At 37.8% G+C, this 439,446-nt stretch overlaps 12 protein-coding genes and 4 long non-coding RNA genes across 19 annotated transcripts; 10 read left to right on the plus strand and 6 right to left on the minus strand.

The window, feature by feature from the left end:
• Positions 1-6,865: 6,865 nt before the first annotated feature.
• Positions 6,866-34,748, plus strand: LOC134795534 (BTB/POZ domain-containing protein 6-B). Its single transcript, XM_063767422.1, has 2 exons — positions 6,866-7,406; positions 31,085-34,748. Exon 2 carries the CDS (start codon positions 31,131-31,133, stop codon positions 32,322-32,324), a length of 1,194 nt encoding a protein of 397 aa, XP_063623492.1. The 5' UTR covers positions 6,866-7,406; positions 31,085-31,130; the 3' UTR covers positions 32,325-34,748.
• LOC134795579 (uncharacterized) lies at positions 18,522-284,401 on the plus strand. The gene is made up of 2 exons (XR_010144826.1): positions 18,522-18,734; positions 283,658-284,401. It is a non-coding gene; the product is annotated as an uncharacterized LOC134795579 (long non-coding RNA).
• On the plus strand, positions 39,895-78,404 carry LOC134795812 (uncharacterized). The gene is made up of 3 exons (XR_010144863.1): positions 39,895-40,214; positions 65,134-65,207; positions 78,246-78,404. It is a non-coding gene; the product is annotated as an uncharacterized LOC134795812 (long non-coding RNA).
• Positions 109,628-154,810, plus strand: LOC134795539 (ataxin-1). Its single transcript, XM_063767428.1, has 4 exons — positions 109,628-110,179; positions 148,184-148,575; positions 148,925-149,158; positions 149,496-154,810. The coding sequence occupies exons 2-4, from the start codon at positions 148,192-148,194 to the stop codon at positions 149,793-149,795; spliced, it is 918 nt and encodes a 305-aa protein (XP_063623498.1). The 5' UTR covers positions 109,628-110,179; positions 148,184-148,191; the 3' UTR covers positions 149,796-154,810.
• Positions 159,415-171,548, minus strand: LOC134795546 (anamorsin homolog). Its single transcript, XM_063767438.1, has 5 exons — positions 171,172-171,548; positions 169,969-170,195; positions 169,394-169,559; positions 162,301-162,407; positions 159,415-159,565 (listed from the first exon to the last, which is right to left on the minus strand). Exons 1-5 carry the CDS (start codon positions 171,314-171,316, stop codon positions 159,461-159,463), a joined length of 750 nt encoding a protein of 249 aa, XP_063623508.1. The 5' UTR covers positions 171,317-171,548; the 3' UTR covers positions 159,415-159,460.
• Positions 172,609-178,520, plus strand: LOC134795813 (uncharacterized). Of its 2 annotated transcripts, none has more exons than XM_063767747.1 (4): positions 172,609-172,763; positions 174,707-174,856; positions 177,990-178,132; positions 178,243-178,520. In XM_063767747.1, the coding sequence occupies exons 1-3, from the start codon at positions 172,680-172,682 to the stop codon at positions 178,122-178,124; spliced, it is 369 nt and encodes a 122-aa protein (XP_063623817.1). In that variant the 5' UTR covers positions 172,609-172,679; the 3' UTR covers positions 178,125-178,132; positions 178,243-178,520. The 2 variants fall into 2 exon arrangements, with proteins under 2 accessions (XP_063623817.1, XP_063623816.1); XM_063767746.1 differs by having other exon boundaries at positions 177,990-178,126; positions 178,241-178,324.
• LOC134795573 (dual specificity protein phosphatase 22-like) lies at positions 194,727-280,705 on the plus strand. The gene is made up of 8 exons (XM_063767467.1): positions 194,727-195,066; positions 219,956-220,072; positions 262,442-262,566; positions 265,679-265,850; positions 267,889-268,042; positions 273,163-273,339; positions 277,973-278,162; positions 280,033-280,705. The coding sequence occupies exons 1-8, from the start codon at positions 195,046-195,048 to the stop codon at positions 280,058-280,060; spliced, it is 984 nt and encodes a 327-aa protein (XP_063623537.1). The 5' UTR covers positions 194,727-195,045; the 3' UTR covers positions 280,061-280,705.
• LOC134795907 (uncharacterized) lies at positions 235,954-236,837 on the minus strand. Its single transcript, XR_010144872.1, has 3 exons — positions 236,781-236,837; positions 236,461-236,544; positions 235,954-236,030 (listed from the first exon to the last, which is right to left on the minus strand). It is a non-coding gene; the product is annotated as an uncharacterized LOC134795907 (long non-coding RNA).
• Positions 284,402-295,652: 11,251 nt separating the features above from the next.
• On the minus strand, positions 295,653-336,736 carry LOC134795572 (transmembrane protein 184B). Its single transcript, XM_063767465.1, has 8 exons — positions 336,461-336,736; positions 334,503-334,662; positions 313,581-313,746; positions 308,622-308,848; positions 303,269-303,470; positions 301,536-301,771; positions 300,677-300,761; positions 295,653-295,835 (listed from the first exon to the last, which is right to left on the minus strand). Exons 2-8 carry the CDS (start codon positions 334,659-334,661, stop codon positions 295,681-295,683), a joined length of 1,230 nt encoding a protein of 409 aa, XP_063623535.1. The 5' UTR covers position 334,662; positions 336,461-336,736; the 3' UTR covers positions 295,653-295,680.
• A 264-nt stretch (positions 336,737-337,000) lies between these two features.
• On the plus strand, positions 337,001-341,397 carry LOC134795516 (cell division cycle protein 27 homolog). Its single transcript, XM_063767395.1, has 4 exons — positions 337,001-337,172; positions 337,258-337,333; positions 337,549-337,696; positions 337,803-341,397. The coding sequence occupies exons 1-4, from the start codon at positions 337,149-337,151 to the stop codon at positions 339,685-339,687; spliced, it is 2,133 nt and encodes a 710-aa protein (XP_063623465.1). The 5' UTR covers positions 337,001-337,148; the 3' UTR covers positions 339,688-341,397.
• A 1,330-nt stretch (positions 341,398-342,727) lies between these two features.
• LOC134795494 (nuclear receptor coactivator 5) lies at positions 342,728-361,067 on the minus strand. Its single transcript, XM_063767346.1, has 8 exons — positions 360,976-361,067; positions 360,550-360,829; positions 357,470-357,603; positions 352,817-352,993; positions 346,798-346,921; positions 345,256-345,455; positions 343,676-343,848; positions 342,728-343,021 (listed from the first exon to the last, which is right to left on the minus strand). The coding sequence occupies exons 1-8, from the start codon at positions 360,980-360,982 to the stop codon at positions 342,785-342,787; spliced, it is 1,332 nt and encodes a 443-aa protein (XP_063623416.1). The 5' UTR covers positions 360,983-361,067; the 3' UTR covers positions 342,728-342,784.
• Positions 361,068-374,804: 13,737 nt separating this feature from the next.
• Positions 374,805-375,831, plus strand: LOC134795496 (mpv17-like protein 2). Its single transcript, XM_063767349.1, has 2 exons — positions 374,805-375,029; positions 375,172-375,831. The coding sequence occupies exon 2, from the start codon at positions 375,198-375,200 to the stop codon at positions 375,789-375,791; it is 594 nt and encodes a 197-aa protein (XP_063623419.1). The 5' UTR covers positions 374,805-375,029; positions 375,172-375,197; the 3' UTR covers positions 375,792-375,831.
• Positions 375,300-377,134, plus strand: LOC134795495 (mpv17-like protein 2). Of its 2 annotated transcripts, none has more exons than XM_063767348.1 (2): positions 375,300-375,439; positions 376,349-377,134. In XM_063767348.1, exon 2 carries the CDS (start codon positions 376,359-376,361, stop codon positions 377,001-377,003), a length of 645 nt encoding a protein of 214 aa, XP_063623418.1. In that variant the 5' UTR covers positions 375,300-375,439; positions 376,349-376,358; the 3' UTR covers positions 377,004-377,134. The 2 variants fall into 2 exon arrangements, with proteins under 2 accessions (XP_063623418.1, XP_063623417.1); XM_063767347.1 differs by lacking the exon at positions 375,300-375,439 and adding an exon at positions 375,828-375,972.
• Positions 377,135-377,848: 714 nt separating this feature from the next.
• Positions 377,849-383,692, minus strand: LOC134795497 (uncharacterized). The gene is made up of 10 exons (XM_063767350.1): positions 383,301-383,692; positions 382,691-382,863; positions 382,112-382,177; positions 381,850-381,990; positions 381,286-381,549; positions 380,681-380,825; positions 380,272-380,413; positions 379,376-379,574; positions 378,707-378,845; positions 377,849-378,293 (listed from the first exon to the last, which is right to left on the minus strand). The coding sequence occupies exons 1-10, from the start codon at positions 383,550-383,552 to the stop codon at positions 377,934-377,936; spliced, it is 1,881 nt and encodes a 626-aa protein (XP_063623420.1). The 5' UTR covers positions 383,553-383,692; the 3' UTR covers positions 377,849-377,933.
• Positions 383,693-384,846: 1,154 nt separating this feature from the next.
• On the minus strand, positions 384,847-403,252 carry LOC134795517 (uncharacterized). 2 transcript variants are annotated; one of them, XM_063767397.1, is made up of 10 exons: positions 402,602-403,252; positions 394,807-394,884; positions 391,888-392,057; positions 390,797-391,004; positions 390,227-390,414; positions 388,195-388,339; positions 387,449-387,637; positions 385,982-386,106; positions 385,508-385,672; positions 384,847-385,229 (listed from the first exon to the last, which is right to left on the minus strand). In XM_063767397.1, exons 1-10 carry the CDS (start codon positions 403,034-403,036, stop codon positions 384,887-384,889), a joined length of 2,046 nt encoding a protein of 681 aa, XP_063623467.1. In that variant the 5' UTR covers positions 403,037-403,252; the 3' UTR covers positions 384,847-384,886. The 2 variants fall into 2 exon arrangements, with proteins under 2 accessions (XP_063623467.1, XP_063623468.1); XM_063767398.1 differs by lacking the exon at positions 387,449-387,637.
• A 25,938-nt stretch (positions 403,253-429,190) lies between these two features.
• On the plus strand, positions 429,191-430,329 carry LOC134795906 (uncharacterized). Its single transcript, XR_010144871.1, has 3 exons — positions 429,191-429,301; positions 429,527-429,606; positions 430,202-430,329. It is a non-coding gene; the product is annotated as an uncharacterized LOC134795906 (long non-coding RNA).
• Positions 430,330-439,446: the final 9,117 nt, after the last annotated feature.

Consider the following 439,446-nt stretch of genomic DNA (forward strand, 5'->3'; position numbering starts at 1 on the left):
AAAATGATTTTTACGTTTCAATTTATGCCTAGGAATTTCACGATAGATCTGGATCTTACGATCGGCCGCCGACAGAATATATACTTGGGCTGGGAATTAATTGATTGTAAATAGGTACTTACCTAATAATTACACCGATTACACGTACTATTTTAGTTGATTTGAGGAAGAAGTCTGATTAGCATAACATTATTTTCTCGGTTCAGTGACTTTAATGATTTTCGATATTTTAAACGAAATCCCCACGTAATTACTTCTTAACCATCTTTTAATGAAGTATTTTTAGTTTAATAAAAAGTAGGTATTACTACTGCTAATTAACTAAGTACCTACATAATCACTTTATTATAAGATAGACAGACGAAAGCCATTTTGCCCTTTTAGTTGCGTAAGATAGAGGTAAAGCCAGGGGCTCTAGCTAGAGGTAGAGAACCTATGACTTTGTAAACCTGTGGACTGGTTTGTGATATTGAAATCCTTGCAGAAACAATAACAAATTTTATTATATTTAAATTTAACAAATCGTTACGAACAGGTCACTTAGGTACTTACTCTTTTTGAAGACTCGTCTGCGTAGTATGGTTAAGTAGCAAGTAGTTGAAGTACAATGAGCTGCAAAATTGCATAGACACATTAAGAAAATGAATAAATTAATTTATAAAGCGGTCATGCAATTTTGCGGCTGGGTGTATAAGTCCTCACATTACATTACATTCACTGGAAAACGTACCTACAATAGAAATACATACTTGTTACGTTACCATTCTCACTTTTCAATTCGCTTTCTATGGTCTCTTTTAAAAGTTCTACGTCGTATTTTGTACGGTAGATAAAATAAACCTTTAATTAAGTATTATACCTATATTAGGCTCCTTACCGCTTCCTTTACTTGGTTGCTTTAAAAGGTCCAGAGTTTAGGTCGAAATATAAACGTACCTAAGGATTGTTAGTCAATAACTATCATTGTTCTGTACACTATCTTTATGGTTGAGTTTTCTGCATCACTTCTCATTTTAATACTTTTTTTGGGTTATGTTAATAGTCTTGTAATTGAACCGTTCTTAAACTATGGTCAATTTAATAAATAGTTTTCCTTTCTCTCCGCTATTTGACTGCTATTTCCTTTTATCTGACGGACAAGACAATGGACAGTTCTTGAAGAACCTTATGTCGAACCTATCTTTCTTGCATTTTTCAACTCTTAGATTGGGTAGGGTGGCGATAAGACACACAGAAAGAAGCACGCACGGAAGAAGGCAGCACGGTATTGCACATATAGGAGGAAGTGGAAATACGAATAAACACATTTTGAGGCTGATTTTATGTCACATCACATCTCAGCATCACATAACATTAAATTTTTAAACCAAAAACGACTACCTACTGTCATAATTGACGGACTCTTTGTTTGACGGTGATGTAACGTCCACCATCCAATGTAGAAGAATTTTATTTATTTGTCATTTTGACGAAGCAAAAAGGATTTGGACACAACGTCGGGAGGGGTGTCGGAAGCCGATGTTGCTCGAAGCTGGAGGGTTAAGGAGGGGTAAACATGTCGCCAATAGCGACTAAAAATTAAAGTGAGTGAAACCGTTGTCGTCAGTTTAAAATAAGTCTCAAGAAAGTTTAATTTCGGGTAAACATTTTGTTTATTTTACAATGGGTTAAGAGATGTGGAGAGTATAGGTAAGACGCGTATATAGGCCGCGAGAGGACCTAATAGATGAAAAATCAATATTAAAGTAATGTAGGTAAACTACCTGTTTAAGCCCTTGACCCATACTTAGCTACTTAATTAGCAGAAGCAACTAAACTCAGTAGGATTAGTGCAGATTAGTCCACTTGTTTGCTCCTGAGACTACAGTATAGATACTTCTATTTTTTAAAGACCGTATGTTAACATCGGAACCGGCTCACTTGCGTCCTTATATTCATGGAGGTAGATAAGTAAGCCGATAGATAAGGCTTATCGTGTAAATATTTTCGGTTGGTATCGTCGAGCTTTTATTTGTTTTTGACTAAGGATTAATGAGCAGAATACTAAGGTAGAGTCGGATCAAGCTAAGTTTGCATAGCATTTGCAACGACAAAGTGTGGACATGTCATAATTTATGTTAATTTTCTATGAAAATATAACGTTTATAATGACACACCTTACTTTGTCCTGTTCAAGTTGGTGCAAAGTCAACTTAGACAGCCGGGCTAGCACATGATTGGCGCGACATTATCAGCATTATCTCGCCGTGAGATAGCCTACCCGTCCCTCTTTAATTAATACAGTTAGAAAAAGACGGGTAGTCTATCTCGCGGCGAGATACTGTCGCGTCAATCATGTGCTTGGCCTACACTAGACAGACTAGGTATTACGTGCAAAAATAATTATCGATCTAAGGTAAACATGGAGCTAGGCTAGTAGGGGGTGTGTGTTAAGCGAAAGGGGCCATTGGGCATATACGATACAAATATTATACCTAGGCACAGAATAAATAATAGTACTAGGTACAGAAGACAAAGGCCAAGCGCGCACCACGATTTTAATTTTTGCGACACGATTTTAGAATCGCGCTGTAATATATCGCAGAAAATCCACTGCGCGCACTGCGATGAAAAAGTCGACGATTTGTTCATTCTCAACATGGATTTCGTACCAGTCGCTTGTCGTGAAACGTGTCTTCTTATAGACATAAAGGTGATCTCCTTCTATTTCCATAATTAAACGGCAACATCAAGCGTCTCATCTTGTGGGTCCATTGGAGAAGCAGGTTCCGATATGTTGACGCTTGGAGAGCCAAATGCCGACTGAGGTCCGGGGTGCGATTTTATAATCGCAGTGCGCGCGGGGCCATACAGCTCCGTATGCTGCAATTCACTTTGCGACAATCGCGTCGCGAGCAGTCGCGGAAAAATGTGACAAATCACAATTTTAAAATCGCTGCGATTTTTTTGTCGCATATGCGCGCACTGCCATATAAACACATACGTTACATTTCTGCGACTAAATTATCGTGCGACAAAAAATCGTGGTGCGCGCTTGGCCTAACAAAGCGCGTCTGTTACGATCGACAGAATAGATATGGCCGCTAGGTGGCGACAGCGCCACGCGCGGCTTATGGCTAGCCACCAAAATTAGTGTGGAACGGATGTACTTTTAGCTACCTGTAGCAAAGCGACGAAATCGCGGAGTGAGCCACGCCTGACCTAGGTATGAAGGCAATAAACACACTTATTACCCAGATGTATATAGTTAACACATTCGTTCTATTTTATATTGAGTCTTCTAATGAATGCTGTATAGAACGTGTCCCATAACCGCAAGGCTATTATTTGGTATCTTAGGTAGGTACTTTATAGTAAAATAATGCCCATTGCCCATTCAACTGTGTATGACTTGGTTAGCAGGTATCGAAAATTTGATTGTTAGGAAGTGATAATAACATTTGTTTTGTTAAAAATTAAAGTAACAATATCAATTTGCCCGAGTATATTAGCGGAACAGCCTCCATTGGACGCGACCGGAAAACAGGAAACGTTTGGCGGTCAATTATTCCTACACATTTCCATTCCTTTCGAAAATAGAAGCAAATAATGAACGGTAATAAGCTTGGAAATTAAAACCTACGATAATAATGACTGAATGTTATTGTCGTAATTTTACGAGAGAATTAGTCATGTGAGTCAACGGCAACAGAGAAAGGTATATATTATAGATTGTCAATCTTCTTAGAATGCCTTTTTTGGCTTTTTTAAAGTAGGTAATTGTAAACTTGAATTTTATTTACTTACGCACGTTTGAAACGCTTGATGTGCTGTTAAAATAAAGATAATTGTTTTGATAATCGAATGGTGAGGTTGAGCACAATGCCACTCGCCCCGATCCCATTTCAGTGCTATAGCGCACATAGCCGCAGTAGCCTACCGCGCCCGCAATGATTCCAATACGGCTACCACCAGTTTTGACATTGACATAACGCTCACGTTTACGTAACTTACTTTCTATGAATCTCGCTCGTACTCGCATATGCGAGCAATAGTGCAAGCGAGATGTACAGAAAGTAAATTACGTAGACGTGAGCGTTATGTCAATGTTAAAACTGATGGTAGAGGCTCTTGACAACTGATAGTTTTCGGTCATGTGACACTATCTACGTACTCGTGAGTCGTGAGTAATTTATATTGCAACTTTGTATTGTATGGGAACTACCAGTCTTAATTATTTACTTGTCCCTGTTAACAGATAAGTACTAATAACAAAACATTAATTGACCCTTAGTAAACCTTTTTCTCATTAACATAAGGTGTATGACTGATCAATCAAGTACGATATTGGTATACCCGCTTGGCGCGTGCCTATTCAGGCAGAATCGTTTAGCTTTAGTCATGCATGAGTGAGGTTTATTTAAAATTGTGGTGGTGACGGTTGGTTGAAACCAACTTGGAAGGCTCATATCTCAGAATGTAATTAAAAGAAAGATACTTTATGCCATTCTACCATCGGAAATGGAGAGACGGGGAGAGTGGCTGAGAATAAAGATTACAAATGTAGCCTTTTTCTGAAAGGCTTTTATTAAGCTAGGTAGAAAGAACTTGCATGCAATTTTCATTACATTGCGGTATCTGATCAAACTTTGGAATGCAGTTTACTTTACACTTTAATAGTCGTTAATGAAAAGTAAATTGCATGCAAGTTCTTGCTAGTCTACGCTTTGCATTAGACATTAGCAGTTAAGTAACTACAAGTAGGTACTTTTTTCTTTGTGTAGGTAGGTATATATATAGTTACAGTAGTTAGGTACCCATACATTACGTATAGTCACCATCGAATATATCCTAGCGGCCACAAATATCTGAATACGCCTCTATTGTCAAGGCATTAAAGTGCGTGTCCAGATATTTTTGAGCGCCTCGGTCGCTCCGATATATCTAACGACTGAAGGTAAGTAGAAAAGTTAATAAAGTGTTATCGAAACTTTGATAGAAACGGAACTAGACGAGCGCTCGAATAGGCGCGTGCTACGTGCCCCGTTCAAACCGCAATGAATGCTATCAACTTAAAATAATGGAGCTTTAAAGCAAGTAGGTATATTTTTCCAGGATAACAATAATTCTTTGTGTAATCAAGTCATACCTAAATATAATTATTGCACAGTGTTATGTTTGTTATGATTTATGCTATGTGTAATATGAGTGCAATAAGTGTTTTGATTTTTAATACGTATTTAAGCGATTGAGAATTTTACTATTTGATTTTTGTATGTGTTTATGCTTTTTATGTAGGTCAATGGGCAGGCTAAGAATTAATGTTATAATAGAGTTCAGAAGACACACTGAAACAGGTTCAAAATATACTTAATTAATTTTATCATATTAGTTTTAATCGAGCAAAAAATTTACAGTTTCATTAAAACTTTATCTCTTCAGGTGTCACTCAATAATAATAGCACGGTCAAACTTAGGTAGGAACATTTATTAATTTTGTAAGTAATTATAACTATTTTTAACCCAGCCGGAAGGGAGACGGTATATTATATATCCATTTAGTTTGTGTTTGTGCCACAGAAATGTTTGTGCATATGACTGTTCCTAATTAGCTAGGTACATATCTTAAAAATCTTAAAGAACGGTTTTCTGTGAACGATTAGTGTTTTAACTGTATAGGAGGCATATTCTGATTGTACCTAATATTTGATTGCAATAAAGTTTATATTTGTCAGACTAATCATAATAATACAACTACTAACACTTACAAATAAAAATTAAAACTATAAATTTAAAAAACAAACCTCCCTGCCGTTCCCGGTGCAAAGGTGCCTAATGCTCGCAGCATTTCCACGCTGGATCATCACAACCTTTGCACAAGGAAAGACTAGGAGCGGAGGCCCTCCCCTTTCTGTCTGGGTCGACGTCCCAAATCGCGAGCGAAGCGTTTCGCGTCGGCTGACCAGCACCCCGCCGTTTCTACAGAGTAAGTGATGACTATGTAGCCAGGGGAGAGAGGGGCGTATTTTTGACGCTTTAGATCCGCTTGAGTTTCGGCTGCCGCTCCGGCCACGCGCGATGTACGGCTGATGTGAGAGGCGGCGAAGGTATGCATGTAGCCCCATTCAAGACATATATGCAAACTATCCTTCAAAAAACTTGGAGTCTTACCGCTGCCATGTTTATACATTTTGGAAATCTACATGTTTGTAAAAAAGCATATGTATTTATTTACAACAGCTGAAAGCGCCTCTACTAGAAATCAACGGGATCCTGGAAGGCTGGTTCATAATTGTGTTCCCAGGACAGCACTATATTCTGATCACTGTTTTGTTATGTGCATGAAACTTTTTAACAAACTACCAAAAACGATAAGAGAACTACCTGTACATAGATTTAGAAATAAATTGATGAAGCTATTGACTGATAAAAGCTATTACAGTGTAAAAGATTTCCTCTCTGAGGATATACAGCCAGATTTGTAGTCGTTTAAGATTTTTGCATGCTAGTACAACCTGTATAGTACAAATAGCAGAATAAGCAACCAATTGTTACTTACCACCTAAGACACTATTGTTACTTATTCTTTGCAAATAAATACTTACTTATTTACTTACGTAGCGTCCCATACCAAGCACCGTCCCTTTTCCATATTTGATTTGGGTTTAAATATTATGAATAGGTACTATTTGTCACTGTCAAAAGTGACATTTTCGACAGATCATATCCAAAACAAATCAAGCTCAAATTCATAACCTAAGCTGTTATTACACTCAGAATTTGCCTCCAGATGGCGTTGTTATATTTTTTTCAGGGTTTTAAATTTAGAGTCAGGGTTATAAATAGGTTAATAAAAGTTGTCTTGTGCCTTCGCGCTTCGTTGATGATGTCCATTTAAAAATGCACGAATATACGAAGGTCGCGTTTCATTTGTTTCAGGAGAATCTAACAAGATGCCAAGGGTTTCTTTGTCAGCCGTTCATGTTTGTTTTGATCGTCCGGCGCGCATGCGTGGTCGCCAGGCGACGGTGACCGCCGGCCGGCCGCCACTTGCCAACGGAGGCTCGAGCGACGCGCGCCTCTACCGAGCCGTGCGCGAAAATCGTGCTAAATTTATCGCGCGGGAAAGCATGGCCGACCGCGCTGCTTCCAGCCACGAACACGAGTGCACTTCGGGTTTTTCCGGGCGAGGTCGCGCAGGGCGGGCGGCGCGCGCCGATCCCCCAGGCACCCTGCCTCGCAATACAACTTAAACCACACACATAACAGCACGCTCTAACTGCATAATAATAAAACTGCAAAATTTAAATTAATAATCCACTGAAATCTGTCCCAGTTTGTGTGATGTACGTGATACGATGCATTCAGGTGCTGTAGACGTTTGGGACTCTGAAATGTGAACCAGCTGACTCGGCGCGTCACAACAGGTAATATTTTTTTAATTTCATGGATACGTACCTTGTTTTCAGCGTTTGAAATTAGAATACCAAGCAGTTCTTGTAGCAGTCATTATCATTAACGTTTGTAAATAACCAATGTCGTTAGAATCAAGGTTCACATTTTAACGCAAAGTTCTTGGTTCTGTAAAATTAGTAAAATATTGTAGACATTTGTAAGATCATTAAATTTTAACAGCTAATTACACATGTTCATTGCCGCAGTTGGCCAGGCGTCTGTTGTTCCGTCTTCAGATGGTTACGACTCACTTACTTTGTTTATTTAAGAGCGCTCTTACAAGAAAAGTCGAAATAATGCAAAATTGATGATACTAGTCGACGAAATTCAGGACTTTGCGCTCATTATTAGAAACAATGAGTACTTGTTCCAGTAAAAGCGTCTTCTTATCTTTATAAATATCGTTGTAAATATTAGAAAAAGGACTTATTAAATTAGTAATGATTTTTTTTCTGATGGTCGTTTCCGAAAAACCCCGTGAAGCACTGAATGGCGAGCTCTTATTTGGAAATGTTGAGAATTTTACTCTGCTAAACCTGGCTATTTTGTGTTACTAATACCCTGTACTTTAGGCATATCATACTATATTTTTCCTACATACCTTTGAGAAAGAGAAAATCAAAGTAAAACGAACTCGATTTTCTTTCCGAAACAAGTGTCAATTCCTACGAAAATCTATTTAATATCGAAGTCATTTTCATACTCAAGCAATCTGCAACGTTTGCTTATACTGTTGGTATACATTAGTGTTTATGAAATTCTACTATAATTTTTTGGCAATTTTTTGAAAACTACTCTATATTACCGATGACGCGCGCTGCGCCAGCTCAGTGCCGCGGCAGAGCTTGTAGAGGCAGGACGTGTGTCGGTCGGCTCCGCACATTTTCAACGGCGACGACGAGGTTTTTTATCATTGTGTGCGGCGAGCGCCGTGTAAAACGCTATACTGTGTGCGTGTAAACCGCAACGAGAGACTTTGATCCTAGCACTGTTTTTATAGTATTATAATTTATAATGGTACAGTTTAATAAACTACCGGACGGGATTAAAAATATTTGAAACGACCTGACATTCTATATGTATTTATTTGACTCAAGATAGTACTCAGGGTCTGATGATGGAGCCGGAAGGTGGTCACCGGTACCAATCAACCATGCAACTAAACCACTTCGTGTTTAGGCTCGTTTTATTCATCTCAACAAGATCTTTGACACAAGATAGTACTCAGGGTCTGATGATGGAGCCGGAAGGTGGTCACCGGTACCAATCAACCATGCAACTAAACCACTTCGTGTTTAGGCTCGTTTGATTCGTCTCAACAAGATCTTTGACACAAGATAGTACTCAGGGTCTGATGATGGAGCCGGAAGGTGGTCACCAGTACCAATCAACAATGCAACTAAACCACTTCGTGTTTAGGCTCGTTTTATTCGTCTCAACAAGATCTTTGACTTAAGATAGTACTCAGGGTCTGATGATGGAGCCGGAAGGTGGTCACCGGTACCAATCAACCATGCAACTAAACCACTTCGTGTTTGGGCTCGTTTGATTCGTCTCAACAAGATCTTTGGCACAAGACAATACTCAGGGTCTGATGATGGAGCCGGAAGGTGGTCACCGGTACCAATCAACCATGCAACTAAACCACTTCGTGTTTAGGCTCGTTTGATTCGTCTCAACAAGATCTTTGACACAAGATAGTACTCAGGGTCTGATGATGGAGCCGGCAGGTGGTCACCGGTACCAATCAACCATGCCACTAAACCACTTCGTGTTTAGGCTCGTTTTATTCGTTTCTATAAGATCTTTGACACAAGATAGTACTCAGGGTCTGATGTTGGAGCCGGAAGGTGGTCACCGGTACCAATCAACCATGCAACTAAACCACTTCGTGTTTAGGCTCGTTTGATTCGTCTCAACAAGACCTTGGACACAAGATAGTACTCAGGATCTGATGATGGAGCTGGAAGGTGGCCACGGGTACCAGTTTACCATGTAACTGAACCACTTCGTGTTTGGGCTCGTTTGATTTGTCGCAACAAGATCTTTGACACAAGGTAGTACTGAAGGTCTGATGATGGATCCGGAAGGTGGTGACCGGTACCAATCAACCATGCAACTAAACCACTTCGTGTTTGGCTTCGTTCGATTCGTCGCAACAAGATCTTTGACACAAGTTAGTACTCAGGGTCTGATGATGGAGCTGGACTGTGGCCACGGGTACCAGTCTACCATGTAACTGAACCACTTCGTGTTTGGGCTCGTTTGATTTATCGCAACAAGATCTTTGACACAAGGTAGTACTGAGGGTATGATGATGGATCCGGAAGGTGGTCACCGGTACCAATCAACCATGCAACTACACCACTTCGTGTTTGGCTTCGTTCGATTCGTCGCAACAAGATCTTTGACACAAGTTAGTACTCAGGGTCTGATGATGGAGCTGGACTGTGGCCACGGGTACCAGTCTACCATGTAACTGAACCACTTCGTGTTTGGGCTCGTTTGATTTGTCGCAATAAGATGTTTGACACAAGATACTACTCAGGGTCTGATGATGGAGCTGATGATGATAGACAGGTACCCGTCGCCACCTTCGCGCTCCATCATCAGACCCTGAGTACTACCTTGTGTCAAAGATCTTGTTGAGATGAATAAAACGTGCCTAAACACGAAGTGGTTTAGTTGCATGGTTGATTGGTACCGGTGACCACCTTCCGGCTCCAACATCAGACCCTAAGTACTATCTTGTGTCAAAGATCTTATAGAAACGAATAAAACGAGCCTAAACACGAAGTGGTTTAGTGGCATGGTTGATTGGTACCGGTGACCACCTTCCGGCTCCATCATCAGACCCTGAGTACTATCTTGTGTCAAAGATCTTGTTGAGACGAATCAAACGAGCCTAAACACGAAGTGGTTTAGTTGCATGGTTGATTGGTACCGGTGACCACCTTCCGGCTCCATCATCAGACCCTGAGTATTATCTTGTGCCAAAGATCTTGTTGAGACGAATCAAACGAGCCCAAACACGAAGTTGTTTAGTTACATGATAGACTGGTACCCGTGGCCACCTTCCAGCTCCATCATCAGACCCTGTGTATCTTCAGTGTCAAAGATCTTGTTGAGACGAATCAAACGAGCCTAATCATGTTACTACATGGTTGATTGGTATCCGTGACCACCTTAATCATCATCAGATCCTCAGTACCAGTTCGTTTTTAAACCCTCGTTGATACAAACTTTACAACCTATAGGTACCAAATGCAATGACGAAACATGTAAATAAGCGAGTAGGTACCTATAATTTCTTTCGAGTAATATACCTTCATAAGTACGAGTATGGGGCTATTCATAAATTACGTCGCTTCAAATGGGAGGAGTGGGGGGGGGGGGTCTGGACATCGGATGATGGTAACATGACGTAGGAGGAAACAGATTCATCCGAAGCTTGATTTTTGGATGATTTGAGGGGGGGGGGGTCAAAAATCGTCAAAAATAGATGACGTAATTTATGAACAGCCCCTATGTACATTTGCACTGCATTTAGTATTTTCGTACTTACCAAATAACAGTTTTAGAACTTTAAAAGTTAAGTACAGTTAGTGTTGTTATGGTTGATTTCAATATGCTTCGCGAAGGATCAAGAATGTTTAATCATCATTGTAGTGCGAGTGTGGTAGAAGGGATCGGCATACTGAGCTCGCACGGCCTGCCGCAGCGCGTAAAATACCTAAACTCGCTCAACGCCGAAATGTAATAGCGCTCTTAATACTTTCAGCGGAAACAAATAAAAGTACTAAGTAGAAACAGTTAACACTATTTATGTAGTAGGTAGTCACTATTAGACACTGATGAACATTTTTAAATTAATATTTTACTTTATTATGACTGAATTATATTTCTACAGCATTCCTAATATTTATTCCATTATTCCAAAAGCTCATATACTCCCTCCTAAGCCGAATAGCGGTATCTCAAAAACAAATGACGTCAAATACAGAATGTAAAGTACCTATATACGTATTTGCATGAAATTTTTATTTGATCTACCGCTAATTGGCTTAGCAGGACAGCGTATATATATTAATTAACGTACGCGCCGCGATATCCTTAATAAGCGTTATTGATAACGTTTGAAATATAAATCATTATCATCTATTTAGGAACCCAGCTCTTATATTAAGTGGAGTAACCGTAATTCTATATGAATTCTATGCTATTGTCTTGAGCTCCTGAATCTCCTGAGATGACACTCAATTCACGGCGTTAGGGTCTTTACGTATTTAACCGTCGTGTCTTATCAGGGTGCCCATTCTCCAAATCTATGGAGGCTATATGCAGGTGTCGATTTTTAGGTCCTTTCTTGTGTATAATAAACCTAAGAGCCAATTCAGCCCATACAGCCTCCCTCGTGCCTTTATGTATGTTGCCTAAAACCATATCGGTTAGGTTCTAGACAGCTTTTGGCTAAACTGTTGCCGATATTTGGTTTTAAGTAGTTATGATATAAATGGAGTTCTAACAATATTGCCACGAATTGTACCAACCTTCTTCCTATTTTCTTTCGTTTTCGAGATCTGTTTCAAAGTGTATGTAGGTATTTGTGTTTGTCAACTTCACAAATGTTTGTTCGTTGAGTTAATACATACCTACCTATATTTATTTTCTTAAATACCGTAAAACCACCCAACTATAGTCTAATACTCCAGTTAGGGTTTTTAAGTTCAACACTTAATTTTTAACCAATACTTACCAATGTTAGTTTTAGTATTTTCTGGGTGTTTTCCCCTATTTATGAAACTATGTTGTCTTATAACTAACTGATTCGAATCCCAACACACCTAAGCCAAGATTTTCGAGTTAGTGTTGGACCGTAGATGGGAGATTTCGGACTATAGTTGGGTGGTTTGATGGTAAACCTAAAATTGTGAGAAATTGGTTAAACAAGTCTTCTATTCATTTGAATATTTTGCATTAAACATAGCAGAGTATAAAATTTGATAAACTACAATGTTTCGTATGATCACGCATAGCATCTGACAGTTAAACCAAATACACCGTATTCTCGAGCACTAAATTCCAAGTCTAAACTGTCTTTTCACTGTCACATATGGTGGTTATGCGTGGTCGGGCACTTGGGGCAGTAATCGCGACGGTATCTGAAATATTAAAAGACTCTTTGTATTCATTTCGTGACAGAGTTATCATTGAGGCGATAAATAAAGTATAGTAAATTATCCGCCGCACATTATGTATTATCTTGAGCATCGTGTGGTCGTAAACATATTATTGTATTAGCTTTTAGCTAAAAAAAATTTACTGATAACTTGCACATATATCCTATATTTATCCTGCTTTAGGTTGGTCTTAATAATGTAACCCTTTTCTAATTAGTAATGAAGTTATTCTGACACCAATACGTAAAATTTACATTTACCTACTTAAAACCTTTGATTAATCTATCTACCTATATATAGGGTTGTTATAGATAAAGGATAAAACGATACCTAAATAAGCAAGTAGAGATATGTATATATGAAAGAACATTTAACTTATTAAAAGTCTAGGTACTAAACAAGACGTATAAATTATTCCACTGGTAATTCACACAGTTTAATTAAAAAAGCTCTAAAGCTGCAAGTAAAATAAGCATTTTCATCTTTAATTTCATGCAATAGAGTCGAAATGAAATTGTCGTCACTTTGTACCAAGTAGTACCTACCGTTCGACCTGCAAGCCGATATAAAGAACCTACGTTTTTATATTGAAATTGGTTTCATTTCACGGTTGGTATTATTTGTGTTAATACATTTTATTATGAATGAATACTAATTTTTAGTTTGTAGGTATGATTAGTAGGTATATTTAAAAGGAATTATTTAAAATAAGGTAAAAAGCGACTCTACATTTTTGAAATCATAAAAGTGGCTGTGACTGGGGCCACGACAACTCACGACGCTTTTAAGGGTTCTTGAAGTTCGAAGGGTTAAAAATATTAATCATCAGAAACCATAGAGAGTTAGAGACGCTGACATTAAACGTAGCGTAGGTATATCACAAATAAAAATACTATTTATTAGATTAAGAACTGCACACTGCAATTATACCTATACAAATACACAAGAGAGTGCAAAGTGGAGGAACTTTAAACAGGAGGGATACCTATCCTTGTATAAAAGCAGTGGGGAGACACTCCTGACTTCGGGCAAACTCGGCTCCGTTCGGTCGGTTTAGCATTGCTCCATTATTAGGGTTGGGTTGCCACCACTTGACGTCCTTTTGCGTGCGCGACCACAGATAAGATAATGACTTGATTTTGACAACCCTAAATAGCCGAAAGGGGTAGTGTCGTTAATTAGAAAGGGATACCATGATTCTTCTCTGAATCGCTGTCAAACTTCGGTTTTGAAGGAAGTGTCCTTTCTGTGCGGTAGTACTATTATTTATTCTGTGATAAAAGTTTCATGATAGGGGTAGGTAGTTACTTAACTATTTTGCTAACACGAAACCAGTCGTGTTCGAGCGAGACATACTCATACATAGTCAGATTAAGTTATTAATTAGACTAGTACAAACAGACTGTTGCTATGCAGAGAATTAGAGTTAAATACGAGTTGAATCTGCTGTAAGGAGAAGCGGTAGAGTTAGACCAAGACAAGTCTGCAACGATTTTGATAACATACGACGTTTGCAAGTGTTATTTATACGTCATAATTTCATAAAAGTTTGACGTTTAAAGTAACACTTGCACTGCGTGTGCTATCAAAATCGTTGCAGACTTTTCTTGGTCTAACTCTAACATATTAATAATGAATCAAACATTTTGAAACGAATCATTTAACCATCTTAATCGGGTAGCATTGTGTTATGGATAGCCAGCATAATGTAAAACCACGATGTAAAATATCATTAAATATTTTTCCTTCCTGTTAATACACGCGAATAAACGAGGGGGGTCAATCTGTAGGGACATTTCTGTACAAAAGTGATCTCTTTTCATTGTTCTTTTCTTTTAGTGTAATTGACTTCATTTTACGATTTGTCATTTTTCGAATCATTTGTTTATTTAATAAATCGTATTGTTGCATTTTTCCAACACGATGGGTAGTGTAAACTGTAAAGCTTTTATACTCGTAATAGTAGCAAGTTTTTACATTCTGTTTACTATGTTATTTCCAAAGGTTTTCTCCTGTAAACTTTAGATTTTACACTTGCCTTCGTTTTTTGGTGACATGCAACGGTTCGCCTTATGTGCAGCTTCTAGAGTTAAACCAAGAAAAGTCTGCAGAGATTTTGACAGCACAAGCAGTAGTGTTATTTTAAACGTCAAACTTCTATGAAATTATAACGTATAAATAACACTTGCAACTGCGTGTGTAATCAAAATTTTTCCAGACTTTTCTTGGTCTAACTCTACCCGATTTTAATTTGACCAGCAAGGCTATGATGGTCGACTGTATAAATGATATGGCTGGATAAATGATGATAAAACGGACTTTTTATCCAGTTTTTATTGATTTGTCGTCTTTTCCACTTTTGACAGCGATAGTCGTTAAACGATTAACTGCATAACATGGTCGTTGGATAATATGTCATTTGTCTACATTTCCAACTTAAACTTAGTGGATAAGTGGATAAGTTAAATTATATAAATGACACTTATCTAGATTTATACAGTTTTATAACATTCATACCGTTTTGTCCACTTTGACAACAATACACGGTAAATGGCTACGATTGTTGGATAATTAGACATATAGTCGATTTTTGACGGCTAGCCTTTGATTAATTTATCGTAGTGCTCACTGGGTCACGATAAGCGCAGTTAAGAAGCTGTAATTAGTCTTAACTTAATTGATTCATTTGTGTTACGAAAATTAACTATGTAAATTGTATTGTATTGTATCTATTGTACTTAAATCGTATATCTAATCGTGATTGTGTAATCGTGTATCTATAGCATTCGCTAATACACTTTCATGCATGCAACATGCAAACATGCTTTTTATTTATTCTCCATACAAACTTCCACCTCCATGTCATCTCTTTTTCACCCTTAAAGGTAGGTATGGCTAATAAAATTGGTCACAAATACATGAACATTCTTTATCTCTTACGAACTTTTAAATGATAAAAGGCAAGTCCCATTTCAAGAAATTATTGAACCCCTATACAAATATCCACCCCTTGTTTATACCCTTAAGGGATGATTTCGGGGATAAAAACTATTCTATATCCTACCCCACAACTCAAACTATCACCATAATAAATTTCATTTAAATCGGTTCAGCGATTATTGATTGCCCATGCAAACTTCCATCCCCCTTTTCGCCCCCTTAAGGGGTGAGTTCTGAGATAAAAAGTATCCTATGTCCTTCCCCGGGAGTCAAACTACCCCTATACCAAATTTCAACTAAATCGGTTCAGCGGTTTAAGCGTGAAGAGGTAACAGACAGGCAGACAGACAGACAGTCAGACAGACAGACAGACACACTTTCGCATTTATAATACTAGCTTTTGCCCGCGACTTCGTCTGCGTGGAATTAGTGACAGCAGCTAAAGTAGGTATAGCGCCTGGATAATGCTAATAGCAATTATTCAATTCGGGCATTGCTTACTTCAATTAGTAGGTAATTCATTAACTCTTAAATTCCACCCCCCTTTGATTTTTCCTTCCTTCCTTTGATGATTTCCGACATAAAAACTATCCTATATATGTCCTTCCCCGGGACTCAAACTATCTCTATACCAAATTTCAACTAAATCGATTCAGCGGCTTAAGCGTGAAGAGGTAACAGACAGACAGACAGACAGACACACACACTTTCGCCTTTATAATACTAGCTTTTGCCCGCGACTTCGTCAGCGTGGAATTATTAATTTAGGTACGTAGCTATTATTTTATTCAATCTGCGTTTTTTTGATTCCCCATACAAACTTCAACCCCCCTTTTCACCCCCTTAAAGGGTGATTTCTTGAATGAAAACTACCCTTTGGCCTTTCCCGGGACTCAAACTATCTCCATATCAAATTTCGACTAAATTCTGCACCAGCGCCGGTCCTACACCGCGCGGGCGGGACAGTTCCTATTGACAATGTTTGTTGTGCAGTTGTTCTTAAGTCCCCATACAAAATTCCACCCCTTTAAGGCATGAAATGGTAGGTCCGTATTTTATACATGTTTATGCAAGTAACTGACGGTCTTTCCACCGCTATACAACCGGCTGACGGTTTTTTTTATTTATAATAGCATATTTATAATAGCATCTAAACTATCATCTGGCAAAGTATCAGGAGGCGATGATTGAAAAAAAAAAGTTTTTACATGTTCATGTGATCAACTGACGGTCTTTCCACAGCGATACAACCGGCTGACAATTTTTTTATTCACGATAGCATCTAAGAAACTATCATCTCAGACAAAGTATTTAGCGGGAGGCGATGACTGACGATATTTGCTCCTGCCGCAACATATAGGGCTAGTATAAGGTGACGCTTACGGGAAAGGAGCTGTGACCCTCGCTCTGGTTCTTTCCTTGTCCAACAAATATCACTGGCCATTTAGCGAGGTAATGCCGCCAGTATTTTTGGCACATTACGTCCGGGGTATAATCACAGTGGGGGGTAATATTGTACTTGTTAAGTCATTTCGTTTTACTTATTACTAGAAGATGCACATATTATTCGCTGGGTCGGAGAACCACGAATCGATCGCAACGCGCGCCGTGGCCCAAAAAGAAACTTTCGGCAGACCAACTGTCACTTTTTACTAGCGAGGTTTACGTACGTATCCGTGCATTTAAAGTAATAATAATAAATAAAGCACCAGCTTCCATTATTAACTTTAATGCTGACTCTCCCTTCAATTCCAACATGTAACTGCAAAGGATTACACCTAATTTTCTTTGCAGGTGCATACATTTCTTCAAGGTAGGTTTTCCCTTTTGAGTTATTTTCTTTGGCGAACTGTCTGGCACTAGGTCTGCGCAATTGCTGCTCTTCACTGGTTTTTGGGAAGTTTTCTTAGTAGTTGATGTAGTAATTATATCAGAGCCGCGATATGTTTACTCCTAACGTACACACAATCACATTTTCCACTCGTAACATAACGACTAGAATCAATCTGTAAAAAATAAATTATTTCTTTACTTTCTATTACATTATTACATTAATGGATCATAATATTATGTATGTACTACGTCAAAGATTGCAAAAACAGAAAAAAACAGCTTACATTCAAGGATGTTTGTCACTGAAGTTTGACGAATTAGGTACACGAGCTTCAATGGTGTGGCTCTTATGATCTTCACATTTGATTTCTTTTAGGTACATCTTGCACATGTTAAGCCATAACTTATTATTATCCTTTTGGAAAAACACGAAAAGTCTGCATTATTAACGACACTACAGTCATATCTAATACCTTTAAACGAGCAATTCTTGGATATTTATTTATTTATATGTATATATATTTCGGGGATCTCGGAAACGGCTCTTACGATTTCGATGAATTTGCTATATGGGGGTTTTCGGGGGCGAAAAATTGATCTAGCTAGGTTTTTATATGTTTTCCGAGCATAGCTCGGTCTCCCAGTAGTTACCTATGTGAAATGCGTTATTCGATTTTTATTTCTTTACTTCTCGTAAAGTCAGCCATGAGCAAGTCCGTGTGTGTGCACTACCTGAAATTTATTGATTGTGCCATTTGTGCCATTTTAGAGGGGAAATGAAGATTTACATGTTCGAATAGAATATATGTAAGTTACAATATTTCATTGAAATTATTTGTTCTCTTCGTAATGACAGCCAGCCATTTGACATTTCAAAGTCCGCTGTCATATCGCACCCAGCGAATAGGTTATGTTTTATTTTCAAATAAACGATTTCTTTTCTAAACTGCAACATTCCTAACTGTAGGTACAGTCACCTGCAATAATATGTTACACAACGAAGGCCGCAAAAATATCTGACACGATCTTATTTGTCGAGTGATAAGAGCGTGTCACATATATTTGCGGCCTTCGAAAAGTAACATATTATTGCAGGTGACTGTACATCGGTGGACCTTATTTCAAAAGGCATAAAGTCCACCGATGTGCAGTTAACAGTGTGGGTGATTGTACAATTCTGCCGTGCTTATAATAAGAGCAGTGGAGTCAGACCAAGAAAAGTCTGCAGCGGATTTGATAGCCCAGGCAGTGCAAGTGTTATTTTAAACGTCAAACTTCTATGAAATTATGACGTATAAATAACACTTGCACTGCGTGGGCTATCAAATCCGCTGCAGACTTTTCTTGGTCCGACTCTAACTCATTTTGAAGTGTCATTCAATTGGACACTTTGTACTTGTACAATGTGTTCTACAATAGAAAGAGATTTCAAAATGAGTTATTGCTCTTAATAAGCACGGCAGAATTATTTATTTGATTTTGACAGATCACCGTATTTTAGGTTAATAAGGTCGACTACTATCCTTAAAATTTTGTATGACATTACAAGCAAATATCAGCAATCGTGAATTAAGTATTGTAGCCGAGTCTACTTTAGTCCGATAATGTAGCTTATTTCAAAGACTATGAATTCTAAGTACTAGAAATAAAGTAGATTTTGCGACATGATAAAGACGGTTAAATTTGAGGCGGTGAAATAAAAGATTCACTTTAAAAAAAACCTTATATAAACTCAATTAGAATCTATATTTCAAAATCTGAAACCATGGATAACTTTTAACTATCAATGCCACATGTGCATAAGTGGTGATAGCATGTCATTTAGCCAACTATTCATTAAAATACGCTTTAAGTAAACTTGTTTAGAATTGATTTTTCAAAAGCTCAAACTATGGATTAATTTAACTGTCAATGACATATCTAGATAAATGGTAGAATGTGGTTTAACCATCTTTTCTTTAAAATACCTTAAGTCATCGAGTATAAATATGATTTTTCAAAACCTCAAAACATGTCACGCTATCATTAGTCACATATACGTTATCCTCGCGAACTATTAATTAAAATACACTTTAAGTAAACTTGTTTAGAATTGATTTTTCAAAAGTTCAAATCATGGATAAGTTTTAACTCTCAATGATATATGTGGATAAGTGGTAGAATGTGATTTAACCATCTTTTCTTTAATATACACCTTAAGTCATCGAGTTTAAAATTGATTTTTATAAACCTCAAAACATATCACGCTATCATTAGCCACTTATACGTTATCCTCGCGACTTTTTACCGAATTATATCATTTATCAGATAGTCGTCATATCATGCATTAAATGATTAATGATATGGTGACAAAACCATCATAGGCGTCCAGGAGTACAATTGAAATAAAAAATATTGCATATTTCTGCATCATGGTTATTTCATACACGTCATCGGGGGCGTAGAACTTTATGATGAAAAATATTCCGAGCCCTAAGTCTAAAGTCCTTATATGACCTAAGAAGGGCAAAGATAGGTAATGTTATTTACCTTCATTACATAAACAGTGAATAAGCAACGGTGTTATTCTGTAAATTGTTCATATCAGAACTTGAACAAAAACGCGACAGACATATTTAGATCTGCCTAATTAGCTTATCATTTCGGAGTTGCTTTTAGTATTGTTACATAATAGGTGCGCAGCGTTAAAAATCACTTAAAGTTTGAGTGTTGGATATGCATAGCTTTTTAATTTTGCTGGTAGGTAATACTACTGTAATAGCGTTACAATGAAGTTTAGGTTGAATTAGATTTTCCCCTTCGAATAAGGCGCCAGACCCGGTTCATTGGATTCTATGTAATTATCTACGCAGCCATGACGCTTGCTTAGGTATCCATAAATATGGTCAGAATACCTACCTGCGGTCCCACAACTGACCTATATTACATATATAAATTCTGAACTTGAGGAAAAGAGATCACTGCTTTATGCATAAGCGTGTCTCGTTTTAATAGGTTTCTTGATAAGCTCGAGTGTGTGGCGGGTGTATTCGTCATCGGACATGACCCTAAGCTGATGGAAAACTTCCTAATACTGGAAGCTCTGAATCGTCCTTTCCGTTATGTAAACTTTCCTATTTGACGAATAGGATGAATTGATGATGAATGGTCTAATTGGGATATGTATAAATCTAGTAGGCGTGTGCGGGAGCCATACAGTATGTTTGTTGTTAGCGCGGAGTGAACATTGAACTACCATTGCTTGCTGAAATATTAAGATGTAAGTATCCTGCTTTCTATAAGGCCTCTTACATTGTTAAAATAAATAAGTTTTGGCTACTATTGGAAGTAGTTTTAAATCTTTCTAAGTTTCATTGTGCTGAGTGAAATATCCATTCAATCTCACCCACGGCAGAAGATCTGTGCCCAACAGTGGGATGTAGGCTGTCGTGTCGCGAACGCAGGTATTTTGAGAACATATAAAACATTACATGACAATGTTTAACCGATTACGCGTTAGTTCCGTGCTCCATTGTAGTAAGAGCGATCATTGTGTTTGTTTCTTTTCAGGAGGTAACTTTAAACAACGAACCGTAGTCACTATACTTTAAGTGATGGACAGATGAACAGCCGTTAGACCTGTGCGTTAGACAGTCGTGCCATGGTCGTTCCTCAAATCTGTCAAAAAATTAATATTCATAGTGTTATTTAGTTTGGTGTCTACCTTTGTCGGTAGAATATAGAAATATAGAAAAATAATTGATTTGTAGCAGCTTAGATAGTCAAACTTAATTTCACTGAGATCCTTTCCCATATAACCATTCCAGTCGCAGAATCACAAAGTGGTAACTAAATGTCAGATGTGTCGTAACAGAGTCCACACAATGTGTCTAGAATTGTTTCGAAACAAAGTGTCGTCGCCGTGTCTACACTTTTCCGTAACAAGGTGTCGACACATTTGTGTGCACTTTGCGTGCGGTTTGCGACTAAATCTGACAGCAAATTTGTGACAGCAAATGTCAATATAAAATACCTCTTGAAAACCAAGGTTTGTCAAACTACTATTAGTGTCTCGTGTGCTTGTAATTCTAGTAAGTCATCATGGGCAATGCAAATGATAATAATCGACCGAAACCATATAAACACCCAAGACCCGTCAACCTTTTACAGAAAAGTTTTTAAAGAAATTCAATAAGCTACTTAGGTCAGGCAACGAATGCTCCAAAAGTTGTAGAGGGAAATGCTCGGAACACAATTTTTGACTCCGTAACTTGGTTTGACAAGTTAGGAGGTGAACATATCAAAAGTCCCCGGCCGTAGCCCTTGAGCGGGGGGGAGAGAGGGGGCTTTGAAGGTCCCATTTTCCCGTTTTTCGATTATATCTCGGAAACTATGCATCTCAGCGACATGGCCACTTATACAAAATAAAAGTTAATTTAATTTGTTACAAGTTTATTCAGTCAATTTTTTCGATATGTTGAATAGTTTTTGAGATATCCGCTCTTGAAAGTTTATTTAGGGCTCTCAATTTTATCTTGATATATCTATATCAGTGAAGGTGCTAGGCCGTGTTTGGTATCGTTTTCGTATAAATCTGGGGTGCTGAATCCATTTAAGATATCACATTGACACCATTCCACAAAATAAAAATAAATCTTTTTAGGGTTCCGTACCTCAAAAGGAAAAAACGGAACCCTTATAGGATCACTCGTGCGTCTGTATGTATGTCCGTCTGAATACACAAAATAGTTCTTTACCTATAGATGACAGGAAAACCTATTAGAAATGTGCAGTCAAGCGCGAGTCGGACTTAATGTACGGAACCCTTAATACGCGAGTCCGACTCGCACTTGGCCGGTTTTTTTGAAACTCTTCATGACGCTTAACCGCTGAACCGATTTCGTTGAAATTTGGTATAGAAATAGTTTGCGTCCCGGAACAGGACATAGGATAGATGTTATAACCAAAATCATCTTTTGAAGGTGTCAAAAGTGGCGTGGAAATTTGTACGGGAAATCAATAACCGCTGAACCGATTTATATGAAATTTGGGATGGTCTACATCTTTGATTTAGTTAAAAATGATGAAAAAACATGACTTCAAACCTAAACTTAAACAGTATTAACTTCAAGAAGTAAATTCTGAATTCCCCCCTACACCTCATTTCACACCTTTAAAGGATGATTTTTGAGATAACTTATTATATCCTGTCTCGGGACTCAAAATATATGTGTACCAAATTTAAATTAAAACTGTTCAGCAGTTTAAGCGTGAAGAGGAGTTTAAAAGAAAGTATTTTAATAAGTTTATATGTTTTTACTTCGGAATGGTGTCAATGTGATACCTTAACTAAATTTGGTACTGCGAATTTATACGAAAACGATACCAAAACATGGCCTCGTAGCTTTACTGTTGTAGAAGTCAAAATAAAATTGAGAGCCCTAAATTCTTATTACTTGGCCAAACTTGTGTAGAAGGAAAAGGTAAAATAAAAGTCTTCGGCAGGAATATAAGACACAAATATATATTTTTTTTGCGTTACTATTTCATTCATCAAATATAAACATACCTTTATTATACTATTCTAGTGAGATCCTCATAGATAAACAAAAACATTTACTTAAAAAATTACAAGGTCGAAATGTCACGGAACTTGTGAGAGTAATATGTGAAAAATATAAACTTTTATGACAAAAAAAATCTGGACACAATTTAAGAATCACCCAATTGCGTCGAGGAATCATCTGTATTTTTGCTTGTTTCATTACCTCCTCGCTTCTTTTTTGTCCTTTGTATTCTGTAGCAATTTGTTAGATCTGAAAATAAAGATAACTTGCGTCGTCACGGATGTCGATTTATAGGTTTTAGGGAGTGCAGAATTCGAAAACGATGATCATTTTATAATCCAAGATGGCGGCTACGTATTTTGTCATAAAAGTGGAATCCAAAATAGTCATCATTTTCGAAATCTGCGCCCCCTAAAACCTATAAAACGACATCCATGACGACTTTTATGACATAGTGCATGGCCGCCATCTTGGAATCCAAAATAGTCATCATTTTCGAAATCTGCGCCCCCTAAAACCTATAAAACGATATCCATGACGACTTTTATGACATAGTGCATTGCCGCCATTTTTAAATTCAAAATGTTATCATTTTCGAAAGCGGGGCCCCCTAAAACCTATAAAACGACATACATGACGACTTTTATGACATAGTGCATGGCCGCCATCTTGGAATCCAAAATGGTCATCATTTTCGAAATCTGCGCCCCCTAAAACCTATAAAACGACACCCATGACGACTTTTATGACATAGTGCATGGCCGCCATTTTGGAATCCAAAATGGTTATCATTTTCTAAATCTGCGCCCCCCAAAACCTATAAAACGACACCCATGACGACTTTTATGACATAGTGCATGGCCGCCATTTTGGATTTCAAAATGGTCATCATTTTCTAAATCTGCGCCCCCCAAAACCTATAAAACGACACCCATGACGACTTTTATGACATAGTGCATGGCCGCCATTTCGGATTCCAAAATGGTCATTATTTTCGAAATCGGCACTCCCTAAAACCTATATATCGACACCCATCTCGACTTTTATGACAAAGTGTTTTGCTACCATCTGCATGCAAGACATTTCTATTATTTTTACGTACAAAAATGGCCCCCTGTCAACTTTCAATCGAGATTTAATCGATAATTTATTCGATTAATATTCAGATTAATTCAATTTTAATCTATGTTAGGTCGACTAAACTAATCGCGATTAAAATTTGAGAATTAACTTTTTTTATTCCATTAATTAGTCGAATAAACAGTTAATCGATTAATGCCCATCTCTAACCACGGCATTTTTACACTTTGAGAATATCTGAAAACAAATCAACACAAGGAGCCATTTTGCAAATCCAGTAACATACCAGTAACTTTGTTATTACTTTTGACAGCGCGTGTCATGTGTCAACACAGAGTCGACACAAAGTCGAAACATTGCAACTACTTTGTGACTGCAATATTTCTCAGCCTTAAACCATATTTATACATCATAATTAACAAGTTTCGTAGTATGTAAAGCGTTATTTCTGTTATTTAAGTATAGTATACGCATCGAAGTACTAAAAATGCTTCAAATAATATAGTTATGAACACAGGCACTGAGAAGTAAACAATTTCATTTCCGGCTAAATTAAAACAATGTGGTGGCGCGTTGATTATATTACACTTAGTTTATCAAATCACTCGAGCAGTTTAATTCCCCATAATAATTTAAGTCATATTGTAATATAAATGCAAACAATATATAATTACGTCTTGTAATCCGTTTTAGAGATGGCGTATTAATGTCACTTATTTTTATTTTAGTATTTTTCCATCTGACAGTTTCCATTTGACAGGAACAAAATGAACGAATGAACGAATGATTTTGGCATAAAGTAGTCGCAAACCCGAAACAATGTGTGCACACGGCGACCACACTTTATGTCACTTTGTGTCATGTGTCGACCCTTCCCCATTTCTGGTAACTGTGTCGACACGGCGACGACTCTGCGACTGGAATTGTGACCGAAACAGACGGTGTCGACACAAGATGTGTCAACACCGCGTCGTAACGGCGACTGGAAATGGTTGTATGGGTTGTTTCTAAAAAAATCTAGACTATTAAATCAAGCATGTAATTTGTAATAAATGTCGTATTTTTTTCTGTTGACATGGTAGAGAAAGGTCGGTAGAGCAGGTTCGACTCCTGCCTTGGTCACAAAAGGCATGATTTCTGCCAGTACTATTTTTGTAACATCTGTAATATCTGTATCATTAGATGCTTATAAATCTTTAAAAATATACTCTTATTAAAAAGTTTCACGCAATGCGAAGTTTATTATACTCATCACTTGTTCTGAAAGATGACTCAGGCTACCTCTTATGAGCGCCAAATAACTAAACGCGTAAAAAGACTATGAATCAATCGTGGTGAATTGTTACACATTGCTAAGTATATCGACCTTCCATCTTTATGGCCAATCTGATCTAAGTCATAAACTGTAGTTACGCATCACTGTCCTGCCTTGAATTTTAACTAGCCACAAAATTACCTTCCACTGGTCATCCCGATATAAACAAATAAAAAACCCCAATCTCAGTATTAAATCGCGTAGAATCTGATACTAAATTAACAACTATACATGAGTTAAATATTCATGATTTGTTTGAATTACTAACGTGAAAATGTTTACAAAATGCGGCGCGAAATTATCAATATTAGTCGTTGAAAGCGCTAACCATTGGCAGATTATCCGATGTCCATTTAATGGAGAGCACTCAATATACGTGCCGAAAGTGCCGAAACGGGCTATATATAACATTATTGCCTATGTTTAACCTCTTCAGGAGCGAGGCGCGGGTAAGGCAAATATAAACTAGACTTTTTACGAAGTAATGTAGCAGTGTAACATTTCGGAGCTTGCATTTTGCATTCAGTGACAACCAACGCATATTGAATGTAAGACAATCTACAGGTATTAGTGCGTCGCACTCTTACACTTACCGTACGAGCGAGCAAATCAATAGATTTAACATCCCATGTCGATACGTCATAAAAAGCTTTATGGAATTTAGGCATGTTAGTGCTTACCAAAATTGTAATAACATTGTTTTGTATGTCCGAGACTATCGGTATCGGACGTCATAAAAACTTTATGGAATTTGGGCATTTTTTTTACCAAAATTGTAATAACATTGTTTTGTCTGTCCGAGACGGCATGACCTTTCAGCATCAGCACAATGCTCGTCAACCTGTGTATCGGATAGTAGGATTAGGAGCATTCGCTTTACGGGTTTACTCTTGACCCAGTTCCCGGTATTTGGGACGCGCCCTGCCCGCCCGCCCAGCCACTACGTAAACTGAAACACTCTTCAACTCACACCGCCGCGTTAACGTAACATGGGAGGATTCTTAAGCTAAACATTGCCAGTGCAGTTCATCCTTATGATTTATAATACTTCGGCATTATTGTACTGGCCTACATTTTCCATTCGAGCGCCTTTAAGATTACAATTTTTTTTCTCAACCTACACGTTTCAGTAATTATTGAGATTTGGTTAACTTTTCCATTCATTACCATTATTTACAATCATTAAATTTTCAAAAAAAGCTGCTAATAAATATTCTTGAGCATTCAAAATTAACGGACACTGATTTTCTATTAGCAACTTCATTCTTGTTTTAATTACGATCGATAAGTACATAATTAGCAAATTCAAAACGTTAAACCTTACCTTATGTAAACTTAGGGAACTAGCTCTTAATATAGCGAGTAAGGCGAACCGCCATTATAGGCCATTAAGGATGAAAGTGCACTAGTAGCAGCAGTGCCCTACTTCTTGGAGCGTTACACATGCCTATAAATAATCCCCGTAACATAGCTTTTGGCACAAATAAAAATCAGTTTAGCGGATAAGATTTGGCATGAAAAATCTGTAAACATTTTTGGCTAGCTAAAATCTCTATTGCAATTTTAGCAGAAACATTTTTTTGGCACTGGCAGCTACAGACGCCCACGCATCACGCATAAATATTTAACTTTTATTTATCAAGCTCTACGTACGTCGTCAAAACCTCGCTCAAGTATTTAACTTATTTGTTAAGCTCGGACGTCTTTTTGATATTTATACAGTATACACCTTTGTGTATTCTTCCCGATTCAAAGTTGAGTTGCACGTTAACTGCCTTTGAGGTCGTGGTATAATTGTAACACAAACAACATCACAATGTGCGGTTGGCAGAATTTATGTTCGTCTTCAATGACAGCGCCGCAAAAGGCATTGTGAAATCTAAATAAATTGAATAAATATTGTTTTTTTACTGAATATGATCTTGTTTGATGTGCCGACGTGTTAATGTCCATTAGTGTCTAATATCGTTTAACAAATGGATTTAGATGTTGCAACATTATGCTCTAACACCATTAGACGCGTTAGCTATCAACGTTGACATCTTGATGTGCTATCGAATATACTGTAGAACCAAATTTGTTTTCAATAACCATGTTAGAAAGACTCATGTTATCAAATTAGCTAAAACTTTTAGAGTCACAAGTGGACGTGTGCGCCGATTAAAAAATGATCGGCGGCGGCGTTTGCCAAAAAATCGGCGGCGGCGGCGTGTTTTCGGCGTGAAATCGGCGTGACCTTGACTTTCAAGTTTCTTAACCTCTGCTAAGTTTTCCCCGAAGTGTGTGCTTGATCACTTCTCGTAACTCTTGTTTAAGGGTAGCGTAGTAGCTGCCACAAGAATGTAGCCACCCTCATAGAATCGAAGATACGAACTCATTTTAAAAACGACGTGCTGAAATAATAACAAATTTGTCATGAACATTCAAGTAGTATATAGATATGTATCTATGTTCGGTATTAATTTTCTTTAGCAGAAGCAACGAAAACTAATAAGCGTAGGTAGCTTTGATTGTATCGACCGGCTTTTCAGCAGCGACATCTTTTGACTCTTAATAGTGTTCTAATGAGATCATTATTGAATATGGCTGGATTAGTAGTTGCGTTCGCGGACGCTGGGCTGGTGTTGATTCACGGCGCATTCACTTCCGCGTGTCGCGGGCTATTCCGAGCCCCTGCGCGATCAAGCGATGTTTTGGTCATACCGCCAAACCAAACGTGCACACATTGAAATACATACATTGTATACACAATTATATGGAACAAAAATCAAAACAAACCGTCGACATAGAGTTATACACCTATACACTAAAAGCGGCTCTCCGTTGCACCCCTTTTCGAGATTATTTGTCATTTTATGACTGGTGACATAAAATTCTAAATCGCCAAAGCCTTATTAACTTCAGAATCTTACAACGTGACAAAATTTTATAGACTATAGATAGTTATTCATAACATCGTGGGATTGATAGTAATAGTAAATTAACCCACCTTCCTATACCTAACTAAATGACAAAAATAACTGAGGCTTAAAACTATATCAGTAGAAATGAATATGAAAAAGAGAGCAGCACGTATTGTGGCCGTGACCCATTTCATTTCATCGAAGAGCTTCGGGAAAATCAGCACACGTGATTGGTTGTTTTCCCCGTAAAGCCCTTACGTACATTTCAATTTCCATTATTGGATGCCCTATGTGGTATACCCGAGTTCGCTCCTGTTAATGTGAGAGGCTAAATAATTCAATTTGAGCGAACGAGCTCCAACGTGTATTGGCGACTCAACACTATTAACAGGCGACTAACAGGCAACAGAATACTTAGCGTTTACCTTACATAATTATTTTGATAACTAAGATTGAGGTTTTAAAGATACCTTGATAGGCGTGCAAGGTTGCAGTAGCCACTCACTCCGGTATCGTGGTCAGTAATTGGTATTAATGTACATAAGTCATTGAGTTAACCAACTTGTAGGATACACGCCTGAGCACCGAATCTGAGGGCGCCGACGAACCGTGACCACTCCATAACACTTGTTAGATAATTTACCTTTCTTTGGCTATATGTTATGCTTAAGAAGAAATTACAGCTTCACAATATTTAATTGAGGTAGGTAAGTATATGTACTTACTAATAGTGAAACGCATATTGTATTTTATGGCGAGTCTGAAAGTTGCAGCAGCCAGGAAGCTTTCATCATTAAGATCTGATAAGCGAGCATCTGACTGCACTACGTTGTGCGATTCCAATAGGCTAGAGTGAAACACATTTGTGCTTTCGTAACATTGCACACATGGATTGCTGCCGCTAAATATAGGACAATTCCAAGCTCCACCATAAAGCTATGCGAATGTATGTGGGTCAGAGAGTTATCACAAATAACCGGCCATCGTAAATGTCCCTGCAGTTTCGAAACTGCATATGTTTGAACGGTACCTTCAATAAAATTTCGAGGAAATCTTTGCCAACGGATAGATTGTGCAACCGGGAAAAATGGGCCAGACCTGCGACAGCTGCCGCAGAATATTTTCATCTATTTGATACATCCTCTGAATTTAAAATGTGAACGCGGAAACGGTGATTTGTGTAACGGTTTTTGCGATTTATTGATATTTAGATAGTCTGATGTTTTTAGACTTTTTGAAATTATTTTATTTTAATAGTTTTACAGGTTTTCATGTCAATGGAGGGTTTAAAAAGAAAAGTCGCCGATTTACGAGTAAAAATGTATATTTGGGGAATTTATTGCATTGATTAAACAACGAAAAAAAGCGTTTGATATATTCAAGATCCCTCGAATTGCTTTCTACATTCTGCTTTGTTTAGTTATTGTTTGCGGTGTTTAGTCCAGCCCAAGCTGCGGTACCAGGCGTTTGTGTATTTTTGTTTGTGCGGAGAATGCAGTGACGCACCGCTGCACTGACGCAAATTTCGCACAACTGCCACTTACGATTGTTTTAACAATCTTCAGAAGATTGTATTCTTTACCAGCGATATTTCTTGTAAAATCATCATTATGAATACGAACGCTAGTTAATCCGCAGCTGCTTTAACATACATCAAATCTCTCTCTCAATCAGTATGAGAGCTATTTGACTAATATTACCTAAACCTAGCTTTAAACCTTTGTCGAATCTCATAATATTAACTTTCTTTCCAAAGTTAGCGTATATCTATTATAACTTTAACCGCTCTTGTAAAGTGTCTTTGTTTGAGTTCTGTAGGTACGATTGCGGTCGGGTTTGATAAAGTAAAGTCCCCCACAATCCAGAATAATGTGTGTGAGTGTGAGCTCGTAGAGAGAGAGGATGAGACATTCTAACGCCGTTAGCAACGTAGTAGCAAGTCTACGTTTTGCTTAGATATTATTCCGCGTGAGTGTGCTAAGGGGGGCGATGGCATGCAGCAGATATCTTACAAGCGCAGCGACGCGATCTGTCGCAGGCCATTGCATTCAATATTAGCGTCTACGAGTATCCGATCCGTACTTCCACATAATTGCAAATATATTGAAATGAGCTCTCTTACTTCTAGTTATTTTTCATGAAAAAGTATTTATTACAGATTCAACTTTATGAAAAATAAACCTGTTACCAATTCGCGATTTTATTCAAATAGGTAGTATGTGTTTTAATTGCTAATCGAGACCTATAGTACAATTAGACCTTTATCAAAAAGCAAATGAACCTTATATTTTAAGTGATTTCTATTTAATTGACTTCCGCAAACAAAATCTATAACATCACGAACACAGGGCGGAAACAATTACAGAGTTAGGCACCAAACAAACACAAGGTGCCCTTGCTCGCATTTAGCACATAAGATTCGTAATACATTACTGAGGTAATAATGATTCTTTATATGGTGCTTATATGCTCACAGAGGTGTTATAGGGGTGCTAACGAAGCTGGTTAGCGCCTGATACAATACTCGCGAGTCTGTGCCGACGTGGCAGTAGCTTCTTGGAATGACATGTTGCAGGCATCATATAAATTCAGAGAGAAACGTAAAACGTTCAAGGAAACCTAATATTCGAAAAGAAAATAATAGTAACCTACTTAATTGTTGTATAATTGGATCTGATTCGATTGACGAATATCGGCATGCTTATTGACTAGATAAACCACACTAGATATACCACTTTCATAAGAGTACGTTAAAACATAAAACATATTTGATTAATCTAATCATCTGTTCTCTTGACTCATTAATCCAATAATTTAAATGAAGAAATATAATCATAGTTTTTCTCGTTCCAGATTAAACTCGGAACAAGAAAGAGGGAGAAGACAAATAATACTTACAATGACGGTGGTGACGAATCCTGCCCGGACGGGGTCCGACGACGAGATCGAGTCGGGCCGCGACAGCGCCGCTGGCGACAGCTCCTGCATCGAGTCTGAGAACGAAAACGCTCGCCTGTACGACGACGAGAAGCAAAGCGACATAGTGTTCGTCGCCGGCATCAATGGCGACACCTGGCGCTACCCCGGCCATCGACGCGTCCTCGCCGCCACCAGTCCCGTCTTCGCGGCCCTGCTGGCCTGTAAAACGGACGTTATCGTTGTCGACTACATCGACCGCCGTGGCTTCGAACAACTCCTCCGCTACCACTACTGCGAGCCAACACAGCTCAACTCTGTGGCGACCGCCCGGTGCGCCCTCGACGCCGCTTACAAGTTCCTGTGTCCACCGCTGGCCGAGCGATGTGCTCGCCGGTTAGACGAGATGCTGGATGCCGGCGTAGCTCTAGAAATATTGCGGGACCTGCGCTACCTCTGCGCGCGTCTCCCTGGTGCTGCCTCGGCCCCTCCTTTGCCGGCTCTCACGGATGACGCAGCCGCGCGTTCTCTTGCACAGTGCTCGCGATGGTGCGATTCCTTGGCGCACAACGCGTTGCTGGTGCTCGACGAAAACGCTAATGCAGCTTTAACCGACGAGCGTCTCGAAGAACTAACGTACGAAGATCTCGCTTTGATAGTAAAGCGCGACACGCTTCGCGTATCAAACGAGTTAGTCTTGGCTGAGGCGCTCTCCAGATGGGCTACGGCCGCCTGCAAACGAACTAAACGCGAGCTGATGCCGAGCAACAAGCGGGCAGCGCTAGGCGAGCTAGCTTATTGTCCGCGATATTTGCTGCTGCAGGGTGAGGACTTGGACCGTGCTCTCGCTTTGGAACTGTTGGAGCCTATGGAGAGAGCCTTGGTTTTGGCTCGGGCACGTAAGCTATCGGCACCAGTACCCGTGGGCGCGGAGCAGGAGGGACTGCTGCGGCGGTGGGCGCGGCCGCGTCCGGCGGAGCCCGCCGCGCTGCCCGTGCATTTGAGCCCGCGTTCCCAGCCGGTGCCCGAAGATCCCCAGCCTAGCAAGCTTTGCGCGCGCCGACCTAAGCGACCAAAGCAACCGAGCTTCGCACCGGAGGAGAAACGCAAGAAACGCGGCTGCTGCGCCTGCTTCGGCGAAGGCCTTCTCCGGGCATTCATATGCCTTTTTGATTAAAATGGCAGAAAATTTCAAGTAAATGTGATGTTGCGTTATCGATGATGTGGACCGAAGTGAACTAAGGTGTTATGAGTGACATTTTCTTCAATCCTGACGAAACTTGGCTAACACAGTTCACGTATTACGGAAGTTAATGGAAATGATAGAAAAATTGAGATATATCGAATATTCTTATGATATTTATGATAGACAATGTGGAAAAGACTTCGTCGAAGGACTCGTCTGTTTTTGTATTTTTTTACGAATTTGATTAATCTTAATTCGTAGTTAAATTTTCAGAACTCCTATACAGTTAAATTTAATAACGGAGGAGTTTATCAACTGCATGATGTTACCATGTGAATCGTTTCTTGTGGTTTTGTTTAGTAAATGCTTTAGGTCGGAATGCAATGCTTAGGTCACAAGTTGGCAACTGAAAGTTGTTTGTTTTATCATAGTTGAGTCGATAACGTACTCCCGAATGTGTAGACGAAATTGTTTAACGAGAAATATATTATTACGATCGGTGTCGCGGCCCAGCCGCAGTAAGTACCTAGATAATGTCTACATTTAGCACTTTATGTACTTATGTGGTAGATACTTTTGTGTATTTAATGTTGTGATATCTATTTGTTACCTAAATCAATTATATTATAATTATTTTAACGTTACCAAATTGTATTCAGTTAGGTGCTTACATATCCAATTGTAAAACAATTTGCATTTAAGAGCGTATTGGAATCATTTGAGATTTGGTGCACAAATGCTATATTACTTAGTTTTGTAAGTACATTGTTTTTGTTAGCTTAATTTAAATTAATTTTGTTGCATTTATCAACAAAATTGTGTAAATTATGAAGCTTTTAAAAAGTACCTCTGAATTATTTAGTATAGAATTGTAAGTAGGAGATTACTTCCATAATTTAATTATGATTAATGTGCTCCCTAGTCATTTTTAGGCACACTTATACTTTAAGGACCTATAATTTTATTTTGAACAAGTTATAATTGCGGACTGAATTAACAAAGTCCCGGGAGAAATTTTTGTTTCAGTGAAAATGTCGTTTTCCTCAAAGCCATTGTTCCTTTGTTGGCATCTTGTAGCATTTCTCCGTTCTCGGAACGTACACTGCCTTCGATTAAACGTGTTCTTATATTTAAGCATTTAGATTTTCAATTATTTAAATTAATATTTTTTAGATTGTGCCATAGTCTAATACAAACTTGCATTAGGAAGTTGCACGACCGTGCGTCCAGAGTCCAGACCAGACGCCTGAAGAGTTTCAAGAGTCTCTATAGTGTACAAGTAGAGTTTTTACAGTACAGTTTATTTTGGTCATCACACCCGACATTTATTACGCGAAATGTTAATTTGCAAATTAGCTGTATCCGGTGATCGCACGCGCTTAAACTAGCCACTTATAAACCCTTAAATCATTAAAATAATATTTTGCAGAGAATTTTACTTCACTTTTGTTATATGCGCACTGTTGCATACCTATATTAGATCGATTTTTGAAATAGAATTATTAAGATCATTATTATCATGTACTTATTTTTCTATTTTGGACTTATAAAAATTATAAAGAAATTTTAGCTTTCTATTTAAGTAGAATATTTAAATTGCATGCAGGACTTTTAATACCTGTAAAGAAATTGATTGACTATTTTACTTTTCAATTGACTACGTACAGGGTTTTCAGGTGTAGTGGAAGTTTACATTTTAAAATATTCTTGTCGTTATAAACGAACCTTAAATTTATGCAAAATAAATGTATAATGCAAATAAATGTACCTATCCTCTGCTCAATATAGACTCAAATTCTTTATGCTCTGCTCTTCCGTTTCATCTGGCTATTTTAAAAGCTTGTCACACTTTGCAAGACAATATAATATTGCGGGTTCTGAAAGAAGAAATCAAAAGACTTACAAGTAAGAAGCAAGGTGTATCTTGTAGAGTCGAGTGTGACAACTTTATTCTTACGTAAACTTCCATCTTCGACGTATATTTCTGTAATCATAAGAAACATTTTGAGGTGTTCTTGTGAATAGTTGTTTAGGTGTTTGTAAAAGTAGCAACAATTACCTTAATTCTGAACTGTTAGCATCACCAACCAGCACAAAATACAAAGATACATCTTTAAAAATTATTACCTGGGTACCCGAAAAGGTAAAATTGTTTTACTCAAAGTTGTACAGTAATTTATCAGTCCTAGTTAGAATTTACATATTTAAGAATAGATTGAAATGAATTTAATAAACAACATTTTTGTGCTGGGTTGTGATCGTCTTTATACTTATACTTATGTATTGTACAATAAAAACTTTCTGGTTTCGATCCTTTTACTGTGTATAAAATTATAAATGGATAAAACAATTAATCAGCTATAAGCTGTATTTGTAACGACTCCTCCTGAGACAAAATATATAACATTCAATCTATTTTGTTGTGTTATTTACCTCAAAACCAAAACTACAGTAGGTATTTCGAATTGGCTAAAGTATCTGACTAAAATTTGTATTTCAGTGTCATCTTTACATAGCAGAATTCAGAATGAGGTTCAACGTTCATCCTATGTTTCCTTTAACTAAGTTTAATAGGTACACATTATTTTTTGATTTTTGGTAGGGGCTCCTGTTGGAGCTCATACAAATTTCCTACGGCAACATAATCATTTCATATTAACAATGACCGGTTTGCTTCACATTTAACAGCTTCAAGTATTTCAAGTGACAAAAGCATGGTGGTTTTACCTTCTAATAAAATAGAAAACAACCTTGACTTCAACTAGTGCCCGAGTCGTACAAGGGATTGTCTTCACATCATCATTAAGCCCAAACAGGTGGTAGGGCACGTGGAGCCAAGATCATCACTGAACTACGTATCTCCTGCTCGAGTTCTTCCTCGATCAGCGCCCGCTGAGGCCGGGGACTCTTTCTGCTCTTGACACTGTTAATTTCATTCATAACTCCAATCCTCTGCACCCTCTGATATAAATCTCTCAAAGAATTCTCAGCTGCGTTCAGAGTCTGACGCATCGACAGCACGTTGTCTCTCAACTCAACGATTGAATTGACTTTAGCCTCTATTTTTTCGAACTTCTCATGTATAAACTGACGGGACAGATCGGTGTCTTCAATTTCTTTGCTTATTAAACACGAAATGTCGTTGCGTAAATTGATGAATTTTTGGTCTATAATACTTACAACCTGTTGCTGGCCGTTGCCGCTGCCGACGCTGGACCTTTTCTTCTTCTGATCCGGTCCTGTGCTAGTGGATAAAGTGCGGTATTTATATCCAGAACTTCGGGACGTGTAACAACTCTTGTGGAAAGGCATGGTTAATATTATACGAAGTAATAACCTGATTAATAATTATATTTTTTTGTTAGTTATAGTCGAATATATTTTTATCATTTTATTAATGTCGAGTTATGGTTTGGTCATGATTATGGCTATTAGTACTGACCATAGAGTAACTTATATATACTGGTACTGACTGTCAAACTGAGTGTCAGATAGACAAGAAGCATTGAATACATTCTGAAACATTTGTTGGTTTTTGTCTACCTACCTCTGGCAAAGGCCCTACTCTATAGCAAACAATATAGAGGCTGCTCTATTTCTCTAATTTTTTAATGTTAATGTTCGTTTACTTTAGCATTAAAAAGAAGGTAAGCGAGCTTGACATGTATTTTTATTAAAAATCACCATTGAAAAATAGGTCACATCAAATATGTTAGAATTATAAATCATATAAGATCTTTTACATTCTTTTGCTTTCATAAGTAATAAAAACTAATTTTTTAAAGCGTTTTTCAATATTTTTTAATAAAAAGACACGTCAAGATTGTTTACCTTCTTTCTAATGCTAAAAAAACGAACTATAGTATTGTACCTATTTGACCGTAGACAATGTCGAGTAAAATAAGTAAAACCAGAAGGAGACTAGCTCGGAGTAAACAAGGTTAGCACTGCGCCAGTAGCATCTACCATAGTTAAATGATGAGGCAAATGGTGTAGTGTAGAGGATAAAAATCTTTTAACACTGCGTCGACCGTCCAGTGGCGGCGTCATTAGGGGAATTGTGTTTTAATATAAAGCAATTAATTTTTGTATAAATCAGTATTTTAATATCGTTGTTCTACTTATTCCCCAATTTTTGACATATGTTATAATTATATATGTCTTTGCAACGATATCAACTAGGGATAAGCGCGTTCATACAAATCCGACTGAACATTCTCGTTAAGCAACACAGGCGCCATCTGTTGTATAGTATGCGTACTACCGGCCAAGTCAGAGACATGTGTTAAAATAGACTGCATACTCGCGTCGCGCCGAACAAAATACCTCGAGGGAGAGCGGTGTCCCTTTCTTTTCTTTAGGGCAACGACGAAGTGACAATTGAATGGATGTTGCTATTGTTGCGACAGCTAAACAAGGCATGCGCCTTTTTATTAATATAAATGTCATAATTACGAATTCTGCCGTGCCAGTTTATTAACTCAGTTGATATAATATTAAGTTGCAATAAGTGGGAGTTCAAATATATAAAATATGTTAAAATAGATACATTATATTTTTTAAGCACGTACAAAATATTCAACAACCAAAGAAGCTTTATATTTTCTGAATGACAACATTTAGAAAAATATTATTATTAAAGGCAAAATTCTTAAGTTACTTAACCAGCACGTCATAACCCACAAAATAGACACTCTTCATAATAAATGTGGTAGCAGAAGTCTCCCTTTCGGGCCGTCTCGTTCGGCACGCTCGCCGGAGACGAGAGCGCAGTCTATTTTATAATGTGTCTTTGGACGGCGCGCGTACAAGGCCATCATGGCCGCACGCGCAATAACGAAATAATGATCTCTTAAAATTTGTTTTAAGCAAGAAATCAATGTAATCTGTAATTACTTACCGATAAAATGAAAACTCATCAATTTATTAGATTTTTCTGTAACAGTTTTGAGACCCTATCACAACATTCACAACACACCTAGACATTTTTTTGAATTGTAAAATGCATTACGCCACAACTTCACATTGCGCCGCGCGGCTCCCGACTCAGCGCGCTGGTGTGAATAAATGCGATTTTCACACCCATAAACTGGCCCCTTTCGTAGTGCCCGTATGTCGCGTCCTTACGAAGTAATATATATGTCCATGTGTCTTTGATATTAAGCAAAGATATATGTAACTCCGTATAAGATAGGAAAAGTCTAAGGAAAAAACGTGCCTCGGAAATCAAGCAAAAGTCATTCTCGAATAGATGGCGCCACACATTTAGCCTATACTCGGCTAGATGGCGTTGACACCGTTTGATATTTAACACTTGTAACGCATATCAGTGAAAGAACACGGGTCAAAGTCATATACAAATAATAAATAAAATAAAAAACATTTATCCATATTTATATTATAATTTTGATATTTTTATACGTTTTTAATTTTAGTTTTAATCGTGTGTCGATAGATGGCAGGAAATTTACTGTGACTACAAAATTTACTATGACAGTAATCCTCTATACTATTTATTCTCTTTGATATTAAGTAACGCTAACGCTTGACTTTTTCATGACTTGACTGTATCACAAGAAATTCAAAAGTTTTAAAACTACCTAATTTGATTGATTCAGAGTGTAGACAAAGACTTGAATAAAAATTAAAACAGTGAATAAATTATGACTAAGAAAATTAATTATTACACAGACTGCTCCATCTAGTAGCGACAGTGTGAAATATAACGGCATTGAACGTACAATCTGTTACGTTCACGTTCTTTGCTGTCTCTTTACGTAGAGTATAACATGGTTGCACCACATTCTCATAGATGGCGGTACTATGCGCTAAAAAAATGAGTACAAAACAAATGAAGATCATAGGTAAGCAAGTTTATTATTGGTAAACATCCTAGGTTATTTTATTACAGCGGTGGTATTGACCATTGGATGTATTTAATTTATTCGATTGGATTAATATATTACTAAAACGAGAACATCTTTCTCACACAGTAACAGTGTATTTTTCACCACACCAGCTCGTAAAGCAGCAGCACCATCTCCTTATTTTTCAAAAACTGATGAGAAATTTGCATTTTATCCACAAGAGTGCAAGTTTTAATGCAAAGTTTAAGTTCTTCCCTAATGTTGGCTGGCAGAATTGACATTTAATTGTAAGTAGGCACATATAGAGATGGGTAGTGAGTAAATACTCACGGGTAAATACCGAGTAAATACTCAGTATTTACTCAATTTACCCGTATTTACTCGTTTATACCCAAATTGGTGGGTATAAATTATTTAGAGTGCTGAAAGGGGCATACAAATTTGAAATATACGAGTATTTTGTAAGCCGCTTCTGGATTAAGTACTCAAAATTGTAAGAAATGTATTTTTAAAAGGGGCACTCCATACATGTAACTAATTGTCACAAAATAAAATTTCAGAAACCACCAACGTGTTGCACATCATTAAATGGGTCTTTAAAAATAACTGGAATGTTTCTAAGAACATTTTTGGATAAATTGAATATTTTTGGGAAAAAACCGTTTCGAAAGGCCAAAATAATGTTTATCTCTCTATAACTTTAGAACCAAAGTTCAGAAAAATTATGAAAACATATCGAGTGATTAGCCGTATAATAGAGTACAAAAAACAATATTTGGAACATCATCGGTTGAGCCATTTTTGAGTTATCTTTAAAAAACCCTTAATAAAAGGTCTTAAGTGCCGCGTAAATACGCACTTTTGCGCGACATGCAGTTATCTATAACATCGATAGAATTTAAGTACCATATTTTTGAAGTAAATACCTTCTTATTTAAAACAAAATTTTTAACTATGCATTATCACAATTTGCCTCTCACTGATAATTACCTTTTTTCCAAAATTAAGCGTCCTCAATGCTTTTTATTTTATAGATATTGTTAATACACGTTAGCACTCTTCAATAAGAGACAATTTTGTTCTTAAATCTCGCTTTTTGAATATTTTATAAGCAATCGTTTTTACCCACCTAAATGAGTAAATACGGGTATTTATCGGGTACTTTGAGTAAATACCGAGTAAATACTCAGTATTTACTCAGTATTACTCAATATATACTCAGTATTTACTCACCCCTACCCATCTCTAGGCACATATCGATTAGGGTATCTCGAACCATTATACAAAGTATCATAACAGTCAGCACTGTAGCTACGATGAAATTAATAAATTACAATTAATTAATTGCTTTGGAGCAGCCTGTATTCAATCCAAATTCAATCAAATGCACCTCTAAGGTAATACATCCTCATTGAACAGCATGAATCTTATCAAACTGCACAACGGGACTTAATCGCGTATTTAAGTCTTCTCCGAGACCACGGGGACAACGCCGTCCTCGAAACGTCGGAGGTAAATCTTAAAACTTAAATACGCGATTAAGTCCCGTTGTGCAGTTTGATAATGTTTAATAATCGTGAAAGTTTAAATCAGCATGAATCTTTCCTTTGTAATGTTAGACTTTCTTAAAATGATGACATCAGTTACACATGGACTTTGACATTATTAAAGTGACATGACATGTTTATTTACAAACATAACAAAAATAATTAAGAATCAAAAAATTGTTATCGTTATCGTGAGACATTGCAATCAGAATCGCCTCAAGAATCTACAGATTGTGAGAGGTTTTATGAAAAATGTGGTTATGCAACAGTAAACATCTGCAATACCGATAGTACAATTAGTAGTATTAGTACAATGACCTTTTATTTATGTATTAGTACCTAATGGTGCTTCCAAAGTACGCCACAAGACAAAACTGAGTGCCGATTTATAATCTACAGTTGATATACAAATTACACGAACATGAACATCATAGTGAAGAAGTTAGCCGATGAAATGTTAGCAATGGGTAAGTGGAAAATATTGTACCTAATTACTACCGAGCACTCCAGAAATATAGCATTGATACGGAGTTATCTGTCTCATACAGGTAGGCACCACACCTATTGATACGGATTATTCGAGTACCTACTCTTACTACTCAATTCAATAATTATTGTCTACTGCACGGGAAGTTCAAAGGGAAGTACCCCCAAGGGAAGTTCAAAGTTCTAATACAGATCCCTCTATCCAGAACGTAGCTCTTCTTTTATTTTAGCTAAAGCCACTGCCACGCTTATTAGGTCGAATTACATAAGGTACTGATTGGCTGACCAATTTGACCTGTGCAAAAATTTAAACAACAAAGTAATTTATAAGTACCTAATAAGAATTTGGTAAACCCAAACAATACAATAAATCGGCAACTAATTCAAAATTTAAACCCACTTGAAAAAAAACCTAAAGCTCACTTAAAAACAATAATCCTTGTTCGTCTCACAATGGGTCGGCAAGACACCGACCGTCTGGTTTTTTCTTCCCATTGTCGGGGGCGACAATAGAGCAGGTTGGCACTGTATTATTTCGGGATAAATTTACTTTTGATGAAGTGCAAAAGTCGGGGTAGTCTTTTGACGGTTTTTCTGTAAAATTTGGACACAATGTGTGGACAATCGGCCGTGAAGGGCAGGCACACATGGGCACAATATGCCTTTGTCCCGCTGACTTTAATGAATGTTGGTGTGAGAACACTCCGCAAATGTCATCTAAGCATTATTTTTTGTAGTCGTTTCTGTAGAGTAGTATGAGTAATTTGTTTGCTACTGATATATTTCTCACGGTTTTATTTACATGGATATTTTTTTTTTAGGTATTCAGAAATATGTTTTTCTTTCCTCCCTATTATCAAGGTCGCGGTTTAATGTGTAGGTAACTAGAAATAAAAGTCTTACCTAGCACGATAGGCTTAAGACACCCTATGACTATACCTTAAACTAAACTTGAACTTAAAATATGAAAAATGTTGTGTGCAGAAAACTAACTAAGACTAAATACAAATATAAATAAATAGTAATTAATATTTACATATATAGGTATAAACAAATACATATTCCATAATTAGTTTTTGGGATTTTACATATCTAAAGATCTCGTATATACCTAACTCTACGTCTCTACAATCTCAGCAAATCTTTATCGCGTAAATTATAACACTTGGTTAACTATCAGAACCTACAATCGAAAAACATTAGTTCGAGCTTCAATCAAAGCTCGATATAGTTCAGTAGTAATGGCTGTAATTTAATTTGCCGATAGGAATCTTAATGTGCTTCAATACAAATTAAACGTATCCACCTAGATACCATTGTAGCGGGTATTGATAGCACTCGAGATCGTTTCGGCACACCCACTCGACTGCACCATTGTCGCCGGATCGGTATTATGCGATACCGGGAACATCTCAGGTAACCAATGATAATTAGGGCCCCACTCGAGATGGTATTCAACTGTTGAGCATGGTTTATTGCACGCTATTCAATAGCAAACTCATTCGGTACACTTCTCGCCCTTTTCATATCTATCTAAGCGCCACCTCCAATAGTAAACTATTGACGTTTTTTTATGTGCGAACGTAACGTAGTATTTCGTTAGAAACAGGTCTTCGTCACGTCACAGGTATCATTTTTTGCTAACGTCTGTCTAGAAAAAAAGGGCCTTTCCCAAACACAATGTCTTGTTATTTAAGAGTGATAAAAAAAGTGAGGCTCCGTAGGAGGCCTTCTGTGTGATATGATAAACTGTCTTGTGGCAGGTTTTCCTCATTTTTTTATTTTATGTTAATTACCAACAACGGCAACAATGTACCTAGAGTTGCTGTTTATTTCATTTTTATTTTGGTAAATAGGTATGTATGTACCTACATATTTTAATTTTGGATTTTATATAAGTAATTAAATTAATAAGGGGCGATTCATTTAGACTATCTGTATTGATTATTAGACAGATACGGAACTAAATTTATAATAAAATAACATTTTCATATCTCATGCTCTGAAAGTGGGTCGTTGTTGTTCTAAAAGGTGCGCAGAAAGTGATACGTTTATGCTCTAGCGCAGAAAAGTGGTGTACTCCTCTGCGTCCCCGTCCCACGTACAACTGGGTGGAAACAAAATGGAAAAATAGTGTCTTTATTTCCTCGCCTGGAACATTTGGTAAGTAATTGTTTAATTTTACTAATCCCACGTTGATCCTTTTTTTATAAAAAAATGATGTGGAACCAAAAGCAATACACCAAAAATATTTTTTTTAAACCTTACACTTGCGTAAATGAGCAAAGGCAGAATCTTATACAGCCACAGTTAAACGTTTGTACGATATTAAATTGGTTTTTAAAGTTATTTAGCACTATATTCATGAAAATAAAATAAAATACAAGATAAAAATGTCTTATATTATTCATTAAATTGTTATTTAATATTTAAAATACTTTTATTACGTTATTACGTGGTGCGGCGCACCAAGGTCGCCGTGCGGTCCGGTAGTCTGTTGCGGCTTTTAGAACGAAAAAGTATAAAATTAAAAAGTAATGATGCTGATTTTCATATTATAATGAACAAATAATTTTAAAATTACTGCAGTTTGTTAAAAAAATTGTGTTTTCGTAAATATTGCAATCTAAATGATTTTCGCTAGGGGTTATTAATCTTCACACATGTAAAGTCTCCGATTGCAAGTAAGTCCTAAGGAAAAAAATCATGGTCTATTAGGAACTTCAATTACTGATTTTGCGAAATTGCCTTGTCTTGTTTGGTTTCCTCGCATTCGATATGAAAAGTAGAGTGTTTAACTCGGGTGAAAGGCACCATTTCCGTCTCGGACTATTGGCGCTCTGAGCACTGCGTTCGAGCGCCAAACTACCTCGACAGAAATGGGTGCCTTTCAACCCTTGGTTAACAATCTACTATTAATAACTAACTTGAACTGATAAAAACTTGATAACAATTCAAATTATTGCATTCATATTATAAGCTATCTAGCTTATAATATCAATACAATAATTTGAATTTTTATCGTTCTTTATTAACCCGTATTGTTCGCTTAAGAGTACATTTTACGTCTAGATTTGATTTTAAGAGATTCTTTGATACGAGAAACTAAACCCATTTATAGCACCATCATTTATAAGAACCGCATAAGGAAAACATAATAGTCCGTAAGAAAGAAAAAGATTTTGATCAGATATTTATAATATTTGAAGCATTTGACCATGAAGAATGTCATATATAGGAGAAGAATCGAATAATGTTCACGCCGTGAACGAGTGAGCCATAGCTTTTTCCAGGAAAAATAATTATCCTAAGAGGGCTCACCTCGTGCTTCTTATCAAAGGTTTTGGTCGTTTTAATTTAAGGTCTTGAGTTCGGTCTAAGTCAAAACTGCACTTCGCTTTACAAAAAAACTAAACTCCGCTTGCGCCTTTATCCACGTGGAAGTCCTTAAAAACTTACAACTCAATGGATGAACCATTAGTTGAATTTCAAAGAATTGATATGTGAACTATTTCTTACTAGCCCCAGTTTCCCACGAGTTAACAAATTATACACCTAAACTAAACCTTCATCAAGAATCACTCTATTGACAGGTGAGAACCGCATGAAAATCCGTTTATTAGTTTTTGAGTTTATCGCGAACATACAAACAAACACAAACAGAAGGTATGTAAATGATTTACTCCAAACCATAAAGCAGTAAGTTGTATGAGGTAATTTGAAACGATCGCTCTCCCAGGCATGCCTACTAAACATTCCGAGATAGTAATTCGACACCACTTTGCTATAGAGTAGGAAAAATGTAAATAATGTCGGCGCAGGCCAGGCGAGGACTTTTTGTCCGGCTGTTGATCGGTTTTATTGGCGTCGGTGCCGTCGGTGCTCCACGTACACCCATAAAAACGATCTCTTTTATTTTTTATTGATACTACATTGTCCGACACTAGGCCTCGAGATTAAAACGAGTCGTTGTGACTCGTAAATAGTCCAAAGTTAGATACTTGCACGGGGAATGCAGGTATGTATTTCATCGTATAGTAAATTGAAATACGTCATTAAACAATGTTTTTTTTGACTGGCAAGGGGTGGCATTGTCTGAAGCATGTAAGAGTCCGTGGAGCTTTGGGTGTTCGTTTTGAGTGGAAGTGTCGCCGCCGGAGCGAACAATGGCAGTGGACGCCTCGGCGGCGCCAGCGCTATTACCTCACAATCACATCGGTCTCGTTGCAGACCGAGAAACGTCTATTTCGAGATAAACGAACACAAGTTGTGCATAATGCTCCGTGTAGGAATGGACTTTTTTGTTTGTTGATTGCGAGGGTAATTTTTCTCGAGATAAATCCGGCTGTAGTGATCGCGAGCTAGAGCGGTGGCGGACAATGGGCGACGTTAATTCCGTCGCCGTAAAAGCTCTAATTGGTCGTTTTTCTCGGCGAGGACGGTTCGGCGCGCGAGCAAAAAGTGGAGCCGTCGCGGAATGCGCCCGGTTGAATAACCAGCCGTCTGCGCAGACATTACTATAACTATAAAATAAACAAAGCCTGTTGCGTAAAAATACGTTATCCCGAGCACCATATCGTCTTGATTTATTTTCCGTGCCACTGTGCGCTCCGAGTGTATTTACGTTGTTGGCTCGTTTATTTTTTTCTCGGATTATCGGAGCCGCGCCAAGAATGTCGAAATCATTCAGGCCAGTAAGTGGGCTGAGGAATTTGCCATTCATATTATCTACCTACTAATGCTGTTTGAGTAATATCTATCTCGCATTAGGTTCTGATACTTCTGATTTCTTTATTTTTATTAATGCATTATACATTACTTCGTCCATGTGGATTTATTTCCCGAAACACACTTTCAACCCCTTTTTAACCCTATTGGGGGTTGAAGTTTCAAAAGCACTAAAATGGTATTTTTTTGTATTTTCTAATATTTTCTCTTCCTACTAATTTCAAGTCCCTATTCAAATCGTTCCCGTTACAAACTTTAAACCCCTTTTTTAACCCTATTAGGGGATGATTTTTCAAAAACACTGAAATTACGTTTTTCAATTTTATTATACATAATAACTTTTCACGAAGTTTCAAGATCCTAAATTAAAATAAAACTAGATCCACACATTTCATCCCGTTTTTAACTCCCTTAGGGGATGAATTTCCAAAAACGCTGAAATTGTTTATCTTTTATTTTAATATGATACCTTTTTGAACGCCATCGCCATACGTTCAACCCCTATTTAACCCTAAGGGGGTTTGAATTTTTCAAAATCGCTTCTTATTTTATGTACAATTTATAAATGCAACCTGGTCTAGCAAAGAAGGCTAATTACCTATAAAAGGTACAAAGGGTACAACCACACATTGATGTAGGTATTATCCTGAGTTGATTATCTTACGTAATAAAGTACGATAACGAGGTTGAAAGGTAGCTTTTTTTACATATATGTAAACGGATTTAGTCTGCTAAAGAAAACTTAAATCCGTAAGGAGTTTTCGTAAAGGTGCAGTTAATTATGCAGTTACTTATATATTAATTATAATAATTAGGTAGTATACCTATACTCAATAATCAATATACTTGCTTCACTTGGTATCTCTAGCCCGGTTTTTAAAGTTTAGCTGTTAAGGTGGCCACTGACGAGCCTTCCAACAGTCCAAATAGCGTGGCTGCAATCCAAAATCGGTCCGTGAATGTCAAAAACGTACAATTTTTAATATTAGGATGCCGTCCATTTGGATGAATCCATTGTAATGGCATCCATTTGGAAGGCTCGTCAGTGGCCTGCTTTAGTGAATTGTTAGAGCAGATATTATGTAAAGTCTTATACCTATACCTAAACAAAAGTAACAACTATTTAAACTAAGTAAACTGAGAATATCCGCAAGCCAAAGTACTTATTTACTCCGAGTTGAGTAACTCGTAAGTCCTAACTTTACTACTAAAGCAATAAATAGCCTGCGGTCAGGAAATCGTTATTAAATGGTTGGATGACTTCATCTAGGTTTTCCTGTGTTTACATAGTTTTTCAAGGAATAACCCCAAACCCCAATATCCTTGTAGGTATATTAAAAGGATGTCCGCTATCCTGTTGTTGTTGGTATCGGAAATTATCTAGTCTGATAACTAAATGTACTAAAGCCCATAGGATATCTTGATTATATAAAGTTGTCTCTGAAACATATACCTATGACTATAAGGTTCGATTTGTGCAAATCGGATAAGGAATTTTCCTGTGATTTTACGTCAAAATTATAGGTATAGTACACACCCCTATAATTAACGTGGCACCAATAATGGGAATGTAAACCCTGAATGCTGTAAAATGAGTATTTAACATCAATTTTTAAACTCTATTTAACGTTTCATTAATTTCTCTCTACTTTAAAAAAATGGCGCATTACCTACTGTTGTGTTTAATTATGTTGAAACCAATTGCAGTATCATTAAACACGTCGAAGATATAAAATACGTATAGGACATTCAACTTGTAACGCGCAAAACAGTGGAAATTTTACGGGTATCAGTGAAATATGAAAATACTCCAAGATTTCTCTTAAATGTGTCATCATTGGTTGCCGTTATCATATCTAGAAATGACATAATTTGTAGGAATACTATTCATTACATTAAAACTAAGTACTAGCGTATCATATACGTTTCACACTATTATGCTACATATATCGGTTGTTGTGATTTGAACATTTTGTCAAAATATGTAGAGACAAACAATACGGCGAACGCACCACGTTCGCACATTCGTATACCTGCCAAAACAATTTGGTTAGGTATTGGCGGTCATTTATTTTTATTTATTTATTTTATTTATTTTATTTATTTTATTTATTTTATTTATTTTATTTATTTTATTTATTTTATTTATTTTATTTATTTTATTTATTTTATTTATTTTATTTATTTTATTTATTTTATTTATTTTATTTATTTTATTTATTTTATTTATTTTATTTATTTTATTTATTTTATTTATTTTATTTATTTTATTTATTTTATTTATTTTATTTATTTTATTTATTTTATTTATTTTATTTATTTTATTTATTTAGAAATTTAATTCAGGCAACAAGGCCCATATTACAAATACCTTACAGACTAACATACATATGTATTTTATAAACTTAAAACTAAACACTATTTAGTCGACAAAACGGCGTGGCTCCGTTGCATCGGCTGCTCTTGTGTCGGATTCGGAAGTTTGCCCCGGAACCTCCGAAACACGACACCTTTCGGCCAGAAGTCGACGCACTCGATGGTTCCCTGCAGCGGTCGCGGCACGCGCACCACAAAAGAGTTGAAGTGCACGTAGTGGCGCGATCGAAGCTGGAACACCCTCAGCGTGTAGCCGGTCTTCTGGTGTACATACTCCACCACTTCAGCAGCCGTGGCGGTGTAATGCAGGCGCGATACGTACAGCGCCTTACTCGGACTAACTGTACAAGGATGTCTTTGAATGGTGTAGTACTTGTCTTGTGGGTTACGCACTGGCATTGTGAGCGCAATGCTCGGCGCAACTCTGGGCACTCTGGCGCAGCTCGTGTTCCCGTGCGCTGGCGCTAGTTCGACTCAAGCGCACCGATATAAAGTACGATCTACACAAGCGCAGCTTATTAAGTATCTCAAGGTCAGTTATACTGGTTTCAATGTGAAACTTTTGCTCAGTGTTGAGAATACGGCCAGGTCATTATCCTGAGTTCATAGTATAGTAAAATTGTACGCGGCGCGACCGACGCGATGGAGCGCAGCGTTCGGTCTAAAAAAACAACTTCGTTTAACACATTGTTACCGGTAGCTCCCTAGGTAGATCGTGGAACAGGACAATGGGACCTATATTGTAAAACAGCCTTTTTTATATTAAAAAAAAACCTATAATAAGATGCCAATAATATGTCATTTTATAAATTGGATGATCAGATATTTTTTTTTTTTTGTACTTATGTGTAAGATGTTTTCGACTAAGTCATTTCTTGAGACGGTTGGGTTAGTCCGTTAGCCGAAAGAACTCGATTATTTTAGGATGCACGCGGAAAAGAGTTAAGTGGAGGAGAATTAATCATTTATTGTTGGAATCCATGAATTGTGTTAAAATATTGTAAACACGTTTAAGACCCTTCGTCGTAAATCGCCGTTGAAATGCACCCAAATGATCAGGCAACATGTAGTAGTATTTCTGAAAAAGATATAACTTTTTCATATGGGTAAACTGCTTGACATGTATTTAATTAAAGAAAAATCCACTATTACTGATTAAAACCAAGTATCTTTATTAGCTAATAGTAACTACATACAAATTAATAAGACAACAAGATCAATGAGTATTTCATATTAGTTCATTTTATATTTATTTATTTACGATTTACTTTCGCTAAAACATGTTGATGTGTAGTAAGTGTAGTAACTAATATAAATACATTGTGCATCCTAAAAATGCTTGCGAGGTCGCTTAAATGTAAAAATGTAATATCTTTTGAAATGTTTTGCTAGATGCTGTTATCCGGATGTAGCCCAACATAATTTAATTTTAGCGACCGGTATAGTTGGAATTAATTGGCCGGTCCAAGGTTGAGGTCAACGTCCTTGCCCGCGTCCGTGGCCTGTGATTCAGTGACGCTGCGCTGACGGCCAGAGTCCATGTCAGCCTTTTTACAAAACATTTATAACTCAAGTGAGCTTTTCTCGAGATAAATCCTCTGCAGAACCGACGGACGTTGCTTGTTAATTACCGAATAGGGAGTATTGCTGCAATGTTCTGCCGCCAGAGTGCAGCACTAGTGCACATAGTAAACCATAAAGTAACTTAAACATACTAACCCTTAAACATTTGACATTGATGCGTCAAGGCGGTTTGTTTCGATCGATAGAATAGGCAAGAGTGATAGAGAGGCAGAAACCGAGTTTCGATTTTCGTGTTTCGCGGCAGGCCCCGTGATTGTGCTAGCGACGCCTTCTACGCAAGTACGCAGTTTTGCGTAATATTCCCTATTGAAATGGCATGGCAGTAGCAACAGGACATAAGTATATAGGTATCATTCGAACGAGATGTTTTGAAACAGCGATCTCGTAGAACTAAAATTATGAGTCCATCTAATGGGTGCTTCCCATTAGATCTACTAGCGATCTGGTGAAGGTTGCGGGAGGAGATTGGATAAGGCCAGGGATCGAGGGGCCGAGTATAGTGGCAATCTTATGTCTAGCTAGTCTAGTGTATGTCTTAACTCGATCCACAGATAATAACTGTAAGTCGAATCCGCATCCACAGTGCAAGGAAGTCCGAGTAACCACTTATGTTTTCAAACAAAGAGGCATGGTGCTGGCGTGGGCGCTAGAGATGTATACATACATACACACCCACATACGATATAATGCATATATGTGCAGTCCATACTGTAGGCAGTGCTTTTCTACGAATGTTATTAGTAGGTAGTAGGTAGTTATGGGTCTAAAAGAGAGCAAATAACCTTTTCTGTGAGCTATAGACCTCCAAATACCCTTATGGATTCGCCATTTTGAAACAATTCCAATAACTGGATAGCTTCGCGCTCTTTCGGCTAAGAAAACTTTATGAAGCTGCATACAGAAAGCATCTGTATAAGGCAGGTATTTCAAGAGGCAATTAGAAAGGATGTGGAGTAGGTATGTGCCGTAAAGATCACTAATAGATACCTAAAGGATAACCTCTTATTTCACTGTAATAATAGCACTAGCAAATTTTACGACTCATAAATGCTGATAGGTGCAATAGAATAACTAAAAATAGCAATCTTGAATATGACTACAATTTGTAAAGCTGTCAATAATACGAGAAGCAATCGCAATCAACAGTCTGCTCAGAAAATACTGGGTCAAAATGTCAATTAAGTTGTCATAAAACGCATCTGTTTTAAATGCGCAAAATTATACGTTGCGAGTACGCAGCCTCTGCTGCCCAAGCTTTAAAGAGTTGTATGTTCTGGTTATATGCAAACATGTTTACATCTTTCTGAAATAGTATGCCAGCGCCACCGAGTTACGCTGCGCCCGCGCCGCGCCGCGTCCGAGATAATTGTCCGCAATCATTTGTTTATGATCACTTAAGCCCAGCGATACGTAATATATATAGCTTCACTACACTGACATTATACGCGTGCTTATAATGCAGAGCTATTTCAAGACACTCCCGTCTGTCGGGTGCCCTACTTAGTTCCACTATTAATAACGCCATCGACCACTAGATACGCATTATAATGTGTTGATAAAAGTTATTGTTCTTTGTTTGGGGCCCACGCATTATGATTCAGTATTCAGATCGACGTAATATTCGTGAGACCTTATCAGGCATAACGATTGGTACAGTGTTTTGTATTTCAAAAGTGAAAACGAGCTAAGAAATAGCCAATACCAAAGAGAATTTGAAATAGAGGAATATTATCAAAGTAAATTATATAGTCAGTAGTAGTCAGTACATTTACTGCCATCTTTCGACACAAATAATTAACACTATAGAACGCCATTTGTCTTTGATCCTTATTTTTTGAGAGTAGGCCAAAGGTATGGCGCCATAGCTCGAAAAGATGGCAACATACCTTTGGCCTATCGTCGAGTAAATGGCGATACCGATACCTTTTGACATTTAACAAATTTAACACATATCAGTGAAAAAATAAGGATCAAAATCAAATGGCGTTCTAAATGTGTTAGGTGGATCGTTTGTGTCGAAAGATGGCAGTAAATAAATGTACTGACTAACAGGCCTATTCGGATTTCGAGATAATCACAAGATCTTGAGACGATTTAGACATCAACTATAGATCTACATTAGATATCGACTAGATGTGACTTGGATATCTAAGTCATAACTTGTCGAAATTGTTCAAGAGGACCTCCAGAATCGCGGAAACGTCAAATTTGACATATCTATCTTACAAATATCTTTAAATTATCCGTATCGTAACTTGTTGAAGTCTAGTAGAAATCTAATTCATTTTCCGAATCAAGCCGTACATAATTTACTTATGACAATCCCTCTAGTCTAAATTCTCTTGGCCAATACTGAATAATGCAATTTTTACGGTTAATTGGGAAAAACTCTGCACTTTTAGTTACGAGTAGTCTAGGTTGTTAGATACGAGTATGCTAATCTAATCCATTTGTTACTCAGTCGCCGTATTACAATTAGAAAGTCGATTGAGCTCGCCACCGAGAATCGAAAAAAGTTAGCAGCTATAAAACTACGAATGAACGTAAATATAGAGTCTGGACTGGAACGATACGAAAACGGGACATTTTGTGTGGAAATTCCCATGGAGACCTTAGAATGTTTGTTTTTCATAGAGAGAGACCTTAGAACGTAGTTGGTAATTAAATACCTATCCAGTTTTGGAGAATACTATACAGATTTTAGTATTATTTCGCTCTCTTGACTTGATCAATCTGCCCACGGAGTCTGCCATAGGTAACTATTACGGCTTCTAAATTTTTTTATCATAATCAACGTACGACCCAATAGGGTATTTGACTACTAGTCAAATCAGTTTATTTTTTCGAACTGTCAAAACCATTTGTTACTATGGAATTTATATGAAATACTAGCATCAATTGATCTATTCTTTATACTTAACCCTTTAGTGGGTAACGGCAAGATATTTGCCGTCATACCACTCAGATATTTTATTTTTTTTCTCAATGAACGTGTTGTTAGTTAATATAAATTTTGGTTCGCATAAGAGAATATACTCGTACCAATCTACGAAAAAATGGAGAGCTGATAAACGTTATTCCATCCCTTGTTAAATGATGATTCTTAGGCCTAAACTTAGATTATTAACTATTGCCTACATTTTAACAAAAATGTTTGTAAATAAAATTTTCTTTGCTGGATTTATCCGATAGTCACAATTCTCTAGTTTCAGAGACAAGTTTGGCGATATAAAGTTTAAAGAAAAAAAATCTGTTATTGGATTATTTAAAAAAATTAAGACGGTAGTATATTTGCCACTATCCGTTAAGTGTCTGGTGTTTATTAAAGGAAAGGGTAGGTTAGGCTACTATTGTTATTGATTTATATATGGAGCAATAGCTTAATTCAATAATTCAAATAATTACATGCTAGCAACCTATCCACAGTTTTGCTGGGATTACAATACCTAAGTACTTGGAAATAATATACAATACCTACATAAAATAGTATACCTATATTAAAATTATTATAAGTAGAATAAACTAGCAAAAAGCAGAGTTTTGTAAGGGCTCGCGGAGTTTTTCTACCTAAACGTACCGGACCGCGACTTTGATCCAATCCGAGGCTTGTTTCATATTCGATCGAGTGGGTACGTAATAAGTCCGTTAAGAACGCAGCTATAAGTGAGAGCAAGGAAGAAATATACTAACCGGGCCCCGGTTGCTGTCCGGTACGCCTGTCTGTTACAGCTTTTACTTTGTCCATTAAAAACGTGTCCAGACGACAAAATCAAATTGCCAATATCATCCACACGTAATACAATTTCATAAGCCCTTATTACATCCTACTCCTACACGGTCGCCCAGTACTTTTTGTAAGGAAGCCAACTGGCTTTCCTACATAATGTTGGGTCAGCGAGCCAATGTCCTTGAATTTATTTTTGCGTCCCCAGCACTTCCCACCACACAATTGAGCGAAAACCTATCCCGTCTGGACACCTACTGGCGGTAGTCACGCTGCTCCGCACATTAACACACACACACACAGTTCCACTAGGTACAGCCAGGGTTCAGCATCAGCTCTATCTTGGGTACTGCTCTTCTAAGTGCTCATTAAGACGTGTCAGATGACCAAATCAGCGTGTGCCTATGTTGCACTAAGCCTGAGTTCCACTAGGTACAGCCAGGGTTCAGCATCAGCTTTATCTTGGGTACTATCTCCTAAGTGCTCATCAAGATGAGTCGGATGACCAAAACAGCGTGTGCCTATGTTGCAACAAACCGGAGTTCCACTAGGTACTGCCAGGGTTCAGCATCAGCTCTATCTTGGGTACTGCTCTCCCAAGTGCCCATCATGACGAGTCCGATGTCCAAAACAGCGTGTGTCTATGTTGCATCAAACCTGAGTTCCACTAGGTACTGCCAGGGTTCAGCATCAGCTCTATCTTGGGTACTGCTCTCCCAAGTGCTCCTCATGACGAGTCGGATGTCCAAAACAGCATGTGTCTATGTTGCATCAAACCTGAGTTCCACTAGGTACAGCCAAGGTTCAGCATCAACTCTATCTTGGGTACTTACTACTTTCCTAAGTACTCATCAAGACGAGTTGCATGACCAAAACAGCGTGTGCTTATGTTGTATAAAACCCGAGCTCCACTAGGTACTGTCAGGGTTCAGCATCAGCTATCTTGGGTACTGGTCTACCCAGTGATCACATGACGATCCGGATATCCAAAACAGCGTGTGTCTATATGTCGCAGTAAGATAGATAAAGCCGTTATATAGTTATAACCCTAGGGATATAATTATATGACGTAACATAGTTATATGAAAGCGATTCATTACTATCTTACTAGGTATATAACTATAATAGGTTTTTAGTTTAGTGATATAGTTATATTACTAGATTAAGTTTAGTGAAATAATTGTAGGTAGGAGTGCAGCGGTGCGGCGGAGGTATAGTTATATCCCTAGGGATATAGTTATATGCCGTATAGTACGTATTATAATCATATTCCTAGTAAGATAGTAATTGTAGGTATTAGGAGTGCGGCAGTGCGGCGGAGGTATAGTTATATCCCTAGGGATATAACTATACCTCCGCCGCACCGCTGCACTCCTACCTACAATTATTTCACTAAACATAATCCAGTAATATAACTATATCACTAAACTTAATCCAGTAATATAACTATATCACTAAACTAAAGCCGTATTATAGTTATATACCTAGTAAGATAGTAATGAATCGCATTCATATAACTATGTTACGTCATATAATTATATCCCTAGGGTTATAACTATATAAAGGCTTTATCTATCTTACTGCGACATATATATGTTGCACCAAACTTGAGCTCCACTAGGTACTGCCAGGTTTCAGCATCAGCTCTATCTTGGGTACTACTCTCCTAAGTGCTGATCAAGATGAGTCGGATGACCAAAACATAATGTGCCTTTGTTGCACCAAACCTGAGTTCCACTAGGAACTGCCAGGGTTCTGCGTCATTTTGTTGAACTTCACGCCGACGTTGCAATTGGCGTGCAGTCGGCGTGCAGTTCCCATACAAGTTGCAGTCGTGTATCGGCCCTAAGTCACTGAAGTTTATATTAGTATGCTTATATTTATTTATTATTTTAGCAGTTCCAATCCAAGCAATAGTAACACTACTAATTACGTAAGACCATTTTTGCCAGTTTTTGATCCCGCCCTCCCCTATGTAAGAAATAATAAGAATAGGCTGACCCCCTCCCCCTCCCACTCCCTATATTACCATATATTACGTAAGAATCTAAAGGAAAAAATGAGTACACGTTTGGTTTGTTGGAGTGTTTTTTTTTCAAAAAAATATTTTTATGAATGTCTATTTGTAGCTGTACAAAAGGTACTTGAGCTCGTTTAAGCTAATTCTGCACCGTGTTTGATAGCATAGAGTGTGGAAGTATTATTATTATTTTAAACGTCACAATTACATATAAATAAAAAAAAAATCGCATCTTTGTGATCTTATGTAAGAACTATAAAAATCCCCTCCCTCCCCTTGTAAGAAAAAAATCGACCCCCCTCCACCCCAAAATCGTCTTACGTAATAAATGAATGGCGCCAAAACTGTTTCTCGAACTGAAAATACCCGATTTTTAAGTTTGCTAACACAACATGATTGATCAGTTCATCAGCGTCACAAAATATACGAGTAAATTGACCTCCGCAGTGAATATACAGCAAGATTTATTGTTCTAGTAGGTATTCACAGAAACTTAATTGCTAAATTGGGAATCAAACCAAGCGAGGCGAGGTGGATCTGAATCCAAAATTTAACCCACTTTTGCATTCATCGTTGTTAATGGCGTAAGCGCCATCAACATTATTGAAATTGAAAACACCACATAGGTATGAGTACCCACAACACAAGCCTTCTTGAGTTTATTGTGGGGCTTAGCCAATTTCTATAAGACTATCCAATATTTATTTATTTATTTACTACTAACGCCATCTGTCAGAGAAATACATAATTAACATTAGCACCAATGTTAATTCATTATTTTCCCCAACAGATGGCGCTAGTAGTAATGCAAAGTGTTATTACTTTATTAATTTTTTTTAGGTTTATAAAATTATATTTTTATGTTTGATAACACATCTAGACATGAATTTAAATTACTATGTTAAATCTCAAACCCAACAGTGCAGTAGTTTTTCCGTAAGGGGTCATCCATTAATTACGTCACACGAATTTCTAGGTTTTTTGACCCCTCCCCCCCCCTTGTCACATTTGGTCACATTTGGCAAACCCCTCCCCCCTAGTGTGACGTCACATTTTTTCTACGAAATCGCCAAATCGAATTAAGTAAGTACCTAAGTATTATTAATATTTTATCAAAATATTTTTGACGATATAAATATTAGTAATTTTATAACCCACAACTGCTTAGGAAAGAAAATTAAAAGAATAAAAACGATTATCGTTTTAAAAACTTGTTATTTAAATGTACAGCGAATAAAATAATTTAAAAAAAACTTCGGTTACTGATGAAGTTAAAGTGACGTCACAAAGTTTGTGTCTCCCCCCTCCCCCATGTCACAATATGTCACATTTTCTTGACCCCCTCCCACCCCCTAAACGTGTGACGTAATTAATGGATGACCCCTAAAGTGTACCACAAGAATGCATAGTTTGTCGAATAGTGATATCTTTTTAAGTTAAATAAAGGTTTTAATTAGTTCTTATCATTCTATTGGTTTTTAATTTATTCATTTTAGATACTTCATGCCACCCGTAGTTCCCCCGGCAAACTGACATGACGGTCTTGTCACTTACTGCCCTTGGCCAAAGACATATGTAACTCCGTATAAGATGAATAAAGTCTAAGGAAAAAACGTGCCTCGGAAGTCAAGAAAAAGTCATTCTCGGACAGATGGCGCATACACCTTTGGCCTATCCTCGGCTAGATGGCGGTGATGACACCGTTTCATATTTAACAATTTTAACACGTAGGTATCAGTGAATGAACATGGGTCAAAATGATATAAAAATAATAAAATCATTTATCCAAATATATTAATTTTTTGATCGTTGTATCGTTTTCATTTTGAGTTTTGGTCGTGTGTCGATAGATGGCAGTAAATTTACTGTAACTACAAAATTTACTATGACAGGACCCCTCTATACTATCTATATATTCTCTTTGCCTTGGCTAATAGCGGCAAACATATTGCCGTCTTATAATTCTGAAACCCCGAAATAATATATATATTTCTCTTACTCAAAAATCATAAAAAAAATAATTCATGCTGTGCGTATCGTTAAAGTTCTCGATTCATTGCTATAAAAAAATAATGGTCAAAGGGTTATAGTTTTATACGGGTTTCAAAATATAAATTGAGTCTAAAAATAACTACTGTCTACGTTTCTCAATTAATCTTCTGGCGCTTTATTTCTTGCATGGTGTAAAATAATTTATTTTAAATATGTACAGTCAAATACCCTATTGCTGGACACAAACCTCATCAAATTGTACAAAAGGAATTTCGGTTACGTTTTACAGGCCAGCCCAATGCGGGTTGAGAAAATGTTTTCCGTAGCTACTAAAATTGTTCCAAGTAGATAGGTAATAGGTAGCATAAAATTATTATATAAATGCAATTCGCTCTAAACCCTCAATATCCACAACTTTTAATATAAAAAAAGTTAATTCCAACTTTATAGATTTCACAGTACCTATTTCTGATATGTTGTGGGCATCTGGGCAGCGTTGAAACGGTTTCCATATCCCAGTGCATGTTCCTTTTGAAACGATACCAGCCAAACCAATAGGGGAATATATACTTATTGCTACACGGACCTCATGGTTTTAGTGGGAGATATGAATATCCTGTCTGTAGGTACGAAAGATTATGAACAATAATTTTAAACTAGGTATGTACAATTGTACAGTGAGCTGCAAAATTGGATGGAAAAATTATGAATGAATTCATTGATAAAGTCGCCATGCACTTTTGCAGCTGATGGTACATAGGTTTATAGAGTGTGTAAAGTCAATACCTACGGGCGAAAGAAATACAATAAAATTATATATGCCCGCAATGTAAAGCAACACTAAAGTTACGAGATACGAGCTTTTTAAAGTAACTTTAGAATACACTAGTAACTCGCTGTTATTTAACTGAAACAAAAAATGACGGTATTACATCATTATTGTTAAAATGTAAGTTACCTATTTGTTGATAATAATTCAATACCAAGGCTGCGTAGCAACCAATCTTTTTAATTGGTTTATAAATTCGTTGGAGCCTCAATTAGCGATTATAATGTTTCGCTTTTTGGCAGCAAGATTGCCTAAATGTAAACAAGTATATATTAATATATCTTTTATTTATGTTAAAGATACAAGAAGGGAATCATACTATTTATAAATCGAAACTCGAAATTTCGTCATCTGCCTTTCTTTCGCTCTTGCGTATTGGAAAGATAGAGAGGCAAATAGATGATCGAACGGACGAAGTGGTTCGCATTCGCAGTAGGCTCTCAGGCTTCTAAACGTCTGGAAATGTCTTGATATTGGCTAAATTTATGCTAGATTGGCCAGTGTACCTACACCCGCACGGCGTTTGTCATGGTATAATAATATACTCCGCCTGGTACTCTATTCCGAGATTCGCGTATGACCTAACTGACACGGGCCTACGTCATCATGCTGTTTACAGGTTCTCAAACTTTAAAATGTGGGAGAATTTTAACCAACGGTGAAAATTATGTTAACGGCATTAATTTTAAGTTATTCATGTAGAAACATAGTAAAATAAAACAAATCGAATGTATTAAATTAAACTTTATTTATCTATACAAGACAAACGTTTGAAAAACTAATTCACAGTTACACATTAATTACCAAGCTTACGGCGTGAAGTTTGGAAAACACTGCGACTGCTGACACTGAGCGAGAAGGAAATAACAATTAACACGCGTTCGACAAGGATGACGGTCAGGGCATGAAGTTATCTAGATCCGAATTGTCAAATGTGACAGCGCTATCCTGTGTTGTCAGTAGTGTAAACAGAATTACCCGAACGTCTGAAATTTCTGTCGTGAATCGGAAGATATTGCTAACGAATAATTAAAAATGACGTGTTATTGTAAAATTTAAGATAAAATACATATAAATGAAAATTATAAAATTATAAAGAAATATTTTAACTTATTAACCATAGGTATAATGTACCCATGTAACATGTTATGTTGAAATAAAGTGGCAATGTTATTGTGACGTAGGCCCGTGTCACTCTGGGAATAGAAGACCATGTTTTATTAGACCATGGGCGTTTGTAAATGGGTCACACAAACATAGTCCCGTTAGTGAAGTCATGTCATCAAATTCTCGGGAATATTACTGAATTACTAATTAATATACGACGGAATATGGAAGCAAAATTTTAGGGATGAAATAAAGATTTCATTTATCACACAATAGTGAAATCGTAAAATATGATGCGTAAGTATCTATAGAATGAATTATATCCATCGTTTTAAATTGGGTATATTTCCGCACCTGCCGGCGTATTATGGATGGCTTTATCCATCTTTATCCACGTGATAAAATAACTGTAAATTTTTAACACCGTAGGATAGAAAGTGACGGACGCCGTTCTATCACGCTATCACGTAGACAATAACGACTATCATATCCATACTGGTGATGTGGTGATAATTCCTGGGCACGGCTCATCACTAGTCTCACTTTACAGACTTTACACGGCACATATCCCGGATCCCCACTGTGCAATTGCATTTAATTATATCACTCAACCATTACACCAGTATCGAGACACTAAACTAATCTAGCGTCTATAAATTCAGGTCAGAGAAGTTATACATATCTGTAGTCTAAAAATAGACTTGAGATTTGAGATGCCTAGGCACCCAGGGGGTTGATTGATCATTAAGCAAAATCTACTACGTATATACTAGTTTTTAGTAACTACTTAAGTAAGTTACATTAAAACATTGTGATGGTAACATAATTATGATGTGAATAACCTATAAATATAAAGCTATAACTATAACTCTATTAGCATAAGAATTAATCGGGAACATTCCCGCACCTACGAGTAATTCCCGGGGACGACTCACCACTAGTCCCACTTTGCACACATGTCCCCGCTGCGGAATTGCGTTTAATTATATCTCTCAAACATTATACCAGTATCGAGACACTAAACTAATCAGGCGTCTATAAATAGACTGAGACGCCCTGGCACATTGTGCTTTTGACAAGCGGTTGATGGTCGATTAAGCACACTTGTATAATTATAATAGTATAGTAGCTGTAGTCTGAATCGAATGGCCTTAGCGAGATAAAAAACCGTAAATTTGAATACAAATATGACAACCATTTGATTTAAAGTGACGCCCAATGAATTTTAGGAGGGTTTTTATTTTATTTTGCTAACTTTATGTCCCTTGTTCGGAAAAAACTATGATAATCGTTTACACATGGCTCTTTAGCAGAGTGCTCCCATTGTTCCCAACCTTATAGCCTAGTGAAGAGTGCCCCGGATCTGAGTAAGATGTTTGTGTAAGAATTATTATAAATTTATGAATTTTGCACCTTTTTGAACTACCTATATATGTCATATAAAACAGTTTAGTTATTTAGATAATGAACTTAAAGTGCAGCCTAAACTATTGAAGGTAGGACCTGTTTGTGTGTGTAAGAAGCATTTCAAATCGCTCCACTATGAAAGGTTTTATTTAAACGAACCCCTAAAGAGGATGCAAATGCAAAAAATTTCCGAGCTATATTAGTACTGGTTAGGTTTTACGTGCTCACTGCTCAGGTTAAAGGAGGGTTAAAGGCATAATTGTGGAGGAATGCGTGTTTCGGGTTCTCACGCAGATCGCGATCGCGTGATGTCGCGCCGTGAGCCGTGAGGCTTCCTCTCATGGAAACAAACCCGATTACCGTTTCATACAGAGAAAACACCCTTTAAAAACCAGTATAACTTTGACCTAAGTAACAAATACATAGTATCAACCTCAGAAATTACAACAAAGGCAGGGGAATAGGGAATTGCTAGCCGAGTGTGTGGCTTCTTGGAATTCATATTGCGGCCAAGGTGAGTGTTTTCTAATCTAAGTAAGAAAAAACGAATGCGGCAAAAAACAATAAACATATAGAAGCTTCAGAATTATAGAACACAACGACACCAATATTGCGCAAATTTTATAGAAACTAGCAAAAAGCAGAGCTTTGTAAGGGCTCGCGTAGTTTTTCTACCTAAACGTACCGGATCGCAACTTTGATCCAGTCCGAGGCTTGTTCCATGTTCGATCGAGTAGGTACGTAATAAGTCCTTTAAGGACGCAGCTATAAGTGAGAGCAAGAAATAAATATACCTACTAACCGGACCCCGGTCGCTATGCGGTAAGCCTGTCTGTTACAGCTTTTACTTTGTCAGGGTTCAGCTACAGCTCTATCTTGAGTATCTCCCAAGTGCTCAAAAAGACGAGTCGGATGACCAAAACAGCGTGTGCCTATGTTGTATAAAACCCGAGCTCCACTAGATACTGCCAGGATTCAGCATCAGCTATCTTGGGTACTACTCTACCAAGTGAATATCGCGACGAGTTGGATGTCCAAAACAGCGTGTCTATGTTGCACCAAACACGAGCTCCACTAGTTACTGCTAGAGTTCAGCATCAGCTCTATCTTGGGTACTACTCTCCTAAGTGCTCATCAAAGACGAGTGAGATGACCAAAACATCGTGTGCCTATATTGCAACATACCGGAGTTACCCTAAAAACTGCCAGGATTCAGCTACAGCTCTATCTTGGGTATCTCCCAAGTGCTCAAAAAAACGAGTCGGATGTCCAAAACAGCGTGTATCTATGTTGCACCAAACCTGAGTTCTACTAGGTACAGCCAGGGTTTAGCATCAGCTCTATCTTGGGTACTGCTCTCCCAAATGCCCATCAAGACGTGTCGAATGACTAAAACAGCGTGTGCCTATGGGGCTATTCATAAATTACGTCATTTCAAATTAGGGGGGGGGGGGTCTGGACATCGGATGACGGTAGCATGAAGTAGGAGGAAATGGGGTCATTTGAAGCATGATTTTTGGATGATTATAGGGGGGGAGGGGGGGTGGGGGGTGGGAAAAATCGTCAAAAATCGATGACGTAATTTATGGACAGCCCCTATGTTACACCAAACCTGAGTTTCACTAGGTACAGCCAGGGTCCAGAATCAACTCTATCTTGGGTACTGCTCTCTCAAGTGCTCACCAAGACGTGTCAAATGACTAAAACAGTGTGTGCCTATGTTGCACCAAACCTGACTTCCACTAGGTACAGCCAGGGTTCAGCATCAGCTCTATCTTGGGTACTACTCTCCTAAGTGCTCATCAAGACGAGTCGGATGACCAAAACAGCGTGTGCCTATGTTCTATTAAACCCGAGCTCCACTAGGGTTCAGCATCAGCTATCTTGGGTACTGCTGTACCAAGTGATCATCATGACGAGTCGGATGTCCAACCCAGCGTGTGTCTATGTTGCACCAAACCTGAGTTCCGCTAGGTACAGCCAGGGTTCAGCATCAGTTCTATCTTGGGTACTGCTGTCCCAAGTGCTCATCAAGATGTGTCGAATGACTAAAACAGCGTGTGCCTATGTTGCACCAAACCTGAGTTCCACAAGGTACTGCCAGGGTTCTATCTGGGTCATTTTGTTGAACTGCACGCCGACGTTGCAATTGACGTGCAGTCGGCGTGCACTTTCCATACAAGTTGCAGTCGAGTTGTAGTCCGTCTGTATCGGCCCTAAGTCACTGAAGTTTGTATTACCTAATATAGACGATGCGAGAACTCGCATGCAAGTTTCATTACATTGCGGTTTTTGATCGGTCGGTTGAATTGGACGTAACCAACAGTCCGCAATGTAACTAAAATCGCATGAGAGTTCGCGCGCCGTGTAAATCAGCCCTAAACTGTTTGTCGAACTAAAAATACCCGATTTTGCCCGCTGCACACGAGGGCAGAGCAGCAGAAAGAACAGTACTGTTCTGTCTCAGCATGTGCGTTCACATTGTAGCAGTACTATGCTGCCGACTGTTCTGCCCCACTGCTCTGCCCTCGTGTGCAGCGGGCATAAGTTTGCTAACAAAACATGACTGCTCAGTTCATCGGCGTCACAGAACAGAACATACGAGTAAATTGACCTCCGCAGTGAATATACAGCAATTTGGGAATCAAACCGAGCGAAGCGAGATGGGTCAGAATCCAACATTTTAACCTATTTTTGTATTCATCGTTGTTAGCACATAGTGATAGTACATTAGCACGAATTTTAATTCATAATTTTTCTAACAGATGGCGCTAGTAGTAATACAAAGTGTTATTCCATTTTTTTTTTTTTATAAAATGATATTTTTATGTTTGATAACACATCTAGACATGAATTTAAATTACTATGTTAAATTTCAAACCTAACAGTGCGATAGTTTTTCCGTAAAGTGTACCACAAGAATGCATAGTTTGTCGAATAGTGATATGGCTCGCTTCGCTCGCCCTAATAATTATTGAGGACAATCTACAAAATTTGCAGTATGAAATATGAATATTAGGCGATGGTATGATAACGCTTTTGCCAAACATATTTGTGATCATAAATTCCCCCTTATTAAATTCCCCCTACTGGAATTCGAAGCCAAAATCACCAATCTTGGCAGAGTATAGCGGTCATAGATTAGCTTAGCATGTTACGGATCTCAAGTTCACTATTTTAGTAGGTACTTAATTCGCCTGAGACTATTGCTTTCTTTCGTTCTATAGGCAATGGGAATGTCAGCCCCACACCCCTCACGTTAACAATAAACCATTTAATGCGTCGAGGGCAGGGTAATGAGCTAATGAGCGAGAATTAAAATGCCAAGAATTTTTGCGGGCACTGGATTAAATACTTATATGTATTTACATTGTACATAAACTTTATATTTGCAACTCTTTTTTGCTTTTTATTTGTGATTGTTTTGTACTTATTTTGGTAATATGTTTTGTTTCAGTTTGTTTGGCGAAATTAATATCATATTGGGTATCTATCTAAAGCAAAAATATTTTCTTGCCAAGTCAAGAATAATGATGCAGGTATGTAGTTTTATTTTTGCAAAAACGAAAATCTCTTCAGCAATTACATTGAAAGCAAAAACGCATACGCCGGTGGCATCCCAAACGAGTCTGCAGTTTTCTTCACAATTTTAATTTCAATGAAAAATTGTATGTGCGTACGCGCTCCATGGAGAGCTTTTAGTTATAAAAGGGCGTTATGTAGCTTAGGGGTTTATTGGCGCTTAAGGCTTTTTGGAAGTGGGAGGTGCTGACATTCCTTGTTACCATTAAAAAGGCGGGTTCCCAGAAAATGCCCGTCTGGAATGCAGCTGTGGCCGCGCAGACCACTTCATTAGGGAGCGGTGGGCAGCGGCCGAGAACCATTTAGGTTCTACATAAAAATATTTTGTCTATATTTACTCTTTGCAGAAGAAATAATTTTTATGTCATAGCAAGACATGTGATTTATTTAGGCAGCAAGTCTATTATGGATGGCTTTATCCACGTGACAAAATATCCGTCACTTTTTAACAGAGCGCGATTGAAAGTGACGGATACCGTTTTATCACGTAGACACAAGAACGACCATCATATTAGGACGTAATATGATGGTAGCACATTTATCGTCTATTATGCCATGTGTCTCGTACATTCCCACTTGATAGAAAGTGACGGCTCTCTATGACAGATGAAATTACCTGCCCATGCATGTAAAATTGTAGGTAATTGTTGATTACTTTTAAGTAATCTTATAAACATCTGTTTGGGATATATGTAGTAATGAAAAATAAATGTGTACCTATGTGACGAATGTATGTAATATAAATGTGTATTTTATGTAAGTATTCGTTCTTGGAACTATTAATGTATAATAGTCGCCGAATCAAAGTATGAGGTTGCCAGACAACCGACATTAATTTCATGCGGCGAACGACTTATATAGTTATACTGATTGCACCATTAGGTACTTGTTTAAATTGTTTACGAGCAAGTGTTTTATTTGTTATTTGTTATAATCTCAGTGGGATAAGTATAGGTGGGGTAGGTTGAACTCTGTACAGCTGTAGGGAATATGTACTTATGTAGGTAATCCTTCCCCATCGTGGAAATATTCGTATTAATCCAGTCAGGGGCTAATACTACATATGTTTTTCCGAGAAATTTTCCCCATAACGTCAAAACATGTTTGACTTGTAGATATCTGTTTAACGCGAAATAATACACAACACAATACGGATTTAGAGCTAAATCTCGGGTTATCAAGATCGCCAGCGTCGTCCGTGACTCGTGACTACCAAGTTGTGTTTCTCAGGAAATCTCACTTTGCATTCATTATTTTTATTATTGTAGCTATTCAGTTCAGCACTATCGAAATAGCATCACTCGACATAACCGGGATCAGAGGTGGAATGAATTGAACCTTGTCGTGTGCCCGCAACAGTGGTGGAGCATTGCTGCATTTGCTGCACCATAACAACCCTAAATGTCATTGAATAGTTAATCGTATTCTCGCGCAATAAATTCCAAATTTAAACTGCGGCTGCGACGGCTGTTGTGTGGTAGGGTAAAGTTTGTTTTATACAATCTTACTTGTACATGTGAAAGGGCTTAATTTTACTTGTTTTTATTGCAGACGTGACGACCCTATGGTTTACTTGGTATAGAGGCGATGTCACCAGCGATTCTACTAGAAATGCTCATAATTGGGTAAGTCTAATTTCAGGTAGACATATGACAACCTCCAGTCAGTACATAACATTTTAGATCGCCGCCCCTGACCAGGCGCAACCGTAGTACAGGATGTATGATACCTTCAGATCCACAGCGCAGGCTTCGTCATCATACAGATAGCTCATCCACCTCAGGTTTCGTCAACAACATAACATTTTAGATTATACAAATTTGTGAAACACCTGCCTTTTCTATCTACCGTTGCGAGATGTTCAGAAAACTCGATTTCGGTGGGCTTGCCTAATTCAAGACAGTTAATTAAGCGCCTAAATCATAATGACCACCAAATTATTTCACTCTCTACACTTGTCTTTATTCTTAAACTTCTCTACTTCATATACTTACATCGATGTTGTTGACCGTACTTGCCTCATCTCGTATACATGTACCTACTCGTACACACGCAGCAGCCCACACAGCGATCGATGCAAGTTATGTAACATTATTGAATCAATTGCATTTACATCGAGAGTTCCTATATCTTACGTCTGCAAAAACAAGTGAATCGCGTATGCCGGCAGCGCACTGCATTGAATGCAGCAAACAATTGCCCAGCTTTATACGCACCGCATACCTCTTGCGAATATTTCTTTTTCTCATTTCGCCGTTTCCTTTTCTGGCTGAGTGCCATGTTTTATTGATGGCCGGTTCATTGATATTGCTGGCTCGTTCAGCGGTGGGTGAGTGGCCACTTACGTGCGCCATAAAAGGCCTAGCCTTGGCCATATGGGGAAGCCGTCACTGCGAATGCATTCATGCGCGCGCGCTTAATCAGATCGACGAGCTGCAGAACAAAAATGACGGCCGGTTTATTATTCGTGATACGGAGCGTATCAAAGGCTTGTCGCCGCTTGCTAGGATTAACCCGTACGCGGCTCTTGCTGTCCTGCCTCTTATAAACATTTTGCGGTCTAAAATTTAGAATAGAATAGAATAAAATAAAATGAAATTATTTAGTCATATCCACTATCCACCAAGCTAGATCAATCAATAATATCCACGAGTCACGACAGAAATCAACAAAAGAACTTGGTCAATTTTGTATCCTTCAGTGTGCTGTGGGCGCAGCACGGTTCCATTTTTATCGTCTATCACTATGCGCGTCCCTTTCACACTTACGTACTTGTTAGAACGTGACAGGCATGGTGACAAGGGATAAAAACGCGACCGTTTAAGCCATATCATATGTCCATATCATATCATATCATTTCAAAGAAGGAAGGAAGGAAGTAGTATACCCATGGATATGAGTACATTCCACTTTTTCGCGTGTTGAGTACGGGAAAAGCGAGTTTCTGTATTTATCATCTAAAATAGTTTTTAGTCAATTGGGTATTTTACCTCCATAAAATTTTACATTTAATTCTAATTTTACATGATTTTCCTGTTTCAACAACAAAATACTTCCCTATAAATTAGATCCCTTCCCTATAAGATAATCTTGTCTTGTCTTGCCTAATTATTACACAAATTCACCGTAAGATATTTACGTTAAATAGCCTTGTTATCCGAATTCAGTTCAAATAATTGACTCACTTTTCACCGGATGATTACAGGATTACAATTTTCCTTGACAACCTAAATTCCTCATTTTACAATAAATGAGAAAAGTCTTACAAGTAATTGGTATAAGGAAAAGATTACGTTTAAATGAAACATTATACCGGGTGTGGCCTGTAACATGAGCAAAAAATTAAACTGTAGGCTGTACTCCTCATACTGACCAACATTTGTTCAGCGACTTTTAAAAATAACATGGGGTTTGATTTTTAATACACTTTAAAGTTTATTCTAAGACGCAATGTATTGCGAATTTTGTCATGTTTAAGGCGTGACAAGCAACGTCAATCACAATGATATGGCGTGGCGATGGCATCCATTGAAAATAATAATTATTTTGTATGAAAAATAGGGAGTCTAAATACTTCATAATTTTTAAAAGTTGTAGAACAAAAGTGTCACCGTTTGAGGAGTACAATCTATGTTTTAATTATCACAATATTTAATACAATTTTACCTTGGCTTGAAGAACATAATCTAATTATAAATCTGCAGAAAACGAACTTAATTCAATTTAGACCCTACCAAAGATTGGCTTTACAAATAAATTATTCATACCTATCACAAAATCTAGAACTTACCAACACTTGCCCACTACTTGGCCTGACAATCGACGAAAACTTTAACTGGAAAGCCCACGTTGATAAAATATCCGTCAAATTATCCAGATTTGCTTATGCTCTCAAACAAATATTAATAAATACCAACTTAAAAACTGCTGTATGTGCTTATCATGCTTTTGCCCAGTCATGGCTGCAATATGGTATCATTTTATGGGGCAATAGTGTAAATGCTAAAGACCTATTTTTACTACAAAAAAGATGCATACGAGTTCTAACCAAGATAAGTAATGAAGAAAGTTGCAAACCTCATTTTACGAAATTAAATATTCTCACCCTTACATCCTTATACATCATGGAAACCTGCAAATTTGTCCGAAAACACGAAAACTTATTTGTAAAACCCCAAAATCCCAAACCACAACTACATAACTTACGTATACGCAATAAACTTGTACAAGCAGTTCCCGCCAACCTACATTTCTTCAACAAAGGTCCTTACTCGATGTCCATTCGAATATATAACCACATCCCCCAGTATATAAAAAATGAAAATAAATATTATAGCTTTGTAAATAAGCTGAAGACTTACCTTTTAACCGAATGCCCATACACTCTGCAAGAGTTTATGGACAATTAAATAGATAAGATAATTTAATTTTAATTTAATTAGTTAGTTTAATTACCCAATAGAATATAAAGTATGTACCCTAAGTACTACGTATAATATGTTGCCACGCCCTTGTAGGGTCCATGCTGTGCCCAATTTTTTTTTTTTAACACCTTTGTAAACCATGGATGCAATAAATGATTATGATTATGATTATGATTATTTGCTCGTGTTACAGGCCACACCGTGTATAAAATCGAGGGCCTGTTTTTCCTTGTTTTTTTTTGTGATATTAATTTTGCCGTATCTGCTTATACCCGGCTCTACATCTATTTTATTTATTTTCCTATCGGGTACCAAGAAAAGAGATGCACCAGTACTACGAAAGTTTGGGCAAATAATTATGGTATATTTTCCTTATAATATAGAACTACTCTTTATTGCACATATCAATATAGAAAAACTATATGTTGTAAGTACAATGAAAACAGAAACGAAGTAGAGAAAACAACATGCGGTCTTAAAAGCGATTTATTTATATATAGTTATCAAATAGAGTCTGATCTAATAAAACTGTATAATTATATCTATCGAGTACTTAGTCATAATTAGCGTTTTATCTTGTATTGGCATTTCTGGAATTCGACCCCATATTCATTAGTGATACGAATGAATAAGATCACAACAATAATATTACCGAATAATATCACTGTAACTTTACATAACTGGGTCAAACACATTTTATTCTATGTATTAACTTGACTCGTTCTTCCGAGTATAGAGATACGTGGAAGAATAAGAGTGAGGCCTTTGCCCAACAGTGGGACAATACAGGCTCATAATAAATAAATAACTCGTTCGCGTCTTTCCTGGATACATAGTAAAGTTAAGAGAATCAAATCAAATTTTTGCACTGCACCCTTACCGGCCGGATTCACTTTTTCAGTACATGCGACTCAAATAAGAAAAACGACGGTAATAGACGTTATCAAATTATCAATATACAATAATAAGAGCCACACTTTTGGCCGGGCGTGTAGGTACTAAAACACAGCAGACAAAATAGAACTCGAATTTGTAACTCGTTGGCAATTTCCCTGCAGTCGTAACTCGTAACTGGTATGCAGTGAAATGAATCTGAGGCTAGTGCAAGCGGGCCGGGCTCGGTTGACCTCTGGGAGTACACTAGACGTAGTATAGCGAGGCACGTGCTCAGCTGAATGCGCCTCACGCCAGTGACGTTGCCTAACATCGACATCGATGTAACTACACTACTTCGAGACACTTTTCACTCCTTCATATCTCAAAAACTACAAAATAAGTGAAATTCATAGGTATCTCAAAAACTACAAAATACCTAAGTGAAATTGGGTTAGTTAATTAATGTGAGATCAAAGTTCGTAAATATATTAAAAAAAGAAATTGAGATGCGTTGAGAATATCTAAAAACCGGCCAAGTGCGAGTCGGACTCACATTACGCAAAAAACGAGAAAAAAATCACGTTTGTTGTATGGGAGCCCCACGTAAATATATATTTATTTTATTTTTAGTATTTGTTGTTATAGCGGCAACAGAAATACATCATCAGTGAAAATTTCAACTGTCTAGCTATCACGGTTCTCGAGTTACAGCCTGGTGGCAGACAGACAGACGGACGGACGGATGGACAGACGGACAGCGGAGTCTTAGTAATAGGGTCCCGTATTTACCCTTTGGGCACGGAACCCTAAAGATGGTCAATTTTATCACTGAATTTAGCATTTAATTTTCAGATGACATTGAAAACTGAAATTTGGCGTCTAACTGTTTAATTGCGTGAACAACCAGTCATAATAAAACAGTCATTGGGTTTGATTTTCACATTTATTATGTTTTAGAATGGAGTAATGTCCGTAATCGAAGTTACGAACTATCTCGGGGCAGCCCTAACGCACGTGTCTAGCGGCCAAGGCTGCGTGAAAGCACTGTGTTTGTACACTCGGGTACACACACACATTAACCAAAGCACGCACACAGTGTAAGTTACTTTGTGTGCTTTGTGCTCGAGCGCCTGTGTGTGCCAGGCATATACTACCTCCCGTAGACTCCGTATTTCGATGAAAAACTTTGAAGATTCGCGGTCACCGCATATGCGATTTTAAAGGTAGGTACTTTATCAATTAAAACGCTGCCTGCTGCACAAATCCGTTGCAATACCCAATGTTTATTCCTGAAATCGAATTGATGTTTTTAGGGTTCCGTACCCAAAGGGTAAAACAGAACGCTATTACTAAGACTCCGCTGTCCGTCCGTCCGTCCGTCTGTCACCAGGCTGTATCTCACGAACCGTGATAGCTAGACAGTTGAAATTTTCACTGATGATGTATTTCTGTTGCCGCTATAAAAACAAATACTAAAAAGTACGGAACCCTAGGTGGGCGAGTCCGACTCGCACTTGTCCGGTTTTATTTATTTATTTATGCACATAAAAATCTCTTTTGATGTGGCTATCATATGTCTACTAAATGTGTTCTAAATCTAAACTAGCCATGCGGACCATGCGGTAGCCTCGTCAAATACCCATCGCTTTGACGAACCGAATAGCTTCCTAGGTCCTAACTATGCAGTAGGACAATAGGTACTACGTCAATGAAGTATAATCAGCGTAGTATGTATGTGGTGAGTATAGGCATGTGTAATAGGTAGGTAGCACCTATACAAGCGCATTATGTTGAGCGCGGGTAGTCTTACATGCTCCCTCTAGTGAATGATCTGTGGTCCCAGGCTCACTCGGGCTCAAGCCTGCGCTGCACCGATCAGTGTTACATGTGTGCGTCATATATCAGGGTGCGTGTGCTTTCTACTCGAAATATTGATATTTTTACCTCTATGTAATTTGTTCCATTCTTGTTTCTATTTATAGAGAACCTGGGAATCTTGGTAGGTACCAAGTGAAGGATGAGTTCGAAAGAACCCCGCACAAAATGATCGGTAAAAGCCGTTCGGTAGATTTGGCTGAAATTTTGTGAAAATATAGCCTACGCAAAGCATTTACGTTATTCTTGACTTTCTTGAATCATTAAGTCACGTAGGTAAATATAATATGCAATAATTACGTCTCGCATCTTCTTTTCGCATCATGTTGATCTACAGCTACACATTAGCGAATCCATGGGGGGTGGGTCATAGGGGACATACCTCCGCCTGGGCCCTGGGATGGGTCTATAATAAATAGGTTTCATTGTTATATCTGCAAAAAAATAACTTTAATTTAACCCTGATTACCTCTCCTGACCATAAAGCTGGATCCATCCTTGGATCGTCGTGTGTGGGTTGGTGACGGAGTGGTATTTTCAAGTTTTCTCATATTCAATTAATTATAATGAGAAATAAACTTTAACGTTAGAGATAAGAAAAACCATTTTTTAATTGCGGGTCCTTCCAAAGCATCAATACTCAATTCTTCATCTTCCTCGCGTTATCCCGGCATTTTGCCACGGCTCATGGGAGCCTTGGGGTCCGCTTGACAACTAACCCAAGAATTGGCGTAGGCACTAGTTTTTACGAAAGCGACTGCCATCTGAACTTCCAACCCACAGGGTAAACTAGGCCATAAATATTGGGATTAGTTCGGTTTCCTCACGATGTTTTCCTTCACCGAAAAGCGACTGGTAAATATCAATTGATATTTCGTACATAAGTTCCGAAAAACTCATTGGTACCCGGGGGTCGGTCGGGGTTTGAACCCGCGACCTCCAGATTGAAAGTCGCACGCTCTTACCGCTAGGCTACCAGCGCTCTTCTATCAATACACAATTCTAATATAATCTTTTGGATCCACACACAACAACAAATGTTGGTATCTGTATCTACCTACATAATTTTTGTCTACAATTATAGTTAGCCCAGCGTTGCTCTAAGATCTAAAAAAATTAAATTAAATATTATCTGGGATATAATAGTTGTCAGGCGGACGCCAAGCTCCCATGAGCCGTGGCAAAATGCCGGGATAACGCGAGGAAGAAGAAGAGAGAATATCTGGGATATAATAATAAAGTTTACTGCATAAAATAAATATGAATAATGCTTCCAATGTAAGCAACAACAGCATAAGCGCCAACAGCATCCTAAACATGATATACATAACAAGCTAGATTGTCCTCTGTTGTGAAAAATGGATCAAAGGCCCAAATCATTTAAGTACTTATTTATTGTTCTGTCTAATCATTTATCTATCTTTTGTAACTAACGCGTATAAGTAATATCTAACAATGATTGGACCATTTTGTTGTTTTTAAAATAAAATTATTGAAAAATAACAGAAGTCTAAACTCGGGGTTTGCCAGAGAGCTATGGAGCGCAGCATATTAGGTGTAAAATTAAGGGATCGAGTCCGAAACACCACGCTGCGCTCTAAGACTCGAATAATAGACGTAGCTCGGAAAGCGGCTAAGTTAAAATGGGACTGGGCTGGTCATGTCTGCCGAATGCCCGACGACTTGGGTGGGAGCCCCACGAGTCTAACCGGGGAGCCGGCAGGCCTCGTCGGCGATGGCGGGATAACTTGGACTCCTTCTTGAGAGGCTGGCCAGATATAGCACTAAACAGAAACGAGTGGAGGAAGAGGGGGGAGGCCTTTGCCCAGCAGTGGGACACAATGGGCTCAGAAAAAAAAAATGAAATTTAAAAAAGTGGTCGAAAGCGGAACCAGCCGCGTCCGTACTTACGTTGGCGGGCGCGCTCACGACTTGTTTGGGGAACTAATTCTGAGAACCACGTTAAATGTCAGTGGGAAGCGATTTGCTACACGTGGTGTATCACACTGACCTTTGCTTTGGTCAGATTACAATTGTTTTACTGGTGGCTCGTGACATGGCAACAGTAGATAGGTATGCCACTTTACTACATATTGAAATGGCTGCGTGATGTGGCAAAATCACTCTTAATTGAGAATGTTTATAGACAATTAACGAGTTCTATTCGCGAATGGGATAATATGTAATGTAGGTATACCTTAACATTTTTTATTACTTTTAACTTAGCTAATAGGTACTTACATACAGCTATCAATATAATTATGCATTTCTCTACATTAGACACGTGCGCAAAGGATTCATTAATTAGGTTAAAATTAAAATACAAATTAGGGATGTTGCGGATATTCGCATCCGCATCCGCATCCGCGGAACATCCGCATGATTTTCAACATCCGCATCTGCATCCGCATCCGCATAAAATCGATGCGGAGCATCCGCATAATGCGGATGTCGACCAAGTCGGTAACAGGAACGTATTAGCGGCGGCGCCGGCGGCGTAAGTGCTAGGTAATTTCGTCATTATATATAACGAAATCGTCTAGATCCCGAAAAGTCGACCAAGTTACTGTTTATTAAATAAAACGCACCTATATTCTTGCTCAAATACTAAAAGTTTCGTTATTTTTAAATAAAAATTGCTAAAAATGTAATATTTGACGTTTTTTAAGTACCAAATCTTGACATCCGCATCCGCATCCGCGGATGTGAGACATTAAATATCCGCATCCGCATCCGCATCCGCGGATGTTAAAAAATCTGCATCCGCAACATCCCTAATTCAAATACCCACGCAACTCTTTGAGCTAATATGAAATATCAACCAATTGCATCAATATCAATTCGATTCGTCAAAATATGTATGCATTGACATGACCACTCTCTTGTAAACAAAGTGTGTAGAGTTAGACCAAGAAAAATCTACAGCGATTTTGATAGCACACGCAGTGCAAGTGTTATTTGATACGCCAAACTTATACTAACTATCTATAAAATTATGACGTACTTATAAATAACACTTGCACTGCGTATAGGTATGCTATCAAAATCGTTGCAGACGTATCTTGGTCTAACTCTAATACTTACCAACGTAAGTAATATCATTATAAGGACGAAGAGCGAGTAGGGTTACCAGATGACAGGAATTTTCCTGGCATGTCAGGAATGGGGACGGAACACAAAAACGTCAGGAATTTTATGAATTGTAAGATTTTTTTATAAAGTACGTTTTTATTTACTTAAATTAATCCAAAAACATTGTAAAAAAAGAGATCCACTCAACTTATCAATAACTTCGTAATTATTCATTAACAAAATCTTTACTCAAGCATACATACATAGATATTTTAGAAATCGAAATCATGTCTAATATTCGCATTTGCAAAGATAACAATATAATAAGAAGTTGACGCGGCTGGTAACCCTAAGAGCGAGTGAATACCATCATGTTGATTAGATGGGGAAATATTAAAATTACATAATTCTTAGCCGCGATACAACTCTACTGTTACCATGCCACCAAGGACCCCGCCGGAAATCCGTAGGTAAGTACCTACTTGCCAGCCACCTGTTATTTTATTCGAAAAACAATTTACCTCTATTGAATTCGACCGTACCTTATTTATTTTATTTTCGTTTTAACTGTGCGTCCGTAAGATCATTTTTATTCTAATTAGTCAAAGACATCTTGGAAATAATAGGTTATAATATGTACTCCAGGTTTTTAATCGTATAGCCAGGTACTGATTCAAATTCCTAGTATTTATTTTATAACCATCTCGTTTACATAACTTGGTTACTTACATAATTTCAAGCAACGAGTAAAGGATGACTCACGGTAGATCGGGCCGTGTCCGGCCCGGAGCTTCCGGCGCGTCGTTTTCTATGGAAAGCATCACGTGATCGCCTGTCATGTCATAGAAAAAGTAAGTTCCGGAAGGTCCGGCCCGGACACGGCCCGATCTAACATAAGTCATACTTAAAATGGGATTATGATGAAAAAAACATTACTTAAGTTTAATTCAAACATTCATAATTCAAAAATATATTCCGCAAGCAGTCCTCAATCTGTCATATCATATAGCGACATGTAAAATACATAGCAACATTCATAAATATTACATTATAATAAAGTTTATGAAACGTTACACTTCCAAGTGTGCAAAAATATTAAAATATTTTCCCCCGCTGAATTTACGAGGTAGTCAGAAGATAAGCTTTTTAATTAACGTGTTCGCCGCTCGCTTCCGTCGAACACAATGCAACATCTTTCTTGACTTTTGTGCTACCTAATTAAAAAACCTATTTTACTCATTGTTTTGGCGCATTAATTTACTTATTTAAGTGCAAATGTAGGAAGAGCGCATATTATAGAGACCTCGCTAAATTCGGAGTTCAAAAGTTTCAAAACATCCTGACGGTGATTAGGGAATGAAAATGCCAAATAATGTAAAATTAAGCAACATAAAGGGAAAATAATTAAAAAAAACTAGTTCTGTAAAATTTGGGACTCTCAACTGAGAACATTTTGGGTGGAACAAATACGAAATCCAAATTTCAAACAAAAAAAAAAGAATATTCCGATGAGTTACGACTTACGGAAAAAACAAACGTTAACGTAACTCAATGGAAGCTTTTTTTAGTACTAACGGTAAAATTGAGCTTATTATGTACAGAATAGGGAACTCTATCTATAGGTACACCAAATTTTATCGAAAACTGACGAAAAAAAAAACGACAAAAAAACTAAAATCGGCCCAAAGATGATCTGAAAACACACCACCTTAAATGCTACTGGATAACTGGATACTTTAAAGTGCAAACACGGTAACTTTTACTAGAAACCTGTCGGTTGCCAACCCAGGCTTTCTACCGTTTCTGGTTTTATTTACTACTAATGATCTGGGAACCGATATAAATGTAGCTTTAATCGATTCTCGCTTTTACTGGTCAGTAAAGTTAATACAAGCTTAAGTGCAGGAAGCTGATTAGATGATAAATATACTAGCAACATATTTGTCACGTGAGATTCTTCAAGAAAGGAATGAGTATGTGACAGGTTTTTGAGGTTCTGTGGACGCGCAAGTCGCGCGTACTGTGAGTTTTAAAAGTTAGCAAGCTGAAGCGACTAGTTGTATAATTTTAATACAAATATGTAGGTATGTAGTTAACGCAAACAAAAGTTTTCGGTGATTATTTACTTACTCAAAAATGTGTCCAAAATTAATACACCACACTCATTTATTATTATTACAAACGTTCGATAAATCGTTGCAATAGGGAAACATAAAATTAGCCCTACGTGGCTTACAATGTTAACAAAGCAATAATCCGATATTTCCCCTAACATACCTACCTTACTATACCTTATCCTATGATTTATTAATTACTTACAAACTATTGTCTACATAAATATGTTTTTACGTAAAGTAACTCCGGTAACATTCTAAAAAAAATACGTTATGAAATTGATTAGTCACGTGACCTAATTCTCATTATTAGCAGATTAGCTTGATAAGATCCCGTGAGTCTCGTAATTTTTACTTAGATCATGTGTGTAAGGAGGTAAATGTATGGTTGGCACGAAAAACTTACACAGGGTGGGCTCTGTAACTAAAAATAAAAATAAACAGCAGGGTATTAAGCAATTTTTTTTCAATTATTTCTTTAATTTATTGTTTGAAATTATTTTCTTTAAGTGCAGTAATTACTTTGAATACAGCAAAAAACGTATTCAAGTACTTAATGTTGCGTCCAATGAACTCCCAAGATTTTAATCAGTAACCAGGGAACAAGCTCTAATATCGTCAAGTAGATCCATCACTTGTAGGTACATAGTAACTTTAAAGTTGTTCCCATAAATATTTGGGTTTGTTCGGCTCCACCCGGTATGTCACTAGCATTTACTATTCGCAACGCCCAACGCGTGCCATCTGAAAATTATACGCCTCAAGGCCTGTGAAACTGTTACCCCCTTATTCATTATGCGCTACAAGCCTTAATTACCAGGGATCGTACATTTTCCAGCGTTTTTGGTGCACGAAGTGTTGTTAACGGAATTGGTATAAATAAATTCAACCCTAATGATTAATTAGCGTTTATTACGTTGATATTAACCTTAATTTACCATTTCAGTTGAAATTATTTATACCAATTCCGTTAACACCACGCGAATCGATTTGGTGCAGCGGAGTGGTGTTAACGGAATTGGTATAAATAACTTCAACCCTAATGATTAATTAGCGTTAATTACGTTAATATTAACCTTAATTTACCATTTCAGTTGAAATTACTTACATATACCAATTCCGTTAACACCACTCTGCTGCACCAAAAATGCTGGAAAATGTACGATCACTGTTAATTACTTAGTTACCTAATTTATGTTTAGTCCCTCTCTTACACATGTGTAAGTTCAAATGACACACTAAGGCAAACTACAAGCCTCAAGTCTTTTACACATATATTTTAATATTGGAAGTTGTGTTATCTGCATGCGAGTCAGATTTACACGTATATGTAGATGAACAGTCTCGGTATATTAGTTCCCAGCTTTTAGTCGATGAGTAACGTTTTTTGAACATACGTACGTCCACGGTAACTTACGTCACGTTACGTGATGGACCCCAGGGCACTCGTTAACCTTCTACTCCTACCTAATTTCCATGAATGTTTCAGGGACAGTGTTGTCTATCAAGTTTATGTTAGGGACTCTTTGCTCGATTAGGCGAATTAAATGCCAAAGATAAGGTTAATTCAGACGGTCAAAATTATGAACTGGTACTGGTGATACCAAAAATTTATAAGCATACTGGACCTTCTAGCTGTGAACACCCTACCTACATTGATATTTCATCTACTTACCTAAAAACTTTAAGCTAAATCCCATTTGTGACCCAAATACTGCCGAATGTTTATGAAAATATTTACAGCTTGTGGCAAAAAAAGAGTAGAAATTAAAAAGTGGAAAACTGTAGTGTTGTCCCGTTTTCTTATATAAATTGGTTTGAAAGGGACGACACTACAGTGTTGCCACTTTTTAATTTCTACTCTTTTTTGCCAAGCATATCGGTACAAATTACGCGCCAGCTCGTACAAATCGACTTTTAACTGACTATGATATCGTGTAGGTACATAATACGGTTATAAAATAAAGCTCAATCAGCTTAAAAATGAAATCAGAAACTGCTCTTATAGTCAAACGCCAAAGTTGCACCTTTTATTCTGAGAAGTCTGTCTTTTTATTCAGACTTGCCAAAAAGGTTGTTCTATTATAAACCGTTTAAGTTTATATACCCAAACACAAGATATAAGTTCCCGGGAAATCTTTAAGATAAGCACGAGACGGGAAGAAACAAGGCGGTTCAACGAAATATGTTACACCCGAAATACACTCCGATCAATATTGCCAGTCGTTTCACTCATTTGTTACACTAAACATAAGTGAAAGGGACAGGATGATGGATTTCAGCGTTTACTTCCCTGTTTCAGGGTAGACTTGAGGGCCTAGTGCCCTTGCGAGCATTTGGGTTAGCGGGCCGCTGCATCCCCGACGAGATGACCCGACCTGACCTACTTTTGAGGTACGCAAATAGGCTATATGTTTATTTCTTTCTGCGATGCTTGCTAATGGGGGTATTGTAATGTGTGATGTGATGTGAGATTTGTGCTGGTCTATTAAAATATTGCTAGGGCAGTTCAGGTGTTTCTGTTTAGTTCAAAGCTCTAAAAAATTACAAAAAAACACGAAAAATAACATATGTAATAGTTAAAATTGAACAGAAAAAAATACTTAATAAAAACGGACGTATTTATAGAGTATTCTGAGACACATAGTTTAAGCCATTGTGAGCAGAAAAATGCGAAATTCTAAATTTGTATGGGAGATCGAACCTTAATTACTGGCTTGCCAGACTATAATTAATAATGATTTCTTTTTATAGGTTACATACTCAAATATAATTTACAAATTCAACCTTTTTTAGGGTTCCGTACCTCAAAAGGAAAAAAACGGAACCCTTATAGGATCTCTCGTGCTTCTGTCTGTCTGTCTGTCTGTCTGTCCGTCTGTCACAGCCTATTTTCTCGGAAACTACTGGACCAATTAAGTTGAAATTTGGTACAAATTTATGTAAATTAGTGACCCAAAGACGGACATGTAACGTAAATAAATGAATTTTAAACATGGGGGCCACTTTTGGGAGGTCAATGAGAAAATTAAAAAATAAAGTTTTTCAAACTATATCGTGTTATATGTCAAATGAAAGAGCTCATTTTGAGATTTTTTTTATAATATTAAAATATATAGGTTAGAAGTTATTTAAGAAAATAGCCAAAAAATCGCACTTGGCCGGTTTTTTATAAATATATACACATATAGGTTTTATTGATATTATGATAATGGGTAGATAGTAGGTACATATCCATTTTCTAAATTATAAAAAAAGCATCTAATCTTACAACAGTTACAGCCAACAAGTAAAGAATTTAAGTTAATATTTTAATGACAATTATTACACTTTCAGTCTATGTTTTCTACGGGATAGCATTTTTTCGCTGTTTTGTTTGGCCTCATAGAGGTAGTAAAAGTTGTTCAGAATGACCTACATATTCACCTCTGACAATGTGACTGTTCATAAAAAAAACCAAAATATATAGGTTTTCAATAGTTTCAATACACAGTCTTCTATCCTGGATACACACATATATATATATTTATGTAGGGTTACATGTAGGTAAGCTACATTGGACCTAAATGGTATTGATCGAAAGCCGGACTCGGCCAAAAAGGCATTTATTTTCATGTCGCTAAAATTAAAACCGTCGGCTTTTTAACGTGACCTCATCCCGTGTCGGCGTTTTCTAAAATTGGCAACTCCATTAATTGATACTGGCAATGATGGTCTATTTTACGGCGCAAAGTTAGTTCAGCTACCTATACATACATATTTAACAGGATTACAGTACGAGTATAGTAGCGTTATAACTTATATGTACTTAGACACATGAGCAGGGTATTACACAAAAGCAAAGAATTATCGCTTTGCGCATCTGATTATATGTTCTATGTGTTCTTGTGAGATATATCCAAGGAAACATCTGTATCTACGCATGTTTGTTCAATGACTGTTTCTTGTATGATTGTTTCTGTGTTATCTCCGAAAAAAAACGTGACATGTATATTTACAGTATACATACACGATATGCTCGTAGGTATTAAGTATCAGATATTAAACTTAAGAAGAGTTTGTTAGATTAATCTATGTATATATATATACATATATGTATTTTTATAGTAGCGAGATTTATTTAATATAGCATTCGTTATAAAAAAAAGAAACATGAATATTGACTACTGTCAAAAACAATAGAGCTTCGTTAAGAAAAAGTGTTTAATTTATTGTGAAAATAGTATAACAAAAATAATTTTAAACGGTGTCTCAGTCAATCGGGAGTCGGGAGTAAGAAAAACCAAATGAATTAAGTAGTAAGTAAATAGTTGCTGTAGAACATATTTTCAGCATCTCCGTCAGAGAATATGCAAAAGATGAAGTTTTTACTTTTTGAATATTTTTTAGTTTGTTTATTTTACAATGAAACAAAAAAGAAATAGCTAGGTACTAAAATACAATCCATACTGACATCATTATTAGTGGAAAACACCAAGTATTTTTTTTACGATTTACTACGTACATATTTACATTTTATCTAAATACCGTAGCCGTTAACTTTAAGAGTGCGTTTCCATGTTTTCACACATACAAGTTTAGTATTAGTATTCACTTCACGTAGCTTGAGATAAAACATTTGAATTGCCAAACACCTGTCAAGTAAAGTAGTAAATTTCAAATTGTAATTGTAGCGTTTGTGCCCATATACAATACAAATCGATTGCCTTCCCGGCCTCTAAACGTTGCTATGGCTTTGGACTTAATTGCATGCGGGAAAAGGTTGTTATTGTCCTCATAAAATCCAGTGATATACGAGGTTAAGAACTTAAACAGACAAAATCCCGTTACTCAGCGTGACATGACGGCCTGTGTTTAGGAACGAAGATTTACGTAATACCAACGTATGTAAGTCAAATTTTATATGAAGGTGCATTGTGTTTGCATACATATAGCTGCATTTTAGAATACAAAGTAGTCTCGAGCAATCAATATAATTGCGATTCAATTTTGACAAGTTAAATGGACAATCGAAAATCATGCCCTATAAAGTAAATGTACCTAGTGCTTTCTTTTATTTATTCTCAGTGTTCTTTGAATGTTTTCAGTCGTGTAAACCTTGGCAACAATTTTGTTTATCAAATCTCCTTATTTTTAGGCACCTATTTGGCAATATTTTACGTTTTGGTTAAGACTTGGACTCAAGCTCAGGACGGGTATTTTAAAGGTTTATTGTGATAGCCGTTTAAAACAATACACTTTAAAACATTTATCTTACATTTTTTTATTATTATTATAAACTGATCGGCGATTGGCTCTAGTCACACCTGATGGAAAGTGAAGACAGAGCCTAAGATGGAGCTCACCGGTTCAGTAATAGCCTATTCACTCTAACTTTAAAGAGACCGAGGTCATATTTCTCAGGGAATACAGATGACGGGAGCGCATTCCATTCCTTAGCCGTCCTTACCAAAAATGAGAAGGCAAATCGTTTTGTGCGGACAAATGGGATATTAACTACAAACATAACAGCAAAGAATTTGCATAAACAGTAAGATTTACTCAGGGAAACAGTTTAGATCTTTGACATTACGTATATATAATGCACATTAAGAGCGCTATTACATTTCGGCGTTGAGCGAGTTTAGGTATTTTACGCGCTGCGGCAGGCCGTGCGAGCTCAGTATGCCGATCCCTTCTACCACACTCGCACTACAATGATGGATTAAACATTCTTGATCCTTCGCGAAGCATATTGAAATCAACCATAACAACACTAACTGTACTTAACTTTTAAAGTTCTAAAACTGTTATTTGGTAAGTACGAAAATACTAAATGCAGTGCAAATGTACATAGGGGCTGTTCATAAATTACGTCATCTATTTTTGACGATTTTTGACCCCCCCCACCCCTCAAATCATCCAAAAATCAAGCTTCGGATGAATCTGTTTCCTCCTACGTCATGTTACCATCATCCGATGTCCAGACCCCCCCCCCCCCCCCCCACTCCTCCCATTTGAAACGACGTAATTTATGAATAGCCCCATACTCGTACTTATGAAGGTATATTACTCGAAAGAAATTATAGGTACCTACCTACTCGTTTATTTACATGTTTCGTCATTGCATTTGGTACCTATAGGTTGTAAAGTTTGTATCAACGAGGGTTTAAAAACGAACTGGTACTGAGGATCTGATGATGATTAAGGTGGTCACGGATAGTAGTAACATGATTAGGCTCGTTTGATTCGTCTCAACAAGATCTTTGACACTGAAGATACACAGGGTCTGATGATGGAGCTGGAAAGTGGCCACGGGTACCAGTCTATCATGTAACTAAACAACTTCGTGTTTGGGCTCGTTTGATTCGTCTCAACAAGATCTTTGACACAAGACAGTACTCAGGGTCTGATGATGGAGCTGGAAGGTACCATTACCAATCAACCATGCAACTAAACCACATCGTGTTAGGATCGTTTGATTCGTCTCAACAAGATCTTTGACACTAGGTGATACTCAGAGTCTGATGATGGAGCTGGAAGGTGGTCACCGGTATCAATCAACCATGCAACTAAACCACTTCGTGTTTAGGCTCGTTTTATTCGTTTCAACAAGATCTTTGACACAAGATAGTACTCAGGGTCTGATGTTGGAGCCGGAAGGTGGTCACCGGTACCAATCAACCATGCAACTAAACCAGTTCGTGTTTAGGCACGTTTTATTCATCTCAACAAGATCTTTGACACAAGGTAGTACTAAGAGTCTGATGATGGAGCGCGAAGGTGGCGACGGGTACCTGTCTATCATCATCAGCTCCATCATCAGACCCTGAGTAGTATCTTGTGTCAAACATCTTATTGCGACGAATCAAACGAGCCCAAACACGAAGTGGTTCAGTTACATGGTAGACTGGTACCCGTGGCCACAGTCCAGCTCCATCATCAGACCCTGAGTACTATCTTGTGTCAAAGATCTTATAGAAACGAATAAAACGAGCCTAAACACGAAGTGGTTTAGTGGCATGGTTGATTGGTACCGGTGACCACCTGCCGGCTCCATCATCAGACCCTGAGTACTATCTTGTGTCAAAGATCTTGTTGAGACGAATCAAACGAGCCTAAACACGAAGTGGTTTAGTTGCATGGTTGATTGGTACCGGTGACCACCTTCCGGCTCCATCATCAGACCCTGAGTATTATCTTGTGCCAAAGATCTTGTTGAGACGAATCAAACGAGCCCAAACACGAAGTGGTTTAGTTGCATGGTTGATTGGTACCGGTGACCACCTTCCGGCTCCATCATCAGACCCTGAGTACAGTGAGTACTATCTTAAGTCAAAGATCTTGTTGAGACGAATAAAACGAGCCTAAACACGAAGTGGTTTAGTTGCATTGTTGATTGGTACTGGTGACCACCTTCCGGCTCCATCATCAGACCCTGAGTACTATCTTAAGTCAAGGATCTTGTTGAGCCGAATCAAACGAACCCAAACACGAAGTGGTTTAGTTGCATGGTTGATTGGTACCGGTGACCACCTTCCGGCTCCATCATCAGACCCTGAGTACTATCTTGTGTCAAAGATCTTGTTGAGATGAATAAAACGAGCCTAAACACGAAGTGGTTTAGTTGCATGGTTGATTGGTACCGGTGACCACCTTCCGGCTCCATCATCAGACCCTGAGTACTATCTTGAGTCAAATAAATACATATAGAATGTCAGGTCGTTTCAAATATTTTTAATCCTGTCCGGTAGTTTATTATACTGTACCATTATAAATTATAATACTATAAAAACAGTGCTAGGATCAAAGTCTCTCGTTGCGGTTTACACGCAGACAGTATAGCGTTTTACACGGCGCCCGCCGCACACAATGATAAAAAACCTCGTCGTCGCCGTTGAAAATGTGCGGAGCCGACCGACACACGTCCTGCCTCTACAAGCTCTGCCGCGGCACTGAGCTGGCGCAGCGCGCGTCATCGGTAATATAGAGTAGTTTTCAAAAAATTGCCAAAAAATTATAGTAGAATTTCATAAACACTAATGTATACCAACAGTATAAGCAAACGTTGCAGATTGCTTGAGTATGAAAATGACTTCGATATTAAGTAGATTTTCGTAGGAATTGACACTTGTTTCGGAGAGAAAATCGAGTACGTTTTACTTTGATTTTCTCTTTCTCAAAGGTATGTAGGAAAAATATAGTTTGATATGCCTAAAGTACAGGGTATTAGTAATACAAAATAGCCAGGTTTAGCAGAGTAAAATTCTCAACATTTCCAAATAAGAGCTCGCCATTCAGTGCTTCACGGGGTTTTTCGGAAACGACCATCAGAAAAAAAATCATTACTAATTTAATAAGTCCTTTTTCTAATATTTACAACGATATTTATAAAGATAAGTAGACGCTTTTACTGGAACAAGTACTCATTGTTTCTAATAATGAGCGCAAAGTCCTGAATTTCGTCGACTAGTATCATCAATTTTGCATTATTTCGACTTTTCTTGTAAGAGCGCTCTTAACTGCAGTTAGGCACTAGTAATGTTTATCTCATTTCCTTAGACATTTCCTGGTAAAAATCTCTCCTACAATCATAAATTGCTACGTTCCGAAAGACGAGACTCACATGACACAACCCCTATTTGTTTCCATGTAATTTAGCACTAGCGCTTGCTTACATAAGAGTGAAGTGTATATTATTAATACGAGATCGTGATATAATTTATCAGAGCGGGCGGCGCGCGCTCGCGCTGTGCTCAGATTCCCCTTGCAAAACAGCCAAAGCAAGCCTTTATCTGAGGCTAACCAGTAAAAATATGATCGCCCAAAAACGTACAATAGTTATGAACCTAGGGGGCATAATTAAACTGGTTTTAAAGTCACTTTAAAGTTCGGCAAGCGATAGGATTATTGGGAGAGCGGACGCGTCTGGCGGCTTCGGCTATTTCGGACGGAACCTACGCATCACCGTCTAGCTTCTATTTACCGGCCACATAAATTGCTGTCATTGCGAATCCACTACTTACCGTCTGGCACGACCCAAACATAATCCAGCCAAACAGAAATAAATACTGTATTACTGTACTCATGGGCTATCGAGCGCAGGTGCAAATTCATATCCTCTCTTTAAACATGTAACTTGAAGGGAATTCGATTTAATGGAGTGGCTAGTGCTGCAATGACGAAGAAGATGACACATAGATCAACAATGAGGTGATCAAATAGAAAAAAAAAACCGTCGCATCCTCTATTCGATTCATAAGTATAACATTACACAACAGAGGCCTGAGTTGATAAGGTGACGAGGGTGACATGTGATATGGCTAACCAAATCGTAAGTGGTAGGTGGCGATGTCACGGCCGTAATGTCAAATTTTGAAGGGCGACGCACCGAACAACAACATTTAACCGTTTACCCGTGACATTGTGGCTTTTTAATTAATCTTTTTATAAGTAGCGGTCACATCACCTTATGTCACTTTCACGAGTCGAATTCAGTTCCTTACGTGGGGACCACGGCCGCTCTGCCAAGCTGTGTAACGCCAAAGATCTAAATCCGTTACTATTAGCGGTAACACTGCAAAACCTATCCGGGTTGTAGATCGTTTCATAGTAAGCAGCCCGGTGCATTGGCGTGTGAAGATTTATTTTTCCCAGAACGACAAAGCAACATTGTTCTTTGACTGAAATAGGTTCGAGTTCAAAGCGACGTGCCAGCTCATTAGGAACGAGGCGCGCTGTTTACGTGCACACTACGTTCACTGCCCTGTCGGTCTGGATGTTTCACTATTTTACTAGTGCTAAGGCCCTGAACACACTTTAAGATACATTAATACAAATTTAAATGCATAATCAGTGGTCAACTTTCTTGATTAAGAGACGCATGCCTCACACTCCATAGCGGACCAACCGAAGGTCTTTTTCTGGTTTGTCGTATATTTCCCTGGTGTTCATATTAATTTTTATAATATTTAAAGTAGCAATATAGATGTCTTAGGGGAAAGGGCGTAGTATTGCATGTGTTTGAAGCAACACGAAGATGTAAGCGCACTTGTGTGAAGTGTGGACATACTTAAAAAAAATTCTTCCTCCGTCTCATATCGAGTCAGATCCGACATTAGAATTTTTTACCCATCTGATAAAATATTAATAAAAAGCAATTTGATAATAGATTAGTAGTCTGCAATGGGTAACCTAATGCTTCTATTTTACACATTCATTATTTTTCTTTGGCGAAAATATGACCCTTCCTACGGAAACCAAAATGTGTATCTATGAAAATGATTTAAAAAGCACGCGTACGCCCACTCCCTCGCCTGCCGCTGATTTCTAAACCAATGACGCGAATCTTGAAAGAACTTATTAATAAACTTTGTAAATACACGTAGTATTTTCGTTACAAGATATTTTAAATTTATAAAATCAGTTGTGACGCCAATGAAATGTAACGCTCTAAAATAACACTCCAGTTTCGTATTTGTTATTTACATACGGAAAACTAAATTAGGTAAATAGTGTGTATTGCGGTCGGTTTTCAACTAACTATGACTCAAGCCAGTGGTATGCGATTCCATTGACTACAAATCCAACGTTTGTGTCACATAACATGCTATAATAATTTTCTATTTTGTAGTCTGTTATTAACTTTATTAAGCACATAAATAAATGTGAATACATATGGAATACATATTTGCAGCGGAGTGAGAAAATTACATTCGCTGAATAAATAACAAATATAGTTATAGTTAAATAAGATTGTAAATATTTCTACATAGATATAATTTTATCTTGTTTAAATTTAGCTAGGATTACATTACAGGCCGAGAAATTCCTTCAGTTTTCCAAAAGTTATAGAAAAATGACAATTTCAGAGAAAAGTAGATTTTCTGTGAACATTATTTTACTTAATGTCTACCCTTTCTGAATTATGCTTGTATGCCCCTGAAAAAGGCTTTAACGGATTAGACACATACTGAACGTACATTCATGAAGCCACTTTTTTTTTAATTCCACGTCGGTGGTAAAACTGATAAACATAAACAACAAATGTATATAAAAACTTTTTACAAAAAAAAGCAAACCGACTTCAAAAAGGATGAAATAAAATATTATCCTTTTTGAAGTCTATGCGTTACCAACTGATATGTTTGAAGTCGGTGCCAAGCCAAATTTTGAAGCATACCATGATTTTGGTGCGATTCGATAAGGATGTACCTACGTTGGATTGCCTTACACGACGACAATGAACGTACTTTCTGTAGGTACAGTCGACGTTAAAAATATGTTTACACTTTTCGCCTTATTACAAAGGAGTAAGGTGCAAAAGTGTAAATATATCTTTGACGTCGATTGTATCTAAGAACACACCTCAGAACACACGATCAAACCTTCTTGGCGCAGTCTGTACCATGTTTGTCGGCACATTAGTGGAAATCCAATGCATTTTTTTTTCGTCGGTTTTTTTGAAGAGCATTTCTTACTAATGCTCGAACAGTCTATAGCACGCAAGTGTGAGATTGGGACTGAGTAATTTCCCGTCCCTTATCCAGAGGACTACATTTCAAAATATAAAACAATTTAAGAAATTTACCTTCTTGCCAAATTTCACCTAAAGCGGTTCAGTTGTTTAGCCATGAAAAGGCGACAAAGAGGCAGACAAAATTACTTACACATTTGTAATAGTTATTAGTGCAGTTCTAATGGGATTTATAGCTATAAAGCTGATTATTTTGACTGGTATTGTTACTACTTGGCTTGGCACCGACTTCAAACATATCAGTTGGTAACGCATAGACTTCAAAAAGGATAATATTTTATTTCATCCTTTTTGAAGTCGGTTTGCTTTTTTTTGTAAAAAGTTTTTATTTTTCCATTTTTAGTTTTAACGCATTGTTAAGAGCGCGACGCATGAATGAAAAACAAGATCATGTTTAACACTAAATTCGTGTACCTATTACTTTAATAAATATGTATGTAATCAGGAATTTTCTCGAGTCCGTCTGGGAAATTATAATTCCTGTCACTACTACACTAAATCCATCCTCCGCCCCGCCACTGGCCCAATCCCTCAACGCCCCGATCACTCAACCTCACAGCACATCAACCCCTGATCCAGGAACCCCTCGACCCTGAACCAGGAATTGTCTCGAGTCCGTCTGGGAAATTATAATTCCTGTCAACTAAATCCATCCGCCCGCCCCGCCACTGACCCAATCCCTCAGCCCCCCGATCACTCAACCTCACAGCACATCAACCCCTGATCCAGGAACCCCTCGATCCTGAACCACAACCCTTCAACCGCCATTCCCCGACCCGTTAATCTCTGACCCCTTAACTCCTAACCCTAACCCCCGATCAGTAGCCTTACCAGCTTACCACGAGTTTGACATTGATATATTCGCTAGCATGTGTGTAACTTACTTCCTATGCATCTCGCTCGTACTAACCTTAGTGTGAGCGAGATGCATAAAAAGTTACATTTAGATGCATAAGACGTTAGCGAATATGGCAATGTCAAACTCGTGGTAAGGCTACAGTTGCAGTACATCAAATTGGTAGTTTTCGGAAGCAAATGCTCGAGTTACTTTAGAAAACCCCGAAATCACTTAACACGTGCCTTTAAAAATTGAGGAGTTCCCTCAATTCCTCATGGATTCCATCATCAGACCAGAACCAAAAATAATACGGAAACACCTTGGAGGTAACTTCTTCCAAACAAAAAAAGAATTACTCAAATCGGATCACAGGTGCCAGAGTAATCGCTGAACATATATACATTTAAAGAAATCATCATCATTATCATCAAAATAATCATCATCATTAGGTCTACTTCATCAAATTAGTGGTTTTCGAGAGAAAATGCTCGAGTTGCTTAAGAAAACGCCCAAAACACCATGCATGTGCCTTTAAAAATTGAGGAGTTCCCTCAATTCCTCATGGATCCCATCATCAGAACAGAACCAAATTAAAATGGGACCAACTCGGAGGTAGCTCCTTTCAAACAAAAAAAGAATTACTCAAATCGGACTACGGATGTCGGAGTAATCGGTGAACGTACATAGAAAAAAAAAAATAGCCACAACCGAATACAGAACCTCCTCCTTCTATGAAATTGAAGTCGGTTAAAAATAGAAATACAAATGTAAATACGACTCACCTGATAGCAAACGGTTACAGAAGTACTTCAAAAATAATCTAGTGAAGTACGTAATTTCTCATGTCTCATGTCATCAGTGGCACTCAGGCAAGCGGTTACCGTAGCCAATGGATGCTTGCAACTCCGGAGGAGTCATATGCCCGTTGCCGACCCTTTAGAAATAGCCTAGTGATCATTGGCAGTACGGTCCGGTGTCATGGTGCGTACGCGCACGGGCACTATATCACCGCGTCGTGATCACGACTAGGAATGCACCACTCATTACTAGTTATTTTAATTGCAGCAATAAGGACGTTCACTTGCACTTTGGGAAGCCAAATGTGTGCATATTTCATGCTGTAACACATAAAACGGACGTATTTCCACGTTGCATTTGGCAGCCCTTGAGATGGCCACCATATATAATTTGTCACATTTACGGTGAAAATTTCAAATATGTATATGTTTACATTGAAATAAATGAAAAAATAGATTAAATGCCTTCAAGAAATGTTCACATTTAGAACTTAGCGAAATAACCACTGACTAATTATATTATCAGTAGCTATTATTACTGGGATTACCCAGTGATAATACTGATAACATCATTAATTGGTTTTACGAGTATTAACATATATAATAATATAGGTAGGTATATAACTCGTAAAACCAATTACATATGGCAATTCCTTCGATGACTGACTGACTTTTCACAAACATCGTATGTGGTGGCATGCGTCGCATTGTAAATAAAACAAGTCGAATTTACCTTTGTTGTAGTGCGGTGGGTAAACGTACCGACCAAACCGCGAAGGAAGCGACGGATAGTAATGATTTGCATTTACGGTTTTACGACTCTACATATTTCAATGTCCTAATGCTGTGTAGTCCTATGCAGAGATTCGGCTCTAGAGCCGAAATTATTAATTCTAGAATTAATAGTACTAGTAGTTCGCCCCGAACTGAGAACTCGCAGTTAACCAAAAATTATTATAGAGCGATTGACTTTGTTGCACCTACTTAGGTACTCGTATAGTGCGTCATAAAATAGTAGAAAATAAATGAGAGCACCACTTTCTACGTAACTGTCACATTTTTGACGTAAAATGCTTACACATGGCAACAATTTAGTATGGACATTTTTGAGTTCCATTTTATTCAATTTCTACTATTTCATGTCACTCTATAGGCCGCAATGGATCAAAAATCGCCTGGATTTATTGCAAGGTCTGTGGAGCCCTTGACTGATAGATTTAAGCAAAGAGTAGTATATATAATACGAGTATATAGGACAAAGAGAGCCCTCTCGTGGAACTTTGCATCCATTTTGAAGTGCCATCTGTAATTCTTAACCAGAAATATCAACGTCAATATCAGGGGGGGAGAGGCATAAATAGCGTCTAAGTATGTTGCGAACGTAAAAAACCTTGACTTTGAAGAAAGGCTTCAGGATATTTATTAATAAACGAAAACAGATTCTTTAGATACTTTTAACTTGACTGTTGTAATGTAAATAAATTACCTGGAATAACACACAATTGACCACGAAACACAATTACACGTAGCAGGTTGTGAATCTACCCGCCATATTTTTTCTAATTTTTTTGGTAATAAAGTTCTCAGCAACTGTGATGGCGTATGAAAACGTTGTTTCTTTTAACATTGTAAAACTGAAAGTATTTTTATTCATCTGAATTATGTGGTAGTACAGACAATAAATGGGTGTTTTAATAACAAAACTTCCGTGAGTGACCCGTATTAATATATTTAATAAATGGGGTGTTATAATATTTTGAGTTTTATTTGACAAAGTTGTTTTTTGTGACAATCGCCTCCATGGCAACGATGTCCATAAATAATCTGTTCTAACAGATGTTTTTTTGTTTGATCCATGCCTTAGATACAAGACTTTTAAGACGTTCTGACGAATTAAGTGAAGCCATATTAAAAAAAAGTTTAGCGTTAAGTAATATAGATGTCGCTATTTTTTCGAATAAAGTGCTTTATATACGACTGTCCCTCCCCTGGATTTAAGTCATCATAGAAATCATAGAGATTAAAATAAACTGTATCTGTGCTAAGCCGACCCATATAACCATTCCAGTCGCAGAATCACAAAGTGGTAACTAAATGTCAGATGTGTCGTAACAGAGTCCACACAATGTGTCTAGAATTGTTTCGAAACAAAGTGTCGTCGCCGTGTCTACACTTTTCCGTAACAAGGTGTCGACACATTTGTGTGCACTTTGCGTGCGGTTTGCGACTAAATCTGACAGCAAATTTGTGACAGCAAATGTCAATATACAATACCTCTTGAAAACCAAGGTTTGTCAAACTACTATTAGTGTCTCGTGTGCTCGTAATTCTAGTAAGTCATCATGGGCAATGCAAATGATAATAATCGACCGAAACCATATAAACACCCAACACCCGTCAACCTTTTACAGAAAAGTTTTTAAAGAAATTCAATAAGCTACTTAGGTCAGGCAACGAATGCTCCAAAAGTTGTAGAGGGAAATGTTCGGAACACAATTTTTGACTCCGTAACTCGGTTTGACAAGTTAGGAGGTGAACATATCAAAAGTCCCCGGCCGTAGCCCTTGAGCGGGGGGGAGAGAGGGGGCTTTGAAGGTCCCATTTTCCCGTTTTTCGATTATATCTCGGAAACTATGCATCTCAGCGACATGGCCACTTATACAAAATGAAAGTTAATTTAATTTGTTACAAGTTTATTCAGTCAATTTTTTCGATATGTTGAATAGTTTTTGAGATATCCGCTCTTGAAAGTTTATTTAGGGCTCTCAATTTTATCTTGATATATCTATATCGTTTTCGTATAAATCTGGGGTGCTGAATCCATTTAAGATATCACATTGACACCATTCCACAAAATAAAAATAAATCTTTTTAGGGTTCCGTACCTCAAAAGGAAAAAATGGAACCCTTATAGGATCACTCGTGCGTCTGTATGTATGTCCGTCTGAATACACAAAATAGTTCTTTACCTATAGATGACAGGAAAACCTATTAGAAATGTGCAGTCAAGCGCGAGTCGGACTTAATGTACGGAACCCTTAATACGCGAGTCCGACTCGCACTTGGCCGGTTTTTTTGAAACTCTTCTTGACGCTTAACCGATGAACCGATTTCGTTGAAATTTGGTATAGAAATAGTTTGCGTCCCGGAACAGGACATAGGATAGATCTTATAACCAAAATCATCTTTTGAAGGTGTGAAAAGTGGCGTGGAAATTTGTACGGGAAATCAATAACCGCTGAACCGATTTATATGAAATTTGGGATGGTCTACATCTTTGATTTAGTTAAAAATGATGAAAAAACATGACTTCAAACCTAAACTTAAACAGTATTAACTTCAAGAAGTCAATTCTGAATTCCCCCCTACACCTCATTTCACACCTTTAAAGGATGATTTTTGAGATAACTTATTATATCCTGTCTCGGGACTCAAAATATATGTGTACCAAATTTAAATTAAAACTGTTCAGCAGTTTAAGCGTGAAGAGGAGTTTAAAAGAAAGTATTTTAATAAGTTTATATGTTTTTACTTCGGAATGGTGTCAATGTGATACCTTAACTAAATTTGGTACTGCGAATTTATACGAAAACGATACCAAACATGGCCTCGTAGCTTTACTGTTGTAGAAGTCAAAATAAAATTGAGAACCCTAAATTCTTATTACTTGGCCAAACTTGTGTAGAAGGAAAAGGTAAAATAAAAGTCTTCGGCAGGAATATAAGACACAAATATATTTTTTTTTTGCGTTACTATTTCATTCATCAAATATAAACATACCTTGATTATACTATTCTAGTGAGATCCTCATAGATAAACAAAAACATTTACTTAAAAAATTACAAGGTCGAAATGTCGGAAATGTCACGGAACTTGTGAGAGTAATATGTGAAAAATATAAACTTTTATGACAAAAAAATTCTGTACACCATTTTAGAATCACCCAATTGCGTCGAGGAATCATCTGTATTTTTGCTTGTTTCATTACCTCCTCGCTTCTTTTTTGTCCTTTGTATTCTGTAGCAATTTGTTAGATCTGAAAATAAAGATAACTTGCGTCGTCACGGATGTCGATTTATAGGTTTTAGGGAGTGCAGAATTCGAAAACGATGATCATTTTATAATCCAAGATGGCGGCTACGTATTTTGTCATAAAAGTGGAATCCAAAATAGTCATCATTTTCGAAATCTGCGCCCCCTAAAACCTATAAAATGACATCCATGACGACTTTTATGACATAGTGCATGGCCGCCATCTTGGAATCCAAAATAGTCATCATTTTCGAAATCTGCGCCCCCTAAAACCTATAAAACGATATCCATGACGACTTTTATGACATAGTGCATTGCCGACATTTTTAAATTGAAAATGTTATCAATTTCGAAATCTGCGCCCCCCAAAACCTATAAAACGACACCCATGACGACTTTTATGACATAGTGCATGGCCGCCATTTTGGATTCCAAAATGGTCATCATTTTCGAAAGCGGGGCCCCCTAAAACCTATAAAACGACATACATGACGACTTTTATGACATAGTGCATGGCCGCCATCTTGGAATCCAAAATGGTCATCATTTTCGAAATCTGCGCCCCCTAAAACCTATAAAACGACACCCATGACGACTTTTATGACATAGTGCATAGCCGCCATTTTGGAATCCAAAATGGTTATCATTTTCTAAATCTGCGCCCCCCAAAACCTATAAAACGACACCCATGACGACTTTTATGACATAGTGCATGGCCGCCATTTTGGATTTCAAAATGGTCATCATTTTCTAAATCGGGGCCCCCTAAAACCTATAAATCTGGGGTGCTGAATCCATTTAAGATATCACATTGACACCATTCCACAAAATAAAAATAAATCTTTTTAGGGTTCCGTACCTCAAAAGGAAAAAACGGAACCCTTATAGGATCACTCGTGCGTCTGTATGTATGTCCGTCTGAATACACAAAATAGTTCTTTACCTATAGATGACAGGAAAACCTATTAGAAATGTGCAGTCAAGCGCGAGTCGGACTTAATGTACGGAACCCTTAATACGCGAGTCCGACTCGCACTTGGCCGGTTTTTTTTAAACTCTTCTTGACGCTTAACCGATGAACCGATTTCGTTGAAATTTGGTATAGAAATAGTTTGCGTCCCGGAACAGGACATAGGATAGATCTTATAACCAAAATCATCTTTTGAAGGTGTGAAAAGTGGCGTGGAAATTTGTACGGGAAATCAATAACCGCTGAAACGACACCCATGACGACTTTTATGACATAGTGCATGGCCGCCATTTTGGATTTCAAAATGGTCATCATTTTCTAAATCGGGGCCCCCTAAAACCTATAAAACGACATCCATGACGACTTTTATGACATAGTGCATGGCCGCCATCTGGGAATCCAAAATGGTTATCATTTTCGAAATCTGCGCCCCCTAAAACCTATAAAACGACACCCATGACGACTTTTATGGCATAGTGCATGGCCGCTATTTTGGATTCCAAAATGGTCATCATTTTCAAAATTGGGGCCCCCTAAAACGTATAAAACGACAACCATGACGACTTTTATGACACAGTGCATGGCCGCCATTTCGGATTCCAAAATGGTCATTATTTTCGAAATCGGCACTCCCTAAAACCTATATATCGACACCCATCTCGACTTTTATGACAAAGTGTTTTGCTACCATCTGCATGCAAGACATTTCTATTATTTTTACGTACAAAAATGGCCCCCTGTCAACTTTCAATCGAGATTTAATCGATAATTTATTCGATTAATATTCAGATTAATTCATTTCCAATCTATGTTAGGTCGACTAAACTAATCGCGATTAAAATTTGAGAATTAACTTTTTTTATTCCATTAATTAGTCGAATAAACAGTTAATCGATTAATGCCCATCTCTGACCACGGCATTTTTACACTTTGAGAATATCTGAAAACAAATCAACACAAGGAGCCATTTTGCAAATCCAGTAACATACCAGTAACTTTGTTATTACTTTTGACAGCGCGTGTCATGTGTCAACACAGAGTCGACACAAAGTCGAAACATTGCAACTACTTTGTGACTGCAATATTTCTCAGCCTTAAACCATATTTATACATCATAATTAACAAGTTTCGTAGTATGTAAAGCGTTATTTCTGTTATTTAAGTATAGTATACGCATCGAAGTACTAAAAATGCTTCAAATAATATAGTTATGAACACAGGCACTGAGAAGTAAACAATTTCATTTCCGGCTAAACTAAAACAATGTGGTGGCGCGTTGATTATATTACACTTAGTTTATCAAATCACTCGAGCAGTTTAATTCCCCATAATAATTTAAGTCATATTGTAATATAAATGCAAACAATATATAATTACGTCTTGTAATCCGTTTTAGAGATGGCGTATTAATGTCACTTATTTTTATTTAAGTATTTTTCCATCTGACAGTTTCCATTTGACAGGAACAAAATGAACGAATGAACGAATGATTTTGGCATAAAGTAGTCGCAAACCCGAAACAATGTGTGCACACGGCGACCACACTTTATGTCACTTTGTGTCATGTGTCGACCCTTCCCCATTTCTGGTAACTGTGTCGACACGGCGACGACTCTGCGACTGGAATTGTGACCGAAACAGACGGTGTCGACACAAGATGTGTCAACACCGCGTCGTAACGGCGACTGGAAATGGTTGTATGGGGAAGTATTTCCTGTCAAATGCCAAATACCTATATTATGTTTATATTATTTTATTTTGATCTTGCTAATTATTTCAAAAAGGTAAATTTAAAAACGATATTATAAAAGTGCAAACCGAGCACTTTCATTTGATACTAAATTCGACCATGTTTTTTGCAAATAAAATGACCAGAATAGCTAGGCCTCTCACAAACAGCTTTTTGGTCTTCTAAGCTCTTCTACCTCAATAATCCCTTAATCGAGCCTGCTCATAATTTAATCACTAAAATATAATGCCCTCAACTACACGTTTACCCAGTTTCATTTAAATTAGAACAAATTTACTTAAGTTCTTGAGTATCAAACTATCTTCTGACAGTTCAGCTTAAAAACATCGAAATGCCGGGACGTGCCGCTAGCCAGCCGCGTGATCCAAGTCGAATGTAAGAACTTCGCTTCGCTTCGCTCGCTCGTTCGATAAATATTTTGCAATCATAACATCAGCAGAACTAGCAGAATTAAATTCTCCATGACTGTAAATTATCTATGTAAAATCTAGAGACGTGTTTCTCGAGAACGCTCTCCGTCTTGTGTGGAAAAAGTTCTGATTCGAGAATATTTCCCATAGTAAACATAAAATCGCAACCACCCTCTTGAAAACGCCTACGTTTATAAACTCTTTTGCAAGTCTTTTTTATTCCTATTAACTCTTACAATTTCATTTCATTATCACCAAAATAACCTTTTGTAAAAAATTACGATCGTATTAAAATCTCCTAAATACGCGTATTTTGCAAAGTAAAAGGTAAATCGTGTAAAAAATAATTGGAGGGCAACTATTAACCAAAAAAGAGAGTGAGGCGTGGGGTGGCAGACGTCTGAGGCTCAGGATTGGGCGAGTCAACAAACTGTAGCTAACGCTCTCTAAATACTAACATAAATAGGTATTGTAATATTCTCTTTCGGTTATAGCCTCCTAAGGGCCAGCCATACAAATGAAAGATGCAAAATTTGCCACAGTAATTTGAATCTACAATGTAGGAAAGAGTTGATTTTGCGTTGTTCCAAAAGTGAATGAAACAAAGCAAAAGCAACTCTGTTCCAATCGAATATGATTTAAATTTCATTGAACTGAATAAGTACTATAGGTAGGACCTTGGGCCTTAGGAGGATAGTGCGCTTGCTGAATATTTTGATGAAACCGTGCAGTGGACACTGCGCTAGGCCAAGGAACGCTTGTGATCGCATTAAACATTATAGGATGGGTTGTAAATTAAGGAAATTTCTTGGCTCTGAGTTTTTTTTTATGTTATTTAGTGTTCTCATATCACAACTGTCAAGTACGAAAACAAAGGGTAAAAAGTAGAAAAAAAATTGTTTACCTACTAAATTGTACGAACGTGGACGACCCCGAAACCGCCTTTCCATACAAACGTAGTCCCCATTTTCCTCTGGATATTAAAATTGTTGGAAAGTTTTGACACAATTTGATGTATATCAACTACAGCTATGCCCCTTTGTTTGATTTTTTAGATTTTATAATTATTATAAGAGTTAGGAGCATTTAAAATTTGTAGGTAAAAGGTGTTTTGCTCCAAAAAATATTTTCCGTAATGTCAATACGGAGAAGCGGCCGTCCCCTTTGCTCTAGCTTCCGCACTCCATCGCAACCAACCATCTTGCATTTGTCTTAACAATCGCAATCTTACGGAAAAGATACCCAACTATAAAGTATTATGGCAGAATTGTACACAAACACAATGGTCTGATACCGTACGTAACTGACTTTTATTGGTATCAGGTTTAATTCTCGACATTTCATCAGATCTACAGATTTACTTCAAGAGTTTATCATACATTTTTTAAGAGGACAATTCGCTGGTGTTCCAGAGGGCCTATACCGCGAACTACGTTCGACATGTTGCCTCCCTGTCATACTTGCGTACGAATTTACAAGTGCGACAGAGAGGCTACACGTCGAACGTGGTTCGCGGTACGGCCTCAGCTTTAAAAAAAAAAAATTTTGGAGGTTCGATTCTTGAAAAAGTAAACAAACGATAGGTCCCTCAAGCTGTATGTCACGCAACAACAAATTGTACAAATATGCCGTGACCTGTTTTCGTTGCGTTTAAGTGTACTAGCTGGAATTTCCTTTTTGGTGTAACAAAGCAGTGGCTACGCTCAGTTCACAGATCAGTCTGTGGTTCCGTCACGCGTCAGGGCGCGCGCACTCGACCGCCCCCGGCACTAACACGGCGTTGTCACTATGTGCGTTACGCCGCCATAAAATAAAGATCGTACTCACACCGCATAAATTGTAGCTCTTCTTGGGTAATGTATGACTGAGCTTCATCATGTGAGTTTCGAGTCGTTTGTCTCTTCTGGTGAAATGCAATGCTGACGAATGATGCGCTATCTTTGTGTTTTTTAAGCTTCCCTGCAAATGCTAAAAATATCACTACAACTAACACATTTTCTGTAAAAAAATCGTAAAAAATACCCGTATAATTACCATAGTATTTCATATAAGTTTGAAAAAAAAAACCTCTGAATTGGTAAATATGTTCTCTCTCGATTCGTGTTTGTTTCTCTGAATCATTTATTTTATACGTTAGCGCGTTAGTTTTACATGTATTTAGGGCTTGTCAAGCATTTATTGCGCCTAAAATATCACTAGTCATCGTCACTGACGTACCTATAAAAAAACTATTATGCTCTAAAATAAGTTTAAAATGTAAATAATTGCAAAGGTGCGGACATTGATAAATGATAATTCTAACAATAAGTCTACCTACTCAATCACTCGTGCTATCTCCGCATATTATTTTGTCTGCATATTAACTTCCTTCATTTCTGCTGCTCTTCTTTTACAATACAAGACAACCTTAATTAAATCTTGAAACAGGATTTTCACTACTTACGAGCTCGTATTAAATAGTTTTCCTTTTCAAACACGTTTGTACAAAACTCGTTTAAATCTTTCCTGCGCGAGCGATGCGCAGCGAATCGACCGTCGGCCCTCGGAGTTCAACTGCGTTCGGAAATTCATTTATTTTAATGATTATGAGATGACAATCATTGGCTTTTATTTGAGCACTATTATTTATGAGAACATGAGTTATTGTTATTGTTTTCCAATTTTGGTGTACGCGATACGCAACGAACGCGCCCGAAATAGGTAGAAGGTACATAAATATAAAATGTAAATTATGTCTTGAAAAAAAAAAACATCGCAGAGATATTACCTATTTATGTAGTGAAATAAAGAGCAAAAGGCGCTCAGCCATATTTTATGACCCAAATATTCTAAGCCGGGAACATTTTACTGACGGGCCAAACTTTGTGAGCCTAAGGAACGGTTTCTCGAACAAAAGCCCGGATTACGTTTAAGTAGCCGCCCACTTAATCATGATTGCTTATTGATATTTACCGAGAACGCTCTGAGACACGAATGAGACAATCGCTACTTATCGTTGTAAGGCGAACAAAGCGTGAAAGATAAACGACAATGGATTGAAAAGTACAGCTTTTGAAGATGAATTAAAGTTTAAGGAAAAATTTACGCCGATTTCGTTGAACAAATATTCTTATTGCTTTAATGCTATACATGTTGTAGACTTCAGAAAAGAAATGTTTTATACATAATATGGTTTAGCATTTGACACGTTATCTATTATTGTGATCGAAGTCTGCTTGTGGTGACAAATAAACAATGTTCAGATATTTTAACTAAAAATAGAATGTACTAAGTTAACTACAAGTTTTCAGTGGATATAATATTTGGTTAGGCCAAGTTTAGTGTCAATTTACATTTAAATTGTTTTGTTTAAACACATTGCTTTTTTTTAACTCTATTTTATGTAGAATAACATTATTAGTTTTACAAAAAAAAAAAACTTATAGAAAGGAATTGCTCGCTAATTATATCTTTTAGCTTATTTAGAGCTTTTTATGTAAGTATACAAAAGCAACCTGGACTGGGCCACAATAAGTTGTATCGTTTTCCTCAAACGACGGTGATCGAGATTGCGGTCACATCTCTACTTTATTGCACTTTCTCAGTACTCTTATTGATATCCTGGCTGGACCACTACAAGATGGCTTGGATTACTTTCAAGTTAATATTGGGATATCTACGATATCTGGAAATAAATTTCTAGCCAGCTTAGCACGGAACTTATTTGCGTTTTCATGATGAGCTTCGTCATAACTCTATCCTATCTAATTTAGACGTCATAAATCAGATTTACTTTTATTTAGGTAGGCAATTTATCATGTGCAGTGATCGTTAATTTTCCAGCAATTTTGGTGCAGCATAGTAAATATAAAGGATTTTCGTCAATTTTTTTCTAGGGAGAGGATTGGTTAAGGTTAATATTACTGTTATTAACCCTAATTATCTATTCCACCTAGAGTAGGGCATACAGATGATTTTAACCAACAATGCTGCACCAAGATAGCTGGAAAATTAACGATCACTGATCATGTGTAATATCTGTTTATTCACGTTTAAATGAGGGGTGATATGCTAGTTAAAGAAGATAGAGCAAATTTATAGTTATACAGGTTGTTTTTTGAACCTTTAGCGATATTCTGCGATTTCGGAATAAAAGTTAATCAATGTTACCTACCTAAACCCAAACAGCAAGGCTAAGGTTTAAAAAACCTCTATTCAAAGGAATTATTGAAAGAAATGTAGAGATATATTTATATTGTAAAGCCATGGAAATACATGTTAAATTAATTTGTAAAAATCTTGTTTCATATCATACATACAAGACCGTAGTCGACGGTTTACTCTGATTCTAGATACCACCGTAGAGACACTTCTGAAAGTAACTAATTTTACCTAAAAAACATATATAAAAGCTTTTAATGGTTGCCTTCGTATATATTTTTTAGAATCAATTAGATTCGATGAAAAATTCGGCTTCTAAAAACTAGCCGCTAAGAATACTAAAACAATTTAAATATCTTTGATGGTCTATAAATGGCCATCTAACGTGTAACATTACCATAATGGCGCCATAGACAATACATTTCGGTCACGTCTCAGCTCTAAGCTCATTGAGGCGAAGCCACAAAGCCTGCAGGAATACAGACTCATCACACCTACTCAGAAGCTATAGAATTATGTAGTCGAATTCGTAAAGCAACCTTCATGCACACTCACGCTATACTTTGGTACAAGACAAACCAAACCTTTCGGTTTATTACCTATACATAGTACCAGGGACAGGAACCGGTTACCTTAACCGGGGTTTTTCATAGGGTTATTTTAGAGGTGTTTATAAAAACCCCTACCATAACGGTAACCGCTTAATAAGGTAACACTTTGATTCGGTAACCGTATCAGATCGAGTTAACCTCTGTTACCGGTAACCGAAATAAAAACCCAGTCTATTCAGTTACCTCATTATGAGGTTTTTGACCAGTTCAAACGATTGTAATCTTTACGCATACTTAAATTCAACTTATTATTGAATAACCGAGGTTGGCATGGGCGGTCTATGAAGCCTCCAGCACAAACAAGTTTTTTGCCTTTCCTTTGTTTATCTACCTGTGTGGTGTGTTCTTATTATAAATATTATTATATTATAACTAAAACTAGTGGCTCTGTGAGCTGTAGACCTCGCGAGCAGAGTTTAAAACTGAATAAATGTATGGTTCCGTTGTTTTGAAGAATTTAGAGAATCTAATTTGACCATAAAAACTTAACTATCAATTGCTTACAAAATTCGGGAATTGGTTTAGAGATGCGACCTGTAGAGTAGAACATATGGACATACGAAACAATTTTTGGCTAACAGGCCAATTCAAACTTACACTGATATCAGAAAGACATCTAACTGATGTCATTTATTTATCGTGCATTTCACTCGTTCTTGTCCGTACATGTATTGGCGCAAGCGAGACGCACGATGACTACTAAATAACATGATAAAAATATCATCCCGATGTCAGTGTACGGTCGATGCCCCTTAAGTATACACGTCGCCATACTAATTGTATAGAAAAGTGGATAGAGTTAGACCAAGAAAAGTCTGCAGAGATTTTGACAGCACACGCAGTGCCAATGTTATTTGTGCCACTGTCAAAATCTCTGCAGACTTTTCTTGGTCTAACTCTACCTATGTTAGGAAACCAACATTACCTTTGAATTAACCTGTAAACTGCAACTAAGAAGCTTCGTGCGCGAGTGTGGCCCATAATTTCCGAAAATCATTTTTTCTTCGAGGCAATTACTCCGTTCTCATATTTTGCGTTGCCCATAATTTCCCGAAATCATTCATTCTCGGTAGCAATTACTCCGTTCCCATATTTTCCCAATGGTTTTCTTCCGCAATCGCCTATTTTTAATATTTTTAAATTAATCTTTTCCTTATAGTTTTCGTTCTTTTAAATATCTAGGATAATATTTTCTTGTTACTGTATGTTAATAGTGTAGTAATTATATTTGTTACTTGTAGGTATTTCACATACAACAAATATCAAAAACACTAAAATTAAAACATAATCTAAAAAACTACAAGTAAAAAACCAAACGCTGTCAGCCAATAACTCTAACCATACCTATCTCTGGGAGCAGATTCGTTTTTAGGGTCATCAAAAAAAAAAATAACCCTAACCTACCTATCTCTGGGAGCAGTTTCGTTTTTAGGGTCATAAAAAAAAAATAAGCCTAACCTACCTATCTCTGGGAGCAGTTTCGTTTATAGGGTCATCAAAAAAAAATAACCCTAACCTACCTATTTGAAAAAAACCTGGTTATTTTTACCACTAGCATTAAAAAAAAGAGAAAATGTGGAGATAGAGAATATTTAGTTAGTGAAAAAAAAACCTACTGGTTATTTTAACTACTGGGATTAAAAAGAAAAGGGAATAAATTGAGAAAAGGAAAATTTAGTTTATGAAAAAATGTACACGAAAAATTAAATAAAGCGAAGAAATTCCACTGGGAAAAAATGAGAACGGAGTAATTGCCTCGAAGAAAAAAATATTTGCGGAAATTATGGGCCATTTTAGCGAGGCGATCCAAATTAAAAGGCTCAAAGTCTAACTAACATTATTGTTAGTTAGACTTTGAGCCCGGGAAAGCGCAACGTACGAGCAACCTACAGCTAGTTCCCTGAGCCCAAGGTCGACCACTACCCTAGGCAATGTTAACCCCTGCGATTTATGGATGGTGACCGCCCATGCTATAAACGTAAGTGGAAATTGACTCCTGGAACAGCCATGCCCTTGAACTAAAACCGCTAAAAAAATATTCAAACAAAAACTCAAACGAATACGCTTACCTCGCGCTTCGCGCTCGCTTGATCAATCAGCAATACGCTGTTTAAGTGCAAAAAATAAATAAAAAAAATTGCATTTATTGGGGATCGAACCGGGTACCTATTCCCATATCCTTGCTTGTAAGCGTCTTTCCAACTGCGCTATGATAGCATTTAGATGAGCTGACGAAATTTGGTTACTTATTCTCGAGTAAGAATTTAAATATCTAATCTAAAGAGAATAAAGTGTATAGGGGACGTGCATGAACTATAGGGGGCAGCACAGGAGCCGTCAGATCTTTGGCGCCAAGCGTAGATGTGTAGTTTATGATTCCGATGTAGCCCACGAGATGGCAGAACCTACTATGCACAAGGAAACGTACTTACGAGAACGGTAGATGGTAGCACTTGCTTTGGCAATGTACATGTGCACATATGTTTCCGATTCAGGCCACAAGATGGCAGGCCCTCCAACGCGCACGGTCCCTATAGTGGGCGTGCGTGAACTATAGGGGGTAGCATAGGAGCCGTCAGATTTTTGGCGTGAGGCGTAAATGTGACGTTTATGCTTCCGATGTAGCCCACAAGATGACAGAACCTACTATGCATAAGGAAGCGTACCTACAAGAACGGTAGATGGTAGAACTTGTTTTGGCAATGTACATGTTTCCGATTCAGGCCACAAGATGGCAGACCCTCCAACGCGCACGGTCCCTATATGTAGTAGAGGGTTATTGTCATACTAAATTTTGTAGTCACAGTGCTGCCATCTTTCGATACAGGATTAAATAAATAAATAAAATAATAAATATTGGGGACATCTTACACTAAAAATATCAATAAATGTATATATGTATGGATAAATGATTTTTTTTATTTTTATAACGCCATATGATTTTGACCCATGTTCTTTTACTGATATGAGTAAAAATTGTTAAATATAAAATGGTGTCGCCATCTAGACGAGCATAGGCCAAAGGTATGGCGCCGTATATTCAAGAATCAAATTTTCTTTAAAGCGCAAAAAGCCATCATCTGTTGCAAAAAATAAACGAATGCGCTTAACCCGCGCTTGATAAATAAAAAATAGGATTTTTTTCATTTTTTCAAAATAAAAAAATAAAATAAAAAACAACAATTGATACGAAATTTAAGTATAAAAAAATACAAAAAGTTATGTAGCAGCATACAATTACTGGGGATGGAACCAGGGACCTCCCTATGCAGACAAAAAAGCGAACGTTTGCAAAATGCGCCATGATAGTTCTTACTAAAGCTGACGAAATTTAGCTACTCATTCTCAAGTAAAAACTAAATATCTAAATACCGCCGAAACCAGTGATACAAATTTTCTGAATTTTTGGCCATTTAATCTATAAACATATATCAAAAAGAAAAAACTCTTATGATATCGATACGACTATTTGTTTAGGCGACAGGTATCACGACTCCGCCATTTTTAAAAATTTACAAAAACCGGATTGACAAAAAAAAATTATTTAGTCATAGAATCTGGTCACAAAATTTCATGAGAATCGGTTAAGAATTGCGACCTGTAGAGGAGAACATCCGGAAATACAAAACTAAATATCTAAATACCGCCTAAACCAGCGATAATTTTTTTCTGCATTTTTTGCTATTAACTCTGTAAACATGTCTCAAAAAGAAAAAACTCTTATGATATCGATACGACTATTTGTTTAGGCGCCAGGTATCACGACTCCGCCATTTTTAAAAATTTCCAAAAACCGGATTGACAAAAAAAAATTATTTAGTCATAGAATCTGGTCACAAAATTTCATGAGAATCGGTTAAGAATTGCGACCTGTAGAGGAGAACATCCGGAAATACAAAACTAAATATCTAAATACCGCCTAAACCAGCGATAATTTTTTTCTGCATTTTTTGCTAATAACTCTGTAAACATGTCTCAAAAAGAAAAAACTCTTATGATATCGATACGACTATTTGTTTAGGCGCCAGGTATCACGACTCCACCATTTTTAAAAATTTACAAAAACCGGATTGACAAAAAAATTTTATTTAGTCATAAAATTCGGTCACAAAATTTCACGAGAATCGGTTAAGAATTGCGACCTGTAGAGGAGAACATCCGGAAATACAAAACTAAATATCTAAATACCGCCTAAACCAGCGATAATTTTTTTCTGCATTTTTTGCTATTAACTCTGTAAACATGTCTCAAAAAGAAAAAACTCTTATGATATCGATACGACTATTTGTTTAGGCGCCAGGTATCACGACTCCGCCATTTTTAAAAATTTCCAAAAACCGGATTGACAAAAAAAAATTATTTAGTCATAGAATCTGGTCACAAAATTTCATGAGAATCGGTTAAGAATTGCGACCTGTAGAGGAGAACATCCGGAAATACAAAACTAAATATCTAAATACCGCCTAAACCAGCGATAATTTTTTTCTGCATTTTTTGCTAATAACTCTGTAAACATGTCTCAAAAAGAAAAAACTCTTATGATATCGATACGACTATTTGTTTAGGCGCCAGGTATCACGACTCCACCATTTTTAAAAATTTACAAAAACCGGATTGACAAAAAAAAATTATTTAGTCATAGAATCTGGTCACAAAATTTCATGAGAATCGGTTAAGAATTGCGACCTGTAGAGGAGAACATCCGGAAATACAAAACTAAATATCTAAATACCGCCTAAACCAGCGATAATTTTTTTCTGCATTTTTTGCTAATAACTCTGTAAACATGTCTCAAAAAGAAAAAACTCTTATGATATCGATACGACTATTTGTTTAGGCGCCAGGTATCACGACTCCACCATTTTTAAAAATTTACAAAAACCGGATTGACAAAAAAAATTTATTTAGTCATAAAATTCGGTCACAAAATTTCACGAGAATCGGTTAAGAATTGCGACCTGTAGAGGAGAACATCCGGACATACGAAAGCAAAATGCCCGAGTCAAAACGTAGACCTTCGCTTCGCTTCGGTCAATAATTAAAATAAATAAATTAAATAAGTTTAATAAATTAAATAAATTATATAAATTAAATAAATTAAATATTTTAAATAAATTAAATAAATTAAAAAAAAAAAATAATTAAATAAATTAAATAAATTAAATAAATTAAATAAATTAAATAAATTAAATAAATTAAATACATTAAATAAATTAAATAAATTAAATAAATTAAATAAATTAAATAAATTAAATAAATTAAATAAATTAAATAAATTAAATAAATTAAATAAATTAAATAAATTAAATAAATTAAATAAATTAAATAAATTAAATAAATTAAATAAATTAAATAAATTAAATAAATTAAATAAATTAAATAAATTAAATAAATTAAATAAATTAAATAAATTAAATAAATTAAATAAATTAAATAAATTAAATAAATTAAATAAATTAAATAAATTAAATTAATTAAATAAATTAAATAAATTAAATAAATTAAATAAATTAAATTAATTAAATAAATTAAATAAATTAAATAAATTAAATACATTAAATAAATTAAATAAATTAAATAAATTAAATAAATTAAATAAATTAAATAAATTAAATAAATTAAATAAATTAAATAAATTAAATAAATTAAATAAATTAAATAAATTAAATAAATTAAATAAATTAAATAAATTAAATAAATTAAATAAATTAAATAAATTAAATAAATTAAATAAATTAAATAAATTAAATAAATTAAATAAATTAAATAAATTAAATAAATTAAATAAATTAAATAAATTAAATAAATTAAATAAATTAAATAAATTAAATAAATTAAATAAATTAAATAAATTAAATAAATTAAATAAATTAAATAAATTAAATAAATTAAATAAATTAAATAAATTAAATAAATTAAATAAATTAAATACATTAAACAAATATAACAAATATAACAAATTAAACTAATTAAATAAATTAAATAAATTAAATAAATGAAATAAATTAAATAAATAAATTAAATTAAATAAATTAAATTAAATAAATTCAAAAAAATAAATAAATTCAATAAATTCAATAAACTAAATAAATTAAATTAAATAAATTTAATAAATAAAGTCAATAAAATCAACAAAATATAAAGTAAATAAAATAAACATTTTTTTTTGTATTTTTTTTAGTTCTGACGGCACATCACTAAAACTACTTTAATGTAGCAAACCAGTAAGCAACCGATAATAAAGGTTACCATAACTGAATGAAAACCTGTTAAAAACCGTTAACAAAAACCCTATCGCGATGGGGTTTTGAGATTAACTCGGTTAAAGGTTAGGGTTACCGTTTCAATAAGGTTACCATTACAATCAGGTAACAGTATGATAGGGTTACCGAATGATAAGGTAACCGAATCGATTGGGTTACCGAATTGATAGGATTAAGCGTAAAGAGGGGTTTTCCGGTCCTTGCATAGTACATTACATACATAGTGAAATTGGTATGACTGACAGTCGTATTCGAACAATGAGATAAGTCAAATACTAGATATTGAAACGATATGGATCGGATATGTCAGTGCCAAACAAGTGTCAAGAGTTCTTCAAACAAAAACGTCACTTTTGACACTTGTTTGGTTATGTCATATCATGGGTAGGTACATTTTTAGGGACGGAAATAAGGAATATCAACGGACGGGATCATAGATATAAGATATGATACGGATATTATTTCAATTTCAGTGACTCGCATTTCGCTGTATGTACAAAATTCCTATCATACTGTTCCTGAATACGTCCCTAGTTCGAATAGTCCATTTTGGAATATCTTTATTTAACCCTTTGACCATTCTTTTTTTATAGCAATGAATCGAGAACTTTAACGATACGCACAGCATGATTTTTTTTATGATTTTTGAGAAAGAGAAATGTATATATTATTTCGGGGTTTCCGAATTATAAGACGGCAATATGTTTGCCGCAATCAGCCAAGGGCAATTAAGGGGCCCACTGATTAACAGTCCGCCGGACGGTATCGGCCTGTCAGTTAGAACAAAATTTTGACAGTTCCGAACAACTGACAGGCCGATACCGTCCGGCGGACTGTTAATCAGTGGGCCCCTTTAGTGACAAGACCGTCGTGTCAGTTTGCCGGGGGAACTACGGGTGGCATGAAGTATCTAAAATGAATAAATTAAAAGCCAACAGAATGATAAGAAATAATTAAAACCTTTATTTAACTTAAAAAGATTTGTTTATTCTATTTATAATATTTTTAATGTATACTATTATATGTAGGTATTGTATATTATTTCCAAGTAGGTATTGTAATCCCAGCAAAACTGTGGATAGGTTGCTAGCATGTAATAATTTGAAGTATTTAATTAAGCTATTGCTCCATATATTATAGAAATCAATAACAATAATAGCCTAACCTACCCTTTCCTTTAATAAACACCAGACACTTAACGGATAGTGGCAAATATATTGCCGTCTTCATTTTTTTAAATTATCAAATAACAGTTTTTTCTTCTTTAAAAAACTTTATATCTCCATAGGTACTTGTCTCTGAAACTAGAGAAACTCTGTGACTATCGGATAGATCAAGCAAAGAAAATTTTATTTACAACATTTTTGTTCAAATGTAGGCAATAGTTAAATATCTAAGTTCAGGCCTAAGAATCATCATTAAACAAGGGATGGAATAACGTTTATCAGCTCTCCTTTCTTTCATAGATTGGTACGAGTATATTCTCTTATGCGAACCAAAATTTATATTAACTAACAACACGTTAATTGAGAAAAAATAATAATATCGGAGTGGTATGACGGCAAATCTCTTGCAGCACCCACTAAAGGGTTAAACAAAGCCCAATCCAATCGTCTACATTTGGACTTTGGAGATTGGGTATTGTAATATCTAGTAAGTTTACATACGTAATTGTTAGCAGTCTTGAATGATAATACCTACTTCTCTTGTAGAATAACACAAGGAAATGGTAGAGTTTCGCAGAGTGTAGACCCGGCACAGCATTGCTAGAAATGACAACATGCTCTCGCAAACCGGTCCAAGAGCCTTTCCAGACCGTCTATCATGTTGTTTGGCTGCACAGTGCACTTCAATAGGACCGGTTACGAATACTACGTGCTCCGCCTCGAGATCAATCATTTTCACCTTTACAATTTGACGTGGAGTCTCAGATATGAAATTAAAGTGGTTAATCCTTTTTTACTTACGTTCACTATCCTATCCGTCAAGGAAAGACGGGCATCTATGTAGATTTATAAAAATAATTGTCTATCTTATAGAGGCATAACAAAATTTACCCTGTCGATAGAAAGGTCAAGTAAGAAATAGTTATAAATTCCCGTTTTGTAAATACATACACATTTGAAGTAAAAAAATTTGTAAATACATACACATTTGAAGTTAAAATAGGTTTCAGGAAAACCGCGTGTAATACATGTACCAGGCCTCCACACGCTTTTTAGGAAGCTCTAAGTAAGCATTGCACAATTTCAATCGCATGTTTTATTGACTTAAAAGGCTTAACGCGACAGGCGTGGCGGAGCAGCCAAGATTCAGTGGCAATGCTCACATAGGAATTCATTTCGCCCCGAGAAGTGTCCGGTTTCAGTCTGGCACCACGAGCGCTCGTCCGTATTGCATTAGTATTTATTTATGTATCGTGCAGGTTCTGGTTCTGGCGGCGCCGCGGGTCGCGGGCGGCGGGGAGAACACTTACTACGTGATTAATCCGCGCCCCCGCCCGGCCCGCGGCCCTTGCCGCGGCCAGGCGTACTCGCGCCGGGTTTCCTCGTCCCCGCGTCTCATGGCCACTCACTACGCACGGAGCTCCGCCGTAGTGCCGCCTGCCGACGCCAGTCGCGTCGCGACCTGCGCCGACAACGGACGCTCCGTGTAAACATCTCAACTGTATGATATCATTCATGCTAATCTCCGCTCGTTGATTTTCCTGCCCAGTGACCGCAGTGAAACCCGCGTCGCCGCGAGTGCCGAATGTTAGTAGACGTCACCGGTGTATTTTTCCGTCGGGAACTAAACCTGTTTGGAGTGATCGGCGCCTGCCTCGGATGAGACCGGCGACTAGTGAACGTTGCTGTGACCCGTGGCCTGCGATGCTGCGCCCGTGACCGTCTTGCGACAGTGCCACGAAACGTAAGGATCTGTTCGTTCATTCGGCCGGCTCGCGTGCACGAGCCACCTTCCTATTTGCATGGCGCATACGAGTGGATTTTATTTTCGTCTGGGGAGTGCATGTGTGCGTGTGGTGTGAATGTATGGGAACATCGGTATGTGCGAGGCACGTGTGTGGGTTTGCGTCCGTCGAGACGGCTACTCCCCGCGGCTAGCCTGCTTTATTTAGGTTGTTTCTGAGCGCCTCGTCCATGTCCGTGTCGGCTACCTGTCTCCTCAACCCTTTTTCTGTTTTTCCAAAACTTTGTTTTCGTTTTGGCCTACTCTTTTTGTTTAACGTTGCTTTGGACTAGACAATAACTATCTTTCAATCTAGCTTTCATCACTTTTATATCTTCTCTACAAATTAAACTTGCAATCCAAACGTCAGTATAAAGAACGTGATTAGTTGATTACGTATTCCGTTTTCCAGACGTACGTACCCAAAGCAAATAAAGGGTTCGAAGATCTCTTCAAGTTGTCCAAATATCTGAACTCAATCCAGAGATTGTGAGCTTAATCAGATTACCTCGAGTGTATTATGCGCTCTATCTATGTAAATGTATTTATATGTCCCACCGTCTTACCGTTATCTTTTATCAAAACATCAATATTTGAGTGCATGATAATGACGAGTTCCTACTTGCTTTCGCGATATCGTAAACATCAGCCCTCTCAAAGGTATTTCAAAGTTAAATCACGGATGTTTCATATCATGGAGATAGAATACGTAAGTAATCGAAGTATGAAGTGGAATAACTTAGTTTGGTCACATTGAGTTAAGTAGGGACCACTGTTTCAAGCATGTTTTTTGATAAGCCTGATTTTACAATAGTTGGGAGACTGGAGCTGCTCTTATGAGCAGATAAATCCTACGAAATTAACCCTTTTTCAGAAGGATGGTTAATCAAGATACCTATTGTCTCCGCAAGTAAATGACTCAAAAATCAGCGCTCCGCCACTATTATTTAAATATGTAAACATTACTTATAGTTACGTACTTTTACAACAATTGAATATGCATAAATACCTAACGCGAATTTCCTTCCTTATCGGCTTGCGAGAATATTGTAGTTAAACTGTTAACTCATTTTAGTCTCTTCTCCGGATGCTGTTAAATGTTTGTAATGCTTCTCGATTAAAACCTGTTCTTTTGAACTTCTGGAGCTGGACTATTGATTTTTAGACATTGGTTGCCATGAAAAGTTGCAATCAATCAAAGTGTGTTAGAATAAAAGCCAATGATATAGGATGCGAAAAAACAAATGATGTCGCGGGTGGAAAAACAACCCTCAGCATATGAAGTAGCAAAAAAGAAATGAGTTTTGGCATTGCATTCTTAGATATTCTGTAGAAAAGTTCTACGCGTGAATGAACTTACTCCATACTAAAAACCAAACATCAACACCGACAGCATTCTTATGGAACATGATGCAGGTCAAACATTAACAATAATTGATTGCAAAACCAGAGAGATCAGAGCCATCAACGTTGTCAACATCGTAGTAGTGTTAATTGTAATTAATAGTAGGTATGCACTTTAAAATAGAACAAGAAGGAAAAGTACTCCAGAGGCCGGCGGCGAGAAGTTCTGCTGTTGCTTTCGCTTTCCGAGTATGAGCCTCGAGAAAACCAGCATAATTGTGATCTCTGACTACGTATAGCTCTTCCGATATTTCGAGGTCACACTTGTGTTGGAATACTTGAGACAAAAGCTCGAAAAGCTATTAAATAGCAGTCCAGTTAGCCAGATAAACTCCGACCCTGCGCGGACGCGGCGGACGACACTTTACAATCATAACTACTTACTTCATAACACAAATCTATTTGTGTGCTGAGCTAATTTCATAACAAACAACTACAAAATCAAAAACAAAAGGCTCGAATTAATTCTTCCTCGCGTTATCCCGGCATTTTTCCACGGCTCATAGGAGCCTGAAGTCCGCTTGACAACTAATTCCAATACATAATTGACGTAGGCACTAGTTTTTACGAAAGCGACTGCCATCTGACCTTCCAACCCAGAGGGGATAGTAATTATTGGGATTAGTCCTAGGGAAAAGGCCCAAATTAATTGTAAACAAGTTAAACTACAAAAGAACAACGATGACTTTTAGATCCAGCCAGGTGCTTCATTCTGTGAGTTTGTGACTGTTGCATGATTCCGATTCTAAAATGGGTCACGACTATCAGCCAAATATTCTGCTAATGACGTACCTTTGTGACAGTTCTTTGATGAATGTTAAACAAGTGCACACATTACAGATTAACACAGGACTCCGGAAAATTATGCAAAGTATGATTTAGAGTCCTTTAACATATTCACTGCCAGGAGCCCGTCAAGTGGGCACTCGTATAACGAAATATTTGAATGCTTCGCAGTTGTTTACTGTATTAGACATTAATACTTAATAAAGCTAATTTCACAAAGTCCTATCCTAAAACGGTTCTGGCCTCGAATGTCCAATTTTCCAAATGCCCAGTCCCCGTGCGTCCAATTCCTTGAACGACCAATCCCCGAATGTCTAATTACCTGAACGACCAATCCCCGTATGTCTAATTACCTGAACGTCCGATCCCTGTATGTCTAATTACCTGAACGTCCAATTCCCGTATGTCCAATTCCTTGAATGCCTCCTCCTCGTACGTCCAATCACCCGAATGTCTAATATCTGATTCCCTGTACGTCCAATCTTTGTATGTCTAATGACCCAATTGACCGTTTTGTCTGTGATGAAACATCAGAACCTGGCTGGACGTCTAGTAGGGTAACAAATAGTCCGTGTGCCTACGAAATTCGTCACATATTGTTGGCCTACTGTTCAGGTGACACTAAAAACCGTTTATTTACGAAATTGTAGAAAATTAAGAAATAAAATATTTTTATGAAAATAAAACATGGCTTTTATCTTTATTTTCTGAATTTTTATAATAAGTAGTTGCATTTTTTCAAAGAATTGATATAGAATAAGAGAACAGGATACACAATCAGCCCAAAAAAGTGGGGCCCATCGGAAGCTGCCCGGGCAGCTTACTGTCGCATTATTTTGTGGCATGGCTCAAACTGATACGAAAATATTTGCGGTTTATAAGGGGTTTATTTTAAATAATATTAATAATGTCTATACCGAGTGAGGTTCGCAAACTATTATTTAAGCTCGTAAATAATGACGACAATGTGCGAAGTCGACGTGTAGCGTTGTATACCGAAAAACTACAATGTTTACAACTCCTAAACAAATGTAAACAAATTAGAAGGTTGGTGTCCTATAAATATTTTGATACTTAGCATTTAGCATATTTGGCATAGTACTTATGTATTTTTGATGTGAAAACTTCTTTAGCGGCGCTAGGCACTTTTTGAGGTGGGGAAAAAATGATAAACTCGAGACAGCGTAAGGCGATCACGTGACCGTAAGGTTTAGATGGCCACTCATTTAGATGGCATTTAAATCAATAAAGAAAAACTCAATTACATGAAAAAGGTTCTAATCTTGGGTTGAAATACGAGGATCTCACAGTTACATTCTAACTTTATATCACTCAAATATAATTCAATAAAGCTACATCTTGATGAAATCGCTAATAAAAGTGAACTCTAGTACTGGTGAATAAAACTCAAAATATCATGACCAAATATATTTAGATGCGAGGTCTGCAAGGTAACTTTACAATTTCTATTCGAATTTTAAACAATTAACGCTATAAATTTCAATTTCGAATTTTAAACAAGCTTACTGACCAGCAATTTCGGAACTAAAGTTTTTCAATAGAAAGGAGGATGGGTCAATTATACATAGTGCTGCAGACATTTTGGACTAGTCATTGAGTTTTCACTTCTGTCAGCACTCCCGGAGTGCAACCCGTTGTTTTTTTTTTGGTGATGGATTAATATTAAGGTATTATCGAGATAGGTCTTATTTACACTACATTTCATTTTTCTTCTTGTTACAATGGTATATGGTGAGAAAGTGTTCACATTATGTGTTTATCGTTGACTGTACTTTACATAGTGGTAGAAACTATGTGAGCTGACTTTGAGTGCACGTCAACGTATATTTAACTTATATCCTTAGGTACCTTACGTGTGCACAGAAAATCAAAAATATTTTCTAGTATCAAAACTATAATTCCTACTACACAAAGTGTGACCAGCCCAAGACTTTTTGAATTTCCCGCCAAACATTGTGTAATATTTCAGTAGCCAGACTCTAAGAGTCGTACCCGACATGCAATTCTTATCGCTATTCTAATGATCAGTAAGATAATAAAAACTTTTTATAAAAAAAATGAAACCGACTTCAAAAAGGATGAAATAAAATATTATGCTTTTTATGTCCATACGTTACCAACTGATATGTTTGAAGTCGGTGCCAAGCCAAATTTTGAAGCATACCATGACTTTGGTGCGATTCGATAAGGATTTACATACGTTGGATTGCCTTACACGACGACAATGAACGTACTTTCTGTAGGTACAGTCGACGTTAAAAATATGTTTACACTTTTCACCTTATTACAAAGGAGTAAGGTGCAAAAGTGTAAAAATATTATTGACGTCGACTGGACCTAAGAACACACCTCAGAACACACGATCAAACCTTCTTGGCGCAGTCCGTACCATATTTGTCGGCACATTAGTGTAAATATAAATGCATTTTTTTGCCGTCGTATTTTTTAAAGAGCATTTCTTACTAATGCTCGAACAGTCTATAGCACGCAAGTGTGGGATTGGGACTGAGTTATTTCCCGTCCCTTATCCAGAGGACTACATTTCAAAATATAAAACAATTCAAGGAATTTACCTTCTTGCCAAATTTCACCTAAAGCGGTTCAGTTGTATAGCCATGAAAAGGCGACAAAGAGGCAGACAGAATTATTTACACATTTATAATAGTTATTACTGTTATTAGTACAGTTCTAATGGGATTTATAGCCATAAAGCTGATTATTTTTGACTGGTATTGTTATTACTTGGCTTGGCACCGACTTCAAACATATCAGTTGGTAACGCATAGACATAAAAAGGATAATATTTTATTTCATCCTTTTTGAAGTCGGTTTCATTTTTTTTATAAAAAGTTTTTATTTTACCATTTTTAGTTTTAACGCATTGTTAAGAGCGCGACGCATGAATGAAAAACAAGATCATGTTTAACACTAAATTCGTGTACCTATTACTTTAGTAAATATGTAATCAGGAATTTTCTCGAGTCCGTCTGGGAAATTATAATTCCTGTCTTCCATCCGCCCGCCCCGCCACTGACCCAATCCCTCAGCCCCCCGATCACTCAACCTCACAGCACATCAACCCCTGATCCAGGAACCCCTCGATCCTGAACCAGCAACCCTTCAACCGCCATTCCCCGACCCCTTAATCCTGACCCCTTAACTCCTAACCCTAACCCCCGATCAGTAGCCTTACCAGCTTACCACGAGTTTGACATTGATATATTCGCTAGCATGTGTGTAACTTACTTCCTATGCACCTCGCTCGTACTAACCTTAGTGTGAGCGAGATGCATAAAAAGTTACATTTTGATGCATAAGACGTTAGCGAATATGTCAATGTCAAACTCGTGGTAAAGCTACAGTTGCAGTACATCAAATTGGTGGTTTTCGGAAGCAAATGCTCGAGTTACTTTAGAAAACCCCGAAATCACTTAACACGTGCCTTTAAAAATTGAGGAGTTCCCTCAATTCCTCATGGATTCCATCATCAGACCAGAACCAAAAATAATACGGAAACACCTTGGAGGTAACTTCTTCCAAACAAAAAAAGAATTACTCAAATCGGATCACAGGTACCTAATCGCTGGACATACTTACGTTTAAAGAAATCATCATCATTATCATCAAAATAATCATCATCATCAGGTCTACTTCATCAAATTGGTGGTTTTCGGGAGAAAATGCTCGAGTTGCTTAAGAAAACGCCCAAAACACCATGCATGTGCCTTTAAAAATTGAGGAGTTCCCTCAATTCCTCATGGATCCCATCATCAGAACAGAACCAAAGTAAAATGGGACCAACTCGGAGGTAGCTCTTTTCAAACAAAAAAATAATATCTCAAATCGGACTACGGATGTCGGAGTAATCGGTGAACGCACATAGAAAAAAAAAATAGCCACAATCGAATACAGAACCTCCTCCTTCTATGAAATTGAAGTCGGTTAAAAAGTAAGTTAAATGAGTGGTAAATGTCCATTTCCATGAACGCATAAGACCGTGAAGTAAGTAAAATAAAGGTATCAACTAAAAAGGTATCCGTTGGTAATGGTACACAAATGAATAAAATTCAATACTAGGTATATTTTTGAAACGGTACCGTTAGAGCAGTTTCGCACTACGTCCGATCCGACTCCGTGAAACCCAGTACCCGTTGTTGTAGCCGTAGATCTATTTCCATGGTGATATGGACATTCAGGGAATTGGACATTCGATAAACGGACATTCGGGAATTAGACATTCGAAGAAAATGGACATTTAAGGAATTGGACCTTCGAGCAAATGGACATTCCGGGAATTGGACCTTCGAGCAAATGGACATTCCGGGAATTGGACCTTTGAGTAAATGGACATTCCGGGAATTGGACCTTCGAGCAAATGGACATTCGGGAAATTAGACATTCGAGGAAAATGGACATTTAAGGAATTGGACATTCGAGGCCAGAACCCCTAAAACACAGCTAAGGTTTCGAGAAACAATAAGCCACATTTCTAAAAGCCTGTGGGCTTCCTTTGGTTACGACAAGCTAAGCTTGTTTCTATTGCTAATTAGTAATTAACATGATATGCTTTATAAAGTATCCACGCTAGGTCGTTATTAAATTTGCGCTCGTGTAAGCCTCGAGCCGAGAGTTATTTTTAGAAGAGATAAAGTTAGCTCTGGTCGGACTCAAAGAGTTAACTATTAAAATCTAAGTTATAAAGTAGGTAAGTACTTACTAAGTTATATTTTTGACTTTATTCAAATCAGTCCCGAATAGTCCGGATATGATGGTCGTTCTTATCTACGTGACAGCGTGATAAAACGGTGTCCGTCACTTTCTATCCCATGGTTTTAAAAAGTGACAGTTATTTTATCAGGTGGATAAAGATCGATAAAGCTATCCATAATACGCCGGCTGAATTCAATTATCGTTATTAATAAACAAAAGAGAAGCAAACGAAGAGAGTTAAGTATAACGAATGTAACGAACATACTGATCATCTAATGGCACAATCAGATGAATAAAAAAGTTAACCAAATTAAAAGCGAGAAGTACTTAACTTATTGATTTAATAAAGTTTGATCTGACATTGACTGTAACTGCATAAATTGATGATAGTGATACTGAAGTTTATAATCTGGATTTTGAAGTCAGTAATCAAGTAAATGCCTCGTGCAGCCATGTGTGCGCCCGTGCTGGCCTTTGACATAGCTAATTGTTACGTAGCAAGTCCAATGATTAACGAAGCGGAGAGCGTAACAAGTATAAACAAGACACTGTTACTTAATCACAAACATAAATCTGATGGGATTCAAAACAAACAAGCGAGGGAAAGAGACAGCGACATACTCGTAAATCCACCCTAGCAAGAACAACTAGGCGCGCAGGTGGTTGTCACAGATGATTTATGTTATTATTTTCACGAGCGCTCGAATTATAAAACATTTAAATAAATAATTCGGTTGAATAGAGAATCCTGCCTCGTTTTAACAAATGTGGGACAATATATGAAAGTAAAGGTACAACACCCGAATTATTATGTATTACTTATGTAACAGGCTAATTTGGAAGCCAAGTAGGTACTTCCCCCAAAAATAGTAGATAAAGATTCCTAATGAAGTAAACAAACTAGGTACATGGCATGCATTATTGACTTAAGATAAGCACTTACTACTAAGCTAATTATTTAGTACCCATCGTACTGATATAACGAGACAAGTGTGTGCCGTCGGAACGACATTTTATTGGAGTGATAAGTTCGTGGCCTGTTCCATTCCTGGTCTCGTTGCAAAGTAAATGATGCTAAATTAAATAAACGTCCAGTTGTCAGATAACCAGCGGTGGTTGCAAAGAAAACAAAGAGATATACTCGGTGTCACACACGGATAGCGTTAATGATGTACAGTGAGCATGTGTGAGGTTGTGTTGGTGAGCGTGCGGTTATCAAGGAGTCGCTACCGCCTACTACAGCTATCAGCTGTGATAACGCTCACATACCTGAACATTTTGCTTCTAAATACAGGCTCAAGTACAATAGCGAAGGCAATTAAGACACATGAATGAATTGTTTGCGGGGCTAATCAATTGTTTGCTATATATTAGTAATAATGTTGCGGAAAAATAGTAGGTAGCACTTATTGTGTAGTTGATAAATGATAACGGGTGGCATGGTTGGTATGTTAATTCGAGAATTTGGTAATTCATATTAAGTCATTAAGAATACTGTTAATGATTTGTTTGAGGATGCTTTTGAAGGTCAGAAATATTATAATTGATCAAGTAATTCACAATATTTGAAACGGTAATCATAAAAAATGCGAGGAAGGAAAACACAGAGAAAATGTAGTTAAGATCAAATCGAAGAAATGGTAATTAGACTTTGAGTCGTAAAAAACGTAGGTACATAGAAAGTACTAATTAATACTGCAACAACAAGAATCTCTAGAATTATAAAGATGAAGACAGACGATAAGTCAAATTACAAGCGGTGTACAATACTAGAATTCACACGCTTCCAACGGTTTCCTATTACTGCGTGTCAACATCGAGAGCGTGTCGCATTGCGTTCGCAGACGATCATAGAGTTTTCAAAACACTTCAACTACGATTTACTGTTTTACCACACTTCGTGGATTTAACACCATAACTAAACGGCGTGCGATGATTTTATGAAAAAAATTGAATTTACCGGTTTGGGTTGCATCAAACGAATATTTACTGAACGTAAATTTATCAGGAGAATATAGCAAGGAATGGAATGGTATCTACATCTTATTTTGATGTAGGCAAAGGCATTTAAATTTTGGATCAACTTTGATCAGACCAGAGATTCTTTAAAGCTATTTTTATATGTAATACAAAGACAAAGTATAATAATAGACTAAATATTTTTAAAAGACAGCTAAATAGCCTGTTAAGTTGTAAAACAAGAAATAATCAATTAAAATAAAACTTTGTACATACCTACATACTACATGCAATCCCGGTTACACGAGTTTTCGAATATAATAACAAGTTAATTGTAGATAGATTACATAACGATCGATGTAATTAAAATGGGGTTTCAGTTACGAACTAATTTACGTTGATAGGTAGCGCTTGTATAATGCTAATGACCATAAAGTATTTTTGAAGATCTTAGTTTATTGTTCAGTTGCTGGGCTGTTTTAAGATTAGGTATGTACTTACATAATTTTCACTAATAAATAGTTGCTTCAAAACAAAAGGCTAAATCTTTTTTTCTGTAAAAGGATAACAGAAAAAAGTGCACTGTTTGAGGAGTAATACCCATTTATGATGACAATCTTAAGGGTGGAAATTTTTCAATAAAATATCTTGAATTAGAGCCACTAACATGTTTTTTCCACTAGGTACTACCTTCTCTTTATTTGCCGCATGCTCTTGGTCATCCCGTTTTCCGCTTGCTACATTTTCATTCTTTAAAATAAATATAAGTACTTAATGTTATTTTAGAGAACGTCATGTCATATATAAATAAGGTGACATTTCTTTCATCACATTGATAATAACGAATGAATGTTTTCACGGCCTGGACACCATTTTGTTTTTATTTACTGATATTGATTAAATCCAGTAGGTATCTTTCGGCTTTCTTCTTCGAATATCTTCACCTAAGTGCACTTAGCCCCCTCTTGTTAAAGGTGAATGATATGACTACGAGGTATGAAATTAAAGCTTATCTTTAGCGAACAAAAGACCTTCTTCGTACCTTTGTTGGCGATCTAGGTAGTATTAACATTTATTTACCAAGCAACACACAATGTTACTTTATAAACAATGAAGTGTATAAAGGGTGTTGTTTTTCAACATTGCCCTTTGTTTGAGTTGTGACTGACGGTTGCACTTTATAATCGCTTTCTTATTGTATTATAAACAAGTTCAGAATTTTTACGTTCAGGCTATAACAACTGTAGGTATTATTAATTAAAAAATGGTTGTAAAAACACATTTATTTATAACGTAGATAAATAAAACTATACTTAAAAGTCGGTCTAAACAAAAATGCCGCCCGCATAGGATACATTTAGATGTATCTTTTCGGAGCCAACAACAAACGTACGGAAACAGCATATATTGTGGTGCCGTAAACGCCCAACGGCTACTCTATTTAAAGCAACGTACAAAAATAATAACGAATAAATCTTCACGTGTGTAACATAAACAATGTTACGTTAGGTTATCCAAGGCGAGTGCGCAACGGCTGTGCACTGAGGAGAAATTTCTAATGTTGCGAAATTTCTCTTAGAAAACTTCATAAACAAAAACATGTTATAAGACCTTTAACAATTCACAATTAACAAGAATGCCTATAAAAGTTTCCCGTAGGACCTAATGGAAAGTTGGTTTAAATTCTCGAGAAAATTTGGAAATACACGAGACCATTCCTGAGTTTTGAATATGTTTCTAGCCTTTAAAAGCTTGGGCATATTGGCAAACTTTTAATTTAAGTAAACATCCCAAAACTCGAGCGAGTGTAAAAACAAATGAATCTTCTCAATTTGCCGAACCGAATAACGGCTTTACTGACAAGTTCAGTGCAAACAGAAAAATGTTTCACATATTACGACAAATTGGAACGCATGTTCAGTACGTAACTTTTTTTGCCTAAACATCAACCGCTTTCAATTTGAAATAGAATTTTGTACTTTTTGCAACCGTACAAAAATGTGTATATAGGTAGGTATCTACTTACTGATCACAAGCTGGACTGTAATTCGACCTGTTTTAGATCATATAAGTGATATAACTCTCTGAAATTAGATATATGTACATATTTATAATAATAATAATAATAAGCCCGCAGGGCAGCTTGTGGCGAGCTGTTGGGGAGTAACGACCCCACGGACCCGAGTGCTCCCGAGAGTCGGTCAGGGTCTCCGTCTCCGGCGTGTCTTCGTCGGTCGGAGTGGACCCCAAGGGGACCCGCAGGACTCTCAGCTCTGGCTTGCCTTCATTGGCCGTCCAGAGAGGAGTCGCTAGAGCTATATGCTCCAGGGGTGGAAGTGTTAAAGGGCATAACGCCGCGAGTAACTTCGGAGAAAGCGCAGCACCACCTCTCGACACCCCTGAGCCGCTCACGCCGGTGTTGCGCCTGGCCGTCTTTACGATGGCGCATCAGGTGCCCATCTAACGAGTGGCGAGTCATCGCCTGCCTCGATAACTTGTGTAAGCAGTGTTATGGCAGGTGTCCGGACTTCTTTGCAATAGCCCAGCCTTTTTTCCACCCAAACTTAAACCATAGACCAGTACTCTGTCCATATTCTTTACAATAGCTTCCAATGCCTGCTGAAACCGGTTCACGGGTATCTATTGATGTACCCGTGAATGGGTTCCAGCAGGCGTTCTACATGACATCAAATCTCTCCAAACGGCCTCTACGTGTTGGATCCATATCCCCACGCACGCCTTATAAATGACCGGGCTCGAAAGACCCGAGAGTTTTAAAACGGAGATACAAATAATAATAATAAAGCTCTTTATTTCCAAACATTTTAAGTAGGTACAGTTTATTTCCTAGGTAGTTAGTACTATTTACATACAGTATATTTAATTTTTAGTATTTAGTTTTAGTTAGTGTAGAATTTAATTATATTAAGTATTAGAGTAAGGTTAGGTAAATCTATGTTAGGTTTGTTTGGACGCCCAGTTTTGGGCAAAGGCCTATTTATTGGCCTAAAGACATATTTATACACATGCGATTCAACTAAATAACGAAATATTCCAGTTCACTGATGATACTTCCATTTTCAAGAAGTGACCATATTTGTCCCATTCTTTTTCTGTGATGTCAATAAAAAGCCGAATGGAGTCTCGTTTTTCCTACTAGCTGTGCAAGCGACATTTCGCTCACTAACCCACTTCTTTTGTTCTCCATTCATTATTTGCATTGCTGATGGATTATGACTGTGATTTATGAACCCACTAAATTCTCGATTGGCCCTTTACCGTTGGTGATTTCTCTAAATCTTACATTCATTTCACATACATGCTACGACTTACACAATGTGTGCTAGTTTATAAACATAAATGCTAAATGTTATAGTTACTAAAAGGAAGGAAAAGGCAGAATGGTATGATGCAGCTAATTACCTGTCTACATAGAGTCACATGATTGGTAAATTCTGTGCAGAAGCCTGAAGAATTCTCTCATATGTGTATCGAACTTCTGGTAATGAAAAGGTTATGGTGATCGACAAACTGATGCAATTATGTAATTGGAGGTTGTTAGGGTCAAACTTCAAGCTCTGTAAGGAAGGCAACAGACAACGTGGTGAGTGCTACAAAATAGAGCAACTTATGGTCACGATCCTATCACAGGAACATGAAGATATGTATACCATTTTTTTAAACAAAGAAATAGGTCACAGGAAGATGGACGGAAGGATGGAATTTAGAAAAGAGACTCGATAAATAACTAAGCCAGAGATTTAAATAGATTAAGGTAAGTGTTACATTCATAAATGGTATTACGAGCCCACGAGAGATTACCGTATTCAACACACAAAAGGAAGTAACTTCAAAAGCCTGAATTGAAAAGATTGTACACTAATTAAATGAAGAACGGATTAAGTAATGTGTTATATTCACAGCTCTAATCAATGGGCTGGTGGGTGCAGCGTTGCGTGTTGCGTCACTGCTTTCGCGCTGTACTATGGACTTGCGAAACGCTTATGCAAGTAGAATGCGATAGGCAAATAGCAAAACGCCTTCTTGGCGAATGTTACATCGTTGATAATGTGCGCTTTAATTCATTAGTGTGAACAGGTTGCAAGCAAACATTAAATAAACAAGTGCCGTTTTTCATGCCAATTTTATCAACCGAAAGCAAAACTAAAAATTGCATTAGTTACGATTTTTTTTTACTATCTTAGTTTAAGTCCTTATCCGATTTTTGTCAATTCAGGTCTGAACTATCGTTAGTCGTCGAATATTTTTACAAGTTTAAAATCAAACCGAGATTTGTACTCTTATTAAAAAAAGTCAAAACTTAAAATATTGCCCAGGGCCTTAAAAGTTAAACGCCGGGTACTTTAAACTGTATGTATTATGGGTTATGTAGCATAATTTCTAAAATCAAATTTCCTAAGTACGAAATTCCTAAAGACAGAACATCGAAAATCAAAATGTCTAATGTACGAAATTCCTAAAGATGCATGTCCTAATACACTTTTTATCGAACGATCTCATTTTCGAAAATCAATATTCCTTTGTACAAAATGCCTAAGGACAATACTTTGAAAGTTAATATGTCTAGTGCTCAAAATAGCTACGTTCAAAAAGCCTAATGACAATATACTGAAAATCAATATTTCCGAGAACATTTCCTTCTTACATTGAATAATTTTACGGTTTAGACTCACTTGTTTTTAGTCACTCGCGCGACATGTTTCGGAGAGCCTAGGTCTCCTTTCTCAAGCACTAACAGTGCGAGCAGCGTTCACAACATGTCGCGCGAGTGACTAAAAACAAGTAGTCTAAACCGTAAAATTATTCAATGTTAGTATGTCTCACAACAGTTTAAATTCGATTTCCTTCTTACCCTGAGTTGACGGAGCCCCGCTACGCGGGGCTTCTATTTCTGGGCGGTTTGCCCTTCGGGCATCTGAAGCTACCTAACGAACCTAACCTAACTACCTATTGATTTAGTTTAGTGTGACGACCGTGAAAACAGTACACTTTGGGGGAAAAAGCGTAGGTAGGTAGGTAGGTTAGGTTCGTTAGGTAACTTCAGATGCCCCGCAAAGCGTGGCTTCGTCTAGTTAAAATGTAAAGGAAATGTTTTTTGAAAAAAAAGTTTCGTACGTTAGACTCTTTAAGCTAAGATCAGCTCAACGTAGGACAAATGTCGTTAGAAATTTCGCAATTTATACATTTTAAACTTAGGTCAACTGAACGTAGGAAAAAAGGTCGTTAGTATTTTCGTGCACTAGCTGTATTGTACTTTAGACATTTAAATAATAGGTTGATTAACCTTAGGACATGCATCTTTAGGAATTTCGTACATTAGACATTTAGATTTTCGATGTTCTGTCTTTAGAAATTTCGTACTTAGGATATTTGATTTTAGAAATTATGCTACATAACCGTACTATGTATACGTAAAAAACAAAAACTATCTGACATTTGTCAACGGAAAAGTAAGATGCAACAACAGATTACATCACTCGTGACAAATTAGTTAACTCTATGCTTCAGTTGTGTGCTATTTGTATTCTAGAGAAAAACCAACGCGATTTTACGGGCAGACATAAGTTAGTACTACTTAATTTTTGAAATATATTATACAAAAGTTTTGTCATTGTCTTCAAAACAGTTATTTGTTTTACAAGGGGGCAAAGTTTTTGTTTAACCGCTCGTGCTAATATTGATACCCGAGCAAGCGAAAGATTCCATAATCGAGCCACGAGCGTAGCGAGTGGTTCGAAAAATGGTATCTTGAGCGTTGCGAGGGTTAAACAAAATTTGCCCCCGAATGAAACACAATATTTTTCACCACACCAACCCGAAGCAAATATGTATGTAAAATATTAAACAAAATGAAATCCAAATGAATGTTATTAAATATTTACCATCTAAAATCATCATTTAAAAGTCAATTCTACCAGCAAACATAAGAAAACAACTCAAAATGTGCATTTGATTACTTTGCCTCACATGTGAATAAAATGCAACTTTGCTATCAGTTTTTGAAGTGCAAAGTAAGCCTTTCCGAGCTGGTGTGGTGAAAATGTATGTAGTCTGGACATTCAATCAGAGTAAATCTATAAAGCTCATTGGAATAACTAACTAAGTAACTACCTAACTTCGGAATTATTTTGTAAAGTAACAAATATTTCCTACTACCTATACATACCTATTTCAACTCTCAACACTTACTCTTCTGTAATATTTACTCACTAATGTAGGTAAGTGAACATTCTGGTAAAGTTTCTGAAATTACAGTGCAAAATACCTATTGAATATGATATACGGTAGTATCTCTATAATAGTAATTATATCAACATGGCTGCATTGTAAGCGCGCGTAATAAGTTTTTATCGTATTGAAACAATTACAAAACATAATTTTTCGTCTATTGCATGATTAATTGACGCAATTTCGTTTAATCATTCATTATATATAACGGTTGAATGATAAAATTATTAGTAATCAGATAGCGTTGGGTACTCTGCCGGTAAATGAATGAATTATTCAATGATAAAATAATAATATGTAGCATACTGTTTACTTCAATGTAGGTACCTATAAGCCAATGAATAATGCGGTTTAAGTAAACTTTGTGTTTCCTTGATACAAAATAAACTAAGGAAGAGTTGTAAATAATATACACAGTTGTGCATCTCTTCGTTACATGGCACCTAAGAGTCGGTACAAAAAAATGCAGTTCTTATTTTTGTTTAGCAAAATAATAACTTTAATATTATCCGTCCCAGGCAAAGATTGAACGCTGTTAATAGCTGAAGAGTTGATCCATAGCAGGCGAAGCATCAACTCTAAGTTCAACGCACGTTGCGTTACTGTAGATTAGATTCCAACGACAGGTGAACTTCCGTGCGTTCCAATTTAAAAATAAATACACCAATTACTTGTTTCGGGAGTATCGGAGTCAAAGCTTACGACAAAATAAAACATCTAAGTTTAGTTGTTTAATTTTTTTCACGTTTTGCTACATTGACCAATTTGAACAATAACATTGTACCTATTTATAACAATCTAAAAACACGACAAATACGTTCACAGCTGATAACGTAAATCATAGAATACAGAGTACAGCCTGTTATTTGGAATTGGTATCTAAGCACCCTCTGTAGTGAGCAGTTGGCAGTTTTAAACCCGAATGAATGACCTGATACACCGGTTGGCGGACGTCGATATCACGGTGAACCCCAGCAGTGCGATGAACCTGCAACGGAAGCGATCACTGAGCTAGAGTAAGCTTCACTGATCAACTAAGTTGCAATAGTAGAGTGTACTGACGCGGTATTCGAGTAGTTCAATACTGATACCCTATAGGCCTTGCAGTAAAACAGTTGATTTTTGCAGATCACGTATAATTTTACACACTTTTATCAAAAAAAATTACACACTTACTTTCACTGTTACTGTTAATTTTCACAAATTCCACTAAAAAAAAAACCGGGCAAGTGCGAGTTGAACTCGCGCACGAAGGGTTCCGTACCATAATGCAAAAAAGAAAACAAAAAAAAGCAAAAAAAAAACGGTCACCCATCCAAATACTGACCACTCCCGACGTTGCTTAACTTTGGTCAAAAATCACGTTTGTTGTATGGGAGCCCCATTTAAATCTTTATTTTATTCTGTTTTTTTTAGGGTTCCGTACCCAAAGGGTAAAACGGGACCCTATTACTAAGACTTCGCTGTCCGTCCGTCCGTCCGTCCGTCCGTCCGTCCGTCCGTCCGTCCGTCCGTCCGTCCGTCCGTCCGTCTGTCACCAGGCTGTATCTCACGAACCGTGATAGCTAGACAGTTGAAATTTTCACAGATGATGTATTTCTGTTGCCGCTATAACAACAAATACTAAAAACAGAATAAAATAAAGATTTAAATGGGGCTCCCATACAACAAACGTGATTTTTGACCAAAGTTAAGCAACGTCGGGAGTGGTCAGTATTTGGATGGGTGACCGTTTTTTTTTTTTTGCTTTTTTTTGTTTTTTTTTTTGCATTATGGTACGGAACCCTTCGTGCGCGAGTCCGACTCGCACTTGCCCGGTTTTTTAGTATTTGTTGTTATAGCGGCAACAGAAATACATCATCTGTGAAAATTTCAACTGTCTAGCTATCACGGTTCGTGAGATACAGCCTGGTGACAGACGGACGGACGGACGGACGGACGGACGGACAGCGAAGTCTTAGTAATAGGGTCCCGTTTTACCCTTTGGGTACGGAACCCTAAAAAAGAATACGGTTGAGAATTTAGCTGGAAAGGAAAAAGATGTATCTATGAGGCGAATATAATAGACGATGATGGTTGACAATTTGGCGAATGATACCTAAATTTTGAACCGCTTGTTTATACCGCCCGTCAAGCGAGGCTTTTTGAATTTTGAGGAGTTGTAGGAAGAAAAAAGAAGAGGTATGCGGATCACAGATATTAACAAATGGCGAAACAAAAAATATGGCACAAAAACACAAAAGCACAATAATTAGGTGGTTATAAAAAAATTGGGATTGGAAAAACTATCGCTAAAATTAAGATATTGCAGTCTTGAATTTCAGTTAGGAAAGGGGACAAAGGGTAAAGGGGACAAACGTGGAAGCACACGCAAGGGTGCCGGCAGCTGGATCCAAATCCAGTTGCATATAGCATGGATGGCGCACAAGTTGGTGTCCTCAAACAGGCCTGACGAGGCAAACCTCACTCGCCTCCTGGAGAGCGCTGATGGCAGGCAGTAGACGGGACGGTAACGATGGGGCCACCTCACTTCATCAGTGCCCGGCGCCGATACACGCACGGCCTTGGTGGCCAACTGTCTACGGGGAGCGTCTCCTCCCTGACGCCGATTCACGCACGGCTTGGGTGGCCAACTGTTTACGAGGAGCCTTTCCGCCCGTGGATTTACGCGCACTTTAAAAACTTATATATCAAATCTGGTTAAAAACAACCCGGGAGCACAAACCACTTTTTCACACCAAATTCACAAGCGATCTGCCAAAAAACAAATTAAATTTTTTCTTTCTCGAACATTCCATCAAAATTTAAATTCAAAATAATCGCAAATATGCATTTTATTTTTTTACAAACGGCCAGTAGCGTTTCGCTACAGCCTATAATATGGATATCATTCAATAAGTCATACAGAACGTCTGCGGAAATTTACTGTCGGTATTTTTAACAGAATCTGTATAATTGGACTATAATACTCGACATATTATTAGGACTTTCTATTTAGATGACCAATGATTACTTAATTAAATTCAGCTTCCCCGGTTTCACACTAAAATAAATTATACTAATATTTGCTATAAAAACCTTAAATGATCCTCGCGAGTCTAACATGACAAGCGACATATGTCACTTACATAATGTCCTTAATGTCTTCAATAATCGTTAGATCTTCGAGGTTTACCATTTAAACTTTGACCTTCGAAAGATTGAGTTACGTCACTCACTCGCCTAACAAGAAAAGATCAATTGTCTCACAAGACAAGAACGAGTTAAAACTCAAAAATAATGACATAAATGTTAACCTGTTTAAGAAAATTTATGGGATTTCCGAGTCCAATTAAGTGTATTCCAGTAATTAATAGCATTAAAGTACATATTGCGTTCGTGGGATCATCAAGTACGTACCTATAGGAAAACCACAATCGTTTATGCTGGGTTATTTTAGTATCTCAGTAACACGGATACTAAATTCCCTTATAAGTAATTAATCGTTACGAAAATTATATGACGATCTCAATTCGGAGTAAGACATTTATGAATAATTTATAATAGACAGTAACGCAATTACTGAGTGGCGTCACTCCTATAAATAGAATCCGATATGATGTTTGTGGGTCCTCATTACGAAATTCTAACTAAACGATACAGGAGTACCTACGTCCTCTATAAATGCCGACTTGAACTAAAACATATTCTTGATAACTTTTGACATTAATGATAAACAGTCCAATTTTGTATTTGAACATAATAACAAGTTTACTTAGTTTTCAAAGCGGATAGCAACAGAATTTACCTACCTACACAAGAACAATAGTTTTCACCTGCTACAAGAAACAATACCTGTGAAAACGTAGAAATATCGCAACTTGCTGTATTATTGGGGATTCGTAAATACCAATACATAGTTACACGGCCTAGTCATTTAAGTTTTGATACCACTTTGGATAGCTAGTTCGTTAATTGTTGTTGATTATATAGAAACTTCAAAACTTGTCGTAGGTATTGTATGAATTTTTACTTATAGTTACACCGGCGTCAATTAAGTTTCGATACCAATTTTGATAGCATAGTTCGTTAAGTGTGGCGTGGGTTAGGCAAGGTTAGCATAGCGTTCACGGTTAGTTAGCACGGGTGATGTGGTGGCTGGGCGAGCGCAAGGCCGCGCCGCGCACGTGTACCTATATCGTGACGTCACACGCGCACGCACCGCGCGTTCAAGTTCAATGTTGTCTTTTAATTTATTGTACCACTAGAACTAGCTTTTTATGGTTAGCGTTGCGATTTGTTGCGATGTCAGAAGTTGGGATTTGCGGATGGAAATAAAACCTGCAACATATTAGATGCGTGAAAAAGCATGCCTAACTATTGTCATGCAAATTAACTGAGAAACTATTCCTACCTACTTGATATTAGCGGAAGAGATAAGTTGTACCTATATTTATACTTCCCCGTATAGTCAATTCACTGCAATGTCGTTCCTAACGTAGAACTCCTTCGCCCACGCAAACGGGTGGCATGATATGAAATCACATTAAAGGCGAGGTTGCTGCAGTGTCGGCACACAGATAGGTATTAAGAATTTCCATATCTAGAAGCTTGTTCCACATTAGTCTGCAAGACAGATAAGACAGAACGAGAATCCATCGTGGATTCTTTTAACGAAAATTGGCAACAGGCGACATCGTCCGGTCCGGATTTGCGTCGGGCTCGAGAAGAATTTGTATCGATCAGAGGCACTCGCAACTCATTGGTAAACATTATGTGAAAAACGCTAGCTACAGCTAGCGCTGTCTGAGGCCGATACCACGTAGAAGGTAGAAGAGAACATCATGGTCTATCATGGTTTCTCTTCTGGGCGGAAATCAGCAACAGTCAACGACGTCCGGTCCGGACTTACGTCTTGTTCCGTGAAGCATTCGTTTTGAAAACAGGCGCTCGCGACTCATTGACAAAGGTTCTTTGAAGAACGCGTGCGCGACCGTCAACACGATGACCGCAGCATGCGCGGCCATTGTGACGTCACCCCGTCACATCCGCGTTGCCCGCTCTCACTTCCAAATATTTATTATTTACGCTTTCCTTTCAATATACATTGTTGCCACTTGTTACTGAGCGTGGCACAGTTCCTTACTAAATTGTATAATACAAATATTGACACTAAAGGTACCTTGGGAACAAACATTGTTTGTTGGCTTTCGTACACAAGTCTAGTCTGGAATATCGATTCATGCCAGCGAGGTTATAAATACGGTGGCCTAGAGATAAATAGTATTTGCCTAAAATGAAGTCGAAACTGTCTACGTGACCACCGGAGCTTTATCTCATTTGTAATATTTAATTTAATCATTATAGGTACCTACGCGAAAATATGTCACATGCAGTTCCCACTTGGTACGGGTCACTTGATACTGTGACAGCAGCTGTTTGCCGTCCGCTATCTTATCGGCCGAACATGATACGAATAATTTATATAGGTAGGCGGTATGCAACTAGTAATGTATCTAGATAGCGGCCTGCGACATTGCGTATCGGAAAGTGCAATGTTTGATATAAACTTCACAAGTTGCTTAGCGACGTTGTATGCCCAGCAATATTTGATATCGAACGAAAAGTAAGATTGGAAATAGTTACATATTTCGAGCATAATATTATTGTTGAGATAGCGCTGATGTTCAAGCAAGTTATAATTAAAATTATCACATACCTAGAGACAGCGAATATACAAAACAAAGATGACCGGTTATTAATTTTAACCGAACTGTTAACACACGATAATGGAATGTTTTGAACTCGAAGTTTCGTTACTGATAGTGGAAATAGAAAAACAACATTCTGCACGTGTTGTTACATAAGCGACATTTAACAAAAAAGTTCACTCTATGGACAAAACATCAAACGTGAACAAACCAGTTTCTAGTACTGAAAAAATGTATCCTGCCTGTAAGGTAAGACGCGAACGAGTTAAGCATTCAATAAAATGTCTACGTATGATGACTCATAATCGTTTTACTGCAGTTATTTAAATTATTGTAATCGAAGTAGGAACTGTAAACAATATACATACATATGTAGCTATATTAAAAAAATATTGTGTTGTGAGTTTGGTGTCAATAAGACCAGAACATGTAATAGAGATAATATCGAAGAGTCAGAAAGAAAGGTTGCTGAAGAAAATATCCACCTCTTCTTACTTACTTTCAATATGATCATACTTGGTCCCGGTGTAAATAAGCCGCATAGACCATTATTGCTTGGCGCAACGTATTGGCGGTCACTTAGCATACAATCGGTGGTAATGGTAATACCTCAAAGGGTTAGTCACGGCACTATCGTGTTTAGTATTCTAGGGACGGCGAGTTGCCTACGCGTGTCGATGCCTAGAATGGAATCCGAACGTGAAGCGGTAACTGTTCACACGAGGTCACCCCTGGCGGCCTAGCGAAGGTGACAATTGCTTGCGCTTTGCCATCGAATCGGTTTGTGTCTCTCTATCACTCTTCCATATTAGTGTGACAGTGACCGTTGCGTTTCGTTCGCTACGGAGCGTTAGCGATTGGCATCTTGTCTACGGGGCGTGATAGGTTTGGATGTACAAGGTGGAACAACAATGAGTGACCGAGTCATACACTGCTGAAGGTTTGTTGAAGGTTCTAGAAAACTCAGTCATATGGATTCAGTCTTTGCATTGCATGTAGGAATATTTTGTTCTCAGTGCTGTTCAGACGAAGTCAGCCGTGATACGTTTTAATATTTAGGTATTCAATGAGCAGTCTTGCATGTTGTTAGAGCCAAAATTCTATAGAGTGCATTTATGTAGCTTTGAGTTCGCACTTCATGTACATATTTGGGTTAGGTACTCCGAACAGGATGGAATTTATACCTAGAATGGTTAAGATAAAAGTTACAATTTATCTCGTGAGTCAAGTCTAGGTATGTACCTATACCTAGGTAAGTCTATCATGACATACATGACTTAGCCATTCCTACGTAGACGTAGATATCGATGTTTGTTTTCTTTAGACTATCTAGACATACAGACGACGTGCGCATGCACAAGAAAGTGAATAGATTAAAAACATTCGTGTGCCGCATGTTTGGCAAGCCATGGGCGACGCTTGGCAGGCCGTGTGGCTGACCGCTATTCATGCCGATTGATTGTTCTCTCACTATTATTGGCAGCAGCCCACATACGCAAAAAGGTTCCATAGAATTTTTCTTCAAGTTTTCCCTTGCAAAGGAAAGTAAAGTCAATTGTCTCACGAACAGGCTCCGTTCCGTGATAACCTCGTATCTATTCGTTAATGGCCCGCAGGCACGCAGTCTCCTTTCGCACAGATACAGCCTTTTGTAACTTAATTATAAGTATCCATGTAAGCTCAAAGGTTAAAGTTATTTGCTATTTGGATTATAAATCTCGGGTAAACATAGTATCACGTTTTAACGATAGCGGGACTCGTTCGAGCCGGGGGCTGTGTACCTACATGTCCTCAACCGCTCTTTTTATTGACGTCAGACAGTAATTGCACAGGTTTTTTTTTCCTTAGACTTTGACTCGACAGCTAGAGGCAAGTATTGTCGCTTGCTTTTTACTTTAGGTACAAGCTTTTTAAAATACTGCAGTGAAAGGCACTAAGCAAGATTGCGTGGTTCTTAAATAACGTTCAAACTAGTGTTCTAACCGCAGAACGAATGGTAGTTCTAAAACTAGCGTAGTTATGCTGCCATTAATTAAAGTGAGTGCTGAAGCAGCAGCCTGTGAAGCGAGTGTTTCACGGTTCAACCGCTTCATTTGAAACATTATTAGAAGGTTCAATGGGAATTTAATTTTGATGGCGCAACTGCCCGCCCGGTAGGTTCACGCTTCGCTACTCCCATCTTCCTAAGTGAGTATACTGTGAATAATTTTAGCCTGTTTCGGCCCGTTCACTTTACCCACACATAGTAGCTAAAACCGGTAGGTAAAGTTGAAATCATGCGCGGCTATTTTAGTAACGAAAAAATGTAAAGGAAGAATTTTACTTGCAAAAAACCTTCCACGTGTAAATGAGAAATAATATATCAATTTCCGTAGCAGATGTCAAAACAAAGCCTCGGTCGGCACTCTATTTGATTTGATTCGGCAATAATATTTTCTATTTGATTTTAACTTTGGTAGAGCGCCTGGCGCTTCGGGGTTCTATGAATAGTTATGGATATGGATAGCTTCAATCTGTAGCAAGATTATTAAAAAAATTCATGTTTTGAAACTTTAAAAAAATGTTTCAGCCTAGTTTATTGTATTGAATTCTGTGTTGAGTAACATAGCTCAAATAACAATCTTTTGGCACGGGCCACGTGGGCGCCGGCGGCAGAAGGCGCCTTCCAATTTAAAAATACGAACTTGATTTGAAATTGATCTCATTCTGTCTCGCTCACTCATATATTCCAGCGAGCGAGATGCACCAGAGCTCATATCATGATTTTATTTTGAAGATGTAATCCTGCCTCGCATCCGTATCGCATGTTATCAGCTACAAAATACCGAAATAACTTGTTTCATGCATCTTAGGCCCGAGTAGCGAAATCACAACCCAAGATCAACAACTTTTTTTATTTTATACGCCCTTTTTCTATTTATACTTCGCTCCATCGATCGTTTGAATATGATTACTTTCAGGTTATTTCTTTATAAGTCGACCGCTACCGTTTCACATTAAATTGAAATGGAATGAATATAATTTTATTCCAATAACAGCTATAGGTATTTATGCGATTTGACATTTGATTGAGTTATTAAATTTAGACGACAGAATAATATTGTAATAAGCTACAAACAAATCATAAAGGAAATTACATCGATACAAAGTTTAGGGTATGTTTTTGTTATTGTTTTGGACTTTATCGAAACAACTCAATTCCAAAATAGTCGACCAACATTATTATTTACCTATTTCTAACTCGGTTTAAAAGCAAAGAGAATTTCCTACAAGGAAATGAAGGCAATTACCGAGATATTCTTGCCTTAAGTTTCTAAAAGATCTAATTAGAAACGTTGCTTATTTTTTTTGCAGCAAATGGAACTCAAAGAGAAAGATTCGACGTGCAAATATTACTCATTCTACTGACTATATAGATAATAAAAACGCTGGACGCACAAAATTGTTGCAACGTAGCACTATTTGTTGCAACGTAGCGCTATAAAGTCCAAGTAGCAACTAGATTGAAACCAAATTAGCTAATTGCCAGTCACCGGTCAGTGAACTTCCTAATTGAATGCAATTTGAATGTATTTTAACACTTACAGTTCTTTGCATTTCAATTGAACTGTGAAACGGCCTCAATCAGGTTTTATTGATGTTAAAACGCACATTTCGTTATTGAGATAATTTTATAGCGTGGAAAGCTTGAGGGCCGAGCATATTAACATTACACATGGGTGAGAATGAGAAATTAAATATGTTAAGATACTTATATACATACTCGTACATACTTTAAGACGACTGAAGTAGTGATCCTTGAAGACCTTGATCTAACATTGGGTCTGTCTACTGCCCACGTACAATTAAATGCTAGAATACTTTTTGTCTAAACGGATATTTTACAATATTATACAATGCGATACAAGAGAAATAAATTGGAATCGGAAATGTTTTCCTGAAATAACCACAGATATGTGGGTTATCCATTAAATGTGTTGTGTTACCGTGTTTATAAACAGCAGCGACTTTAATGTTGAAAACAACCACATTTAAATTATTTACATACTTATGTAAGTAAAATACTTATACTAACGAGTGTTCAATGAAAAATTATAACATACCTAAGTTAGAATAAAACAATCATTTTTTTCGAACGGCTAAATTACGAGGCCCTCGAACATTTCACGTCTACATCCGGCTTAAACGTACGCACGTGTGAGTAATTGGTGTTAACATACTTTAAGATGCGAGTGATTATCCAGTCGAGTGGCAGTTACTCGTTACTTGTTGGTTGTTGCGCCACTTGCGCCAGCGCTGGCGCCAGCAAGCTCGGCTGTCTGCGGCCGTGGGCGTCCGCGGCTTCTCGTCATAAATATGGATACCTGTTCACACGACACAGCACATGTTTATGTATTCGAATTTCCACCTCGTCGCGTTTGCTTTAAATATTCTAGGGCTTGAAGATAACGCCTTTTACCTAACTTAGCTAGACTTACCTCTTGTTTACTGTACCGTATCTTATGTAATGTCTGGTTGTTTGGTTCCAATGTAGATACGAGTACAAAGTAAGGCACAACGCATGTTACAACTTGTTAGATGTATATTCATATTTGTAATAATCGTATTAGGTTGTTCCTGTTTCCGATCGATAAGGCAAACCAACTACCTACTTTATGGGCTGCATAATGTTCAAACAGCCATATTTGTCTTTATACTACAAGCTAATGTATCATTTTATACCCAGAGTTGTCTCGGATTTGACCGAGGCTCCTATCCAGTTTCCTGCTTTCCACTTTTCAAAATCCTATCCTGTCCTTATTTTGTGAGCCCAACAATCATATACTTAAGTCATCTTTACTGAAGAATAGTCACTTCTATTAGTCTTCCTGACTGATAACTGTCGGTTCTTTAGCCTTCTAACTGGCTACAGCTGGGGTGGGTTGAATTAGATGTCTATATAATTCACAAAAATTTAACTTCAGACCATCGTTATCATGCCTTTATTCATTACTTTACTGGGCTTTCCGCAATTTAAATTACTGTACAAAAGGTCTAACCGTAGCTCCGGCCTTGTTTGGAGATGTAAGTAATCCTGATTAAATTAAAATACAAGATTGTCCTTAGAGCGTACACTACGCACGTAGGCGTGGTGGTTTGCCTCGCCGCTTGTTGCGTGATCCGCTCAATAAAACTGCTGTTAAACCTCGAATTGGTCATTTAAACTATATAAAGGAACGTTCCACCTCTTTGTCCGCTTTGAGTTCAAAGTCTAGTAATTTTACTAGTTTTCGTTTTCGTCTAAATCGCTATAGGCAAAGTTATGGACTATTTATATCTTAATTAATACCACAGAATTAACAAACAGATAAGATAACAGACGTTGTATTAAATACTTGGGTATGTAAATGTAGGTACGTAACGGAAGTTCTATATACCTATTCTTTACAGAGATCAGTTTATTTATTTATTTATTTAACCTTTATTGCACAAAAGAAAAACCTTACAGTACATAAGGCGGACTTAATGCCATAAGGCATTCTCTACCAGTCAACCTTTAGGCAAAGCAGAGAGATTGTGGGCGGTGCTACTTTAACAATAACAACAAATATACGTCATATAGGAAATAACAAACCATACATACATATATACATACATACATACATGTAAATATACATACTTATGTTACATATAATATTATATAGGTACATATATAAAGACAAAACATAAAGAGCTTGTACATACATTACGAATCTTTCATTCTGCTAGCAATGAAACCATGTAAAGATTTTTTAAATGCAAACTTATTTGGGGCATTTTTGATTCTGAAGGGAAGTCCGTTCCAAAGACGGGCCACCTGCACGGAAAACGAATTCGACATGAATCCAGTGCGGTGAGGAGGGATGGACAGAGACATATTCCCGGAAGAGCGAAGTTGACGGTCGCGCGTAACGCCGTAGTATTGAAAAAAAGATTAAAGGTATTCAGGAGAATTTGGATCATTCAATACAGAAAAAAGAGTACACAACAAGCGAACATTGCGTCGTTAACGGATGCGGAGCCAGCCAAGCTGAGAACGAAAAGATGAAACATGATCATATTTACGAAGGCAGAAAATGAAGCGAATGCAGTTAATGAGTAGCCGATCCAATTTGTCGAGAAGTTCTTCATTTATGTCTGGATAGCACACATCACCATAATCAATAATGGGCAGGATTAGGGAATTTATTAATAAGACTTTAGTTTTGATAGGCAGGAAGTGCTTAAGTTTATTAAGAGCGTGAAGGGAACCCATGACCTTTCGACTGATCTCAGTAACCTGTGCTCTCCAACTCATAGTACTGTCCAAAATATGTTATCTGGCATCCAGTTTGCATATGTTATCTGGCTAATTAAAGTCGACCCCGACAAATTAATTAACGTGACATTATTGTTCAAAGTCCTTTGTGTTTACTGTTTACGCATGTTTACTATCAATACTATCATGCATCTATGGGCCGTGTGGTAAATTTTGCTTTTTTGGCAATACTCTCTGTCTCCAAATGTGCATTACATTTCTCAATTACAAAGTTTTCAATAAAATTCGTTCTCCGAAAGGCCGCAATGCAGTTAACGAAAAAGGCAATTCCGACTGAAAAGCGAATAGCATTCAAGACCTCAAGGTTTGCCAACTGGAGCCACCTACTGTCCTTAACACACTGCCGGTCCGGTACCAATCAAAATGCAACGTTAATATTAAAATTAGCTGCAGAGAGTTATTCCAATCGCAACAGTCGTAAGCTCTTGAACCACTATAACCTTATAACAGACAATGAGCTTTCCGGCCACTTATAAACCTTACGGATGTTTTTCTCACTGGCTGAATGAGCATTCAACTTGGCTGTACTCAAATAGCATTGAGAATACACGGCAAGCAATTAACGCGTCAGCTTTACCGCAAACAAGTAAAGCTAAGTAATGTTGTGGAAACTTTACGTAACGTCGCGTGACTCCACAGTTCATTCAGCGCTCGAGCACGACTCGCTCTACATACAACTGGGTACATATAAACGCTGGGAGGTATCGTCTAACTCACAGTTTAGTTAGTATCAGTACTGCGACTTCGTAGAAAAGCGGACTTGGTTTTTAATTTCCTTGTTCCTATACAAAATGATATGACGAAGTCACATGTCTAAGTGTGCTTTCACTTTGAAATTGTGAACCCATAGTGGAAGCACGGACTCTTGAAAAAAGCTTAATGACCCCACATTGGGGGCACCCGGACAGGGAACATGTTAAATCGACCGTATCTTGATGCACGTGTACAGCCTTGCGTTGTGTTTATTTTAGACAGATGAACCTGATTGTAGCAATAACATGTTTATAAATAAAATAACTGCATTTAAATCCCAACTAAAACAATATGATAATTAAGTTTACAACGAGAAAAGAAATACAATCCCCAAAAATATTAAGAACTAAGAAATTAAGTACCTAACTATAAATAAAACTAAACTAATCGAACTACCCACCCCGCATCGCTCCCGGGGAAAAGGAAAAAAAATGTTTACAACGAGGATCTACACTATAATAATGTCTCAAATAAATGTTGTATTTCGAGATTAACAACACCATTAAGAATTGCAATTTTAATTAAAAAAGCTCTTTGTGTAAAAAATGTTTTATGCCAACCAGGTTTTTGTTGGCAAGTTTTTATGTAGGTTAATTAGACCGTGTAGAAATAATCCACATTTTTTAACACATTTGTCAAAGTACTGCGTAGAATAACCATGTGCCTAAGTACTCTAGACGGCACACGCTCCAGCTAATCTGCTTAACTGCGGCTTAAATGTGTGCTAGGTCGAGCCTCCCAAAAGGGTTCGAATACACATCACATCATTATACTGATTACTAGCAGAGTTAACGCTTTTAAAACGCTCAAGTCCTTGACAAACAATAGGTTTATGTTTCTAGATGATTCAGTGAATATTGTTATTGTTGAGCTAGAGATGGAAAACAATGGCAATATTGTTGAGTTAGCTTAATTTGATCCTGTGTATTTTGTCTTACTAACACCTACCTAAGCTAACTTTAGACTTAAGTCACTAAGTTGATAAATGATGACTTTAGTTATGTTGACTATTTATTGGACTTCGTATTGATCATGCGTTAAATCGTTAAAAAGTTTGCTTATTTCATGCTAAAAGTTAAAAAAAAACTACCAATCAATAATTATACTGCAATTTGCGGTACATGGACTGTGACTAACTCTATTAGTATTTCCACATAGATGGACTAGTTATATTAATCTTACAATGTTAATACTGAAGGCAAAATTACCTCCTTCCTCGCTATTGCATGCCTTTGGTCCTGTCAGTTAGCAAGTTAATACTCTAGTGACTATGCAACACTGCCTTGGACCTTAGTTGGCGAAGAGAAAACTAATAGTGTAGAAACGATTGTGCATAGAAAAAGTATTTTTAGGGTTCCGTACCCAAAGGGTAAAACGGGACCCTATTACTAAGACTTCGCTGTCCGTCCGTCCGTCCGTCCGTCCGTCCGTCCGTCCGTCCGTCCGTCCGTCCGTCCGTCTGTCACCAGGCTGTATCTCACGAACCGTGATAGCTAGACAGTTGAAATTTTCACAGATGATGTATTTCTGTTGCCGCTATAACAACAAATACTAAAAACAGAATAAAATAAAGATTTAAATGGGGCTCCCATACAACAAACGTGATTTTTGACCAAAGTTAAGCAACGTCGGGAGTGGTCAGTACTTGGATGGGTGACCGTTTTTTTTTTGCTTTTTTTTTTGTTTTTTTTTTTATATGGTACGGAACCCTTCGTGCGCGAGTCCGACTCGCACTTGCCCGATTTTTTTTTATACCACATCGGTGGCAAACAAGCATACGTCTTTCGAATGACTTAGCAAAACGATATCAAAGTAGGCAGTATAGCGACGCGAAGGTAAGGACGGTGCAGATATCCCTAATACAAGGGGGCCGTAACAGAAAAAAGTTTAAAACCCCCTGCTCTACAACTCATACATAAATATGTGGGCGAGCGTAGCGTTCATTCAGCATTCGATCAGCATTGAAAATAAAATCTATAAGTATATACGTTTAATGGCACATCTACATTCTTGATTGTTTTGAAATGTCAACTCTAATGTAATAAATATAGAGTTATTCTTGTAATGAGGCGCTTGCGTAGTATATGTTGCATACGTAACATCATAATTGTTGGTACGTTTATTGTGTATATTGTAGCGACAGCTGCGTGAACACTGAACAGGTGCGATCGCGATGGTATCACTCGGCGTAACGCTCAATGCAAATTAATTTAACTACTAATGTAAACAGCGGTTGGAGCCGGTACGAGTATCAGTAATCATGACCAGCAGCCGAACCGGTAGCTAATTGCTACATTTGTGGTTTTTCGTGTAATTGTGACTGGGAGTCGATATACCTACTATACAGGTGTCTCTTAAATTAATGATAGTATGAACAGGACTGTTGAAATCCGCATAATTTATTTTTTACTCTTCTGTGTTCAGTGATTTTTGGTAATTTCAGAGGTACCGATTATTTTAATTGAAAGATCCTTTCGTTTGTGTCTTGCTGCAGAACCTATTATACATATGTAGGTATTTGTTTTACTTAGTTCTTTTTTATCTTTAGGTTGTTACAACACGTCCTGTATTTTAATGATATCCGTGTGTCGAACACATCTGTAGGGAAACCGGCACCAGTTTAGTATTTAAAGTAGATAGGCGACAAACGATTATAAAAAAACAGCTATTATTACATGTCTACTACTTACCTTAAATAAATACCTACATACCGGAGTTAAATTAAACTATGTAACAAAATGTAATGATTATGTTTCATAACATAATACACGAAGATACACACAACTCACACAAGTAATCGTAATCGCTGTATTCAATCTTGCATATAATTACAAAAGTGTTTACGTAGTCAATTCACACTTGCATCTGCTTATCTAAGTACTCGATCATTGGCTGAATCAATTTCGTTTCCTTATCATGCCGTTCCGCAATCTGTCATTGAATTCACGTAATACGCACAACCAATGTTAACTACACGTATTCTTCCGTCTTTCTGACAAGGTTTCATAAATTCTTAACTCTTGTAGGTGTAGGGAGGGACCTATCTGATGGAAATTGGAGCTCTCGCCATCTAATTTTGTTTTACCTCATTATATTACGCCTCTTTTTGCCTTAAATAACATGACTAGGTATCCATTTCTCTTTTATATGGTTCTTGTTTATCATCTTCGTTTGCATAAATTAAGTATGCTTTTAATTATTACGTAGGTATTTATAAAAGCGTGCTAGCCGTATTATATGTCAGTTTTCCACTCCCACTTTTCATAATTTGAATAATGTTCTAAATATTGTTTTACAATCCTCGCAAGGCTTACGAATACCTAATTTGGACTATAGTAGTTGAGAGACCACAATGAAATATGCAATTTGTCAAAGGCCGGATAAACTCGCGAAGGGGGATAAGCATCGGAGCCAATTAGTCTGTACTCCAGTTACCGGTTTCTGCCAGAGGCTGTATATTTATCTATAAACTGGATTAATAGGAGTTTGAGTCAACTTTGTGTTGTTTACCTATGTAGGTATGTTACACGCATACTGTATGTATCTATCGGTTTGCGTACATGCGTATCCAGCTAAAGTAGAATATTTTGAAGATAACACGTTTTGTTTTAGTTAAATGATTGTAGATAGTTTTAATTTCTAATGAAAACACATTTTGTAAAAGATGTGTAAGTAAGAAAAATATTCATATATAAACTTTGTCAACGTATTTTTCTGCCATCCTGTAGAATGCTCGGATAGGATGATATAGGTACATATGTCATAACAAGCGCGATAGCGGTAGGAAATACTCGTAGGTATATGTAACTATTGACTTTCTCCCTCAGCAACCGATATCGGAGCATGTCAAAGCCCTTTTATCCATCCGACAATGTTTGTTAGTTGTCAACAAAATTTTCGACCCATTTTATCGGATAGATACCTACATGTAAATGTCGCATTTCACGACACTAAGTATGACAGGTCTCACATTGATGCGCAGTATAAAGGAACCAAAACAAACACAATTTCTGTCTAGTCTGTAGTTGACTGAGCTTCCCATTTTCTCCCTTCCTCGAAACCGCACTCACTTTCTCCATTAGACCCTTTTGATTCAAGACCATTCACAATTGTATCACTGCGATATCGACCGATAATGTAATCCGCGATGGAGTGATTGTGCACTCTCTCAATTCTATCATGGTCATCAGTACGTTCATAGAATACTATCTAATGGAAACTAAAGGCTTATTAGGAACGAATTCTGTGACAGCGAGGGTCGGGTATGTCTTGGCTATTTCGATTTAGATTTCTTTATTTCACGATGAAAATTACACTATAAATTTCCTAGTCGTCAAAATTGAATTTGAATTATGTATATCTTTTCAGCATGATCGTCACACATTACATTATAAATTTAAAATAAGGAATAAAATTAATTGTCTTTAGCCAACACAACAACAACATATAGGTACTATATTTTGTTTGATGTTAGATAACGAACTTGTAAGTAAATCCCTACATATTCAGTAGAGGAAATGACAAAAAAGTAAGCATTTGTCAATGAAATGTTTGACTCTGATGTGTGATTAAGTTTGTGCAAAGTTGTTCCACGCACAGACGAAATTAAAATCAAAACAAATAGGATTTCAGTCACTGAGATACAATTTGTCCAACTCAACAAACCCGAAAAGCCAAGCCGATGACAGGTAAGAATTCCTTACACGCTCATCCCAACTTACATCACCTCTCACACCAAATAAAATGGTATAATATACGCGTTGTAGTAACGTTTGCTTCTCATATTTGTCGAATACTTAGCGGCTGATTCATAATAAAATTATGCAAAGAACAAAGATGCTTTTCCTACACGTCGTATGTGAAGATGGATGGAGATAGATTTGAGATGAAATCATCTGAATAAATTATAACTAAGCATCATTGTTTAGACTGATAATGATAATGTACTTACCTAGCAGATAAAGAACATTCATTTTTACGCGTGATTTCAACTGAATTCGTATTGAATATGTCATAAATAAAACTACTTACAGGCTGTATTTTTTAAAGTGCACATTGTTAATGAATTAAGGCTTGCATCAAAGCCAAAGGAGAATATTTTAAAAAATAATACGTTTTGTTACACTTAAATAATTGTAGGTACTTAGTTATAATTTTAATGAGATTTTGTAAATGAATGATTTAATATCTAAAGGGGCCCACTGATTAACAGTCCGCCGGGCGGTATCGGCCTGTCAGTTAGAACACAATTTTGACAGTTCCGAACAACTGACAGGCCGATACCGTCCGGCGGACTGTTAATCAGTGGATCCCTTAAGACAATTGTTCCAAAAAAAATTTTGTCAACGTATTTCTGGGCCATCCTGTGCAAGAGAAATGGGTTGTTTGGTTATTTTTAGCCGGAAGTGCCAGTAACAGTGGTTTTGAGTTTAAAACGCCCACCCGTTGCTATTTTAAAAGCATCCAATAACTCCTATCACTACGCCTACACAAAAATATTACATAACTATATTTTTCTCCAATTCACGCGAAGCTTGTTTCAATAAAACTGGAAAGCAAAAGGATCCTGTCATTTATGAAAGTTTGTGCGGCGGGAGGGTGGATGGTGGGTGTGGGGGTTGGGGAGGGGACGCAACGTGAATGGCGGCGCAAGGTCATGGGCGCCGGAAGTAGGTTACGGCGCGACGGGCGGCGCCCTATCGACCCGCCCAACGCCGCCCGGCACGCGCTACCAACCGTTTTATTATTATACTTAGCACTATGTAAGCATTGTGTGCGCACCTCTAAACATGTAGTACATGGACAGGTATTTTATATTCACATGGGAACTGGAGTGATCACTCTTCCTCGATGTATTTTGTTATTGTGCGTGCCAAGCTTTTTTTCAACAAAAAGATTCTTTATTTTTGTATATTTTTTTCTTTTTAAAAGTATTAATAATAAAAATTAATCATTGAAATTTTTACTTTTAAACACACTTTAGGCTAAAAAACACTTTCTTAAATATGTTACGACAACGAATTTAATAGACTCGAGCAGTTTCGATTTTCAACTACTACTGGTTTTACGTCTTTAGAGTTTTTATTCCTAAAAATAAAGTTCTAATTGGATTTAAGAGGTCAGACTAGACATCCCAGTCCAACCCTGAAGTTAAGAATTTGCAACTGCATCGACAGCAGTAGGTAGCAAAGCAAAGCATTCGGCTACAATTAGCGACCCGCGTTATGCTTGAATGGAAAGGCGATTGTTGGCTGCGCCCGCGACGCTGATGTAATCTGTTTTCGTGCAGATCACCTATTCCAACCACATCAGCTCATCGCAAGCGCCGTCCAGTATTATTGTGACCCCCAGACTTGTAACAAGTGTGTTTAAATTCTGTAGCGGTTACTGGTTCGTTGAAGTGAGAGCGGTACGACGCTAATGGAATTAGCAACGATCGTTGGGAATTTGTCTGCCATTCATTGCGGAGTTTTTGCCGGCGGCCGCCGAACCCGCGGCCTTGCTGCTGTGTTACACTGCCATTACGATTTCCGAAGCTGTGAGATACATTTATTGGTGCCAGGCAACGGGGCAGTGGTTCGCTTGTTTCTGTAGCGCACGCTTTCGCGGTCTGTCGTAAGCTAATTATTGCGTTACCTTTATCACTTTTTTCCGTATTTTTCCTGGTACAGTCAAGACATGTATAAACGTGTTTCACCTACATGTCGGTAACTCTGTAGTTATACCGAACCATATAAAAGATGCGAGAAATTTTACCTTCTATTTAACATTGCATACACGTCACCCTCGTAAACGCTCGCTGAAGTGCATTACACGCCTGAGCGCCCAATGTGTTACATAAAAGTTTTCATATTACCCAGAAAATGTTTACAAAATTTCACAGCTTTCTAGCAGAAATTGGTATTTTCCGCGATAAATTTAAACAGGAAAACTAATGGATAAGAGTATATTTTTTCAGAGTTTTAAAATGTGTTAGGTGTTCTTCGAATCATCTGAAAATAGTCCGTCCACCCCGAGTGCGGTCTCCACCGGCTAATTGGCTTGAAATTTTAACGGCTTAGTCACGACCGCATCTGTGTGACTCAGATTTGCACACAATGAAGCTGCGATGTTTCCTCCATGCTGATGACTTTTAAATTTGCACAAAAACGGGTTTTCGTTGCCGTATACTTTGGCATACAGTTGCCTTGCCAACATGGTATTATCTCACGTAAAATTATTTTGCCAATTATCTCTGTTGCCTTTATTAATCGAATTAAATATTGCAGCACAATCCTTGAGAGCTAAATTTCTTCGTTTTTTATAACTTCTAAGCCATCAAGGTCGTTTATTTCGTGACTACGCCTGGAAAGCTGCCGTTGGTTAATAATAATGCGATAATTACATAATAGGGGTCTAGGGACTTGATAATTTCACAGTAATTTATTATGTTAGTTATATAAGTATGTCCCGATATAGCAGTGCTTGGGTGACACATAGGGGGACAAAACTATTTAGATAGTATGCCCAGTAAGTTACTGCGATGAGTTACCTAAGGGGCGCTGTCGTCTGATCGTTACGTAAGCCTCGTAGGCTTAAGGGGAATGATAACATCAGTAGTTAGGCCTTCGGGGAGCCGTAGTCGTAAAACCGGAAAGGTCTAGTAAATGCCTAGTCGCGGAGAGCTTAAGTGAGCCAACATTCCGTTAAAAGATCGCTTGACTGTTTGCCTAATGCCAAGGCATTATAGGCAGGCACGATGCTCGGAATGGATAATAGTAATTATGTACAGAAGGTTCTCTATCCAACGAAGCAGAGGGCCCAGCCAAGTTGCCAATCGTTTACGCAGTAGCGATCGAAACGGCAATTTCTCGTTATCAATCTTCCATATTATTAGTGCGACAGAGAGACATTGGCGTATCGTTCGCTATAACGCAAACGATTGGCATCTTGGGTAGCCACCCTGATGTTAGACAGAACCCTTCCGTCTCTTGCATAACTCCTGGTTTTTTGTACACAATCTTGAAAACGGATAGTCGAGCTGTCCGTGTTTTCGGTTAAAGATACTCGTATGACACTGTTTTTCCTACACGGCTGAATTTAGAGCGGTGAATAGTGGTCATACCTAGTCATAAACCTCTTTTTTGTCTGAAAACCTGTGTGGTAGTATGTCCGAGAATTCCAAGAACCAAACATACATGCAAAACAATCCCACAGTCAAACCGTGTAAACTGTTTTGTGGGACACTGTACTTGTATAAGCTGTATATTTTTATGTTAATAAATATATAATAATAAAATAAAACGATAAGTAAAACCCCTAAGGTACTCGCTCTGTTACTTTCCATTTCTTGATTTTATTTCTACGATTTTTCAACAAATAAGTACTTGAACTCAAGCCGGTTTCCAAGAGGGAACGCATACATATGTATACTCCCTATACGACCGCATTGTAAACATACAATAGGCACACAGGAGTACGAGATCTAATGTTTGTTTGCGCAGGTGCGGCCGGCTGCATCTTTGTTCTTCGAATTATCGCCGTGAGGGAATGCGTCCTACCGCTCCTTGATTGTGTTAATGAGACCCTTCGTTACTTGTCAGTTTTCAAGTTGGATGGATGTTTATCTCCCATACCTGGGATTTTATTAAGGGTAGCTTAGATACGAGTGATTCCGGGAATTTATGGTTATCGAAAAACCCCTTCAACGCCGGTTATACAACCGGTCCTGCGTATTCCGTTGAGTCAGCGGCTGGGCTGTCTTTTTTATGAATTTCTCATATTTACTGATACTTCGAGAGGCAGATTATAGGTATAATATAAACATGATCTATGTGTCGCCACGAGTCAATCCTTTCCGATTTGTTACGGTTTTCTGTGTGTTGCTGTTAGGTAAAGGTAATTAATATTAGGCCTTAGAGTATTTATATAGTAACTGGAGACGTCATGGCTGTCATTTTCTGTACGAAACAGACTGCCGATTTTTGCGGGGGAGGGGACGTCAAATGTATTGCTATTTCTACGTAACGTACAAATAGCCATGTCAGTCCATACAAAAGTCTGCACAATTGTGCAAGTTTTTCGGCAGAGGGGTAAGCTCTTAAAGGCGACTCCAGTTGTTAAATGCTCTACGTGTTAGGCACATATATATCGTACATATAATCGTACATATCGATATAGTCATTAGTAGTCTTTTTCATTGTAAGCCCGCTCGATAATTATATCACACATGAATAAGCGTCCAATTAAGCCAACACTACAGTTTGTTTAGGAACAAAGGCGCCCTAAGACGTAAAGATCGCATCTCTCATCAAGCCCCGTCGTGCATACTGAATTAAACTTTTACGTGAATAAGCTATTTATACCGCTGACGCGCCGCTCCACATTCTTATCTCGTGTACACTACGCCTCAAGGATCTAACAGATGTTGAACGTTTGTAATTTAACGCACCTATAAATGTAAGTTTAATAAATATAGAACTTGAAAGCTGCGATAAGCGAGCAGACTCATCGTAACAGCTTTATTATGCTGTTTTTATTGAGTGTAAATAAATAGTTATATCCCTTTTCACTGCGTGGCTAGAGTAGGAGATTGTTTATTTGGCTAGTTTTATTGCGATGTTAAGTATTTTTGTCTCGCGCCAAGTTGTGAAACAAAAATTATTCCCATCGAAGATATTTTTAATGTGTAAATATCCTTTGCTTGGAAACTGGATTGTGACATCATTTTTGGCTGTCGCTAGCGACAGTCTGGTTTTGTCAGTAGTTTACCATTGTCTCTTAGTTTAGTTCACACTTGACTTGAACTTTGGCCTCTCTTAGATTTAAGTACTTAGGTATTTTCCTCTACCTACTACCTTATGCATTTTGATCATGATCATAGGATCAGTGATCTGTTTTGGAAGATCTTGTAAGAATACCTTCTAGTAAATTGTTCTTATCATCGGAATGAAAGGCTATAGCCTAAGAGGGTACATAAGAGAGGGAAAACTCGTAACTAGGTATCACAGATTACCAACCATTAGGTATACCGACCACACTTGTTCATCATCTAACGTCTCTTGTTGTTTGTTGCAGCGCGTCCGATGATCTCGGCGAGGCTCCCCGGCGAGGCGCTGGCCCAGCTGGGGCAGCTCGGGCCGCTGGGGCTGTACCCGCCGCCGCCGCCGGCCGGCATGACGCCCGAGTTCCTCGCCCCGCCGCCCCGGCCCTACGCGCGCTACGCGCAGCGCCGCCCGCGCGACATGCCAGCGCCCCCCGCCCCTCAATCTCCCTCGTTTCCTAGTTATCCGACCTTCCTCCCTCATCCCTCGTACGCGTACAACCTGTACCGGGCGGGCCCCCGGGCGCCGCAGTCGCCGGCCAACTACCCCCTGCACCGGCCCACGTCGGGCTTCGTGCCGCCGGCTCCGGCGTCCCATTCACCACCAGTGTCTGCGCCGGCGCCTTTACCTCCTGTCCACAGAGACGTAAGTTTCTATTGTTTTCTTTTGTCATTCACGAAATTGATTACATAATGAAACGTAATGGCAAAATAATCGTGTTTATTCTGGCGTGGTTGAAAGCGATGTCCTATGGTTCCGGTATATGAATTTGCATTTTGGCAACCTTTACGGCGCCTTCATATTTGTCACTCGCCCAAAACATCTCACGGTGCTAAGTCAGCTCACCGCTCCGATATACATATAAATTCTGCATTTTCCGCCTTGTTACTGCCAAATCTGCTTTCACAATCACTTTACACTTGCCACTATGTTGACACCGGTATTACCCTCACTGTAAAGCCACATTTCTAATTTATTCCTTTATCAATTTCAGGAACCACCAATTTCACCGGAGCGCGGCGCGCCCGCGGCATACTTCTGCCGTGGTGCCCTCATTCGACTCGAAGATGGTTCGCTTCGGCGCGTTGAAGAGATGAGGACAGAAGACTTTGTGATGAGCGCAGAGCACAGTGGGGACCTGGCGCTGACTCAATGCACGCTGCTACGGCTCGACGAGCGGGGCGACCGGCTCGCGCTCACACTGACGTACGATAGGAACCGGGCACAGGTTTGTACTTCTATTATAATTTATGTCCAAAAGGCAATGCCTAGAAGGAATCTTAAGATTCCATGAAGTCACTTGCTATAGAAACAACGTGTGTTTTTAACATGACACCTTTGTTTAGGATAATAGTGACCGAGAGAAACTCTAAGACTTTCAATTAATATTGACGTCCGGTAGTTTCGACTACAGAATTTGTTATGGTTGAGGCCATAGCCATCCCAGGTTTAACCACCGTAAAATGCTCCTGTCTCAATAGGCTTCTTGGCATTATTTGGTTCGAGTTATTTGGGTGTTGTTACCCTCTCGCACAAGTAATAAATATGATAAATTTCGTTTCCAGGTGGAGCTGGACTCGACCGTAGACCACCCGTTCTTCGTGTACGGGCGTGGCTGGGCGTCCTGCAAGCCGGAGCGCACGCTGGCGCGGTACGGGTTGCACGTCCAACGACTGCAAGTAGGCGACGTGTGCGTGTCTCTAGTCGCCAGGAAGCACGCCTCCGCGTCTCTCCCCGCGCACCCCTCCTCCGCGCCTCCTCAGACGCACCCGGAGAACCTCAGCGTTAAGGAAGACGCTCGCAAGCGGCGGTGGTCCGCTTCAGACGTGCTCGAAGACGACCGCCCCCTTCCAAAGAAACGCTGAAGCGTCGTGATCGCTCTTAAACTATCGTTTAGTTCGTTTCTTCCCGTAGTCGTCGCGGATTGTGAGCTGAATTAGTGATCGAACGCTTCATCTTCCTGCTATCTAACGAAATCAGCTTCGCAATATTCTCACGTGGATAGTGACAATAACCCAGTGAGTGATCGCGTGCCCGTGCGGCCGCGACCGTCCGCTGTACTATCGGGAACTCTAGGTGCTTTTTACTGTCCGGTGCTTCTGTCGCGTATGTGTACGACAATGTAAATATGTATGTAATTATGATACTTAGGTCAAAGTTCAATGTTACACTCCATGACTAAACTAAATGTATCACAAATATGTGAACGAACGTTTGCGCGATGCGTAGGAGAGCATATAAAAAATATTTTTGCACATATATACATACCGACACAAGTCAAATCATTAATCAAACTGTTTTTAGTTTAAAATTATATTGGAGTGAGAACCGAAAAACTTAATGAGCACAAAAATAACAATGTGTATGTTTCTACCAGATCTTATAGTAGGTTAGATTTTGTGATAAACAATGAGATTTTAAATCGCCAGTCCGTCGAGACGGCATTGCATATTATGTTAAACAAAGGTACAATGAATGTTTGGTAGGATAGCTATGGGCTTACGTTCTAAATGAGGAATGAGTTCCTTGCCTTTTCACCGTTGAGTGGGGCTGCTTTTCCACCAAATAGGTGGCTAATGCTAAAGGGTAAACGAGATCAAAACTAAACTACACCAAAAATGTGATTCAATTACGGTATTGACCAGAACTACGAGTAAAGTAAACGGCATAACGGATCAGGTTAATGAGATTAACTAGCTTCCAGCTCTCATCCGTAGCTCGCAATCCTTCACAAAAGGCACTTCGATGATTAATTGGATCATAGGTACCAACACATAATTAGCAACACAGCATGTCTGTAGGCAATTAGGCATCTCTGGTAGAAAAGCAATTTGACTCAGTTGGGGGCAGACGTAGCCCACACCCATGGTTGTGACAGACATATCCCGGCTCGCGAAACAGACAACCAAACAAACCCTGCTACAAGCTTCCCCTATTGGCTGTAGTAAGGACCGAACTTGCAGGTGGTGGCAAATTTATCTGACAAGTAATTTGATCGTGTATACATTATAATATCTATTCTAAAAATAAAATATATATGTACCTATATTATGACGTTGTTAGATGTCATCTCTATTGTTTTTAGACGTCCATGTGTAATACACATAACTTTTCTATGAGAAGATTGTTGTATACATAATAAACACACAGTCTGTGATATTTTGTAGTTATTGGTCAGAGTAGATATGAAGTATTGCTTGAATAAAGGAAATATATATGTTTAGAGTACTAAGTGCGTAAACGGTAAGGAGCTATATAGATGTCGTATACTCAAAAATTTCGCTGGAGGATACAAACAAAATACATAAACAAGTAGAGTCTGTGATTTTATACATATGTATATCGTTATACCAAATAACGACGAATGCAAAGGCCATATCAAAATCCAATTAATTTTAAATATTATTAAGTGAATATTTACCGTTCTTCATTTGGTATATTATTATTTGCATAATATAAATCGTAGAGTTTCACATGGATTTCCAACCGAATACTTACCTAATACGTAGGTATAATGTTGAGTGTAATGATATGGGTACAAGGATGTTTGCCATGCTAGGCGGGCCTGGCCCGCGGGACACGGGGTAGTACTTTCATTGTACCGTAAATGTTACGTGCTTGTTAATTGTATGTTAATTATTAGCGGCCGGCCCGGCACCGCGCCCGGACACGGCCGGCGGGGCGTAGATAAAAAGCTAATAATTTGTTGTATAATGTATGTAATTCTAGTTTTATCGTGTTTATTATTATATTTTGTAATTGTAATGAAAGATCTCATTTTATTAATCGGTATTTTCTAACAAGGCGCTTCATTAGATCATGACTAAGCCTACCTCACAAACTTGAGACCGGGCGGCGCGCGCCGCGGCCGGTCGCCAGCAAGTCGACAAGATCTCAATTTGATGAAAATAAACTTATAAAAAGACTGGGACGCTTTACTGAATGTTGTGGGATAGTAGTTTCTTTGAAGATATTACTTAAATTATGATATAGGAAGGAGCATTTATTAAGTGATCGGGCGCAACCGGCGCGACGCGCTGCGCTCCTATTCCAAGCAAGTCGCTCGACTCGATTAGTACAAAAATTCTTACAAAAAGTATTATTTCCCAAAATTTTCAATTCAGAAAGTATTAACTTAATTTCAATGAAGGGTGCTATACAAACTGTTTTCGTTGACGTGTCAAGCACGATAACATACTTAGGACATTAATGTCCCGATATTTGCAATATTTTGAGTGTAAATTGGCAGAATCAAAGTTCTTCCAAGACTAAAATCTATTGAAATGTACCAGTTTATATTCCAAGCCAGCTTCAGTTTTGTTCCCTTGAACTACTAACGTATGTTCTATGTATTATAACAATTGCAAGCCAATGTAAATTAGATATACAAAATCGATTTTAACTATTGTATTTACAACCAATAATTACTTCATGTGGAGTAGTTATCCCAACATTTATAAAACCATTGCTGTCAAGAAAGTTATATTTTTCCATCAACTTACATATTATGATCAGACAATACCTATTCAAATGCTATATTTGTAAAAGAGAATCAATAATATATATGAGGTAAACAAACTTGAGCATAATTAATTGATGACTTTGGACCAAGTTCCCAAATTTAAAAGAAAATCATAATTGACGAGAGGATACGTTTACACTGGGCGACATCTGTTATCAATGCTGACGATTAAGTGTAAACCTAAACGAGCCCTAAGCTAGGTTTAAGCCGGTCTAAGTTATTTCTGCTCAACTGATCGTCTCATTTTTGTAAACACGAACAAAGTTTCTGCATTACGCGATGAATAGCAAAACATTTTTTTCAACACATCAATAAAAAATATAGTGAGCAAACAGAAACTTTGGTCCTGTATCATTGAATACGTTTTATGTCACGACTGTTCTTAATGTTACGTGTTAAGGCCAGGAAATTATATAATTATATTCATCGTTAAGTTTATTTCCGTTTTATATCTTTAAAATTCGCTTGTCGACAATAAGATACATATGTAGCTAATTATTATTTTAATAACGTAGAGAAATGATCACTGCGGGTCTACCGCGAACCACGTTCGACGTGTTGCCTCCCTGTCACTTACGTACGAATTTACAAGTGCGACAGAGAGGCAACACGTCGAACGTGGTTTGCGGTAGACCCTCTGTTCTTGTGGTCGAGTGATCTTTGTATGAGTGTTCAAACGTAGAGATCGACTTTCGGCAACACATTGATATAGAAATAAAACGTAGAAATACTTGCAATTGTCTCTTTCCATCTTGGCGCTGTAGCAAGTCATTGATTAACGTGTGTGACAGAGATATACCTAATGATTTTGTAAGTACCTACACGAATGACTGGACTTGCGTTGCATAGTGACAATAGATACTTATCATATTTAGAGTGCCGTGTTTCGTCGTTGCCAACATAGTACATATGTAGTGCATAATTATTTTCCATCGTATTTTCACGGAAACGTACGAACGTGTCTTGCCATTTCAGTCAATCTCGGTGCAAAAAGTACTGAGATTGACTGGCGTAGCATGACAAATACGAACGTTTCCGAGAAAATACGAAGGAAAACAATTATGCTCTACATCTGTAACGGGCATTATTCCATACGCTATGACCTTATCATATCGGTATTGAGTCTCACCTTTACTTTAAACACAAAATAAATATTTGAGTCGGGGAGATGCGTATTGTACAGTCAGCAGCAGAAGTTGCTAAGCGGGCAAGATGTTCAAAATGACCTTGGCACGCTCTTATTCTCTTAACAATAAGGTCGCGTCAAGATCATTTTGAACACCTGGCCCGCTTAGCAACTTCTGCTGCTGACTGTAGCAACACTACCATAATCGTCAAATTTCATTTTTTTCGGTGTTGTCAATGTTATCATATTGTGTCGGTGTAGACTTAAATTACTGTAGGTACTACTCGTACAACATCTACAAGATTTCCTTTTTACTTATAAATATAATTATGTTGCAATGTATAGTTTGTCAAAGGACTATCCGTTTTCAATCATAGACAGAGAGAATCATAAGTACTATCTTTGTCTTACACTAGTACTAGCACCCAAAAGAAAAGGATGAGTATAGTTTTGCTGGTTCTTACTGACTGACAAATTGGTTTGACCAACTATATTTACTTTTAGCCTGAGAACACTGGTCAGGCATCGATACCGATTCTGGAGATAGGAGTTTGAGCGTGTCGAATAGAAGCCCGTTTTCCACAGTTCGTAGTAAACCTTCCCAACTAACCAAGTACTTCCGACAGAAGATTGTGCCATCTTACAGATTTCTTATTATATTCAACTATTTTGGTCAAACGAATGGCCAATAACTCTAGCCGCCCATACGTCAAACCTTGCCAAGCAAAGTGAAATTTTATTTTGTCAACACAAAGTTCAAATTAGAATGGAACAGGAGACCTTTTTATAGGTCTCTGGGCGGCTAGAGGATAAAGGAACACCTGTCTTTATATACGTTATTAACATATTCTTAATTATTGGTTAAAATCGACATGATATCCAACTTAACCTCAAACTAGTTCAGATAGAGTGACTGTCAAATAACAACTTTGATACATATATTTGTTACAAAATCACCTATCATTAGGAGTTTCTTTTAAAATTATAATAGAAATACAGATAGATGCTTTTACTGGAGAAGTTGTGTCATTTATGTAATAGAAAAATAAATATAAAATTGTTATATAATTATATGATGAATGGCAAAATATATATGTATATTTTATTGTATAGCGGAGTGAGTACTATTTCAGATTATGTAAATGGAAAATGTTATAGACCGAGATGTGTTAAAATAAGTTAACTGTTTGTAAAAAGAAGAGAAAATATGTATAACTGAATATTTGCTACAAGTGCGTTTTCTTTATAACCACCACCAATACTCGTACTTTGCGACCAACAAGCGTATTAAGGGGCCCACTGATTAACAGTCCGGCGGACGGAATCGGCCTGTCAGTTAGAACAAAAAATTGACAGTTCCGAACAACTGACAGGCAGATTCCATCCGTTAACTGTTATGAACAAGTCCGTCAGCCGTGTCGTGTGACAAATCCATAATACGCTTGCTGAAATTACAACAGCACCTGATTTAGGTAGTGATATAATATTTTGAGCTGATTGCACCAACTGTTGGTTATCATCATAATTACATTCACAATTTTAGCTATATCTACCAGTGATACCTATAGTAGCGTTATTTTAATCAATTTCTCAACTGCTGTTGGTGCAACACGTTCGTGAGTCTAGGTACCTACTTTAGTAAAAACGACATGATAATGCCACTTCTTTTGACCGCCATTACTAATCTACGTGTCAAGCAAAAGTAAACCTTATCGGAAACCATGGAAGTTCATTTTAAACTGTACTCTTTGTCGGCTAGCTATGGCGGCCAAAAATTTGATGGAAAAAAATACAACAAACAACAAGATTAAGCATATAAAACCTTAATAAGTCGTTATAGGTCTAGATTAAAATCGTAAAGCTTTATATTATTTATCCACGTAGAACGAAATTATCACTTCTCCCACCACGAACCGTTATATAGAAAATTAGAACAATGTAAGGTACATAAAATACTTCAGAAGAAAGACTTCACAAAATAGCCGCAACAGCGGAATTCATTATGTCCACTAAACTACTTTTAGATAATCCTCAGTTGCACAAATGTTCGTTAAATGATTTTGACATTTTTGACATATCTACATGGCTTATTTTAACATGATGATACAGATTATCAGGTCTATTTGACTAGCCATTGTCAGAGACTAACAACTACTAGCCGATAATAATCGTTTGTCCCTTTCAATCATACCAATACGTCGAAAAGGGACAAACGATTATTATCGGCTTGTCAACTTTAGTAGACGTTTATGAATAACGGGTATGTAGCTAAGCAGTCCACTTTCTCATCCATGCACCATCAGCTGCAAAAGTGCTTTATCAATGAATTCATTCATAATCTCTCCATGCGATTTCGCAGCTCACTGTGTGATGTACATTACAGACAAAGAAATACTAAAACGCGTAGTCTTACATACATACATAAGTACATACATACATACATCACTGGCTCAGTGACCCAAAGAGGATCTTGGCCTCTGACACAAGAGAGCGCCACTCTGCCCTATTCTGCGCCACTTCACGCCAGTTGGGTATTCCGAGGGCGGACAGGTCTTTTTGGGCTTCGTCACTCCAGCGGTATCTGGGACGCGTAGTCTTAGTGTTAAATATTGTATAAGTAGCAACCGCCACATTTAGCAGTTTATAACACATTTTAGTATGTCTCCCTTTATCTGTGGTTACATACTAGCGTCACTAGAGTATACAGTATATATAAAAATATGGGTGTAGCCAACTTATTCAAAAACATGTCCCATAGTTCTTAATTCGCTGACATAAGAGCTATGGGACATATTTTTGAGATGATTTGTGCACCCATATTTTTACAGTTGACTGTACATTAAGAGCGCTCTTACAAGAAAAGTCGAAATAATGCAAAATTGATGATACTAGTCGACGAAATTCAGGACTTTGCGCTCATTATTAGAAACAATGAGTACTTGTTCCAGTAAAAGCGTCTACTTATCTTTATAAATATCGTTGTAAATATTAGAAAAAGGACTTATTAAATTAGTAATGATTTTTTTTCTGATGGTCGTTTCCGAAAAACCCCGTGAAGCACTGAATGGCGAGCTCTTATTTGGAAATGTTGAGAATTTTACTCTGCTAAACCTGGCTATTTTGTATTACTAATACCCTGTACTTTAGGCATATCAAACTATATTTTTCCTACATACCTTTGAGAAAGAGAAAATCAAAGTAAAACGTACTCGATTTTCTCTCCGAAACAAGTGTCAATTCCTACGAAAATCTACTTAATATCGAAGTCATTTTCATACTCAAGCAATCTGCAACGTTTGCTTATACTGTTGGTATACATTAGTGTTTATGAAATTCTACTATAATTTTTTGGCAATTTTTTGAAAACTACTCTATATTACCGATGACGCGCGCTGCGCCAGCTCAGTGCCGCGGCAGAGCTTGTAGAGGCAGGACGTGTGTCGGTCGGCTCCGCACATTTTCAACGGCGACGACGAGGTTTTTTATCATTGTGTGCGGCGGGCGCCGTGTAAAACGCTATACTGTCTGCGTGTAAACCGCAACGAGAGACTTTGATCCTAGCACTGTTTTTATAGTATTATAATTTATAATGGTACAGTATAATAAACTACCGGACAGGATTAAAAATATTTGAAACGACCTGACATTCTATATGTATTTATTTGACTCAAGATAGTACTCAGGGTCTGATGATGGAGCCGGAAGGTGGTCACCGGTACCAATCAACCATGCAACTAAACCACTTCGTGTTTAGGCTCGTTTTATTCATCTCAACAAGATCTTTGACACAAGATAGTACTCAGGGTCTGATGATGGAGCCGGAAGGTGGTCACCGGTACCAATCAACCATGCAACTAAACCACTTCGTGTTTGGGTTCGTTTGATTCGGCTCAACAAGATCCTTGACTTAAGATAGTACTCAGGGTCTGATGATGGAGCCGGAAGGTGGTCACCAGTACCAATCAACAATGCAACTAAACCACTTCGTGTTTAGGCTCGTTTTATTCGTCTCAACAAGATCTTTGACTTAAGATAGTACTCACTGTACTCAGGGTCTGATGATGGAGCCGGAAGGTGGTCACCGGTACCAATCAACCATGCAACTAAACCACTTCGTGTTTGGGCTCGTTTGATTCGTCTCAACAAGATCTTTGGCACAAGATAATACTCAGGGTCTGATGATGGAGCCGGAAGGTGGTCACCGGTACCAATCAACCATGCAACTAAACCACTTCGTGTTTAGGCTCGTTTGATTCGTCTCAACAAGATCTTTGACACAAGATAGTACTCAGGGTCTGATGATGGAGCCGGCAGGTGGTCACCGGTACCAATCAACCATGCCACTAAACCACTTCGTGTTTAGGCTCGTTTTATTCGTTTCTATAAGATCTTTGACACAAGATAGTACTCAGGGTCTGATGATGGAGCTGGACTGTGGCCACGGGTACCAGTCTACCATGTAACTGAACCACTTCGTGTTTGGGCTCGTTTGATTCGTCGCAATAAGATGTTTGACACAAGATACTACTCAGGGTCTGATGATGGAGCTGATGATGATAGACAGGTACCCGTCGCCACCTTCGCGCTCCATCATCAGACTCTTAGTACTACCTTGTGTCAAAGATCTTGTTGAGATGAATAAAACGTGCCTAAACACGAACTGGTTTAGTTGCATGGTTGATTGGTACCGGTGACCACCTTCCGGCTCCAACATCAGACCCTGAGTACTATCTTGTGTCAAAGATCTTGTTGAAACGAATAAAACGAGCCTAAACACGAAGTGGTTTAGTTGCATGGTTGATTGATACCGGTGACCACCTTCCAGCTCCATCATCAGACTCTGAGTATCACCTAGTGTCAAAGATCTTGTTGAGACGAATCAAACGATCCTAACACGATGTGGTTTAGTTGCATGGTTGATTGGTAATGGTACCTTCCAGCTCCATCATCAGACCCTGAGTACTGTCTTGTGTCAAAGATCTTGTTGAGACGAATCAAACGAGCCCAAACACGAAGTTGTTTAGTTACATGATAGACTGGTACCCGTGGCCACTTTCCAGCTCCATCATCAGACCCTGTGTATCTTCAGTGTCAAAGATCTTGTTGAGACGAATCAAACGAGCCTAATCATGTTACTACTATCCGTGACCACCTTAATCATCATCAGATCCTCAGTACCAGTTCGTTTTTAAACCCTCGTTGATACAAACTTTACAACCTATAGGTACCAAATGCAATGACGAAACATGTAAATAAACGAGTAGGTAGGTACCTATAATTTCTTTCGAGTAATATACCTTCATAAGTACGAGTATGGGGCTATTCATAAATTACGTCGTTTCAAATGGGAGGAGTGGGGGGGGGGGGTCTGGACATCGGATGACGGTAACATGACCTAGGAGGAAACAGATTCATCCGAAGCTTGATTTTTGGATGATTTGAGGGGTGGGGGGGGTCAAAAATCGTCAAAAATAGATGACGTAATTTATGAACAGCCCCTATGTACATTTGCACTGCATTTAGTATTTTCGTACTTACCAAATAACAGTTTTAGAACTTTAAAAGTTAAGTACAGTTAGTGTTGTTATGGTTGATTTCAATATGCTTCGCGAAGGATCAAGAATGTTTAATCCATCATTGTAGTGCGAGTGTGGTAGAAGGGATCGGCATACTGAGCTCGCACGGCCTGCCGCAGCGCGTAAAATACCTAAACTCGCTCAACGCCGAAATGTAATAGCGCTCTTAAAACTTTCGTTTTAACATTTGTGCAACCCAATACAAAACTACTAGCACTAAATCTACAGGAAGCATCAACGTAATAAATAAAAATTAAATAAGTACTTACAAAGAGTTTATTATCAATAATCACAACAATACTATCTTCAGATGTCGGACTTAAGGTCCAGCAGCACTTTCTCGCCGGGCTTGAAGGCCGGCATGCCGAGGTACGGGCACGTCGCGCAGCGGAACGCGTCGCCAAGGTAACACTGCAAAAGGAAAGAAATTGTACATTACTGTGGAGGCTGGGAAGTAGGCAATCGGTTTCTACCTCTCTATCACTCTTGCTTATTCGATCGTTAGAGAGACAGATAAGGAAATTTCGTTTTTCGCGTTTTACGGTAGGCCACCTGTAAACAAACCGCCTTGATGCATCAATGTCATAGTGAAAACTTGTCAAAAAACTGTTTAAGGGCTAGTATGTATAAGTTACTCTATGGTTTACTAAACAAATTAGCAATACTCCCTATTAATTTCATTCATTCTTTATTGAGGAGACAGGGAAGTAGGCAATTGCTGGTTCGGTATTAGTTTTAAATGGACAAGCTGACGAATAGTCTCGCATCAGTCATTAATTTAGTTAAAAGGGTTTTACATGTATATCCTTTAACAAAAACCTGACTACATAAAATATTACCTATGCCGTAATTATTTATGGTTTTTCATCGGCAGTTCCACTACCAAATGCGCGAGGTATTTAGACTTAGAAAAATACACAAATCACTACTTAAAGGTATGCCTGTTGTCTGTATTTGAAGAGGTTCCCCGATTTCTTTAAAATGCCGTCATCAGATTCTGACCTGATGATAATGCAATCATCAACTATAAAGTATCTAATGTAGTAGTCTTGGAAAAATTGGAGAACATTACCTACACACAACAAACCAAAATCCTGACAAATTGAGAAATGTAGAAAAGTCGGTTAAAAAACTTTTCTCATTTTATATGTTTTACTAGTATTTATATAAACAAGTTACAACCTGGGCCGCCTTGCATAACAACTTGTATCTAATAACATTAGCGGAAGTCTGTTTCCAATTCCTTTGATTAGAAAGATACTTATATTTGCTATTAGTTGTAGTTTATTATGCGTAACCCAACAAGGTGGGCAGACACGGGCGTAGCCAGGTTTTAGTATCGGGGGGGGGTTCAAGAAAATAAAACGACTAAAAGTACATAAAATAACCCTTACACAAGAAAAATATTAGAGACTAGCTGTGCCCGCGGCTCCGCCCGCGTGGAATTCTGTCTGTGTCAGTAAGCGGCTAATTTCTAATCCTAATTTCTCTCCCTCTCCCCTGGAGGCGGAACTTGAAGTAAAGTTGACAGATGGATATGCTAGAGGACAGTAGTCCAGATAAAATATTTTAGGTACCACTAAATAAAACTACACTCCAAAATCAATAGTTTTTTTTGCCCTTATTATAATTTTACACGTGATTTTAACGACAGAGTAGGTGTATATCGGACGATACAGTAAGGTATACGCACGCGAGCGAAAGCGAAGCGGCCTGCCTGGCTAGAGCGCCACTCACCGTGGTCTTCTTCAGACTCCTGAGGAAGACCGCGAGCCGTTTGTAACCTCAATGCGTTGCGAGACTTTCGCGAATGATTCGATTTTTTTCGGGAAGGCATGGAAATGTGTATAAAATGCGAGTCCCAAATCGTTTGACTCCGCAAACGTCCAGTGCCGGATTAAGATATTTTGATGCTCTAAGCATTTCTAGACCGTGGTGCCCCCTCTCCCTAGGGTCATCAAGATTACATTGAATTTTTTTGGTAAATTGAGTGACGTTCATTGCCGCATTACAGCTGAGAATGGAAATCAGTCACATCATTTTATCACGAAAATTGACAGTGCCGCAGCAGTAACTTTGCAACAGAGTACCTAATGCGGCTGTAATCGCCATATCTCAGAATGTAATTGAAAACGCGAGCGGAGCGAGCTCGAAAATTTTTCGATATAAAAACGCAATTTGATAGACAGTTGTACATTTGTACTTTATAGTATGGAAATCAGTCACATAATTTTATCACGAAAATTGACAGTGCTGCAGCAGTAACGTAGCAACAGAGTAATGCTGCTGCAGTCGCCACCCGAAAGTCACCTTTGTCATATCTTAGAAAGTAATTGAAAACGCGAGCGAAGTGAGCGCGAACATTTTTCGATATAAAAAACGCAATTTGATAGACAGTTGTACATTTTTACTTTTAGTATGGAAATCAGTCACATAATTTTATCACGAAAATTGACAGTGCTGCAGCAGTAACGTAGCAACAGAGTAATGCTGCTGCAGTCGCCACCCGAAAGTCACCTTTGTCATATCTTAGAAAGTAATTGAAAACGCGAGCGAAGCGAGCGCGAAATTTTATGGATATAAAAAACGCAAATTGATAGACAGTTTTACATTTTTACTTTTAGTATGGAAATCAGACACATCATTTTATGACAGTGCTGCAGCAGTAACATTGCAACAGAATAATGCTGCTGCAGTCGCCACCTGAATGTCACCTTTATCATATCTTAGAAAGTAATTGATGCGATCCGATAATCGACGATGGCGGAGAAATCCAAAATCCAAACCACCGTATACTATAGGTAATAGTTAGTAATCAATGAAATATGCCGCACGCCTGTTCTTATTTTAATTCTATGAATGTTAATATTCTGAACTTTTCGGGGGGGGGTTTGAACCCCCAAAACCCCCCCCCCTGGCTACGCCCGTGTGGGCAGATCAAGTCTGTTCTACCCTGGACACCCTGGACACCCAACTACATGTCGCGCTTCACGATGCCCAAAACAGTCACAGATGGCGGGACACCGTCAAAGAGAAGCTGATTCCACGGGGATTTCACGACCCTCAGCATTCTCAGCAATGAGGAACACAACGCGAGAAGAAGTTTATTATGCAACACGGCCCTATTTGAGCACAAGGATACTTACGCTTCCACAAGAAGACTTTGGAGTCTCCTTGACCTGTCCATTGAGTTCCTCAGCCAAACCGCACGAGCAATCCGCACACGCCTTCCGCTTGCCCGTTGTGGCACACACTGGAAAATAAATAAACAAATATTATGAGACAATCTTATACAAATCAACACTCATTGCATGACGCTATATCTCAACGGTCTTATTTTTTTTTATTAGCCTACTTTGGTGTCCCACTGCTGGGCAAAGGCCTCCCCTCGTTTTCTCGACTCGACCCTGTCATCGGCATTTTCCCACCATTTGGGGTAGAATGCGTCCAAATCGTCCCGCCATCTCATTTTCGGTCTGCCTGAACTATCTATGGTCTTATTATGTTGATGTTATTATTTTAGTCCCTTTTTAGTTTTAAAATTATGAGTCTTAACCCTTTACCGCATACGAAGCCATATATGGCGGATATGATATTCAACTTTATTGACAGCTAATAAAGTTAAAATTTCAACAAATATTTTTTATTACATGCAGTAAGGGGTTAAATATTTTTTGACGCTAGGGCCATGAGGGCCTTTGGCTGTAGTGATGGGTAGGACATCAATTTAAAATGAGTTTGTATGAGTACCTCATTTTCTAAAATGAGGTGTTACAATGTCTTACTTCAAATGAGGTGAGGTACTAGCATATATTCAGCGTCGACTATTCCATTAACTCCAACGGCGACAAAAATATTTAATGTATATACATATTTATGTATTCATCACTTCCTTTATAAATAAATAAGTAGTAATATTTAATTGGAGTGCAATTCTGGAGGTTAAGAATAGAACTTTTAGGAGAAAGATAATTTTAGAATCAAACTAAGAACATAAAGTACCTAACTTAATTTGCTGCTTTTATGAAACTTGTTCTAATGTAGCTCTTTTTTATTGTTAGATTGTTTAGACCTCCTCCTTGCTACTTGATATAATTTTAAGTATAATAATCACTAGCGACCCGCCCCGGCTTCGCACGGGTTAGCAAATTATACACCTAAACCTTCCTCAAGAATCACTCTTTTGATAGGTGAAAACCACATGAAAATCCGTCCAGTAGTTTTTAAGTCTATCGCGAACATACAAACAAACCCACAAACAGACAGACGCGGCGGGGGACTTTGTTTTATAATATGTAGTGATATATTTCATAAGTACCTATTAACCATAAAACTACCACATTTTTAACAAACTAAGGAGAACAAATTCAATATTTTCACTAGTCATTATTATATAGAAGTGACTAACTTACCACCTCAGATAATTTAACAGTAATATCATCAATATGATAATAAACAAAGCACCATTCGCGCCTGCCGCACCGGCTACATTTACACTTCATTTTTTCATGCAAAAGGCACCAAGGAAGATCCGCGGGTATATTTACTGGCAAAAACTATGTCCATATTTTTTTGTTATGATTATAAGAATTATCACTAGGTATTAGGTATTAGAGAACTAAAATTAACTAGGTAGTGAACGAAGTACGAACAAAATAAATATAAATATGTCATAATCATAACTTGACAGTTCGAAGTCGTTTGTTTACAAAGAATGTTAATAAAAAGTATTGCAAATTCAAATCGGTATAATTTACATCTACATTTTTATTTTACCTATGAAAATTATACTTACTTTTTATTTAATAAACTTGAAACTTATTGAAATTATCATAAATTGTGTACGCTACCGTATTATATTTCAATAATATTTAAGTTACTTAAGGGATTTCTGTTTCTAAGCAAGCTTCGTAAATGCCCGCCTGGTATACAGAGGGCGTACCGCGAACCAAGTTCGTCATGTTGCCTTCCTGTCACACTTACGTACGAATTTACAAGTGCGACAGAGAAGCAACACGTCGAAATTCGTTTTGAGACTGATTTCTCGCGCCATTTTGACACGTAAGTTAGGATCAAAAAGGCGTAAGATGTATGAAAGCTTGCAGCGCTTACGCTTGTTGTCTTTCGTGTTTAATTTTTAACGTATTTTCGGTGGTGACGCGAGGCGATATTGAAGTACGGCGCGTGTCTGTCTCACTCCCTCTTTGGGTATTTCTAATTCATTGTTTCATTTTGAAAGGATTGAGGTGTTCATGTCACAGAGAGGCGGTGTGTGGTACAAACTCAATGCTTTTCTCGGTGGACCTTTTGTCGTTGCAATAAGGTTTGTAGTTCGGCAGTTGACAGTGTGGACCATTACGTCCATTACTCGTTTCTTCATTTGAGTTTTGAGTGTCGGCGAGCGGGCGAGCACCTCGAGCGCCTCGCGCGATCCAGGGACTCTCTTGCGAGGTTATGAGGAGCGTATGAGTTTTGAAGGTCGCGAGTGAAATTGAAAGGATAAGAGTTTTTTTAAATTTGAAGTGTGTGAATGATTTGTGTGGCAAGAGGTGTTTGTGATGCGCGCGAGTAAATGAGTAAAATGAATAGAGGAGTGATGTAAGACATTTTTGCGGTATGAAGTACTGCGACAAATTAACAAAATGAGTGGTACAAATGAGGTGCCTCACGAGTGAGCGACTCAACACTATTTGGCTGGCCTGCATTATTTTGGCGTGCCAGATTATAGCCCTCTTGTTTTTTTTTTCAGGCCGTAGTTTGGAGACCCCAGTGTGGTAAGGCCATTAATTTAACGGTTAATTCAAAAATCACAATGTGAAAAAGAGGACTTGAATTAGATCCGACGAAAAGGATCACAAATAATTAATGCATATAGGTAAGCTACCTCAGGCACTCAAAATTATCTTCACAGTATAGTGTAGTAAATGAAGCAAGTGGTTGTATGGAGACCCATGCATTAATTTCTCAGTCGATGAAATTTAGCTAGGTTATTGTATAGCATGAGCCGAGACTAACATATAAATATCCAAAAAAAAAAACACTCCTAAGTTAGGTAAAAACACAAATCTGATTATATATTGAACCGAGTAATTGCTCAGTCCAAAATTATTTTACAAAATAAGTTATTTGTATCAGTATGTAATACTAGAAAAAAATCTAAAAGTTTTGTCAAACATGAGAATATTTTTTTATGATAATTCCTTTTTTTGCCGCTCATTTTCTACGGAAAATTGCTCTGTCATTTTTTTCTTCTTATATGATCTTAGAATATAATTTGGCGCAGTGGGTAAGAAAATCCAAAAAAAATGCGTACCCAAATGTATGTATTATAGAACTATTAAAAACTGAGAGTGGAAATTTTTTAGATTTTCATTTTGTAGGTATAAAACGGCAATAAAATGGCATTCCAGTGCAAAAATTAGACTGAGCAATTTTCCGGTCCAAGACACGCCAAAAAATTATATTTTATTAATACTGGGATTTCTGCTGGGTTATTTTTTTGATATTTCATATATTGTTGCAATACGTTACATGAATATGTCCGGTGAAGAAAGTTTGAACGGAGCATTTTTCCGTAAAAAGTTATTAACGATTGAAGACTTTAGGTATTTACTTTAATTCTATTATTATTATTCTTTGGAAATTTATAGAATACTTTTTATTTATTGATACTCTATCATACTGTAAAGTTTTTTCTGGCTGAGGAATTACTGCGGGGTCCACTACCTTTAAGGGGCCCACCGATTACCAGTCCGCCGGACGATATCAGCCTGTCAGTTGACCGCAAAAGGCCACACACTAAACAGTTCTCTGTCAGTTTTCGGCCTGACGACTTACACGAACCGATAGTGTGTGGCCGCCTGACGATTCCAGTCAGCGCCGACAGATATCCGCCGGACAGTCCGTGGCCTCGAGTCCAGTCAAACACACATCATGAGGTAGCCGGCCGGCGATCGACACACGTTACAGCATTAGTAAATTCTACTTTATTCCTAGTACTTAAGAGTTCATAGTCCCTAAAATAAGCATACGACTTTTTGTCTTCGAACATCACGGATCCAATACTTAATTTATGACGCTGATATTTGCTTGTAATTTCATACACAATTTTAAGGCCAGTAGACCTTATTAACCTTAAATACGGTGGGGCTTCTGTCAAATTGAAATAGAATCAGTAAAAAAAAAAACAGATATGTACGTTAGTAAAATTCAACTTTAATTCTAGTATAGTTAGAGTTCATAGTTGGTTCATAGGCATCATTTTAATTTTAAGGCATGAATACAACAATGCGAAGGTTGCATAGTATCTAGTTTGTCAAGACTTTTCTTTATTTATCATGTTGTTACCTCGCAACTGTTGTTTACTGTCAGTCAAAAATAAATGTCATAGAGAGAATTATAACATAAACCTTATTTTTTTCTCTATTAATTTTAAATGTGACATGTTATTATAGTATTTGCATGGCTTATATATTTGAAAATACAGACTTGATTATTGATTGCTGGAAGAGTAAGTAACCGAGTAATAAAAAAGGAGCAAATATTGAAAGATTCAAATAGGGAAATTAGCGTCCCAATATAACAACACTGGTTAAAATTTTAATAGTTCTCAAGACAACGCCGGGAGGTATACCTTCGATGGCGTTCACGGCAGCTAGCAATGAAAAGACTAAGTAGCTATTGTGCGTTTTGATTCCGCTATAAAGACACGTGGTAGAAACACTAGCGCAAGTATGGAGGTACCTGCTTAGACAAGAGATAAGACCTACGCTTGAAATTCTTCAGCTACAAGTGGGATCGGAATTATGACATCATTAATTCATTCCGTTTTAAGTTAAGAGAATATCTGGAGCAAACTGTGTTCGGAGTTACAGAGCGTGGCGTGGCGATATTACCTACCCGAAATTCTCGTAATATGTGACAATTATTACAAAAAAAGGATATGGAGTCACAAGCTGCAAGCGGTGGATTCAACATACTTTTACTTACACCGGCTCTTATTTAGTTACTATCTATGTATACCAAATTGAAAGAAATGAAAATACTTTACTGTTATGTTTTTGTTATATTCATTATACTCTTTTAAACCTTTTCTACATAATATTAGGTCTACTTGGCCGTTACCCGAGTGATTTTTTTGTTTGATACCTTGTAATAAATAATTTGGCCAAGCCCGAGATAGCTCGAGGCATTTAGTGTTCCGCTCGCATCGTTATATTTTATAGAGGTTGTTTGCCTGTTTTTAGGATTCCGTATTCAACTACCCTATAGGAACCCTTATAGTTTCACAACCCTTGTAGTTTTTACTATATATTTAATATATCATTAATTCATCTTCGGCGGGAACGGACTCGATTAGATGCATAGCCTGCATCAAAAGTACGTCGCGGGGACGGTAATTTATGTTTTGGGAAAGTATCCTATGAAACTCAGTGACACATTCATCCTCGATGTAATCATTTGCAAGTATATACGAAAAGCGAGCCATTGTATTCGACAACAACCTAGTGCGTAGGTGGCACCTTTGTGGCACATACAGTAAACAAACCACATTGACACATCACACGTCACGTCAATCACATGGCCTACCGCGAAACAAGAAAATCGAAATTTCGTTATCTAATCTCTCTATCACTCTTGCATATTCGAGCGATAAAGAGGCAGATAACTAAATTTCGATTTTCGCGTTTACCGGTAGGCCCTTGTTAACAAACCACCTTGATGCATCAATGACATATTTTATTGTCTGTGAAAACATGTCAAAAACAGTTTAAGCCACAGTATGTATAAGTTAGTCTATGAATTTACTGAGTCGGTAGTGCTGCACTCTGGCGGCAGAACATTGCAGTAATATCCCCTTTTAACCAGGTTTCACTATAGTAGTCAAAAATATGTTTACATTTTTTGCCTTATTACAAAGGAATAAGGTCCAAAAGTGTAAACATTATCTTTGACGTCGACTGTCCATTTTGATGAAAAAATTAAACTAGTTGAAAAACATGAAACTGAAGGCTCTCGACTGACAGCAGATGACGGCCAACAGGCCACCGGCCGGCTATCTGATAATGTGTGTGTAAATTGGACTGCAGGCCACGGACTGTCCGGCAGATATCTGTCGACGCTGACCGGAATCGACGAGCCGTAGTTCGAATAGCCGTCAGTCCAAAATCTGAAGTAGAACTGTTAATGTGTGGCCTTTTGCGATCAACTGACAGGCTGATATCGTCCGGCGAACTGTCAATTTGTAGGGACCTGTCAAAATTATATCAGACTATTGCCGGCGGACGGCCGTACGGTGGGAAACTGACGACTCGTCTGTAGTCGCAGAGGTGGCAGCAGACCATTGCCGGCCGGCAATAATCGCTTATGTTTGTGGACGTTATTGGTCTAGGACGGCAGGCCGCCCGATAAGGCCAGAGACTGCAGGCGGACTGGTAATCAGTGGGCCCCTTTATTTACTACACTAGTACCCAAACTTCAATGTTAATAAGTATGTCTTTTGAGCAGTTTAGAAGTGTAGCTATTTTTGAAACCATTCAAAAACAATGATTCATGGTAATGAATGTCTTACTTTGTTTCAAGTCAATGCAATACGGAGTCACTGACTTTTTAAGATTACGCAACATTACGAAAACGATCCCTAATGCTTCGTATTACAGTTCAATTTCAAAATAAAGCACCTGTAAACAGTAGGTGAATTGAATCGCCGCGTCATTCATACGTGACGGCGTTCAGCCAATTCGCAACACAAAACCTCGGAGCGGCGCGTCCGTTGGAACACAAAACCTCAATGTTTATATCGCCGCGCTATGATTATCAAATCAGATACGTAACTGTTATTATTGTGATGATTTTTGAAGGATTTGCAACATCATTATGTTTTACATAATGAATTAGGTCACATAACCAATTTTCATTATACTGTATATTTATTTAATTTATTTTCTTGTCCTCACAAGTATTTTAATGATAATGGAGTACAGAAGCGTCAACAAAATTAAATATTATTAAGCAAATTATGTTTTTTTTTTATAGAAAAAAGCATGTATCAACATTTTACACTGTTAATTCTTTTAATTAAAACAAGTTACTTTGCTGTTTAAAAAAGTATGATGTGTAGTGTAACAGAACATAACTAAAATAATTCAATCTGTCATTACAAACTGTAACTTTAACCTTTGAATTTTAAAATGTAGGTACTTGTACCAGTTGTATAATGTATAAAATGTTATTGCTTACCTCTGAGTGATTCTTTATCAGGTTTCTTGAGATCATCCTCGTCCAGCAGTTGGTCGGAGTCAATGATGTCATCATCATTGCCCCCCGTCCAGGCCGCCTCCACTGTGTCATCCAGTTTCCATACTGCTGGCTTGCTGCCTAGTTTCAGTTGTGCTTTTGATCCGACCTGGAATTGGTTGTAACATTTTATAGATTTGTCTTGCATATGGCTATTACAGATTTTTCTGTACTAAAAATTTATGATTTCTTTTTTCTAGCCTATTTCTAGGGAATGCTGTGGGTCTGTATGGCAAATACCAGGGATTCTCAGTTCTGTTACTTTATTAGTATAAAGAACTCTGAGTACTCCGATATTCCATATCTCTAGCGGTTGGCATTTCTAGTTCTTACACAACATAGTTTCTTCCCAGTTTTAAGCTTATAATCCATTATTTACTTATAATCATAAAATTTACGATGTCTGGTAATAAGGGATTATTAGGTATTTGACAACCAAATGAATAATCAAAGATTTCTTTGTCAATACTTTTAAAAATAGAATTTTCCATATTTTAATCTTTAATTTGGCATCATACCTCAAATTTAGGCTTCTCCGCTGTGTAGACACCATCAGCTTGTGTGACATTGAGGAACCCATTTAGTTTCAATGCTGTGCTGAGGTCAGATGCATCCTTGGCCACCAATTTGCCGCTGGGCTTGAGGAGCTTGATCAGGGTTGCCAGGAGACTGTCATTGTGGGTGATGGAGTGTGGAGGGACGATGTTTGAGAGTATGACATTGAAGGATGACTGTGGCCTTGAAGCTGAAAATTTTTAATCATTGCATTAAACTGCACATTGCTATTACATTTAAGGAATGATATTGTAAAAGAAGTTGATGCAATATTCTTTATAGCCAGGCAATTTTACCAATACAGCTGAAATTACATATATTATACCCTAATAGAAGTAGTAAGTAGTAGTAGTAAGTGAATGATTTCATAAATATTTAGTTAGGTACTTGCTAGCTAAATTACTAACACAACATATATTATTATGTATAACTATTTATAATTTATATGAATAAAATTGCAATATAAAACGCGGCTAGCGTTGTTGGGTCAATGCCGCAGGCGGACCTTCTGGACGGGTTATTCTAATACTATACACCGTGTTTTTATTGAATTCCGTTAACTTCGGGGTATAGTTAAGTATGTTTATAAGAACTAAATGGCATAGTTAATTTTCAAAAAAAAAAATATTTTTTGTTTTCTTTTTTGTTTTTTTTGTTTAAAAAGTAATTAAATGTAGCATATAGCGTTGTTGTAACACGGGCATTACATTTAACTCAACCAAACAATTGAAATCTGTGACATATCAATGTCATTTCGTACATCAATCAACCGAGATTGTACTTAAGTTTAGTAGCAAATGTATGAACTCATTCTAAACACTAATCAATATGTAAGCCGGCCCTAAGGCAAGTGTACACGCTTGTAGAGGCCTTGTAGTAAAAAAATAAATTATGGATTATCTCCGAAATGGACTTAATTAGAACATCGGTGTCTTTGAGAAAGTTACTTGATTTAAGCTCAGGAATGCACCCTTGAAATTAACGGAAATCAAAAAAAACACGGTGTAGTTATATGTTGATTCTTTTCATAACATAGATATAGATAGCAATAATTTTAAATATTTTATAAGCCCTTGGCACTGCTGGATTCACTAAATATGGTGTAATATAGCACGTTTATAGTATTATACCTCATAGTAGTGTTACAGGTAGGGATTTGAACTTACTTTCAGTAATCATTTCCGAGTTTTCGAGAACGACATTTCCATTGTTGGTCGCACTTCGAATATCGGCCACTATTTTGCTCAGCTCGTTCTGTTCGCTGCCTTTCCAAATAACTAGCACATTATCGCCGCTCTTTAGGGCATTCATTGTGGCTTGCGGTCAAACGTATTCTCTTGATGATTGATCTCTTCCGTTTGTGCTCCGAGCTTGTAATTTATGAAGGAACGAATGATCAATATTATTGTAAGACGCTTGAGTGTGTCTTGGTGAATCAATAACTACGCGGAGACTAGGTTGTTTTATGAATGAGCAGTTGATTTGCAGTGAATCGTAATAAATAGCGTTAGAAAAATTAGTAACGTGTGTACGTGATGTCGTACTTGCGTGAAATAGATGACAATTGACAATCACTTATGGGGTTGCCTTATATGAATGCTATTAAAACCTGAAAAAGTTGTGATTGCACACTGTTGTCAAAAAACCGAAATACCTATTATATCTAGTATTTTATTCCCCACAAAGTATGTATAAAAGTATTTATAAAATATATTAAGGTAAACTAGTTTTCCAGAGATAGGAAAAAATACGAACGATGATACGAGTTACAAACCTACTTATCTATATTTTACCGAATTATGTATTTAGAATAACATAGTCAATCCAGATTACAAAATTAGCAATAAATTTTTACTAATATTGATATTTTCTTTTCAATCTTGATTGAATAAAATGCATTCTGCAGTTTAAATAAGGATGGCAATTTTAATTTAAAGTCAGAAGTCCCCGTGTACTTGTGCAAGTATTAATTATAATAAAAAAAAACCCAAATTCAAAAGCGCAAAAATAACTATTACTAAATGCTTTTCTAAAAACCTCAAGTTTTACTGTTTTATACTAATACGGGTAACCCCATATTTGCCTTTTTTTTCAACAATTATGGCCTGAATGCGTGTTTTTTAAGCCAAAATCAAAATCCGTATTTGACAGTACACAGGCGTTTTTTCCTTAGTGTTAAGTGATTGGTCTGAATCATGATTAATGTGCTACCAGAGATATATATAACTCCGTATATACCCTCTATACTCTCTGGTGCTACTTAATAAAACGAAACTTTTAGTGAATGTGCAGAGAATATGTTACAAAACGAAATAATTTGTATGTAGGGTATGTGTATATAAGTAATAAATGATATGTACCAAAATACTTTGTACTTGCTTTGTACTCATACTACATACATACTCATACCATTTCGTGACCATTGTGTTGTTGTGTTACTTGTTGTTTTCTTTTATTTTTTGTCACGAATAAACGCTCTCTATTCTCTATACTATTCTATTCTAAAAATATTTTTGGTTGCAAAAAAAATACAACTGCTAACTGTCAAGCAAGTCAATCATATCATTGACTTGCTTGACAGTTCTGTCAATGTCTACTAACCTAACCTAAAACTCTTGAAGTAAGCAAGATATAAGTTTTGTTATATTTATTATTTTATTTACAAAAATAAAGCATGTTATATGAGGCATTTATGGCGGGTACCTGGGCATCGATTGGAAGTACCATAGGAAAATTAACAGGCACACCAAGTATTGTTGTAAGTCCCTAATGGAAAGCAATTCTGTACTTACACTTAATTAAATTTCACCTTTTCATGTTGTCAGCCTGTTTGTTTATATAAAAATCCCACAGACATCACAGACATAAAATTGTCGCGCTCAGTCATCTTCAATATTGCCTAGTTAGGTAGGTACCAGGTTAAGAAAACTCTTTATCATGGATTCGTTATTATCGACCTCCTAGCCTAGCCAGCCGGTGGTGGAGTGGTAGTAGGAGGTCCTGGGCTTGTATCCCAGTTCAGGTATATAATTGTATGTTTATCACAAAGTTGTCTATGTATCTAAGCATGTATTTATTATCTATATAAGTATGCATATCGGCACTTAGTACCCATTGTACAAGGCTTGCTTAGTTTGAGGGTTGATCTGTGTGAGATTATCCCCAAACATTTATTACTTAGGGGCTATTCATAAATTACGTCATTTCAAATTAGGGGGGGGGGGGTCTGGACATCGGATGACGGTAGCATGAAGTAGGAGGAAATGGGGCTTTTGAAGCATGATTTTTGGATGATTATAGGGGGCCGGGTCAAAAATCGTCAAAAATCGATGACGTAATTTATGGACAGCCCCTTACCATCATTAGCCTAGCCTAGATACCTACCTAGGTACCCAATAGTTACATCCATAATTACCTATTTAGATAGCTTCGATTAGAAATAAGGTTCGATTCCTATTAATTTATTAAGAGAAATAAATTATTAAAGAAAATAGTTTAACATGTGCATCCGCATACTCTCTGATAGTCGATCAGTACTACAAGCTCTACAAAGTTATACTCTCACTTCAGGGCTAATTTACGAATGTCACAAAGCTCTGTCAGAGGTATGTACCACCAATGGCGTAACTCTGCAGTGGATCAAAGGACACAGCAACTCACGAGGTAACGATGCAGCCGACATCCTGGCGAGAGGTGGCTCGGAACTCAAGGTGGCAGGACCTGAGCCAATCCTACCTCTGCCATATGCCTGGCTCCGGAACACGCTGCGACACAACACCAAGGTAAAACACCAACAATACTGGTCTAACCTAGGCACCTGCAGGCAGGCAAAGGAAGCCCTCCCGACACTCAACCCCAATCTGTCGCGGAGACTTCGACAGCTGAAGAGACCACAGCTCCGGCTTATAGCCGGGGCAATAACTGGACACGCCTCATTTAACAAGCACCTACTAACCCTACGTGTTACAGATAGCCCCCTCTGCAGAGCGTGCATGGAGGCAGAGGAGACAGCCGCCCACGTCATTCTTGAATGCCCAGGGGTGGCAAAATACCGGGCACAACACCTCGGCTCACCGGGGTCTCTCCCAGAAGTCGTCGGCAACGTCAAGGGTCTGCTAGGCTTCTTGGTAGAGTTGGGTTGGCAGGAATAGTGCCGCCAACCCAATACGCAAAATAGGCGCGATATTATGACGTCGAGTTGCGGAAACCAAGCCCGCGAAAACCTATAACCTATAACCTATAACATGTGCATATGAGTCAGCTTGTAACATCATAACTTCCGAAAGGAAGATTTATCATTTGACAGATGGGAAATGGTAATAAAATAATGTTTAAATCCAAAACCTTGATGCTCCACCACTCTATGAACTTTGCACATTAGCCAATATTTTTGTTTCTTTTCTTCTCTATCCTCCTAAGACCTACCATATAAAGCTAATTTTTTTTAATTTGAACCTAATTCTGTAAGTAAATTAGAACGAATTTCGCTTGTTTTAAAAAGCAATGAAACAAAAGAAATGCTACTTTATTTGGTTCATGAAAGGTTCAAATTAGGTTGCACGAATATGTACATTCTAATGTACATTTAGTCTCAGGTGGCTATTACAACACAACACACATGAACCCCCCTAATTCGAAAGCGTAGTTCTTGAACTTAATCAGATTTTTTTAAATGTAATTTATTCAATAATTGCGTATCAGGGCGACGGCTACGTGATATGGGCACTACTCTTAATCCTGATGGTATCGGTCAACACGTGGGGCTGCCGGTACTACCTGCGCTCCCTCGACGCTGCCGAAAACTCTGCAGCACCTACAGTCATCTCCGCCGCCTCCAGCTACGTGCTATCGGTATTCATTCACTCACTGAGTCTATACTAATGGTATCGGTCAACACATGGGTCCGGTACTACCTGCTATCTCAACACTGTCAACAACTCCGCGGCACCTACACCTCCGCCACAATCATTCATTCACTCGTTCATAGTTAACTGAGTGAGCGTTTTATTCCTGATGGGTATCAGTCAACAATCAACATCTACTTGTGGCTCTCTTGAAGCATGTTCTCTCTATATCAGCGGTCGGCAACCTTTTAGCAGCCAATTAAGGGCCACATAGAGTTAACGAAGTTGACGCGGGCCGCACTTTGGTAATATTTGTGACTTTAGCAGACATTGTCGTTTGTCAATATTACATACAAAATAACCAGGAAGGCTTGCGGGCCGCAACCGCTGCTGCTCTATATTATTATTCTTATTAAAACACGGCTAAGCTCTACGGGTTAATACTAGGGCTTCCAAATACCGGACTTCTTTCAATACCGGTATTAATACCGAAACTGTCTTCATCAATACCGGGATCCCGGGATCCCGGTATTTAGTATGAATCGCTTAAAATTTTTGAGTTTTATAAAAAAAGGCTCACTGTAACACCAGATATGTATATCCTTAGCTTAGGATATTAAACAATAATCGCCATCTGCAATAATTATTATTTCACCCTCCAGATTGGCAATCATTTTATCCGCCTTGTTGACTTCACCAGTCTCATTTTTAGTTCAACATAATGAACCAGCCATACTATAATTCCTTGCTCATTTCTTTCTACTTTTTGATATCATTTTAAAAACTAATAACATATCTCTTTATTCATATATTATATATATTACAAAAACATACCAAAATACAATAAATAAAAACAGGAACCATATAAAAGAACTAATGAGGAGGCACACTGAAAGGTTAGAACAGATGTCGTCTCGGTGATCCGTCATTGTTTACGATTTGTGACAAGCGTATGGTTGCGAATTATTTACTAATACTTGCGATTTATCAAGAAAAATTTATTCATTTATGACTGTACGGGAACTACAAACCAAGCTTCGAAGGAGAAATGCTACAGTTGGTGGTAAAAACTAAAAAGGCTGATTTGATACAAAGATAATCACTTAATATATTTCAGGTTATCTTGTGTATTTTACCGTTTATTCAAATTTTCGAAGGCTCACGTGCAGTTTTTCCTCTTATATTACAAGTGTTCGATCGAAAACAAACTTTGGTGTATACCTGGATCACCTGGGTGTACAAGAAGGCGTTTCATATACGCCCGCCCTACGACACAACAGATAGGTACACAAAGTCGTGATGCGTATGGAGTACAGTATGTGTAGCCAAGCCATTATATATGCCCTAAATTATGTACTATTTCATTAAAACTAAGCTACCTGTGTATTTACTCTTTCCCAAAATATTTATCTTCCTTTAAATGCAGCCTATACAAATGATACAAACGGTCTTTGCATATGCCTTAGTTTTTGATACTCAAAGCTTTTTCTCACCGTTTTATGCATATCGGGTCCTTGGGAAAAAAGGGAGATCCCATATTTCCACAATTGGTTCGCGGTAAGCCCTCAGACAGCAACAATGACAGTTTGCCTCTTCATTATATTAATATCATATCCTGAACATCAGAATTCATCACCAAATATTTATCTAACGCATATGCACAGATATTGTTTCAATTAAATGATCTTTAATAAAATGGGCAAGTAATGTTTAGCTAATTTTAATTGTAATATCTACGTTACAATATTATACCTAAGCCTTTTATAATAAAGGTAAGTGAACAGTGGACAAATACGGACACATATCACATATCTATAGAGAAACATGACATAACAGATTGATTATAGATTCCATTAACTATCGGCTTTCTATTTTTAGGTAGGACACATTATTTACTGTCCTTTTTCCTTAAATGATGTCACGCAACATACGACAGAGTTTATTGAAATGGTCGTTTTCATATAACTGCCTTCTGGCCTCCGTCCGTCGTCTGTATTTGACAAAGCGATGGACTACTACTTATCGTGATTGTAATCTCGTTCCAACCGCGGCTGAAATAAAGTAAAATGAGTAGTATCTCTAGCTAGACCATCTACTTACAATACTAGGTTATCATTCTTGCTGAACGACTCAACAGATAATTTTCTTACAAATATGTAGGTACCTACTGTACAGGCACCGGCACAATCTTATTAGTAGAGCCATAAACGCCATAAAAGACTGTCTTATATTTCATTCATTTTAACATATCATATAAGATATTATTGCTATAGATACCTTGCAACTTCTATCTTGGGCATACAATATATTACGCAAGAATTCGTTCGTAAGTATCCATCTGTCGGGGCCGGCCGAAGTAAGTGCCCAACGGCATGTGTGAATCCTATAAGATCCGAGATACACTACTTATTTTCTTCTACGTACTGAACAGCTCCAACGAGACAAGCCCCAACGTTATTGATTTAAAAGTTAGCCGTGTGGTTCTGACTTGCGGCCGAACTAATCTACGGGGACAAAACAGGCTCGTAAAAGTCCGCAATCTCTTCAAGACGCAGCAGGCCCGACCCGAGTCTAGGTAATATTAGTGAGGCTGGTTATATCAGATTGCATTCTTGCTGTATTTATGTTAGCTAATAGGGTACATTTATTTCGTTTTTACCTACATCATTTGTTTTGCATCTTGTTTATATATACCTACCTACTTACCGATAGTAGTACTAGTAGGTAACCCATCAGTAGGTAGGGGATGAGGACACTTGCTTCTAACAAAAAATTGCAATTTAAAACCTAACCTACCTATTTACAAAAAAGGCAGCTTTTTAAAACAATGTTTTTTGAAAGACCTATCCATACCACACCATGGGGTACTTACACACCAAAGTTAAGTAGCCTACAGTAGGTGTAGTATAAAAAATCCCACTTTCGTTTTAGGATTTATCACCAATTTGTCAGTACGAGTAATATGTAAAGGTACCTCACCAAACAGTATATTTTTAGTGCTAAGATTCTCTCGAGCTAAGCTATGGACGAACAGACACGTAGACGGACGGACACGAAATACGAGTTCTTTGTTGACTAAGAGACTTAAAACATCCAGCACATGCTAAGTTTAGTTGCTAATCTCTCCATTTTGTTTACAGGGCTTCATCGGGATATGTTTCTTCGGAGAGCTATCTTCTGTACGATGGTGGGCTGGCGCCCTGCTCATCGTTATGGGACTTGCGTTGGTCGCCCGCTCTACGCCAGAAGATACCAAAGGAAAGAAAGACGAATAACAATATAGGTAGGTATTATACTCGTACCATCTCACTGTAACAGATACCTGGCTACCACTCTTGGCTCATTCATGGTCTTGTCTACAAAGCTTATTATGTGTTATAACGTTGTCCACAGAGTTTCATCGGCATAATCATATGCCATTTCTGGTGGTGGACGGACGGTACTTATCGTTATAGAGTCTGTTCGGAATGTATTGGGCCCCATACATTCTATGACTCTTCTCTTTTCGAACAGACTAGGAGTGGGGCGGGCGCTGTGCCGGTCACATTTTTCAGACCGAAAGTCACCAAAAAAGGGAAGGAAGACAAATAACATTTTATGAGTCGTACTTAGATGGTTAAGTAAGTACATATAGTGTAAGATACCATTGTAGATATAGCTTTAGGTATTGTGTAAATATTGCACACTTATTGATTGTACCTGAAATAAAATAAGATACATACCTACTGGATATAAGATTATAGGTACATAACAAAGATACACAGTATTAATATCATATTTGTTATAATTTTTTAATTAAAATTGTGATCAATCGATGTTTGTTTTTATTTTGTAGCAGCAAAATACAATACATTCACAACCCGATGCACATTTGGGCATAAGTAAACGGTTCATCAATTACTACACGAGTTCCTGCGAGTCATTATCCAACCTAGCTTATTAGCGAAATGGGAATGACCTGTATAAACACAACAGAAAATTAGCTTTATCCATACGAATAGGTAGGTACCTACACCTACATACATTTATGCCGTATCATAAGTAGCTAATTTCGTATGATGATAACGTAATTACGTGAGATATACAACTATAGGTCTATACGTTGCGTATACGTTGCGTATAGACCTATAGTTGGTCAAACCAATTTGTCAGTCAGTAAGAACCAGGAAAACTATATTCACCCTTTTCTTTTGGGTCCTTGTACGTACTAGACTACTAGTGTAGGACAAAGATAGTATAAGAAAGTAGTAGTATGATTCTCTCTGTCTATGATTGAAATGAGACAGTCCTTTGACAAACTATACTTTATATACTTACTTACTTTATATACTTTATTTATTATCTGTGAGTGTGTGAAGGAGGGCAGTGAAGTGACATAACGCGATAACTTTACTGACGAGCGAAGGTCTTTAGAGACTAGGATCATATTCTGATTGTAATAACAGGATATGAATGTGATTTGCATTTGTTATAGATCCCTCTCAGTGTCAAAAGTGATATTTGTGATTGAAGAAATATGTCTTTAACACTTCTTCTTTCTAGTCGAATCCTCATGTCTGAGGGTCGTGACCACCATAAGTTGCTCTGCGCTGTAGTGCTCTCCATCCTGGCCGATTCATTGCCTTCCTTAAGGAACCCTGTAACCCCTCGCGTGTAACCTCTTGAATGGCGTTGAACCAGCGTGTGGGTATATATCCCTCCCTGTTTTCGATGGCCTTCAACAGGCCTAACTAGCACATCCTTTTCCAGGCTATCAAGTTCACGCGGGCCAAATGCCCAAAGAAGCCAAGCATTCTCCCACGGCAAATAGCAGAAAGACGAGTCTGGATCTTGAGCTCCTGCAGAATAGACACATTAGTGCGACGCGCTGTCCGGGATATGCCTAACATTTTGCGCCAACACCACATTTCAAACGCATCTTTTCTGGTTTTGGTCCGAGCTTTTAAAGTCCAAGTTTCTGAAGCATACAGAAATATGGAAAATACCAGTGTCCGCATGAGTCGTACTTTTTGCCGCGTTTGATGTTACGGTTTTTCCATATTTTCTCTAGTTGCTTAACTGCAGATTTGGCTATTTGTCCACGCCTCACAACACTATCATGTCCATAACCAAATCAAATTTATAACCTGTTATTATAATCACAATACGCCTCTAGGCCCCAGAGACAGCGTCGTTCCGCAGATAACAAAATATTGTGTTTGTTCAAGCCAGTAAGCTGCCGCTCTCAGCTTCAGTATCCGACGTATGGGCTTTTCAGATCTCATTCTATTTTATACTTTATATGTAGGAATACAATAAAGTATACTTTCGAGTGTCTGAGTGTTAGAGGGTAACAGGCCTATTCGGATTTCGAGATAATCACAAGATTTTGAGACGATTTAGAGATCAACTAGATCTACATTAGATATCGACTAGATGTGACTTGGATATCTTAGTCATAACTTGTCGAAATCGTTCAAGAGGTCCTCCAGAATCGCGGAAACGTCAAATTTGACATATCTATCTTACAAATATCTTTAAATTATCCGTATCGTAACTTGTTGAAGTCTAGTAGAAATCTAATTCATTTTCCGAATCGAGCCGTAAGTCAATACTACGAACCTCACGCTCACGAAGTAGACCAATAGTGGGACCGGATTTTTGCACTAAAAGTTTTGATAATTCTAAAGATGAAAAAGGGATACTTATCTGACATGGGACATATTTTTAAGCATATTTGTAAAATATGACGAAAAGATAGAACGAGCGTTAGATATAAATTAGGTATTTATATATTTTTAGTAATGATTTTTTAATATTGAATTAAAGTGCAATGTTTAAGTTCCATCGTTTATAATATGTATGACGCTTTATAATGTAAAATTATTAGAAATTTTTTTAACGTGCTTCTTAGTCAAACTACAAATTAGCTTATTATTTTGTCGATATTGAATTAAAGTTTAATAAATCCACAACAACATATCTAAATTCTTAAGTTAATAGGCAAGCTAAAAATTTAGAAGAATAAGATATATGCTTTAGAATTAATATGCGTTTTTTTGTCCTATAATATCTAATATTGAATTAGAGTCTGTAAAAATAAGTCTATTACTATAAAATAATATACGCAGCCATATTATGGAAAATAAGAAATTTCGGTGTGTAGCTTGCATTGTAATAGTAAAATATATTTAAAAAGGCGCGAAATTCATACATACGCCGCGCTGGTCCGTCAGTGTCGCCGGCGCGCCGCCCGAGAGCCTATCATAGCCTGCCTATACCTCGCCCCTCGCCTCGCCCCACCTCCCGCTCACAGCACTGTCTGTCTTTTCTTATCATTCATTTGTTTGTTTACTGTGGACATATATAAATTAGATGCGGACATTACGTGAAATTAAAGGGGTCCCTTTGTTTCCCATAAAGTTTTAAGTCATAATGTATTGTTTGTCATATAAGAACCTTCGGGCTCTCGAATTAAGGTTTATTTTTGAATGGCCTTAGTAGCAGTGTGATAGCGTTGACTCGGCTCGGAGAGTTGGCGAATTGGCGATTCATTCGCCGAGTTAGCGGATCGGATACCAAGTTATCAGTTAGTTTAGTGGCCGAGTTGATTAGGAAGAACATTTGAATTTTGAAATTGTAATAAAAATGTACATGATATTCACAACTATTTTTTACCATAGTTTGTCAAAGGACTGTCTCATTTCAAACATAGAGAGAATCATCATACTATCTTTGACTTACACTAGTACTAGCACCCAAAAGAAAAGGATGAATATAGTTTTTTGTTTTTATTTACTGACAAATTGGTTTGACCGATTATACCTATTTCTGGTTCCTATTGTCATGTCCTGTCCTATTCAACGTCAATATCATATTATGTATATTATAAACCAACTGCTCAATATTACACGTATACATATTGAATATACAATAAGGTAAGTGACCTCACCTATATACGGCCCACCTTAAATTAAAATGGTTTTTTTTTTAATAAACAGGATATTAAGTATGAAAAACTCACTCAAATAGGTGTCTTATTTATTGAAGTTTCTTCATTATACCAAAATAGTTATAAAAATATTACGATACTCTTGGAAAATATACCTTTTATAAAAGTCCTATTGTGGGCCTTATTGAACACTAGCAGGGTATTACTTAATCCCGCAAAAAATAATCACTTTGACAGTAGACAATAACAGATTTTATTGTTTTTAACTTAAGAGTTATACATATACAAATAACAATATTTGGTACTTCACAACAAGAGGATATTTATAATAAGTTAAAAATAATTCTTTTGGGCCTTATTAACTAAAGATATAAAAATTGTCTAGTTTACGCGAAAATAGTAGGTAACTAAAGTCACTAAACATAAATCTTTATTATTATTATGTTTTAACATCTGGGGGCACGGCAGTGCCCCCGCCAAGACGAGCAAAGCGCAAGGGCACTATCTACCTTTTCTCGAAGCGCTTCGTCGTTTTTTGGAAACCTCATAACTTGGGGTTGGATTATACTAGATAAACAAAGTTCTCGGACATATTAAGCATATCAATTGCATAGCTCTTATACTTTAGATTTTATTCATATCTAAAAACTTCGATTTCGTCACTGACTCACTCACTTGATGATTATCAATACCTTTAGGGTACTTCCTGAAGTCCTCTAAGAAGCTGAAATTTGATATGTAAGATAGTTTTAGTTCACAAACAACAAATAAATTCAAAAACTTGAATTTTTTAATCCCTAAGGGGATGATGAGGGGGTTTAATCTTGTATGGGGAATCAATAATCGCTGAACCGATTTAGTTGAAATTTGGTATGTAGATAGGTATTGTTATGGGGAAGGATATAGAATAGATTTCAACCTCAAAGTTTACCCTTACGGGGTGAAGGCAGATTTCAACCCCAAAGTTTACCCTTACGGGGTGAAGGGTTTATATGGGGAATCAGTAAGAAGTACATTGTGTAACAGATGCCCCCAGATACATATTTCAGGATTTTTAATAGTAAATCACCCCCAACCCTTTAAATTAGGGGATGGAAGATTATCATAAGCAACTTACAAAAAGAAGTGAAATCCCACCAAAAACATTTTGATGTAAAATGTTGCCCAGACGAAACCATAAGGCTCGCACTGTCAAAAAGTTATCAGATCCCTTGCCAAGCTTCTAACTCTACAAGCCCTAACTTCACTAGCTCTACACCTTAGTCAAAGTATGTGGCTCGGCCGTTTCGTTTCTACAAGAACTATTGTATGTATAATAAAAAAACCGCCCAAGTGCAAGTCGGACTCGCGTTCCAAGGGTTCCGTACATTACACAATTTTTAACAATATGTTTTTTTAGTGAAAAGTGAGTAAAATGTCTTTTAAAAACCCGTAGGGATCGGATCAAAAACTAAGTACTAAGTCCGACTCACGCCACAGATTATACAATAGTTCTTCCAAACAGATACTTATCTCTCAAACAAAACGCAAATACCTACCGTTTTGATACCTACACAAAAATACAATGGAGTGACCTTCAACGCGCCGCTCCCCGCACCGCGCGCACCGGCACAACGCTAGGGTTGCTGACGCTTAGAAATGATAAATAAATACCCACTTAAACAGCGGAGTGAAATAAAAGGAAAGCTAAATCTTAAATTATACCTAATATTCCGATTATGCTTTAGTGTTTGCGAAATAGTCATTTTAAAAGGTCATATGTCCCTGCAGTAACCGCAGTGTTTACGCCGTTTTATAAACCGCGCAATAATCCCAGCAAGAATTAGTTTTAAAACTTCGTGTAATTTAAAACCAGATAGAGATTAATGTTACATAGTAAAGAAAAATAATAGAAACCCCATGAATAAAGGTAATTAATTATAAGTTAACCAGAGCAAAAATGAGTAGGCACTTTCCGGTGTAAACTTACTGTCGTTAAAATAAACATTTACCAAAATAAATTAAAAATTTACTACCTATTTCAAATAGATAGATATCTAAATCTATACATTTGTCACACATGTTAAACATTACATGTTTAATTAAAGAAATTCAATAGTAGGTAGGTACCTACTACCCGCGCGATTCGAACTTTAAGATATCGCGCCGTTAGACATTCACTGGATATGAAACAGTAAAGATATGTGACGTTCCACGGCAAAAGGTACCTTATGGCGGCTGGCGCTTACGCTTATTATTATCGCCACTCCAATATTTAGTCGGGGCAATGGTACCTTTTGCCGTGGAACGCCACATATCTTTACTATTTCTTATCTAGTGCATCTCTAATTCATTTCCCGAATCCCGCCGTACGTGTAACTATCGTAAAAATTGACAGTGCGGCGCGCGGTGACGTGCGTACGTGAGCGCGTGTGGCAACCAACTGGCTTGCTTTTCTACCGTGAACGGGAGCAGATTCGAAGGTATTAATCCGAGCTCGCGCAGAGAGTTCCATAGGCCTGCTCACGCTTAGCTCCACATTTCTAATAGGTTTTCCTGACATCTATAGGTAAAGAGCTAATATGTGTATTTTTTCATAATAAAAAGACCCAGTAGTTTCGGAGATAAGGGTAATGTTAATATTTTGCCTGTTTTCTTAAATAACTTCTAAACAATTTATTTTAAAATTATGGAATAAATATATTTGAGATTCTAATTCTAAAATGAGCCCCTTCATTTGATGTATAACAAAGATATAGTTTTTTTCTTCTATTTATCATTCATCTCAAAACTGACCCCTTTATTTAAATTTATATTACATATTTACTTTACATGTATGTCTTTGGGTTATAGACAAATTTCAACTTATTAGTCCAGTAGTTTCGGAGCAAATAGGCTGTGACAGACGGACAGCCAGACACACGAGTGATCCTATAAGGGTTCAGTTTTATTCCTTTTGAGGTACGGAACCCTAAAAATAATGATTATAATAAGTTTTTCACCTTATGCCCATGTGGCGGTAGCAAAACAGCCAAGCCACATATTTTGACTAAGGTGTAGAGTTAGTGAAGGGGCTTGTAGAGTTTGAAGCTTGGCTCGACAAGAGATCTGATAACTTTTTAACAGTGCGAGTCTTAGGCTTATGGTTTCGTCTTAGCAACATTTTACATGAAAATGTTTTTGGTGGGTTAATTTTTTACAGTATAAATATTTATTCGTAACAGTTAGTATTATCTTTTAACATGATTTTTACTGTACATCTGGGCCCTATTTCACCAACGTGACAGGTGCGACATTTGTCGACATCACTGTTACTGACGTCACAGGCCTTTATAGGCTACGGTAACCGCTTACCATCAGACGAGCGGTGTGGTTGTTTGCCACCAACCAGTGTTGGGCGTAATTAATTACTCGTGTAATTTAATTAATAATTTAATTACATGTAATTAAAATGTTTGTAATTAAATTACATAAAATTTAATTACATGTAATTAATTTTTCTGTGTAATTTGCAATTGTGATTACATTAATTAGTAATTAAATTACTCAATTACTTTTCATTTACCTTTTTAATAATATGCAAATATGAACAAATTTACTTGTAGTAATTATAAAGAAAAACTTTTATGAATTCCATTATACGCTGGATAACGTTATAACATATTTTTTATCCCTGGAATCATACCTTTACAGGGTACTATGTGACAAACCACGTTGAATATGGCGGTCGGCGCTTACGTCGCGTAGCACCGCATTAGTATTGGGGCGCCGGTAATAATGACGTAAGCGCCGACCTAAGGTGCCTTTCGGGTTGGACTGTAGCAAAGGGGGGGCTGGGACTTGGACAATTGTCACAAGAAATACGACAGTTGTCACGAAATTCCGACACAGAACTCATTTACTGTCAAGAATTACCGAAAGTTCTTTGAAATCTTGTGTCAATTGTCATCATTATCATCATAAACATCACAAGAAAGATACCTGTTTTTTGCCGATATAATAAAGTTTTTTTTAAAATAATACAATGATAGTGACAAACAGGAATAAGGCCCGTCCGATGGTAAGCTATAACCGTCGCCCATGGATGCCTGTGACGTCAGCAACAATGAGACTTGTCGAATTGTCGCACCTGTCATGTTGGTGAAATAGGGCCCTGGTGCTTCATTACGACACCGGTGCTATAATAAGCACATTAAAACACTCCCTTTGGCCGTGTTTTAAAATTCGTCATTCGTTGCAAAATTTCTATATTTCGCACTTCTATCGTAAATAACTACCTATGTATTAATAAAAAAAGTTACCTATATAAGTAAGTAGTTACTGCCTTTAAAAAGTATAAATGTCTAAATGTTATTAGACTTTTTGATTCTTTAAAACGTCTTTAGGTCAATAAAGAAAGTGAAAAATTATTAGAGTTAGACCAAGAAAAGTCTGCACGCAGTGAAGGTGTTGTTTATAAGTCATAATTTCATAGAAGTTTCTTCAAATCGGCCTTATTAATGAGAGATTAAAAATATTCAAAATTATCTTAAAATATTTTAATCTATTATTTCATCTCATACGTTCAATAAGGCCCGGGACTGGACCTTTTTACCTGCACTGACAGTGGATCTTCTTAGCAACAAGTACAAATTCAGAATAATAGGGAGCAACTGCTATTTTTGAATGCTGGGCCTTGTTACCCGCCGGGCCTCATATGCCTGCACCTCACCTACCTTATTTATTTGTTTTACAAGGGGAAAATTTGTTGATTAATCGTGCTAATATTGATACCCAAACAAGCGAAACATTCTAAAATTGAACCACAAGCGTAGCGAGTGGTTCGTAAAGTTGAACCTCGAGCGTAGTGAAGGTTTCAAGGGACGAGGGTTAAATAAAATGTTCACTACATCAGCTCGTAAAGGCCCTCTTGATTGTTCGAAACGGATAAGAAGAGTGCCATTTAATTTGATGCAAATTTTGAGTTGTTTCCGTAGGTATACTCGTAAAGCTCAGTTGGTTGGTAAAATTGACTTTAAAATGATAAATATTGAATAACGTTAGTTTGAAATTGATTTAAATGATAAAGTAAATATTATCGGAGATATATATATCGGATATCGCTCTTAAACAAAAAATATATGTCGCTAGTCATTTATAACCTAAAAGCGCCAAATTACGCAAAATTATATTGAAATGACACCTGTCTATTGAATTTGAAGAATACTTTAACAAGGGTGGTTATCTGTATGACAATGCACCTAAAATAATTTTCAAATGTATCTATTATTTCTATACTTAACACGATAACGAATTCTACGTAAACCAAACCGCGGGCAATCCCTAGTACATATAGAAATAAATAAGTGTAGGTAAGTTTCCATTAGTGTACCTACTATTAACAATATAACTATTTACCATTGATAATAATTTTATAAACGTTTTGCGTATTTTTTACGGGCACCGCGCTAATCGCTAGCCCGCCACCGTCGATCGCTGCCTCCTGCCACGGCGCACAGCGCGGCGCGCGAAAACGCCGCGCGTTTGAAATGTAACTCAATATAAGCGCGGAATGCATACTTACGTATCAGTATTTAGTGTCGCCGTGATTTTATATTTCTAATATTTTGTGTGGGAACTAAGATCTTTATTATGACCGTGTAATATTAACTCTACAAACTTTAATTCAATATTGGCTATACTGCTTAACCAGAAATCAATATCTAGACAAGCACATTGTCTACATTTCTAAATTTTTACAAGTATACTAAGTTGATAGATAATATCGTAATTTTACAATATCAGCTACTTTAATTCTTTATTGACAAAGTAATTCGTGTTTTTACGTTCACCAGAAAGCAGCTGTTCCAGATTTCTAAAAACCGAATATTGTGAATAAATTAAAGTGTTATTGAACATGTTACAGTTTTTTGTAACTTTAATTTTATATTTACATAGTTATTTAGCAAAATTGAAATATTTAAATATGGCCGAACGCTCCACCTATAATTTTCTAATATTTTACATAAATGTTATTTAACATGCATGCAATAACATATCAAAAAAGAAAAAACTTTAATGTTATCAAAACCCATGTTTGTTCCACCGCTGGTCTAAAGCCAAGCGTGTTGGATTCGCATCGGAACGCGGAAGGACAATTCCAATTAAATTTATTGTAATTTGTTTGTCCCGAGAGCATGGGTTTTGTAATCTTGTATCAAACGAGGAATGTGTTTTGTTTTTTTGAAAGTTATTTTGCTGTTATGTATTTAACCCGTTACTCCTGAAAATATTTTATAAATTAAAGCATTTTTAAGGAAAAAATACCCGATCGATCTTTTTCGTTAACGTTAATTTATAAATGTTTATTTTTAAATTATGATATTACAGCAGTGTCCTGTTGACAACGGAATATCGGCACTACTTTGAAAAAAATCTCCTATCTCACACTGCTACTCAAAGTTGAAAGACAGTAACTCTGTTTGCGTCTAGATACGAAATTTTTCTTTTGATTGACAGAACAAGATACGAGTTTTTTTCTAAGTAGTGCCGATATCTACTTACATAATTATGTATATTATAACATTTATAACCCTAAGCTTTTGGTTGAAAACAATATATGTACCAATCTATCAGCTTCTAAATTAATTCCTTAAAGCCCCTCGTTACTGCATTATAAAAATACTTTGGTTTTATCAAGATGGATTTCTATGAAATGCCTACCTACTATGTTTAGTCTCTTTAAATAGAATAAAACCTATCTTCTCGGCAAGCTGTTCGGATAATGTTGGGATTTAGCTTTAGCAAGAGACTGCTGACACAGCCTCATGGGACCCGAATAGATTGGAGTTCCTTATAGTAGAAAGTATAGTGTCCTTACCAGAGGCGTATTTACAAATTTGGCGCCCCGGGCCATTTTGATTTGCCGCCCCCCTTCATCAAAAAAAACCTGCAACAAGTACCTTTGGGGTGTGAAATAAAAAAAAACTAAACATTTACCATTTACTCACATAGGCATTTACATTGTTTTCCTATGTACAAATTGGTTGACAAAATCATCAATAACGCTGTCGTAATTTAAAACGTTTGTCAGCTCAGCTTCTATATTAAGAAGAGCTAAGCTATTCAGGCGCTCTCCGCTGATAGTGGAACGTAGATATTTTTTTATTCTTTTGAGTGCAGAAAGGTGACGTCACTAATGTCACTATTCTAGATACAGATTTATATGGGCCGTTTTTGTCACTCAATGACGATGCGACCTCGTTATATTTGCCTGATCTGATCGGTGACCGGTGGGTACTGCTGGGTTTTGGCCATTGAGAATCAAGGTGAGATATGGCAGTCAGGCTGGATATAGCTAAGGAGTTCGGTCGGGTCTGGCATCGAGTCTGCTCGAGGGACTATATGTTATACAAATGGATCGCTAGCTTTCACATGAGCCGTATAGTAGACGGAAGCTGCTCCGATAGTGTGGACATTACCGCTGGCGTTGCACTAGGTTCTGTGCTGTCATTGCTGCATATCAATGATAATCATTGCTATGCAGACGACAGTAGTAGGGATGCGTATTACACAGGCCGTACCATTATCCCTCATTCTGTGGTGCTGGAAAGTCATGAAAAGTATTGTATTTGTACCTGATATCGAGAGCACTCTATCTGTACTGAGTTTCGGCATGGGATCGGAACAATTTAGTGAGATTCAATACCACGAAGACACAAGAACCGCCCGTATGTATATAGTCAGATGGGTAACAAATAATGTTAGGTACGTACGTGAAAACGCGAGCGTAGCGAGCGCGAAATTTTTTCGAGAAAATAGTAGGTACATTTTTAGGGTTTCGTACTTTAAAAGGAAAAAAACGGAACCCATATAAGATCACTTTGTTGTCCGTCCGGCCGTCTGTCTGTCTCAATATAAAGGGTCTTGACATGACAGAGGGCGGCAAAATCGACAAGGCTTGTTATTTAAATTTTACAAATAAATAGGGGAGCGACAAAATTCTGGTCGACCCTATCTGAACAGCTAATAAAATATTTTTTTGACCCAAATTTGCCGCCCCCTAAAATCTGCCGCCATAGGCTTCAGCCTACTCAGCCTAGTGGTAAATCCGGCACTGCGCCGTACTAATACTTCTTGAACGAAAATGTTGCTTAATTTAGGTACTTGTTGGTAGATATTTTTAGCAATTGGTGGGGTTTGAAGCGTTCGTTTGTTTATTAATTTAAATGTCAATTAAAATATAATAAAAAATATAGCTAAGTTTGATTATAAAAGGCGCCCAGAAAAAGCCGCAAGGGGGCGGCTTCGCCGCCCCCCTGCGGCCTGCCGCCCCGGGCCATGGCCCCCTTGGCCCTATGGTAAATACGCCCCTGGTCCTTACATGGCAGGATGAGACTAAGGGATTACTTTAGGATTATCAGTAGCTGATCCTAAGATAAATAGGTACCTACCTAATATAAATCGCGCAAATTTATTTAGGAATAGAAAAACGTATCTAGTATTGGGTTAAAAACGCGAAATAGATACTTACCCACAACCTGTCGCTAATAATTTCATGCGAGTAATGTGATTTTTTTACATCTTCGTCTAGTTTTATACATATATACATTTCAATTAGGTATCCGAATCTTACCCCGCCCTAGCTTAGTTTGTTTCTTGTTCGGCATGTTTACTTGGTTAAAATAGAAACGTGTAAGGTCAATATGGCTAATTCCGTCATAGGGACTATTCTGTCTACGAGCGTATATATCTTTGAATTTCAATCGTAGGAAAAAAACCAACGGGTTGCACTCCGGGAGTGACGGCAGAAGTGAAAACTCAATGACATTGTAACAGTTTTTCGATCAGGTCACGTGTCCGTCTTACGTCTTACGAATCTTACGGTCACATGACCTGTCGCGAGTTTAACATTTTTTCCCCATCACAAAAAGTACACAGCGCCGCTAAAGAAGTTTTCACTTCAAAAACATTTGCTTTTGATTGCTGAAACTAAAAGCAATCGCTGCTTTGTCGACGAAATTATCGTTGTTCGAGAAAAACGCTAGTGGACGGAATAGGCGGTAAATGACGGAATTAGCCACATTAACCTTAAGTAAGAGTTCAAGTAAATACTCATCTGTACCCATTTTTGTACGAAAACGGAGAAACAGCGGCAAAGGAACATCTTTTACTTGCAAATAGCCTGTTCAACGACGGCGTGCAAAGGGTCGATGCAATTGCCTTTTAAAATTAGGGAACCCTTAAAGATACCACAGTTCTAAATCGTTTCCCTTACGCCCTCGAAACCTTCTTTTGATGTTGAATAAAAATATAAGGCTTGCTGTGGCTTGAAGTGTTTGAAAATATATGTATAAATACCTACGGCATTTCTTTTTCTTGTGTTATTTTAAGCTTGGCAGAAAGTTATTTAATTTGATTTATTTGTAAAAAACAAGGCTCAAAAGGAGGTAGGACACGCTAATAAAATCAACGCAGGCTGTTAAAAGTAATAGGTACGAGTAAATTTTAGAACGCGTTAAGCCCGTAAAGATTTAAAAAGTAGAAAGAAATAATATTATTTAATATTATTTATTTTTTATTTATTATTTTTTTTTATTTACGGTCTGGGCTCCCACGGCCTCTCCTGCCGAAGGAGTGCCGGTCGTCTGTCCCGCCATGCCAGCCTCAACGATGTCATCCGTCGGGCCCTTGTCAGCGTGGGCGTGCCGGCCGCGTTAGAACCACCCGGCCTGGCGCGCGACGATGGCAAGAGGCCCGATGGCATTCCGCCACATCACTAAAGGCTGGCGGAGCGGCGGCAGAGGCTGAAGCCCTAAAGCGCCGCAAATATGCTGGTCTCTCTAACAACCACATATTTGCGGCGTTTGCGGTAGAGACCCTAGGGCCGTGGAGCAGCGACGCCCATATCCTCTTCCAGGAAATAAAAAAAAAAATACTGGAGACCTCGGGTGACCCTAGGGCTGGCTCATTCCTAGGTCAACGAGTAGGCATAGCCATCCAGCGGGGTAATGTAGCCAGCCTCATGGGCACCCTTCCGCAGGGCACAGACTTGGGGGACCTTTCATAGGCCTTTCATATTTTTTCTATTGTTGTTTAATTTTTAAGTAGGTTTATTTTAATGTTAGTTTAGTTTTGTAGGTAGTTTTAATTTTAGGTTACATTTACGTTATCTTCTCTGTTGTATTTGTTAATTAGACTTATCTTATTTACTTTTATTATTTGTTTTGGCCTTTTCCGATTTGATTCTAATACAATCGTTTAAGTACTTCCTTTAATATACTAAAATAAACCTAAGAATGAGTAAAACGAACTTAACAAATAAAATATTGCCCCCCACTCTGGTTGTCTCCCGGATCAAATGTGCCAAAAATACTGGCGGCATTACCCCGCTGAATGGCCAGTGATATTTGTTGGATAAGGAAAGAACCAGAGCGAGGGTCGCAGCCCCTATCCCTTAAGCGTCGCCCTATATCCTTAATAAAGGCTTTGGCCTCGGCACACCAAGGCCCCGCCGTCTCGACGGCAACCGGGACAAAATCGTACACCTGTTCAAGGTTCGCGTACTTGCTGTGCTTCAACCTAGCAGCAGTTTCAGCCGCTGCACCTGCCTTGTTTACCGTGCGCGTGAGATGAGTGGGAGCAAAAGTACTCACACACGTGGCATCCCAAAGCAAGCTGCGGCCCTTCGCCCAAGGAACAAGTGTAAGACCATCCGGTCTCTTGCCGTCCAAACGACTTAGGCCCTGGGGCTCCATGATACATGGGACGTTCGCCGACACCAAAGCTCGCCTTATTAATTCATTAATGGCACAGTGCCTAGGTATCCTACCCACACACCGCAAGCAGCTTAGCCCGTGGTGACCATCCGCCTCCACCATTGCCCCGCACTTACACTGATGTGGCTCGCACACCTTGCCCCCAATTCTCAGTGCTACCGCCATCCGTAACGTGTCATTATCAAGTAAGGTTCCCAAGTGTGGTGACGGCAAGGCATGCAACCATGCCCCGGACTCAGGTTCCCTAACAGCCTTTAGCCTGGCAACGTCCTTCCCTACAGCACTCTCCAATAGGCCCTTATGCCACTCACGGCACAGAATATCATCCCAAAGTCTTTGTGAAGAGGGGTTTTCTGGTCGTTCAACTCCTGCAAAGCGGCACGACCACTCGGAAAGAGCCTCCGTGAGAAATGTAATACAGATATTGCCACCATTTAAGGAGAGAATTCTAGTGGCAAGACCTGATGCCGCATGAGATGATGCTAGGAAAGCCACCAACCCGACGTCACGCATGCAACGTACCCCCAGACCCCCATACCGAACAGGAAGTGATGCCTGGCGCCACTGTGGTTCATATTAATTATTAAACGTAAAACTGTTTTTGAGGTATTATTTATACTACCTATCTAGTACAAATAGTTTCATTTTATCTTTAATCATATTTAGGCTGAAAATATTTAAATACCCTGGTTTTATAAAGCGGTAAATTTTGCGCGCGTGTTACGTCAAGACGACTAAACAGCCTGAACCTCCCTGCAGCGCACTATCGCACCGAGCGAGCTAGGGCTGCCCAGCTTCTAATCGATAATTTTAAGATGGTTCGCTTTCCATCCAAAAAAGAATTGCGTTATATTAAGTAATTACATAAATATGTACAGAAATCACGCAAAAAACGTTATTTTGGTATTGCATTGATAAAAAATAAAACGTTGTTTTGCGTGATTTCTGTATAAAACAAAGTTTTACTATCAATTTAGCGCAAATAAACATTTGAAAGATACAAGATACTTATTCATAAACAATGTCAATTTTGTTTGAATGCATAGAGTAGAAGCATAAATAATATTCTGAAAAAAATTATTTGAATTTGAATTCTAACTATAACACTAAATAAATTCATAAAATACAATGTCCACTTAACTACAACAAAATAAATCATTCATTAAATAAAGGAGAATATTTGCCATTATATATGGATGATAAAAACATAAAAGTATATAATTAGATCTAGTTTAGAATACAATTTAAATGAAACTAATAAAAACATGAATAAAAATAAAAGGAAAGAATTTGTGATTTCAAAAATCGTCAATATCATATAAACATTTGTCGAGCAAGTATTTTTTTAACCTATGACTAAAAATTGTATGATTAACGAGTCCCTTCAGCTCGATTGGCATTTTGTTGAATAGTAGACAGATGCGCATATATTTATGAAGTAATAGTGTGTAATTACTTAATATAACGCAATTATTTTTTGTATGGAAAGCGAACCACCTAATTCGTCTGATTCTTTTTTTTTATTGAGATACTTATGTTACCCGAATCCTGAAAGATCGCTGGACGATTAGTTTATTTTTGTCTGAAAAGGTACTTCATTGTTAGTTCTATAGGTATATCTTCTAATATTATATCGACCAGAGTCACCAAAAAAAATCCCAAGGAATTGAGAATAATCTTTAGAATTTTTTAAGTACGTTTAATAATAGGAAACTGTGTTCCAAACTGTCACAGAATCTTAATTTACCTTAATTTTTATAATTAAATATCACACGATAAGTTAAAAAATATTACAAGTTTTCTAAAGGTAGTATTTTTCACATAACTTGGGTACAGTGACTTGGTGACAGTTTTCATCTCAATACAATTTATGTGTATTAAACTAATAAATTGTATGTAAATTACAGCTGTCACTATAAGCTACGTGAAAAATATTTAATTATGCGTGCATAATGCCTACCTAATTACCCATACAGGATACACTTAACTTCATTTATAGGTACTATTTTTAAACAGATTGTGTAATAGCAAACTATATCTAATGCACTTATTATTTAAAAGGGTTATAAAATAAATATGTTTTACTACAGGTTTTTATTATTCACACGGCTTCAATTCAAACGCACTGCACTGTTCATCGCCAAGTATTTTGTCGATAGCCCACCCCTAGCGGGCTAATAGACGCAGTGACGCCACTGACGCCGGCACTGGCAGTGGCGCGCCGCCAGCCCTCCACGCCGCACGTCTCGGCTCCTCGAACTCGCGATACAGATCGATACTTGCACAGCCCTAGTATCTAGCTGGCCATTAACATGCCCACGTGCATAACTGACGTTTATAAGTTATAACCTGTGACCGAATATCGATATAATCGCGCGCGCGTCGACAATGTAGCCATAGTGACGCCTGTTGACAGATTGACATATTTACGATGCCGTCGATTTTATTAAAGTTTATTAAACGTTGAGTGTTGTTATTGTTATTATGACAATAAATTTGTTGGTTAATTAGGTGTTTGTTGCAACGAAGATGGGAAATGGAATGAATAAGGTGAGTTTGGCTATTTCCAATTCCAAGTTATCTTAGTTATCTCATTGTTTTTGACGTTGTTTATTTGCAAAGTTTTGTGAGAGGATGGGGTTACGTAAGGTCCGTGGGTGAGTTCGTAGCCGGCGTCCGTAGCATCCGCAGGCGTAGCGCGCTCGTAGCACATCGTAGCCGAATTTCGTAGATGTTGCACTATCTACGATTTTTTTTAAATTAAAGTGGATGTTTTGGGGATATTGTTCTTTTTCGACTTTCTGTAGGTGCGCATATGCATATTTATGATTATTTGATGACAATGAAAACATAAAACAACGGCTAAACTCTGATGTACGGAAATTCCTTACTAATTATTTCCGTTTTAATGCTTTAGACTATATATGTGAAACTCTATATCTACTTATGTGTAGATAGCACACAAGTGTTAGTTTGACTTTTTAATTATTCTATAGTTAGGTGCGAAAAACTTTAGGAACATATTTTTGAAATTAATATAAGTAGTTAGGTGATACATAGAAACGAAATACCAAAGGAAATTGGCTTTAATTAACTAGAAGTATGCATAAGATAATTAGACATATAGGATAGACATTAGGTTTCTAAAACACGTATGTCAATATCATAGACAATATGTAGAAGGCAAAAGGAGATTATATGTCATTCTCCCCCTCTATGATTTCTTCGTTCGGATCCAGGATGTAGTCGTTAAGATGTTGAGGCATCTTCTTAGACCTCGTAGATCTACGGAAGATCCGTGAAGGCGGAGCTTCTTGTGGTGGAGTACTGTAGATCTCTTGGTCATTATTAAGTGTACCTGCATCAACAGGATTTTCTTGTTCTTCGTCTAATGTGGGAATATCAGATCCTCCATCAGTAGCCGTTCCGTCGGGTATAGAGCCTTCATCATCCGATAAGGGAAGAGGCGCTAAGTGTCTGTTAGATACGGTAGACTCCTGGCCATTACGTCGTCGTACATACGAGTAGTTCGGATTACTGTGTAGTAACTCGACTTCTTCTACGTAGGGGTCTGTTTTCGATCGAACAAATTTCTTAAGTAAGACAGGTCCCGGAACGAGCCATGATGGAAGCGACTCGCCGACTGGTGTCCTCCTAGGGAAATTAAATAGCTTCTCGTGTGGAGTGGCATTTATCGAAGTGCAAAGGAGCGATCGTACGCAGTGGAGAGAAAGTTTCAAGACTTGTTCCCAGTTTTCGATGGGCAGGTTCTTCGATTTTAAGGACAACTGTATAGTTCGCCAGAGGGTGCCGTTAAGCTTTTCCACTTGCCCGTTACCCTGAGGGTTGTAGGGAGTAGTGCGAGAAGTGGCAATGTTACATTTCTTGAGGAAACTTTGTATTTCTTCCGACATGAAGCAGGATCCTCTGTCACTATGTATATATAAGGGCTGGCCATATTCGAAGAAAAGTTCTTTGAAGCACTTGATGACAGTCGCCGAAGATGTGTCAGGACATGCGTATGCGAAAGGGTAGCGTGAGAATTCATCAATTATTGTTAGAATATATTTGTTATTTGTGTTCGAAGGCAAAGGTCCTTTAAAATCTACATTCAAGCGTTCGAAGGGCGATAAAGCTTTAATCAAAGTGCCATTTGCTTTGGCAAAGCGTGGTTTGATTTCTGCGCATACGCGACATGAAGCAGTCATCTTTTTGACATCGTCTAAGTTGTATGGTAAATTCTTTAGCTTGATCCAGTGATACATTCTAGAAATCCCAGGGTGAGAAAGCGCATCGTGCAATTCGTATAGCTTATTATTGTTCATAAACGCGCAAACTCTTGAAAGAGCGTCAGCAGCAGTATTCTGAGCCCCTGGTCTGTAAATAATATCATACTTATAGCATGACAGTTCGAGCCTCCATCTTTCAATCTTGTCGTTTTTGATTTTGCTAGTATGATTTTGGTCGAAAATGTAGCTTACGGATTTCTGATCAGTGATAAGGATAAAATGTCTGTGAATAAGGTAGTGGCGCCATTTTCTAAGGCATTCGACGATAGCACAGGCTTCCTTTTCAACGGAAGCATGTTTACGCTCGCTGTCCGACAAAGTTCTCGAGAAGAACGCAACCGGTCGACCATTTTGTGATAATGTCGCGGCTAGAGCATAATCTGATGCATCAGTCTCCACCGTCAAGGTTTCTTTGTCGTCAATAGCAACCAATGCTGCCTTTTTAATATCAGATTTAAGAAGTTGAAAACTACGCTGTGCATTTACGTCTAAAGGGAAGTTGGAATTGTTAATCAAAGGTTGAATCTTTTCCGAAAAGTTATGAACCCATTTAGCGTAGTGAGCAAATAGCCCTAGAGCTCTCTTCAATTCTGCAGTATTGCGCGGTAACGGTAGTTTTATTAGAGGCTCCAGTCGGTCTTTATCTGGTTCAATAACGTTGTCCCTGACAGTGTATCCAAGGAGGCTGATGGAACTTTTGCTGAAATTACATTTTTGTTCGTTTAGTGTGAGATTGTACTTCTTAGCAGCGGCCATGAATTGTTGTAAGTTTTTATCGTGCTCTTCTTTGTTTTTACCGCAGACTGTGACGTCATCAAGATAAGTAAAGGTGCCTTGTAAATGTTCTTTTTCAATTATGTGTTCGAGAGTGCGTTGAAAAGCCGCAACTCCGTTAGTGACGCCAAATGGAATACGTTTAAATTGCCAGAGTTTACCACAAGCTTCAAATGCGGTATATATTTTCTCTCTTTCAAGTATAGGGACTTGATGGTATGCACTCTTCAAATCAATCTGGCTAAAGTGGTTGAATTTCGCTACTTTCGAAACTATCGACTCAATGTGAGGCAGAGGATACGCATCTAGATATGTGAACTTATTGATAGTTCTAGAGTAGTCGACGACCATTCTTTTTCGATGAGATCCACCTCCAGCAACTAGTACTTGAGCGCGCCAAGGAGAGACGCTTGGCTCGATAATCCCATCTTTTAAAAGTTTAGATATCTCGGCTTGAATAAATTCTTCATCATCTTTGTTGTGACGTCTAGATTTAATAGCGATGGGCGTAAGATCAGCAGATAAGTGCGTAAAGACAGATGCTGGCGGTACTGATGCTTCCATTACGCAAATATGTAAGGGTTCTCTGGTCCCTCCGAAATCGAGCTCGACTTTGGAGTGAGTTTTGAGTATGTCATGGCCGACGATGACGTCCGCGCATAGGTTGGTTACTATGCGTAGAAGGCGTTGCTTATATGTGTGATTATCTATTTGGAGCGTAGCAAAACAAATGCTTTCTACTTGTGACGTGTTGCTTAGAGATGCTAGATTAATCGTTTCTTTGTGCGGATATTGCTGTAATTTCATTAATTGTGCTATGTTTCTATCAATGTAGCTCTTGGAGCTCCCGGTGTCAATCAGAGCGTCGGCGCGAATGTCGTTGATAGTTATGGCGACCGTAGCTTTTCGTAGGCTCGACGGGCTTGCAGCAGAATATTCGGTTTCGTAGGAATCTTGAGATGGTAAGCTTCCGATGGAACTCGGAATGGCATTGCTCGTGGAGGGAGAGCCACGAGACCGGCAGACTGACGCAAAGTGTCCCTTCTTGGTACATAGTTGACAGTGAGCGTGGAAAGCAGGACACTTTATTCTTTGGTGTACCTTACCACCGCAAAAGAAACAACGCCGTATTGGTGGTTGAGGTACAGGGACAGCAGGGACAGCAGCATTGTGAGTATTTGTAGCTTCTTGTGAAGGCAGTACTGACAAGGCATTCAATGTACTTGGGATGTTAACACCCATAGTTTCGGAGTCCTTTTCGGCTGTTTCGAGGGTTACTGCCTGATTATAAGCTTCGTCCATTGATAGAGATGATTTTTCTAACAAACGTTCCCGTATTTTAGGCGACAGGATACCAGATATAAAGGCGTATCGTACAGCTTGTTCTTTATGTTCTTCAGCTGAGACGGACTTGAAATTGCACTTTTGCGCCAGAAGATGCAAGGCGCGGCAATATTCAGAAATACTTTCGTCTTGCTTTTGTTTTCTTGTCCCGAGGACGTGGCGAGCCAATATTTCATTTTGGGGTTTCACGTAGGCTTTGTCTAAGAGAGCAATAGCAGATTTATAGGTTTGACAGTCTTTGATGATGATGAAAATACTAGATGACAAATGGTTCGCTAGCAGTTTTAATTTTATATTATCCGTAGCATCGGTGGAAGTATGTTCGGTGAGAAAGCTAGTGAAGGTGTACAGCCAATGCAACCACTTATCTCCAGCCGCGGGGGCCGTAGGTTCAACGTCAAACCGTTCCGGTCGAAGATATCTCGATAATAAATGCGATGACTTATCATCTGATTCTTTCTTCGGATCCGTCATTATTTTTCTAGTTAATTAAATTGATACATAGAAACGAAATACCAAAGGAAATTGGCTTTAATTAACTAGAAGTATGCATAAGATAATTAGACATATAGGATAGACATTAGGTTTCTAAAACACGTATGTCAATATCATAGACAATATGTAGAAGGCAAAAGGAGATTATATGTCATTAGGTACTTAGTTACATCTTTAATCTTTCCACTAATACGTAGTCTTGAAATTATTTGAAAAATATATTTAAAACGTACTTATTTAAATAATACCGACAAATTCCATAAGACTTAGACGACATTTTGTTACTTATCTAAATACGATGCCTTATACAAAATTATCGAATCACCAATTGTTTCACGTCCTAATTGCTTCAGAACTCTTAATAATTTGCGCAGAACACCGTTACATTTCCAAATTGAATTCGTAAGATTGGAAAAGATAAAGTTGTTAAGTAAATTGTATGACCTCGGGGGCACCCCAGCCGGCGTCATTAGCGAAGTTGAAACTTTATTTAATTTTAATTCGGTACTTAGATGTAAAAAGTTTTTTTGTAACTAAAGTGGCGCTGTATGTAGAAGGTTTTTAGTTCACTTGTTCACTTCAACATTTATTCAGCAAATAGGTCACAAGGGCACTTTTACACGTCAACATTGAATTTACATAGCATAGTAAGCAAAAATAATAACAATACATCAACAATTTTATAAAATACAACTAACTGCAACTACCAATTCAAACTATGTAACGTATTACAATTACTTTGAGATGTATATGGTCTCTTAATGTCGAATTACATAAAAAAAAACTATAATAATAATATTAAAAAACGCATTTAACTGATTTTCAAGACCGAAGTGATCCTATAAGTGTTCCGTGAACAAAGTTTTGTACGGAACACTAAAAATACAGACACAAAAACACGAAAACGTGAGTCCCTGAGGCCTTAAAGCATATAAAGGATTTAATCCAAATCGAATTTTTGAATTAAAATGGAATACAAGAAGGTAGAAATTCAAAACTGGAATAATGACATGGGGTCTCAGGAGGATAAATGCGTGTTTGTCTTCTTCTTAAAAGTTGCAAGTAAACATTGTAGGTAGGTTAATCTGCTGGGGATGAACGAATTGGTGTGCGTTGATTATTTAGATGTGGGGTGTGCTGTGTAGAGGGGCGAACTGTTTAAGGGTTCAGAAGTTTTCTGTGAGACAGCATTTCAGTTGTATTTTTTCCACGTATGATTCGTATGATTATACGACTAACCGTCATTCATTATTATACATAATTATACTTCTGTTGTAACTAAATGTAGATACTTACTGACATATTAATTCATGTCGTGGCGTGACTATACAATACATTAAATATCCATTAATAGGCAGTTTAGCTTCGCATCTGTAAATAGTGGCATTTATTTTCCTTGAAATCACTGACATATCACGCACTTGTTACCTATACCTAACGTTTCCCCTTTACCCTACTTATAAATATTTCCGGTGCTACTACCATACAAAAATAAGCATTCTAAATCCACCAATAATAGTACGAGCTCGCCAGTAATAAATAATTCGTTCTATGATATGTAAAGTAACAGACATCTTTTTGCCTCTGCGGATACCAGCTCATTTTATAGCAGTAAGTACATAATTCGTCATTACTTGCTTCCCATGTTTGTTGCAGGTTGGAGGTTTTTTACTTTGTGTAGGTAAATTATCTCCTAGTCTATTAGTCCTAGTTTAATTTTTTGTACATTTGTAGCCATTGCCGACATACTATAATTATACTTACCATTAATCTATATCAGTGTTTTTCAAACTTTATGGTGTCACGGCCCTTTACGACCATTAAAATTTTTTCGCAACCCAAAACCCCGTTTCTACGTTTTTCTATCTATATAGAGTCTGTGCGGAAAGAGAACAGTATGGGATCCCATACATTCTAAGACTTCTCTTTCCGCACAGTCCATCAATGGTCGATATCACGTTTGTTGTATGGGAGCCCCACTTAAATATTTATTAAGTATATTCTGTTTTTAGTATTTGTTCTTATAGCAGCAACAGAAATATATCATCTCTAAAAATTTCAACTGTCTACCTATCACGGTTCATGAGATTCAAAAAAGCGTTTTGAGGAATGAATTCCCAGCAAGCTGGAAATCATTTACCTTCATTTGGTCCTAAATGTGAATAATCTGAGTTTGCTCCATCCCAGGAGGTGTGGATAAATTTTGGAAGCCTTGGGAGATACATTTTACCTTGGATTGACAAAACCACTCGAAATAGAAGGAACCCACCATCAAAATTAATGTCACTACCAGCAAGGTTGTTGTGGATCAGACACTGGTAAAAATAATTCGGATTTTAACAGGATTTTACAAAAACAAAACAAATTCAAAGTGGCGGCCATTTTTTACAATGTTTGACTAGGTACTAATCCATATTAAGGTACTTTTCGGATCCTCAGATATCAATTTTTATCATGATTAGAGCAAAATTTCCGTCGGACGTACCGTTTTAGAACTACAATCAAAAAACTGAAAAAGAGCAGCAATTTTTCCACAACTCCTGGAATGGAGCAAACTCGGATTACACAAATTTAGGACCAAATGAAGGTATTAAGACGATTTCCAGCTTGCTGTGAATTAATTCCTGGAAAAAATCTAATTTGACTGGCCTAACAGATATTAACTTATTTAACTGTTTAATAAATACAGTTTACCTATTTAATAATGTTTTGTTTTATTGATATGTACGTTAACTACCATTAAATTTTAAAGGATTAGATTATTTTTAAGTTAAAAAAAATTAAATTTGCTTTCCATAAGTTTCTTTCAAAGCTGAGCTTCGCGACCCCCTTGGACAAGTGCCGCGATCCCCCTGGGGGTCGCGACCCACACTTTGAAAAACACTGATCTATATAACTTACATAATATACAATATATATAATAATAAGTATATGTTTTTTATATGAGAATAACAATCCTTATGAAGCTATTCGCTGAGAACGGCTAACGTATTAGTAGGAAAGCGATTTGACTTCTACTCCTCCTAGCTCATTTTACAAACTACCTTCGCTTGTTTTATAGCTGAAAATATACGCTGGATGAGGTATTCCAATCATCGCTAGCACTTTTCATTACGGGTTTTCTGTCCAAGTTCATTACGTTTCTGTGTTCGTCCATTAAAACCCACAATTTCCAATTCTTGATAACAACGGCATCGTAAGTATTTAAGCCTAACTCATATCATGATATAATAAACCGCCGGTTGCCAGATGACATAACGTTATTTTTCACGGCACCGCTAACGGTATTGATCGATATATGTATATGAATAGGTACTCTAACTTATTATTCCCGCGGTGTACACATTAGCATATGATGAAAAAAGTTCCGAGCGGAAGCCATTCTGCTGAGTTACTTGATTATTTATTTAGTTTGAACGTCGGAGTTCTAACTAGTTACAATACTTCACAAAGTTTTTGTTGATCAAAGTATTCACTACAATGTGACAGCCACAATGTTTACCAATTTGATAGTTTGCTTGGTTTATTTTTCTTTCATTTTACTTAACCAGGCGGCTTAGCACGGTCGCGTTTTTATCCCTTGTCACCATGCCTGTCACGTTCTAACAAGTACGTAAGTGCGAAAGGGACGCGCATAGTGATAGACGATAAAAATGGAACCGTGCTGCGCCCACAGTGTACATTTAATTCGATAGCGTGGCGACCGTTCGCGTTTGCGTTTTGTCTATTTAAGAGTGATTCTCAAAATAGTGGCATCTTAACCTGTCATCAAGTTTTTGAATTGAATGTATGTTTATTTGCTCTTTTTCATACGAAACAAAAATGTATCTAGATAAACTAAAACAATGTTTATCGAGGCCAAGTCATTATTTTTATTTAAATTTAATACTTATATTTATAAAATATAAAGAGTAGCAATTTTTACTGTAACCTGTCTTGTCCAAAAGCATCGCTCTTCCAGTTTTAGTTCTTTAGATTTTATAAGCACCAATTTATGTAAATAAAACATCATGCTTTATAATAACATAAACAATACCTTTTAAAATATACTTTGCACAGGCCTTATATTTTTTTTTTTACAACAATATTCACGCACGAAGTTTGTCCAAGGATATTTTCTCTGTTAACCTGTACCAACCTGTACATGCGCGGTATTGCATCTGACTCATACACAGAAAAATTTGTTTAGATCATAACTATGGCAAAATATTAGGTAAGTATTAAGCTAACCACCGTAGGGTACCATTATGACCCAAGTGTCGTAGTTTCGTAGAGACAAGTGGTTAAAAGCAGACATCTGGGCTTTTGTAACGGAATGTTAACTTTAACTTGTCTCGATTATTTTAAGAATTTGGTATGGGGCCTAATGTAATAAATAGTAATAATATCATTTTAATATTGTATGAAGGTTTATTCATCTATGCTAAAAGTGAGACATTCGTATTATTATCCGTTCAAGGGAAAAAATAAAAATGAATGTATTTTTTACTGTAACCTGCTTAACTTTAACCTGTGTTCAATGTATAGGTTATTGTATGTCTTGAAAATAACTTCTTCATTTTCCGTTCCCTTTTGAAAATGTGGGATACTTGAAGTGGTAAAACATATTTTTCATTATTAAAAGTAAAAAAAAATACAAACAATTTTTTTCATTATCTTTAACCTGTCGATGCCACTTTCTTGAGAATCACTCTTAAGTAGGTACTTATGGGGTTTTTTAATAGTGCGCCAAGCGGAACGTTATCCCATACAAAATAAAATGAAACTTACACTAGAGGTACTTGTCTAGGTGGACTGGAGTTGACTTAAAAAATACATAATTCATTTTTTTAAAGTATCGTTTAACTCAAGATTCAATATAATGAAACAACTAATTAAATTGCATATTCAATCCAAGAAATTACTCCCATTATACTGTGTCTTTTCGTACTTTTGTCTCCCATTTTGTATGCTCGGCAGGTATTTGAGCGTGGGACTACCTCTTTTCATAAGTCCATTTTACGCTGTTTAGAATACCAACCATTCACCGGGACTTCGAAACGGCATCCATTGAAAGAGCCGGAATATTTGAGGTACATTTTGCAGCATCTTTCATACCGGACGGTTTATTAGAATTTTGTGATTGAAAAGGAAGGATTATCTTTTTTAGAGATTGTGGTCTTCCTGAGTAAATACATTTTATTTACTTAAGAACCTACTGTAAAATTCTTTGTTTCTAAGGAGATAACTCGAGTTAATTTAGTGAAAGTCAGTTTTTCAGCTAGAATGTCAAGGCTTGAAGCTATTTACAGGCGTATTCGGATTTCGAGATAATCACAAGATCTTGAGACGATTTAGAGATCAACTAGATCTACATTAGATATCGACTAGATGTGACTTGGATATCTATATAAGTCATAACTTGTCGAAATCGTTCAAGAGGACCTCCAGAATCGCGGAAACGTCAAATTTGACATATCTATCTTACAAATATCTTTAAATTATCCGTATCGTAACTTGTTGAAGTCTAGTAGAAATCTAATTCATTTTCCGAATCGAGCCGTTAGTTACTAACTTTTACCTCTAAGGTGACAAGTTAAATTCGTTTATAGTATATATGGAAATGGTCTCGAGTTTTATTTAATTATATTTATAAAAAAAAAATAACACCTTCAGTTTGATAGACGGAGCACGTTTTCCAGGCTATTTACCGCTTTAATAATTATGCCTATGTACGTAGGTACCCCTCGCATAACAATGTTTTTTTATGTAAACTTCTTTCATTGTTTTGGACATCGTCCCCTATTTTTGCATTTGTTACTAAATCTACCTATTATAGTGGAAATGTCTAATGCCGCTGCGAAAACAATTACCTAATATTTATATCTCAAAGGGTAGGTAAACTAGATTAATCACATAATCACTTTATCCTAATGATGTCACAAGCATGGTACGTAAGTAATTTTAATTACTCTAATTCCTCTTCGGGCGTGAAAAATAATTATCATTGCTACTTTTACCTTGAACCTACCCATTAATTATAAAGCTTCGTGGAAAAAGCAATCGTCACTGTAAACAATATAACGCTTTTTTGTTTTGGGGAATTAACATGAATAATAGGTGTCAGTATATCCAAGGCCGACGTATAGAATGGAGTTTCCACTTACAAAATTCTAACAAAGCAATTCTTTTGCAGAGATAAGGGTCGAACACAAAGCACTGGCTAATTTAGTGAAAACAGATACGATTCATTATAATGGACTAAGTTCATTTTATTAATTTTATTATCAACAATCTTTGTAACAAAATACGAAACCGTGGTAGCTGTTTGTCTAATAATTATCATAGAAAAAGTAGGTACCTAAATAAGTTCCTAACTTATTGTAAGATAAGTTTTGTCATTCTAAAAATAATAAAACTTTATTTGACGGTTTTAAAATAATGGTCTAAAAAGATATTGCTAAGAGAGTAAGATCGTGTGTAGATAATTTTGAACACCTGCCCCGTACTGCAGCTGTCAGTACCTAAGCCTAAGAACAAAAGAAAACATATAAAACCTAGATTGAGGCACAAGTGGCCGGCAAACACGCGATGCCTGTTTACTCAGTGGAAGCTGAAATTGGATTTGGCAAAATGTTGTCTTTGGAACGTGGAACAAACAATCGTTCGTGTTGTAATCGTGGGTGGGATCTTTATAAGTGGTGGGTGCTCACACTTACCTATATACCATGAATAGTAGAAATGTAATTTGACCCGGGCAAACTGCTTTCGCATGTCCGGATGTCCTCCTCTTACTGGTCGCATTCTCAACCGATTCTTGTGAAGTTTTGTGAGCAGTAGTTAAATATAATTTTTGTCATTTTGTTTTTTGGGAAATGTTCAAAATGGTGAAAATTGATATAAAGGGCTTAAGTGCCATTAGCATCTATAGCACTTAAGACTATTGCGAGTACGCTGTGATAATGACCTAAACAATTTTTTTGTTTTTACATTTTTTAGCTTCTGAATCGTAAGTAGGGCTTGCAATATCGGATGGTTTCCAATTCCGGAACTGATTTTCGATATTGTACTCCAATTCCGGAATTCCGGAACTGGTTCCGGAATTAGGGTTTATCATATTTTTATTCGATTTTTTAGTAAAAAACAACAAAAAATGTGAAATTCTGATACTTAACGTTTATTAAGATAAGTATTGTTTAAGAGAAATTGAATTTGAAGTACGTTTTTTTTTCACCTCTTATTTTATCACCCTATTAAAATGGTACCACTTATTCACTTCTATTATAGGTACGGGGGACAAATTGGGGAATTATAGTTGCTAGCAAACCATTCGATGCATAATTTTATAAATAATAGCTTCCTACTCTTCCTAACCTAGTATTCTCTCTGAATCGAAGATAAAACGTCCAAATATTTTTAAATTTCTAGTCTTAAAATTCGCTTATGTAGGATTCAGAATATTCTGTTTATTCTAAGCAAGTAGCAAACGGAAAAGTAAAATATACCTATACTATAGGTAGTTCACTGAATGACTAAGAGGCACTTAATAACAACAAAAATCACCGGTATAGTGTAGTTTCTTAACAATTTTTAATAATAAACGTATTAAAACCTAAAAAAAGTACTTAAATCCAATTCCGGAATTTTCGATATTCAGTTGTATCAATTCCGGAATTGTAATATCGAAAAATTTGTCCGAGATTCCGGAATTTCGAAATTCCGGAATTCCGGAATGCAAGCCCTAATCGTAAGGTAAGACGACCTTACGATTCAGAAGCTAAAAAAATGTAAAAACGTCGTCATCGTCGAGGTCTACAGCTCACAGAGCAACGAGTAAGTTAAAACTTTTATTTTTTAGTTTTAGGTACGTGAAGTATGACGTGGTTAAACAATGCCACAGTGCCACAGTCACGAGTGCTAAGTCGATCTAAACTTAGCGTGGTCACTAAGATCTAAATTGACTAAATTATACGTATATGTATTAGTACGTTTTGTCAGAAAATGTATTAAACACGCAATAAAACGCAAATATCTTAAAAAGCTCGCAACTGCGTTGTTCGGAACTGTCAAAGTTTTGTTCTAAAGGGGCCCACTGATTAACAGTCCGCCGGACGGTAACGGCCTGTCAGTTAGAACAAAATTTTGACAGCTCCGAACAACTGACAGGCCGATACCGTCCGGCGGACTGTTAATCAGTGGGCCCCTTAACTGACAGGCTGATACCGTCCGGCGGACCGTTAATCAGTGGGGCCCTTAACTCTCGCTAATACTAACTAATAGTGATGATAAATATTGATTAGATACCTAACAAAAACTTTTCAAATCACCATCGACATAATAACGAATCAGGGTTGGAATTCTGTATACCTAATCATGCTACAAATTGAGCGAGTGAAAGAATTCAGAAGGCATGTATCTTTAGAGATGCACCGGATATTCGGTTACTATTCGGTATCCGGCCTATGCGGCCAATATTTCAATATCCGGCCGGATACCGGATCATATGCCTTAATATCCGGCCGGATACCGGATAGTAACATTGCTTTATTTCGGAGTAAACAAATTGGATTTAAGAAACAGTCACGGTCATAATCGTACTTGTTTATTATTTTAAACCAATTTAAACATTCCACTGACTTACACGCGCTTTCATTTCGAACCTCGGAATGCGTCCGCGCGAACGTTCATTAGGAAACAGGTCCAACCTGCACAATGCGCACCTGAAAAACCCAAATGTAGGTATAGTTCAGCCGGCCGAATATTCGGCGGCCGGATATTCGGCCGATGGTCAGGCCGAATATCCGGTATCCGGCCAAACAACTATCCGTTGCATCTCTAGTATAAAGTGCTCCAATGAATTACATAATAATTCCGAGGTTCGTGCGGCGCCGTACCGCGCGCCGCGTGTGACGCGTTCGCAAGTCACGCAAACCAAATATTTTGTCATTGGCCTATCGACTTTTGTCCAAACGCAACCAAACTTACCACCAGTAATGCTGTTAAATGACAATTTGTAGACCTTATTGCAACAGACTTAAGGTCCACCAATGGCCAATTACTTGTTGTTGTTAAATGTTTACCCCACTCATTCTTCGTTATGTTACGTATGTTATTTATTCGGATAGCGACTGTTGCTGTTCTCATTATTGGGTATTTGTTTTCACGTTATTACGGGAAAACAATGCGATTTTCTTATCGTAGGTATTACGGGAAAGGGAATTGTTTATTTGATGATTTTGGCTTGAAAGATATACCTATACAGATCCGAGAGTTCGCCATTTGTAACTGATGTAGGTACGGTGTACCTATATTTTTTATTGTGCAATAAGTTTAAATAAATAAAAGTGATTTTCTTTCATTAATCAACATGTGGGACGTCATTAGAGAGGTCTTTAAAAACAACTTTAAGGTTTGTAACAACGAAATTACTAAATCTTAATTAATTAAATCTGTCCGGGCCGCCTCTAATTTTTAATAAAAAAAAGCAATATACTTACACACATTAAACACTTTTCACGAAAATTGTTTTGAACATTGAGTTGAGTTTTGGCTCTAGCTGATATCGATCCTACACAAACATTTATGTTTAAATAAACACATAATAAAAGTTAAAACTTACATAATATCTAATATTATAGAATACCAGTAATACTAGGCAAGAAAGTGAACGTATTTCAATAAGACACCGCGGTATCCAAGTTTCGGTTTCAGCATAGCGGCAATTACGTAGCATTCCATTGCGAAGCCGGCATAATTGCGCTGAAATCTGAGGCAGATGCGAGGCCTGTTAGCTGCCGTAATGAGGACATTTCAATGATTCGTCTTAGTGTTCTTGTTTATTCAGATATGAGTTAGGCAAATGTATACAACTTTCAATAAGCTTTTGTCGATTAGGTATAAATCATATTGGCTGCTATTTAACTGATCACCATTTAGTAAAATTTAATACCAAAAAAAACTATTTTACCACCCTAAAATAATGAATGATCACCAAAATTATAACACCATTTTAATGTGAAATGATTACCAATTTTATTACACTTTACTATCCTTTTAAAGGAAATGACACCAAACTAATCATTATCAAATTTCAAACCCCATTTTAATGTGAAATGATAACCAAATTTTTACGTCTTGCTATCCTATTAAAGAGAATGACACCAAAATAATCATTGTAAACCCAAAAATAGTAAATGACCACCAAAATTGTAACCACATTTTAATTAAAAATGTGCAAATCGTATTAATAAATTATCGTTATCCTATTAAATTAATTAATCCACTTCGTCACCTTTTTCTAGTAGCATTTTATTTCTGTTACAGTCGCAGTTCTAACCTAACCTAACCCACTTTTCTAGTAGCATTTCGTTTCTGTAAGGTTCGCAGTTCAAACCTAACCTAACCCACTTTTCTAGTAGCATTTCGTTTCTGTATGGTTCGCAGTTCAAACCTAACCTAACCCACTTTTCTAGTAGCATTTTTTTCTGTAAGGGTCGCAGTTCAAACCTAACCTAACCCACTTTTCTAGTAGCATTTCTTTTCTGTAAGGGTCGCAGTTCAAACCTAACCTAACCCACTTTTCTAGTAGCATTTCTTTTCTGCAAGGGTCGCAGTTCAAACCTAACCTAACCCACTTTTCTAGTAGCATTTCTTTTCTGTAAGGGTCGCATTTAAACCTAACCTATCCCACTTTTCTAGTAGCATTTCTTTTCTGTAAGGGTCGCAGTTCAAACCTAACCTAACCCACTTTTCTGATAGCAGTTTGGTTCTGTATGGGGCGCAGTTCCAACCTAACCTAACCCACTTTTCTAGTAGCATTTCGTTTCTAGAAGAATGATTATTTTGGAGTCATTTGCTTTAATAGGATAGCAAACCTAACCCACTTTTCTAGTAGCATTTCGTTTCTGTATGGGTCGCAGTTCAAACCTAACCTAACCCACTTTTCTAGTAGCATTTCGTATCTGTATGGGTAGCAGTTGAAACTTAACCTAGCCCACTTTTTTAGTAGCATTTCGGTTCTGTGCGGATCGCAGTTCTAACCTAACCTAACCCACTTTTATAGTAGCATTTCGTTTCTGTAAAGGTCGCAGTTCAAACCTAACCTGACCTACTTTTCTAGTACCATTTCGTTTCTGTAAGGGTCGCAGTGCTAACCTAACCCACTTAACTGATAGCAGTTTGACTTACTTTTCTAGTAGCATAACGAAATGCTACTAGAAAAGTAGATTAGGTAAGGTAAGTATGCGGTGCGGGGTACGGGGGGTTGAGCGGGAGGGGCTAGTAATTTTGGCATCAGTTTACTTTATTTGGTAATATGTATACATTTTTTGGTAATCATAGTGGTTTATTTAGGTGAAAATATCGCATTAATTTGGTCTTCAAGATTTGGTGATCATTAATGATTTTTGGTGATCATTCAATATATTTGGTATTTGAATACAATTTGAAGTGCAGTCGTAATTAAAATGGTGGTACTTTTGTATTTTTAGGTCTTATTTTTTTGGTGTTCAGTATTTTTTTTTGGTAAGTATGATTTTTTTATTTAGGGTACCAAAGTATTTATTGGTGGTCATTATTATTATATTCGTAGCCAATCATATTCAAACTAGATTAAAACAGAAGACCATATATAAATTTCGTAATAAGTAGGTATATTTAATAATACAAAAGTATAAGCCCTTAGTAAAAAAAAACAACTTCATTAAACTTACTTTTTTTTTTTTTTTTTTTTTTTATGCCACAGAATGTTTGAAGAGTTCCTTCGATCCCATCATCACATCTTGATGAGGTGTTGGTAGTGTACCTACATACTAAATATTTTCGACTTTGAAATAAATAGAACATGACTAATAATGACTGGGATATGGAGACCGTGATTACCTTTTGTATTGTTTTGTGACATGCGTCGAAATATCGGGAGCTCGAAGACAATACAAAAGGTAATCAACTAATCACGGTCCATATCCCACTCAATATATAAGTCTAGTGAAACTAACCGTGAATCATTCAAATGTGTTAAATAAAACAATATGGATTATCGTGAGGTTTGGTGGCCACGCCATCCATTATCCCGGACATATCCGGGCTTTTGGCCTCATTTCATTTAAGTCACACGTCACACCTTTACGCTCGCCGAGGCGTAAATCACGGTAGCCTTAAAATATATCCTGCGAAACGTCAGCCTGGGATATATTTACGTGCATCGTATTAATTAATTAAAATTAGAGACTTTTATACGGATAAATACTTAAGAAATAGGGTTTTTTTTCTTTATAATTTTACCATAAAGACTGTAGTTATAAAACTTTGTTCCATAAGTTAAGATTGAAATAATTAAATAATATGTTACTTCAACTCATATGAAAATATTTTCAACTTTTATTTCAACAACTCATAGGAAATAAGGAACGTTAAGTTTCCTATAGTAGTCACCCTGCATTCTTTGTACTTATTTTCCATTTATCTTATACCAATTTATTACCAGACAAAAAATAATTGCTCAGTATACCTAAATCGCTACCTGCCAACGAAGGTTTAATATTATGTGTTTAAAATAGCTGCAACTTACGACGCCAAGCGTAGCGTACCCTCCAGCTATTTCAATAAACTCTCCACCTGGCAGCTGTGCAGTTTATATTTGTTGTATGGCGGATTATGATGAATATTACCAACTTAAACAAACTTATAGCTCCAAACTGAGCGTATTGTGTAGCTATCTCACTAGACACTCTAACTGGGAGCGTAGCCAACGTGCAAAAGTTAACGCTCCGTAGAGAACGAAACACAACTGTCACTGTCGCTCTAGTGGGGAAGAGTGACAGAGAGAGATGACTACGATACGCTACGGAGCGATAACGATTGGCACGTTGGCTATGCGCCCAGGTACAGTCAGTATCAAATAGATAGTGACGGGCTGACGGCGAATATCGCCTAATATTTTGTAAAACACCTTTGATACCATAGAATTAAGGCTGTGTTCCATAATATTTGGCCACTTTGACCGTCACTATCTGACTATACTACTGCGTCCACCGCATCTCCCCTATTCGAGGCGCGCCGCTCTTCGCGCCCTAGTGCCTTGATTGCACTCTCGGGTTTTCTCGCTTCACGTGCACGAAACTACCGCACTGGATCTTACCGAGGCATCTTACTAGCATCGGTCTAGCTCTGGCTCACGGTCAAACAGATGTGTAAGAGCGAGGAGGTAGAATCTAGTACCTAGTACTTGGAAGATGCATCTAGCCCGTATATGGATGGAGGTGTGCTATTAAAGAGAGGACCTACGATTTTTTGTGATGTTATACATTGTTCTTCTTCTTCCTCGCGTTATCCCGGCATATTTGCCACGGCTCATGGGAGCCTGGGGTCCGCTTGACAACTAAACCCAAGAATTGACGTAGGCACCAGTTTTTACGAAAGCGACTGCCATCTGACCTTCCAACCCAGAGGGGAAACTAGGCCTTATTGGGATTAGTCCGGTTTCCTCACGATGTTTTTCTTCACCGAAAAGCGACTGGTAAATATCAAATGATATTTCGTACATAAGTTCCGAAAAGCTCATTGGTACGAGCCGGGGTTTGAACCTGCGACCTCCGGATTGAAAGTCACACGCTCTTACCGCTAGGCCACCAGCGCTTCGATTGATTGTGAATATTGATTCGAACGATTGTGAAGTTATACATTAATGTTGAATAGTAAATAATGGTACTTATATTTACGGTAAATGGATACATACGGACTTAATCAGTTAGAGTTAGACCAAGAAAAATCTGCAGAGATTTGGCCAGCACACGCAGTGCAAGTGTTATTTATACGTCATAATTTCATAGAAGTGCTAGTTCGGAATGTAGGTCAGATAACTCTAGCATATCCGTGTGTCACGTTGCGCGGAATGCGTCCATCGGCGGTTTCGAGTCCGCGAATTTGGATGCGTCGGCGATTGCTGAGCAGGCGACCGCCGACCCGCGCCCCGCCGCCCGCCCGTCTACGTCACCGGAGACGCGCACGTCACGCGAGAGTACGTTGACCCCACAACGTTCCTACGCTGCCACTGCCGCTAAGCCGCCTGCTGTGTCCAAGTCTAAGCAGCGGCCGAAGAAAGGGGTGCAGAGCCTTCGTGAACCTGTTCACAAGGATCGGTCACAGCTGACTCTAAAAGAGTCGGGATGCGACAGAGATGGCTTCAAAAATGTGGAGAGGAGAAAGAAGTCAGCTCGTCCGAATCAGTGCGGTACCGCACCGACTGGACCTAACCATTTGCTGCGTCCTGCAACACCGACGACGCTGCTGTATGTGTCCCGATTACACTACCTTACGAAGGTCGAGGAGATCGTGAAGTATGTACGAGCCAAGTCCGGATTCATCCTGAGGGTCGTGAAGTTGGAATCTCGACACAGTGTGAATTTTAATTCTTTTGTGCTGAGCGTTCCGACTGAACATCTAGCGACCTTCACCAAGGAGGAGTTTTGGCCGAAGGGTGTCAAGTTCCGGCGGTTCCGCGGCCGGCTCCCTGACACTGCGGGGTTGCGAACTGCATCGCAGCCATAATTGTATTTTTATTTTTAAGATATATTTTGTAATAATATGTATGCTAGTTTTAAGGTATTTATCTATGGGCCAATAGTTGCCTGAAAATAAATGTTTTCATTCATTCATAGAAGTTTGACGTTTAAAACAACACTGCACTGCATGTGCTGTCGAAATTTAATCTCTGCAGACTTTTCTTGGTCTAACATATAAACACTGAACATACCTACAATCAACTTATTAGGTAATAAATAAATAAGAGTGGAGTGAAAGCACAACCGCACTTCGCCGCTCAAGCCTTTTGGCTATCTAACTTTTCGATTTAAAGACAAAGTAGCGTTTCTAACCTCTATAGACTTGTAAAAGGAATTGCTCTAAAGACGGCGGATTTAGCACTTTCAAGTTCCCATTTAAGTCTGTAAATCCAAGGAGCAGTTCTTAGCTCAGGCTTAGATGGATTAGCATTTTAGGCGTGCTCAGCACATTTACGGGGTGTAGTAGGTGATAAGTATATAGGTACCTAGTTGTACGACTAGGTTCAGGTTAGATGGCAGTAGTTTTCGTAAAATGTAGCCCCTGCCACAGAATAAATAATAGTACCTACTAGGTACAGAAGACTCACTCTCTAACAAGTCTAACAAAACGCGTTTGTTACGATCAGCCGGCCTAGCCAAGGTTACAATCGCTATCGCTTCGACAACGAAATGCTTTGTGTCTCTCTATCACTCTTCCATATTAGTGCGACAGTGACAGTTGCGTTTCGATCGCTACGGAGCGTAAGCGATTGGCATTTTGGCTACGCGGCCAGGACAGATATGGCCGCTAGGTGGCGACAGCGCCACGCGCGGCTTATGGCTAGCCACCAAAATTGGTGTGGAACGGATGTACTTTTAGCTACCTAATCGCTAATCGCAGAGTGAGCCACGCCTGCCCCTGCGCCAATACACTGTTTTACGTTCAGTACGGATCAAACGAACACCAATGATAGATGACCTTAAGCTTCAATGATTTCTCTGCAACCATTAATTTTCGCTGAACGTAGGTACATGTGGGTTAAACGATGGCTGTTAAGATTTTATCATTGGTCGTCTATGATCCGTGTTGAAAGCGACGCTGTGTATACTTGTTTATATGAGCGAGTCGATATGAGCCAAGCATTCGACCATGTTTCTCATGACCTCCTTCTAAAGAAATGTGAAGTATATGGTTTAAGAGGTGTAGTTCAGAAATGGATTGAAAGCTATCTCACCAATAGACGTCAAATGATTGAAATTTCAAGTGTAAATTGCGAAAACATAGAAGAGAAATTTAAATCTGAAACGAAATTTAATAGAGTAGGAGTACCACAGGGGACTATCTTAGGGCCTCTTCTTTTCTTACTTTATGTGAATGATTTGCCGTTAATTACTAACTATAATTGCACACTATTTGCAGATGATATATCGGTAGTCATCCCTGATAATAATAGTCACATCTACAATGACTCAATTAATAATACCATTATCGACATAATACAATGGCTTAAAGCTAATAATCTGCAAGTGAACCTGGAAAAAACCAAATATATTCAATTTATCAACCAAAGGGGGAGAAAGATGAATCTCACTGTTTCTTATAATGGGCACAATTTAAAAGAATGCGATAGTACTACTTTTCTTGGCTTCGTCCTAGATGATCATTGTAGTTGGAAGCAGCATGTTGACAAGGTTTGCTCTAAAATTAATCGGTTTGCATATGTCCTATGGCGACTAACAAGAGTAGCGGATAAAAACACCGCCTTAAGAGCATACCATGGTTTTGTAGCGTCCAACTTGCGATATGGGATATTGATATGGGGAAATTCTGTACACATTCATCGTACTTTTCTAGCGCAAAAACAATGTGTAAGAGCAATTGCCAACATTCACATACCAACATCCTGCAAGGAATATTTTGTTAGCTTAAACTTACTAACAGTACACTCAATGTATATTTATGAAGTATGTATATTTGTTAAGCTACACAATGAAATGTTCACAAAGAAAAGAGAGGTAACACACATCAACACACGATATCCGGATAGACTCGTGCTCCCAAAAATGCACACTGCAATGAGGGGTAGAAATTGTTACGCCATGTGCATTAAAATATTTAATAATTTACCAGAGCAATTAAGAGAACTACCCCTCAAAAAATTAAGGTACAAATTATTTACTTGGCTGGTTAACAAATGTTTTTATAGTACCACTGAATATTTTAATAATGTAAGTACTTAACATCTAGGTTATTTTAGCGAGTAAAAAAGTAAGATTTGCATGACTTATTTAAGTCTAGATATATGGACCTGTATATCTGTATTAGCCTAAGATCTGTAAAATACTATATCTATTGCAAATAAAGATTTATGTTATGTTATGTTATGTTATGTTATATGTAAGTTGGCAAGCGAACTCCGCTGCCCTCCTAAGCTAAAAAGCGGTATTTGCATTAAATTACCATTGAAAATACGTCCTTTTAGCTTAGGAGGGCAGCACGGAGCCGGATTCAGAAGCAGTATCATGGGGGCCGATTTTTGAATTCCGAGCATTCGATTTCGTCAATCGAAAATCGGTGGCAAATAGCGAAATGCTAATTTTTGAAATACGCGCGATAGAAATTGGGAATCGAGTGGTATTGATCACTCGTTTTCAATTCTATTAGTAGAATTTAAATGCCGGGTACTGGAGATATCATTGAACGAAATACACGAAATCGAGCGGTCGAAATTCAAAAATCGGCCCCATGGTCGCATTTCTATCACCTATCATCCCATGCGTCACTTTCGCACTTACAAATTTGTTAGAGAGTGACAGGCATGGTGACAAATGATAAAAAGGCGATCATCTTAGCCCTACAGATGTAATAATTGATTATGGTTTGGAACTGGTTGACGATCGTCTTGGTGATCGGCGCGCATCTCACGCACGACCGTCACTTCATCTCGCATGCACCAATCAGCATGAGCGTTACCCATTTTATTTATATAATCTTTATTGCATACAAGAAAAAATTGCGTAAAATATATGTACCACTACAAACGTAGCTTAGCCGTGAATGATGACTTATAGGTTTACCGTTTATTGTCAGGCCGTTGGTAAAGAAGTTGTGCGGTGATTTTATAAATATTAGAAGGTAGCTGAGATTAGGGATTAGAAGTAGTTTATGTATTACATTTTTGGTTAATTAATTAACTTAATATGAATCAGCTTCTTGCAGCCAAGCCTTTAACCACACAATTCTCAATTTTCTTATCAACCGCCTCAGTTACCGATAAATATGCAACCAGGAAAACGGTAATATAAAGGAGGATTCCCAAAATTCCCATTTCATATCTGTAATCGAATACGAGCAGTGCTTTTGTCGGTTTATCGGATTATAACACCGTACGTGCACAGCTTAAGGGCCCATTTACATGGTATGAATTTCTCGTACGATTTGTGGCTCGCATGACATACTCGTAGGTACATAGTTGTAAACGAGAATGCTAGGCAGTTTATCGTAAAAAGTTGTTGAATTTAAAACTAATGATAGTTATGATTACAACGACGAACGCGGTACACAGAGGGCGAATAATTTAGTAAGATTCTTGTATTCGATTTTGACATTCAATTCTCAAAGGCGAGGCGATTCATCATCGTCATATCTGCCTTTATGACAAGTTGTCCCGCATCTGACCTAATCTCACCCAGAAGTGACCCGCAATCTTCCGAATATCTACTCTACGAGCCAACGAAAGCGAGACGCTGATTTCGTCCGAATCATGTCCATAAGGGCATAAGCTACGATATCGTACCTACTCTAAGATAAGTCCAGTCACCTGGCGGCGTAGCATGGTCGCGTTTTTATCCCTTGTCACCATGGCTGTCACGTTCTAACAAGTATGTAAGTGCGAAAGGGACGCGCATAGTGATAGGCGATAAAAATGGAACCGTGCTGCGCCCGCTGCAATAATATCTTACTCTTCAAAGGCCGCAAAAATATGTGATACGCTCTTATGGCTCTACAAATAAAATCGTGTCAGATATTTTTGCGTAACATATTATTGCAGGTGACTGTGCATGTAGTTTACATGAATAATAGTGCATTTGAGGCGAAAAAACTCGTACCGTGTATATACGGCCCTTTACTCACGTATCATGAAAGACACTCCATAATCCTAACAACATCTATGAATTGAGTCTTTTGTATTCAGTTTCCGCACAAAGACGTGATTTACAGTTGAAGGTACTCTCTTGGCACGGTCTCCTACTTAAGATTATAAATTAATGCTCAAGACAAGACAAGAAACCTTTTAAGATATAGCACGTGGTGAGCTTAGAAAGGTTTCAGTGAAGTCGTAATCTTGTTATGACTTAAATTTTATTGTGCGGTTATTGCAATGATAACAGTGTTGCACAATGTAATCGATTGAAAGAGTCTACATAAACACACAGATAACCTTAAGTAGTACCTATGTTTATTTTAGCATACCTAAGTTGGCGAATATAAAGAAAATATTACACCTACAACTATAAGTGGATAAAAGTATACGTAATTGATGTTTAGCAGGTCAACAGATACAATAATATGTTTTACCTATAAAAAAAAACGTAAGTAGGTACTCAAATCGGTTCACGTCTTTCTGAGCTACGACGCCACAGACAGTCGCACAGAAACAAGGTAAACGCATTAAATCCCTCGTTTTTCGTCAAGGCTGACTATGTGACTGACACCTAGATCAACTACTTCGTTAAAGTAAGGTTGTACAAATATTGTATACGTATATACCAACACTGAATCGAAACACCGTTCTCACATCATCTCTACTACATAGTTGATAATATATAGAAGAACTGTAAAAAACGAGAGCTTATTTGCAGTTATGTAACAACAATAAACTCTCTCAAAGTCAAATATAAAAAGCTAGTCATGCAAGCCGATGGCGCCCTAAAGGCCACTGTGCGGGCACGGTTGCATGTGCCAAAACACGCGATAACTAATCCTATCTTGACACAAATGCTGGCATTCCATAATTTACCCGCAAGAACAAAGAAATTTCTGGAAAATTACTAGTGGTTTAAACTTAGAGCATTTACTTAATTGAAGTCACCTTTAAGAGCTTACCCTACTGCCGAAAAACTTGCACAATTGTGCAAACTTTTGTATGGACTGACATGGCTATTTGTACGTTACGTACAAATCATGTAGAAATAGCAATACATTTGACGTCCCCTCCCCCGCAAAAATCGGCAGACTGTTTCGTACAGAAAATGACAGCCATAACGTCTCCAGTTACTAAATGCTATCTTTAAACAATAATTTCAGTTTTTAATTTTTTTGCAGTGCAACCTAACTTAACTATATTACAACTTTTTATTCACTTCTTAATAGTATTGATAGTAGGTAACTACAACGTATTAAATTATGTTTTCACCATTGCCATTGTATTAGCCAGAATTTATAGAAAAATTCTCTGGATTACAAGAATCCCAGAAAGTTTAGTTTGGCATTCGGAGTGAACCTGAACATTCACGAAGTGTACCTAATTAAAAGAGAGGCAGCTAAAACACACTTGGGTAAGATTTTCATCTAATAACGATATCCTATTTTGATTCAAAATGACACATTTGAATACGCGAATGTGCTACCTCTGGCATTGCAGGCGTCCTTAGGCTACATAGATGGTCTAGCTACTAGAAAGGTCTTATTAGAATAGATTTCACATAACGGAACGGAGACGGTACTTCTATGCATTTAGGATGATAGGCTTTGTGTGAGCTTTGCTCGTGCACACGAATGCATTTTACCATTTAAGTATCTCCAGATCTCGGCGACCGATTTAGTTGCAGTATTCTGTAAGTTTCTGTAATTGTGATAGTTGGGATAGATGGTACTGCTTTAATTTTGTCGGGGGTTTGTAATTTCAACAACTTGTACTTTAAGGAAAAGGAATTCCCATAGAAGCAAGTCTCTCTAGTATCACCTAAGTAATAGCATTACACTTGTACCTGCTCACAGTTCGTTTTCGCTCGCAGGTGCTTTCCGGGCTGTACGTTGGCAACTATCGGGACTCAAAGGACCCAGTGCAGCTCGAACGTTACAAGATCACACACATTCTGTCCATACACGACGCGGCTCGCCGGTTACACTCTGTAAGTACAATACTAAACAGCTCAACGCGATTGATTTGACCAAATCAGAGGAAGTCAATGTATAGAATATATTATTTACCTATTATATATGTGTGCATTTATCGTATTATATCCTTTTTAAAAGGGATCTGTTTGTTTTAACAACATTTAAATTCAGCGCCATCTACGAAGTTTTTAGTTATGCGCCGTTCAACTTTGTTAATCTTAATCTCAGTACCTACTTATAGTAATATTATTACATTCATGTTATTTATTTTCTCAATATATACTTTATCACCCAACGTATTTATTTAGCCTAAACATTAAACCTACCTTCACATATGTCTTATAAATATATCCACAAACATTAAACATAATACACATACCTATATTATCTTCTACACAAACTAAAATAGTCTTAGCCATAGTTTCCGACAAGCAGCAAGCAAATTCGTATTGTACGAAGGGTCGGCCTGAAAACCAGCGTTGTAGTAGGTAAGCCTGCTGCAACACATGCTGAGGTTCGCTCCTTTTTAGCATCATAATTAAAAAATATATATATCTACATGTAAACATATTAATGTGTGCCTATTTAAGTTTAATACTAAGGCTTGTAGTGTTTTGTAGCATTGCCTGTAAACATTTTTCAATGTGGTGTTAAATAAAAAAATTCTATGTCTAGTTCTAAATATTATAGCCATTAGTCATTAGTCAGTGTCAGTGCTAAAAATTCAACTTAAATTTATCTACTTATCTACAGTAATTTATAACTTTGTAACACGAAGCAGACATTTTTTTTACCAACTGTACGTGTGTAACGATGAAGACCCTTATGTCACTCGCACTCATTAAGTAATTGAACTAAATAATTGAAAATGGTAATTACAAAATGGGTCAGGTTTAAGCGGCTACATGTACTGAAGGGCAACGCGAGTCCGCTAGGGATCACAATAATATGTAGGTAGGTAGGTACTTACATTCCGAGGGTTAATATTTTTAAGTAGGTAAAACCCTTATTCTGTAGTATATTTTGTGCTACTTTGTACATATTATAGTATTTATTTAAAGGAGTGTTCCAAGCATCCTGGGACCCGAACAGCTAGATCAGAATATCTTCCGCTATTTTGATAGAAGTATTGTTGAAATAATATCTCATACATGCTATACATAAACTATATTAAATATTATTATACACAATGTGCCTCTAACGTAACATAAAATACCTAAGTACACAACTCGGTGTACACAAGTAGGCATCAGATGTCACATAAAATGTACAATTTCCAGAAAACAAATTTTTACTTACAGCTTTTGCCTCTATTTATATGACAGGGATTAATTTATCTTAGTTTTTTTACATTTCAGCACGAGCGCTAGTAGCACGAGAGCAAGAGTGGCGAGTAATTAATTTATCTAAACGAGATATATAATCGCATTAATTAAATCCCGCTGTGTGCGCCGGAAGGATGTCGTTAAGTGTATCATTTTCCAAAAGATACTTTATAGCTTTTTACGATAAGTCGCAAAAATACCTTATTGGAAAACCGATAAGGTCCATTTTCCCACTTTGTCGCTATGACCACTAAAGCCACTTTCCCCAGTGCCTCAGCAAACAAAACGAGTCGGTTTAGTTTCTTAGAGACGCTTTTCCCGCCGTATTGAAATCGCTTTAGATTATTCTCAATGAACTGCCGAGAAATTCTCCAGTTAGATCAAACAATGTAAATATTTGAATGAATTGAATTATATGAATGAATGGAATTGTTATAATGAATGTAAATGCTATGACGAGTTTTTTTTACAAGCTTATTCCACAGCCACTATAACATGTTGTATATTAACCCTTAAATGCATAGTGTTGCCAAATGTCTTCAAATCTTTAGACAGCTCACAGATTAAAAAAAAAGGCTTACGTTCTTGAACGCACCTTTATACCAAACTTCAAGTAGTAGGGTGATGATTAAAGGGTTAAATTTACGCAATATTTTTAAATAATAAAAATTACATTCGTTTTAAGACGAAAAGTCGGAAAGCTTGCAAAAATCCAGAAGTTGATAATTTTTAGTATGTGATTTTGAACGGTGTTTTCGGGGTTTGTAATTATTTTATATTTAAAAACTTTATCATAAGTATATCACAAATAGTGTACCTTTCTAATAGTAGTAAAAAAAATCATATATCTATTACTGAAAATTATATATTTACACAAATATGATTTAACCAATTCAACTTCTAACACTGATTTCGCAGTGAAAATCGAAGCTAAATTTTTTTTACAATTTTTCCTAGAATCGGCAAACAATTATGTGATACATATATAAACATCGGACAAAAAGAAAAAAATCATGCATTTAAGGGTTAATAAGTACATGGTTTGTTTACTTCGCAATATCTATGTTTAATTTTTCGTTTGGACCACACCATTTGATGCATCGTTCAATGCGTTGTTCGTCATCACATGTGACATAATCGAAAAAGTGTGTTACTTACATATTAGGTACAAATCAGAAATTGTTTTACCGGAGATGCATATCAATTTATCTTTACTAGTTTCCTGGAAACTGAATTCGTGTACTCATCACGCACGATTAATCACTTTTAGCGTTTAAACTAATGGTCGTTCAAACTAAAACCCGCAAATTCACGCAGCTATCCTACGCTGCAAATGGCCAGTACAACTGACCCGGAATTACAGACATTATAACAAGTTTGGAGGTCTATTTATAATAGGAACGACCTAGTGGAGTCAAAGTGGTTTGTGAGGAATAGAATGGGGCAGGTGGTGTCAACCGAGGCAATAGTTAACGAGTCGTAGCTAAACCAAACCTCTGCCCTAATTTGCGTTCGTTGACTCGTAAAAATGCCTTCATATTTTTCGTGCAGGACGATGCCGTGTGAACGAAGCCTAAAAGGCTTCAGAGAAATAGCAAGGCATTAACTGCACGCTGTTCCATATGAAAATTTGTACCCAGTTGTGCGATTGTTTATATAATATGAATAAATTATTTAATAGGTATGTAATATACAGTGAAACCTGGTTAAGTGGGACCTGGATAAGTGAGAAACCTCTATAGCTGGGACTCATGGTGCGGTCCCGACACTTTAGCACTGAATTACCTCTGTTAGTGAGATAACGTCGACATTAAGAGACCATATACATCTCGACGTATAAATAATATTTGCACTAGTAGCATTGCGTATGCTATCAAAATCATTGCAGAATTTTCTTGGTCTAACTCTATTCATTCACCAGTCAAGCTAACATGTAGATACAGGGTCAACCAAAAACGCGAGCGCAGCGAGCGCGAATTTTTTTGTTAATATAATCGCAAGGCCGGGTACCGATCTACACCTGGGCTTAAAGGTCCGAAGTGCCCCAGTGAGGCTTCAGGATAAGTAGTTAAGCACAGACTCCAACCAATGTCCATTGTATTAAAAAGCGAGCATGGCGCAGCGAGGCCAAAGGCTATAAGCTGAAGTAGAGGACATGTGGAACTCAAACCAATGGTAAATTGAGGTAAAAAGTGAGGCTAAGGTCGAGCATTCGTATGAAAAACTGTACTGGGGACACTTTTAAGGGTTTTTTCTTCGTTTTAATCAATAGTCAGCTGTTCAGCTTCGCAAAATATTAACTATTGATAAAATCAACTTTGCGGTCCTAGTTGAGCGTAGCCTTTAGCCTCGCATAAAATTTTCCATTAGAGGTAGATAGAAAAATTACTGAATAAGAGCGAAAAAGACATCGTTCGACTCGGGCCGAGCTGATACTCGGCCAACGGCTACGTGCGACAGTGCTATCTCATTCACTCCGATACAATTAGACAGTGCGCGCGTTATAGGTATTGACAGCCTCTTAGGACTGCGTCGACCGTCCAGTGGCGCTCTCATTAGTGGAATTGTGTTTTATAATAAACCAATTAATTTCTGTACCTATACATGAATCAATATATTATGTAGATATGTATTAATATTGTTGTCCTACTTATTCCCGAACTTTTGGTCTTTGTCCGAAGTACCATTTCGTAAGTTTCGGCCCGGCCGAAAGGTTCGGCCGTTTTTTGGCCGAAACCGAAACTACAGCCGAAACATGATTTTTTGGCCGAAACTGGCCGAAACCGAAACCGAAACCGAACCTTCGGTCGGACACTAGTTGTATGACAGACTCGACCAGATAGGTATGTGCGACGATGCGTTGCGAGCGATATGTTTTAAGAACCAATAGAATCACTGCACACTGAGCGAGGAAACAAATGAATCAAACATCCCTCGCCATGCATCCTTGCACATCTCTGGTCCAAATGCAGCCTAAACCTTAGATTCCAATCGACATTAGTTATCAGAAGACGTTTTGTATGTACATCTACTATAACTTACTTAAAACTTACATAATCTGCGATGTATAGGTATATGAATATAATGCTCTTGTGCAGAATGTAACTGGTATAATACCCCTAAACCTTTTACTTTATCACTTTTTACCTCGTCAAGCCTTTATGCATAACCTAATACATCATTCTAAGCATTGTCTAATGGCCTTTTTGCTTATTACTAGAGCAAAACACACCCAAGCTTTTAGCGCTGGGCCGGGCGTTTTGTCAGGATTACGCGAAGGTTTTCTTTCTTTCGTGTACCCCGACAAATAGCGGCACTAAAGGTAAAACTGCGACAAAGCTGCCGGGGCCTTAATGTGACTTAGATGTCTGGTAAGGCTGAATTCGGAATGTTATCTACATTTTGTAATAGGTGTCGCTAGGTTTTGCATAATTTGAATAGTCGCTGGAATTACCTTGAATTCGTTATCTGTGTGAATGTAATCACTGCAAAAACACGACGATTCAACGGAGCCACGCTGTTTTGTCGCCTAAATACTATTTAGTAAATAGTGTTTAGTTTTTAAGTTTGTAAAATGCATATGGTAGTCTGTAAGGTAATTGATGGGCCATGTTGCCTGAATTCAATAAAAAAAACTGTGTTCACGATCATTTGAGACTTCACTACCACTCAAGTTGCACTCGCGCCGTGAAAAGCGGCATGAAAAGCTTAGTAGTAGAAAAGCGTAGCATTTTTGGTGTTGATATTATCTTGAAAGTAATTATAATTAAGTAACAATATTAAAAGAAAAGAAAAAATAACTAATTATACCTACTTGTATATTTGATACTCTCATGATTGAGCTTTCAAAGTATGTACATACTTATCTAAAAATTAAAAAAGGCCCATCTTTTTTCCATCAATCCAGGAAAAACGTCCGTTATGTATAAATGCGTAACTTTCATTTACTGATATATTCGTATATAAATCAAAACTTTCTAAGTTTCTAAAAACGATTCCCTTGAGTAAAATCTTGACGGTATTATATATGGACTTGACCCGCTCATGTTTGAACTCTGGAAGGTCGCACGCTCTTGTAAACTTGTACAAAGATAAACTAGTCGTAGCTAACTAGGTCATTGTGCGGGTAGATTGTTTTATAGCACATAAGTAGGTATATGACTATTTTTAGGGCTACTTGAACCTTCTCAGTTTTCATACATTTATTTAATGATTCCAATTTGGAGTCGTTGTCGTTTTGCCTTTTCGAAGAATTTTAGGCTTGTCGGCTACAATGTAGCGCTACGACCATCGCCTTACTTTTTGGTAGGTAATACTCATTAACCACGACCACAGAAGAAATAATAGTACTACCGTACAGAAAGGACACTTCCTACAAACCCGAAGTTTGACAGCGATTCAGGGTCGAATCATGCTATCCCTTTCTAATATATGGCACTATCCCTTTCGGCAATTTAGGGTTGTCAAAATTCAAGTGATTATCTTATCTGTGGTCGTGCACGCAAAAGGAAGTCAAATGGTGCCAACCCTAATAATTGCTCGGAGCAATGCTGAGCCGAACGGAGCCGAGTTCGACCGAAGTCAGGAGTGTCTCCCCACTGCCACGACGGAGCTAAAGATACGCCTGTTATCGTATTATATCAGATCACCCTGTTTATATCTTTAGGTACTTACCTACTTGACCTACTTCATGTGAGAAATATTTTAATGTGTATTTGGACTTGTAGCCTAATATAGATATAGGTACGCACTTGTTTATTGGTGAACTAAAGAAACTCCATTATTTTTCATTAAGGCAAATTGTATCGTGTGACCGCGCTCTTTCTTTTTACACAATGAAGAATTTTCGTCTTCAGCGGCCGTTTAACATAATTAAGAGCTTTTTGTTTAGCTCTCCACTTTCGGCGACAGCGAGATTTTCTTTTTATACGTCTTTTTAAAATTCATAATTCAAATTATACATACAATAAATAATATTTTTTTACAGTACATCTGGTGGTCTAGCTGAGTTGCGTTCTCGCGCGTGAGTCCATACTTGAAGTCGCGCTAGATGTATGGAGAATGCACCAATGCATGATATGGAGAAGTGTATCATCTTGGGGCCAAACGCGCTCAAGGTGGGGCTCGTAAGAGATGGTCTGACACCATGAAGAAGACGAGTGGCGGCAGCCTGCACCGTGCAGTCTACTTGGCTTATGACCGCAATCAATGGAGACATGTTGCATGTGGTCGCGATCCTCAGCATTGAGGGAACGAGGAAGAAGAGAAGAAGACAGAGATGTATGGAGTCGCGCGTGAGAACGCAACTCATGCTAGCAGGTCTGCCGGTCTGGTGCTCCATTACGACACCCAGTGCTATAACCACTCACATGGTTTATGCAACTGTAGTTGCTAGCTGTCACCCTTATTTTATAATAATAATAGAGGTCACTCAAAAATATCCATCATGTGAGTGGATAATAAGCACATTACGTAACTAGGTCGACAATTTAAAGGGTACTGTAAATCGTTGAAGACGAGCTTTACCCCTCCTGCTCTACCGACTTTCTGTAAGTGGAGTAGGTAACTATGTATATATATATATATATATATAAACGCAACAGTTAAAAGCGACAAAAGAGCTTGTCCACGGTCTTCCCTTATAGACGGTCTTCTCCACATTAACCTTACTTATATTATAAAACTCTATAAATTGTTTGTACAGATGTCAATCACAATGAAAAAATCAACGATGATCAACTCTGGTCAACGTAGGATTCGAACCCACATCTTTGGATTGCCGGTCCAATGCGATAGCAATATAATACACCTCTTTAATATAATACACACTTTTCAATTTGCAGAAGAAGTATCTTAAGGGAGTTCCTGACCTCGACTGAGTAAAAAGGTTTTTGACAGGTCCTTTTATAACAGAGATATATCGTGCTACTTAAAATACAACTCGAGGCCTGCCATGCGAACTTCAAAGAGCCCTGTCTGAATTTTATTTACACTTATTTGCAAGTACATATGGACTCATCTCATAGTGCATTTCGTGCGCACCAATAGAGACACGACGAAATGCGCTGCAGGGAAATTGTTGGATTAATCAAGTTGTGATTTGTAAATTTCGAATAGGCCTCCGCCTAGTCGATCGGATTTCACAGATACGAACATTTTCTGGCAAATTATCAAGAGAAACTCATGTATCTCTGCTGATACATGCCGAATATCCGTCGAATATATAAATAATATCCCATTCATCTTATCACAATTTATTCCATGAAATGGCATTTGTTTGGCACAGAATTTTGGTGAAGGAATGGCTAACGACTTGACTTGATAAACGACTTTGAAAAAGTTATAATAAGTTACAGAAGTACGAATAGTAGGTATCTTGTGGCAGTTGTGGCGTGTAACCAGAACGTTATTGCTGAATGTTGTCATTATTTTCACTTGTTTTATATTTATATATATTTACTATTCTATTTTATTAATTTCCTCAACTGATTGCACCTACTTGCGCGTCTTAACTTTGGACGAGAAATTTGGTCTCGAGTCAGTTGGTAGGTATATAAATATTGCTTGATTTAATAAGTGTCGATAGTTTCAAGCAGTTTAGAAGTATATATTGCTGCAATCTTGTAGAGTACGTACCTACATTTTTATAGCAGCATTTCGACCGCTTAAATTTCTAGCCGTATTTCCTGTACGACGATACTGCAAAAGCAACCATGTATCTGAACGAATAAAGTCCATGTTTCAACATACACATATGGGGTGGTGGTACATTCTCATATTAGGGTGGGGTAGTAAAACGGTATTTTTGCTTGGCAATTATCGGCAGGCGCAGTATCATTAACAGCAGCAATAAAAGTAATTGTCGGCAGTTTGTAACGATTGCTTTCAGAAATATTTTTGGTTTATTTATTTTATTTTTCTCATAAGTGTACTAACATGTATTAAGCTTCTCTGTATGTTTAGCACGTTTGAAATAAATCAAGCGACTTAGCCCTTAGTCATAAAACTTTACTAGCCCCAGTTAGTTATTATGTTTTATAGCTTTCTTGCAAATACATACATAATGTTGTTAGCTAATTGACGCTTGTGGCGTGTTTTTGAATTAAGGGTTTAGTATGTACTAAAATAGCCTGGCCCTGTTACCCATTGTTGGACTAATTATATTTTTATTTAACTTTTAAATTACTCCATTATAAATAGATTAAGTACTCGTTTACGTTAGTTAATACCTTAAAGCTCGGCAACCTTTTTTTGCGTAGTTTTAGTAGCGTAGTTAACGATGAGTAGGTTGACGCGGGCCACACTTTGTTAATATTTATGACTTTATCAGACATTGTTGTTTCTCAATATTACATAGCCAGAGAGGCTCGCAGGCCGCAAGTGACAGTTTCACGAGCCGCATGCGGCCTGCGGGCCGCAGGTTGCCGACCGCCGCCTTAAAGCAAACCGCTGCATTTTTTTCTATATTGGAAATGTAAGATTGCTGGCCAGTGGTCAGAATTTCCCGGCTCATGAATATTGCAAATGGCGGCGGAAGCTTCCACATTCAAATAGGTTTCTCACGTCATACGAGTACATAGCTTTTTATATGCGATTCGTTAGGTTGTTAGAATGGTAATGCACTTGCCTGTTTTTTGGTGCAAATTGTGACTAGTCGTATGCCTATTGCCTAGTATTAACCACATTTTTCATTGAAACACAGAAAATAAAAGGAAATACCTTGTAAAACTAAAGACGTCTTCAGTCGCATATTTCATTAATGATTCCATCGAATATTCTAACAATTGAAACTTGAAGCAATTCCATGGTAATCCATAATACTTATCACGTGTCTTTCTTTTTTTTTATTCTCTATTTTAACTTAGAAATAAACAAAATAAACCCTCAGGAAATAATCAACAACAAATTGGTATTGACGTTGACAATAAAACTGATGAAGACAGCTCAACGTTCCGTTACGCTGATGCTCTAGTACAATTTCGAAACATACAATCTAAAAATTCATAAGATAAATAAAAATATTAAAATAATTAATTCTCTAAATTCTGGATGTCTTAAATAATATATTAGATACTAATAAACATAAAAAACTTCAATACAGGAACGTTTTTCAGAAGTAAACTAAAAATATCTCAAAGTAAAATAATGCTTACAAATTCGTACGCGATGAGTTTTCGAACGTTCCCTTTTATCGTAATTTAGTCTACTCCAACTGACTACTCGACTATTGCCTATGAATGTGTGCGTAGATGTCATTAAAAATAGCTCCGTCTTTCTCTAAACTGCGTGAGTAAAAAGGACATGATTTATACTCTGAAGTAAGCAATAATGAACGTTAATATTTAGGACATATGGTTCAGTAAACAACCTGTAACTTATGATCTTTCTTCTTGAATCGAACCTTGTTACACGCCACGAGGTTAATGACATCTTCCTCAGTTCTGGTATCCTGGTACTTTTGGTAAACGTTTGTCTCAATAAGACACCAGTTGTCGGTTACCCGCCCGAGGCAAACGACCTCTTCTGCAATTCTGGCATCCTGGTACTTTTGGAATAGTGTTTATGCCATTATGTCGCCGTTATGTCGCCGTTATGTCGCCGTTATGTCGCTATTATGTCGCCGTTATGTCGCTATTATGTCGCCGTTATGTCGCCAATATGTCGCCAATATGTCACCGTTATGTCGCCATTATGTCGCCAGTATGTCGCTGTTATGTCGCCGTTATGTCGCCATTCAGTAGCCGTTCAGTCGCCATTCAGTCGCCGTTATGTCGCCGTTATGTCGCTATTATGTCGCCGTTATGTCGCCAATATGTCGCCAATATGTCACCGTTATGTCGCCATTATGTCGCCAGTATGTCGCTGTTATGTCGCCGTTATGTCGCCATTCAGTAGCCGTTCAGTCGCCATTCAGTCGCCGTTATGTCGCCATTCAGTCGCCATTCAGTCGCCGTTATGTCGCCATTCAGTCGCCACTCAGTCGCCATTCAGTCGCCATTCAGTCGCCACTCAGTCGCCGTTATGTCGCCATTCAGTCGCCACTCAGTCGCCATTCAGTCGCCATTCAGTCGCCACTCAGTCGCCGCTCAGTCGCCATTCAGTCGCCGCTCAGTCGCCATTCAGTCGCCATTCAGTCGCCACTCAGTCGCCAGTATCTTTGTTTTGATTCAGTCGCCATTCAGTCGCCGTTCAGTCGCCGTTCAGTCGCCATTCAGTCGCCGTTATGTCGCCATTCAGTCGCCACTCAGTCGCCATTCAGTCGCCATTCAGTCGCCACTCAGTCGCCGCTCAGTCGCCATTCAGTCGCCGCTCAGTCGCCATTCAGTCGCCATTCAGTCGCCATTCAGTCGCCACTCAGTCGCCATTCAGTCGCCGTTATGTCGCCATTCAGTCGCCGTTCAGTCGCCATTCAGTCGCCGTTATGTCGCCATTCAGTCGCCATTCAGTCGCCATTCAGTCGCCATTCAGTCGCCGCTCAGTCGCCATTCAGTCGCCACTCAGTCGCCAGTATCTTTGTTTTGATTCAGTCGCCTCTCAGTCGCCATTCAGTCGCCGTTATGTCGCCATTCAGTCGCCGTTCAGTCGCCATTCAGTCGCCGTTATGTCGCCATTCAGTCGCCACTCAGTCGCCATTCAGTCGCCATTCAGTCGCCACTCAGTCGCCATTCAGTCGCCATTCAGTCGCCACTCAGTCGCTATTCAGTCGCCATTCAGTCGCCACTCAGTCGCCATTCAGTCGCCACTCAGTCGCCACTCAGTCGCCACTCAGTCGCCGCTCAGTCGCCGCTCAGTCGCCGCTCAGTCGCCGTTATGTCGCCGTTATGTCGCCATTCAGTCGCCATAGTAAAAGGTATAAAAGGCCGGTGCGGAGCGTTGGGAGGGGCATTCATTCTTCGACCGGGCTAGCAGTGACTCTGGTTTTCGGGTGTAACGTAGTGCGGGGAACTGAAGTTTCTCCGCGACTTTTTCTGTTTGTTTTTTTCTTGGAATTATCCTAGTGAATTTAAACTTAGAATTTGTGTCTGTGCTTGGTTTTGCGGGGATTTTAATCGTCGTAACGCTAAGTTTGGACTGTTGTGGAGATTCTTTACTACCATGTGTGGGTTTTTAGTTATTGTGAGGTTTTCTCTACGCTGTGTGTTCTAAGTGCCGTCATGTTATGCAGGGACAATGTCAATGCATAGCCGGGGCTAGGAATAGTGTCTGTGTTTGGTTTTGCGGGAAGAAATTCTCGTAACGTTAAATATAGATGACAGTGTTTAAGGGAATTTCACTTTTCTGTTGAGTTAGTTTAATTTAGTGATAACTTAGTTATTTTAGTGTTTTTCTATGGGGTATTTTTGCTATTTTAAAAACCAGATCATTGTTTGGACTGACAGTTTGTCCAGCTAAGCATTCACTCCGCCTAACGGTGCCAAAGGATTGGATGGTTAGGAGTCTATTGCTCCAAGTTTGAGAGGACTTGGCGTCTCTTTTATATCAACATAAGAGACGAATTATCTCACTAGTCTCAAGGCCCAGCTGTTTAGATGGATGTGGGGACGTCACGTGCGCGTCATCCGGAGTAATCTGGGCCCACTGAAGTCGACAGTAATTGAGACTAGGTCTCCTATTAAATTTATTTATATATTTCGGTGCTCCGGTTCATGCTAGTGCTGGTTGCGGGGACAGACTTCTGTCGTGACTGATATTACACTTAGTCTTTGTTGCGGCAGAGTTTCCCTCGTGATTAGTGCGTGTATGTGCTAGGGTACTGGTCCACTTATATACACGGAATAGGGCGACTTATTCTTATCCACCATGCCCGCGGGCGATAAGGAGGGAGTCAAATACACTGGCCTGTAGGTTGCCTTCTCGGTTTCGCCTGCCGAACTTTACAGCTTCTCGTAGGGACCACACTTGCGTATATTACAAAGCATTAGGTCGATGGTAAGAACGAACTATGCTTTGAATGTACTAGATTAGGGACAATGGGTAGAGTTAGGGTAGAATCACACACTCATTTTATTGTTTATTAGGGTTCTTTTTTAGTTCTGGTCTATACAATTGATATGGTTGATATATATTTCTCTTTAAGGGTTTAAAAATATGGTTTCTTAATCCTAAAATACGAGTGTTTAAAAGGTGAAGGGTTCATCTGCCTAAATCTTCCTAATTTCTAATTTATATGGGGAAAGAACCAAATTTTCTATAAATTCTTATTTCTATTTTTCATTTCTGGTTGTCTGGTGTAGGGACGAGGTACTGAGTAATATAATCAGGTAATACATACATCAACATACAACATAATCTCTTAATTATCAATCTGGATTTAGGAACGCAGACTATTCTGGGATTGAAGAACGGTTTGCTTTAGGGAACCTTTGTCAGGCAAGAGCAGTACAAAGGATAAATTGAGTGAATACTCAATTTCGGCCTCGATTAAACATAATAATTAGTGAATAAACTCGGTACTTCGTTTATACATCTAGAAAACTAGGAATTCTGTCTAGATTATCAGCTCTGGGGAATGGGACTAAGGGATTAGCATCCCTAGCTTTTGAATATAAAAAAGATTAGTAATTATGATGACTGATGAATACTTTGACACTTCTTTTCATCATCATCTAGGTGCGCTTAAGTTACGAAGTGTTGGTCATAGCCCGTCTGGCTAAACTGGTAGGGTAGGTGTTCCGATTAATACTTGCAAATCGGACTAAGAGCTTCCAGACCTGCATCGGGCGTACGGAGCAGCACGTGTGATTAAATCACACATCGTTTAGAAGATGATAGTTAATTATAATTAACCTTGAAATGCTAGGGTGTAAAAGAGCTTATCTCAGGAGTGCTGCTTCTATGTTATCCCGGAAGCTTAATAGGTGTGGCAGGATTTTACCAACAACATTTTTATATATTTATATCATCATATATGCTGCAATACTTAAATACATTATAGTAAATTTTACACCATCATTTACATTGCACTAATAAATTCTAATAATTTTCTATTTTTGTAATTCATTTTTCTTTAAATTATTTCTTACTTGCATAAATACTTATTTTATTACCATAAATATCTGTTCTCAAAATCTAGGTAATAATAAATAAAGTCAGAGTCCAAAATTTTGCTGATACTCATTAAAGAATTTGAGGTTGCCGCGGTTCACTTCAAGGGGTCCTAACCACTAGCTAGACGATCACATGGCCATATATTTAGGGGTATATCGAAAGGGGAAATTATACTAAGGTAGGTTAAGTAAGTAAGTAAGGGGGGAGTTACATTTTGGTGAAACCGTGACGCAGGATGTAGTTTACTTGGGTTACTACGGTTCTTCAAGTTATATGTATGTAAAAGTAGCCTTCCAGGCTACATTTTGGTTCCGTGACCAAGGGATCTAAAATGCACCTTTTAGGTTCATTTTGGATACCGAGGTTTCTAAAAATAAATAATAGAAAGTAGCCTTTCAGGCTACATTTTGCTGGCGTGAAATGGAATGGGTACACTTGATTTTGGACTCTGTTTTTATTATGGTTTAAATAAAAGTCATAAAGCATTAATTTTATTATTCAATAGTTATTATGTACACGTAGAAAGGTCTTATATAAAAGTCATGAAACATTAAGTTTATTGTTCAATAGTTACTATGTACACGTTGGAAAAAAAACTATTACTATTCTACTGTAGTAAGGGTTACTATCCGCAGGCGAAAAAACGTAATTATCTCAATCGGTTTATTTATTACAACACTAACTATGTACAATTACTCATAACTTGTGCGTAGCTGCTGAGACCTCAGCAGGGGTATGCACTTATGCAGCCAACCGAGCATTAATCTTCTCCTAACATTTAAAAACGATTAGTAATTTGCATCTCGGATATCAAGATTCTACGTTGACACATCGTTGGCGCGTTCTATCTCGGAGGTGGCGCCATCTCTTGACGAGTTTGGTACTACATTTTTTTTTACTCGTTCTCTGCGCGCCGTAATTAGGGATTTACTTTCATATTCCTCAGCTTAAGATGTTTGTCATCACTACTAATAATCCATCTTCTTGCGTCTTTGATATCTGAAAAATAAAGTTACAAAATTAAACCCTATGTAGTATAACATTAGCACTTATTAACGCTTATTTAGGCGAAAACAATCAGTCTTATTTATCTCCTGTCATACATTCATTAAGAAATTAGCTTCATTGCAGGTACCAATAATAAATAAATAAATATTCTAGGGACAATCTTTCACATATCAATTTGGCCTGGGGCTAGGCAAAACTTGTACTGCTGGTACTAGGCGGCGCAGTACATACTTGTATAGATAAATACATACTTAGATTAACAAATAATGTCCATGACTTGGAAACTCATATTAGTGGTAGACGGCCTTTGCCAGGCAGCATTTGTAGGCAGGGTTACTATAATTTGGGTTAGGAGGCTGTTGCCATAGTCTAGAAATAAGATTAGTTTACCTAAATTAGCCTAGGTTATGGTTAGATAAGATATCTAGTTGTGTAAGAAGATATACTTTAGTTATAAAACTATGGGGGCGTGTAATTGTTTATTTACACGCAGGAATACTAAGGCACAGGGGGCGTATTTCACAACTTTTTTATTCTCCCATCTTAAATTCCGGCAATGCATTTGCAACCACTCTGGTTTTGCGAGGGAACAGTAATCATTCACCACCGGGTAATTTGTCTGTTATTTTGCCTTTTATATCATAAAAAAATAAATAGCTATATGTGATAACATCGGAGTTCCATCTTTGTTACATGGCTTGTTTACTGATAAGCTATCACTATAATAAGCTAGTTAAGTTACAGACTGGATAATAAAACATCATACATCATCTGATGGTCCTACATAGGCCTGTCAATCAAAGAGTAAGAGTAAGAAACAGATATTACAGATAATACTGTTAGGGTTTATTCGCTTCACGTGCGGGTCCGAATGACAACGACACATGCTAGTAATAAGCTTAAATTTCATTAATGTACGAAAACATCATACATTTGCTACCGTAGGATAAGAAAAATGAGCATATATGTATGCATGAGCTTGGATTTGAATAGGAAATAGTATGTTAGGACTATTTTTAGGCCAATTTATGGATATTTAGGTTAAGAAAACAGTAATAGTACATGCTGCAATCATTATTGGAGCATAAGTAGAACATACACATTGGTATGAAAGTTTATCTACATATTTTTCAGTACGGAACCCTAAGAGTCACAACATTTATCGAGAACAGCGCTGAGACATGTATAGTTTACTGGTTATAGTTATTACTATTATTTACAAGGACTCCTGCGAGCTGCCTTGTGTACCTTATTGTTATTATTTAAGCCGCTCAAATAACTTCATGAAAATCAATTGAGAAATGCAACACGCCAATTAGTTGGACGAACAGCGTGCATACAAAGACATATTTGTAGTATGAAGGTAGCCTGTTAACTTATGATTACAGTACAGTTCTGCTGACGGTACTTTTCAATAGTATTCTGAATGCTATTAAGTAATAATATACAATAATTGGTTAAGCTAACACGCTAGTACCTAACATTTCTTTCTTGTATCCATTGAAGACTAGAGCGACCTTAGCAGCAAATTCTTGAGATACGGCCATCAAACAGGAGTGTTGAAGTATTGAAGTCAGAGGTTCTTGGTAGCCTGGAATAAATTAGGCAAGTATTAGGAAACTTCAGAGAAAAGAGTTGAATAAGTACAGTAATAGTAGTAAAATATCAACAGTCATTCATTAGAGGGGGCGCATCATTATTTTATTGTCAAATACACTCATAGGAAATATTAGGTTTCACAAAAGTAGACTAGACAGTACTTAAATTCTTCAAAATCCAAAAAAGTTTGAGAATCTTGCCTTACAGGGCACATTTCCATAAAGTGAGGTCACAAATAAGCTAGATTAAGTTACTTAGTCAACAAAATCATAATAGGATGTAAGGTTAATGGCAGTTTTCATATCTCCGATCTTTCATCCGGAACCTCTTCGCTCATTATTTTGAAATATTAGAGTCAGACATAAGTTAAGAGTTTTTATAGCTTATGATAAGTTTGGTATTTATATAATGAAATAAAATACCTGTCATGACTGGAGACAGTCTATAGATGTACATTGAAGGCAGGCATATTGTTACTGCGGAGCGATGCCATTTCTCCGGGAACTCTGAAATTGATAAAGTATAAAAGTTAGCTAAAGTAGGGTATATATAAGAGAACCTATTTATAAGTCTCATTAAAAGTGTTTATTATTTAGTACAAGTAGGGTCTTTACAGTCAAGATAAAAATAAAATCAATTTTTATTTTATTTTTGAGAGCGATGAAAAATTTAGAAGTTTGTTTTTCTAGGTACATATGTATATGTTACAGTAGCTTTTTAGTAGCATGGGTGTTATACTTACTAGGGGACTGTTGAAAGGCTCGGAAGAACCCATGAGGGCATCAATGGAAATTTGCTCCGCTCACTGACAACTAGGTATTGGGTTTCGGTTGCTGAAAAATAACAGCATATATTGTAAGATGTATTGCAAAAAGAGGAATATTTATGACAGGTCTAGGGTTAGGCCCACAAATTATATTAAATTTACCGGAAGACTGCGGGATCCTTTTGTAAAGAAAATACATATTTATTAACAAATTTTCATTACCATGCAAGAAATCCTGTTTATTTTTAGTTGACATTATCATATAATTATGATTTTTATAATATGTTGCACTTCCAAATTTAGGAAGCTAGTATTTCCGAAAGAAATTGACTCGGGTCATCTTTTTAGAGCGACAACATTTTTCAAATTCCAAAAGCAGTATGGTCAAACCAGTGAGTAAATGTCTAATAGTAGAAATATCATACTTACGTTTCACAGTTGGTTTGATTCATCGAAAATAGCAAGGGAGTCATCACAGCAAAATTTCAACTTCTTTTCTTTCGATAACGATATATGTATACCGGGGTTCATTCTAATAAAGTTGTCAGCTTGCTGAAAAATCAAATATACTTTGTAAATCTTATTGCAGCAGAAAACAAACATGTAGTGAAGAACAGATACTACATTAGACAGACAGCATAAAATCAAAAATCAACATGTCATTCCTTTAATACTGATTTTTACTTTGATCACTTTCAAGTTTTGCAGAAAAAAATGTGTTTTGTTGCTGAACAAAGAATAAAAATAAGGCAACTCACTACATTAGGTAAAAACATTACAAGCGTAATGATATGAAATTAGGGAAACCTTAATGTTTGTCTGTATTCGATAAGACCAAATAGAACGCAGATTTATTGATAGATAGGTCAATTTGTGATCAATTACTTTTCACTAGTTGATATTCTAATAAGCAAAACAGTTTTTAAATAGGAGCAACTTGTTTAATGAAGGAAAAAGAATAAAATCTTACCTTGCTCAAAGCAACAGTTTCCACATTTAAGTCCATTCCATTCGCACTATCGACAGCTAGACTCATTACGCATCCTTTGTACTAGATAGTTCAAACACTAGGTCATAGTTATGGGCACTAGGTTCACACAGGGCCGGATTAAGCATGTCGGGGCCCCTAGGCAGTGCGAGGCTCGGGGCCCCCTACAGTCAATTCTGCACAGAGCATATTTAGTACAGGGAAATAAGTTTGCGTTTTTAATTTCAATCTTCAGGCGTCGGCCCAGCCGTCCAGCCGATTCGAATTGAACGATGTCTTTTTCGCTCTTATTGCATGGACATAAAGCTTTATGCTATTGTTTTTTGCCGATTCCGTCGCGTCAAGTGTGGGAGAACCATTTAGGCTTAAGACCGATTCCCAGTGGAATAACAAAGATGTGAGCTTCAGCGTCACTTTCCTATATACCTCTAATGGCAAATTTTAAGCTCAACTAGTGCCGCAAAGTTGATTTTCTCAATAGTTAATATTTTGCGAGGCTGAACAGCGATTGTCCGACCATAAGACCAAACGCCGAGCCACATGATTAGAATCAACTTAATAAGTAATAGTAAAGAATTTCCATATGTTAAAATTATTTAAATTACTAGAGTTAGACCAAGATAAGCCTGCGACAATTTTGATAGCACTCGTATGCTATAAATATCATTGCAGACTTTTCTTGGTCTAACTCTATTCATTCACCAGTCAAGCTAATATGTAGATGATACAGGGTCAACTAAAGAATCAAAAATAAACGCGAGCGCAGCGAGCGCGAAATTTTTCGCTAACAATATCGCAAATTGTGAAAGCGTGTTAAAAAACCGGGCAAGTGCGAGTCGGACTCGCGCACGAAGGGTTCCGTACCATAATGAAAAAAAAAAACGGAAAAAAAAATGAAAAAAAAAAACGGTCACTCATCCAAGTACTGACCACGCCCGACGTTGCTTAACTTTGGTCAAAAATCACGTTTGTTGTATGGGAGCCCCATTTAAATCTTTATTTTATTCTGTTTTTAGTATTTGTTGTTATAGCGGCAACAGAAATACATCGTATGTGAAAATGAGTGTCTAGCTATCACGGTTCGTGAGATACAGCCTGGTGACAGACAGACGGACGGACGGACGGACGGACAGCGAAGTCTTAGTAATAGGGTCCCGTTTTACCTTTTGGGTACGGAACCCTAAAAAGGCCGGGTAAATATCGATCTTTACCTGGACCTAAAAGTCTGAAGTGCGCCAGTGAGGCGAGCTTTCAATTTCATGCGAAGTCAAAGTCGTGCTTCATCAGGCTTCAGGATAAATAGTTGAGCACAGACACGAACCAATGTCCATTGTATTAAAAATAAGCGAGACCGCAGGCCGAGCTTGGCGCAGCGAGGCCAAAGGCTAAGCTGAAGTAGAGGAGATGTGGAACACAAACGCATGGTAAATTGAGGTCGAGCATTCCTATGAAAAACTAGGGACACTTTCGTCTTCTTCCCCCTTTTAATTTTGACCCTATGGCACAAAATTTTATTTGGTGCGCGCTGAGCTGCCGGGGCCCCCTAGCCGAGGCGGGGCCCCTAGGCAGTTGCCTACTTTGACTTAGGGTTAATCCGGCCCTGCGTTCACAGAAAAATAGAAGACGCAAGCTGAGAAAAGGTCAGCCATGCGGCTACGAAACAGAACTTTCACTTCATTCGTTTTATAGTAAATTCTTCAAGGGGCTATATTTTGGAAACCATTAGGGCATTCTTGGAGGCAATCCTTACTCGCTACATCGGGTAAAGCTTGCGTCGTGGTATTTTACTGTAGGAAATCATTGTGAAACAAAGGCAATAGCTTGTATTCAAAATGGCGTTTTAATTTTGTTCTGAGCATGTTTTGAGCGATTGTCAGATGTTTAGGTATTTGATCAAAATGTCACCGGAAACTGAAGTAATTTTAATCATTAACATCACGATTAGTTTACTTGTATTAAGGATAAATTAATTACGTTTCAAAAAATAAGCATAATCTAAAAATGACAGCAGTTATAATTTGCCAAAGACAAAATTTCGTTTCACTCATGTTTCACTGTTGAACGTTTATAATTCAGTCTCGAATAGTTATTCAAAACCACTTAGTTATTCACGCCACCTATCGGAATTGTTACTTAAGAAGTCGTACTAAGAACCCGACCAAATTGAGTGGGTTGTGCTTGGTATGTTGTCGGGAGTATTAGAATGTGTTTTTGATTTTGTCGCATTGCATGGACGCACGCGCACCCGTTTACACTCTCGTTCCGTGTCTTGTTTCGCGGCTCGTCTCGCCGCTTGTCTTGTACGCGATTGTAAATTGGTTGGTTATTAGTATTTTGTCTATGCGTAAAAACTTGTTCACACGAACGATTTCGTTTAGTATTGATAATAATTGCAAAAATCAATAGATAGCGATGGTAATGGTAGCCCATCACTAGGTGACAGAACGGGACAGTCTTACGTATCTTTCAGTAGGAGTGGAAGCGAAAGCGCTATTATTGGTTGTCCTTGTTACGGTCTCGTGTAGTTGCGTATGATTTGTCCCTCACGGACGCGCGAGTATAGCACGTCTATAGGATTCTACCATCTATGACGGAAGATCATAGAATCGGAAGATAATGGATGACAATCGTAATGGTGTTGCTACTTACAAAAACAATTATTGAAGAGTTATAGTTAAATTTATTCGCATTTCTATAGGATCCTATTCTAATCGTAAAATGAGACTGTAGATGGTTTAATAATGGAAATCTTTATGTGAGATAAATGAAAATCATTGTGACGTTTAGTTTAAGTGCATATCAACAAACCGGGGCCATGTTGTCTGGTCAAAACGTGTTAAAATAAAATATTGCGGTTTCGTAAACGAAACAACTTTGGTTTGGACGGAAATATTTATGTTATTAAGAAGTGATAAAATAGAATGGACAGTGTTTAAAGCAAAAATAAATATAGATACTAACCCGGAAAAGGTCCATAATTGAGTGCAAATGTGTATTTGAGCGAGAAATGGTTAGTTTTACGTGCATTTTGCGGACGCAAGTAACGAGTGCGTTTTGAAAACAAATAACAAAAATCATGTAGTTTTCTGCAGTAAATCTATATTGAATTAGTAGAATAGTGTAGTGGGTGAAATTAGTGACGTAATAAAGTGGTAAAAATAGTATTCATCTGCAAGAAACGTGCGTTCAACAAATAAACACGTGAGTAGAAATTTTGGCAAGCCTAGAACAATTGTAGGATATATTAGTATATAAAACGCATTATAGCTTGTTTACATTATATGAAATAATACTAAATTGACGTTCAGATCTTTCAAGCGTTTCAATATGAATATAATCACATGCTTTCTTGGTTTTTCTAAATGGAATTCGGTTAGTAACACGTTTTCAATGGATTCCATAATAATGTGTTCGTAGGTATATACATAGGTATTTGCATTATATGACATGGTTTTCATGTGATAAATAAAATTCTCTGTTAGTAATTTAGTGCGAAAAACACTTGAAAAATAAAACAAAACAATAAAACACTTTGTTATAAAAGCCATTGTTAAATTTGTCGTCACTTGTAACCCTCCCGTGGTCTAGTGGTTCTCAAGGTGGACAAATGTATGAAGAATATTTTAAGAAGGACTGGGTTCGAATCCTGGCGCGTTAATATTTTTTTTGTTTATTTTAGTCCTGTGGTCTGTTTGTTTACAAAATTCTTAAAAACTATGCATAAATAAAATTTATTTTGGATATGTATCTACGAGTAGCGTTATAAAATAAACTGGAGTTATGAATAAACTTATGTTCAGTAGGCTATTTTTTTAAAATTATTTACACAAATGAATTGTTGCACAATGTTTAGATAAATACTTACCTACTTACTCTTTATATCAAAGATGGATTCATTACCTACCTAACCCTTCCAATGCAGTTGTATTTGTATTAGGAGCACCTGGGTACTTAGTTCTTAAAATACCTAGATGTTCACTCACGTATTTTTAATCACTGGCGCGGATGTTTTAGGGTGCCTAGGCCTCCATTTTTAAGCACTAACACTAACAGTGCATAAACGAGTTAGTACATCTCACAATAGTAATTTGAATAACATGGCTAATAATATTATGATTTGGATTTTTTTTATAGGTACGTTAAGTCAAACGGTGTGTGTTTTATAATGTAAATAGGCTGGTAAAAATGCATTAAAACGGATAATAATTTTATAAAAATTTAAAAAATTATTTAAATATGTTTTGCAGCATTTATGTTACTATACTTTATGATTCGTCGCTACTATAATTTTTGATTTATCATCATCATCATTCATAGAAATCATCATTATAAATGTCTTATAAAATTTATTTTTATTTATTTGTGAGCATGTTTGCATTATTTTGGCTGGCCAATGGGCTAATTATATAAAAACAACGTACAAGTAGAGTCTTTCATTATGGTTTTAAATGTATTAATCGCATAATCGCTTTAGGTCAGTTTTTTATATATTCGTGGCTGTGCCTGGGTTTTGGGGTAGTGAGATTAAGGTCGTTTAAAGGCTATACAATGTACGGTTATGAGCAATAGTTAGATGTTACAAGCAGCCGTGTGAACTGCCATGGTTTGGCAGCGGAATGGTTAAGCGCGTTTCAAGTTCGACTCTTCTTTGTCTGTATACTTCCGCGGTGGTTTATTGCATAGTAGGTTGTCGATGCTGCGCGTTGAACGACAGTAAGAGAGCGAAAGATAGGTATTATATAGAAATTAATCGCGAAGCGTTATCATAAAATCTAACAACAAAAGTGCAGATTTTTTTCTTTATGTGCGAATCATTTGATTCTAATACTTAGTCAAAGTACTTTTAACTAGTAATTACTAATTAAAATAAACATAAAATAAAATAATTAATTGGAAAATTGAGGGATTTTTAAATCATCTGGGCATCATCTAGAAATGTTGGGCTAGTAGGTATGGGGTTAGGACAAATGGAGTAAGTTTTTTTTTTCAAGTGATTAAGTGACTATATATTCTCATTTTGATTACTAATCGATGCGTTGACTGTCTGTAGAAATCAGTGTGAAAGTGTAATAGAGGAGGAATGAAAATGTGTGTGCATTGAGTGCTTATAGTTATGACTTTGTGGTGATCTATGAAAGAGATGTATGATATGAGATGACGGATGTCAAGTTGATGGGTGTACCTTTTTGGAAAGAACGGATTGATACAGATAGACAAAGGCTGGAGGGTAATCAAACTAGATTTGTCGGTATTTGCAGGGGAACAAACTGGGGAGGGAACGGGATACACAACTAGCCAGAAAAATCTTATCGGTAGGTTAAAATTTCGACCCATTCACAAGGGTAGGTTTTTATGGCTAGTACTACACAAGGTAATAAGACCCTTACGAAACCCACACACTCATATTGGGTGAGATATATCTGACACTCGACATATTTTAAGGGCCGTGAGCGTCTAAAAGGACGAGGCTCTTTTCAAGAGGTTAATTAGATACAATTACATATCTTATGTTGCTTTCAATATGAGGTATAATAATAATAAGCAAATATTTTGTTTATTTTGGTATTTTTTTTTTAAACAAAAATATCTTTATCATACCATATTGGGGTATTTACTTATGTCAATTTTAAGTTTGTTTATATATAAAAAAAAATACACATCCAAACAAACTTAAAGGTCGGTATATTTTATTCAAGTATGAGACACGCGCCAAGAAAACGTGGTTGAGGGTGATAAGGCAATGAAATTGGTTCGAATTTTGGCAATGGAACTTGAAAGCTTCGTACTTATAAAAATTAAAGGTCTCTTCGTTTCGCTTGGGAGTTTTTGCCGTCTCATCAGATGCTCTTCTACGGAAGTGTACGGCGCAATTCGGGTAGAGACAAGAGTAATACTCGACGCGGCCGGGTTGAGCTGGCAAGGACGGGTTAACTAGTAGCCTATTAGATTCACAACCTAATATCTTTGGTGGAGCGAGGTGACTGGGGAAAAAGTTGTCATGGTTCATTGACGGAATTCTGATGAACTAATTTCAGAGCTGAGTCATTAGCGGTCACTTAGTATTGAGACACACACTACACGTTTAGAAAAGGGGGGATATATCCGACTAATCTAGAGTAGATTGAAGTCTTTTACAAATTACTGTAGTAATTCATAAAACACTTAAATCGGGGGCGAACTGTGACTAGTCGTATGCCTATTGCCTAGTATTAACCACATTTTTCATTGAAACACAGAAAATAAAAGGAAATACCTTGTAAAACTAAAGACGTCTTCAGTCGCATATTTCATTAATGATTCCATCGAATATTCTAACAATTGAAACTTGAAGCAATTCCATGGTAATCCATAATACTTATCACGTGTCTTTCTTTTTTTTTATTCTCTATTTTAACTTAGAAATAAACAAAATAAACCCTCAGGAAATAATCAACAACAAATTGGTATTGACGTTGACAATAAAACTGATGAAGACAGCTCAACGTTCCGTTACGCTGATGCTCTAGTACAATTTCGAAACATACAATCTAAAAATTCATAAGATAAATAAAAATATTAAAATAATTAATTCTCTAAATTCTGGATGTCTTAAATAATATATTAGATACTAATAAACATAAAAAACTTCAATACAGGAACGTTTTTCAGAAGTAAACTAAAAATATCTCAAAGTAAAATAATGCTTACAAATTCGTACGCGATGAGTTTTCGAACGTTCCCTTTTATCGTAATTTAGTCTACTCCAACTGACTACTCGACTATTGCCTATGAATGTGTGCGTAGATGTCATTAAAAATAGCTCCGTCTTTCTCTAAACTGCGTGAGTAAAAAGGACATGATTTATACTCTGAAGTAAGCAATAATGAACGTTAATATTTAGGACATATGGTTCAGTAAACAACCTGTAACTTATGATCTTTCTTCTTGAATCGAACCTTGTTACACGCCACGAGGTTAATGACATCTTCCTCAGTTCTGGTATCCTGGTACTTTTGGTAAACGTTTGTCTCAATAAGACACCAGTTGTCGGTTACCCGCCCGAGGCAAACGACCTCTTCTGCAATTCTGGCATCCTGGTACTTTTGGAATAGTGTTTATGCCATTATGTCGCCGTTATGTCGCCGTTATGTCGCCGTTATGTCGCTATTATGTCGCCGTTATGTCGCTATTATGTCGCCGTTATGTCGCCAATATGTCGCCAATATGTCACCGTTATGTCGCCATTATGTCGCCAGTATGTCGCTGTTATGTCGCCGTTATGTCGCCATTCAGTAGCCGTTCAGTCGCCATTCAGTCGCCGTTATGTCGCCGTTATGTCGCTATTATGTCGCCGTTATGTCGCCAATATGTCGCCAATATGTCACCGTTATGTCGCCATTATGTCGCCAGTATGTCGCTGTTATGTCGCCGTTATGTCGCCATTCAGTAGCCGTTCAGTCGCCATTCAGTCGCCGTTATGTCGCCATTCAGTCGCCATTCAGTCGCCGTTATGTCGCCATTCAGTCGCCACTCAGTCGCCATTCAGTCGCCATTCAGTCGCCACTCAGTCGCCGTTATGTCGCCATTCAGTCGCCACTCAGTCGCCATTCAGTCGCCATTCAGTCGCCACTCAGTCGCCGCTCAGTCGCCATTCAGTCGCCGCTCAGTCGCCATTCAGTCGCCATTCAGTCGCCACTCAGTCGCCAGTATCTTTGTTTTGATTCAGTCGCCATTCAGTCGCCGTTCAGTCGCCGTTCAGTCGCCATTCAGTCGCCGTTATGTCGCCATTCAGTCGCCACTCAGTCGCCATTCAGTCGCCATTCAGTCGCCACTCAGTCGCCGCTCAGTCGCCATTCAGTCGCCGCTCAGTCGCCATTCAGTCGCCATTCAGTCGCCATTCAGTCGCCACTCAGTCGCCATTCAGTCGCCGTTATGTCGCCATTCAGTCGCCGTTCAGTCGCCATTCAGTCGCCGTTATGTCGCCATTCAGTCGCCATTCAGTCGCCATTCAGTCGCCATTCAGTCGCCGCTCAGTCGCCATTCAGTCGCCACTCAGTCGCCAGTATCTTTGTTTTGATTCAGTCGCCTCTCAGTCGCCATTCAGTCGCCGTTATGTCGCCATTCAGTCGCCGTTCAGTCGCCATTCAGTCGCCGTTATGTCGCCATTCAGTCGCCACTCAGTCGCCATTCAGTCGCCATTCAGTCGCCACTCAGTCGCCATTCAGTCGCCATTCAGTCGCCACTCAGTCGCTATTCAGTCGCCATTCAGTCGCCACTCAGTCGCCATTCAGTCGCCACTCAGTCGCCACTCAGTCGCCACTCAGTCGCCGCTCAGTCGCCGCTCAGTCGCCGCTCAGTCGCCGTTATGTCGCCGTTATGTCGCCATTCAGTCGCCATAGTAAAAGGTATAAAAGGCCGGTGCGGAGCGTTGGGAGGGGCATTCATTCTTCGACCGGGCTAGCAGTGACTCTGGTTTTCGGGTGTAACGTAGTGCGGGGAACTGAAGTTTCTCCGCGACTTTTTCTGTTTGTTTTTTTCTTGGAATTATCCTAGTGAATTTAAACTTAGAATTTGTGTCTGTGCTTGGTTTTGCGGGGATTTTAATCGTCGTAACGCTAAGTTTGGACTGTTGTGGAGATTCTTTACTACCATGTGTGGGTTTTTAGTTATTGTGAGGTTTTCTCTACGCTGTGTGTTCTAAGTGCCGTCATGTTATGCAGGGACAATGTCAATGCATAGCCGGGGCTAGGAATAGTGTCTGTGTTTGGTTTTGCGGGAAGAAATTCTCGTAACGTTAAATATAGATGACAGTGTTTAAGGGAATTTCACTTTTCTGTTGAGTTAGTTTAATTTAGTGATAACTTAGTTATTTTAGTGTTTTTCTATGGGGTATTTTTGCTATTTTAAAAACCAGATCATTGTTTGGACTGACAGTTTGTCCAGCTAAGCATTCACTCCGCCTAACGGTGCCAAAGGATTGGATGGTTAGGAGTCTATTGCTCCAAGTTTGAGAGGACTTGGCGTCTCTTTTATATCAACATAAGAGACGAATTATCTCACTAGTCTCAAGGCCCAGCTGTTTAGATGGATGTGGGGACGTCACGTGCGCGTCATCCGGAGTAATCTGGGCCCACTGAAGTCGACAGTAATTGAGACTAGGTCTCCTATTAAATTTATTTATATATTTCGGTGCTCCGGTTCATGCTAGTGCTGGTTGCGGGGACAGACTTCTGTCGTGACTGATATTACACTTAGTCTTTGTTGCGGCAGAGTTTCCCTCGTGATTAGTGCGTGTATGTGCTAGGGTACTGGTCCACTTATATACACGGAATAGGGCGACTTATTCTTATCCACCATGCCCGCGGGCGATAAGGAGGGAGTCAAATACACTGGCCTGTAGGTTGCCTTCTCGGTTTCGCCTGCCGAACTTTACAGCTTCTCGTAGGGACCACACTTGCGTATATTACAAAGCATTAGGTCGATGGTAAGAACGAACTATGCTTTGAATGTACTAGATTAGGGACAATGGGTAGAGTTAGGGTAGAATCACACACTCATTTTATTGTTTATTAGGGTTCTTTTTTAGTTCTGGTCTATACAATTGATATGGTTGATATATATTTCTCTTTAAGGGTTTAAAAATATGGTTTCTTAATCCTAAAATACGAGTGTTTAAAAGGTGAAGGGTTCATCTGCCTAAATCTTCCTAATTTCTAATTTATATGGGGAAAGAACCAAATTTTCTATAAATTCTTATTTCTATTTTTCATTTCTGGTTGTCTGGTGTAGGGACGAGGTACTGAGTAATATAATCAGGTAATACATACATCAACATACAACATAATCTCTTAATTATCAATCTGGATTTAGGAACGCAGACTATTCTGGGATTGAAGAACGGTTTGCTTTAGGGAACCTTTGTCAGGCAAGAGCAGTACAAAGGATAAATTGAGTGAATACTCAATTTCGGCCTCGATTAAACATAATAATTAGTGAATAAACTCGGTACTTCGTTTATACATCTAGAAAACTAGGAATTCTGTCTAGATTATCAGCTCTGGGGAATGGGACTAAGGGATTAGCATCCCTAGCTTTTGAATATAAAAAAGATTAGTAATTATGATGACTGATGAATACTTTGACACTTCTTTTCATCATCATCTAGGTGCGCTTAAGTTACGAAGTGTTGGTCATAGCCCGTCTGGCTAAACTGGTAGGGTAGGTGTTCCGATTAATACTTGCAAATCGGACTAAGAGCTTCCAGACCTGCATCGGGCGTACGGAGCAGCACGTGTGATTAAATCACACATCGTTTAGAAGATGATAGTTAATTATAATTAACCTTGAAATGCTAGGGTGTAAAAGAGCTTATCTCAGGAGTGCTGCTTCTATGTTATCCCGGAAGCTTAATAGGTGTGGCAGGATTTTACCAACAACATTTTTATATATTTATATCATCATATATGCTGCAATACTTAAATACATTATAGTAAATTTTACACCATCATTTACATTGCACTAATAAATTCTAATAATTTTCTATTTTTGTAATTCATTTTTCTTTAAATTATTTCTTACTTGCATAAATACTTATTTTATTACCATAAATATCTGTTCTCAAAATCTAGGTAATAATAAATAAAGTCAGAGTCCAAAATTTTGCTGATACTCATTAAAGAATTTGAGGTTGCCGCGGTTCACTTCAAGGGGTCCTAACCACTAGCTAGACGATCACATGGCCATATATTTAGGGGTATATCGAAAGGGGAAATTATACTAAGGTAGGTTAAGTAAGTAAGTAAGGGGGGAGTTACAAAATATGGCTGCAATTGCATACGTATTATTTGTCATTTAATGGATTATACGCGTCTAGGCATTTTTAATACTTAACATCGTCGTAATTCTAACTTTGGTTTAGTTTTCAATACTGTCTCGTAGCTTGAGGTCTGTTTTCTGGTACTTTCTCCATTTCGAACGATATATTAGTCAGCAATTAATATTCTGCTGTGAAGGCATAACGATTTATTTATTTTATAAATTTAAGAAACATTAAAAAAAAACACTTAAAATTACAAAAGTAATAGTTTATTTTAGGTGTAAGTAATTTTAAAAGTTTTCGTGATTTTGCTTATAAGGCTAAAACTACTTTGGACAATATAATAAAATGAAACAATACATTCTAGGCGACAATAGTGGCCGGTAATGGTTTAGAAACTTCGTTAAGAAAAGGCTAATGAGAATCCAGAACCGGCGCCTATTTTCACTGCGGTTCAGTCTATTGTCCTAGCCAAGTGTCCCAGATCAAAGTGTAAACAATGACTCCTATTTACTGAACGTTCAACGCTCTTATTGTTCTCGAAATATTTTAATTTGTGCAAATTTCCGAATGAAAATTTACTAGAAAAATGTAATATGATGGAAATTGTCGAGTTAAACGCTTTACAATGCAAATCTGGTCGGCCTTTGGATCGCGTCTCATCGACGCTCTGGTATTATTTAACGTGTTTCTCTTGAATTTAAACGATACTTTTACTGAGACTATAATGTAAGTAGTATGACCGACTGACATACATAGTTAACGTCAAATCAAGTTAACGTAATATACCTACAAGTATTATTAGTAAAATGTCTGATAATAATTAAAGTAATCACCTAAAATTTTAATGTTTAATAGCCTAATTCTAATACCTAAGTAGTTTACATCCAGTTACCTAAATAGTTTACATCCAGTTAATCGTCTAGGAATTAAACTTGAAGGTGGCAACTATTGGTAACTATTGAAACAGTGTAAAACACTAGAACGTTGAGTTGAGGTACTTTCAGATGTTAGTTATTTCAGCTACAACAGAAATATTATTAATGTTTAATGGTTGTATTACCTTAATTCCATAGGTACTCCATATATTCTTGAAAGGGTGGTACCTTTGGTGTTCACCAATAAATAGCAGACTATGCGTTGGCAACACTAGCCAGTGTCATGGCGGCCGGCTATGTTACGAGCGCACTGTATGGAGAATTAATAAATTGTTTTATTTACCTACAAACAATAGAATAGGCTAGATGACAAATTTTCATTTATGGTATCAATCGATCAGGTTTGTTTTTAGGATCAAATGTCTATATGGGACCCATTGCATTAAAGCAATACAAAAGTCAGAAATGATAGTCAAACTCCGACAGTCGTACTTCACTCGCAAAACGCTCTTAACAAAACGATAAGTGACCGTGACGTCAAGGTCACTGAGAGTCCATCTTGAAGTATGGACAAAATAAGAAAATTGCGTTTTTGTCTTTTTGTCGGTGAAATATTGCGTTTATGTATATAGTTGCCATACAATCTTTTTTTGGATAAAATGTAAGGAATCGAATGGTATCCTTACTTATTTCCTTTTTGGAAGTTAAAAAAAAACTTATATTTTGAAACTTTCAGGTCCTGTATTTTTGTATTATTTTCATATATTATTTTAATATCCTTATTATTGTGATAAATTGCTCATTTGCTATCTATTTTACATCCCTATTATCCCAAGAAAAATTAGATTGATGTTGAAAATGTGAACATCACAGTACCTATAGGATAATTTACTATAAATTTGTTTATTTACAGTCCTATCCAAAACTATTACTAGAGATTTCATTTCATTTCAAGGTTCGTAATTCAACAAAAGTGGCGTTTAATGATTTAAAGCTTATTTTATGAATTTTATGATTCACATGTGTCATGACTCATGAAAGTACGGTCCGCAGTGCCGGCCAATACCCACTATAGGTACATAAAAGTATATATATAGTAGAGCTTACGTAACACATTCATCGTGTAATCGTGATTTATACAGGGTTGCTACTTTTATGCGGTTTATTTCTTTCCGCTGGTTTGGGTTTCTTGGAAAATTAACAGCTTTTCAGCGTTAGCGACAGCCTTTTACAGATTTACGACTTTCACCGATTTTCACGAAGTTAGCGTTTATACTGAAATAAAAATCGGTAGGTTATTTAAAAGATTTGTAACCTTTTCTTTATCAGCCTGTTGTGTTAAAATAGCTTAGGTACCTACACATAATAATAAATATATGTACCTATATCTGTCTTATTTTCAGGCAAAAGCTATCAACTATTATTTCAACAATAAGCCGCTCCTAGTATGAGACTAGAAAACAATGTTGTAATAAACAGTACCGTTTGCCTAAAAAGTCAGATTGTATACCGCCTCATACCTACATTGGAAATATTTTACGTACCTATACGCGTCGCCATCGCCAGTGCGACTCGTGAAATTTGTCCGTCCGTCCGTCCCCGATGTCGACGCGATCATACAAATCTATTTGCCTCATCACTTATTCACAGCGGCGCGCCGTACGGTGGATTCTAACGACATTTGTTATGATTTGTGACACAAAAACAATCCTATTTTTCGAATTATAGGTTCCGAGCTCTTATTTGCGTTAATATGTACGTTACGCCACTGTACACCTACTACCACTATAGCGTTGGGGTACCTACAACCTACAAATCTGTTGTGGGCATAGATATTCTATACCATATCTATTAGATATTCTACTCCGCCGTGTATTAACAGCCTCAAGTAAAATATTTTAAAAATGAGTGTTTTCCGGAACTTTATACAGTGTAAGTGACATTGAAAAATACATTTGAACATGAAATTTAAAATGATTTTTCGATTGTAATTTATGATTATTAAGCTTGGTGGAGCGATCGAATTGAACTCCTTTGTCGTCTTGTGTTAGCAGTTAGAATTAGGCAGCTAAATAAACGTAAAATAATAAATAAATAAATATTGGGGACATCTTACACAGATCAAACCTATTAGCCCCAAACTAAGCAAGGCTTGTACTATGGGTACTAGGCGACGATATACATACTTGTATAGATAAATGCATACTTATATACATAGAAAACAACCATGACTCAGGAACAAATATTAGTGTTATAATGTTTCTGAACTCCAAATTTCGCATTGCGAGTGCACGTATATTACGCTATTCTTTGCTCTAGAATGAACTCTTGTAACCAATACGTTATCAACATCATTTTAATGCAGCAACGGAATTGTGCAACTTTACAATAAACCATTAATATGCGTACTCGTAACGTCTGCTAAAAGCTGTTGTGGTTTGACGTGATTTACGAGTATTTGTTTTGGATAATGTATGCGATCTCTAAGCTAACATATCTGCTACAGCGTCGCAGCATCTCTAAGTAATTTATTACAACAATGTGTATAGATTTACAAACTGCGTATCGACGCTTAAGAATCAATACTGTCTAACAGTGTTGGCCGAAAGTTAATGCAAATTGAAAATGCTGGCCATTAACCATTATAAATTGAATCGTAAACTGTAATCGTCCGTTACGGTTTAAGGTTCAATTTATAATGGTTAATGGCCAACATTTTCAATTCGCATTAACTTTCGGCCAACACTGCTGTCTTACTATATAACATTTTTGGCCTTTTTTTACTTTTTAATGCAGTTAGGTGCAGAAAAAAATAACGAATAGCATGCCATAATTGTCTAAATTTTATATTATTTGTTACTTAGACAGTATTGATTCTTTAGCGTCGGTATGATGTGTATCACCTTTATTTTCTTTTTTGTGTTTCCTCGAGTTTTCTACCCAAATATTTTTTTTATCGTACAAAACGGGCAACGTTGTTGTAATATGTAGTACCTATATTATAAGAAAGAAGCTCGAAGGTTAGCTGGAAGAGATCCCTTATAGGGATAAGTTCGCCTTTGTACCTTTATTACTGTAAATTTTATGTACAGATTTGTGTTGTGTACAATAAAGTGATTACTAGTGCTACTAAGTATAATTATAGCGGTAAATATGCAACGTGGTTTTCGTTTTCAGGTGACCAAGAAAGTACCTACAATTACCTACTGTATTGCATCAAAGTGGGCTCAAAGCAAAAAAAGGCTCTAGTAAATGGCATAAACAAAGTATAAGTTTATAAGCGGAACTCGAACTTAATTTTAAACTGAAGTTACGTTGCTCGCGGTGGCCGGGTCTTGGTTTGGCGAATTAGCGTTTAACCACTAACCGTAACTTGATTACGCTTGAAGTTTAGAAACTTTACCAAAACCGTCTTAGCAAGTTTTTGTCCTTTTTAATATTCTTTTAATTCGTCTAACACTGCTTACAGTAGCAGCATATAATCTATCAACATAACGCTTAAGTATATCCTTCGCTATAATAACAAACGTTTTCACACATCAATTTGCATATAGGTACATTAGAAGTTTGGTAACAAAATACCTACACACAAAGTTGGCTGAAACACATTATGTGGATGGAAAGTTGCTAAGCCCAGAGTCAGTGAAACCTCACATGGGAGGACAAAAGATCGCTACGATTTATGTAGGTTTTGACAGCTAGAAGGGAAAAGATCGGGTTTTTTCAGCCATAACATATATCAACAACGTAAACACAAAAATGCCTAGACGTTGAAATGAAATATACAAAGCAGAATATAAATAAATATTATATTTAAAGGCCGCATTATTGCATGACACCTTTCTTTTCTTTATTAAATGTCAAATGGATTTATGAGAAAAAACTGTATTTGATAAAACGTTTTTCTTTTTAAAACAAAATGAATCCTGAAACGGGTTTAGTCAGGCATAAGTAAGTAATATACAGATTTTCAAACATTTTATCTTATTAATAACAATAATCCATAGTAAATAAAAAGTTATTTTGTATAGGTAATAAATGGCTCCTCAGGATACTTACTTTATTTGATACAAATGTACTAACATTCCTGTAGACCTCACAGTTTAGTCACATCGCCTGACCTAACTCAGATCACAGAATAAGTAATAGTATTCAGATTCAAACCATTGTGGTACCTTTTCCTATGCCGCCACGGCGCTTATAAATTAATCCAAACAAGTTTTATATATGTTTAATTAGTTAGTTACTTAACTATTTAAAAAAATGTTTAATTGGGTATGGGTATCAAAATTATATAAAAGTTTCTAAGTAGTTTTAAAGTTTTAAGCGCTAATCTTCTGAATCCCTAGTGTAAATTTCATTTGATAAGCGTGAACAGCGTTCGCGTTTGCGATATATCTATTTTTGTATGGTATTTTTAAAACCGCGCTAAGCGGACGTTTTGGAAACTCAAAATTCTGTACAAAATGACACTAAGGTCTCTGCCCACTACACCGTATCATACCATGACCGTAGTATGAACGTGTCAGACAAAAAAATATTCTTTGTATTAAAAAGTATGAGACTATGCCCACTAGCTCGTTCCGACACCGACCATACCCTTCGCGTGCCATGCACGGACCGTCAAAAATTGTCGGCGAGGATATTTTGCCGGTGCCGAAACGCTCCGTGCACGGCAGGCAACGTTGCCAGAACGGTGCGTGCAGGCGGCGAAACGGTGGGCATACGGGTTATAACCGCTTATGGTGACCGTTCTAAGCCCGTTTTAAACTCGTTGTCATATTTCTTGCTCGCTCTTGCCGGTCTGATAACTATTCGCTTGCTCTTTCTGACGAGTCTTGCTCTTGCGAATAAAACGCGGGTACTAAGGGGATAAAACGCGGATGCTACGGCGATTATAGGCGGATGCTAAGGGGTTGATACGCGGTTCCTACGGGCACTAAACCCGTTATGTACGGATATGAAACAATATGGACACGGTGTAGTGGGCATAGTAGTCCGTATCGCGTTAAATTCCGTGCCTGATACGTTCACAGCACGGTCATGGTATGATACGGTGTAGTGGGCAGAGACCTTTAACGCAAACGCGTAGGTACCTCACGTCACGCTATCGAATGAAATTTACACTAGGGTTACTGATTTACTAACTTGCGCTAAACTATGCACTCTAGCGGCCGGCGACTATAGAGGGAAGTTCTGACCCATACAACCATTTCCAGTCGCCGTTACGACGCGGTGTTGACACATCTTGTGTCGACACCGTCTGTTTCGGTCACAATTCCAGTCGCAGAGTCGTCGCCGTGTCGACACAGTTACCAGAAATGGGGAAGGGTCGACACATGACACAAAGTGACATAAAGTGTGGTCGCCGTGTGCACACATTGTTTCGGGTTTGCGACTACTTTATGCCAAAATCATTCGTTCATTTTGTTCCTGTCAAATGGAAACTGTCAGATGAAAAAATACTTAAATAAAAATAAGTGACATTAATACGCCATCTCTAAAACGGATTACAAGACGTAATTATATATTGTTTGCATTTATATTACAATATGACTTAAATTATTATGGGGAATTAAACTGTTCGAGTGATTTGATAAACTAAGTGTAATATAATCAACGCGCCACCACATAGTTTTAGTTTAGCCGGAAATGAAATTGTTTACTTCTCAGTGCCTGTGTTCATAACTATATTATTTGAAGCATTTTTAGTACTTCGATGCGTATACTATACTTAAATAACAGAAATAACGCTTTACATACTACGAAACTTGTTAATTATGATGTATAAATATGGTTTAAGGCTGAGAAATATTGCAGTCACAAAGTAGTTGCAATGTTTCGACTTTGTGTCGACTCTGTGTTGACACATGACACGCGCTGTCAAAAGTAATAACAAAGTTACTGGTATGTTACTGGATTTGCAAAATGGCTCCTTGTGTTGATTTGTTTTCAGATATTCTCAAAGTGTAAAAATGCCGTGGTCAGAGATGGGCATTAATCGATTAACTGTTTATTCGAGTAATTAATGGAATAAAAAAAGTTAATTCTCAAATTTTAATCGCGATTAGTTTAGTCGACCTAACATAGATTGAAATTGAATTAATCTGAATATTAATCGAATAAATTATCGATTAAATCTCGATTGAAAGTTGACAGGGGGCCATTTTTGTACGTAAAAATAATAGAAATGTCTTGCATGCAGATGGTAGCAAAACACTTTGTCATAAAAGTCGAGATGGGTGTCGATATATAGGTTTTAGGGAGTGCCGATTTCGAAAATAATGACCATTTTGGAATCCGAAATGGCGGCCATGCACTGTGTCATAAAAGTCGTCATGGATGTCGTTTTATACGTTTTAGGGGGCCCCAATTTTGAAAATGATGACCATTTTGGAATCCAAAATGGCGGCCATGCACTATGCCATAAAAGTCGTCATGGGTGTCGTTTTATAGGTTTTAGGGGGCGCAGATTTCGAAAATGATAACCATTTTGGATTCCAAGATGGCGGCCATGCACTATGTCATAAAAGTCGTCATGTATGTCGTTTTATAGGTTTTAGGGGGCCCCGCTTTCGAAAATGATGACCATTTTGGAATCCAAAATGGCGGCCATGCACTATGTCATAAAATTCGTCATGGGTGTCGTTTTATAGGTTTTGGGGGGCGCAGATTTCGAAAATGATAACATTTTCAATTTAAAAATGGCGGCAATGCACTATGTCATAAAAGTCGTCATGGATATCGTTTTATAGGTTTTAGGGGGCGCAGATTTCGAAAATGATGACTATTTTGGATTCCACTTTTATGACAAAATACGTAGCCGCCATCTTGGATTATAAAATGATCATCGTTTTCGAATTCTGCACTCCCTAAAACCTATAAATCGACATCCGTGACGACGCAAGTTATCTTTATTTTCAGATCTAACAAATTGCTACAGAATACAAAGGACAAAAAAGAAGCGAGGAGGGAGGAGGTAATGAAACAAGCAAAAATACAGATGATTCCTCGACGCAATTGGGTGATTCTTAAATTGTGTCCAGATTTTTTTTGTCATAAAAGTTTTTATTTTTCACATATTACTCTCACAAGTTCCGTGACATTTCGACCTTGTAATTTTTTAAGTAAATGTTTTTGTTTATCTATGAGGATCTCACTAGAATAGTATAATCAAGGTATGTTTATATTTGATGAATGAAATAGTAACGCAAAAAAAAAATATATATGTGTCTTATATTCCTGCCGAAGACTTTTATTTTACCTTTTCCTTCTACACAAGTTTGGCCAAGTAATAAGAATTTAGGGCTCTCAATTTTATTTTGACTTCTACAACAGTAAAGCTACGAGGCCATGTTTGGTATCGTTTTCGTATAAATTCGCAGTACCAAATTTAGTTAAGGTATCACATTGACACCATTCCGAAGTAAAAACATATAAACTTATTAAAATACTTTCTTTTAAACTCCTCTTCACGCTTAAACTGCTGAACAGTTTTAATTTAAATTTGGTACACATATATTTTGAGTCCCGAGACAGGATATAATAAGTTATCTCAAAAATCATCCTTTAAAGGTGTGAAATGAGGTGTAGGGGGGAATTCAGAATTGACTTCTTGAAGTTAATACTGTTTAAGTTTAGGTTTGAAGTCATGTTTTTTCATCATTTTTAACTAAATCAAAGATGTAGACCATCCCAAATTTCATATAAATCGGTTCAGCGGTTATTGATTTCCCGTACAAATTTCCACGCCACTTTTCACACCTTCAAAAGATGATTTTGGTTATAAGATCTATCCTATGTCCTGTTCCGGGACGCAAACTATTTCTATACCAAATTTCAATGAAATCGGTTCAGCGGTTAAGCGTCAAGAAGAGTTTCAAAAAAACCGGCCAAGTGCGAGTCGGACTCGCGTATTAAGGGTTCCGTACATTAAGTCCGACTCGCGCTTGACTGCATATTTCTAATAGGTTTTCCTGTCATCTATAGGTAAAGAACTATTTTGTGTATTCAGACGGACATACATACAGACGAACGAGTGATCCTATAAGGGTTCCGTTTTTTCCTTTTGAGGTACGGAACCCTAAAAAGATTTATTTTTATTTTGTGGAATAGTGTCAATGTGATATCTTAAATGGATTCAGCACCCCAGATTTATACGAAAACGATACCAAACACGGCCTAGCACCTTCACTTATATAGATATATCAAGATAAAATTGAGAGCCCTAAATAAACTTTCAAGAGCGGATATCTCAAAAACTATTCAACATATCGAAAAAATTGACTGAATAAACTTGTAACAAATTAAATTAACTTTCATTTTGGATATGTGGCCATGTCGCTGAGATGCATAGTTTCCGAGATATAATCGAAAAACGGGAAAATGGGACCTTCAAAGCCCCCTCTCTCCCCCCCGCTCAAGGGCTACGGCCGGGGACTTTTGATATGTTCACCTCCTAACTTGTCAAACCGAGTTACGGAGTCAAAAATTGTGTTCCGAGCATTTCCCTCTACAACTTTTGGAGCATTCGTTGCCTGACCTAAGTAGCTTATTGAATTTCTTTAAAAACTTTTCTGTAAAAGGTTGACGGGTGTTGGGTGTTTATATGGTTTCGGTCGATTATTATCATTTGCATTGCCCATGATGACTTACTAGAATTACGAGCACACGAGACACTAATAGTAGTTTGACAAACCTTGGTTTTCAAGAGGTATTTTATATTGACATTTGCTGTCACAAATTTGCTGTCAGATTTAGTCGCAAACCGCACGCAAAGTGCACACAAATGTGTCGACACCTTGTTACGGAAAAGTGTAGACACGGCGACGACACTTTGTTTCGAAACAATTCTAGACACATTGTGTGGACTCTGTTACGACACATCTGACATTTAGTTACCACTTTGTGATTCTGCGACTGGAATGGTTATATGGGGAGTCTAGGAGTTAGAGCCGCGGGGACTCAGTCGACATTAAAATTAAAATGAGGTCCCTTCCCAGCGGACTGATACTGCTCGTCGCTGGAATATGATATTTATTTATTTCTGGGATGTGGGAAGATAACTAACGGGAATATATGTATGTGGCGTGAAAAAGGTGCTGAAGTTTTGATCGATACTTTCTGAGAGCATTTGTTTAGTTATCACAGACTAGAGATGTGCGCCGATGGCAAAATCATCGGCGGCGGCGTCCGATGATTTTTAGACCGGCGGCGGCGGCGTGATCGGCGTGGCATAATTTTTGATACTGCATGAGAACGTGGCTGTAGAAACTTTAAAATAAAGTCTTCTGAGTAATTACTACGCTATCCAAAACATATTATGTGTGTTTTCTAAATTATTGCCGAAAATCATATCCCATCATGACACTTGGCAACCATTTATTACCAATACCAACCTAACGATTACCAACGTGAAGTGGTATTATGGCCTTGTAGAATAAAGTTTGGACAAACAATAACCTTGACCACACACCTCAGAGGCACTTCCTCACGGACAGAGCCTGAACCACTATAATTCGCGGAACAATTCTTCCTAAGCGTAAGTGAAAAGTGCTGGGCAATGCAGTCTCTGAGATACCAAAGCTTCTAGAACTGAGTCCGTTTATACGACTTGCGTAGAACAACCTGTGTCTACCTTATACGAGGCGCCGAGGGTTAGCTTAGTGGCCACTCACAAGTAATACTAAAGGTATACCATTTAACATCAAATAATATTACAATCCAACATCACATAGTGCACCTGTGCACCTGCTAACCCTCCATACGAAAATGCTAGCTAGCTTACACACTTATTAGACACAGGCCTCTACGTGGGTAGCGCAATATGCATTTACGTTCTACAAAAAAGCTGTGCGAAATAATATCAAATATTAGGTTGTTGCATAATTTTTTTCCCACTTCAAAATTTTCTTGATATTTTCAGTAGTCTCGGGAATATTCTAGAATAAATCTAGTGTATAGTAGAATGTTCTCGAATCTTTCACGTAGGGTATATAAGCGCGGGCTTGTTACAGGGATTTAGTTAAAATCGAAAAAATGGACCAACAACATCTTCGAGTGATTTACTTATACGAACACCAATTGGGAACCAGTTCGAGGGAAACAGCAAATAAGATTAACAGTGCTTTTGGCCCAAACACTACTACCGATCGCACAGTACGAAATTGGTTCCAGCGCTTTAATGAAGGAGACACAAGTCTAAAAGACATTCCTCATACTGGTCGCCCCGTCATGTTTGACGAAGAAGCATTGCGGCGCGAGCTTGAGTTGCATCCGGATTCCACTACCAGGGATTTAGAGAAAACTCTTAAATATCACTACAGTACCATAGATCGCCATCTGCAGTCGATGGGTTACCGTAAAGTTTTGTCGAGATGGACGCCTCATGCTTTGACCGATGCTCAACGTGCATTACGAGTCAACATTTGTGAAAGTCTGCTGTTGCGCCCCCAAAGAAAGAGCTTCCTGGAGTCGATCATCACTGGAGACGAGTCCTGGGTCTTGTACGAGAACGTTACATGAAAAGCCTTTTGGATGCCTTCCGATAAACGGCCACCAACACAGCCGAAAAGCAGTCCGCATGGCCAGAAACTTCTCCTGTCAGTTTTCTGGGATTGGCAAGGAATGTTCTTGTGGGAGTTACTGGACGACCATCAGACTATTAATGCCGAAGCCTACGTGAATCAACTACAAAAGTTAGCGAACGCTGTTAAAGAAAAAAGCCAAAACGACTCGAAGTATCATTACTTCATGATAATGCAAGACCACATACGGCGAAAATGACCTGTAAATTTCTAGAGGAGCGCGGTTGGACAACAATATCTCATCCACCTTATAGCCCTGATCTAGCACTTTCCGACTATCATCTTTTTCGGGCTTTGAAACAGCATCTTCGTAAAAAGAAATTCGAAAATTCCGGCGACCTAAAAAATTACCTTGCCAACTTCTTTATGTCTCAGCCACTTACATTCTGGGCTAAGGGTATTAAAACTTTGCCTAGCAGATGGTTACATGTTCTAGATAATGATGGTGATTATATTGTCGATTAATTGTTTCAATAAATAATTATTACAAAAAAAATGTTTTTTTTCCAAAGTGGGAAAAGAATTATGCAACAACCTAATAATAACCTGAGATCCAGAAACTATACATCTTTTTAAATTAACACTAAATCGTTATCACAGCTAACACCGCAACGACAAAAATGATGCTAATTTGGTTCACCGGCAAATAATAATTAATAAGCGAAAAAGCATAAGGATCTTTAAATTATACCTCTGACACTATCTATTCACTACGCAACATGGAATAAGACACGTTAGGTATCAAAATTTCCCACGCCGATTATACGCCGGTCAAATTTATCGGCGGCGACAACGTGGAAAAATCGTCGGGGGCGGCGGCGCGGCGGCGCGGCGCACATGTCTATCACAGACCATAAGCTCTAAATAAGTATGGTGTGTAAAATGATTATTTTTTACTATGGTGTATACATAATATAAATGAGTATGGTAAGTATTCTTAGATACCTACATGTGTTTAAGGAACCTCATTAGCGTACACCTACCTACTAATTTCAGACCTTAGTGAAGTTTCCCTGACAGTATTTATTACTTGTCTGCAATGTCTGCTGGTCTGTTTGGGATAAACTTTACAACTTTTGGGACGTTTTTGATAAGTATTTTTTTGTTGTTAGACAAGGTTTTATAAATTTCAAGTGACAACTTACAAAACTGAATAACTGCATGATTTAAAAAAAAGCTCGTTAAATTCGTGTCACAGGTTATGAGAAGTTTGCATAATGAGGAAAAATCCACTTGACATTTTCAAGCCGCGAGCTGCTTTGCTACAATGTACAAAGGTTTTGCTTTAAAAATGTTTTAACCAACTCTCAGAATTTATGGTTAAATACTATATTTTTGATAGATCAATCTTACGGAAAAGCTATAGGTTATAGGTAATAGGTATAGTAGTTATGGGTAACCTAACAATATGGGCGAGTCAAACGTACCTATTGGGCATGCCGGAGTTAATTTGACAGTTTCAATAACTTTAGGATTCTTTTTTAATGATTTAATAAAGGTTGTTAACAAATTATTTTAAATAGGTACAAACATTCGTATTCACTAAATTGTACCGTTGCCCTGGTAAATTCTAATTGATTCTTAGATAGACATCTCTCGAGGACCATGGTAGGTATACTTTCACACATGGCACGCGACCAAACTATTTAACCTTTGAACGCCAGACGGCGAAGGAATATGTCGTGCCCCGGACGCCAGACGGAGTTCCGCGTAACGCGTAACTGACAGGCCGATACCGTCCGGCGGACTGTTAATCAGTGGGTCCCTTAAGTCCCAATTGCATTGGCGAAGCTGTCGGCTGTAGCCGTCGTTGGCGTCCTTGGCAAGACTTTCAGATGACGGCCACAGCCGACTGTGGCGGTCAAAAGGTTAAAAAGTAGCCGCATCAATCGCATTGTGTATCTTATTTAGTGTGTTGCAATACTTAGTTTCAAAAGTTTTCTGTCGCGAACACACTTGTGTGTGCTATTTGAATCTGTAACTACTAATAAATAAATTACTAAAATATTTCTGTATTTATTCAGATTTGACACTATCCTCCACCATTTAAAATTGCACAATAAGTATACACAGTGACACAACACACTAACAGTGTCGATAGATAATTTTACCTTCAAAATAAGCTAGAGTCGGACCAAGAAAAGTCTGCATAGGATTTGATAACCCACGCAGTGCAAGTGTTATTTATACGTCATAATTTCAAAGAAGTTTGACTTTTAAAATAAGTAATAACACTTGCACTGCGTGGGCTATCAAATCCGCTGCAGACGTTTCTTGGTCTGACTCTATTTTAAATTTTTGATTCAATTTCAAGGAGAACGTTTAATAGGTATGTTTAGATGAATACCTGTATTATAATATAACTTATAAGACATTTATCTTGTTCGCAGGATAAACACTACCTCTGTATAATGGCGTCCGACTCTCCAGACCAGAACTTGACTCAATACTTCGCTCTCTGCAACGACTTCATCCACGCAGCGCGGCTTAGAGATGGACACGTACTCATTCATTGGTAAGTATCCATCATCATCCATATCTATAGGTAGTATTACTTATGGCATTCACAAGTGATTCGCACTTGGCCGCTAAAACCCCGCGCTTGGTTCATGGAACGCCGCAGTCCCTATTTCTCGACTGTAAAATTAACTACACTTGTATTTATTCCGAATATAAATGCCTGACTAATATTAATGGATGTGATAAAACAATTCATCATACCAACAGTTAATTTAATACCATGCCCTGTCCTGTATAGGCAGATGGTCGCTTACTCAACTAATGGCTAATGATATAATAATATTCGAATATGCAACGTTAAAAATTCCGTTAGGGAATGGAAGCGGTTAATATACTTTCCCGTAATTAGATAGTAAATATGTGTGGAAATACCCCGTTTATGTGTATTTTCCAAGCCTCGTCTAGTCTGCAGAAGCAGTCGTGCGTGGAATTGAGATATTATTTACTTGCTTACTTCGTCTAACAGATAATTGCGTCTAGGCATAGAGAAAAAAGTACATAGAGTGCTCACTCCGTACATCAATTTTGGTACCAAAACGACTACCTATTATTTTAGTAGTCGACATCTACCATCGAGTAGCGAAATTATCAGTAGGTACTGCTACTTAATAATAGATGTTGCAGCAACCGAAAAGCTCAGCAATTTTCAGCTAATATTATAACCGGATTAACCGGAACTCTATTTTCAACTCCTTCTGCTTCATATTAGTATATTAATAATAATATAATTCATAGCCCGCAGGGCAGCTTGTGGCGAGCTGTTGGGGAGTAACGACCCCACGGACCCGAGTGCTCCCGAGAGTCGGTCAGGGTCTCCGTCTCCGGCGTGTCTTCGTCGGTCGGAGTGGACCCCAAGGGGACCCGCAGGGCTCTCAGCTCTGGCTTGCCTTCATTGGCCGTCCAGAGAGGAGTCGCTAGAGCTATATGCTCCAGGGGTGGAAGTGAAAGATGCATAAGACGCGAGTTGGCACAGTGGCTGGTAACAGCCACTGGGTAGAAAGCGGCGCACACCTCTCGACACCCCTGAGCCGCTCACACCGATGTTGCTCCTGGTCGTCTTTACGACGGCAGTTTCAGGGGCCCATCTAGTCAGCGGCGAGTCACCGCCTGCCTCGATGACGGTGTTAACATTGTTATGGCAGGTGTCCGGACCTCTTTTACAATAGCCCAATCTCATTGTCCACCCAAACATCAATCCATAGACCGGTCTACTGTTCACTTTTTCTACAATAGTCCCAATGCCTGCTGAGACCGGTTCATGGGTGTCTATTGTTGCGCCTGTGAACGGGTTCCAGCAGGCGTTCTACATGACATTAAAGCTCTCCAAAGGGCCTCTACGTGTTGGATCTATATCCCCACGCAAGCCTATCAAAAGACCGGGATTTATAGGCCCGTGATATCTAAGGAGATACAAATAATATAATTCATATTAGTATATTAATTCATATTAGTTTATTATTATTGTTTGCATATTAGTTGTAAATTGTTGTTCAATACAATTTTCCTGAGTCGCCACACGAGAGACATCATCGAGTAGCGCTACCTACTGATAATTCCGCTACTCGATGCTAGATGTCGACTGCGAAAACAATAGTCGTTTTGGTAAAACTGATGTATGGAGTGAACACTCTATTCTTACTATATTTCTCTATGGTCTAGGTAAGCTTGTAAGTGGTGACAAATGTGTAGGATAACGCTCAAGGTTAATATTTTGGCTTGTAAAGTTAGATTGTGGCAGAGCTATTCTAAAATTCCCATTGGGAACTACGGCGCGGCGACCTATTCATACATTGGTAAGAAGCATAACACCAGCCGTGGCAGCCCCAAAGGATGAATTCATAATCGTCATATTCGCTTGTGAACTTGATGTAGGTTCTGAATAAAATAATGTTTGCGAGTTACATCAAGCAATTAATGTTAAATTGATTTAGCAAAGTTTTGAATGCAATTAAGCTACAAAAGTTGCAGACATTTTAAATAATTACTTCAATTTTAGCTTATTATTTAATTGGATGTTTTACAGATTGCGCCATATTCCTTTGACTTTGCTTTCAATTATAATAATTAGTCAAACTTTAATAGTCAAATACTTATAGAAAATAACGAACGAATAAGCAGGGACCAGCGACTAAATTGGAAGTCATATACATACCTATTATTTTTTAACATCAACCGTTTATATTTGAATAGTGTTGTGGTTTTGGTGCTTGGAAATGTCGGAATAAAGCTTAGTATTAAATGCGAAATTGGTTAAAAGATATGGTTAACATTCATGTCATTCTCCTTCGCAATTATTTTAAATTATTCTGAGATATCTTTTAAAGATTTAAAGCAAAAGTAGACCTAATTTTAGTTGATTTGCACCGTTAAACCCCATTCCACCCACGCGACTACCAGTTTTGGACTGAATATTCCATTAAACAACAGTTCCTGACCCTCCTTCTTAGAAATTGGCGCCGAGGGAGGGCGCCTCTGACCGTTGATAGTATCGTTCGTTATAATAACTAATTTTCAGCCGAACGTCGGGTGAAATTGCTAACGATTTCGGGGTAAATTAAGGTTGGTTTTTATTAAACAATTCGGTTCACCAGGTATGGATTAGCTGACCTGATTGTATTTTTGTTCGGGTCAATGGTAGTTGGCCGCTTTATTGAGCTCGGCTAATTTTATTTGCGTGTTTCCAAGCGAGTCGCCACACGAAATCGTATCTAATTAATGCTGCTTTATGGTTTAAAATACACAATAGTTAATTCATGCAACTCTTGACTTTAAACGAAATAAACTTTAAAAAATATGCTAAATCGCGTTTGTCTCACGAATGTTTTTCTATTCTGACTAAGCTTTGTATTGTAGTTGGGGATGGATTTGGGCTAGTAGGCAGCTAGCCTAACACTATCAAACAAAACCCTTGTATACTCAAACTTAAGCTTAAGCTTGGTTTGTCTGTAACTTGAAAGAATGCGAAAGATTCCATTTTATGTCAAAGATTCCTACTGCCTGAAAGACAGAGTCTCATGCCTATTATTTATTTATAGTATAAGAGGACTTACCTACCTAATAAAAGTTTAAAACATAAGTATTAATGGTAACTATATTTTTTTCCACAGTTTAGCGGGTATGTCACGTAGTGTGACAGTGGCGGTAGCGTACATCATGTCAGTGACACCTTTAAACTGGCGTGAAGCGCTCAAAGTGGTGCGCGCGGGCCGCGCTGTTGCCAACCCGAACCTCGGGTTCCAGCGTCAACTGCAGGATTTCGAGACCTACAAACTAGTTGAGGTATGTCTATCATTTGTCTCTTACAATATGGTGTGACGGGGGTGTTGGTCAACTGCAATCATTCTCTATAGATCCAGTCGATAGATCCAAAATAGATCTAGTGAGAAAAGTATTTCTTCTTAGATCGAAAATGTATGTTGACATTTAGAAACTGGATCTATAGGGAAAATGGGACAACGCGCTTAAAGTTATGTGCACGGACTGCTCTATCGCCAATCCTAACGGCTTTCATCGTCAGCTGCAGGTTTTCGAGACCTACAAGGTGGTCGAGGTATGCCTCCTTTATATTGCAGCAAGGTGAGAAGCTAGGCTACGGTCGACAGGCGTGAAGCGCTGAAAGTGGTACGCAACGCGAGGGCCACGCCGTGGTTCACCCCAACTTCTGCTTTCAATGTCAGAGTTACTAGGCTTAAAGACTTACAAGCTAGTTAAGAAGGTATGTCTAGCCTTTAGCAGGTGTCTTAAGGCACTAAAAGCGAGCGCAGAGCGCGCGGTCGGCACTTTCAAACGTATCGCTTCCATTCGTCGATCGAAGTATTTTGTTATTACTTAGGTCCTTTAAAAAAATTGTGTGACCGCAGATAAGTGGGATAAGTTATCTTATTTACTAAATAACTAGGTACTTACACATAGTCGACTATCAAAAACAACTTAATCTTTGCGTAAGATGAAGTTATAATATTTTATCTATATCTTCTGAAAGAAAATTTTGGATTCGTAAATATTTTCCCACCGTCACGTCAGCCATTAATCAAAACATGCTTGATGTTGTCTTTCAATTGTTGGCTTTGCGCCAAAAACCGAATAATTTATTAAAATATTTACGTAACATTCTGTCGTACCCTTGTTTACAATGTTCACTTGCCTTTCTTACGGAACAAAGGCAATTTTTGCGGAAATTGTATTTCAGAGTTCGTTAACTGTGATGTAAGAGCCGCAGGCGGGTTTATTATGTTCGCCCCGTGCTCATCGCCAAAGGAACCCTTTCGGTACATCGCTAATTTGATCGATAAGGGTCCGTACAACGTGTCCATTCTCAGTTCTCACCCTCACATTCCATGTTCGCTTTTTCAATTGTTGTCACGTTTCTAAGATACTATTGTGATGACCAACTGTGACTTCATTTAAGCATTCCAAAAACTTCTTATAATACAACGAATAGTATTATAAGAAGATATTTCATAATAACAAATATTTTTTATCTGGTTATGTACCTAGTTATGGGAGTTAAGTTTTATGTCCTTGTCCGGCGCTCAATTAAAATTCCCGACAACGGTAAGACACAAGTTGCAAGAGCAAACTAATTACCGAGTTTCATTTCCTGCATCCGCAGCTACTAAACCACACGCTAGGTACGTACGCTACGTACTTAATTCCTGAAGACAACGTTTGTCTTGCAGTAAACCCCGAGATCCTGCGAAGTTGAGGTTAAGTCTATATAATGGAAACTTGATCTTGTCTAGTACAACACAGGTCAGAACTATGTCATTATCATCAAACAAAGCTAATGGACTTGTAATAGAAACTGACGGCATAGCATTACTCATCATAATGGTAGGTATATGACATTAGTAACTGTAATGTCATGTAATGTTTAATTAATGAGCTGTACTGGCATGTTTTAGGCTAGGTAGGTCTAAAAATGTGTTATAATGAACAGTATGTTGTGTAAATTTGCTAATTCAAAGGGTTTTTGCCTTTTTTTCAGTCATCCACATGCACTCTCTTGAAGTCTTACTAGTTACCAAAATGCTTAAATAAATTATATTAAATAAAATCTATCCGAGCCCAATGCGACTTGCTAAAAATACTTTTATAAGAACTCGCTAAGTACAGTCAACTGTAAAAATATGGGTGCACAAATCATCTCAAAAATATGTCCCATAGCTCTTATGTCAGCGAATTAAGAACTATGGGACATATGTTTGAATAAGTTGGCTACACCCATATTTTTACAGTTGACTGTACCTATTTTTTAATCATTGTACCTACATAATATTTCCCAAATTCATAATTACATCTTTATTCATTTGTGCAGGAAAGAAGACGTCTAAAAGAGCGCTACCCGTCCCTCGCGCTCGCTGATAGCGACCTTTCAGAGTGCCGGGTGATGCTGGACTCGTATCAGACAATGCTGAGCCAGCGCACCATCTGCGAGGGCAAGTGCTCTATGGGCCGCCAATGCCCTACTGGTATGTGACAAAACTCAGTTATGGCATTGTACCAGAGTAGACGTCTAAAAGAGCGCTACCCGTCCCTCGCGCTCGCTGATAGCGACCTCTCCGACTGCCGGGTGATGCTGGACTCGTATCAGACCATGCTGAGCCAGCGCACCATCTGCGAGGGCAAATCCATGGGCCGCCAATGCCCTACTGGTATGTGAAACTGAGTTATAGCATTCTAGGAGAGAGACGTCTAAAAGAGCGACTCGTCCCTCGCGCTCGCAGATAGCGACCTCTCCGAGTGCCGGGTGATGCTGGACTCGTATCAGACTATGCTGAGCCAGAGCACCATCTGCGAGGGCAAGTGCTCTATGGGCCGCCAATGCCCTACTGGTATGTGTAACCGAGTTGTGGCATTTTCATATGTGGCATATTGACGTTGTGGTCCTAAATTTTACTGTCACTGTTTCTAGAAAGGTACGAGCATTTTAATTAGAACGATATGCAAAATATATTTTTGTATTTGAGTGTTTTTTTATTAGGTGACATATTGTGCTGATTATTTAGCATTTTAGTATTTAGATGGTTTTATAATCGTACCTATATAATGATCAAAAACAATAAAGGTAAATCGGAACCATAATATAATATTACTTATTAAAGGCGAAACTACTGCATAACTTTTAGGTAAAAGAGTAAACTAACTAATTAAATTTGGGGACGTATAATATTTCGCGTCGTTAAAATTCTCGTTAACTCCGCAAAGTTATAGAGTTATTATACTGAGCGAAATGGCTGACGCAAATATTGTACCTGCCATGCAAAATTCAAATTATTACCGCAGAAATCTAGATGCAGAAAGCTTGATAGGTATGTTTCGCTTTACAATACAATTATGAAGGGATTTTGAATGTAATTTAAAGACGACATTACGAGTAGCATTAGCGCCCGTGGTTTGCTCATTTCTTAATTTTAACCTTATTATTTTATTGTAAACTTCAGCTAATCGTATTCATTTATCGTGTAAAAATTCTGGTTAAGGAAGTAGGTAGATACCTATGTAAATGTATATAGGGCCTATGTTATAGGTACAATGTCTACCTAACATCGATACTGATAAGTTGACACAAGAAAAAGACATTAAATAAGAAATATCCCCGGAAATCTTGATTGAATACCTAAACAGTTTCGAGATAGCCGTCAGCGCCAAACTCCTTGAATGTTTGTGTCAATAAGGAATTAAGTTATACAAATGGCTCCATCTTTAATCGCTGTCGGAATGAAAGACAGTAATATCATGAGGAAATGTGTGGTTAGCTGTTGCTACAGGATTTTGGATTTACTGTACTTACGTAGGTACCTACATAAGTCGTAGGTATAAAGACTTCGTAAAATACTCGTAGATCTATATACGAATTTTAATAAAAGAGTTATTAGGATAAAGGCCGAATGAATTTTACTATTTGATACTAAAACTAAACTATGTACCTAATAATGTAAAAATTTACTTACAAAAACGTTAAATAATTCCAAATTGCGAAGCGTCGAATGAAATCAGACTAGGCAGATGCGTTGTTTCCGAGCCAGGGTTTTCTGAGAAACAGGCCGCGTAGCCAAGATGCCAATCGCTTACGCTGCGTAGCGATCGAAACGCAACTGTCACTTTCGCACTAATATGGAAGAGTGATAGAGAGACATAAAGCTTTTCGTTGTCGAAGCGATAGCGATTGTAACCTTGGCTAGGCCGGCTGTGACGCTCGGCAATTTGCCGTACCTACGAGTCGGACGTGCCAGACGAATGCTAAATTGAATACTAATGCTTCAGGTATTCTCAAAGGTAGCAACTTAATTTTCACGTGCCAGAAAAGAAAAGTTGTAATAAAATGTCTGCAATTTACAGTATATCTATCAATCTAATAAAATAATGTTCTTGAAACTTTTCACGATAAAAGTCTTTATTTCGACATTTGAATTTTCTTTTACTTTTTTGCTAATTGCCTATGCCGTTTCTCTACCAGCTACTTATTGCGCTTATGGCACTTGTCCCACCAAGAGCGAGTAAGCGATTAACTATCGGCGATTTTCTCGCCCAAAAAACGAACAAAAGATTAGGATCCTGTAAAAGTAAAAGAGACACATATATTAATAGTTCATCGCTGGCTGTTCACACTGCCGGCGAGAACACTCGCTCTACTAGTTTATCGCCGGGATAAGATAAAACTAGCTCAGCGGTACTCGCTCGGCGATGCTCGCTTCGTAGTTAGAACTCAAGCTGCGAGACCAATCAGTCTGCGTGTTCGGCTACGCTGCACCGCCCGAGCGAGTGACGCGAGTAATAGCCCGTCGCACTCGGACACTCGCCTATAGCCGAGCGACAAAACTATTGGACCTAACACTCGCTTCTCGCCGCTCGCCCACTCGTTTCTAGTTTATCGTTCTACTCGCTTATCGCTCATCGTCGGCGGTGGGACAAGTGCCTATACAACTTATTGCGCTACAAATAAGATCGTGTCAGATATTTTTGCTACCTTCGTTATATAACATATTATTGCTGGTGACTGTACCATGAAAAGTCAATACTAAGTAGCCATTCGATACATTTTTTTTACTGTAGGTAGGTACCTATATTGGGTCGTTTGAGTAGTTTCACAAAAAACCGGACAAGTGCGAGTCGGACTCGCCCACCGAGGGTTCCGTACTTTTTAGTATTTGTTGTTATAGCGGCAACAGAAATACATCATCTGTGAAAATTTCAACTGTCTAGCTATCACGGTCCGTGAGATACAGCCTGGTGACAGACGGACGGACGGACGGACGGACAGCGGAGTCTTAGTAATAGGGTCCCGTTTTACCCTTTGGGTACGGGTACCCTAAAAAGATCCTATGGAACGACAACGTCTATAATACCTATTTATAAAGGATACAATTTTACGAAATTAACCGTAGATACTCGTCCATTTTTTTCTTTTTGTGTAAGAGTTGACAACTAAGCTAATTATTAAAAGCCTCAAAGACGCAGCCGAAAATGCCTTCAATTACGCCTCTAGTGAAGTGTGATAATTTGTCTCCCGCAGCAAAATTAACAAGTTACTTACTTACCTAGAACAATCTAGTTCGCGTGACTGGGGGCCGTTTTAGCGCTCCAATAATATTGTTACTGCGGGCAGTCAATCTTATTGATCGATGCTTTGGCGAAATTACGACAACAGTCGTTAAAACTGTGCCAGGATTTAATATTCAGCCGGCTTTCTGATTTGATAAAAAATGATTTATCACGGCTTGTTTGCGAGATATATAAATGTATGACTGAGTTCGGCCACACTTCATGGAAACTTATTCCATGTGCTACTTCAAATATGGCGCTTCTATAGGATATATCGTATGTACGCATTGTTGCTGCCAAGACTATGCAATGTTAGCGTGGTCAAAGGCCATATGTACATTTTTTTACGTATATATAATGCACCTCAATGTGTGTATTTTTCTAGACATGTTATGTGAACACTTATGCGTACGAGGGGTGCCTTTTAAGTTCTGTCGTTTGTAAAATTTAAAGACAATTTAAACCTTAAGTAATATTGTTTTTTTAAGAACTTGCTGTGATATTTAATACACTTCTTCATTTGGTCGATTCAGTTTTGAAACCACTTATTCCACTCCGAAGTTGGGGCTTCAAAATGGCCGTTTTGTAACCGCCTCTTCTTGTGTTCGGTACCATTGACCACGAAGACATTGCTTGATTTTAGGGAAAGTAAAGAAATCATTAGGGCTCTAGCCAGGGCTGTACGGCGGGTGGTCGAGAATTTCGACGTTTTGCTCTAGTAAAAACGCAATTGTTTGCCAGGAGGAGTGTGAGCTTGCATTGTCATGGTTCAGTACCATTCGATGTTTTCGGTTGATTTTTCGGAATTCACTTATAGCTTCTACTTAGTAAGCAAACTGTAATATACTAGTCAGGGTTAACTGTTTTGTGATCTTCTAACACGATGTTGGCAACGTGTCCACTTTTGGCGACAAACGAGGCGACTATTTTTTAAGTACTACTTGAGCGTATGACTTAGGTATATATTTGGTCGGTTTCGGCTCGTTTTAGAACACTCAGACGGTGGATTGCTGTTTGGAATTAATCTGGATCATAAGCATAAATCCAAGGAAATGGATATTCCGATGTATGTAGGTACTTCTTTTGTTATGTTATTTTTGACATTTAGACATGACGATCCTTTTGTGAAATTCTTAGTGTTAAATTTGATCTGTATAATAAATAATCCAATGTTATTATGGAATAATATTAACATCAATAAATTGCTCTGATAATTAGATTAAGATTAATTACGATTCATAAGAGCTTGTTGCTAGGCCTACATGAATAAAGTATATTTTGAGTTTGAGTTTGAGATTCATCACCACTCACAATGTCATAAACGAGTTTTGTATCTCCTCGATCGAATTACTGTAGAGTTTTGCGGCACCATCTAGTGCGCGCCGTTTTTCGGTCGGCAGTAAGCAATTAAATGTGGTGTCCGGTGAGAGTTTTTTTTTTACACCTAGTTTTTCATGTAAGATTTTTTAAATGGTTGTCCGTGAAATGCGTATAGAAGCTTCTATATTTCGGTATATCACATAGCGATCTTCGACGATCAGCTGCCGTACAGCCTCAATGCTTTCCTGGTTTTTCGCGGTGTTCGGACGACCTTCACCCAGTCTATCACTGAGACTAGAGCAATCGCGTTAAAATTCCAAATACCAGCGTTACACAGTCAGAAGGCATGATGCTTTGTCAATGAAAACAGAAGTCAGCTCTGTAAAGCACTGAAGTCGCGTTAAACCTCATTTAAAGATACGTATAGAAAATTATCGCAAGGAAATTTTCCTAACTATGAAACTTCCATTTTCACAACTGACTTGTCAACTTTAACTCGACGCTATACTAAAACAGTTCGGTCAATCATGATTCGTTTAATTGTTTTTGAAGGCTTAATTCACATAGTTTGATACGATGGTAGTTTTTTTTATATAATTGTGAGAGATTTGCAAACGACAAGACTTAAAAGGCGGCCCTCGTATTTACAGAAAAACCAGACATGTTATTATTTAATACATATTTATAAATAATATTGTTCTGATCAAGGTTCCCTCTGCCACTCTAGGCGTCTGTAGAACCGGGTCGAAGCGGCAGTCGCGGCCCCGCCGACCGTCCACGGCCTCCGGCGACGCGCCGGGCCTCAAACGATCTCCCTCCACGCTCTCTACTATGTCTACAACTTCTACAGCCTCGGGTTATCGGCCGAGGTCCTCGCCCGCGGGGCTGTTTAGCTACACCGGGGGTGAGTGTACAAGTAATACAAGCCCTCAAACGATCTCCCTCCACGCTCTCTACTATGTCTACAACTTCTACAGCCTCGGGTTATCGGCCGAGGTCCTCGCCCGCGGGTCTGCTTAGCTACACCGGGGGTGAGTGTACAAGTAATACAAGCCCTCAAACGATCTCCCTCCACGCTCTCTACTATGTCTACAACTTCTACAGCCTCGGGTTATCGGCCGAGGTCCTCGCCCGCGGGGCTGTTTAGCTACACCGGGGGTGAGTGTACAAGTAATACAAGCCCTCAAACGATCTCCCTCCACGCTCTCTACTATGTCTACAACTTCTACAGCCTCGGGTTATCGGCCGAGGTCCTCGCCCGCGGGGCTGTTTAGCTACACCGGGGGTGAGTGTCTAATTAGGGGTTAGGATCATATCTCACCGGGACACTAACGCGGCGCAACCAGTCGCCGGCCACCAGCAAAATATATACAGCTCTATGGAGGGTATTTCACCTGGCTTATTGCGCAACCCAATAAGGTGTCCCGGTGAGATATGACCCTTAAAAACATCTCCACAGTTTCACACTGCCGGGCCCAGGGCGGCAAGTTTTTTGGGGGCGGCAAATTGTGACAGAAAATCGCTGATGATAACAAGAAATAACTCAAAATGTAGTCAATATGATGGGTGCTGAGAAAGGGGCGGCTACAGGGCCTGGGGCCTAAGGCGGCAAAGACTGCAAATCCGCCACTGGTTCTACAACCTCGGGTTACCTACTGTTTTCTAAGCTATAAGTGTATCTTTGTCCTAAAGTTCTATGGTGTCTGATGGCGTCGGATCATAGCAACCATTTTAAGTCTGATAATACAGATACCCGTACAAATGAGAAACGAGATCAGTTACAAGATAAACCAGTTACAAAAATACTAAATAAAGCTACTCAGAATGGTGTATCATTTCGTGTTTTCGCTGTCCTCACACAAGGTCGAGGGTAGCTCGGTAAACATGTTTGTTACATTAAGATAAGTGGAATTGCTCTGCGAGTACATATATCATAACTTTGTATGTGAGATCACTTAATATACGTTGCCTGCATTAACACGATATTTTTAGGTTCAAGATTTTCTTCAACCAAAAATTCCACTTTTGACACTGACAGATCCGATCCATATCTTATAACATCCTATAATTAAAATTACCTACTAATTATTAACTATTTGTTTACTGTACATTATTTTTATGTCTTTTTCTTCTTGTCTGTTACCTTCCGTGATTCTTCTCACTTGATGGTCTCATCGGAAGATCAGCGCTGGAAGCCACCAGCAATATGCTGAGATGGGGCCATTTCGTGGCACTTTAATCTTATTTTATGTTTTCTTTTTTATTATGTATTGTCTCGATTGTTTGTGCTTACGAATAAATACTATTCTATTCTAATTAAAATTAGAATACGCCTGAAAGGTGAAGATAACATTTATTTGGGCAGTCCTTTCAGGTAAATAGCCGGGATATAGTGATTTAAAAGCCGTGCAATTTCGGTGGACAGAAAACAATTTTCTCTTTTACTCGCCTCGTCGACTCCATGTTTGCCCTGAGGCGGAGTAGTGAATACTAGCCACAGCCCCAGAGTTCATACGGCTTAGCAATAATATACCTTATGTCATAGATATAAGGACTTACACAATGGAAAATGTCAGAGATAGTTAGTAGACCTATATATTTTTATCTTGTTTTGTTGTAACCCTGCGACGCCATTTTTAAAAACTAACGAGGATAGCGGAGCTAGAATAGGAACTTAACGCCTAAAGTGAACTTGCTAACTATGTAAACAAAAGTCACTAGTAAATTCATCATTCAGAGACAATCTCAATATAGCGGTTTGTTTACATAGTTAGCAAGTTCCATACGGCTCGATTCGGAAAATGAATTACATTTCTACTAGACTTCAACAAGTTACGATACGGATAATTTAAAGATATTTGTATTTGTATATGTCAAATTTGACGTTTCCGCGATTCTGGAGGTCCTCTTGAACGATTTCGACAAGTTATGACTTAGATATCCAAGTCACATCTAGTCGATATCTAATGTAGATCTAGTTGATCTCTAAATCGTCTCAAGATCTTGTGATTATCTCGAAATCCGAATAGGCCTGATAGAATGACACTTTAATGTCAAGATGTTGTTGTTGTCCTATTTATGAACTCTGCGCTCGTAGCCCTCTACGTCGTAGACATCTACGAACTTCGTAGCAAAACCAATTGAATCGAAGTGGCACTTGGTAAAGCAATTTATCTTACACTTAATCTATCATAAAATGATCTATGTGTTAGGCAATTTATTTAGAAATTCACATCAATCAAATTATCATCTTAGTTGAATTTTGAGATGTTATAAAATAAAAGCATTATTTGGTGAATATTTTTCTTTTCTCTATATAAAAGCCCATCTTGTATGTTCCTATAAGTGTTCGGTGAGACATTCCATACAATATATTCATTTATTTAAGTGTTCTTGCCTATAAGTGATTTTCACTTATACTACTGAGCATCCCTTGAATACAAACGACATTAGAATTTGTCCAAGGATTGTAAAGACCTCTCTTTGATAGTATAACGACGTCCTTGGCAATTGAACTTGAACCCTTCGCTCGGATCTTTTGATGGCAGACAGATTAGGTAAGGAGTCGGTATTCTCATTATGGGTCAAACAGATCACTGTGTTATGTCTTTCCTGTAGACATACACAAGAGTTAAGGGCTATAACGGTTAATTTTCTTATTTAACCCTTATCCACGTGAAAAGGTCCTCCTTTTATTTAAAGAACTATGATAAAATCAATACTTACATGCCCACAAGCTGTTAACTATTGCCCACAGGAGAGAAAACTAGTGTGTTATCGCGAACTGTACATTTTTCTCTCCTGTGGGCAATAGTTAACAGCTTGTGGGCATGTAAGCAATGATTTTATCATAGTTTTCTAAATAAAAGGAGGACCTTTTCACGTGGATAAGGCTTAAATAAGGAAATTAACCTTTATAGCCCTTAACTCTTGTGTATGTCTACAGGAAAGACATAACACAGTGATCTGTTTGACCCTTATAGAGTCGACCTCTAGCTATAGAACTTTAACATCACAGACCAAGTGATCAAGTCATATAGATTTTTGAGCAAAAAGATACATCAGTTGCCTCGTCAAATAAAAAAGTAAAAAATAGGATACAACTTAATTTAGCTAACCGTTCCTAATATCAAACAATCTCAACAGGTAAGAAACTTAGGGCTTGTTGCACTAACCATAAACAACGGAGTGACTAACTCAGCGATAACTATAAAATGTATCGTACAGAATGTAGTAGGCATATATATATTCTTTGGTAGTAGGTATACCTAGTATATAGTTTTTGTTGTATCTTTATCGAACTTTATTAAGAGCCAACGGGAGTGGTCATTTCTCCATACAAACGTACTCCTCGTTTTCCTCCGTGGTTTTTGAAGCTAGAGCAATGATTTTTTCAACACAGATTAATATTGTCAATATCTGTGTCGGACCGTTTTGCTTTTTTTGATATTTTTGTTTTTTAAGGCGGTAGAGAGCCCTTCAAAAATGGCCAAAATGGCCTAATTGACTATGCCGCAATGAGAGGCGTGGCATTCAAAACTGATATCAATTAGCCAAAAAAGCAAAACGGTCCGACACAGATAATTTCATAATCATTTAGATTTCCAAATTTGGTTACGATTGGTTAAGTTTTGGAGGAGGAAACAGAGGAGTACGAAACCTCGATTTTTGAGATTTTTACGCAGGATTTTTCGCCTTGTCCTTATCGCACTAATTTTAGGTGCCGCTTCCGTTAGCGAGACGGGTATATTTACCTAAAATATTTAAAACTCAGCTCCTGTTTCGTCTTAAAGTTTAGTTGGTTGGTAGCCTTTACTTTGATGTATTAGGTATTGAACTTTCAAATGATAGGTATACTTATTTAATAATAAAATATATTGTGTGCTCTTCGTATGCTGAAATAGAATTTACGAGTGGTTGCGCAACTAGGCAGCTGTTACTATTTTCTTTTGTCACGTGCATGTATTCCGAGATAGCTCAGGAGCGAAAGAGATGGATTGTGTGTTCGTGACAAACGGATATCAAGGACGGTGGACGTGTCTTGCCATTCGGAGGATTAACAATGGTTTGAGTTTATATAGCTTTACAACTTTATTTCTGTGCTGTGTTAGAATTTCTGAGAAGAGAGAGTTCATATGTCTTCTGTTCCTCGTCGAGAGGCTCAATTATACTCATAAAAAGAGCAATAGTGGGCTTTATGTTATCTGGTTATTAAATTATAAATTGTAGATTTATTCAGAATCGGCAGGACTACGCAATTATATGAGTTTTCTGTAAATTATCTAGGCATTGATGGGAAATTTCATGTCTTAAATACTTAGTGTTGCTTAGTGCTTAAAATCGTGTGTCGGGAATGCTAATATTGACACTTCTACCGCGAGATTCTAGAATTTTTTACCTTTAATAATTGTTTATGGTATCTTATCTCGATCTCAATTCTATAAAATCTTCGTAAAATATGTTGTAAATGAAAAATCTTCATCGTCTTAGCTCTAAAATAAAATTTTAACCGTAACAAGCTACACCTTATGTTTCAGCAACACACCGGCCAACCCGCTCCGCCTCCGGTATCAGCATAACGCGAGTAACGGACCCCATAGGCGGCGGCACCACCATGGCAGTCGGTGGTAACGAATATTCGCGTCGGCGAGCCGCCTCCGCGCCAGCCACGCCAGCGTTGTCGCCCGCCTCGTCCCCGCCTGGATCGCCTCATCGTGGTCACCAGAGGTGAGTTCACTTAAGTAACAGCCTCAAAGATGGCGGTATCCGGTTAGTGGTAGCGGGTACACGTGCCGGCTAGCTGCCCCCGCACCAGCCACCCGCCTCGTCCCCGCCTGGCTAGCCTCACTGATCACCAGAAGCAAGTTAACTTACAAAACTATAGCCTGACTAAGTAATCATCCTACTGACTTGTCATGGTGCGTGGTAATTAGTAGTGTCACTGTTGCGTCACGGTGCCATCACTTGCTGTGCCACTCCACAGACCAAAGATTGGCTGACTCAAACTTATTGCTTTATAAATTAACCAACTCACCGAGTAGGTAATCGATAGCGATTGGCGATAGCGTGTAGGTACCCTGCGTGTACCTATCCTAATATATAGTAATACCACGTCCACGCGTAATAAGCCAACAGGTCACCTCACAAACCAATTTATTGCCTGATTAACTTCTTAACCGACCTAATATTAGTTGACTGACACCCGGTAATATCAAAGCGCATTTAACTTAGTCTACTAGCCAGTCAATCAACTTGGTTAATCGATGTGACGATTGTGACGTATTTAACTGGCTTATCCAATAATAATTGTCCATATTCCAAGTTGGAAATGTTTTCAAAGATATCCCAATGTTAGAGGATTCTTGAACCAACTATAACGAACCTATGTATAATGTGAGCCTTCTATGCCCGTAAGAAAATAATGTTTGGCCAGATTTTATTATGCAGATCTTTATTTTTTTTATTTTTTGTTACATAATAGTTTTGTTTTGCTTCTTAAATAAATTACTTCATTGCGTTTTTTTACTAATTGTTTTATTTCATTCATGACAGAAAGGGCTGCGCATGGGTAATACCCACGGTGACCTGGGATCCTGACTCCATGTGACCATGCCCTCCTGCCTTTGCATGCTCTATCACCAGGTTATCATTGTCACACTTTTTTTCTACAGCTTATTTTAACGCACCTTTGTTACTACAGCAATAAGAATGTGTTATCTAATTGACTAGGTTGCCATTTTACGCACCACCTTCAACAAAGAAAATACTTAAAGTTCACTTTTAAAACGAGATGGCGTTGAGAAAGTAAACAATCCATTTTCTTTTGTTCCTCATCGCCGATGCATTCAGCGCGGACTTGACACATTTAAGTCATTGTCTGAGCGAGTCTGCGTTATATCCTTATCTCGCTTAATATCTACTGTTATTCAAATCGCTATAAGCGAAAGGTCTCAGGCGAACCAGTTCTAGTGTGCCTCCGGGATTCATAAGAACTGTTATAGTTCAAATTTATATATTGGTTAACGTGAAGCGATGCGCTTGGAATACGCGATTGGATTAGCTGGACAGTGGGCGGATTTTCCCGGCTCCTACTGAGGAATGATAGAAAATAGATGCTAACTCTGCAAATGATTTAGCAGGCTTCCTTTATTCAAGGCCGCTGGTTCTTTGTGTTCAATGTAAGGATTTGTTTGCTCATTTTGCTTCTCGTATAAATCTTGTAACAACGTCTTACAAGTCTGAACATTCAGTTTATTTTTGTTGAATTTGTTTTATTTGCGTTTCAAATGAGCACTTAGTGAAACAGTCTGGTACAGACATGCTAAGGTATAATTTCAAGTCTGAAATCACTGTTTATTTTATGTTACATTTGGAGTTAAATTATTGTCTTTAATTACATTTTCATGAAGTTCAAAAGATATACGAAAGGCCTCTTTTACATGCTGTTACAAAACTCGGGAAGCCAAATATCTAATCATTACTTTTTAGCGATGACACTACTTTTGCAACGATACTTTAACGCGCTACTGTTGAGCCCGATTTCAGAAAACTATTACCTACTTTAAATGTGCCTCTTAACCTTTGTTTTCTACGGCAGGTCACGCGCAGTGCAGCGGTGCTCGTAGCACGCGGCCCGGGGCCCGCCGAAGTCCCCGCTGCGCCAGGCCTCCGTGGCCCCGAGCTACTACCACAAGGACTGCCCGCCCGCCCGCCAGCGCGCCGACAGCTTCCAGTCTAACTACGTCAACTAATTTGATCCAACACGAAAATGTCGGATGGTCTATATGTATAAGTGCGCAGATCTGACGGATGCGTCGCTAGTGCGCCATTTGTGAAACATTTTTAACTGATCCCGTGCTTCTCGCAACGGTTCGCTAGATCTAGACGCATCATCTTTAAACCCTTTAACCTTTGAACCTAAATCCTTAAGTTATAGCTCTGCGGTCTTTATCCTGAGCCATAAATGTTTAATCAAGATATTGTCACTTCTGTAGAGTCACAAAAGCATTCTTAATTGGTTCAAAAATTGAAAGGCGAATTAACCTCTGCACAAATTTGAAGTGTACCGAAAAGATTGTACCAAATGGTATTTTGAGTACAAAGTGTCTCGGCAATTTACGGACATGATACGAGTATAGCCACTGGTTGGTAAGGACTTGAAATACGAGTCAGCCCTATTGTCTTAGAGCGAATGATGATTCTGAAATTGCCTTAGAGCGACGTAAATGTTAAGTATTGTGATTAATTACCGCTTCTCAACGACAAGTGCTAATAATTACAAATAATTATAGTAAGCTTTCGTTTTGCACTGTAAATCATTTATCGGTAATTATTTGAAGGCAGGTTGATGATGAGCCTTCTTGAGCTTACCATTACCACTATTAATGTTACTAAAAATGTCTTAACCGTTTTTAAAACGTTGCTACAGCGTACCTACTTCGGCGTAGCCCTTATATGTAGCAGGAAATAGTACTACGCTACTACGCGTGAGCATGGAAATTTGTGTTAGTTTTGCGCTTTTAGGCGCCTGAAGATCTACCGCGAACGTCTGAAATCAAAACTTTGTTATCTGCCTTTCTATCGCTCTTCCGTTTCGGACGATAGAAAGGCAAACATACGAACGAACGAAGTGGTTAGCCAACAACTGTATTGTCGAGCAAGAAACATAGGTATAGTGAATACACGTAATGAGACAATGTGTTACCTGTTAACTCGTCCACACCGCTGGTTAAAACTTTTTCTAATGGCTAGCAAATAAAATACTGATTGATCTAAATAATCGGTCGTTGAGAAGCTGCCTAAAATACCTATATATATTATACAAAATATTTTACGGGGGAAATGAAAGGTCCCAACAAAGTTATTAAATTATTAGATGCTGTTTGTAGCAATGTAATCTTCGTCTAAAGGCGACATTTAATTTTATATTTTTTCTGCCAGAAAAAAACGTTGACGTTGACCATGTTTTCTTACGCAGCATTTTTGTATCTATCTGATGCGTGGTACGTAAAAAATGCCTTTAGTCCATTTGCTAATAAGTCGAATTAAATAAAAACGGATATATAACGATATTACATTAAGTATGTTAATTTATTATGTGATGGAGCTAACGAAATAAATTGTATATAAATTAAATGATGCTATTTTAAGAATAATGCTCTGGCTGGTTCAGATTTACGGATACGAGTAACTATTCTAAAGTTGATTAAACTGTAGCTATAGTTTGTACTTATTTATATGAATTGTAAATTATAGATAGCGTGTCATTCAAATTCATACCCTTTTGAACTTTAACTCTAATTCTAATGATCAATGGTTTAAAATTTTAAATCCTCCTTTCCGATCTCGCACCTTTTTATATTTGTCGGGTTGCCGCAATATTAACGATTAAAAGTAATGAATTAATGATGCATCTCATTGCAAAACAAATTAGTAGGGAGATATAAATTCAAGGAATTACAACATATATCTACATCAACACTGTTTATTTAATCGATTGGCTATAAGGCGCTGTCAGGCGCCTTTATCAATTCGGTACTTATTGGTTACTTTCGAGCTCCAAGAAGTTTCACGCTATTTCATAGCCAAAACCCGATTTTATTTATAATCATCCATTTTAAATGTACGGTCCCCACACGGGATTGTTATGCCATTTAGGGTTCTTGCTAAATTGTAAATTCTATAGCGTAAAAATATTAAACAACCTATATATTAGCTAGGACCCTAAATGGCGCAACAATCGCGGAGCTTGATTGTACCTATGTAAAATTTTGTCATTGCTCAAATTTGTGAACCTAGTCCGTTCTTTTTGCACATTTCTAGTATAATTTAGCTGATGCGTGCTTACTCGCATATTGTAAGTAGTTTCTAAGAACTTTCTCCTTAATATACTTACCTACAACTGACATCCTAGTTTAAGATTTATCGCGTGTCACTAAACAACTGACAGGCATAATATTGTCAAATAAATATTGAGCAAATGTATTGGTACCAACCAAGGGCCCGTTTCTCAAAAGTTTGTCACTTGTAATAATACATAATTACATAATAATACAAGTGAAAATCCCTTTCTAACAAAAACTGTCAAAAAGTGACATCCGCTTGTATTACAAGTTACCTACAAGCTTTTGAGAAACGGGCCCCAAAACTATCTAGATTACAGAACAGCTTTCCATATTCAGAAGAAAATTTTATGCATATTCAGGTCTCTACTGAAAATTGAATATTGTAATCAGACGTCTTTAAAATGGTACCAACCTAACAAGTTTGCCAGAGTGAGCTCAACCTTAACTTATTAGTAATTGGGGAACATTCCCCAAAATATTAAGCGAGAGATTAATTTTAGGCTCTTTACTCACTCCTTGTAGGGACCTACATTTAAGTCAAAGTTAGGAACATTTTATGTATAAATTAAGTTGTGAGTGACACGCGATAGCCACTCACTGCTAAATCGATGATTGGAATTAAGCATCCTTGTTTGTTAATCAATAATCAGAAAAAAAAAATCTAAATCTTATAAATAAATCTTTAACTCCGAAAAACAAACACGCAAACACTAATTCAATGAAGTCTACTTCTCTACATACATATATCCGATCGATGAGTTATAAGTATATGGTTTAAATAAGTCTAAAGATTTTTTTACGATTTCGGTGCAGTGAGTGGACTTAAAAAACTATGTTGTGATTTTTTGCATATCTCTTTCTCTCTCGTCTCGCTAGGGCTTAGCCTGATTAGGAATTGTGATTTAGATGCCTTTAGCACGGTGGCATTTAGGTGACTAGCTTTTAATAATTTTACTAATATTAAGAAATGCTGCCACTGTAGCTTTGTTACAAATTCGTGTACCTGTCGTGTATTTCATTATTTGGAAACTTTTTTTTTTCAATATTCTGAATGCCAGAACTACCTCGCCGTGTAGAATAATTTCTGAAACAGATAGGCAGCTCCAAAGAAAAGTTACACCTGTATAGAAATTTATATGCAAACGTGCATACCACTCTTTTGCTAACTGTACGCCTAGTTAAAGTTGTAACAAATCCAAGTACAAATCTGAAGTTACATTTTCACATCAAATCGCTAAACTCACTTGCTTATTTAAAACAAACATGAGTACTGGGGTAGTTCTAGCTTTAAAGTTTAGTTCGCGGCACCTATCTTAATTAATAGCATACTTTTCAATCGCTTTTATAAGTACCGTAAAACCTGTTTACTTCACCAAGTGATGTTAGTAGTGCCTTTAGTAGAATTTTCCTTTTATTCAACAACTACTAATAATGCTCTAAAGTCATGCTGTCAGTTGGACATAATAATGTCTGTTGGAAAGTTTCCAAAATAGCGAAATTTCTATAAGGGAAAATTTCGGAAACATCTCTTATTTTTGTATGGGCATTAAATTTTTCCATTTCCAAAATGAAAGTTTCCGTATTTCCTGTGAAAATTTTCCCATAATTCCTGAGAACTTATTCAGCATTTTGAAAAAAATCCGCAACTTGCACATGTAGTTGGACGACCCTTGGTAAAGTATGCAGACAAAGAAAGTGTCTCTCAAATAAATACTGAAGACCTGCGTTATCCTACCTCGATCCATCATAACTGACAATATTTTATGAAAATTTTAAGAGCACTATTTTGTCAGGTAGAAGTGTTATGTGGAACATCAGAAACATCGGTATTTTTACATTCTTATATGTATGGAAACCGTAGGTAAACAGACTCTTGGTTCATATTTACACCCGATTCATAACGATTATATGAGAGTTAAATATTTATGGAAACACACATTGTTGGAAATCCCAGTTTTGAAAAATATTTTTATACCTGTGTTACCATATGCACTTAAATTGTGGTTCTTTGTTGAAGTTTGAATAATTTTAAAATCAAAGCAATAATGTATGATAATGCCATGCCAACAAACGACATGGTGTGATTGTAACTGTATATTTTTAATAAAAAAATATTATAAAAACTACTTTGTTTCATTTACACATTTTAGGTTAAACCTACTAATTTTCAAGTTCCCTTCAATAATCGTCACGTTTAATCTCTTTTACAGGCAACACTGCCCAAACTTTCATGGGTTTAAGGACTATATTTCGTCAGCTGACAAGCAAAACTCACTAATTACCACCACAAGTTCATAGCCATAGTGAACCATATTAGTACTAAAAGACGGTTGATTTTTCGTTAAATATTTTTTAGTAATTAGTGAGTTTTGCTTGTCACCTGACGATTTGTAAAAACTTATATAAGCTTCATAGGCACGAAGGAAAATAAAACACGTTTCATAATATATCAATATTGTTATGTAGATATTTACTTATATTAAAACTTGGAGCTAAAACATTTTAATTTATATATCTAACATTATCTGTTAAAATTTCATTCAACAATGATTCACAAAACTTTATGAACTGTCGTATTGCACCTTCAAATTTGCTATTTCAGTTACAAAAATAATTTGAATTTGTATCAGGAATGAAGGAAGCATTCTTACATCTAGATTACATTGGCCTATCAATCGCCTCCATTCCTTTCAATAATTTATAAATTAATCAATGTAGGAGTTGACATAACTCAATAGTTCCCCAATATGTGTTGCAAAACATGTCAAATAGTACAGACAAAGAATTTAATTTCTGTACCATCTCGTAGGTAATACCTTGTCACAGTGACCATCAATATGAATGTCGCTAAGGACCGCATTCTACCTTACTGTGACAAGGTATGAAATGGTTCTGAAACTAAATTTATTGACCGTAATTACAAGGGGACAGAGAGGTTACAAGATTTTCCATACTATATCACTCCTCTTTGATTGGGGTAAAGTACCTATTCACAAAAATCAAGTCAACGTCGACCTACTTTAATTGACAACCATAAATTACAAAAAAATAAGCGTCACTACGTTTTTTTATAAAAATCTAACAACTTAATGGTAACAAATGCGGCGGGTTAAATGGCGAGTGGAGGACGATGCTCGATGTACAAATAAAAGATAGCGAGTATTTACAGGTGGATTAGCCTAGCTGGCGAGAATAAAGTTTTTCAAATGATACAAATACAAATAGTAGACGCGTTTTACCTGAAATAAAACGCATATTAAAATACTTACCTCACTGGAAGCTTTATAATTGAGATAGCATATCTGTTTCCGTCGAATTATCACCAGTCCAGTGCTTTATTTGACTTCGGTTTCCTGCGACAGTGGCGACACCTGGCGGACCGCGCCATTTTTATTCCAGGTAAAAGATGTCCGGTGAACGGTTTGTCATTGGCTTAATTTCACCAGGCAGAAATGAAATGAAAGCTTCCAGTGAGGTAAGTATTTTAATATGCGTTTTATTTCAGGTAAAACGCGTCTATTAAACTACTTGACCGTCACTGGAAGCTTTATAATTGAGACCTGTTTGTTATCGCCTGGTGTCGCCCCTTATTAGATTAATTCTAATATAATATATCGCCAATGTGACTCATTAGTATCTGAATTAAATATGAATTAAAACACTTAAATATTGATTTCATTTATTTTATTCTTTGATAGATAATTTTACACTTAGTAAATATAATAATTAATGATTTTTAAATGATTTATAGTAACTTACTATAATTTATTTATGTACTAATATTAATTGTACAATGTTGTTCTGAATGATTAGAACCAGGCACAGTGCCTGAGAAATCAAATTTACTTAACTATATTATATAAATCAATTATCATAATACCTATACAGGATTAAACAATCGTGTGACATTCGTAGAAGAAGTACTTGTTCTTGCTACTTCTCTCCTATAAAATCGTTGGAACGTGTTAGCTGATTGCCAATTTCCACGCGCCATAATATCATCGAGGGAATGATTTTCCCACCAACTTTTTGAGGCTACAGCTGACCTAATGCTACCTGGAGTGGCTGCGATATTCGCTTCTTTAAACAAAGTTTTTATCCAATTAGCAATGACCGTCCGTGAGGCTGGCTGTGGCCGACCTTTAAGTGTCATGAACAAATTAACCGACTTAGCAGTATTACGTCTGTCATTTAGAAGTGATATAGTTCGTTCTATCCAAAAAAGAGGATTTAGCTTACTATTACTGGTATTTGCTAATAGTTTCCAACCGGACTGCCTGTGATTACTAGAGTCTGTCTTTGAGCCAAACTGGGGCCAAAAAATAATACATTCGTCTGATCTTATACAATTATCCTGGTCAATCGTAAGTAAGGTTAAATCATGTATGCGCCTACCAGAGCACAGAAGTAGTAAGGTGGCAGTATGACGCGTTGTTTGGAAAGCATTGTTCTCATCTACTGTATATTCGGATAAAAATTTTATTAGTTGATCAACATCCCAAACTGGAGGTTTAGCCGTTTTAGGACATGTTAAGGAAATCGACTTCAGAATGTGTTTCACCAGAACATGTGAACTCAAACAACTTGATGTTTCAGTGTTACACAACGTAGAAACGACTGACTTGTGTAAAAGTATGGTATTATAAGATAATTTATCAATTAAATGTAAATCTGATAAAAACTGTGCTAGTTGAGCTCCTGTCGGATTTTTTGGGTTTATATTTTTTTGTACTTGCCCAAGAAATCCAACGTTGCCAAGCTGTTTTGTAGGTTCTTAAAGTCGATTTTCTCCAAGAGTTTTTAAGCAGTGATAGTTGATCTGAACTCCACGACTCTAGCGCCTCAGACCACCCCCACACTTCCAAACCTCGAGAATCATTTCGTCGACTTGGGGAGGTGGTAGCCCTGTCAACGTGTCGACGAGATTCTTCCGCAGGTTCCTCAGGGTAAGAGGCGCTGCTAGCGCTCGGGCTTTGAGATCTGCCCGCCAGAACACTTTCTCCCAGCGAGGTACTACTACGAGAAATATCCCAGTCGATTGGTTCAAGTGAGCGAGGACTTTGGGCATCAGAAAAGGTGGTGGGAACACCCACGCGAGTGGGTAGTTCCATGGAGTGCTGAATGCGTCGTGGTACATCGCTTGAGGGTCTCTCAGGTCTCGAGATACATAATTGTGTACCACATGGGCTGTTGCTGAGGCAAATAGATCCACCACCGGTGTTCCCCACTTCGCAAATACTTTCTCTACGCAAGCCGGTAGTAAGTGCCATTCCGGCGGTAGGCGACGACGCGATAGGTGATCGGCTTGACAATTGTACTTGCCCGGTAGATAGTGTACGCTGAAGTGTATTTGATTTTGATCTAGAAGATCTAAAATCTGATGGGTTATGTTTACTAGAGCTAACGATTTCGACCCCCCTTCTTTCCTTAGATGGGCTACGGCCGTCCTGTTGTCGCATTGTATAAGCATCGAACTGTGATGCAACAGGTGAGCGTAACCTTGAAGAACATGAAGGATGGCTAACATTTCCTTCTGATTGCAATGAAGGTTCTGTTCTTCTCGAGGCCAAGCTTCTGACAGAGCTAGGTCGTTCAACTGCGCCCCCCAGGCTTGGTCCGACGCATCGGTTGTTAGAAAATTGGTGGGGGGAGGGTGATGTAGAACTGTGGACGCCTGGCAATTTTGTACCCACCAATTTAGTTCGTTCGACACACTTTGTGGTATCGGGAATGACATGGTCGATGGGTCTGGCAGGGAGTTTAGAAACATTAGAAGTCGTCGATGATTGAGCCGACCCCTTGGAACGACAAAACTGGCGAAATTCAGAGATCCTACTATTCTCTGAGTATTTTTTAAAGTCAGTTTTCCTTGAAAAAGAGCTTCTTCTAGTTTTTGACGCAATGAAGTTACTTTTTCTTCTGGTAAGGATTTTAAGTTTTACCAAATTCGCCAAAGTATCCCTAAGTAAACTATACTTTTTTGAGGATACAGAATCGATTTTTCGAAATTCACTTTCCATCCGAGACTTATGAGGGTTTGAATAGTGATTTTGACATGATCTCGTAATATGTCTGCATTTTGATGGACAATCAGAAAATCGTCCAGGTAAACTACAATTCGGACGTCCCATTGTTGTCGCAAGGTTTGAGCTACCCAATTTGTTAGTATTGAGAACGTTTTCGGAGATGTGCTTAGCCCGAACGGCAAGCACGTCATTTCTAACAATTCTCCGTTGTAAATTAGGCGCAGGAAGCGTCTGTGTGCCTCGGCTACTTTCACGTGAAAGTAAGCTTGGCATATATCTACCTTGCACATCCAGTCGTTTGGTTGGAGGAAGTCGGGAATCCGATGCATGTTTATTAGGTGAAACGGTTCGGCCAGTATATAATCGTTTAGCGCTTTCAAGTTGAATATTGGTCGAGCTGATCCGTCCGGTTTTGGCACAAGGAAAAGAGGAGAAATGAAGCTTGGTGACGGTTGTGCTACACTTAGAACACCTTGAGCTTTCATGTTGTGCACAATTAAAGACATTTCCTTTGACACAGGAGTGTGAAAGGGGCCCGATTTTAAATTGGGATACACCAGAGGAGGTTTTGCAAGGAATGGTATGCGATATCCTTGGATTAACTTTAATGCTATTTCTGGTGCTCCCATTTTCTTCCACTGAGTGAGGAAGTGCGCTAACTGGCCTGCTTGAAACGGTTCCGAGTCATGGTTTCTGCCGTTTCTGGTTACCTTTGTAACCTCTACCGGCATTCCCTCGTCCTCTGGTACCTCCACGATCGGGCCGCGAGCCTCGATTTTGAAATGACCCTCTTCCACTTGTGTGGTAAGCAGGATGATTGTTTGATGGTTGAGTTACCCAAGGGTAATTCGGTTGTTGACAATTCTGACAATGGCATACACCCCGCGAGGGTGCGTTATAACAGGTTTGCATATGCATATTTTGCGAGGGAAAGTACCCTGAAGTCGCATTGCACTGAATTCCACGCGATGGAATTGTAGGTTTTCGTATGCCTTGCCCCCGCGAGGGGCGGCTGTTAGGCTGATTTGCCTTGCTTAGAGCATTTTGTTTAAGAGGCCAAAACGTTTTTCGAACACCTCCTGCCTTTTCAAGAGCTGATGTAAAAGAATCAGCATCAAAAATGTTAGTTGTGGAAGGGGGGATTTTGTTAACTAATGCCTTGACAAGTGGTTCTTTAATTTGGCTTGTAATGGCCTCTCTGCGCATTTCGATAGCTTCGGCGCGGTGCCCACAAACTAATTGTAAAAGATCAGAGGAAACCTTTTGTAGATCGCCTTTTTGGAAAAGCTCATCAACTTTAGTATTTAATTCGTCATAAGAAAAATTCATATTTTTAGCCCACGACAAAAGACTACGAATACTATCTTGAATAGCCTGTTTTTGTTTCAATATGCAGTAGGTAATAGCTGCATATGATTTATCAGCATAAGCTAGATGACGTGAAGTATCATACATTTTTACCTCTTCGTTTGATTCCAGGTCTACGAAACCTGGTGTATGATTGTAAAGTTTTTGTGTATCAGAGTATCTAACCTCTGACCATGCTGCGCTTCCCAAGCGCTGAACGTCAAGAAGCATTTTCAGAAAAAATTCTGGAGTTTTAGGGACCGAAGGTTCCTTTAATTTTGTTTCAATGTCAAAAGTGAACGGCAAATTTGAATTTGCGTCTTGACTCTCAGCGTCTGGGCATGGAGCATCATTCACATTGTTAACTTCATATAAATCACCACTAACCTCTGACAGAATTGACTCGTTATCAGGGAAAGCAACATTTGAATTTTCAAGGCAACGATTATTTTCAAAACAATTAGTATCGTGACAAACATTATTGTCGTTACCAACTGCAATATGTTTGCGAAGCTCACCCATTTCCTTGAACAGCTTGTCCATTAGGCGCGCGGAGCGCCGAGATCGCTTACTTTTCTTGTGGCGGTGGCGGTGCGACCGCTTTTGACCGCTTGAAGATGACGAGCTTGACGTGCTGCTGCTTGAACTGCTGCTGGATAAACTTCTACTTCTAGCTCGTTTGTTTGACATCCCGCTTGTACCAGGTTGCAGCTCTGTCGAGCCTTTTTGATCACTAGCCATTTCTGAAATAGTAATGATATTAATTCTACTTCTAAAATTGCAAGCGATTGTATAATTTCTCACGAGAAATACAATCGAATAGAAAAATCTGCAAATAAAACACTATAGTAAACTGGTTTTCTATTTATTGGCACAATTATTTAAAATGTAGGTAGTGGTCCGAACAGAAAAACTGTTAAACATATATGACCACATACTTATTGTGCAAATATTAGAAATGAGGTACTTACGTGATCACTTTTCGTATTTAAAAACACTTATTAATATAATGTATTGATTTAAGTAATCACGCGTAACAATTTCTATATTTTAAATTTAATTTGTAACGGTTGCAGGGTCAGTGAGCCTGACTCGCTGCGCACTTGTTGCTTCGACGGGAAACTGAATGCCAATGCCAAACCGTTCACCGGACATCTTTTACCTGGAATAAAAATGGCGCGGTCCGCCAGGTGTCGCCACTGTCGCAGGAAACCGAAGTCAAATAAAGCACTGGACTGGTGATAATTCGACGGAAACAGATATGCTATCTCAATTATAAAGCTTCCAGTGACGGTCAAGTAGTTTAATGTCTGTAATACAAAATACCTAAATAAATTATTTAGCGAACGCTAGAATTAAATTCAAAGAAATCGTGTCTTTAATACTACTCAAGTAAGGGGCTGGTATGTTGATGCTACAATAATTGAATGCAAAAATAATGAGTATGAAAGTATGGTTGGTGTAGGTATTATATAATTCCAAATGAGATGGTAAATTAAGGTTAATATTAACGTAATTAACGCTAATTAATCATTAGGGTTGAAATTGTTTACACCAATTCCGTTAACACCACTCCGCTGCACCGAAAATGCAATGAAATTTACGATGTCTGGTGATACGCACTAAATAATTTAAAAATGTTTTCGACAAAACCTTTTTGTCTAGAAATTATTATCCGATTTGGTGTTGAACAGGCATTATAGTATTTATTTATTTGAAATCGATGTTGAGTTACCTATTCTAGGATACAATCATACTTGATACTAAATAAATTATATATTACGCATAATTGCAATCTAATGTTAACATATACACATTGACAACTAAAGTATTAAGTAAGTAACATTAATTTAATGTAAGTATATGTTTAATTGTACGTACATAAAACAGATAAATAGGTAAAGAGCAGGTGTAGAGGCAAAAATATTTTTTAAGGCAATATATTGCAATAGGTTTAATATTAACGGTGGAGCATTGGACACATAAGTACTAGAGAAAATAAGGAATGTTAGTGAACATAACTATATTAACGCATTTAGTTAAAGCAAGATTAGTTATATACTGGTACTTATGACAAAAATACAGTTGAAATATACCTAAATCAACAACAATGGCTTTCAATTGAAAGGTTAGGAGTAATACATTTGTAATTTCGTGACTGGCTGTCAAATAATTATCCAATTAGTTAAGGCGTCATAGATATTCAATCTTAATTCACATGTCATTAGTAGGAAATTATAAGCGCTCTTTGTGAATGAATATATAAACCCAAGCCAATACTCTTCCTCATATCGGCCACTTTATTCTTCTAAAGTATGGTCCGACATAAAATAGTAGAAATTAACTAAAATGGAACTAAAAAATTTTCATAACTGTTGCCATGTTTAAGCACTTTACTTCAAAAATGTGACAGTTACGTAGGAAGTGGCGCCCTCAATAATTTTCTACAATTTCTTGTCAGCCTATAATTGAAGTGGCCGAAGTTAGGAGAGCGACTGTTGTTGGCGTTTTGGCCCTGTATGTCAAAGTATAAATAATTTCCTTGCTATACCTATTTCCTAAAGTCTACACAAATATTTAAACACCAACATATACTTGTCATACTTATGTAAATGCTTCGGTCGTTTTAAATATCAATTTGTATTTATCTCAGTTAAATAAAAAGAAAGTTATTGTCATGGAAAGCAAATCTCAATTTGTAAGCTTCGTAAAATCTGTGAGAAAGAAAATCTATGAATTATCTACATACTTACACAACTGCTTCTTTGTTTTTTATATATTTAGGAACTCGGAAACAGTGACACGGAATAGTCGAGCAAATAACTGTATATCAAAGACTAGCGAATAATAAAAACTGCTAATCTTCATTAATAATTACGTGCTTCGTCATCGCTCACACTCGTGATTCTCCGTAGTAATTGGATTACATTCGTCATATTACAAAATTGATCACATCTCGATTAAGAATATTTTTATTACGTAAAAACGCAACTTTTGACAAAGCTTACCAGTCCTATTTATTATTGAATTGTTGTTTTCTTCATTTTATTTATATTTACATTATATTTGCCCTCCTATAACCGCCTTTAGAATTTTGGAACTGGACGGCGAAGCATTATGAAGCTTATTTAGTCATGGATAAGGTTTATTATATAACAGACATCCATACTCGTAAATAGAAGTCTAATACGAATTTTACGAAACTGATATTACAGCACGCTTCTTGTTTTGTCTAAAAAGTAATATCAAACTGGTCCTTAGTTGTTGAACGTTTAAATGCAATTATTTTATTAATGCGCTGCAGAAGCGTGCCAAGCGAGATCATACCTTAAAACTTTTCTGTTTAATGTGCTTAATATGAATAAAATACATAAGGAATTCTTAATTATTCAATAATTCATACGGAGTAACATCAGAGATGTAATCATAAATCACCTTTTAAGACTATTAGGTAATTAAAATATTTTATGAAATTGTAATTAAAAATAAATTACTCTGCAAATCACGATATTAATCCTACAAATTTGAAATGTACCTAGCTTGTAGGCGAATGTCAAAATATCTCGGAGTGTAGGCAGTCCAAGTCAGCAGGTATCATATTTATTATTTTCTATTTACATTTAATAAAAAAAAACTGTTGGAATTACTCTTGTTAATTCAGATTAAGTACGTCTCTGATTTCACCCTGTAAGTATAGGCAACAGGATATTCGTAAAATGCGGCACGTTTCGTGGAGCCCGGCTAACAATAGTTGAACCGACTACATTCACAAGATGGCGACAGTGGCGTCTGTCTGTCGACTATGGGATTCCATAGTTACATTTGGGTGCATTCCTATTTGTCCACGCCCCATGTTAACGAGGCGGGCACAGATGGGAACGATTCATTGCCATTCATCGCCGCCGGGCACAGATGAGAATGAATCGTTCTCATTTGTGGTAGATACATCATATTCGTTGGCACAAAACCAATATCTTAACGTTGGATTACTACCCCACTGATGGCACTGACGAAAGCCATAGAAGTGAAAATATAGCAACTTCATTTACACGTGACGCTTTTTACGAAGAACGCATTTTTACGATGTTACTGCATACATGAATACACTATCTGTACATTCTGTAATCATTTTACAGTTTCTACTTACAAATCTATACACATTATATATTTTATTCGAGCCGTGGTCGTCGGGGTATCATCCTTGTTAAATATAATATAACACAACATATTATATCAACACATCGAAAGGCAAATGGTACACATTTATTAGAGACGACTAAATAATAAAGACTTCTTATTTCCATACAATGGTGAGGTACCAATTTTTTCGAAGTTTCAGTTAAATGTTTTATTATGGTGTAAGTACCTACCTACAGTTTAAAGAGAGGACCCAGTGCAAAAATAATTATGACAGTTCCATTTTGAATATTTTAACTCTAGTACAAGCTTTGCTTAGTCTGGGGCTAGGTCGTTATGTGTGTAAGTGTCCACAAAAAAATATTTAATTAAACTATTTTATGAAGTTAGCGGTCTTTAATATTTAATCGTCACTGGCGTTACTATACAATAGTCCCAGTTTTTCATGTTATATATGAAAAACAATTCTTTGGCCGTTCATACATACGAAGTTCTCTTGATATGTTGATGAATTTGCTTTTTGTAGTGATTTGGCAATTAATGACAAGAATTTTTTTATTTCTTACGTATCAAATACGAAAGAAATCGTTTTCTTTATACTTGGTGAGCCTTTAGCCAATTATTAAGCACAGATTTTTTCAAGGAAATGGTATATTACTCTTTTAGAAAAGTAAGCAACGGGACATACACGTTATTATGACACTTAGAACTTGTAAAAAGATCTGAATTGCTCTGAACTATCCTAAATGTGGTTTTATTTCTGATGATCAGTGCTAAATAGGTATAAACGTCCTTATTTACGGCAGAGTTAATTCGTATAAGAGTATAACGCTTTATAGACCGACCGCTTAAATGAATCCTCGCCTGCGCGGTACGCCTGCCGCCCGCACGTTCCCCGCCACCCTTAGTCGTCCTACCCCGTCGCCCCCGTACCGCGCAGGCGAGGACTCATTTAAGCGGTCGGTCTATACCGTTATTAGTACACCCAATTTTATTTGAAATAGCTTAATATTGACATCGAAATGAATTCAAGCTCTTACCAATACATCTTGCATTTCACCATTTGGGTACAGTCGCCATCAGATATATCGGAGCGGCCGAGGTGCTCAAAAATATCTGAACACGCACTTAACGACTCGACAATAGAGGCGTGTTCAGATATTTGTGAGCACCTTGGCCGCTCCGATATATCTTAAGGCGATTGTACACCTGTCAGCAGTATACGCAGTTGCACAAACTTTAATTATTAGGTCTAATGTCCAACAAAGTCAATTAAAGTAATCAGCTATAGACAAAATTATTATAGGTAGCAGACGCACGAATTGCAGTTATATCGTTTATTGGTTGTCAGAAGCTAAACTAGATGTCGCTAGACTAACTTGTCCTCAAAATGTACGATACCGTAAAGCGACTTCTAGGTCAGCTGTGAAATCACCCATATGGCATAAATTGTCGATTTGAAGTCTACTAGAAATTTTGTCTACGGCCGATACCTATAACTCAATGGAAAGTTTAAGTTCGCGGTGACATTTCCAAAAGGTGTTTTAGGTATCCTAAAGGCGCCGTCACGATGTCATTGACTGTTCTCGACTCGACAGTAATAGGTACAGGATGCAGTATTTCTTTCTAATTAGGGTTTACATGGCGCGCGATTTTAGTTACATTGCGGACTATTGAGGTTAAGTCCAATTCAGCAGACCGATATTCTGCAATGTAATGAAACTTGCATGCGAGTTCGAGTTCTCACATCTTCTAAATGAGCCGTAAATGTCGTGGGAACCCGACGTGACCTCGCATCCGCACCAATCCGATTATTTACCGCCAAATAAAAAATGACTTTGTAACAAAAGACTAAAGAACGTTCGTGCAACCGGTGGCCTCGGATGATGTTCACTGAAACTCGTCGTCGGAGCTGAGCAGCGTGGTCTTCTCGTGGTAGTTGGGGGTGTGCGAGATGGTGGCGACGCGCTGCGGCGGCGGCCGGGGCGCCAGCGCCGCGCCCTCGTCGGCGCGCCCCGCCGGCGCCGCCGCGTTGCCGCGCATCACTGCACGGAACAATGAGTTACACATTGCCCACCCGAGGGCCACTGAACGCACGTTCCGAGCGTGCACACAAGATGCCGTACGCCATATAATGGTTCAAACAGATGTATGGCAGTCGGCGTCAGCATTGGGCGTGCGAGCGCGGAGCGTGCGTTTCGTGACCGACGCGTTAACGTTGTACAGTCAGCGTCGTATAGTAGGTAGCATCCAAAGAATTCAAATAGTTCGGTACAGCATATAATTTGTATGGCGTACCGAACTATTTGAATACTTTGGATGCTACTTACTATATGACGTTGACTGTACACGTACCATCACCCACACTGTTAACTAACAGCTAGTGTTCTAAAAAATATTCCGTCAGTTATAGATATAATCTGTACGCTTTTCTAAGTTCAAGTACGCCATTTAAGACTATAGCCAACTTAATCTTAGCAAATCGGACAGGCTATACATTATATAAAAAATATTGTAAACGTATTTTTTCTTTTGTCAATTAAACAAAAAAATTATGAAGATATAGCTCGTCAAAAGTTCCGCGCTTTATAACAATAGGGATGAAAGATACCCATTTCTGACGAGATATATATATAAGGGTCGAAAAGTATCATTCATTGTGAATAAATAATGTAAATTAAAAAAAAATGTTCAAAGACACTTTCTTATGTGAGCTTCGTATGTTTCTTATGTAGCGTGGCATTAAAATTGTGATGTTACAAATCTTGTAACATTGTACAATCGCTTAAAATAAACTGAAGTGGCACTGAATCGTGTTGTGTATGATTGTTATGATTAGAAAGACAATATATGTTAGAATTAACTTGTCAGTCGGTGACACAATGTCTGTAGTCGATACTTATATTATGGAAAACTTAGTTACTTATACTAAATTTAAAACTAAACAATGACAATGAGAAAGACATGTATCATATGCAGCATGCACGCAAATTATTAACAAGAAGCGACATAAATAAGTGATTCTTACCTCCTTTGCTTCCTTCCAACGCTGGTTGGTATTATAGATTCATAAAATTGAAGTTAAAAATAAAGTCCATTCAGAGATAAAATTAAACTTTTATTTATTAGTGAGAGGCCATTTACAAAGTGTCATTTTAAAACTGTTAACTGCGAAAAATCTGTAACTTATATCTAAACAGCACGGTTATAACTAAAGGGGTGTAGTTAATTTAAAGATTTAAAACAGTCACGTATTAAAATAACAATAATTTTAAAATAGAAATACATTTTTTTTTTATTTACATATAAGTAAGTCAAATATATTAGCCAATGGGTCTGCTAAAACCGGTTTTGACTATTGAATGTTAGCGCGTCAACTAATATTATGCTCTACTTCCATTCAAGACGGGCTATTATTCAAAGCATATTCACAGCTGTCTTGAAGTCAGAAAACGGTGGTCTGTATTAACATACCGTTCTTTGGTCTCTCTGGGATATGAACAAAGGCATGATTTCCCAAGCTATTGGACCCTGTGTAAGAAATCACAACAAATACAAATCTTCATGCAGATATGAATAAAAAACAATCTCATATACACTAATTAGCCTAAAAAGAAATTTAGTTTAAGAATAAAAATTACTTCGCCGCTCTTCGTTATCAAGCCTAGCTTCTTCTATTGGATTTTATCCGCTAACTACGGAATAACAAAATAATATACAAAAGAAAGAAATAAAATCACAGAAAATTAAACATTAAAATACTACGAAATGCTTACGACTCCGTTTCAGTAGGCATTATAGGCAGTAAGTACGAAAACAAACTTATGGCAATGATTAGTCCGATTTTGAATGAAAGTCTACACTGAAATTAAACTGAATGTACAAGTATTTTTATTTAGAGAATTTGACCCAACAGCCTGCCTCATCACTACTAATAATAATTTTCAGGCTAATTATTTATTAAGTAAGTTATTTAAAACTAGTTAGTTGTCAGGAGCTTCGTCGGACTAGCCAAAAACCTCATTAATTACGAAAATAAAATAAAAAACATCTTATATGATATATTAACATAACTTCGAATAGCCGAGCACCGAAAAACCTCTTCAAATCATTTGATTTACATCCCGAACAACGATTATGTTAAAAATGATGTTGATTTGATTACAATGCGATATTTTTAATTGTCAATGTATCTAGGCACTGCAATCTAAAGATAACATTTCTTTATTTTTTAATTTAGTACCAAACTTGGCTCGCGAGCCAACGCGATCTGTACGGTTACCATCAGTTTGTCACTGACGTAAACGCCGTCGAGAACGTAATTTACTTTCTATACATCCCGTTTGCACTAATATGCGAGTGCGAGCGAGATGTATAGAAAGTAAATTACGTTCTCGACGGCGTTTATGTCAGTGACAAACTGATGGTAACCGTACTGATCGAGTTGTCTCGCGAGCCAACCCGGTATCCATTGCGCGCGGCTGCCTCGCGAGCCAATGTTCGATAGTTTGCCGCGCGATATGGAGACAGGCCTTAATGGGATCACTTTGATAGTTCTATATCATATTTTTACTCATAAATAAGCTCTAATCATTGACCCTATAATGGTATAGTCGGAGTAATGTAAAAATAGATTTTTCACAGTTATGAATTCACCCTTATGTATGAAACTAAGGCTATCAGTTAAGGGACCCCACACTAGGGTCTGCCGAGCGTCTGCGTCTAGTCAACTCTATGGCTGCTGCTCGACGCAACGTTGGCGCAACTGCACAGCGACGCCATTTTCCATAGTGCTGACAAGACACGGACGCCTAAAAGATACTAGTGTAGGGTGGTCCTAAATGGTAGGTCTTATCTTCATATATATAAGGGTCAATTCGTAACTGTTAAAAATCAATTCTTATTTTACTCCGAGTATAGGTAAACAACTTAGCTAAAGCCCCTGTTGAATGTGTGAGTGAAGTGTTCGAATAGACGTTCCATTTTTGAAATTTGTAATGTAACGTATAGTTTGCAAACTCACTGTTTGCTTATCTTTCAAATTTGATTATTGCTGACCACTGAAGATTCTATAGGCCCCGTGCATGAACTATATGAGCCGTCAGCTTTTTGGCGCAAGGCGTAAATGTGTCGTTTATGCTTCCGATGTAGCCCACAAGATGGAAGAACCTACTATGCACAAGGAAACGTACCGACGAGAACGGTAGATGGCAGCACTTGCTTTGACAATGTACATGTGCACATATGTTTTCGATTCAGGCCACAAGATGGCAGACCCTCCAACGCGCACGGTCCCTATTGTCAGGATAAAATATAAATAGTTGTCGATTTTGTGCGTTGTTGACGAATATACAATATAATAGTTTACCACAGAAGTAAATTTAAAAACATCGAATTTGAATTCAGATCAATATGGCATCATTTCCTGAACATAGTAAGTATCTATAGTCGACGACTACTGCATATAAAAAGAGTTTTAAGTAGTTTGTACAAATATAAAAAAATCTCCGTAAATTTAACCGAAAATCACGCATTAAAGTTGTCAAGTTCAATCATGAGACATCTTATATTAAATATTTATATCATTTATTAAGCTTATGCGTTTTTTTTTGCAAACTGTACACGCACACAAGCAAGAAGGGCTTTAGTAAAGTTTTTACCTATATAAGATGCCGTTTTGAAGTTAATTATAACCAGACATCGTAAATTTTATATATTGCATTTTTGGTGTTAACGGAATTGGTATTAAATAATTTCAACCCTATTGATTAAGTAGCGTTAATTACGTTATTATGAACCTTAATTTACCATTTCAGTTGGAATTATCTATACCACACTATACCGATTCCGTTAACACCACTCCACTGCACCGAAAATGCTATAAAATTTACGATGTCTGATTAAAACAGAAGCTTGGATTCATGTTAGTGGTGTTCCCATGCTCGGAGGTTACTCGTATGTATGTATATGTATGGTACGGACACAAATACAGCAATGCACTTCATGCACAGCACAGCTATGGCAGAGCTTATAGTTTCTCATAAGGCAGGTGAGAAGTGACATCTGAAAGAAAATAATGGAAATCATAAGAAGGACTCTAACACTATCGGGGTGAGTAGGGAAAACAAAACATAACAGTATTGTAGAATGTTATTTTGAAATCAATTTCAAATCTGATTAATTGATTATGAAACTACTAACTATGAAAAGACCGAAATAATGGATGGTTGGTAAAATAAATCTAGAAAATATTTATAATGTAGTTCATCAACATATTTATTGATCTATTTTGATACCAACGTCATTTTTGTTGATTTATATGTGTGAATTTTGCTTATTTTTAGGTACATATTAGGAACGTATTTTGTTTATAGATATTTTTTTTTTCAATAAACTTTAATGCATAAATCACTATATTGTTGACTATTTACATAACCCAGTCATACATAATTATCATTAATAATGCTACATAATAATCGTTTAGGTTCGTTTTACCAAATTCAGTATAATACGTAGCACAAGTAAGTGCATGTCCCAACCGATAGGTTAGGTTGTATCCACTTCCCAACCTATACTAAAGTGGATACGTTTGTTAGACAGCTGACTTTATATTATATTATCCCCTTTTTTTCTTTCTGTATGGATAATGACGCCTACAAATAACGAGTATAAAGCTACTAGCACTAGCAGTTTAATTGCATTTTTGATCAGTTGGCATCAGCAAACCAGTCATTTTCTCTGAGCTTTATTGCAACGGAATACGACTCAAAGTCATTCAAGTCTTCTATAATCTATCACAGTACGGCAGATTAGACAAACGAGCAAAATAATAAATAATCAGGCTACAATGGCATGCGAGCTGAGCGAGGCGGGGTATCGTACTCACCGGAGCTGTATTGCGTGTACTGCTGGTACTGCGGGTGGAAGTTGTGGAACGCGTCTGTCATTATGTCCTTGGGGTTCATGGTCTCCTGAAAATGAAAAAAAAAACAGTTAGTTTCAGAGAATAAAACATTATAGACCGCGGGCCAGGAGCAAATATCGTCAGTCATCGCCTCCCGCTTGATACTTTGTCAGATGATAGATTAGATGCTAAACTTTAGATGCTATCATGAATTAAAAAAATAGTCAGTCGGTTGTATCGCGGTGGAAAGACCGTCAGTTGAATACATGAACATTCAAGCTACTGGAGATGGACTGCATAGTGACGGAGCGGTGCGGGCCGCAGTGCGCGTTCGCTTACACGCTTTACTGCTATCATGAGCCCAAGGCTAAGGCAGGACTGTAAAAAGTCTACGCTCGGACCGTCAGGTATCAGTTTAACCCACCTTCAAGCTACTGGAGATGGACTGCATAGTAACCGAGCGGTGCGGGTCGCGGTGCGCGTGCGCGTACACGGCGGCCGGGAACGCGTAGCGCAGCGCCACGGCCGCCGCCAGCATCTCGATGCAGATCAGGATTTCTGGTAGCCGGCGGACACGGTACCGGCCGTGGTGGGCACGTTGTTGGCGTCCTCTAGCTATTAGTTGTACCCACCTTCAAGCTACTGAAGATGGACTGCATAGTGACAGATCGGTGCGGGTCGCGGTGCGCGTGCGCGTACACGGCGGCCGGGAACGCGTAGCGCAGCGCCACGGCCGCCGCCAGCACCTCGATGCAGATCAGGAAGTTCTGGTAGCCGGCGGACACGGTACCGGCCGTGGTGGGGACGTTGTTAGCGTCCTCTAGCTATTAGTTGTACCCACCTTCAAGCTACTGGAGATGGACTGCATAGTGACGGAGCGGTGCGGGTCGCGGTGCGCGTGCGCGTACACGGCGGCCGGGAACGCGTAGCGCAACGCCACGGCCGCCGCCAGCATCTCGATGCAGATCAGGAAGTTCTGGTAGCCGGCGGACACGGTACCGGCCGTGGTGGGCACGTTGTTAGCGTCCGTTATCGGCATTATTACTTCGGCCTTCTCTAGGATGGCTAGGGCGACGCCTGGAAGGTAATATTATGGATTAGAATTATTTAGAAACGCTTATTATCATTTAAAAAGTTATAGGGGTTAATGTCACGGGCGTTTTAAACGACTATTTTTTCTAAAATGTTTAAATAACGCAACGCACAAAAACGGCTCTTTTAATGTGTCCAAAGAAGTCAAAGGAACAATAATACAGATATTGAAGATACCTTTATAAGGTATCTTTCACCACCACCACAAGTAGTTTTATATAGTTCATCTAGTAGCTAAGTCAACTGTGATTCAGGAATACCGTTGCCATTTTCTTAAATTAAAGTTGGAAAATAAAGAGAGTGTCTACTAAGAATTTCGTTGAAATTCAAGTTAATAAGACAGAAAAAGGCGAACTTTTGAAAAACAAAATATAATTATATGCATCCGTTGTTAAATATGTTAAAACCTGCTGCGCATATCTTGTTAGAGAACAAGATATGCGCAGCAGGTTCAATCAAATACTAACATTCCAGACAAACTACCGGGGTTTCACTGGAAAGCTGATTACGACTACCTATTATATAGATTTATTAAAACGATGTGAGAAGAATGGATTAAACCGTACACACAATGCGTGCTTTTTTGCGTTCGTTACAGACGTGATTGAACCTTTGTTGGCCGTTTTTCATGCGCGCACACTGTTTTAATTGGCTACACTTCATTATTACTGGTACAATGGGCTCGGGGGTCGATGCGCGGAGATTGTGTTGTGATACTCAAGTTCAACGATTGGATTTAAAACATAATATATATAGCGAAACTGATGCAGTACATGTTGACCTTGAACTTGTCATAGTTGAAGACTAACCCCCTTATTCAAAAACGCGCTACAAGCCTCAATTAGTCAATAATCGTTTGTGTTTATCTGTCATTACGACTTATGTATTTGTAAGAAAAGGATAAAACATAATTTAACTAAATCAGGCCCGTAAAATTTTATGAATAATAAGGTAAACCCGTGTTATGTGAAATATCCCTCAAAGTGATCAATTCATTTGACCTCTTTACCACTACTTCTAATATCGAACCAAATAATTGATATTGTATGTATGTGTAAGCTCATTTTAAGAATTTTTTGCGCTTGGATTACAACTACGTAAGGCTTCCTTAGCGAATATTGATCAATATATAACAGTGAATATCTGGAACTATTTCGAGTATTCAGGTCACTCAGGTTGTAATCGCTGCTTATCTATCATAGAATATCCAGATTCGGTCAACTCTGTTGTAGACTGTATTGTTTGCGCGATAAACATTTTTCCTAAAACAAGATCAACGGGTCTCTGGGGTATTTTGGTGTTCGGGTAAGGACAATAAGATACCAACCTGTTTGTGACGTCACGTACCTTGCCAGAACGAGAGGAAGATGACGGACTTGACGATGAAGAACTTGAGGACGGGGTCGAAAGGCTTGAGCATCTCACAGGGGACACCGAGGATCAATCCTTAGAGAGTACTGACGGAGCAGTGACGTCACATACCTTGCCAGAACGAGAGGAAGATGACGGACTTGACGGTGAAGAACTTGAGCACGGGGTCGAACGGCTTGAGCATCTCGCGGGTGGCGCCGAGAAACAGGAACAGCCCATAGAGCGCCAAGCTCACGGAGAAGTTGTACACGATCGTGATGTACAGGTAGCCGCCGTTGGGGCTCCAGTCGCCGTCGTGGTAGTGCCCTGCCGACTGAAAAGAAAGTATATTGATTAGATTTATATTCTTCTTCTTCCGGCCTTGGCCCATTTCTTATTGGGGTTGGCTCTCCTAATCCTCCTCCAGAGATATCGTTTCTGGGTCGTCGCTGGATCTAAATTGTTATTGGAGAGATCCTTTTTAATAACTGACATCCATGTAGTAAGTATTGATTAGATTTATATACTTTGATAAAGAAAACTTGTGTCTTAGCTTAACCTACGTTTTGCCCCACTTCTGAGAAGATCTCTTCACAATTATATTTGTTTAATATTATTTATTCAGGGATATTATGTAGAAAAGTTAGAAAACAAATAAGTACCTACTTAAAATTAACAAAGAACTATTTTCTCGCTTTCGTTATCTAATCTACAAGTCGTTTAATAACACACATAATATTCATAAATATCTACTTAAACGGGTACTTCTAGAAACGTCTGTCACGCTTATTGTATACCATAGTTAATACATTGTGTTTAATTAATAAAGACGAATAGCAGATTTCTGTGACAATATTTCAGGAAACTGTTGACAGCTGACAGACTAAATCCATAACAGTTTTAGAACTAAAAAATAAAATCAACATTGGGCTCCAGATCTTTTTTAAATCGAATCATAAATGAGATCATTTAGCTAAAACAATCGTGTGTCTGCAACGATAATTACTGATGAATGTATTTAACACAAACATACATTTACATACCTACGAGCGATGTATGCAATTAATTTAGAACATTCAATTATTATCCTAGTTGCGGCATGACGTTATTTCCAAACTGGTTGCAATTCATATGCAAATGAGTACACAAATATTCCAACGAACAGACAGTGGTATGGTTATAAACAAGTATATCTATGTATACATATACAATAAAAAGATAATTAAGATAAGACCCTTTATTTATCTCAACCCGTTCTTAAATCTAGATAAAATGTGTGACGAATACTGATTGATACGGGGTTATAAAACAGGTGTTTTTTTTTTCGAAAATTGAGTTTAAATAGTATTGGATAGTGAAATTTCTGTGTGAAAGTGAAAATGTACTTTTTTATTTAACTGCCTTTTTAGTTAGTTTAGTTTATTTATCTCAATATACAATTTTCATACAGGTAAAATATACATACATTTCAGCTTGTACTACTTGTCGTATGATGATCGTTTTTCAGAATAATAATAAGAATTAGAACCGAACATCAAAACATAAAATAATATAAAATTAGTACATAACAAATCAAAACAATTTAAATCGAAATAAAAACGTCAAAATGTCACAATAGTAAAAAATATAAAAATAAAACAATGTCAATAGAAAAATTAAATCAGTTTCAGTACTAGAAAGTACAAATCATAGAAAATGATGTCAATAAAAAAAAAGGTATTCGTTCATGTATTTCATTTCATGTTTTCTTTTCCTGGACACAGAGGAAAATACTGCGCTTACTGCGCAGGCACTGCTGCCAGCCCTGCAACCCATGGTATAATAATATACTCCGCCTGGTACTCCATTCCGAGATTCGCGTATGACCTAACTGACACGCGCCTACGTCATCATGCTGTTTACAGGTTCTCAAACTTTGAAATGTGGGAGAATTTTAACCAACGGTGAAAATTATTTTAACGGCATTAATTTTAAGTTATTCATGTAGAAACATAGTAAAATAAAACAAATCTAATGTATTAAATTAAACTTTATTTATCTATACAAGAAAACTAATTCACAGTTACACATTAATTACCAAGCTTACGACGTGAAAAGTTTGGAAAACACTGCGACTGCTGACACTGAGCGAGAAGGAAATAACAATTAACACGCGTTCGACAAGGATGACGGTCAGGGCATGAAGTTATCTAGATCCGAATTGTCAAATGTGCACAGCGCTATCCTGTGTTGCCAGTAGTATAAACAGAATTACCCGAAAGTCTGAAATTTATTTCGTGAATCGGAAGATATTGCTAACGAGTAATTAAAAATGACGTGTTATTGTAAAATTTAAGCTAAAATACATATAAATGAAAATTATAAAATTATAAAGAAATATTTTAACTTATTAACCATAGGTATAATGTACCCATGTAACATGTTATGTTGAAATAAAGTGGCAATGTTATTGTGACGTAGGCCCGTGTCACTCTGGGAATGGAAGACCATGTTTTATTAGACCATGCTGCAACCATATTATTTTTCTCAAAAATGGACGGCAAAGTCGACTTTGACTTGACGTTTAAAAAATTGGTCGCGAAGCGCGTAGTTTATGGTCAGTCAAAAATTAAAAAGTTAAAAACATTGCAGTCTCGATTTTGGGACTGCAATGTTGCATACAAATTCCATTATTTGTCGTGTTCCAAACTTTTTAAAAGTTGAAATGGCCATATCAAATAAAGACACAAGCCCATTAAACAGCCAAAGACATGATTAGTACTTATAATTATAATGTTGGTACCGCGACTATGGGGCTGTCCATAAATTACGTCATCGATTTTTGACGATTTTGGACCCCCCCCCCCCCCCCTATAATCATCCAAAAATCATGCTTCAAATGACCCCATTTCCTCCTACTTCATGCTACCGTCATCCGATGTCCAGACCCCCCCCCCCCCCCTAATTTGAAATGACGTAATTTATGAATAGCCCCTATTTAGCTGTCTCAAATAGGTTGGCGTATTTTCGGCAGAAAAATACACTTCTATTTATTAATTAAAAAAATAAAAAGGCGGCAAAGCTAATTTTTTCAATTGTTTCTACTTTTTTCTGTGAAAATATATACGTAAGAACGTTGATTCTGTAAAATATTTCTATTATATTTATATTTCTTGCACCATTTTTGAGAAAAGCACTATATATGACTCGGCTGGAAGGCTACTTGCTGGCTTCGGATTCAATTAAACGGACTCCCAAGGTCGTCCGTTTAATACGAATCCTCAGCCTGCAAGTTGCTACTTCCGAGCCTCGACAATAATGTACTATTGTAGGCATTCCGCTCTTTTTAACAACTTGAATATACTTATATTTTAATGGACATTGCTTTTCATTTTTTTTATTCTATTTCCTCGATTAAGTTTATCCTTATCCTTGAAAATGTAACACAGCCAAACAAAAAGATATGTTTTTACATTTCGTCATTACTTTGAAAAAATCTCGTACATCTCGCACTGCTGCTCAAAGTTAAAACGCAGTAACTCAGTATGCATCACATACATAGTTACCACATTTTTCTTTTGATTTACAGAACAAGATACGAGTTTTTTTTAAAGTAGTCACAATTTGTTAACTTACTTATAACATGTTTACAAGTTAAAGTAGCGATATTGTGAATTTTATACATCGACTATTCCATTTACTGACTCAAACAAGCAATAATTTTCCCGCATCGACATAAAATGGAGTTCGGATCAAGACGCGATGCAGTCGTAAACCATTACGTTGCAGTTGCACCGTGGCTAAACCTTGTTACAATTTTGTAAGGCATGCATTATTCATACCGGCGCAATGCACTTGTGGTTATGCACGTAAACATGCAGAATTAAGTATTATTCTTAATGTTACAAGTTCTGTATCCAATTATAAGATTATAACTACCGGCAACTATTCGTCAATTATTATTTGTAAATTTCAAAAGTAACGGATCAGACTACGCGTCTCAAGTAATTTTCTAAAAGCTTATAAGTCCCTATATGTACTAGAACAATTCGTCAGTGGCAGATATTTTAAAACTAGTACTGTCAAAAATTTAAGATATATCTGTATTTGGAAAGAAAACAAAGAAAAAGATGTTTCTATTTGGGTACGTATTCAAAAGCAAAACAATTTTAGGCTGAATTCTCAGTTTTATTACCTACTGTAAAATAAAGATATACCTACAAACAGCATTGCATGAAATCTCACAAATTTATTTTTTATCAAGCAGATATGTCTGTGTTGTTTTTCCCAAAAAAACCTCACAAGCCTCGTTCTATTTAGGTTAGTTTATTTTAATTAAACATTTATTGCATAATAAGTGACAATAATATATTTTAATGAATGTCATTTGTCTGACGAGTAGTATTCAGTTGTATAGGAAATTGAGCACGACCTTTACTGAGCTAATTTGCGAACGATCGATGTGCTTAAAATGTCCTTGAGCTGGACTTATCCTTATCGCAACTTTTGCATTGCGTGAACGTGAATAACATCATTTACATTTTAAATCGACTTGGTTTCTATATTATTCACGTGCGAATCGCATATTCGTATTTTGACCGATTTCTACATATTTGGAGGTTGTGAATTCGACTAAATATTTTTTTACATTATTACTTTAGAATGGATATCTAAAAATATGTTCCTTTATAAGGAAGCTTGTAACTACCCCTGATTAGTCCTCTTATTTGTGAAAATCAACATTCTACAGAACCCTTCAGGTTATTAAAAGGGACACGAAACTACGATTTTTCTATATTGTCTCAAATCGGGATCGAACCATATCAAATCACTGGATATCAGTTATGTGAAGCAGTAATACTTATTCTTATTTTAATAAATTATTATTACATTGACCATAGGTACTCGTGTTGAATTCAATGCTAGCTTTGTTTCAATCATTGTTTTCCCTATTGAGACATACTAGGAAAGCCTTGGTTATGCTCACGCGTACAATTCGTGGAATTATTGTAAGAATGACATGGAAAGCTGAACAAATACATCACTATAACAGTTTTGTGTCAAAAAGCGAAAGTTGAAAGAGCACTCCAGTTATAGCGACCGAGTCCTAGATCTATGCTTTTGTAGCCGGACAATGCATTTAATAAATATGTAAGATATCACAAGAAACTTTTAGATACTTTTTAGGGTTCCGTACCCAAAGGGTAAAACGGGACCCTATTACTAAGACTTCGCTGTCCGTCCGTCCGTCCGTCTGTCTGTCCGTCCGTCCGTCTGTCACCAGGCTGTATCTCACGAACCGTGATAGCTAGACAGTTGAAATTTTCACAGATGACGTATTTCTATTGCCGCTATAACAAATACTAAAAACAGAATAAAATAAAGATTTAAGTGGAGCTCCCATACAACAAACGTGATTTTTGACCGAAGTTAAGCAACGTCGGGCGGGGTCAGTACTTGGATGGGTGACCGTTTTTTTTTGCTGTTTTTTTTTACTATCGCTTACCTGTAGGAATATAATAATGAAAGCGCAGACAGGCTTGACGAGACAGAACTGCAGCGTGGCCTGCTTGCAGAAGCGCAGGAAGCCGATGGTGTAGGTGGCGCCGGCGAGGCAGCACGTGCCGTTGACGCAGGAGGCGCGCACGGGCCTGCCTCGCAGCTCGGACATGATGTTGCCCTCGCCTCCTAGGTACTCGTAGCACAGGGACAGGAAGCTGTAGATCACGAACGCTGGAACAAATATAAATTTGATAAATATTGGATGTCTAGAGGGAAGGCGCGGGTTTTTTTCTTAACACAACCATGTTTTTTTTTTTCGATAAGCAAAACGTGCACAAAGTGTTCACATATATATATATATATATATATATATATATACAATACATACTAACAGTTATACTATCACTAACATTAATATGTTGATTTAGCCAAATAAGTCAAGTAACGATAATCTTCGGATAAGCATAAATACCTGATTTACACATAGCTGAGGCTCACCCCTAACTGCTTATTACTTTAGGAACTGCAAATACGAGAATATTTATCATATGTAACTTTGACTTTGTATATTCTTAGATTAAGAATATTATTTGTTAGACTATTGTGTCCCACTGCTGGGCAAAATCCTCCCTACCTTTTTTCATCACGCATCTTGGTATATGGCAATATTAGGCCAATCTTTCTGACTAAGAATAGCAGGATAAAAAAACAATGACAGGCTCATTTAGGTATCTATACATATCTATGTTACCATTTATAACCAATTTGTATACATTGACCGATTGTTATGAAAGAGAATACCTTTGTCTATTGGTGTGAAACATAGACAATTAGACATACATGATCTTGCAGTCTGTAATAGTAACGCTAACAAAGTTATATTGCTTGCATTGTCGCCGTTTTGTTGCTTGTAAATCACAATTTATGTGCGGTCGTGATTTCTTCCACAAGGCAGGTACATTAATGTTTTATAACGTTGAGTGATTAAAATTACAGACTAGGGCAATTGCACATGTAGGTACACGTTTTTACTTTTATAGCCATGCGCCTCGGCGGATTTCATTTATTTTTGTCTTCATATAGCATTCCAAATCATTCAGAAATAGATCGGACTTTTAGTATAATTGAGGTCAAACTTTTAGACTATCATAGTGTTAGAGGTTTGATTTCTGTAGAATAGTATAAACCTGTACTTCTTACTGTATTCCTGGCCATCGGCATATGGCATGCTCTCGAAATGTGATTGAAGTTGTTATTGAATTCTTATTCTTGTTTTTTCTCGTGCTTAATAAACTTTGCTTTATATATATTGTTATAAAATATGTGTTTAAATTAACCCATACAATACATAGAAATATGATAGTCGAGCGAAGCTAACCGTGACAGACAGGCAAATTTCTATGATAATATGACGTTTATTATGGCATTTTCACACTGTAACGTTACAGTCGATGGAGTTAGCTTGTATAAACCGGTAATAAATGAACGAATAAAGAATTCAATGAAACGTATTATCTATGGCTTGGTTGCTGGCATAATTAAAGAAAACCTTGAAAATACCTATTATTATTATTATAAGTACAATTAACAAAGTGGGCGGTTAACATGTAAATGAAGGAGTCCTTTCCAGAGACTGGCTTTGATATGGATTTTTTTCTTAGAAAAAAGGAAAAGCTAATTATTATAGTTTTTCTGTAAACTTTTTTTTCCTCTGCCCAATATAAAATGATTTGAAACTTAGCGCCACTTGCACCATCCCACTAACCCGGGGTTAAACGGTTAAATCGTTAACCCAGTGTCAAATTGTACTGGTAACTCCAGGTTTAACCGGTTAACCCCGGTTTAGTGATTGGTGCAAGTGACCCTTATATGAGTAGAAACTTATTAGCACTGTATCGTTTATTATTGTTTTATTCTTAAATTATTGAAGTTTTCCTAATAGCAAACAAGTCCCGATATGTAGATTGTAGACACAATAATTATATATATGTAATAGGTATTAGGAATTTCAAGTCAATGCCTGGGCGGCCGAGCAGACATGATCAATAAACATTATAAATAAAATATAAGCAGTTTACAAAATATTAATAGCTTGTCGGTGTTTTTTCATTTAGTTTGTGAAAACATTAATAAAATGAATTTCCCTGTGTACTGTAGGAATATAATAATATATATGTATAACATTGTAAATAAGTAGTTGTAGTATATTAGATTCTGTTTTATATTTAATGTTTATTTTTGTTCTTCATTGATATTTTATACTATATTTTGTGTTATTTTGCATGCCAGTTGCTGGTAAAATGTGTGCGTCCTGTGTTTCATGTATATTGCACTTATTTCCAACTTATGCACCACATTTGAGGCAGAATAAATGATTTACTTTACTTACTTTACTTTACCTACTTTAATAGATGTCATTCTACAAATATATCAGTGGCAGAGCGTCTATAGAACCCTATTGGCACCGTCAAACTCTCTCTCTTAAATATCCCACATATAGTAGTAGTTAATACCTTCGACTTACTTTCGGATTGGTATGGCGAGCCGCCTTTATGTACATATTGAACAAATGTTAAACGTAGTAGTAGGTACAGGATTACGAAATAATAAACCCATGTCGTGTGTGAATAAATTGCGACATTCACAATTAAGCGGGTCATTGTTCAATTTCCAGCAAATATACATTATTATCTTACTCCAAGGTCTGTGCCAGGAACAATATCGTGGATACTATTTATACCAATGGCCAATACAAGTAAGCGGACATATAATCGCCAGAATGATAGAAAAACAAGATTCGACGAAAACATGTATAGTCAAATCTGATACCAAAAAAAAACCGGCCAAGTGCGAGTCGGACTCGCACACGAAGGGTTCCGTACCATTGTCTATAAAAACGGTCACCCATCCAAGTACTGACCCCGCCCGACGTTGCTTAACTTTGGTCAAAAATCACGTTTGTTGTATGGGAGCCCCACTTAAATCTTTATTTTATTCTGTTTTTAGTATTTGTTGTTATAGCGGCAATACATCATACGTGAAAATTTCAGCTGTCTAGCTATCACAGATCACGAGATACAGCCTGGTGACAGACGGACGGACGGACGGATGGACAGCGGAGTCTTAGTAATAGGGTCCCGTTTTACCCTTTGGGTACGGAACCCTAAAAAAGAAAGCGAATGCGTTTGGTGGAGTTGGTGGTAGAGTTAGACCAAGAAAAGTCTGCAGAGCTTTTGACAGCACATGCAGTGCCAGTGTTATTATTTATACGTCATAATTTCATAGAAGTTTGACGTTTAAAATAACACCTGCACTGCTGTGCTGTGTGCTGTCAAAATATCTGCAGACTTTTCTTGGTCTAACTCTACATAGATCTACATATTATTTTATACATGCAAAATAAATAAAAACTTTTTTATCCTTTTCAAAGACTAAACTGAAATTACATTATACGCTAGGTATCGAACTAAAACTTTCAGATGAACTTTTAGAACGCGACCTGTGGAATGGTCGGTTTAGTTTAATTAAAAAACATTGCAGGATGCCCTGTCGAGAGTGTCGAGGACCAATTTGCTCTGGAAAATTTAACAGGTCTACTCAGAACTTTAAATTACCGATACCGATCCGTGATATTTGAACATTCGCTCCTTTTTTCATGCTTGTTCATTTTTATTGGCTTTGCGTTATTTTATATTATAATGTAGATACAAGATAACTACAGCGAATTCAGTCGATCGACCAAATACCGCAATATAACAAAAACTGCATGCATGTTCTTGAACCGTCTAAATAAGGCTTAAAGAGCCGTCAGTTGGAGATTAAAGGTTATGTCCCTAAGCAAAACACTAAAAAAGTAAAAACCACTGTGGACGTTGTAAGCTACTACTCGTATTACTCTTGGGTAGACTTGACTGGGAGTGAAGTTTAGCAGCTCGTCTTCGACACATTTGAATGTAAGAGTACTCGTTTGTCTCCAGCTCATTTCTACGAGACATACCTTCATAGCAGTCCCTGACTGTGAAGAAGTACACGTAGTAGGAGTCTCCGTTGAAGAACAACAGCGAGATCCAGCTGTAACAGCCGTAGATGGGCACGATGAACAGGATGCGCACGATCCATCGCTGCTCCGAGGGGTTTGTGTATAGTTGGTAGACGTACCTTCATAGCAGTCCCTAACTGTGAAGAAGTACACGTAGTAGGAGTCTCCGTTGAAGAACAACAGCGAGATCCAGCTGTAACAGCCGTAGATGGGCACGATGAACAGGATGCGCACGATCCATCGCTGCTCCGAGGGGTTTGTGTATAGTTGGTAGACGTACCTTCATAGCAGTCCCTAACTGTGAAGAAGTACACGTAGTAGGAGTCTCCGTTGAAGAACAACAGCGAGATCCAGCTGTAACAGCCGTAGATGGGCACGATGAACAGGATGCGCACGATCCATCGCTGCTCCGAGGGGTTTGTGTATAGCTGGTAGACGTACCTTCATAGCAGTCCCTAACTGTGAAGAAGTACACGTAGTAGGAGTCTCCGTTGAAGAACAACAGCGAGATCCAGCTGTAACAGCCGTAGATGGGCACGATGAACAGGATGCGCACGATCCATCGCTGCTCCGAGGGGTTTGTGTATAGCTGGTAGACGTACCTTCATAGCAGTCCCTAACTGTGAAGAAGTACACGTAGTAGGAGTCTCCGTTGAAGAACAACAGCGAGATCCAGCTGTAACAGCCGTAGATGGGCACGATGAACAGGATGCGCACGATCCATCGCTGCTCCGAGGGGTTTGTGTATCGTTGGTAGACGTACCTTCATAGCAGTCCCTAACTGTGAAGAAGTACACGTAGTAGGAGTCTCCGTTGAAGAACAACAGCGAGATCCAGCTGTAACAGCCGTAGATGGGCACGATGAACAGGATGCGCACGATCCATCGCTGCTCCGAGGGGTTTGTGTATAGCTGGTAGACGTACCTTCATAGCAGTCCCTAACTGTGAAGAAGTACACGTAGTAGGAGTCTCCGTTGAAGAACAACAGCGAGATCCAGCTGTAACAGCCGTAGATGGGCACGATGAACAGGATGCGCACGATCCATCGCTGCTCCGAGGGGTTCGTGTACCAGCGCAGGTGCTGGTAAATCTGGTGAACAAAACAATCTTTATTATCAATGGGCAATATTAAACACATTTAGTTGTGATACCCTGCTTTCGCGCACGTCGGTAGATAGGAGGTTCTAAATTTGCTCGGAGTTCAAAGCTTATACGACTATGAATTGCGTCCAGACTGCGAGCAGATTTATGAAATGAAAAGAATTTATTTGACTCAACAATCTTAAGATTAACAAATATTAAATACATATATTATGACATAGTGTTGTAACTTGTTGTCTCAAAGAGTATACCACTCAGCATGTGTCGGAGCACATAGTGCAACGACGCTGATTTAGCAGATGTTTGGATTTTTTCAGACTATTATAACAGATTATCCAACAATTTTAGTGTTCCCACATTAGTAGGCATTTTCCTACTTGGACTTAGTTAAGCAGTGAATCATATGTACGTAACATAACGTACGCAAACATGTCACTTTATTATTGATAAATACTCAGACCACGAGGAGAATTAAGGCCCACTGATTACCAGTTCGCCGGACGATATCAGCCTGTCAGTTGTTCGGAACTGTCAAGTTTTGCGTTTAACTGACAGGCTGATATCGTCCGGCGAACTGGCAATCTGTGGGCCACTTTACAGTTGAACGAAACCACAACGAAACTGTGGGAAAAATTAATATGTTATATTTATTTTTGGCTTCCTAGGAGTGACAGGATGTTGACAGTTGAAGACGTTGAAGTTATTATTTGTATTGCGCTATATCGTTGTATAAATACCGTAAGTATAGAGGATCTAGGTTTAGTCAGTGATCATTGTTTCGCAACCACGACCTCTCACGTTTGTAAAGTTCAAGCAGTAAAGTAATAAAATGCTGCATTAGAGAAAATTCCTGTAGCGTAAGTACTTACACAAATATTGTGTCACAGGCACGTTACCAACTATTGATCAGAGTGACATAAACAATGGGACGTTTATAGCTTGATTTTAAATATAGATTTACTGCACTATTTTATTAATATGTAAGGTTGGAACTAGGGCTTGCATTCCGGATATCCGGATAACCGTTTTATCCGGATTTCGGTACAATTTGGTATCCGGATTTAGATTAAGTTGATATCCGGATAAAACGGATAATTCGAAAAATACAATTTTTAAGAAAACTATTTTAAAAACGTTGAGAGTTATAATGTAAACCACGTTGTCGGTTGATTTTATTTATTTGGATACATTTTTACAATATAAAACTGTTTATTCATTACTCCTTGATTGCCGTCTACTCTCTTATTTCCACAATCGTATGCAGATCGACCTAGCTCCGTAAAAGTAACTTTGAGTGTACGAGTACCGTGTTCCTGTCAAACATTACGTGACGTGATGCGCTGTCATTACTGTTAGCGTCCGAATACATTATTAACAAAGTGCGAACAGAACTAAAATGAGTCCAACGGAGGAAGACTTCGGTTGATATTAAACTGCCGATCGAAATGCAGTACGGTTTAGCAGAATGATGAAGATGGTTTTAGCATTTTGTATTTGAAATATTTGAATAAATATAGAAGAGGAAAAATGATCGGCCACGTGCTACGACACGACCACTTCATCAGAAACATCATAGAAGGCAAAATAAATGGAAGGAGGGGGAGGGGAAGACCAAGAAAGAGTTATATGAGCCAAGTAAAGGAGCATGAGGGGCCGTGTCGTACCAGCGGGCTCAGCACGGTTCCATTTTTATCGACTATCACTATGCGCGTCCCTTTCGCACTTACATATTTGTTAGAACGTGACAGGCATGGTGACAAGGGATAAAAACGCGACCGTGCTAAGCCGCCAGGACATTAAGGGGCTGGCTTCGGATCGACCAAGGTGGAGACAACTTCATCACGCTATTCACGCTGCACCGACAAGAGCCCAGCTCTTAAATTGAATGATGATGATTTGAATAAATCTGTAATGGAAACCTTGATTGACTTTAAATGCAATGTAAAATCTCAACAATAAGAGACTGTTCTAACAGTTAGAAAATGTTCGATTCTCTAAATATTATCAAAAACTCTACCAAGAAATGAATTTCGCAGCGCAGACTGCGAATATTAATTGGAGGGTTGAAGTATCGCCATAACATAGTAAATTATTGCAAATATAGTTTGTGTCACCCGTTCGACCATATCTAATCAAGCAATCAAAGCTTGTGTAAGAAATCTTTGCCGAAAATTATTTTAGTTCTTGGTGAGTATAATTTTTTGCCTAATGGCATTTTGCCATTATCACGTCACGTGGCAACTCAACACAATAACTCGTACCAACTTAACTAACCAAACCTAACCTCACGGTTACATCAGCTGTATGTTTGCACTTGCACATCAACTTAAAAGCATCGGCGAAAAGGTAGAACGCCAAAAATAGCTTAAATACTTGCTGTTACATAGCCTTGTATACGTAAAATTGTATTAGATTACACTTTTTATTGAGTTCATGAGAGATTTCTTAAATAAAAAGTAAGTATTCGAATTATCCGTTTTATCCGGATATCCGGATAGTAAAATAATTAAAATCCGAAATATCCGGATCCGAAAACTGGGCGGATATTGCAAACCCTAGTTGGAACCATAGAAATCACATGTTTCAAATACCAAGGGGTATTGTTTTGATTCCATATTCTAACAATACGCCGTACATGGGCAATGGGCTATTGAACATAACCTCGGTATGCGAATCAAGATGAATCTAACGTCACATAATCACTAACATCCGCCGGTAGATGAACATAATGGCAGGAGAAATTCGGTGAACGGTAATTTTAAGATCGCACTAATGACTGAGATAACTAATGAATTTAATAGATTATGACCACATTTGTTGTTCAATCTGTTGGAATTCTACTGATACGCTGATAGATATCTATATGTTACAATGAGATAGGTATATATAAACCTACATATGTATGAATTGCTGTCAATTAAATATACAATCCTGGTATATAACCCTGTATGGCATATATAACCCTGCCTAACCTATCGACTAAACAAGTCGTAGTTCTAATCATAAAGTTTTTTATAGGTATTAGTATAGTAAGTAATATGTGCGTCCGCCACCTGGTATAAACTGCAAACTTTCACTATTAAGATCATAGCTATACCTACTTGTATGAATGCATTCAAGTCTAAGGACATGAGACTTTAATAAACCTTATTTTTAAACAGTTACTTATAGTTTATTTTTGAGTACATCAATTCAACACAAACAAGGGCTGGTGTCAGTTGCATATACGTAAAAGTGCTAATAGTTGAAAATGACGTCATTTTTTTTGTCAGTCGGTCGTTATAATAGAAGATTATGGTAATTAAATTAGGTTAACCATTAACCTAATGACTCTTGTTCAGTGGACGGAAAATCAGACCAAACAGTGTAGCAAAAACAAGCAACAAAACTATTTCATGCTTGTCCTATATTTTAAATAGCGATGCAAAAAGGCGGTTATTACCTTGGCATAAAAGTATATGGCGTGCATGTCAGCCATAAAATCACGACAAAACTTAAAGCTGTATTGCAAAGGATCAGCTGTTAAAGTCACGATTGGTACCGTAGAGCAATTTGCTCATTATGATTTCGGATTGATTATTATATTATGCTGCTCAAGTGCTCTGCTCAGCCTTGTTTCTTGAGATCGTTCCCAGAGGTATTTTTGTCAATCCGGAAAAATCAAATGTAGACCTATTCTAAATAATGTACAATTTTATATTATGTACAGTATACAGTACAGTACAATATGTTACTCTTCGAATGCAGCATAAATATGTGACTCGCTCTTATGGCACTACAAATAAGATCGTGTGAGATATTTTTGCGGCCTTCGTTGCGTAACATATTATTGCAAGTACATACATATCTCATTTTGAAATCACTCGCAAGTCTCACGGCGCATCACAATGAAACCTTTTAATATTTTTTTTAAAGGCTCCTGGGAATCCTGTGATAAAATAATAGATTTACGCGTCGAATTTGCGATACATTTTACTTACAGTTGAGAGTCTTTAGCGTGTCTCTTGGAGAAAGTGGCACGGGTAAATAAACACACCTTGGCGTTTTGCTATAAGTACGGAAATTGCATTGTTTCTATATGTATATGCGGATATAATACGCATGTATGACTGTTTGACAGAGCTGTAATTTATAGTTACCTATAATATTATTTACCTGACTGACGATGAACGGAGGGTAATATTTTCCTAGTGATCGTTTTTCGGGCGTATGTTTGTTAGTATACAGTCACTCTTATGGCTCTACAAATAAGTGGCAGATATTTTTGCGCCCTTTGTTGTGTAACATATTATTGCAGGTGACTGTACATATGTTTATTTGTTTAGCGCGCTCTATTGATGACGCGTAAAATGGCATCACCTTATTAAAACGAGATAATTCGTGTGTATGTGATGTCAGTGATGTGAATGTGACACACCTCTGTTTTTTGTGTCGGAATATAATCTCACTTTTGTAACTTGATTATATCAATAAACTAGCGACCCACCCCGGCTTCGCACGGGTTAACAAATTATACACCTAAACCTTCCTCAAAAATCACTCTATTGATAGGTGAAAACCGCATGAAAATCCGTTCAGTAGTTTTTGAGTTTATCGCGAACAAATACACAAACAGACAGACGCGGCGGGGACTTTGTTTTATAAGGTGTAGTGATATGAATGGAACTTGAACTACATATTCATAACCTCGTAAGACCCATCATACAACATTTTCCTTTTTTTAATTTGAGCCTTCCTGTATAGTTGGGATGGGATACGTTTATGTTTGAGAAAGAAAAAACAACATCAAAAGAGATGCTACTTTATTTGGGTAATGAAAGATTTTATTAGATTTAAATGGAGTGCACAGTGCACCTTGGGCCTTACGAAGATAATAATTGCCAGAAGACAAAAATGTACTACTTAATAACTAGATTTGACTTTCATAATGGTTCTAATGGTTCAAAATTAACCTGGAGCAGGCACATTGATATGTATTAGGTTACTATTGTACTCTTCTCTTAGTTTCGATATTTATTCCGAATCCATTAATTTCCGCTAAACAATATATGCGGGTCTAATCGGTAGATCGTAACATCCATCATTGGCCTTCGTTTGATCCCGTATCCCTGTACAACTTTAATCGCAATGTCTTAGCTTATAAAATGCATTAAGCTGTACCAAATTGCACAAGCACCCAATCTTGTAATTTGATCAACCGTCTTCAAAGGTCGTCTTTAGTAAACCTGTCCAATCAATAAATAGATACGCTCCAAGGTCAGAAAGACTAGGAAAATAACTCTATTCTTTATTTAACACGTAATTCCGAAGCACTAGTAGAGTTAAGAAAGAGCTCTCGATGTAATTAATTTAAATTTTGATTAAAATTCACCATTTTACAATAGCGTGGTCGTCGGTCGATCATGAGGTCATGACTTTTGGGTCCCCCCACTACGTACATCGGACATAGCTTTGTCCGCGTGGAATGATGTGATGATGTTGATCGAATTGATTGATAAAAACTATACTCTGTCTTTTCCCAGGCCTAAACTATATCCATACCAAATTTCATCTCAATCGGTTTAGCGGTTTTAGCCTGAAGAGGTAACAGAAAGACAGATGGTAGGGATAATGTGTACTTAGATGTACGCTATAGTTACCCATATAGAGTAATATCTATAATTAAACTAACAAATGTTGATTAAATGACCATTACGTTACGTCATGTCAACGGGCATGGGCAACACACGCCCACGCACAGGTACAAAAAACTTGTCACACGCAAAAGTGAACTCTATGCGAATCACCATAAAGACTTGGAGATGTGAAAGCTTTTCCTGAATCTGTAACTACAAATTTTCCGACTGCAATCGTCTTTATAGAACCAGCATAAGCTTGAACTAGATATAGCTCTAAAGTTTCCACACGACTTTTCTATTACTATTATATTTTAATCATCTCGAACATTAGCTGCTTTGTTACTGCACACCGTTGTATGGGGACCTTGCACTTTGAGACTATGCGCTGAAACTTGGCACAGTTGATTCTTAGCTGGTCTTGAGCAAATACAGACCGGGAGCCGTCGAGAGCCACCTCTCATTTAGTGAGGGGGGAGGGGGAAAGTTCGACGCTGCCGCGCTTCACTTGGAGCAACATTTCTCTAAAACTATACCTATTAGGGCATGTAATATATCATTTTCGGATAAATTAAGGATGAGGAATCTAGTTTTGGAACAAAAACAATGCACTTTCTAACAAAAAAAAAAGCATAAAGTAGAAAAGACTAAAAAACGTATTTTTGATTTTTTCATAATTACCAATTTTTTTTTAAAGTGTAGCAGGAATCTGAAAACAAAAAATACAGTCGTAAAGCTACACTTATTACGTTTAAGAAAATATATAGTTTAATATACAAAACTGTTGATAAATGGGAGATAAAAAATAATATTAAGCGTGGGTCAGAGTGATCTCAATACAAAATATTATGAATGTGGGAAAGTTACTTGTAATTTGTTCTACAATCGTTTATTTTTCTTGTTTTTCGTAAATAACTCGTAAACGGTAGCCCACAGCAAAAAAATATCTTTTACGTAAATAATCTGTTTCAGATTTCTTATAAAATAAGTACTACTGTTTTTCGCTACCATCAATATTAAAAAAAATATTGAAGGGAGAAAATAAATACTTAGGTCTCCTTTTTTAATCATTCGTAAATAAATCGTAAACGATGGCCAATAGCAAAAATTTTTTTAGTACATGAATAATTTACATAAAATTTCCTACAAAAAAGGTCATTCAAACTTTTTCGCTAGGATCAATATTAAAAACGATATTAAAGAGAGAAAATAAATTCTAAGGTCCCCTTTTTAAATATTGATCCTAGCGAAAAAGTTTGAATAACCTTTTTTGTAGGAAATTTTATGCTAATTATTCATGTGTTAAAATATTTTTTGCTATTGGCCATCCTTTACGAGTTATTTACGAATGACTAAAAAAGGGGACCTTAGTATTTATTTTCTCCCTTCAATATTTTTTTTTATATTGATCTTAGCGGAAAAAAGTAGCACTTATTTTATAAGAAATCTGAAACAGATTATTTACGTAAAAGATATTTTTTTTCTGTGGGCTACCGTTTACGAGTTATTTACGAAAAACTAAAAAAATAAACGATTGTAGAACAAATTATAAGTAACTTTCCCACATTAATAATATTTTGTATTGAGATCACTCTGGCCCACGCTTAATATTATTTTTTATCTCCCATGTAACAACAGTTTTGTATAATAAACTATATATTTTCTTAAACGTGATAAGTGTAGCTTTACAACTATATTTTTTATTTTCAGATTCCTACTACACTTAAAAAAAATTGGTAATTATGAAAAAATCCAAGATACGTTTTTTTGTCTTTTCTACTTTATGTTTTTTTTTTGTTAGAAAGTGCATTGTTTTGGTTCCAAAAAAAAATTCCTCATCCTTAATTTATCCGAAAATGATATATCACATGCCCTAATAGGTACAGTTTTACAGAAATGTTGCTCCAAGTGAAGCGCGGCGGCGTCGAACTTCCCCCCTCCCCCCCACTAAATGAGACGTGGCTCTCGAGGTCTCCCGGTCTGTATCTGCTCATGACCAGCTAAGAATCAACTGTGCCAAGTTTCAGCGCATAGTCACAAAGTGCAAGGTGTCGCGCACTAACAAACTAGCTACATAGATTAATCTCGAACTCTTTCGATTCTAATGTCAAATAACAAGTGTCCTCTAGCGCGCACAGCCAATAATACATGTATAACTCATACACACATAACATATTAACTAAAGTAGATTTATAGACACCCGGTCTAGGTATCTAAGACTGTGTCTTATATCCTAGTTACTAAAACGACAGTTCGATTCTACTTTATTCTTTATTTTAGGTAAATGATAGTGGTATTGGGCAGATTGGACAGTAAATTGGCCAATGAGACTGTAATAAATAGAATTTTTGTATCTGAGATATAACATACCTGCGCATATAGTCAGTATGAGGCGACACGCTCATATAGCCTTGGGGAATACACCCCAGAAAATAATCCATAGACTCGGTAAACATACTTGTAAGTAATCGAACACCCTGATGACGCAAAAGAAGTCCGCCCGAGGATTCCAGATCATTCTACGTGGTTTTCTCTTTATAAACAAGACTTATTTTGCCTTCATTTTACTTTAGTTGTAATTCTACTGTAATAAAGATTTATTTATTTTAGCCTTAACATGATAAGGACGAATGTATCACGATTTTTATGCAGCCTTCATTTTGATGGTGTAGAATTCTACACATGCAGCTTAAGCACTACATACCTATATGTATCTTTGTACTTTAGCTTTAGACGAGCAAAAATGTGTTATTTTAATATCGAACTCGAAAATAGATTCTTATATCTTGGAAAGGTTGCTAATTAACGATTACGAGATTGATTACTAGGTATTGAATCTGTCTGCAATGTATACCTATTAAGCTAAAAGTCCATGTTCCCTTAGGAGGCTTAGGAAATTAAGATTGTTTTCGATTTTTTTTTCTGGGGCATAATTTTTATGCTTAAAAAGCCTACATTTTCCCGACATACTCCAGTATAGGGTTAGGGTTAGGGTTACCAGTTGTCAGGAATTTTCCTGACATTTCAGGGATTTTGGTCGTTTGTCAGGAATGCGGTCGGAATAGGAAAATGTCAGGAATTTTAGTGAATTAACAGACAACATTAACATTATTCAAATTTACTTACATAAATCCAAAACAAATCAAATTTAAACAATGTATCAATCATACATAGATAGAGTTACACTTGCACTGCGTGGGCTATCTGAATCTCTGCAGATTTTTCTTGGTCTAACTCTATCGTTTATGATTGGATCTGGTAACCCTAGTTAGGGTTGGCCAAAAGGACCGAACAGATTTTTAAAAGGTAATCAACGCGCATAATGTGTATCCCCAGGAATTGCAAGCGTCCGTACACTACCGTAACAGCTTACCATCAGGCGGGCTGTTTGTTTACCACCGGCGTGGTACATAAAAAATGGACCCAAAAAATATTTGTTATTAATCAAGAATCTCATTGAAATTCAGATTTAACTTAATTGAACTATAGACATAACGAGCCCCAGAGGCTCTCAGTGGCAGGTAAACATTGTCGAGAAACTTCGACGGGCTATAAATAACCTAGCTGCTGGGTAGGTTGCGAGTTCCCAACACAAAAGGCCGTTGTAAGAACGAGATGGATCGCGGCTGCTGCAACCATGCCGCTGGATTCCTAATGATGCAAATTGCACGTAAAAGCAGCAAGATTGGGTCGGTACAACACTTTTTCTTGACTTACGGCTTTATTCATAAACGCGCTACAAGCCTCAAATTAGCTATTTGCTTATTAATCGTTTGTCTTAATCTGCCACTTTAACTTACATGTAATACATGTATGAAAGAAAGGGATAAAACATAAATGAACTAGTTGAGGCTTGTAAACTTTTTTCAATAAGGGTAAATAATAAAGGTGACGATCATGCATATATTCATATAATCATATGGTATGGTATACTACATATAGTTTTTGCACTTTTCAGGACACTCGATCGCCATAATCACACTAAACGGCGGGACTCTGCCACAGCCGTGTTTTAAGTGGCTAAGGGTCGTATTCCACCTGTCCTATTTCTTTGTCCAATGTCAGTGCGTCTCATCAAAGCAAAATGTGAGACGCAGTACATATTGGACAACGAAATTGGATAGGTAGAATACCACCCTAATGAATATAAGGGAAAAACAAGTAAATTACCTACTATTTTCTTCGTAAATAAAAGCGTTTAAGTATATTCGTAGAGTACAATTTACATTTACCTATTGTTTGTTGTAAGACATTGAAAGAAATATATGTTAATAAATCATGAGTATATTATTTTCCACTTACCTAGTTATGATACTTATGATATCTTAGATATTTTGTTGAAACGTCGAAAAGTGATAAACTTTGGTTACCTATCTTCGACAGTAGGTACGTACGTACGTCGTCTCGTCGTCGTAGTACGTCGAGTCTCCATCCATGACGACGATATTTTACACCGAAATGAGTCAGTTGTAGGGCATGCACCCGGGAATTCCCGGTTCTCAAATTCCCGGGAATTCCCGGGAATTTTATAGTGTCAAAAGAACCGGTACTGAAGACCCGGTACCGGTACTTCCCGGTTCTCATCCTATGGCTATTTATTCCCATTTCAATAGTAGTAATGTTTTAATACTTTAGCTCGGGACATTAAATAACATTTAATAATGGTGCTATTTCATAATAGCACTCCACCAGGACCCAAATAACCCGACAAACTAACCTGGTAAAGTAGGCATTTCAATATTTCCAATCGATATTACGGATAATGGTAAATTGTAAAATTTCACCTAATTTATCTATTTCAATTTTATCTGAAACATTGCTCAGTACTTTTATGCCGGTTACATAGACGGACGTTGTTATTTATTAGCAATCTATCCGTTCTCGGGTCGAAATTTTAATTTATGTATGCCGTGCCGTCATAGTGCTGAGTGCATCGACTACGCTACGGCCGTGTGGCTCGGCCCAGGCGGAGGCAGTGTGCGGTTAATTTAGTAAAATAGGTTGGAACGCCAATTAAAATGTTTTTTTTTTTTTATAAAATAAGTCATTTATTAATAGTTATGCAATTATTTATATGAAAATAAGTCTATCATGAAGATTGTACGCTAACACAAACAATTTCTTAAAAATAATCATATGATGCCTTGAGAACCGGGAAGAACCGGGAATCCCGGTTCCGGCCATGCCCAGAACCGGGAAATGAAATTCTTGGTACCGGGACCGGTACTGCATGCCCTAGTCAGTTGTGATAAGTAGCGGTATTCCCCGTATTCCCGCCAGCATAAAGTAGGTCGCAATAAAGCAAATACTTACCCCTTGTTACAAGCATTTTATTACCCTAACATTGTCCCTAGTTCATGCAAATATTTTAAGGTTGCGGCGTTGTGAGCGTGATGTATTATAGGTATGAAGAAAAAAATTATGGAAACACTCATATAAAGTTCATCGTAGAATATTTGGCAATATCGAATTGTAGTTTTTAAGCTTAGAATAAATTTAAAAGTGGAAAAATTACTGTCCTGTGTGAGGCTTCAACTCACGGCCTCTGGATAGGTGGTAGTTGTTAACATCGAATGATTTTATTTTAAGAATTTTCTTAGTTTTAATTCGAGAACAAACGGAAACGTTCCAGGCTATCCGTACTTGTGAGAATTCATTTCCTGGGGAAGGGAGAAAAACCAAAACAAACCTAATCCCTCGAGCACGGAGTCGCGGGCATAGGTAGTAATCTATAATCAGACAGAACTTGACAATAAGCAATCTGCAGAAGCGGTGTTGCATCACTATCAATGCCATTTCTATCATTATTTTCCATAAAGAGTACGTACACGACGGTAAACACTATCAACGGGTAAATAGTTCGCGTAGCGCTCCACTGGCGATAACGACAGGTTGATAACGCCACAAAAAGAATGCTAATTGACGTTACGAACACTAATGGCTTATGCTGGAGTATTTATATTGAAACATTTTTACAGTGGCAAAGGACCCCGCAGCAAACATAGGGAAAAAGTAGTTTCAGTCAAATCCAACGAAATTTTTGTATGGGGCTGTCCATAAATTACGTCATCGATTTTTGACCCCCCCCCCCCCCCCTATAATCATCCAAAAATCATGCTTCAAATGACCCCATTTCCTCCTACTTCATGCTACCGTCATCCGATGTCCAGACCCCCCCCCCCCCCTAATTTGAAATGACGTAATTTATGAATAGCCCCTATGATGTAGATTAAAGTATTCTTTATTTTTTTATAAGGGCGCCGCAACTCTCTCAGATGTATTATTTCAGAAATAATTAGGTTTTTATTGTTCTATATGATGTCACAGTGAAAGTTGCTGATGTTATGATTTACGAAAACTAGGTACGCTGCATATATTTTGTATGAAACAACTAAATTGATTATTTCTGAAAGTATACTTCTGGGAGAGTAGTGCCCATACAAAAAAATAATCGAGAGCCATGAATCTACATCATACTAAAATTTCGTGAGATTTGACTGAAACCACTTTTTCCCTGTTTGCTGCGGGGTCTTTTCTTTGTACGGTTTGTACCTAAAGTAGGGCAAATATGTACAGCCAGGTCTTGGCTCCCTGTGTACGCGACGCAATCTATGTGACAGCTGACATAATTCTCAACAGGTGTGGGCGTGTCTCGTTCCTGAACAACGCTAATTACGCATCTGATGTGCTTCGGTCCTGCTATGGATTGATAGAAGCAACAAGAAAAGCTATATTAGCATAAATGTATAGCTATTTTGGGGCATTCCACGAGAATTTCGCTTACGAAATGCTTTTGCCTTGTAAGGCAGGCAGCTACCTCAATAAAATGCGTAAAGCTCGAGGATTTACTATATTTAATGAATGAATGAATGAATGAAAATCTTTATTACAGGCAACTAATGGCCCATACATAAATACCTTAAAACTAGCATACATATTATATAAAAATATATTTTATAACTAAACTTTAAAAAACTAAACACTACATATCACATTATGGCTGCGATGCATTACGCAACCCCGCAGTGTCAGGGAGCCGGCCGCGGAACCGCCGAAACTTGACACCCTTCGGCCAAAACTCCTCCTTGTTTGCCGATTTGTTAGCCGAGTCATGAAATAGTAGCTATTAGACCAAACATTTTCAGAAGTACAAGAAGAATGGCATTCCGTACGCGACATTCTCGTGGAATGCCCCTTTAGAAATGTTACTGGAGCAATACTATACCTGCCATCCCGGTGTATCGTTCTGAACTCGTGAAGTATATAATCCTATCAATGATGTGGTGAGCTCATCTCGCTTGTTTTGTCTCCAAGACCGTAGGAAAAGGTGCTCATTGAAGAACAGAGTTTAATATACGACTGTCTACTGTTAATGCTTGCATCAAAACATTTACATAAGATTGACTGTCAGATTGTTACGTCCGTAATCCGCGTCCAACTGTGTAACGATAACAGGCCCCGTTTACTACGTCTCTAAAAATATGCATAATGTGGTGGGGTGCATAAATTCACTATTTATATCAGCGTGTTCGGGAAAACAAGAGTATGTAAGTAGGAAAATTGCATCAATATTTATCGCGATACTTGGGCGACGGAAAGTGCAGAGCCCGATAAGCGGTGGTAATGTAATGGTACAAACGACGTCAAAAATATGTTAACACTTTTGCACCTTACTCCTTTGTAATAAGGCGAAACTTGTAAACATATTTTTGACGTCGACTGTACAATATCTCGCGCGTTTTTCATGCTTCTGATAAACCTAGTATAAATTTAAACGTGAATAATTATAGTCGATGTCATAAAAAGCTATAAAAAGCTCTTTTGATATAATGATTGACGTGGTTTCTCATTTTAATTATGTATGGTCGTAAGCTCGTAAAAATTGTACAAACACGAATCGAGAAAGATGCACAGAAAAACTATTATAAAAATAATTATGTAATTTTTGACCAAATCGTGCAAAGCGCGCAACCGCGAAGATGCCGATATTTTTTTTTGTCATTAATGTTATTACCACAAAACAAAGAAGTAATAGAAGTGAAACGTACGTCTATAGCGTGTGGCAAGATTAAGCCTTATTGTACTCAGTTTCACCACAGACTATTGTCAGTCGTGTGTCAATTCAGTATGGCGCTTTTGAGATGTCAGATGTGAAAACGATTCCAGGAAAAATTAGAAATAATTACAAATATGCCGCGCTGCTCCATTTTGGAGTGTAAAAACACTAGCCGAACAAAAAATATTAGATATGGAGGCATTTTTTATCATCGGTAAGTATTATTTCAAGTAATATTTCAATATTTTTTACATTTTCGGTTTCCGCAAGGATTTTTGGATTGTTTAGTGCAAAAATCAAATTTATGTAAATGAGATAAGGTTGATATCTACTTAGCGTCAAAGTCATGTACGGGTGCGCTATTCAGCCACAGTGCGAGGACCGTATCAAAAATGTTATCGATGTCGATGTTCGTATAAATACACAGTTCGGTTTGTTTATGTTCATACAATGTTCTTAATAATTTATTTTTGTTTTGCCTCTGGATGATCATATCGAAAAAGTCGTCGCTTCCCAAGTAGCATGGAAGTGTCGGCAACATCAATATAGCAGCCAATTAAGAACTTAGAGTGATTTAAGGGACGTATAAGAGTGTCAGAAAAGATTTAAGCTGTATAAAAGGTACTTTACAGACATTATACAGCTCAAGCTGTATAAAATCATTATAAAGGATTCTGCGGAAGCATGGGGTGCTTTATCAGAATATAAAAAATCTACTATAAAACTAAAAGTGTTGTGAGAGACTACAAGCTAATTCTATCGTAAAAGCTGTATACAGGCTGTATTGTAGTAACACTTGGCACTTTTAGCTGTACAAAAGTATCTGTCAACTACGTTTTAAAACATTAAGTGTTGTGAAACACTACAAGCTCATTTTATCGTAAAAGCTGTATACAGGCTGTATTGTAGTATCACTTGGCACTTGTAGCTGTACATATGTATCTGTCAACCCCGTTTTAAAGCTATTTCTTATGGCGTAATCTTACACTCCTATAAGAATAGTAGTTGTATAACTTCTGTCTGTAAGGGTATTATAAAACCAAATGAATAAATGGCAGCTATAGTACAGCTTTTTTCTGTATTACTGATAGAGTCGGTTATAACAATCTTTTGGCGTAATTTTACACTCGTATAAGTATAGTAGTGTAATGATTTCTGAAAATAAGTGTATTATAAAACTAAAGGAATATATGACAGTTACACTACAGGTTTTTTATTTGTTATACGGATCTCTAAAGAGAATTATAACTTATGTACGGAGAACCGAAATACAGCCAAACGAATACAAATATTCTATTATAAAGCTGTTTTAATTACAAAAGCTGTAAAAGACACTCCATTTATTATACAGCACAGCTACTAAGATTATAATGCTCTCCAACTATCCTGTAGGCTGTTTAAAAATTGTCGCCATTTTACAATAAAAAAAAACGTATTTGTAAATATAATTAAAGAAATACTTGCATATATTTAGCAGACTAACGCCGTGTTATGATTACCAGCTAAAATAAATTGTTTAGCCTTAGAATTAATATTTATAAATATTTTTGATACTCTAACCTTAAAAACAAACAGTAACTTTACCGATTTTTGATATTTTCCTTATGGTTTCTCTTTGTTATTTTGCAGGCGCGTAAATATTTTGCCAGAAAAGATACACAGGTTCACAATAAATAATAATCCGCACTTACCAATAATGTAATATTCCATTCAAGTCCTGTATAATATTTACTTTTACCATCCACTATAACACTTTATTGTCGCCATTACTATATTACGAATGAACAAGATTAAGACATTTTAGTTTCTTAAATGATTATTATTCTCTTGTAATTCTTTCTTATAACTCATTTAAAACTTATATTCTTATATCGTACTTTATAAGAGATTATATTTAGTGTTAAGGTTTCCTGTTACACCGAAATATAGCTGTAATGCAGCTATTATGCAGCTTATGTATTGCTTATACAGCTACTCTACAGCTCTAATAACGCCAAAGGCTGTATAATTTGGGCCCTTTTTTTACTTATAAGGGCTGTATAAGCGCTTATACAGCCTTTGTACAGCCTAACTGTACAGCTTATAGTATACAAATAAACTTTAATACAGCTTATATACAGCTTGCAATGCTACTTGGGTTATGCACATTTTATATTATGTACAAAATATGTTCTTACTTATTTATTGCTATTCAATGGATTATTTGATTTAAAGTTTTTCTTATAGTATTGCATCCATGGATACATATTTGTCAATTTTGTATATTAAATACGAGTAGGTAAGGTGTCAGTTTTAAGCTGTCACATAATTTTACTGCCGGGTATTTGCTGGCCAGTCTAAAGCCCGCTCCACACTCTTGGACAAATCTTAAAGCGGTCTTCACATTCGACCTTTGACTAGACTTTTGACACTTGTTTGACCCATATCGTTTCAATATTTAGTATTTGACGTATCTCATTGTTCGAATACGGCTGTAAAGTCTCCTCTCGGAGTTGGACGGTCAGATGACAGTCTCTTTTGTAAAAAAGAGTGCATAAGCCAATTCTTGTGATAAGTTTCCAAGCAGACTCCAGGCTCCGTGCCTGACGCGGGCCGGCTCACGGGCCGTGGCAAATAGCCGGAACAACGCTAGGAAGAAGGAAGATGATGGTTGCGCGACATGTAGCACGTAACTAAGGACGCGGACATCACGCGGGGTGTGCTAAGGAGTAACAGTTTTTATTATATACTCGCTTACAGTTATATGCGTGGTTGGTGGCTTGATTACTTTCAATACGCGCATTTTTTTATTAAAAAGTAAGTAGGTACCTAAGGGGTCATCCATTAATTACATCACACGTTTAGGGGGAGGGAGGGGGTCAAGAAAATGTGACATGTTGTGACAAGGGGGAGGAGGAGTCACAAACTTTGTAACGTCACTTTAACTTCATCAGTAACCGAAAATGTATTTAAATTATTTTATACGCTAATATACATTTAAATTACAATTTTTTGAAACGATACTCGTAATCGTTTTTATTCGTTTAATTTTATTTCTTAATCAGTTTTGGGTTATAAAATTACTAATATTTCTTTTGTCAAAAATATTTTGATATAATATTAAATGAAAAATTGCCGATTTCGTTGAAGAAATGTGACGTCACACCAGGGGGGAGGGGTTTGCCAAATGTGACCAAGTGTGACAAGGAGGGGGGGAGGGGTAAAAAACCTAGAAATTCGTGTGACGTAATTAATGGATGACCCCTAATCGTCGCCAGAAAATATAGTACATACATATGTATAAAAAACCTGAGTAGTTTACGTGTACACTAATCATTAATAAGCGTTTATCGATATCACACCGAATCATGCACATCCCTATCGAATGTGTCAACCTCATGGTCGAATATTTTATCCTATCGCATTCACTCTTGGAAAAGCCATGCAAGTGTAAAAGCAATAGAGCATAAATGTCAATTTACAAAAATAAAAATCGTAGTGCAATTTCGACATAATTTTCTTTGCTGTAAAGTTCAAATTATTGAGATAGGCCAGGGCTCATAATCCTTTTCGAAATAAGAAAATATGGCCAATTTTTGTGACAGCGTTTTGGCGACATAGGTTTCCATACTAATCCAGGCACATGCCGTTTCCCGTCAGAGCGCGTCAGCGCGGCGCGCTCATTCTTTCTTCCGTGGTTATTACTATTAGGTATGTGAAAGGGTAACGTAACTTATGATGTCAGTGACCTACCCGTATATACCATACCGTATTACGTTCTAATATCTGGGAGACCGAGCTTTGCTCGGAAAACATATAAAAACTCAAAATGCGCGTTTTACCAAAGATAACACCTAGATCGATGTTTCGCCCCCGAAAACCCCCATATAGAAAATTTCATCAAAATCGTTAGAGCCGTTTCCGAGATCCTCGAAGTATATATATATGTACAAGAATTACTCGTTTAGAGGTATAAGATAAGATACAGCTACCTGAAGTGAGTGATCAAAGATAACACAAACTTGGATGGTTTTCACTAATTACGTCTCAATGCAAATGTAAATAAACACCGCTAAACACAGAAGCAAATAGAGGGATCAATCATGCTTTCTAGTCGCGCTAATTAATCGCAAATGTGAAAACTAATCACAAAAACAACCGAGCAAAGAATCGAGGCCGAGCTGCGGGCGGACGCATTAGTCGAGCGTTTTGATCGCACTTCAATCTTGTTAGGTATTACACAACGCGTGTTAACAAAATGACGACTAATTTGTAGAAAAGAATGTAAGATGAAGATTCTTCGCTTTCTAATACATACTGGGTATAAGCTACAAACCCATCAGCGGCGGAGACGAATGGACTGATAATCTTCATAACTAATCCCAAGAATGAGCGTAGGCACTAGTTTTCACGAAAGCGACTGCCATCTGACCTTCCAACCCTGAGGGGAAACTAGGACGTGTTGGGATCGGTCTTCTCCGAAAAGTCACTGGTAAATATCAAATGAGATATCGTACATAAGTTCCGAAAAACTCGTTGGTCTGAGGCAGGATTTAAGCCCGCGAACTCTAGATTAAAGGTCGCACGCTCTTACCGCTAGGCTATCAACGCCTCGCGCATCGCAACGCGGGGGCGAATGGACTATTGTTCAAAATAATTAAAGAAAAAATGCAGGATGTGGTTTGTAAGGCACAGGCATTTCTTAGGTTTGATAAGACTCTAGCTAGTGTCTATAAGACAATAAGTGATTATCTGATTATCCCCGCAACCGATGTTGCCTGCGAAATATTATATTTATTTCATTGTTAAATGTTGTCTACGTAGCGAACATAAGTGTATGTCTTTGTCTCAACAGAGCAATAAACTACTAGGCCATCAACCGCAGTAACCGGACAGGTCAAAATGAACCACAAAGTTAACCCCGAGTTAAATGGTGACTGGCCCACGACACCGTTAGATTACTTCCATCGTTGGACGCATTATACGCTTACGTTGTTATTTATCAGCCTTTTGACCCCGACGACAAAGAAAACATTCAGTTTCGTCTCATCGTCGTCTAGTTTCGTCTAAAATAGTGGAGTTAGTTGTCAAGATTGTAAACGAACGAACTGTTACACATATTCTTGCATTTTGCGCACTTACACTCGCTGCTAATTATATGTACCATGGACAATTGCACATAGCATTTAAGTAAGTTAAATATCTCCTATGTTTTTAAAATCGTTATTCAGTTGCTTTTGTTCATATTCTACATGCTACGCTAGAACGCGGCCGGCAACCAAATATAGCACGCCTAGGGCATGCAGTACCGGTCCCGGTACCAAGAATTTCATTTCCCGGTTCTGGGCATGGCCGGAACCGGGATTCCCGGTTCTTCCCGGTTCTCAAGGCATCATATGATTATTTTTAAGAAATTGTTTGTGTTGGCGTACAATCTTCATGATAGACTTATTTTCATATAAATAATTGCATAACTATTAATAAATGACATATTTTATAAAAAAAAAAAATTTTAACTGGCGTTCCAACCTATTTTACTAAATTAACCGGCACACTGCCTCCGCCTGGGCCGAGCCACACGGCCGTAGCGTAGTCGATGCACTCAGCACTATGACGGCACGGCATACATAAATTAAAATTTCGACCCGAGAACGGATAGATTGCTAATAAATAACAACGTCCGTCTATGTAACCGGCATAAAAGTACTGAGCAATGTTTCAGATAAAATTGAAATAGATAAATTAGGTGAAATTACACAATTTACCATTATCCGTAATATCGATTGGAAATATTGAAATGCCTACTTTACCAGGTTAGTTTGTCGGGTTATTTGGGTCCTGGTGGAGTGCTATTATGAAATAGCACCATTATTAAATGTTATTTAATGTCCCGAGCTAAAGTATTAAAACATTACTACTATTGAAATGGGAATGAATAGCCATAGGATGAGAACCGGGAAGTACCGGTACCGGGTCTACAGTACCGGTTCTTTTGACACTATAAAATTCTCGGGAATTTGAGAACCGGGAATTCCCGGGAGCATGCCCTAAGCACGCCTCTTTGTCTGGTTTAAGCACTCCGTCAATCAACTGTAAACAGTCAAACACCGTACCTACTTGCCGAGTATCTACTACCTATCCATTTTGGTGTATAGAAAACGGCTGGATATTGAAGTGGCAAGACTTTTCATCACATACGCCTTGCCCCCTATTCAAGTAGAGCCGGACCAAGATAACTCTCCATGGCATTTGTAATGACGAAGTGTGTCAATGTCATCGTTAATGTCAAATTTCTATGAAAATATGACGTTTAAAATGATACTGCCTCACTCTGGTCTATTCAAATCGGTTTAAAGTTAGCTTAGACGGACTCTAGACAGTAAGACAGTAACATTACCTGTACGGCTAATCCTGCCTTGCAAAATTGTGGAGATCTTAAACTAAAATCAGCTTTGAAATAAACCAGTTACGATAAGGCGGAAGCCATATATATACATCAAGATGCCGGTGTTCATTATGCATACAGTACGAGTATATGCAATATATATCAGCTACCTTATATATCAATGTCACTTAATGTGACTTGTGATGGGTATCGGTAGTAGAAGATGCGCAAATTTTTGTAACATCTGATACATGTTGCATGTTCAAATGATGTATGAAATGAATGAGTAATCTACATATAAAAAAATACGAGTATATAAGGTGATGAACCTCGTAAATTGTCCTCCGGTTTGCAGCTGCATTCCTAAATATAACTTGTACGGTTCTAAAAACAACTTTTTGGCAAGTTTCGCTTGTTGCTATGAGGTGAGCTTGTAGAAAAAAAGCGCCAAAAAGGCTCCAAAACATATCCTGGTCACGGCACCAAAATGTAAACTTAACCTTTCCTGAGTTGGTCCAAATAAATGAATTTATTTATTTATATCTCTTCCAGTTTCAACTGCACTGTTAAGGCCTGTTTGTGTATTTTCTAATTCTTTGCCAATCTAACTCCACACTTGACATTTCCGCGACTTTAACTTGAATCGTCACGTTTGTTGCAGCTTCTTATATCATCATATTACGTGTATGATAAATATTAGTAGTAAATACCTGTTGGCAAGTGATAAACAGCGCGGTCCATACGAAGATCCCAGCGATTATCTGAGCAGTCTGAGTCTGCAGGAACATCGGCTGCTGCAGAGGCTCCAGCAAACTGTGCGTTTTCTCCATTGGCTGAGCCGATACCGGGATCGTCTCGGTCACATTCATCCTGAAATAAAATTACTAGGTTATCCTCTTATTAGTATTTTTTTACTGTACAATCAGTCAATTACATAAACAGAATGCTACTAAAAACAATAAAAAAATATGTATCACTCCAGATTTTGGAATATTGAACTTTAATACACTCCAATAGAGTTCAAATCTTGATTTGAATTTATATTTGTACAAGTAAGCAGGAGTTTTGATAATATACTAAGCAATATATTGGCTGCTATTTTTATCAACTTGACATGGATGCCAGATCAAGTCAGGTATTTATTTTATATAGTGAAATAATCCTGTTAATGATGTATTGCCATATACCGATTTGTTATCACAATATTACATTACTCATTCCTAATGCTTAAGAAGTGGGTGGTTGTGATGATAAGATATAGTGCTGAATACACTTAATTACACTTACACATTATCAAATAAAAAGAAACATTTAAACTCTCTGCTACTGTACTGTACTGTGTGTGACTCTACTGTAGGCATAAAACATGTATTGTATAGTTTTACATTGTAGGCATTTAACTCAAAACCAAACTTATGATGTTATTCATAAATATCTGTTGAATATAACATGCCGTTGGTAATGGTTTGTTCATTAAAAAGATACAAAATATAGAGTAATTGCGTCAGTTCACTGTCCAGTGCCTGTTTCCATCCACTTGGTGTAGTTGCTACAAAGAATTGCGTATCATTTGAATATACAGGTATATTTAAATTATATGCAATTTTTGAGTATATAGGCATATATTCAAAATATATGCAATTCTGTAGCAACTACGCCAAATGGACGGAAACAGGCACTGGACGGTGAACTGACACAATGACCCTAACAGAATTTTGCTAGGTTTTATGATTAAGGGATAACTGTCTTTTTGAAAAAAACTAATAGCAGATTTGTTTGAATACTGGGTAGTATTCAAACAAATCAAATTGGGACTGTTTCAAATGTATTTCATACAATAAAAAATTAATTAATAACACATAATGTTATAAAAAATATATTCATTGCATTCAATCATGGGTTTATTTTATGATGTTGAGAAAATCCAAATGTTATGGTTATTAAATATTTATTTGCCAATTGTATAGAACTTTATGTAAGATGCAATTTTATTGCATATGAAGAAATAAGTTCGGAAACCACTACCTTCAATATCTCATCTCTTAATGATACCTATACAATATTTCTAATTGGTTATGAAGCAGGTAGGTTATGTTATGTTATTGTCAGCCAACAATTGTCTTAAGAATATTGTTTTCAACATCAGCATTTTTATTCACCACTATTATGAATAGGTGTGTTACAATAACAAAATAAACAATTAAATGACGTCACATATATGCCTCAAGACGCAAATTAACAGCTGCACAAACAGACAGCTCTAATTTTCTGACTTAATTTTTTGCAACTTTTGCCTTTATGATATGACTTACTAAGAGAAACTTGATTCAGTAATTATTTCCTACTTCCTGGTGACTTAGATAGTTGCAATGTCTAATAGCCATTTCGAATCACCTACATGATAACTAGAACGTATTAATTTCCTGGGAAACTAAAGTACTATTGTATGTTAGTAGATTAAGCAAGGCTTCAACAGAAACAATAACAGGTACGTTTGAGAAAGGAGCTTAAAGCTGGAGGTCACACGTCTTGACATTATCTTGTTTGGGGTACTCCACAAGAGAAGAGTGAAGGGCGATTAGTTCCGTTAGTGACGCACAACACGATTTCACAGCCTTAATTGTAACCCAGTCCAGCGCCCTAGGGAAAATCGCTCCTCAAGGTTTACCTGTATGATGCGAAATCCACGTCCTCTAACTACTGCAATTCCGTTTTTTTTCTAGGAGATGTCATTCGTAATCAACACTGCACATATTGTTCGCACCACTGTACACACAATCTCATCGATTTTCCTCGCGTTAATACACTACAACTTTATAATTCACAAACAACACAATCCTGCTAATCACTTGCAAAACATAAAAGAAAATCTAGGAGTCCCTCAGTTTCCGCGTATTCACAATAAATAAAGAACCATACGACTATTCGCTTTCGTACAATCGTTCCATAACTACCATAGACAATGTGAAATCTTCAGTTGTTTGAGATACCAGTAAAACCATTGTGGTTGCAGACAATAACGCTGACTTTACTGGAGGTAAAATTAATAAATAAATATTTTTATGAATGCCAAAACACTGTAAATTATCTAAAATGCATTGATATCGAAAATTATCATAGTGGGAATGAATAAAAACATTTTGAATTTAAAATTAATCATTTTTTTGAAATATTTTTAATACTGGCGAGCTCAAAGCTTTCGTAATCAAACCATAGACAATTAACAAACTGAAATGAAAATGTCCGTCTAATGATACGTTTTATCTTTATTTTGTGACTATAATAATCGTGGATTGCGATGTTGAATATTTTCTTTGGGAGTGTATAGAATCCTAAAGCTTTATAATATCATCAAAATGATTGTCCAAGAACCTATACAGGTAAGCAGGAAATCACTTTCCAGTGTAGCTGTCAAGGTGTTCCTATCTTAGATATTTTACACATAAACACCGTTTTGTTCCACAGGTTATCATTTGGGATTGTTTGAACAATTATGAATATGACAACGCTATATTCTTGGCCGAAAGATTACATGCTGAAGGTAAACATTTTCTTCTAATTGATTTTTTCTTCTGCTGTCAGAGTTATCACTTCAAAGTTTTGCTAAAATTGGTAATAGTACCACTGGTGCCACTGGTGGTAATAAGGATTATCGATTGCCTCATGTTGCTATAATTACAGCTTTCTATGCTTATGTATACAGTGGGAATATTCCGCAGAATATGTATTAAAAATAGTAATAATCTTGTGTTCTAGTTGGATCAGAAGAAACAGCTTTCCTTTTGGGAACATGCTACTACCGATGTGCGCGGCTCAACGAGGCTCACCACTTACTACAAAATATACCACTGACCATACCCCAGGCGAGGTTTCTTCTAGCAAAGTGTTCTATAGAATTGAAAAAGTAAGTACTATTCATAATACCAGTATAACTTGATTTTCAACTGTGTTATAGTCTGATTATGTTGTAGTTATCACTTAACTAATGCAACTATTCTGGTTTATTCCAGTTACAAAGATGCAGAAGTGGTATTGGGATCCAACATTGAGATTGTGGCTTCTGAATTTGGAGAACAGGCTCCATATGCCCTGCAACTCCTTGCCCACATCTTCAACATCACAGAGAGGAGAAGTAAAGCCACGGATGCACTCCGGAAGGCTCTATCACTTAATCCATTCATGTGGAGCTCTTTTGCGGATTTGTGTAATTTAGGTGAGAAAATAGATCCACATCAAGTATTCCAAATGAATAACACTGACTTTTCATTTGGTGTGACCACATTTGTGAATCTAGTCAACAATTCTGAAAACATTTCATTTGTTAATAGCAACATTCCTAATAATACTAGTATCAGTATGAATGCTAATGTGACTCCAATGAATAATGTGGCTCCTCGGAGTCCTATGACCATGTCCACCAGCATCACACCTGAGACGCAGGCCCCTGTTAAACGCATGCACAGTGTCTTTAGTGGACTAGCACCAATACAATTCTCCCCATCATTTGGTATGTTACCAATGGAAGAATCTCCCGTTTTGTATACTCCCACACTCACTGACTCAAATGAGCAAAAAGCCATACCTAAAATAGTTAACTCCTTAAGAGCACAAATGGGGCAACTAAAAGATGCAGTATTCAGTCCTACACCTAGATGTACATTGGGCCCGGCTCCTCGGCGGTCTTCGAGGCTATTCAGCAACAACAGTAGTTATTCAGTCAAAGAGAACAATAAATCACCAAGCAGAAAGTTTGTAGCACCTAAAAGTCCGTCTAGAAAAAATAAACAGCGGACTGCTAAAAACAACATCAAAGCTAATTCAGTTGAAACTAATGAGAGGTCGAAATCTATAGAAACTGTAACACCCACTCTTACGCCAAAGAGCTCTAATGGAGTAGCATTATTAAATTTAATGAGAGAGTTAGGAGATGCTTACAAGGCATTAGCATTCCTGGATTGTAAAAATGCCATCAAACTATTTCAAGATATACCTGCTAAGCAGTTAGCATCACCATGGGTTCAGACTATGATTGCTCGGGCACATTATGAGATGGCTCAGTATGAAGCTGCAGCAAAAGTATTTGCAGAAATAAGGAAAACACATCCTTGTCGGACTGAAGGAATGGATATTTATAGTACTTGCCTATGGCACTTGCAGCGCGAGGCACAGTTGTCTGCATTGGCTCAAGAGTTAGTAGAAATGGATAGGAGCGATCCTATTGCCTGGTTGGTATCTGGCAACTGTTTCTCTCTTCATAAAGAACGAGAAACTGCTCTTAAATTCTTTAAAAGAGCTGTTCAAATGGATCCCTACGCGTCTTATGCCCATGCTTTATTAGGACATGAGTATGCAGTAGCTGAGGAAACAGATAAAGCACTTGCTAGCTTTAGAACTGCAGTCAGTATTGATCCCCGTAATTACGTAGCGTGGTTTGGTATAGCGACAGTGTATGCGCGGCAGGAGCGTTGGAAAGCGTCAGAAGTTCACATACGGCGTGCGCTGACCATTCATCCCCACTCGGGAGTTTTAAGATGTCAACTAGGGCTCGCTCAGGCAGCTTTAGGTAAAATGGACAGAGCCCTCTCAACACTAGAGCGGGCCGTACAACTGGACACAGAGAACCCCCTGTGCAGGTTCCACAGAGCATCGGTCTTGCTGCGCGCTGGAAGACCGCAAGATGCATTGGCAGATCTACATCACTTGAAGGACATAGCTCCAAGAGAATCATTAGTATATTATTTACTTGGCAAGGTTCATAACGAGCTTGGCAACAAGCACTTAGCACTGATGCATTTCAGCTGGGCGACAGATTTAGACCCGAAAGGCACAGGAGGCCACATCAAAGAAGGCTTCGATCCATCAAAGCAGGAGGACCCACCAGAGAGATCAACTTAATTCTCTGCTGACAATGAACGCCGATGACAGGCAGGTAGCGCTGTGGGCGCGCGCGTTGACTGATCCATGTAAATATCGCGCTCACCGTTCGAGCTCTTATCGACACCAAATCTTCCAAATATAGCTTTATGGAGCTCGATAGGTGTGGAGCATTTAGCTGCTATAGTAGTAAGGGCGTATCTGGATTTGTTTATATGTATAGAATAAGTTGTGGATATTCCTAATGTCATCCTAGATTATGTAACTTGTATATCAAATTGAACTCCTAAAGTATGCATATAATTTATAAATGATGCTTTTGAAAGATCGAAGAGACTCAGGGCCTTGATCTCAAATGAAGTTAATTCGACGCTGTATTAAATCGAATAATGATGCAAATATTTTTTATTTATTAATGCCATAAAAATTCGTGATACTGTTAACCGAGTGCTACAACCATGTTGTTGGGGGTTTGTGTATCTTCTTTTGTACAAAGGCTGAGTGGGGTGATACCAGGCCCCTGTTTCACCAACTGACAATTGTCTGATATAGAAAATTCACCATACATTTCTGGTCCATCTAGTAAACATTTGACACTATTATAGCGTTGTTACTTACCGACCCAAAAATGTACAGGAAAATGTCAGTGAGCAGACACTGTAAAGTTGGTGAAATGAGGCCAGCTCATGTAGTTTGTAGAAATTCTTATGTCGAGAACCGCTGGCGGTGTTCCAATGTATGTCTAATGCTGATAATTACGCTCTTAACTATAAGTATTTATAATCTGAACTGTTTGAGCTATGCATTTAGACATTAATGCCAGGTGAAGGTGTCAAGCTCGATGGGAACCCCACTTTCTGGTCTGCTCACTATCCAAAATTTGATTGAGCTTCATAAGAATTACCTCGGTAGATCGTGACTTGAGAGAAGGGAATAAAAGATAGATAAAATCAATCTACGCGAAGGTCGGGATTGCTAAGATATTTTTTAGTAACCTTGCTGTAAGGCCAAAATGTGCGTTTGTTGTGGTGCATCACCAAGCACAACTTTTCAAATTATATGATTGCTGACCATTTTATAAGCATCATTTGAAGATTGGTCAAACCTGTAGGTTGAAAATCAAGCCAGGTTGTAAGAACCTTGATTTTTTGAAGAGAATAAGCAGAAGTGGATAAGTGGCTACGCGGCTAGTGTTCAAAATGATCTGCGCACACACTCATAACAACAAAGTTGTGTAGATCACTTTGTACACCTAAACCGGGTAGCTACTTCTATTGCTGACTGTATCGCCTCCACTGTTAACCGACAGTTCGTAAACCTTATTACAAAAGGCATAAGGTCCATTTAAGAGTGTTGCTGTTTGTAGTACGTCAGTACCAAAGTACTAAATCTTTTTAGCAAAGCAAAAAGTGGGATTACCAGAGTAAGACATAAAAGAAGCACAATGCACAATGCAAAGAGACGCGGGGTTACCATATTGGAGTAAGAAGTAGGCTTGTCTAGTAAACTTGATAAGGAGATGGCCCAAGAACCAACTTGTAGTTCAAGAATAGAAGGTTGCCAGCATCTTAGTTCATAGTGCATGAAATTATTTTCGTGTATTCTCCTTGTGTTTGTACAATAACAATTAACTATAGCACTGTTTGTCATTTAAAATCACCAGGACAGGCTTGATTTAAACCACCTCTAATTATGTGTATGAATTAAAATAAATAGAACTGATGTAATATTGCGGTGTCTTTTATTGAAAAACTTATTATAGAGACAGATGTTTATTAGGACACTGGTTTACATTTTTTAAATTTATCATTCATTTATCACATCGCAACTCTTTCACACATCCAGTTACAAGTATAGAATTATTTACAGATGATGATGATTTTAACCCTTTTCCAGGCATAGTGCACCTAACGACCACATACGCCCAATAGAATTTAAACGAGTCCAATTTAAGGTTATATTCTATTGGACTTTTGGGAAAAGTGACTTGTCATAAAATTAATCATCAAAGCTGCATTATTTTGAACCTTTTGGACGCCAATGACCGATATATCCGCACCGCAGGTTCAACGCCAAAGACCGATTAATCGGTCACAGACCACAGAGCAACATAGACCTACGTGCATATGCATAAAGTTCAATTTCAGTTTTGACACTTCGGTGACGTGGCGTCCGCGTGTCAGCTTTTGTGTTTGACACGGCGTCGAAAAGGTTAATATATTTGCATTTTTTGGGAGAACCTTGTAGTTTGGTGCCGCCTGGAAAAGTGTTAATACATTTATTTAATAGAAACAGAATGAAGTTGATACATATTGGAAATATGCTGTTAAATATTATCATGTAAGTACATTCAATGTACATAATATATAAACCATCTGACAATCACAAAGTAACCAAGGTGTAAGTTCAAGAGAAGTTATACAAAAGTACGTGATTTTAATTTCAACCAATTTCATATGAAGTTGCTGATTGATTAAAACTAGTAATCAAATATACAGATAATCTTCTCTTTACTTCTGAGAATACAGAATTGACGTTTTAGACTAGTTTGTCAGCGGGGGAAAGGGACCCAGATCTCGAACGATAATAACTTATTCAGAACATACACATAAAATACTAAGTCGCATAAATTAGCGCAAAATATTGTACTTATTAACCCAACATACGTGGGTAGCTAGGTTTTCAAGCGTTTGCGCGTTTTAAATCCGGTTAACACAAAATTAAATATTACAATGTACGGCGCCGTACAATGTCATCTAAAATATTTTGCATTACGTTACGTGTCACGGCAGAGATAAATCTTTTTAAACTGCGCCCTTTTCCCCAGTGCACCTACGCCCACATAGTAATCATAGACAACACACTGTTAACTGATAGTTCGTAAACCTTATTACAAAAGGCATAAGGTCCACCTATGGACAGTTAGTGTTGCTGTTTGTTTTGTTAATGAATTGTAAAGTAAAGTAAATTCTTTACTTTACTAAATTGTGCATTGTGCATTTAAGTGTTAGTTACGTCTTTAGATGTGAGCTTAGGTGCTTTAGAGGAGCACGCAGTTTAAATCTACGCCTTGGCCTATTCAAAATTCGTTTACACAATTCCTAATTAGTCATTTAATCTACGTATATTTCTGCAAGATGGAATCTAGCGCTTTCCTAACAGTGGGGTCGTTGAAGAGCTTGTTCTGAGCGACCGCGGGGGAGGGGGCGGCAGCGGGAGTGACAGCGGGCTCGGCGGCCACCTTGTCGTTGAGGATGCTGAGGATGCGCTGCTGCAGGTCGGTCTCAGTCTTGTTGTTGGACGCCGCGGCGAGGGGCTCGCCTAGCTCGATCTTGACTTGTTGTTCTTTGCGTTCCTGTTCATAAAGTGAAATTATGTGGACACTTGATTGTAGTAACAGTAAAGTATGGAAGGATATTACATTAGTCTTCTTTTTACTGTTACTTTTTTAAGTATATAGATGAGCCATGTTTAGAACAGCTTTTAACTAGTGCGTTTATTTCGAGAAAAGTACATTGTTAAGCATTCTTCAGAAGTTAAAAAAGAGAGTTAATCGTAGCAACTTTTGACTGCATTGTGTCACATTAGCAATCTAAATCATCTGTAGCCATAAAGCTTTGAAGCGCCACAATAGACTTCATAATTTCATAGGAATTTTGACGTTTAAAACCCTCGCCAAACTTTGTCGCTGTAAACCTATACAAACTACAATTTTAAAGATTCGGAGCCAGCTTTCTTCTGCTAATCATTGAAGATACCAAAGGTAATTTGAATATTACCGACCTGCAAGTACTCAATGACCTTCTCATACTGCAAGACGGTCAAACTCCGTCCGTCGGCCAGCTGCCCTAGCAGTGCGTATACGGCCTCGCGTATTACATCACTAAGCACCAACCTGCAAGTACTCGAGGACCTTCTCATACTGCATGACGGTGAGGCTCCGTCCGTCGGCCAGCTGCCCCCTAGCAGTGCGTATACGGCCTCGCGTATTATATCACTAAGTACCAACCTGCAAGTACTCGATGACCTTCTCATACTGCATGACGGTGAGGCTCCGTCCGTCGGCCAGCTGCCCTAGCAGTGCGTATACGGCCTCGCGTCCGCTCGGCCCGCCTCGCTGCACCTCCTGGAAGTTCCGCGATAGCAGCTGCAGGGCGTCCTCTATTGGCATGTTGCGGTGTTCTGTAAAAAAAGTTAAGTTACAATATTGTGCGTAAAGTGAATTTCATACCAGCTTGAGGTCCTAAAGGATTCTAACGGTGTATCTGTAGGGATACACCATTAAATAAATAAATAAATATTATAGGACATTTCTTACACAAATTGACTAAGCCCCACAGTAAGCTCAAGAAGGCTTGTGTTGTGGGTACTCATACAACGATATATATAATATATAAATACTTAAATACATAGAAAACAACTATGACTCAGGAACAAATATCTGTATCATCATACATATAAATGCCCTTACCAGGATTCGAACCCGGGACCATCGTAGGCAGCTTCATAGGCAGGGTCACTACCCACTAGGCCAGACCGGTCGTCACCATTGATCCGGACAACTGATCAGTGGTCGAAAGATTAATAGAGACTATAATATAATTTAAAGATTATTGTAGTAATAGTACCAAAACACCATCAAATTTTACTATCGAAGCTTTTACAAAACCATTAATATAAATATAACATACCTACCTAGTGGCATGAGTGACCTATTCTCCTGGTTCGACGGCATCACTAGGACACCGGAGAGGAAAATATGTCCACAAGGATTAGAACAAACGCTCGATTGATACCCCCAGTAATATCAATGTAACATACCCTGTGGCAACCCGTGCAGTATGGTGAGCGTGAGCGAGCGATTCTCCTGGTTCTGCGGCATCACGAGGATCGCGTAGAGGCAGCCGCGCGACGCTATGTTGCCGAGCACCTTGCCGATGGGCACGTCCTCCATTGGGAACAGGAGGAATTCCCACCTTTTACCAGTGGTAACTACTGGGAATTATTTTTCCCAGTAGCTACCAGTGGTAAAAGGTGGGAAAAAAATACCCAGTAGTTACCACTGGTAACAACTTGGTGGTAACTAGTGGGAATAACCTGAAGTTTCAGAGTACACTGCTGGCTGACATCGATCAGCTTGCTAATAATCGTGGTTGGTGCAACAGGCCCTAAATCTTAGACTCAATAGTATCAGAATGTCTCATACCCTGTGGCAACCCGTGCAGTATGGTGAGCGTGAGCGAGCGGTTCTCCTGGGTCTGCGGCACCACGAGGATCGCGTAGAGGCAGCCGCGCGACGCTATGTTGCCGAGCACCTTGCCACTGGGCACGTCCTCCATTGGGAACAGGCGGAATTCCCACCTTTTACCAGTGGTAACTACTGGGAATTATTTTTCCCAGTAGCTAACAGTGGTAAAAGGTGGAAAAAAAATACCCAGTAGTTACCACTGGTAACAACTTGGTGGTAACTAGTGGGAATAACCTGAAGTTTCAGAGTACACCGCTAGCTGACATCGATCAGCTTGGTAATAATTGTGGTTGGTGCAACAGGCCCTAAATCTTAGACCCAATAGTAACAATGTCACATACCCTGTGGCAACCCGTGCAGTATGGTGAGCGTGAGCGAGCGGTTCTCCTGGTTCTGCGGCATCACGAGGATCGCGTAGAGGCAGCCGCGCGACGCTATGTTGCCGAGCACCTTGCCGATGGGCACGTCCTCCATTGGGAACAGGAGGTCCACCACGATGCCGAGACGCTTCAGGCGTCCTTCGATGTATTCCGCGTACTCCCTGTAAGATTTTAATTAAAAAGGTTAGTTAGTTACATATCGTTGTCACTTTAAACGCCACGCCTATCGTGTGCGGCGCGTCATCGTACTCAACGTGAACTTTGTCGAAATGCACGAAAGTTGATATTGAGCTGTAGCCGCGCGCGTCAGTTGACGTTTGTGGCAGAAATGGAAGGGTTAACCCTTTACCAGACTGAAATTTTTCATCGAAAATAGAACACATGTTTGAGTTCGTATGTATATATGTGTCGGCTGTATGTGGGAAATATGTGTCCCTTAGCCTGGTAAAGGGTTAAGGTTTCTACTTGTTTAATTATATTATAATATTATAGCGACGTACAGTAGAATGTTTACACTGAAATAAACAAAAAGTCATTAAATTCAGATGTGGATTTATTTTGACGTAGGTATTACCTAGTCTTCGTTTCTCATACTGACTTCATAAATTGTTTTGACGTTTTATAAAGAGTACCTAGCTAATTTAATTAGTCAGTAAGTAAAAGCCAGTCCGGTAGATAACTGGAATACAATCGTCTTAACACAGAAACGGACGAATTATTAAACAATGAGATTGGTAAGTCATGATATGTAATGTCTGGATTTTTTGATGTTTGTAAATACCTACAATTGACTGCGTTAACAACTCTCAAAATGTTATCTGTATCCTCGTAGCAAAGCTGCTTAAGCCATGTAGGGTAATTCGTCAATAACTGGCCACTGTGTAGTAACTGGCCACCCTAAACTAAAAACGAATTCTATTCACCTACAAACAGAATTCATTTTAGTATAAGGTGGCTAGTTATTGAAAGGTGGCCAGTTATTGAAACATTATACTAAAATGAATTCTGTTTATAGGTGAATAGAATTCATTTTTAGTATAAGGTGGCCAGTTATTATCCGGGGGCCAGTAATTGACGATTTACCTTACTTTTAAGGCTCATTTAGACGGTGCGAGAACTCGTATGCGAGTTTCATCTCATTGCGGTATTTGATTGGTCGGCTGAATTGGATGTAACCAATATGAATAGTCGTCGATGTCCCTAAAGGGCTGAATTAGACGGCGCGCGAACTCGTATGTGATTTTAGTTACATTGCGGACTGTTGTAGTTAAGTCCAATTCAACTGACCGATCAAAACCCGCAATGTAATGAAACTCGCATGCCGCTAATCGCTAATGAGTAGTTGAGTACGTTCGGTGAAAGCGTTCCGGCGACGTCGTGAGCCTAAACTGTAACACGCGTACACACTAAAACCTCGTTACAGTATCATGCATGTTACGGTTACGGCTCGCTAATGAGTACCCGGCTTAAATGAGCCATTAAGTTTTGTTTGTTTGAACTTACGTGAGTGCTTTAGAGACGACGATGATCTCGCAGTCGTTGCGCTCGCTCACGGGCACGGGGCGCGGGTACTCGGGCGCCGCGTAGCGCTCGCGCGAGTACCCGCGCTGCTCGCCCCACTCGCCACCTGACGATCACATATGTGTCGCTTAGCTTCAAACTCGGGTAAATCCATTCGAACCTCTCCGCAAATATCTACCCTATTACCTTTTCTTAATACCAAAATCGCATAATCTGACAGATGGATTTACCCGAGTTTGAAGTTAAGCGGCTCATATAGGCACATACTTCATTTAAAATACTTTTGTTTATATTCCAGTGTATTCCATAAACAAAACGTTGTGTTCAAGAGAATGGATACATAATGTTATACTGTATTGCCCCAACGACTGACTCGTATGTTTTATTTTTGCATTATTTTAAGATCCTAGAAGACTAAGAAGGAATAGACTATAATTATTACGACGTCTACAGACCGAGCCGTACAAATGATATGTTATTGTAGTTAAAAAATATTTTTATAACATGGTGCCACATTAGTCTAACATAATTATTGTGACGTGTTATTTTGGTCATACTAAATACGAGTCATTTTATATTGGGTCCTTACCTATGAAATTGGCGTTTTTGTTCATAGATATAAGTCTGATCCTAGTTTTTTTTTTTTTTACAAAAGTACATACACAATTACAATACAACTACAATATGATTTCGCCAAACTGCTTGACAGCAATTAATTGTTATTTTTTATTGTTAAGTGTTCAGAATTAAGCCTTGAAAATAGGTCTTTTCATGTGCTGTCGGTTCGAGTATTAAAATTACTTATATTTTTCTAATGGTACCAATTTTCAAGAAATGGAGATATTGAAAACATACCTTAAAGGTGTCAAAAATTACTGGAAAAATTTTGTTTGGTTTGAATTAGCCATCAAAAAAATATCCGCAAAATTAATTGTATGGAAATTCGTGTTTCGTTGAAATTCTCCGAACAAAACGCCAATTTCATAGGTAATGACCTAATATTTAGACCTTATTACTAGAGCAGTAGGGTTCAGGTTGTGATGCGCGTGAATTGTTCGCGGCTTCGTACTCTAGTGACGTAGAACGGGCTGATAGTCATCCGACAATTTCGCGCGTTGTCTCAAAGTCACAGTAGCTCCGTGGTAAACAGAGCGGTTGCTATGCAGAAGGCCGGTGGATCGAATCCCGGCATCGGAAATCTTTTTAGGGTTCCGTACCCAAAGGGTAAAACGGGACCCTATTACTAAGACTTCGCTGTCCGTCCGTCCGTCCGTCCGTCTGTCACCAGGCTGTATCTCACGAACCGTGATAGCTAGACAGTTGAAATTTTCACAGATGATGTATTTCTGTTGCCGCTATAACAACAAATACTAAAAACAGAATAAAATAAAGATTTAAATGGGGCTCCCATACAACAAACGTGATTTTTGACCAAAGTTAAGCAACGTCGGGAGTGGTCAGTATTTGGATGGGTGACCGTTTTTTTTTTTGCTTGATTTTTGTTTTTTTTTTGCATTATGGTACGGAACCCTTCGTGCGCGAGTCCGACTCGCACTTGCCCGGTTTTTTTTCTTTATTTTTAAGGCATTCTTACTTATTTATAGTAACGACAGTGTGCTACTCTGCAGCGGCGCCACCATAATGAATACCAACGAATTATATGGTGAAATGATGTACCTAAAAGGTACATCATGTACGTATAATGTTTATGGCTGTACCTGTGATAGGAAACGAAATAATCGGCATTGAAAGTGGCGCCGCTGGGGAGCATACTCCCCAGCGGCGCCACACAGTACTCATAGATAGAAATGATATTAGCTATTTTTTTCTTGTGTAAATTGATGTACTAATGCTGCTGATTACGTACCTATTGAAAAAAAGAATTATATTGCATTGATTAGTGATTTTATTTACATTTTAATTCCGCGTTCCACCTAAACGGTATGAATTGTAAGAGAGGCGCGCGGGTGAGCGAGATGGAGATAGAAATTCTTACCGCGGGACCGCGCTCCCGCGGCCCGTTCCGATTTTCAATAATAATAGTTATTTTCACTTCTCATGCAAAAAGTGCACCTTTATGTCGTGCGTAGACGACATAAAATTGCATTTTGTGCTCTAGAGCATAAAGTAAAATCATCTATTACGACCCTTATTGACTTAGCAATAAAGTCCAAATTCTGCCATACAAACTTCCAGCCCTGCCGGCGCGCCCACGACCGGCGCTCTCCCGATCGGCGTGCCCCGCGCCTCCGACCGGCCCAAGCACAATTTTCTTTAGTCTTGAATAAATACGTTAAAATAACCTAAAATATTTGATTTTTTGTATATTTTCCTCGCAATCGAAGTGAAAAGCAGAGTGTACAACAAGGGCATAAATGTCCATTTTTACCATCGTCTACTATTTTGGTCTTCGCTTCGCTCAGACCAAAAAATTGCCTCGGGTAAAAATGGGTCACTTTATGCCCTTGTTGTACAATCTACTATTGTTTTACAAGGGGGCAAAGTTGTTGTTTAACCGCTCGTGCTAATATTGATACCCGAGCAAGCGAAAGATTCCAAAATTGAACCACGAGCGTAGCGAGTGGTTCGAAAAATTGAATATTGAGCGTTGCGAGGGTTTTAAAGCACGAGGGTTAAACAAAATTTGTCTCCGAGTGAAACACAAAATTTTTCACCTCACCAACCCGAAGCAAATATTAAATGTTAAATACCGTCATTATAGCCAACTTTGCCACCAGGGGAAACTTTGCCCAAAACGACAATTTTAAATATTAAATAATAGGTTAAATTATTAAATATTTAAAGGAAATAGGTTAAATTTGTGACAAAACTATATACCAAACATATGCTCAACTTGACTTGGGAATTTTCAGCGAGTTGTCAAATATAGGGTATATTTCGGCGGGCAAAACTTGTTGAAAAATGAATGCAAGTAGAAAAAAAAAATGACAACACTGACAAATATTTCCGGGTTTCAGTTATAAAACATGAAGCATAGATTATGTCCATTGAGGTTTAATCTAAAAAGGCCTAAAGACACAAAAGTTTTGGCGGTGGGCAATGTAATCCGGTAATTTACAGACCTATGGATGCCAACATTGCCCAACACTTAAAACGGCTTAGGGTTGTCACTTTTGACAAATTTACCCAACTTCGCAAGTAAGGGAATGTTATGGTTATGTTTTGTACACTAAAGTAAGTTTATAATTATATACTGTATTTGATTGGTCTTATTATCCTTTATTTAGATGTTTTATCCCTTTAACGCATGAAAACTACAGCAAAACTCATATTTTAGTCCATTAAACTACAGGTTTTCTCTCAAGTGACAACCTTAGCCTTTGTAAAATGCTTAGGTGAGTCTTGTATGGAAATGGCCAAAAACGGATAGCCCACCAATTCAAAAGTTATTACACTTATCGTTAAGTTATTAACAGGGAACGGTACGATTGCCCAAAACCATTAAATAATCCTTAAGGGGCCCACTGATTCATTCTTAACTTTATAACTGTAGATAATCACGTTCTAACTGACAGGCCGATACAGTCCACCGGACGGTATCGGCCTGTCAGTTAGAACAAAATTTTGACAGTTCCGAACGACTGACAGGCCGATACCGTCCGGCGGACTGTTAATCAGTGGGCCCCTTTAGACATCATCATCATACATACGAGCTGTATTTGAACACCAAATTGACGTGGGCAATGTTGGCGCAAATCCCGGATATCTTTGCCCGCCCTCTAAAACGCCAAAAAAAGTGGGTAAAAACATGATTTAAAAATTTTCTTCAATTAAACTGATGCGTTTGATCACTATGGACGTGTTGAGCAAAAAAAGTCATATGATGTGTTATATTTTTTTTTTTTTTGAGAAATTCGTGTTTTTTCAAAAAAAGCGGGCAAAGTTGGCTATAATGACGGTATCAAACAAAATCAAATCAATTTCAAATTAATGTTATTAAATATTTATCATCCAAAATCATAATTTAAAAGTCAATTCTACCAGTAAACATGAGAATACAACTCAAAATTTGCATTTGATTACTTTGCCTCACATGTGAATTACTACTTTGCTATCCGTTTTTGAAGTGCAAAGTAAGTCTTTCCGAGCTGGTGTGGTGAAAATTAAATTACCTAATGCAACTTTTGAGTTGTTAACTTATACGTTACGTATTATAATATGTATTGTCTTCGGTTACCGCGATTGCATATGTTACTCATGAAATAAAACTATTAAAACGGATTATATCGCGTATAAAGTTAGACCAAAGGAAGTCTCAGTTCAGTTCAGTTCAGTTACTTTATTGGTAAAAATATTTTAAAGTCTGCAGCGATTTTGATAGCCCAAGCAGTGCAAGTGTTATATATATCGCGGTCCGAGTACCCACAACCCAATAATTCGCTTTTTTATATAATTTTGGAATCTTGGACAACAACTTTGCCCCCTCGTAAAACGAATAACTATTTTTTATTTACAGACACATAAACATAACGAAAGCCAAAACAATAATATTATTTATGAAAATAAGTTCAAAAACTAAAACCCGACTACTGTAAATCGCAATGAAACAATATGTAATTCTTACCTGAAACTATCATACAGAAAATGTTATTTAATTATATACTTTTAAATAAAAAAAAATACAACGTACTTAATATAATTTTTCTTTTGATACAGAAGTACAGACACAGAAACATAACGAAAGCAATAACAAAAATATTTATTATTGAAAATCGGAACGGGCCGCGGGAGCGCGGTGCCGCGGGAAGAATTTCTATCACCATCTCGCTCACCCGCGCGCCTCTCTTACAACTCATACCGTTTAGGTGGAACGCGGAATTGAAATGTAAATAAAATCACTAATCAATGCAAAATAATTCTTTTTTTTCAATAGGTACGTAATAAGCAGCATTAGTACATCAATTTACTTAAGAAAAAAATAGCTAATATCATTTCCATCTATGAGTACTGTGTGGCGCCGCTGGGGAGTATGCTCCCCAGCGGCGCCACTTTCAATGCCGATTATTTCGTTTCCTATCACAGGTACAGCCATAAACATTATACGTACATGATGTACCTTTTAGGTACATCATTTCACCATATAATTCGTTGGTATTCATTATGGTGGCGCCGCTGCAGAGTAGCACACTAACGACATGCAATTGCATCGTCATTCCAGATCATGTTTCGAAGAGATTCATACGTGCGGTTGTTACTTTAAAATCATGTACCCGCCATAGTAACACAAATAAAAATGCAAATTGAAATAGAAATGCAGTTAAAAGTGATATTACAGAAATATTGTTTTTGTTTCTAAATTTGTGATCAACCAGAACGACAAGGGGTAAGTCCTAGTATTGTAAGCACAGTCAGAAATGCCCAGTTATGTCCTATGTAGAACATTAGTATTATTTAAGTGCATTATTTGTTTTAGCTTATGGATATGCCCTTTACGGTCTACTTGACGATAAGGAAATAATGTTAGCTTGATTGTTTGCGAGCCGACGGCAGGATTAGCAGGGATCCCGAACTTTAAGTTCAAAACCCTCTTGGCGCTCAACAATTCTTAGTTTATAAATTAGCTTTAAGTTCCCTTTAGTAATTAGTTTCTTTCTTATTATAATAATTGTTTATATTCCGTCTTTTATTGAGGTATCTCGACTTCGACCCGTAAATCGACCTCAAAATAATTCATTGTTTTCTTTAATTTCTATGACTCACCTCTTCTTATAAAATAACTGGCTAGAATAATAAAAAAAATACAAATATATTGTTATTTTATTTATAACAAAATATTAAAATTGTTATAAAACTTAACATTCTTAACATTCTAAATTCTGAGACTGAGTTTTATATCCCTTAATTTGTAACAAAAAAGTCAAGTGAGTTCAAGCTTTCTTGACCCTCAATGGTCCTAATGGTTTTAGTTAGGAAAAATTCAAAGACAGGGTTAAATGTACAGAACATAGCCAAATTAAATACGATAAAGTTAGTAACTAACCTCTCCTCGGCGGAGCCTCCTCCCTGTCCCTGTACGGCGCGCTGCCCGCCGGCGCGCCGTGCCCGCGCCCGCGCCCCCGCCCGCGGCCTCGCGGCCCCCCGGGGCCCCCGCGGCCGCGCCCGCCGCGGGTCTCGCTCCAACTCTGGTTGCTGTAGTTATTGTCTTCGTAGTCATCCTCTCTGTCTCTGTAGTTGCCTGGAATACGGTTTATTAATACATTTATTTGATGTCCACTTAGCAGGAGATCTAAGGTCCCGTTTTCTAAGGGGACCTTGCATTTTGGAGACAAAGCAAACCGCTTGGAACAGGTGTTCCTGGGGGTGACCTGAGCTGATTAAGCCCGGTTGCCAAGAGGTTCCCCCCAGTAGGTGGGCAGGGGAGGGGGGGTAAAAGTGCCTCCGGCGCGCCTCACTCTAAGCTTTATATCTGCATACATCTCGCAACTATATCAAGTTTAGTGTCATTTTCGTATAATTCGAGGATGAAGAATTCATTTCTGTGACTAAATTTTCACTCACCCATACAAAAAATTCGAAAAATTCAAAATTCAAAAAAAAACTTTAGATTTTTTTTCCAAAATCCTCAACAAAATGTATACTATGAGGATTTGCTCTAGAAAAAAAATACCTGTGAATAGCCCAGTTATCCTACTATACAGAATAGTAAACTTGTCAAACATTTTTTTTCATAACTCTGTTAAAAAAAATGTTTTTTGTCGCGCGGCGTACCTGCATTGTAAGAGTGGTATGCTACGTTTAGGATTTTTAAGTATGTTTAGATGATTTCTGATAAGTTGTTATTCTTCTAGTGGTAGATTACATTAATAAATTACTTCTGGACGTGATATATATACATATATAAATTAAATATATACATAAAGATGTTGGGGAAACTTTCGCTAATAGAGTTAAGTATTATAAATGTGATAAAATTAACATAGGAGATGTTTGACAAAAAATGTGGGTTAAAATAAGATATATATTGTTCGTAATTGCCATTACATGCCCATGGGACTGTGCATTTTAGGTTTTTTTTAACGCAGTTGCACCTCCCTGCGCATTTTGTTTTGCAGCGGCAACGAATAAGCTCTAAATAAGCAGCAGCCGCCGCAGGTAGGCTTGTCCATATGGGCTCCATGTTGTTTGGACCAGCCCCAGTCAGCAGGGCATGGTGGCTGTTGCTGAGGGGCTATAATCTGTCCCCAAACATAGACCAAATCCTACACCGGAACATGCGACACAACTGAAAACCGCCGTGTCGCCGAAATAATTTTCAACCAGGTTGACAAGGTGCAGAAAACCCTAGAGGAAAAGCAAACCGCTCTATGTGCGTTCCTTGATGTTGAAGGTGCTTTCGACAATACGCCCGCAGAGACCATACTCAATGGTATGAAATCAAAGGGAGTAGACGAAACCACCAGATGGGTACATAGCATGCTCTCGAACAGAATTTTATACCACTAAAGGGTGCCTACAAGGAGGCGTTTTATCCCCACTATTATGGACCGTAGCATTGGACCAACTTCTTGCAATCATGTCAGGCCAAGACTTTGATACACAAGGATATGCCGACGACCTTGTAGTCATCGTCAACGGCCCTTGCCTCAACACAATATCCAACCTAATGCAAGGAGCTCTAAACACAATATTCAAATGGTGTAGAGAAAATGACTTGTCCATTAATCCGAGCAAGACTGTAATAGTCATTTAACCATTCACGAGGACACGGAAGCTCGATAAACTCACAAAACCGTTCTCGGCAGAGTTCAAGTATCTAGGGGTCCCCTTCGACCAAAAGTTAACTTGGAACCCTCACCTGAGAAACATTATACAAAAAGCGAAAATGGCCATGTGGTCATGCTGTCGAATGGCAGGAGCAAGATGGGGCTTAAGACCCAAATTGCTATGTGGTAAACACAGCGGTAGTGAGGCCAATTGTCACCTACGCCTCCGCAGTCTGGCGTAACAAAACCAGCCAAAAGACAGCAATAGACACTCAACAGCCTGCAACGCACGGCTTGTTTAACAGTAACAGGCGCCTACTCCGGGAGCGGCCCTAGATGCACTGCTGGACATCATACCACTCCACTTGCAGGTGCAAAAGGAGGCCAAGCAGTGCGTCTACAGAATATGCACACTAAACAAGCCAAAATGGCGCTCTCAGTCATTAACCAATTTAAAGGCCTGGGTTTTTGCGAATAGAACCCTTAGCATGCCCACTGATGACACGCACACCGAATGTCATCTCACCAAACTGTAAACAGTAGAAATACCTCCTAGAGACAAATGGATCAACAACCAAATGTACGTCGAAGAGGGAAGCCACATCTGGTATACAGATGGTTCCAAGAAAGGCAATGATGTATGATGTGGGATCTATGGTGAGAGATCTAAGCTCAGAGCTAGCGTCAGCATGGGCACACTGGCCTCAATCTTCCAGGCAGAAGTCTTCGCCATCAACAAATGTGCGGAGATCAACCTGGATAGAAACCTAAGACACCAGCTTATCTACATCAACTCAGACAGCCAGGCTGCTCCGCTGGCACTAGAATCCCTTGAGTCAAACTCAAAACTAGTCCAGAACTGTAAAACAAACCTAAATGCACTGGCTTACTCCAACAAAGTTACACTTAGATGGGTACCAGGGCACTCCGACATCAACGGAAACGAAGAAGCGGACGACCTTGCTAGAAAGGGCGCAGACACACCCCTGGTCGGCCCAGAACCCTTCTGTGGAAGCACAAAACGAGATGAATATTCTCTGCTCAGCAACTTAGAAAAAACGAGTGCAATCGATTGGTGGAAGTTCGTTAAAGGACAAGAACACTCGAAAGCTCTGATCAAAGGGTTCAACAGCAAAACTGCTAAGGAGCTTTTAAGACTCAAAAGGCACAAAACCTGCGCGGTGACCAGAATACTGACTGGACACTGCAAGTTGAACAAACATATGTTTCAAATTGGCAAGAAACAAGATGCGACATGCAGGTTCTGTCAGGAGTCAGAGGATACTGCAATGCACATTCTCTGTTCTTGTGGACTACTAATGTCAAAAAGAAGTACCTACCTAGGGCGACACGTAGTGCAACCCTATGAGGTACAAAACATTACGGCCCAAAGAATCTGGAACTTTCTGAATGCAACGAGCATTAGTAATGAACTTAAAGGGCCGTCACAATAGATCAATGCTGGTCAATGCGACACTCAAAGGCCCACAACACCACAATAATAATAATAATGTCCCGCGGGGGCAGCTTGTGGCGAGCTGACATTGAGTGACGACACCGCGGACCCCTATTCCAGAGGGCCCTGTCATCTGGCCCTCGCCTCTGTGCTTGCCTTGATTGGCCGGCCAGAATGGAGTCGCAAGAGCGGGACCTATGCTCCAGGTTCGAAGTGTAAATTGTCATAACGCCGGCGGCCTGCTGAACGGATTACCGGGATCTGGCTACCGCAGACTCACCTCTCGACAACCTCACAGCCACTCCAAAGTGTTGCCCTGTTGTCGCACTGTGGCGTTGGCGAGTCACCACCTGTCATTTACAATTTTGAGACTGATTGTCACGGCAGGTGTCCGCTAGTCTCTCCCATAGCCCATTATCCAGTCCATCCAACTTTCAAATATATAGCCCATGACCTTAGTTCCCATCGCAGCACAAAAGTGCTGCACTGCAATAGTCTTTGCACCTGGCGGGTACCATCTCCGGATGTATCACATTGTGCGTTCGGGGATAGTATCCACCACATGTATCCCTTGCTTTTAGATTAACGTGCCTTAAAGGGCCTCTGCGCTGTTGGCTTCGTCCCCACGTACGCCTCCCAAAGGTCCACGACCCCATGGTCCCGAGATATGGAAAAGACATACAAATAATAATGTTAATTTTATCACATTTATAATACTTAACTCTGTTGGCGAAAGTTTTCCCAACATCTTTAATTATATATTTAATTTATATTTGTATATATATCACGTCCAGAAGTAATTTATTAATGTAATCTACAACCAGAAGAATAACAACTTATCAGAAATCATCTAAACATACTTAAAAATCCTAAATGCTCCATACCGCTCTTACAATGCAGGTACGCCGCGCGACACAAAACATTTTTTTTTAACAGAGTTATGAAAAAAAATGTTTGACAAGTTTACTATTCTGTATAGTAGGATAACTGGGCTATTCACAGGTTTTTTTTTCTAGAGCAAATCCTCATAGTTTATATTTTTTAGAGGATTAACGAAAAAAAAAATTAATATTTTTTTTTTGAATTTTGAATTTCTCGAATTTTTTGTATGGGTGAGTGAAAATTTAGTCACAGAAATGAATTCTTCATCCTCGAATTACACGAAAAAGACACCAAACTTGATATAGTTGCGAGATGTATGCAGATATAAAGCTTAGAGTGAGGCGCGCCGGAGGCACTTTTACCCCCCCTCCCCTGCCCACCTGCTGGGGGAAACCTCTTGGCAACCGGGCTTAATCAGCTCATATCATCCCCAGGAACACCTGTTCCAAGCGGTTTGCTTTATCTCCAAAATGCAAGGTGGTGGACCTTAGATCTCCTGCTAACTATACAAGATTCTAACAAGGTTTATCCTCTGTGCAGGTTGTAATGCAAATGTATAATTGATAAAAATAATAAATGAACTTGCCTTGACCGTGGCTCTGGTCACCTATGTAGTTGCCATAGCTGTCATAGGGCTCCTCTCCCCCATCATTGTCCGCTGGTAGGTTATCATTGAGTGCCACGGCTGGGGGAACTTCAGGTTCCACTATAACTACTTCTGTAGGTCTGCAAGACAAGTAAAGATTTAATACATTTATTTTTAGGATTTTTGCTAGTACACAAAACCTATTGTGCCCTTTTTTTAGAAAGTCTTTAAGGAGCTGCATTAGTGTTATTTAGTACTAGCGACCTGCCTTGCCTTCGCATGGGTTAACAAATTATACACCTAAACCTTCCTCAAGAATCACCCTATTGATAGGTGAAATCCAAATGAAAATTCGTTCAGTAGTTTTTGAGTGTTTCGCGATCATACAAACACAAACAGACAAATGCGGCGGGGGATTCTGTTTTATGTAGTGATGTATAAAAAACCGGGCAAGTGCGAGTGGGACTCGCGCACGAAGGGTTCCGTATCATAATGCAAAAAAAAAAACGAAAAAAAAAGCAAAAAAAAAACGGTCACCCATCCAAGTACTGACCACTCCCGAAGTTGCTTAACTTTGGTCAAAAATCACGTTTGTTGTATGGGAGCCCCATTTAAATCTTTATTTTATTCTGTTTTTAGTATTTGTTGTTATAGCGGCAACAGAAATACATCATCTGTGAAAATTTCAACTGTCTAGCTATCACGGTTCGTGAGATACAGCCTGGTGACAGACAGACGGACGGACGGACGGACGGACGGACGGACGGACGGACGGACGGACAGACGGACGGACGGACGGACAGCGAAGTCTTAGTAATAGGGTCCCGTTTTACACTTTGGGTACGGAACCCTAAAAATTAAAGTTTAAAAACTGTAACATGGCTTCAGACAATGTCATCACTCATCACATACATAAAAATTATTTGCTTTCTTTTTTAAATAGTCTAATATAGTTGTAAAGTGTTACTAACAATACTAAGGAACCTGATGTATTCTGAAATAATTTACTTTTTAATTTCTTATTTATTTTATATATTATAAACAGTGATCGGGGATTTCTATGCCACTTGGGGTGAATGACCTCAATCATTATGCTAGTATGGATATGCCGCGGGATTCCGGGATTCGTGTGCGATATAGGAGAGTGTTTTGGCATGTTACTGTTAATCAATTAATCATCCATTGCGTTAATTAATAATAATTGAAAATTTGATTACAGATCAATTGAATATATCAATAAACCACTAAGCTCGCGTTACCTTATCAGTTTTGCATTGCCTTTCAACGACCGAGTCGAGACCCATGTTGCAGGTAGTAAACGCGTAAAAATAAATGTCAGTAGAACGATACATTGGTTACGCGTTGGTCTTCTTTTAATAAAAAACGCACTGCAGCTGCTTTTTGCACTCATTATATTATTAAGTGCAAAAATACCACGTGTCTTAATGACAAACTACATCCCGACATAACTGTTAAAATAGAAATACGTACGTACATATGTACGGTTCTTTAAAAATGTTTTACTTAAATTATTATATGTACTTATAAGAACATTTTTGTATAACTTAATAATTTTTTTGAATCTATTTGAGGGATTCAAATTTGCATACAGGATTCTCTTGAATTTTTATGTCACAGCGCTTTCAGAATTTTCATTAAGTCGCGTCTGATAAAAGAAGTTTCTAAATCAAAATGGCTCAAAACTCGAAAAACACCACGTGGTTTTAAAAATGATTTATGTTTTAAAATTAATACGAGCATATACCTCACCAACACACCGAACTGTAATCCTTCTGGCACCGCTGATGGAGTAAAAAGAAAACAAACAAGAAGAAAAACCCAGATAGGCACACATATATTTGTTACGTGACAATAACGACTCAAAATCGGACCACGCTAAGTTTTCATGTTTTTTTTCTTTTCACGCAGGTTTATAATTTCGATAAACATGGGATTTACTTACAAATAACGTCAGTTTAAAAAACATTGAATAAAATTTCAAAATGATATTTCCATATTGAAAGTATCATAACAATCGGTGTAGCGGTTACGAAGAAATTAACAAATTACATTTTTTTTACTTTGGAGCAACCTGTATGTGTCAGTAGCTCCTGAGGTAATAAATAGTATGAAACCTTCTTCGACCGTTTTGATTATCTTTTTTATTTATGACATTAATAATATTCTGACTTTTGATAAATGTCATCATTGCTGCACATTTTCAAACAAATTGTCAAAAGCACTGCCAATGATTAATACAGTATGTTTCTTTTTGGAAATAACTTTTGGTTGATAATATATTTTTTATCTTTTGTTCTAATTAAAAAAATATTACCGTTAGAGCATTTCTTAGAAATAACCCTATGTGGGATTTCAGGGTTTGTCCAATGGCTAAGGTCACGCTGTATATTGTTAAGTACAAGAAGCTGATAATCACTATAAAATGACTAAGAATTGATCGTGTGTAATTTCATTTACGTTCTACAAAAAAGCTGTGCGAAAAAATATCAAATAATAACCTGAGATCCAGAAACTAGATCTTGTTTAAATTAACACTAAATCGTTATCACAGCTAACACCGCAACGACAAAAATGATGCTAATTTGGTTCACTGGCAAATAATAAGCGAAAAAGCATAAGGATCTTTAAATTATACGTCTGATACTATCTATTCACTACGCAACATGGAATAAGACACGATAGATATCAAAATTTCCCACGCCGATTATACGCCGGTCAAATTTATCGGCGGCGGCGGCGTGGAAAAATCGTCGGCGGCGGCGGCGCGGCGCACATGTCTAATCCATATTACCATTTCGACTTGATGTCCCGCAGTGTGGCATAGAAATCCCCGATCACTGATTATAAATAATACCATTTTCTTTTGCTTTGCTATAGGTCTATAGCAAATATAAGCCTATAGGCAAGCAAAGGGATGACTTCGCAAGGTAAGGACATCGTTGTCCTCTTTTGTTTAAGCTAAAATAAGTTACACTTTTACAGCGTATGCACGTAGGGCGTGGCAAAATACTGAATATAAAAACTAACGTAGGTCAAAAGATCTCCATCAATTATGTATACCTTACCTTGCTTTATCCGGATTGGTTTGAGCAGTCCTCACATTAATATTCTTCCCCATAAAGTTGCTTCCATCAGCACTAGCGATAGCCTGCTTTGCGCTGGCCTCTGTCTCAAACTGAACGAAACCGAAGTTACGATTCACGACAATGCCGTTAATCTGCCCGTATTGGATGAAGTGGTCGTACATATCGTCGACTGTTGCATTTTCGGTTATTCCTCCAACGTATATACGAAGATGGGATGTAGACCTATCTTTCATAGCATGTCTATCAAGAGTCAGTTTGTCTGCAAGAAAAAAATGCACCGATTACAGCGCATAGCCTCAGTTTACAGAGTATATTGTGAGAGGGTGTTTGTGTGAAAGTACTCGATGTTAAGACAAATAGGAAATGTATAAGTAAGCACGATATACATCAGAACAAATTACTTACCCGCCATGGCTAGACGTATATCACTTTATTCATAAATTAGAAAGAAAAACAGCAAGCTGAATTAAGACGCGCCGAATTATCACACACTGTGTGTAGATATTTGACAGTTCGTCGTATGAGTTGCCAGCGTAGCTTAAGGTAGCGATGTTACGATTCGACTTCACAAATCGGTTCAAACCGATTTAGGTCTGAAGTCGACTAAATCGACTTGAGTGTCCGTAAATCGACTTAAGATACGTTCACCCGCTCTAAGCGCACCCTTTCCGATTTGTTGCTGCGTCACTTTCGTTGGACATATTGAGGCATAAAATGTACACGAATCGACTTCAAACCACGAAGAAAAATGTTGGCATGCACTTTGCCGTCATTATTGAGTCGAGTCAAGTCAAAACTTGGTATCTACAGGTAAAGTAAAATGAAACTTATGGTTCAAGTAGTAAGGTTCAATTTCGCATAGGCTTAAAGAGATCGATTTGGCGGTTTACTTCGATCGGTTTGCCAGTTTTGCGCCGCGTCGATTTGCTAACTGAACGAATTCGCGGCAATGACTCACGGAATCGCACGAGACCGCACGCTCTTTCCAGCTTGCTCGTATAGTGCTTTCCCGTTTTATCTTTAGCAATTAATGACATTTTGATCTACCGCGCAACGGAAAGTAAAAAAATATTACAAAAGTTTTAAGTCAAAAGTTTTTGCTGTCGTGTTATTCTAAGAATTCTAAGGGTCGAACAAACCGTAAAATTTACAATTCGATTTCTTCAACTCAAAACTAAGCGACTACGGAGCGGTTTGAACTACTGATAATTAAAAAATAGAAGTTAAATCGACTTGGCCAAATCGGTTTGCAAACCGATTTGGGTTTAAATCGGAGTCGACTTATTCGGTTTGAAAATTTTTCGATTTGACCCATCACTAGCTTAAGGCTTCTATAAACGTCGCCGATGGCGATAATTACCAAAGAGAATATAATCACTACGTTTTAAGAGACGGGACTTCCATACTAGCGATTTGATTAGTCTGTGTGTATGTTTGGTGTTCCAATCATTACCAACATGTATGACAAAGAACTGTCAAAGAACAATAGTACCAACATAACAGACTTAAATAGTGTAGTATGCCACACGCTTGCGTATTTTATCGATATCGATACATTGGGGAGGGTTGAAACATGGGCCCCTGTCAACAAATTTCGTACTAGAAATCAGGTTAGAATCGAGTCCACATTTAAGTCGTATGTTATATATAGTGTGGACTTTTAGTGGACTAATACATGGTTGGACTTAAATGTGAACACGATTTATATTTGTTAAAATAAAAATATGTAAAATGATTTTTTTTTAATAATCTAATATAATTAATTTAAAATACATCCCGACGGTCCGACGGTCCACAGGTAACAGGGGAAAATGTGTGTTCACCTGATTAAATGATTTTTTTTTATATATAATATTCTTGAATAATAAAATTAAGTCTTCCTTTACAACTTATTTGCGCCACTGCCTGCATCTGAAAACATTTGATAATTAAAACAGAGACACATACTTTTTCTTATATTTTAGGTTAAAATCATAAATAATAGCGAATATCACGCAAAACTCTGCGTAGGTAGCGCCACTACCACTATTTGTCACAATCTGGGGATCTACCGCGAAACAAGAAAACCGAAATTTCGTTATCCTCTCTATCACTCTTGCATATTCGAGCCATAAAAAGGCAGATAACTAAATTTCGATTTTCGCGCTTACCAGTACTTAGGACCTTGTTAACAAACCGCCTTGATGAATCAATGTCATTATAATTTATTGTCTGTGAAAACTTGTCAAAAAACAGTTTAAGGCAGAGTATGTATAAGTTAGTCTATGAATTTACTGGAGTCGGTAGTAGGGTAGACCAGGGACAATAAAAACACGTCATGATTGAAACAAGTCAAATTTCTCGAAAACTATAATACCTACGCGTCTGACGCAACACTCGGTATACGCGGTCGGCCATGTTTCAATCCTTGACCAATAGGGCTCGAGTGAGGGTGCGAGACAGGGGTGCCTACGAGCTAAACAAGTTTTTCGCGGTAAAAGTAAGAACTTGCGCTCTCGTATATTTTCTTATAACTTCGTTTAGTCTTGTATTTTGACTAATCTAATTATTTTGGTGTTCGAGTTAGAATAAACGAATGTTTTTAATAGCCATTGATCAGCGTTCGAGTCTTTTTTATATATAATATTTGACCTTGAAGTGAAAAACGAGGTGTGGGGACGATAGAAACAACTTGCTTGTGGACGATTGAAACGTTTCAATCGTCCTCGCGTTTTAATCGTCCCCAAAAGTAGCCGACTTCAAAATATAAGGAGGTTCTGTATTCGATGCACATGTTTGTTCTATTGATGTTCACTATTATTTATATACCTAGTTTTTAACCGAGTTGATAAATTGTGGATCTACGAAGTTTTATTTAGAAATCTGCAGTTTTTTTATGTGAACATTTGTTTTTAAAAGACTTAATAAAAAAGGAAGTTCTCAGTTTGACCCGTATGTTTCTGTACCGTGTCCGTGTGTGTATGTTTGTTTGTTCGCGATATCTCGCGTGCGGCTAAACCGATTTTGATGCGGTTTTCAGAAAAGTATTTTGTTACATTCTGGAGAAGGTTTTTGTGTATATAACAAATGGTTATTAACAGATTTAAAAAAAGGGAGGATCTCTGTTTGACCCGTATGTTTGTAGGTACCTATACAATATAACAAATGGTTAGTAACTCATGCAGCTGCTCTCGAAAAGAATCATTTGGTGATTGTGACGATAAGCTGATGATGAAAGCAAAAAATAATATTTTAAATAAAAAAATAATGAAACAGATAAAATCTAATTTTAAAAATAACGGCCTTAAATAAAAACTGAAAAACCAAAAATAATCCGTTCATGTAGGTACAGATTACATTTTAATCACGTTTTAAAGTCTGTGACAAACCTTACGTAATAGTTATTTGTTTTATAGAGTTTAGGATTTTTTTTTATTTGGCATATCGCCATGTTTTTTTTTAATAAAACAATTTAAACTGATTATTTTATTGCGTCTATTATTTCATTTTACATCCCGACCTTTGCAACACTCGTTGTCAGAGGGTAGGTACACGGAATGGTTGTGATTGAAACATTGTTATAGTTGAAACAAGCACTTTTGTATGAAACATGATTATGCTTTTTTCTGCGATTCTATTTCGTTATATTTTATAATTGCATTAAAACTACTTTGGTTAAGATAAATTTATAAGTTAGCAGCAACAAAGAAAACTGAAAGTCGTATACTTATTTTTTTTTCCCGCGTGTTTTTATCGAGATGTTCAGATGCTCATAAATTGAGAAATATTTATTTTATGCTTGCAAAGTTTTGATGAGCTTGTATGCAGAGGTAGTGATGAAAAAGATTAAAACAGATATAAGTACTTTCATTGTGCCGAAGATATTCGAGTGTTTCAATTGACCTTACATAGTGTTTCAATTGACAGTCATGTGAGGTCAATTGAACCATGCTGCCCCATTCTCTTTATTAAATTATTGTCAAAAAAACTATGGATTATAGACCATCCAAATACATTTCATTTAGGAACCAGATAACTAACCTTGAAATATTTTGGGCGTACATTTTTCTACTCATAAAAATATAACGGTTACAGGCGGTTAAAGGAAAATTGTTTCTATTGTCCCCGGTCTCCCCAACTGCACTCTGGCGGCAGAACATTGCAGTAATATAATATCCCCTATTATTAGATTCCAAAAATATATAATATAATGTCCACTCCATTAATGCACAGATGATAAATAATTTTCCACTAAAAATATTCGGAGTAATAATTATAGTCATGTTGTATACCAGGAAACTCACTCATTTTATTTAATTTACATTGATAAAAAATTAGGCTGCAGTCGATATCGATACTTCGTAGTACATCACTACTACTACTACTACTAGTTCACAATGAAAGTGGATATGAAATATCTAATTTTCGATGTGTTTATAGCCTGCTACACCAAAATAAGGCTAAAAGTATCTAAAGCAATACTTACCGGTCTTCATCTAATGGAAATTTCGCCATAAACTTCCTTTTTTGCGATTTTCGCGAGCGTATCAATTGCCACATATTTCGCACTGAAACAACTTAGTTTTCGGTGGCATTTAAACAAAATCTATTGACTCACTGTATGTTCTTATCACGTTTGACTGTTTTGGAAAATAACGAAGGCTTTTAAAAAAGAAATTGCAAGAAATACGTAAGTAAAACCTACGAACCGCCATGACAAGCAACAAAGCAATGTGGCTGACAGTTGACTTGACAGATAAATAGCACTGACGTTTTGTTTTGTTTTTTTGGCTATTGCTAGGTCACTGAAGTCCATACAAAACCTATTTTTGCTCCTAGTTGCGTCAGCCTGATAATTACATGCGATTTGCGTTACATACATTGCGGTATTGCTTGATCGATTGAATTCGTTCCGTTCCGCTATTTAGCCGGAAATTATCTAAAATCGCAAGCTATTTGTTGCAACAAGTGAAGAGCCATCATACATTTTGATCGCCAGTGTCCGAGGTGTGGTTGAGGGTTGCGCTATTCACAATTTATTTTCTCAAAATATAAAAAAAACCAATGCAGGAACACAGCGTAGGAAGCAAAGATCTTTAGAGTCTGGCTACTGAAATATTACACAAAAGTTTCCCTTTCTATTGAAAAACTTTAGTTTCGAAATTGCTGGTCAGTGAGCTTGTTTAAAATTCGAAATTCAAATTTGTAGCGTTAATTGTTTAAAATTCGAATAGAAATTGTAAAGCTACCTAGCAGACCTCGCATCTAAATATATTTGGTCATGATATTTTGAGTTTTATTCACCAGTACTAGAGTTCACTTTTATTAGCGATTTCATCAAGATGTAGCTTTATTGAATTATATTTGAGTGATATAAAGTTAGAATGTAACTGTGAGATCCTCGTATTTCAACCCGTACAAGATTAGAACCTTTTTCATGTAAAGTCATTGAGTTTTTCTTTATTGATTTAAATGCCATCTAAATGAGTGGCCATCTAAACGTTACGGTCACGTGATCGCCTTACGCTGTCTCGAGTTTATCATTTTTTCCCCACCTCAAAAAGTGCCCAGCGCCGCTATAGTAGATTGTACAACACCTACAACAAGGGCATAAAGTGACCCATTTTTACCCGAGGCAATTTTTTGGTCTGAGCGAAGCGAAGACCAAAATAGTAGACGAGGGTAAAAATAGACATTTATGCCCTTGTTGTACTGTACCTTAACCCTCTACTAACTAATCTACTTTAATAGAACTCAACCAGAATTGTTTATAAATTAAGAAAAATAGATTAATTTGGCCATGTGATCGTCTAGTGAAATTAATACATTGTGAACCTTAGTACCCATCGTCTTTTATGTGCAGACTGATTAGATTTGGATTCAAAATATTACCCCTAAAATACCCTATGTAATTGTAAATATTGCTACTGTAATTTATATATTATAACACTATCGTATGAAAAACAAAATCATATGAAGAATAAATAATAAATTATATTTTTTAGATTTTATCTCCTACCGAGCCCTACCGTGACCAGTAGGGCTACCGCCAATACCGAAAATCGTCAATTGCGGGCATTTTTCTCTGTCACTCTAATTACGCCTTCATTGGAGTAAAAGAGTAAGATCCCCGCAATTTGCGAATTTCGGTTTTCGCGGTAGCCCCTCAGTTACCATGAACAGTAGTATAAGCCCTTGTTGTTTGTAATTATATTTTCCTTTTATATCCATTCGCTAACCTAGCTAGCTAAAGGAAAATATTTATATGTAAATGATGCAAATATTAATACGTACAAACATACTTTATCTACTGTCACGCCTCGGATGAAGACGGGTCTCTAAACTAAATAATACCTATTTTATTTTGTTTTGTTTTTAATAGGTATTTCTAAGCACTATGTAATATTTACTAATATCTGCGTTTCGGAACCTATTTTCAGACAAGAAGAAACGCCAAGAAACTCATCTGGATATTCTTACTATAAATGTATGGAATACTGAAGCAATCGTCTATTAAACATGATTTAATACCCTTAGTTACCCCGATATAGAAAAGCTCAAATAGGGTATTTTCCTATTAGTCAAATCAGTTACATTTTTAGAACTGTCAAAACGATTTGCTAATATGGAATTTATATGAAACATTACATCGTGACGTCACGGTCAACTCACCTACTTTTTATAGTATCCGATTTATTAAATAGAAGTTGTGTTTAAAATAACTACTATCTGTGTTTTTCTAATAATTATCTGGTGCTTTATTTCATGCATGGTGTAAAATAATTTATTTTAAATACAGTATAATACCCTATTGTCACTAGTCAACTGCTTCGCCTGTCACTAGCTCCCTATAACAAAATTATTTAGTATGTCCTCAAATAACTTTGTTCCCCTATCTCACCCAATATAATAATGTATTACCTTTAAATCATATCTAATGTACGAGCCTCAGTAACCCATCCATATGCTACTACAACTAAACTTTAATTTTATTCTGTATTTTAAAACAGTTAACACTCTAATGATTTTAACACTGTGTGTCAGTGTTGGCCGTAATGGTTAATTCTAATTAACAATTAATCAATTGCATTAACCATTAATTCCGCAATTAATCAATTGCATTACGCATCAATATAATTAAAATTAGTTGGAATTGAATTTTGAGACGTTTAATTACACTGATTGTCAATCTGCATTAACGTTTAATGGAATTAAATAATTTTTTTCATAAACTAATAATTAATGTTACTTTTGCTTGGAACTATTAAAATTATAAATAAAAATAACCATTAATACAAGCTTCAGTGAATTATCAGATCGTGATACATATTTTAACATCAGGCTCTACACTATATGTTTCTATACACTCATTATAGGTGTATTCCTATTTGTCCCTGCCATATGTGAGTTGGAGACAAATGGGAAACGGGGACAAATGGCATTTATATGCAGAGCCTATTCCATCTGTTCCAGGTGGGAACAAATGGGAAAACATCAGAAAATGATGTGTTCCCATTTGTCCCCACTTTATTGGTGTGGAGACAAATGGGAAACGGGGACAAATGGGATTTATATGCAGCGTCTATTCCATCTGTTCCAGGTGGGAAAAAATGGGAAAACATGGGAAAATGATGTGTTCACATTTGTCTCCACACCAATAAGGTGGGGACAAATGGACATGTTTTATATGAATGAATATGAAGGGCGGGGAACAAAAGGGATACACCCGATATTAGTATTCCCATTTGTCTCCGCTCCAATGAGATGGGGAAAAATGGAAATATTTCTATGCAGCGTCTTTTCCCATGTTTCTATACACTCATTATAGGTGTATTCCTATTTGTCCCTGCCATATGTGAGTTGGAGACAAATGGGAAACGGGGACAAATGGGATTTATATGCAGAGCCTATTCCATCTGTTCCAGGTGGGAACAAATGGGCAAACATCAGAAAATGATGTGGTCCCATTTGTCCCCACCTTATTGGTGTCGAGACAAATTGGAAACGGTAACAAATGGGATTTATATGCAGCGTCTATTCCATCTGTTCTAGGTGGGAAGAAATGGGAAAACATCGGAAAATTATTTGTTCCCATTTGTCTCCACACCAATAAGGTGGGGACAAATGGGAATACATCATTTTCCGATGTTTTCCCATTTGTTCCCGATTCGCGTGACCTACGCCATGCATGAAGCTGGGACAAATGGGAATGTTTTATATGAATGAATATGAACGGCGGGGAACAAAAGGGATACACCCGATATTAGCATTTGTCTCCGCTCCAATGAGATGGGGAAAAATGGAAATATTTCTGTGCAGCTTCTTTTCCCATATGTTTCTATACACTCATTATAGGTGTATTCCTATTTGTCCCTGCCATATGTGAGTTGGAGATAAATGGGAAACGGGGACAAATGGGATTTATATGCAGAGCCTATTTCATCTGTTCCAGGTGGGAACAAATGAGAAAACATCGGAAAATGAAGTGTTCCCATTTCTCCCCACCTTATTGGTGTGGAGACAAATGGGAACGGGGACAAATGGGAAATAATTGCAGCGTCTATTCCATCTATTCCAGGTGGGAAAAAATGGGAAAACATGGGAAAATGATGTGTTCCCATTTGTCCCTTCTCATGTATGGCGCAGGACACGTGGATAGGGGACAAGTGGGAACACTCCAATAATGCGCCCATTATAACCAATAATGAGTGTATTCCCATTTGTCCCCTCGGGGAACATATAGGAAAAGGCTGCATATAAATATTTCCCATTTGTCCCCGCCTTATTGGTGTGGAGACAAATGGGAACACATCATTTTCTGATGTTTTCCCATTTGTTCCCACCTGGAACAGATGGAATAGACGCTGCATATAAATCCCATTTGTCCCCGTTTCCCATTTGTCTCCACACCAATAAGGTGGGGACAAATGGGAACACATCATTTTCTGATGTTTTCCCATTTGTTCCCACCTGGAACAGATGGAATAGGCTCTGCATATAAATTCCATTTGCCCCCGTTTCCCATTTGTCTCCAACTCACATATGGCAGGGACAAATAGGAATGCACCTATAATGAGTGTATAGAAACATATGGGAAAAGACGCTGCATAGAAATATTTCCATTTTTCCCCATCTCATTGAAGCGGAGACAAATGGGAACACTAATATCGGGTGTATCCCTTTTGTTCCCCGCCGTTCATATTCATTCACATAAAACATTCCCATTTGTCCCAGCTTCATGCATGGCGTAGGTCACGCGAATCGGGGACAAATGGGAATACACCAATAAGCACCCATTATTACCAATAATTACCAATAATGGGTGAATTCCCATTTGTCTTCGCGGGGAACATATGGGAAAACCCTGCATAAAAATACAGAGACAAAAATTACGATGTTTATTCTTGTTAATTGTTAATTATCAATCACATTTTTAATTTTCATTCAAAATTGATTTAATTTTTAATGGTTTGTAAAGCAATAACCATTAATTCTTTTCAATTGTTAGTGGTTCGAAATAAATTAATATTAATGCAAATTGATGATCAATGCAATTGATAATTAATTTTCCTTCAATGGCTAATGGTTAATGGCAATTAACCTTTTCAATGGTTAATTTTTAATGGTCAATTGCATTAACGTTCGGCCAACACTGCTGTGTGTAACCAAAATATATGTGAGAGAATAAATAATAATAAAGAAAGAAATAATAAATAACCCTAACTCCCAAATAATGACTCTACCCTAACTCTACCCCAATGTCCCTATTCTAATGTCAACACAACACAAGCCTTCTTGAGCTTACCGTGGGGCTTAGTCAATTTGTGTAAAAATGTCCTATAATATTTATTTATTTATTTATTATTTAAAATATTATTATATACCTACCTACTTATATACCTACTTAATGTGTAAATCTAGAGGCGAACCTCTATCTTTACAGGGAGGAGTGTGTGTAAGAGGGACCCTAATTTAAGCTGTAAACGTTCGGCCGACAAAACCGAGGTATTGCAAACCCTAGTGTCTGTGTGATTGCCTCCCTCCGCAGTGTAGGCCGTAGCCAAGGGTACTGACGAATAAGGCGCCCTATTCCAAATATAAAATGTGAATATATAAATATATATAACAAGACCACGCTTCTTCAATTACCAACAGATTTCAGTGAGTAAAGATTACTCTTAATGATCCACACGTGAGATCCTGACATCCCTCTGTCAGACCTTGAAGAGAACGTAAGAGGTATAATCGTCACCTGTGTAGGTAAAAAGGTTGACGCCAGGCCCCTCTCGCGACCTGGACCTAACACTCTACTGGATTCCCGGAAAAGCCTGTTTATCACCGCTAGGTTAGGCGTTTCCGGTTGATTGACCGTGCAATCAGACACTAATCTGGCTCTAAAACACAAAAAACACCAAAACACACGTAAGTATTTACACTGAACTAACAATTGAACAGTCTGACAAAAAGCAGCATAGTAGCTACGTAAAGTCAAACATCCAATCGTCAAAATAACACCTTTGTTTTAACGTCTACGGGCGAGCCAGAGATCGTGACAATCCGACGGACAAAAATAGAATCACCAGTTCCCAGCTTGGCGTGGGGGTATTTATAACCATAAAAGACATTAACGAAACGCGTTTGACGCATTTGACGCGTTAGGCGCACTTCAATATAAGATCTTTGTTATTTATTTCCTTTAAACTCGAGTACCAATCTTGAGTAGTTTTAGCAAAGAGATGTGATTCCCATAAGACAAGTAAAGTCAAAAGAAACCCCTTGCCTCGGAAATCAAGACAAAGTTACTCTCTAACAGATGGCGCCACTCCCTTGATATTAAACAATTCTAACTCACATCAATGTAAAAAAACACGGATCAAAGCACATGACGATCCAAAATTAATAAAAATCATTTATGTCTATATGTAAATATATAAGTTTTATGGATATTTTTATACATTTTCATCTTTAGTTTCAATACTGCGTCAACAGATGGCAGCATAACCTTCGCGACTACAAAATTCACCGACAGTAATTCTCTATACACATTCCATTCTCTTTGGTTTCAGCGAATCACTTTTTCTGATTAATGGCCCACTACGAAACTTGACTCTATTAAGTTTTTTGTTTGTTGTTTCGGATTTCTCGTGAGAATGTTTTGTTTTTATTTAAAATTAATTTACTGAATGCATACATTATAGTTACTTACATGTATTTATTTTAATTAACATTTGTACATATTAATTGAGGTTTTAAAGTTTATGAAAAAATATTATCGATTAATCAGCTGTGTCAATCATTATTTATGTTAACTAGATCAGCTAGTGCGTCTAGTTACAGTACACTCTGCTTTTCACTTCGATTGCGAGGAAAATATACAAAAAATCAAATATTTTAGGTTATTTTAACGTATTTATTCAATACTAAAGAAAATTGTTCTTGGGCCGGTCGGAGGCGCGGGGCACGCCGATCGGGAGAACGCCGGTCGGGGGCGCGCCGGCAGGGCTGGCAGTTTGTATGGCACATGGTCTTCTATTCCCAGAGTGACACGGGTCTACATCACAATAACATTGCCACTTTATTTCAACATAACATGTTACATGGGTACATTATACCTATGGTTAATAAGTTAAAATATTTCTTTATAATTTTATAATTTTTATTTATATGTATTTTATCTTAAATTTTACAATAACACGTCATTTTTAATTATTCGTTAGCAATATCTTCCGATTCACGACAGAAATTTCAGACGTTCGGGTAATTCTGTTTACACCACTGACAACACAGGATAGCGCTGTCACATTTGACAATTCGGATCTAGATAACTTCATGCCCTGACCGTCATCCTTGTCGAACGCGTGTTAATTGTTATTTCCTTCTCGCTCAGTGTCAGCAGTCGCAGTGTTTTCCAAACTTTTCACGCTGTAAGCTTGGTAATTAATGTGTAACTGTGAATTAGTTTTTCAAACGTTTGTCTTGTATAGATAAACAAAGTTTAATTTAATACATTAGATTTGTTTTATTTTACTATGTTTCTACATGAATAACTTAAAATTATTGCCGTTAAAATAATTTTCACCGTTGGTTAAAATTCTCCCACATTTTAAAGTTTGAGAACCTGTAAACAGCATGATGACGTAGGCCCGTGTCAGTTAGGTCATACGCGAATCTCGGAATAGAGTACCAGGCGGAGTATATTATTATACCATGGTATGGCAGAATTTGGACTTTATTGCTAAGTCAATAAGGGTCGTATTAGATGATTTTACTTTATGCTCTAGAGCATAAAATGCGATTTTATGTCGTCTACGCACGACATAAAGGTGCACTTTTTGAGCATGAGAAGTGAAAAAGAAGTTTTTTTCACTTCAAAAATCCTGGGCTGGTCACACTTTGTGTAGTAGGAATTATAGTTTTGATACTAGAAAATATTTTTGATTTTCTGTGCACACGTAAGGTACCTAAGAATATAAGTTAAATATACGTTGACGTGCACTCAAAGTCAGCTCATATAATTTCTACCACTATGTAAAGTACAGTCAACGATAATCACATATGTTAACACTTTCTCACCATATACCATTGTTACAAGGCGAAAATGAAATGTAGTGTAAATAAAACCTAGCTCGATAATACCGTAATATTAATCCATCACGAAAAAAAATACATACGTATTGCCAAATATGCTAAATGCTAAGAATCAAATTATTTATAGAGCACCAACCTCCTAATTTGTTTACAATTGCTTAGGATTTGTAAACATTGCAGTTTTTCGTTATACAACGCTACACGTCGACTTCGCACATTGTCGTAATTATTTACGAACTTAAATAATAGTTTGCGAACCTCACTCAATATAGACATTATTAATATTATTTAAAATAAACCCCTTATAAACCGCAAACAATTTGAATGAGTGACATAAATTGCATAGACTTATAATATATAGAGACGGTGTCTCAGCGAGCTGTCACTGTTGCCACTTTTGTTTAGTGTACGATTAACAATGAGGCCCACGTTGCTGTAGCCATAGTCTAATAAAACATGGTCTTCCATTCCCAGAGTGACACGGGCCTACGTCACAACAACATGGCCGCTATATATAGCGCTATCGCATATTATCATATAGCGCTGTCGCATGATGACGTAGGCCCGTGTCAGAGGGGCTACCGCGAAAACCGATATTCGCAAATTGCGGGGATCTTTCTCTTTTACTCCAATGAAGGCGTAATAAGAGTGACAGAGAAAAATGCCCGCAATTTGCGAACTTCGATTTTCGCGGTTACAGCCCAGTTAGGTGACCTAGAAAAGACGGGAATGGAGTACCAGGCGGAGTATATTATTATACCATGGCTGTAGCCATGTCGATAAAGTCATATCGATAAACTATCGACATTTCTTGCAATTTTAATTTTACTTCAAAGGCTTAACGATACCTAAAATTACCAAAAACGCTTTTATACTTTATTGTGGTTATCAGATCACAATTTTATAGTCATGCCCCAGCAGGGAACCAAGGGAAAGTTCAGATATTTAATTAAAATACATGAATACGTCCTAAAATAGGTGTTCCGCAATAATTGAATTATATTATTATATTATAATATATTCATTATCCATTAGCATTTCAATTATGTTTATGTTTAACGAAGATATTGAAGCTTCAATTAATCGCTATTTCGTTCCGCTGTGTAGCGTTTATCGATATATAACATGATTAAAATCGACTTTTCACATCCCTAAAAGAGCACACATATACGCTGTTACGCACACATACACAGCTTGGGCGCATCAAGAAAGGCAACACTTGATTTGAAGTCCACCTTGTCAACAGTATGGTTGTCCTTTTTTGACAAACGGCATTTTTAAAAGAGCGAGGAGAGAGAAATGATACTAGTTGCTGCGACGTGAAAGAGAACAGAAAACGTTGGGCCCTTGATAAATTGACAAGTTGACAACTGACTTTTAGTTTTTTTTTGTAAATCATAGACAATTAGTGATACAACAACGAAATATCTGTCAACAATTTTTGGCTAGCCAGACCTTTCTTTGAGCCAGACTCTACTTACTTTACTTTTTCATATATAACCTGATTAACCTGGGCTTTAACCGCAAAAATTGAAGATCACAAATTTCGGGCGTCTTTCTCTGTCACTCTAATTAGGTCTTCATTGGAGTAAAAGAGAAAGATCCCCGCAATTTGCGAATATCGGTTTTCGTAGTATATTTAACTCGTTTTGGAACGGCCCTAACTATACCAACATTTTGAATATGACAGTGACAGCCTTCACTTTGACATACTCGTGACCATTGAGGTTAAGAATTTCCTAAATATGTTTTAATTTTTATTTCTACGCAGTGTTACTGTTATGCAACCGTAAATATTGCAACCACGCCAAGAACTTATGTTTTATCGTTACACGTGCACATTATTTTTATCCCAGCACCTGGCACAGGAAACGGGAGATATTTTAAAAATCGTAAGTGATTTTTTTATAATTCACTTTTATGCATTATTCTACCTTCCCGAATGAATATATCATATTATGCATGTTGCAAACATTAAGATATTGTTGTAAAACAGTGACATACCTATTAATATATTTTCTATATTTTTTCTAGGCACTTGATCGCCACCACTCTGATGAATGGCAATTCGAAGGGCCTTTTCACATGCTTATAAATCCGTTAAGCAAGCTAGAAGAGCAGCATTCAGTCGCAAGAACCTGTTTTACACCAATGTCTTAATATCAATAGGGATCTCAACTATGGGTGACATGCTTGAACAGAGTTATGAAGTGTACAGAAAAAAGATTCCTGGGTATGATTTGAACCGCACTGCACAGATGGGCTTCTCAGGGGCCACCGCCGGTGTAATCTGCCATCACTGGTATAACATACTTGATAGAATTATTATTGGAAGATCTTTGGATATGGTGATTAAAAAATTGATGCTAGACCAATTTGTTAGTTCACCAATTATAATCTTATCATTCTTTGCCACGGTAGCTATTTTTGAGGAGAATCCCTGGGAGAATTTCACCGATGAAGTCAGGGATAAGTTCTTGATTCTCTACAAAGCTGAATGGGTGGTGTGGCCTCCAGCACAAATAATTAATTTTTATTTTCTACCAACCAAGTACAGAGTACTGTATGATAACACAATCTCACTTGGTTATGATATCTACACATCTAAAGTTAAGCATGACAAATCTTTGAAGAAAGAAAGAGATAAGGAATAACCTTTAACTCATGTTGAATATTTTTTACGGAGTGAATGTTTAATAAATGAATGATTTTCATGTCCAATCCTTGTTCACATATTTGTGGTTAGTTAATAAATCGTTTTGAAAAGTGGCACAAAACCAAAGATGGAGTGAATTTTGCAATGGGTCATTTCTCAGAAATGCTGAAAAAGTATTTGTTAAGTATATTTTTGAAGATTTAATTTTATTCACTCTGGTAGTACCTAATTAGTTCATTTTCACCCACTTCTATTCATCCATCATTGGCGTACCCATGTTATTTAGACTTTAGTACATATTACTGCAATTAATTTAACTATAGGCTCATCAGCAGTCATATTATTGTTGTTATCATGATATAACAATACAGAACCTTACAAAGCAACTTTCTGGTAGAGCAGAGTGCTATATCATTCCATGACATACATAAAAAGTGTGACAATAATATGCATGCTGCTGTCTCCAAAACTTTCTAAACTTTTGATTGTCTTTTCTCTTTCAACTCAACTCAACTCAAATCAAAGATAAGAATGAGTGTATGGTTTTTTTTCCAGATCACCCAGAATGCAGTCAATGACCATGGGCTTCAGAAGGCTGATGACAAACTTCCGTGGCTACAGTCCCGTCTCCAAGTTCAGAAGAGTAGTGGAAGTGGCGTTCAGTGATAAATATTTATTATACACAAATGTTACAATTTCCTTAAGTCTATCAGCATTAGGTGACATAGCAGAACAGAGCTATGAATTATACTGTAAAGAATTAGAATGCTATGACATGAAACGGACTTTACACATGGCTTGTTCAGGAGTTGCTGTTGGTATTTTGTGTCATCATTGGTACAAAGTTTTAGACAAATTTATCGTAGGAAAAACTTTTGATATGGTTGTTAAGAAACTGATTCTTGATCAGTTCATATTTTCGCCTATAATGATTGTAACTTTCTTTGGGAGTTTAGCATTGTTTGAGGAGGATCCTTTAGAAAATTTTAAAGAAGAAGTTACAGGTAAATTTATTACCCTTTATCAAGCCGAGTGGGTTGTGTGGCCGCCTGCGCAGATCATTAATTTCTATTTCCTCCCCACTAGATACAGAGTATTGTACGACAATACGATATCATTAGGATATGACATATACACCTCACAAGTTAAACATAGTAAAGGAAAGAAAATATTTTTAGACAGTAATGGTAAAAAACCGGATTCATCTTGATGATTATCAACATTTTCTAGTACAATTTATATACTCAAGTAATTAGTCAGTTTAAGTGTCAGGAGTTGAGAAGTTTACTTGCGACATTCGTGGTTACCGTTACTGAAAGCGATGCTGTGATAATCAATAAATATATATCTATTATTTATTATTTAATTCTTTGAACGCCAAGGCCGCTTATCCTTAAAGGGGCCCACTGATTAACAGTCCGCCGGACGGTATCGGTCTGTTAGTTGTTCGGAACTCAAAATATTGTACTAACTGACAGGCCGATACCGTCCGGCGGACTGTTAATCAGTGGGCCCCTTGTATGTGTGTGATGACTGATGGTCAAACCTACGATTTTTGACCACGACACACATATTTGAAAGGTTAAAAGTTCTTAGCGTAAAAGGGTTTTAAATGACATGCAATGTTTGTATTGTAAGTAGTAATTTTATTTGCCTTGTTTAATGTATGTATTATATGTCAATTATACATATTGTTATACAAGCTCTAGTTTTTTTTTTCACTACTTAATTTAATTAATTCAACATCAAGGTCGCTGCGATATCGGGTCGGCGATATCTGTGATAACATGCTGTCTTGCTCTAAGAGCCACAAACGACCGGTCAAGCCATGCAGCTACTTAGTTACTTAACTACACAAGTTTAAATATAAATGTTCCTCCACATGTGCGTAAATATTCATATTTCGTACATACCTACAAGGCGGACACTGTTTCAAACGGCACATGAGATTTGATACCAATACGATTTTATGATTGCATCACATGCAAGCGGGACATACTGAGATAGAAAATCAAATACCGTTTAAATAGTTTACGATACTTTAATACGTTCGTTTCCAAACCAACGTGTAACGCTAAAGTATATAGGTATGTGAGTGAAAAGCGGGTGTTCTTGCGCAGATGAAAAGGAATAAGTCATTTCAATTAGGAGTCAAGAACGGTTCTTCAGCCGACGAATTCCGTTGACTCGTTTTCAAATTATTCAACACGCTGCTGACAACAGAGTTCTCAAATATCCTTTCGGGCCATGACTCCGACCGTCTGTTGTTTTCACAAATCACCGGCATGCGGCTAGATCTTGGTGTTCCTCGATGGGACCGGAACGATCGTGTTCTATTGTCTCTGGTTCCTAGTAAGGAGGTTAGGAGCTTGTCGAGTGCGGCGATGTCTTCCTTTTTAGTGGGATGTTTGACGCTGGCGCGGGGTGATGCTATGCTGGAGCGGCGGCTGGAACGTAGGGAGACTGGCGTGCGAGACTGCATGCCGATTGTACGGAATACCTGGGAAAAGGTGTATATGTATGAGTCACCGTGTCCCACAGTACCTATTGCAGAGTACCTAATTCTTTATAAATGAAAAAAGTAGGATTATAATGCTCATTTTGTATTTCGACGGTGTAGATAATTGGCGCAGTCGCTAGGAACTCTGAGGGCCTACAGCGAACCACGTTCGATGTGTTGCCTCCCTGTCACACTTACGTAACGTGGTTCACGGTAGACCCTCAGATTTTCCACAGTCGAATCGTATCTCTATCTCTTCTATCTTTGCATTTAGCCCGGTTACATAGATATTAGATAGTTACCTACAGACGATGTGAGATGAATTCAGAATTTTCAAAGTAAAGCACCAGGAAGGATTTAACATTCATTGTGATTGTTAATTGGGTGATACTTAATTGTGAAGTATTACATACCTCGTCAGCATTGTGACTCTGGTAGCTCATCCGCTTAACTTTCCTGTAAGTCTCGTCATCAAGGGCTTCTTGTACTGCAGCTTCTAACTTGTCTTTGATATCTTCATCAGATCCTTGGTTAAGATCATCTAAAATGAATCTGTCGGAAAAATAATTAGGAAATAAAAAACAAGATTAGACCTACACACGGCTATCACGTTTGACAATTACGTAAGCGTGTGCGTGAACTCGATCGCATTCCCTGTTTTTCGCACCTATACATCAGTAGGTATTACGAGCGAGACGGACTGCGATCGAGTTCACGCAGACGCTAACTTAAGCGTCGTGTAAACTCGTGGTACGGCTACTGGATACGACTAAACTTAAACGCTTGATAAAAAATAACTCCGGTTTTTACACCCAAAACCTATCGAATAAGATACCTATCGAAATCGATAAAAATTCAGCATAAATTATGTAAGTAGGTCCATTTCCAATTTATAATTATATTCTGTTAAAATAATAGCCGCAACATATATTATCAGTATTCTGTATTTCTGTAAGATTCCCACGTTACAGGCTGAGCATAGTGTGGGGATCACTGTACTGCCTCTCTTGGAATGCTAATGAGTATTTTTTTTTTTAATTTTTGATATTAATCCTAAATCCTTAAACCAAATCGGTTCTTACTCAGTTCGTTCGTCCTGTTCGGCTTCGTGCAAATTAGCCCTGTTTGCCTCTCTAGCCACTCTAATGTCTTGTTCCCAAAACCTCCTCAAATCCGGAGTCGAAGTGTACGGCGCGGCGACCTCCTTAATCTTCAAGAACATTATGGCCGTGATAAATATGCAGATTACGTTGACTATTGTAAGACAGCAGCTCACGATGCCTGAGGGATTTATTAAATTAAATTAACGAGATTACTCCATTATCTAATTAAGACATTTTGCCAAGAAGCTCATAAACGAAATGGAGATATCACGTCAGAAAAGGACTTTACCGACTTCAAAAAAACCGGTCAAGTGCGAGTCGGACTCGCGTTTCAAGGGTTCCGTGCATTACCCAATTTTTAACAATGTATTTTTTTATGTGGAACGTGAATGATATGTTTTTAAAAAAACCCGTAGGGGCCGGATCAAAAACTAAGTAATTAAGTCCGACTCACGCTTGTCTGCACATTTCTAATAGGTTTTCCTGTCATCTATAGCTAAAGAACTATTTTTGTAGGTATTTTTTTCAAAATTTTAGACCCAGTAGTTTTGGAGATATAAGGGGGTAATGGTCGGACAGACAGACAAACGCACGAGTGATCCTATAAGGGTTCCGTTCTTTCCGTTTGAGGTGCGGAACCCTAAAAAGGAGGAGGTTCACAATTCGTTGGAGTCTTTTATTTTCTTGGGCTTAATGGCTAATTTCTTTAGTGTTACTTAGCATCGCGCATGTGATACCGCTGGGTTTGTAGACGTCCATAGGCTGCGGAGACCGTCTCGGAGACTTTCTTTAGCTCAACTTTCTTTCTACATTCATATCCAATTTGTTTATAAGCTTCTCGCATAGCTAAAGGTCCTTTAATAAAGGATACTCACCGTTAACAGCGAATTCTATGGGCAGATAATCGTGATATAAGGGTTCGTAAGATGAATTGCCGGTGTAAGCTTCTCCTTTTATATGCGGTATTTTAACTCCTGGATACAACAGCCAGATGCAAGCCAAAGCCCAATATAATCCCTAAAAAGAATTTATGCAACAAATATTTTCTGTACACGGTCATTCATTGAGGATATGCCCTATTCGCATTAAGGATGACTTACGCTAGACCGTGCCGCGCCCGGGCTGAGGCGTCCGACATATGTCATTTTTTATGATGGCTGATCGGTGATCACATGGTGCTTTCCATAGAAAACGAAGCGCCGAAAGCTCAGGCCCGGCCCCGGCCTGGTCTAGCGTGAGTCATCCTTTAATCTGTAGTTAATAGACAGTAGGAGTTTCACTCACACAATTCACGACTGGTGGTAGCAGTGATGCCGAAATCGCGATACCGATCAAAGGCCCAGCGCTCCCTTGTAGTAAAGCCAAAGCCACACCCGTGCCTGATGTTAAGGCCCAGAGCACGCCCATCCAAAGGGCACGAACGTTTCCTCTGAAATAAGTTTTATATGTGTAGGAACTTATAAAAATACTATATGTGGAGAGTTGGAGACCTTTTGGAGTTGGGTTGGCTTTTAAGCGTGGTGGGGACCACGTACCGATTGTGCAGTCAAGTGGCTGTTTTGCCTGGTGGAATACTAACATGCTGTTACAAAATAAATTATTACGAGTTTGTACCTATAGCAACATTCATAAATTTACTGGTTTCTATAGCAAACTGTCGATGTTCTTCTGTAGACAGTTATTATTATTCGTTTCATTTCATACGTACTATTGGATTTTTAATTCATAAAAATTACTTGCTCGTTCCCTACGGCCACGGCCCTAGTTGTGCTATTAACATGTCATGGTCCTTCAAGCCGGATATATGAAATTTTAATCGCTGGATAAGTCTCGGTTTGATGGGTGTAACAATGATTAGTTATTAGCATTTTAAACTAGGTAATGTTTACCTTGATTTCATCTCTTCAGTGGGCCAATCACCAAAACCCCATGGCATTTCTGTAGTTCCTAAGATAAGTCCAAATATAAATCCAAAAACTAGCGAGAAGAACATTCCCAGAACAAGGCTTTCGAAGCCGCTTCTGACGAGGCTTCTATCGGCTATGATGGTTCCGAAAGTTATGGACATCACAGGACCCATAAGGGGTGATACCAGCATAGCTGCTACTATGTTTGAGGCATTGTTTTCTACCAGGCCGAGGGCAGCGAGGGAGCTGTGAACAAAAGTAAACACAATACATGGCGCTTTGTAGTCAACGGTTCATTAATATACTAGTGTATTAAATTCTCTGTAGGCAAGATAAATAATATACCTTATTAGAAAAAAAAAAACAATAAATAAGAATAAGTTTTCTCAATAAGTTAAGAGTGAAAACGTTTGCAAGCAGGATTGTGCTTGAAAGTATTTGAAAGTAACTGTGTTTTAAGTTTAATTCCATTGGAGTTATATGTTCGACATAAATTGTATTTCGATCTGTTCATACTTATATCATCTAGGTACGCTAGGTACTTACTCAGCAGTGAGAATTAGAGTGAGATAGTCGAAGGATAGTTCGCCGCCTCCTCTAACACCGTCAACCACTTGCTTCACAGTGAGCTTTGACCGAATCGACTCCACAAAACTGCGCCAACGCTTTGCTTCGTCCGATTTTCGTCTACAAATGATGTATTAAATGTACTTCAAACACAATTGAAATTCGATTTAATTGAGTACCAGGGGATTGTCTATTCATAATAAAATGATATTTAGTTAATTTAGTACTAACTAAAACTCACATAATTGTGTCCTCGTCGTAATCCTCATGTTCAACGGCTGAGTGTACAACACTGCATGGTAAAACGCTGGAAAACCAAACACATTTTTAGAATATCATCGAAAAGTCAGATGTAGGGGAGTTAGGGGACCATTGGGCTGTCGGGAGGCTCGGGCACCCCCTTGTAAATTAGGACATTAGGGGTGCCCGAGCCTCCCGACTGCCCAATGGTCCTCTACCTCCTCTACCGAAGTAGGTTGTACCTACGTAAGAGAAGCTTGACTGTATTTATTTGGCGAAGGACTGGCAATTTGTCAGGAATGATTCCAGGAATACACTTGTAATTTTGATTTGATTTTAGTTATGTGTCAAGCTCATTTTATGTAGGTACATACACATACATGCTGGTTACATCTAGTAAGTACATGTCGTGATGGCATTTCTTTACCCACTTCTAGCTTATTAGGCCCTTCACCGACTCAAGCGGGGTATTTACTCGTACCATCGTGGGTAAAAACCGTCGCACGCGTCCGCGCCAGTTAGCGTTTCTCATACTATTTTTCGTCAAAACAGACCATTAAATAATAACAGATGGTCTTACCTTACAACTGACTTCCATCTGACTCCGATCCCCAGCTGGGTCAGACAATGCAGCATGGTTTCGCACTCATCTCCAGTGGGTAGTGGGAATATGACCTCGTAATAGTTTCCGGGTTTGTCACTGACCCATACTACTTTGCTCACTTCAAGCTTGTCTAGCAACTCTTGCAATATCTGTTCTCCGGATAAAAGTGTAAGTAGCAAATTACAAAGAGCTACATACCAGTGTTTCTTAGGCACATTTTAATTTTATCAATAACACTTAACTGTGTTAAGTTTATTCAACGAAAATAGAGGGTAAAAAATAGTACGGTTGATGTGATAGAAAGCGGTAATTTGCAGCCTACTAGGTACACCGTCTGTACCACGTCTGTACTTTAGTTGATCTATATTACTCTTTGATCAATATCCAGGGGATATCATTATAATAATATGCATAATATTATGCATGCACCATCCCTTTCTTCAATAGCTCATCACTGTGAACTCTTAAAACTTACTTCTCCTATTATGGAATTCAGTACAAATGATTTAAGTCTAGATCCTACAATTACTACCTGGCACTATATAAATCGATGGGGTTTAAATAAGTATACTACTAAAAAACTTACGCTCTCCAACGTGAAAAACTTATCTTCCTCTTTAATGTTATCCAAAGTCGCGTTATACGCCTCATTGTAATACTGCTGAGTCAACTGCACAGGTATACTTCGAGACTTCTTATTCCTCAGCTCTACCTCCAGCTGATACGGCTTGAACGAAGACGGAGTTTGGATCGGGAAGTTTTTAGGTTTCCCGTATCTTAACACATGTTCGTAGTTACTTGAGGGAATGCAAACGATGAATATGACTCCTGAAGGCATGGCTGCGTTGCGGTAAAGTGGCACGAGAGAATGGTTACAGATAATAAGTGGAAGGTAATTTAACCCTGATTAGACGTATTACTGTTGATATGTTAATTGGTGAACGGTTGATACTGCCACGGCCAAGTGCAATGAGCACAAACACAATGTACCACACATCTATAAATAGGGGTGCCCCTTAATACGCCTAATATTAATTGTCATAATATGAATTCGCATAACAGGTTTGGCATAACATAATTGTGCATAACATTCTAAATCTAAATCTAAATCATTGAACAGGCATAATATTAAAAAAAGCATACCACTTATTGCGCATAATAATGAATCCGCATAATTTAAATATGCATAACATTATTAACTATAACTTTATTTGGCACAAAATGAATTAGCATAATTTAATAAAGCAAGAGAATTAGATGGATCAAGGCAAAACCAACTCGGTTTGGTCAGGTTCACAAGGCTAAGACAGGATCGAGCGAAACGAAGCAAAGCTGTTGTAACAAATAATAATATTTTTGCTGTAAAACATTATTAAAACGTAGTAAGTTCGTGTTCTTCTTTTTTTTAATAGGATCAGGATTCGAATCGCTGAAGTCCCTAGAGAAAGGCCGCAAGATTACTAATACAATTTTTGGCAACCGTATTGTGATATTTGTGATCTAAGAAAGCGCTACATTAACTTACAACTTCGTTGTTCCGAACCTACTGAACCTTCATTCGAGCCGCTCTGTCTACATTTTTATTTATTTACCTTTTATATTTATACCATTTAATAATTATGCAAAGTAACTTTATGCTTATTATATTTATCCCAAGTCATCGTTATGACAATTTACGTTATGCGCATTAACATTATGCGTAATGAGGTATGCGGAATAATGTTATGCGATTTAGAAATTATGCGTAACATACGTTATGCCAATTCGAATTAGGAGTATTACGTTATGCGAATTAATATAGACCCTATAAATAGACATACGAGCACTTACTTAATAACTAGTTGTTAAAACTACATATGATACATCCACAAAGCAGTTTATTGGGGTGATTTTGTTACGTTTGACCATACTCTCAGAGGTGTAATATGGAGGCCTCGTCTCACGTCTCGAACAACTTTTATTATCATAGGTCCATACCTACCCCATTAACTCCATGGTTAACTCTGAAATCGCCCCTCGGAATATAGGTAATTATAACAAACTCTTCGTATTGTACAGGCACCGACCGATATCTATATAGAACATGATGTTACAACAAGTCAGGACGAAATATCTTTAATTAATACAAGACAATTTCGGATAAAATTAAATACTAATATTATTACAACATATTCAAACATTATAAGACTTACTAGCTAAAACTACTAGCCGTGTCGCGTCTACCGTGAGATTCGAAGACGGTTCTATAATGGGCATCGACGATAGTTCACCTTGCTCAAGTTCAAAGTTTTTCTTTTGATAGTTGTCTTGCTCTTGGAAACCAGCGTTACAGAAGCTATTATTAATGTTATCGAGATCTGTAATACACTGTTTATTATAAAAGTTTTCGCTCTGTATGTTGTTGGATATGCGTATGTCTGATATGTCTGTTTTTGGCGTGATACTATCTATGCTGCTGTAGATGTGTCTTCCATCTCCAATATTATGTTCATAATGTTGGGGCATTGAATTGAACCTATAGAGAGAAAATGTTAATTACGTGCTGAAATTATAGGTATTAAAATAATATACAAATACTGAGTAATTTAGGTAATAGAATTTTTCAAGTTGTGTTACCGCTCAGACCGCGTAGCCAAGATGCCAATCGCTTACGCTCCGTAGCGATCGAAACGCAACTGTCACTGTATCGCACTAATATGAAGAGTGATAGAGAGACATAAAGCTTTTCGTTGTCGAAGCGATAGCGATTGTAACCTTGGCTAGGCCGGCTGATTACTCATGTAAAATACTAACTGTTCTTTCTGCATGCAATAATCCTCTATATTTTGAGCTCTCATGCGACGAATGGCAGGCGTCTCTCGCCTGTAGGTGACCGTGTCACTCTGAACCGGCGAGATTATCGGCTCCTTCCCGTCTTGTTCCTGCTGTTCCTTTTTAGAACACTCGTTCGACCAATTGCTAAAACAAAGTACGTCGTAAAACTATATTTTTTTCTACTACGAAAAGGTGTCCCATAAGTAAAGTAGGTATGTAATTCCGTTTTATGTTGAAATAATGTACGTGTAAATTTAAATCAATAGTTCTTAACCGGTGTTCCACAGCCTCTGGATGCATCTGAAGTGGTGTGCGAATTTATAAATAATAGAACATCTCCTTATTGAGCTTCATCCACTTATTATTCGTGAGGTGTCCCTCCGTAAAATCGGATTAGCTCCCAAAAATCTTCTAGACTGTTTCTAATTAAAGTAGTATAGGTAGAAAAGGTACCTGTATTTTTCCCACGATATATTGTTGTTTTTCTTCAAAATATTCCGCTTTGGGGACCTTTGTGAATTGCGATTAGCTCTCCACCATAAAATGTCGCGTCCATCCAGGGGACATACTTCTTTAATCTGGAAAGTGAAATTAATTGAAAGACCTGGATTATTTTTAGCATCCCTTTTTAAGCATTTCCTTTTAGACTTCATAATGTTTGATGAAACTTAATCATTTACTATGTACCTACTTAGATAATCACTAATAGTTAGGTACCTACTTATACTAACGCTATTCACAATCTGAAGAGATACTTCTCTTACCTTCTTCTCTTCTCTTACCTATTGTAATACTTTATATCTATTAACCCGTCGAAATTAATTAAGTCTTATGAATTTCGCTTCAATGGTAATTACAATCTTATTAAGTGTTACACGTTTCAAAATATAATACATAATAAAAAGGGTAAACGTAGTCCCCATTACCTCACTAGATATTAACATTATAGACAATGTTTTTACGCAATGATGCCAATGATGTAGGTATATTAACTATAGTTTGGTAACACACACGAGAGACGTTTTTTTTTTCGATTAATTATTTATTATAGGAGCTAGAAGCTTATAAAAATTTGTAAGGAAATTGTTATTCGCTCCTAACTCTTATTATTCATTGCGTAAAAATACTTTTTACCATAATGTCAATATTCAGGGAGGAAACAGAGGACTACGTTTGTATGGAGTGGAGAAGCAGTCGTCCATTATTATCCTCTTAAGACAATTAATTAAAATTAATTAATTTAAAATTTAAGTCAGGCAACAAGGCCCATATTACAAATACCTTACAGACTAACATACATACCTATGTATTTTATAAACTTAAAACTAAACACTATTTATGCGAAAAAACGGCGTGGCTCCATTGAATCGGCTGCTCTTGTATCGGATTCGGCAGTTTGCCCCGGAACCTACGAAACACGACACCCTTCGGCCAGAAGACGGCGCACTCGATGGTGCCCTGCAGCGGTCGCGGCACGCGCACCACAAAAGAGTTGAAGTGCACGTAGTCTATATAGCAATGCAGTCTTAAAAAAGCAATGCTGTGGTGTAAATTTCAGCTCCTATGCATGTAAATATTGTGGCTGAACTCTGCACGGCACACGGCGCACTCCCGCACTCGGTGCACGGTGCACATACCCTCTCGCTTCGTTTCTCCAAAACATATACCGTCAACTGAGGTGAATAGGGACGGCTGGGGTGAATAGGGACAAAACTTAAAATGTGATTTACCTGACAATTTCTTAAAAAATACTAATACAAATTGTATCATTCGATTGAAAATAATAGTCGATTTTGTATGATACAATTGGTGTTGGGTAATTATTAAACCACATTTTAAGTTTTGTCCCTATTCACCTCAGCCCTATTCACCCCGGTTGACGGTAGTCATCGGCGTAGCTTGTGGGTATCGTGAGCTTACCTTATAAACAGCGACGCCTACAAGGCATATGCAGGCAATATTGACGAGTGTGAGACACAGCGACACCGAGCCGAGGATCGCCAGTTCAGTGGGCGGGTCGTTGCTATAGTAGAATGTGGTCACTACTCCGGTAAAGTTCTTGTCGTCGGCGAATATCAGGTGGACTAGCGCCATGGCCCATAACAATCCCTGGGAAGGATTTAATAACTATTAGTAACATTTTGGGTCTGCAAATGGTGTACCATACTATAAAAAACAACAACGGGTTGCACTCCGGGAGTGCCGGCAGAAGTGAAAACTCAACGACATTGTAACTCAAAATATTAATAACAGCGCCATCTAGTGCAAAATGTCTGCAGCACAATGTATAATTGAGGTTAACGCCATCTAGTGTTATTTCGTCGCATTAATTGAAACCCCTAAGTACATCACTGTGAGTACTACAGTTATATTAATACCAGTTTGAGGGAAACTCACTAGATGGCATTTAAATCAAAAAAGAAAAACACAATGACATTGTCCGTCACACGTGACGTCACGCAAGCGCCCTGCGCCGCCTAAACGAAACAGCAGGCTCAGGCATACATTTTCGCCGCGCGGTAGAAAGAGAGGGTTACGCCTTACGCTGTCTCGAGTTTAACATTTTTTCCCCACCTCAAAAAGTGCACAGCGCCGCTAAAGAAGTTTTCACTTGCAAAAATGCACCAAAAATATCATATCAGCTCAATAACAAAGTTATGTCTTACAGCGTTAACTGCAGGTGGCAGCAGAGACAGGGAGATCGCCACGCCGACCAGTGAAGCGGTGTATTCCCCGAGCACGGCAACTGCCACTCCAGCGCCGCTGGGTATCGCTACCAGCACGCCTACCCACAAAGAGCGGAGCTCACACCTGTATACAATAACAACATACCAACGTTTAAACATAAGTACTCTTAGATCTAATTGAATCTACAATTTCGTGCTCCATACCGTCTAGCATGAGATGCGTTCTTGCGCGCGAGTCCATCGCGCAAGATGTACTTATGGAGTCGCGAAAGAGAACGCTACTCATGCTAGCAGGTCAGGCTGTGTAGCCAACATGCCAATCGTTTACGCTCCGTAGCAAACAAAACGAACTGTCACTGTCACACAAATATGGAAGAGTGATAGAGAGATCTAACTACGCTACGCTACGTAGCGTTAACGATATTGTAACCATGGCTAGGCACCCAGGTCCATGGAATCGCGAACTGAGAAAGTTGTAGGGTGTACTGTGGGCGCGATAAGAATACCTACTCAGCCGGGCTAGCACATGATTGGCGCGACAGTATCTCGCCGCGAGATAGACTACCCGTCCCTCTTTAATTAATACAGTTAGAAAAATACGGGTAGTCTATCTCGCGGCGAGATACTATCGCGCCAATCATGTGCTTGGCCTACAGATCTCACGCATGAACTGTATTTTACCCCATGACGTGACTCTAGCGAAGTGATAGATTCTTTGTCATGCCCTGCGGGCTCAGCACGGTTCCATTTTTATCGACTATCACTATGCGCGTCCCTTTCGCACTTACATACTTGTTAGAACGTGACAGGCATGGTGACAAGGGATAAAAACGCGACCGTGCTAAGCCGCCTGTTCTGCGCAGCTATAGCATATGCCGGTTACCTACCAGCGAACAAATTTAATATGCAGGCGAGGTAGAGTGGAAGCTAATCTATAGCTTACCTATAGGTAGGTAAATATTTTTATAACGAGTGAAAAATAACGTGAATACGACCGTATTAAAAATTGTTTTATTGGTATTTGTTCCTGTACCTGTATTTTTTAATTTATTGCTGAACTAACTCGAAAACCGCGTCTTTAGATCTAAATTGAATTGACGACGTAATACAATACCTTTTATCCAATAATACTCGATCAAAAACAGGCGATACAGCCGCGACCTAAATTAGGATGAATTACACTCCACTGAACAAAGCATAATCCGTGTCTTTTGCAGAATATTTGATAATTTCCTTTGCGGATCCAAATGCTACCGCGTAAAAGGGATGTTTATTATACCTACTCACTGTCAAATAAAATCCTCCGTTTTCAGAGGAATTCTCATTACAGAGGAAAATATCATTATAAGTTTACTGAAATTAAAACTTGCTACCTATATTACTTTGCTTAGAGCAGACGCAAAAGTTTTGTATTATACCTAATACGTTTTATTTTTTCCACTAGGTATATGACGTTTTTAAAAAGTGCACGTTGGTCGGATCAGAGTTTGGTCTTAGTCAATATTTTTCTAAACTCAAAATTAAATCTATAACGCATAATAGATTTAATATAAGCGTGTGCTTAATATAATGTCCGTCATCTAACCGCCGCAGTCAATAATTTAGAGTTAAGTACAATATAATGGTTACCGTCGCACATTATTATACAATATCGGCGTATTCTATTATTATATCACATTACCTACAGATATCATACACTATCGGCGGAAAAAGAAGGTACACAAATAAATAGTTTTTGTATTACATGAAATTAATTTAATTTATTTTGCTAAGCTACACTACAAGCGCTGCAATTAGTCCGGCCACACATTGTCGTCTTTAAAAAAATCTAAAATTTTGAAAAATGTCGAAAATTTCACCCATAAAGAGACCCCACACTACTTTCGTTTGAGCGACGGCGTCTAATCAGCGCTATGGAAAATAGCGTCGCTGCCCAGTTGCGCCAACGTTGCGTCGAGCAGCAGCCATAGATTTAACTAGGGCATTGCTGCCTGACTAGTTTTACACGTACCTCGCCATCATCTCATCCGTAGGCCACTGGCCGACACCATAGCGTTCGTCCACGGCGCTGATGGTCAGGCCGAAGATGAAACCAACCACCAACGCAAGGAACAGCCCCAGCAGTTCATGTAGCACGCCCATCTGCTGCAGCGAGCGGTCTCGGACGGCCGTGCCCAGTGTGCCCGCTGTTATGGGACCCTGCAAAAGAAACACGGTTGAAAAATCCCACAAGAGAGCTTACGAACGCCTGCACTGATGTAGTTTTGAGAATGCTAGGTTTGATATTGTCATATTTTTAAGCTTAGCCATGAATCGAATAGACCATAATCGGAATCTTAGAATTTCGAGCAGGAATAGAGGAGTAGCTTTTATAAAAGAAACTGGTGGAAACCTCCAAATGATGACATACTTAATCTTTGAGTTACGATGGATGTTAAAACGGGCTACTTTGAAGCTACGGGTATGCAAAATTGGAGTCAAGGATGAGAAATTCCGCCATGAATACCATGACTCGCTAATCGCTAATGGTATTCAGTCCAGCATTAAAAAAATATTGTCATGTAACAAAGTGAATACTTACCATAAGTGGCGAAATCAGCATACTAGCGACTAGTACAACAGTGGAGTTCTCCGCTAGCCCAATGGCTGCTACGAAGGCAGCCACAAGCAGCAAGAACAGCCAATCAAAAGTCAGCGCGGCCTCCGCGCGTACGTCGTGAAGAACTTGGGCCAAGTTCGTGCGGGCGCGGACCGACGAGGAGAAACGGGTCCAGGCGGAAGCGTCGGCGCTACAATATTTCAATTAAGCATTTAAAACTTCTCCTTTTGAAACAAGGTCTATGGTTTTATGCTCTTTGTAAATATTGTATTGCCAGCAAACGGATTAATAACAAAAGAAAAAACCGGCCAAGTGCGAGTAGGACTCGCGCACGAAGTGCTAGTCGTAATATTTGACGTAAGCATCTTAAAGTTCGAATCGGACCGACAGAGATGTCTTGAACAATTGAGAGAACAGTATAAATAAGACAAGTAGGCCGATTCAGATTCGATTAATAACTTTTGACCTGGTTTTGATACAACCTCGACGAGGATCTCACGCACTTTCACTTCATTTCACTTCTTTCCACGTGCACCAGTTGGCATGAGCGATCTTCAAGGTCGTTTCAAAATAAGATCAAAACCGTAACAAGTTACCATATCTGAATCGGGCTCAAGATTCATACTTAATTAGGTACAAACACCCAAAAAAGCCAAAGCAATTGCAGAGGTTTAATATAGGGGTATAATCTGCAATGTTCTGCCGCCAGAGTGCAGCATGAAGCTAGCTAGTAAACCATAGAGTAACTTATACGTACTGTGCCGTGAACTATTTTTGAAAAGTTTTCACAGACAATAAAATATGACATTGATGCATCAAGGCGGTTTGTTAACAAGGGCCTCGGGAAACGCGAAAATCGAAATTTTGTTATCTGCGTCTGTATCGCTCGAATGTGCAAGAGTGATAGAGAGGTTACATAACGAAATTTCGATTTCCTTGTTTCGCGGTATACCCCCAGATTGTGATGGATAATAATATTCCCTAATACGGAAAGACAGACGGACATCTGTCCATGTTTGCATTAAGTGTCTGCACTCGCTTTGGCTTTTCTGGATGTATTAATATAAAAATACCTTCTAACTTCCTCACTGCCATTACGCGCCAGATCAGTATCGGCAGCTTTGAAATGGAGCGCGCAAGGAATCAAGCTCACGGAGGAGTGAAAACGGGAGCCGATGCCGAACTTGCTGAGCACTTGGAGGAGCTCTTCACACACGTCACTGGATTCCAGGGAAAATAGTACCTGAGGATTGAAAATATTGTATTCTTATACCACTATACTTTACCGATAGTTATTTAACAGAACGGGAACAATGAAACAATGCATCACTGAACATTACAGCTCTGTTAATGTCATCTTTAACCAAGCGCATCGTCTCGGGCTAGTCCAGTCGGTCTAGTCCAACATGAACTCCCATTTTGGAAATTAGTCTATCTCCATGTTAATCACCCAAGTGTGATAGAGAGAGAAAGGTGAACTTCGATTTTATTCCAGATTAAGAGTTAAAATTTCGTTATAGCATAGCCTCCTAAGCCATACAAATGAAAATCCATAATTTGCCACTGAAATTTAAGGAATAGAATTAAGGGAATAGAGTTGATTTTGGTTTTGTTTGAAAATTGAACGAAACATAACAAATGCGACTCTGTTCCAATTGAATATGTTTTTTTCATCGAACTGAATTAGTACTATAGGTACTTAGTATAGGTAGGACCTTGGGCCTTAAGAGGATAGGTAGGTACAACACAACACTAATGCGATCAGCACTAGGAGCGGCGAGCCACATATAAAACCGAGTCTGGGTTTGAACCCTGGCTTTTTTGATGCAATGAGTTTCTTAGAACTTTTATTAAGTTAAGTACAATATGATATTTTCAAGAACACTGCAACGAAGATACACGTCGTGAGAAAACACAAGTAATCACTGGGTTTAAGAGAGAGAATGCAGTAGTGGCTTTCATATTTATCTATCTTTTAATAAAAAGTAAGAACGTGTCAGAGACAAATTGCGATTGCGATGAGAAAACATCTTCGCTAAAATTATTAGTCCTTTCCTTTGAAGTGTTTTCAATGTTTTCATCACATTTTTCATTATAGTAAAATGTGCGTAATTTGCTTCCCAGTCTCCCCACTGAGTATTGTGCTCCAACAGTCTTTATAAACAAAAATTACATCACAATCGACCGGCCGACCGACCGGTCTGGCCTAGTGGGTAGTGACCCTGCCTATGAAGCCGATGGTCCCGGGTTCGAATCCTGGTAAGGGCATTTATTTGTATGATGATACAGATATTTGTTCCTGAGTCATGATTGTTTTCTATGTATTTAAGTATTTATATATTATATATATCGTTATCTGAGTACCCACAACACAAGCCTTCTTGAGCTTACCGTGGGGCTTAGTCAATTTGTGTAAGAATGTCCCTATAATATTTATTATTTATTTATTTAACCTTATTTAAGTGTTACAACATGCAGTGATGGTCTACTTTAAATCAGCAAATACCGTAAAATGGGGTGAGTAGAGATTACGAGGGCAGTTGGGTTATGAATGGGGCGAGGAGGGATGACAGAGGGGTGAGTTGGTTTTTACAGGCTACTGCTACGTAAATTATATATTCTAATAACAAATCAAGCTATTATTATAATGTTCATAATCCCAAAGTGTCGATCCAACAAATTTCAAAACTCACCTTAGTAGGAAATCCCTCCTCGCCCCAACTACGGGGTGAGCTGGGATTACCTACTATTTCTTGTTTATCTCTAAAGTTATGAAACAGAACTACACAAAATCATAAAAAAAAAACTAAAATTCACACGACTGGAACATTTATTTTATCGAGTTAGAAAGTTTTATCGAGGCTTGAATGTCAGTTTTGTCCCTACTCACCCCATTTTACGGTATATTATATACCTAACACAATAAATTAATTTTAGAATTTAAATTTCATTTCAAATTTAGGAGCATAATAAGCACATTTTACGATAGCAACCCCGGCGTGTGGTCATTGGGTCTTTTTTCTTATCAGACAGATTATTTTGCCTCGACTACAGTCAGCAATGATAATAACAGCTTCATCCATTGTTATAACAAGAAAGTAGTAAACGGCGCGGAATGGCCGGCAATCGTTCAAGACCACCGGGCCTTTATGACGCGATTTAAATGTTGGGCACGTGCTATATTGCTTTGGCGAGAGAAGGATAAGAACTAGTTTAATAGACACTACGGCATGGGATTCGTTTGTTTGTTTCTGACATTTCGTTTGTTTTCTTACTATTGCACTTATTATGCGCACAATATAGGGCCTACTAAAAATCGAAAATTGTCAGAGTTAGACCAAGAAAAGTCTGCAAAGATTTTGATAGCCCACTCAGTACAAGTGTTATTTTAAACGTCAAACTTCTATGAAATGATGACGTATAAATAACACTTGCAGTGCGTGGGCTATCAAAATCGCTGCAGACTTTTATTGGTCTAACTCTATCTGGTTCTCTATCGTTCGCATATGCAAGAGCGGTAGAGAGGCAGATAATAATTTTAGATTTTTAGATATTGGCGGTAGTCTTTCAGTAACAAATCTTAAAACGAGCCTCTCACCGAACAGTCGATGTTTTCGTGAGTCCAATTCAGATTATACATTTGTTATGGTTTTCAACTGGTTTTGATTAGACCTTGATAATAGTCTTGGTGATTGGCGCGCATCTCACAATAGCTTCTCACGTAGCAATCTACTTAATTTGACTTTAGACGTACCAAACTTTAAACGAGCAATTCTTGTATAGGTATATATTTATTTATATATTTCTGGGATCACGGAAACGGCTCTAACAGTTTCGATGAAATTTGCTATATGGGGGTTTTCGGGGGCGAAAAATCGATCTAGCTAGGCCTTATCTCTGGGAAAACGCGCATTTTTGAGTTTTTATATGTTTTCCGAGCAAAGCTCGGTCTCCCAGATATTCCATTATTATGTATTAAAACCAGTGCTTACCTGCCAGTACTTATCTCCTCTAGTAGATGTCCATGTTGCGTTATCAATTCCAAGTTGTGTAATAACCTCGGACAGAATCTGCGAAAATTGGTATATAATTTAAAATTTGCAACATTGTTTAATGATAGTGCTGGCATAAAGCAACACCTCTGTCAGTTAGATTTACTTTAAAAGTTAGTATTAATTTGATAAATCTCAATTTGCTTAATTTAGCGGTGTATATCTGAAACTCGATGTTATATGATGAAGAAGAATCTTTAATTTCCCAAGGATTTAAATTTGCCATCTAAAAATAAACCTTGAAATTTGAAATTAAAGTGTGAGTCTCTTTGGTCACCTAGTCTACCCTAGTCGCATCTGCCGGAAAGCGAAGGGTCAAAACATAAAAAAATCAGGCAACTATATTACATAATAGGTACATTAACATTACATAATGTAATAAAACACCTGGAAACCGTCAGGTGGTAACGCAACACACAGGTATCGATTGCAGTCGATTGTCGAGCCTAATTGGGGCGAGGCATGACTAAAACGAGGCTAAAGCGGAAGGCGCCACGCTTGCCGGCAACTCCAGACATTCAAGTGTTTGTATTGACGTTTCGCAAATTGGTGAAGTTTAAGCAACTAAGGGTATGTTGCACCAAATAGCGTCACCGTTGAAGTATCCGCAAAATTTTATAGTTCACTGACGTTGATGACTCGGCTTATTGTGGTTGGTGCAACTGGCCCTTACGGATGGTTGTACAAACAACAACAGTGTCCATCGGTGGACCTTATGCCTTTTGTAATAAGGTTTACGAACTGTCAGTTAACAGTGTCGGCGATGGTACCAAACCGTCTGTTATTATAATCTTATTATAGTAATGTTCTCTACAGGCGTCACCGATACATTGGAGGTGCAACAAATTTAACCGATCGATAAAATGCCACTATGCATCATAAATCACATTTTTGAAGTGAAAACTTCTTTAGCGGCGCTGTGCACTTTTTGAGGTGGGGAAAAAATGTTAAACTCGAGACAGCGTAAGGCGTAAGGCGTAACCCTTTCTTTCTACCGCGCGGCAAAAATGGATGCCTGAGCCTGCTGTTTCGTTTTATTCACCAAACAACTTTAGTCATAACGTAAGCAATAATGCTCAATGTTCTAATCTTGTACGGGCTGAAATACCTACGAGGAACTCACAGTTACAGTCTAACTTTATATCACTCCAATATAATTCAATAAAGCTACATCTTGATGAAATCGCTATTAAATGTGAACTCTAGTACTGGTGAATAAAACTCAAAATATCATGACCAAATATATTTAGATGCGAGATCTGCAAGGTAACTTTACAATTTCTATTCGAATTTTAAACAATTAACGCTACAAATTTAAGCTCACTGGCCAGCAATATCGGAACTAAAGTTTTTCAATAGAAAGCAGGATCGGTCAATTATACATAGTGCTGCAGACATTTTAGTAGTAGTAGTAGTAAACACTTTATTGCACAAAACAAATACATAACACAGAGAGAATACAGTAAATGTGTACAAAGGCGAACTTATCCCGTTAAGGGATCTCTTCCAGCTAACCTTTAAGTAACTGAGACATACATATGAAATGGTAGTCAAACTAAGATAAAATCGTCGGGTGACAAGCAAAAGTCACTAACTAACACCATTGAAATTTATTGGACAATAAACCGTGTTACAAGTGTAATAAAGTGCATTGTTACTTAAATTTTTTGATAGTACTTAGTGACTTTTGCTTGTCACCTGACGAAATGTACATGACGGCGAGACTTAAAAAAACCGGGCAAGTGCGAGTCGGACTCGCGCACGAAGGGTTCCGTACCATAATGAAAAAAAAAACTGAAAAATATTGCAAAAAAAAACGGTCACCCATCCAAGTACTGACCACGCCCGACGTTGCTTAACTTTGGTCAAAAATCACGTTTGTTGTATGGGAGCCCCATTTAAATCATTATTTTATTCTGTTTTTAGTATTTGTTGTTATAGCGGCAACAGAAATACATCATCTGTGAAAATTTCAACTAGCTATCACGGTTCGTGAGATACAGCCTGGTGACAGACAGACGGACGGACGGACGGACAGCGAAGTCTTAGTAATAGGGTCCCGTTTTACCTTTTGGGTACGGAACCCTAAAAAGAAGTAGCTAACCCTAGAAACATAACTAAATACGATGCGATGCATTAGGTGCAAAGGCATATACATATATAGGTATAGGAAACAATTATATGTCCATAATTAATACATGGACCCGGGTATGTCCTTAAACTACGTCCAAGACCACCGGTGGACGGGCAGCAGCGTCCCTCAAATTCGGTGTACTCGACTGCGATCGCCAACCCGCCTGCCAAGCGTGGCGATTATGGCATTCACCCCCCATCATGATGAGCACAATAGAACCACGGCCCCGAGGTTCCGGCGACCCCCGGTGCTCTGGCTATGGTAGCGGTCAGGGCATTAGCGGGGTCAGGGGTGCTAAGAATCTCCGGCAAAGATCCGGCTACCCGCCCCGACGACGACTGGCCCTGGTAACACACAACATACGCACTATGAGGACTGACGAAAAGATCTGCGAGCTGGAAGAGGAACTGAGCAGGTTACACTGGGACATTGTAGGGTTATGCGAAGTCCGTAGAGAGGGGGAGGACACGACAACCCTGAAGTCTGGTAACTTGCTCTACCACCGGGAGGGCGACCAACAGTCCCAAGGTGGTGTCGGGTTTCTCGTTCACAAGTCCCTCGTAAACAACATAATAACCATCGACAGTGTGTCGAGCAGGGTGGTATACCTAATACTCAGAATATCCAAAAGATATTCGCTGAAGGTCATTCAGGTATACGCACCGACCTCGTCGCACTCCGATGATGAAGTAGAAGCTATGTATGAGGACGTAAGTAGGGCCATACATACTTCTAAAACCTACTTTACTGTTGTTATGGGGGACTTCAACGCAAAGTTGGGCAAGAGAAGCGGGGATGAGTTGAGAGTGGGGCAATTTGGGTATGGGCAACGGAACCCTAGGGGTCAGAGGCTGGCCGACTTTCTGGAGAGAGAGGAACTCTTCATGATGAACTCTTTCTTCCAGAAGCCGCCTCACAGGAAATGGACCTGGATGAGTCCTGACGGTTCCACGAGAAACGAGATAGACTTCATCATGACCGACAAGAAACGGATATTCAGTGATGTCTCTGTGATCAACAGGGTAAAGACCGGTAGTGATCACCGAATCGTAAGAGGCACACTGAATATCAATATTAAACTTGAAAGGTCCAGCCTGATGAAGTCTACGCTCCGACCTACTCGAGCCTATGTTCAAAACCCCGAAAGCTTTCAACTCGAGCTCTCTAACCGCTTTGCTTGCCTAGAGAACTTGGCTTCAGTGGACGAAATCAACGACGGGCTAGTGGAAACTGTCCACACAGTAGGGTCTAAGTTTTTTAGATCCCGCCGTAAAGATAGACCTCAGAAATTGACCGAGCAAACCTTAAACCTCATGGCTGAACGACGCTCGCTACAGTTGCAGTCTCCCGATGACGCGGAGTCATATAGGCAGCTCAATAGACGTATATCTAAGTCCTTGCGACATGATCTGCGTCTCTTTAATACTAACCGTATTAAAGAGACTATTGAGCGAAACCAAGGCTCCAAAGTGTTCGCAAAGGACAAGTCTATTGGGCAAAGCCAGCTGACAAAGCTGAAACGGGAAGATGGCAGCATAGCGTCGAGCAAAGCGGAGGTTTTAGGTGAGATCGAGAGGTTCTATGGACAGTTATACACTTCGATCGCAAAGCCCGTTGACAGCTTGGTAGGAGATCCAAGAGCCAAGCTGTCCCGACATTATACCGAAGATATCCCGGACATCAGTCTGTACGAGATTAGGATGGCCCTGAAGCAGCTTAAGAACAACAAGGCGCCGGGCAAAGACGGAATCACTTCAGAGCTTCTGAGAGCGGGTGGAACACCGGTACTTAAAGTCCTCCAGAAGCTCTTTAATTCCGTCTTGTCCGAGGGCATAACGCCTGAAACATGGAATAGAGGCGAGGTGGTGCTGTTCTTCAAAAAAGGTGATAACAACCTATTGAAGAACTACAGACCCATCACGCTTCTGAGCCATGTCTATAAGCTGTTTTCAAGGGTCATCACGAACCGTCTCGAACACAGACTTGATGACTTCCAGCCTCCCGAACAAGCCGGTTTCCGAAAAGGCTATAGTACCATAGACCACATCCATACGCTGCGGCAAGTTATACAGAAGACCGAAGAGTATAACTTGCCATTATGCTTAGCGTTTGTGGACTATGAGAAAGCCTTCGATTCGGTGGAAACATGGGCGGTGCTTGAGTCTCTTCAGCGATGCCATATTGACTATCGGTACATCGAAGTGTTGAAGTGTTTGTATAGTAACGCCACCATGTCGGTCCGAGTACAGGAGCAGAGCACGAGGGCGATTCCATTGCGAAGAGGCGTAAGGCAGGGAGACGTTATCTCTCCGAAACTGTTTACTGCCGTAATGGAAGACGCCTTCAAGCTCCTGGAATGGGAAGGACTTGGCATCAACATCAACGGCGAATACATCACTCACCTTCGGTTTGCCGACGATATCGTAGTCATGGCAAAGTCGATGGAGGAACTCAGCATGATGCTCGATGACCTCAACCGAGTTTCACAACGGGTGGGCTTGAAAATGAACATGGACAAGACGAAACTTATGTCAAATGCCAATGTTGTGCCCATCCCAGTCTCTGTTGGGAACTCGGTACTCGAAGTTGTTGACTCGTACATCTACCTAGGACAAGTAGTCCAATTAGGTAGGTCCAACTTCGAGAAAGAGGTCAACCGCCGAATCCAACTCGGTTGGGCAGCGTTCGGGAAACTACGTAATGTCTTTTCGTCCGACATACCTCAGTGCCTCAAGACGAAAGTCTTTAATCAATGTGTGTTACCAGTGATGACTTACGGCTCCGAAACGTGGTCTTTCACTATCGGCCTCATCTCAAAACTTAAAGTCGCTCAACGAGCTATGGAGAGGGCTATGCTCGGAGTTTCTCTACGTGATCGAATCAGAAATGAGGAGATCCGTAGACGAACTAAAGTCACCGACATAGCCCACCGGATTAGCAAGCTGAAGTGGCAATGGGCAGGCCACATTGCACGCAGAGAAGATGGCCGATGGGGTCGAAAAGTGCTCGAGTGGAGACCACGGACTAGCAAGCGCAGCGTAGGACGTCCACCCACAAGATGGACAGACGATCTTGTTAAGGTCGCCGGAAGACGCTGGATGCGGGTCGCTTCCAACCGGCACGTATGGAGGTCCAAGGGGGAGGCCTATGTTCAGCAGTGGACGTCTTATGGCTGAGATGATGATGATGATGAATTAATACATACTATATTAATACCTTATATTAATACATTTTGGACTAGTCGTTGAGTTTTCACTTCTTTCGGCACTCCCGGAGTGAAACCCGTTGTTTTTTAGGGATCCGTACCTCAAAAGGAAAAAACGGAACCCTTATAGGATCACTCGTGCGTCTGTCTGTCTGTCCGTCTGTCACAGCCTAGTTTCTCGGAAACTACTGGACCAGTTAAGTTGAAATTTGGTACACATATGTACATACATTAGTGACCCAAAGATGCACATGTTTTTTTTTTATAATTTTAAAATACATAGGTTCGAAGTTATTTAAGAAAATAACCAAAAAATTACCATTCCCCCCCTTTATCTCCGAAACTACTGGGTCTAAAATTTTGAAAAAAATACACATAATAGTTCTTTACCTGTAGATGACAGGAAAACCTATTAGAAATGTGCAGTTAAGCTTGAGTCGGACTTATGTACGGAACCCTAGAAACGCGAGTCCGACTCGCACTTGGCCGGTTTTTTTATTGTAGGGGGACGTTGCATGGTTCTCTGCTAAGTTTTGTAAATCATAATATTGTATTCAATTACCGCGATAGTTACTCATGAAATAAAACTACGGGAACGCATTATATCGCCTATAATGAATTTAAAATACATCCCGACTGATCCCGACGTTTCAAAGTTTTCAAACCCCTTACAGCAGAACTATAGTGTCACAGTCTATGTCTTGTCTTGCGTGCTCTTTTATTAGATGAACTACTGAATCCCAAGCTGATCTTAGCCAAATTTTAAAAGGGAGGATGGCTTTTCTCTACCACCAGCCCTTTAAAACGTCAGTGAACACTGAGAGCGTTAGAGTTAGACCAAACTTGCGCAAGTGATATTTAATCATCACAATTTCATAGAAGAGTTTGGGCTTTCAATATCGCTGCCAACTTAATAGCTTGGTCTAACTAAATTTACCCCTGTTGCCCACAAAACAGTTTTCACCCTACTATTCGAAGACTGCTAGCCCATTTTGTGACTTTTGAGAATTTTGAGGGTTTTTTTTCCATTACGTAGGAGACGCCTGCAATTTCAGAAATGTTTTTTGTGTTGCATTATTATTGTGCGTAGCGGATATATATTTTTTTATTTTATTTATACGTTATCTATCGCAGCCGCCGCTTGACCGCTGACGAATGGGTCATCCCTGTTGGCCCAATTCGAACAATTAATGCTTATAAGATAGCCATTCATTCATTCTTTTAAAATTAAATGACTTCAGTTCAGTGGGACTATTTTTAATTGTTAATTACTCCGAGATTTCGCCAATGTCAAGGTATTTAAAAGCTTTAAATACGACTTATGGCGGTCAGCAAAATATAATCAGCGCGTGTCGATAACTTAGTATATTTAGGTTGGAGCACGCGCTGAGCAAGCTAAGATAATGTCTGTATCGCCGCAGATTAGAGATGTGATGTCAAGATAGCATGATTTATAAAACGCTTATTTAAGTCTACCAGTCAACGGTGTCTTTTATTCACTCAACCATGTTCCTCTAAACGACTAAAATTGTACTAATACAGTGTAGGGTGATTTTATTAGCTCTTGTAAAGCGATAGCTGGACATTACAAGTGCTGACCTAGTCTAGCACGTGAACTCCTTATAAGATGCCACAGCGATACGATACCGATCTGTCAGTGTCAAAAGTGACATTTTCGGTTAGAGAAATGCCACTTTTGACTTTGAAAACTGAGTGTCAAGAGTGACATTTTTGGTTGAAGAAAACCCACTTTTGACACTGACAGATCGGTATCGCATCGCTGTGACATCATATAAGCATTGTTCGAATTGGGCCATTAGTCACCATACTGATTGTTGCAGTTTACCGCGCATTACTTATTTATATTCAAAAGCTCACTGTGATTTATTTGTGCTTATTAATGCTACGTGCTTATTATTTGCGATCGGTGGTGTATGCAGTTGTTCGCCGTCTCTGAACGTTAGGTACTGTGAGATGATTTGTGCATATTATAAAATAACCTCATAGGAGCACTGTTATATTCATAACAGAACTACCCAGGTATGCTCTACGCTTATTATTAACTTTTGTTGAAAAAAAACTACTGATGACGTTTTTAACGCATTCAAATCCAATGCTAACCTATTTAGCTCAAAGACTACAAAAGTAAAGATATGCCCCTTTTCTCTTACAAAATATTGTCATCACTACTTTGTTTTTATTAACCCCCGACGCAAAAGGAGGGGTGTAATGTTATACCAACGTTTGACCGTTTTATACGATTGCAATCGAGTACCTACGAAGGGGATCCGAATTCCAATACGTACGTAATTGGTCTCTTTATAGTAGGTACGAAAAGTACGTAGGTGGTTATTTCACATATCCTAAAAATAGAATGGGCCTCAAGAAAAACTCACCAGCTCAAGAGGCGCGTCCCAGTGAAAAGCAGTTAGCACGTCCGTGATGCAGAGAGGCCGTGAAATCCGCAGCTTCCTTTTCTTCATCCGTATCGCCTGCTTCACTCTCCAAGACTTCCTATCGAACTGGCTCCCCACATCCCACTTGTAACTCTCATTCAACATATTATCACTTTTAGACTTCACTAACCCGTAATCACTACTACCGTTCACACATTCCATCGACTTACAGTTCTGCAACCCATTCTCCCCGTATGTATACGATTCGAACGCTAAGTTTCCAAATTTTTTGTTTTTCTTCAGTTCGCGGATTATTTTTGACGTGTCCTCGTATTTTTCTTTTTCCATTAAGAGTTTTGAGGATTTAACTTTCTCTCTTAAGTCTTCTTCGTGTTCTTTACATGGTATGTTTACGATAAAAAGCACCCCCGCCATTGGAACAAAAACAAAACACTTTTTGTTAGTAAATAATCAATCTAATTATGTAGTTGTCAAGAGTTGTCACTTAGAATATTTTTCCAAACTAAAGCCACTCCGAACTGCTGTGCTGTTCTTGTGAGTTGTCTTAACGAACTGTCTAAAATGGACGTGACATAAAGCATTGTCTTTTATTATAGTTATAGCATTACGTTACGAAACGTCACGCTTAACTGCGACAGCGACAGGGAAAAGTACTTAACAATTGGAATTGTTCAGGATGTTAACTAATAAAAATTAAATGTGTAACATATTAAAATTTAACTAAGCAAATTGTCTTGGCCGTGGCAAACAAATATGGACCGCGTAGGTAGGTAAAATTTGTTTAAAAAACAGTACTTTTCTCGTAGCTCTTTGGGTTGTAGGTATAATGTGCTAAAAATTAGGCACTTTGGCCGCGTTGAAATTGGCTAAAGTTTGAACCCTATTTTCACCTCTTTAGGGGTAAAAAAAAAAGTGCTGTCTTATTCGAGCTCGAAATAAATGTTGTAAGTAGGTATTATATAAAACATGTTCATTTTCAATATAAACAAAACGAAGTCACTGCCAACCAATTTTGCAGGAAATGGGCGAAGTGATTTTTCTTTAATTACTACTTTTAACTGCAGTGCGTTTAACTGTACGTATTTAAACAAATGTAGACAGTGTCTAGAACCATACCTACATGTTACAAATACACACGTGTGTGTATAAGCGTCGTAAAAATTATATGCAATGCATATATAAGTATACGAGTAAGTAGCTGCATGTAGTGTAGGTATTATAGAGGTAATTGTGTACATCAAAGTTAACCGCTTACGCTAAAGATTATTGTTGAATTTTGACATTGAGTTACCGATGCTATAAAGTTAAGCCCATTTTGTAAACGAGTAATGGTTTCAAATATTTTTATTAACTTGGGTGGTTGAACTAGCCACTGAAAGCCTCGTTGTGATTCAATTAAGTTCGCGTGGTCATCAATTATCTAGTTCAGTGTCATTCCCATCAAAACAGCTTCGTAAGTCGTGGCACCGCTAATTTTGCCGGTGTGGTCGGGTAACGAATGGTGTGCTCGAATCGGTCCGCGCAGCCGTGAAGGGCGGGCGGGCGAGGGCGGCGGGCTCGAGCCAGTCGCGGGCGGGCAGGCACCCGCGCGGACCGACGCGCCGCACTCGCGATCGATACGCGCCTAACCTTACACCACCAAAACCATCACCAAACATAAACGTCAACCTGTGAAAACGTGAACTTACAACACTACTTAAAACGGTAGGACGCCATTCGCGATGCTGAAAAGCATAGCCATCTGTCAACCCCATCGTCAACTCATCATCCTCAAAGACATATGATCGCCAATAGCAATTACAGCAGTCCCTTGAGCTATTCTTGGGCACAAACAAAACAACCTGGCGGTGCGCGTGCGTTTTATGTAGCATTGTGTTTATTCGCTAGCGTTACGTAAAAGAGCGCCAGGAGATTCAAAATCGATAAGCGATTTGTTTGAGCCAAATTTTGTTTTGATCGAATGACAATTTGATAGACAAGTTCAATAATTTGATTGTATTGTCGTTGTGGAAAGCTACGGAGGCCACGTTGACAGACAGTGACAAATTAGCTAAATGTCAGTTGCCATCGGTTTCTGATGGAATCTTAACTTGATTGTTATGCTAATCGATAAGCAAATACTACATTAATTAGTAATCGTAGCAGGAGGCGGTCCCTATTATATAACGGCGAGGTATCCCCGTGACGTAAGTGTTATGTAGACGTTCACGACTCAAGCAAAGAACAAGTTTGCAAAGTACCTACAGTAGGTACCTATAGTTTAAGTAAGAATTAATAGTTTGACAATTTTAAATTGTGTAATAAATTAAGACAGTTATGTCGATGTAGCTTCTTCTGAACCTTCATTAACTCAAGCAAGCATAATTTTCTTTAAGCGACATAAAGGATGACTCACGCTAGACCGGGCCGTGCCCGGGCCGAGGCGTCCGACATGTAATTTTCTATGACGGCCGATCGGTGATCACGTGGTGCTTTCGCGCCGGAAGCTCCGGCCCGGCCCCGGCCCGGTCTAGCTTGAGTCATCCATAACTTCGCGTTGTTGCTTAAAATAGTTTTGAAATACTTGGCTAGGGCGTCTTCGCAAATTGCTTACAGTTAAAAAAAATAGAAAATCTTTTTTCAACTTGACTAAGCAGGCATTCAAGGTTAAAGTAAGATATAATTCATTTTAGGTAATTGTATTGTGTTTGAACCCACAAACGCACAAAAATCATATCAAACTCGTGTTATGTAAACATCTCATCCATGCAGATGCAATGAGCATTAATGAATTTTATAATAAAAGCAAATAGTTTTTAGTTTTTATTTTGGATGGAAGCTAAAAGTCTAAGGGCCACTTGCACCATCCCAAACCCGGGTTAAGCGGTTAAACCGTTAACCCAGAGTCATATGGTACTTGTAACCATGGCAACTCCAGGTTTAACCGGTTAACCCCGGGTTAGTGGAATGGTGCAAGTGCCTTACAGTAAGAAAATCGATACCGTCTGCTATTCCCATGGGTTGTGTTGTAACTTGAAAATTTAATTTAATTTGAACACATTGAAAATATGACTTGTGTTTTTCACAGAAGGTTTAAATTCCAACAAAGAATATTGATCGGTTGAATGTTTTACCAAAAACTACTTCCTCGATGTTTCGTTTAGTTCTATACTTTTGTAAAAGCATTATAAATATTCTTTAGTCTTTCTCTTTTTTCCTCGCGTTATCCCGGCATTTTGCCACGGCTCATGGGAGCCTGGGGTCCGATTGACAACTAATCCCAAGACAATTCTTGGGACGCCAATGCGTAGGCACTAGTTTTTACGAAAGCGACTGCCATCTGACCTTCCAACCCAGACGGTAAACTAGGCCTTATTGGGATTAGTCCGGTTTCCTCACGATGTTTTCCTTCACCGAAAGCCACTGATAAATATCAAATGATATTTCGTTCATATAAGTTCCGAAAAAGGCTTCCCTTTATCTTGCATAATATCGATTGTCCGAAATACACTTCGCATAGCAGGTTTCGCAGAAACATTTTTAACCGAATGATACTTTTGCATAATTGTATAATTAGCATAACTGTCATGTCGCATAACATTCATTTGGCAGAATTTTGAATAGCAGAATACTAATATCGTCGATTTTACATACGCAGAATTGTATGCCCATACAACCATTTCCAGTCGCCGTTACGACGCGGTGTTGACACATCTTGTGTCGACACCGTCTGTTTCGGTCACAATTCCAGTCGCAGAGTCGTCGCCGTGTCGACACAGTTACCAGAAATGGGGAAGGGTCGACACATGACACAAAGTGACATAAAGTGTGGTCGCCGTGTGCACACATTGTTTCGGGTTTGCGACTACTTTATGACAAAATCATTCGTTCATTCGTTCATTTTGTTCCTGTCAAATGGAAACTGTCAGATGGAAAAATACTTAAATAAAAATAAGTGACATTAATACGCCATCTCTAAAACGGATTACAAGACGTAATTATATATTGTTTGCATTTATATTACCATATGACTTAAATTATTATGGGGAATTAAACTGCTCGAGTGATTTGATAAACTAAGTGTAATATAATCAACGCGCCACCACATTGTTTTAGTTTAGCCGGAAATGAAATTGTTTACTTCTCAGTGCCTGTGTTCATAACTATATTGTGACGTTCCACGGGAAAAGGTACCTTATGAGGGTTTCTAGTTTCGGAGATATTAAATGTTTTGTAAAGAGGTGAAAAAATGCTCAATTTTTTTTTATTGTGTGATCTGAAACCTTAATGCGTAACGTTTGTTTACCTGTTTTTATTTTTGTTATAAGTTAGTTATAAGCCTAGTAATGTCGTCTCAGAGTTTAGTAGAAAAGGTACCTTATGGAAAAAAGATTGAAAATTCCCAAAAAAACTAGTCAATACGGGAAAAGAAGTTTGGTAGAGAACTGTATTAGCATTCTGCAAAACTAATTTGATAATTTCAGTTCTGGTTGGGGCGCCTCGCAAATATTATAACCGTACATAGACCGACATCACAAATCCAAGTAGACTGCTATTATACCAAAGTTACTCTCGTCAAGTCTTTCTTAACTAGAATAATCTTCATTTGGTTTGGTCGCATGCAGTAAATCAGCCATTGGTTTGCTGAAAAATGCCAATACCCGACGCATTACCTTATGGAATATCTGAGGTCATTGAACCTCAATGCCGCTTATCTTCAATAGCAACCGAAATATATTATTGATAAGAAATAGACGAGTTATACCATCTTAACCCCAAAATATTATTAGTTTATCCTAACTGTTCCATCATCATCATGCCTCATCATGTAACTTGACCACAAGGTACCTTTTCATTACATACAAATTATTGGTCTTTTTTAAGATTATTATGACGAAGAACTAATTAAATTGGGGGCAGTTTAATGTAAATTAATATTTTCTATTCATAAAAGATAAACTATAATATGATTGATATTTTGTAGTGATGTATTATTAGATTTATTTCCATAAGGTACCTTTTCGTAAATGTATGGAGCAAATACTGTTATTGTTATGTAAGTTTAAAGTGGCATAAGGGGTTAAATATAGTATTTAGTTGGGGTTTTAGGATTTATTTCATTTGAATGACAGAATTTCTTTCATATGTGCTCAGAAAAATTGATTGTGTGTCACATTAAAAGTAAAAATATTCAATTTTGTGATTTTATATGAAAAAGTCAGAAAATACATTTTCACCTCTAATTCGGTATTGTTTTTTGCTTAAACTGTCTGTCAGTGTCGTTTTCTAATAGATAAAATTTAAATCTTGAGAGCTCATTGCAATCAATCGTGAAAATGAAATAAAACTTTATTTTCAAGAGATTGGTTAGTATACACATAAATCAGTCGATATCAAAAGTTTCTATTTGCATTACAGAACAAGTCGCAATATTTTTTTAATCTCAGATATATAAGGCATTATTATTTGTAGTCAACTATGTAACTTACTTCAGGAACATAGTTTTTTAGGCGGCTAAACTTAAAACTTCTCTATCGTAAAGTTGCTCATTTCACAACATTATTTTCAAAAAATCATATCTCTGTAACTACGCAACCTAGAAGGTTGATCTTTTGTGTTATCGATAGGTTATTTATTGTAGATTACTGGGGTATGCATAACTCCATACCCGCCATAAGGTACCTTTGACCGTGGGACGTCACATATTATTTGAAGCATTTTTAGTACTTCGTTGCGTATACTATACTTAAATAACAGAAATAACGCTTTACATACTACGAAACTTGTTAATTATGATGTATAAATATGGTTCAAGGCTGAGAAATATTGCAGTCACAAAGTAGTTGCAATGTTTCGACTTTGTGTCGACTCTGTGTTGACACATGACACGCGCTGTCAAAAGTAATAACAAAGTTACTGGTATGTTACTGGATTTGCAAAATGGCTCCTTGTGTTGATTTGTTTTCAGATATTCTCAAAGTGTAAAAATGCCGTGGTCAGAGATGGGCATTAATCGATTAACTGTTTATTCGACTAATTAATAGAATAAAAAAAGTTAATTCTCAAATTTTAATCGCGATTAGTTTAGTCGACCTAACATAGATTGAAATTGAATTAATCTGAATATTAATCGAATAAATTATCGATTAAATCTCGATTGAAAGTTGACAGGGGGCCATTTTTGTACGTAAAAATAATAGAAATGTCTTGCATGCAGATGGTAGCAAAACACTTTGTCATAAAAGTCGGGATGGGTGTCGATATATAGGTTTTAGGGAGTGCCGATTTCGAAAATAATAACCATTTTGGAATCCGAAATGGCGGCCATGCACTGTGTCATAAAAGTCGTCATGGATGTCGTTTTATACGTTTTAGGTGGCCCCAATTTTGAAAATGATGACCATTTTGGAATTCAAAATGGCGGCCATGCACTATGCCATAATAGTCGTCATGGGTGTCGTTTTATAGGTTTTAGGGGGCGCAGATTTCGAAAATGATAACCATTTTGGATTCCAAGATGGCGGCCATGCACTATGTCATAAAAGTCGTCATGTATGTCGTTTTATAGGTTTTAGGGGGCCCCGCTTTCGAAAATGATGACCATTTTGGAATCCAAAATGGCGGCCATGCACTATGTCATAAAAGTCGTCATGGGTGTCGTTTTATAGGTTTTGGGGGGCGCAGATTTCGAAAATGATAACATTTTCAATTTAAAAATGGCGGCAATGCACTATGTCATAAAAGTCGTCATGGATATCGTTTTATAGGTTTTAGGGGGCGCAGATTTCGAAAATGATGACTATTTTGGATTCCAAGATGGCGGCCATGCACTATGTCATAAAAGTCGTCATGGATGTCGTTTTATAGGTTTTAGGGGGCGCAGATTTCGAAAATGATGACTATTTTGGATTCCACTTTTATGACAAAATACGTAGCCGCCATCTTGGATTATAAAATGATCATCGTTTTCGAATTCTGCACTCCCTAAAACCTATAAATCGACATCCGTGACGACGCAAGTTATCTTTATTTTCAGATCTAACAAATTGCTACAGAATACAAAGGACAAAAAAGAAGCGAGGAGGTAATGAAACAAGCAAAAATACAGATGATTCCTCGACGCAATTGGGTGATTCTTAAATTGTGTCCAGATTTTTTTTGTCATAAAAGTTTATATTTTTCACATATTACTAAATTTATGGCAAAAGTTATAATATTGCAATGGATTCCATCGCATGTGTGTGGCAATGAGACAGCTGATGCATTAGCAAAACAGGCATGCAGCGATGGCATTGAAGTTCACTTGAAACATTATATGGGGGCAATAATGACTGTTTACATTTAGTCAAATTAAAGTGTCGCGAATTGTGGAAGGAATATTTCGACGAGAGATCTAGGGACAAAGGTATTTGGTATAAGACAATACAGCCACAACCCTTTAATTCTCCTTGGATTGATAATAGTGTGTTGTGTAGGCAGGATCTAGTTTTATTATTGAGATTGCGCTCTGGACACATTCCATTGAATAAGTTCGCCTACCTCATGCGTAAAGTGAATTCGGAATTATGCACCTTATGTAATCGCGTCGAGGATGTGTATCATATTTTAATGGAGTGTGTCCGAAATGAGCGACTTAGAAGACAGATATTTCATGACAATGACAGTTCCATTGGGTTATGTAATACCTACCTTTCGAACCCCATGTCTGAGGTTGTTGAAAAGGTACTAAATATTGTTAAGTGCGGTCTGAGGGACAGAAATGTGTGATGTAATTAAACTAGATGTAGCTATTTACTTTCTTTTAACTTTGTTAATTAAGTCTGTTTTTTATGGGGTGACATATTCGTTCAATCGAAAAAGCCCCTTAATAAAGGAAAAAAAAAAAAATTCCGTGACATTTCGACCCTGTAATTTTTTAAGTAAATGTTTTTGTTTTATCTATGAGGATCTCACTAGAATAGTATAATCAAGGTATGTTTATATTTGATGAATGAAATAGTAACGCAAAAAAAATATATATTTGTGTCTTATATTCCTGCCGAAGACTTTTATTTTACCTTTTCCTTCTACACAAGTTTGGCCAAGTAATAAGAATTTAGGGCACTCAATTTTATTTTGACTTCTACAACAGTAAAGCTACGAGGCCATGTTTGGTATCGTTTTCGTATAAATTCGCAGTACCAAATTTAGTTAAGGTATCACATTGACACCATTCCGAAGTAAAAACATATAAACTTATTAAAATACTTTCTTTTAAACTCCTCTTCACGCTTAAACTGCTGAACAGTTTTAATTTAAATTTGGTACACATATATTTTGAGTCCCGAGACAGGATATAATAAGTTATCTCAAAAATCACCCTTTAAAGGTGTGAAATGAGGTTTAGGGGGGAATTCAGAATTGACTTCTTGAAGTTAATACTGTTTAAGTTTAGGTTTGAAGTCATGTTTTTTCATCATTTTTAACTAAATCAAAGATGTAGACCATCCCAAATTTCATATAAATCGGTTCAGCGGTTATTGATTTCCCGTACAAATTTCCACGCCACTTTTCACACCTTCAAAAGATGATTTTGGTTATAAGATCTATCCTATGTCCTGTTCCGGGACGCAAACTATTTCTATACCAAATTTCAACGAAATCGGTTCAGCGGTTAAGCGTCAAGAAGAGTTTCAAAAAAACCGGCCAAGTGCGAGTCGGACTCGCGTATTAAGGGTTCCGTACATTAAGTCCGACTCGCGCTTGACTGCACATTTCTAATAGGTTTTCCTGTCATCTATAGGTAAAGAACTATTTTGTGTATTCAGACGGACATACATACAGACGCACGAGTGATCCTATAAGGGTTCCGTTTTTTCCTTTTGAGGTACGGAACCCTAAAAAGATTTATTTTTATTTTGTGGAATGGTGTCAATGTGATATCTTAAATGGATTCAGCACCCCAGATTTATACGAAAACGATACCAAACACGGCCTAGCACCTTCACTGATATAGATATATCAAGATAAAATTGAGAGCCCTAAATAAACTTTCAAGAGCGGATATCTCAAAAACTATTCAACATATCGAAAAAATTGACGGAATAAACTTGTAACAAATTAAATTAACTTTCATTTTGTATAAGTGGCCATGTCGCTGAGATGCATAGTTTCCGAGATATAATCGAAAAACGGGAAAATGGGACCTTCAAAGCCCCCTCTCTCCCCCCCGCTCAAGGGCTACGGCCGGGGACTTTTGATATGTTCACCTGCTAACTTGTCAAACCGAGTTACGGAGTCAAAAATTGTGTTCCGAGCATTTCCCTCTACAACTTTTGGAGCATTCGTTGCCTGACCTAAGTAGCTTATTGAATTTCTTTAAAAACTTTTCTGTAAAAGGTTGACGGGTGTTGGGTGTTTATATGGTTTCGGTCGATTATTATCATTTGCATTGCCCATGATGACTTACTAGAATTACGAGCACACGAGACACTAATAGTAGTTTGACAAACCTTGGTTTTCAAGAGGTATTTTATATTGACATTTGCTGTCACAAATTTGCTGTCAGATTTAGTCGCAAACCGCACGCAAAGTGCACACAAATGTGTCGACACCTTGTTACGGAAAAGTGTAGACACGGCGACGACACTTTGTTTCGAAACAATTCTAGACACATTGTGTGGACTCTGTTACGACACATCTGACATTTAGTTACCACTTTGTGATTCTGCGACTGGAATGGTTATATGGGTGTAGCATAAATTACATTCCACCGAATTTCTTATGGCATATTGCTCATATTGCAGACTTGAATTTCGCAGAATGTTAAGCAGCAGAATAAAAGTTCTGCCGAAATTGTTACCGCATAATAATGTCGCTGACTGAACCTACACAAAAGGAATTGCTGCTAGAACTACAGGTTAGGTTAGAACTGCGACCCCTACATAAAAGGAATCGCTGCCAGGACTATAGGTTAGGTTAGGTTAGAACTGCGACCCCTACACAAAAGGAACTGCTTCCAGAAGTGTAGGTTAGGTTAGGTTAGAACTGCGACCCCTACACAAAAGGACCTGCTTCCAGAACAGTAGGTTAGGTTAGGTTAGAACTGCGACCCCTACTCAAAAGAAACTGCTTCCAGAATTGTAGGTTAGCTTAGGTTAGAACTGCACCCCTACATAAAAGGAATTGCTGCCAGGACTATAGGTTAGGTTAGGTTAGAACTGCGACCCCTACATAAAAGAAATTGTTGCCAGAACTATAGGTTAGGTTAGAACTGCGACCCCTACACAAAATGAACTGCTTCCAGAAGTGCAGGTTAGGTTAGGTTAGAACTGCGACCCCTACATAAAAGGAACTGCTTCCAGAAGTGTAGGTTAGGTTAGGTTAGAACTGCGACCTCTACACAAAAGGAACTGCTTCCAGAACTGTAGGTTAGGTTAGAACTGCGACCCCTACTCAAAAGAAACTGCTTCCAGAACTGTAGGTTAGGTTAGGTTAGAACTGCAACCCCTACACAAAAGGAACTGTTTCCAGAACTGTAGGTTAGGTTAGAACTGCGACCCCTACACAAAAAAAACTGCTTCCAGAACTGTAGGTTAGGTTAGGTTAGAACTGCGACCCCTACACAAAAGGAATTGCTGCCAGAAGTGTAGGTTAGGTTAGGTTAGAACTGCGACCCCAGCTCAATAGGAACTGTTGGTGTAGGTGTTCATTGGTGGAGTAGGGTATGGAAAATATTATTCTCATCAACACTATGCCAATGAATTATTCTGCCTAAGGAAATTGTGCGAAAAGACAGTATGCCAAGTAAATATTATGCGACGCAATTTTTGGCAAAACAATTATTCGATTATAGGATTATTCTTCAAATTGACATTATGCCATTGCATTATTCAGCTTTACAAAATTGTGCGGAACAACAGTATGCCATGAAACTTATGCAAAAAGTAATTCTGCGAAATGATGATTCTGCCAAGGGTTGCTATGCGAAAGTAAAATATGACAATAAATTTTATGCAACATATTAGTAATCCTCCGAAAAACTCATTGGTACGAGCCGGGGTTTGAACGCGCGACCTCCGGATTGAAAATCGCACGCTCTTACCGCTAGGCCACCTGCCCTTTGTTATATTATAATATTCTTTAGTGAATAAGAGCCTCGGTAGAGAGTACCATTTTGTACCATTTGGAGTTGAAACTCTAGGTCCATGGGGTCCCAGCGCGCATAAGTTGTTCGCAGAAATCGCGAAGCGTCTGGTATTGACGTAACTGGTGACCGAAGAGCTGGCGGCTACCTCGCACAACGTATCAGCATTGCGATACAGCGAGGAAATGCCGCCAGCATCCTTGGTACAATGCCTCAAGGGCCTATTTTAGATTTAAGCTAGTTATTAATTTCGATTAGTAGTACCTCTGTATATATATTGTTTAGTGAATTAAAATTGAAGTACGAGCAGTAGAATCGTGCTCATATGCTGATAATCATAATAACAGTGGAAAGGGCCAGAGCAATCACTTTGCAAATGTGAAGGACAGAGTGATGGGCAAGGGGGCGACATTACGGGCTGTGGCCATATATTTTGACTGTCACCCCTGCCCATGCTATTAACAGAACATTAACTTTTAGTAATGGGCGAAATATTCGAAAATAAGTCATATAATAGAGCAGAGTAGAAAGAAGCACTCGAACGGTTATTTTAAAATGTTCGATACCTACTTATTGGATTTTGAATGATACAACTATTTTGCAGTTATAGGTATATTTCATATTTCATATTTATTTATTTCGTATATGCACAGATACAATCACACGTCAAAACATTTTAAAGATAAGATTAGCACTATCTTCTATACATATAATAAAGCTGAAGAGGGTCGAAAGTCTGTACATGGAAGATATTTGAAAAAAAGCTGGCTGGGGATACTTAGAATTGATAACAGAACACGTTCCAACAGTTTTTAGAATTTTTGTCTGTTTGTCTGTTTATCTGTTTATCTGTTTGTCTGTTTATTTGAACGCGCATCACGTGAAAACGGCTGAACGGATTTTGATGAAAACTTTACTAATCTGTCGAGAAAATCCCCGGCCAGGTTATAGGCTATAAAAAGTCAACCCCTAAAAGGGGGGGTAGCCACAACACTCGATTGACTTAAGTTTGCCCTTGAATCGTATGGCGCCACTTAGGAAGGAGGGGCAAACTTTTTTCAAATATGTGCTAACTCTATAAAGTGCCCTGGTAAACTAACAGATGGCGCTGAATTTAATACGATGTGACATAAAGAAGCCACCGAGGAAGGATTTTGCCAAATTAACTCTAAGTTTAGAAGACCCCTCTTCTAAAATTTCAATCAATCGTACGGATATCAACAAATTTAATTGAGTAATTGTGTTGATTTAATAATACAACAAAATTAAACGACAGTAAATTAATTGCCCCTCATTGCACAGTGCCATCTTTTGGGGAGTAAACATTAAGTAACCAAGAAAACTAAAAATGGGTTTACATAGTTAAAATAAACACACATATCAACACGCGTATAATTGCATAAAATTATTTAAAATTATTTATTTTCTCCGTCATGAATTATCCATTCCATCCATCCAATTCCATATCAAATCCATATTCATACGTATCGCCTCATTAAGCACTTAATAATGGCCACGAAGGTGGGTACTTTGAAAAAAAAACATTGACCTCTGTCATTTGCAGTGCCGGATTAACCCTTTTAAGCAAAATAAGCACTTGCTTAGGGCACTATGTCTAGGGGGCACCAAAATATATCGAAAAATTTTCGCGCTCGCTTCGCTCGCGTTTCCAATTACATTCTAAAGATGTTTATGATAAAGGTGATATTCGGGTGGCGCCTGCAGCAGCATTAGGTACTCTGTTGCAACGTTACTGCTGCAGCACTGTCAATTTTCGTGATAAAATGATGTGACTGATTTCCACACTAAAAGTAAAAATGTACAACTGTCTATCAAATTGCGTTTTTTTATATCGAAAAATTGTCGCGCTCGCTTCGCTCGCGTTTTCAATAACTTTCTAAGATATGATAAAGGTGACATTCGGGTGGCAATTGCAGCAGCATTAGGTACTCTGTTGCAACGTTACTGCTGCGGCACTGTCAATTTTCGTGATAAAATGATGTGACTGATTTCCATACTAAAAGGTCTAAAAGTAAAAATGTACAACTGTCTATCAAAATGCGTTTTTTATATCGAAAAATTTTCGCGCTCGCTTCGCTCGCGTTTTCAATAACTTTCTAACATATGATAAAGGTGACATTCAATTTTCGTGATATAATTATGTGACTGATTTCCATACTAAAAGTAAAAATGTACAACTGTCTATCGAATTGCGTTTTTTTATATCGAAAAATTGTCGCGCTCGCTTTGCTCGCGTTTTCAATAACTTTCTAAGATATGATAAAGGTAACATTCGGGTGGCGACTGCAGCAGCATTTGGTACTCTGTTGCAACGTTACTGCTGCGGCACTGTCAATTTTCGTGATAAAATGATATGACTGATTTCCGTTCTAAAAGTAAAAATGTACAACTGTCTATCAAATTGCGTTTTTATATCGAAAAATTTTCGAAATAACATTCTAAGATGTTTGTGATAAAGGTGACATTTGGGTGGCGCCGGCAGCAGCATTATAGGTACTCTGTTGCAACGTTACTGCTGCGGCACTGTCAATTTTCGTGATAAAATGATGTAACTGATTTCCATTCTCAGCTGAAATGCAGCAATGAACGTCACTCAATTTACCAAAAAAATCAATGTAATTTTGATGACCCTAGGGAGAGGGGGCACCATGGTCTAGAAATACTTAGGGCATCAAAATATCTTAATCCGGCCGACTGGTCGTTTGCGGAGTCAAACGGTTTGGGACTCGCATTTCATACGCATTGCCATGCCTTCCCGAAAAAAATAGAATCATTCGCGAAAGGCACGTGGTCTTCCTCAGGAGTCTGAAGAAGACCACGGTAAGTGGCGCTCTAGCCAGGCAGGCCGCTTCGCTTTTGCTCGCGCGCGTATACCTTACTGTATCGTCCGATATTCACCTACTACTCTGTCGTTTAAATCCTTAGAGAATATAACCAACGGAGACGCCATGTCTATAATTTTCGGTAGTTACAAAATAGTCTGGCGGGTCCTTTTTTGCGGGGGAGGGGCACTTCAAATGTGTACCTACGTAACGTAAACATAGCCATGTCAGATAAACGTCGGTTGACCATTGGCCGCCTATTTTCGACAGAGGGGAACGCCTGTTAATGACCACTCCGTTTGGTTATATTCTCTAAGTTTAAATCACGTGTAAATTTTGAATAAGGGCGAATAAAACTATTGATTTTGGAGTGTAATTTTATTTGGTGGTACCTAATTGTAAAATATTTTATCTGGACTTCAGTCCTCTAGCATATCCATATGTCAACTTTACTGCAAGTTCCGCCGCCAGGGGAGAGGGAGAGAAATTAGGATTAGAAATTAGCCGCTTACTGACACATACCGAATTACACGCGGGCGGAGCCGCGGGCACATCTATACATATAATAAAGCTGAAGAGGGTCGAAAGTCTGTACATGGAAGATATTTGAAAAAAAGCTGGCTGGGGATACTTAGAATTGATAACAGAACACGTTCCAACAGTTTTTAGAATTTTTGTCTGTTTGTCTGTTTATCTGTTTATCTGTTTGTCTGTTTATTTGAACGCGCATCACGTGAAAACGGCTGAACGGATTTTGATGAAAACTTTACTAATCTGTCGAGAAAATCCCCGGCCAGGTTATAGGCTATAAAAAGTCAACCCCTAAAAGGGGGGGTAGCCACAACACTCGATTGACTTAAGTTTGCCCTTGAATCGTATGGCGCCACTTAGGAAGGAGGGGCAAACTTTTTTCAAATATGTGCTAACTCTATAAAGTGCCCTGGTAAACTAACAGATGGCGCTGAATTTAATACGATGTGACATAAAGAAGCCACCGAGGAAGGATTTTGCCAAATTAACTCTAAGTTTAGAAGACCCCTCTTCTAAAATTTCAATCAATCGTACGGATATCAACAAATTTAATTGAGTAATTGTGTTGATTTAATAATACAACAAAATTAAACGACAGTAAATTAATTGCCCCTCATTGCACAGTGCCATCTTTTGGGGAGTAAACATTAAGTAACCAAGAAAACTAAAAATGGGTTTACATAGTTAAAATAAACACACATATCAACACGCGTATAATTGCATAAAATTATTTAAAATTATTTATTTTCTCCGTCATGAATTATCCATTCCATCCATCCAATTCCATATCAAATCCATATTCATACGTATCGCCTCATTAAGCACTTAATAATGGCCACGAAGGTGGGTACTTTGAAAAAAAAACATTGACCTCTGTCATTTGCAGTGCCGGATTAACCCTTTTAAGCAAAATAAGCACTTGCTTAGGGCACTATGTCTAGGGGGCACCAAAATATATCGAAAAATTTTCGCGCTCGCTTCGCTCGCGTTTCCAATTACATTCTAAAGATGTTTATGATAAAGGTGATATTCGGGTGGCGCCTGCAGCAGCATTAGGTACTCTGTTGCAACGTTACTGCTGCAGCACTGTCAATTTTCGTGATAAAATGATGTGACTGATTTCCACACTAAAAGTAAAAATGTACAACTGTCTATCAAATTGCGTTTTTTTATATCGAAAAATTGTCGCGCTCGCTTCGCTCGCGTTTTCAATAACTTTCTAAGATATGATAAAGGTGACATTCGGGTGGCAATTGCAGCAGCATTAGGTACTCTGTTGCAACGTTACTGCTGCGGCACTGTCAATTTTCGTGATAAAATGATGTGACTGATTTCCATACTAAAAGGTCTAAAAGTAAAAATGTACAACTGTCTATCAAAATGCGTTTTTTATATCGAAAAATTTTCGCGCTCGCTTCGCTCGCGTTTTCAATAACTTTCTAACATATGATAAAGGTGACATTCAATTTTCGTGATATAATTATGTGACTGATTTCCATACTAAAAGTAAAAATGTACAACTGTCTATCGAATTGCGTTTTTTTATATCGAAAAATTGTCGCGCTCGCTTTGCTCGCGTTTTCAATAACTTTCTAAGATATGATAAAGGTAACATTCGGGTGGCGACTGCAGCAGCATTTGGTACTCTGTTGCAACGTTACTGCTGCGGCACTGTCAATTTTCGTGATAAAATGATATGACTGATTTCCGTTCTAAAAGTAAAAATGTACAACTGTCTATCAAATTGCGTTTTTATATCGAAAAATTTTCGAAATAACATTCTAAGATGTTTGTGATAAAGGTGACATTTGGGTGGCGCTGTACCCTATTGGGCTACTTTCTATTATTTATTTTTAGAAACCTCGGTATCCAAAATGAACCTAAAAGGAACATTTTAGATCCCTTGGTCACGGAACCAAAACGTACCCTCCCCAAATATATATATATATAAATACCCCCATAATAAATACATATAATAAACCCCCCCTTAATAATTACCCCTATAATTTGGCCTTGTCGTGATCGTCTAGCTAGCAGTTAGGACCCCCTCGAAGTGAACCGCGGAAACCTAGATTCTTTAATGAGTAAAGCTAAATTTTGGACTCGGTTTTTAGATATTATTTTTACCTACCTAGATTTTAATGAAGGAATATCTAAAATACTAAAATAATTTATTACGTAGCTAAGAAATAGAATGAAACCCTTTTATTTAATTATAAGAATAGGAAATACTACGAGTTTTATGGCGTAATGTAAATGATGTTAAGAGAACCAAAACTAGAATGATATTGAAGATATGCAGCGTATATATGATAATTGATAATATAAATATAAAAATATTTGTTGGTAAAAACCTGCCACACCTATTAAGCCTCCGGGATAACATATAAGTAGCATTCCTGGGATAAGCCCATTTACACCCTAACTTTTCAAGATTATAATTAACTACCAGCTTCTTGCGAAGATGCTACTCACACGTTCGATGCAGGATTGGGGGCTCCTAGTCCAGTCAACAAGGTTAGTCGGAACACCTACCCTAACTTGTTAGCCAGACGGGCTTTTACCAACACTTCGGAAGATAAGCGCACCTAGATGATGATGAAAAGAAGTGTCAAAGTATCCATCAGTCATCAAAATTACTAATCTTTTTTACATTCAAAAGCTAAGGATACGAATCCTTTCATCCCATTTCCCAGAACTAAGAGTATAAACAGTAAATCTGATTTTTTAGAGGTATAAACGAAGTACTAAGTTTATTTGTTAAAAATTAAACTTTATAAGACTAAGAATATCAAGACCAGTAGATATATTTAGCTCGAAACATCCTCTGGATTACTTCTGCCTGCCAAAGGGTCCCTAAAACAATCCTTTCTTCGATTTTCTATCTCAGAAAAGTCTGTGTTCCTAAACCCAGCTTGATATTAAAGAATTTGTTTTGTAAATACCTTAGAAACCTGATTACAATACCCAGTACTTCATTTCTACTCCAGAAGACCAGAATTGTGATAGATAAAATTGAAATATTACCTTTTTACCCAGATAAATTAAAATATTAGGAGATTTAGACGATTAACCACCTTACCGCATGACTTAAAATAATGATACCATATACGAAGTCCTTAAAAGGAGAAATATATACCAACCTAACAGAAACCCCATATTTAGTGTGTGATTCTACCCTATTCCTAAACGTAGGCCCTAATCTAGTATATTCAAAGCATAGTTCGTTCTTACCATCGACCTAATGCTTTGTAATATACACAAGTGTTGTCCCTACGAGAAGCTGTAATAGTTCGGCAGGCGAAACCGATAAAGCAACCTACAGGCCGGTGTGATTGTGTCCCCCCATGGCGATTTGCACAAAGGCAGGGTGGCAACATGGGTAACACAGGTCCCTATTGTGTCTATGAATGGTATAAATAAATATATTTAATATACAAGGTCTCCAAATACTGTAGGTTTCAAATGAGCAGAGATTACTCTCAATGGCGCGCACGTGACGCCCTCATTCTAGTCTAGCAGTTGGGCATTGGAGGCCAGGAAGGGAGAGATATTTCACTATCTGTGTTGGTATAAAGATAGTGCCAAGTCAACCCTTATCTTGGTAACAAAACGACTCCTAACCGTTTCCCTTTAACAGCCGCAAGGTGGGAAGCGCTTAGTCGGACAAACTGTCAGTCCAAACAATGATCTGGCTTTAAAATTAGCAAAAGGGTATGAGAATATCTAAGTTTACTTTTACAAAAAGAACCCCACGCAAAATAAACAAAACCATGAAATTCCCTTAAACACTGCCATTCTGAATCCACGCTTTGTAACGGTATTGTACCCCCAAAGCTGAACCCAGAAACACAGTATAGAAAACTTCACGATGAAACCCACACACAAGAAAGCAAAGAAACTCCGCCATAGTCCTAACTTAATTCCACAAAGATAGATATTATCTTCGTACAATCAAGCACAGACACACAATCTCCAAGCTTAAATTTACTAGGATAATTCCAGGTAAACCCAAACAGAAAAAGTAGCAGAGAAACTTCACCCACCAGCGTTATGTACGCCCAAAGCCAGGGACATTGCTAGCCAAAGATTAGAGAATGAATAATCCCGTAAGCAAGGCCCGCTCAGCCTTATATAATATCCAAATGGCGACAAACGTTTCAACGCTTCAAGAAGAAGAGTCATATATCCCCGTTTGTTTACTATTCGAAAGTGCTTATTCCCTGTATATTAATACTCATAATCGTTTAATGTTAGCAAGGTGGAGGCTATCAATGCAGTCATAAAAATAGCGACATGATCCTCTTAGAAGTAAAGATCTTAAATCCTTGTTTGTTTACTAAGTCATATGTCCCACTCATTAAGGCTCATAATCTGCCGAACCCAACGGAACCATACCCGAACAATACGATCATAAAACTGGCGACAGTATTCGAAATTCAAATATTTAAATCCTATTCTGTTTACATAAGCCTTATGTCCTACACTTTAACGTTCATAATCTATTAATGCTGATGAAGCTATTTTTCAACGATACCTACGCACACTAAAGCAACCAAAAGTATGTTTGAGTTAACATCTTTCCCTTTATGATTCCAAATATTGCGTCCGTAAAGACGTATTTCAAGTTTATTTTTATAATAATGTATTAAACATATAATATAAGTTAATTATTTAATCATTGTAACCTTTTATCTACCTCACGCTTTTTGAATTTTGCGGTTTAAAACGATATCAGAACGTCACCGCGCCTATACCTGTCAAAGTCAATGTAAACAACCTTACAATATTTGTTTTCCTAAGCAAATTCTTGTTATTATTTTGTTTTTACTAAGTTAATTAGCAATTAATTTAATCGTGGATACATATGATAAAGACTAGACTATGAAATCAAGTGCTTCGAGTTACCATCGTTTAAATCTTTCAATCAAAACCGTGATGTAAACACACGATCGGCAAGGAAGCTCCCGGAAGCTTTCCTTCACCGCTAAAATGTAAGTTTTATATTGATAAATGAGCTTAATATTACGTAATAGGCATATGGCCAGTCACAGCCGCCCCCAATTTAAGTGTTTTATGAATTACTTCAGGAATTTATAAAAAACTTCAATTTCCCCTAGATTAGTCGGATAATGTCCCCTCCCTTTTTAAACATGTGGTGTGTTTTCCAATACTAAATGACTGTTAGCGACTCAGCTCCGAAATTAGGCCATCAGAACTCTGTCAATGAGTCATGACAACTTTTTCCCCAGCAACCTCGCTTCGCCAAAGATATTAGGTTGTGAATCTAATAAGTTAATAGTTAACTCGTCCTTGCCAGCTCAACCCGGTGCACCGAGTATTACTCCTGTCTCTACCCTTTACGCCGCGCACTTCCGTAGAAGAGCATAAGATGAGACAGCAAAAACCTCCCAAGCAAAACGAAGAGACCTTTAATTTTTATAAGTACGAAGCTTTCAAGCTCCATTGTCAGAATTCAAACTAAATTTCATTGCCCTATCACCCTCAGCCACGTTTTCTTGGTGCGTGTCTTATACTTGAATAAAATATACCGACCTTTAAGTTTGTTTGGGTGTGTTTTTTTTTTTTTTATTAAACAAACTTAAAATTGACACAATTAAGTACCTCAATATGGCACACCAAAATTATTTTGACCTAAACCTAAGAACCATTTGATCAAGTAATAAAAACTAATTACGTATAGTAATGAAAACAAAAAAATATTATTTTAATTTACTCTTAAGTAGAGCCTCGTCCTTCTAGACGCTCACAGCTCATGAAAATATGTCGAATGTCGGATATATCTCAGCCAAGACAAGGTGTGTAGAATTCGTATGAGTATTATTACCTTGTAGAGTGATAGCCACAAAATAATACTCTTGGAACGAGTCTTAATCCAATGGATTCTAACCTACTGATAAAAATTTTCTGGCTATTTGTGTATTCCCCGTCCCCACCTTTTGTTTCCCAGCAAACTCCGAAAAATCTAGTCTGATTACCCTCTAGCCTTTGTCTATCTGTACCGATCCATTCTTAACAACACATAAGTACATTCCTCTACTAGGCATCCATCGTCTTATATACATCTCACACAAAAATCCTAACATACTCATAACTGTAAGCTTGAACACTCAAGTCTTCATACTTCCTTCCTCATACTCCGGTCCGCTTCGATCTGAACAGACAGCCAAAACTATTGAGAGGCAATCAAAAATAAAAAATAAAATATATAGGTATTTTTTTAGAATAGTAACAAAATAAAATCACCCCTTATCCCGTTTTGATACAATATTAACCTTTTAATTTTATCCCTATATGATAATAAAAAAAACCTTGGCACCTATCCCGAGCCTATCCTTTAATTATTTTGAGCTTTAAATGATTAAAAAACGTAAATATTAACTTCAGGACTTCCGTTGAATTATTTTTAATTTTATTTGTTATTTATGTATCTCTATTTATTTTGACCAAATATTAGGATTAAGTATCTGGGAGACCGAACGTACAAAACTCTTACAAAAAGTCAAAAACACGCGCCCCCCCAGCGACAAGACCCAGCCAGATCGCCCCCTCGCGGCCCTCGCCCCCGAAAATCCCAATATAGCAAACCTCACCGAACTCGCCAGAGCCGTTTGCGAGATCCCCGAAATATATAAATATAAAAGAATTGCTCGTTATTTGTACTTTGTAGGCGGACTATTTTTCTTGTTCAAAAGGACAAGAAAACTTCAACAATGTTGTTCAAAACACAATAGTGTCACCCGATTTTGCAATAACAAACGTTGGAGAAGTACAGTCAGTTGCAGAGAAAATGACCCACCTTGCATTTAATTTAGTATGCAAGAGTACTAAACGGAAATAGATAAGGATAGGAAATAAAGATCTACACAAGCGCCTACTAACAGAACGGCATTGTGTAGAATGATAGGTTTGGGTGAACAAAATACCGACCTTAGATGGTCGCGACCCTCAGTCATGACTCACGAGAAATCGAGGAAGAGAACAAGCGTATAATACTGTTGACTGTACACTCAAATAATGAAAAATTTCTGAGACGCGCTCAACTATTCCACTGTCAACCTCAGATAGTTGATATAATGTTTAATTATTGCTCTGCCAAGAGCCCAAAAAATAAACTATTTCGCTATAATCATATACCGGTTAGTTATCATATTATTCTGATGTCATCCCCTTAATACTGAGCAACTTTGTTTCAATGAACATAAGCCACAAAAAAAACTGAAGTAAAAACCGGAACGTGTTTTATAAATTTAAAACCCATAATTGACTCTACTTGTATGTTGCCTTTGTATGACTAACCCATTGACCCGTAAAACAATGCAAACATACTCCCAAATAAATAAGCATCAAAGTAGACCTTGATTTGGAGTGAAAATTCTGACCACTTCCTTATGACATTTATAATGATGATGATGATTTTATGATGATGATGTTGTCCTATGGTACCCCATTGGTACAGAAGGCCTTCGTGAGACGGCGCCATCCACTCCTGTCAATAAATAAGAATATGAATATGTCCCGTGCCTCGCGCTCCGCGTCCCTCTAAATCAGTCCAGCTGCCCTCAGCTTGGCGTTGACAGTACACTGTCACGTGTGCGCCGACTGACCCCGTCGCCTGATGCAGTATTAGCAACCTACCATATATGCTGCAAAACATACTCAAATAACGTGATTAAGTAACCTAAAGTCATTGACATGTCACATAATTACATTACACCAAATAAAAATTTACCTACAAACATACAACAATATTATCCCTTCACAAAACATTGGGCTTAATTTTATTTGATTTTAATTACCTCATATTAAAATATAATAATAACTTAGTTTTAAAATTGGTGCACTCGAAGAGAGGCCTATGCTCAGCAGCGAACGATAAAAGGTTGATATGATGATGATGATTAAGTTTTTAAAATTACATAATTTTTTCTTTTGAACGTTCATTAACTTCCTCTTCTTTCTTCTATTCGAAATATTGTTTCTTGAAATTGTCCGCAGTCCGTAGAACGATTGTAGGAAGTAGCCGCAACTGTTGTTACTTGATCACACTAGTAGCTAAGGAATTCCTCTTCTATCTTCTACAAATAGGCAGCACAATCATCTTGTCACGAATATCCGGTTACCAGCAAGCAATGTAACTAAGCTATCCCGAAATTTCACTGTACACTGTAACTACCACAAACTAGTGCCTACGTCAATTCTTGGGACCAGTTGTCGAAACCGATGATGACCTCAAACGTACGTTATCTCACTCAATTGGAATATAGGTACTTAGCTAACACAAAACCCGAATCATAATACTGTTAGACATCTAGGTCTCTTAGGAACTAAGTAGGTACCTAGATGTTCTTAATCTACTGACCGTAAAACTTTTATTCATAACTCCATCTCCAGTTTGTATTATCAAACTACATAATATCCCAAACAACTTGTATAAAAAAAAAGATAGACCACGAAACTAAAATAATTTAAATAAAATGAAGCCATAAAATGATCAAATTTAGAGCAATAAAATTACAAAATTGTCTGTTTTATTAAAACCAATTCACAAAAATAAATGAAAAATCAAAACGCTTTCACTACGCGGGATTCGAACCCGGACCTCGAACATTTAAATCACATACTGTAGCCCACAGTCGAGACCGTTAGGCTATCAGGGTGTTAACAAATTGGACAAATTTAACAATCACATTTTTGAATTTCTTTTATTTTTATAGCGTCCTACACATATAATGACTAAATACAACTTTTTATTCATTATAATAAGCTCAAAAAAGAACGCAAATATCTACACATAAATACAACCAAACTGCACGGAATTCTTCGATAAACGCTATTAATCGAGAATCATGTAGATAGAAAAGTCAAAAGAGCATTTTATTAAAACTTTGGAACGTTAGAAAGATTATATATAAATCCTACATGTAGTATATACTGTGAACAAGTGATAACATAATTTTTTATACCAAGATAATCTATAAAAGTACCAGGTTTGACAAAATTTTCTACTCACGTGTTAGATGCACATTCCTTGATAATAAGTACTATTTCCACCACTTTTTCACATCACTGGCTTAACTCACTGCACTATTTTAACATAGATTTACTACAAGAAAACACATAATTTTGTTTTGTTTACAAAATGCACTCGTTATTTGCGGCTGCAAAATGCACGTAAAATAACCCAATTTTCACTTGAATACGCGTTTGCACTTTTCCTGAACCTACTCCGGGATAGCATCTAGATTTATTTTCGTCCGAAACATTGTCCATTCTATTTTATCACTTCTTAATAACATATTCCGCCAAAAACAAAGTTATTTTGTTTACGACTCCGACATATTTTATTTTAACACGAATTTACCAGAAACATGGTTCCAGTTTGTTAATATGCACTTCACTAAACCTCACTATGATTCTTATTTGTCTCACATAAGGAATTCCATTATTAAACTAATTTACAGACTCATTTTACGATTTCTTAAAATACAACAACAATTACTCCGCGTATACAAATTCCAAGAACTGTCAAAGTTTCAGAGACGTATTTTTCTTAAAATTCTAAGATGCAAACAAAAACTTGGCAAACCACGTTTGTCTGTAGGAAAGGCGGCAAACTCGAAAATGTATGCGTAAAAAAACTGTCTTTCATAACAAAACTTGAACCCCGCGCACCCCGCTGAATTGAACTTTATTTTATTGGTTTTTAGAATATATCCTTTTATCTATAGCAATATGTACGAATAAACTTAACTATAATTCTTCAATAATTGTTTTTGTGAGTCTGAGAGAGCGTGACACCATCACGATTGTTATCTATTACCTTCCGATATCTATGATCTTCCGCCTTAAATAGTAGGACCCTATAGATGTGCTACACGCGTGCGTCCGTGAGAGACAAAACATACGCAACTGCACGAGACTGTGACAAGGACAAACAATAACAGCGCTTTCGCTGCTACCCCTACTGAAAGACACGTAAGACTATCCCGTTCTGTCACCTAGTGACAGTAGCGCCACCATTACGATCGTTATCTATTTACTTCCTAAATGTAAATCTAGTATATAAATATATGTAAATAAATGATTTTCCCACAGAAACAACTACATGTACTTTTAAGATTTATTAACAATGCTAAATAATCTTTCACTGCATAAATGAAATTGGCAATTTATTTATTACTTATTCTTAATATCAGACGAAATCGTTCGTGTAAGTTCGTTTCTACAAACGGGCCTCCGCGTGCTTTCGCAATGCGATGAAATTCAAAAACACTTTCTAACATTTTTGACAATACACCAAAATAGACTACGTAATTTGGTCGGATTCATTTGTTTACCTATGAATGGATTGTAGTGAACTTAGTAAGCTTCCAATAATTGCGTGATTAATGCAAATTGAAATAAAAACCCTTATCTATTATCATTTAAGTTTTTTATTTTTACATAGAATGATTTGAATGATAAAACGCATTTTTACAATGTGAAAAACAAAATAATCGATCTAGTGATTGATCCAAACCATAAGCTATTCTAAACTGAATGTTCTACAACTTCTACATTTGGCTGTGTGAAATTTTTGTCTATGGCAATTTTACCAACTGTCAATCTCCTAAGTTCCGTTGAACGATGTATTTTTTCCTGCAAAAAAAAAATGGTTTAACAAATATCAAGGCAAAATTATATCACTGAGCTAAATTTAAAGATAGTACGGTAAAAAGAAAGTCTCCGAGAGCGTCCATAATGATTTCCATCTATCGAAGAACCTACAAGACCAAGGTAATGGCATTCAGACCCTCACACGAATTTGCTTCTACTTATTTCATCAAACTAAATAGTCAGGGAACCTTTATTAGTGCCCGTATTTCTGATCCAGTGTACTTATTTATTTATTTATTTTACGTGCCTAAGTACAGACAGTGTCAGTGTGACAGTGCGAGTGAAATAAAATAAATACAAGGTTGGGAATCATTCCTTCTAGCAAGGTAAGGTTATGTTCTTGTTTCTTCTTTAAACAAGTTACTGCTATCGAGACCCTGTTAAATACATTTGAATATCACCAATCAGAAAATAATTGTTCGCAATTTGACCTACCTATCATTAAATCTATTTTTCTGACTGATCATATCTGTAAATGGCTAGCATTAGTTTCTTTACTTTCAACGTTCTACTTTATAATGCCGACGCCTAGTGGATTGTATTTCCTTCTTTATACTCTTTATTCAGTAACATAAAGACATTTCTTTTTGATAAATGAAAGAGATCAAAGTAAAATCAGTATTTAAAAAAAAATTACTGGTTGATTTTCGTTTTACTCTGTCTAACATATCATTAGACCTCCACTACACTATTTGTATTACAATAAGTTTTAAAAGCTATGTTTGATGTTTCAGTAAGCTGACAACTACATTAAAATGATTCCCCGTGCTGATATACAAAAACTGTTATCAAAGAGAAATAAGTTGAAATTATGGTGTGAAAAACTCCATTTGCTGATTTTGAAGAATGTTTCCTGACCCTTAACAGTAAGTACCATATACCCTGTTACCATATAAATACCCTTAGGCTTGCCCTTACTGTACTTTGAATTTTAAATGTTGTTGTTCTAAAAGATAGTTCAACCAATTTTTTTTGAAATAAGTGCTTCTCGAACCTGGAAATGCAATATATTATAAAAATCATAACTATATGATAGTGTCAGCTAAAAATAAACTGGTTTCTTTACATGTTAATGACAACTGATGATGAATATGTATTTTTCTCTTGAAAATGATCCCGTAGTTGTCTGGTAACTTAAATAAAAATATGTGAACATAAACCTGGTCCTGCCATAATTATTCCTGTTGTCGCAATAAACCTTACTGTTATGTGTAGACAATGAGGGTAGGTGTTGACTATTGTGTACCTACAAAGTAAGGTAGTTAGAAAAGGCAGTCTATCAATGTGAACCTGTACCAGTACATGTAAGACGTATATGTGAGGTGTGCAATAATTGTATTGTATTGCATATGTGCTTCGACCCCTAAACTGTGAGTTATATTACTTACAATGTACGTTTCATTTTTTTAGCAAACAAAACCAACTCGATGGCTGTCTGCTAACCGGTGACATCTAAGCTGATCGGAGCAAATTCCCATTGTTGCCTACAAAGGCTCCTCCGAGTGTTTCGACACTACCCTAGTAAGTATAACAGTAATTTCTAGACTTAATCCTACTTAGAAAATAAATAAGTTGAAATTTTTCCATTTGTTCTACAAAAAAAAACTTAAGATTTTTATTTTTTCTGTTTTCTTAACTGTGAAGACCCTACCTGTAGTAAATAATAAACCCTGTTAATGAGACTTATAAGTAGATTTTCTTAAATATACCCTACTTTAGCTAAGTTTTCCATAATTCCGGTTCCAGTGTTACCCGGAGGCTGACTTTGTCCCGGAGTGTCAAGGTGCCTTCACTGTACTTCGACTGACTGCTTCCATTTATGAAAGGTATTTTATCTCATTATATAAATACATAACTTATTATAAACTAAACAACCCATGACTTATGTCTGACACCAATATTTCAAATGCCTAAGTGGAGAGCTCTTGATGACAGTGTGGTGAGTTGAAAACTGTGCTTAGCCTACATACCCTATTCTAATTCTGTTGACTTAAGTAAACTTAATCTAGCTTGTTTGTGACTTAACTATAGAAGTATGTCCTGCAAAGATTCTCAAACTTTTTTGGAATTTGAAAAATATGAAGTACTGCCTACTTTTGCATATTTTTACTATGTCATTATATTGACGATAATATTGTTGAAATTCGGAAGAGCACATGTGATGCTGTACTCATTTAACCTGAAAACATCTGTAATAATACCATGAATTGCGACGAATAAATGATTACGATTGCGCACGTGACAAACCCAGGCTGGTTTTGTTGAAGTGTCCACATATTTCATTACACTACACATGCATTAAAAATAATATCGCGCCCCCGCGAATGGATGTCTTAAGAAAAATGTTGACATATTGCCTAAAAATCTAAAGCTATTATTTGAACTGAATTTTCTAATATGTACTTGTGTAACTTATTTCAGACTACCAAGGCGCTTGACTGCTACTGATACATGAAGACCCCTGTTTGCTGGCTTCATCTCAAGAACTTTGCTGCAAAAATGGCTGCTGTTACTGCTACACCCAGAAAAACCACAGGACAAAACCCACGTTTTACCTTCTTAGGTACTTACTGTTAGCTTAACCAACTATATACTACTGTTTGACTGTAACACACACACACACAATTGAGAAGTACCGTCAGTAGAACAGTACTGTAATCCTAAGCAACCCTATGATAATATACCCACTTTATAGTACAAATGTATGCACAGGGTCAGTCCTGGTGCTTCGCGCGTTACATATCCTAATCGATTTTAATGAAATTATTTGAGCAGATTCGATAATGAGTGAGGAAGCCCACACAAAGTAACTCGCTGAGGCTTTAACCAATAATGACAAAACAATAAACAGTAGGGTTCCGTACCGAAAAGTATGTAGATAACTTTTCTAACATGTGTATGTTCCACTAAATCTCTAATAATTATTGTATGATGTACTATTACTGATTTTTAAACATACCATACATTACTCAACCTGAGTATAGCCTATTCAAATCCAAGCTCATACATACATACATGCTCGTATTTCCTATCTTATGGTAGCTAATGTACGATATTCACATACAGTGACCAACAGCTTATTTCTAGCATGTGTGATGGTTATCCAGACCCACACTTAGTAAGATAATTGTACCTAACAGAATTATCTGTTTCTTAATACTATTCTATAAAAGTCAAAGCTATGGTAGGCCGTCAGATTTTTGGTGCGAGGCGCAAACGTGTCGATTATGCCTTCTATGAAATGGCAAAACCTACTTTGTACAAGAAAACGTACCGACGAGAACGGTAGATGGCAGCACCTGCCTTGGCCATCACATGTGTACACATGCTTCCGATTCAGCCCACAAGACGGCAGACCCACCAAAGCGCACGGTCCCTATTATTTGTTCTGTAGGTTATAGAGTGATATTTTACCCGTAAACAAGCCGTCTAACAAAGATCTAACTCTTAAATCAACGCATGTGTACATCTATTATTTTTTTATGATATAGAAGGCAAAAGCAGATGAATGACTGACTTTATTTAATTATCTAACATCTTTTTGTTTTTATATACATGATTTTACAACGAAGAAAAGAAATGAAATGAATCGCCTGAAGTCAAATGGTTACCAATACCCCGCAAAAACAGAGGGTGGCAAAAGCGTTGCCGACTTTTAAGATGGGAAATAAGAAAGTCGCAGAATACGCCCCCTGTACCTTAGTATTCTTTCGTGTAAATGAACTGTTACACGCCCCCAAAACTTTAGACTAAAGCATGACTTCTTACACAACTAGATATCTTGGCCTAGACTATTTTAGGTAATGTTATCTTATCTCTAGTCTATTAGTAATCCTGCCTACGTATGCTGCGTGGCAAAGACGCGGCTACTTCGAATCATGGACATTATTTGTATCTAAGTATGTATTTATTCATACAAGTATGTACTCGCCGCCAAGTACCCGCAGTACCAGCTGTGGATATGTGAAAAACTGACCCGAAAATATTTATTTATTTATTTATTTCATTATTGTTATTGATACCTGCGATGAACTAATTTCTTAACGAATCTAAGGCGCGAGAGAAATAAGTCGTGATTGTTTTCGGTGAAAATAACCGTAATAAGTGCTAATATTGCTATACCTGTACCTACTTTAATTTTGTTACTTTATATTTCAGGTATCAATGACGCAAGAAGATGGATTTATAGTTGTAATGACACACATCTTTAGCTGAAAAATATGAAAAGAAAACCCTAATTACGGCGAGCAGTGAACGAGTAAAAATGTAGTACCAAACTCGTCAAGAGATGGCGCCACCTCCGAGATAGAACTCGCTAACGATGTGTCGACGTAGAATCGTGACGTCGGAGATGCAAATTACCGATCGATTTTATTATGTTAGGAGAAGATTAATGCTTGTTAGCTGCATAAGTGAATACCCATGCTGAGATTACAGCAGTTTCGTTACGTAAAAACTCAGTAATTGTACATAGTGTTGTAATAAATACGCTAACTGAAATTACGTTGTTTTCGTCTACAGAGAGTAACCCTTACTAAAATAGAATAATAAAGTAAAAGAAAAATTAGATAGATTTTTTTTAGTAATAAAATTAATGTTTCATGACTTTTATTTAAAACACAACAGAATACGAATCCAAAAATAAGCATACCCACTCCACTTTCACGGTAACAAAAGCCATAAAGGCTACTTTTTACATAGATATATCTTTAAAAAAACCGTAGTAACCCCAGGTAACCTACATCCTGCGTCACTTTGGCTCCAAAATGTAGCCCATTGGGCTACTTTCTATTATTTATTTTTAGAAACCTCGGTATCCAAAATGAACCTAAAAGGAACATTTTAGATCCCTTGGTCACGGAACCAAAACGTACCCTCCCCAAATATATATATATATAAATACCCCCATAATAAATACATATAATAAACCCCCCCTTAATAATTACCCCTATAATTTGGCCTTGTCGTGATCGTCTAGCTAGCAGTTAGGACCCCCTCGAAGTGAACCGCGGAAACCTAGATTCTTTAATGAGTAAAGCTAAATTTTGGACTCGGTTTTTAGATATTATTTTTACCTACCTAGATTTTAATGAAGGAATATCTAAAATACTAAAATAATTTATTACGTAGCTAAGAAATAGAATGAAACCCTTTTATTTAATTATAAGAATAGGAAATACTACGAGTTTTATGGCGTAATGTAAATGATGTTAAGAGAACCAAAACTAGAATGATATTGAAGATATGCAGCGTATATATGATAATTGATAATATAAATATAAAAATATTTGTTGGTAAAAACCTGCCACACCTATTAAGCCTCCGGGATAACATATAAGTAGCATTCCTGGGATAAGCCCATTTACACCCTAACTTTTCAAGATTATAATTAACTACCAGCTTCTTGCGAAGATGCTACTCACACGTTCGATGCAGGATTGGGGGCTCCTAGTCCAGTCAACAAGGTTAGTCGGAACACCTACCCTAACTTGTTAGCCAGACGGGCTTTTACCAACACTTCGGAAGATAAGCGCACCTAGATGATGATGAAAAGAAGTGTCAAAGTATCCATCAGTCATCAAAATTACTAATCTTTTTTACATTCAAAAGCTAAGGATACGAATCCTTTCATCCCATTTCCCAGAACTAAGAGTATAAACAGTAAATCTGATTTTTTAGAGGTATAAACGAAGTACTAAGTTTATTTGTTAAAAATTAAACTTTATAAGACTAAGAATATCAAGACCAGTAGATATATTTAGCTCGAAACATCCTCTGGATTACTTCTGCCTGCCAAAGGGTCCCTAAAACAATCCTTTCTTCGATTTTCTATCTCAGAAAAGTCTGTGTTCCTAAACCCAGCTTGATATTAAAGAATTTGTTTTGTAAATACCTTAGAAACCTGATTACAATACCCAGTACTTCATTTCTACTCCAGAAGACCAGAATTGTGATAGATAAAATTGAAATATTACCTTTTTACCCAGATAAATTAAAATATTAGGAGATTTAGACGATTAACCACCTTACCGCATGACTTAAAATAATGATACCATATACGAAGTCCTTAAAAGGAGAAATATATACCAACCTAACAGAAACCCCATATTTAGTGTGTGATTCTACCCTATTCCTAAACGTAGGCCCTAATCTAGTATATTCAAAGCATAGTTCGTTCTTACCATCGACCTAATGCTTTGTAATATACACAAGTGTTGTCCCTACGAGAAGCTGTAATAGTTCGGCAGGCGAAACCGATAAAGCAACCTACAGGCCGGTGTGATTGTGTCCCCCCATGGCGATTTGCACAAAGGCAGGGTGGCAACATGGGTAACACAGGTCCCTATTGTGTCTATGAATGGTATAAATAAATATATTTAATATACAAGGTCTCCAAATACTGTAGGTTTCAAATGAGCAGAGATTACTCTCAATGGCGCGCACGTGACGCCCTCATTCTAGTCTAGCAGTTGGGCATTGGAGGCCAGGAAGGGAGAGATATTTCACTATCTGTGTTGGTATAAAGATAGTGCCAAGTCAACCCTTATCTTGGTAACAAAACGACTCCTAACCGTTTCCCTTTAACAGCCGCAAGGTGGGAAGCGCTTAGTCGGACAAACTGTCAGTCCAAACAATGATCTGGCTTTAAAATTAGCAAAAGGGTATGAGAATATCTAAGTTTACTTTTACAAAAAGAACCCCACGCAAAATAAACAAAACCATGAAATTCCCTTAAACACTGCCATTCTGAATCCACGCTTTGTAACGGTATTGTACCCCCAAAGCTGAACCCAGAAACACAGTATAGAAAACTTCACGATGAAACCCACACACAAGAAAGCAAAGAAACTCCGCCATAGTCCTAACTTAATTCCACAAAGATAGATATTATCTTCGTACAATCAAGCACAGACACACAATCTCCAAGCTTAAATTTACTAGGATAATTCCAGGTAAACCCAAACAGAAAAAGTAGCAGAGAAACTTCACCCACCAGCGTTATGTACGCCCAAAGCCAGGGACATTGCTAGCCAAAGATTAGAGAATGAATAATCCCGTAAGCAAGGCCCGCTCAGCCTTATATAATATCCAAATGGCGACAAACGTTTCAACGCTTCAAGAAGAAGAGTCATATATCCCCGTTTGTTTACTATTCGAAAGTGCTTATTCCCTGTATATTAATACTCATAATCGTTTAATGTTAGCAAGGTGGAGGCTATCAATGCAGTCATAAAAATAGCGACATGATCCTCTTAGAAGTAAAGATCTTAAATCCTTGTTTGTTTACTAAGTCATATGTCCCACTCATTAAGGCTCATAATCTGCCGAACCCAACGGAACCATACCCGAACAATACGATCATAAAACTGGCGACAGTATTCGAAATTCAAATATTTAAATCCTATTCTGTTTACATAAGCCTTATGTCCTACACTTTAACGTTCATAATCTATTAATGCTGATGAAGCTATTTTTCAACGATACCTACGCACACTAAAGCAACCAAAAGTATGTTTGAGTTAACATCTTTCCCTTTATGATTCCAAATATTGCGTCCGTAAAGACGTATTTCAAGTTTATTTTTATAATAATGTATTAAACATATAATATAAGTTAATTATTTAATCATTGTAACCTTTTATCTACCTCACGCTTTTTGAATTTTGCGGTTTAAAACGATATCAGAACGTCACCGCGCCTATACCTGTCAAAGTCAATGTAAACAACCTTACAATATTTGTTTTCCTAAGCAAATTCTTGTTATTATTTTGTTTTTACTAAGTTAATTAGCAATTAATTTAATCGTGGATACATATGATAAAGACTAGACTATGAAATCAAGTGCTTCGAGTTACCATCGTTTAAATCTTTCAATCAAAACCGTGATGTAAACACACGATCGGCAAGGAAGCTCCCGGAAGCTTTCCTTCACCGCTAAAATGTAAGTTTTATATTGATAAATGAGCTTAATATTACGTAATAGGCATATGGCCAGTCACAGCGCCGGCAGCAGCATTATAGGTACTCTGTTGCAACGTTACTGCTGCGGCACTGTCAATTTTCGTGATAAAATGATGTAACTGATTTCCATTCTCAGCTGAAATGCAGCAATGAACGTCACTCAATTTACCAAAAAAATCAATGTAATTTTGATGACCCTAGGGAGAGGGGGCACCATGGTCTAGAAATACTTAGGGCATCAAAATATCTTAATCCGGCCGACTGGTCGTTTGCGGAGTCAAACGGTTTGGGACTCGCATTTCATACGCATTGCCATGCCTTCCCGAAAAAAATAGAATCATTCGCGAAAGGCACGTGGTCTTCCTCAGGAGTCTGAAGAAGACCACGGTAAGTGGCGCTCTAGCCAGGCAGGCCGCTTCGCTTTTGCTCGCGCGCGTATACCTTACTGTATCGTCCGATATTCACCTACTACTCTGTCGTTTAAATCCTTAGAGAATATAACCAACGGAGACGCCATGTCTATAATTTTCGGTAGTTACAAAATAGTCTGGCGGGTCCTTTTTTGCGGGGGAGGGGCACTTCAAATGTGTACCTACGTAACGTAAACATAGCCATGTCAGATAAACGTCGGTTGACCATTGGCCGCCTATTTTCGACAGAGGGGAACGCCTGTTAATGACCACTCCGTTTGGTTATATTCTCTAAGTTTAAATCACGTGTAAATTTTGAATAAGGGCGAATAAAACTATTGATTTTGGAGTGTAATTTTATTTGGTGGTACCTAATTGTAAAATATTTTATCTGGACTTCAGTCCTCTAGCATATCCATATGTCAACTTTACTGCAAGTTCCGCCGCCAGGGGAGAGGGAGAGAAATTAGGATTAGAAATTAGCCGCTTACTGACACATACCGAATTACACGCGGGCGGAGCCGCGGGCACAGCTAGTATGTATTAAAAGTACACACGTCCCAAAGTGGATTTAAATTAATTAATTATATATTAGTACATTACGATACAAGTGCGAATTACCTTTTCGCACGTGTATTATTGTACAATGTTTTACAGCCATGTGGCCCTTTAAATTTTACATAGGCACGTATTGTCCTTAATCCCACCCTAGGGCGGTAAAGTAGCACCATATGTACTGTTATAGTACATTGTGTATTAAGGGCGGGAAATAAGAAATTACGAACGAGTGTCAATTTTAAGCCCGACGCGAAGCGAGGGCTTAAAATGTTCACGAGTTCGGAATTTCTTTACCGCCCGTGGCACACACAATGTTTTTCATCACACTTGTAAGGAAAAAAAGGAGAATTAATAAAAACAAACTTCTGTATAAAACACTTTTCCGCCCTAGGGCGAAAATTTCAATTTCCCGCCCGCAAGCCCTATGTGTAAATAAGTGTTTTTCATCACACTTGCTCGGAAAAGATTTTTTCCGCCCTAGGGCGAAAAATTCAATTTCCCGCCCGCAAGCCCTACGTGTAAATACATCTTTTCCGAGCAAGTGTGATGAAAAATTTATTTTCATCACAATCATCACACTCGCTCAGTAAATGTGGAATTGCACGCAGGTTTAGCGGGAGTTATAGAAAAAGCGTTCTCCCTAGGGAGTTATGAAGTTTCTAGTGCCATAATTAACAGTTTTTTGTCTTTATGCTTAATTTTTGTATCACAAGTGTGATGAAAAACATTGTGTGTAACTCGGGGCGTAATAATATTGCAAACTCGAGTCTATAAATCGCTCCGGCAAACCGTCGCGATTTAACTTACTCTCGCCCCACGCCCCATGTTGCACAATGTACTATTTCATAAGACACGGAACATAGGTGTTACATTGGAATAGTACTGTCAAACTGAAAAACAGTTTGATGACACGCAGTTCGCTCTTGATATACATTTGTGTCATTATATAAACCGTATTCAAGCATAATCAGTCAACCAAGTTTCATAAACCATGCCATAGATCAGGTCACGTTCCTCCGTCCCGTATGCCTTGTTTTACATCTATAATGTCAGGTCGAGGCCGCCTGTTTCAGCGGTTTTTATACGGGTTCGTCGAAAGTTTGCTTACCGGCCTTTTATGGTAGCCAGCGTGGGCGAATCACGTTTTGGGGTGACCAGTGTTAACAGACCTTAAGCTCCATGGTTACCAGAGCACGATTTTCATACAGCTATTATAGCCTAGGAAACCAATTTGCAGTGTAAAAAGAAACTTAAAATTACTGTGGAAACTGAACCTAGCCTCCATTTTTCTAATTTGCCGTTTTTTAGGGTTCCGTACCCAAAGGGTAAAATCGGGACCCTATTACTAAGACTCCGCTGTCCGTCCGTCCGTCCGTCCGTCTGTCACCAGGCTGTATCTCATGAACCGTGATAGCTAGGCAGTTGAAATTTTCACAGATGATGTATTTCTGTTGCCGCTATAACAGCAAATACTAAAAAGTACGGAACCCTCGGTGGGCGAAGTTGGGCGTAGGTAGGTAAACACCGTTCAAAATGCTGGTCATCAATGGTGGCTGATTCCACCCATGATTGTAAGCAGTGGCGTAGCGGGAACTAATCTAGCCGTGGAGGAAGTCGCATCTGCGAGGCCCTTTTCTTTCACTGTGCCCGAAGGGGTCTCGCGCGAGGCCCCCTTGGGGCGCGAGGCCGTGGTCGACGCCCACGCCTAGCTACGCCACTGATTGTAAATTGTACTTATAAGGGGGCGCGAGGCCGTGGTCGACGCCCACGCCTAGCTACGCCACTGATTGTAAATTGTACTTATGTTAAGAATTACGTTTTTTACCATAAGAATCGTAAATTTGGGAATTTATGTTGATTCCACTCAGATTAATAAAATTATTTATTCCCAAATTTTAAAAGAAAATAAAAAGGCCCGATGAAACAGTTTAAACATTAAAAATAATGAATAAGAATAAGTAGCGCGTACCTATATAACTTCATTCGGACGTCTTGTTCTCGCCCGCACACAGCAAGCATTTGAAATGAGGCCTGTAAGTAAACGTAGACGAACGAACGGCTGCTAACTGTTAACTGTTATTTCTAAAAGTTATAATAAATAGACATTGAGACGGAAATTAATAATCATCGATGAAATATCAAATAGGTAGGTACTTAATACTGTTTAATTTTAACTTAGTTGTGAGTGTGTCAGCTGATTTTATTTGTACAACCACGAAAAAAAAGATCCTTCTGTTTCTTAAAATAAAGTGTACAAACAGGAAGGATTCAATACGTTTTGTATCAATTAACTCCAATATTTCACACTTATATTCAATCACTTTTGTTTAAAATTTTATGGATGAGATTTTACGGCATCTTGATTATACGACATGTGGCGAACAACATCTAATATTTCATATTAATTTGAGTAATTTAAAAAGTAAATGTTAAAAGATCCGTTCATGAATGCAAAATGAAAGGATGTATGCCCGCGTTCATTTAATAACTCTGAAATTTGGGTGAAAGTTATTTGGTATTTCAGGGTACCCCTTTATTATTAATATACGTTTTTAAACATTTTCTGAACACGTTATGTAGGTACCTATTTTAATTAAAAACGACACCCGCTGAGCTGACGGGCTTTTAAACCTGCTTTCATTTATTTCTCATTCCTTGTAGCGTAATTAAAATAATGTTTATATATATAGCAAAGACTTTTATTGCATTTTTAAATGAGAAAATGGCTTTGTATAA

The sequence above is a fragment of the Cydia splendana genome, chromosome 12 (genome assembly GCF_910591565.1).
Source record: "Cydia splendana chromosome 12, ilCydSple1.2, whole genome shotgun sequence".
NCBI lineage: Eukaryota > Metazoa > Arthropoda > Insecta > Lepidoptera > Tortricidae > Cydia > Cydia splendana.

Excerpts from the sequence above, each read along its gene's own strand:
- LOC134795534 (XM_063767422.1), top strand. The coding sequence starts at position 31,131 with ATGACGGTGGTGACGAATCCTGCCCGGACGGGGTCCGACGACGAGATC.
- LOC134795539 (XM_063767428.1), top strand. The coding sequence starts at position 148,192 with ATGATCTCGGCGAGGCTCCCCGGCGAGGCGCTGGCCCAGCTGGGGCAG. Across the intron at positions 148,576-148,924 it reads TACCTCCTGTCCACAGAGAC|GAACCACCAATTTCACCGGA; the intron begins GTAAGTTTCTAT and ends TATCAATTTCAG. Across the intron at positions 149,159-149,495 it reads ACGATAGGAACCGGGCACAG|GTGGAGCTGGACTCGACCGT; the intron begins GTTTGTACTTCT and ends TTTCGTTTCCAG.
- LOC134795546 (XM_063767438.1), bottom strand. The coding sequence starts at position 171,316 with ATGAATGCCCTAAAGAGCGGCGATAATGTGCTAGTTATTTGGAAAGGC. Across the intron at positions 170,196-171,171 it reads CTCGGAAATGATTACTGAAA|CTTCAAGGCCACAGTCATCC; the intron begins GTAAGTTCAAAT and ends AAAAATTTTCAG. Across the intron at positions 162,408-169,393 it reads TGATAAAGAATCACTCAGAG|TGTGTGCCACAACGGGCAAG; the intron begins GTAAGCAATAAC and ends TTTATTTTCCAG.
- LOC134795813 (XM_063767747.1), top strand. The coding sequence starts at position 172,680 with ATGTTATATGAGGCATTTATGGCGGGTACCTGGGCATCGATTGGAAGT. Across the intron at positions 172,764-174,706 it reads CAGGCACACCAAGTATTGTT|GGCGACGGCTACGTGATATG; the intron begins GTAAGTCCCTAA and ends ATTGCGTATCAG. Across the intron at positions 174,857-177,989 it reads CCTCCAGCTACGTGCTATCG|GGCTTCATCGGGATATGTTT; the intron begins GTATTCATTCAC and ends TTTTGTTTACAG.
- LOC134795573 (XM_063767467.1), top strand. The coding sequence starts at position 195,046 with ATGGGAAATGGAATGAATAAG. Across the intron at positions 195,067-219,955 it reads TGGGAAATGGAATGAATAAG|GTGCTTTCCGGGCTGTACGT; the intron begins GTGAGTTTGGCT and ends TTTCGCTCGCAG. Across the intron at positions 220,073-262,441 it reads CGGCTCGCCGGTTACACTCT|GATAAACACTACCTCTGTAT; the intron begins GTAAGTACAATA and ends TCTTGTTCGCAG.
- LOC134795572 (XM_063767465.1), bottom strand. The coding sequence starts at position 334,661 with ATGAATGTGACCGAGACGATCCCGGTATCGGCTCAGCCAATGGAGAAA. Across the intron at positions 308,849-313,580 it reads AGTTAGGGACTGCTATGAAG|CGTTCGTGATCTACAGCTTC; the intron begins GTACGTCTACCA and ends TATTTGTTCCAG. Across the intron at positions 300,762-301,535 it reads CCATCTCCAGTAGCTTGAAG|GAGACCATGAACCCCAAGGA; the intron begins GTGGGTACAACT and ends TTTCATTTTCAG.
- LOC134795516 (XM_063767395.1), top strand. The coding sequence starts at position 337,149 with ATGATTGTCCAAGAACCTATACAG. Across the intron at positions 337,334-337,548 it reads CGAAAGATTACATGCTGAAG|TTGGATCAGAAGAAACAGCT; the intron begins GTAAACATTTTC and ends CTTGTGTTCTAG. Across the intron at positions 337,697-337,802 it reads TGTTCTATAGAATTGAAAAA|TTACAAAGATGCAGAAGTGG; the intron begins GTAAGTACTATT and ends GGTTTATTCCAG.
- LOC134795494 (XM_063767346.1), bottom strand. Across the intron at positions 352,994-357,469 it reads CATAGGTGACCAGAGCCACG|AGGATGACTACGAAGACAAT; the intron begins GTCAAGGCAAGT and ends ACAGAGACAGAG. Across the intron at positions 343,022-343,675 it reads AGGTCATCGAGTACTTGCAG|GAACGCAAAGAACAACAAGT; the intron begins GTTGGTACTTAG and ends CTTTATGAACAG.
- LOC134795496 (XM_063767349.1), top strand. The coding sequence starts at position 375,198 with ATGGCAATTCGAAGGGCCTTTTCACATGCTTATAAATCCGTTAAGCAA.
- LOC134795495 (XM_063767347.1), top strand. The coding sequence starts at position 375,938 with ATGGGTCATTTCTCAGAAATGCTGAAAAAGTATTT. Across the intron at positions 375,973-376,348 it reads GAAATGCTGAAAAAGTATTT|ATCACCCAGAATGCAGTCAA; the intron begins GTTAAGTATATT and ends TTTTTTTTCCAG.
- LOC134795497 (XM_063767350.1), bottom strand. The coding sequence starts at position 383,552 with ATGCCTTCAGGAGTCATATTCATCGTTTGCATTCCCTCAAGTAACTAC. Across the intron at positions 382,864-383,300 it reads AGTTTTTCACGTTGGAGAGC|ATATTGCAAGAGTTGCTAGA; the intron begins GTAAGTTTTTTA and ends TCCGGAGAACAG. Across the intron at positions 381,991-382,111 it reads TACGACGAGGACACAATTAT|ACGAAAATCGGACGAAGCAA; the intron begins GTGAGTTTTAGT and ends CATCATTTGTAG.
- LOC134795517 (XM_063767397.1), bottom strand. The coding sequence starts at position 403,036 with ATGGCGGGGGTGCTTTTTATCGTAAACATACCATGTAAAGAACACGAA. Across the intron at positions 392,058-394,806 it reads GAGGAGATAAGTACTGGCAG|GTACTATTTTCCCTGGAATC; the intron begins GTAAGCACTGGT and ends TTCAATCCTCAG. Across the intron at positions 385,230-385,507 it reads TATTGCATGCAGAAAGAACA|GTTCAATTCAATGCCCCAAC; the intron begins GTTAGTATTTTA and ends TTCTCTCTATAG.